The sequence below is a fragment of the Sceloporus occidentalis genome, unplaced genomic scaffold (genome assembly GCF_023333645.1).
Source record: "Sceloporus occidentalis isolate IW3139 unplaced genomic scaffold, rSceOcc1.0.p SCAF_6, whole genome shotgun sequence".
NCBI lineage: Eukaryota > Metazoa > Chordata > Lepidosauria > Squamata > Phrynosomatidae > Sceloporus > Sceloporus occidentalis.
Window position 1 is genome coordinate 32,007,361 of NW_028316986.1, and position 477,343 is coordinate 32,484,703.

General features: G+C 41.4%; 2 protein-coding genes across 2 annotated transcripts; both read left to right on the forward strand.

Annotated features, from left to right (window-relative positions):
- The first annotated feature begins 62,655 nt into the window (after window positions 1–62,655).
- SERTAD4 (SERTA domain containing 4) lies at window positions 62,656–85,407 on the forward strand. Its single transcript, XM_089529245.1, has 4 exons — window positions 62,656–63,243; window positions 65,489–65,797; window positions 75,090–75,205; window positions 80,323–85,407. The coding sequence occupies exons 2-4, from the start codon at window positions 65,497–65,499 to the stop codon at window positions 81,064–81,066; spliced, it is 1,161 nt and encodes a 386-aa protein (XP_089385371.1). The 5' UTR covers window positions 62,656–63,243; window positions 65,489–65,496; the 3' UTR covers window positions 81,067–85,407.
- A 113,824-nt stretch (window positions 85,408–199,231) lies between these two features.
- HHAT (hedgehog acyltransferase) lies at window positions 199,232–470,812 on the forward strand. Its single transcript, XM_089528314.1, has 12 exons — window positions 199,232–199,279; window positions 205,542–205,669; window positions 216,435–216,502; window positions 221,356–221,469; window positions 228,859–229,053; window positions 236,070–236,282; window positions 257,582–257,753; window positions 280,560–280,710; window positions 301,019–301,054; window positions 384,192–384,393; window positions 408,141–408,285; window positions 470,646–470,812. Exons 2-12 carry the CDS (start codon window positions 205,561–205,563, stop codon window positions 470,735–470,737), a joined length of 1,497 nt encoding a protein of 498 aa, XP_089384440.1. The 5' UTR covers window positions 199,232–199,279; window positions 205,542–205,560; the 3' UTR covers window positions 470,738–470,812.
- The last annotated feature ends 6,531 nt before the right edge of the window (window positions 470,813–477,343 follow it).

Below are 477,343 nucleotides of genomic sequence, written 5' to 3' on the forward strand. Positions count from 1 at the left end.
GAGGTTTGACTATGCCTTTGGCTACCTCTACCATCAAGGTAAGCTAAAAAAAAAAAGTCTGAAACATGTAATGTTTTAGTAACTGTTTTATTTTGCTCCAGTTCTACAAAAGTCTCCTTCAAGGTTGTTTCATTGGACCTTATCACATTAGGAAATCCTGCTGAGAAACGGGATTTAAATTAGAAAAAACCCACATATGTGGGAAGTTTATCAGACGACATTCCTGCAAACGTGAAATAATGCTTCCCAAAAGTAAAAAGCTGCCATTTTTGTCCCTTTTGCCTTCGCTTTAACTTCATGTTATTTCACATTTGCAGGAACTTCGTCTGATAAACTTCCTGCATTTGTGGGTTTTTTCTAATTTAAATCTACTTTAAATCCGGTTTCTTAGCAGGATGTTGCTAGTGTGATAAGGTTCATAGTATTAGTTGGTTTGTGTATCTATAGGAATAAATGTGGTGACTTGTTTGGAAAAAAAGTATATGATTAGGTTTTGCAACAGATCCAGGGCTGGCCCAAGACACTTTGTTACCTGACGGAAACAGTGTCCACATCCAAGCAAGTCAAGGCATATAGTTCTCAAAACCAGCCAAATTATTTTGGCACACAAGGCAGAACATTCTACAAGTGCCTCTCCCCAACCCCAGCAGTAAAAATCAGATATAGAAAAAGTTAGCTTTTTGGAATACAACTTGCTGAATCATTCAGTCAATGCCCATGCCATCCAAGAGATTCTAGGAGTTGAGAAAACAATTTTTCCAAACTCTGGTAACAATAGAAAAAGCAACAAAAAACTATTTGCTGCTCTTTCACAACATACTGTTTTAGGGAGATGCCTCACCCTGTCTGTTGGTAATGCCAATCCTGATTATAAAGTAGTTCATATGAACTTGGCATTGTAATTGCTGCCATGAAGCTCCTGCTCTCAAGCTGTTCCCATGGTGCCCATGATGACAGAGTTATTTCCCATGATAACATTTCCTTCCCATCTTGGATGTATATGAAAAATATATATGGCCTGGCCTATCTACATTGATGATGATGATGATGATGATGATGATGATGATGATGATGATGATAGCTGTGTGACAAGAGAGGCAGTTAGAGGGTAATGGCATTTTGGGAGAACCAAACCAAGGATACTGGGTTGGATCAAGGATCTGCCTTCTGCTGACAGAAGAGATTTCCTGACAGAAAAGTGTCAAAAAGTGCTTCCATCCATTTGAGGTATTCCTCCTTGCATCAAAGTTCATCCCATTTAGCAGGGCCCTTCTCCAACACACTGTGGAACATTTTTAGGGTCCTGTAAGAGCTGTGTTGGATGGAAGAGTAAACATACTAAGGTGCATGCACCAGATATTTGAGTACTATCATCTTGATTAAAACCATTGCATGAAATTTCAGCCAGAGATTCCAAAGTTTGTGTGTGAAAATAGAAATAGGGTCCATGCAGTTCAGCTATATTTTCTTCTGAGTCTAATTGCTTGTTTATTTGTATTTTTAAGAAAAGACTGAGAGTACTGATTCAAGTTCTTATATAATGAGTTACATAGGGACTAGTAGACATCATAGAATGTAGAATAAGTCATTTCAGTGTTCTTGTTTTTGTATGCCTTGGGACTTGTTCTTGCTTAGATGCAGTGAGCAGTGGGACAACTATATATATTTTTTTAAATGCTAATGGCAAAGAAGGCCTTGCAGAGGTGGTTGCTCTTTTGATTGGCCTAAGAATCTGATTCTAGCTTGAGTTGTAAATACTAGGATCCGTTCATATGAATTCCAGTGTGTGCTGGTTGCAAAGAATCAAGTCATAGTATGAAAATGGAGGGACAGTGCAGACCAACCATTAAGGCTAGCCTGGGGGCAGAGTCGGGGCATGGCATCCATATGACGCATGCCCTGACTCTGCCCCCATGGCAGCGTGATGCCGCATGCTGTTCCACACAGCTCACGGCACCACAGCATTCCTCTGGCGCTGCATTTATATGACACAGTGCCAAAAGTGAGCCTTAAAGATGTGCCACCATGGTTATCGCACCCTTTCCAGGGCACAAAAAAGAGCCGCAAAAAGTGGCTCCTTTTTGCGCCCTGGAAAAGCTAGGGCGGGGCTGCAGCGTGCAGTTGCTGTGGCCTCGATCTGGGGAGGGTGGAGGTAGCTGCAGGTTGCCCCTTCAAGGGCAGTCTGCACATCCCTGGAGTGTCTGAATCCATCCACTTTTCTCCATGTTTTTGTATTTACTTGGCTTATAGCCCATCTTTCCCCAGGGCTATCATAGCTCAGCCTCAGAGTCAGTTCTCAGCTCTCACTAATAGCTAATCTGGGTTTTATTGCTGCTTGCTAGTGTGCCTTTTATGAAAAGAACAAAAGCTTGATGGTAGAACAAATTTTGCATGCAGAAGAATCTCAGTCCATTTAAACTTCAGTCCATAATCATTCTTGATCACAAATAGCAAGATTTAAGAAAGGGTCATTTTAAAATTTATTTATTTATTTATTTATTTATTTATTTATTTATTTATTTATTTGCAAAGCCATGTCAAGTACTGCATTGGTAATTCAGGCTTGATCATGGTGCTGATTGAGTTTGAGGGCTCCCTTTCCCAATGCTAGTTCAGCTTTGTAGGCTATCTCTATCTCCTCTCAGCCAGCCCTCATTTTCAGCACACTCCCAACCTTCCTCATGGCTCTATTTGTACAGTTTTCACTTTGTTCCACCACACCGGCAATTGTACACCTTTCGATCTGTAAATAAAATGTGTCAGGAAGAAATGATAGTCATGGTCACATGGAAGTGTCATTTGCTGAATAGATTGGGAAATAAAATCAAAAAGTCAGGGTAAATGTTGGACCAGGGATATGAGCCATAATAATGGAGTAGACTCATATTCTCAGTTTATTTTGGCTTTTTTGCTATTATTCTTGATTGGATTTAACCCACAAGAGAGGAGAGGGTGCTTGCTGGCACTTTACTGTAGTGACTAGTGTAATGACTGGCCCTTTTGTGAATGTTATCTACCGTTTGTGTAAGCCAAGCTAGCAGTTCAAAAGCATGTAAAAGTGCAAGTAGATAAGTAGCTACCCGTTTTTGGGAAAGTAACAGCATTCTGTGCAGTCATGATGGCCACATGGTCACAAAGTCTTTGACAACGCTGGCTCTTCAGCTTAGTAACAGAGATGAGCACTGCCCTTTAGAGTTAGACACGACTTGACAACCTTTTTAGCCATTTTGAACCATTGCATAAGAAATGAAAAGGTAGGATATAAAATCTTTAAAATGATTAACAAATGTAATAAACATAACAACAGGCAAATGAAATAAACCAACTACAGATCAAAGCCTAAACCCGTTTATTAGTCCCAATTGGAATGTAGCCATTGAACTAACTAGATTTATCTATGTGTTGATTGAATGGTTGGGACTAACCAACAGGATACCAGCCACTATGTGAATTGCTGCTGAGGTACAGTATGATTTTTACATATAGGAATTTTAATTTAATTTAACTTAACTCAATTTTTATTAAATTGTATTAATTTTATTAAACTGTCCTGTCTTCATTTAATTGGCTCTTTACCTTGTAGGAACTTGGAATGATGATGGCTAGCTTTGCAATACCTTTTAAACCATCTTTACCCAATCTGGTACCACCAGATGTATTGCACAGCAACCTCTGTTACGCTAAGCATATGCAACAGCTAGTTGTGCTCACTGGCAGAAATTAACATTCAACACATTTCGAAGCCACCAGACTATGGAAGGTTGGTTTCAGCACTTAGGTGATACATTTTATATTGCCAGATTTCAGGGTGATGGCTGAAGTTTCAGGAAATTTGCCATGCTGCTTCAAGGCTCCATATGGGGGGACAAATCAGGGTGAGTGCAGTGGAGTGGAGAATGTGTGGCTTTTGTCTGTGAGGTGGCTTTAAAGACTGTGAACCCATCAGCACCTATTTCCAGGTGGCACCAGAGCATTCTGGCTCACTGTGAAGATACTTGTGTGTGTGTTGCACTTGTGCAGCAGGGGAATTCAGAGACATATAGCCATGTTGGTCTGGAATATCAGTATGCAAAGGGATCTTGTTGCACCATTGAGACTAAGAGAGAGGGAAAAAGTGGTAACATAAGCTTTCATAGACTTAGGTCTACTTCCTCAGAAGTGTTCACTCCAGACCCCACACTTCTAACATTGCAGAGAGACACTGAAAATTGTTCACACCTAGAACTCTAATACAGTGGGCCCTTGATATCCACTGGAGTTTGATTCCAGGACACACACACACACACACACACACACACACACACACACACCATGGATACCAAAATCTGTGGATGTTCAAGTCCCATTAAATACAATAGATAGTGTAATAATGTCCCTTATGTAAAATGGTAAAAATCAAAGTTTGCTTTTTAGAATGTGTATATTTTTTTAACATTTTCAAGCCATGGATGTTTGAATCTGCGAATAAAGAATCTTGATGGGAAAAATGCGGGAGCTCAAGCTCATATTAGTCAACGGGTGGCAATGTGCACATGCCCACATGAGTGTGCTCATGAGGGGATGCTGCCATTGACTAATATGGAGGTGGGGGCACTCTGTGGGAGCTTCAATCCATATATGGCAATTGTATATACCTCTATTTATTTATGAGTGAATCTTGCCAACCTCAGTTAATGGCATGCACAACTACTGTTAAAGAGAGAAGCATACAACAGTCTGAATCTAAAGGCATCCTTCAACCCCAAGGTATAATACAATTTGTAGGTTCACACGCTAATGCAGTATATAATCTAAAATATTTCGATGTATGATTTCAGTAAGCTAAGCAGAAGGGGATTTCTTTTCGTCACCAATGGCACTGGACAACTCCCTTGTTACAAAGTTTGGGAGCTTCCCTGACTTAGGCTTTTTGCTCACAGACTGTGTATCTTTTGCAGATTATACAGGAAAAAGAATGGCATTTTGCTTCTGGGAGTGCTTTATCCTCAGGACTTAGTCAGAAAATCTAGTGTTCCCATTTTTTACATGATTTTCATACCTGTGCTACTCAGCCACATAGCCCTCTTATAAAGTAGGCATGTATTGACATTAAAATTGAAAATTTAAAACAATTGACTGAGTGTTTCACTTGTGTTTTTTCTTTTTAAAAAGTCCACATATTTTAAAAGTTTTTCACTACCACATATTTAGTGAAATGTAATATTTCCATGCATTTTACTTGTTTGTAGGTTCCCAAAGTTAATTTCTGAAACAATCTGTAACAGCAACAAGTTTTGACATGTTTCCTTTTAATATTGTCATTAAATTTTAACATTAATTGGAGAGCTGGAATGGAACAGAATAGACACCTCTTCAGATCAGATAAATATTTTTTTTATTTGCAAATCTGATCCAATGCTCCATAGCAAACAGACCCCTAAACAAACAGTATCAAAACTTGTATAAAAAACAAAATTAGATGAAAGATGTATGACTTTCACCCCTTGCAAACAACCCGTCCCATAAGAAGAGCTCTGCTGGCTCAGACCATGGGCTTATCTTGTACCCTTTGACATTCAGATGAAAATGCGGACATGAATGGCCAAACAACATCAGAGTATGGTTAAGATGGCAAAGGTTATAAATAAGGAAGAACAGACAAGCTACGAAAGGCTGTAATAGCTTTTGCCTGAGCCTAACTCTCCCACTGCTGAGTTAACTGAGTGCAAACTATTTTTGCACTTTAAACTCAGTTTGCAGCAACTGAGGTAGACTGGGATGAAGGGGGGAAATGAAAGGAAAAGAGAGAAACTGGAACATTTTAAAACCAGCTGAAAAAGTGGGACAACAAGCTTAATCAAGACGTATCCCTGCCAAATTGGGATAACTATACTATCTAGTCCAACATCTTGCTTCTCACTGTGGACACCAACATGCCTGTCTTGTTGTTGTGTGCCCTCAAGTCTTTTCCAACTTACCATGACTCTAAGATGGCATTTTCTTGGCAAGGTGCGTTCAAAAGGGGGTTGTCTTTGCTTTCCTCTAAGGCTGAGAGAGAGTGACTTGTCCAAGGTCACCCAATGGGTTTCCATAGCCACACAGGGATTTGAAACTTGGTAACCAGAGTGGTAGTCCCAACACTCAAACCACTACCCTATGCTGGCTCTCAACATGCCTCTGGGAAACCCATAAGCAGGAAGACATGATGAAGGCAAAATTCCTCTCCTGCTGCCTTTCCCCAACAATTGGTATTAAGAGGCATGACTCCTCTGATCCTGGAAGTGAGATACCACCATCACTCTGTGACAACCTTGTATGACAACCTTGTTCAGATGTTATATTTTTGTTGAATTGCTCATAAATTCAGACCCAATTGTGTCCTAATGAAAGACTCCTTCCCAATAAAGGGATCTTTATCACCTCTACTATTTTGTGTGCCTCCTGAGTGCTCTACTTGGATTAATCCCTTTGCACCTATCATCCAAAGCATGTTATGGTTTCAGGATTCAAGCAGCGCCATTGACATCATGGTACCATAGGATATGTTTCCCAGCTTCAGGCCTTGGACATTCTCTCTGTTGCTCCTAACTTTGCCTCTCTTCATCCAGCTGATTAATATACAGGTATCAGGTCTTGGCCTCAATGCTGTCTGAGCTTGGAAGCTAAGCAGGGTCAGCCCTGGTTAGTTTTTGGATGGGAGACCACCAACAAATACCAGGTGCTGTAAGCTATATTTCAGATGAAGGAACTGGCAAAACCACCTCTGGGTACTTCTTGCCTAAGAAAAGCCTAAAATTCATGGGTCCACCATAAGTCGCCAGGTGACTTGAAAGCACATACACATTCACAGAGTCTTGGACAACCTAAGTTAAGCTACCTGGGCGTGTTAGAAACCGCCTGAAAGCGGTGGTCTGCCGCCGCCGCCGGTTGCTGTGTCCGGGAACAGCAGTGGCCAAACCGCGTGGTTCCTGGGCGCAGCAAAAAAGAAGCACCAAAATGGGGCTTCTTTTTGTGCCCCGGAAGTGGCACCGCAAGGCATTAATTACACACGCGTGGCGTCACTTCCGCCGCGTGATTTCTGGACGCTATGCATCCGCGACGTCAAGATAGCGCCCGTGTGGAAGGGCGCTGCCATTTTGTATGTACCCAGTACGTACTAGGGTTAGGGGCATCAGGAAGTGACGCCCCTTCCTAACCCTAGTACGTCCTGGGGACGTACTATACGCCTGTCCGGAACGGGCCCTGGTGATTCTGCTAACATTTGAATCAAATTCCTCACTTCTTTGAGCATTAAAGAAAATAGGCATTAGCCATGAAAACTTCATCCTACACTGAACAAGGATGTTCCCAGTGAAAAGACGACAACATACATTAATGCTGCAATTTTAATGGGAAATAGTTATTAGTGGAGTATTATTTTCTTTTCCTTTGCTCTTTTTTCTTCTAAGCCAAGATTTCTCTTTACTCAGTTTATGAACTTTCATACAGAGCTATTTTACCTATTTTTGTAAGCTTGATCTTACAATATAAGGTTAGCTACACTATGAATATTATCATAGGAGTCCTGACCCACTGGATTCTGAAAGGTGTGTTAACGTTGAATTGTACCACATATATTTTGTGGTTTAGTAGATTGTAGTGGGAACATATTCTTATACACTATCACACAAGAGCACTGGCAAAACTAGACTTCTTGTGTGCCTTGACTTGTGGCAACCCTAAGGTACCTATTGTGTTACAATAACCCTATTGTGAGCGTTGTCTAGGGAAGATTTATTCAGAAAGGATTTACCATTGTCTTCCTCTGAGGCTGAAAAAGTAGGGTTTTATGGCCAAGTGGGGATTTGAACTCTGGTTTTCAGAGTCCTAGTGCAGCACTGAAACCACTACATTGACTCTGAGAATGGTACTGCTCATGGTCAAGTCCATTTTTTGCTGTTATCCAAGTTCAACTCAAATGATCAGTGGAACTTGGATTGGATACTCAAAATAGGATTGATACTATCAGGGACACACATATGTACACATGAAGAGAAACCATGTGGTCTATCCTTCCATGACTGCTAGCACATTAGAATTCAGAAGGGTATTCTTATAAATGGATGTCCTCAATGTCAAAAACTGCTCACAGAAAACTATGATACCATGCAGAATTTTAATCTAGCCATGTTTCTGATGCACAGTTTTCTATGTATGGAGACTTTGCTGCAGTTATGGGAGCTGGATAGGATTTTTTGCACCTGCCTTCCTAAATGGCAGCCTCATGGGGTTTGTACAATGTGCTTTTTCTGAAGTTCTATTTTAGCTCTTATATATAATTCCTTTGATTGCAAACTATTTTAAACTTGTTCATTGGTAATTATAAGTATTAAGTGATCTTAGACCATTCATGTATTAAAGTGTGTCTTTATAAACAAAATGTTGATGTATTTTTTCATATTGTGATAATTTTTTTCATTAAAATGTATTAAAATCACATGGGCCTGTGGTGCAGTAGGTTATGTTGAGAAAGCACATGTTTTCTAGATTTTTAAATATGTGTTTTAAAGATTTAAGATACTGCATACTATAATGCACATACTTTTGTACTGTTTACATGACTGTTTACCACTGATATACTTGGTTCCTTGTTTCTTTCATAGCAAAATAATCAGGGAGGGGGGAATTATGTTATCCTATATGTTCAATGTCATTGCAAATTATGTTTTTTTCTAGCACAGGCATGTGCACTCTCTTGCTCTTGTCACCTTTATATGACTTGTCCTTTTTGTCATTGTCTACAGGGCAATTTGATAGAAGGTTGTTCTTGTTTTGTGGCCTAATTTATTTTTAGGAAAGGTGTTCTTGCTAATTTGATTGGTAGCATTTGACTCATGTATGATTGTCGCAAACAACAACAATAATAACAACCCTGCTTCCCAGGTTAGGGTTTTAATTATTCTTCAGTAGGAGCAGGTTACAAATGTAAAGGGTACAATAGGATCAAGCTACAGATGACACATTAAGTATTTCAAAGATATCTTATTGATCAGCTCCATAATAATGTTCGAGTTCCTACACCAGCAAATATGGCTAAAACAATGGAGCTCCATCATTGTAGTTACATCTTTCAATGCTAACCCCCAGGACCTACTTTTTCAGCAGTGCAGCTCTCACAACAGAAGGATTTCCAAGGCACTGAAGAGTGGGGCAGTGCATGATGATACCTTCAGCCCTCTCCCAGCAACGAAGCACTTTGCGATAGGCAGTTGTGAGAGGACCCTACAGGGGTCTGTGCTGCTGCCTATTGCAAAACACCTTGCTACCAGGAAATAGCTGGTGGTGTCATTGCACTTAACCTTGCTCTGCTAATACTCAAAGGTGGTGAAGTTGGGTTTCTTTAAATGCAGGTTTCGGTGACACTTTTTGTTATAACAATAGTGCAATGACTGTAAACATTAATTCCAAGATTTACACTATCACAAGTCTGACTTACGACAACATAAATAATGAACAGGATGCCAGCCAATGTGTTAAGAATAAGAATATTGTTTAGATTTCATTGATCAAAACATCTGTCTTGCCTTATATTTCAAACTGATAAGTCAGGAGCAATTTTTTTGGTCATTTGCAAAGGCTCTGTACAAAATCCATCGGCATCCAAGTGGACATGGATGGGTGCAAAAGGAATTTTTCCTTCCCCTCCTCTTCCCTGCACCTCACTACTGTGTTTCAGGAGGGTGCACAACACTCCAAAGCAGACTTGGGGGCAGCAGATTTTTTTTGTGTGTAGAGGAACCATTCCATCAGTGCTGCCTCTTCTAAAAATGACTTACTTACTAGGATTTCCATATTCTTGTTTCTCACTGCCATTGCAGATTGCTGATGAATGCTTGATAATCATTCATGTTAACAAAATAAGATTTAAATTTAGTTTTTAAATATTAGTCTCAGAAATTGTATGCTGCGTACGTACATACACACACACACACACACACACACACATATATATGACTGACTGTAAAACAAGGAAATTTAAAAACAGAAGTTATTAGCAAGTCACCAACAGCCTTTAAGTCCAAAAATCTCCATGAGAAACCTTCTTAAGTGTTGACACGAAATATCAGTTGCCAGTCAATGTTTCTGGCCCATTTATATACTGTTTTTTGATGATATTTAGAATGGAAACATAAGTAACTCTTCTTTTAAAGCATGGATCTTATAATTGATTCATGCTGCATTCTTACTGCTTCTCTTAGCTAACTTTTCCATTATGCTATTACTATATATTCAGTTGAATAAACAGAAGTCAGCATTTTTATTAATAAACATCTCTATTTTTAACACTTTTTCACTTGTCTTACATGATTTATTGTCCACTGTACATTTTCTCATTTGTCATTATTGCCAAAATAAATGCTTCCCTCTTTCGTCGGAATTGTTCAGCGGAATGTGACAAAAATGGAATTCTAGTAGCAGCTGTAGAGATCTACACATTAGTGCTGAAATTGTTAGTTTTATCTAACATTTTATACCACAGATGGTTTTATAATTAAGACAGTACTTCACTGACAATATTCTCCGTCAAAATCAGTGTGATTTTTGAGTAAACCTTTCCAGGATTTTATGCTATGGTAACAAAGAGTCTTGTGGCACCTTAAATACAAAGTTCTATTTGGCTTAAACTTTTGTGGATTCTTGACCACTTCAGCAAAGAGTGGCCATGCTGTCTGGAAGGATTTGGGAGCTGTAGTCCATAAATGTTAACATTCCCCAGACCTGATGGCATGTTATATTATTACAATAGCTCAGCTCAGATATACATTCAATTCCTCTTTACGAGTATCCCAATCCCACAGAATTTTCCTCAGCCCTAACTATTCAGTCTTCCCAGGTGATGCTAGCTATAGGATATAATTCAATCAATAAGGGTAGATGGTCCAATTTGTACAATATCAAGAACTCCTTAAGCAGGCTATTGGGTTGGGAATTTAGGAAGGTTATGTTAAAATCTTTTCATTTCCTACCAAGTGTTGGTCATTATTCACGACTAATTCTGACCTTTAATTCCCCGGCTGCTCCCAGTACATTATTGGCTAAAAAGTCCTTATTGATAAAAAATTATGACATACATTGTGTGAGGGTATATACCAATAGAGTGTTAAACCCTCTTATATCCCTTAAAGATAGGAAAAATGATGGAATTGCTTCTGATAGCTCTGGACGTGTATTGAAGGATAAACAATTTAACATCAATGAACTTAATATACTTAAGGATGAATGGTCTAAAATGTGTCAAGCAATTCAATTGGTAATCAACAGTCAGGACGTAACAGAAGCGTCCCTATCTCCTGATACAATCATCTCAAGAAATGAGGATTGTCAAACCAACCATGGGAATAAAGCACAACCTTTATCACCTAACGCTCACCAAGCAACTAAGGAAAAGTTCCTAATAGATTTTGAAGCGGTGGAAAAAGTGGAATCTCGACACCAAATTTGGGCTAAAGACTTAAATGAACTCATTTCTCTTAGCCCACATATTGATAAACCCCTTGATAAACCTCACGACAAGTTTCACCAGAAAGACGACCCTGATCCTAAACAGACTGAAGGAAAGGCTATGCAGGGACCCCTTGGTCTCTCTCTCACAAATCAATCAATGGTTATATCAATCCCCGAAGATTTAACAGCCAAATCCCGAAAGACGATTCAGACTACTCTAGAAGTGACTTCTCAAGCAGTATCACTGACAAGAGACCTGTATAATCCTAACTGGAATGGCTGTATCCAGTTAGATGATCAAATTACATCGTCATTTGTGCCTGATCCTTTCCAGTGACTGCCGGAGGGTGCTCCTAAGAGTTCCCCAAGTTTTACGCTACTTTCATGGAATATTGCGGGTTGGGGAAGGAAAAGTGGGGATGTTGATTTTACTGATTATATCAATAAGTTTGACATTGTTTGTTTACAGGAGACATGGAGTCCTTATGACATTTGCTTACATGGGTATACATCTTTTTGTGTCCCGGCAGTAAGAACCGGTATAAGGGGTCGATATAAGGGAGGATTAGCTATTATGATAAAAATAATTAGTGGCCTTAAGCATGTAATATTAACCCCTTGTGAGGAAATTGCTCAGGCAATTCTTCTCCAATTTGAGTCGGTTAAAGTAATATTAGTTAACATTTATATACCAGCATCTAACAATAATTTAACAAGTTCAATTTATTGGGACCACCTATCTAATTATATTGATGAGTTTACTAACAAACCTGATCCTATAGGGTGCTTATTGATGGGGGACTTTAATGCTAGAATAGGCCCCTCTAATGACTATCTTTGTGAGCAGTGTATGCTCGATGTTAATATGCCTCCCTTTCCACTTAATCTCCCCCGGGTTGGTTTGGATTCAGTTACTAACAAGAATGGGATATTGATGGCAAATTTCTGTATCACCCATAATTTACTTATTCTAAATGGTTCGGAGTATTTTCCAAATCAATTGTTTTACCCAAATCTTGAGCCCATTTCGGCATATATTCCTTAATCGTATCCTGCTCTAGTAAGCGACTACACAATAGTTTGTATATCTTTGATATTTTCTTTTTGTCTGGTTGCCAAAGTAACTCATCCAACTCATTCATTTTCTCTTCTACTCCTCCCTTTTTAGAGTCCTCTACAAATTTATTCTTGATTTGGAAGTAATTAAACCAATTTAGGTCAAACCCTTCTTTCTTTAACTCCTCCTGTGACTTAAATGCTAAATTTCCTTGTTGATCTTTCCTTAAACAATCCTTATATGATAACCAGATATTATTTTTATTTAATAGCCACCTTCCAAAAAAGGCCTCCTGGGCCGAGGTCCACCTTGGAATTTTAAAATAAAACATATTTTTTAATTTTCCCCAAGACAATAATAAAGATTTTCTAATTGGGTGATTATTAAAGTCTCTGTTCTTTTCCACTTGGTCATAGCATAAATATGCGTGCCAGCCAAATCTTAGTTGTGTGTTTTCCAAGTTTAACACTTCTTTATCATCTAGTTTCACCCAATTTTGTATCCACATCAAACTGCAGGCCCAGTAATATGCTTGTAAGTCAGGAAGAGCATAACCCCCTCGTTCCTTGGAGTCTTTCAAAATAGCCATCTTAATCCTCGGTTTTGCACCTTTCCATAAAAATTTGCTCAGTTCTTTTTCCCAATCCTTAAATTGATTCTTTTTTATTACTATTGGTAGATTCAAAAATAGGAACATTAATTTAGGGAGAATAACCATTTTAATAACTGCTATTCTTCCTAATAAGGAAAGATTCAAGTTATTCCATCTATATATTTTCTCTTTGATTTCTTTCCAAATCATGCCATAATTTAACTCAAACAATTTTAGCTTATCTTTTGAAATATTAATGCCCAGGTATTTTACTTGTTTCTCTATCTTAAATCCTGATTTTTGGCAAAGTTGATTTTCCTCCTCCCGGGAGAGATTTTTAGTAATCATCACATTTTCCCCTTTGTTTACCCTTAACCCAGCTATCTTATCAAACAACTTAAGTTCATGTTTCAATGGCTCCACGCCCTGTAGTGGGTTCTCCAAAATAATCACAACGTCGTCCGCGAAGACTTTAGATTTTACTGATAAATTTTGGTTCTTAATTCCTCTCACACTTTTGTTATCATTAATTTTCCCCACTAGTATATCAATTGCTAAAATAAAAAGTAAAGGAGAAATCGGACAACCTTGCCTGACTCCTTTTTTAACCCTGAATTCTTGCGATTCCTCGTTGTTTACAATCACTACCGCCCTCTGGGTTTTATAGATTTGATGCATTGCTTTAATGAATTTAGCTCCCATGTCTCTTTTTTCAAACACTTGGAACAAAAACTCCCATCTAAGGTTGTCAAAGGCCTTTTCCATATCTAATGCTATGAAGGCACATTGTTTCTGATTATTTACATGATAGTATTCTAGACTATTAATTATCGTCCTGATATTATTTCTTAATTGTCTCCCGGGTAAAAACCCGTTCTGTTCCTTTCCAATAATTTCATTTAGTATTCCTTTTAGCCTCAAAGCCCAAATCGTAGTGTAAATTTTATAATCGACATTTAATAAGCTAATGGGTCTATAATTAGCCATACAAGTAGTATCTTTATTTTCTTTGGGAATAAGTGTGATACACGCTTGTTCCCATGTCTGTGGAATGCCATCTCGTTCAATTAGATTGAAAAGTTTAACCAAAGGATCTACTAGTTCTGATTTGAATACTTTGTAGTAGATTGCAGAAAATCCATCACTACCTGGGGTTTTGCCTTCCTTTAATAAAGAGATAGCTTTTAAAGCTTCTTGCTTAGTAATCTCAGCCTCCAGGATTTCTTTATGCTCTTGGGTGATCTTTTTAAGTGATTTAAAATCCAGGTAGCTCTTAATCTTATCTTTCAAGTTTCCTGTTAGCTCGCTTTGATTATATAAAGCTTCGTAATAATTACGGAAACTTTTCAAAATTTCCACCTGTTTGGTAACCGTTCTCCCCTCTACTTCCAACTTCGTTATCCTTTTCCTTTCTTTATGTCCCTCTAATTTCTTCGCTAACCATCTTCCCACTTTGTTTGCATTTTCAAAAAAATTTAATCTATTTCGTTTCAGGTCATTCTCTAGGTCTTCATTAATCTTCCTTTGAAATTGTCCTCGCAATATTTTTACTTCATTAACTATTTTCAAATTTTGTGGCTTTTGCTTTAAGATCTTCTCTTTTTTTCTTAATTCCTCTACAAGTTCTTCCTCCTTAGCCCTTTTAGCCTTCTTCAGTTCTCCTTGCTTCTTAATTAATAACCCTCTTACCACCGCTTTGCTAGCATCCCAAACTGTTTTCATCTTAACTTCTTTAGTCTCATTGATTTTGAAATAGGATTTAATTTCTCCTCTTAAATACTGGACAAACTCTTCGTCTTTAAGCATTTCCTCCTGTAACCTCCAATTCCTACCTTTCCCATTTTCTAAGGTCAAAGACAACTCTATTAAACAATCATCCGAAAGGGTTTTGGGATCAATTTCTATTTTTTTTTTGTCTTGACTAATAATGACTTCGACAAAAGAAAAAGGTCAATCCTTGACCAAGATTTATGAGCTTCAGAGTGGAACGTGAAGCCAGACTTATCATTGTGCTTATATGACCAACAATCTTCCAGGTCATGCTCATTTATCAAATCAAAACAGCTTTTCGGAAGCTTCCCCTTGGGGCCTTTCAGCTTCTTCTCTGATTTCCTATCTCTTTTAATATTTAATACCCCATTAAAGTCACCTGCTATGATTAAGTTTCCATTATCATGTTCCATTAAATCTTCGTTAAGTTTTTGAAAGAAGTTTTCTTTCCTTTCAAGGGGACCATATACATTTGCCACCAATAAAACTTCTTTACCCGTATTAACCTCCACTATCACATACCTCCCATCTAAGTCTGTTTTAACTACCTTTGTCCCCCATTTTTTGTTAACAAAAGTTACACACCCTCTCTTTTTCTTGTTAATCGAAGTTACAAAACAATTCCCCAATTTTGGATTTCTTAGATATTTTAAATCGCTACTCCTAATTTTAGTCTCTTGCAAACACACCACATCATATTTCCTTTTCTCCAGTAAATGAAATATTTGTTTTCTCTTTTTCTCTCTGTTTATCCCCCCCACATTCCAAGAAGCTATAGATAACATTTTTAACATAGATTAATGAAAGGGAATATAATAAAAGGGCATTAAATTTCACCTGTGGTCAAGTCCTTTATCCCAGAGCTACTGCTCCCAAGGATAAATCTTCTTCGGAAGTTGGTAAGTTTGTACACACTTTTCCTTCTTTCAAGTTGCCTCCTCCTTCCGATACTTCCTTTCTCTTCTCTGAAGGGGTGAATTCTCTTAGCACCTTTGAGGGCGAATCCCGAATTCCTTCCTCTCCCTTTTCTTCGCTTTGAATAACTCTTCTATAAAAATCTTTCGCCTTTTCCAATGAGTTTATCTTAAATCTTCTTTCTTTATACATAAACACTACTCCCTCGACGTTGCCCCACCTATAACTAATATTTTTCCTTTGTAATAAAGATGTAAGAAACCTATACTGTTGCCTTTGTTTTAATATAGGTAGAGGTAAGTCTCTATAAATTTCCACTTCCACATTGTCTATAATCAAATTTTCCACAAAGTTTTTTTGTATAATCCTCTCTCTAATTCTAGAACTATTAAAACAAACTGCGATGTCGCGAGGAAGCCCTTTTTCTTGGGCCACTTTGGAAAATATACGAAATAGCTTATCAATTTGGGCATTAATTAAGTCTGGAGATAGGTCCAGAAATTCGGCTAAAGCCGGGATTACTATTTCTTCTAGGTTTTCTCCTTCCGTTTCAGGTAGTCCTCTAATTTTAATAGCTCTATCGCGTTGTTTTTTTTTCATACATCCATAAGATTCTCTCTTCTTTACTTTGGGTCTTTGCTATTTCTTCGATTTTGTTATCCAATTCTTCAGTCTTTCTTACTGTCATCTGGACCTCTTCCTTAATTTCTTTAAATTCTTTGTTAAGGCTGTCGATTTTTTTAGCCAAACCATGGATTTCTGTCTGTATGTCTATTCTAATTTCTTCTCTCAGGCTTTTCTGCTCCTCCCTTATCTCAGCCTTAAAGTTTTTCTTGAATTCTCGTAGTTCCTGTAATATTATCACATTGAGATCTTGCTGTTTATTTGACCAGTCAGAGGATTCCCTTCTGTTGCCCGAGTGCATCCAACTCATGTTATCTTTCCTGCTTTTGGTTTGTCTCGTCTCCATCAAAGAAAAATTTCTACAAGACCTTGACTGGTCTATCAAAAAAGAATTCAAAACAAATGTCTAATCCGTTTATCAACAGTCCAGGTTTAACTTCACAGAATTCCAAAGGAAAGGAGAAAGTCCCCACAAAATACAACTCACACACCCCTGCGCCTCCTCAGTTTGCTCACGTAGGAAAAGAGGCTCCGTTTGAATGGATATTCAGGTGTGTTTATTCCCCAGTTAACTCCGGTGTTCAATCTAAATCAGCTGGTCCAGACTTGCTTTTTCTAATCAAAAACCGCTGGTCATCAGCAATTTATCTTGGCTAATTTTCTAATACATATCTTAATTATTATTATTATTTCAGCCTTGTAAAATTTAGTCTTTTTCACTTAGGCTCCTGTATTACTGTCAAGGGTTCAGAGGAGAAGCAAGAAAAAGGAAGACAAACAACCTTGCTCTCTTCAATCCGAATCAAATTCCAAACCATGTTCTCCTTTTCCACTACACCAAGAATAACCAATTTCTCCACGCCTTTCCAATTCCCACTAATCCAGTTAGCTTCAGCTTCGACGAAACCCTGTCAGGGTTGTGAACAGGGTTTCTTCTAAATAAAAAAGATTGCTGTCAAGGCTGTTACCCGAAGGTATTGGCTCACGTCGCGCCGGCTGCCTTGCGACTCCTCCGAGACCTATTCCTCCTCTGCAGCAGCTCCCTGATGTAAGAGGATAAATAGGACTCTAGAGCCCCCTGCAGGCCCTCGCCCCAAAATTTCTCTCAATTTGGGGAGTCTCCTGGTTTGCTCTGGTAGAATTGGCGACCTTAAACAACTCCGTGGTGGACCTTGGAGACAGAGCAAAGCTCCTTGCCTCCGTTTGCCCTGACGTCACAACAGGAAGCCGAAAGCTTCCGCTTTTGAACTAACCACAGTTGTCTGTAATGTCCAAGCTCAGTTAGTAAAACAAAACCGTCTTGTTGGCATGAAAGGGGAGAAGAGGTGCCGCACAGACTGAAACAGAGGGGTTCTTGTACCCTGAGTAGCATATGTGCTCTTCTTATCCATACAGATTTCCCCATTGACTCAGTGAAAGTTTATCAATCTGCATGAATTCCCATACTGTTTTTAAATACAGCAAATCGTTTCTAGGATGCTAGACTATCTTACTGAGGACTGCTTTCCACCTCCTCTTTTTTGTACTCTTTGTAGTTCTTCATAAGTCTGCCATTTAGTTGAGGAGAGGGCTCTGCGTGAAACTTCTAGAAAAGGGAAATTTGGAATCCAGCCAGAGGCATGTCCACTCCTTAAGTTAATATCATGAAGTATTTTACTGTTGGAGCTCAAATTCCCACTCCATCCAACCCAAATTAAGTTTTCTTTACTTGATTCCTGAATTCATTTTCTGTACGTGGGGTTGATATACAAAGAAATAAATTTACAGAAGGACTATCCCTTTAAACGTCGTACTGACATGCCTGCCCAAACATTTTGGCACATCATCAACTGAAAAATAAAAAGAATTGACTTTTCCAATTTACAAAAACATCTGTGTGTGGTCGCCTGGAGGCTAATCTTTCTTGCCACAGGCAAGTGTCTGTTTACAAGCCTGGGGGTGATCAAGGCAAAGATCTCCACGAGTATAAAAATTTGAAAGGTCCCCCCCCCCTTTGTGTCCCATCCTTTCTAATTATATGTAATATATTTCTGGAAGTTTTCTCAGAAGAATGCACATGCTACATGAGATCTGTTACAAGAGTGTGAAAGGCAGAATACATTTAAATGATTCATTGTCATTTTAAGCAATCTAAATTAGATGTGAAGTGTAAATGCTGCAATCAAAAAGAACAAAAGCTGTGAAGTGAAACACTGACAATTATAAAGCATATATCCAAGAACACAAGGAGAAGAGACCTATAAAAGCTACTTGGGGTGTGGTGAGGGGTTAAGTGAAAGCATTAAAATAATATAGCACCAGTTTTGTAAAAAAAAAAAAAAGCACAATACTGTTCAAATATCACCAGAGGCACTATACAGATAATAATTTCAGAAGCATTCCCCCATTAATGTTTCAGTGCAACCGGCTCTGATCTGGAAGCTTGGTAACTACACAAATATAATAACAGTGAGAATGTTGTTAAAGAGAGGGAAAGATTATTCATAATTCTGAAATGTAACCTCTATCCATCCCACGCAAGCAAGTGGAGTGGTGAAATTAAGACAGTTTTTAATAAAGTTAGAAATGGTCTGAGAGGTTTTTGCCTCCCATGAGGTACATGGCACACGTACATTTGTTTTGCTGCTAATTTTGCAAGGTTTGGAACAACACAATACTGCAGAGCTTGTTTCCTAGAGGTGAAAATGGTGAGAGCACTGATTTCTTTAACAAATAGGAGGGAGGAAAACACTTGGGGTGGGATATGAACAGCCTTAATAAACTAGATTACAAAGACGTTCTGGCCTTGTCAGATTTCACACGTAGAAATCTTTGAAAGAAAATTTTCTTGAATATGTGTAATGTGGAAAGAGGAGTGCACTCTATTTTTTCTTTTTTAAAAAAGCAGAGTTAAAAAATTAGAAGTGATACAAAATCATGCTTCTTGACCTGTCGCTTCAGATGAGGAATCAGGTGAATGCGACGGTCAAGAGCGCCAACTATCAGCTTCGGCTGATACGCCAGCTGCGCCCTTTCCTGGAACAGGGTGACCTCGAAACTGTAGTACATGCACTGGTAACCTCAAGACTTGATTTTTGCAATGCGCTCTACATGGGGCTACCCTTGTGCCTAGTCTGGAAACTCCAGTTGGTACAGAATATGGCAGCCAGGTTGGTCACAGGAACAGCAAGGAGTGACCATATAACACCAATATTGAAGTCACTCCACTGGCTGCCTATCAGTTTCCGGGCACAGTACAAGGTGTTGGTTATCACCTTTAAAGCCCTACATGGCTTGGGCCCAACCTATCTAAGGGATCGCCTGCTTCCATACAATCCGCCCCGTACGCTCAGGTCCTCTGGGAGGAATTTATTACAGCCCTTAAAAACCAGGTTGACGGCGACCTCCCAGAAGACATTCTCTGCAGCTGCTCCCAACTTATGGAATGGCCTGCCGGACGAGATCCATCAAATTACCAATCTAGAGAGCTTTAAAAAGGCCATTAAGACGGATCTCTTCCGGCAAGCCTTCCCGGAATAAAATGCTCGGCCACAAATAAGACTTCCCATCCAGCGAACTCTGCCCATGATGATTTTATTTAGTTTAGTCGGCTTTAATATGTAGTTTTTAATCTTACATTGTTTAATCTTGTTTTATGGGGGTATTATGTATATATGGATGTATTTTAACCTGTTGTACGCTGCTTTGATTGCCTGGCAAAAAGCGGGATAGAAATAAAATTATTATTATTATTATTATTATTATTATTATTATTTAAAATTCTGCAATGTAAATTCCAACCATACATGGAGAGAGAAATCCCAGAGGTCTAAGCAGGATTCAGGAATGGAAGAAGGACTAGGGACCACATTAAAACATAGGGACTCTACAGACTGCCCCAAAGGAGTGGCTCTGCACCAGCCCTTTCAGCGCTGGATTGGGACTGCAGCAACTGCACGCTGCAGCCCCGATCCGGTGCTTTGCTGGTGCTAAAAAGAATGGCAAAATGCTGCTCCTTTTAGCACTGGCAAAAAGGCACCCTTGCCACAGTGGCGGTGGTGGCTTGTCAGCATTCCTTTGGTGCAGTATGTCTAAACGCACCAAAGGAGCACTGTGGTCGTCCCCCCACTGCCATGCGATCAGGTGTGTGGTGTGATGCCAGCATTGGGGTGTGCGATGTGTGGACATCACGCCCCCACTCTGCCCCAAGGCTGGCATTAAATGCTGGTCTGTTTAGTCCCATTCAGGGCTAATGGAGCACACCACAGAATTTCAAAAGAAAATCAGCATGTGCTTTATAAACTATAGCAAAGATGATAAAAGGTTATGGAACACCCTTAAAGACACGGGAGTGGCAAGACATTTGATAGTTGTGATGAGAAATCTGTACTTAGGACAAGAGTCCACTGTCAGAACAGAACATGGAGAAACAGAACGGTTCCCAATTGGCAAAGGAGTCAGACAAGGCTGCACCATATCACCCTACCTGTTTCACTTATATGCAGAACATATTGTAAGGAAATCAGGTTTGGACACAGAAGGAGGAGTGAATATAGAAGGAAGGACTATCAACAATCTAAGATATGCAGATGACACCATTAATACTAGCAGAAAACAACGAAGACCTGGAACAACTACTAAGGAAGATCAAGGAATAAAGTGCAAAGGTAGGACTACTGTTGATCATAAAGAAAACAAACATAATGAGAAAAGAGAATGTACACAAATTCAACCTAGACAATTAAAAAACAGAAGTAGTAAAAAAAAATTGCAACCAGGAAATCAGAAAAAACAACAACCTAAGAATGGGGAGGGTATCTATGAAAGAACTAGAAAAGATCCTAAAATGTAAAGATATACAACTGAGCATGAACATTAGAATAGCACAAGCTGTTGTATTCCCTATTAACATGTACGGATGCTAGAGCCGGACAGTTAAGAAAGTGGATAAGAAGAAAATCACTGTGATACTGGAGAAGAGTGCTGAGGATACCATGGATGGCCAAGAAGACAAACAAATGGATCCTAGAACAGATCAAACCAGGAATTTCCCTGGAAGCCAAGATGACAAAACTGAGGCAGTTGTACTTCAGACACTCAATGAGAAGGCACAACTCACTGGAAAAAACAACAATGCTAGGAAAGGTGGAGGAAAGCAATGAGAAGAAGACCACATGCTAGATGGATGGATTCTATTATGGAAGTCACTGGTATGAATTTGTAGGAATAAAGCAGAGCAGTGGAGGAAAGAAAGTCTTGGAGATGTCTCACCCACAGGGTCACCAGGGTCAAAATTGACTCGAGGGAAGTTAACAACAAAAAAAGTGAAGATTTTTGAAATGGTGTGGTGCACTTTTTCTTTTTAAAGAACTGTGTGATAAATATGCATAGGGATCCTGTAGCACCTTTGAGACCAAATATGCATAGGGATGCTGTAGCACCTTTTAAAGAAGTTGTAGTGTAAGCTTTTGTAGACTTGTTCTACTTGGTCATCTGAGGAAATAGATCAAGTCTATGAAAGCTTATGCTACAACTTTTTTGCACTGTTAGTTTCTCAGAGGTACTGCAAGATCTCTTTGCATACTGACATTCCAGACTAACATGGCTATGTCTCTGAACTCTATCTGTGTGATATGTACTTGTGTTACCACAAAAAAATTAAATAGCCCTCGTGGCATAAACTTCCTATACTACTTGACAGATTGTAGTAGCAAATAAGTACCAGCAGCAGGCATACATATCTCTGGTAGCACAGTGGCTTGGGCTCCAGTGAGCATGCTGGAGTTTCACTCAGGAACCCTTGTAAGTCTTAGAGAAAACAAATATAACCAGACACCATGGGGAAGGGAGAAAGAGCATGAGGCCGGCATCCAATGAAAATATTTCACTCATAGCACTATTTTCATGGGCAGAATTGGAAGGGGAACAATTCTCCTTTTCCCCTGCATCCCACTCCACCCCACCTGGTTCCCCCTCAAAACCTCTTCTTGGGGACTGAGAAAGGTATTTGGACAGAAAAGGTAAGAGGGGAGAGGAAGTCCTGTCATGTAGGCATCGACTACTAGCACAGTGTCAGATTTAGCCTAAAGTATGTTGCAGGCAAATATAATCCAGCAATGCTACTTGCACTAGGATGAGCCTGGATGATTACTGACATTAAGCTCTACTTTGGGACAAGTGAAACATTATGACACCCAAATGGAGCTTCTGAAAAGCATTCCCACATATTTGCATTCTGTGTAATGGCCATAAAATATTAATGTTCCTTGCAGCTTGTTTTTCTACAACTCTCTGCAACATCTGCCTACCAGAGCCACATATCCCTCATGGAGACAGTGCTGGCGTGCAGATACTTCATGTGGTCAGGAAGATATACGGGGTAAGGAACTTTAAAATGTCATATCCATGATGTACAGGGCTGTCAGAGGATGCATTCTTTGGTGGCGTCCACATGGAGGGCACATTTTGATCCACTCTCACTTATAGTAGACAGTAACCCTGGTTGCTTTATATTTCATGTGTATACATAATGATTCTGACTTGAGATACTCATAGAACCCATTCACATGTAACTGTATGGGAGAAAATACCTAAGGTGTAAATTTCATGTTGCTATGGGGGTAAGAATGAGTTAATTCCATGGGCAGGAACAATTCCACAGATGTTTCCCACCCAAATGTCAGCTGGATAGGAACGGTTTGTTGAATACAGTAATCTTTACTTCTTTGAACTGCTGCCACCAATCTAGTTACATCTCCATTCCTTCAAGCAGGGACGAGGAGAGGATGAGATAGCAGGGAAACAAAAACACCAAATCCTAGACCTCTGGGGCACTGAGATCTGGGGGGAAGATTACGTTATAAAATAAATGATATCCAGAGAGTAATTAACAACCACTTCTAATTTTTTGCAAAATCGTGCAAAGGTATTCCACCAGTCTCTCGTCACCTGGAGGTGTTTGCTGCCTTCCTGCCAAGATTATAGGAGCTGGCAGTGTTGCTCCCCCAACTTCATGTCTGGCTGATGTCTGGCTCCAGCCCCTCAGCAGCAGCTACACTGGTTGGTGGGGCACTTGCTGTATCCAAGTCTCCAGTTCCCCCACCCACCCGGTTCTGGAAGATCCAATCCTTCTCTCTCTTCTGACCCTCTCACCTCTTCTTCCTTCTTGTCTGCTCTGGTGTTTTCATGTTCTACCCCTTCACTACTCCTGGCTCCCCTTTTAACCTCCTCAGTCTTTTTGTCTTTTAACAATTTTAACAACTGGCTTGGGCAAACTAGTGCAAACCAACTGAATGACTGTCTACAATGTCTGTTGCTAAATTTTAGGAGGGATCCTTGATCATGCATTTAGCCCTAAGCCCAGTGCCAGCTCTCAACAGGCCTGCTTTCAAGTAGCTACCACCCAAGGTTCGCTCTGAATTCCTTACCCATTGCTTTTGTTGTCCATTCAGTAATAGGTCATATCAGCTCAGATAGTTACTCTCCTGTTGCTGCCAGCTTCCCTTTCACTACTGCAGCTTCTGCATTATGGCATTAAGAGACAAGGAGAGACACATTCCATATTGCTCTTGAAAGAGAATGTAGGCCATCAGTATGTAATAACTGGAGCTGGAACTTTGCCAGAGCACTTGGATTAACTACCTACATGTAGAAAATATGGCCTGGGGTCTTTAATTAACTGAAGTAATTATCATCTCTCCTTTACATCTTATCCAGCAGATGGCATCTCTGGAAAGTCAACTTTCCTTATTCTTACTTTCATACTAGGGGCACTAAAATTGCAAACAAGCAACCACTGAGTTACCATCAACAGCTTTTACAACACCAAGATGGTACATTTAGATGTTGTCAAGTATTTTTACAGTAGCTCTTAAAAAGATGTTATAGCCAGGATCCATTGGTGGATTTCTGCTGACAGAAGAGAAGAATCCTGTGGAAAGTGATCCTTCTTTCCACTAAAGCCCCACATGTGCGTTGAAAACCTGTGCCTTTAGAGCATCCCAAAGCTAGGTTTTTAGTAGGTAGAGAGCCAGCATGGCATAGTGGTTTGAGTGTTGGACTATGACTCTGGAAACCAGGTTTCGATTCACAGCTCACCCATAAAACCCACTGGGTGACCTTGGGCAAGTCACATGCTCTCAGCTTCAGGGGAAGGCAATGGCAAGCCTCCTCGGAACAAATCATGCCAAGAAAACCCTATGATAGGGTCACCTTAGAGTTGCCATAAGTCAGTAAGCACACAACAACAACAACAACAACAACAACAACAGCATTGCAAGGAGAAGGGAAGGGAATGCTCCATTATTTCTGGCAGCTATGAAGATCCACTTAGCAATGCATTAGAAATCCCTCACAACAATTAGAAAATAAAGGTTATATACTTGCTGTTTCTAAGAAATATGGTGTTCTCCTTTCTACAGAGAAAGAAAATATGATCCTTCTCCAAAGATCACATTTTTGCAGTTTTGCTGTATTATTATTTTCAGAGGCAGATGCAAAGAAGACAATTTCCTCTGGAAAAGCTAATGAATCAGATATATGGTGCCCTAGTCCAAATACAGGTTGAGTCTCTGTTATCTGAAATGCTTGGGGCCAGAAATGTTTTGGATTTCAGTTGTGGTTTTGTTTGTTTTTTTATTTTGGAGTATTTGCATATACATAAGGTATTTTGAAGATAAGACCCAAGTCTAAAAATGAAATTTATTTATGTTTTGTATATACCTTATACACATGGTCTGAAGGTAATTTTATAAAAATATAAAATATTTTGTAATAATTTTGTGCATAAAACAAAATTTGTGTAGCAAAGGTGTCACTATCTCAGCCATCTATGTGGATAATTTTGGATTTTTTAGTATTTCAGATTTTGGAATTCCAGATAAGGGAATCAAGCTATACCCTCTTTCTCACCTTTGTGGAACAGCAGTCAGTGTTTTAGAACAGGTCATATTTGTTCAGAAGATAACAAGATGCAATACTGGACAAGGAGGCACCTTTTACAGGTATATAAAAGAACCAATTTCAGCAAGTTATTTTTGTCTTGGAAGGAAATGTCCTCTGTCATACAACAATTAAAGATGCAAAGACCCATCTGGCCATCACATTGGGCCCTAACAAATGCACATAATGGAATGATTTCATTATTTCTAATGATACAGCAAGAGATACAAACATTTGAATAAGAGCATCTACTAACAGACTACCAATTTTTAAAAAGAATATGCCTCAAGATACTGGGAAAAAAAAGTATATTCAACTCTTCCTTTATCACCTTTTGGATATCCCTGCAGGCTATTTCAACATTTGCCCTAAAGAAGGCCCTAAAATAAAAAGCTCCATGTTGGGCTTACCATGGAATAAAACAAATATATTTTGGCATGTGCCATAAATCAGAAACAACTTGAAGTCACACCACCACCACCACAACAACAACAAACCTTCTTATAGAGCACCAACAGTACTGCAAAGACAAGAAATGTTACATTATACTGGTTACCATCCAAATGCTCTTGAGGGAAGTTTTTCCCCCCAGATATTCTGCTCATTGCTATATCAACACTCATTTCCATTGAGAGGACTACTGCTGCTGCTCCGTTCTTCCAGCCACCATTTATTAGAGGAACCACTATCCTAAAGTGGAGCTGACAACCAGCACAGCAATGTTGCTGCAGATTTTGAATTTTGATTATTTTCATCTGTGAACCATGATATTTTGGGGGGGGGGGGGGAGGGGAGATGGGAACTCACAAATTGTATAAGCTGAATTCTTGCATGCTTCAAAACATTAGAAATTATGTGTGATATTCTGTGTTACCTTCTTTAATGCTTTCCATTTATTTACCCAGGACAGGCTCATTTTTATAAATAACTAAGATGTAGGTGAAGAGGGATTACTTATCAGATTTGAAGCTAGGAGGGACAGCTATCCCCACAGAAGAAAGAATAAGGTTCAGAAAACTGTGGACTGGAATGTTGGGCCAAAACTAACAAAATAGAATTAAATATAATAATGATAAATCTTTCCTTTAGATATGAAGGAAATCATAGGCACAATTATAGGTTGTAGAAATTCTAAAGGACAAAAATATTTTAGTGGATCATAAACTGAATATGAGCCAATAAGTAATGATGTGGCTACTAGAAAAGCTAATGGAGTCCTAGGCTGCATCCACACTGCAGAATTATCCAGTTTGACACACACACCCCGCCCTTAAGTGCCATTGCTCAGTGCTATTGAATGCTGAGATTTATAATTTTGTGGGACATTGCACCTTCTGTGTCAGAGAGCTCTGATACCTCAACAAACTGCAGTTCCCAGAATTCCACAGCATTGGGCCATGGGGTCAAATGGGATTATTTCTGCAGTGCAAATGCAGCCTTAGTCTTAAGATTAGATGAACAGCATTTAAGCAATAGTTCTCTTCTCGCCTGTATTTGTCAGGTCAAATTTGAAGTATTGTGTGCAATTCTGGACATTACATTTTAAGAATGACATTGACAAGTTAGAATATGTCCACATATTTGGGAAACAAAGTCCTATTAAGAATGATTTGAACAGCTGAGTATGTTTCACCTGGGGAAGAGAGAATAGGGAGGAGACGTGTAGGGCTATCAGAGAAAAGATGGAACATACTTCTTCTCTGTTGCCCCAAGGACTGGAATAGAACCAATGACTGGAAATTGCAGGGAAGCAGATTGAACAGGAAGAGAACCTTCTCAGTTCTGAGAGCTACTCAGTAGTGGAATACATGACCCCAGTTGGTGGTGGGTTTTCCTGTGCATTATACAGTGTAGCAGAATTTGGACAATCATCTGGAAAGAATGCTGTAGCTGCACTCTTGTGTTGTAGAGCCTGCACTGAGCAGCAGACCAAACTAAGTAATGTCCAAGGTCCCTTCCAATTCTATGATGCTATCCAGACATGTTGACATCTACTTGAACTGAACCATGATATCATCAGTAAATTCACAACCACGCAATAATGCAGGTTAGACTCAGGTCCCTTTTGCAAATTCTTCCTGCATTACTAGTGGAAAGGAAAACATAGTGACCTAATAACACTTTTTAAAAATTTTCAACAAAGAGGAAGTCTTAGAATCAAATAGAGAAAAGGAAGTCCTGTTTCATGAGCATTTTTAGGATTCTTTAGTTAGTAAACATGCAGACAAAGGTAATCTGATAGACTTTCCAAGCTCAGAAGTCCTGTTCAACAGTTTTCCAGAAGATGTATGGAAGGCTTAAATTCAAGACTGTGTGTGTAAGATATCCCCAAGCCTTGGAGGTAAATATCCCCAAGCCTTGGAAGTAAGTTACACTTTCATGGGTTGAGCTAAAGGTCTGAAGACAGATCTGTAACTGTGTTCAGCTAAACAGTTACAGAGCTTCAATGGCTGGGAGCTCCGCCTTATCTGGATTCCTGGTCACAAAACCTTTGTAGGTATGATCACTTAAACAGTTAAACATGCAAAGACCTCTGTTGCAAAAGTGGAGATTACATGAGTGTCCACATTCTCACCACACATTTGGTTTTCTATATATTCAGTCAAGCATTCTAACAGGGTTAGACTTTAAATAGCTTTTGAAAATGCCCCTCACCAAAATTGTCTGAGAAAATGCACCTACTATGTATTACAAGGATGACAGCCCACTTTATAGTGGATTTCTGCTTTCAAAACAACAACAACAACATCCCAGAAAGCAAAGTGCAGTTTATTAATCTATGTTAATGTTCAGATTTATTGCCCACCATTCAATGAAGCTCCCTGATTAAAATGGAGGAAGAGAAATTCTGAGATCAATCAAGTCTTTCTCAATAGATAGTATTCAAATAATACTCAAATAGTATCTGAATAAAGATACTATTTAATTTATAGGTGCCCAGAGTAAGCAATAGGATGGCCTGATTTGTGCAAGACACAAAATTATTGAGGCTGAAGAGTCAAGGGGATTATGGATTATGACATTCACAAAAGGGTATCACCAAACTAGATAAATGAGCATTGCAATGGGATCATGGTTAATTACTGTATGTACTCATGTATAAGTCTAGAAATTTTAGTAAAAAAATTGACCCCAAAAACCTGAATCAGCCTATCCACAAGTCAACGTAATTACTGTATTTTAATTCTTTATCAAAAAAGGAACCTTCCTTGGTAAAAGATGAGGCCTTAATCCCTCCTTGGAGCACTTAAAAGAAGCACCAACCCTTATACTCTCATCCACCCATCCTAAAAATCTATGGCGCATTACAGACCGCCCAAAAGGGGCAGTCTCGCGCCGCTGCCGGTTGCTCCGCAAGGGAGCTGCAGCAGCCAAACCGCGCAGCTCTCTTGTGGAGCACAAAGAAGCCCCAAAATGGCGCTTCTTTCCACAGCGTGGATATGACGCCGCGAGATGCCAATGGCGCACTCGCAGCATCATATGCGCTGTGCGATGTGTGGACACAGCGCGTCCACTACGTAAAGATGGCGGCCTCCGTGTGGAACGGACGCCGCCATTTTGTACGGATTTGGTCCGTATTAGGGTTAGGGGCGTTTGTAACGGGCCCTTAATTCTGGTCCCAGAACCTACTCACTTATAGTTAAATATGTACAGTATAATATAAAGTGCAGAATGCTGCAGTGGCATGAAGGCTGAAAATAGGCAAGAGACTGAAAACAGACCTGCAATCCTGTATTCAAATATGTGGGAATATGCACTGTTGAACTTGATAGGGCGAAGTAAGGGTTCCAGTGGAAAACAGTATTATAATGCTTTTATGTATTCTTTTATCTATAGCAATGATACTCAAATTTTGGTACTGCAGGTGTTTTGGACATTGGCCCCCAGAATTCCTGACTGTTGGCCAAGATGACTGGGGCTTTGGGGAATTGTAGTCCAAAACTCCTGGAAAACTTAAGTTTGGGAACCACTGATCTATAGCATACCTACACCAAATTAGTCAGTGTTTTGGGCTATTTAGCTTATGAAAAAAGGATGACCAAGGAAATATATGTTACTGATTAATAAAGCCATACAGTGGGCCCTTGGTATCTGCTAGGGTTTGCTTCCAGGATGCCCCATGGATCCCAAAATCCATGGATGCTCAAGTCTCATTAAATATAACGGCATATAGTAAAATGATGTCCCTTATATAAAATGGAAAAATCAAGGTTTGCTTATTGGAATTTATATTTTTAATAATATATTTTCAAGCCATGGGTGGCTGAATCTATGAAAAAACAATCCATGGATACAGAAGGCCAACTGTACAACATGGAGGCAGACAAATGTTTTTCCCCTCTCACAGTACTGTAACTTAGGGACAGCTACTGAAACTATTAGTTGATTCAAAAGAGGTGACATAAAATATTCATAAAATGCATACTTTAACTTTATGGAATTCACAGACACAGGAGTTGGCGACTGTCAAACACTCAGTCAAATTTTTTTTAAATGGGGTTGGGTAAAATGAGTATTAACAAAGATAACTAACTACTGTAGACTATCCAATTTCCAGGGCAGTATACCTCCAAATACCAGTCAGCAGCAGAGCTCAGCAGCAGAAGAGGCTCTTACTGCTGTGGACTTCCTGGGAACATTTAGCTGGCAACTTTTGGGGAAAAATGCAGGATTAGATGGCCTCTTGATCAGATCTTATACCATTGTGTTAGATTTTCTTTTTACCTTGCTTTACCTCAATGGTGAGCTTCATTTGTATTCCCTTTTCTCCAAGTGGATCAGCAGACATGAGGTGATTGCTGCAGCCCCTCAGTCTGCATAGAAGGAACATCAACTGATCCATGTATTATCCCCACTGTTCTAGAAATGCTAACCACAGTCACTTTCAAAAGCTGCTTTTTAATAAGCTGTTTTGAATAACCATCACTTTCCTCACATTCAGTGCTTTTCATAGGTGAGCAGTAAGACTAAATTTCATTTCTCTAAAAGAAATGTGTTGCAGGCATTCAAAAGATCTCTTACTTGAGACATCTGGAGCTATTTGCTCTGCAGGCAACTTTCTTTAATGTGGTTGTTCTCTGTGTGCATTACACACTAGAGTACGTAGGTTGTTCTTTTGGCATTGCTGGCTCAATGGCTCTGCTTTAGGGTGGGGGTGGGGCAGGCAAAAGGATATTTAGTCTATTCCACACGTATGGTTCTTTAAAGAAATGCTTATTCTGATGTCTCCAGATAATTGCACTACTAAACGTTATAAATTCTGGTTGTATTACATTATTTAGGTTGGTAGCGAACAGGGGCTTCATCTGCACAGCAGAAGTAATGCAGTTTGACACTGCTCAATGCTATGGAATTCTGGGATTTGTAGTTTTGTGAGACTAATAATAATAATAATAATAATAATAATAATAATAATAATAGGATTTATTTATATGCCGCCCAATCACTGGGAATCCCGGCGGCTTACAACAGAGGGGATAATAGACAGTTCCCTGCCCTCAGGCTTACAATCTAAAAAGACACGACACAAAAGGAGAAGGGAATGGTGGGGGGGAGGGGATCAGGTCCAGCATTCTTCTCTCCCTCTGAGGCCTGGACCAAGGCAGATGGACCGGAGGGAGGGCTCTTCTTCTTCAGGCTAGCCCTGATGGAGCTGGGCCTGCCTGGTCAACTCCCTCGCAGGCCGGAAGATGACAGTTATGGAGGGAAGGCTCTTCTTCCAGACTAGCCCTGATGGAGCTGGGCCTGCCTGGTCAATTCCCTTGCAAGCCTGAGGATGACAGTTATGGAGGGAGGAGTCTCTTCTTCTAGGCTAGCCCTGATTTAGCCTTCTCTGTCAGAGAGTTCTGGTAGTACAACAAACTACAAATCCCAGAGTTCCATAGGATGGAGCCATGGCAGTTTAAGCAGTGTCAAACTGGATTATTTCTGCAGTGCAGAGGCAGCCAGGGGCTCCAGAACTGTTGTAAAGATGGGAGGGGGGAGCCGAAACATTGGTGGACAGATTGTAATTAATTTTAACTCCTTGCAGGTATGTTCTTAAAAACAATAAAAATACAATTCACTACATTAAAACCATCACCACCACCACCACCACCACCACCATCACCATCATCCATCTCGAGATGGTAACATTTTGAGTACCATGAAAGCAGTGGCAAAATAAGGATCGTCTGGTGCAATTCTGATTGATAATTCTTGAATCCTGGTGGTCCAATTTTATGTGATCCTTTGGGAAGGGTCTCAGCTCCCTCTAACCTTATTTCTTTTTTCTTTTTTTGGGGCGGGGGGGCTTGAGCTCCTTGTTCCCTTGTGTCCAGCAGCCATGGTAACTTCAAACATGTACAAAATGATTCCAATATTTCAGTTTGTCTGCATAGATCATGAAAAGCTATGGAAAGCTCTTAAAGAAATTGGAGTATCACTAAACTTGATAGTACTAATGAGAAATCTGTACTTAGGACAAGAGGCTACCATTAGAATGGAATGTGGAGAAACAAACTGTTTCCCAGTTGGCAAAATGGTCAGGCAAGGATGCATTCTATCACCATTCTTTCACCCTATCTGATAAGCAGAAAATATACAAAGAGCAGGTTTAAACATGGAAGAGGAAAAGTGAAATTAGGAGGAACATCATCAATCTAAAGTATGCAGATGACACCATATTACTAGCAGAAAGATCAGATTTGCAGCAATTACTGAGGAAGGTAAAAGAACAAAGTGCAAAGACAGGCTTACTTCTAAACATAAAGAAAACAAATGTAAGCTCTGGACAGATGAGCCTATAGTGCACCCTTGTCACGTGCTAGGGGTTGGCCGAGGGCGCACCACCCATACATGCCTCACCCCTAGCACGTGACAAGGGCGTCAAAATGGTGGCGCCCTGTACACACGGGCACCGCCATTTTGATGCGATGGACACTTAGCGTCCACACTTTGCGACACCATTGTGACATTGCGAGTGCGCCACTGGCACACTGTGGCATCACAATGGCGCCGCAGAAAGAACCCGCTTTTTGTGGGTTCTTTTTGCCGTGCAAGGAAGCCGTGCAGTTTGTCTGCTGCAGCTTCTTCGCACGGCAAAACAAGGCGCTGGCAGACCGCCCTTTTTGGGCGGTCTGTACCCCGCTATAATGACTGTGGAGAATTTATATAAATTCAGTCTCAATAATGAGGAAATCAAAATCAAAATAGTCAAAAGCTTCCTATTTGTTGTTGTTATATGCCTTCAAGTTGTTTCTGACTAATGACAACCCTAAGGCGAACCTATTATGGAGTTTTCTTGGCAAGATTGGTTCATAGGAAGTTTGCCATTGCCTTGCTTTGATGATGAGAGAGTGTGACTTGCCCAGGGTCAACCAGTGTGTTTTATGGCCAAGCTGGGAATCTAACCCTGGTCCTCCAGAATCATAGCCCAGCACTCAAACCAAGACTTCCCATACCTTATAAATGATGATGATGATGATGATGATGATGATAATAATAACAACTTTATTTTTATTCTGCCTCTCTGTCAGAAGATAGTTGAGGCGGCTTACAATAAAAAGTCCATACAATACATCAACAATAACCCAATTATTCTCGCCTTCCCCTAAAACATCAATCAAGCACACTTAACCGTTAAAATATTCCATTAAAATAATCGGAGACGGGCGAACGGGGCTACAGAGTACTCAGTGAGATGGTTGATCCAATTGGTGGCTGGGTTTACTATTCCGGAAAGGCCTGCTGGAAGAGATCCATCTTGACAGCCTTTTTAAAGCTGTCCAAACAGGTAATATGGTGGATCTCCTCCAGCAGGCCATTACATCACCTAGGAGCAGTTGAAGAAAAGGTCCTTTGGGTAACCACAGCCAGCCTGGTCTTTATAGGTTGTAGTAAATTCTTCCCATAGGATCTGAGTGGGCTGGGTGGATTGTACGGAAGGAGGCAATCCCATAGATAGGTTGGATCCAAGCCATGTAGGGCTTTAAAGGTCATTACCAACACCTTGTACTGCGCCCGGAAACTAATAGGCAGCCAATGGCGCGTTTTACAATACGTATTATGTGGTCACTTCTGGTTTTTCCAGTAACCAACCTAGTTGCCATATTTTGAACTTACTGAAGTCTCTGGACTAGGCACAAGGGTAGCCCCATGTAGAGCACATTGCAGAAGTTGAGTCGTGAGGTTACCAGAGCATGTACCACAGTTTCCAGGTCCCCCGGTTCCAGTAAAGGATGCAGATGGCGTACCAGCTGAAGCTGGATCAAATGTTGATCAGAATGGTGAAGGGCAACTATGAAAGAACTAGGCAAGATCCTAAAATGTAAATATATAGAACTGGACACTAAACTGGTAATGTAGCCTAACTCTACTACTTGCAAAAGGGACCTCACTCTAACCTCATTATTGCATTGTTAATAATAATAATAATAATAATAATAATAATATAAGTTTTATTTATAGACCGCTACTCCACAATGATCATAGCGGTGTACAATAAAAATTGCAATACAAAATTAGCCCCTACCCACCCCCTCACTCCCTCCAGGCTGGACGATGACAGTTGGCCGTGAATGTTGTGAATTATGTGATGATATCATGGTTGAATTGAATGTATCATGGAAAATGACATTTTAATCCTTTATGTGCTAATCTAGTGTAATGTAATTAAACTTTATTCGGTCTTTGACCAGTATAAAAACAAAACCACACAAACAGCGTATCAGTATCACAGTAACAGGTTAAAATATAAACTAATGTAGACTATACATGTACAATATCCAAACAGAACTTTCTACACGGTAATAAAATGGCCATTTGTCAGTTGAGGGCGCAGTTTACAGACAATGTAACAAAATTTAGCCACCTTATGGGATACTGTAGAATCATTGTTATCCAATAGGAGGCATAAATAGAAGGAGTCAGTTTTACCTGGGAATTTACTCAGTAGTGGGCTAATCAGTTGGTGACGAATGTCTCTATAGAATTGACAATAAAGGAGAACATGTTCATTGGTTTCAACAGCGCCCGAGCCACATGGGCAAATACGAAGTTCAAGAGGTGTTTTTTTTAATCTACCTTCCAACATGGCCGTGGGCAACACATTGAAGCGTGCCAGAGTCAAAGCCCTTCTAAACTTCGGGAGGGTAACATGAAACAGATATGGAGCTGGGGAGGGGACCAAAACTTGAACACTGAACATGGCATATTGTGGGAGGGAAGCGAAGTCCATGTATCTTTCTACTTCTAGGATTTTTTGTTTAATAATAGATTTAGCTCTATCAGCGTCAAGCTTTAGAATTTCATTTTTATTGCATTTTAGAGCTGGTCTGTGAGATAACCACAAAGAAATAATTTGCTCTTTTAAAAATTAATTAAATAACTAGTTTGTGAGTCCTCACCACTGTTTTACTACCTGTAGTGCTTCCTTCTGCTCACTCACGGGAGTTCAGGAACATCCTGCTCTGAAAAGACATGGGAACAAAATTTGGAAAAGCTCAAAATCAAAAGAGTAGTTCAGGCCAGATTAAGAATGGGAACTTTTCCAACCCTTCAGGAAAACCTTCCTATTGGGGCTGAATATTAGTGGTCTTTTGGAGATCCCTTAATGATTTAATGACCATATTTTTAGAATGATTTGGTTTTAAATATGTTTCAACCTGCCTGGAGCCTTTAAGATAATCATCTCACTAAATACTACTTTCACAGCAAGTAAATGCCCGTAGAATCACCAAATTCAACGCTGCCTGGAGCAGTGTGTGTTCATTAAACATGCAGTGAGCAATTAAATAACAGGCAATCTGTGAAGTTCACCCTATAAATAACTGGAGTGAGCGTTACCAGTTGCCCTTCATCACAGGTTGTTATGAAAGTAGTACACCAAGATATCGGGCGAATGCAGTGTGTTATGACGGGACTGCAGGCCTACTGAAGATCGCCTGGGTCCTGCATTGACCAGTCAGCCACACTGTCTCCAGGTCTCCAGGAAGCCTACAAGGCACTAGCAGCTGGTCATGAAAGAAACATATAGGTCCAGAGCATCTGGTATTCAGAGGTCTCCTGCCTTACAGACCCCAGCCTGAAACTCTTATCCAGCAGATCAAGGCACCTCAGCTAATGCTTGGCCTTTCAGTCCCTCATCTGTTTCTTATCAACGCCGCATGGGCTAAAGGAGATGAAAGGGATGCAAGCCGAAAAGGCAAGGTTCCCTCATCAACAATGGTTTCCTTGATGAGAACAAAACAAGCCCTCTTAGAGCCCATGTGGTGGAAGGAGGCCTTCATCTTATGCAGGAGTCAAGAAAGGGGGTGAAAGAGGGCGAGAAGGTCTTGAACCTAGGGACCAGGAGGCTTTCCCTCTGTCCCTTTTGCTAGCTAGGGCTGCATTCACACTGCAGAATTAATCCAGTTTGGCAGCACTTTAACTGCCATGGCTCCATGCTCTTAAACAAAGTCTGGATGGCCATCTGTCGGGGATGCTTTGATTGAGAGTTCCTGCATGGCAGAATGGGGTTGGAGTGGATGGCCCTTGGGGTCTCTTCTGGATTCTGGGAAGTCCACTCTATTATGGCACCAGAGCTTTGCTATGGAATTTTGGGAAGTGTAGTTTGTTGTGGCTTTGCTCTGGTGCTGCAACCAACCACACCTCCCAGAATTCCTTAGCATGGTGCCAAACTGGATTATTTCTGCAGTATGGATGCAGTCTTAGAAGGGAAAGACTCCTTCCTTTTCACTCTGTGGCAGAGCACTGGCAGAAATGATGTCGCCTGAGACCTCTGGAAGTGCCCTGGCTCCATGCCAGGCAATGCTGAGGCCTGTCGTTTTGTGAGAGATGGAGCCTCCTCTGCAGAGAGCTCTGGGGCCACAGAAAGCCCTCCAATCCCCAGGAGCCCCAGCCTTGAGCCAGGGCAGTTGGGGCGCCCCCCCCAGAGACACCCTCAAACCTCTGCCAGGAGGAGGAGGAGGGGGCCAAGGAGGGGGCAGGAACAGCTCCGACTGGTTCCCCCTGGGCAGCCTTTCTCTCCCTCCCTTTCCTCTTCTTCCCTCCGCCTCCGGAGAAGCGAGGAGGAGGAGGAGGGCGGCAGGAGGAGGGGAGGAGAGCCTGGCCTTCTTCTTCCCCTTCCTCCTCGCCCCCGAGAAGAAGAGCCAGCCAGCAGCAGCCCAGAGGCTGGGGGCCAGAGGGAAGCGCCAGCCCAGGTAAGGACTAAGGAGCAGCAGCAGCAGCCGCAGGAAGGAGGAGGAGGAGCCCTTGGCTGGGAGATGCTGCCCAGGGGGCCAGCCGTCCTCCTTTTCCCGGACCCGCCCTCCACTCCAGCCTCAGCCCCAGGAGGAGCCATGCTCCCCTGCCCTCCCTTCGCAGCAGGGCTGAGGCGCATGGGCTTCATTTGGGAGGTTGTGGGGGATTCTGCCCAGGTGGCCCTCCTTTCCCCGGACCCGTCCTCCATTCCAGCCAAAGCAGGGCGAAGAAGCTGGCATTTGCATTGATCTGAGTGTTTTTGAGCTTTTCCTTTGGAAATGGCTTTTTTGTTTTCCTTTCCTGGAAGGTCCTCCATTTGGCGGCGCCTGGTCCTCCTTGGCGGGGAGGACACCTGGGTTGTGGGGATGCTGCCCAGGGAAACCAGGCGTCCTCTTTTCCCCGGACACGCCCTCCATTCCACCCAAATGCCAAAACGTCCTCCCTTTGGAGCTGGGCTAAGAAACTTGCATTTGCATTCATCCGAGTGTTTTGAGCTTTTCTATTTGGAAATGTCTTATTCTTGCATTGTTTTCCTTTCCTGGAATGTCCTCCATTTGGTGAGAGGACACCTGTGTTGTGGGGATGCTGCCCAGGGTGACCAGGCGTCCTCCTTTTCCCGGACCCCTCTGTCCAGGAACGCATGCCAAAACGTCCTCCCTTTGGAGCAGGGCATAAGAAGCCTGGGTTGGTGATAGTTCTCGGGGCGTCTTTAGTATTTGTTCATTTGGGCCTGTCTTGCATCTCTTTTCTTTCCTGGAAGGTCCTCCATTTGAATTCTCTTCAGGGAGAAGAGACCAGCCATCCTCCTTTTCCAGGACCTGTCCTCCATTCCGTTGCCAGAAAGAATTTCACAACAAGGCCTTCCATTTTGAGGAGCATGGATTGTTATTTGTGTAGGAGACTTTTTTTGGGCGAGTGTTTTGAGCTTTTCATTTGGGGCACGTCCTCCATCCCCCCAAAAGGTCCTCCATTTTGCCTTGGTGCTCCTTGAAGCTTGAGCCCCCCCTCGGAGTCTGAAGAGAAGGCACCACCAAATGGAGGACTTCCAGGAAAAAAAGAAAACAATGTGGAGGACTTATCCAAAGAAAAGCCAAAACAAAAAAACCCTCACAGAAATCCATGCTCCTTAAAGGAAGTCTTCTCTGGACATGGAGAACAGCATTTAATTCCTCCTGGAGAGAGAAGATAGGAGATGGAGGACAGGTCCTGGAAAAGGAGGACACTGGTTAGCAAGAGGACCAAAACAGAAGCGCAAATGCCCTTTTCTCTTCCAAGGCTGCATCCACACTGGAGACATAACCCGGTTTGGCACCGCTTTAACTCTTCTGGCTCAAGGTTGTGGAATTCTGGGACTCCATGATTCCATAGCCTTGAGCCAGAACAGAGTTAAAGCGGTGCCCTGCACCTTGTGCCAAGCTCTCTATTAAGGAACTCCGAACCCTTTCCTTATTTTTCCTTTCCAGGAGGTTAGCAATAGCAAATCCATTTCTAGACCCTCTTATAAGTGCACTTAAGCACTCCCTTAGCGGTTTACAATGTACAGAAAACATGCAGAGGGGAGCCGGGTTGGCCATTTTAACAGATGCAAACAGAAATCCATCAGTGATACCTTTTATTGGCCAACCGAAATGCACAATATACTTTGCAGCAAGCTTTCAAAGCTCCATGGGCTTCTTTATCAGGCAAGATGTTACAAACTAAACAGAAGAATGAAAAAAACAAACAAACCACAATTGAGTAAGTTGTGTTGTTGTTATGTTTATGTTTATTTATATCCCACAGGGACTCAAGGCCATGCCTGTTAGATGCCTGCAAGTTGTTTCAGTCCTTAGTAAAGATGGTACACTGGGGAGGATCTCTTTTGTGCAGAGGCAGGCAGTTTCCTCTTCCTTCTGGCCATAGGGCAATAGGGAGATTTTCAAAGTCCAGGACATTTAAAGTCCATTTGCATCTCAACAGGGACCCCACTTTGGCAGTCCAGTATGTCTCCATTCCAGTGAGGTCACAGGCCTCTTTGTTGGCTGAGAACAATGGATTCCTCAAGAAATCTTCATGTTTTCACATCAGGAACATTTTGGTGGTGTAGAGGTAAAACATGCGAATTCAGTCCAAATTTAAGAAGAAAAAAAATGTTTTACAATGTGTAACTTAATTGCCCCAACAAGTTGGGTACTCATTTTAGCAACCTACGTAAGGATGCAAGGCTGAGTGGACCCTGACCTGCGGTTGAGATTGAACTCACAGCTTTTGTGATTTGTGAGTGAGTGGCTGCAGTGGGGTCACTAGGGGGGTGCGGACCACACCAGGTGACACCCTAAGGATGGGGTGACACCACTGGTCCTCAAACACCTACCTTTTGGTAGAAATGGGCTGTGGCATTCATCTGCTTCCCTTTAAGCTGCTTTAAAAGATGATGGGAGTGGGGTGAAGCTCGGAGAGGAGAAAGGAGAGGCCCCAGAATTTTTTAAAAGTCAAAATTCAAAGTTTAATTTTTTTAAAAAAATACAATTTTTTGAAATTTAATTTTAAAAAATCTTTTAAATTTTTCTTTAAAAACATCACATTTTAACTAAATCTTCACTATGTGTATGTAAATACATTTAGTTTGTGAGAATGATATTGTAATTTGAAGGTGTATGATTTTAATTTTGCTGATTGTTTATGTCGCAACTATTAGCATGACAGTCACTGCTATATAGGAATTGTGATTTACAGGTAACATTAGTGCAAAAAAGCATTTCTAAGGATCCTGTATGGTGTAAAACAGGAGGAGGTCAATGGGGGGATGACTGCACTGGGTGATACCAACCCTAGGGATGGCCCTGAATGGCTGTAGTTGCAGGCATTTCACCACTGTGCCACCAGGACTCTTAAATAACCGGGCCACTTTAGGTTTATAATTACAGCCCACCCCTCCACCCTCAAACCCTGCCTTTCAGCATCCTCCTTCTCCTGAGACGATACAATACTTCATGTTCTAGGAGGATACAATAAGCAGGTTCCTTTCTGGAAGCAAAAAGAGATGCCTGGGAGCCAGAGGTGTCACTAGGATTGGTGTCACCTGGTGTGGTAACTCATGGTATCATCCCCCTCCCATTGACCTTCCATACCACACATACAGAATCCTTAATAATGGTTTTTGTACTATTATTTTTTATATATCACTGAATCTAATGTCAGCAGTTGTGACATAAACAACAGTTGTGACATAAACCTGCTTTATCACACTAGGGGACAAACAGGATTTAAATGAAAGTTAAACCAGAGAAAACCAGGAAATGTTGTGTGATAAAGCAGATAAACAACTAGCAGAATTCAAATGATACCCTTCAGTTACAATATACGCACATAATAAATGTGTTTACATAAGCATAGTTTTATGTGGTCCAAGTGAAAAATTTGGTAAAATGTGATGTTTTTAAAGAAAATTTTATAATTTTTTTATAAAATTAAATTTAAATTTGAAATTTTATTTTTAAAAAAATCTGGAGCTTCTCTTTTCTCCTTTCACTGAGCCTCTCCTATTCACACCATCTCCTAAAGCAGGGGTAGGCAACCTTTTTGAGGCGGGGGCCGGGTTGCTGTCCCTCAGGTGACTGGGGGGCCGAAGCCGGGGGGTGGAGCTTCGACCCTCTGGGGCGGGGCCACATGCCAGGGGTGGAGCTTCCACCCTCCAGGGCGGGGCCACATGCTGGGGGTGGAGCTTCCACCCTCCGGGGCGGGGCTGTGTGCTGGGGGGTGGAGCTTCCACCCTCCGGGGGCCAGGCCTCCCCATTTTTGCTGGCCCATGACGGGGCCCCAGGCCCCGTCAGAGACCGGCAAAAAAGCTGGGGGGGCCTGCCAGCGCTGGAGGACCACCTGGGGGGCCCCAGCGACGGCACTGGGCCTCCCAGAGGCCCCCTGCCGCCCTTGGAGCCCTCCTGGAGGGCCCCAGCGACGGCACCGGGCCCCCCAGAGGCCCCCAGCCACCCTGGGAGCCCGCCTGGAGGGCCCCAGAGACGGCAGCGGGCCCCACAGAGGCCCCCTGCCGCCCTGGGAGCCCTCCTGCAGGGCCCCAGAGACGGCAGCGGACCCCGCAGAGGCCCCCTGCCGCCCTGGGAGCCCGCCTGGAGGGCCCCAGAGACGGCAGCGGGCCCCGCAGAGGTCCCCTGCCGCCCTGGGAGCCCGCCTGGAGGGCCCCAGAGATGGCAGCGGGCCTCCCAGAGGCCCCCTGCCGCCCTGGGAGCCCTCCTGCAGGGCCCCAGAGATGGCAGCGGGCCCCGCAGAGGTCCCCTGCTGCCCTGGGAGCCCTCCTGCAGGGCCCCAGGGACGGCAGCGGGCCCCGCAGAGGCCCCCTGCCACCCTGGGAGCCCTCCTTCACGGCCCCAGGGACGGCAGCGGGCCCCGCAGAGGCCCCCTGCCGCCCTGGGAGCCCGCCTGGAGGGCCCCAGAGACAGCAGCGGGCCCCGCAGAGGCCCCCTGCCGCCCTGGGAGCCCACCTGGAGGGCCCCAGGGACAGCAGCGGGCCCCGCAGAGGCCCCCTGCCGCCCTGGGAGCCCACCTGGAGGGCCCCAGGGACGGCAGCGGGCCTCCCAAAAGCCCCCTGCCGCCCTGGGAGCCCTCCTGCAGGGCCCAGGGATGGCAGCGGGCCCCGCAGATGCCCCCTGCCGCCCTGGGAGCCCGCCTGGAGGGCCCCAGAGACGGCAGCGGGCCTCCCAGAGGTCCCCTGCCGCCCTGGGAGCCCGCCTGCAGGGCCCCAGGGACGGCAGCGGGCCCCGCAGAGGCCCCCTGCCGCCCTGGGAGCCCACCTGGAGGGCCCCAGGGACGGCAGCGGGCCCCGCAGAGGCCCCCTGCCGCCCTGGGAGCCCACCTGGAGGGCCCCAGGGACGGCAGCGGGCCTCCCAGAGGCCCCCTGCCGCCCTGGGAGCCCTCCTGCAGGGCCCCAGAGATGGCAGCGGGCCCTGCAGAGGCCCCCTGCCGCCCTGGGAGCCCGCCTGGAGGGCCCTAGGGACGGCAGTGGGCCTCCTGGAGGCCCGCCGCAGCGGCTGCTCTGGGCGCCGCCATTTTGGGCGGCAAAATGGCGGCGCCCATAGCCCCAGAGGCCGCTATGGGCACCGCCATTTTTTCGCCCAAAATGGCGGCGAACTCTCACGCGACCTCGGGGAAGGTCGCGCGAGACTTCGCCGCCATTTTGCCGCCCAAAATGGCGGCGCCCAGAGCGGCAAAAAGCTGTGACGGGCGGCGGTGGCGGCGGCGGCAACAGCAGCCGGGGGCCGGTAGCGAGGCCTTCGCGGGCCGCATCCGACTCGCGGGCCGGAGGTTGCCGACCCCTGTCCTAAAGCATTTTAAACAGAAACAGATGAATGCTACAATCTGTTTCTCCAAAAAAGGCAGATTTTGAGGAGCAGTGATGTCACCCCACCCTTAGGGTGTCACCTGGTGCGGTCCGCATTCCAGCACCCTCCAAGTGATGCCACCGATGGGAGCTAGTGTCCCTTAGGCTCTCTGTGGCTGCAGGACACACCTCTTTCTGTGAATCTTTGGTGCCATTCACACTCATTTTTTTGTCCCAAGGAGATGTATCACTGCGCTGATGCATACTGTGTTTGTTGTTTCCATTATGTTTTGGATTCATGAATCACTTTGAGCTGTTTTAACCTTTGTGTTATTCACATATACTATCATTATGGGTTAAAATGGAGCTGCCTCCCTTCGTTTAATGATACAGGGCGATGCAAATTGATTTGGAAGTGTATTCATGCTGCTGAAGATGCACATTGATGCAGATCTTTCAGGAAAACTTGGGGTGTGTGAAATAGTATCAATACCCCAAGTTAAGTGGGGTTTTTGCCAGCCCTTCCCAGAAAGTGTATCAAGTGCATTTGGATGCGTGTGAACACCAAGGATTCAACCTGGATTTTTTCGTAATGTGAATGAGGCCATAGAATGACAGAATCATAGAGCTGGTACAGCACTGAAAGGAGACATATTAATTTTATTAAATGACTTGTGTAATCAGATTGTGTTCATATTAATATTGTCCTAGAAAAGTTAGACTGAAAGATAATGTAGCAATAGCATTTACAGTTCTATACCACTTATCAGTGAACTCAGTACTCTCTAAGCAGTTTACAACCTGGAAGCCAATTGCCCCCAACAAACTGGGTACTCATTGTAGTGACTTTGGAAAGGTCAGAAGCCCTCTAGGATCAAACTAAGAATGTTCTGATTGCAGAACCAGAATTTAACCACTGTGCTACCAGGGCTCCTTAATATGGTAATATTTTAAAGCTACTGCTCTCTGCTTGCATGGCTCATCCATTATGTACAAGTACAGTTGGCCCTCCACATTTCGTAGAATCATAGAACCATAGTTGGAAGAGACCTCAAGGACCACCAAGTGTAGTCCCGTTCTTCCATGCAGGAACTCACAAACAAAGTGCTCCCAACAGATGGCCATCCAGCGTTTTTGAATCCTCCAAAGAAGGAGACTCCACCACACTCCAAGGGAGTGTGTTCCCCACTGTCAAACATCTCTTACTGTCAAGAAGTTCTTCCTAATGTTGAGCTGGAATCGCTTTTCCTGTAGTTTGAATCCATTGCTCTGGATCCTATTCTCTGGAGCAGAAGAAAACAAGCTTGCTCCATCCCCAGTATGACGCCCCTTCAAATATTTAAACAGGCTATCATATCACCTCTTGAGCTTTTCTTCTCCAGGCTAAACATACTCAGATCCCTAAGGCTCTCCTCATAAGGCATGAATTCCTGATCCTTCACCCTCCTTTGGACATGCTCCAGCTTGTCAACATCCTTTTTGAATTGTGGTGCCCAGAACTGGACACAGTATTCCAGGTCTGGCCTGACCAAAGCAGAATAGAGTGCTACGATCACTTCCCTTGATCTAGGCACTATACTGCTATTGAAGCAGTCTAGAATCTCATTGGTTTTTTTAGCTGCCCATCACACTATTGATGTTCAACTTGTGGTCTACTAGGACTCCTAAATCCCACTCACACGTAGTCTGGTTCAACTAGGTGTCCTCCATCTTATATCTATGCATTTCATTTTTTCTGCCTAAGTGTAGTACCTTACATTTCTTCCTGTGGAAATTCATTTTGTTAGTTTTGTAATATTGAACATAAATTTTCCCCTCCCTCAGAAATCAGTGACGTGGGGGTGTATGGGGTGTGCAGACTGCACCTGGTGACACCCCAGAGGGGGGTCTCACCAAATAGGGTGGTACACCCGGTGTGGCTTCTGGGCAAGCAAGAAAAGGCATCATGTCCCTTTCTTGTTTGTCCAGCTGCTATAGCAGTTTCTTCCATTTTGACTTTGGTGTGGCTGCAAATCCAAATAGATCTCTGGTGACCTGGCACTGCCCCCTCCAGTGGCGGTGGCTGCTGGGTGGGACAGTGCCTTCCGTTTGGGCTTTGGTGCTGCTGCAGCCATACCAAAGCTGAAACAGACCTCCAGGAACCAAAGCAGTCTGCCCCCCCCCCCCAACCATGTGACACTAACCTTTGGTACACCACTGTCAAAAATATATATGTACAGGCGCACATTCTGCTAGTGGTGATGGCATGTGCGCAAACTTATTTGTAGTCAAAACTCTCCAATTCCATTAAAAATTTTCCCTTTGCCTTTGGTGTGGTGTGACTGCATGGCATTAAAAGAGATGGGTAGAATAAACAGTCTTTGAATACATGGGAAATGGGTACTAGTTCTGGCCTGCTAAAAATCTGTTGTAGGAATACACACAGTAGATACGCCTTACACTTCTTCTCCTTGTTTGTTTACATAGGGCCATCCGTGTACATGTCTCTTTACAGTTAAAGAATAAAACATGTGTAACTATTCTGATAATATTAAATACCAAAATATAATAAAAACACACTCACAATGTAGAATAAAACAAATTAGTCAATACATATAATCAAGTACAGTCAGACCTCCTTATCCACAGATTCACAGTTATACACACACCCACACACCCACACATATATATTCCCAAAAAGCATACTTTAATTTTGCCGTTTTATATAAGGGAAACAATTTTACAATGCCATTGTAATTAATGGGACTTCAGTATCCACAGATTTTGGCATCCATGGGGAGTCCTGGATCCAAACCCCAGTGGATACCAAGGGCCAACTGTATACTAAAGGTATAAAGCACACACTCTCACACATATACACACACTGTGTCAGAGGGATAGCTGAGATTATACAACCCAGAGGATACAGGCTGCCATTTCAATTTTAAGTTGAATTTCAAAAAAGAAGGGAGGAAACAAGTATATTAGTGCATTGAAGGCTTTGGCATAAGCACATTTATTCCACTTGCTCTGTATTTTGCTGCATGTCCAGCACAGCTATCCCTGCATATGGTTCCTTCATCTGTATAAGCTTCCTGAATTCTTTCCAGTTTTGTCTAATGCAAGCATCTTGAATGGTGTTCCAGGTAAACAGGCACACAAGAGAAAGGGAATTCAAAACCGTACGTCTCCTTAATTCACCTCACAGGGAGGTATCCAGTGGCATGTGTGTTACTTTAGTCCCCCTTCACTGTCCCCCTTTTAGTCTTAGCCAATTTGTGGAGGTGTTTATCAGTAATATTTTGCTGCAGTGCCTCAGCGCATGAAGATAAATGATTCCTATTTTCCCTGCTTGCCATGATGACTCAATCATTAAAAATGTTTAACTTTGAGCTAAAAATGGTACCCTAAGTAAACCCCCTGAGGTAGAGGGTGGTGTTTTAAAAAACATTAAAAAGTTGCTTTAGCAGCTCCTATTTTAATTTGCAAAGCCTATTTTGAATTAAGAAGGGTTAGTGAGCTGCAGTACCCTTTTGCAAAGACTGGATTTAATTTTGAAAGTCTTGTTGCCAATATTTGTGAGTCATTTCCTTGGAATCCTACCTTTAGTGTTTATTTCCCTTAGAAGGAGTCTTGTAAAAGTATAATAATAGCTCTTAGGCTTCATGGAAAGTAGTACAGAAGACAACTAGCTTTTTTGCTTCAAAACACTTATTTTGGTTTTGTTTGCATTATTCAGTGGACAGAAGAGAAGGCGGCAATATAATTAACCCATAAAACATCTAATTTATTGTGCTAGTGACATTTGTGTACTGCTGCATTAGGGTGCAAAGTCAGTTGGAAAGGCAACCTTAATTGGTACTTCTGTTAAAAAGAATAATTAAAGAATCAAGAGAACCATCTTGTGATTTTAGAGGTCTTTGTTGAAAGGGTTGGTCTGCTGTGTCAACCCACTGAGTTCTTTGACCTAATTTCTTTCTCTTAAGATTTATACTGTACTAGCACAATAACTATATATTAATTATAGCCACGTGGGAAACAAAATAAAATATAATACTATATAACAGCAGTATTCGTCTCCCACATGATGCCCAATTGTTCTACAAGTTACATTATCTTAGGATTGTTCCTACATAATGTTCTGTGCTTACAGCCTGTTTTTCTTATGTTACTTTCTGCTTTTATTGTGATTTTATTATGCTGGCCTATAGAAAAATACAGATACATGATTGCCCATAATAATAGACTTCTTAAAGTACATCACTTGAGTGCCTCTACATGAAAATATTCTATAATAAATAATAAATAAAACTTTTATTTATATACCGCCCTTCCATTGATCAGGGTGGTGAACAACATAATACAAATAATACATACAGTAAAACATTTTAAAAACAATCATAAAACCCCCGGTCAGCTCTCCAAATTGCCGTCAGCAAGAGAGAGAGGCCATCTAGGACTTCATTCGGGGAATGCAGTTCGAAATAGGAGGGTCTTTAACTCCCTCCTAAACTGAGCCAGGGAGGTGGCCGAGCGGAGCTCTGTGGGCAGCGTGTTCCAAAGGGTCAGGGCAACGATGGAATACGTCCTCCTCGATGTCGAGGAGAGTTTAGCCCCAGGTACCCTAAGTAATTGCTGCCCAGAAGTTCTGAGGGTGCGGGGAGGAATGTATGGGGAGAGGCGGTCCTTCAGGTATCCTGGGCCCAAGCCATGTAGGGCTTTATAGGTAATCACCAACACCTTGTACTGTGCCCGGAAGCGAATAGGCAGCCAGTGCAGGTCTTTGAGCACCGGTGTTATGTGGCTGGTCCTGGAAGTACCAGTGACCAGCCTGGCCGCCATGTTCTGTACCAGCTGTAGCTTCCGGGTATGATACAAGGGTTGCCCCATGTAGAGCGCGTTGCAGAAATCCAATCTAGAGGTTACCAGAGCATGTACCACCGTTTCTAAGTCCCTCTGGGCCAGGTATGGGCGCAGCTGGCGAATAAGCCGAAGCTGGTAACAGGTGTTCCTGACCGTCGCATTCACCTGAGATGTAAGGTGAAGCGACGAATCAAGAAGCACCCCCAGACTGCGCACGGAGTCCTTCACGGGAAGCGTGATCCCGTTCAGGACAGGTGGAACTACCGCCATTCCTGGGCCAGGGGAACCTATCACGAGTACCTCTGTTTTCTCTGGATTCAGGCTGAGTCGGTTTTTCCTCATCCAGCCCATTACTGACTCCAGGCATGCCACAAGAGGAGAGATGCCATCCTCGGTCACTGCATCAGTCGGAGACATAGAGAAAACTATTTGGGTGTCATCAGCGTACTGATAACCCCGCGCCCCATGTCTCCGGATGATCTCTCCCAGTGGTTTCATGTAAATGTTAAATAGCATGGGAGACAGAATGGCTCCTTGAGGGACCCCACTTGTGAGGGCCCTCTTATCGGAGCACACGTCTCCCAGCTGCACCATCTGGAACCTCCCGGAGAGGTAGGACCGGAACCACTGGAGCGCAGTGCCCCCGATACCCACCTCAGCCAGGCGCTCCAGAAGGATACCATGGTCTATGGTATCGAAAGCCGCTGAGATGTCCAAGAGCACCAACAGGGACACGCTTCCCCTGTCGATGCCCAGACGGAGATCATCGACCAAGGCGACCATGGCCGTCTCAACCCCGTAACCCGCCCGAAAGCCAGTTTGAAATGGGTCCAGATAATCCGTTTCATCCAAGACTGACTGAAGCTGGATTGCAACCGCCCTCTCGATCACCTTCCCCAAAAATGGCAGCAGCGAAACTGGCCGATAATTATTGTGTACCAGGGGGTCGAGGGAGGGCTTTTTTAACAAAGGTTTTACGATGGCCAATTTTAATTCAGATGGAAATTGCCCTTCCCTCAAAGATGTATTAATAATCCGTCGCAGCAACGAAGTTGCTGCCGGTCCCCCCTGCGCTGCTAACCATGAGGGACAGGGATCGAGAGAGCAGGTTGTCTTCCGAACACTTCCGAGGATCTTGTCCACATCATCGGTACTCACCAACTCAAACTGATCCAGTATAATGGAGTCCACGGAGGCTCTGGACGCCTCTACCCTAGGTTCTGCTCCAATGCCAGCGTTAAGACCTTCGCTTATCCGAGAGGTTTTATCCGCAAAGAAGTTGTTAAATTGGTCGCAGCAGGCCTTAGAAGGTTCAAGGATCTGGTTCTGGGTGGGAGGGAGCTGAGTTAGCTCCCTGACCACCCTGAACAACTCTGCTGGACGCGACTCCGCGGATGCGACACGAGCAGCATAGAACGAATTCTTAGCTGCTCGTATCGCCTCTCCATAGTCCTCCAAAAGGCGGTCTAGGAGAGCCTTGTCGGCTAAGCATAGGTGTTTCTGCCAGCGGTGCTCTAGCCGTCGCAAGACCCGCTTCCTTGCCCGGAGATCTTCCGTATACCAGGGCTTACGTTTGGAAGCAGGCTTGAGAGGGCGCTTCTGTGGAGATGAACCCTCTATGCAACTTTTCTAGAGCTGTATCCAGTGTGTGTGCGCACATGTGTGTGTGTGAATCTAAGAAATCTTCTTATAAATACATACAGAATGGTATGACCCCCATGTAACATTTCCACATGAAAGTGTTCAACAGATAGCTTTTAAGTAATCTATCTATGGTGTGGATTCAGAAAAATTACATCAGAAGCAGCTTGTATACACTAAACAATTTGAGTATTATCATTGGCATGGTGAGTGACATCAGGCAGTTAGCACTTGGGGGTGGTTGCTTAGAGGAATATACACATCTTATTGTTATCCAGTTGGCTTATATTTCATATGCCAGAATTAATAGAACAAATTGAAGGATGCCAAAGAACTCTATACTTGCATAAATATTCTTCATATATATTAATTCAAATTCTAACATGAAGACATGCTTTTTCTGGGAATCATCCTTCAGTGGTGACTATATTAGTATGGAAAAGATAGAATGAGCAAGGTGTTTTGTTTTTATCTATCTTGACATAAAAACACTAAAACCCTACTTATTATGATGGTTAATATTATATCTTTCCTGATAGTAGGTTCTAAGAAGACTGAGTGGGAGCAGTGCCAATTAGTGCAGCCCATTGCTTAATTATCACTTAATTAACCCCCAACATTTAAAAAGAAAGTGCAGGAAATCAAGCTATTTAAAACAGCTGTTTCTAGGGATCTCAGTAGCTTGGTAATGAGATCCTGAGGCCAAACAAGAAACACAAAATGCAGCTTTAAAAAAAAGCCAGGAATGATTTGTTTTCTTAGCTCAGTGAACAAAATGGACAAAAAGTAGCTTGAAGGTAACTATAGCATAGCATGAAAACAGTGGGAGGGTATGTGTTACATTTTTATTTTATTTCTGTCATGCCTTTCTCCCAGTCTGGGAACCAAGGCGGCTCAGAACATTAAAAACAGTTAAACCTAATCAGAATATTTTTTTTAAAAAACTGAATAAATGATGCTATTTTAAAATATTTTTAAAGCATTTAAAATATAACAATGACAATAAAAGTACAATGGAGAGCCACTGGAGTGTAGTGATTTGGGTGTTGGACTACAATTTTAGAAGACCAGGGTGCAAATTTCTGCTTGGCCATGGAAATCATCTGGATGACCTTGAGTCGGTCATCAGAGGTGGGCCATGAAAATCCCCTCTGAACAAATCTTGCCAAGAAACCCCCTTGTTAGGTTCTTCTTAGGGTCTCTATATGTCAGAAATAACTTGAAGGCACACAGTAACAAAAGCAGAGCACTTTCATCTCCCCATCAACCAACCAGTTGTTAGCCAAAAGCCTACCTAAATTAAAAGATGTTTTTCTGCTAGCAGAGGAAGGTGGATTTGAGACTAGCCTAGCCTCCAATGAGAATTCAACAGACTGGAGTAGCCATTTATGAACCCATAGATCCAGGAGCACACTAACAATAAAATAATCATTTGGCTCTTTCAAATAACCTACAGTTCTTATATACTGGGGAATTAAAATCTGTGATCTACAAATATATGAAAATATTTAGCCAAAATGTGTTGTTTGAAAAAGAGGCATCAGAATGTTAGAATATTTGTACATGTAAAATTGGCCTGGTACATACCTGGGGTTTTGTCAAGAGCGGCAGCGGCCTTTTTTCCTGCAGAGGGAAGCCGCAGCCGCCAAACTGTGTGGCTTCCCTCCACAGGAAAAAGTGGGTTCTTTTTCTGCTGCTCCAGTTATGTCCGAGTGCACCAATGGTGCACTTGTGGCGTAACTGGCATGATGTGACGTGCGGACGCTATGTGTCTATTACATCATAATGGTGGCGCCTGTGTACATGGGGTGCTGCCATTATGCCACCACCTGTAAGTGCTAGGGTTAGGGACCATGCAGTTGCTGCACTGTCCCGTAACGCTAGCATGGCGCGAGCATGGCGCTTTAGCACTGCCTGTACTGCGCCATAGTTAGTAACATAAGTAAGAAATATAGTGCATAAAAAAGAAATAAATACACTGTCAGTGTGGCGTAGTGGCTTGAACATTGGACTACAACTCTAGAAACCAGGGTTTGATTCCCTTTTGTTGTTATTGTGTGCCTTTAAGTCATTTCTGTCTTATGATAGCCCTATCACATGGTTTTATTGACAAGATTTGTTCAGAGAAGGTTTGGTATTGACTTCCCCAGAGGCTGAGAGCGTGTGACCTTTCATGACCAACCTGGGGATCAAACCCTAGTCTCCAGAGTCTTAGTTCAACACTCACACCACCACACTTAACTCATTACACCAAACCCCACTGGATGATCTTGGGCAAAGCTCAGCCTTAGGGGATGGCAATGGCAAACCACCTGTGAACAAATCTTGTCAAGAAAACCCCATTATAAGTTCGCCTTAGAATTGCCATAAGTCGGAAATGACTTGAAGGCATACAACAACAACAACAAATAAAGAACTATAATGTCAGATACTTCTTTCTGGAACTGACTATAAGCTGATATAAGTTACTTATTTCATACACATTTTTCTTGTACTGGGTCATTTTTATTTATTTTTAAAGAAAAGTGAATTGGTCATATTTCTATGGAGAGAAAATGATCAGCAACTGCTGGATCAGACAAAAGAGACATTTGTCTTTTAAAGAAGCCTGCAGTACTACACTGATGCACTGAGGTCTGGTTTGGTGGTTTTGTAAGTGAATGTTCCAACCTGATTTAACCCTCATGCTTTTGTGGAGCAGAATACATGTGTAATTGAGTTGTTATCTACATTTCCAGTACTTAACAGTAATGAGTTGAGTAATAATTATGTTGCCAGTCAGAACAGCAGCAACATGGGAGAACTACTGAAACAGTATAACACATCCTTCAAAAATATCAGCCAATGCATTATATTCCTTTACTTTTACAGTCTTACTTATCTGTGGGTTTTTTGGTGTCATAGATCTTAAAACAAACTTTTCTTACTTTTCCTTGGTTTAGCTATCTTTCCTCAGACTGGCTTAGCCAATGGAGTAATCAAATTTCACCCCTATCAGCACACCTTATTTTCTTCAGGCTACCAACCTCTAATCTGAGTATTTAACGTTCAAAACTTTAGAGTAACTTTGGTGTTATAAAATACACTGAGAGGCACAACATGGATTTAGAATTTCTTATACTGTAGTCCCATTAAAGAGAAGGCTAACAACTGATTGCATTTCCATCTTTTGTCTGTCTTTTCTCATCCATTCCCATGGTTTTGTCATTGCTACCTTATTGTGTTGTTAGCCCAATGCAGTTTTCACTTGACTTGGTGTTCTCAGCAGGGCAGAACTGTGATTTGTGAATGGAGACATTCTTTTCAACTCCCTTTTTCATGGGCAAAACATTTCCAGCTAAGGTTTAAGATCACAGTGATCATTCTGGAGAGATAAACCTATTAAAATTGTTCACCCTCAGATGCTAGTAGATCTGAACAGATTCCTGAAAATCCCCTGGAGGTTTCCAGTAGGCAGGACTTACCTCCTATCTCAAAGGGAGGGATATGGAAATGACCCAGGTAATTGACATGATCTCTCCTAAGTATTCTTTCCCAATGAATACAGCCTGTTCATCACTCTGATTTACTACAGAAGTGTGGACAATGAAGTAGCTGGCAATGAATGCAAGCAGCTGAAAACTTGTAGCGAGTCTGAACAAACACAAGCAAGAGCTTGTTTTAAAGCCTACTCTAGGGATCTGAAGAATTCTCTCAAAATTGCTTGTTCTTGACAAGACAGGCTGTCTTGACATGCCAGAACAGTCTATCAAGAAATCACCAATTCCTGCAAGATTTTCTGCCTCCAGCACAAGAATGAGAAAAGGAATGAGAAATGAGAAAATTTTGGTTGGTTTTTGCAATTTGTGCAGAATTTTGCAGACTTTCTCTGAAGATGCCAGCCACAGATGCTGGTGAAACGTCAGGAAGAAACTCTTCTAGAACATGGCCATATAGCCCGAAAAACCCACAAAAAACTATTTTCATTTCTCTTCGTGAAACAAAGCGTTTGTGCCTGTGTGCGTTCACACACATACATGCACACACCAAACATGGAAGAACTGGCAGATTGCTCAAAAAGACACAAATAAGACATCATATGCATCTGATTCCTGACAGCAGCTATTGCAGTTTTGCAAAATTTGTGCAAACATCATTTTTAAAATGTAAGAATTCTCATCTCAGCAGAAATTCTCATCCTAGCTACTTCACGGTGACAATGACAGCTAAGAAAAAGCAACTTACCACCATTTTATTTGCAAACTGTCATCTAACTGAACTTTTCTAAGTGGTTGAGTACCTTATCCATTAAACACTTAATGGATACAGTTCTTCAATTCCTCTTGACTTGAATGTCACTGGTTCTGTTACAGTAGTTCTGGTTCTGTCGCAGACTGGTTGCAGACAAGTTGGCTTGCAGACATCTTCAAAGTATGGTGTTGTGTTAGATCAGGGAGTCTCAAACTCTGATTCTCCAGGTGTTTTGAACTTTAGCTCCCAGAAGCCTCCGCCATCTTGGCCAAAGGTCTGGGATTCTGGGAGCTGAAGTCCAAAACACTGGGAAGGCCAGAGTTTGGGGATCACTGTGTTAGATAATTTCACTTGCTGAAAATGGGGATGAAGTATTTGGAGGAATGTGGCCAGTCATTATTATTTCTTCTTTTTGACTCATAATTTGTAGCAGAAGTATTAATTGGCTTGGTACAGAAAATAATATCAGATGTCTTCTTGTTGTTGTTGTTGTTGTTGTTGTTGTTGTTGTGTGCCTTCAAGTCATTTCTGATGTATGATGACCCTAAAGTGAACCTAACATGGGATTTTCTTGGCAAGATTTGTTCAGAGGAGGTTTTCCATTGTCTTCCTGGAGGCTGAGAGCATGTGATTTGCCCAAGGTCACCCAGTGGGTTTCATGGCCAACCTGGGAATCAAAATCTGGTCTCCAGGGTCATAATCTAAGACTCAAACCATTACACCATGCTGGATCTCTGTTGTCTTCTAGCATGAAGGAATTGTCCTGACAGCCTTGAAGGAGATAGTTGGGGAACCACTTCTAACTTTCTTGGATTGCAAGTATTTTAAGAATACTTGTTTGGTCACAAATCTTTTCTTGTGTATACTAGTTTCTCCTCTCATAATACCCAGATTCCTGGAAGTAATCTACACTGTATGTGGTGGGGCTTCCTTTTGAGAAGGCATGTATAATGTTGCCTTGTCAAAAACAGAAACTCAGATGAGACTAATTATTTATCTCTACCAAATTATGGCTTCAAGGCAGAGTTTTGCCCCAAAGGAGCCTTGGTCACCCAGATGGCGGACCTCTACTTGGACAAGTACAAATGAAGTGTGACCCTGTTAATTCTCCTGATCCTCTCAGTACCTTCTGGATTATTTGTCCAGGAAACAGATTTGGGACACTGGACTTTTGCTTACATTATCTCTTTTTGCTTCGGTTTCTGCAAATGTACCAAACGTTATCTATGCACTATCCATAAACTTTACTTTATTATATGGTAGAACAGGACTTTTGAAATAGAAAAAAAGGGGGGCGGACCTCAGATTCTCAACAAGCTCTATTAAATTCATTTAAGAAACTGCACTGATACTGAGTTGCAGAATAGAAATAGTAGGTGCCTGTACAATACTGGAAAAAACAACATGTAAAAAGTCCTGCCTGCTAGCAATTCACTACATACAATAGCCACTCTGCACATGTTGTCTTGTTCAAAGTTTTCTAGCAATATAAGGAAGAAACAAGGTGTACTATGACAGAAAGGCTTGATTCAAGGGGAAATGCAGATTACAAAAACGTTCCCTGGTTTTATTCAGATTATGCAAAACTACAACAGATGTAGCTTGTCCCATCTTAATGGTACAGTGGAGTGCGTGTTGACAATTCTGTTTTCTGAAATTGTTAAAGGAATGATTGGATTACTCAGGCAATAAATAGGTAGATGCTAAACACAAAGGAGAGTACAAAGAACAAACCAGTACTGTGTATAATATAAACACCCCCTGAACTCTTACTACATGTGCAATGAAAGGCTATATGTTTTTGGCAGACATTGTGAGACTAATATTGTCTCATCTTCCTCCATAAAATAGCAGACTGTAGTGCTTGTTGTTTGTCACCATGCTGTTGCAACCACAACGTGAACTTATCACAGCATTTATAGTTTTTGTGGGTTTTTCAGAATTCTCTGAAGATGCCAGCCACAGCTGCTGGTGAAAAATCAGGAATAAATTCTTCTAGAACATGGCCTCATAGCCCGAAAAACCCACAAAAAAACTATGGATGATGGCCGTGAAAGCCTTCAACTTCACATATTTTCCTGGCAAGCTTTATTCAGAGGGGATTTGTCATTGCCTTCTAAGGCTGAGAGAGTATGTCTTGCCCAAGGTCATCCAGTGGGTTTCCATGGCTGAGTGGGGATTCAAACCCTGGTCCTTCCAGCTTGTCTACACTGGTAAGAAACCCTGTACTCACCCCATAGCAGCAGCACAGTTTCTGGGTCTACAGTGATTCTGATAATGCCACACTTACTATGGTGAGATTGGAGTAACCTGGATGAAAAGGGCAGTCTTACAATGACCACGTGTCCTATAATGAAGATTATTTCCAGCTATATGACTGTGTTCTTGACACTGATCCAGAATTTTCAGGTGAATGTGTGGTAAAAGGCAATTATTTTTTCTCCTCTGGATTTTTTTTATAGAAAAGCCCTGTCTTGCCTGCAAATCCCGAGGAACATTGTGTGCACTGGTAGCAAATGCTGCTGGGTGAATATGAGGTTTCCCACAGATGTAGACAAGCCTCTAGTTCAGTGGTTCTCAAACAGTGGTATGGGCACCATGGGGTGTGTGTGTGTGTGTGTGTGTGTACACAAGAGTTACTCAAGGATGTGTGTGTGCAATTCTTGGAGGCTCTGATTTCCCCCCTCTTCCTCTTCCCAAACCTTTTCTGTCCTGGAGGGGAAGAGAAAGGCAAAGGCGATGTTTGGAGCAGCTGCTTCTGCCTGAGGGAAGAGGGGAGGAGTGGGGGAGCTTGTTGGATTGTGGCCTCTGGGGGCCCATCCCAATCTGGCGGTTCTTCTTCCCCCACCTGTCCTGTCACCCACCCATTTCTCAGGATGAGACATTGCTGAAGCCTCAACACATTCTCTCACAAAACATCATTACCTCTCTCAGTGTGTGAGTGACTTTCTGTCACACACCAATTCTCACATTCACATACACTCCATTCTACTCATACGTCCATTCGCATATAGTCAGTAATACTTTTCCTCCTGATTTTCTGTCTCATACGTCCATTCACATACAGTCTCCCACACAAATTCTGTCTTTCTCTCACATACACACATTCTGTTACACTCCTGATGTTTTTGCATACTTGCACATGAAGTTGTGTCATACTCACTTGTACACAAGAGAATGAATGTTTCTGTGTGATTGTGTGAGAGAGTAAACAAATATTTGTGTGAGTGAAAGGAAGAATGAAAGAGCATGTCTGAGTCTGTACATATCTGTGAGCTTTGGCTTATGGGAGTGTGGCTGTGTGTGCATGTAAAATTTACACATGTGTTTCGTATTTAATATATTCAAATAAAATTGTTCTAATTTGGCCATGTTATTTACTTATAAAATGTTAAAATGTAAGTATATATTAATGCACAATGAAAATATGCACACTAAACAAACAAAATATTTTTATTCATATACTGCATCGAGTGGGGTGTGTGACATCTGGACGCAGTTGTTAAGTGGGGTCACAAGAGTAAAAAGTTTGAGAACCACTGGCCTAATGCAATGGCCAAATCACTATACCTCATTGGCTCTGTACAGAATGGGGCCTTTACTGAATAGATTATTTAGAGGTGGCTGTACATATAAATAGATGGTTTTGCCCACTGCTTTGGTTATCAAAGAATTGCTTCTAGTGCCTCTTATTAGTTCTGTTCTAATCTTTCAGTATATGTACTACAAATGCACCAAACAGGAGAAACAACAACAATCCAAAAATATTTTTAAAATAAATGTTGGTTCTGCTGACACATCCACAGTAACATACAGTTTTCAGAATTCAGCACAAACTTCCTTGACAATTCAGTGACAAATTCCAGTAACCCAAATTTCTACTTATTCAAGTGTCATGAATCAGTCTCAGATCACTTTAATTTATAAGGTTATGTTGTTGTTGTGTACCTTCCAATAGTTTCTGACTTATGGCGACCCTATCACAGGGTTTTCTTGGTAAAATTTGTTCATAGGGGGTTTGCCATTGCCTTCCCCTGAGGCTGAGAGAGTGTGACATGCCCAAGGTCACCCAGTGGATTTCATGGCCAAGCTGAGAATTGAACCCTGGTCTCACAGCCAACTATATGTCACTCAATACAATGGGGTTTTAATATTAATGATTACTTTTAAATACATTTGTACTGTGAGCTGGCTTGAGAGTTCTAGTAGACTGGAAGGCAGACTATATAGAATTTAAAAATAAAACAATACTACTGCTAAACTGTTATAAATAAACATTCCTACATCAAAATAGGTGCATTCCATTACATGTTTTCATCATAAGCAAGGTAAAAACATAATGGCTTCCTGCAAATAAGAAATGAAAGAGTTTCAGAATTAGCAATAATACCACATGTGGTTGCTACAGAATTTAGAGTAACTAATGAGGCCCTACCAATACCCAGCATTTCTTCCACCTCAACTCTACTTTCTGGCCTTTAGGGATTTTAGTCAGATTTGCAGCATTATTGTAACAAGCATTTTAAATTTAACTTCTGTTTTAGTGGCATTCTGGAAGCACATAAAGACCCTTTTTCACTGACATTGTGAATGGCATCATTACAGTTCTCTCATTAGCATCATAATGACTCTAAAGGAATAGTGAGTGAAAATGGAGCTGTTGCAAAAGAAATAGTGAGCAAATGAAAGAGTGTAGCACTGCACAGTAATCTTACTGACTAGAACTTCATGCATGCAATGAAAGTCTGACATTTTAACCTTCAGGCTGCTTCGCATGCCTCAGGGTGTTCTCTTAATGTATGCGTTTGGCTGGCAACATGGAAAATCTGTGGTAGCCTAAGGATTAAGAGCTGGGTTCAATATAAATTTGGTCTGGCTTCTGTACTACTGAAGTTCTCACAAAGCTTTGTAAACAGATTTTGAAACACAGATCTAACCACTAATTCCAGCCTTTTATGCTGTACTTCTTTGCAGAAAAGAAGTTAAGTTCACTCAGTTCTCATCCTTGAAACATTTCTGTCAGCTTTCCACTACTTTTAACATTACAAGTATGTATGAAACAGCATGACTTGTAATTCCTTGTGCTTCTGGAGCTACAGCCAAACACAAACATCAGATATTATCACTATCCTGGTAATTTTTTTTTAATTGGATACCCTAACTCATATTAACTGGTACAAAATGTTGAGTGAGTAAGTATATATTGGGCTTAGATCCAAGTTTTCCAGACTGACAGTGAAGTAGCGATATCATAGAATCATACAGTTAGAAGAGACCTCAAGGGCCACCCAATCCAACCCCCCCTGCCATGCAGGAAATCCCAGTCAAAGCATCCCTGACAGGTGGCCATCCAGCCTCTGTTTAAAGACCTCCAAAGAAGAATACTCCTCCACTCTTTGAGGGAGTGTGTTCCACTGTTGAACAGCCCTTAAAGTCAGGAAGTTCTTTAATGTTGAGGTGGAATCTCTTTTCCTGGAACCTGCATCCATTGCTCTGTGTCCTATTCTCTGGAGCAGCAGAAAACAAGCTTGCTCCATCCTCAGTGTGACCCCCCTTCAAATACCCAAAAAAGGGCTATCATATCACCTCTTAACCATCTCTTCTCCAGGCTAAACATACCCAGCTCCCTAAGTCTCTCCTCATAAGGCATGGTTTCTAGACCCTTCACCATTTTAGTCACCCTCCTCTGGACATGCTCCAGTTTTTCAACATCCTTTTTTAAATTGTGGTGCCCAGAACTGGACCAAAGCAGAATAGAGTGGTACTATTACTTTCCTTAATCTAGACACTATGGCCTGTTACAGACAGGCCAAAATAAAGCTGCTTCGAGTCACTTTGGCGGTATGGTATTTCAATGATGCATGCGTCCTAAGAGTCCAAAAGCTGCACCAAAGCCACGCTCCAGTCCTAAGGACTGGAGTGCAGCTTTGGTGCAGCTTCCAGACTCTTAGGACTCATGTATCATTGAAATATCATACATCCAAAGTGACTCGAAGCAGCTTTATTTTGGCCTGTCTGTAACAGGCCTATATGTCTATTGATGCAGCCTAGAATTGCATTGATTAGCTGTTGCATCACACTGTTGACTCATGTTCAACTTGTGATCTATTAGGACTTCTAGATCCCTTTCACATGTACTATTGTCAAGCCAGGTGTCTTGCATCCCATATCTGTGCATTTCAACTTTTTCTGCTTAAATGCAGTATCTTACATGTCTCTCTGTTGGAATTTATTTTGTTAGTTTTGGCTCAGCTTTCCAATCTATTAAGGTTATTTAAAGTTTTGATCCTGTCCTCAGTTTGGTGGCATCTGAAAGTTTGATGAGTATGCCCTCTATTCCTTCATCTATTTTAAGTCAATGATGAATAGCACTGGGAACAGAACCCGGTGGCAGCCCACTGGTCACTTTTCCCCAGGATGAAGAGGAACCATTGCTGAGCACCCTTTGGGTTCGGCTGTTCAAACAACTACAAATCCACCCAACAGTAGCCTTGTCTAACCCACATCTTGCTAGCTTGTTTGCCAGAATATCATGGGGGATCTTGTCAAAGGCCTTACTGAAATCAAGATATGCTACATCACCAGCATTCCCTTTCTAAATCTGTGTACACTTAACTTGAGACTAGCTCCCATTGAACTCAATGAGCCTAATCTCTGAGTATGCATCCATTACACCTTGCAATGTTCCTGTCTAGTGGATCTTGCTGGTTTGTGAACACTCATTCTGCACAACATAGCACTCCATGTGTTACTACTGTATGGGAAGAGACAGTTCCACTATTGTTGTATGACTCTTGCATTTGGGAAGGGGCAGGCTTGCTCTTGGCTCTGGCGCTACATCATACCTCATCACCTCGTCTTGCTACAATCCAGGTGTGAAGGCAGGGAGTCTTAACTATGCATGTGTGCAGGAGACTGCATAAGGGACAGAGAATTGTGTGCAATTTAGAACTCTGCACAATTCGTTTTCTAAATCACATCCCCCATGCACACATCATTTTTCGCCACTTCAAATTTTCTCTGTCCTTTGCATGGACAAAAGGATACAGTGAGTCCAGTAAGTACATACCTATTCTCCACCTTAATGTGAGGTGGGTGAACTTTTGGATAAGGTAAGTGAAAGACAACTATCTACAAAGGCAGATAATCTAGAGAAAAGTTAAATGCACAAATTAAACAAAACCTGGCGTAGTAGATTTCCCAGTGTTTATGTAGTAAAGATATAAAAAGCCAGAAGCATTAGTAGAGGTGTCTCAACACGTATGGATTCTGAAGCTATGAGTAGCTATGAGGTTAAACTATGTAACAAATTGTAGAATAGAAATGAAACACAAGCATCTTTTGTAATCTTTCATAATATTTTTCTTTCACTTTCTCACAGGTTACAGAAGCAACCATTCAAAAACTTTAGGGAAATAGGATTGTCAGTGTTTTGCCTACAAAGTTAAACCTGGGTGTGTGAGAAAGCTGTAATACAAGTACCATAAATCACTGATTAGGTTCAATCCAACACAGACGATCCTTTCATGAAAGCAGGCTTCTGTGTACATATCCTGTCCAATTTATTTATTTATATTAGAACATTTGTGCTCCATTTTTTGCTGCCAAAATGGAAGCATTTAAGATGGCTCTGAAGGTTCTGCATTAGGGGAAAATGTGCATTCAGTGCCAGTACTGAATCCCCTTTCTGAAGAGGATAGGTGAGACTGCAATCCTATGACAGAAAAGTGTTATTCAAAGTTCCATAAACTCAACAGGTCTCACTCCTGATTAGACATAACACTAGAACTGCATATTACAGTGGCCCCTTGATATCTGCTGGAGTTTGGTTACAGAATCTCCCATGGATACCCAAATCTGTTGATGTTCAAGTCCCATTATGGTGAGCCCTTAGTATCCACCGGGGTTTAGTTCCAGGTCCCTCTGTGGATACCAAAATCTCTAGATGCTCAAATCTCATTACAGTGGACCCTTGGTATCCACTGGGGTTTTGTTCCAGGACTCCCCATGGATATCAAAATCCATGGAGGTTCAAGTCCCATTACATACAATGGCATAGTAAAATGGTGTCCCTTACATAAAATGGCAAAATCAAAGTTTGCTTTTTGGAATTTATATAGTTTTAAAATATTTTCAGGCCATGGATGGTTGAATCTATGGATAAAGAATCTGTGGACATCCGTGTTTGGTGTGGCTTTAAGTCTTCTTCCTTCAGAAGATTTCCTTCAGAGAATTGGTTTGTACGATTCTCTTTATAATTTAATTTATATCATTTGCAAAAATAAACCAAAAACATGTGAATCCCAATCCAGATTCAGTTATACTTAAGTGCTATTAAAATCAGTGGAACAAGTAGTGGCAAGAACCTTGAATTTAGTCAGTTTCAAAGTAAATTGACTAACAATATGGAACGGGATTTTGTACCACCTTAGAGACTAACTGTGTGAAAGAAGTGGTAGCATAAGCTTTCATAGACTTAGTCTACATCCTCAGATTCGTGGAATGAACACTTCTGAGGAAGTAGAGCTAAGTCTATGGATTTCATCACATGGAAGCACATTGGAGGCAAATTGGTTAAATCCCATGGAGAAATGGGATTTTAAAATACGCAAAACCCTTTTGCGGGTTTTTGTGAATGCACTGTGCATTCGGATTAATGTTGTGTCATTTCTCATTGACGCAAACATTGTCTGAAAAACTACCCACTTTTGCAGGTTATTTCTAATTTCTGTTCAGGTTAACCCCGAACGTTGTGTGACAACCCACTTTTGTCAGTTTTTCACCACTTTAAATAAAGTTTCTCCACGGGATCCATCCCATGTGATAAATTCCAATGAAAGTTTGTGCAACAACTCTTTCCCACCTTGTTAGTCTCAAAGGTGCATTAGATCCCTTTGTGTACTAATATCCCAGACTGACATGACTATGTTTCTGAATTCAGCTGTGACTAAGTTGTTCTGGACTTATACCACTTGGCTAGGGAGAGTGGGTTGTGGTGGGGAAACAACATGAAGTATCATTTTTAGCTTAAACAACATAGGAAGACCATACTGCCTTATATCATTGATTCAGTTCTGGAGAAATACTTTTTGAACCTTGTTGTTTCACTTTTGTCATCCTTTGTACACAGTTGCTTCGTAGCTGTCATTTTTTTTCATATAACAAGCAAATAAATTATGTTTGCTTTAAAAAAAAGAACTTGTGGCATCAAGCTGGGTATGTTTAGCCTGGAGAAGAGATGGTTAAGAGGTGATATGATAGCCCTGTTTAGGGATTTGAAGGGATATTGAGGATGGAGCAAGCTTGTTTTCTGCTGCTCCAGACACAGAGCAATGGATGCAAACTTCAGGAAAAGAAATTACACCTAACCATTAGGAGGATCTTTTTTACAGTGAGAGCAGTTTGACAGTGGAAGACACTCCCTTGGAGTGTGGTGGAGTCTCCTTCTTTGGAGATTTTTAAACAGAGGCTGGATGGGCATCTGTCGGGGAGTTCCTGCATGGCAGGAGGTTGGACTGGATGGCCCTTGTGGTCTTTTCCAACTCTATGATTCTATCTCAGATACTAAATTTATCCCAGCATAAGCTTTCGCTTAAATTTGGATCCGTGCCACGGTTTTCACCATCGCAAAGCACACAAGGCCGTTTGTAGCCGGACGTTTTGGAAAAAGCAGTTGCAGACTGGCTGCAAGGCCTGCGTACAAGAATAGATGCATCCCTGCCTCACAGCTCTTGGCTGGTGTAACAAAAAGAGATTCTTCAGACATCCGAACCACGTGGAGGTCTCGAATATTCTTTACTTGTGATTGTTCTTAAATCCTGACCCTCATGTTTCAACCATCAGTCTTGTTCAGGCAGGTGTTAATGCTTCACATACTGCTGCCTTTCCCTGGTGCCACTGAGGCTGTATCCATACTGGAGAAATAACCCGGTTTGGCACCGCTTGGCTCAAGGCTATGGAATTCTGGGAGTTGGAGTTTCTGCTCCGCTCTGGGCCCCACAACAAACTCCAACTCCCAGAATTCCATAGCCTTGAGCCAAGCAGTGCCAAACTGGGTTATTTCTCCAGTGTAGATTTAGCCTTGGTTGAGAAATCTGTGGAATCTTGCAAAGGAAACACATTTCTTGTTTCTTGGAGAGCATCAGGGAAAAGCAAAGGAGAGGCTGTGTCTGGTTTGTGTGCCAAAGAGGAGGTGAAGGACTGCAGAGAGTGGGTGGTGGATTGCTTGGCTCTTTCAGAAAAGTTCTCTCTCTCTCTCTCTCTCTCTTTCTCTGGCTGGAAGGCGAGCTCCCATCGCCTGGAGTCTCCTGCTCCTGTTTAACATTCCGCTTGCTCCACTGCTGTTGTGCTTGGCTCCTGTGGGGCTGCCAACTCCCGGCTTGAAACCGGAGCCAATTTTCTGTCTTCTAAGCTCCGTGTTTTGACTGGAGGCAGATCCAGTTCAGCCCAATCGGGGCTGGTGGAAACAACGACCTCAGAGTCTCGCTTGGGGAGGGAAAGGAGAAGAAGGAAAAGAGAAGAAGAAGAGGAGAGACAGAGACACACACACAAGGCACACACACAATGTCGTTGCCGAGGTCGCTGCGCCAGGAGAGAAGCCAGTGATCCTCTTGCAATCCCGGAGCATCGCTTGGAGAGAGAGAGAGAAAGAGAGAGGTCTGTTTCCATTTGCGCCTTCCTTTCTTCCTCTTGGAAAAAAAGAAAGGAGGAGGAGAGGATCTGAATGGAGAGAAGTGTAGAGAGCAGTGGCACAGGGGCTGGGGGCACAGGCAGACAGCTAGCCAAGCGGGAGGAAAGGGTCGCCTTCCTCAGGGCAAAGGCTGCCAACCTCAGCCTTCCCTGGAACAGTAAGTGATGCTGGCATCGAAAGTGGTGGGAGGTGAGGGGTCATTCCCCAAGGATTGCGGGGAAGGCGGTGTATGGAGTGGGGTCTGTTTTATGGGCAGGAGAGAGGTCACCTTTTGGGGGGTCTCTTTCCCCCTCGTTGATTTCCTGCAGTGGTGCCCAAACCAATGCCATTTGGCAAGGTGGCCCCATGCCCTGCTCTCCGCCAAGGAGGGCAAGGCACTGCAAAATGTAGAGCATTCCGGTATATAGGACATTTATATATGTGTTTGTGTAGGATAGAGAGAGAGCGAGAAAGAGAGTGTGTGTGTGTGTGTATGGGGGATATATATAATCCCCCCCCCCTCTCTCTCTCTCTCACACACACACACAGTGTCCTGTGTGTGTAGGGCATGCCAAAAGGAAAGCTGCAAACTCTTTTTGTCAAGCTGAGATGCATGTTTCTGCGTCCTGCTCAAAATGGGAGGACACTGTGGAATCCCTCCTGGACAAGAAGCTGGGAATGGAGGGCAGGTCCTGGGGAAAAGGAGGACGGCTGGGCAAGGGGAAAGCAATGCCCCCTCTGCCTCTGCTTTTGGGTGCCATTGAATGGCTGGGCGAGGAGGGACTGGAGAGTGGGGGCAGAGGAGGGCAAGGCAGAGGCTGGGAAGGAGGAAGGAAGGGCTCCCCGGGCGATGGGGAAGAGAGGGCAGAGGTGGGCAAGGGAACGCAATGCCCAGCCTGCCTCTGCTGGCAGGGGAAGCCGATGTCGTAACCGCGAAGGAGGGCAAGGCATGGCCAGATGTAGGACGCTCAAGAAGAATCGTTGCCAAATAAAAGCTGGAAACCCTCATATAAAATATAAATCCATGCGTCTCAGTCCTGCTCAAAGGGGAGGACATTTTGAAATCCCTCTTGGACAGGAGGTGGAAGTGTAGGAGGACACGTCCTGGGAAAGGAGGACGCCTGGTCTCCCTGCCTGCTGGGTGCCACTGAAAGGCATGGGCACGAAGGGACCGAGGGCAATGGGGCAGAAGGGGAAGAAAGCAGAGTCTGGGAGGAAGGAAGGGGTCCCTGGGCGCTGGAGAAGAGCAGGAAGGTGCGGGAAAAGAGAAAGCGATGCCAGTGCTGGGCAGACTGGGTGCCACTGAAGGGCATGGGCGAGGAGGGGCTGGGATTGGGGGGTCAATGGGGCAGAAAAGGCAAGGCAGAGAGGCTGGGAGGAAGGAAGGGGACCCTGGGCAAGGGGAAAGGGAAGGAAGATGTGGCCAAGGCGAAAGCAATGCCCTGCCTGCTTTTGCTGGGCATTCAGTGGCACGCAGCGTCACCAGACTGGGCATTGCTTTTCCTTTGCCCACATCTTTCCTCCCAGCCTCTCTGCCTTGCCTTTTTCCTGCCCCATTGACCGTCCCTCCTCGCCCAGGCCCTTCAGTGGCACCCAGCAGAGGCAGAGGGGGCATTGCTTTCGCCTCGCCCAGGGTGACCAGCCGTCCTCCTTTTCTCGGACCTGCCCTCCATTTCTTTCCCCCCATTTTGGGGGGAAGAGAGGGCTAGATGCGGGCAAAAGGGAAAGCCATGCCCTGTTTGTCTCTGCTGGGTGCCTTTGAATGCGTGAGTGGGGGGGGGGGCAAGGGGGCAGGGGCTGTGGGGGGAAGGAGGGAAGATGCGGGCAAGGGAGGGTGGCACTCTGATGGGTGAGTGGGGGGCAAGAGGGCGGATAGGCAGAAGCAGGAAGGAAGGAAGGAAAGGGTCCCTGGGGGTGGGGAAGGGAGGGAAGATGAACATCAAAGCCATGCCCAGTCTGTCTCTGATGGGTGCCTTGCCCTGCTTGGGCAGTCAGGCTGGCATTGGTTGGGCGCCAGTGCCATGTGTGAATGGGGGAGGCAGGGCAGAAAGGCTGGGGAAAGGGTCCCTGGGTGGTGGGGAAGAAAGAGAAGGGAGGAGAGAACATTGAATGCCAACCTGAATGCCCGGGCAGGGCAGGGCAAAGGCAGAGCAGGGAGGGAAGGAGGAGGGAGGCTGGAGCTGGTGTAGCCTTCCTGACCTGAGGCTCTGGGCGACCTTTGTCTTGTGGCAGCCGCGAGGATGACTCTGGTGCTGCCCCTGAGCAGCAGCAGCAGCTTCGGCGAGCCCATTGTCTCTTCCGAGGGAGCTGCCACCGAGTTCCAGCCGCTCTGGGAAGCCAGGTGTTGCAGCAAGAGCAGCAGCAGCAGCCCAGCTCCTGCGGAGACAGCACCAGCGCCAGCAGCAGCAGCAGCAGCAGCCTCCAGCAGCACCAGTCACACCAGCAGCCAGGGCCAGCCCACGCCATCCCAGCACCAGCACCAGCATCCTCCGCCTCTGGGCAGCGAGGGCCGGGCATCCTCTGGGCATCCTCCTGCAGCAGGTAAGACTCCACTGGCCTCCCCAACAACAACCAAGGCTCGATGTATCCAGGGCAGGCATGAAAGAACTGGTAAAAACAATAATGCTAGGAAAGGCGAAGGGAAGGAGAAAGAGAGGAAGGCCACACGCTGGATGGATGGAGTCTGCTAAGGAGGTCTTGGGTATGAATTTGCAGGAACTAAGCAGAACAGTAGAGGACAGGGAGTCTTGGAAATGTCTCATCCACAGGGTTGCCATGGGTCAAGAACAACTCAAGGATGGTTAACAACAACAAAAAGCCATGTTGACCACGTTGGAAAATACCATGTTGCAAGTTCAGAAAACAGCGATACTATTATTGGGCCAACCAAAATGCATAATACACATCATGTTGGAAGCTTTTGAAGCTCCCCTGGCTTCTTCCTCAGGCAAAGGTGTTTTAAAAAACCATTTGTTGTTGTTGTTAACTGCCCTCCATTTGATCTCAACTCATGACAACTGCATGGATGAGACATCTCCAAGACACCCTAACCTCCACTGCTTTTCTTAAGTTGTCATTGTTGTTATTAAGGTTTATTTATAAAGCACTGTAAATTTACACAGCGCTGTACATACAATCAATTAAAATAAATAAAATAAAATAAACTTGTCTATGGTGTACATTCTATGAAAACAAGCATAATACATATTAATACATATTAACATTCAAACAATAAAATATAGCAGACAACAAATTAAAATAACATTGGATAACAATCATGTAATGTCCCATGACCTCCTTAATAGATTTCATCCATTTAGTATGTGACTTTCCTCTCTTTCTACTTCCCTCTACCTTTCCTGGCTTCCCATGATGTGTCCAACATACAACAGCCTCAGTTTTGCCATCATGGCTTCCAGGGAGATTTCTGGCTTGATCTGCTCTAGGACCCATTTCTTTGTCTTTTTGTCTGCCCACAGCAGGGGTAGGCAACATTTTTGAGCCGGGGGGCCGGGTTGCTGTCCCTCAGACAACTGGGGGGCCAAAGCCAAAAAATAAATATTTTTTTTTTAAAAAATTAATTAAATAAATAAACTAGGACAAATGCAGGACAAAATTTTCAAATGGAGGACACTTTTTAAAAATGGAGGGCACGCAAAAAATTTGCTGATTTTTAAAAAAATGTTAATATAAATGCATGTTTCAGAGGCTTCTATAGACAATTGCCCCCCTTGCCCACCGCTTGCCCCCCTTGCCTGCCACTTGCCCCCCCTTGCCCGCCTCCACCTGATAGGCCAAAGGCCCCACGCCCTCACACGAGAGGCCAAAGGCTTCGGCGGCAGGACTGGGCTGGGGCTGGTCCCAAGGCCTCGCCGGGCTGCATCCGGCCCGCGGGCCGCAGGTTGCCTACTCCTGGCCCACAGTATCCTCAGTACTCTTCTCCAGCGCCACATCTTGAATGAAATCATTTTCTTCCAATCCACTTTATTAACTGTCCAGCTCTAGCATCCATACACAGTAATGGGGAACCCAATGGCTTGGATGATTCCAACTTTTGTGCTCAGTTGTATATCTTTGGCATATATCTTTGTATATCTTTGGCACCCAGCTTTGGTCCGTGGGAAAGCCGCAGCCTCCAGACCGTGGGACTTCCCCATGGACCAAAAAGAACCCACAAAAAGCGAGTTATTCTTGTGGCGCCATAATGACGCCGTGACGTGGGGACACTAGGCGTCCATCATGTAATGATGGTGGTGTCCATCTGTAGAGGGCGCTGCCATTTTGACACCCTCATGCAAGGGGCGAGGGGTGTCTAGAAGCACCGCCCCTCACACGTGACGAGGGCGTCCTATCGCACCCGTCTGGACCGGGCCTTTGCATTTTAGGATCTTTTCTAGTTCTAGCCCTGTTGACCATGTAGTAAAGTACCATAACATCCCAAGTCCACAAAACAGTGATACTTATATTGGGCCAACCAAAATACAGTCAGCCCTCCATATCCACGGATATTTTATCCATGGATTCAAGCATCCATGGTTTGAAAATATTCCAAAAAGAAATAAATTCCCAAAGGTTAACCTTGATTTTGCCATTTTATATAAGGGACACCATTTTACTATCCATTGTATTTAAGGGGACTTCAGCATCTATGGGTTGTAGTATCCATGGGGGGAGGGTCCTGGAACCAAACCCCAATAGATACCAAGGGCCCATTGTACAAAAAATATATGTTGCAAGCTTTTGAAGCTCCAATGACTTCTTCATCAGACAAAGGAGTAAAAAAAAATCATACAGAAGAAAAAAAATTATGACTGTGTTAGACACAAGCCTACATTTTGTTCCCTCCCACTGTTTATTTTTATTTGATACCACCATCTTTTATCATTAAAAACACATATTGACATTAACATAAATGTCAAAATATAGGTAAAGCAATAAACCTAGACCTGTGGGGAAAAATGTGGAATGAAAGACACACGCTGTCAGGATTAAAGGAAAATAATTCTAAAATGTTTTTAAGATGGCACTTGTCTCCACGTAGAATAGCTAAAATGTATAAAGGTGCAAGAAATGATTGTTGGAAATGTGCACAAAACCCAGGAACATACTATCATATGTGTGGTGGACATGTTCCAAAGCCAGGAAATATTAGGTATCAATTTATAAAACACAACTTTACATTTTGAAGATGTTTCTGTTTTCAGTTCAGCTATTCAGCATTAATGTCAGCCTGCATTTTGGTTGGGGGAAAAGTGCCAACCAGTGCCAAAATTTGGAATTTGGTTGGCCAATAAAGGTATCACTGTTTTGTGGATTTTGGATGTTATTGTACAGTCATCAGCCATCTGTATCCAGATTTTTTTTAATCCACCAATTCAAGCATTCATAGTTTGAAAATATTTTTAAAATATATAAATTCCAAAAGCAAACCTTGTTTTTGCCATTTTATATAAGGGACACCATTTTATTATGCCATTATATTTAATGGGACTTGATTTTGTTATCCAGTGGTGTTGGTGTTCTGGAACCAAACCCTATTTTGCCCAGTACCATTTTTTTCTTTAAGCCTGTGACCATCACCATCTCTTGTGTCTGTAAATTCCATCAAGTTAAAGTATGTATTTTATGAATACTTTATGTCATCTCTTCTGAACCAACTGATATCCCCATTGTGAGGGTGTGTGTGTGTGTATGTGTCTCCATGGTGTACAGTCAGCCTTCTGTATCCGTGGATTGTTTTTCCATGGATTCAACCATCCAGGACTTAAAATATTTTTTAAACATAAAAATTCCAAAAAGCAAACCTTGTTTTTGCCATTTTTTATAAGGGACACATTTCACTGTACCACTGTATTTAATGGGACTTGATCATCCAGTGATTTTGTTATCTATGGTGGGAGGGCCTGGAACCAAACCTCAGCAGATACTAAGGGGCCACTGTATCCTGGTACATGTGGTGCCCCAGCCACTAATCCTCTACTCCAGTGGTACTCAAACTTTTTATCCTTGGGAACCCCCTTTACATGTGGATGTTGCACCCCCCCATTCAACGTAGTAAATGAATAAAAATATTTTGTTTATTATTGTTCATATTTTCATTTGCACATTCATGTATATCCATATTTTAACATTTTGTAAGGAGATAATTATTGTTAAAATAAGAACAGCATTATTTAAGTAAACTCAATTATTTAACTCAATGCATGTGAGCCAGTGTGGTGTAGTGGTTTCAGGACTGTTACTCTGGAGACAAGGCTTTGATTCCTGCTTTGCCATGAAACCTACTGGGTGACCTTGGACATGTCACATGCTCTCAGTCTCTGGGGAAGTCAATGGCAAACCTCCTCTGAACAAATCTTGATAGGTTCACTGGGTCACCATACGTCAGAAATGATTTGAAGGCACACAACAGCAGCAACAACAACAAATGTGTAAATTTTACATATTCAGAAAGTCTGGGAAAGGAGGAGAACAAGGAAGGATCAGGGCCTCCAAGTCTCATACCCCCCTCAAGCAACTTTCACACACTCCCTGGAGGTCCCACCCAACTGTTTGAGAGCCACTGCTCTGCATAACATTGGTGTTTCAATAACGAAAGGGGTTGGGATTGGGATGTGTCTGCTGAGGTGGAGATTCTTATTTCTCCCAACATTCTCCTGAAAGATAAAGGCTTGGGTGGGGGAGCATGCCATAGAATTTGGTGGTTTTTTTACCTTGGATTTTTCATCCTCTGCTCTCTTTGGATTTCTCAGTCAAGGACTGAGCACTTTGATTATTTTAGAAGACATATTGCACCAGCTGCTCAAGACATTTTCTTTAGTGTTAAACTATTTCACTGATGTTTTCACTGGTGAGGGGGAAAATGATGCTGAATTTAAAACTGTGTTCCCTAACTCAAATCAAGTACTGGAGGAAATGGCTGCTTCTCTGTGTCCCTATTTGGACTTACCAAGCTTTACAGATCCTGTTTTGCATGGTATAGATAAGCCCTGTAACATATGAAGTAATAAAGATGATTGGTGTGTCTTTTGAGCTTCATCTTTACAAACAGGAGATAAGATGGTAAACCTATGTCTGGACTATGACCATACCATTGGTGGGAGCTCATATGATTAACTGCTCTCTTTTACAAGAGGGAAATATATTTCCAGATAAAAATCTAGACACTGACCAGAAGGACTGTAGTTTAGCTTTCTCCTTAGAATTCCTTATTTCTGTGTGGATGGGAAGACTTCATCTGGATTTTTAACACATGACCTCCCTGTTATGCAGTCTGAAGTGGCAGAGTCCACATAAATGTGCCATCACATTTGTATCTAAGTACTATTTGTCTGTACAGTATTTACAATCTCTTGCTATGTATATAGTTTTCTTTCCATCTTAGTGATTTCTCAAAAGAAACCCCATCACCAGCCTTCACAAGTCTTGGATCTTCAGAGAAGCTTTGACTTCTTCAGCAGTTTGAATTAATCACTGTCCTTGGTTTGGATGAATTCTTCCTTCTTCTACCACTTCTTGCATGAGATGAAGGAAAGTGCCCTCCTGCACTTTAGAACAAGCCATAGTTTCTCAGTGTGTCAGAACACATGGAAGTGTGCCAGAACTTAGAAGAATCAGCTTGGCCACTTCTCAGGGATTCTGGGAGTTGTGTCGCTGATTTTCCCCCTTCTAATCAATGCTAATTAAATCAGAATAAAACTGGTTTTCTTTCCTAGCTGGTTATTTAAACTAAACCAAACCACAGTTACCAAACTTTGGTTACAATTTGGAGTGTGGATTGTTCTAGAGTAAAAACAGAAATTTTCATGTCTTTCGTGCATGCAAAGGAGAAGGAATAAACCAACTCTGGATGGTTCATAGTTTACTTAAGTAGGATTCGTATCAAGGATTGCAGATCCACAGGAAAAGTCAATATGTGAGAGTCTCAGATAACTGCAAAGGTGGCCAATAGTAGTGGAAGTTTGTACCATTTCAAAGTTGCATACTGCTCATTCTGCCCCCTCGTTTTCTGCCATCCTCCACATTAAATCAGACTAAGGACCACAGTCTCCCTTTCCCAGATTATGGGGGATTATAAGAACCAGACTTTTATTTTATAAACTAAGCAGTGGCCTTTACTTATTTCCAACTGCAGATATGAGTGGCTTTGCTATAGGTTTTCAGTGAGAAAGAGCACTCTAAAACTGCTTAAAAGTACCCTCTGTTTTACTTTGCTTTGGAATTCTTTCTTTAAAGAAGCCCTTCAAGGCCTGATTCTGAATATATTTTATCAAATTCTTCCAAGGAAAACAAGTTTAAGATTAAATTCCACATAAATATGTGTATAGAGTAGTTTGGTACCATAAAGCACTAGTGATGTCTAATGTTGTTGATTACTTACAATGTTTGAATATTTTGCCCTTATCCACCACAAAAGCCTTGTTGGCTAGTTGTCAACATAAAATCTTAGAATGAAAGACATATATGTATACTCCACATGCATTCAAGATGAGCTGCAAAACTGTGGGATTAGGTCCTATAGCATCTTGTCTCAAAAGTAAACCTTTACCACCCATTTTGTCTTGTATATTATTTATTGGTGGTTTAAATTAGCACTGGGGAAGGGAATGTAATAAATCCCAGACAGGTGGCCATATTAAATACTAGACAATAATTAAAATTTCATTCTCCATGGGAGCATATGGTTTGATTGGAGTGCTGTGACCCACTCTAGATTACGGTATCTAGTAGTCTCAAAAGAGTTTGGAGTAATTACATTTTTGGCTACCTGTTCCAAATCACTTCCTTTCTATTGAGCCTAAAGAACATCATCCCAAATTGGTTTATAGCAAATTATGCATATTTGATACATAAATTGCAACTAAGATTTGGTCTTCGCATAAGGACAGTGTTTTTTCCTGTCAGGTGGTATGAGATGAGTGCATTCAGTATATTCTCTAATATTTATTTATTTAAAGTATTTATGTATCGCCTCCTAGCCCACAAGGGCTCCCGAGGAGATGAACAAATAAAAAACAATTAAAACAATACAAATATAAAAACATTTAAAAGCATATTAAAATAGTCTGAAAATTTCTGAAAGCACTTTGAAAACAGTCATAGACTCCAGTTTTGAAACAGTTAAAACAGCAGTTTCAAATATTAGAGAATATACTGAATATATTCAATGCCACACAGAACAGCACTGTTTTGGGTTCTCATGAGAAGCATAAAAGAGATGGGGCCAGCCTAACTTCCTTGGGTAGGGCATTTTCAGTCTCCCCAACTGTATGGGCACATGTAACATTTCTTTGGGACTGACATGTTCTAGTCTCTTGAACTTGTAGTTGTTTTGGGGTGGCTTTCAACTGTCTTGGAGGGTAGTGGCAAAACAGCATTGAGAGGCAAAAGCAAGTCAGGTTTTTTTTAACCAAAATGTATGCCTTTTCAGCCAGTTTTTAAAACTCAAGGTGGGCTTGGGAGGGTCTCAAGATCAGCTGAAAACTTGGCTGAGAGCTGGGTAGGAGCCCTGGGGAGGGCTGCATGCAGCCCGCATAATTCCCATCCCTGTTTTGAAGGTTTGAATAAATTCTAAATCCTTAAACAAATGCCACTTGCATTGATGAATGCTGCTATTTTTCAAATGGGTTGGACATGTGGAATAGAAGTTCTGCAGACTACTTGGAATGATGTGATGACTGTCTTTAAATAAACAGACTCATTTCCTAAACCTTTCACTGCCCACTTAATTTATTATTATTATTAACTTTTATTTATAAAGCGCTGTAAATTTACATAGCGCTGTACATACAATCTTTTTAATTAGACGGTTCCCTGCCCTCAGGCTTACAATCTAAAAAGACACAACACAAAAGGAGAAGGGAGTAGTGGTGGGGAAGGGGATGAGGGCCAGCAGTTCTTCTCTACCTCCAAGGTCTGGATCAGGGGAGATGGACTGGAGGGAGGGCTTGGCTTCTTAATGGAGGGGTAAACTTCTTCCAGGGAGGCCTGTTCGAGTTAGCCTGCCTCTCTAGTAGGATCATATAAAATACATAGCAATACAGGAAGTGATTCAATAAAACAAGCAACAAAAGAACATCAAATAGCAAGTGACAGTTATGCAATGCCTTTTGAAGCTGGTTAAAGAAGTGATGGTCCTTGCTCGTGGGGGAAGAAGGTTCCAGGAGTGAGGGGCAGCATGTGAAAAGGGGCGAATCTGAGATGGGGCAGAGGAAATCCTGGGCTGGGACAGCAGGCCTTGACTACCAGAACAGAGGGCCCTGGTGGGAAGGTGAGGAGAAAGAAGGTCTGATAAGAAGGGGCCAGCCGATGGAGGGCTTTAAATGTTGACAGAGGGGGAACCATTGAAGGGGTGCCAACACAGGAGAGCTGTAGTCAGAGTGGTGGGCGGATGTAATAATGCGTGCAGCTGAATGCTGGACAGAAATTAAAGGACGGAGGTGAGAAAGAGGAAGCCCAGCCAGGAGGACATTACAGTAATCAAGTCGTGAGACCAGTAGGGCATGGACCAGGATCTTGGCAGTAGAGGCGGGGAGATATGGTCGGATTTTGGCAATATTGTATAGAAACAATCTACAAGCCTTGGCTGTTGTCTGGATCATGTGGAATTTTTTTCCACATGAACTAACATTAAACTAGGTATCACAAGTCTGACCTTGCTGAATGTGATCCTGTGAATGTGACCAAAGTCCAGATGGTGCAGCAATGATCTACCTACCCTGACCTTGAAGCTTTCCTGTTGTTAAGAGCCTTCTCTGACTAATGGTGACCCTATCCTAGGGTTTTCCTAGCAAGATTTATTCTGAGGTTTGTCATTGCCATCCTAGAAGGCTGAGACTGTGTGACTTGCCCAAGGTCACCTTGTTAGTTTCTATGGCTGTGTGGGGCTTTGAAGCCCAGTCTTCCCAGTCTTCCCTTAGGCTGCATCTACAGTGCAGAATTAATGCAGTTTGACATGGCTTTAACTGCCATGGCTCAGTGCTCTGAATTCTGGGATTTAAAGTTCTGTGAGATATTTGGCCTTCTCTGTCAGAGAACTGTGGTGCCACAGTGAAATTGTCATGGAATCATGACAGTTAAAACAGTATCAGACTGTGTTAATTCTTCAGTGTGGCAGCAGTCCTAGTCCAACACTCAAACTGCAACACTACACTGGCTTTTGAACTTGCTGCTACTTCATTCAAAAACCAAATACCTTTCCTGTGCATGTCATTGTTCATGTTACTTGCTGCCCCATACATTTCAACCCTAATTATTTTATTGATACTAAACATTTCCTAAGAATTAAAAAATGCAAAATGACACACCTCTCAGGGTAGATAAGATAATTCTGAATCACCCTTTGAAAATACAGTTTTTTAGTGAAGCGTACTTATTAAACTTATACATATGTATATAGATGTACACATTTTTTGCTCATTAATTGATAAGCCATTATTTTACATACACTTTTGACCTCAGAGAATGTAGTCCCACCCTCCCCACCCCCCAATTTCTCAGGTACAGACTTCTTTCTTTTTTTCATTATCAGTTTTTGATGTCTCTTATCTAGAATTCATTGTGAACCTGCTTATTTCTCTATTGTCACTTTAATACACCTGTTATTTTTTTTTGTATTCATGTATTTTTTAATTGTTTCATATTACTGAAGAAACATGTTCACCTGCACATCATTTGACTTTTTATAACAAAGCATCCTTTTAAAAAAGGGAGCTGGGTTAGCAAATTCTCAATAGTCTAGCAATGAACTTTTACCAAAGAAAAGACCTGCGAGGTCTTTGTTTTGTTAACAGAGAGGTATGCAATTTACTTGTATGTAATTTATTTTCCATAGGCTCACACCACAGAGGAATTTCAAATCCTCTAGCAACATCCAAGATCACATATTTTAAAAGAAAATATGTAGAAGAAGAAGATTTTCATCCACCGCTCAGCACTTGTTCACCTAAAGTAAGTTTTTAAAAGCAGGTTTGTGATAAGAATGTGAAAATCATCCACCCAGGCAAATTCTCCACTCAGGCAATATTTCATTCTTCTTAAATATGAATGCTTCATTTCCTTTTTAAAAAATATCTATAATCTAATTCTAGTATATTAAACAAAATAGCTACCCCCTTTGCATTCTTTATTATTGCAGCTGTTAGAAGAAGAAAGTTGGGGGGGGGGGGGGTTGCTTTTACAAGGTTTCTTGAGGATAATTATTCTGAATTGGCTACTTCCAGAGGACATATTTGACACATTGTACTTCCTTCTACAATAATCCCCCCACACTATGAAGTTGGGATGGTTTGGAAGAGGTACTCAAAAATTTGTATAGTTCCCAGAACCCACCAGCCAACCAGAGATACAGTTCTTTACTAAATTTCTTCTTGAAAGTAGCTATGAGTAATTTCAGCAATATGGGCTGAATGTGCATTGCAGAAATAATGCAGTTTGACACCACTTTAACTGTCGTGGCTGAGTGCTATGGAATCCTGGGGTTTGTTGTGGCACCAGAGCTTTCTGATGGAGAAGGTTAGATATCTCACAAAAGTATAAATCCCAGATTTCATAGCACTGAGCCTTGACATTAAAAATGGTGTCATACATTATTTCTGAAGTGCAGCCATTCTTCACACTGGGAGAGCATTTGAAAATCATACAGCAGGGGCACATTTAGGGCAATTATAGACCTCTTTCTCTAATTTTGGGGCCCAGTTCCTCCTACTTCATGACTGTCTGAAGTTCTTATAAGTTCAGTCTCAGAAAGCAAATAGCTGATCATGTTAAGGAAAAAGCAACATGGGATATACAGTGAATGAAATAAAACATGTATGTGAGAGTCAGGGTGACTCAGCAGAAGCAATTAAGAGCCACACAGGTGTAGAAGGTAATGGAATTAAAAAGTCCTAAATGCCAAGGACAGAAATGCAAAGTGGATAATTGAACACACCTGAGAATTGTTAAGTGGTCAAGGCTGAGATGATGAAATCATTAATTCTGGGTAGAAACAAGAGAACCAATGAGAGTGGATGTACACGCCCACTGGGTGGATACTGACAAGAGTGGGTGGTATGATCCAAGGACTATAATAATGACTATGAATCCCAATGTATTTTGTGGGTAGTAGTAGTGAGGAGTATTGTTGTATTGGATAGTTTTGGAGCTGTATATAGTAGAATAAAGTAGATCTTTTATATAAGACTACTGAGTTGTCTGGTGTCTTGAGTGAAGATACAAGAGCCAGCTGGATCCTGAAGAAGTGGGAAGACTTCTGTGGAAGCAAAAGTGAGAAGGCTTGGAGAGTTTGTCAGGGTCTTCAGCCTATTCTCTGTAACTCTGCTGCTTTAGAGCAAAGCTTTAGCCACTGGCCAAAACTGGTCAGCGCCGGTGCGTAACAAGGTGGTGAGTTCGAGCCAAAGGTGAAGAGCTACAACTCCCATCATCCCTGACAGATCATTCTGCTATGTGTATGTTGAAGTACTGCTAAAATCCTGGTTCTGCAATCCTAAACAGCCTTACTAGGGAGAAAGACTAATTGAAAACACAGTGGGATCGCCTTTTGAATACACATTGTGTGTGTGTGTATGTGTGTGCACGTCTTTGATTCTATCAAATGTATTGCTGCCATATGTGTTTTACTTTTTGATTTTTTTTAGTCAATGTGAGTAGACAGGCAATGATGCTAAAATGATTGTAAAATAAATAGATATTACTTTTTTCTGTGCTGAGCATCGCCACATGTAAAGGTTTTTCATTGGCTTCAAGATGGGTATTAAAGTGTGTGTTCTGGCTCTGAAATTACATATGCTTGAGAACTTGGGAAAAGCTCAGAATAAATAATAAATAATATAACTTGGATCTTGAGTACCATGAGCAAAAGAAACTTGCAGAAGGGGTTTGCTTGTCTCCTCTTTTGCGGTCCCCTTCATTCCCAGAAATGCCTCTCTGTAGGGCTGGTGGATATTATTGATCAGTGTGGGATGAAATGGGTTGTAACACTGTAAAAAGGGGGATGTACTCAATATTGGATGGAGTGGAGCCATCAGTTCTATCTCTATAGAGTTGAACTGGAAGGTGGCTGATCAGCACTTTCTGCTGTCTTCCAAAGGGAGAGGTCTCTTTCTGTGAGCTTTCTTCCTCTCAAGAACTCAGGATCCGAGCCTAAATAGCATCAGTGACAAGAAGAATTCATTCTTCAGGAGACTAGATAATGAAGAAACCTTCAGTGATGTAATAAGTAAATAAATAAAAATTCTAACCTAGAAACTGTTGGTTCATCCAAATTAGAATAGTGCCACTGAATCAATTGTTGAAGAATGAATCAAACCATATGTAAATTGTATTGATTCAAAAAGTCTCCGTAAATTGGGACTAACAATAGGATTCTGCTGATTCTTCCCTTCTCTCTTGTAGCACCATTAGGACACTAGATAATAGCTAAACAGTTTTTGCAACTGTGATTTTCATTTCAGTCTCTAAAAATACCAATAATATATGAATGTATTCATGTTTTGCAAGATTGCCATATTGCATGGACATCTGGAAGATCAAGCTTTAAGCCCAGGGGAATGTCAGACTGTGGTTCATGTGTATCATGACCTTTTTGCAAAATAAGATTGCCAAATGAGATGGCGATTTTTGTAAAGTAGATAGTTTTCCACTGGGAACTGGACAGAGACCAGGAGATACTTTCACAGAAAGCACAGAGCACTCTGCCAGATACTTATCAGTTTCCAGTTACAGGCAACAGTGACTGCAATTGAGCCAGAGACACTGGGGTGAAAGATTATGTCTCTTTTTGATTGCTTTAAAAAAGAGTCTATACAATGAACATCTTGTATAGAAACACATGCTTAATGCATTTTTAAAACACAAAGGACACCCAATCACTTATAGTGATGTGTATCTCTATTTGTTTATTTCCATAATTTTTATAGAAATAGATATTTCATTAGAACAATTAACAACAAATTCTGTTACAAAATGGGATAAACACAAATCCTGGTAATTGTTTACAAGGAATGAGGAATGCGTCAGTATGTGTAAAAGAGGGAATTTGCTGAAAGGAAAGGGTTGACATGAAAGAAGATGCATGTTTATGAAAAATTGGAAAATTTCCCTATAGCCTTCATAGGAAAGATTTTTCCTTTCTGCCAAAATTCTTTGGCCACAAGGGAAAAGAGCAGAAGAAAAGCAGGCATAAAGAGGAATGCTTCCTTCTCATACAAAATTTGCTTATTCTTTTGCTTATCCCAATTGGTAGAAGATGAAGAAAGGAAGCTGTTGTGCCAGTGCCAATTTTGTGGGCAAGTAATCCTTGCATCTGTCACTAAGTCTTCCGAATTTGATAGAATTCCCTGCACACATCTCTTTTCTCCCCCAGACCTGCTGCATAAAGAATGCAATGACATCATTAACTTTTTGCTGAAGGTGCTTCTTCCTTCAATTTACCCAAAGAGCAAAGCAAGGGTGGACATAGCTTCAGATAGCAGGAAGTGACACCATATGGTCAGAATTTGGATGTGTATCTTATATCCCCCCAGAACTCTTTTTAAAAAGCAAAATTAGCACTGATACAGGTTTTCTGCAAATGGAACTTCACTCACATAATGCTCTTGCTGTAGGAAGGGAGGATAATTTTCTTCCCTATGGTTTATCCTTCTTCCTGCAGCCCAGGGGAGGGTGAGGTGGGGGTACCTCAGAACAACAGGGAAGGTGGTTGTAGTGAGAGGTAGTGTTGCCAGATTTCATGGCCTGGACCCTCTTCTTCAGTCTTCAGGTAAAGTAGAATACAGTGGGTCCTTCCCTTATGCGGGGGATCCGTTCTGGATCCCCCCCCCCCGGCAAGGGGAATTCTGTATATGCCCCACCCCATTGAAAACAATGGGCGCATGCTTTCAGCGTCGCACACAACATATGTTTTATTGTCGTGCAGCTTCAATGCAAGCTTGAAGCCTCGTATAGTGTGTGTACAGCGCAGGCCCACTGTACATTTCAAGGCAAGACCTCTGGTCTTAAAAGTTACATGTATTTTCCTCCTTCGTTAGACTTGGTGTTTTTTATTGAATGATGCACTCTGTGCAACCATGGTTGATGGTTAAGACATCAAGCTTAATGGCTTCACAATGGCCTGCCTTTTCTAACATTATCGGAACCCAACTCCTGGGACATCATGTTATGGCCTCGAAATCTCAGGGCATGGGATAGTCCTGAATTGGCAACCCTAAACTGAGAAGGGGTGATTTGTAATTGCTGTAGTGGTTTGAGCATTGGACTATGACCCTGGAGACTGGAGTTTGATTCCCCACTCAGCCATGGAAACCTGCTGGGTGGCCTTGAGTGAGTCACAGACTCTCAGCCCCAGAAAACTCTGTGACAGGTCAGAAATTATTTGAAGGCACACAATAACAACAGAGATCTTCTTCACTTTTGTAGAGTTGTTTCTCCTTCTAGGTGTCTTCACTGGATTGTAGTCGTTTTTGTAAACAGAATGAGAGCTGAGGATCATATATGTTTGTTTAGATGAGCATAAAGAAATTGGTGCAATGCTGGATTTATGCATAAGCTAAGTACTACAGTTTAGGACTTTAAATTATGAAGAATCTGAAAATACCAAGACAAATAAGTAAATGAATGAATAGTTTAGAATAATATATATTTTTATATAATGCTTTGAGGCTTCTTAATTCATCATAACTTGGGACTTGTTCATTCTGGGCCTGAACTGCTGTGATAAAAATGGAAAATAACCAGCCTGCTAAAAAAAAGAATAGAAACCTGAATTTCTTTTCTTTTTATAAATTGATGGAGGACTTTTAATAGGGCCACTTACACATCATCAGAAAAAAGGATATGCATCACCACAAAAGAGAGCAAAGGAGAACATGAATTTGCATGAGAACTACATATGCTAATTTAGAAATACAGATGCAAAATTAGAAAAGCTTTAGATAATTTAAACAGATTTGCAATACATCTCACAAGTGCAAAATGATGGCCTCACAGATCAGATTTACATTAGCACATTTCAGCTAAACCTCCCCTGCATTGATCTCTGTTTTTGTTATCTCTCTCTTTTTCTGCAGACAATATCTGTCTTTGAGGAGCGGGCACATATCCTTTACATGTCATTGGAAAAGTTGAAGTACATCGATGATCCTGAGGTCTACCTAAGGAGATCTGTCCTCATAAATAATTTGATGAAGAGGATTCATGGAGAGATCATCATGCAAAACAACTGGTGTTTCCCTGCATGCTCTTTTGGCAATCCTTCAGCCCAAGAGTGGTTTGTGTCTCATGACTGTCCTTACAGGAAACGCCTTCGGATGACACGGGAGGATTGTGAAAAGGTCCACACCTGCTGCTTTTATCAAGAATGTGGCAGCCACTATTTAAGTTTACCATTATCTACTAATACTGCAACAGGGAGTCCCTCTTCTTCCTCTGCTTCGTCCTCCTCCTCTTCCATATCTTTGCCAGGTTGTTCTCAACAGGTAGAATATGGTGTCAGCAATGCCCCTGTCTACAGGAATGATAATCAGATAAATGCCAATGAGATTTTCATTACTAATGCTGGGCCACATGGGCATCAGGATAAGACAGTGTTAGGCAACGAGAAAGGAGGCCATGAAATGGAGCGAGACCGTGCTTCAGACTGGGAACCTATGAAAAGTGACCATGGCATTGAATGTAAAAATAAATATTATGATTATTTTGAGACGGGGCAAGATGACAAGAGCAACATGAATGAATCATGGAAGAAATCCTTACGAAAAAGGGAATACTTGCCAGGCAGCAAAATATGTTGCAGTAAAGGAAGTAAAATCTGAACCATATTCCATATAATTGCAGTTCTGAAGAACACACAGCATGTTGAATTTATCAAACTAAATTTCTGGATGGATCTTCTTATACTTTTATACAGACAATACAATCATGTCATAAGCTTCATGGATAGTTTTAATGACTGGGGGAGCAGATTGCATCAAAGCGTATGTATGGTCTGCATCACAGAACTATTTATAAATATATGGAGTTAAAAAGCACAGTTGAATTGTGATATATAAATATATTTTAGCTTTCATTGCTGAAAGAACCAATAGACCAGATGGAGAAAACATAACCCTTCTGAGGTTTGCCCTAGGGAGTTTGACATGATTTAAGAAGAATCTCCTTTATGCTTATCAATTAATTATCTATTTGAAAAGCAAATTATTACCAGCAAAAGGGAGGTATACTTCTTGCCCAACAATAATGGCTTTGAGAAAGACTGTGTATAGTTGAAGAGGAATAAACCTATGCCATGATCTAGTATTGACACCCTTCAGAAGTTTTTACATGTCTGGTCTAAACAAAAGGGTGCAATAACATCTTTCTGTGGAATCTTAATCAGAAACCATGTACAATTCCAGCACATGTACAGTGTTTATCTAAGCTGCAAGAATGAAAGAGCCTTATGGTGGTCTGTTGCTATAAAGGGCAGAATTTCTTTGGTGCCTTACTTTTTATCTTAATTTTTCCAGTGAGAAAATTAAGTTAAAAAACAAACAAAATAAAACAGCTACAGCAGGGATGTAACCTAAACAGGAAAAAAATTACAGGGTGGATCAAATATTATTAGAAACCTGTATCCTTTGAAATAGAGAATTTGATTTCCAATTCAAATGCATCTATTCTTCTTGTTTGCTCAATTGCTTTTTTTGGTTTGCCATCCTTAGGAAGGGATTGAAGAAAAAACACAGAGGTCTCTTGTAAACAAGCATTAGCTGCTTGAACATTTCTATGGCAACTGTCTGTTGCTGTAATTTTTCCTTTTTGTTTCTGGTATAATGAAGTTCATGGACCAGTGGCATGCTTTTATACTTTACTCTGTTTCAAATCATTTTCTCTCTTTAAAGTTGTAAAGAGCATGTACTGGGATTTCCTATAATGTTAGGGTTTTTTATTCTGGAAAAAGCACAATGTGGTGATATAAGATTTTTATCTGAAATGAATGTAAAGGTTTTAATCTTATTTTTAAAGATTCTCTTGGAGAAACAGGGAAATAACTTTCAGTTGTTAGACACAAATTTTGATCATCTTCAGATGTCCTCATTTTAAAAATGCACATGTGAGATAAGATCTGGCTAATGTTCTACACTTCTGAATCTTAATAATAACTGTGGGAGGATTACACATTCAATTAATTTGGCCCCATTGGAAGTGCTGAGATTTGGAGTGTGTGTGTGTGTGGCTGAAAGACCCAGGAAACAGACTGGGAAACAAATATGGAACTTGGAAAACTTTGAACCACAACTCCTCCAATTTCCCAATCAATGGCCATGATGGTTGAAGATTTCCTGCGTGGCAGGGGGTTGGACTGGATGGCCCTTGCGGTCTCTTCCAACTCTATGATTCTATGATTCTGAGAATTATAATCCCCAAAAGTAACACTTCCAAACTTTTGGAAGATATCACAGTTTTCAAAGAAAGGTTTATGTGAGGAGCCTAACATGAATTAAAAGTAAAGTGCTTTGTCTGATCTGGACCATACATTTGGGGTGATCAAATGAACCCGATCTCTTTCTGTTACGTCACCCAGATATCAACAGAATGATGTGTAGTGCTCCCGCCAAATGATATTCAAAATCTTCTTGTTGTTAATTGCTATCGAATTGAATTTGATTTATGGCAACCCTATGAATGAGAGATCTCCAAGTCACCTTGTTATCCCCCTGCCCTGCTCAGGTTTACAAGCTCAGGCTAGTGGCTTCCTTGATTGAGTCTATCCACTGTTAATGTATTCTTCCTCTTTTCCTACTGCCTTCTGCTGTACCAAGCATTATTATCTTTTCTAGTGGGTCTTCTCATAATCTTTCCAAAGAATACAGTCTCAGTTTAATCATCTTGGCTTCTAGGCAGAGTGCACGCTTGCTTTGCTTTTGGACCCAATTATTTGTCCTGTTGACATTCCATGGTATCCACAGAACTCTCCTCCAGCACCACATTTCAAATGACTTGATTTTAAAAGATCCAAAATGCAGCACCCCTGTTCCTCTGCCCCCCTTTTTATTAATGTGAAACATATCAAAGGGTACACTGGTCGAGGAATTTAGAGAGGGACCATAGCTGAGTGGCTTTACATCTAGGGTGCACAACTTAGGGAATCTAGGGATCTATTTTAGCCCCCTGAAGACCTGGGGAATGTACCCCCACAACCCAAAGGGATAAAAAGCCCATTTATGCCTTCTAGAGACTGTGGGGGTAGTTGGCCATGTTTTTAGCACCTGCAGGCCATTTTATCCCCACGAGTAGCCTTATTTACAAAACTGGAAGTCAGTGGAAGTCAGTTCTGATTTTTATAATGGACTTTTCTGGGCCTGGGGGAGGGGAAGCAGCTCAAGGGGGTCACATGCAGCCCATTGACTCTTCTTTGCCTATTCCTCCTTTACACAGAGCACTTGCTTTATCCCAGGTTCATAATTTAACCCCTTCTGTGAAACTATCAGGTACCAAGTGATGAAGAAGAGCTCTGCTGGATAGTTGCTGCAGACAAAGTAGCCAAAGCTAAACTAAATAGGCAGAGAGTTTTACCTAATACTGTACAATGCAATGTAAAGTCGAAGGCTTTCATGGCCGGCATCCATAGTTTTTTGTGGGTTTTTCGGGCTATGTGGCCATGTTCTAGCAGAGTTTCTTTCTGACGTTTTGCCAGCATCTGTGGCTGGCATCTTCAGAAAATGTACAATACAGTTTTTCTTTGTTCAGTGTTCAGAATGAAAATTATTCAACCTAATTGCAGAGATACAGGGGACAGGTGGTGATGGAAAGGTACCCTAGATGTAAACAGAGGCATATTTCTTTTGGATGATAGCTCATGTTTTCATGGGATGGGCCTAAAAATAAATTCTAAGGCTTGTCCAGTTGAAAATGTTTTAACAAATTAGAGTCAACAAATGATTTTAAAATTCGAATGTAGTAGGAGATATCACCTGCAATGACATCCATAGAGCATTAATCTTATGCACCTGAGAGGAAGGACTTATTTTTGAGTAGAAACATATTACATTATGCTGCAAGATAAGGCAACAAACAAACTTGTGGCACTTTAAAAATGTATTATAACATGGGCTTTTGTGAACTAATTATGCAGCTGATGAAATGAACCTTTTCACACATGAAAGCTTATGTCATAATAAATTTGATACTTTTTAAGGTGCCAGGAAAACTCTATGATAGGGTCGCCTTAGGGTTGCCATAAGTTGGAAATGACTTGAAGGCATACAGCACACACAATGGATTTCCTTTTCAAAAGCTGTAATGAGTGATATTTAATGAGCAACTGTTCAAACTCTGTTGTTATCTTTCCCTCGCCCACCACATCTGAAGGGCACAGAAGCAACTGGGAAATTACTAGAGCTAGTTGATGGGATCAGTGGGAGACTAACACTGACAGCCTGGAAGGGATGCCAGAGATGTGCACAAGCATGCACTCATACCAAGGATTAAACTCAAGATATTCCTTGATCAGGAGCAAATTCACTACAGATACCAATGATCCAGTCAACATGCTGCATTATTATGGCTGGTATACCATTTGTTAGTCCCAACTAGAATAGTCCTACTAACTCATTTGTTGAATGGTGAGAACACACAGGTTAAACCCAACTGACTGACTACTCTTATTGAGACTAACAACGGGATTTAGACCATATATATTTGGAATTTACAGGGTGTTCTTCTAATACATTCTGTTGTCATATTTTAAAACTTGTCATTTGCCCCAGATGGAATTAAATGAGGTATCACCATCTTTCTTGTGTGCATAAGGAATGCTTAGAGAATTTCTGATGAAAATATAGGAAAATTTAAATATGCAGTGGTAAGATATTTACAAGGTTGATTAATACTAGATGCATTGGTTTTATTTTAAAAAGTTATCCTACCTTATTTCTCCAAGACAAAAACATTTTATTATTGCTATCAATATTAAATATAGATCTCATTCATACAGTGTATGAGTAGGATCATTTAGTCATTTGTCCACATGGACCAATTTTTTTAATGCTGATTTTCTTGTGTTAAATTCAGTTGCGAATAGGAAAAAAAGTCTGCTCTTTTTCCAGTATATGTCAACATCTGTTGTGTTAAACTTAGATATTTAGGTACTTGTATACTAAGGTGGTGTTGTAGTAAAGTGAGCTTTTTTCTTGATATATATTTATTAAAATGATAAAACATCATTTTGATTTAAAAATGTTAAATGTGTTGGTTGTTGTTTTCCTCCTTTGCTGTCAAGGAAGATCATTTACTGTATATACTCATGTATAAGTCTAGAAATTTTGAGTCAAAAATTTGACTCAAAAACCTGGGTCAAAAACCACAAGTCAATGTAAGTACTATACGTTAACCCTTAGGAGGAAAAGGAACCATCTCCTTCTCTAAGTAGAGTGGTGAAAGATGAGAGCTTAGTTCATCCTAACCACCTCAAACAGGAGTTCTCAACTTTTAGTCCTCCAGATGATTTGGACTTCAGCTCGCATAATTCTTTACTGTTGGCCAAGCTGGCAGGAAGCTAAAGTCCAAAATAAATGAAAAACCAAATATTGGGAACCAAGTACAGGCCCCCTCCCCAGCCTTTTTAAATGATGGCAGTGCCAGCACTTTGTTGCTTCCTCGCAAAGGAGTGCCAAAAGAATCAGACTTTAAAGGATTTAAATATTTGTGTATGTCTGCCAGTTTTTTGGATTAAAATCAGACAAAGCTATCACATCACTGCTAGCATAGGTGCCATTTTCTTTACTTTGCCATTTCATCCTTTTTGACATGTATGCATTTCTTAGCCCTGCTTGTGCGTGGTCACCTCCCACACACATTGCACAACCATCATTTATTGTAGTTTCCTCTTCATCCAGCCAGCATTTAGTGTGAGCACAGTTAGGCCTGCTGGGATTTTGTAAGTCCTTTGACATCATCTTCCTTTACTTCATCCTTTAGAACCTTTGTTACATGCCCTTTAGTTTCACCCTTGACTTATCCATAGGACATATCAAAATCCATATAATTTTGCTCTCATCTTATATGTGAGATTCAACATATAGTCAAGATTATACAGTAAATGAAACGTTTAATTGAGCAGAACATATGGTTGATTCTATTGTACTTGGCTAGATCAGCCACTACATGAAACCAAGGTGTCAAATATCGGTTCTCAGAATACTTTGATATACGGTTTTGATGTGTTTTTGCCTTTTATGGATGGGCAGGAGGCTTCACTCACAGAGGCACTCAGTTTTCAGGAACTGCTCCTACACCACAATCCTCCCATCCCATTGAAGGATCCCCTGATCCTTTGGATGATATTTTCAGTGGAGCTGGGAGAACTGCTTTGGGAAGCAACATGTAGGGAAGTCTGTCCAGCTTACTTTCATGCATCTATATCTGGACACAATCCACAATAAAGAGAACTTGCATTCTGCAAGTACTGGTATATTCCTGGCTTCAACTAGGAATCTCTTGTTTAGAATCTAAGGATTGCTAAAGCATGTGTAAGCATATCATTTGTATCAGTTTTGGACTTAAAAATCCTTGATGCCTCAACAAATCCCCTCCAAACCCGAGAGACTATTCCTGAATGTAAAGCTGAATGTACACTGGCTTGGGAGTATTGGCTGCTGTTATGAGGCAGACTTCATGTTTTAAGTTTCAAGGGAAATATTTTAGGCATTTATAACAACTTGATTTCTTGGAAGTGCATGGCAGGAGGGCAGAGAAAAGAATAGGGGGAAATCATGTTGCATCAGTGGAAACTTATATGGAACCTTGATAATTCTGACTTGCACAATATCATTGCCATCCTATGCAGGCTTAGAAAGATGTACATCTTACTTGCACAAAAGGCAGAACATCTTGTCTGATCCTGTAAGGCAAACAAGGTCATCCCTGGTCAGTACTTGGATGGAAGATCAGCAATGAATACCAGAGGCTGTAGGCTATATTTTACAGGAGGAAACTGGCAAAACTACCTCTGAGTATTCCTGTATAAGAAAACCCTATGAAATTCATGGGGGCCACCATAAGTCAACAAGCAAACTGAAGGCACACACCACATCTGTTTTGTTGTGTGCTACATTTAAATACATATGCTGACAAAGAAGAGAGAAAAGAAAGGACTTCATAGCAAATCTAGTTTGAAAAAGGCTGAAGAAACTGGTTATATTAAACAAAGAGATTAATGGGAAGTATGTTTTCAATTTTTAGATCTCTGAAACAACGAAAATGAACAAAATTTCACAGTGCTTACTGTGGATAGGACAAGGAGCTTTAATTGAGAGGGGTAGTTAAAGTAAAACATTAGGGATTATTTTTCAAGTATCCAAGCATTTCAAGTACTAGTATAAGCAGCACCAGGGATATTGCACTGTATTATATTCTATGAGATTTTAAAGAAAAGAATGAGCAGACATTTGGGAAGAATATGAAGAATACTCTGAGGCTGTGACTTGCCTAACGTCACCAAATAGATTTACATGGCCACGCCTTGATTCAAACCTTGGTCTCCAGAGTCATAGTCCAACCACTACACCACTCAAACCACTTTGTCCTGTGGGTTCTAAACAAAACATACATACATAGAAAATACATACATTTTTAGAAAAGCTAGAATGTATTTGGTTATTTGTGCTGCAATGTGTGGCTTAAGTAATAAACCATGGTTAACACAAACAACTATTTTTGTAATGTGACAACATGCCCCCCCACCACATACACACACTTATGACTGACTACAAGCTTGCCAAATTTGTACAGTATTTTTACTTTAAACTAGAGTTAACAGGCCAAATATTACTAATTTGAACTACATGCTCTGACTCATCACAAGGTGCAAATGGAAGCTTTGAGAATCACCATCATAGGGTTTATTTTTATTCACAAATGGGAATGGCGAGTTCTTTCTCTACTTGTAGCACCAAAGGTACTTCCATGAATTTAAAACAATGGAGTCTTTATTTGATATTTGTATGGCTATTTGACCCTTCTCCCCTAAGGGGGACCTCCATCAATAAATTATGGCATTTGAAGAGACTTGATGATGAATCAGTTGGTCTTCTAATACCAAAATCTGCAACAAGGTACAAGGTAGCCACAATCAATAAATCTAACTTGACTAGTTGATTACTAATCTTTCTCTAGTTTCTTTATGCTTATATTTCCACAGCATGGCAGTCAGAAACTACTTTCCTGCTTAAAGTCAATGCAGACATGCAAGGCAACTGTTTGTATATAAACTATGAGTTTATCCCAGGGTTTTTTTTTGGGGGGTGGGTGGGAAAGTATAAAGAAAAGATAGCCTATCCCCTATGTTCCCTTGCATTTAAGCAGCTTTTCCCATAGCAATTCATAAACTAACAAGATCGTTGCCTAAAGCTATGCCATCAAAATTATTCTCATAGTTCAGACAGCATGGTGTAGTGGTGATGGACTAAAACCAGAATCCAAATCCCAACTTGGCTATTGGGTGACTTTAGACAAGTCAAACTTTCTCAGTGTCAGAGGAAGGCAATGACAAACCCCTGACCAAATCTTGCTAAGAAAATCCCATGATGGCCTTAGGGGCACCATAATTCAGAAATGACTTGAAGGCACACAAGAACAAGTGCCATAAAGTAAGATACTGTAGATGGAAAGAAAAAGTAAATTCTAGGTTGGATATAATTAGTAAAAGAACTGTAAATAAAATTGCCTATATCATACTGCCCTTATGCAAACCTGTGGTGTGACCACACATGGACTATTTTGTACAGTTGTGTTGGCTGCTCCTGAAAAATTGTTCTGTAACACTAAAGACTACACAGAAAATGACCACCAAAATGATCAAGGAGCAACTTCCCTATGAGGAAAGATCACTGTTTTAGGGGCTGTTGAGTTTAGCATAAAGGTGAATAAAGGGAGATACAGTTGGAAGTATAAAATTATTTGTGGATATGGAGCAGCTTTGAAAACCAACAACTACCGTACTACCCTAGAATCTGGGATTATTTGCAGAAACTGAATGATGGGAGAACCAGAAGAGACAAAATGCTTACTTACTTAATAAATTGTGGAATTTGTTGTAATAATGGTCACAAAACAAGCACTGCTTCTAAAAAAGGGTCTAAAAAAAATTATCAAGGATGGGTTATTAATGGCTGCTTGTCACAATGACTATATATGGTTGTTTGTGTTGTATGCCTTCAAATCTTTCCGACTTATGGTGACCCTAAGGTGATTGTATCATGTGTTTTCTTGGCAAAATTTGTTCAGACAGGGGTTTGCCATTGCCAACAAGAAAATAGTTGGACATGTCTCCACTCATTCCTCTTTTCTCCAACAACATGGAAATTATTCTATTTAAAAGGTGGATTTTGAGGGACCTTTTGTTTGTTGTAAATTCTGACCTCCACAGCAACCAAAAAAAGTGAAATGTAATGGTGTAAATCCAACTTGTTGTTGTTGTTGTTGTTGTTGTTGTGTGCCTTGAAGTCACCTAAGGGGACCCTATCTGAGGCTGAGAGTGTGTGACTTGCTCAAGCTCACCCAGTGGGTTTCTGTGGTGTAGCATTGAACCCGTCTTCAGACCTGTAGCCCAATCCTCAAACTACTAAGCCACATTGGCTCTCACCAACATACAAAAAAAGAACTTAGTATTTTCTTGCTAAGGGCCTGAGGTAAATGGAAAGAATTGACTGAACTATGATACAGAGAGATTCCCTTGTGATGTTGCAAACTATCTCTCTGAGGTCCATTTTTACTTCAATGTAAACATATTTCTGGCAGTCTGCCCCAGGTCATCTGAAGCAGTTAATCTCAGCTCAAATTAATTTTGAGAATGTGAGCAATGCATCCAAGACCATCTAAGGCTTGGCTTTGGCCCCTATGAACAGAATAGCTATAAATGTTGATCATGCAGAAGCTTATTAACTATGTCAGAATGGGATCGCCAAGGCTCTCAAAAAACAAACTTGTGGCACAGCAAGTGTATGTCAAGTATTTGAAGTAATTGTCAACGTGTCTTGGGTAAGAATGGTAATGGCCCAGATCAAATTTTTGATCCAACCCCTTTTCATTATGCAGTTAAAGATAAATAGACAGACTACTCCAAAGACTGTTATTATCTGGTGATCACATACCCTTCAATAGATGGAAACTGGGGCATGTGTAGCCAGGTAACATGGATGGCAAAAGTTATTAATAAGAACACTTAAAACTAGGAGAGACTGCAACAAGTTGCTTTTTTCCAAATCTACTGGGAAGAGCAGGTTTCTGCCACCCTCTCATCTCTTCCCTGCTCTTGAGTTAATTGAGTGCTTTGTAGCAATTGAAGTAAACTGAGGATGAAGGGAGAAAGTGGAAGGAGAAGAGAGAAATTGGGACAGTTTGTAAGAAGCTGAAAAAGCAGGACAACAGAGGATTATCCTTTCCCAATCAGGACAGTGGGAGGGTATGTGGTTATTTATGAAGTTGGTTTTAGGCCTATCACACTGGGCTTATCACACTTCGACTTCCTATACGTTGCCGACATCCAGATTTGATCTGGGAAACTCACAGTCAACAGCTGGACTAGTGAAATCTGCTGAATATTGTTTGCAATCATCTCTGAGAGCTGTCTGCAAGCACAAAAAATAATAATATTAGAGACATACAACATATTCCCATCCTTTCTAACTGGCAGACAGCATAACTAATGGTGTGTGAACACATTGCACTATCAGCACACTGATGTAGATGTTTCTGAGAATTTCTCTACTTAGGTCCAAATCTCTTTTGTATCCACATACCAGAATTTTATGTAATTTGGGGTATAGATTAGGTATATAGCTGTACCTGTGCAGAATAGACACAGACATATTTGTTGAATGGCTATATTATGATTCTAAAGTAATAAGGAATAACCTCATTTTAAGAGGTTGTATAGTCATCAGGTCTGATCGTGGAAGCTAAGCACGGCCAGCCCTGATTAGTATTTGGATGGGAGACCACCAATGAATACTAGGTGCTGTAGGCTATATTTCAGACCAAGGAACTGGCAAAACCACCTTTGAGTATTCTTTGCCTAAGAAAACTCTATGAAAACCATGTGGTTGCCGTAGGTCAACAGTTGACTTGAAGGCACATACACACACATAACCAGAACAGGTTTTTTGTTAGTAATAGACAGCAATCACTAATTAAATATCTGTTTAGTATTTTGGTGTGCAACCCAGGCTAGCACCTCATAACCAAATGATTTTTAAAAAATAATTTAAAAGTAATTATTTCAATAGGTTTTGAATAGTTAAAAGTAGAAGCTACTTTTATTAAAATTGTAACTATAACAACAGTAATGAAGTTCCAAGGCTTAGAACAGTGATGAAGCTAATTACTTTTAAAAAAATAACTTTTGAGCTGTACATGAGAATGGTAACCCATGAAAGAACTGGCAGCTGAAGAATGGTAGCTGTAAGCGTGTTGGGTATTTACGTCTTTGTAAGTCTGTGGACAGTTACTAAATGTCCATTTCTAGTAAGGAGCTGCCATTATGTTATTACATGAAGAGTCAGCAAAGTGACCAATGCACAAGAGGACTGATGCACAACAGGATCATTGTGCATCAGGGCAACAGACAGAGAGTGCCAATGTATTTCTGCATAGCCCCATGTGCTTTGGAACACTCTTGCTGGTGTCCTGTATCACATCTTCACAAATCACTAACAAGGTTTCTTAGCATCTCTGCTAAGTACCTAACCTAAGTATACATAAAGTTACAATGTTGACTGAAGAATTTTACTCAACATAGACTATGATAGAAGATTCTGACCAATATTTTAAGCAGTCATACTAGAAAGAGTATACTCTCCAAATCTCACAGGCTGTAAATAAAACCAGTGTTAAAATGTCCTGCTACTTCACTTGCTTCAGCCACGGTCTTGCTTTGCTTGTTATTTCCCATCAGTCCTTGAAAACTGCCACTAAGGATTTCACTTAGCCACCTACCTACCCTTCCCTCCTCCTCCTTGGTAGGTATGCCTCCACACCTCCCCAATCATGGAAGGAAGACAGGAGAACAAGGGATGTAGCAATTCTGAAAGCAAAGGTCACCACCACCATGAGCTTCAGTGCTCATTTCCAGTGCTACTCCTGCTTCACTTCCCCAGCCTTCTGATTTCTCAGCAGTTTCAGCTTTCCTGCAGACACGTAATGCCCACCAAAAGCAAGAAAAAGAGTCCTGAGGAAAAAAAGAAGCCTTAAAAAAAAAACATCAGCAGAGTGGGGAAGTGGGGCACAGTGATGGAGTAGCCTGCAATGAACCAGAGCAAAGCACTTGCTATTTTGCTGCACGCTTGCTCCTGCCTGCCTATCTGCCTTCTGTCCCTCCCCACTTTCAAACAAAATGAGGAAGCAAGAATACATTCACCCTTCCACATTCCTGGGGATTAGGGACTGAGGAACCCTGTGAAAGTGGAAAAACCTTGAATACAGTGTGCCTGTGCCATATGTAGGCGCATTATATGTGGCTTTCAGCTTATGCTGAAGCTGGGCAACAAAAGAATGAATGGTGTGCGCGCCCATGGGCGCGTGCACCGTGCCATGAACACAAGCCCCATTATTTTCAATGGGGCTTTAGCGTACACACTTTTTACCTTATGCCGGGGGGGGGGGGAGGGTCCGGAACAGATTCCCCCACATAAGATAAGGGCCCACTGTATGTTAGCCCTCCCAGCATGAATGATAAACAGTCCTCTCTCACCAAGAGCACCATCTGGAACTCTTTGCAACATTGCAACACATAGCCTCCTCAACATTTCCAAAGTGCTTCTACTTTCAGTATGATGTTAGCAGCCACCACAGCAAAAAATCCACCTGCTCTATTCTCCCTCCCCTTTGGCCATACAAAAACAACACCATATCTTCCCCACTGACAAACTTTGCATTCTTCTCATTTCCCAAGTTTTTCCATTTTGAATCTGGTGTTTGCAGCCATCAGAACAAGGGGAAGGTTGATTTTGCCTGACTGGAAGAGAGGGGAAGGAGGAGGAGGGGAGAGAAGTAAGATCCTCCTTGAAGGCAGCTACAAACACTGGATTCAAAGGGAAGGACTTTGGAAATGAAGAGGATGCAAAGTTTGGCAAAGAAGAGGAATGTATGGTGTTCATTTTCACTGGCTGGACGGGTGAGGAGGGGGCGAAGAGGTTGACCTTTTCAAGCAGCAGCTGCAAAGTTGCAAATAATCAAAACCATGAATCAAACCCGCAAATGTGGAGGGCTGACTGTACTTGCTTCTTGAGTGCCTTGATCCTCAGCACCACACTGTTTGGAAGGGAAGTTGCCTGTGCTACAACATAGGTGATTTTCCTAGCCAGCCCTTCCTCCTCTCACAAACTTCTCTGAGGACATTTTTAGGAAGCTGCTGACTCTATAAAGGGGAGCCAGTTTCTGCAACAGTGATTCTTTCTTTGGCTGTGGAGGTGGCAGCAACTGGAGTAAGGGAATGACTGAGCATTCATTCTGCCACAATATTAATCTATGAAATGTTGGAGGGTATGGAAGAGATCAAAAATTAAATTGCCATTGCTCAAAGCAATTACCAAGGAAGGGTGCACTCCAAATAAGAACTGTTCCCCAGTTCTTATGAACTGTTGGATCATAAGCTAAAACAGGCTTGAGTTTTTTCATACTTGACTTAAGGCCCTTCCTCCATCTCCACTTGACTGAAGAACACTAGATAAAAAAAGTCTCCCAATCTTGAGTTGGGTATAGCCATCTAAACCCTTAGTCTGGCTGTGACAACAGCTTTTGGAAGAAAACAAGGCATTAAAAGAAAGCGTTATTGCCTGTATGTTTTCTCTTCCAAATGTTTTGAGACTGGAAGCTTGTCTACTACATACAATCCTGACATTTGGATTGAGATGAACATGATTTGCATTGCTCTGGCCTCTGCAGAGCAGTGACGCAGGGCTGTATTGCTTGGTATCAGAACTAGTGACAGACCCTCCATCCATTTCAACTGCCACTGCTGTGAATTCTGAGGGAGAGAAGAACAGCCAACATCTGCTGGACTTTCCCTCCTCCCTCACTGTCATTCTCTTTTCTTTGTGTGTCCTATCTTTCCCCTGAAGGTAGGAAACTGTCCCATTAATGATTTGTAAGACTGAAAACAGACAATTCGAAAGGGGTGGTGTCACACCGCCCGTTTGTGCACTGGATCTGGGCTGTGGCAACCGCATGCTGCAGCCCCAACCTAGCCTTTTTCTGGTGCATAAAGGAGCAACAGAAAGCCGCTCCTTTTTGTGCCATGGAAAGGGCACCCTTTTCACCACTGCAGCAGGTTTGCCGTGCTCCTGTGGTATACAGCATACAAACGCTGTGCCGCCGGAGCTTCACAATGCTGTCCACTATCTGGGTGGGCGGGTGGTGTGTTGCCGGCTTGGGCAGCATCAGGGCGTGCATCATCTAAACATGCCCCCAAGTTGCCCTTAAGCTGACATATTATGCCTGTCTGTTTTGCCCCTGATTCATGCTGGGAATCATTTTTGGCTGAAGGTAGGATATAAATACTCTCAATAAATAAATAAATATTATCAGTTGAGTAAAATTCTTCAGTCAACATTGCCAAGGATTTAAATCTCTGTGGTAAGCAGCCAAAGGCCAGAATCCAATGGTATACATCTTCTGGATGTTTACTGCTTTTTCCAGAATTAGAGTGTGTATGGGGGGTTGTCACTGTGTAGGACTTCAGCAGGAGAAGGAGGAAAAGAAAATCCCAGTTACACTGCTATAAAGCACACCACTAGCACATGTCATTTTGCACCCTGAGGCAGAAGACAAGACAGCAGAATTTCTCAGTTTAAGTATGTGCTGTATGAAGAAATACTTTTATCTGCCTGAGGCAGAGGACAAGATGGCAGAATTTTTCAGTTTAAGTATGTGCTGTATGAAGAAGAACTTTTATCTCCCTGAGTCTCCCTCCTTATGTTCAGCATCAGTGGATGACCCAAGTCTTAGTATAATGACAGAGGCAGAAAAATGTTTCCCTAGCCACTTTCTTCACACCTTCTTGAATGTATGTTATTTCTTCCTTTGTGTCTGTATGTGCCTTTAAGTCACCTGTCACCTTAAGTTGACTTTTTGAGACCCCATGAATTGCATAGAGTTTTGTTAGAAAAGGAAAACTCCATGGTACTTTTGCCAGTTCCTTCCTTTGAAATATAGTCTACAGTACCTTATATTCATTTTTGGTCTTACATCCAAGTACTAACCATGGCTGACTCTGCTTAGCTTCCAAGATCAGATCTGGTGTCTTTAGGGTGTTTAGGCCTTTTCCTTTCTTTGTGTGTGTGTCCTCAAGGTGCCCGTCGACTTGTGGTGGCCCCATGAATTTCATAGGGTTTTCTTAGGCAAGAAATACTCAGAATTAGTTTTGCCAGTTCCTTCCTCTGAAATATAGCATACAGCACCTAGTATTCATTGATGGTATCCCATCCAAATATTAACCAGGGTTGCTTAGTTTCCAAGATCAGATGGGATCCGGTGCCTTACTGCTATATTATAAGCTGCTTTAGGAGACAGGCAAGATAGATATCAAATCAATCAGTCAATAAATTTTTGTAGGTAAGAAATAATAACAACTTTAAAACATGAATAGGCTTATTCCTTTTATTCTCCCTCTTAAAGCAGATATTTTTCTTTCAGAATACAAGGTAAAGACTCTTTCACTGAAAATGTTTTTCAACTAGCTGAATCCATTAATATCACGTATGACCAATTTGCACATATACCCTATACCACTTGAGATTTCAATGATTTGCCACTTCATTCATAGCTGAAGGTGTGAATTGCTTCCATTGAAAAGTTTTGTGTTTGTGTAGATGGAACTGTTTGATCTTTATTGGCTGCAAACCATCACTTGATTTTGTGTTCATTGAGTGATGCAGTTGTCTCTGTGAAATCTTGATAAACAGTTCTTGTTCAGATATATTCTTGTACCTTGATGATGGATATAATGAATTTCTATGAAGACAAAAGAATGATGTAAAGTACCTGTGGGTTTCACAGTGAGTTTACTCAGTTTAGTTTTATTTTTTAATAGGTATTTTATATAGATGTAAAAAAGCTGCAGGCATAACCAGCTCTACAATTCCTTGCCAAAGAAAACCCTATGAAATTGATGGGGTCATCATAAGTAGACAGGTGACTCGAGGGCACATACACACACAGTAGAGGTAGGTAAGGGCCATAGCTCAGTGTTTTTTAAAAAAGGTTATCAATTAATTAATTAATTAATTAAAATATTGCATTCTTTTAAAATATTTTGGATTGTCGATCTGCTCAGTGAATGCTCAAGGTATCCCTTTTTGTGAGAAAGGCAGGTTATAAATCCAATAACTAACTAACTAAATAAAATAAGTTACTGTGCCATTTAAAAAAAACAAACACTGAATAACTTGCAAAAAGCTAAACAACGGCCCCATTCTCACTGGGGAATTTGCCCTGGGTGGAACCAGGTTGAATTCGGTAAGCCGGTTCTGAATCTCCCCGGAAATAAGTTTCCACTACCCTTTACCTTGAGCAATGCATTTTGCTCCACTGATGTTCACATTTGCAGTAGCCCTTTAAAATGGAGCCTCCTTTTGATGTCAATCAAATTCACTTCCGCTTTCTCAAAGGTGATGTGTCCTACAACCACTGGACAACGGAATGGGTGCTTTCCCACCTCCTTTTAAAAAACAAAACTGGTGGCAGCTTTTGCATATTCTGCCAACTTGTCAAGGTGTGTATGTGCATGTGTTGTGTGCCTTCAGGTCATTTCAGATTCCCTCTTCTTTGCATACTCTTGATTTCCCTCCTTTTCCCATCCCAGGGATCTCTCCTCCTCTTTTCCTTTGTATCCTCTTGCTTTTCTTCCTTTTCCCATCCCAGAATGCCATCTCTCCTTCTCTTTTCCTTTGCATCCTCTTGCTTTCCCCCCCTTTCCCCCCCTTTCCCCATCCCAGAATGCCATCTCTCCTTCTCTTTTCCTTTGCATCCTCTTGCTTTCCCTGTTTCCTACACATACGTAGCACAAGCATTCACACACTGTATCAATTTGCCAAATTTGAAAGAGAAACATTATGTAGCACAAGCACTTGCATATTCTGTCACACACACCAAAAAAATAATTTTAAAAAATGCCACTTGCAAAGTGACCGGTGTGAGAGGGGAGGCATGTTCTGCCCACTGCCCACCATCTGACCTTTATCCCTCCCCCTGAACTTGACCCAATCATGACCAGGGCCAAGTTCACATTTGCCGGCACCCTGAAAGAAGCAGGTTTTCCAAAAAGAAACATGGGAAAAACGCGTTCAGAAAAATCACTTTGAAGGGTATTTGCCCCATACTGGGTGTGCAAAATCCCAATCCTGGTGTGATCCCACTCCTCCTTCAGTTTCTCCAATAGAATCTTTTCTCTACACATTGCTTCTTGGTTTTTCCCATATTCCTGGGAACTTTCTTCTGAGGCAGCTCTTCCATTCCCATGAAGTTTAGCAGTATCGGTCCAGTTGCTCCAGGCTGCCTCAGCATCATCCCTGGGCTAGGTAGGGTCCTGCACTCCCTGACAGTTTCCATTGCCATGCTGTTAGCATGGGCCACATTGGTTGAGTTTCTTGTGGCAAGGCTGGGACCAAGGCAGCTCTCGCTTCCTCCTCCTCTGCCACTGTCACCACTTCAGCTGCTGCTGCCTGCCGCCACTGCCACTCTGTGTTGCCCTTCTCTGACATCAGTCATGGCCTGCCCCAACAATACCTTTTTCAATACTTTCAGGTTAGTTGGCCATTTGTGTTGCAACACTTTTTTTTTTACATCCAAGGCACTCCTCAGCCCTCACCCCGCACTATGGATCCTTCTGCCTCCAGCTCTGTAGTTATTTCCTTCCTCAACCTCCCTTATATATAGAGTTGCATTGTTTCTCAGTTTTCCTCATATTTCTTGAAATTTTCTTCCATGGCAATTTTTTTGTTCCCATGAAATTTGGCAGCATTGACCCAATTGCTCCAGGGCTGCCCTATCACCTTCTGGGCTAGGCAGGGACCTGCACTCCAAGATGGTTGCCATTGTGGCACTGTATCTACACTGGCCTTGTTACAACTGGAGACGTGGTTTTTTGTGGAGATGAAGAGAGTCAGGGGGTGACAGGAAAGGTAGATGAAAAGCTGCTGGCTTTGACTGTTGAATCTGGAAATTAATCACCAACCTCCTGCTCCCACTGCTGTTGCCATCAAAGCTGTGCTCACCTATCCCTGAATTCACTCTCTCTCCCTCCCTCCCTCTGTGCTCCTTACTACCTTATCACTGCCATGAGAACTACTTCTCCCTCCATTGAAAACTCATGCTTCAACACAAGGTCAAAGATCGCTGGGCAAGTCTCTTGAATGGAAGACACAGCCAGCTGTGTTTGATGAGATCCACTCTGAAATGGCGGAAGGACCCTGGTTGAATAAGGACTAATTTCCTCAAGTCGTGGTCACCTTCCTTGGTATATCTCATAGGCAGGAATCTACTCAGCCATGGCCATTTGAGGATATATAACACTTTGATTCGTTATTAAAAAAGGGCCTTTTTAAAAACAATTACGAGAATGCTTCCATGACGAAAATGGAAGCATTCCCCTTTGAAAGCGCCATCCGCTATCCCAACAGGAGGCTCCTGTTGCAGATCAGTCCTGTTGGGGTGATGGGAGCAGAGGGGGAGGTAAGTAGTGAGATAAACTCCATTGATTCTACTCTAGTCAAGACAAACAATAGGATTTAGGCTTATGATAAGCAAAGGAGCAATGCAGTATGGAATATATTGTTAAGGGTTTCCTATAGGATTTCTGTGAGCAGGGGACTGCTCTAAGACATGGCCAGAACCTCAGACTTGACAAAAAGAGTATTAATAGCTCAGGTATATGTTTCCATGGGAACGAAATGTTAGGCTATTTTCCTTCAGCTTTCTGAACTGCCAAGAAATGCCTGCAAGGACCTAAAACGCAGTTATTCTGGGTTTCAGCTAAAGATGCGGAAATCTGTGTATCTGTGCCTGAGAAGAGATTACTGTTTGAATCAGATGTAGAAAATAAAATAGAGAGCCTTTTGTGCCTTAAATGTAGCTTAGGGTGTTGGCTGTCTCCCTGGAGACTGGATGGAGATTAGTAGACTATGGTGATCTCTTGAGGTATGTGCCTTACATGGCCTGTATATACACAAATAAATGCAAATATTAAAACATCCCATTAAAGCTGCACTAATCTGCTTCTGACAGCCAGTGAGGTGTAGTGGTCTGAGCATTGGACTACAACTCTGGAGACCAGAATTCAAATCCCTGCTCAGCCCACAGGCATTCTTGAAACCCACTGGGTAATTTTGGGCAAGTCACAGTTTCTCATCCCCAGAGGAAGGCAATGGGAAACCTCCTCTGGAGAAATCTGGTTAGGAAGACCTTGTGATATGTTTGTCTTAGGGTTGACCCATGTTGGAAATGACTCAAAGGCACACAACAGGTTGCTTCCAAAGGGAACCCATCAGGGTAAGCACAGCAGCAACCTTAAAATAATTCCAACTTCAGCAGAGGAGAGATTTGCTCACCTTTTGCATTCCTTCATAATCCTATCAGTATTATAAACACATTGAAACACATCGCTGCTCTTAGTGAAGTTCGTCTCTACGAGGAAGGCAGCCTTAACAAACACGGTACTGGCTACACGCTCTACTGGTCTGGCAAACCTAAAACTGAAAAACATCTTTCAGGTGTAGGCTTTATGATAAAAAAACTCCATTGCCTCCAAACTCAAAACCTTGCCAACAGGACACTCTGATCGCATTATCTCCTTACGCCTCCCACGTGTTGTTCTCTTCAGTATATATGCCCCAACTATGCAAGCCGACCCTGCAGAGAAAGACAAATTCTACTCAGACCTACGCCACCTTATACAGAAAGTCACTGCAGAAGACAAAATCATTATCCTTGGTGACTTCAATGCCAGAGTAGGAAAGAACTTCGAAGCCTGGAAAGGTGTTTTAGGCAAGCATGGTGTTGGAAACTGTAATGATAACAGATGCCTCCTGCTAGAGTTTTGTGCAGAACAGCAGCTGACTATTACAAACACCATCTTTCAGCAGAAAGATAGCCTGAAGACAACCTGGACACATCCCCGATCCAAACACTGGCACCTCACTGACTAAATCCTAGTGCGCCAGAGAAATATTTGCGATGTCCGTCATACCCGAGTGATGCCCAGCGCAGAATGTCAAACAGATCATTGCCTCATAAGATGCAAACTAAATCTTCATTTTCAGTTCAAACCTAAGAGGCGTGGCATCCTAAAGAGGAGACTCCAAGTCAACAATCTTCAACAAGCTGCCATGAGAGACAACTTCCAGGCAAATTTGCAAACAAAACTTGAAGACCATCCTGTAGACTCTTCTCCTACAGTGCTTTGGCAACATATCAAAAACAGCATCCTGCAATCTGCAGAAGAATCCTTAGACTTCTCCCTCAAGAAAAACCAAGACTGGTGTGATGAAAACAACCAAGAGATCCAGGAGCTGCTGGCAAAGAAGAGAACTGCTCACCAGGCACACCTCGCCCAGCCATCCTGCCATGTAAAAAAAGCAGCCTTTCACCTTGCATGTAGTCAACTCCAACAAAAACTCAGAGACATTCAGAACAAGTGGTGGATCAATTTAGCAGAAAAGACACAACGTTGTGCAGATCTGGGTGATTCCAGAGGATTTTATGAGGCTCTTAAATCAGTGTTTGGACCTACACATCAGATCCAAAGCTCCCTATACAGTACAGATGTTTCTGTACTGTCTAGGGAGTACTAATCACAGATAAAGCTTCCATTCTGAACCGATGGGCTGAACATTTCCAAAGCCTCTTTAGTGCCAACCGATTAGTTGAATACTCAGCTACTCAACACATGACACAACAACCGATGAAGAAGGAATTGGACATAACTCCCACTTTGGAAGAAACCGTTAAGGCCATACAGCAGATGAAAAATGGCAACGCTGCCGGGATCGATGGAATTCCACCTGAAGCTTGGAAACATGGAGGCCATGTACTCCATGCTAAACTCCACAAGCTCCTTGTGAGTTGCTGGGAAAAAGGCGAACTGCCATCAGATCTCTGAGATGCAGTCATCATCACCCTGTACAAGAAAAAAGGAGCAATGTTTTGTCCCAAGAGCGATGCTATGGACTTTGGGTGTAGTAAGGTCTCTGGCTCTCGGGAACACAGCCAGAACAAAAGACTTGTCCACAAATTTCTTACGTTTCCAAAAGCTTTACTGGTTATAACACAAAAAACACAAAACTGATTTCTTCTTTTTCAGTAGTCCTTCCTAAATACCTTGCTCTCTTCTTGGTGGATTCTATCTTTCTTCTTCTCAGGACTATCTTTCTTCCTTTGTGGACTTATCTTTTTGTCAAAGGAAAATACTCTCTCCAGGTCTGACTTGGCTGAAATCTTACTACACACTGAAAATAACTAGAGGGAGACAGTATGAGACCCTGGGATTTCCCACAATCCTTGCCTTTCTTAAAGCTGTAGCTCTTTATTTCCCCTCCTAAACTAATACATAGAAAACCTATTATAATCTTAACTAAATATATGTCTCAAGAGCTTCAAAGATGCTCTGGAGGCATGACAAGCAAAATCGGATTGCTCAAACTATCAAGGTATAACACTGCTCTCCATCGCTGGAAAAATCCTTGCAAGGATACTGCTGAACAGATTAGTCCCTGCTATTGCAGAAGAGCTTCTCCCTTAAAGCCAATGTGGCTTTAGAGCTAATAGGAGCACTACAGACATGGTATTTGCCCTTAGACAACTGCAAGAGAAATGTAGAGAGCAGAACAAAGGACTCTATGTAACATTTGTCGACCTCACCAAAGCCTTCGACACTGTAAGTAGAAAAGGTCGTGGCAGATCCTGGAACAACTAGGATGCCCCCCCAAATTCCTCAAAATGATCATCCTGCTACATGAAGGCCAGCAAGGTCAAGTCAGATATGGCAACGGTCTCTCGGAGCCCTTTCTAATAACTAATGGTGTAAAACAAGGTTGTGTTCTTACAATCTTCTTCAGCATGATGCTCCAAAGGGCTACGGCAGATCTCAAAGAAGAAGACAGCATTTATATACGTTACGTATTGATGGTAGCCTGTTTAACTTAAGCCGCCTGAGGGCCCACACTAAGACTCTAAACTATCTAGTCCGTGAGCTGCTTTTTGCTGACGATGCTGCCCTCGTTGCCCATACGGAAGCAGCTCTGCAGCGCCTAACATCTTGTTTTGCAACAGCTGCAGAGCTCTTTGGGCTGGAAGTCAGTCTGAAGAAAACGGAAGTTCTCTACCAGCTGGCACCTCAGGAAGAACACTACCATCCCCACATCACTGTAGGCACATCTATGCTTAAGTCTGTCCAGCAGTTCACCTACCTGGGAAGCATCATCTCCTCAGACGGCAAGATTGATAAAGAGATCGATCACAGACTGGCAAAGGCATATAGTGCATTCGGAAGGCTACACAAAAGAGTCTGGAGTAACAAACACTTGAGGCAATGCACAAAAATCAGTGTGTATAGAGCCATCGTACTGTCTATTCTCCTCTATGGGTCTGAAATATGGGTCACCTATCGCCAACACCTACGACTCCTTGAACGCTTTCATCAGCGCTGTTTACGCACAATTCTAAATATACACTGGACTGACTATGTGACAAATGTTGCTGTCCTTGAGCAAGCAGGGATCACCAGCATTGAGGCCATGCTATTGAGGACGCAGCTGCGCTGGGCAGGACACGTTTCTAGGATGAAGGACCATCGCCTTCCAAAAATAGTATTCTATGGTGAACTCACCACAAGTCAGCGTAAGAGGGGCACCTCAAAGAAGAGATACAAGGACTCCCTGAAACAACATCTCAGGCTTGGCCAAATTGATCACCAACAACGGTCCACCCTGGCCTCACATTGGGAGGCAAGGAGACGCACTATCCACGATGCTGCAGCCTTTTTCAAAAGCTCACGGTGAACGAGTCTTGAAGAGAAACGACAACACAGAAAGAACCACAACCTGGAAACATCACCCAAGGAGACTTTCCGCTGTGCTTTCTGCAACCGGACCTGTTTGTCCTGGATTGGCCTTTTTAGGCACCAACGCGTTTGTAGAAAGCGCAGGATGAGTCCTTCCTGAATTTTCGTTCGCGAAGCAAAGCCAGAGAGATAAACACATTGCCACCTTGTTGTGCATAACCAACCGAGAGTACCAGACAGGTTCTCACCTTCACTACTAGGAAACTCCTAGTCTCACTTTTGCTCTGTTTCTCTGAATGCCATCCGCATTTCCATCCCATCCTTCTGACTGTAGCTCAAAGCTTATTCATTCCAATTAGAGTAAACTCACTGAATCAGTTACTGAATGGTAAGTCAACACATTCATAGTCAACACATGGTAAGTCTCCCATTTTGGGAGAAAGGTGGAATATAAATGCAATAAATAAATAAATAAATAAATAAATAAGCAAGCAAGCAAGCAAGCAAGCAAGCAAGCAAGCAAATCTATTCTACTTGCTATTAACAGTAGGGTTAAGCCATTTGCTTTTTCTTCCTGCATTTTCCCATGCTTAAAAATACACATTTCTTTATGCAGTTTTCCTGGGGAGTCATATTTCCCCCATTGACTAAAGTAGGTTTATGTGCATTTTTCAATCCTCTACATCAGGGGTAGGCAACCTTTTTGAGTCGGGGGCCGGGTTGCTGTCCCTCAGACAACTGGGGGGCCGAAGCCGGAGGGTGGAGCTTCCACCCTCTGGGGGCGGAGCCTCCACCCTCTGGGGTGGAGCCACATGCCAGGGCGGAGCTTCCACTATCCGGGGCGGAGCCACATGTCAGGGGCGGAGTTTCCACCCTCCAGGGGCGGAGCCGCATAATATTTGCAAGAAGCTACTAGGGCCGGCAATGCCATAACACAGGAAAAACGCATGCACACTGTCTCAACCCACAAAAGAGCAAGCAAGTCCATGTGGGGGGATTTTACAAAGAGAATACCAAAGGAGAACAACAACAATAATAAGAGCAATATTTGCAAGAATAGAAGCGACTAGGCAAGGCCACAAAACAGCAAAAAATGCATGTCACTGTCTCAACCCACAAAAGAGCAAGCAAGTCCATGTGGAGGGATTTTGCAAAGAGAATACCAAAGGAGAACAACAACAGTAATAAGAGCAATATTTGCAAGAGAGGAAGCGACTAGGCAAGGCCACAAAACAGCAAAAAATGCATGCCACTGTCTCAACCCACAAAAGAGCAAGCAAGTCCATGTGGAGGGATTTTACAAAGAGATTACCAAAGGAGAACAACAACAATAATAAGAGCAATATTTGCAAGAATGGAAGCAACTAGGCAAGGCCACAAAACAGCAAAAAATGCATGCCACTGTCTCAACCCACTTTCTTTCTCTCCCTACCTCCCTCCCTATCACTCCCACCTTCTCACCTTTTCTCTCTCTCTCTTCTCCTCTCCCTCCCTCCCTCCCTCTCCTCTCCCTCTCACCTTTTCTCTCTCTCTTCTCCCCTCCCTCCCACCCTCTCCCTCCCACCCACCCACCCTTTCTCTCTCTCTCTCCTCCCCTCCCTCCCTCCCTCCCTTTCCTCTCCCTCCCACCCTTTCTCTCTCTCTCCTCCCCTCCCTCCCTCTCTCTTCTCTCCCTCCCACTCTCTCTCTCTCTCCTCCTCCCCTCCCTCCCTCTCTCTTCTCTCCCTCCCACTCTCTCTCTCTCTCCTCCACCCCTCCCTCCCTCTCTCTTCTCTCCCTCCCACTCTCTCTCTCTCCTCCTCCCCTACCTCCCTCTCTCTTCTCTCCCTCCCACTCTCTCTCTCTCTCCTCCACCCCTCCCTCCCTCTCTCTTCTCTCCCTCCCACTCTCTCTCTCTCCTCCTCCCCTCCCTCCCTCTCTCTTCTCTCCCTCCCACTCTCTCTCTCTCTCCTCCTCCCCTCCCTCCCTCTCTCTTCTCTCCCTCCCACTCTCTCTCTCTCTCCTCCTCCCCTCCCTCCCTCCCTCTCTCTCTGCCTCCTCCTCCTTCCCCCCCGCCCCTCCATTTATAGGAGGGAGGTGGGCGGGGCCAGGAGGGAGGTGGGCGGGGCCCATTTGAAGGCCCGGTGCGGCTCCTGGAGCCCCGATTCAGGGCTCCAGAGGCCGCATCGGGCCTCCCAGGGGCCCAGTGAGGCTGCTGAAGCCCCGTTTCAGGGCTTCGGCTGCTGCATCGGGCCTCCCAGAGGCCCGGTGCGGCTCCTGGAGCCCCGTTTCAGGGCTCCAGAGGCCGCATCGGGCCTCCCAGGGGCCCGGTGAGGCTGCTGAAGCCCCGTTTCAGGGCTTCGGCTGCCGCATCGGGCCTCCCAGAGGCCCGGTGCGGCTCCTGGAGCCCCGTTTCAGGGCTCCAGATGCCGCATCGGGCCTCCCAGAGGCCCGGTGCAGCTCCTGGAGCTCCGATTCAGGGCTCCAGAGGCCGCATCGGGCCTCCCAATGGGCGCTGCCATTTTGCCCTTCAAAATGGCGGCGAAGTCTCGCGCGGCCTTTATGGTCGTGCGAGACTTTGCCGCCATTTTGAAAGGCAAAATGGCGGCCGGAGCGGCCGAAATCGGCGGCGATTTCGGCGGCAGGAGGGAGCGGGGGCCGGCAGAAAGGCGCCCGCGGGCCGCATCCGGCCCACGGGCCGGAGGTTGCCGACCCCTGCTCTACATTTTTTAGCCACCCACAATTTTAAAAATTTCATACATCATTTTGCGCATAGAAACCATATCACAAGACTAGCAAACGTGTGTTTCTGAGACATACTTTCCCCCTTCTCATAACAAGGTCAGAATGGCTAATTTCAACAAGAATCTCAAAAGGACAGAATTTTTTTCTATCTCCCGAGACCCCCAGAAGTATCTCTCAATTTCATCACTGGAGGCAGCCCTTTACTATTGCAGATTCCATTGAACCCACTTGAATTGACTTGCAGATTCTCTTTCAATCACCTTGGTTCCATGAGATTCACATCCAAGTCCTTTCTGATAGAAAATCACAGAATGAGGGAGATGGAAATTAGATGTTTGAATCTATCTTGGGGGCCTGCAGTGTTGGAAGTAGCAGAATCTTTAACAGAAGGTAGAGAAGGCTGCCCTTCTTTATGCCTCCCCCCTTCTCTGCACCACCCCATACTCCTTAACGGGTTGGCTGCCTCTTGGCTGTGATTGCAGGGCAGCTTGAAGCAGCTGGCAAGTGATTATTAGCATAACAAAGAACTGCATTACAGCATTGTTCCATACACTCCTGAGCCTTCAAAATATCTTGAATCTGATGTGTATTTTACACACAGTTGAATTCCATTTAGAGCTGGGCATGTTTTAGGGTGCTTTTGGACATCTATGGGAGAACAATTACCCCTTTGCCACATTGCCAGAAGTTCGCATAGATATTCTTTTTGGCTAATAACTGGAGATGACTGTCAGATTCCTCTCCTGCGTCCTCCCACCTTTATACCTGCGGGAGCCCTATGCATCTGAACAGATCCTTTCTCCATGCTCCAACTTTCAAGATTTCTCAACAATGCATTTTCAAAAGGAAGAATCGGCTGTTAGGGTTGACACCTTAGACAAACTTAGACATGCTTTGGTATATCGAGAGATCTTGTAGTACGTTTGAGACAGAGGTCGAAAATACACTGCAGAAATAATCCAGTCTGAGACCACTTTAACAGCCCGTGCTAAGGAATCCTGGGAATTGTAGTTTGTGGTGGCATCAGAGCTCTCTGAGAAAGAAGGCAAAATGTCTCATAAAACTGCAGTTCCCAGAATTCACTAGCATTGAGCCAGGGCAGTTAAAGTGGTCTCAAACTGGATTATTTCTGCAGTGTTTGGACCTAACTGAAAGAAAGACCTATGAAAGCTCATGCAGCCAACTTCTTTCTCTAAATTAGTCTCAAAAATGCTATAAGATCTCTCTACATACTGATTCTACAGACTAACACAGCTATATCTTTGAATTCTAACACTCTGCTTTGGAACCCCTGTCTTTTACATACTGTAAGTGTGTTTTCCCACATTTTGAGGTCAGAGCAGGTTTCAGGCATCAGTGTAGTTCCTGGGACATGCCTTGGGTCTTATTTTCTTTGGCTTCCATATTGGGAGAAAGATGGGAAATAAAGAATTAAGCCATGAATGAACTTGGAACCTCCATATGATCATACCACATGCAAGCTGTTGTTTGTTGTTAACTGTCCTTGTGTCAGCCCTGGCTCATGGTGACCCTATGGATGAGACATCTCCAAGCCCCCTGCTATCTTCCACTGCTCTGCTTAAGTCCTGTAGATTTAGACTTGTGACCTTCCTTGAGTCTAGCTAGCTGGTGTGCAGTTTCCCTCTTTTTCTACTGCCCTCTATCTTTCCAAGCAATAATATCTTTTCAAGTAAATCGTGCCTTCTCATGATGTGGTCAAAGTACAACAGCCTCAGTTTTGTCATCTTGGCTTCCAGGGGAAGTTCTGTTTTGATCTGTTCAAGGTCACATTTATTTGTTTCTTTGGCTGTCCATGGAGTCCTCATCACTCTTCTCCAGAACTCCATCTCAAACGAGCTGATTCTTTTCTTATCTGTTTTCTTCACTGTCCAGCTCTCACATCCATACATGGTGATGGGAATACTATGACTTGGATGATTCTGACAATAATAATAATAATAATAATAATAATAATAGTAATAATAATACTGTTTATTTATAGCCGGCTCTTCCAAAAGAGATCAAAGTGGATTACAACAAGGGTATAAAACATTATACAATTTAGACAACAGTATATAAACATCATAAAAACATTCCAGAATTAAAAACACAATAAAACCACAGAACTAAAAACCATAGCCAAAAAACAGAAGCAGCATATATGATGGGGAACAGATGTCAAGACACATGGGGGAAAGCCTGTTGGAAGAGATAGGTCTTAAGTTTCTTCCTAAACAGGTCAAGGGAGGTAACAGAGCGGAGCTCATCGGGAAGAGAGTTCCAAATCTGCGGGGCCAAGACAGAAAATGCCCTTCGCGAGGACGAGGTATATCTCGTTTTAGGAACCCTTAATAATTGCTTCCCGACCGTTCTGAGAGTGCAGGGCGGATTATATGGAGAGATGCGGTCCTCCAAGTACCCTGGGCCCAAGCCATTTAGGGCTTTATAGGTAATAACCAACACCTTGTATTGCGCCTGGAAGCAAATGGGCAGCCAGTGAAGATCTTGCAAAATAGGTGTTATGTGGCTAGTCCTGGAGCATCCAGTGACTAGCCTTGCTGCCATATTCTGTACTAGTTGAAGCTTCTGGGTTTGGTACAAGGGTTGCCCCATGTAGAGCGCATTACAGAAATCCAACCGAGAGGTCACCAGAGCGTGCACCACCGTTTCAAGGTCCTCCCGGCCCAGGTAGGGTCGCAGATGGCGTATCAGCCGAAGCTGGTAACAGGTGCTCCTAACTGTCGCATCCACCTGAGATGTAAGGTGGAGTGATGAGTCCAGAAGCACCCCCAGACTGCAAACTGAGTCCTTCAGGGGAAGCGTGACCCTATTCAGGACAGGTGGACAAATCTCCTTTCCTGGGCCTGGAGAACCTATCACAAGTACTTCCGTTTTCTCTGGATTCAGACTGAGTCTGTTTTCCCTCATCCAGCCCATTACTGACTCCAGACAGGCATTTAGAGGAGAGATGCCATCCCTAGTCACTGCACCAGTCAGAGACACAGAGAAACATATTTGGGTGTCATCAGCGTACTGATAACACCGCACCCCGTGTCTCCGGATGATCTCTCCCAGCGGTTTCATGTAAATGTTAAATAGCATGGGGGACAAAATTGCTCCCTGAGGGACGCCAGATGTAAGCGTCCTCCTATCGGAACAACAGTCCCCCAGCTGCACCATCTGGAATCTACCCGAGAGGTAGGAATGGAACCACTGGAGCGCAGTGCCCCCGATACCTAACTCCCTCAGGCGTTCCAGAAGGATAATAATAATAATAATAATAATAATAATTTGTTTTATTTATATACCGCTATTCCAAAGATCATAGCGGTGAACAGCAAGTAAGCTAATTAGCAAGTAAGCTAATTTGCCCCCAACAGTCTGGGTACTCATTTTAGCGACCTCGGAAGGATGCAAGCCTGAGTTGAGCTTGGGATACCATGGTCGATGATATTGAAAGCCGCTGAGATGTCCAAAAGCACTAACAGGGACACGCTACCCCTGTCCATGCCTAGACGGAGATCATCGACTAGGGCAACCATGGCAGTCTCAACTCCATAGCCCGCCCAGAAGCCAGTTTGAAATGGGTCTAGAAAATCCGTTTCATCCAAGATTGCTTGAAGCTGGAAGGCAACCGCCCTCTCGATCACCTTCCCTAAGAAAGGCAGCAGCGAGAATGGCCGATAGTTATTTCGAATCAAGGGGTCTAGGGAGGGCTTTTTAAACAAAGGTTTTACAATGGCCAATTTTAGACTGGATGGAAACCACCCTTCCCTGAAAGATGTATTAATTATACGGCGTAACATAATAGTTACAGACGTTCCCCCCTGAGCTGCATGTCGTCTTCCTAACACTTCCAAGAATCTTGTCCACTTCCTCAGTACTCACAGACTCAAAATGATCCAGTATAACAAAGTCCACGGAAGCTCTGGAAACCTCTTCTCTGGATTCTGAAGAAATACTGGCGTCGAGATCATAGAATCATAGAATCATAGAGTTGGAAGAGACTGCAAGGACCATCCAGTCCAACCCCCCTGCCATGCAGGAAATCTAAATCAAAGCATCCCCAACTGATGGCCATCCAGCCTCTGTTTGAAGACCTCCAAGGAAGGAGACTCCACTACACTCTGAGGGAGTGTGTTCCACTGTCGAACAGCCCTTACTGTCAGGAAGTTCTTCCTAATGTTCAGGTGGAATCTCTTTTCCTGTAGCTTGCATCCATTGTTCCGGGTCCTGTTCTCTGGAGCAGCAGAAAACAAGCTTGCTCCCTCCTCAATATGACATCCTTTCACATATTTAAACAGGGCTATCATATCACCTCTTAACCTTCTCTTCTCCAGGCTAAACATCCCCAGCTCTCTGAGTCGCTCCTCATAGGGCAAGGTTTCCAGACCCTTCACCATTTTAGTCGCCCTCCTTTGGACACGCTCCAGTTTCTCAATGTCCTTTCTGAATTGTGGCGCCCAGAACTGGACACAATATTCTAGGTGGGGCCTGACCAGAGCAGAATAGAGTGGCACTATTACTTCCTGTGACCTAGACACTATACTTCTATTGATGCAGCCTAAAATCGCATTGGCCTTGTTAGCTGCCACATCGCACTGTTGACTCATGTTCAACTTGTGGTCTACTTGGATTCCTAGATCCCTTTCACACGTAGTTTCATTCAGCCAGGTGTCCCCCATCCTATATCTGTGCATTTCATTTTTCTGAAGCAGTGTGTGTGTGTGTATTAAATAAATAGCTTTTTCTCCTACACATATTACAAGCAAATTCAGTATTAGATGGGATTTTGATGAATTTCCCTGTTTTGCTGGATGTTACTTTATGCATTGATGTTTTATTGTTCAATTTCAGATTGATCAGAAAAAGATAAAGCCTGAATAATACATTACACAGAGATTCCATGGAGAACCCTTTTTGCCATTCATACTTTGCGAGTTCATACACCTTTTTGAAAATCCTAACTAAGTGTGCATGCACACAAGCACACAATCCAACTGACTATGAGAGTAATAAATTGTAAAGCATCAGGACTTGCTGTGTCTTTATGCTTAGGACCTTTGGGGAGAGGGTGAGTAGAATGTGATTCCTCAAACTGTATATCATCAAAATCAAAATGAAAAAAAAAAAAAAAGTATTGCATTAACAAAAAAAACACTCTCAGCAAAATAATTTATTTGAACAGATAAAAATAACAATGTTATACACTAATTACCGTTATTTCTTCAAGGGCTGGGAGGTGTAAAGTTGACAAAAGAAGCAACGAGCTCATCCATGTCAGAATTGAATTTTTTTAATATTCTTGGATGTAGTTCATCTGGTCCTGGAGACTTAAATTCATTTAGATTAACAAGGTATTCCTCTACTATCTCTTTATTTATTCTGTGCTGAAATTCCCCTATTCTGTCCTCTGCTCCATTATCCTCAGGTTGAGCACCCTTTGCCTTTTCTGAGAAGACTGAGGCAAAGAAGGTGTTGAGTAATTCTGCCTTTTCTCTGTCTTCTGTTAGCTTTTTGCCATCTTCTCCACGCAGTGGCCCTACCGTTTCCTTCTTCTTCCTTTTGCTGCAGACATATCCAAAAAAGCCCTTTTTATTGTTCTTAACCTCTCTAGCAAGCCTGAGTTCATTCTGTGCTTTAGCTTTTCTGACTTTACCCCTACACATACCTGCTATTTCTTTGAATTCCTTTTTTGTGATTTCCCCCTTTTTCCATTTCTTATACATGTTCCATTTCAAACTTAGCTCAGTTGAAAGTTCCTTAGTCATCCATCCTGGTTTCTTGAGACACCTCCCATTTTTCTTTCTCACTGGAACTGTTTGAAATTGTGCCTTCAGTATCTGTCTTTTGAGAAACTCCCATCCAGCCTGAACTCCCTTCCCTTTTAGTATTTCTGACCACAGGATTACCCTCAATACTTCTCTAAGTTTACTGAAATCCGCTCTCCTAAAGTCTAGAATGCATGTTTGACTATGCCTGGCTTCTCCTTTCCATTGTATAACAAACTCCAGAAGAACATGGTCACTTCCACCTAATGATCCCACCACTTGCACCACATTAACCAAGTCATCCTTGTTGGTTAGGATCAGATCCAAAATAGCTGACCCCCTTGTTGCCTCTTCCACCTTTTGGACCATGAAATAGTCTTCCAGGCAAGTGAGGAATTTGCTAGACCTTGTGGATTTGGCTGAGTTTGACTTCCAGCAAATATAAGGGTAGTTGAAGTCGCCCATCACTATTACATCTCTCTTTTCTGACTGTGTGGTCATCTGTTCTAGAAAGATATCATCCAATTCCTCAGTCTGACTTGGGGGTCTGTAGTAGACTCCCACCATAACATCCTTGTTGTTTCCCTCCCCTTTGATTCTTATCCAGATGCCCTCCACCTGGCTTCCATGATTGATGTCCTGGATCTCTTCACTGGTGTAAATATCTCTGACATATAGTGCTATTTCTCCTCCTTTCCTGTTTGGCCTATTTCTCTTAAAAAGGTTATACCCCTCTATTTCCACATTCCAATCATGAGCCTCATCCCACCAGGTTTCAGTGATGCCTATTATATCATATTTGCTTTGCTGTACTAGGAGTTCAAGTTCATCTTGCTTATTTCCCATGCTCTGTGCATTAGTGTAGAGGCATCTCAGACCACGGGTCCCATTTACTTGTTGCTTGTGCAAGTTTATTTGCCTCCCACTGTTGTGTCCTTGCACTTTTTTTCTTGTTACCTCTATGTCTGTTTGACTATTTTCTCCAGCCCTTTCGCCTTCCTTAATATTGTCTCCCTTCCCCACGGAACTCAGTTTAAAGCCCTCCTGATCAAGTTCTTGAGACTGTTGGCAAAGACATTTCTTCCAACTGGCGTGAGATACAACCCGTCCGTTGCAAGAAGTCCCTCCTCATGGAACCACAGCCCATGATCAAAGAATCCAAACCGTTCTCGGTGGCACCATCTGCGGAGCCAGTTGTTTACATCCGCTATTTTCTTCTCCCTTCCTGGACCATGCCCTTCAACTGGCAGAAGAGACGAGATGACAAACTGTGCATCCATTCCTTTCAGCTTCCTACCAAGCGCCTCGTAATCCCTTTTGATGTTCTGCAGGCTGTGTCTTGCAGTATCGTTAGTTCCCACGTGGACCAAAAGGAAGGGGTATTGGTCAGTAGGCTTGACCAGTCTTGTCAGCCTCTCTGTCACATCACGGATCTTTGCCCCTGGGAGACAACACACCTCTCGAGACATCTTGTCAGGCCTACAAATCACTGCTTCTGTACCCCTCAGCAAGGAGTCCCCCACTACGACCACACGCCTCCTACGAAGTTTAGCAGCAGCTGTCCCCTTGGGTGGGACTCTCAGGCTTGCCTGCTCTGTCCCTGAAGTCTGTCCATGCTGCTCTTCTTCATCCTCCTTGATAAGGGATAGAGCTTCGAATCAATTCTCTAGCTGCAAGTTCCCTGAACAATCCCTTCTTGGCCTACTTCTCTGTGTGACATTCCTCCAGCTGTCTGCCTCCTGTGTATGTGAAGTGACCTCCTCGGCTCCATCATCTTCCTCTGCGTGGTATTCGTCCAGGATTGTTAGTTCTGTTGTGTCCAGGAAATCCTCCTGCTCCCTAATATGTTGAAGTGTAGCTACTCTGGACTCCAACTGCTGCATTTTCTCCTCCAAGAGGGCTATCAACTTGCACTTAGGGCATGTGAAGTTCCCCACTTCTGTAGGCAAGAAGAGAAACATCCCACAAGTGTTGCAGGTGACTGCCGTGGTTCCGTCAGTGTCCATACTGAAAAGTCTTAGGAAATTGCTGGAACAGGATTGTGGGCTTCCTCCTGAAAAAAAAAATCCTCCAGAAAACACCAACGTTAAGCCCCTGATGTTTCAACAATTTGTGGCAGTGAGCTCAATCGATTCTGCCTCTGCTGTAGATTTCCTTGGATGAAAAAAATGAAATAAAATACAAATAAAATTTCGCGCGCCGTTAGGCGTGCGGCTCTGGGAGAAGAAATAAAGAGCTAGTCTGCTAGCTCCGCCCCTAGTGACTCACAGGTGTGACTCACTGAAGATGTGACTACAAGCACACTCTTCCTAGAGTTTAAAAAACAATTAAACAGTCACCATTTACAATGGCTGCCCAACTACCTTTCTCCTCCTCCTCTCTGTAGCAGGAACTGCTCTGCAGCCCTTATCTGAGAGATTTTATCCGCGAAGAAGTTGTTAAACTCATCACAGCAGGCTTTAGATGGTTCCAAAATAGGGTTCAGGGAGGGGGGCAGTTGGGTAAGCTCCCTCACTACCCTGAACAGCTCTGCTGGACGCGACTCCGTGGATGCAATACGTGCAGCATAGAATGAATGCTTTGCTGCACCTATTGCCACTCCATAGGCCTTCAAATGAGTCTGGGAGTGCCTTGTCGGCTAAGTGCTGATGTCTTCGCCAGTTGCGCTCTAGTCATTGCAGAACCCGCTTCCTTTCCCTGAGATCTTCCATGTACCAGGGTTGTTTTTTGGAAGCAGGCCTGAAAGGACACTTGGGAGCGATACTGTGTATAGCCCTGGAGAGATCTGTATCCCAGGTGTTAGTCAGGGCCTCAACACAATCGCCGTCAGTTCCAACCATATACCCCTCTAGGGCTTCTTGGAACCTTTTGGGTTCCATCAGCCTTCAAGGGTGGACCATCCTAATAGGTCCTCCACCCCCGGGAGGGATTTGGGTAGATGCCTTGAGTTTAGCCTCGACCAGAAAATGATCCGTCCATGACAGGGCAGAGATATTAGTTACCTCTGCCCACGGAGTCTCCATGTCCGCACAAAAGATAACATCGAGCGTATTACTGGCTGAATGCGTCAGCCCTGAGACCAATTGGGACAGGCCCATGGCAGTCATGGTATCCATGAACTCCCGAGCCGCACCAGTTGGACCATGGCTGGCCTCAAAGGGGATGTTGAGGTCCCCCAGGACAAGAAGCCTAGGGGACTCCAGCACCAGTTCCGAGACCAGCTGTGTCAGCTCAGCCAGGGAGTCTGTTAGCGCACGGGCTGGCCGGTAGACCAACAGAATCCCTAGACTGTCCCTGGCCTTCAGGGTCAGGTAAATACACTCGATATAGTCAGTTTGTCGGACATGGTTCCTGGTCAAGGAAAGGGTGTTCTTATGGATCAAGGCAACCCCCCCCCCCCGCCCACCTAACCTGGTCTGGTCCTTGACTGAGTACCCGGCTGGGAGGGCCTGTGCCCACACTGTTTCACACTTAGGCCCAAGCCAGGTCTCAGTAATGCAAGCCAGGTCACAGCTCTTATTCTCTATAAGATCGTATATGATGTGGGACTTATTCCTTACAGACCTGGCATTGCACAGGAGCAGAGACAGGGTTTGTGGTACAGTTGGACTGACCCTCAGATCTCTTTGGTTAGGAAAGTGGATGGAAGGAGAGATAGATATTACACATCGATCTCGCCTTCCTTTCCGATATGATTCCACTCTCCTACTGCTATATCTCCCCCTGCCCCACACTACTCCAATAGGAGCTCCGCTCAACCCAGCATAATCAGCTGTTACCTCCCCAAGCTGTGCCCACCCCATGTCCATATAATCTCCCCTCAACAATGCAGCAGAGGATGACCACCACACAGGTCATTCCTCTGCTGCAAACACAGCTAGCAAAAACCGGCCCCTGTTCCCTCTGCAACACAGCGCAATTGCGCAGGTGCGCTGCTGCAGCACTGAGATGGAGTCCGTTGGTGGCTTCCCCTGGGTCGGTGCGCAACAGTGCAGTTCCGACACCCGGTGTCCAAAGGGGGGTGCTCTGGCAACAACAAACACAGCAGCAGTCCTTCAGGAGGGCCTCTGTGGGGGGCGGGACGAGGAGGACACCAGCGGACTGGCTTCAAGCGTGCTCTGGTGTATGTCTTTACTCTTTAGGATCTTATCTAGTTCTTTCATAGCTGCCTATCCTAGTCTTCTTATTTCTTGGCGGCACAGGAAAAGAGATTCCACCTCAACATTAGAAGGAACTTCCTGACACTGAGAGCTGTTAGATGGTGGAACAAATCCCCTTAGAGTGTGGTGGAGTCTCCTTCTTTGGAGGTTTTTAAACAGAAGCTGGATGGCCATCTGTCGGGGGTGCTTTGATTGTGGGTTCCTGCATGGTAGGGGTTGAGCTGGATGGCCCTTGGTGTCTCATCCAGCTCCATGGTTCTATGATTCTATGATTCTAACTTAAACAGGAAATGTGACATGTGTAGGGTGAGCATCAGAGACTGACATTATAGGGCTGAAGCTGCCACCACAAAAGGAGCATCACTGCCGACACTCTCACTGGATCTCTTTTTCTTTCTTGCTCTTCACTTGTTCTCTTGAAGCATGTAGATACTGCCAAAAGGTACAGTGAAGGAACAGAAATCACACTATTTGCCTGGGTGCTTTTTCTTACAAGGCAGTGGTACCAAAGGGGCAAAGCAGAAGTGAATGGGCAAGTGAAAAGGTACTGAGGACATCAGCCCTCTTCTTCCCTCTCCATTGTTAAACGACATAGGAGGTTATCACACACCAAATCCCCGCCAGTTATAGCAATCAGCAATGGATTTTATTGCACTCTCCTGTGCCCAGGCAGTAGTCAGCCCTTAACCAATCTGGGCTTTTCCCATCCTTTAAAAGCTGCAGGAGAAGCCTGGGTTAGATACGGGCTGCCTACTGCCTGGACATAGGACAGTGCAATAAGATCTGTCAGTGATGGGTACAACCCGGCCATACCCCGGCAGGGATTTGGTGTGTGATAATCTCCATAGCGTTACTTACTGTTATTAATATATTTTTTGCCAAGTAGATAGCTTTTAAAGGCACAGGAGCTCTGCTTTGAAAGAGGATTACAAATCCCACTAAGGAACCATAGCTATGTTAATGGAGGCTTTCCCTTTCGCAACCAGCTGTTCTATACAGAGTTACTACCTACAGTACTTTCACACTGTACAATTATAGCAGTATGATTCCACTTTGACTGGCAAAACTACATGTTATCGAATCCTTGGGTTTATAGCCTGATGAGGTATCAGAGCCAGTGTAGTGCAGTGGTTTGAAGGTTGGACAAGAACTCTGGAAACCAGGGTTCAAGTCCCTGCTCAGCTATGGAAACCCACTTGGTGATCTTGAGCAAGTCATTCTTTCTTAGCTTCAGAAGAAGGCAAAGCAAACCCCCTCTGAACAAATCTTTCCTAGAATACCCCACAGGCAGGGCCAGCTCATCCATATAGGTGAACTAGGCAGCCGCCTAGGGCGGCAAAATTTAGGGGCGGCTTGGTGGCTTTTTTGGTATAATTATTTTGCGTAATTAAACAATATTAAAGTGAAAAGATACTGAAGGCACAATTTCAAACAGTTCCAGTGAGAAAGAAAAATGGGAGGTGTCTCAAGAAACCAGGATGGATGACTAAGGAACTTTCAACCGAGCTAAGTTTGAAACGGAACATGTATAAGAAATGGAAAAAGGGGGCAATCACGAAAAAAGAATTCAAAGAAATAGCAGGCATGTGTAGGGGTAAAGTCAGAAAAGCTAAAGCGCAGAATGAACTCAGACTTGCTAGAGAGGTTAAAGACAACAAAAAGGGCTTTTTTGGATATGTCCGCAGCAAAAGTAAGAAGAAGGAAATGGTAGGGCCACTGCGTCGAGAGGATGGCAAAATGTTAACGGGGCAGAGAAAAGGCAGAATTAACTCAACACTTCTTTGCCTCAGTCTTCTCAGAAAAGGAAAAGGTTGCTCAACCTGAGAATAATGGAGCAGAGGACAGAATAGGGGAATTTCAGCACAGAATATGTAAAGAGATAGTAGAGGAACACCTTGTTAATCTAAATGAATTTAAGTCTCCGGGACCAGATGAACTCCATCCAAGGGTATTAAAAGAACTGGAAATGTAATATCGGAGCCATTGGCAATAATCTTTGAAAACTCCTGGAAAACAGGAGAGATCCCAGCAGACTGGAGGAGGACAAACATTGTCCCCATCTTCAAAAAGAGGATCCCAACAATTATCGTCCAGTTAGTCTGACATCAATACCAGGAAAGATTCTGGAGCAGATAATTAAACAAAGAGTCTGTGAACATCTAGATGGCAATGCCATAATCACAAAAACTCAACATGGGTTTCAGAGAAACAAGTCATGCCAGACAAATCTAATCTCTTTCTTTGATAAAATTACCAGCTTGGTAGATGAAGGGAATGCTGTGGATATAGTATATCTTGATTTCAGTAAGGCCTTTGACAAGGTTTCCCATGACATTCTTGCAAACAAGCTTGTAAAATGTGGACTAGACAAGGTAACTGTTACATGGATTTGTAACTGGTTGACTGGCCGAACCCAAAGGGTGCTCAACAATGGCTCCTTTTCATCCTGGAGAGAACTGACCAGTGGGGTCCCACAGGGCTCTGTCCTGGGCCCAGTGCTATTCAACATCTTTATCAATGACCTGGATGACAGAATTGGGAGCATACTTATCAAATTTGCAGATGACACCAAATTAGGAGGAATAGCTAATACCCCAGAGGACAGGATCAAGATCCAAAATGACCTGAATAGACTAGAAAGCTGGGCCAAAGCTAACAAAATGAAATTCAACACGGAGAAATGTAAGGTATTGCACTTAGGGCGGAAAAATAAAATGCACAGATATAGGATGGGTGACACCTGGCTGAATGAAACTATGTGTAAAAGGGATCTAGGAGTCCAAGTAGACCACAAGCTGAACATGAGTGAACAGTGTGATGTGGCAGCTAAAAAGGCCAATGCAATTTTAGGCTGAATCAATAAAAGTATAGTGTCTAGATCAAGAGAAGTAATAGTGCCACTGTATTCTGCTTTGGTCAGGCCCCACCTAGAATATTGTGTCCAGTTCTGGGCGCCACAATTCAGAAAGGACATTGAGAAACTGGAGCGTGTCCAAAGGAGGGCGACAAAAATGGTGAAGGGTCTTGAAACCATGCCCTATGAGGAACGACTTAGGGAGCTGGGGATGTTTAGCCTGGAGAAAAGAAGGTTAAGAGGTGATATGATAGCCCTGTTTAAATATTTGAAAGGATGTCATGTTGAAGAGGGAGCAAGCTTTTTTTCTGTTGCTCCAGAGAACAGGACCCGGAACAATGGATGCAAGCTACAGGAAAAGAGATTCCACCTGAACATTAGGAGGAACTTCCTGACAGTAAGGGCTGTTCGACAGTGGAATGCACTCCCTCGGAGGGTGATAGAGTCTCCTTCCTTGGAGGTCTTTAAACAGAGGCTGGATGGCCATCTGTCAGGGATGCCTTGATTTGGATTTCCTGCATGGCAGGGGGTTGGACTGGATGGCCCTAGTGGTCTCTTCCAACTCTACGATTCTATGATTCTATGATTCTATGAGTCTATGAAAACTCATTACAGCAAGTGATGTAAAAGCAAGCTACCGTATGATGATTTCTTTGTACAATGGCCAAAACTTAAATGTGCGTCCCCCTTGTGTGCATGGTACATTCACATGGTACATCATCCACCTTCTGCATGTGCCTTGAATGTAACCTCAAGGCCAACAGCCCCCTCTCCTCAAGAGATTGGAACCTAAGTTTCATGTCATGTTTAGCGGACATGAACAGCGGAAATCAAGGGGTGAAAATAATTATGAGGGATGACAGCAGGTGCCAAAATATTTCTCGTCTAGGGTGGCCAAATACCTAGAGCCGGTCCTGCCCACAGGAGTTTTGCCTTAGGGCTACCATAAGTCGAAAATGACTTGAAGGTACACAAAAACAAGAAGGCTCCCTGGATGGGAATTTAAAACTCTCCCTAGAGTGTAAATCCCACTGCGGAAGAGGGAACCATGACAGTTTAAGTGAAATAATAATGCTATAATTGTTTAGTGTGAAAGGGCCATGAGAGGCAGGAGAGAGTCAAGCCTGAGGCAAGTATGAACAAGGCCAGCACATAGTTTGGGGAAGTTAGTTTTTGAATACAACTCACCAAATCCCCAGTCTGCATGGCTCAGGCTGGCTGGAAGATTCTGAGAATTGTAGTCCCCAAAGGCAACTTTTCTAACCTCCTGGCTGGAACCTACCATTAAGGGGGGAGGTGTTCATAGATGCTGTAAAGAATGCTGCTCCATTGCCAGTGATCAGCCAAAGTGCAAGTCTGACCACTTTTTAGACACTGACTGGCAAGGGCACCATCCTCTCTCTCACCACAGGCAGAAAAGCACCAGCTTTGGATATGGAGCCTAGTGTATGAGGGCGATCTATGAAATCCATCTATGGAAACTGCTAAGTAATGGAAATCTAGGTTATTCTCTGTCAAGGCAGCTGCTGAGGGAAATTACACCTACCAGGATTTAGAGATGCTGCAGGAAATGAAGTGAGAGACGCAGAGCGATCAATGGCGCAGCTTCTTGAAGCTGATCCTCCCCTGGGTCCAATGTCTGTCAGATAGGTTTGCTGCACACAGATGCCTCCTGCTTTCACAATGAAGGATTTAGAACTTAAACCCTCACCGGAGACTTTTCTCTCCTGCCCCAGATCAAGAGTCCCTGACAGGGCAAGGAAAAAAAAGGGTAAATCCCAGATTAAGTGACAAGTTTTGTCAACCACCGCCTGTAGGATGTGCTTGTGGCACCAGCCAGGTTAGGGAAGGGGGAAACGGGAGTATATGTGAGCTTAATCTCTCATTCATATAACATACTGTATTGTTATTGAATTCAGCTGTACTTAGCCAAAATGTTTTCAGTATAAGGGCAACATGGAAATGTGATTGCACTAATTGCACAAATGGGAGGGGGGAGCAGGGGGGATAATTCTTCCTGAAAAGTATTAATTTAATATTAGTATTTCTTTTGATTTACTTTTGGGATACTTTTTAAATATTTGTAAGCCAGTTATGAGAGTTTTTTTTGCAAAAAATCCTGTGTGTTAATAGCAGAGAATGGCCTGAATTCTCCTGGTTAATCCCAACTCAAATGGCCCCATTGAATCAATTACCAATTGGTAAGTAAATCCAATTGATTCAGTAGGATTCAGGCTACTTAGGACAACGTCTGTGTAATCAAAATGGCACCATGGGAACAACATGGGAAAGGTGTCCATAAGGATGGGTGCTAAAATACTCTCCCAAGTCCCAAATAGCCTGATGAGCACTGAAACTCAGAGCTAATTGAGGTTAGAAATGGCCTGAGATCAGATTGTGGAAAAATTAATTCTTAGAATTACGAGCCATGTTGGCTGGACTACATCTTGGGATTAGTAGCCCCCCCCCCCAAGATTTTTGAAAAGGGGCTGAGTCTGTGGGGGTTGTAATAGAAACATGGTGGGATAAAAGGAAAAAAGCAGTAGAACAGAGTATTTTAGAAAGGTGAACAGCTATGGGCTGAATCCTGAGCAGTAGCACTCTAGGCCTCAGTATTTTGTTGTGGGATCTACTTCTCTTAAATTGAAATGAAAACTATAGTGCTAAAACAGGGAAACTATTTTATAGTGCATATTTTCAGTATATAATTTGTGCCCAGACGCCAGGTGCTTCAGGATAGTGATGTATAAGTACATTTCTCTAGTCAACAATTTTACTACCGCATTTGGCACTAGCTGTAGGTTCTGAGTCAAGGGAAGCCCCACATAGAGCACATATTTATTGTTTCTCTGCCAATACCTGGTTTTTGACACTTTGTTGTTGTTGTTAGCTCCCCTCGAGTTGTCCCTGACTCATGGTGACCCTATGGATGGGACATCTCCAAGCCCCCCTGTCCTCCACTGCTCTGCTTGGGTCTTGTAGATTCAAACCTATGATCTCCCTGAAGAGCCGAAGATCTGAAGAGACCTGGTGGCGCAGTGGTTAAATGGCTGTACTGCAGCCACTCACTCACAAACCATAAGGTTGCGAGTTCAATACCAGCTAAAGGGCTCAAGCTCGACTCAGGCTTGCATCCTTCTGAGGTTGCTAAAATGAATACCCAGCTTGTTGGGGGCAATTAGCTTATACTTTGTAAACCACTTAGGGAGTGCTTAAGTGCACTGATAAGTAGTATAGAAATGTACTTGCTATTGCTATCTCCCTAACTGTGTCTATCCATCTGGTATGTGCGCTCCCTCTTTTTCTACTGCCTTCCATCTTTCCTAGCATTATTGTCTTTTCTAATGAGTCATGCCTTTTCATGATGGGGACTTAATTTGATCATCTTGGCTTACAGGGAAATTTCTGGCTTTATATGCTCAAGAACCCACTTGTTTGTCTTTTTGGCTGTCCACAGTATACCCAGCACTCTTCTCCAGTACCACATCTCAAATGAATGGATTTTCTTTTATCCACTTTCTTCACTGTCCAGCTCTCACAATCATACATGGCAATGGGAAATACTATGACTTGGATGATGCTAACTTTAGTGTTCAGTGGTGTATCTTTACACAATCTTGTCTAGTTCTTCCATCACTGCCCGTCCCATTCCTGGTCTTCTTCTGATTGCTTGACTGCAGTCTCCATTCTGACTAATGCTTGATCCAAGGCATGGGAACTCTTTAAATATTTCAATTTCTTCGTTGTCTAGGTTGAATTTGTGTAGTTCCCCTGTGGTGATTATTTTTGTTTTCTTGATGCTCAGCATTAAGCCTGTCTTTGCAGTTTCCTCTTTGACCATCCTCAGCAAATGTTCCAAATCTGAGATATTTTCTGCTAGTAGTCTGGTGTCATCCGCATATCTTAGATTGTTGATATTCCTTCCTCCTATCTTCACCCTTCTTCTTCTGAGACTAAACTTGCTCTTCTTATTTTAGTCTCAATGTACAAGCGGAACAAATAATTATGACACTAATGTACCCATAACAATGGCTCTCCACTCCTTGACCAAGTGTTGGTACTTGTGTTGGTACTGGGACCAGTCTTTTTATGTGCTTGCCCCACCCATCCTAGTTCACCTCAGACCTTGGCTCTCTCCCCATACAGAATCTTCTCAGAGTCTGCAAAACTTGGTCCTGACAGGTGGTCTTGAGGAAAGAATTGCTAAACAATGACAGGGTAGCCAGTAGTCGGAAGCCATTCTTCGGGGACAATAATAATCTGAGCCAGTGAATAGATTAAAAAAATTAACAACACCCCAAGTCTCAAAAGACAGATCGCAAAAGGACGCTTCTTTGATGGAATTTGTGAAAGCTGCATTGAAACTAGACTGGACAAGAAAGTGGAGAAATACACCATAATGAACACTTCCGCACCTGCCCCTGGGGAGGGATGACCTGACCTAATAGTCTTTTCTAACTCTAATCTCTGTGATCTTGCAGTTAATCATCACCTGTGAAATCCTTGCTCTGAGGGAATGAGATAATTTCTCTTGTGGCCAAAACATTTGTTTAAACCTTTGTCTACTAAGAGGAGCTTAACATTCGACAACAAAGGGAAAGCCTGGGCGTTTCTCAGCAAAGCTGAAGCCACAGAGAGTCCCTGAAGTTAAATTTTCCAGCCTCCTCCTCCTCCTTCCTTTTGGAGGGACCTTGAATTGACACTGGAATAGCTGCTTCTTTCTCCCTTGATCTTGGGGATGCTCTTACACTGGCAAGGTTGTTGAATGAAATACACTGCAACTGTGCTTCACTGCAGCCTGCAAGTGAGCCAGGTCATCTTCTACCATTAGAACAGGGGTAGGCAATCTTTTTGAGCCGGGGGCCGGGTTGCTGTCCCTCAGACAACTGGGGGGCCGAACCCAAAAAATAAATAATTAAATATTTTTTTAAAAAAAATTAAATATATAAATAAACCAGGACAAATGTAGGACAAAATTTTCAAATGGAAGACACTTTTTTTAAAAAAATGGAGGACACATGAAAAAATTTGCTGATTTTTTAAAAAATGTTAATATAAATGCATGTTTCTGAGGCTTCTATAGACAATTGCCCCCCCAAAGGCCCCGGCGGCAATCAGCGGCAGGACCAGGCTGGGGCCAGTCCCAAGGCCTCGCCGGGCCGCATCCGGCCCGCGGGCCGCAGGTTGCCTACCCCTGCATTAGAAGAATTCAGTTTACAACTGTTTTTAACTACAAAGAGCAAGCACAAGGTGACTTTTTCAATGATCTGACACATTGCTGATGTGAACCCCCAGAGCTACTTTACACATTCTGTAAAATCAAGTGGAAAAAACTAGGCAAGATCTTAAAGTGAAAAGCTATTAAGCTGTATACCAAAGTTAGGATTATCCAAGCCATCATATTTCCCATGTATGAATGTGAGAGCTGGTCAGTGAAGAAAGCGGATAGGAAGAAAAATAAGTCATTTGAGATGTAGTGCTGGAGAATAGTGCCAAGGATACTGTGGATGGCTAGAAAGACAAACAAATGGTTCCAAGAACAGATCCATCCTGAACTCTCCCTGGAAGCCAAGACAACTAAACTGAGGTTGTCATACATCATGAGAAGAGATGGATGTGCAACATGTATTTTATAACAAATATGTAAGCATATACAGAAGTGGCCACATCATGAGAAGGCATGACTCACTAGAAAAGACAATAATGCTAGGCAAGGTGCAGGACAGTAGGAAGAAAGGAAGACAAATCTATAGCGCTATATAATTAAAGCATAATGATGATGATGATGATGATGATGATGATGATAATAATAATAATAATAATACCACATACCAAATGTCCTGCAGCCTCAGGCCATGACACTGAGTCTTCAGGACCTAAGCAGGGCAGTTAAGGACAAGGAACTTGGAGGTGTTTTATTGACAGGGTCACCATAAATGGAAGCCAACTTGAGGTCAGTTAGCAGCAACAACAAAACCAAGTGGTAAAGTTGTAGTTTGGGTATTGGACTAGGACTCTAGAGACCAGGGTTCAAATCCCTGTTCAGCCATGGAAACCCATTGGGTGACCTTGGGAATGTCACATCCTCTCAGCTTCAGAGGAAGACAAGGGCAAGGTTCAAAACACAGGAGAATAGCAAATCCAGGTGAAGCAACTGGAGCAGGATTTGAATTCAGTATTTTGAACACAACTCTTTGTTAGAACAATTTGTTGTTAACTACTCATACAAATTACACTGTTACCAAAATATTGGTGTAGCGTTCCCCCCCCCCCCCCCTCAGTTGGCAGGTCTTGTTTTTTGTGTGTTTTATTAATCTAGGATAAATATAAAATAATATATATGTCTGAAAGATTACCTGTCTCTTGTCCAGAAATGCCACGCCTTGTAATTAGAGAGGCTGTTCGTCTGTGACATTGGAATGTATAGGGTGTGGACCTTCTCACTTTTACAAGCTTTGGGATTTATGAAAGAGTCTGAGTCCTGCTGAAGCTATATTGCTGATGAGGCCTTTATTTAAACAGTAATGCAACTCAGAGAGAGAGTCGGTGTGGCTGAGTGGTTTGAACATTGAAGTATGACTCTAGAGGCCTGGATTTTAATTCCTACTCAGCCATGAAAATCCACTGGGTGACCTTGGGCAACTCACACTGTGTCAGAGAAAGGCAAAAAGCAAACCTGCTCTAAATAAATCTTGCCAAGAAAACTCCATGATAGAGTCACCTTAGGGTTGCCATAGGTTAGAAATGACCTGAAGGTAAACAACACCAACAACTTTGAGCCTGCCCTAAATACCCTAAAGGCAACAGATCCTTTCTGATCTTGGAATTTAAGGAGGTCATCTCTAGTTAGTACATGGATGGAAAGCGCAAATACCAGTGCTGTAGGCTTTATTTTAGAGGGTGAAACTGGCAAACCCACTCCTGAGTATTCGTTGCCTAAGAAAACTCTATGAAGCTCCAGCAGTTCTCTGGGAAAATGTGATGACAAGCATCTTCTTGCTGGAAAATAGAGTGAACTGCAAAAGCTTTGTACTTAAGTTAACTTCCTCCTTTCCTCCCAGTTCTTGTAGCACCAGGGCTCACTCAGTTCTGTTCTGCATCTGCTTTCTGGCTAGAAACAAATATGTTAGATTAAGTGTTCCTTATTCTGTCTCTTTGTGAAAATGAATAATCCCCACATTTCACCTTCCTCTGGGATCAGCCCCTTTCGCTAAGATTTCTGCCTTAATTTCCAAACAGAAAAACATGTTCTTTCTCTGTGCATTTGAATGACAAGCTGTGAGCAACTGTGGTTGCTACTTAATGCATAGTGCTTAATGACATTACCAGGGCCTATCTCTAGGTCTCATGTTCTGGCCTGTAATCCTTAGGGCCTGGACAATCCTGAACTGGCAATCCGATATCAGAGGATATCATTAACAGATATTTACCAAGGTCTAGTGGGCTCAGAATAACTCAGCACCAATCCTGCTACACCCTAACCTTTACGGACGTTCTCCTACCTGGTGCTGTTGCTCACTGTTGTTGCCAAGCCCTCATTTCCCCCAGCTGTGCTTTTATAGACTGTCATTTTGACATCCTGCTCATTCTGTTAGCTAGCCAAAATTCAGAGCATCTCCTGACAGCTTACATGGTGAGTAGTTTCTGAAGACTGGAGCTGAGCATTGGCTTTGATCCCATCAATACAGGGATAGACAATTACATCTAGGTTTGCCATATTCCAAATGTTCCTCAAATTTGGAGGCAGGGAGCATTCTAGGCAATTGCAAGGCTGTTCTGAGGGGGGCAATACAAGCCATACAAGATTTCACTAAAACACATTGGTTAATGAGGAAAATATATACAAATAAGGACCTAGAAATTGCATTTTAAAGATATATAGACTCAATGTATAATTATGATCAATCTCTTCTACATTGTGGATCAGAAATGAAGGACTATGAGATAGTGACTTCAAGATGAGCATGAGCCCCAGAATCTGTTGTTTTAGAAAGCAGGCACTTCTATCTGCTGTAAATTCTTTAGAGAAAGGACTGTTGCCTCAGCGCCAGTGACACACTGCTCATAACTGATTACTGTACAGGCATTTCTTTAAATAAATAAATAAACCTCATAAAATCTGTCCACAAGCTGGTCTGCTTCTCATACAGCTAAGTTATGCTTTGTGTGTTCTAGTTTGCATCAAATGCAGCCTGATCCTTGTGTAATAATTCCATGGGAAAATCCAGCACTGCCTGCGTAACTGATTTGGCATGGCACTCGGTTTAATTGCTTTCAGGTTTTACTTGTGAAGGCCAAGAAACCCAAAGCCCACATTGTGTGCTGTGTTGCTTGCTCTCCCTCTGCAAACAGAGTCTCGGTGGAATATATGGCTGCAGAACTCAGTGCTGTGCACGCTCAAATGAAGTGGGAAGCTTTTAAAATGCCCAACAGATGTCTGACTGGTGGGCCACATGGCAAATTAATGTTTTATTAGGCCAGATTCAGTTACGAAGCTGGAGAGTTTTCACTGGAGCCAGACTTCTTTCAGGCTTGGACTCTGACCTAGCAGAGTTGAGTCAAGATCCCACTGAATGCATCCAGCAAGTTGCTTTTTCTCAGCTTTGGTTTCATATTTGTAAGCAGGGCCAACGATAATGTTCAGTAAAGTGAGGCAAGGTCATGTGGCAAATGTGTGTATGGAGGGAGGAACAGCAGCAGTAGCCATCTAACCATTGGCTACTGTTGCTGGATAAAGCTTGTTGCCTATACTGTACTTTGGAAGCTAGCCTGCTGTGGAAGGGACTGTCCCATCCCTGATGCTGTAGCAAAGTTCTAATATTTCATCCAGTCACGCCTGTACAGGGAATGGGTGTGCTTAATTAGGGCATGATACCTAAGAGCTTGCTATCTCCAGACTGTGTTAAATAGTGACCCTAAGCTGTGAATAATAGAATCATAAAATCATAGAGTTGGAAGAGACCACAAGTGCCATCCAGTCCAATCCCCCTGCATTGCAGGAACTCACAATCAAAGCATCCCCAACCCCCAACAGATGGCCATCCAGACTCTGTTTAAAGACCTCCAAGAAAGAAGACTCCACCACACTCCAAGGGAATGTCAAACAGCTCTTACTGTCAAGAAGTTCTTCCTAATGTTGAAGTGGAATCTCTTTTCCTGTAGTTTGCGTACATTGTTCCATGTTCTAGTCTCTGGAGCAGCAGTGAGCAATGAGTGAACCTCACTGAATGAGCTTACACCAGTTACTGTTCTTCATTCTAACCTGCCTCACAAGGTTAGCAATAGCAATAGCAATAGCACTCACATTTCTATGCTGCTTTATCATGAACTCAGCACTTTCTAAGTGGTTTGCAATCTGTAAGCCAATTGCCTCCAACAAGATGGGTACTCATTTTACCCACTTACAAAAGGATGGAAGGCTGAGTCAGCCTTGGAGCCCTATGAGATTGAACTCACAATGTTGTGGCTGCAGTACCGACATTTAGCCACTGTGCCACCTTCTTAAAAAGAAGATAAAAAGAAGTTGACCTCTGAGCAGGGCCCATGCTTCCTGGGCTACTCCTTTAACCAGTGTCATGATTAATAGTTGTTGTTGTGTACCTTCAAGTAATTTCTGACTCATGGTGACACTTTGTTGAATCTACCATTGGATTTTCATGGCAAGATTTGTTTGGTGGTGGTGGCGGGGTTGCCATTTCTTTTGTCTGAAGCTGAGAGAGTGTAACTCGCCCAAGGTCACCCAATGGGTTGCCATGACCAAGCAGGGGTTTGAACTCTGGACTCCAGAGTCATAGTCCAACACTCAAACCACTGTACCACAATGGTTCTCCATAGTGTCCTACACCAGCCAAATTATTTTGGCACCTGAGGCAGAAAATCTCACAGGCAAAAAATACAACAAGAAATTAATAGCTAACAATCTGCTCCTTTTTCATGAAAAAAAGTCAGTTCCCACTGCTTCATGGTAGGGCTGGTTCTGACCCTAAGTTCCCTGTAGAAGGGTCAGGATTTTATAAAAGATATGTATGGATGTCATGGGAATTATTCATAGCATAAGCCTGTTATTAAGAGGAAGATCTTAAAGTGTGTCTTTCGTCTCTGCACTTTGGTGAATCTCCTTTAACATTCCTTTCAATTAATTTCACAATCAAGTGAACCAAACTGTGCTGACAATTTTGAAATGCAGTCGACATTTTAAAGAGACTATAGTTAATCTGCTGTCCACCAGCCACTTATATCAAAGCCTCCGATTTACTTTGCCAAAAGTATTCAAAAAGAAATAAACCTGTTATTTATTATATTCTGTCTCTATCCTAACAAGCTCTTGGATACAATCCAAAATGACTTGAGGGAAGGGCTGTGACTCAGTGGTGGAGTACATGCTTTGCATGCAAAAGGTCCTTGTTCAATCTGCAGAAGTATTAGGAAGGGCAGGGAGAGACTTGTACCTGAAACCCTGGGTAGCCACTAGACCAAAAAACTGTGTTGGATGGGTCAGTGGTCTGACTTGATATAATCAGAGCTTGGTATTTTAGATGACAGCCCCCCAGAATCCCACTTCACAGACCACTGTTTGTCTCAGTAGTGGTTATGTTGATTATGATTTAATTTTTCCCACAAACACATGCACCAAAGAGGTGTGATGAGATGAGGCTTTTCTAAGTTTTCGGCTTTCTCTGTGTGTGACTTTCATTTTTTAAAGCCCTCTGTGTGTGACCCAGTTAAGTTGGAAATAGCATCTCCAGAAAACTACAGTCTAGTTAACGGGACACTCAGCATCTGGTGTCTAGCAGGAATCTGCCAACTGTATATTCAAGGCCTGGCAATGCAGGTAGTGGTAATGCCAGGGTGGTGGTCCAGCCACAATGCTCCCATTTACCCACTCTCTGATGTCCTAAGGCTGACAACAGAGTAGCGCTCCACTGCTGCCACATTTTGAAAACAAACAAGTTGAAGTGCTGATCAATTACAGGGATGGTTTTGTTTTGCTGACCTACTTAATTAAAAAAGCCATTTCTAAAAATGGAAATGCTGTTTGATTTAATATGAAGATGGAGCTGCGTGGTTTTTTCCCCAACATCTGTGTCCAGAAAGGAAGAAAAATCCTGTTTTGACTGGCCTTCCTCCATCAGTCATTCCTGCCCCCCTTCATGTCTAAAGCACAGTAAGTTACATAAACATTCCATTTCTTTCCATAAGTTGGCTCCAGTTTCAGAACAATAGAGTCACTGTGAAGAGGAGAAAAACCACAGACACACCCCACAACTGCTGGTCACACAGCCAAGGAGAACTAAAGACACATTCTTTGAAAGTACCAAGAAGGAAATCCATGGTCTTAAGGCAAGACCTTTTAATGTTATACTTGGAAAAGTTCCTCCCCCCCCCCCCCACTCCTTTTGGTTTTCTTCATCTTTGGCTGTCTAGTGCAGAATGCTTTGACTGAGCAAATGTGGGGAAAAGAAGTGGAGGAGAAAAAAAGAAAGAAGACTTGGAGACAGAATATTATTCTTTTTTTAAAATGTGTTGATAATAGCTGTCAGTATTCGCTGACTTTTTGAGTGGAGAGTACCAGCTAATTGAAGCACCTCACAATATGGGGAAATGATTTTGAGTGGACTTAACACTGCTGAAGAGAATGACATTAAATAACTGCTCACCCCACCCCCACCCCCAATTTTTTTTCACTCTGAAAACAGATTAGCTACATTTGACATTTTAATAATAGCTGTGTATAAGAGAAGCAATGGAAAAGTAATTGAAAGCTATATAGGCCGGAATGCAATAAGAACTTGCATTAAAGTACTGGGGTAGGGCTGCAAACCTGGTTAGAAATAAGTTCTAGAAAGAAATAAGAAAGAAAAAAAAAAGAGATTGCCTGGCTATTATTATTATTATTATTTCACTGTCTGAGGCAGAGTAGCAAATGGTGCTCTCTCAAGTTTAGGGCCATAGTACCCAATGCCAACCAAGGGATTTTAGCACAAGGGGGTAGAAATTCCCTCAAGCATCTCTTCATCTCTCACAGTAAAAATAAATAATAACATTCCCTCCCTCTTTACTTTCACCTAAAATCTGCTACGTGAGGCAGTGCGCTTACTTTGCCTAATGCTCTTGATGTATGGCATTCCAGCATGAGCCTTTAGATCAGTGGTCCCCAAACATTGGTCCTCCAGATATTTTGAACTTTAGCTCTCAGAATTCCTGACTGTTTACCAAGCCAATTGGGTTTTGGGGGAGTTGAAGTTCAAAACACCTGGAGGATCAAAGTTTGGGAACCACTGCTCCAGTGATGTCCCCACCCCTGATGTCACCTGGTGGAGGGTGCTGCTGGGGGCTGCTGCTGGGGAGGGGGGCTGCTAAAAGGGCATGCTCAGCCCTCCTTCACTCCAGCACATTGGCCTCCTCACAAGGAGACTGGAGCACTGGAGTGAAGGCAGGAGGATCGAATATGGCCCTCCTTCACTCTGTCACCATGAGTAGACCAGGGTGCTGCAGCGAAGGTAGGAGGGCTGAGTGCAACTCTCCTTTGCTCTGACTCTCTGGCCTCCACTGCTGATGTGCCCCGGTTTACTCACAAGAAGGCTGATATGCTGGAGCGAAGTCATAAAATTGAGCGCAGTCCTCCTTTTGCTCTGGCAAAGCAACAAAGGCAAAAGGGCTGACTGGGTGTCATCCCTCTTCTGGGGTGTCACCGTTTGTGGGCTGAATCCCTGCACCTTTCAATTGATGCCACTGAACTGCTCTAGATGTATATAACTATCTATCCTCTTTCCATATTGTTGCAGCTCAGGAGGAACTGCCAGAGCATTTATGCTGCTGCCCAGCCCTGCATCTGCTGCCTGAGGTAATTGCTTCCACGCCCTTCATGAAAGGGCTGGCTACTAGGGTTCCCAGATCTCAGGGTCTGGCCCTGAGTCTCCAGTTCACAGGCATTATCTCCAGATGGGAGAGAAGCATACGAATTATTCAGTTTTGATGGGCTCAGCTCTGAGCAAGAGAAAAAGGCTCAATATAGATCATTAGCTCACCTAGCAGAGCAACAGCTTGTTACAGTTTGAAGGCTTATGTGATTTGTTGCTGCAACTTGTAAAATCTGTCCATGAGAGCCTCATCCTTCCCTCTCATTTCTTATAGCACAACCTTCTGGCTAGAAGCAAATAAACTGTATTAGAAATTCCATATCCCATTTCTCTAAGTATGTGAAACATTTGTTTTTGTTGTGTGCCTTCAAGTCATTTTTGACTTATGATGACACTATGGTGAACCAACCACAGGGTTTTCTTCTCAAGTTTCTTCAAAGGGGTTTGCTTTTGCCATCCTTTGAAGGTGACAAAGTATGACTTGCCCAAGGTCACCCAGTAGCTTTTCATGGCTGAGCCAGGATTCAAATCCTCGTCTCCCAATGTCCTAGTCCAACACTCAAACTACAGCATGCTGGCTTCCAATATGTGATAAGTAATAATCATTTGAAATGTGGAACTGGAAAAGAGTTCCATGAGTGAATTGATATAAAACCAATAGTGTCTTATAGGTTGATACGCCAAGTGCATCCCTACCTGGACCAAAAGGACCTTGAAGCAATGGTACTTGCACTGGTAATTTCTTGTTTAGATTTCTGTAATGTGCTCTACTTGGGGCTACCCTTGTACCAAGTTCAGAAGCTCCAACTGGTTCAGAACATGACAGCTAGATTGGTCACTGGTACACCTAGGTTTGACCATATAACACCAGTGTTAAAATCTCTTCACTGGCTGCCAATTAGCTTCTGGGTGCAGTACAAGGTGTTGGTTATTACCTTTAAAGCCCTACATGGCTTGGGCCCGAGTTACTTGCGGTAACACTTCTCCCTACACAATCTGCCCCACACACTCAGAACATCTGGGAAGTATTTATTGGAATATCATAATACTAGGTTAATGACAATTTCCCATAGGAAGTTGTGGTTCCAAAATTATGGAATAGCCTACCAGAAGAGATTCGTCTTATCACTACCTTAGAAAACAGCAACAATAAGCAATAAGCAATAAAACAGCTCTCTTCTGGCAGGCTTATCCACCTGATTCCATATAAAAGGTTATGATGATTGTGCCACTCTTGACTATGGAGTTTATCACACAGTGGAGAAAGCATCATGCTCCCTTTTCCCCCCTGTTATCATTGTGCAATTGCGAAGAAGATGATCACACAACGTTGGGATGATCACGTTGCCCACAAATTATCAAAGTGTGATGTTGCCATCAGATTATTTTAATGATTTAAATCGTTTATAACATCTCAATAGCATAATCTAAATGTTATTACCACAAGTGTGTACTTACAATAATAATAATAATAATAATATTTATTTGTATCGGTATGGCAAACCAATCCGGGCGGTTAACAACAGTAAAATATAAAATATAACAATTAAAAACACTTTATCCCTCCCCCCCTTAAGACAATATTAAACAGTATAACATATTAAAACACAATATCAAAGCATAAAAACAACAATTAAAAACTAAAAACCCTGATGTCCCTCTGTTGATCCTCAACCATCACTAAGATGGGGCCACGGGAGGAATGAGGGAATCAGGGAACCTGGGCCGGGATGGTTAATCTGGAAATGCCTGCCGGAAGAGATCCGTCTTGACCGCTTTTTTAAAGCTGTCTAATGATGTTATCTGACGGATCTCATCCGGCAGGTCGTTCCAGAGTTTGGGGGCGACAGCAGAGAACGCCCTCTGGGAGGTCGCCGCTAGCCTAGATTTTAGAGGCTGCAGTAAGTTCCTCCCAGAGGAGCGGAGAGCGCGGGGAGGATTGTACGGGAGGAGGCGGTCCCTTAGATAGCTTGGACCCAAGCCATTTAGGGCTTTAAAGGTGATAACCAACACCTTGTACTGGGCCCGGAAGCTGATAGGCAGCCAGTGGAGGAACCTCAAAACCAGAGTAATGTGGTCCCTCCTAGATGTTCCTGAGACAAGCCTGGCTGCCATGTTTTGAACCAGCTGTAATTTCCGAGTCAAGCACAGGGGTAGCCCCATGTAGAGTGCATTACAGAAGTCAAGGCGTGAGGTTACCAGCGCGTGCACAACAGTCTCGAGATCCCTTACTTCCAGAAAAGGGCGCAGCTGGCGTATCAGCCGAAGCTGATAACAGGCACTCCTGAACGTCACGTTTACCTGATTTGTCATCAGGAGCGACGAGTCAAGGAGCACCCCCAGACTGCGAACACAGTCACTGGAGGAGAGTGTGACCCCCATCCAAGACTGGAGGTTGCAACCCAATTCTTGGTTTCGGGGCCGCTACCATGAGCACCTCCGTCTTGTCTGGATTCAGTTTCAGTCTGTTTTTCCTCATCCAGCCCATTACCGCCTGAAGACATTCATTGAGAGAAGAGATGCCATCGGAATTCGAGGCCGACGAACGAGATACGGAGAAATAGATTTGGGTGTCATCAGCGTACTGATAACACCCAGCACCATGACTCCATATTATCTCACCCAGCGGCTTCATATAGATGTTAAATAACATCAGGGACAAAATAGCCCCCTGAGGAACCCCACAAGTGAGGTACCTCTTACTGGAGCTACAGTCCCCGAGCAGCACCCTCTGAGACCTGTCCGAGAGGAAGGACCGGAACCACTGCAAAGCAGTGCCCCCGATACCTAACCCCCTCAGGCAGTCCAAGAGGATGCCGTGATCTATAGTATCGAAAGCCGCTGAGAGGTCTAAGAGCACCAACAGGGTCACACTCCCCCCTGTCAATGCTCAGACGCAGATCGTCGGTCAAGGCAACCATGGCAGTCTCAACCCCAAAGCCTGTCCTAAAGCCAGTTTGAAATGGGTCTAGATAATCGGTTTCATCCAAGACAGCTTGGAGCTGAAGGGCAACCGCCCTCTCGATCACCTTGCTCAAAAATGGCAGCAATGACACCGGCCTATAATTCCTCATATCCAGGGGGTCTAGGGAAGGTTTTTTCAGGAGCGGCCTAACCGCCGCTTCCATTAAACAAGATGGAATATATCCTTCCCTGAAGGATGCACCGATGATATCCGTGAGGAATCTCATCAATGCATCCCCCCCCCCCGGATGGCCAGCCATGATGGGCAAGGGTCGAGAGGGCAGGTTGTCTTCCTCACCTTACCAAGCAGCTTGTCTACGTCATCAGTACTCACAGATTGGAGCTGATCCAGTATGACTACATCGGCGGAGTCACTGGACGCCTCGCCTGTTGACTCTGTTTCAACGGTGGCATCTAAGTCGGCTCTTATCTGAGAGATTTTGTCTGCAAAGAAGTTGTTAAACGCGTCACAGCAGGCCGTCGTCGGGTTAAGTAAGGGATTTGGCGCAGGGGGCACCACCTTAAACAGCTCTGCTGGACGGGACTCTGCAGACGCAATACATGCAGAGGAGAAGGCTCTCTTCGCTGCACGTATTGCCTCCTGATAGGAACGAAGAAAGTTCCTATGGCGAGTTCTGTCGGATAAGAGTCGAGTCTTCCGCCACCTGCGCTCTAGCCGCCGTCCAAACCGCTTCATCTTCCTCATCTCTGGCGTGAACCAGGGCCTCCAATTTGGGGCGGGATGGCAAGGGCGCTTGGGAGCGATCGTGTCGATAGCCCTGGTAAGATCGGTGTTCCAGGTATTGACCAGAGCATCGACAGGATCACCGGCATTCCCAACCATTAAACCCTCTAAGGCTGTCTGGAATCCAATGGGCTCCATCAGCCTTCGAGGGTGGACCATTCTAATGGGTCCACCACCCCCGGTGGGGCAGATATTGGCTCTAAGTTTCGTCTTGACCAGGAAATGATCCGTCCATGACAATGCGGAGGTACTTACCACCTCCGCCCACGGATATTACTGTTCTGTACTGAAGACCGCATCGAGTGTATGACCTGCACAATGTGTGGGTCCTTTGACCAATTGGGATAGGCCCATGGTTGTCATGGTCTCCATGAATTCCCGAGCCTCACCTGTTAAACTGGTCTCGAGCGGGATGTTGAAGTCCCCCAAAACTAAGAGTCTGGGGGTCTCCAACAACAGCTCAGAGACCAGCTGTGTCAGCTCAGTCAGGGAGTCTGCTAGACAACGGGGTGGCTGGTAGACTAGCAGAATCCCCAAACTATCCCTGGTCTTCAGGCTAAGGTACATACACTCGAAATGGACTGTGTTCCAGACAGGTATCCTGGCTAAGGTCAGATGGTTCTTATAAACTAGAGCCACTCCACCCCCCCCGCCCACTTCCTCTCACCTGCTCACTGACAGAGTACCCAGCTGGGAGGGCCTGCGCCCATATGGCAGTGCTATCCTCTCCCAGCCAGGTCTCTGTGAAGCAAGCCAGGTCGGCATCTTCATCCAGGAGGAGGTCCTGGATGATATGAGTCTTGTTTTTTACCAACCTGGCATTGCAAAGGAGCAGAGTGAGGTTCTGTGGAATGGTTGGTCTGCTCTCCAAGCCATTCTGGGAAACAGAGGGAACTGAAGACGGGATAGCTTTCAGACAGCAATCCTGTCTTCTTTTGTAACATCTGTTCCCTCTATCCCAACCATACCTCCCATTCCCCAGCACAAATCCAATGGCCGTCCCCGCCACATTCCCGGCCTCAGATGAGATGGTGAGAGATCAAAGCCCACTGAATTGGGAGGGTGGTGGTGTTCCCTGGGCCCTCAAGGGAGCCCACTGCGTCCGCAACTCTCCCTCCGCCACAATTGCCGCCGCCGAGCTCTGCTTGAGGAGTCCCAATGGTGTGGGGGAAGCTAGCTGCTGGCTCTGGCTTCAGGGCTGGAGTGGATTGCTCAATTGTGCATTTCTGCAATTTCAGTTCCATTCCCAGCTTGCTATTCAAAATAACAGCAATGACGGTTTGGGGGGGGGGAGGGGACAACCGCCAGGATATCCTTCTGCGCCTGTGGAGAGACTACAAAAATGGAACGATAATGCTTCAGGTGTGTACACTAAAAGCACTATTCTTCTGTAATTAAAGTGGAACTGCATCGTTTTTGGTTTAGGTGTGATCATCTCCTGTTACTGTTTTGTTGCTATTGCGCATTTGCGCAGTGGTAACAGAAAAAAACTGGGAGCATGATGCTTTCTTCCCTGTGTGATAAACTCCTATGATTGTTGGCTATTTGATGAATTGCTATTTTAGAGAACAAATAGAAATGTTAGTTAATTCAGTATTAGTGTTTAGTTGATTGTATTTGTATTATTTTATTATTTTATTGATGTAATCCCACCTCGATCCATGGGAGGGAGGAGAAATATTATTATTATTATTATTATTATTATCATTATTATCATCATTATTATCATCGTTATAGAAAATCCAACCTGAATTCTCCCTAGAAACCAAGTTGACTAAACTGAGGCTGTTGCACTTTGGACATATGATGAGAAGACATGACTCGCTAGAAAATACAATAATGCTTGGTAAGGTAGAAGGCAGTAGGAGAAGAGGAAGACTACATTACATATGGGTAGACTCAATCTCCTAATTTCACTTTATTTGGGTACAGATCTTTTAGTTAAGATTTCTGACTTAATTTCCAGACAGGTAAATATATTCTATGGAAATTATTGCACTCCATTTCTGTGCCGGGAGTGAAAGCCATGACCCTTAGTCTGAAAAACCAGAGCAGGGCTGTTGATGATAGGATGACCTGGAGGTCTCTCATTCATAGGGTCATCATAAGTTGAAGTTGAACAGCAATGACAACAATTAAAGGTTTTGTCCAACTGAACTAACAGGCTGAGCCAGTGGAAGCTCCACTCTCAGAGATAAAAGAGGTGAGAGGAAACAGAGAAGAAAACAATCTGATGTTCCTGACTAATTTAGATGTTAATTTTATGTCAAATTTCACAGTTCTGCTACAAGGCACCAACAAGGTGCTCTGAAGGAAAGGAAGCTGAGAGACAGATGAATGTGGATGGCAGAATGTTGGACTTGGAATGAGAACTGGATTTGAAGACTCCCTTCTTTTCACAGTCCACAGTTCTAGTGCTATAGCAACATCCTTTCTATTTCATTTCTATGATTATATAGTTTAGAGAGGACTATTTAGGAGATTATCATACATCACTTTTCGCCTGATCTGGGCACAGTTTGGGCACGGGCTTAAACAGATCTTATCACACGCCTCCATGGCCAGCTCGGTTGCATCGTGCACCTGATTCAGACTCCTGACATACTTTTTGAAGAACAGGAAAGTATAGTTCTTCGAAAAGTATGTCAGGAGTCTGGATTGGGTATGCAACATGGCTGAGTTGGGCACAGAGGCATGTGATAAGATCCATTTTCACCTGTTTAAGCCTGTGCCCAGATCGAACAAAAAGAGGTGTGTGATAATCTCCTTAGATTTTCAGCAAGTGTACTCAGAAACCTTTCCCAGACCCCAGGATTCCAAAGGATGAATTAAAGGGGCAATTAATGTGGAATCATAGTGCTATAATTGACTAGGGCATTGCAGGGCTTGCAGCAGTGGCAATATGTGGGCCCTAGGACCATAGATTGCCCACCACCGTGGTAATCCCAGGTTCTGCCTCATACTGTCCCTTGCTTTTATCCTCATTTATAATTTTTTAAAAAAACCGGATATAAAAACAGGAATTTGCTTAAAGGAAGAAGAGCTATCCAAAAGAATGGAATTGTTATTAAAAACACCTTTCATGGATGCAGACTAAAGCCACTATTACTGTAATGATCCACAGTTGCAGTAAGCAAGATTTAGTGATGGTTAATGCCTTTTCATTCGCCTGCCAAATTGTTTCTTTATCCATGATATCCAACTTTCCAGTCCCTGAATCAGTGTCTGAAGCCAAAATTAGCTGGGCCTCACACAGAATGTTAAGCTGTGGGAAAGCATAGCTTGAAATGGCTGCTATTGTTTCCCGGTAACCTTATACTTAACATTAAATATCCTCAGCAATTTACAGAATACTTGGTATTGCATTTTTGGCTCTTAAAGCTTCAGAAATCCTGGACTAGACTGAGTTACCTTTTTGCTGTAATGCTGTAAGATCAAATACTACAAAAGAATGAATGAGCATGCTTTCATAAGTTTACAGAATGGTCTTGCACTTTTGCATTTTAAAGATACCTTTTAATTACCGAGTCAGAGAACAGAAATTAATTTGTTTTTTACTTGCTGCACTGACTGCTCTGTGAAGAAGCATGTTACATCTAAAGAGCCTGTGTGAACCACAAAGGTAGAAGAAAGGACTTCCACAGTTCAGGAATGACCCTATTTATAAGCAGGGCCAGTCTTCTCTTTAGGGAGAGTAAGGAGGGTGCCATAGATATCAGATAAAGTGGCAACTGATGGCTTCCATGTCAAGGAAGTGACAAATCTGCCCTAGGGTTTGCTCTGACCTTTATGTCCAAGATGATGAAGCCTTTTTCCCACAGAGGCCCAGCATTTTAGGAGCTTATCACATGGTTTAATAATCAATTTTACTTCTATCCGGTTTAAGTCTTAATTTGGGTTGCATTTTGATCTTATCGGAAGGTTTTTGCCACTGAATCTGCCACCTGAATATATCCCAGGTGCATCCCCGCTTTGAGGAGCACTCCAGTAGCCATTTTCTTAAGCTGGAAAATTCCCAGATCCAAAAAAAGCTGTGAGGAGCACTCCTGGAAGCGGCAATGCACCCGGGATGTATTTAGGCAGCAGATTCGGCAGCAAAAACCTTCTGATAAGATCAGGATGAAGCCAAAATTAAGACTTAAGCCAGATGGAGGTAAAATGAATTATTAAACATGCAATAAGCTCCCTAGATAGTTCCTTTAAAGTTTGCACTAAAACTCAGAGCAGATTTACCACTGTACTAAAATGATCAAGTGTTGGGCAAAGGAAAGAAGAACGTCCTGAGAAGGCCTCTCCCTAGTCACCATCTGCATTGTCTCAGAAGATTGAGACAGCTTTATGAAATATAAAATTAGCAGCAGTAAATCATCTAAAAACACACTGTTTGTAATCTCAATATATTTAAGGTCAGTTCTTTTACTTTTGTCATTCTTATTTTCACTGGGAAAAACCTTCCTGCTGCATTTGTATGGCTAATCACTATACCTCAAAGCTTCAAAGCTTCTCTGTACTGGCAGCGGCAGAGTTTCATAACTCAGTGATAATGTATGTGCTTTGCATACAGAATGTTTCATATTCTTGATAATTCTAGTTAACAGAAGATCAGATTATAGATAAAGACAGTTTTATGGTCTCATGGTTGTCTTCTATACCTCACCATTCCTCTTCTATGTGATAAATCAACCTAAAATTTCTCCTTATGATACACAAAAACTGGAAGTACTGTAGAAGCATGTTGGACCCATTTCAGTGCAGGCCCGACTAATAATAATAATAATTTGTTTTATTTATATACCGCTATTCCAAAGATCATAGCGGTGAACAGCAAGTAAGCTAATTAGCAAGTAAGCTAATTTGCCCCCAACAGTCTGGGTACTCATTTTAGCGACCTTGGAAAGATGCAAGCCTGAGTCGAGCTTGGTCCCTTTTGCTGGTCTTGAACTCGCAACCTTGTGGTTTTGAGTGAATGGCTGCAGTACAGGCATTTAACCACTGCGCCACCAGGGCTCCCTTAGGAAGAGTGAAGCAGCTGCCTCGGGGATCAGATACCATGTGATAGGGTGCTGTCCAATGCATGTATGCCATGTGCAACTTCTAGTTTGATACCTTCAGATGCAATGGAGGACTGTGCCCTAGTGTGGCCACAACCTACCCTCCAAGAAGAGTCCCACTTAATCCTCTGCTGTCACATCTTTTCAGATGCTTCAGATGCAGTGGCCCAGTTTTTTTCCCTTCTTTCCAACATGGGTCATCAGTGTTAAGGGGAAATTCTGTTGAGTTCCCATTTTAATGTGAATCAATATGTTTTCCATTGCCTAAACTGAAACATGGCCATCCCTCATATGTTCACTCTGCAGATTTTTCAGTTCTTTAGGCAGTAATCACAAATACAGAATCTCAGTGAAAAATAACCTAGAAAAAATTCATTCTGTTAGAGGGTATTGCTTGCAAAAAATATGTATAGTAGACAAAAATAGTTTTCAAAATGTATTTGTTAGGGCAAACATATATGGAAATGCATACATTTAAAAAAAATAAAAATATATTAAACTGGTGAGGAAAAGAAACCAATGAATTCAAGATTGGAAAAATAGGAAACCAAAACCTAGTTATCTTCCCACTCAGGGCAGGGTTGGGATGTAGGGAACAACTAGCTAAGGACTGCAAGTGAGCTTTTCCATTATATTAACAGTTGGGATTGCAAGAGGGAAACTTTCAAATGATGATCCAAATGAAGTGATGCAAAAGTAAGAGACTGGGTTGGAAGACATCCTGAGGCAATGCCTCTGAGGTGTGAAATGTTCCATTAATTTTAATGCTCGGATGGCAGTAACTTAAATTAATATTACCTTAGTTAACTGTTTCAGGACAGCACAGATTTCAGGCTAGATGGATCTACTTTTTCGCTCAAAGCAGAATTCTATTTGTGAGGTGCAAGCAGCATATATAGCACAGGGAGCATCTTTGCACATGGGATCCTGAAAAAAATTTTTCAGCACTAGAACTGGATCTTGCATGAAAATGGGTTTAGGAACATGAGAGGTAGTAGTGTATTTTACAAGCAAAGTATGTGAATGCACAGAGGGCAATAACCAGTCCCACTCCCACCTGACACCTACAAATTCTAGAAAAATAAAGCAAGCTTAGTTTTCTTTGTAAAAACATATGAAGTAGCTATGTATACTAAATATAAAAGATTACATATTATATTGAGAGGTTCTATGAACAGCTGCACTTTAATCATGGAGACAGAGAATTGCAGATTACAAAATGGAGGATGGACAAACTCAGATTAATTGTAGACTAACTCACGGAGGAAGAGAGATGGTGTGACTAAGACCAACAAACGGGAACTAACTTGAATACGTGGTATGCCTAAATTCTGAAGAGAAAGATGCAGACTAGCATCTATTGAGTACAGTAATGGTTCTCTCTCTAAAAAACAGTCCATTCAGAGCCTGGAAAAGATACTTTCTTGGATTACATTTCCCAGTATCCACAGCTAGCACGGTCCATTTCCACACTCAGCTTTCTTCATTCCAGAATCCTAATTTAGGCAGGAAAAGTACTTTTGCTGCTGCTGTTATTAAGCAATTGAGATTTGGTAAGCCTTGTTGATCTATTGTAAAACACCCAGAAATCAAGTGCTCATCCCTGAACAATTTTACACCTCTGAAAAGAGGCATGTAGGAAAAATAGTACAATAGAATTAAGACAAAATTATACTCTCCAACATTTTACAGATGCAACCTGGGATATGTGGGACCAAGCAACATCAGAATGTGATCAAAATGCCAAAACATATTAATGGGGAAGAATACACACTTTAGGAGGGGATGCAGTAGTTTGCTTTTGCCTCAGCGTACTAAGAACAGTGTCTGGGAAAGAAGCCAACGGACTGCTGATAAGAGTTGAGGCTGCTTCCAGCAGCAAGAAACCAAGTCCAATATTACAGTACCAGTCCAATAGAGCAGAGTCGGGGAGCAAACCAAGAATTCCAGGATTCCAGACAGCAGTTCAGCAAGTCAATTCCAGGGTCAAGGGTTCCAGGCCAATCCGTAGTCCAGGAGGCAAGGCTGCAGGCAACAAAGTCCAAGGGAGTCAGAGTAAGATGCTTTCACCAGGAAATGCAGATAGGTTCTGACAAAGAAGCTCGCTGTCTCGGACCTGTTTATATTGGCCCAGTTCCTAATCACAGGTGCTTAGTGATTGCTGAGCATTTCTCATATAACCTCCTGGATTGACGGAGGCACACCCTTTCTGTCTTCGCTGGCTGAAGGTAGGTACTTTGCCATCCTGCTTCTCTATGTCTCCCAGCCCTGGAATCTCTGCTGGGGGGAGGCTGGCCTGCTGAGGGGAGGCTGGCCTGCTGAGTCACAGGCTCTGCTGAAGCTGGCAGAGCAGAGCTAGGGTCTGGTTCAGCCCCTTCCTCCAAGTCCTCAGCCTGGCTGACCATGACAAACAGCAATATTTCACCCCTTCCTGTTCTCTCCCCTCTGCTGAGTTAATTGCATGTAAAATACTTTTGCACTTTGAATTCAGTTTGCAGCAAATTAAATAAGCTGAGGACAAAGGGGGGATATAGTACAAGAGAAAAACTGGGCACTTTAAAAGCAGCTGAAGGAGTGGGACGACAGAAGTTTAGTAGGAACTATCTTTGCCAAGCCAGGGCAATTGGAGAATATGCAAAACAGAACGAAAGAGAACTCACAAACACCAAACTAAGGTTGTGAAATATGGAAGATCCCTATATTTATATATATAGGCGAGAATCCTGTTGGGTATTATGGTGCTTACAAGGGAATCCATTCCTGATCCACCCCAGCTTTACATACCATAAAGCAGCCACTGCAATTGATTGTTGCCCTGTCGATCCGGAAGCTGACTGATGGCCCATCTCCTCCTGTGAGTGATTTCTATTGCAACAAGCAGAAGCAGGACTCCTGTCAGAATTCCCCCATGCCAGAGATTGTTTGTGTGAGGGGTGTGTGTGGGACCACCAGCCAGCTGCTTCCCAATTGACAGGGGAACAGATCCTGATTCATTGCACTGCTGCCTCCCTAAGTGGAGACTGGGTGAATTTCATGGTCCATATGTGTCCCCAAAACTAGGGGCTGTAAGTCACAAGTGGGTAACTCTAAATTAGGAGATTATTGCATGCCCACATAAAGTGTACTTTCCTCGATGGGATAAGATCATGTTACGGGTTGCTATCAGATATTATTGTACACCAAAACGCCTCTGATGCTGCTGGGTGACTGCAACCCGCAGGCAGCCTGTCTCCCAGCCATGCTTAGCTCACCAATTTTCAAGAATAGAAAGCTTTCGTACTTGAAAATTGGTGGGGAAAGCATGGCTGGGAGATGGGTTGTAGTCGCCGGCATTGGCAGCGTTTTGGTGTGCAATAACATCTGATAGCAGCCTATAATGCAACCTTATCCTGTCAGGGAAAGGATGCTTTATTTAGGTGTGTGATAATCTTCTTACTCTTTCACAACTGCCCAATAGGATCCTGACAATCACTGTTATTTGATAACAATAATATATTATTTAATAATGATATTGTGCTCATTGTTCACGAAAACTGGCCACTGGAAGCTTCCTGGGGGTTGAATTATTCATTTTTAATTTATTTTAAATGTTTTTATATAATACGATGTAAAATGTAAATATGGACCATTTGTATGTCCTGATGTTGTACCTATGAACACAAAAAACACAATAATGATCAGTACAATGTATAAACTTCTGTCCCATTTCAGTCATTGATTGTTTGTTGTTGTGTGCTTTCCAGTTGTTTTGGTGACCCTAAGGCAAACCTATCATGGGGTTTTCTTGGCACGATTTCTTCAGATGAGGTTTGCCATTGCCTTCTCCTGAGGCTGAAACTTGCCCAGGGTAACTCAGTAGGTTTTATGGATGAGCTGGGAACCCTGGTCTCCAGAGTCATAGTCCAATGCTCAAACCATTATGGCATGCTAGCTAGGTCTACACTCCAGCGTATGATATCCCTTGGTGCTGAATATATTGGCAGTCCTACTTGGTCACAGCCAATTTTTCCAGTAATTTAAAGTAATTTTTGTTATCCAAATAAGAAAGTAAAAGCTTGGAGCAGTTCCTACAAATGATGAAAATTTAGAAAAGTTCCTTTTTGTGCTACAGCTTCTAGAATTCACTGGGCAGCATGGCCACTGAGGAATGCTGAGTGCTGTAATACAAAAACAGTATGTTTCCCAAGCTCTATCAAGATTTGTATTCTTCTTGTTACCTGAATCAGTGCTAATTGGTAACTTGTTAGGTATTTAATTTTCTTTATATTCTGTTTGACCACCTTATATTTATGAATATCCTACAAAAGAATTGTATTTTGCTACATTGTGATAGGCTTCCCCTCCCCCTATAAAGTTGAGTTGGCTTTTTACACAAGCGTAGAAAATATTATTAAGAGGGTTGCAAAAACACTCACATAGTTTGTCAAAACTGTGAATGGTAGAATTTAAAGTTTTTGTAAATTAAGTTTTAATTGTTCCCAACAGACACGCACCTGCCACTGCCAGTTGTGCAAGTGATAGACACAACAAAATCTTTCAAATTGCCCATTGGGGAGGTTTCTCTTCCTGCAACTTGGTGTGAAAATACAAGGGATTTGGGGATTTTGACTTCATTTATCTTAGTGCAAACATGCTGAAATTGCATACCATTGAGCAAAATGAAAAATTTCCCCAAGTGCAAATACTTTACAAAATGGCTGCTAAAACAGAAGCAGGATTTTACATGGCTAGAGAAGTGGTGTCTTGAAAGAGAGTAGTAGCCAAGCTGTACTTTATTAACAGTGCATATCGCTTTTAAGTGAAAGTAGTGGCATTGTGGTTTGAATGTTGGACTATGAGTCTGGAGACCCGGGCTTGATTTCCAGCTAACCATGAAACCCACAAGGTGACCTTGGAGAAGTAACATGCTCTCATCTTCAGGGGAAAGCAAAGACGAACCTCCTCTGAACAAATCATGCCAAGAAAACCCCATGATAGGTTCACCTTAGAGTTGCCATAAGTTGGAAATAACTTGAAGGCACACAATGTATGCATGTGCACACACACAAAATTAGTGCATTATGTTGCACTTGGAATGTAAGATAGGGTGCATTCGTATATGTACACATACTGCTGTACAAAAGGGCTTTTGCCAATCGAAGGGTTAAGAGGCAGCAATAATGTGTAGTGATTTGTTGGTTCTGAAGCTATAGCATGTAAATGCCTTGCACAAGGCATTTTTCTGCCTCAGGAAGATCATTAAACATTGTCTTCTCTCACCCAAATCAACACAGATAATTTGTTGTTGTGTACTGACTTACTGTGACCACAGGGTTTTCTGGAGCTGGAAGTGTATGACTTGCCCAGGGTCACCTAGTGTGTTTCCATGTACAAGTGGGGAATCGAACCCTAGTTTTTAGAGTTGTACTCTAATGCTCAAACAACTACACTGTGCTGGGTGTCACGTAGATAAAACTTAGAATCAATCAAGTTATTTTGGCACACAAGGAAAAAAGAAAGTTGCACAAGAATTTTCATGGTTTGTTGTCCTTTCATGGGTATTCCTTTCTCACCCTTTCATAATCTGCTGCTTGAGGTTCATTCTGTATAATGTCACAGTTGGTGCTGACTCTATCCAAATGGGGGTGTAGGCATCCATATTAATGAGACAGTGAATCTGGTTCAGGTTTTAGTGTAAACTTTAAAGGGGATATCCTTTAAATCCTGCTGAATCCTGCCCCCTTGAAAAGAGATAGTTCCTTTAAAGTTGGGACTAAAATGCAGAGAGGATGCACTGCCTCACTGACATTCAGGCCACCACCTACTATGAAAACCCATTAAAATAACTCCCCCCCCCCTTGCCAAGAATTCCTATTAACAGGACTGCTAGCCCTGCCATTGGGCACGTGAAGCAGTTGCCCTTGTGCTGTGGATGCTGAGGGTGATGACAAGTTGATGGAGGAGAGAACTCACTGTTATACAGCCTCACTCTGTCCCAAAGGCATGCATGTTACCTTCATATGCAGTAGAAGTTGCTGTCCTCTCATTGGTGTAGAATAGTTCCCAACCTTTTCTGTACCCCACACTCCTAGTAAACATTTAATTTAATGCCCACCCCTGCTACAAAAGTAATACATTTGTATTAGAATTAGAAGTAGTCTAATTTCTAATTTTTGAACCACAGAATGAACAATACTGCAAGTGAACAAACTGATATTTAAAAAACAAGTTTCTAACTCAAGGCCATGTTTCCCCTTGGCCTTGCAACGTCCTGCTTGGACGATGCAGGCGAAAACTCCAGGGGCAGTATCAAGCTTGATCCTGCCATACTGGACATGGACCCAGTGGATCTGGATCAATCCTAGGGCAAAAGGAGCTTAACACTGGTCAAATTTACCTACCATTTGCTGTGGAGTTTCTTGGAAACTGTCCTCACAGCTCCATGTACACCTTATCTCAGTCACTGGTGCTGCATATGAGTAACCCCCCCCCCATCGCCGCACCTGACGCAGAAACGGGACACCTGGCCATGTGATTACAGCTGAGCATCCAATTTTCGCATCAGACACAGTGCTGGGGGGGGGTCTACTCATGTGCAGCACATCACAGCACCATTGATGGAGGTAAGGGCCCACAGCAGTACCAGATCACAGGGACCAAATCAAGTTGAGTCCTCCTGGCCCAGGTAAGTACGGGCTTGGCCCATCTGCTCAGCCCTTCTGTGCATAAAATACAGATCTAAATTGAACAATTAGATTTTAATTTTTTTAAAAATGTAAGTAGTATCTTTGTAGCACCCCCTGAAATTCCATCTCATATCCTCTTGGTGTGCGGGCACCCCAGTCTGAAACCCCTGGTGTAGAAAAAAGATTCAGCCTCTGTCCCATTTGGATTTTATACAGAGAATGGCTGGTCTTTGGCTGGTCTTGTCCCTTAATCTTGTTCAATAAAGTCAGTAGATGTTTGTGCCAGGCTCTGTGGCTCCTGTGCTCCCTGTGGTTACTGGTGGGTATTGCATAACAAGAAGTTGGGTGTGGAAATGTTTTCAGAGCTAGCAAAGCAGCTCTTGTGCACCAAAATAACACAAGATGCTACACAAAGGAGGTGAGAGGGAGCCACCTCTCTTTCTTCTCACCACTGTCCTGCTCTTGTCATCTTCCCACAAAGTATGGCTTACATAATTCTGGTAAATGTGGGTAATAAACCCCAGAACCCACTTCAGAGCAAACAGCTTGAAAAGAGGGACTAGCAAAATATTTCAAAGGTAAAGGTTTATCCTTGACATGAATATCTAGCCATAACTGATGGTAGAGGGCAGTGCTCATCTCCATTACTAAGCCAAAGAGCCAGCATTGTCTGAAGATGGCTCTGGTGGTCATGTGGCCAGCACAACTGCATGGAACGCTGTTATTTTCCCAATGAAATGGTACCTATTTATCTACTTGCATTTGCATGCTTTTGAACTGCTAGGCTGGAAGAAGCTGGGACTAGTGACAGGAGCTCAAACCATCAAGGGGCACTTGAGCCTCAAATTGCTAACTTTATGACCTCATGATCATCAAAACTGGTGTCTTAACCACTAAGCCACTGTGTAACTCTATTCAAATATTATACTGGACTGTGTAAAAAGCATACTATGAATTGTTTGTGGGTGGCTTTATTGTTCATGTACTTCTATGGCATTTCTATTTATTTATTTCTCGTTTGTTTAAAGCACTTTGGAATATAGTTTGTTTGTAATTAACTGTCAGATATACTCATGTTAACTTTGCTGAAGATCGTACATTTATAATTTACCTCTAGATAAGCTATAGTTGTTTTCATACATTTTTCATATGTTTCCGCCCCCCCCCCCCCCACACACAGTCCAATATGATACTTTAATATAGTTTAACTTAATATTTTGCTAGCCCCCTTTTTCCTACATGAATAATTGTCCCACATGATATCATGGGTTGAGATCTTCTCTGATGCTGATGCACTATAAAACTCCAGTGGGGCACTTATGCAGGAGGTTAAGTCTGGTATAGCAGAAGTCTGGGAGGATGATTGCTGCCAGAAGGAGGACAAGCATGAAGGAAACTTTCCCAGACCCTTTCCCTCCTAGCCAGTCAGTGGCTACTTGATCCTGGGATGGTGCAGGAGCTGTATTTGGCAGCACAGTTGAGGAAAACTGTTGTGCAAGAAGGTACGATCCTTTGTTCAATGGCATACAAAGGATTTCTGCTTGCATAACCCAAATGTAAGTCACGAAGATTCAGGCTTCCACATGCTGCAGGAAGGAGTGAGTTGGCTTTACAGGAGTGTTGATTTACTTACTTATTTGCTTAGTTCTCACATTTATACAGTGGGCCTTTGGTATCCATTGGGGTTTGATTCCAGGATACCCCTCCCCCATGGATACGAAAATCCATGGATGCTCAAGTCCCGTTACATAAAATGACACAATGAAATGATATCCCTTATATACAATACAAAATCAAGGTTTTCTATTTGGAATTTATGGTTTTAAAAAATATTTTTAAGGATGGTTGGATCCATGGGATAAAAGATCCTTGGATACAGATAGCCAATTGTATCTCACTTTCCTCCAGCTAGTTTAGAGTGACATCCATAACTCCTCCCACTAAGAGGCAGTACAGTGTACTAGGGGTGAAGAAGGACGGAGTGTTCACATGCTCCAAGCCCTTCTTCCTCCCCCATGGTGCCATCTTGACATGTGCCCATTAACATGGGGCACGGCACAATGATGTCCCATATGTGCAGCGTCCAAACAGCTCTGCACACAAGGGGCATCATAACACCGCATCACGGTGGTTATGACATCCCTTTTACAGCGCAAAAAGAATCCCCTTTTTGGTCCATGCATAGGCTGTCATGGCTTGCTTCTGGGGCAAAAACGGGTGGCATGGAGCCGCCTGTCTACACAACCCTAAGTAAGCAGGGGCTTTACCCCCAGGGCCCTGTGAGACAGGTCATGCTGAGAGAAATCAAGTAATTAGCCCAGGACATCCCAGTAAATCAGCTTTCTCTAACTGGGTCAAAGAATAAACACACAATGATTGTCTACAAAAATGCTACCCTCTCTATGAAAATTTCTGAGGTACCAATTTCTGGTACACTCTTGATTAATCTGTATTATTCAGTTGTTTCAGTTGTTAACATGAAACATCTGGTTAACTAAAGTGGATAAATGTGAAGGCTCTGTGCATATCAATTCATACCCAGACATCTAGTCATGCAAGGCTGCATAGACCACACATCTCTCTTGAGCAAGACAGATTTTTGTGTTCAAAGTAGGAGAGAAAATTGCAATCTGTGAAGTAATAATGTGAAAATCAGATCTCATTCTGCTGAAAACGTTGAGCAATATGACAAAATCCTAAACCTAAACTCACCAAGGACTCCTTAAGGCTAGTATTGCCAGAGTGAAAAGTGGAGAGGGCTCCTGTACCTTTAATGGATGTATAGTAGCAGAAATTCAGTAAATGTTTCTTGTGCCTGGTTGTAAAACAAGTAACACCTTTGGTGTTATCAGAGTAACAAGAGTCATACAACTAGGTAACAAACAACACCTGCTAAAATCCTCTCTGCTACACATCTATTAAAGGGACACGAGCCCTCTCCAGTTTTCACTCTGACAGCCCTAATTTAGGCCCAATGTGGTCCCTTAATGGACAGTTGACCATCCTGGCATTATATCTATAAAGTAACTTTGCTCATTCTTGTTGCTTGACTTTTGTCATAAAACGTCAAACATTCCTGTCAAGATGCCTTTCAAAATGTTATTTAAAATGTTGTAAAACTGACTAGGAAAGGATAGTCACAGCACCAAGAAAGTAACTTTTTAAATACTGCACTGCTTACAAAATCGAACCTTGTTATGTCTTCCCTGCAGATCCAGATACCTGTGATGTTCCTTGTGATTAATTACCTCCAAACTTCCTTATAGCTAGCCATACTACTTGTAATGAGTTCCATTCAAGCAAAAGAGGATGGAAATCAGGCAAGCAATGTGGCTGCTACCTTATTAGCAGCCACATCCTCAAGCCTAGGAGCACTTGTTTTCCTTTTCCATCTCTCAGTTTTACATTGCCAGGCACATATGTATCCTGCTTTCCTTGTCTTGTCGTGCATAACGGGATGTTGTGCTATGATAGCTTATTCTGGCAAGGACTAGAATAGTAAATAGACAGTTTTCAATGCCACAGTTCATTAAGAATGAAGTCAAGAGCTTTTTCTCTACCAAGCTTGGCCCATTCAGACATTTAACTAACAATGCTATCTGATCTTAGATTACATTTGTGTTGCTCTGAATGGTGGCCCTGCCCATTCTACATTTAATTCTCATTCTGTAAACAATATGTGTTGTCAGAGGCATTCAGTATGCTGCTGCCACCCCTTCCCCTGCCTTTCCAGTAAATGTGCTTCGTGCGCTAAATGTTAAGGCCTTTCATAGACCTCTCTGCCAGCCATCAGAGAAAGGTGAGGGGAACCAAAGAACATGATTGGCCACTTGCCAGTGGTGAACTTCTGAGCTTCCAGACTGGCTGTATATCATTTTGTAACACTTCCTAAATCCTTGTGCTATCTTGCTTTTACTCTTCTCTTATAAGCTATGTGTCAAGCCCACGCTCAAGAGGTTTGCTGCCTGAGGTGAATCTGCACATTCTATGTGCAGAAGCCAGCCAGGGACTGTTGGCTGAATCTCATTTCAGCACTGTTGAAGGAATACTATGCTGTATCATCCTTAGAATCATAGAATTATAGAGTTGGAAGAGACCACAAGAGCCATTCGGTCAACCCCCTGCCATGCAGGAACCCACAATCAAAGCAACCACAACAGATGTCCACTCAGCCTCTGTTTTAAAATGTCCAAAGAAGGAGACACCACCACACTCCAAGGGAGTGTGTTCCACTGTCGATCAGCTCTTACTGTCAGGAAATTCCTCCTAATGTTTAGGTGGAATCTCTTTTCTTATAGCTTGCATCCATTGTTTTGTGTCCTATTCTCTGAAGCAGCAGAAAACAAGTTTGCTCCATCCTCCGTATGACACCTCTTCAAATATTTAAACAGGGCTATCATATCACCTCTTAACCTTCTCTTCTCCAGGCTAAACATACTCAGCTCCCTAAGTTGCTGGCTATGTTTAGCCTGGAGAAGAGAAGGTTAAGAGGTGATATGATAGCTCTGTTTAAGTATTTGAGGGAGTGTCATGTTGAAGATGTCATCAGGTTATATAAGGGGTTGCAGGACAAGTTCCCTGGAAGACAGAACTCTGTTTTCTGAGAACATAGGGTCACTAGTGGATCGGTCATCATGAGAGAGAGGTAGCGAATAGACTATCGGTTTTATGGCTGCTCCTCCTGAGTTTACTCTAAATTGTGCAGAAGCCATTTCCATGGCAGATATTTGTTAGGGTTAGACGTCTGTACAACCTGGAGTAGGTGCAAGTGGATTCACTACCTTTGTGGTCATGGATTAACCAGCCACACCTCAAAACAGCCAGGAGATATTGCCACTCTCTGCACAAATATCTGTTGCTTGAGGCAGCTGCTTTCCCAGAATTGTTTTTTCTTAGTCTCTGGAAGCAGTTGCCTCAAGTTATTCTAACACCTTCCATAGCATCTTTCTGGAGGCAGGTGAAGACTTTTGTTTTGCTTTGTTCTGACAGGCCTTTGAAACTAACAGCACATAGGGAAAGAACATTTAGCAATATATTGTATTGTCTATAAAGGTAAAGGTAAAGGCAGTCCCTTGACATGAATGTCTAGTTGTAACTGACTGTAGGTGGCGGTGCTCATCTCTGTTACTAAGCTGAAGAGCCAGCGTTGTCCAACCGCACCAAATGCTGTTACCTTCCCACCGAAGTAATACCTATATATCTACTTGCATTTGCATGCTTTCGAACTGCTGGGTTGGCAGAAGCTGGGACTAGGGACAGGAGCTGACCCCATCATGCAGCACTCAAGCCTCAAACTGCCAACCTTCTGATCTTCTGATTGTCAGAACTGGCGTCTTAACTACTACGCCACCGCATCCCTTTATTGTCTACACATGCTGTTATGTATTGGGTAGTCTTTTAAATTTCTTTTGATTCTGTTGATAGTTTAATTATATTCACGTTTCTGCATCTTTTTATGAAGTGGACTTATAGTTTTACCTGTTTTTACTTCATAAGCTACCTTAGTCCTTGGGCTGAGAAAAGGGCAGGATGATGATGATGATGATGATGATGATGATGGTGATGATCATACAGTTGCCAGATAAACGTTGAACTGGAGTTAAGTGCCCATGCTTTTTGGAAATGGGTTATTGCACCTTTGTGTATATGTGGCCCAGGTAAATGGATGTGGCACAACCATATGAGTGGGAAAGGGTTATTATTGTTAGTGTCTCCAAAACATACTGCAGTTTTGAGACCGCTTTAATTACCCTGGCTCAGTGCTGGGAAATCCTGGGAACTGTAGTTTATTGTGGCACCAGAGCTCTCTTGACATAGAAGGCTAAATGTCTCACAAAACTCCAATCTCGGAATTCCCTAACATTGAGCCAGGGCAGTTAAAGATGTCTCAAACGGTATTGTTCCTGTAGAATGTTTTGGACCAGTGTGATATTTCGAAAATCAGTTTTAAAACAAAGCAGGTTCTGTGGTGAAATTGCAACTACTTTACTTTCCTTTTCTTAAAAAGCAGGATAAAAAGTGTTTTAGTGCTAATTAATAGATCAGGAACATAAATAGGAAAAGTACTCAAAAGATGTTGACCACAGAGTCAGCTCCCTCCCACTGTAATCCACTAAAAATAGCACTGAAACACCTTTTCATTTACTAGGAATGAAAATAGGACTCCTACTCTGCAGGAAAAAAAACACAACCTAGACTGATGGCGAACCTCTGGCACGTGTGCCAGAGGTGGCACTCAGAGCCCTCTCTGTGGGCACACATGCTATTGCCCTAGCACAGAGTTTGCCAGAGTTTCTTACTAGAAAGCCAGAGGGACGTGGCACTTTGCAATAAATAAGTGGGGTCCAGGTTGCAGTTTGGGCACTCGGTCTGTAAAAGGTTCTCTCCATCGCTGGGCTAGATCATAATACATCTAGTTTTGTTTTGGGTTGGGTTTTTGTTTTTTGGTGGGGGAGCTAAACAAGACACAGGGTTCAATGTAAGATCACAACTCCTGGAGCTGACCTAGTAAGAAATTACACTGTCCTGCGATTATTAGCTTTATATCCTGCCCTTGCTCCAAGAAGTGCAGAGCAGTGCATACAGTTGTCTCCTTCCCATGTAATTCTCATAACAGCCATGTAAGGTAAAATGGCCTGACAGATAGTGACTGGACCAAGATCACTTACTGAGTTTCACAGATGAGTGGGAATGTTTAACAGGGATTTATTTTAATTGTATGTACAGTGCTGTGTAAATTTACAGTGTTATATAAATAAAGCTGAATAATAATAATAATAATAATAATAATAATAATAATAAGTTTTATTTATAAACCGCTATTCCGTGTTGATCATAGCGGTATACAGGTAAAAATTGCAATATCAAATACAAAATACAGGATAAAAATTGCAATACATAAATAAAACTTCAATAAAAACATTTCCGAATACAGATTAAAACCATACATCAAATCCAGGCCAGCTAAATGTGTTCGATAATGCTGTACATATAGGGGGGAGTCATATATCATCAAGGAGCATCGGGGAAGGCTTGCTGGAACAGGAAGGTCTTGAGTCTCTTTTTAAAGAGATCCAGGGAGGTGGCGGAGCAGAGTTCCTCAGGAAGGGTGTTCCAGATCCCAGGGGCCGAGATAGAAAAGGCCCTTTGTGAGGTTGATACATATCTCGTTATCAGGATCCTCAACAGATTCTTCCCAGACGACCTGAGTGTGCAGGGCGGACTATATGGGGAGAGGCGGTCCTCCAAGTACCCTGGGCCCAAGCCATTTAGGGCTTTATAGGTTATAACCAACACCTTGTATTGTGCCTGGAAGCGAACAGGCAGCCAATGGAGATCATGCATAATCGGTGTTATATGGTCGGCCCTGGGACATCCAGTGACCAACCTAGCTGCCATATTCTGCACTAGCTGAAGCTTCCGGGTTTGGCACAAGGGTTGCCCCATGTAGAGCGCATTACAGAAATCCAACCGAGAGGTTACCAGAGCATGTACCACTGTTTCAAGGTCCTCTCGGCCTAGGTAGGGTCACAGCTGGCGTATCAGCCGAAGCTGGTAACAGGTGCTTCTGACTGTCGCATCTACCTGAGAAGTCAGCTGGAGCGACAAGTCCAAAAGCACCCCCAAACTGCGAACTGAGTTCTTCAGGGGGAGCGTGACCCCATTCAGGACAGGTGGACAAATTTCACCACCCGGACTGGGGGAGCCGATCACTAGTACTTCCGTTTTCTCTGGATTCAAGCTGAGTTTGTTTTTCCTCATCCAGCCCATTACCGACTCCAAGCAGGCATTTAGAGGAGAGATGCCATCCCTAGTTACTGCATCAGTCGGGGACACAGAGAAGCATATTTGGGTGTCATCAGCATACTGATAACACCGTGCCTCGTGTCTCCGGATGATCTCTCCCTGCGGTTTCATGTAAATGTTAAATAGCATGGGGGACAGAATAGCTCCTTGAGGGACACCAGATGTAAGCGCCCTCTTATCGGAGTAAACGTCCCCCAGCTGCACCATCTGGAATCTACCCGAGAGGTAGGAACGGAACCACTGGAGCGCAGTGCCCCTGATACCTAACTCCCTCAGGTGTTCCAGAAGGATACCATGGTCAATGGTATCGAAAGCTGCTGAGATGTCCAAGAGCACTAACAGGGACACGCTTCCCCTGTCCATGCCCAGACGGAGATCATCAACTAAGGCGACCATGGCAGTCTCAACTCCATAGCCCGCCCGGAAGCCGGTTTGAAATGGGTCTAGAAAATCTGTTTCTTCCAAGATCCCTTGAAGCTGGAAAGCAACTGCTCTTTTGATCACCTTCCCTAAAAAAGGCAGCAGCGAAACAGGCCGATAATTTAATAATGATAATAATAATAATAATAATAATAATTTGTTTTATTTATATACTGCTATTCCAAAGATCATAGCGGTGAACAGCAAGTAAGCTAATTAGCAAGTAAGCTAATTTGCCCCCAACGGTCTGGGTACTCATTTTAGCGACCTCGGAAGGATGCAAGCCTGAGTCGAGCTTGGGCCCTTTTGCTGGTCTTGAACTCGCAACCTTGTGGTTTCGAGTGAATGGCTGCAGTACAGGCATTTAACCACTGCGCCACCAGGGCTCCTTATAATTATTCCGAATCAGGGGGTCCAGGGAGGGCTTTTTTAGTAGAGGTGTTACTACTGCTGATTTTAAGCTCGATGGAAAACGCCCCTTCCTGAAGGATGAATTAATTATACAGCATAACATAGAGGTTACCGCCGTTCCCCCCTGGGCCACCAGCCATGAAGGACAGGGATCGAGAGAGCATGTTGTCTTCCTAACACTTCGAAGAATCTTGTATAATAATCTCTCCATTACTAGTCCTTCCCTCTAGCTCCAGTGATAGGAATCATGTATCATATCCCTCCAAATGTTATTTGATGGCAAGACCCAACAACCCTAGCTAGCATAGTCAAGGGTGAAGAAAGCTGGGAGAATTCTGGAAGGCAGCAATACTTCCACTATAACTACTGCACTATACTGTCCCAGCAATCCCTCACTCAACATGCCTGTAGTTGACATTTCAAAAGTGCAAAATATAACTTCGAAACTTGTTAGTTGTTTATGTCACAACTATTGCCATTACATTCAGTGATATGTAGGAATTACGATTTATGAGTAGCATTACTATAGAAAACATTACTAAGGATTCTGTATGGGGTAGTATAGGAAGAGGTTAATGGAGTGATGCCAACCCTATCGACATCACTGCCTGAGACCAACACCATCTTTATGTCCATTGGCTATAACTCTTTCTTTTCTTCCTGGAAACTTGTTGAGGACAGACAGCCAATAACCTGCAGAGCACCACTCCTCCAGGGACCACCGCCTTGAACAGCACTGATGTCAGCTGTCAAATTGCATGAATCCTTATGGATTACATAATTTGTTCTTGCAATATCCTATTCTTTTTCTATTGATTCTGATGATTTTCCATTTAATCCACAGATCAGTGTGTTCATTTCTATTATGTCTATCAGTTTAATTAGAAAACCTTTATTTCATTATTGTAATCTCAAATTCTATTGGAATTCTGTTCTGTCGCTAGGTGCTTTGGCTTCACACCAGAACTCCAATAATAGCAATAGCAAGTACATTTCTGTACCGCTTATCAGTGCACTTAAGCGCTTAAGCATAATGTGTAAGCCAGTTGCCCCCAACAAGCTGGGTACTCATTTTAATGACCTACAAAAGGATACCAGGCTGAGTAAACCCTGGAGCCCTGCCTGGGATCGAACTCACAACCTTGTGGCTGTGAATGGCTGCAGTACCAGCATTTAACCATTGCCCCACCAAGGCTCCTGTGTTTCACAAAGCATGAATACTGTGTATTGTGTTCAATGTCAATCTTGGACCCCAACATGTAGACTTTAAAGGGCAGGGGTGGGGAAAATATGGCCTATAGAATGGCAAGACCCAACAACCCTTCATTGCAACCCAGGGCCTCCCCACCAAGAACTTTGTTTTCTATTGAAAAAGAAAACCTTGTGGTATTTTTGTGATTTCCAGGATTGGCAGCAGCTCCTCCCCCATCCTCCGGAATAATAATAATTATAAAGGAATATAATGAGACAACAAGACTCATAGGAAAAGGAGGTGATGCTTGGTAAAGTGGAAGGCAGTAGGAAAAGAGGAAGGCCACATTACAGGTGGGTAGATTCAAGGAAGCCATTGCCCTGACTTTACAAGATCTTAGCGAGGCTGTTAATATTTATTTATTTACTTATCTAATTTATTGTCTGCTTATCTCCCATATGGGAACAAAAGTGGCTTACACCTCATGTTAAAACAAAATAGCTAAAACACTCTGAATATACATACATACATATATCTACACACACACAAACACACACACATACAGTCAACCCTTCCCTTCCTCCGCATAAGGGGAAAACTGCGTATGCTCATGCCCCATTGAAAACAATGGGGCACGTGTGCCATTCATTTAATTGTAGCATGACTTCAGTGTAAGCTGAAAGCTGCATAAACAAAGCCCACATTCGGTGTATATTTTTAAAAACTACTTTAAATGGTTAATTTAAAACAATTTTAAAAGCGTTAAAATCTATTTTAAAATGTTAGTTCTGAACAGATAAAATTATTAAATATTAAAAACAGCACACCTTTCGCACTACCCCAATCGGTTAAAAGCTGAAGGGCTGTTTAAATAAGAACATATTTGCCGACTGGCAAAAAGAAAGCAGAGATGGGCCAACCAAGTCTCTCTCAGAAGAGAATTGCATTGCTTGGCAGCAGTCACCAAAAAGGTTCTCTCTGGAACCCTTAGCAGTCATGCCTGTAAGGGACAGGGAGTGGTCTGAGAGAAAGTCTTTCCCCTGAAGATCTTAAAACTCAAGTAGCCTCATACTTGATATGATCTTTCAGATAGTCTGGACCCAAGCTGTATAGGGTTTTATAGGTCATAACCAGCACTTTGAATAACAAGGTGTCTTTGAGATCTTTCATTCATAGGGTTACCATAAGTCAACACCAACTTGATGGTAATTAACAACAAGAAAGAAACGGAAGCCACTTAACAGGTTTGATTTCTTTAGATTTCCCCCCACAGTTGACTGAGACCCTTGTAATGACCTGGAGGCTAAAAACTGATCCCCAGCCATTCCTCAATTGCTCACTCCTAATTCAGAATGTCTTATCTGGGTGGATAAATATTGCTAGAAACTAGATGAAGGGAGCATTTTAATAAATTTGATAAATTGCATAGAACAAGCAGTCCTTTTCTCCTGTCTTGATAATCCCTTCTGGAAAAGCTAAGCCTTTTGATCAATCTCAGCTGAAGAAGAAGGAAACCAAACAAGCAGAATACTGTTTATTGACTTTTCCAAATAGCAGATTACCTAGATTTCCATTATTACTACTGGGAATAAATTAGCTAGTTGACCTCTTTCAGTCTTGCTGATGATGAGGGTCAAAACCTTTTGGGAGAGACATGGAACAGATTTAACTGGCAACTTGTTCTCCAGCGTCAAGGGATTAGACAGTTGGCAAGGATGCCTTTTTAAAAAATGCTCCATTTGAACTTATAAATGAATTTCACTGGGATCGATCAAGGAATACAACATCTGAGATTAGATTAGAATAGAATAATAGCATTTAGGTCTTGCTAAAGACCACAGTTTATTAAAAAATAATTATGAGATAGTAGAGAGTAAAGTTACAAGAAATCTTCAGTACTTATAGCTCTCCATACCAAGAAGAACTGCAAGAACTAATGCAGGTAACAGGCAATATCTCAGGGACGTAGCTAGGATTTTAGGAAGGGGGGGGGTCCAGACTAAGTGCCACCATTATAATGGGGCTTGGGTGTGGCGGCGCAGCAGCACACACCATTCATTTTTCTAATGGAAGGGGGGGTCCGGACCCCAAGAACCCCCCCCCCCCGGGCTACGTCCCTGAATATCTCCCATATCATTTCACAGATACAGACTAGGACATATGTGTTCAAGCAATATCAGGGCATGGTCAAGATGGTAAAAAATTATTATTGAGGAAGAACACACAAATTAACAAATGCTGCAGCAGTATGCTTTTGCCCAAATCTGCTGAGAAGGGCAGAATTCTGCTGCCTCCTGTACTCTTACCCCCACCTGAATTAACTGTATCCACACTACCAAGTTTATTATTTGGCATTTTAAATCAGCTCCAACCTTCTGGGCTGCAGCTGGGATGCGGGATGGAGGCGGGGATTATTTCACACTAAATCCCAACCAAATCGCCAGCCGCCATCAGCTCAGGTTCCAGCTGGGTCCAATCTGCACTTCGCCAGCACTTTTTAGAAGTTGGAAAGCTTTCCGACTTCTAAAAAGTGCTGGCAGAAAGTGGCTTGGAGCAGGGATTTAATGTGTGGTAATCCCCGTTTCCATCCCGCATCCTGGCTGCAGCCTGTGAGGCTGGAGCCAATTTAAAATGCCAATCAATAAGCTCCATTTTTGCATTTTTAATTCAGTTTGCAGCAATGGAAGTAAGCAAAAGAGAAAAGGGAAATGTGTTCAAAGGAGAGAGCAACTGGAATATTTTAAAGCATCTGAAAAGTGGGATGACAGAGGATTAATCATGTTTGTCCCTGCCAGATCAGGATGGTTGGAGAGTATGCACTTTCATTTTGAAGCAAATACAAAGGAAATTTCTAGTGGCATTTGTAGACTAATAGATTTATTCTGTCATAAGCTTTCTTGGACCAAGAATTACTTCATTAGATGTATGAAATATTATCATCAGCTGGCAGATTGTACATACATTCCAGACACATACATACATATGAATATAAAGGGAGAAATGATGAGGAGCAGAGATAAAAAATCATGAAATGTGTGAAGTACAAGATAAGATATTTGTATGCAAAATTTAAATGTATGCAGGACAAGTACAGTGACAATTCACAATAGCAGCAAATGGCAATAAACCTATCTTGTTACCTTTTCCTGCTAATTTAACACCAGAAGTGGGAGAGAAAACACCAATAGTACTAAGATATAGAATTATTCTTTCAATAGTGGAATATTCCTACTAAAATTGAAGACAAATTAGTGAAAAAATAGCAAAAAGCAGCCTGGGCTTTAATTTAGAATAGCAAATTCTTGTATTAACTGGGAACAGTACTTCTGAAATGTGCTGCTCCAAAGGAAAGGTTCATAGACATTTATAGATCTGATCAGGCTCAGTTTACATTGAAGGTAATTTGGCTTGGTTAACTAATTGACTGAATGACAAAAAGAAGTAGAGTATCTAGATACATATTTTTGTTTATCTTAATAGTTTTTTTTTTAAAAAAAATATTTTACATTCAAAAGGAATCTCAGTAACCCACTATGTTCCAGTATAACAAAAACTGGAAAATAAAAATAAAGAAGGAGCAAAAAATACTGCCACATTAGTCGTACGTTTTAACAAAAGCTGACAAAATGTCCAAATATAAGTCCACTTGTAAATTTTGTCTATACATCAAATGTTGAAAGCATTGTTAGATCTTCTATCCATTGTATCACAGGTGGAGAAAAATGATCTTTCCTGTAATGAAATATCAATCTTATAGCAAGGAGCCCTGGTGGCACAGTGCTACTCACTCACAAACCACAAGGTTGCTAGTTCAATCTCAGCCAGGAGCTCAAGCGGGACTCAGGCTTGGATCCTTCTGAGGTCGCCAGAATGATTGTTGGGGGCAATTAGCTTATACTTTGTAAACTGCTTAGGGAGTGATAAGCAGTATAGAAATGTACCTGCTATTGCTTATGCATTTGCTATTAGTCAAAAGGATGCAAAAAATCTGCTTCTCTTGGCCATTAGTTAATTTCCAAGAAACAGGTAAATAATGTAAAAAGATATTCATGTCCCTTAATATCAAGGAACTTTCCAAACCAAATTTATATGTGTGATTACTTCTTCTCAAAATGTACAGTGCGCCCGCGCCATATGCGGGCGCGCCATACGCGGACTTGAGCGTATGTGCTTAAGCCGCGGCGCGCGTGCGGGGCGGAAGGGGCGGCGTGTCCCATTCAATTGAATGGGCGCGTGCGCCTGTTGCGCCCTGTGCGCGCCCGCGCCGCCGCGCCGCCACACACGAGCCCCATTGTTTCCAATGGGGCTCGAGCATAGGCGGAATTTGCCTTACGTGGAGGGATCCGGAACGGATCCCCCACGTAAGGCGAGGACGCACTGTAGCTACTACGGGACAACTGTTAGCATATCCTACAACCCTCTAGCTGAATATCGGGTTTCATATTTGATATTTGATATTGACCATCAGGCATGTTCTCAAGAGGTCATAATCACCTCTGGAACACTGGGAAGTTTTATGTACAAAGGCACACTGCCCAAGGACATGTGGAAAACCTAGATAATTCGACGATAAATGTAGAATGGGTTTGCTCATGACAGCATCCTCCCCGAGGCTTTCTGCATATCCTCTCACATTGGGGACTGAGCACATCCCATCGCAAAGTAGTTAAAGACCATACCACTACCTTACCTCAGGCTGTGTCATTTACCCTTCCTGTCCCATTATCCAGGGGCTGTCTCAGATCCAGTCACTGTTTTGTAACTCCAAAGTGAAAGCTATCAGTTGTTCTGGAGTCCTTTCATCAATTCTTTGGAAAAACCATCAAGTTCTCTGAAGATGCCAGCCATAGCTGCTGGCAAAACATCAAGAATAAACTCTTCTAGAACCCGGTCCCATAGCCCAAATAAACCCACAAAAAACCATCAAATCATTGTTGCAATGTTTGGGAGCTTCAAGCAGGTGAAGGTATGAAACAGGATATAAATATCTGCCCAACACGTAGTCAATTTGCTACTACAGACTGTTCCTCTGTTCCTCATACTGGAGCTGCGCTCTTTGTTTAGCCCTCAGACTCGGTCTCAACCACTCTCCATCTACCATGAAACATTTTCTTCAGGAATGGTAATTATCACCCCCTCTAACTCCAGATTCCTAGCCAACCATACATGCTTTTCTTTCTGTTAGTCTTGTATGGTTCTTAAGGTTGCATTAGTTTTGTGTGTTTGCATACATCTCTGCACATTTCTAAACAAAATCCTCTTATTCATTAAAACTGGAATGTCTCTGCAGTTGATACTCATATATATAGGCGGAAAGATCCACTTAAGTTAGCCATCTCTTGCAGGCCTCCTTTTGAGCTCATACTTCCCCCCAAATACCAATGGGATGCTAACACTATTGGTGGGGACCCCAAGTCCCCTTCTACCTTTTTGAGTAACACATCTCCAAAATGTTTGCATTAAGGAAGAAATCACAGTATTACATCTCCAACTATTTCCTGACTTGGGGCTCAACAGACCAGCCCAAGGGATGGCAGGATGCCGCCCCTTTGCTGGCCGGATCGGGGCCATGGCAACCTCACGCTGTGGCCCCGAATCTGGCCTTTGGAGGGTACAAAAAGTGGCTTCTTTTTGTGCCCTCCAAAGGGCGTCATAGCTGCAGTGGCATAGCTGTATGGCACCCCTTCAGTGCTGCATCATGATGCCGTGCACCGTCTGGAGCAGCGCACAGTATTATGACACCCTGGGGGCAGAGTCAGGGTGTGTGTCATCGGGAAACTGTGCCCCGACTCCACCCACAGGCTGGCCTTTCGGGCTGGTCTGTATAGGGTTTAAGTCCTTTCTTGAATAGACATTGTGGTGACTAATATACCAGAAAGAGAAATTTCTGCTGTATAAGACATAATTGTAGATCTATAGCCATACTAATTATAGATGTTAAAACCAATGGCCATTGCTAGAGAGGTTAAAGACAACAAAAAGGGCTTTTTTGGATATGTCCACAGCAAAAGTAAGAAGAAGGAAATGGTAGGGCCACTGCGTCGAGAGGATGGCAAAATGTTAACAGGGGACAGAGAAAAGGCAGAATTACTCAACACCTTCTTTGCCACAGTCTTCTCAGAAAAGGAAAAGTGTGCTCAACCTGAGGATAATGGAGCAGAGGACAGAATAGGGGAATTTCAGCACAGAATAAGTAAAGAGATAGTAGAGGAACACCTCGTTAATCTAAATGAATTTAAGTCTCCGGGACCAGATGAACTCCATCCAAGGGTATTAAAACAACTGGCAAATATAATATCAGAGCCATTGGCAATAATCTTTGAAAACTCCTGGAAAACAGGAGAGATCCCAGCAGACTGGCGGAGGGCAAACGTTGTCCCCACCTTCAAAAAGGGGAAAAAAGAGGATCCCAACAATTATCGTCCAGTTAGTCTGACATCAATACCAGGAAAGATTCTGGAGCAGATCATTAAACAGAGAGTCTGTGAACATCTAGATGGCAATGCCATAATCACAAAAACTCAACATGGGTTTCAGAGAAACAAGTCATGCCAGACAAATCTAATCTCTTTCTTTGATAAAATTACCTGCTTGGTAGATGAAGGGAATGCTGTGGATATAGTATATCTTGATTTCAGTAAGGCCTTTGACAAGGTTTCCCATGACATTCTTGCAAACAAGCTTGTAAAATGTGGACTAGACAAGGTAACTGTTACATGGATTTGTAACTGGTTGACTGGCCGAACCCAAAGGGTGCTCAACAATGGCTACTTTTCATCCTGGAGAGAACTGACCAGTGGGGTCCCACAGGGCTCTGTCCTGGGCCCAGTGCTATTCAACATCTTTATCAATGACCTGGATGACAGAATTGGGAGCATACTTATCAAATTTGCAGATGACACCAAATTGGGAGGAATAGCTAATACCCCAGAGGACAGGATCAAGATCCAAAATGACCTGAATAGATTAGAAAGCTGGGCCAAAGCTAACAAAATGAAATTCAACACGGAGAAATGTAAGGTATTGCACTTAGGGTGGAAAAATAAAATGCACAGATATATAATGGGTGACACCTGGCTGAATGAAACTACGTGTGAAAGGGATCTAGGAGTCCAAGTAGACCACAAGTTCACATGAGTGAACAGTGTGATGCGGCAGCTAAAAAGGCCAATGCAATTTTAGGCTGCATCAATAAAAGTATAGTGTCTAGATCAAGAGAAGTAATAGTGCCACTGTATTCTGCTTTGGTCAGGCCCCACCTGGAATATTGTGTCCAGTTCTGGGCGCCACAATTCAGAAAGGACATTGAGAAACTGGAGCGTGTCCAAAGGAGGGCGACAAAGATGGTGAAGGGTCTGGAAACCATGCCCTATGAGGAACGACTTAGGGAGCTGGGGATGTTTAGCCTGGAGAAAAGAAGGTTAAGAGGTGATATGATAGCCCTGTTTAAATATTTGAAAGGATGTCATGTTGAAGAGGGAGCAAGCTTGTTTTTTGCTGCTCCAGAGAACAGGACCCAGAACAATGGATGCAAGCTACAGGAAAAGAGATTCCACCTCAACATTAGGAGGAACTTCCTGACAGTAAGGGCTGTTCGACAGTGGAATGCACTCCCTCGGAGGGTGATAGAGTCTCCTTCCTTGGAGGTCTTTAAACAGAGGCTGGATGGCCATCTGTCAGGGATGCTTTGATTTGGATTTCCTGCATGGCAGGGGGTTGGACTGGATGGCCCTAGTGGTCTCTTCCAACTCTACGATTCTATGATTCTATGATTTTATTCTATGATTAGCTAGAACGGGATATTCAAATTCTCTGTTCTTAATGCAAACCTTTCATGTCGTATTTATTTATAGTTAACAGAAATGTATGTATATACACTGTTGGCATGGATACTTGGTTGCCCTCAATTAATGTCTCTAATATTAAGGGAACTTTAGATGCACTTAAAGCTTCAGGGGCAAATCTGGACTGTAACAAACGTTTCAGTTGTAGAAATTGCTGTTTAGCTGATAGAGGTAGGGGCTTATCGCTTGGTTTTTAAATCGGCTGCCGTCTCCCGGGCTGCAGCCAAAATACGGGATGGAGGCAGGGATTATCAAACACTAAATCACTGCCGAATTGCCAGCCACCATCAGCCAGGGTCTCAGCTGGGTCCAAGCCACACTCTGCCAGCACTTTTTAGAAGTCTGAAAGCTTTCTGACTTCTAAAAAAAGTGCTGGCAGACTGTGACTTGGATGGCAGCTGGCAATTCGGTGGTGATTTAGTATGCGATAATCCCCGCCTCCATCCTGCATCCCAGCTGCAGCCCGGGAAGCTGGAGCCAATTTAAAATGCCAAGAGATAAACTTGGTAGTTTAAGCTGTTCTTGTAAAACTGAAAAAGGCAAAATTTCATCATCTACACCAAGTATCTGATTTACAGTAACAATCCAATTGTCAGCACAAAAATGGTTCCTTACCAATTTTCAAATCTGAATTCCCTCATAAAGTTAATTTGGCATGAGAATATAGGCCAAATTGCAATTGATAAAACAATATTTGCCACAGAGTTGTAAGTGCTGAAATTGTTGACAAAACTTTGCCTCCTCTCCTTCCTAAAATAAGAACTCAATACTGTCTATTTGAATGTAGATGCCAGAAATGAAGACTCCAAGACTGACCATGAGGGATTATTTACTTTAAGTGGTTGTTGTTGTTGTTGTTGTTGTTGTTGTTGTGCGTCTTCAAGTAATTTCTGATTTATGGAGACCTTAAAGCATATCTGTTATGGGGTTTTCTTGGCAAATTTCTTCAGAGGGGGTTTGCCATTGCCATCCTTTGAGGATGAAAGAGTATGGCTTGCCTAAGATTACTCACTGTGGTCTCCAGAGGTATAGTCCATCTTTCAAACCACAACACCATGTTGGCTCACACATTAAGTGGATATGTCCAAAAATTAATACAAGATGCAGATGTGCCTGATGGTATGTAAGAAGACCTGAACCATCCCATTTTGATAGGAATTTGCATCATTTTCATTGAAATTTTAAGAAGAAATGACCCCCCCCCCCCCAATCACCTTCTAAACAATGCAGTTAGCTTTTGAAAATAATTGCATGGCAAAGTAGAGGATTTCTATGAATAAAACTCACAGTTCTAGGTATAACATTCATTTTAATCATGTTTACCTTACCCCATAGACTCATCTTATTCTCGCCCATCTCTCTAAATCTTATGCAATATCTTTTTATCAGCTTACTTATACCAAAATTAATAATTTGAGATAAGTTTCTAGAGATAATTCTACCCAAATATGTAATAGAATTTGGGCAATATCAAAACTGCCTCTTCATTGTCTCTCCATTCAGATGACTCATTGAACATTTGGATGCAGGGGCATCACTAGTGGGTGCGGGGGTTCAGATCCCATTGGGTGACACTTAAAATGGGGGTGAACACCCATTGGGGTCAAGGATGCTTCTTTCCTGCCTTATACTCTCTTGACCTCAGCTAAGACAAAGGTGACAGAGACACTTGAGGTGGAGATGGCAGTGAGCCAGATGTACCCAAGGGAGACACTGCTGGCTGGCTAGCTATGTGCTGCACAAAGCAGGGGGGTGGCAGTGATGAAAATTGGGTGGGGTGGGGTGAGGTGGGCTTGGGCAGTGCAGTGGTACAAATGGATCCTTCCTGCCATCATCGCCTCCCTTTCCCATCCAGCCAACAGACCCAGAAGGGACTACTGGGTGGCAGCAGCAATCCACCAGTGGCTCCAGTGGATAGATGGCAGTGGCACCCTGATTCCTGGAGGGGAATGGATAGGGGTGTGCCAGGCAGCTTTGGTGGGGTAGAGAGGGTGGAAAAGTGGTCAGGAGGGGAAGGGAGAATGGTGAGCACCACTCTTTGCCTGCTGTTGCTTCTCCTTCTGCCGCCCTCTTTGCACATGTTGTCCCCCGTGGGGTGGCTGCCTGCCTGGGTGGTGACAACATGAGTTACCACACTCGGGTGACATCAACCCTAATGACACCACTATTTGGATGTTAGGATCTGGACGAGGAAGGTCATATATGCGGGTGTGGAAAGACCACATTGTCCTTTTTTCAGATATTGGATATATAAAGAAGGGGTTTCTATTGTGTGAATCAAGAATAATTTGCTTGGATAGAATGGCAATTCAAGATTCATTTGCCGTAGCAGAAATCAAGATAAACCAGCCTATGACATCTACTTCTATGTTCTTCTTTGGACAAGAATGTACTTTTTGGGATCAGGTTCCCCACTACAATGGGTACTAACATTGAGCATGATAATATGCAGATCTCTTTAATGAGTAAACAAATCTTTGGCCACAAGGGAAATTAATACTGTGGAGTTAAAAGTGTGTATATTGAAAACCTTTTTCTTAAATGGTTTGTGAATCATCTTGTTTACTTATCAATGTCTATTTATCAGTTGTTTTCTCCTGAAGGAAGTATATAGGCATTCAACATCTTCAGAAAACCAAAGGCTTATTCTATAGTAGCTGAACAACACATTCCTCTGTTTATGCTCAGTGACGGTTAAAATCATTTTTTCTTCTGGCAAAGCACTATAACTATGAAGAAAATAGCAGTGAATTCTTTACAGCTATTTTAGCAATCCTCCAGGATCCTTTTTCTCCTCCTGGATTAAAGCCATTATGAAGCCAGTTGTCAGAAAGTATCAAGTGATGAAATACGGGTTGCATACTGAACATTCATTCACGTTCATGCTTATTACAACCATGTTCTGGAGAGTATCGTACTTAGGCTTTTAATATCCTATAGTAAATTCTTTTAAAATTATTTTTTAAAAGAACCCTGTTAAACCGAATGCAAGTTTCTGAATTATTAAATCAGAAATAACTAATTACTCTGATAATATATTAAACATTTCTAGTTGGATCAGCACAACTGTTCGGAGTAATGTATTACAAATTTAGGCATATGATTATTAATGAAATGCTACACTTGCTCCCTCCATTTTTGTTGTTGTTGAATTGTGTAAAATATTTTCATTCATTCATTCATTCATTCATTCATTTTATATGCTGCCTTTCTCCCATACCAGGACTCAAGTCTTACCTTAGTATTATAATCTTATATTATACTTTTTGATGGATGCATGATCAACAGTGTTTTTGTAAAAAGTGTTTTTGTTTGTGTGTTCCTTCTCCCTGGTTAGTGCCATCTCCTTCCATTCTCACCAAAGTTTTTTCCTCTGATGGTGAGCAATGTGAAGTTCAATGGCCAAAAAAGAATAAGTGGGAGGGAGCAGAAAGCAAATGATTAACAAGAGCAAGAGCAAGTACATTTTTATACCACTTATCAGTGAACTAGCATTCCCTAAGCAGTTTACAACATGGAAGCCAATTGCCCCCAACAAAGCTACTCATTTTACCAACCTACAAAAGTATGGAAGGCTAAGTTGACCTTGGAGCCCTCCAGGGTCGAATGTACAACATTGTGGCTGCAGGACTGGAATTTAAGCACTGCACCACCAGGGATCCTACACATACATGCATACATACACTGTACACATGTATTATATATGCTGTATTTTATTATGTATTCCACAGTATTTTTCTGATGAGCAAAGGCGGGATACAGATCGCCCAAAAAGGGTGGTCTGCCGCTGCCCTGGTTTGCTGCGTGAGGGAGCTGCAGCAGACAAACCGCACGGCTTCCTCGTGCAGCAAAAAGAACCCACAAAAAGCGGGTTCTTTTTGCGGCGTGGTTGCAATGCCACAAGGCACCAATGGCGCACTTGTGGCATCACAAAGGTGCTGGGATGTGTGGACGCTATGCGTCCGTCACATCAAAATGTCAGCGCCCGTATGTACAGGGCGCCACCATTTTGACACCTTCATCACGTGTGAGGGCCAGTTGCGTCTGGAAGCACCGCCCCTTGCACGTCATGACGGTGCCCCATCTAGCCAGTGCCATACCTTTGCTAAAATACCTTGATAGCTTGCAATGTGTTTCTAGAATTGTGAGCAAAACAAATGCTTAAAATTGTACTTTACTAGGAACAAACCCTTGATTCATGTCTACATTAAAATGATTCCTTTCATTTGTCTATTGTGTTGAAATTACGGGGGAAAAACGTTTCAACATTTGCATTGTCCCTCTGGAACAATGCAAGGCAGCTATCCACATTGTGCCACATGGCTTCACTGTTCAGAGGAAGTGGCATGTGCTACCCACAGCAGTGGGATGCTGTGTAAGCAGCCACTCAGCTTTGCTTCAGAGTGCTCTGGATTTTCCCGTGAGATCTGAAACAAATATTTATTTATTTATTTATTTATTTAAAATGGATTAAGGCTTGGCATGGCCCAGATTCGGTGAGGAACCGGCCTTCTCATATGAAGGCAGTCCACAGTTGAATTGGGCCTTTGAACTTGCTGTGTGTGAACTGGGTGACATTTACATCTAGGAAACTGATGTAAATGGCTTATGTAGGGATGCCCAAAGTGAAAAGAAAGTACAAAAGAAGGAAAGAAAGACTGAAAAAAAAATGTGTGGAAGACCAATGAAGGAAAAGGTGCGGATGACATGCAGAGCAACTAAATGGAAGAGAGAGGAGGATGGAGGAAATGGCAAATTGATAGTGATGACATGGACATCATGGAGAATGGACATCATGGAGTATAGGAGAAGGAGAAGATTCTGAAAGGGATATGATCAGAAATTGCTTATGATGAATCTGTTAATTTGGGAAGGGATTTTCCTACATCTCATGGATGCTCCAAGTTATAGGGCAATGTGAGTGCCTTGCCAACGCCAGCAGAACTCCCATTTAATACAGAGCCACTGCAGTGAAGTGGTAGGAAAAGCAACAGTTGCTTCATTGTCCCCAAAGCAGCAGATCCAAAGGCTATGCCTGACTGAAATGACAGTATCATTGAAGAGAGAGTTGGCTGCATCTGCACTGCACAAATAATGCAGTTTGTTACTGCTTTAACTGTCATGCTTCCATCCTGGGGAACCATGGGATTTGTAGTTTGCAAGGCTAAATTTCTCACAAAACTACAAATCTCACAATTCCATAGCAATGAGCCATTTAGTTAAAGCAGTGTCACATCGCATCATTATTGCATTGCAGATGCAGCCAGAAAGGGAGGAGAGAGAGAATGAGAGGGGCCATGCAGCCAGGGTGAAAGTCCCCCCCCCAAAAAAAGTGGCCTGACCAAAAAGGAAACCAGGTTGCAGCCATGCCAGTTAAAGTGATATCAAGGTTCTAAAATTATGTAGTTTGAATGAGACTAAGGAAATTGGTCTTGTTGGTCAAACAGCTGAAGAACTATGGAGCAGTACAACCCACCCCTTACAACGCCTCTTCCTGTGCATGACGTGTGGGCGTTGTGACGCCCACATGTCATGCACACACCCCTCGTGTGGGCGGTGCTGTAATGGCGTCACCCTTACGTTGTAGGGCTCAGCAGCATCTGTTTGGTGCCTGCTGCCATGTCCTACTATTGCTGCCAGGGCATCACGTCCTGGCTGTCTGTACCAGGCCTATCTGTTGTTTCTTAAAAACCACATCAGTCCTATATACTGTATCTTAGGCTCTTTCTGTCATTGTGAGGTGGGTCTGGCTTTTAGTTTATATTTCAATGTCAAAGTTTCTGTTTCCTGTCTTCTTCCAGCATATGTATAGTTCACTTGTCATTCTGATAGTCTTTAGTGTATCAACATACATTTAACATAAATTTAAAACCAGACTAGAATTAATGGAAGTGTAATAAATGTTCCTTCTTCAACATAAGCATAATTTGCAATTTTAAAATTTTAATGCAACCATAACATAACACTATTTTTTTCCACAAATTTTTCTGTCTGCCTTTAATTTTACAGCCATTTCAAGGAAGGTAGTCAGATTAGTCTGTTGCAGGAAAAATCATCATAATAGTCTTGTGGCACCTTAAAGACTAACAAATTTTATTTGGCATAAGAGTATGTGGACTGCTGTGTACTTGTATCCAAGAAAGCCTATGCCAAATAAAACTTGTCAGTCTTTAAGGAACCACAATGTTCTTTGTTGCTTATTCTTGTAGGTTTACAAGTTTTTTTGGCCCAAGACCAAGAGGCCAGAAGAGCTTCAGCACATCTATAAACCAATCAGATATTCTGATACTAAACAGCAGAAGCCAAAATTAATAACACTGAGAATAAAACTGAATGATTAAGGTAAAAAAAAGTCTTGGTTATCATAAAGTTTAGAAGGAAATACATGCTATATAAGGGCATATGAATAAAATGGAAGAACTAGCAATCAGTAAATGAGTAAATACCATGGAAGAATCAGCCAATAAAAACAATCTGGTTTTTGTAGAGAGCATATCTTTTGTAAAGCTGCTCAAGATAAGAAACTGCTCCTTTTAAGAAAAAAGTGTCTAATCTTTTCTTTTCTTTTCTTTTTTGAAAAAGAAAACAAAACAAAATGAAGGAAGGAAGTACGAAAATCGAGATAGGCTTTTGGCTCAGATAAGTGCCCTCTTGTGCCCATATCATACCCATAGCATGTGGCATGCCACTGGTATTTGAAAATACCACTGTAAATATTGAGGACAAAATCTGATCACATTATGCATTACTTTGGGATCTTTTCTTAAGGTAATGTGTTGGAAGAATAGGGATGGTACCAGATATATTGAGAGTATCTCTGCCACTTCCCTTGCTTCCAACTAACTGTCTCCTCATCCTCTCCCCCAAATTTCTCCTTGCTACTATTGTTAGCATACCCTGCACCCTTACTGTTGGACATGTGGTTTCATCATTCGTGTCTAGAACAGGACATGTTTCAAGGTCATGATGACCTGTGGAAACTAGACATTATAAATGTGTAGGAGTCAGACTGATCATACAGAGCTCAATGGACAAATGGTCTGACTCAGTACAAAGCATCCTTCTATATCTATGATATTATCTAATTGTTTGGTTCAGTGTAATACAACAAGTTTAGTATTTGGAAAGAACCAGGTACTATGAAACAAAGGTAAGAGAACTAGCTTTTTTTCCTGTTTTTTCTTCTTCCAGGAATGGAAACCACATTTCCAGTCACAACTGTATGCTATTAATACAAGGAATCTGTTCAAGTCAAGCCTAAAACAGGAATGCAGCCAAAATCATACATCTGTTTTATATCATTTTCATCCCTTTGTACATTTGTAGTGAAAAGCTGAGGAAAGGAAGAAACAATATTCTAAGGAATATAACATGTTTCCCGGGTATTATCCAGTAGATAATTGAGCTACACACCAGTTTAGCAGCCGGCTCTTTTAGTACAAATACTTTTATATTGTTCCTTTATTACACTGAAGGACAAACCAGATGATATATTATATGTGTAATGTCTAGCTAAGACCTTCTTTCTTGCAAATAACCATGTGGGTGTCCAGTCCAGACAAGCCTGAATATGTGTGCAGCAAGGAGAAGGTTAAACCTCCCAGCTTTTACAATTAAATTAATTCCTCCCCCCCCCCCCCATGTGGGTGCTAAACAATAAAATTCAGTTGGCACTAAAGTTGAATGGAACATCAACATCAGGATAATCAATAAATGAGCAATAAAATCGAGAAGTATGCATTTTTGGCAAAGAGGCAGGATAATTATTTTTTAAAAATTCAGAGCAAACTCTTAGCCTGCAGATAAATGTCTTCTTTCTTCTCAGCACCATGTGTATTTCCTTTTGCTCAGGAGCATTTAATTGGCACTTGGTGAATTCTTGATCCTTGCTGGCTGGAAGTTACTTTTTACACCCTGAGGCCATGGATCTTGGGAGTGGGGAGTAGGACTATGCTGTGGTCAATAGCTTTATCTCCTTTTCCAGCTCTTCTAAGGGCTCATTCCCACTTACCATTTAAACTGGTACACAATGAGGTTTTGATCCAGATCATTGATTAGATTCCGCCAAGGTGTTGTTCCGACTATGAAACAGGATCTTTTGGATTCTTTTTTTTACCCCACTGTTGTCCCCACTTGTATTTGTGCCACAATATCACACCCCCCCCCCTTTTTTTAAAAAAATGCCAGTCAAGCTGATTGCATCGCTGCATCATCAGTGACATGGCCAGGCATAATTTTGGCAATACAGCCAGCCATAATTTTGGCTACATGGGGATACTTTGTGGTGCCCCCCCCCCATCAACTTGCTTTATTTCGGTTCACTTTTTAGCCTTGTAGCTGCACGGCCATGATAGGAAAGCACTTGCTCATTATTAGAAAGCCCTTGCTAACTTTGGTGCTTCTATGGGATGATGAGAAATTGCATTTCCAATTTAAAAAATTGTTAAGAACAACAACAACAACAACACACACAAAACAGATCCCCCTCCAAAAGAAAAGCAAAAAATACATTTAACCTCTTGCAGTGGAGAAATTATCATGGCAAAATTCAGAAGGAATCAATCAGTGTAAAGACAGAAAATTGAAAAGCCACCACATGTGTGGGTAGACAAAGGGCAGCACTAAAAAATGGTGGATTTCAAGCAGCCAAAGGCTGGATGGGTGACACCCCCTGCCAACCCCTCTGCCATAGTCCCTCCCCTCCAGTAAGATTCAATTCTGGTCCAGAGGTTGTTCCCACTTGTTGAGCATGCTTGTGATTTGGTTCCTTCTAAAACAACAACAACAACAACAACAAACCTCTTGAAAAGTACTGTCAAATAAAAGCGGGTTTTCTGCATTTATTCTGCTTTCATGGAACTCTATTGGATCAGAATCGCATTGAAACCAAGTGGGGACAACAGACATTGAGCCCAATCTACAGTTCGAAGTAAATCATAGTAGGAATGCAACATAAGTCTCCCCAAAGTACCAGAAATTATCTGTTTCAACCACCTGGTCAGAACGATTGGTTTGCTGCAGGGATTCAACCAAGACAGAAAGGTACAGGCTTCATTCTGGTCTACCACCCAGGCATAAAGAGAGAGGTGCACTTGATCCCTGGCACAATCTGTTTTCACCTTTTACTACCTTGCCCTATTTTATAGGGTAGCCCTGTTTCATGAACAAATTTAAGGCATTGTATTAACTGCAGAAAATTGCCAGTTGATGGGATTGAGGAGGAATTTTACCCAAGCCTCAGCCATGAAAATGGAGGTCATGGCCTTCAGCTTGTCACACTCTCTCAGAAATGATCTCTTCTCTTGCAAGCTGGAGTGACTGAGGAACTGAGGAATTCCACACACACCCTGTGCAAATTATTATTACTATTATATTTGTATGTATCCCACCTTTGTCCCAAACTTGAGAAATGATGACACTAATGATAACACAGAACAGCAGTGGGTAATTTGGGAGGGGCACAATTTCATCCTCAGAACCTACCATGGAATCTGTTACTGTCATCACTGGGGCCTTGTCCATATGGATCCAAAGGCCCATTTCCCTCCGCTTTGGCATTGTCCTGTTCAAGTGATGCATGGCCCAAACCCTGGTTCTTGTGCAAGCTGTCCAGAGAACATCTGGCACATTCAGCACAAGGACCAGGGTATAACAGCCTTAGAATGGAATAAAAACTTACCTCTTGTTCCGGATTTTCTGAGGAAATTCGGAACCTCCATTTTCATGCTGTGGTGGCTGTCCACATGGGCATCCCTCTGAGTCACCCAGTGCATCCGCCACTGTCACCACTTTCCCCCTCTTGTATCAGAACAAGATGCCCAGCATGTGATTGTTGCTGGAGGCCTTGGTTTGACCCCCCCCCCAAATGGGCAATCTGTGATGGCAGTGGATGCACCAAGTGTCTCAGCATGATGCCTAAGCAGACAACCTCAGCAATATGGCACTAGAGGGCCAGGTAAAGGGTTGAGATTGAGGCAGCTCTGAGGCTGGGATACTCCAGGATTTCCTTGGAATATCCTGGCCAGTTCACTCACGGTCCAGATCACTTAATTTGGAATGGGTGGGGACTGAAGACAGTTGTCGTACCCTGTCTATGGAAAGCGCCTCTCCAGAGAATTCCACTTTGCAGCAACCCGGTTTGAATATGTCCACCAGGTCAAAACAATTACTACTGTTAAAGCTTCTCTGCAATGATAGTGATGTTTTTGTTACTCTTTAAGTGTAAGTTTTTAATTATTTTGGTATCTTATTTTCTGCAACAATTTTTAGGAATAAGTTTTTAATCATTTTGATATCTTCTATTCTGTGACAATTTTATTCTTAAGGAACACTACTTTATGGTTTTTGATGTTGTTGACGTTAAATTGAGAGACAGTATAAATACCTGAAACGACTAAAAGCCTGCATAGATTTTCTGCTGCACGTTGTGCAGTTGTCACAGGTCATATACATTATGTTCACATTACTTCAAGAAAGGTATGCAGTCACAGTGTAGTGCTGACAAGCCCCAAGACAGAATCAGAGGGGGATGTTTCTTCTCTTTTTTTTATTTAGCCATTTGATTTGTACCTAGCTTTCCTGTCAGATATTTGATGAATAAACCCCTCACTAGACATTTTATTATTCTGCCAAGAATCTTTTACAGACCTACACAAATAAAGGGTGGGGGTGGAGAAACACCCATTCCTAGGGAGGTCTGTCACAATAGTTTTATTCATGCAATCACATTTTACAAGTAATTTAATCTGCTCTTTTATATATTCTAAATGCCTAATAATGATGGGCTACGCCAGTTCAAAGAAAAGGAACTAACAAAATCTACCTAATTCTCACACTTTAATGAGCCCGGACATGTTCACCTTGGATGTCTTGGCTAAATAAATACTCATTTTCCTGCATAGCAACAGATGTTGTATTTTCTGGCCTGCATACCTAAAAAAATCTGCTTTTGTGAGACATGAAGCATGTTACTGGGATGAGAACAAGTGGAGAATAAAGTTCTGCAGACCCACTAAGTGGGACGTCAAGGTCTGGTTGAGATGTGTGCGTTTTCCCAAATGATCTTGTGGGCTCAACTAGGGGGATGTAGCAACACATCAACCACAATGTGTGAGCCACAGAGAGAAAGCAGCTTTGATCCACTGGACTTTGATCCACTGGAATGATCACTTGTATGAAATGGCATTTGCTGACAGCAGATTGATAAGCAGATAGATAGGCACTCAGACCAACCAACTGAAAAACAGATAAGGAGTATAGTGAATACTCTGTAAAGCAAAGCAAGAACAATGGCCCTCTTAGTTTTAGCCATTCGGTAAATTATGCTACATGACCTGGCAGTGTTCTCAAGCCAGCATGTATTTGATACCATTTTAACTAGATGTTTTTAATTATTTTAAAATTTGTATTGTGATGTTTTACTAATGTTTTATCTTGTGAGCTACCTTGAGTCCCCTTTTTTGGCTGAAAGGTGAAATAAATGAATAAATACCTAAATGCAATTAATTTACTCCAGGCACACTATCTTAATTATACAACGGGCCCTCCACATTCGCTCAGGTAAGGGGTTTGGGACTCACATGAAAATGGAAAAACCACAAATAAAACACTTTTTTTTAAACCTGAGAGAACACCTAGTTAGAAATCTCTAGGCCCTCCAGGGGAACCTCATGTTCAACATCAGCAGAAGCTGATCACAAAAGCATGCTGGATGAACAACAAATGCTTAGAAAAGTGTTTTCTCTAGGAATCTCTAGATCCCCATCACTACTCTATGGTCAACTCCAGCAAAATCGCACTGGAGATCCCTAGAGAGAACATATTACTCAAATCCACGAATAATCAAATCTGCAAAAATCAAAGCCACAAATGCAGAGGGCTGACTGTATATAGAATGATATACCTTCTTATCCTACATTAATATTACAAAGAAAACATGGATAATCACAGCTGGACTGGAGAGCATCTGGATAAAAATTAAAGGGGAGGGAAACAACAAGGATGTTATGGTGGGAGTCTACTACAGACCCCCAAATCAGACTGAGGAATTGGATGATGTCTTTCTAGAACAGATAACCACACACTCAGAAAGGAGAGATGTAGTAGTGATGGGCGACTTCAACTACCCTGATATTTGTTGGAAGTCAAACTCAGCCAAATCCTCAAGGTCTAGTAAATTCCTCACTTGCCTCAAAGACAATTTCATTGTCCAAAAGATGGAAGAGGCAACAAGGGGGTCAGCTATTTTAGATCTGATCCTAACCAACAAGGATGATTTGGTTAATGGGGTGCAAGTGGAGGGATCCTTAGGTGGAAGTGACCATGTTCTCTTGGAGTTTGTTATACAGTGGAAAGGAGAAGCCAGGCATAGTCAGACACGCATTCTAGACTTTAGGAGAGCGGATTTCAGTAAACTTAGAGAAATACTGGGGGTGATCCCATGGTCAGGAATACTAAAAGAGAAGGGAGTTCAAGATGGATGGGAGTTTCTCAAAAGGGAGATACTGAAGGCACAAATTAAAACAGTTCCAGTGAGAAAGAAAAATGGGAGGTGTCGCAAGAACCCAGGGGAAGAAAGAGGATCCCAACAATTATTGTCCAGTTAGTTTGACATCAATACCAGGAAAGATTCTAGAGCAGATAATTAAACAGACAGTCTGTGAACATCTAGAAAGCAATTCCATAATCACAAAAAGTCAACATGGGTTTCAGAGAAACAAATCATGCCAGACAAATCTGATCTCTTTCTTTGATAAAATTACCAGCTTGGTAGATGAAGGGAATGCTGTGGATGTAGTATATCTTGATTTCAGTAAGGCCTTTGACAAGGTTTCCCATTATATTCTTGCAAACAAGCTTGTAAAATGTGGGCTAGACAAGGCAACTGTTACGTGGATTTGTAATTGGTTGACCGGCCGAACCCAAAGGGTGCTCAACAATGGCACCTTTTCATCCTGGAGAGAAGTGACCAGTGGAGTCCCACAGGGCTCTGTCCTGGGCCCAGTACTGTTCAACATCTTTTATCAATGACTTGGAGGAAAAAATTGGGGGAATACTTATCAAATTTGCAGATGACACCAAATTAGGAGGAATAGCTAATACTCCAGAGGACAGGATCAAAATTCAAAATGACCTGAATAGACTAGAAAGCTGGGCCACAGCTAACAAAATGAACTTCAACAGGGAGAAATGTAAGGTACTGCACTTAGGGCGAAAAAATGAAATGCAGAGATATAGGATGGGGGACACCTGGCTTAAGGAGACAACATGTGAAAGGGATCTAGGAGTCCAAGTAGACCACAAGTTGAACATGAGTCAACAGTGCGATGCGGCAGCTAACAAGGCCAATGCGATTTTAGGCTGCATCAATAGAAGTATAGTGTCTAGATCAAGGGAAGTAATAGTGCCACTATATTCTGCTCTGGTCAGGCCCCACCTGGAATATTGTGTCCAGTTCTGGGCGCCACAATTAAAAAAGGACATTGAGAAACTGAAGCGTGTCCAAAGGAGGGCGACTAAAATGGTGAAGGGTCTGGAAACCTTGCCCTATGAGGAACGCCTTAGGGAGCTGGGGATGTTTAGCCTGGAGAAAAGAAGGTTAAGAGGTGATATGATAGCTCTGTTTAAATATTTGAAGGGATGTCATATTGAGGAGGGAGCAAGCTTGTTTTCTGCTGCTCCAGAGACTAGGATCCGGAGCAATGGATGCAAGCTGCAGGAAAAGAGATTCCACCGCAACATTAGGGGGAACTTCCTGACAGTAAGGGCTGTTCAACAGTGGAATGCACTCCCTCGGAGTGTAGTGGAGTCTCCCTCCTTGGAGGTCTTCAAACGGAGGCTGGATGGCCATCTGTCGGGGATGCTTTGATTTGGTTTTCCTGCATGGCAGGGGGTTGGACTGGATGGCCCTTGCGGTCTCTTCCAACTCTGTGATTCTATGATTCTATGAAAAAGGCCTGCTATTCAAGAGGAGTCTTGTATTATTATACTAGCAGTAGCCAGGTCAGAACTATCCCTGGGCCTGAAATTTCAGGGCCAAACCCTGAGACCTTGTGGTGCCACAGGAGACGGGCCCTAAGGATATTGCAAGGGGCAGTCCCTGATGATGCCATTAAATATAATACTTTAAGCATCCACCACAGCTGCACACTATATGCCATTCAAGTAAAGAGTACCATGTCTAATGAACGGGGGAAACATATTTACATATCTTTCAAGACAGTGCTCTCACCCTGAGATTCTTCCCCCTTGTCCTGAAAGCGTGGGGGGGGAGGGTGATCTTGCTCTGTGTTCCAGGAGAGTTTACTATATTCATCTAACAGACATTTGTGTATAATGCTGTCTCCCATACTCCACACATCTCCCAAGAAACTGTTATTTACATCAAGCCTTCTTGAGCTAAGGCTGGAGAGAGGAGGACTTGCCAGATTTTGCCTTGTACAGGCATATTTTTGTGCTCTACTCACAAAGATTGGCTGCTCCATTAACAGAGGAATAAATGTTAGTTTTAAGAACAATTCAGTCTGTTGAACATTATTACGATAAAAGTATTTGCACCTATTACAATGTATTTTCAGCTCATGAAATACCTCTTAGAATGTTAGCATTTTCCTGTTGCTCTTTAGCTGCAAATTGTTAACCTGCTGAAAGTTCCCAGTCTATCATCCAAAAGCACATAAGTGCCCTTTCTTAAGGCAATTTTTGCAATAATGTTTCATTTTTGTGTCTATTTTACTTGATTTTTGAGGGAAAAATCCATTGAAAATTACCTGCTTTCAGGTTATATCAACTTTTGTTTCTTTTTCTTTTCAGTCAGGTATATTATTTCTCATATTTCTACAGACTGTCCTTCTTTGAATGAATGGTTTCTGGTTGGATCAAAACAGAAGGCAGCTAGTATCAAGAAGAATATTTCTACTTCATCGTATAGTCATCAACATAGACAGACCGCACTCAGACCCAATGACCCATCTGTCGGGGATGCTTTGATTGAGAGTTCCTGCATGGCAGGGGGTTGGACTGGATGGCCATTGTGGTCTCTTCCAACTCTATGATTCTATGACCCTGTGTTTGGTGAATTAACAAAGGGAATCCTGTGACAGTCTGCCAAATGGTTTTAATTATCTCTGGGATTCACTCAGTAATTGTGTTCCTGTTTATCCAACATTAGAATCTCCTAAATTGTGCTTACAAGGTAGAAAACGTCATTCGTGTAGTTGCACTACCCTTCAGTTGAATACACACATTCTATATTATGTAATTATATATCTGTCAATAGAGCGCCAGTGTGGGGTAGTGGTTTGAATGGTGGACTCTGGGGACAAGGGTTCAAATCCTGGCTCAGCTATGTGAACCCAATGGGTGATCTTAGGCAAGTCACACTCTCTCAATTTCACAGGATGGCAACAGAAAATGCCCTCTGAAGAAACTTGCTAAAAAACAAACAATGATAGGGTTGTCTTAGGGTTGCCATAAGTCAGAAAAGACTTGGAAGCACACAACAATCACAAATATTTGTCAATGTACCTCCCTGTTGTTTCATTGTGCGATGGTGAACATGGAATGGATGGAATCCCACTGATTAAACCAACAGCTGATGTCAACAATGGAATGGATGACAGAGAAAATGCAGGTACTCCTGGTCAGTCAAGAGGCAGACCAGGGAACAGGAATTCAATCTGTGCTGAAATGCTTTTTACATCAACTTGTGCTGTGTACCTCAGAAGACACTGGGTCATGCTCTCAGCTCCATGGTGAGCTGAGAGCCTGCTCAACAACACAGCCAGTGTTCTCCTACATGAACACATTGGCTAAAGACTTGAGATGAGAAAAATCAACACCAGTATGGAGGAACAAGTTACGTATCTTTTTTGCGAATCTTGTATTCCATTAGTGATTTTCTCATTGAGGAACCTTTGGTCAATAAATATCAGACTACAAGAATGCATACAAAAACACCGTTTTCAAATACGTTCTTGCAACAGGGAGAAAACTGAATAGATAAATTGTTCTTCCCTTCAGGAATAAAGTTAACAAAAACTTTAACACCCCTAGCAGGGCATAGGTTTTAAGTGCTCAAGTGAGTTCCAAATACAACTAGACTGGAGTTCACTGAAGAAGGGGAGGAAGAGTGAGTTAATGTACTTTTTATATTCAAGCTTGATTTAAATCTAGTTCTGTTTCAATATGTAATTTTTTTAAAATGTGTTTTTGTACTATAATGTATTGTGCTTGTATTTGTTTCTATTTTCTTATCTTGTTCTCAGTTGCTTTGAGACTCAGTCTTGGTAGAACAATAAATAAGACAAATAACAGGTAAATAATTCAAATAGAAAAAAACATATCTCATCATAGAAGAGTATCCCTATGAGTGTTCAGTCTGTTGTATATATACTCATTGTTGATGGACAAATTCAAGATTCTTATTCTCTTATCATTCTTTTTCTTTTAATTTTTAAACTGGATGTGAACCAGACTGCTCTTTAAAGACAAGATGCTACGAAATAGAGGACTGCCATCTGACTGCCTTTCCAACAGAGGACTATCCTCTGTAATGTAGGACACATGGATTCAGCCACCTTTAGAAACAACTATTCCTTTTGCACAGCCAGTGATCAGTCTCTCAGTAACAGCCTATTTTTCTTTTCCTTTTTCTCAACAGCTTCAACTTGAAACAGTTTGTCCTTTGCTAGCTTCTCTAGCAGAGGATAGTTAAGACATATGAATTCTCCACACCAGACGTGAGTAAATTTGGTGGGTTTAGGGGCCAGTTTTTGATTCATATGGTCTGACAAAAACGCCCCTCGATGAAAATACATACCTTCCAACTGTCTTGTTTAGCAGTTAGTCCACTGCTGTCTCACTTTCTTAGCTGCTGTTAAAATGTCCTGGTTTCTCTTTCCTCCTCCCACTTTCCCCTTCATCCCTGCTTATTTCATTTTCTGCAAACTGAATTCAAAATGCAAAAGCCGTTTGCACACAATTAACTCAGCAGGAGGGAGAAGAGAAGAGAAGAGAAGAGAAGGGGGCAGCGTCTTACCCTTTCCAGCAGGCTCATTTGGTTTATAAATTTTTATAGGCTTTCATAAATTTAGTACATAAATTCCAGGGTTGCTCTACTTAAAATAATAGTTTTGTGTGTTCTTCCTCATTAATAGCAGTTGTGGGAAAATGTTGGAAGTCAATTTTACTCTTTCTTTCATTCCTTCCCCCAGCTCTCTTCTTGTCCTTTTTCCTTTTTCTTTCTTTTTCACTCTTGTTAATTTTTACTTTGTACCACATATATTTTTAAAATTCTTAGATAGTGCAAGAGGGCCCTGTAACCTATTTACAAGGTGAATGTTCATTCCTGAAAGCTTCCCTATGATTCATTTCCCCTGGGGATGATGGTGGAGAGTCTACAGAGTCAATCTGGAGAGTCTGGAGGGGTTAAAAGGCTTGAGAAACAGCCTTAAAGGGCTGCATTTTGCTCTACAGGGACACAAAATATTTCAAAGACATTGAATACTATGCTACTTGCTGTCTCATGTGAATCAGTCTCTTTGTTAGCTGTGGAGCAGCATGGCAGGTTTGTCTTAGTATTGTTTTGAGTTGTTTTCCTCTTTCAGATTGGTAGCATTTCTTTTCTTTGGCCTTAGGCACATCGCTCCACCTCACTGGCTCTGTTGCCTCATCAATACAATCGCAATAATATTTACTTATTTACCAGCAAACGTCCCCGAAGTATTGTAAGGCTTAGAGTTAATGGAAGGAAAGCACTTTGAAGATGTGAGAAAAACACTGTGTAGGCGCTAAGATTAATATTAATAGTTGTTCCGAACACGCTCATTCTGCATCGTATTATATAATTATGTCTAAAGATCAAATGCCTGCGGCACTTATTTTTCAAGGGATAATGCCTCACATTCCTAGTACTTACCACCCTGCACACCAGAAGACAAAGTATGAGATTACTTTGGTTGAGGAAGGAAGGGAAATAACCCTATTGTCATGCAAAAGAATACTCACAAGATTTTCTCTTCTTCCACAGATATTGATTAGAGAAGAAAACCTGTATCACAAGCATTGCATGTGAAGGCGCAAGGAACTCCACTGGCATGTTGGCAAGTAATTAGGAAGCTCAGTCCATTGCTCCCATAGGGCTAGAAGGTCAATGGCTATCTTGTATGTCAAGTGGCCTTTTGTAGCACACTTGCTTACATTGAAATCTGACCATTAGTTACCTAAGATTGGCCCCAAGACAATTTAAATTCTGTAATCTTGGCCATACTTAATAGGGGATGAACAGGGGGGTATGTAGGTGTTTGATTCTGTGGGGTCAGAACTCAGAAGAAGCCTCTAGGTCCAGCATTGGATGATGGCTCTGTGCTTTACCAGGGATATGTGTCAGAAAATGAAATAGCATGCCATTCTAGTCAGGCATTTGTCACATCAGATCATGGTTCTATTGGCCTAAGAAGTCTAGGAACTGTTGTTGTGTGCCTTCTGACTTATAGCAACCCTAAAGTGACCCTATAATGGGGCTTTCTTGGTAAAATTTATTCAGAGGTGAGTTTGTCTTTGCCATCCTCTGATCATGAGAGATTGTGGTTTGCCCAAGCTCACCCAATGGGTTTCCATGGCTGAGCAGGGATTCGAACCAGTCTTCAGAGTCCAAGGCTCAAATTGCTCCACCACACTGGCTCTCACAATTTGGGGATAACAAAGCATATAAAATTCACAGATTTGCTGACTTCCCTTAGCTTGTGCAAGAGTGGGTGAGTGGTGGGAAACTATTTGTCTCCCTTTGGTGTCAGAGATTTTGGGACTACAAGCATAAAAATCCTTGACCATACACCATGCTGCTCAGTGCTGATGGGAGATGGAATTCAAAAGTATTTGGAGAGACACAGGTTCCATCCATGTTTTTAATATCCTGTTTTTAACAGATTGTGAGGGCATTCTTGAGTGAGCAGGTTATGATTTGTAACATCTGCAGATATCCTAATTGACTCCCTAAGTAGAAAACATGAGACTAAAACAAACATACACACAGACATGCAATTTACAGTAAGGAAACGAGTGCCTATTACTCAAGTTTGCTCAGAAAGGTAATTGCACCATCCATACAACAATTTTCAGCAGTGGTGCTGTTATATACACTTTCAACAACAGAGGTCCCATAAGAGGAAGGTTACCAAGATGGTCAAGGTTTGGAAATAAAGACCTAAAAGGTCTTGGGGAGCTGGATATGTTTAGCTTGGGGAAGAGGAAGTGGAGTGGTCACTTAATATCCATCTATAAATATTTGAAGAGAATTCCTTTGAAGGGAAGCAACTTTCCCCCCCCTGCTGCTCCAGATAGTAGAATGTGAACCAATGGTTTAATTTTTAAAAATCCAGCTCAACATTAGGAAGTGTTACCTCAAAAGGTGGATGATGGAGCTCACTGATCTATGTCTGCTTCTTCTTCAGTTGCCTTAGTAAGATATTTAGATCCAGAGTCCATAAGACTGTTAGACAACTGTGGCAGGAATGGGGGGGGGGGGGGCAATTTTCTGTCCCTAGGACCTTCTGTGGTCCACACATGCACTGTCAAAAATGTCAAGCACATACATATATGCACACACAAAACTGGAAGTGACCAGAAGCTCAATTCCGATACGGAAAAACAAACTCCTGCAATATTTGAATAGTGCTTAGGCTCCTGTAATGAAAATGTGATTTGTCTCCCCTGGAGGCTTTGAGGAATGACAACTCATCCTTTTTTGACCAGAAAAGGGATGATCCCCACAGTTTTAGGAGGCTGAGGAAGGTGTCTGTAAATGTCCTCAGGCAGGTCTTTTCCCAACCTAGGCTAAAATAAATAAATAAATAAATAAATAAATAAATAAATAAATAAATAAATAAATCTTTTATTTATATACCGCCCTTCCACTGATCAGGGCGGTGAACATCATAATAAAAACGATACATACAATAAACAAATTAAAACAATCATAAAACCCCCGGTCAGCCCTCCAACTTGCCGTCAGCAAAGAGAGAGAGGCCATCTAGGACTTCACTCGGGGAATGCAGTTTGAAATAGGAAGGTCTGTTTGAACCACGGGTTACCAGTCTTACTTGTTATCCTCCTTAAAATATTTAACAAGTTACTCCATGCTTTTTATGACAGGCAAATTCAGGATTAAATTTAGACAAGAGTCTAATATAAACAATAGAATGGTGAAGTGCTACACACTCTTTCATAGGACCTTTTTGTTGATTTGGGGAAACCTCTGATTGCTACATTAAATAGTCAGGTGGAAGAATCTGACAAAACTGGAAGGTGGAAAAACACAAGATACACCCAGAATTTACACCGACAAAAAACTGCCCAAGCAAAATAAGGCAGTTGCCCTTTACACATACATGCACACACAATTCTCACTTTGAGAGAAAGTGGTCACACTTGAAGCTTGAGCATTATTTAGGAAATGGACACTCTATTAGATAGATCAAAGAGTTGGAAGTGGATTGTATGTTCTGCCTTGACCATAGTCTTAGGGTGTCTCTTGACCACAGTCTCTGTGGATAGGTCACATTTTCCCAACTCTACCAAAACAAACCCCCAAACCCACACTCTGTGGTCAGATAGTTGGCTACCATAGCCCAGTGAAGTTAAATAAATATAATTGAATAGTTCCATTTAGTACACCGTGACTGTCAGGCTAATAAACAGGAAGCATAAAAATTCACAAACAGTCTTACATATCCTCCAGGTATCCTGGTTTGGCAGGGACAGTCCTGGTTAATCCGCTGCCATCCCACTTTTCCAGCTGCTTTTAAAATTTCCCACTTTCTCTCTTTTCCTAACACTTTCCCCCCTTTCCTCAGCTTATCACAGTTGCTCCAAACTGAGTTCAAAGTGCAAAAGTAGTTTGCACTCAATTAATTTAGTAGTATGGAGAAGAGGAGGAGGTAGAATTTTCATACTTCCTGTTTATTAGCCTGACAGTCCTTCTCAGTAGGCTCAGACACAAAGCAAACTGCTGCAGCCTCTCCTTGCTTGTATGTTCTTCTGCATTAATACCTTTTACCAACTTGACCACACTCTGATGTTGCTCAGCCACACATGCCCAATTTTTCATCTGTGAGATGTATGAAAGTGTGACACCTGCATTAGTTTTGGGACATCTGACATTGCTTGGCCATGCATATCCTGGTTTTCATTTATGAAACGTTGGAGGATATTGTCTGTCTGTCTGACTGATTGTACTTATGTGCTGATTTTCAGGAGAAATCATTTTCAGTGCACCTTGCAATTGTAAATTTCATGTTTGGGAACATGTTTGGCTCAAAATACATTGCAGAAATAATCCAGTATGAGACCGCTTTAACTGCCCTGGCTCAGATGTATTTCTCCATGTCTCGGTTGTCAGCTTTGACTTCAGATGGCGTCTCGCCTTTCAATGATTGTCTTTAGGCAGTAATGGACTGGATGAGGGAAAACAGATTGAAATTGATTCCAGACAAACGGAGGTACTCACGGTAGCAGCCCCAAACCCAGGTATAGGGACACAACCTCCAGTCCTAGATGGAGTCACACTCTCCTTCAAGGACTGCGTTCACAGTCTGAGGGTGCTCCTAGATCTGTTGCTCCAGATGACAAATCAGATATATGTGATGGTCAGGAGTGCCTGTTACCAGCTTCAGCTGATATGCCAGCTTCACCCTTTCCTGGAAATTAGGGATCTTGAAACTGTGATACACATGCTGGTAACGTCCCGTCTTGATTTCTGTAATGCACTCTACATGGAGCCCTGGTGGCGCAGTGGTTAAATGCCTGTACTGCAGCCATTCACTCAAAACCACAAGGTTGCGAGTTCAAGACCAGCAAAAGGGACCAAGCTCGACTCAGGCTTGCATCCTTCCGAGGTCGCTAAAATGAGTACCCAGACTGTTGGGGGCAAATTAGCTTACTTGCTAATTAGCTTACTTGCTGTTCACTGCTATGATCTTTGGAATAGCGGTATATAAATAAAACTAATTAATTAATTAATAGGGCTAGCCTTGTGCTTGGCCCAGAAACTTCAACTAGTACAGAATATGGCAGCCAGATTGGTCTCAGGTACATCCCGAAGATACCATATAACAGCGATCTTAAGATCACTTCACTGTCTGCCCATTAGTTTCCGGGGCCAGTACAAGGTGTTGGTTATCAACTTTAAAGCACTTAATGGCTTGGTCCAACATATCTCTGGGACTGCCTCCTTCTGTACAATCCACCCCATGCACTTAGGTCCCTTGAGAGAAATTTGCTGCAGCCTTTAAAAACTAGACTGTCTGCAACCTCCCAGAGGACTTTTTCAGCCATCGCTCCCAGATTATGGAAAAGCCTGCCGGATGAGATCTGTCATATTACCACCTTAAACAGCTTTAAAAAAAGCTGTTAAGACAGATCTCTTCTGGCAGGCCTTTCCTGGATAGATACCCGGCCACTGAAAAGAAGACCCAACTAGCTGACCTCTGATTGGCGACACTTACCATTTGACTATTTATTGCTATTGTTTTTAAGTATGTTTTAATCATAATTGGTTTAATTGTATTTTAAGGGTGGGTGGGACTAGGTTATGTTATGGAATGTATATTTTAATGTTGTAAGCCACCCTGATTGCATTGTGCAGAGGGGTGGGATGAAAATAAATTATTATTATTATTATTATTATTATTATTATTATTATTGTTGTTTTTAGTTATTTATTTAATGTTTTAAAAGTGTTTTATTGATTCTGCATCTGCTTGGGGGCCCTAGTGGGTTGAGGGATGATAAATAAATATCATGGATGGAGGGATGTATGGGACCTTGCTTAGTCCTTCTCAGAACAGTGCATGCAACTCTCACAATGGCATCATGAGTCAACAAAGTTATTGAAGAACTGGTGAGGATGCAGAAAAGCCCAGCCCATCATCATCAGAGGACTGGAGCAACATCCCTAGAGGAAAAGATTTCAGCATCTGAGATGTTTAATGCTGAAAAAAGGTGAGGAAAAGGGGACATGATAGAGATGTATAAAATTATGCTTGGTGAAGGGACAGTAGATATGGAAAATTCCACCACTGCCTATACAGGAACCTGGAGTCATCAGCATAAATGGGTGTGAAATTAATGATAGATAAAAGAAGTGCTTGTTCACACAGGACATAGTGAAACTGGAATTCACTACCAGTGGTGGCTTGTGGCTCTGATCTCAGTGAGAGGTGAATCTGCTCTGGGTTTTTGTCTAAACTTAAAGGAGTCATCTGGTGTACTGAACCGCATCAATAGCAGAGGTTTAGCACTTTAGACAGCACCTTTGTAGTTTGGATTAAATCCCAGAATGGATTTGCTGCCTCTGTGATTCACTACAACAAAGCATCATTGTTGGCCACCAATCTGGATGGCTTTAGAAGAGGGATAGACATCTGTCCATCACCTCTCTCTTTCTCTCTGTTTTAGTGATTTTTCACTGTTGCTGTTGGATCAAATTTATTAAGCCGCTACCTTTAATTCATCGTACGTTAATGTGTTTGTTATTGCTGTGTGCCTTCAAGTTGTTTCTGACTTATCATGATGCTACGAAAAACCTATAGTAGGGTTTTCCTGGCAAGATTTGTTCAGAGGAGGTTGGCCATTTTCTTCCCCTGAGGCTGAGAGCATGTGACTTGCCCAAGGTCACCCAGTGGATTAATGGCTGAACTGAGAATCGAGCCCTGGTCTCCAGAATTGTAGTCCAACACTCAAACTACAATGTCAATCTGGCTCTCTGTATATTATATATTATTGTTGTAAATCTTCTTTCAAATTTAAATATTGTTTTTAAATTTAAATATCTTGTAAATCACCACGAGGAAGCTTCACCTCAAAAAGGTGAGATAATTTTTTTAATGAGAAATAATAATAAAAAAAAAATCACAGTCAATTGATAGGGAAAATATTTGCCTGAGAACCGAAGGACCTACTGCCAGCCAGAGCACAAACAATCTGACCTGCAATAAGGCAGCTTGCTGCATTTTAAATACAGGCAAAGCTTCCCCGGTTATTTATTTATTTATTTCTAAGATGAAATGATCTTCGGGGGGGGGGGGGGGGGGAGAATCAGCAAAAGGAAAATAACCCCAGATGTTCAGATCCATTTTTTTTAGAATCCTTTGTACAGTACGATTAGATGGCATGTGGAAGATGAAACAGCCACAGTTTTAAGTAAGCATCCAAAAATCAGCTGCTCAGCTACACGATGATGCTAACCAGATGTTTTGCTTTTGTCTTTTGCTCATTTTCTAAATCCGCAGGAACCATACATGTAATACGACCCACACCAAAGTTACGGCAACCACTCACCCCAAGGCTTGTGTTTACCCTGATACAAAGAGGAATGCTACTAACTGAAAGAGAACTGAAAAGAGTGGCAGAAGTCTGGGAAAATAACTACAGTAGCTCTGAGGAGCAGTCATGCCCAGTAAGGCCATGTCCTTTTTCCAGACCTGGGAAAGTGATTTTTTTGACTACAGCTCCCATAATCCCCCAGCCAGCATTCCTGATGATTCTTAGGCATTGTCATATAAAAGAATACCCTTCCTGAGCTCTATTTTTTTTTGCTCATTTTTGAAGCTCTCAGAAATATCCTTGACATCTGTTCAGTCCTGTAGCTCATGCGAATAAAAATACTTCATTCACAATCAACCACACAGAGAGTGGAAGAATGATCTTCATTGCAGAAGTGCAAGTGTCCTCAAAACCAGATCTGTTAGTGAAATGTTATCCCCAGAAAAAGCCAAAGCAAACAAAAAGTTGGTGGCAAGGTTCAGCGTGGAATGAAGTTGCCTTTTTTTCTCTTGCTATTCACAACTCAGCTCTTGGGAGCTTTGGAAGGAAGTGCATGTTAACCTCAACTGCATCATATTTAATTTGGCTGCTGGAATAGTTAACTTGGCTCTTTTGGCAAATACCACACCTTTTAATGTTTCTTTCACCCACCTTTAATTTCATCTTTTTGATATTTTCAACATTTTAAGCAAAAACTAAAGAAACTCCACCCCACATCCCCAGTATTCCTTGCCCAGTTTCTCAGGCTTGAGTAACGACAATGATCTTACTGTATAAGTTACTAAAAATACACAATAAAATGTGCCCACACTACTAATATTGACAGAACTAGTTTTTCTAGTGTGTCTGACATATTCGTATATAAGCAGCTCTATTTTAGATTTGTTAGATTTTCTTTTCCTTCTGGAAGAGCATCCACTCCAACATTTCGCAGATGAAAAACGAGACATGGGTGGCTGAGCAACATCAGAGTGGGCTGAAGATGGCAAAAAATTACTAATGAAAAATAACACACAAACTAAGGCAGACTTTTGCCTGAGCCTACTGGGAAGGGTGAAATTCTGCCCCTCCACTCTTCTCTCCCCCCCCCTTAAGTTAGCTGAGTACAAACTACTTTTGTACTTTGAACTCAGTTTAGAGCAAATGAGGTAAGCTGAGATCACAGGGGGAAGGAGGAAAGAGAAACTGGGGCATTTTAAAAGCAGCTGAAAAAGGACAACAGACGATTAATCAGGACTATTCCTGCCAAATCAGGGCAGTTAGAGAGTATGGCAGAGTTGCATACCTTTCACCGATGAAAAGGCAGAAATCCAGTAGATAAAACATTCCTTATGGCTGCATTTCAGTGCCTGGAAAATTTCTCCCTGTTGAATTTTGATATTTCAACCAACAAAGACACAGCTCTCCTGCTTTCAAAGGATATGGTTGCATATTAAACCTGACTTTAATTTATTACTTCCCCAGGGGATTTCTGTTAAAATCCAAACCTACAACACCAGGGCCTGAATCTCATTGATTACTCCCAACTTGAGTAGCCCCACTGAATCAATTGTTGAATGGTGGATCAACATATAGGTAAATCCATCTGATTCAATGATTCAATTCTTGTTAAGATTAGCAATTGGATTCAGGCCTAGGAATGCTCAAAATTCTTTAAGAAAGACGTTTACCCTATATAGAGTGAGAAATGCCAGATGCCCAAGCTAGGTTCAAAAAGGGAAGAGGCACTAGAGATTGTATTAGAAACATACGTTCGAGGTGGACCAAATAATTCCAGAAGTAAACCAGCTTGTGTTTTATAGATTATAGCAACATCGTTGATTGTGTAGATGATGAAAATATATGGTTCACTCTTAAAGAAATGGGTGTGCCACTATATTTGATTATTTTGATGCTCAACTTGTACTCAGGACAAGAGGCTACCATTAGGACAGAACACAGAGAAACAGAATAGTTTCCAATTGGCAAGAGGGCCAGGCAATATGATGATGATATGACTCTCATTCATAGGGTCACCATAAGTCAAAGTTGACTTGATGGCAGATAACAACAAGTGCTCTCCCACTAATATTTTTAGTGGATTAACTGTGAGGTAGGCAGAAAGAAGGGCCTAAACAATCAAAAAGGCACCAGATACCATCTGATCTTGGAAGCTAAGCAGGGTCAGCCCTGGTTAGTCTTTGACAACCAACAAGTACCAGGTGCTGTAGGCTACATTTCAGAGGATGGAACTAGCAAATCCACCTCTGAATATTCCTTTCCTAAGAAAACATAATGAAATTCATAGGGTCACCATAAGCTGACAGGCACCTTGAAGGCACATACACTCACAGGCAGGAAGGTATGGGGAACCTCAGCCTTGCAGAAGCTATTGCACTCCATGTCCCATTGTGTCCAGGTAGGGATTATTATAAACGGTTGTGATTTGACAATGACTGTCATAGAGTTGCTAAATTAGGTCCTGATTCAGAGGCAAAACTGGAGATCTAAAGATTGTCCCTGTTAATGTCACAAGGGGCTGCTGGTCATGATGTCATTAAGCATGATGCATTAAGCATCACTCACAGTTGTTCAGAGCATGTAATTAAAAATATATATATATTAAAAATATATTTAAAATGGGGAAAGATTTATCTGGTTGGAAATAAAATTTTCAAGTGCTGCATTGAACCGTTTTCCCAGTTTTGTTTTTAACATCTTTGCAAGTAGTGACTGTAAGAATACAGGGGGATCAACCAAAACAAGTTTTCCAAGCTGTATGTTAAACGGAAAACAGTTTCCAGTAGCTGCTCTAAAGTACCCCGGAAGAGCAATGCAGGGAGCAGGGATGGGCAAGGATACACAATATCTGTTCTCACCCTGAGATTACACCCCTGAGTAATCTGTCACCCTGAGAAATGACCCTGACATCTAGGAATCCTAATCTGGAGTGTTACAGATTCCCCACACCTGGCCTTGGATTAGAGAGTTGGACTATGATGTAGATGGCCTGAGTTCAAATCTCCACTCAGCCATGATGCTCACAGAGTGACCTTACACCAGACCCCTTCTCTCGCAACCTAATTTGTCAAAGGATTAATGTGTAGGGGTTTGTGTTTGTGTGTGTGGGGGGGGAGGGATGTTATATACAACCCCATGTGCTCCTTAAGGGAAAATGGCAAGATGATTTAAAAAGCAGTATGGGGAGAGGATTTTTTTTTAATCTCTGGCGGGCTACTCTAGACTTAAAGATCTTATAATATTATTTCCTGTATACCAGAGATGAGCAACCTTTGGCTTTCCTCCCAGAAGGCCCAGGGCAATATGCTGGTTGTAAGGGATTGTAGAAGTTACAGTCCAACATCTGGAAAGGCAAAGGTTGCCCACCCCTGCTGTACATTCATCTGCTGTCTGCTGACCTGTTATACTTCTGCTCTGGGAGATATGTCAAGGGTCTTTAACCTAGAGTCATGCCTTACAGCAACTTACATTTCCTAGCCGTCGAAGTACATTCTGCTTAGGGCACAAAGAAGTGAGCATAAGCTAAACTGTGCCTTGCTAGATCCTCTAGAAATGGAAAGTTTTGAGAATGAAAAATACAGAAATGAAATAAGAAGAGGGTACTGTGGACTGGAAGGCCAAGAAGAAAATAGCTGGCTTGGAGGGGCTGCAGTGATAAACTCTCTTGAAGGGCAGAACTAGATAACTTCTCTTAAACGGACTAAAATGGGTTATTAAATTTTAGTTGAGGAGAGTTTATTCCACCTAAGAACAAAAGGGACTAGAGCTTTTATGGGCTTGGGTTTGCAAATGCTCCCTAATCTTTACTAAAATGAATGACTGCTAAAACATAAACCAATATTACAATGGTAGTACTTCAAAGTTTAAAATACTATTTTAAAATGCTACTTTAGTGTGTATTGCACAGACTGCATGCAAAAGATACAGGTTCTATCCCTGGCAACCTTGGATAGCAGTAAGAAAGCCCGTTATCTAAATAATTATATTTTTGTGTATGGATGCAAAGATACACCATCAGTATGCAAAGCACTTTAAAGAGTGCAAGAGAACAGGTCCCTGCCCCAAGGAGCTTACAGTCTAAAATCCAAAATACCAAGAAACAACCTGGGTAGGCTGTGTTGAGCCCCATTATTAGAAGAAAAGTGGGATATAAATGTAGGATAATTTACGTTTCCTAAGGCTTCAGCCCTTGCCAAGGAAACAAAATATTAAATATTAAAAATGTCAAAGTCAAGCCTGTTAGGGTCTAGCTTTAAATTAGCAGAGTAGTAGAACATATGCAGGATCCCAGCACCAACTATATTGGTAATAACTGATAAAGACTCCAGGCATGGGGATCTAAGGTATTTTTATTTGGGAAAAAAAATACAGAGGAGCACACACACAAAGACAACTCACTCAAACAAACAACATATAGAGCTATCCAAAGCAGAGACATGAAAGGGGTGGTAGATTTTGAGAGTTGGAAAAGAGGGGAGCATTTACCTATCCTGAAGAAATGGTCTATGGAAAACAAGATTCAAGTCCCAAGAATGCAAGTTTTGGGAGGCAGATGGAAACAGACAATGAAACTCAAACTGCAGCCTGAGGGTTACAGTCACGATACAAGTGTGTTTGGGGTGTGTGTGACGGCAGTAGAAAGGTTTTGTTTTGGGGTGATATTTATATTCTTTAAACCAACCCCAGTCCATGAAAAGTTCCATGGGGAACCAAAAGTTTCATTACCCTACTGTGGAACCTGAGCAGGTTTCCAAAGTGAAGAGTTTGCTTAGGTTCAGGAAATGGGAAGTTTTGGTTGTGATCAATGATGCTTCATGGATGTCACAATACCTAGGAGATTATCAGATGGCGGGTGGGGGGGGGGGGGTAGGACAGGAGTGAAGCAGATTGCTCTAGTCCTTATCCTGTCCTTATTGCGTGATCACACAAAAGCATTTATCCTGCCATTATCCTGTCAATGAAGTGGAATTGTCCAGAGTTGAAATTTCCATTAATGAAAAATGACAGGACAATTCCACTTCACTCATTGATGGGATAATTGCGCCATCTTCTGATAACCATTCACGCAATGCAATGCACAATAATTCCACTTGACAGACAATATAATGACGGGATAAGTGTGATGTCGTCTGATAATCTTTGTGCAATTGGACAATAAGGATGGGAAAAGGACAGAAAAAGGATGTCTTTTCCCTGTGTAATAATCCCCAAAGACAAAGATCTGGAGTCCCCAGGAATGTGAGGTCTTTTAGGCACACATGAAAGAGGAAAGGGGAATTTAGTCTTGTTTGATCTGGCAGAACTTGTTTGGCTTTCAGTTTCTGTCCAAGAGGCAGAGTGAGGTGGATGTGAGTGGCGCTCTTCCAGCAGTCTTTTCCATTCCCCACGCCTTTCCGCATGGTGGGGCCTACATGCCATTCATACTACCTAAGTCCGGTGCCATGTATGCCACTGCAAACTCCTTCCACCCATGCTGGCACCCGATGTTATATCAAACTAATGCTGAACTAGTTAACTCATTAGGGGATGTTGGAAAGCTTTCAAGACACAAAGAACAGAACACACATGTGTAGGGATTTCATATGTAACAGAGGCTGTGGTTACATACTGAGTTGAAATAGTGAGTAAGCCTCTTCTAGTAACAAATATAGCATCTCAGGGGAAGTACTCCATTTGCCAAAGCTCGACATATTGCAGTTTGGGTGCATGGAAAATGTGTGTGTGAGAGAGACTGTGTCTATGTGACAGGTATAGGGCAATATATGCAAACACACTTGTTTAGAGGTAGCCTAATAAACCGAAGCTCCAGGAAACTTGTCACTTGTTTTCTCTTTCTTTCTTGGCAGGGCAGGGGGTGGGGGGACCCCTAGGCTGAGCAGCGATGGAAGAAGTGTTCTACCTTGAGAGGCCGAGACACTAAGCTCTTCCAGATGAGATCACTGTCAGAGTTGATCAATGTGCTGACCTACTTAACTTGACAGTGCCTTTTTACCTATAGCAGAATGGCTGACATCAGTATAATAAATATGCATGATTTCCCTCCCCCCTCCAGCAATTTCTTCCCAAACATATCAGCTGACTGTATCCCTGTTATTACAGCAGTGCTGCTTAATCTTGGAAGGACACAACTTTTGCACAAAACACTTTTTGTACAGTGCAGCCATCTAGTGGCCATGGTGTTCATTCGCTACTGTTATCCTTGGAAAAGCAAAACAGATGCAGTTTTATAGAAAGAGATTGTGCAGCATCTGGTGGCTGTAATCAACTGTATTACACGAACATGAGCTTGGGTAAGTTACTTTTTTGGACTACACTGAACCCACCAGTTGGCATGGCCAGGCCACACTGACTGGGGGATTCTGGGAGATGTAGTTCAAACAGTACATGCAGTGGACTTTTGGGTTTGATTCAAGGATCTCCTGTGGATACCAAAATCTGTGGATGCTCAAGTTCCATTAAATACAATGGGATAGTAAAACATTGTCTGTATTTAAAATGGAACCTTGTTTTTGGAAATGTCTTTTTGGGTATCTTGAATCCATGGATGGTTGAATCTGTGGATGCAAAATCTGTGGACATGGAGGACTGGTTGTATCTGCTAAATCCGTTCCAGATATCCTGCAGAGTAGAACAAACACTAATGCTTCTTCCTTCCCTGCCTTTCTCCTCTTCTTTTTATTTCAATTTCCCCTTCCCTCTTTGTTTCTCTTCTCCCCATCCCTGCCCTCAAAAATCATTACATTAAAAATTACATTAAAAATAAGCACATACAGTTGGAAAATATGAAGCTGAGATGGATTGGCTGTGAACAGACATAATTGTGAACTTGTATTTGAATGCTAAATAAATGGTCAAGATAAAAACCAAAGCAATTTCTAGCTTCTCACGTTTACTAGTGAGTCTTTATTTATTAGGTAAATATTTCCTCCATAATACAATTTCACAAGCAAATACAACATTTAAATATACCACAGAACAATAAACACAGCATCAAAATTGGGTCTATCAGCAGTTCTTAGGTACAGTGGCATTAAAAAACAACAATAACTCCATGTTCAAAGGTTTCCACTGGATACCAGTTGCTTGATCATAAGCACTGTGCAATTGGTAAGATCAGTCCTACCATATGTTTATTTAGTCCTGGCCATTCTTGCCTTATGGCATCAAGTCTAACCAGTTGGGTTAAAAAGGTGAGCATGTCTCCTCATGAGAAAGGGCACTGAGCCTCCATACTGGAGACAGTAGTACAGGTGTTCTTGAAGAAATCTGTGTAGGACCTTGAAGATTTAAAGAACAATCAGGTGATTGTTAATACCTAGAGTATTAACCTAAAGTTGTCGTTTCTCTTCGAGACTCGCTCGGCGTGAGCTTTCAAAAAAGGCTGCAGCATTGTGGATAGTGTGTCTCCATGAGGCCAGGGCGGACCATTGTTGGTGATCAATTTCGCCGAGCCTGAGATGTTGTTTCAGGGAGTCCTTATATCTCTTCTTTGGGGCGCCCCTCTTACACTGACCCATGGCGAGTTCACCATAGAATATTATTTTTGGGAGATGATGGTCCTTCATCCTAGAAACATGTCCTGCCCAGCGCAGCTGCATCCTCAATAGCATGGCCTCAATGCTGGTGATCCCTGCTTGCTCGAGGACAGCAACATTTGTCACATAGTCAGTCCAGTGTATATTTAGAATTGTGTGTAAACAGCGCTGATGAAAACATTCGAGGAGTCATAGGTGTTGGCGATAGGTGACCCATGTTTCAGACCCATAGAGGAGAATAGACAGTACAATGGCTCTATACACACTGATTTTTGTGCTTTGCCTAGAGTACCTAATCGCTAATACCTAGAGTAGATTTTCTGCCCTACTGACTGAAGCTGCCAGTTGCTGTTGACCGAATAGCAACACAATATACTTGTAGCGATGTAATACCATTTCAACTGACATGACTCCATCCTATGGAATCCTGTGATTTGTAGTATTTTTCATTTTGCAGTATTTAGAAAACTCTAATCAGCCTCAGAGTTCGGTAATAGCAAACCTTCTCCAAAAAAATTTGCCAAGAAAACCCGATGATAGAGTCGCCTTAGGGTTGCCATAGGTTGGAAACAACTTGAAAGGGCAATAACAACAATGGAGAACTTTAGTGCTTTAGTTCAGGGGAATGTGGGGAAGAATATTCTTTTGCAGAGATTTCTACACAGAATGCTTTTCCAAACTGAAGATCCCAGGATGCTTTAGGATAAAACCTTGGCAGTTACAATGGCATCATACTACTATATTTGAGTAGTGTAAATGTACGCACAGTATTTCATGCAACATTCTAATGTTCCTGGTTTAAGAGCCAGAGCACCAACCTGGAAGTCTGGCCATTCAGTGCCAGATTTGGACACTGTGTGTTGTCACAAGTTGGTGATCTTCATTTTTTTCTCCAGTTGCACATGTGCAGTTGATCCACCTCCCTGTAAAAGACTTAGAGGAAGATTAGGAAGAGGGAAAAGGGGAGCTGAGAAGAGAAAGGAGTGCTTCTTCAAGCCCAAATGTCTATTACAAGTGGCAAGGACATTCTAGTGGCAGCTTCAGAAAACTTTGTGAATGGTTCTATGAGTAATTATTAATTTAAAGTCTGACATGCATGTTTCTTTCAAAGTTTGAATAAAGAAATAACAGAAACACTGTGTCCCTGTGCATGGATGAAAAAACATGTAGACTCCTGTTGCAGTTTAGTACACAAACAAAGAAAACTTAGGTCTAAAACACACTGCAGAAATAATTCAGTTTGAGACTGCTTTAACTGCCCTGGCTCAGTGCTAGGGAATCCTGGGAATGGTAATTTATTGTGGCATCAGAGCTTTGTGACAGGGATGTCTCACAAAACTACAGCCCCCACAATTTCCTAGTATGTAGCCACAGCAGTTAAAGCGGTCTCAAAACTGGATTATTTCTGCAGTGTGCTTTCGACCTTAGACATGTCTATTTTGAAATAAGTTGAGTTTGGGGGCATCTTGCGCTGCATCCATACTGCAGAAAAAATCCACTTTCACACCATTTTAACTGCCATGGCCCAGTGCTATGGAATTTTGGAAACTGTAGTTTGCTGTGGCACCAGAGCTTTCTGGTAGAGAAGGCTAAATGTCTCACAAAACTACAGTTCCCAGAATTCCTTAGCTCTGAGCCATGGCAATTAAGGTGATGTCAAACTGGACTGTTTCTACAGTGTGTTTTGGACCTTTCAGTTAAAGAAGTAGATACACTCCTGGGCTTTACTTCTTTAAGTGATTCCATAGGCTGGAGCTACAGTACTCACTGTGGTGTCAAACTGCATTATTTCTATAGTGTAGATGCACCCTGCTGAACTAGCTTTTTCTTCCTTGGACAGATCTACTCTGTCCATCTGTTACCAAGGAAATGCTTTTTTTAAAAAAAATAAAAGAGTTGAGCTACACTATAGAAACAATGCAGTTTGACACCCCTTTAAGTGCTGTAGCTTCAGCCTACAGAATCCTGGGATTTGTAGTTTTACAAGGGCTTTCCCCTTCCCTGCCCAAGAGAAAAGCTCCATCCTATGGAATCCCAGGATTTGTAGTTTTGTGGGGCACCAGCCTTCTTGGGCAGAGAAGGCTACAGACCTTGGAGGGAAAAAACCTACAGATCACAGGATACCATAGGATGGAGCCAGAGCACTTAAAGCGGTGCCACACTTCATTATTTCCACAGTGCAGACGCACCCTTTGCTTCAACTCTCCACCTCTGTATCCCAGCAGTTTCTGAAAGGAGGAAATGATGTCATTTAACAGCGTCGCATCATTTTTAAAGGAAATTTCCAGGAATGCTAAGGATTGAGGGCAAGAATGTCCTTTTTTCCCTCCAAGTTTAATTCTAAAACAAAGGAATTCAGCTCTAAAAATTTAATTTTAAAACAGGGAGAGAGAAAAGAAAAGGGAAGGGAAGAGACCTGAGCAAAACGATCAGCATCACTGTTTCAGCTCTAACCTTTTGCAACAGTTTCAACAGGAAACTCCTTGCAGAAAAGTGAAACAGAGTAAACCAGCCCTTGCTCTGTTGCCAGTAGAAGGGAGGGACTTCAGTGACGTCATCAAAAACGTACCGTGACGTGAGTGAAGCCATTCCCTTTTGCTGGCAAGCAACATTGCATTCCCTTGGCAAAGGAAAAAAGATGAGGAGTTGCAAGCAGCCTTTGCACAGCTGAACGTAAGTCTTTAGGCATGGCAATACTTTTGGGATCTCCATGCCTCTCTGCTTAAATTATGCAAGCCTTAATGGATATGGGATGTCAGCAGACTCCTTTTTCTTTCTTAACGTTTTCAACTTGCCCTGGGATTGCAGTATTAAATCCATTGTACAACGAAGAGCTGTAGACATTCAAGTCTGAATGTAGTCCTTGAGCATGTGCAGCGTGCTCTCCAAAATCATATACATGTGGGAATAGGCTCACCAACTGAAAGGTCCTTCACTCTTCTGGGTAGCTGTAAAAAATTATGCAGAGAGAGAAAAAAGGTTTTTTAAGAAACAGATCAAACAGTGATCAGAATGGAGGCTGCAGCCAAGAAATCATAAAAAGACTAGGAATGGGAAAGGCAGCTCTGAAAGAACTAGACAAGGTCTTAAAGTGTAAATGCTAGACAAAGACTAGCTAAGAACTAGACAAGATGCTAAGAAGTAAAAGACTAGACAAGATGCTAAAGAATAAATGCTAGACAAAGACTAGGCAAATGTAAATGCTAGACAAAGACTTAGACAAAGACTAGACAAGAACTAGACAAGATCCTAAAGAGCAAAAGACTGGACAAGATCCTAAAGAGTAAATGATGAAGAGTAAAGGCTTAATGCCGAACATAAAGAAAACAAAAATAATGACTGCAGAGGACCTATGTACATTCAAACTAGACAATGAGGAAATTGTAATAGTAAAAGGGTTACCATACGTTGGATCAAAATCATCGATCAGAAAGGAGACTGCAGCCAAGAAATCAGAAGAAGGCTAGGAATGGGGAGGGCAGCTATGAAAGAACTAGAAAAGATCCCAAAGTGTAAAGATACAATGGAACCTAGCCTTACGTGGGGGATCCGTTCTGGATCCCCCGTGTAAGGTGAATTCTGCCTATGCTTGAGCCCCATTCAAGTGAATGGGGCTTGTGCGTGCAGTGGTGCGTGGGCGCGCCACTGGTGCATGCCCCATTCATCTGAATGGGATGTGCCGCCCCGTGCGCTCCCGCCGCGCACGCTTAAATCCATGTATAGTGCGCCCCTCGTATAACACGGGCGCACTGGTATATATAAAAAGGCAAGGTTAGTCCCTTAACATGAATGTCTAGTTATAACTGACTGTAGGGGCCTGTGCTCATCTCTGTTACTAAGCCAAAGAGCCAGTGTTGTCCAGAGATGAATCTATTGGCCATGTGGCCAGCATGACTCCACCAAATGCTGTTACCCTCCCACCAAAGTGATACCTATCTATCAACTTGCATTTGCATGCGTTCGAACTGCTAGGTTGGCAGAAGCTAGGACTAGTGACAGGAGCTCACCCCATCATGCAGCACTCAGGCCTTGAACTGCCATCCTTTCGATCTTCCCATTGTCAGAATTGACATCTTAACCACTAAGCCACCACATCCCTAAAGATGTACAACTGAACACTAAAGTTAGAATCATCCAAACCATTCTGTTCCCTATTACCATGTATGGATGTGAGAACTGGACAATGAAGGAAGTGGATAAAAAGAAAATCAACTCATTTGAGATGTGGTGCTAGAGAAAAGTGCTGAGATCCTAGAACGGTTCAAGCTAGAAATTTCCCTGGAAGCCAAGATGGTTAAGTTGAGGTTGTCGTACTTTGGCCACATCATGAGAAGGCAGAGCTCATTGGAAAAGACAGTACAGTTATCCCTCCATATGTACGGCTTTGATATTTGCGGATTTGATTATTCACGGATTTGATTAATATGTTCTCTCTAGGAATATCTAGGTCCTCCAGTGCAACTCTATGGTCAACTTTAACTAAAAGTTGCACTGAAGGACCTCTACTAGGCCTTTGTAGCTCCTCCAGCACCATTCTATGATCAGTGTAGGTTGGACATTGACCACAGGGTTGCACTGGAGGACCTAGAGAGTCCTAGAGAGGTATCCTCTCAGGTAAAAACATTGTGTTTTTGTTATTTGTGGTTTTTCCATATTCATCGGGGTCTTGTGCCCCTTACCCTAGCAAATATGGTGGGATGACTGTAATGCTAGGAAAGGTAGAAGGTAGCAGAAAGAGAGGAAGACCACAAGCCAGATAGATAGACTCAATTGGGGAGATCACAGGCATGAATCTACAAGACTTAAGCAGAGTGGGGGAGGCCAATGGGTCTTGGAGATGTCTCATCCACAGGGTCACCATGAGTCAAGGTTGACTTGAAGGCAGTTACCAACAACAATTGTAGTACAATTATTTTAAAAAGATGTTGTTTTGAAAAAGAAAGCAAAATATAGTGTTATGTGAGAGAAACATGCTGCTCTCCTTGGGGACACTTCTTTATACATTTTAAAACAAAAAATTAAATAAGCTTTAATATAATGTTTACTCCTTCACAAGAAAAAGGTACCGTATATACTCAACTATAAGCCAAAAAATTTATGCCCCAAAATGGACTCCAAAATCATGAGTAGACTTATATATGGGGCAATAAATTAATGCTTATAAATTTCATGAAAGAAGAAGTGCCCACCTTCCTCTGTAGCCTTGTAACGGCTCCCTGTTTGAAGCCCAGCGCGCTCTCCTCCCTCTGTGTGTGTGTGTTGTTGTTTTCCCACTCAGCCTTCCCGCGTAGCCAGAGCTAACAAGCTGCTGCTGTGAAAAGGGACACAAACACACAGAAAGTATGCCCTGGCTTGTACCTCATTTTGCCTGGAAATCTTGGGGGTGAAAGGCAGAGAGAGAGTGGGGTCTGTCCTCCTTTTTGCAAGCTATGAGCCTTGGGAGTGCTGGGATGAAAGGCAGAGAGAGAGAGAAAGGCCTGTCCTCCTTTTTGCAAGCCCTGATCCTTGGGAGTACTGGGGGCGGAGAGCAGAGAAAGAGTGGGGTCTGTCCTCCTTTTTGCAAGCTATGAGCCTTGGGAGTGCTGGGATGAAAGGCAGAGAGAGAGAGAAAGGCCTGTCCTCCTTTTTGCAAGCCCTGATCCTTGGGAGTACTGGGATGAAAGGCAGAGAGAGAGAGAGAGAGAGAGAGAGAGAGAGAGAGAGAAAGGTCTGTCCTCCTTTTTGCAAGACCTGATCCTTGGGAGTCCTGGGATGAAAGGCAGAGAAAGAGTGGGGTCTGTCCTCCTTTTTGCAAGCCCTCATCCTTGGAGATGCTTTTGGCAAGGGGAAGAGTGTGTGCGTGCGTGCCAAGGTTTGTTTCCCCTTTTCCATGCCAAGACTGATGCTTGGGAGAGGCCCAGAGATGGAGATAAAGGGAAGGAAGTGGTGCTTTGTTTCCTCCTTTAGATCTTTTGTAATATCCTCCAGTGTTTGACTCTCGACTTATCCACGGGTCATATCAAAAACCATGATATTGGATCCAAAAACTGCCCTCGACTTATACATGAGTATATACGGTACACACTTTATAGGAAGTTTTGGGGAAGGGAAAACTTCATTCATTTCCTAGACTGGGACACACCCTGGGCATTAAAAATTAAATCCATATTTGGTCACTTTTCAACTAAGAGTTGGCAACAGTTATCAGAGGATTTGTGGTGGGTATCGCAGACTGTTAAAAAGACAAAGAAATAAGTCCTAGAGTAAATCAGTCTTAAACTCTCCCTAGAAGCCAAGATGACTAAACCAAGACTATCAGACTTTGGCCATATCATAAGAAGGCATGACTCACTTACCTTGGTAAGGTAAAAGGCAGTAGGTAAAGAGGAAGACTGCATTACAGATGAGTAAACTGATGCGTACAACTCTGTAGACCAGGGTTCAATTCTTGGCTCAGCCATGGAAACCCACTGTGTGACCTTGATCAAGTCCCATCCTCTCAGTCTCAGAAGATGGCAAACTGTCTTTGAACAAATCTTGCCAAGAAAACCTAAGGTTCGTCTTAGGGTCACCATAAGTCAGAAATGGCTTGAAGGCACACAACAACAGCAGCAACAACAACAACAACACTCAGTCAGTAAAGCCACAGCCCTGTGTCTGCAAGACCTGAGCCAGTTGATATCAGGGTGACTTGGAGGTCTCTCATTCACAGGGCAACATAAGTCAGAGTTGCACTGACAACTGTAAACAGAACAACTAAACTAACCTGCCTTCTGTCTTTTAGAGGAATAATACTATGAATGGATGGAAATGTTGGGGATATATTTAGGAAGACAGTCCAATCCTTCAGAAAAGTTGGGAGATGCTAGAATGGCCAGAATGGTGTAGTGGTTTGAGTGTTGGATTAGGATTTCAGGAGACTAGGATTTGAATTTCTGCTTGGCTATGAAATCCACTGGGTGGCCTTTGGCAAGTCATACTCTCTCAGCCTCAGGGGAAGGCAAGGACAAACGCACTCTGAATAAATTCTGCCAAGAAACCCCTGTGATTGGTTTGTCATAGGGTTGCCATAAGTCATAAATGACTTGAAGGCACCCAACATCAACATCAACAAAATACTGGCCACAAAAAGACACTTCTTTTGGATATCTAAATTATATTTTTAAATGTTTGGCAGACATTTTTAGTTAATTGCAATGCTAGAAATTAGGGGACTGAAGGAAATTTTATGGTGAGCGGAATCCCTGGTTGAGAAATCCAGCAATAACTGGGAGTCAAGTTTGGGCACCACTGCTTTGAAATATTTTTTAAACATGTGTTTGTTGTATGAAGAATTTTTGATGCTTGTTTTATTCATTTTTAAATAAGATTTACAACTTTAACAGTAATTTACATAGCTGCTGTCACATTTGAATAACCTACTTCATGACTGAGAATTTATCCACATTGCACAGTTACAGCAGTTTGAAACCTTTTTAATTGCCATAGTTCTGTATTATGAAATCCTGGGATTTGTAGTCTGAGCTACTTAGAATTCTCTAGTGCTCTCTTCTGAACTACACCATTTACAAGACTACAAATGGATGGAGCCATGATATACAAAGTGATTCTAAAACTATATAATTGTGTAGTATAAACATACCAGTATTAGACTGCTTTTATTGCCTTCTGGTAGTAAGGTTAGGAATCCTAGAGCCCTTACTGCTTCTTTTGTGACCACCACAACTTTCCTGAAGCTCCCTCCCCCAGAAAATAATTGGTTTTAAACTGCTAACTCCTACTCATGGAGTGGCAATTGTGCATTAAAACAAATTGTAGGACTCTCCAACCTAGCTTACACAGGTACCATCCTCATTTTCCAAGTGCTCTGCAATCAACCAGTTCAGATTTCTGGTAAGAATAATTTGTTGGATATGGAGGTTAGTATGAGAAAGGTGGACCTACCAGGTTTGGCAAGTGATTTCCATGTCAGCAGCCACTATTTTGTTGATAATATTAAGCATCTTATATAGTTTCTTTAAAGTTCTGACTGAAACCTGGAGAAGATTCACTACTCCACTGAAACCTGGAGCAGATTCACTACTCCAGTGATGTGGAACCTTTCACTGGGTCCTGTCCACTTACGGCTCTTGCCCTGCACACATTACAGACTTGTGCCTGGCTTTGGTTTTGTCCACTGCTGGCCAGTGCTCCCCAATAGATGAATCTTGAAACAGTATAAAAAGTTCCCTATTCTGGTTAAATTGTACATGCTTTCGATCTGTTTTTCTTGCAAAGTTTTACTTATTTACTTTTTTACATTAATTGTGTGTTGTAGTTCAGATGTAATTTACCACATTAATAAATTAGGATTGGTAGAAGATTAGAAATACTTTTAATTAGCAATTAATTAATTTTTTGATTGACTTTATCCAGCTGCTAGGAAATTATGGATGTAGTCCTCATTTTCATGCACAGTTCCCCATCCAGCATGGAAGCATGGATCTATATAAATGCATTTAAGCATGGATATACACTAAGGATGAGTGTCCATGGAGGGCTCACTAGTCACACCCACCCCATTTTACACCCCCAGACCTTTGCAAGCCACACCCACCCCTTTTTACAAAACCTGAAGTGGCCACTGAAAACTCTTTTAGATCCCTAAAAGCAGCTCCCCAAATATCCTTAAAATTGCATCTTTCGAGACATCCAGTGGCCTGACTCCTCATGTGGGGCTTTGGTGAACCATCTACAGACACAATTCCCATTGTTGTTCTGCACCTACAATGTTTCTTAGGTAGATCTATGCCTTTTTATGTGATAATGCTTCTGTATAACATGGAGCTGTGATGAGAAGGATATTTTACTTAAGTTTGTTATTCTGTCCTGTACTGGAGACTCAGTGTGTTTAACTTAAAAATTCACATTATCCACTTATTTTCAGGTGTTGTTTACCAGGATATTTTCCTCCTAGGTGGCAAGAATCTTGAAAAATGTCATTACAATTAGGGATGCTGCCAGGATGGGAACTGTATCTTTACATCTTCCTTTCTTTTGGCTTTCATTTTTATTCTTTCTATGAAGTCTTCCAGACCTCTCGAGGTAAGTCTCTTTTGCAGCCGCTTTCTCTTTGGGTACTGATTATTTTGCTGGCTTTTGTAGTTCTCAGTGTATTGACTTAAATAGTATGTCTTAATGGGGTTCTTTCTAACAGGCCCCAGCAGGGCATCCCACAGAGGCTTTTTGCCTGAAGCTTGTGGGTACCCTTTCTTTGTGTGAGCTGAAAGCTGCAGAGGGGATGTGGAAGGTACAAGCTGTGCTTCTCCTTTTAATAAAAATGTAATTCCAGGTTTCTACATTAGCTTAGTGAGAAACTACTAGAAGTAGAAACTTGGCATTTACCATACTTTTTTTTTAATAAGAAGAGAAACTAAACACCCCTGAAGGTTGGCTTACTAATGGTTTCAAGGGAATAACAATGAAAATTTGTTTTTGTGTGTAATGGAAAGCTCAGAATGTACATGCCTTAATAGTATTTCTGAGTAATGCCATTAAGGGCACAAAATGAAATTCAGCAGTGTCTGTCTACCAGCAGAAGGGGCATAGATGGTGGAACACATCCCCCTTTGCTCTCTCAAATTTGCTCCACATTGTTTGGGGACTCTCTGAAGCAGATCTGAGGGCTGCAGGAAGAAAGGAAGAGTCATTGTGTGAGTGGAAGTCTGTTCATACCCAAGAGTTTAAAAAGTTAGGATATTCTGAACTAAGGGCCCAAACAGAATTGATCTCAGGTTTCTTTTTAAATGTTAATGTAATCATGGAGAGACTCTGAATTCTTTTTCTCACATCTTTTCCCAATATAATTCCTTTTCCCACAGAAATACACAAATAGTTAACATCAGGGACAGCCAGCATGGCATAGTGGTTTGAGTATTGCATAGGATTCCAGGAGACCTAAGCTCAAAACCCCCACTTGGCCATGAAAACCCACTGGGTGGCCTTGGACAAGTCACAAGTCACAATCTCAGCCTCAGAGGAAAGCAGTGGAAACCCCACTGAAAAAAATCTTGCCAAGAAAACTGTGATAGGGTCACCATAAGTCAGAAACAACTTGGAGGCACACAACAAAAACAACAGGTTAATGTCAAAATAGTTGAAGATTTTGTATATTTTGGCTCAGTAATAAATCAAAATGAAGAGTATTGTTAAAAATCAGAAGACTTGGGAGGGCAGTCAAGAAGGAACTAGATAAGGTCCTCAATTGTAAAGATATATCAAGATCAGAATAATTCAGACCATACTATTCTTAGCCTCTTCAAAAGGTGAACAGGGAAGAAATGTGATATGAATAAAATCAGCTCAATTGAACTGTGGTGCTGGAGGAAAGTTCTACGGATAATACGGACTGTTCAAAAGACAAATAAATAGGTTGGAGAGCAAACTAAGCTTAAACTTTTCCAAGAAGCCAAAATGACTAAACTGAGGGTATAATACTTTGGACATGTGTCTCATTGGAAAAGGCAATAATAGTATAGCTGAAGCTTATGGGAGAAATGGAAGACCACGTTACAGATGGATTGACTCTGAAAAGGAAGCCATGGCTCTGAGTTTACAAGACCTCATCAAGGTCATTTGAGGACCAGAGCTATTGCAAATCTCTCATTTGTAGGGTCACCATAAGTCGAAGCTGACTTGATGACAAAAAGCAACAATTAATTGAGCCAGTTACAGGCAAGATATGACACCCTTGTTATGACAACTTCACTGGGGTGGTCAGGCAGAATTCAAAGGGCTAGTTATGACCCATAAAGTCCCACCCAGTTTGGGGCTAGGCCATCTGAAAGGATGTGTTCTCCCATACAATCCTGTTTGAGCATAGATCTCTCAGATCTTCATGGGAGGACTCTTGCCTTTGAAGCTATTGCCTTTGGAGACATATTTGGTAGATGATGTTGGTCTACAACCTGTTCTTCAAACTCAATCCGAGAAACATATAAGCTGTTTTTATATGATATGAATCTTAAATAAGGGACGGAGAACTTTTGATGTTCTTGAATTGTAATTCCCAGATTCGCTCACTATTTGGAATGAGTCCCAAATGCATGTCACAGACAGTATTGCTCAGTATCGCCTGCTGGGAAGTGTGAGACTCATGTCCTGCCCCTTGGCTTCTCATAGGATATCACACAGTGTGAAAAGAATGCTGGACCAGATAGGCCTTTGGGCTGATCTAATGTTCTTATAACACAGTGTGCTCACCTCTGCCTTAGATAAGCATAGTTGTTAAAATGTTTCTTTTCTCATCCACTTTCTCAGAGGCCTTTTTATCAGGGCTGAGGAGTAGGCGTAGGCATAAGGAGAAAGGAGTAAGAGGTTTTTACAGGAGTAGGAATAAGGAGCAACAAAATATATTTGTTACTCCTTATTCCTGCTATTATATTGTACATGCAAACACACACAAAAAAACAATTTTATTATATTGCACTGGGGGGGACTGGGACTGGGAGGCAAAGAGTGACACTTACACCCACACCCACCCACACACACATCCCAGCCTTGGGGGAGTAGGAGTAAGGAGTAAAAGAGTAAGAGGTTTTTACAGGAGTAGGAGTAACATTAAGAAAAAATGTCTTACTCTGGAGTAGGACAAGGAGTAACCTCCAAAATCACCATGCCCCAAACCTGTTTTTTATGCATTTATTTTCTCTGATAAGATGTTCCTTTATGATTTAGTTAACTGTTCCGCAAAAGCTTAGGATATAATAAATGTAAGGTGCTACAAAACTCTTGGTGAGTTTCATAGTGGTTATTGCTTTACTTCAATGATTTTTAAAGAATTTCTTCGTTGTTTACCAGTTCATTGCTCAGAATTCCTGGAAGAACTGAATGGGCCATTTACTGTCCACTTTGCTGTTAAAAATCACAATTTACAGGGGACTCAGTGGACCTATGTTCCCTGTTTAATTTCCACCCATTGGAGCCTCATGCAGTCCAATAGATGAGTCACACAGCTTTGCTTTTAAATGTTGTCCTCCTCCTCCTCATGTTGTCTGTAGGAGAGGTTGGGGAATCTAGGCACAATGGTATGGAATAAAGACAAACTTGTGTGAGGAACTTAGTTTAATAGCATGAAGGGATTACCAGTTTTCCAGTTAGCTTCATCTGAAATCTTGCCTGTTCCATGATATGGCTAGCTAGACAGTCAGAGGTGAGGGGCTTCAATGTGTAGCTGAGCTGATGAGGATGGGAAGAAGGTTTGAGATTTGTTAGGTACTGGGAAACATTTTGGAAGAAGCCAAGCATTTACAGAAAGAAAAGAGCACCACTAAAAACAAAATGGATTTAACTTGTTAGTGCTAATTATGGGGGGAAAAATAACAAAGCAATTTTGAAGCTGAACTTTAGGGAAAAATGAACAGGAGCTTGGCAGTCTCTTTATAAAAAGATGCAAAGGAATCACGTAGCACTCCTGAGAATGAGAGAAAGAAATTTGCAGCCTTCATAGACTAACTGTGTTTCATTCGATGCATGGAGTAAAGCCTCCCTGGACAGACATTTATATCAACAGATGGGAGTGAGAGTGTGAATATTAATAGAAATGCAAAACAAGGTATAGTAATGGGATGATATGCAGGTGCTGTGATGGGGTTACAAGTTTAGTTTCAAAAATGGTCATAAAGAGTAAATAGAGGACAAAGGTGGAAGATGGAATCTACAACTCAAGATGAGAGGTAAACATATGAAAGGACAGAAAAGGACTTACTGAGAGTGGTGTAAAGTAATGTATTTTGAGGCAATAAACTGAAATACTAAAATAAAATAAAATAAATCCTGAGCTGTGGAAACAAGATTCTACTTTTAAAGAAAAGGGTAAAAGAGGGCGGCCTGGACACATAGTAGGGTTGCCTGGGGGCGGAGCGACCGCACACCCTGCAACTCTACCATGTGACGTAAGCGCCATGTGTTGTCTGCATGGCGTTGCACATCGCTTACATCGCACTAAGAACCCAGAAATTCCGGGTTCTTTTTGCGCCGCAGTGATTGTGCGCCATTTGGGGGCTGCGCTGTCCATGAGGAGCAAAAACGGGCGCTGGCAGACCACCATTTCTTGGCGGTCTGTCCCATGCCAGAATTATATAAAACTGTCAGTATTATGGTACAATGCCTTCACAGAACTCTATTGTGATTGCATTTCTCCTGTCATAATGCCTTCCAACAAATATGTGGTGCATATTCACTGTATTATGTACAGTTGTGGTTGCTACTTCTTGAAAAAGGAGAGAGGTGGAGAAGGTGAAGAAAAAGGCTTTATAAAAGGCTTGTCTCTGTTACTGAGAACAGGTGTTTTACACAAGGGTTCTTCCTTTTACAGCAAAACTAGTCCTGCAGTATAACCTTACTGCTGCTCTATTCCAGATTTCAGTACCTTAGCTGTCTCAGAAAGCATCCGCACTGCAGAAATAATCCAGTGTGATACCACTTTAACTGCTGTGGCTCAGTGCTATGGAATTCTGGGAACTGTAGTTTTGGGAGACATTGAGCCTTCTCTGCCAGAGAGCTCTGGTGCCACAACAGATAACAATTCCCAGAATTCCATAGCATTGAGCCATGGCAGTTACAGTGCTGTCAAACTGGATTATTTCTGCAATGCGGATGCAGCCTCAGTGAATTACTCGACAAAGTTGTGGTCCATGGGCTGGATGTGATCCCAGCAGCCACAAGGTTCTCCCAGGGTCCTTTCCTCCTACAAATGCTTTATAGGGAGGGTGTGGTACACTTTCTCCACATCTTTGCTCTCTTTTCTATAGAAAGTGATCTGGAAGTTGATGTGGGTGTTTGTGGGGTAGGATGGGGTAGTAGGAACAGGAGAGGGATGAATTTCCACAGTCTCCCAGAAAGTCAGTAATCCCAACAGTTGCCCATTCTGACCTAAACACATACACTAATATAAGATTTGAGCATTCCAGTTGAAATCCTGCCTTGTGTACATTCAATTTTCTGCACTCCTCAGCCACTTTTAAACAAGCTTTTCTTTAACAGTTAAAATGTGATGATTCTCATCAAATGAACCTAAAGAACTTTTGGCTACGTATGATACATTATCATTATCTGTTGTAAAAACATTTTTAGTTGGACTCATAATTTAACAGTCTAATCGTTAACTGTCTTGTTGGAATAAATTGCCATGTTCTGTTTTTTCCACAAGAGGGAGGTAGCAAAACAGACTTTAAAAATGTTGGCAATGCAACAACCAATGTATAACAGGTGAAACAATAAGGAGATTGAATTAACCAAACATCTTAACATTTTACTGTTTTTTGTCCTGCAGTTGTTGTTGCCACATTTAATGTTTATAAATGCAAATAAAATAAAGGCTTGGCTGAGAAATATGCTGTAAATCCTGGATTTTTAACATTCAAATGTGCCTAATGGGTATGCACATTTAGGATTTTTTTTTTTTTCCAAATGGTGTAAATTCAAACCTTGGGAATTTTGAGAGACTTTTTGTGGCTAGCTGAAACCCACCCACACCCCCTCAATGTAATATAAAGAAAGTGAAAACAAGATTTTATTAAGGAATGTGCCTTAAAAATATGTGTTCAGGGTGGTCAGACATCCTTCTTTACCAGGACATGCCCTACTTTTCAACCTTTTGTCCAGGAGGATTTCCAAAATGTCCTCCATTTTGAGCATAGCTAATAGGCCCATTGAGTAGTACCACGTTTGCTGTTCCCCTTTGAGGAATGCACCTACTTGGCAGCTTTTTCTTGCTGCAAATAGAAGCAAAAGATGGATAGAATGGGATAAATAATAATAAAACAAAAAGAATAAAAGAATAACAAAATACTGTCTATGTCATATAGCTGTAGGTAAACCATATGAAATGAATTTAGGTTTATATTAGCTTTTTTGCTTTTGATTTGTAATGCCTTAAATTTTTCTTGAAATGTCCTACATTTTGCGGTGCCTTGTCCTCCTTTAAGGTTATGATATCTGATCATCCTGTACATGGTTAGTAATTAAAGTAGGTGGTAAATGTCTCTGGTAACATAAGAGATCTTTTTGCTTTTGCCATACGGAAAATTCTTGAAATATGTACCATTGTATATTGTAATGCTGTTAAAAAAAAGTTCTAATGATATTTACTGGAGCAATATGCCAGGTTGAGGATCTGATAATGTGTACCCAGAGGTGGTTTTAGTAGTTTCTTCCTCTGAAATATAGCCCACAGCACCTGGTATTCGTTGGTGATCTCCCCTCTGAGTATCAACCAGGTCTGTTCTTGCTTGCCTGAAATATGACCTACAGCACAGGAGACTCAGAAGTCATAAATGAAATTGTTGTGAGACTGGTTTCTAATATTTATTCTTCCAGATAGCTGGCTATGCCTGCTCTATTATGGCCCCATCCTTTTCAGCATTATCCTTCCATATGATCTAGCATTTCTGTTCGATGGAACCTGTCCAAAATGTCAATTTAAGCTATTCCGAGAGGTATAGCTTTAAAAGATACTATACATTTCCCAGCAGTGTGGAATCCAAATTTTTGATGTAGATATAGAAATAAACATATTCTTGTTGACAAATATTTGACGTTAGGGGGACCAATACATTTCAAAATTCAGATCATATTAGCCAGTTCTCATTGTTAAATGAGGTGAACATTATTGTGCCGTTAGAAACAAATACAGAGGAATGTTTGTATCTATGTGCTTTCAAGTAGCCAGTCAACATATGGGACCCCATCGATTGGCAGCTTGGCAAGGAATACTCGGAAGTGATTTTGCCAGTTTCTTTCTCTGAAATATAGTGTACAGTGCCTGGTATTCATTGGTGAATTCCCATCCAAATTATAACCAGGGCTGACTTTGTTTAGCTTCCAAGATCAGGCAGGATCTGGTGCCTTTAGGATATTTAGGAATATGTAAGCTTTATTTTGTAAATGTCTGACATGTACCAGAAAGCATGTTGCGCTCTGTCAGGAGAATGAGGCTGAAGCCTCAGCAGATGTTGAGAGATGGCAGTAAGGTGCTGGAGGTGAGAGACAAAGAATCCTGTAAGAATTTAAAGGCATAGTTCCAAAACACACTGTAGAAACAATCCAGTTTGCGATCTCTTTTACTGCTGTGGCTCAGTGCTAGGGCATTCTGGGAACTTTAGTTTTGTGAAACATTTAGCCTTCTCTGCCAGAGAACTCTGTACCACAATAAACTACAATTCCCAGAATTCCCTACCCCTGACCCAGGATAGTTAAAGCGGTGTCAAAGGGGATTATTTCTGCAATAAAAATAAAACAAATTAATGTGTTTTGGAACATAGCCATGTTAGTCTGGAAAATCAGTACGCAAAGGGAACTGACAGTACCTTTGAGATGAAAGGGAGCTTGTATCACCTTTGAGACTAACTGAAAGGAAGATGTTGGTAGCATGAGTTTTCGTAGACTTGACCCTACTTTCCCAGATGCATTTGGTGGTGTGGAAAGCCCAGGGACAAACGTGTAGTAGTCTGAGTGTGAGAATGTCCATAAAGATACAAAACTTTGTGGGTATTGATGTTCTGCCATTTCTCTTTCCAGTCTTGTATAGTAGTTGTTTTGTTCAAGGACCGCTGCTCTGAGGTCCAAGTTGGAATTGAAGTGTTCTGCAACAAGTTTTTGTATTTTCTCATTCCTAATGTCTGATTTATGTCCATTTATCCTCTGGCCTGCTTGTCCAGTGTTGCATGCTCCAATGTGGAATGTGGTTTTTTGTACATAGTAGGGGTGAAGGTGTCATCTTGTTCTTGAGCTTGCTGTTGTCCCTGATCTCTATACAATTTGGAAACTAAATGCTGGAGTAGGTCACATTAGGATATGCAAGTCATTTGCATTCCTATGATGATACATATAGAGTACAATAGGTCAGTATATGTGTCTTTGAATAGTTTTTAATCACCCTAAACATTTTAAAGCAGTATTTCTTTTTATTTTCCATATCACAGAAAGGATTGACTATGAACGCAGTTTGCAACAGTTGGCAATGAAGAACTACACAAAGAGACAGCATAATTAGAGATTAAATTAGGGAGATGTGTACAATTTCTTTTGACCTCTACTAGCTGGTGATGTTGTCCTGGCTACAAATATTTTTTCATCCAATCCATTTGGGGCACCAATAGGGAAGCCTTCATTGCTGTAACAAATAATGGTTTCCTTTGCTTTCAAAGGTTGCTGGTTCTGGATCTGCTGGGTCACCAGGTTAAACAGAAAACAAGGACATTTCTCAGAGATGATGATATTTCCTGAGATTTATCTTGGGTGTCACAAAGTGAAAAGAAAAACTCATTCTCTTGAGAGATGAATTTTTTTCAGGTAGATATTAAGAATCCCCTTAGAAAAGCAGAGGTGATAAATCAAGAGTTTAGCTTTTCACTCCAATAGCAACCCCTTCCTTCATCAAAGCCCAATTAGTTGCTTGAATCTCTGAGGCAGCCACTTCAGTGTGATTCCAAAATGGGTTTTGACAGTCTTTTGTTAGGGATAGATTGTTGGCAAGAGTGCATGTGATATCTACTGGATTATACATGTGAGAAATATGCAAAGGATGTACATGATCACTTTCTGTGGGTGTTCATATTGGCATTTGGTGGTTGATAGCTATGCATGAACATTATACATGTACTTATATTTATGTATCAAGTTTGTGTACTAATTAAGTAACTGTTAATTGATGTTCTTTTTAACTGATGAGGCAAGCGACTCAATAAATGTATAAAAATCTCAACTTAAACATTTAAGTAAGTGTGAAAATATAGGATGGAATAAACAGAGAAGTGTGCATTTCAAAGAACCATTTTCTGTCATTTTCAAAATATTTTCTATGGTATTGTAGAACAGAACTAAAGTAGCTTCAAGAATATCCTGTCATTAATTCTGTGCCTACTTTAAATATGGTAGTTGGGTGGAAGTGAGAATTTCATCAAGTGAGAATGATCATGTTGTGGTGCTCCAGTGATAGGAGAAGTTGACAAGATTTCTCTACCTACCCAGTTTTTATAAGTATGCATTATTGTTGTTTTTAGAGTAAAATTTGATAGGACAATGTAGTCTAGATAAAATTGTAATCTCTAATATATAACTGGTTGTTGTTGTATGCCTTTAAGTAGTATCTATTATTATTATTATTATTATTATTATTATTTATGACTTATGGCAACCTTTTGGCGAACCTATCAAGGGAGATTTCTTTTTACATGGCCGAGCGAAGATTTGAGCCCAGGTCTCCAGAGTCATAGTCCAACAGTCAAACCACTACACCATACTTGCTCTCACAATATATAACTGTATTCTATAGTACAGTAATTCATTTTGTTGTGAAACCTATGCCATGACCCTACATTGGGAGATGTACATGTCTCACGTAGGTACGTCTCCATAGCTACATCTCCTGATGCTACCATCCTAACAAAATTCACCTTGAAAGCTGCACATCGCCCTGCAATTTTTGGATTGGCAGAGAGCCAGGGGATCAATGGTGGCACATCCTGCTATTTTCTTTTAGCTGGATGTACTGCAACTGGGACTAGCAGGGATCCACAAGGGTACCTGGGATGTCCCTGCGGATGAAGTACTTCCTGCACATCCAGCTAAATGAAAATAGCTGGAAACATTGCTGCTGATTTCCTTGCTCCTCGACAACCCAGAAATGAGCATGTTGGGCATGCATGCTTGGCTTACAAGATGGGTTTTGGTGGTCATGGGGCTTTGGGTGTTACATGGTCAGAACAGAATTTCAACGTAGATGATGACTAAAAAAGCATGTTACAATGTCTTCTACAGGTTTATCATAATAAAACCTGTCAATACTATTATAATATTTGTACAGTTGACATTGTAATAATGGAAGTGTGTGTGTGTGTGTGTGTGTGTAGCTCCAGCACTATTAAATCTACACATATGAAAGTTAGCATTAGTAATAAAAGGGTCCTATGAATGAGAGCCAAATTGGTGTAGTGGTTTGAGTGTTGGACTATGATTCTGGATAACAGGGTTTGAATCCCTGCTCAGCCATGAAACTCACTGTGTGACTCTCAGCAAATTACATTCTCTTAGCATTAGAGGATGGCAATGGCAAACCCCTACTGAAGAAACTTGCCAAGAAAACCCAATGATAGGGGCACCCTAAGTCAAAAATGACTTGAAGGCATACAACAACAACAACAGTAACAACAAACAACAAAAATGAGTATGAAACTTGGGTTTCCTATCTTTTTAAAATGCATTAATTAATTTTAATTCATTTAAATCTGTCTACAGATGGCCCTGCATACCCATGGATTCATCATCCATGGATTCAACCATCCATGATTTGAAAATATCCCTCTCCCAGAAAAATCCAAAAAGTGAACTTTGATTTTGCCATTTTATATAAGATGCATCCTTTTACTATGCCATGGTATATAATGAGACTTGAGCATCCATGGATTTTGGTATCTATGGTGGGTCCTGGAACCAAACCCGAGTGGATAACAAGGGCCTATTCTATAATCTTCAGTAGTATCTCCAATACCTAAGAGACAAGTGTTCCCTAACATCCCCATACCATTTATTTTTTGAGACCCTTTACACAGTCCATGTACTACTTTCATCTGTAGGGTCTCCAAATCCTTCGGGAGCCCACTGCCTCTTAATACCAGAGTGGAGAGAAAGAATGAACAGCAAGAAAAAAAAAAAAAAAGGGGGGGGGGGAGGCTAAAGGAAAAAAAAAGAACTAAGGGCAGAGGAAAAGGAATAGAGCACTAAGGGGCAGAGGGGGATTAAAGTATTTCTAATTCCTGTAAAGACTAGATTTCTGCTAGTCTGTTATTAAAATATGTATTATTTCTTGCAGAACATGAAGAGGAAATTCATAGAGAATTTGAACTGGAAACTGATTCACTGTTTGGGCAACTTAGAAAGGTAAAATCCATGTGTGTCACTGCTATATTACTTCTGTTCCCAATGAATATGGGAATTCAGTTTTAATTATCATTTAGTAGACAATAATTGGATATGATGACTGGTGTATCAAATTATTTTTTGGATAAAGACAGAACACTGGCACAAATTGTGATCACGCCTCAGTCTGTTCTGTGCCAAATGGCTCTTCAGGTTGGCAGGTTGTGGAGCTTGGAGGAGAAATTTAAGTATTTGAGAGATGCATTTTGATAAATTCTGCAGATCTGATCTGTGCAGATGTGAGGACATGAGCATGCAAAATAAATGCAGATTTTTCTTGAAGAATGCATCTCAGGAATCACTATCATAACTACTTGAACAACAGTTTAAGTTGTACTACAGGATTCTTAGAGTGAATCATAGAATCATAGAGCTGGAAGAGACCGCAAGGGCCAGCCAGTCCAACCCCCTGCCATGCAGGAAATCCATATCAAAGCATCCCCGACAGATGGCCATCCAGCCTCCGTTTGAAGACCTCCAAGGAGGGAGACTCCACTACACTCCGAGGAAGTGTGTTCCACTGTCGAAAAGCCCTTACTGTCAGGAAGTTCCTCCTAATGTTGAGGTGGATTCTCTTTTCCTGCAGCTTGCATCCATTGCTCCGGGTCCTAGTCTCTGGAGCAGCAGAAAACAAGCTTGCTCCCTCCTCAATATGACATCCCTTCAAATATTTAAACAGAGCTATCATATCACCTCTTAACCTTCTTTTCTCCAGCTCCCTAAGTCGTTCCTCATAGGGTATGGTTTCCAGACCCTTCACCATTTTAGTCACCCTCCTTTGAACACGCTCCAGTTTCTCAATGTCCTTTTTGAATTGTGGCGCCCAGAACTGGACACGATATTCCAGGTGGGGCCTGACCAGAGCAGAATATAGTGGCACTATTACTTCCCTTGATCTAGACACTATACTTCTATTGATGCAGCCTAAAGTTGCATTGGCCTTGTGATTTTAGGCTGCATCAATAGAAGTATAGTTTCTAGATCAAGGGAAGTGCTGTTAAAGTTTCGTTTTTTTTTATAAATTACTACATTTGGCATCCTTTGATCTGTACTATTTCCTGGTTACAATGGAGACTTCTTTTGAATTGGGCTGAGCATGTGGTAGTGGTTTGATGTTGGACTGCAACTCTGGAGTCTGGGGTTCGATTCCCCGCTTAGCCATGGAAACCCACTCAGTGACCTTGGGCAAGTCACACTCCCTCAGCCAATAGCAAACCTTCTCTGAATAAATCTTGCCAAGAAAAACCCATGATAGGTTTTTTTAGGAGCCCTGATGGCACAGTGGTTAAATGCCAGTTCTATAGCCAGTATTGCAGCCAGAAGGTTGTGAGTTCGATCCCAGGGCTCCAAGGTTGACTCCTCCTTGCATCCTTCTGTAGGTTGCTAAAATGAGTACGCAGGCTGGCCCTGGTTAGCTTCCAAGATCACAAGGGAACTGATTCCTTCATGGTATTTAGGACCCCTTTGATAGCATAACTAGTTTCCTCTAGAGGTCTTTTCATGACTGCCATCAAAATCCTTTAGGACAATTTAATGTTTGTATCAGCGGCAGCCAGTGGTTTTTGTGTCAGTGGATTGATGAATCCATTCTGGGTTTTAGTCCAGATTGTAAAGGAGCTTCTAAGGTGTTGATGTTATATTGGGAATAAGGTTCACCACTTTGGGGTGCATCCCAGAAATAACCCAGTTTGACACCATTTTAGCTGCCATGGTTCAGTGCTATGTAGTTTTGTGAGACATCGAGCCTTCTCTGTCATGGAGCTTTGGTGCCACAGCAAATTACAGTTCCCAGAATTCTATAGCCATGGCAGTTAAAGTGGTGTCAAACTGGATTATATTTCTGCAATGCAGATGCATCCTTGGATAGTTTTTTAAAAGTTCAGACTAAACTCCAGAATGGATTCACCATCCTACTGACCTGGAAACCACTAGCCACCACCACTATTTCTGTGTGTGGGTCAGTAATGGAACACATGCTTTGCTGGTTCACTATCTGGGATCTCCACACAGTTGGGAATAAATTTAATCTAAAAGCCATTATTAGTTATTGCAGATATTGAACCAAGTGGGTCAAGAGCCTTGATTTCTATATTACTTTCCAATAGTAATTAAGAAGCCGTGTATCTCTCCACCATGGTGTAGTGGTTTGAGCATTGGACTATGATTCTGGAGACCAGAGTTCTAATCCCCCCTTAGCCATGGAAACCCACTGAGTGACTTTCTTAGCCTCAGAGGAAACCCCTCTGAACAAATCTTGTCAAGAAAACTGTCTGATAGGTTTGCCTTAGGGTCATCATGGGTTGGAAATGACTAGAAGGCACACAACAACAACAACAACATCAACAACATCATCATCAACAACAAATTTCTTCTCTATAGTTATATTCTCTGTCTTCAAGTTTTTGAAAAAGTTGGATCATTGCATTAAAGGTTTAGTGTTAATTTTGATATAAGTGAAGCAAAGGGACTGAATTCTTTTGACATATTTTTGAAATCTGCACCACCCTTCTTCACAGCATGAATGCCTATACATAGAGACAGTGAAGTCTGTCTCCTTTCTCTTCTAATTGGGAAATTCCTTTTGATCACCAACATTGTGCAAAGGATGCAATTTTCTTGGCAGTCTTCCTGAGAATGTCTTCTGAAAGTGAATGCCAACATGCAGAGTGTGATGATGACATTATTAGGCGAAAGAGAAAGCAGTAAACATATTTACTCCATTTATCTACTGTTTTTCTGCCAATATAGTCAAAGGTGGTTTACAATTTTAAAAAATCATCCTTTGTAAATGTGAACAGTGAACAATACAACATTTTAAAAGGAATAGGGATGCAGAATGATAATAAGTCAATACAGGTATCCAATGGTGGTTGTTTCCAACAGAACCAAGAATGGTTTGCTATTTCTCCTATTCTTCCTCTGGGTTGTTGATAGAACTGTGATCCGCACCACTGTAGATGCACTCAGGGTCTACATTGTAGGAATAATGCAGTTTGACACTACTTGAAATACTGTAGCTCAGTTCTATGGTATCCTGGGATTTGTAGTTTTATAAGGTCTCTATCCTTTTCTGCCAGAGTGTGGTGGTGTCCCACAAAACTACAAATTCTGGGATTCTGTAGGATAAGAGTCATGGCGGTTAAAGTAGTGTCAAACTGCATTATTTCGACAGTGTAGATTTACCTTCAGAGCATTAATTTGAAGTCTCACCCCCTGTACACACCAGCAGGGCCGGCTCTAGGTATTTGTCCACCCTAGGTGAGAAATATTTTGCCCCCCGCCCCCGTAGGCCCTCAAAGTGTAGGAACAATGTAGGGCACGATGTAGGACAGATTGTAGGATGTTCACGAAAAATGGAGGACACGACCAACTAAAAGCCAAAAACATTAATAAAAAACAATATAAATTCATGTTTCTCAGTTATGCTCAAAATGGAGGACATTTTGACATGCCTATCAGCACAACTCCAAGACCCAAATCCACAACTACTAATTCATTGGGAATCGAAGAAGAGACAGAAAAACAACAACACATGCAAGAAGCCTTGGAGCATTCTGAGCATTCTCTGGCCGGTTACACACCGGCAGTTGGGACGTCCGCAGGACGTCCCATTTTGAAAACGGGGCATCTCTTCTAGACGCCCCTGGGTCTAATACGGACTGTGTCCGTACAATATGGCGCCGGCCCTTCTACATGGCTGGCGCCATATTGACGTATCGGACGCTGAGCGTCCAAACGTCGTGTGGCGCTAATGACGTCACGAATGCGCCCTTGGCGCTTCGCGACGTCATCAGTGTGCCGCGGAAAGAAGCTCCATTTTGGAGCTTCTTTTTTGCTACCTGCGCGAGAGCTGCGCGCTGTGACTGCTACGGCTCCCGCACGGAGCAAGCGGCGGCGGCGGTCTGTAGCCCGCCTCTGAGATCAGAGTTCGAATTCTGGCTGAGACAAGTGCCCTGGCTGAGACAAGTGCCTTTTTGTGCCCTGGAAAGGCTGGATTGGGGCCCTGGTGTGCAGTTGCCGCGGCCCTAATCTGGCGAAAATGGAGATGCCTGCAAGCCACCCCTTAGGGGCAGTCTGCAGAGCCCCCCAGAGGAGAATACCCAGAAATTAAAAGATGCTTATAGATGATCCACAGAGATGTGGATTAGGAGTACTTAGCAGCCTTGAATCTCATTTTGGGAGAAAAGTGGGATATAAATTCCTCAAATAAATAAATAAATAAATAAATAAAATATTTTCCAGAAGCATGTTCTTTGAAATTCTTGTGGATGTATTGCTTGACAAAGAGATAGGCAGGCTACATGTGGATGTAATTCTTTCAATCCTTTGCGCTGATCTTAAATACATCCTTGGAAAATATAATTTTATTCCCACAAGTATATGAATACTAAGACATTCTTTGATGAAATGAAAAAAAGGTTGATGTCCATTTTCTATTTTCAAATTGTACTCTTTCTGAAAACTGGATAGTCTTTCAACAATGAGTACAATTTTTCTTGTTTGTGCAACTGGCAATTATTTCCTTAATAGTTATATTCACAGTCCAACACCAAGCATGCTTCTCGCCCAGAACAAATGGAGGGAATTAAGGGCCAGATCAGTTACTAGAAACGAAGTTCCCTTACTGATAGACTGGTTAACCATTCTGTTGAGCAAGTTGCTCTTCAAGTAACAAACACATTTGTGTTACAGGCATACTGTCTTCCTTCTCAATTCTTGACTAAGGAAGCATTATGCTGATATAATATTTTCAGTTTTCTCAGTATATTTGCAAATTTCAAACCAATTTTATGGTTTGTTTAATGTATCCCTAGGATCCAGTGGACTTTGAATGGAGTTTTTGGATGGAATGGGGCAAAGGATATATACTGTGGCTTCTCCTTGGTCACATAGTTGTATCACAGGTGTCCAGCATTTATGTGGAAAAGGTAAGCAATTTTAAACTCCCTTTATAAATATGAGTCCTGCTAAGAGCTGAGAAAGCTCTTGCAAAATGTTTGAATATTCAGTGTTTTTATATTATGTTTGTATTTTCATATCTCTCAAGTAACTCGTAGTGATTTTCATGCCTAGTAGATGGTGAGACACAGCTAAAAGAGGTATCCCATTCACATTTTAATCATGTGAAGGTTCTCTCATTGATTAAATGGTAGTAGAGTCACTGTGGCGTAGTGGTTTGAGTGTTGGACTGTGACTCTGAAGAACAGAGTTTGATTCCCCACTTGGCCATGAAACCCATTGGGTGACCTTGGGGAAGTCACAAGCTCTCAGCATCAAGAGAAGGCAATGGCAAACCTCCTCTAAACAAATCTTTCCAAAAACAAACAAACAAACAAAAAAACAACAAAAACCCTGGTAGGTTTGTCTTAGGCTTGCCATAAGTTGGAAATGACTTGAAGGCACACAACAACAACACTCTCTCAGCATAAGAGGAAGGCAATGGCAAATTTGCTCTCACTAAATCTTGCCAAGAAAACCATATGATAGGGTCACAATCATCTGGAGTCATTCAAGGCACATAATAATAACAACAACTGAGCTTTGTTGATCGTTGTACCTCATGATCTCCCTGATCACTTGGTTGTCGAATCTCTCCTTCATGGAGATGGCTGGTGGCTCTCATCTCACTGGGTGGTGAATTCAGATTTTGGATATCTTTGGAAGAGTTATCTAAGGTGCTGAATGTATTTTGAGGACAGTGTTCAGAACCTTTAAAGTTTGTCTTAAAAACTTGAGGGGATTCACTGCCCCATCAACATGGAAACCACTTGCCTCCACTATCACTGTCCAACCTCTGTGTATTGGGCATAAGTACTTGGGGAGTACTTGTGACTGAGAACTCTGCTTGGGGCAGCCTCTTGCATCAAAGCAGAGGCTGGAGGCAGATAGGATTTTTAATTAATCTAGATAATGTGCAAAAGCAGGCAGAATGAGTTATACAGAGCATATATTATTTTTATTTATTAAAGGCAAGACAATAAGGCAAAAACAAAGCTGCTGCCGAAGAAGCAATCTCTTGTTTCTCCATCACTTTTCTGCAAGAATCATTAGTAGAAGTAAACATGAGGTTGTGTCATTGTGTGAAATATTTCCCCACTGCTGCAAGAAGCAGCCAATGAAGTCAAGAACAGATGGGCAAACATGACGATATCACATCACAGGACAGTCTTTGTTAGATATTACAGGAGAGAGAGGAGATATGGAGCTATTGCTTTTATATATCATGTAGATCTACCCTGAGGCTCTGTAATAATAATAATAATAATAATAATAATAATAATTTGTATCCTGCCTCTCCCTGTATTGGTTCGAGGCGGGTAACAACAAACATAAGAACGATAAAAATAGAACACAACAAACCACAAGTAAAAACATAACAAAGCATATAAAATCCAATTCCCTATCTCCCTCCCACCTTAAAATAGCATTAAAAACAATGCAGGGTTTATTCCTGAGTTTCCCCCAGGTAAGTCTAACACAGTGGTTCTCAAACTGTGGGACAGGACACCTAGGAAGGGGTGCAAGAGTTGCTCAAGGAGGGCATGAGACTTGGAAGGCCTGATCCCCTCTCCTTCTCCCAGACTTTTTATGTGTAAAATGTACACATGCATTGAGTTAAATGTTGGATTTACTTAAAGAAAAATATTCTAATTTGTGTGATGTTATTTCTTTATATAATGTTAAAATATGAATTTACATGAACGTGCAAATGAAAATATGCACACTAAACAAACAAAATATTTTTTATTCAAATTCTTCGTCAAGTGGGCGAGGGGGGGGGGAGCACACAACATTTGCATTCAGATGTAAAGTAGGGCCCCAAGGGTAAAAAGTTTGAGTACCACTGGTCTAACATCCTATCCATTGGGCTGTAATGGTGCCTAAGACAGATTTGTGAGTTCTCTATATGTTACTCTGGAAGGGGAAAAGAGGGCCTGTGAGTTCAGCCTTCACATCTTTTAACAATTTGGCATGAAAATATTACAAATATTGTAAGACATTTCTTCTTTAATACTGGGTATGTGTCACCTGTCATGGGGGGGGGGTGGAGCATACACATTTTTCCCTTATATGGGTGTGTGTGTCTGAAATGGATCCCCCGCGTAAGGGAAGGGCCAACTGTATCACAATATAGTATAATAGTATAATATTCCTAAATAGGAGTGGTGGCTCAGCAGTTAAGATGCTTACTCTGATGACTGCAAGATCAGCAGGTCGGCAGTTTGAGGCTCAAGTGCTGTGTGATGGAGTAAGCTCCCGTCATTAGTCCCAGCATCTGTCAACCTAGCAGTTCGAAAGTATGTAAAAGTGCCAGTAGACAAATAGGTACCACTTCAGTGGGAAGGCAACAGTGTTCTGTGCAGTCATGCAGGCCACACGATCACAGAATTGTCTTTGACATTGATTGCTCTTCAGATGAATAATGGAGATGAGCGTTGTCCCTTACAGCTGGACATGATTTGATAACTTTGTCGAAGGGGAAACCTTTACTTTTATAATATTCTTACACAGATATAAGGTTTTAATGGGTGTTACTCCCAGGTATGTAGATGTGGAATACAAGCTGTTGTATAATGTAATTACTAGTATAGTTATATACTGTATAGATATAATCTAGGTCACATGGTATACTTTTATATAGTGTGTTAATAATTTTCAAGTTAATCATAGTCCTAGCAATTCCATGTTTTCTCAAATAGTTTGAAAAATAAAGGAGCTAGGGTTTTTTAAGGGAGTAATTTTACTTGAGCAATTAAGTCACCTTGATTGTTGATTCTGAAGCTGGTATTGGTGAATTGACTGATTATAAGAGAGAAGTAATTTTAATCAACTATACAGAATGGTTCTTATTGATCTGCTTAATTAAGCAATGAGCAGCCTGTGCAGGAGAGTTCTGCAGATTTTTCTTCTTCTGTCTTGAAAATAAAATAAAATACATTTTAAAAATCCAGTGTTATTTTCATAGCAGTGTAAAAGGCACAGTCCCTGGTATTTCTGTGGTTTCAGCTGAGAGGTTTTATAAAGCTATCCAGATGATTGACCTCAGTTGGAATGGAGATATGGCTGCCAGCAGTTATGGTTCATAGGATCTGTATTGGAAGCACAGGGGAAAACAAGGCAGTCCCTGCCTGCAGTATTCTTGTCTGTCCACAGCATCGCATCACATTTTTATGATGACCTTTGATGTGACACATTATCTGGAAGATATTCTGGGAACTGCGTTTGGTGCTTGTTGTTTTGTATGAATTGAGTGCTGGATGGGGACCCAGATGGACCTTGAATTACAAGTGCTTTCAGCCTAAAACAGGATTAACAAGAGTGGAATACAAATTTCATAGATAAGATAATGTGATCAATGATCCATTGACGTGGGCTTCTGTGTTACTAAACCTCTCAACCTATTTCTCTTGCCAAATGTTAAAATCTGTTTGTGGCTGGGCAGTTTGATCAAACATGTTCCTTGTTCAGCATCTTCTAACAGAGAAACAACTGAAAATGAAATATCAGTTGCTTTAAAAAATATGTATACCCAGAATATTGTCTGATTTTCCCATATAATAGTTTACTACTGGCCACACTTCAAGCATGTTCCATATATGCAAGCTGGAATTCATCTTTCCTTTCTATTAGGAGTAGATTGGAAAGCCCTCTCAGTTCCTGCCTTTTAGTTCACCTTCTTGGGTTGTTGAAAAATGCTGATGAGCCACTCTCCATGCAGTCCTTGCCAACATGTTGGATGTGCCATTACTCAAAGGTCAATGCTGTGTCCCTCAAGTATCTTTCTCATCACCACTTCCTTTCAGTCTATTTCTCCCATGCCATTTATATGGTAGCCACCACTGCTTGGATGCACTACTTTGTCCATGGCGTTTTGCTCCCACTTGTTTCTGGGATATTGTGTTCATCTTCAGATTAATTGACATTGGGGACAGGCTTGACAAAGTCTTTCAGTTGGCCCTGTGCTTTATGGCTTACTTCTAATGAATTCCATGCTGGCTAGCATTGCAGGCTTTCTGTGCTATATCATTATTAAAACTAGAAAATCAGAGATTTGAGAAGTTACTTTGTTGGGCTGCATCTCACAGAATCTGAGGAATTCTGGAAACTGGTCAAATCTTCCACTCCCCCTATTTTGCACAATCGTTTTTGAACCATAGCATCATAAAACAAAACAGGAAAGGAAATCTGTGCATTATTGTGTGGACTGCAAACTTAGTACAGTTGGCTTTCTGTATGCACAGATTCTTTATCCACAGATTCAAGCACCCACAGATTGAAAATATTTTTAAAAATATAAATTCCAAAAATCAAACCTTGTCTTTGCCATTTTATTTAAGAGACACTATTTTACTATGCCATTGCACATAATGGGATGTGAACATTCATGGATTTTGGTATCCATAGTGGGTCCTGGAACCAAGCCCCAGCAGATACCGAGGGCCCACTGTACCTATGACTTCATAAACCCCAATGAGGAACTAATAGACATTTTGATAAATAAATGTTTTTTTCTCTCCCCCCCCCATTTTTACAAATATAATTTTTTTGAAAGTTAAAAGAAATTTCAAAATACCTTGATAATGCCCTATTTATGCACATTGTTTGCTTATGTTTTCAAGGGTTTTTAAGAATCAGGTGCTCGAATTGCATCAGTGGTTATTTTTGATGTGTCAAATACTCACAGAATCCTAGACCAGGCCACCTGATAAGCAATAAAAAACTTACTTACATCAGAAACATCTTACCATGTCTCTTGATTACCCTGGAACAGCATAGGAACATTCGTAAAGCTCTTTACCATGTCTTGGGGGGGGGGGCGTTCCCACTTGGCAGATAAAACGGATTATATTGGAGCGATTCTGATTTGGATTATGTTCCGGGAATAATTCGAATTTCCCCATCGTTTCCATTACCAAAAGGGGCAAATTACCTTGATTCATTTAAACCTTGTTTTCATTCCCATTTATTTTAAATCGCTTTATTTTAAAGCGGATTAACTTGCTCCCCGTTCCCATTTGTGTCCACAAGCTGTCAATCAAGTGCATAGGCTTCAGACGTCACAAGTCTTGGTTTTTTTTTTGGGGGGGGGCAGCCAATGAAAATTGACTGCATCCAAGGCTCTTCTGTTGTGTCTTCCCAGACTAGAAGGAGGCTTGGCCAATCGGATCAAGGAGAAGGCAGCGGGCTTCATTAATGGGGAGAGAATCTTTGGGGAAGAGAGAAGATAAAGCTCAATCCCCCCCCCCCCCCCAGATCCCTGGGCATCCAGGCACTCCATTCCCCAAAATCGTTTTACTTCCCCCATTGCTCCTTGGGCTGTTTGGAGGGCGATCAAGCAGGGATGTCCTGCAAAGCCCATCCCATAGTTCCTCTGGAAGGAGCCTCCTTTCCCTAAAATCGCTTTGCCTCCCCCATTGCTCCCTGGGCTGTCTGGGGGGGGGGGGGGCGATCAAGCAGGTATGTATTGCAAAGCCCATCTGCTGCTCAGGCACTCAGGCAGAGGTGAAAAAAGAATAGTTTAAAATGGTGTTCAATGTCTCTCCTCGAATGAGGAGCAGAGGGGAGGTTGCAATCCACCGGGGGAAAGTCTATGTGAATGGAAGAAAATGGTGCTGACGATGCAGAAAGAGACCAAAGAAGGTGACACCCCCAGACCAGCCCCTTGAGCGCTGCTCCTCCCATCTCCAGGTTCCCAAATCAGACACCCTTTCGTTCCCATTCGGATACAGCGAATTGTACCCCGCTTTCAAAAATAACTTGCGTTATAAACTACTATTTTTTAAACCGAATTATAGGCTGATAATCCAGTTTAAACATTTTAATTCGATTCTAATTCGAGATGCTGTGGGAACGAATGAGGGGTAATGGAGATTAAATTCGAGCTTCAGTGGGAACGATGCACCCTAAATTCGGATCATGACCCGCTTTATAGGTAAGTGGGAACGACCCCTTACTAGTAAATGAGATTTTAAAAAAATGAATATTAAACATTTAAAACTTCTGTGCAAAATTGAGACATGCAACTTCTGCAACACTTAATTTTTTTTGGGGGGGGGTTATTTTCAATACTCAATAAACATAGAATGGGGATTGATGTTTGTGCTAACAATGACAAGGCTATATTACACCATTAGCAGCAGGAGAACTGCTTGCCACAGATAAGAGAATGTGAGGGGTGGTGAGTATGAACCCACCTCCCAATCTTCTAGCATACCCCCCCACCCCCACAGCTCTGGAGAGCCTTATTGGTTGTTCTTCAACTGAGCAACCTTTTCAGGTGTTGCTGTGTGCCTCCAAGGTCGTTTCTGATGTATGATGACTCTATAGCAAATCTATCACATGGGGGTTTTTTTTTGCATGATTTGTCCAGAGAGGCTTGTCTTTGCCTTCCTCTGAGGCTGAGAGTGTGTGATAGGTTTTCCATGGCCAAGTGGGATTTGAACCTTGGTTTTTCCAAGTATTAGTCCAATATTCAAACCCCTGCACCATCTTGGCTCTTAACCATTTCGGAGCAGGGTGTTAATGGGTTCTGGAGAACAACATCAGCTTCAGTGTTTTGCTGTTTGGGACATAGCTTTGCAACAGCAGGCCCAAAATGATTTTGTCAGAATGATCCTCAGAACAGGAGCTTGTGGGTGGGATGGCCATAGTACCTTTCTTTGCTTTGTGTATGTGAATTTATTGGCTCTGTCATGTGCATGATAAAAATGATTGTCTTTGTGCTAGGAAACACTAATTTAAATGCTCTGTTTCTTGAGTCTTTGATGAACTGACAAAAATTTGTGGTTTACTTTCACTTTTTTGAATCATCTGCTCTGTTTTCTTGTTTTTTACTCTGGCACAGTTATAGTTTGGTTTTGGTTGTGATTTCCTGATACCACTGTAAATCAGTGTTACAGGATCTAGTCCAAAGAATGCACTGAGGTGGCTCTGGGTTGGGAAAACTGGGTTTAAATCCCTGAAACTCATGCAGTTTGCTGAGTGATCAGCTCCCCTTTCTTGCAACCTAATCTACTTCTCAGAGTTGTTGTGAAGAATAAACATGATCACACAATGAAAACTTTCCTGTGAACATTTTGACAGAGTGGCATAGGCTTTTTCAGGATCTGAGATATGTTTGGAGTTCTATAAACAGAAGTTGGATGGGCATATTTCAGGATTGATTAGTTGTGTATTTGTTCATGGCAGAGGGTTGGAGTAGATGTCCTTTCTGGTCCCTTCTCATGCCAGTATCCTGTGATTCTATGAGAAATGTTTTTGCACTGAATTGAGAATTTTTAATCATGTTTAAACTGTTGTTTCTTCTTTCTTTTCAGTACAAACCTTGGCTCCTGATGGCTTATGGTGTGGCAGCCAGTTGGTTTTTGCTGGGCACCAAAGGCTTACTAGTGATTTTTCTACATGTAGCTGTCTCATATTTCATTGCTCAGTTTAAAAATTCAATTCTGACATGGATGAGCTCGTTGCTTCTTTTGTCAACTTTACACCTCCCAGCCCTTGAAGAAATAAAGGTAATTAGTGTATAACATTGTTATTTTTATCTGTTCAAATAAATTATTTTGCTGAGAGTGTTTTTTTTGTTAATGCAATACTTTTTTTTTCATTTTGATTTTGATGATATACAGTTTGAGGAATCACATTCTACTCACCCGCTCCCCAAAGGTCCTAAGCATAAAGACACAGCAAGTCCTGATGCTTTACAATTTATTACTCTCATAGTCAGTTGGATTGTGTGCTTGTGTGCATGCACACTTAGTTAGGATTTTCAAAAAGGTGTATGAACTCGCAAAGTATGAATGGCAAAAAGGGTTCTCCATGGAATCTCTGTGTAATGTATTATTCAGGCTTTATCTTTTTCTGATCAATCTGAAATTGAACAATAAAACATCAATGCATAAAGTAACATCCAGCAAAACAGGGAAATTCATCAAAATCCCATCTAATACTGAATTTGCTTGTAATATGTGTAGGAGAAAAAGCTATTTATTTAATACACACACACACACTGCTTCAGAAAAATGAAATGCACAGATATAGGATGGGGGACACCTGGCTGAATGAAACTACGTGTGAAAGGGATCTAGGAATCCAAGTAGACCACAAGTTGAACATGAGTCAACAGTGCGATGTGGCAGCTAACAAGGCCAATGCGATTTTAGGCTGCATCAATAGAAGTATAGTGTCTAGGTCACAGGAAGTAATAGTGCCACTCTATTCTGCTCTGGTCAGGCCCCCACCTGGAATATTGTGTCCAGTTCTGGGCACCACAATTCAAAAAGGACATTGAGAAACTGGAGCGTGTCCAAAGGAGGGCGACTAAAATGGTGAAGGATCTGGAAATCATGCCATATGAGGAACGCCTTAGGGAGCTGGGTATGTTTAGCCTGGAGAAAAGAAGGTTAAGAGGTGATATGATAGCCCTGTTTAAATATTTGAAGGGATATCATGTTGAGGAGGGAGCAAGCTTGTTCTCTGCTGCTCCAGAGACTGGAACGCAGAACAGTGGATGCAAACTGCAGGAAAAGAAATTCCACCTCAACATTAGGAGGAATTTCCTGACAGTGAGGGCTGTTTGACAGTGGAACAAACTCCCTTGGAGTGTGGTGGAGTCTCCTTCCTTAGAGGTCTTTAAACAGAGGCTGGATAGCCATCTATTGGGGGATGCTTTGATGGAGAGTTCCTGCATGGCAGGGGGTTGGACTGGATGGCCCTTGCGGCCTCTTCCAACTTTACAATTCTATGATTCTAAATCATAAGGATCCCAAAGAGAATTTAAAAACACTAACAAAACCCAAAATGATGATCAGATTGATTTGGTATTAGCAAAAGGGATCAAGTCCAAGGAAAAAGTATTCAGTAGTTTTCTGAAAATATCATGGATGAATCCCCTTTTAATTGACTTTTTTGAATCAGAATGGAAGAATCAATGCTAACACAGAGAATGGACTGGGCTTAACACACAGAGTTCCAAGAACCGCAGCTCCAAGCTATGTATGACTTATAAATGAAAATGTACTTTATAAATGAAAACCAGCTCAGAAATAAAATGGTTGCTGATATATTTTTTTAATATATACCTGATATACTATCAAGATTTTCCTGCCTTTTTAAGTACTACTAGATAGCAGCTTGACTACTGTATTTGTACCTAACCAGTCTTCGAAGTCGATCCCACATAAATTCCTTTGGAGTAGCCTAGTCAAATTATCAAAGCATGAAAGTCAAATTTATTAGGTGATGAATTAGTCAGGGTTGCAAAGAAGCTACTACAGGCTACAACAAATACCTAACAAACCATCTGCAAAATTTCTTTAGATTGACATTTAAATTTTTAAGTGTGTTTTATTTCATCGTGAGCACATGCACCAGCCATGAAGGTGACACAGGGAGGTGGCACCAGGGGAGAAGATGATAGCCAGCTCTGAGTTGCCTCTTATTTTGGATACCTGGTTTCCAAGACATACAGAGCCAAAACATTGTGGGAACAGTGACTTGGACAATCATCTGTACCCCTGAAGAGGGGTGGCACCTGGTCAGTCCCAGGCCCTCCCCGGGTCCTGCGGGCTCTTCCCGGGGGCATGTGGAGCATTTCCCTCCCTCCCTGGGGGCTCCTCTGGCCTTTCCTGGGTGTGTATGGGGCATTCCTGCTTTTCCCAGGTCCTGGGGACTCCTTACCAGCCGGTCCTGGGGGTCCTCCCCAGCCTTTCCCGGGAGCATGCGGGACATTTCCCACTCTCCTTGGGTCCCAGGGGCTCTTCCTTGGCTCTTCCTGGGAGCGCAGGACATTTCCTTCCCTTTCCAGGTCCCAGGGGCTCTTCCCCTGGCGCTTTTTGGGGGCATGCAGCTGCTTCCTGGGGCGTGTGGGGGAATTCCAGCTGTGTGCATGTGTGCCAGAAGGCCAGGACTGAACGCACCAGGTTACACCAACCCTAGAAACCCCACTGACCTGTACTGCAGGAAAGACGATTGTACAAGCCTTTGGCTCTTTAAAGTCCCCTTGAAGCCGAGCATTTAATAGGTGGCCCAGAGTCTACAGCTCTCTCCTGTCATTACCACCTTTTCTTTTTCTTTTCTTTGGCACGACTCCTATTATTGCCTTTTTCTCCTTGCTAATCCCCATCTTCCTCTCCAGTGGAAGGTGAAGTATACACGTAGGACTTTAGTTCATGGTTGACACAGTAAACACAATACTTCACTGGCTCAGTTACTGCCTCCTCAACACGAGAGCATGCTTTTGGTAAATGTCTTTTATTTTTATTTTTTAAAAATATTTTAATTGAATTTTAACAGTTAAATATACATAATAATTATGCTGGAGTCTAGGCTGCCCCTGCTTTTCTTTCGCTGGCAAGCAAAAATGTTTTTATTTAGGCCAGATTGTTAATTTTATATGGCATGTGTGTTTTAGGGGGGATGCAGACTGCCCCTCCTCCATCTTCCCCAAATCAGGACTGCGGCAACTGCATGCCGTGGCCCCAATCTGGCTTTTCCAGGGCGCAAAAAGGAGCAGCAAAAAGTGGCTCCTTTTTGTGTCCTGGAAAGGGTGTGATAGCCAATGGATGCAAGCTACAGGAAAAGAGATTCCACCTCAACATTAGGAGGAACTTCCTGACAGTAAGGGCTGTTCAACAGTGGAACAAACTCCCTCGGAGTGTAGTGGAGTCTCCTTTCTTAGAGGTCTTTAAGCAGAGGCTGGATGGACATCTTTCGGGGATGCTTTAATTGAGATTTCCTGCATGGCAGGGGATTGGACTGGATGGCCCTTGCAGTCTCTTCCAACTCTATGATTCTATGATTAATAATCACCTGTATGATAGACATCTTTTAAAAGAGCCATGTTCATTATTTTCTGTGTTATGTTGGTTCTTTCTGTGTCTTGCTGTACCTCATGATATATAGAATACAGGCAGGTATTGTAAAAGTATACATTTAGCAGATCTACATCGTGTTTGTGGAGAGCCAACGTTGTGTATTGGTTAAGATGTTGGACTAGGATCCCCACTCAGCTGTAGAAACCCACTGGGTGACATTGGGCAAGTGACACTCTCTCAGCCTTAGAGGAAGGCAAAGGCAAACCCCATCTCAAGAATTCCCTATGATTCCCTGCCTTAGGGTCAACATAAGTCAAGCACACAACAACAACATCTTGCTTTTATCCTGTGATGACTCATATTTGGTAGTCATGTAGATCTCTTGAATTCTGAAGATGATGAAGAAAACCCATTGAACCCATGAAACCCATTGGGTGACCTTGGGCATGTCACATGCTCTTAGCCTCATGGGAAGGCAAACCTCCTCTGAACAAATATTGCCAAGAAAGCCCCATGACAGGTTTGCCTTGGGGTCATCATAAGTCGAAAATGACTTGAAGGATCACAACAACAACAAACCAACCAACAGATTAATTTGAATAAATCCGCCATTTATCCAGATTTTCAGTTTAGCTGAAATCAGGCTGAGGAATGACATTTTGTTTACAAATTGACCCAAAATATTCTTCCAAAGCCATCACATCTTTACACTATTTTTACAAAGATTCGCATTAATTAAGAGAACCATATCTGGCTCACATTTATCAGAAAATTCCTCCTGAAGAATAATCGAAGCAATAACATTATCTGTAGTACTCACTGTTTGGAATTTGAACGGTTTAGAAAATGCATTTTTTTAAATTAGAAGGTCAGCATGACCAGTGAACATAGGCGTTTGCAGTATTACAAACAGGTGTACTCTGTACTTCTGCAACACTTGTCTGTACTCTATAAATCATGAGTCATATCAAAAAGGACTCAGCTTGACCCAGTGCTTAACACAGAAAGATCCAACTTGACACAGAAAGTAATGAACAGGGATCTTTTAAAAAGATGTCTATCAAAAGGGATGACTGTCAAAAGGAGTAAGTGAACCAGGGTAGTAGTCAGTCACCCCTCTGTGTTGATGGATCTTTTATCCATGTGTTCAACCATCCATGAATTGAAAATATTCAAAAATAATATAAATTCCAAAAGCAAACCTTGATGTTTCTATTTTATTTAAGGGACAACATTTTACTGTTGTCCCTTATATAAAATAGTATTTAATGTAAAATAGTATTTAACATTATATTTAATGGGTCTTGAACATCCATGAATTTTGGTATCTATGAAGGGTCCTGGAACGAAACCCTAGTGAATACCAAGGGACCACTGTGGTGGTTATTATTTAAGACATGAACTCTGAGATACTATAACTTTACCTCTGTTGGAGTGATTATGCCAACAGTGGAGGTGAAGGTGACAGCAGCATAAAAAAGAAGAAAGAAAAAGAAAAAGAAAAATAAGGTAGTCATCGGAGAAGGACAGCCAACATGGTGTAGTGGCATGAATATTGGACTATGATTCTGGAGAGCAGGGTTCAAATCCCTGCTTGGCCATGGAATCCAACTGTATGACTTTAGGCATACCACATACTCTCAGCCTCAGAGGAAGGCAAAGGCAAACTCCAGCTGAACAAATATTGACAAGAAAAACCCAAGACAGGTTACCATAATTATGGTTACCATAATTCAGAAACAACTTGAAGGGACACAACATTAACACAACAGGAAGTTACCAGCTAATTCTCAAATGCATTCTTCTAGAGTGGAGTGGAGGCATGGCGTGAAATGAATATAGGAGGGTGTCTTGGGAAAATTACCTGTCCTGCATTTTTGGGTTTCTCCTGAGACCCCTTCCTTTTGTCTTCAAGCGAGCTTTAATGCCAGTATTTATCAAGCTCAATAGAGCTCATGGTACATCACTACCAGAAGAGACCCCCAGTATTCATAGCAGATGGGAAAAGTTTGACAATTACAGTAATATCTGGAAGGTCATATATTCTCCATTCTGCCTGATTACTTTTGTGAGCATGTCTGTTTTCAAGTCAACATAATGGCCAAAGGCTATATTTAGCTGGAGATTTAAAAGTTATACTCCAACATATTTGGAAGGCATCAGATTGGACAAGGAGAGCCAGGGTGGTGTAGTGGTTTGAGCATTGGACTAGGACTCTGGAGAGCAGAGTTTGAATCCCTTGTTCAGCCATGGAAACGGCTGAACATCTCAGCCTCAGAGGAAACCTCCTGTGAACAAATCTTGCGAACAAAACTCTGTGATAGGTTTGCCTTAGAGTAGCCGTAAGTCAGAAATAACTTGAAGGCACGTGGCAACAACAGATTGGACAAAACTCAAGGTATGGGAGGAAGTATTTTCCCATCCTGCATCAACCTGTTATTCCAAGGACATCTGCTCATAAGATATTTCAGGCTTGTGCTTTGCTTTTTTGCTTTACTACAGCTTTCAAAAAGCTGTTGATTTTTCTCTAACTAGAGCTAGGAAGTATAGTCATTATAATTGCTGGGTCAATTATTCATGTCTTTGAAAGGGCCAAGTGTTTCACCTTCTCTTCTTCCTAAGCTGTCAGTGGTGTATCTAGGTTCCCTTTAACTTCTGTATAACATTTTTGGGTGGGAGGAGCGGGTGAGGAAATCGGCTTCCTTAAGCTTCTGAATGTGAATTCAGCTGTGAATCATAATGCTAAAATACTGACTGAAATAAGGCAAGGTTAAAACTTTACCCAAGCTTTCAGTACAGACTCTTTGTAAACTGTGTCCATGAAATTACAGATGCTCTGGAGGTACTTGAATGATTTGGCTAGTGCATCATTGCTGTTCCATAATCATTCTTCCTCCTACCTTTGAAACTCTTATTTTAAAATGGAACAAGGTCCCAGCTCTTGTATTTTCAAATGAATGGCTTAATTGCTTGGAGAAGGAGATTTTAGACAAGATGGCATAATTGTAATTCTAAAATGATTGTCTCCTTTCTTTCATGCTGGGTTCTTTCTCCAATCATAGAAAGTCCACAGCATTCAGTCCACAGAATGTCAGAATAATGCAAAACTGTTGTGCAGTGCTGCTTTTACAGAGCTGTGGATGAGCTTTGTTCTTCGGGTTTTACAGTAGATCCTCCTGCCTTCAGACCTAATTTCAATATTGTGTCCTCTCATTTTCAGTGTTGTAGAATATGCTTTGTCTTACGTAAAAATTTGAAGCATATAACATCTGAACAGATGTATCCTCAATAATCAGTTCAACATACAATTTTTACATTTTTACTCATGAGGAAAATGAAGCAGTACTATGGGAGCTGGATATCTTTTATGGGTCACTCAAACAAATTTGAGGGCCTGCCAGAGTACTTCCAAATTATGTCTTCCACATGATAAAATATCTTTAAAAATTACCATCATTTAATGGCATACCAGATCTGCCATCTGAGGTGTTATCTCACTTTATTACCAGCCCTGGCTCATACAGTTTCTATTTTGTGTAGGCACATTGTAAAGTTATTGTAAGTGGTTTTACCTAGTGCTTTGTGCCCTTAAGCAAACATTATATAAGTAGTTTACATATTAGATTGTGTGCTGTGGCATTAAACTCTTGTGCTTCATCTCCATATATTCATGCATGAGATAACCACATCATTTGCCATCTGGTTTTATTTTGCAGAGAAGCTGGTATGCCAGTGAAAATGAATATTTCTTGCTTCTATTTGCTCTGACTGTCCGCTGTCTCTATTACACCAGCTTCAGCCTAGAGTACTGCTGGAACAGGCCTGACAAGTTGATGAAGCCTTCATTCCTTTGGATGCTGTCATACGTGTTCTATTATCCTGTGTTTCACAATGGGCCCATTATCACTTTTGACGAATTTTATAAACAGGTACTTGAATATTGTTTTCAACTTAACTGAATAGCAGTTTCTGTACTGCTCATGGCTATTGGTTTTAAACCCTTCCTTTTAAAAAATAACTCAACCAGTTTGGTTGCCATCACTTCTTATCATATCTGTCTGGAGCCCTGTGAAGGGCTTATGGTTCCTAATTCTGTAACCGTGGGCAGTGTATTTTTTCATGCCACATAAGTGATACCAGTCTCCCTGCTTGTGTGACATGCTTAATATGGTGCCTGTGGAGCAAAGAAATATTGGGGCTGGAGAGGCATGAGCCTGGAACCTCATGCACCCTGAAGGTTGTTTTTGTGGTTCTTGACTTCATCAGTTGCACTCGACTACCCTTTCCCTGCCTCTCCCCAAAACTGAACTGTTACAATTCAGAGACATAGCCATGTTAGTCTGAAATATCAGTATGCAAAGGGATCTTGTAGCACCTTTGAGACATGGTCTACTTTTCAGGTACATGGAATGAACTAGTGTCCAAGAAGGACCTTTATGCTCATGCTGTATGAATAGCCATAGAAATGCAAAATTTGTGGGTATGGTGAAGAGGTGACAAGTTCATTTTTAGCTGTGGTTGTTGAGGGACAAAGGCAGGAAGAAAGATGTTGCCAAAGGCCAGGGTGGGTGGATAACCATATAGATAGTGGAAGGAGTATTGGAATGTGGTGTTTCCAGGCCTTATGCTACAACTTGTTTCGCACGTTTAGTCTCAAAGATGAGTTTGGATCCTGGAGTTATAGTTCACCTTTTAAATAAGCTGCTCCTAGGCTATGGAATTCTCTGCTAAGGAAGACTAGGCTGATCCTCCCCCTGCTTTCATTCCTCCAGCCTTTCTATTTAAACAATCATTTGGTGTGTTGAAAAATCTTTAAAGGCATGCTTGTGCTGCATTTTTATTGTGCTTGTAATATTTTTTAATTATTTCATATTGTTTTAAAATATTGATATTTTAATACAGTATCTTGTTTAAATATGTTAAGTTTTTTTAACTGGTAATTTTTAATTCATGTACCTTGCTTTAAACTCATTTGTGCGTCATTTCAGGTCTCATTCAGAAGAGAGGTGGGATATTAATTAATTAATTATTTAATAACAAATAAATAGGTTGAAACCCTGCCTACACTGTTCAGCATAAAAAATACCCTGAAATGCCCTTCCAGTTACAACAGGCCCTTAGTATCCATTATGGTTTCATTTCAGGACCCCTCGTGGAGACCAAAATCTGTGGATGCTCAAGTACCATTAAATACAGTGGAATTGTGCAATTGTGCTCATTATAGAAAATAGTAAAATTAAGGTTACCTTTTTGGAATTTATACCTTTTTGTCATGTTTTCAAGCTGTGTATGATTGAGTCTGTAGATATGGAGAGCCAATTGCACTTCCAGTTTTTGTTTTTTGACATTTTTTGCAGTCTATGTTGCCTGCAACAAGTTGAAAAATTATGCCCAAAAATTTACCCAAAATCCCAGGTCGACTTATTTACTGATCAGTATGGTAATGTGATAGCAGCTCTTTCAGATTTCTCCATGCTGTCACGAGCGCAGTTTATTTCTCAAGCAGAAAGTCATGGGTGATTGATTGCTGTTAAACAAACAGAGCCGCTGGGGAGTGAAGGCTGAAACGAAGGTTGAAATGCTGAAGCAAAAAGCCTCAGTTACAGTCCTGATTGCCATGTTCACACATACACACACTGAAGGAACCTCTAAGTTTTACCCTTGACTTATCCAGGGGTCATGGCAAAATCCATAGTTTTGGCCCCAAAATCTGCCCTTGACTTATACGTGAGGTTGACTTATAGTCGAGTATGTATGGCAAGTTACTGTGCTTCATTGATCATGTCTCTTATTATAAAGCTGAGCTGTGCAGCTACTCTTTATCTGCGCATGTGGCCCCTTCATTTTTGATTTTACAATATGCAATGATAAACCAGGAAGTCTCTAACCATTATTTTCTCTTTCATCTAAAATGCTAAACCACAGTGACCAACTTCAGATAAAGGTATGGTTTTAAATAAATTCCAGACTATGATTTAAGATCCTAACTTTTCTGAAACTGGTTAAACTATAGTGAATTAGAAACATTGTGGTTGGATTGTTGCATGCCATTAAAGGAGAGCCAAAGAAGACTGTGCATTGGCAAAGGTCTGTCCACACAGGTATTCGTTTTCAAACAAAGCCACTGTGTGAATCAAGACAAGTATGCTATTATAGCTTACTATGCCATGATAAGGAAAGGACTGACAAGGTTTTATTGAAAGATGTGTGTTCCCAAATTGGTATAGAGATGCAACTATACCAGTTTTCTGGGTGATGAACAGTTTTGTCTGAACTAGCAGCAAAGGTAGTTTAAAAACAGTGGTGGTATGAAGCTGTCTTCATAGTGTGTCAGTCAGACTATTGAAACATCTAGTCCTGTGGTGTCTCTACTGACGTTCAGAAGGTTAGGAAAGAGGCCATTCTCAGTCCAATTACCTGAAACCATTTAAGTGGAGATGCTGTGAACTGAACCTGGGGATTGGTTTCATGGCAGGCTGTCCCACTGATTAATGTCCTCTCGGTTGAATCGTGATAACTTCTGCACTCTTAATTAGTTTTGAGAGGCACTGACACAATAGCATCACCTGTCACCCAACTAGCATTTCTCAAATGTTTGTATGGATCAAATCCAGATGTGTGGTCCCTTATGGATGTTCCTGCAGTTAATGAAAGAAATGGGCATACAATATGTAGTCTGAGTATTCTGTTAGAAGTAACAAACTAGTAAGTTGAAAACCTGGGTGTCTTATGGACCAAGTGGGAGGGTGCCCTCCATTTCATAATGAGTCCTCCTCCTTCTGGGCCATGAGTCACCTCTGGGGGCAACTAACTGAGAAAAAGCAAAAACCAGACATCCAATTGAATCCTTGGATGAAAGAGACATGTATGAGGAGGTTATTAAAATTCTCTATGTGTTTTGGCCTTTCAATATCTGAGTAAGTATATATAGTCAGATATTAAAAGGCCAAAACACTTAGGGAATTTTAATAATGAAACATAGCATCTTTAGATGTGTCTCTTTCATACAAGTATTCATTAAATAGGTATGTATACCTACCATGGTGCTACCTTTTGTGGTATTGGCATTGCATGCTATTTTGAGGCAAGGGACTATGCTGACAGTAGTACTCACAGAGCTTTTGCTAAGATGCTGGACTAAATGTGCCACATAGATACTGGGCAACATCAGTAGTAGTGGGGGTTGACACTGGCAGAGGGTCTCTCAGAGATAACAACTATGGCACCATAGCAAACACTAGTTAGTACTACAGTGAAGGAGGCAGAGTAAACAAAATGACAATCCACAATGAAAGGAGAGAAAGTGCCAGAAGATGAGACTTTCAGGTCAGAAAGTACTCAGTGAGCTACTGGAAAAAAGCAGTGGCGGTGATATAATAGCCACCGGTAGGGCCTCCCATGCCAGATGAAATGGAATGTATAACCATAGTAAATCTTGGAGTGAATGAGCTATGGAGTGAGTGAGCTAAAGTGGGAGAGAATTAAACATTTTAAGTCAGATAATTATACAGTATTTTACTAAAGAAATGAAAATCTAAGATGAAATGGGGTGGCATTACTAATGAGAAGAGATGTAGCAAAAGCTTTTAAGAGATATGGTGCAAAGTCTGACCAAATAATATCAGTAAGGCCTATCTATGAATATAACCATAATCCAAGTTTATGCTCCAGCTAGAGGCAGAGGAGGAAGAAACTGAAAGATTCAGGGGGAAAGTGATCCAAACAAAAACAGGACATTTTGTTAAATGGAACATAGAAGTAGGAAACAAAGCAGAATAAATTGTGGGAGAATTTAGTCTAGGTTGAAGAACTGAAGCAGGAGACTGATTGAATTTTGAGAAGTTAACAGTTTCTTCATTGCAAACACATTCTTCAGGCAACCCAAGAGGCAACTATATATATGGACAACCCTTTATGGCCAATATAGAAATTAAATAGACTACATAATCAGACATGGAAGATGGATAAGCTCCATAATTTCTGGAAAACCAGCATGAGGAGTAGATTGTGGCATAAATCTTGAACTGCCGATATCAAAAATTAAAGTATAGCTAATAAAGAACCCTAAACCAACCATTATGTCCGAATACACTCTGTAGAACACCCCAGTAGAATTTAAAGGTTGTGTGAAAAATAGATTTGGACTATTAAGCCTAACTGACTGGGAGCCAGAAGAACGCAGGACTGAAGCCCTGAGACATTGTCAGGGAAAAATGCAAAAAAGACAATCTCTGCAATCAAAAAGAAAGAGAAGCCTCAATTGATAAAATGGAACTCTTCAAGCAGTGAGACAGGTGAGAAGCAAAAGTAAAACGGTTCAGAAATACAGTCAGAGCCCTGAATACAACTATTCAGTGACTTTTACACAAAGAGAACTACTTTAATAATGCAGAGATATAGAAGATGACAACAACAAAAAAGGAAGGACAAGAGACCTCCTCTACAAGATAAATCAAAGGGAAATGCAAGTGAGAATGCTATATGACCAGAAGGAGAACATACTGCATAATCGAGAAGAAATAAAAAGCTGATAGAAACAATGGATTGAAGAACCATATACAACAGATGAGAGCATGACAGATCCATTCAAGGAAGTACCATTTGAAGATGACACACACTTTTAGAAAGTGAAGTGGAAGCTGCACTGAAAGTACTTGGGAAAAATAAATCACTAGGAACAGATGCCATACCAACATCCCCTCACATTTCAATTAAAATCTGTCATCAAACATGGAAAAGAAAAGAAAAGCCCACAGATTGGTAATGCTCAGTCTATCTGCCAAGCAAGGAGATATTATGGACTACAGCAGCCACTGTAATCTCCTATGCAAGCAAAGTGCTGCTCAAAATTCTACAACAAAGAATTTTTAAATCTTTTACCAGATATGGAGTGAGAAATGCCCAGTGTTGAAGCTGGATTCAAAAAAGGAGGATACGCTGGGGATTGTACTGCAAAAATACATTGCATAATGGAATACATCAAAGAATTTCAGAAGAAAACCAGCCTGTCACATATAGCAGATCCTTCCATTGTGCAGATCATGAAAAACTATGGATCACTCTTAAAGAAATGGGTGCATTGCAACATTTGATTATCCTAATGTGTATCCTGTGCTCAAGACTAGAGGGACTATCAGGATAGAATATGAAGAAACACTGGTTTACATTTGTCAAGGCTGTCAGACAAAGCTGCATTTTACACACTATCTAACTTGTACACTGAACGTACCATACATAAAGGAGGAAGGAACATCAGTAACTTAAGATATGCAGATGTTCTATGTTACTAACAGAAAATAGGAAAGACTTGGAAAAACTCAAAGAAAATGAAGGAAGAAAGTGAAAACATAGGTTTATAGTTGAACATTAAAAAAGCAAAGATTATAATCATAGATGAGTTACATAATTTCAAAGGAGACAATGGTCCAAAAATAATCCAGTTTGAGACCACTTTAACTGCCCTGGCTTAATACTAGGAAATTCTGGGAACTGTAGTTTTCTGAGACATTTAGCCTTCTCTGTCATAGAGCTCTGGTGCCACCACAAACAACAATTCCCAGGATTCCCTAACACTGAGCCAGGGCAGTTAAAGCAGTCTCAAACTGGATTATTCCTGCAGTGTGTTTTGGACCAATGAAGACTCTGAGTTAGCCAGAGATGTATTATGCCCTGGACCAGTCATCAGTCAAAGTGGAGACTGCAGTCAAGAAATCAGAAGAAAACTAGGGCTTGGAATGGCAGCTATGAAGGAGCTAGACGAGTCCCTGAAGTGTCAGGTTATATCACTAAACACCAAAGTCAGGATTGTGCATGGCACTGTATTTCCAATTTCTATGTATTGTGAAAGCTGGACAATGAAAAATAATACTTGCTGAGACAATAATACTTGCTGAGGTAGCAGACAGCAGAAAAAGAGGAAGACCATGGATAAACTCACTCAAGGAAGCCACAGCCCTGAGTTTTCAAGACCTGAACAGAGCTGTTGATGGCTTGAGGTCTCTCATTAATCAGATTTCCATGAATCAAAGTCAGCCTGATGGCAATTAACAAGAACAACAAAATATGCATAGTCTATATTGCCATGTACAATTTTTGAAACGATTACATTTTATGATGTCTGTAGACATTTATTGGTATACTTCAGGTAATGAAATAGATTTGTTCAGATGTGTTACTTCTTCAAGAGAAAATTTGGTATCAAAGGTAGAAATACCACTGACAGAAGGGCAGGTTCCTGTACCAAAAGAAGTTCAAAATGTTTCAACAAACTTTTTATTCAAAACTAATGAAACATCCCAATCAAGGAAGCATTGCAGAAGTTAGCAGAATTCTAGAGACACTGAAAGGCTTCTTCCAAAATGTTTCTCCAGCCCTCCTTCACTATCCTCCCAGTACCAATGCTATTAGAAAACATAAAGCTAGCTAGAGGATAAAGAAGAAAGTGGGGACTAGGCAGGCATAAAAACACTTTGTAAAAAATAACATCACTTTATTCTGCTTTGCTCACCTTGAATGCAGTGCTCAGTTCTGGGCACCATAATTCAAGAAGGATGTTGACAAGCTGAAGCATGTTCAGAGGAGGGTGACCAGAATGGTGAAAGGTCTGGACACCATGCCCTATGAAGAGCAGCTTAGGGAACAGGGTATGTTTAGCCTGGAAAAGAGAAAGTTAAGAGGTGATATGATAGCCATGTTTAAATGTTCGAAGGGATGTAGCAAGGATAGAGCAAGCTTGTTTTCTGCTGCTCCAGAAAATAGGACCCAGAGCAATAGATTCAAACTCCAGAGGCTGCATGGCTATCTTGTAGGGAATGTTTTGGTTTGTGTCTTCCTACATGGCAGGGGATCAGACTGCATGACCCTTCTGGTCTTTTGCAACTCTAAGGCCCATTCCGCATGGGCAAAAAGTACGTGCTCGGCAAGTACTAGGGTTACGAAAGGGCGTCCCTTTCTACATGGGCACCGCCATTTTGACATAGTGGATGCTTAGCGTCCACATGTCACGGTGCGGAAATGACACCGCAAGTGCACCATTGGAGCCTTGCGGCATCATTACCGCGCCGCAAAAAGAAGCCACTTTTTCCAGCTTCTTTTTCCGTTGCCGGGAACCCTCCCTGTTTGGAGGCTGAGGCTTCCTGGCGGCGGAAACTGAGGCGCCGGCAGACCGCCCTCTGTATGAGTTTAATCCTGTTTTAAGGGGGGGGGGAATCTGAGACATAATATTGAATGTGGATATTTTAATGTGTTGTGAGCCGTTTTGATTGTCTTGTCACAGAAAAGCGGGATAAAAATAAAAGTTTTATTTATTTATTTATTGAGGTTTTTTTATCAAAAGATTTTTTTAACTGAGGTATTCCTGTATTTCTGTATTATTCTTTATCTCTTATAGCTGCATTTCAATACTAGGACATAATTGGATCCTACAACATGTCTCCTTTACACATAGATAATAATTGTAGCAAATATAGTAGAAATTAGAGGTATGAAAGTGAGAAATTGTGCAAGTGGTGATGTATAGAAGGGACTCCATTTAGATGGTAAGCAAATATTCCCTATGGAATGTTAAAAGGTATAATCACTTATCTTTTGGAGTTTTTTTTATTAGTCATGTCACTTTCTGAGTTTTGACTTTCATAAGTAATTTAAGCAGTTATACTGCATAACAATGAAGAGTTTCATGTTTATCCCAATATATGCTGGATGCAAATGTCCAACGTAACACTGTTCTTCAAAATGAAAGAAGAACATAATAATAATAATAATAATAATAATAATAATAATGATTTATTTCTAGCCCGCCCAATCACGAAGAATCTGGCGTGTTACAACAATAAAATACATCAAATTACAATAGAGTTAAAAAAAATCAAACCCTAAACCTACCCCCCCCCCCCATTCCCAGTACTAAAACAGAATTAAACAGTAATAGTATAAAAACATTAAAAACATTAAACAAACAAAAATATAGGCAGAAACATAGGCGGGGAAGAATAGACAGATGAGGGGACAAATATCTCTATATCTGGGGAGGGTAACTAAGTTGGAAAGGCCTGCTGGAAACTGCATATATACCTTAGTGAATAGATCTGTGAGAAAACTGAATAAGTCATTATGGTTACTTTGTGGATATTGCCTGACTTATCCAACCCTTATGGTTAAATACCCATTGCTATACAAAACACATTGGAAAAAAACAATACAAAACCTAGTATTGTTTCATTTAATACGCCTTAGAAGTTTGTTGTTTGCTGCTCAGAGATTAACTCTGTAAGAGGATTTTCTTGGCTATAGGCTTTAACACTTCTTCAAATCCTTCTTAAGAAAGCTGTTCTAACTCCCACTGACCCAGAACCATGTGATGTGTTTTCTCATTAAGTTTTAAAAACTGAATTTGAACTCAAATTTGTTTATGCAGTTTTCTGTGTGTACTATATTATGGGTTTTGTAGTATTCATGATCTGAAACTACTGAAGCACTAGTCCTAGTTGGATGTTCAGTATGAAATCAAACATACAAGGAAGGGAGAGTTTTGACTGCATGAAAAACAATGGCTCTGAGAAGAAGAGTATCTTGAATATATAGGTTTCCAGATGTGGAAGAAACCCTGGGGAAAAAAACGGTTCTAGGTGCACAGAAGAGGCTGCCTATTTCAGAATACTCATTTTTGCCTTTTCTTGAGGCCAAAGTGAAGGTGGCAATAGTGGAGCAAACACACTATTTTTCTTGCATGTCATTTGAACTCCTCAATAAGGCTACAGTGGTGCCTATGCTGATACTGTATTCTTACACATCTATGTTATAAGGTTTTATTACAGACAAATTACAGTATGGGAATAATGCAGATGTTGCATTTGTGATAATAATGAAATGATCTGAACTTGAAAAGAATTTCCCAAGAAATTCCGATGTATGAGCAGCAGGATTTTCAAAAGAGGGTTATGATTTATCAAAAGTCACAACATGGAGTCTTTAAAAAGAGAGAGAATAAAATTTAGAAGAATGTTCTCAACCTCTTCTCCAGCAAAAGGTTTCAGGTACTTATCTGTATTCATTTTCTAGGGAAAGCTCCTGATCTGTAATTTATATTTTTTCTAATCAACAGGAGCTAATGTGCTGGTGTGATGCCTGCCTGCACACACAAGCCAAACATCAGATAAATATATCCTTCATCACATTCCAGGAAAGATTCAGGACCACCATCTGCGCTCATGAATCCTAGTAATCAAGTAATCTGAACCTTCTGGATCAAACACAGAGATTTTCACTTGCAGAAGTTAACTTTCAGACCTGCCACCATAAGCAATCAGGTTAGCATAGACATTCTGCGTTCAGACAAGCATAAGGAATCTTAAGGAAGTTCAAGGCAGAAAAAATTCCAATCTCTTCCTTACCTCCTGGAGCTACTTGCACCCGAAAAATGTTTGTGGAAGGTTGAATTTGGTAAAAAGAGAGGCAGCTGTTGAAGGAATATTGTCCCAAATTACACAGATCTGTGCTCAGTTTGGGGTAGTTCCCGGGAACTTTTTGTGCCTTGTTTCAGATTGTTTAGGGAGCCTACCAGGATCTTCAGGTAAGTCTTTCTGAAGGAAAGTGGTATTCCAAGGAATAGTACTTTTCAGTGAGGTTAGATATCTAAGTCTAGGTTAGCTGGTTGACTAGGTCAGAAAATGAAAATGTAGCCTCCTTTGACTTTTAAGATTTAGGATTTACAGACATTGCTCTCTGTAAGGGTGAGTAATTGGTGTCTGGTCCACATCCCCCAAACTGTCTGTGGCCTGGCTGACATTCATGGATGTGGCTACACCTCTGATGTAGCAGAGGTGATTCTGCCCCTTCAGGTCCCTGTCTTCCTGGTTGAAGTGCTGTCTTTAATTTTCAGCTAGCATTTCAGATGGGGACCCGCTTTGGGATATGGGGGAAGGAGAAAGGGAGTAAAGTTGTATAGAGACCCATATGCTGTCTGCAGGAACACTCCTGGAGCTCTTCACCTGCCCTGTACCTTTCCATCTTGGAAAAATTGCAAGGCAGGTGAAGTTTCTCACTGCCATCTGCAATTGGAGATAGGACAAGATAGTAGGGATTGTTTGTACTCTGTACTACTGGACTTCCCAGATGAGAGATCAAGCAACACCAGGGGTGGAGGAAGGAATCCTGCTGTTACATTGCACTTCTGATTGACAATGATGAGAGAATTTGTCCCTCCCTATCTTAGTTCCTGAGTAAAAAAGAAAGTATGATGGAGAAATAATCAGAAAGTGGGGCTTTGGGGATGGAGAGTGGCTGAACCTCTTGCAGGCCAGATTGGTACCACTTGTTGGTCAAATTAGCCCCAAGAGAAGGAGGTTCCCTGCTCTTGCTTTACAACATTAATCTCTAGTTTAAGTATCATGCACGGTAATGGATTTGTGCCATTGCATTCCTCCTGAAGCAAAAACAATCAATACCTGCAACAGCCACTGTGGTAACTTCTGCAGCACTGATTCATTTAGTTCCAGCTAGCTATTCCTTGGCTCAGATACTTTAAAAGATACCAATTAGACCGGCTGCTGAAAACTTACAAAAGATTGTACTTCAGAGTTTCGTGGCTGAAAGGAAATTATTTTGATTTGGCCCTATCAGTGCTATAAAATGGGTTCCGACTAGCTATTAAGCACATTTCTCTCCTTCTAATTAATATAGCTGTGCCTCCAAGGCATTTTAATTTGACAAAAAAGGAGACTCATGTACTACAAATAGAACATAATGTAGAACCAAACGTTCAGAAAATAAAGTAAGAAAGAAGCTGCATGCTTCTGTTAATGAGGGTTTCAGGGCTGGACTGTTGGCAGTGGTTTTCAACCTTTGGTCCTACAGGGGTATTGACTTCAGCTCCTAGTGTCCCTGATAATTGGCCAAGCTTTTTGGGGCTTCAGAGAGATGGACTCTAAAACTCTTTGAGGACCAACATTCGAGAACACTAGTATAGAGAGCATCAGGAGCTGGAGACTAAGATTCAAGATGGCAGAGTAATCGGGTTCAGATGGCACACCAGAAAGACAGTCAAGAGAAAAAGCCAGATGTTAGGAACAAAGAACAATCCCCTCTGTTGGTTTGTTAATTTGACATGAGTTAAATCGACTGGGTGACCTTGGGCAAGTCACATATTCTCAGCCTTAGGGGAAGGCAGTGAACAACTCTTGCCAAGAAAACCCCATGATAGGTTCACCTTAGGGTTGGCATAAATGAGAAACAACTTGAAGGCGCACAACAACAAGTAGGATGGATTGCCTCCAGTTTCTCTGCTTTTGTAGTAACCTGCAGTGAAACAACAATTTTGATATGAGAAAGCATTCAAGTACAGTGGCTCCTTCTGTTCTGTATTGTCATTGTATGGGTTATTCATGTTTGGTTTCTCTTGGCTTTACAGTGCATTTGTCTTTTTTACTGGTATATTGGCTGCTGGAGTTGGATATAAGTGTGGATTTTTTAAAAGTTAAAGCATAAGGAAGGAACATTTAATCTTCTTTTCTTTGATTATGAATTTTGTATTTTTTTTTAAAAAAAATAGCCTTGGTGTTTAAATCCTGAATTGAACATTTTAAAAAAAAAACAAGGGTTGTTTTAGAGTTTTTGTTTGTTTGTTTGTTTAGAGTTGGTTATGTTTTTCATGTCCTCTTCTGACATTTATTTGAAAGTAATGACAGTTGCTTCAGGCTTCCTCTTGGAGGAAAATGCAGGGCACTAAGAAACAGTGGTGATGGCCTGTGGGCAGAACAGAGAAGGTTCCAGAAGTCCTTGTTATATGCTGGGGTTTGGTTCCAAGGGTGAAACAAGATTGCAAGACACATTGGTGATCTAGTAAAACATATTGTTTGAACTCAGTTGAGAGAGGAAGGCTGTTATTCTCCTCATTGTTCAGGAGGAGCCAGTAGCTTGGATGTGTGGACTTAGTTTGGTAGGTTTTTTGGTTAAAAACCACGATTCACCACATGGAACAGAGGGCAACATTTTCTGATGGTAGTTTATGTGCATAGGAAGTTGGCGATTTCTCTCAGGTCTGAATCATTGGATTTTTAACAGGACTGTTGTGGCTAGTCCATTCCTTATCTAAAGTCCCAAAATGTTTCTGTCCCAAACAGGAAAAAAAAAAAAAGAAAGAAAAAAACTGAAACAAAAGATTTTTCAGTGTTAGTAAAATATTGATATCCCTTTCCCAATAAAGTTAATAATTCAGTAGTCCTGAATATCTAAGTGGGCTGCTGTGCCATAAATGAAAATTTTATTTTCTTGTTGGGTTCAGAACAGGAAGCAGATGTGTCAACATGCTTATTGCAGTCTGGGTAGCATACATCATAACTGAATTGGCAGCATCCGAGAAATTTCCATCTTCTCCCCCCATGAGCACTTTGAAGAATTGTAGTTTCTTCAGAGTACTCACTGCTACTGAGATGTCATTAAAGATGAGTCAGAATAGTATAGTGAAAGCATCCGGCAAGCTCAATAAAAGATGTAATAAGAGTTATTAAGTAATCTTCCATTCTTTACAGAGAATAAGCCAATCATCTATGCAATCATTTCCCAGCACTGAATAAAGCTATGAGATTTTAGGATGGGGAATAAAATAAAGATATTGGAAGTGAGCTGAATGAGGTGTTTCCTCATCCCGATTTTCTGAAAACTGAGGAAATATTCCACTCTCCTTTCTAAATAGATGCACAAATATATGGTTTACTTCAGAAGAAGAGAAGGCTGTAAATGGAGGGTGGGCAGCTTTGATGGGGGTGCAGTTTCCATCTCCAGCACCTGCTGCAGGTCACACCATACTTCCAACTGTACCCCAATGGCAGAGACAGTCCAGTTTAATAATCTAATGTCCTACTTTTCAGCTGCTTTTAAAATGTCCCAGTTTCTCTTTCCTTCTCCCACTCCTCCCCTTTGTCCTCAGTGTATTTCATTTGCTGCAAATTGAGTTCAAAATGCAAAAGTAGTTTGCCCCCTGGGTGGGGGAGAGGTGGGACAGAGTGTTGACCTTCCCAGTAGGCTTAGACAAAAGCTAACTGGTGCAGCCTTTGTTAGCATGGTGTTCTTTCTCTTTAAATGACGTGTGTCATCTTGACTATACTCTGTGTTACTTGGCCGTATATGTCTCAGTTCTGATCTGTGAAATGTTGGATAGTATGCATCCCAGGGCTGAAAACAGCAAAAAAGATAAATAAAAGGAGGGGCATGGAAATGGAAGTAATCAGACAGCCACTTCTTGTTCTGAATTTTGGATTTTCCAGAGAGACTCCCTCCCTGCCTCTGTTAAAACCTAAATCATGACTTCTGTACTTGTTCAGGAATGGAAAAATAGTTTTTCCTAAAAGGGAAAAATGGTTTTTCCTAAAAGGGAAAAATGGTTTTTCCTAAAAGGGAAAAATGATGTTCTTTTGTTTTGTGCCTTTTTAATACTGTATTGGATTTAATACTTTTTTAAGGAGGGGAGGGTAGTAGGGATTTTATATGTTCTGTATTTTTAACTTTGTTAGCCACCCTGATTGTTCTCAGAGGGGCAGGATACAAATAATTTTTTTTAATTGATGCTGGGTGTGTTGGGAGACACAAAATTAGGAGGAATAGCTAATACCCCAGAGGACAGGATCAAGATTAAAAATGACCTAAATAGATTAGAAAGCTAGGCCAAAGCTAACAAAATGAATTTCAACAGAGAAATGTAAGAGACTGCACTTAGGGCATAAATAAATAAGAAATGCATAGCTATAGGATAGGGGACACCTGGCTTAATGAGACCACGTGTGAAAGGAATCTAGGAGTTCTAAAAAAGGTAAAGGCATTCCCCATTGACAAGGCTGTCAAGTCATGTCCGACCATAGAGGCACTGCTCGTCTCTGTTACTAAGCTGGAGTTGTCAAAGACTATTCTGTGATCATGTGGCCAGCATGATTGCATACCACAAATTGAACATGAGTAAACAGTTTGATGTGGCAGTTAAAAAGACCAATATGATTCAAGGCTGCATCAATAGAAGTAGAGAGTCTAGATCAAGGGAAGTAATAGTGCACTCTATTCTTCTTTGGTCAGGCCTCACCTGGAATACTGTGTCAAGTTCTGGGCACCACAATTCAAAAAGGATGTTGACAAGCTGGACCATGTCCAGAAGAGGGTGACCAAAATGGTCAAAGGAAACCATGCCCTACAAGAAGAGACTTAGGGAACTGCATCTGTTTAGCCTGGAGACTAGACGGTTAAGAGGTGATATGATAGCCTCATGTAATAATAATAATAATAATAATAATAATAATGATAATGATAATAATTTTATTTATATTTCCCGCCTCTCCCTGCGGATTGAGGCAGGATTACATCAATAAAATAATACAATACAGTATAAAATGTAGTCAATAAAATGCTAACATTAATTCAATATAATAGCTAGACGTGGAGCATTTTATTTTTAGTAATTTCCTATATATGGTCAAGTGGGTAAGCCCGGCGAAAGAGATCCATCTTAGTGCCTTCTTAAAGGCATCTAAGGTGGTAATAAGACAGATCTCCTCTGGTAGGCTATTCCACAATGTGGGGGCCATAGCAGTGAACTCTCTGTGGGAAGTTGTCATTAGCCTGGTCTTATAGTATTCTAGTAAATACTCCCTGGATGTTCTAAGAGTGCGGGGCAGATTGTGTAGGGAGAGGCGTTCCCGCAAGTACAGTGGACCCTTGTTAGACGCTGGGGTGTGGTTCCAAGATCCCCTGTGTATAACAAAATCTGTGTATGCTCAAGTACCATTAAATATAGTGACACAGCAAAGTGGTGTCCCTTATAAAAAATGGAAAAATCAAGGTTTGATATTTGAAATTTATACTTTTATTGAACATTTTCTAACTGTGTATGCTTGAATCTCTGTATAAAAAATCCGTGTATAAGAAGGGCCAACTGTAACTCCAAGCCATGTAGGGCTTTAAAGGTGATAACCAACACCTTGTACTGCACCCGGAAGCTGATCGGCAGCCTGTGAAGAGATTTTAACATAGGTGTCATATGGTCAGACCTAGGTGTACCGGTGACCAATCGGTATTTGTTTTAAGTATTTGAAGGGGTGTTATATTGCAGATGGTGCAAGCTGTTTTATACTGTTCCAGAGAATAGGACCTGGAACAGTGGATGCAAGCTACAGGAAAAGAGATTCCATCTCAGTATTAGGAGGAACTTTCTGACAGTGAGAGCTGTTTGACAGTGGAACATACTCCCTTGGAGTGTGGCAGAGTTTCCTTCTTTACAGGTTTTTAAACAGAGGCTGGATGGCTATCTGTCAAGGATGTTCTGATTGTGATTTTCTGCATGGCAGGGGGTTGAACTGGATGGCTCTTGTAGTCTCTTCTAACTCTATGATTCCTTGATTCTACTCTAATTTGCTCTGCCAATTAAAGGAAGCATTGAAGGAAAAACAGCAAGGGAAGTGCAGAAAGATGTTCTCTTTTTGTAAGACAATGCACTAGCTCACAGGGCTGGCAAAATGATGGGTGTTTTGAAAAATGTGAGGTTTGAGTGCATAGACCATCCCACTCTACTTACCAGATCTTGCTGTATCTATTTTCTGCTTCCAAACCTTAAATTGAATTTGAAAGGAATTTTTTTTTTGAGTGATTCAAAGTTGATAGCAGCAACATAGCGGTATTTCAGTGACCAGACATAAATTGTTGTTTTTCGGAACGGTTACACAAACCTAAGAAACGATGTGCAAAGTGCATCAAACGTCAGGGTCAATATATGGAATGTTATGTAAGTTTAGTGGCTCTAGGCCACTTTTTTCTTGGTCAGGCCTAGAACTTTTCAGCACTCCCTCATAGTTTGAGCTTCAGTCCTAGTAATTTAAGCACTAAGTTCTGAAATCTTTCTGCCTAGATGAGTAAAATTCAGTTTGGTTTAACATTCAGAATGTTAGACTCTCAAGTTTTTCTGTCTTGGTTATGAAGTAGTAATATGCAAACTTTCTTAGGGTCTTATTGGAAAGCATAGTGAACAAAGTTCTTACCTATCCCAAGTGCTGCTATATCCCTTGTTGTTGTTGTTGTTGTTGTTATATTTATTGACATCATGCCTCCCTCCCAGTACAGGGACTCATCCCTTAACCATGTTAAGACTGGAATTGGAATTTGCTTTGGCTAGACAAGCATGGTATAAAAGGAAACAACCGAAATTTTGAGCCTAGTTATTTTCTGACTTAACTATTGGGGATATGTGAAGGCAAGGGCCCTTGTTAAGATCGCAAGTACTTGTAATCTGCTTTATTTAGCCCTTTGCGATATTTTCAATAAGGAGACAGTGTATTGCTCTTTCTTGTACCATGGGTATCAAATTGGAATGCAATGACAAATCAAGAACAGCTAGGAGAATCTTTGGTGTCTGGAAGTTATGGATTAGAATGAAATTCTCTTTGAGAATCTGGGTAAAATTGCCCTGTGTGGCTGCATCAATGAGTGCATTTTATTCCTTGTGGTAACTAGGTTAGTTACATTATGATAACTAAGAATGTGTGCCATCCATGAATCTTTGAAGAACTTTAGAGCAGGAAAATTGGAAGGGAGGGAGAGATCATGGAATGCATTAAGGGTCAGGTCTCTTGCTAGAATGAAGATGAACTAATGATAATCATTATTCTATCACACGGGAGGGGGGGGAGCAAATGTTAGCTCTTAAGGCTAAGGTATTATTAACGTGAAAGCATCCATCAATGCCCCAAGAAGTTGATAAAAGCCATTCTCATTGGAAGAATATTGGGAAAAAAATGACACTTAGGGGGAGTAAGAGAAAGAAGAATGTTTAGTGTGAAGCCAAATGCAGACACTTGCGATAGGATTAGGATGTTTGCTATCTCCTATGCCCTTCCCTCCCCAGTGCAAAAAACAAAACAACCCCCCCCCCCCCAAAAAAAAAACCTGTTCTGGAGATATTTTTTCTCAGCCTTCCAAAACAAGTTTATAAGGAGACCTGAAAGAGGGAGAGGGAATTATCCCACTCCTGCTTCCACTTGTGGAAGCTATTTATGCAAGCCCAATGGTCACGCTGAATACTGGGCTAAGAATCTTTTTCTTAAACCTTATAGCTCCTAATTGTTTGAGTGCTTCCCCTAATTCTGCATCTTCCCTAATTCTGCAGAAAAGAAGACATGGACCTAGGCCTGATAACTTCACTGAGAGGACAGTGGTGACCCAGATCTGCATACCCTTCAACGGTCCCAATTTGGTAGAGGAAGGCGGGTTATAAACCGCCATAAAGTACGTGCTCTGCGCGTACTAGGGTTAGGAAGGGCCGTATTAGGGTTAGGAAGGTTCTTACCTTCCTGACGGCCCTTCCTCCCAGTACGTGCGGAGCGCGGACTTTATAGCGGCGCCCATCCACATGGGCACCGCCATTTTGACGTCTTGGACGCTGTGCTTCCAGACGTGTCACGGCGGAAGTGACGCCGCGAGGGTGCGCTCCGCCCCTCGCAGCGCCACTTCCATGTTCCGAAAAGAAGCGCCATTTCGGCGCTCCTTTTTCGCTGTGCGGGGAAGCCTCACGGTCTGGCCGCTGGGGCTTCCCTACGCAGCGAATGGCGGCGGCGGGAAAACGGCCCCTTGAGGGCCGTTTGTAACCCACCCATGTCCCTATTACTCTTCTCTCATCTCAGCTGCTTTTAAAATGTCCCAGTTACTCTCTCCTCATCCCACTTTTTCCTTGTTCTCAGCTGACTTCAGTTGCTGCAAACTGAGTCATTCTCTGCCATTCTCTGAAGATGCCAGCCCCAGATGCTGGTGAAACATCAGGAATAACTTTTCTGGAACATGACCACATAGCCCGAAAAACCCACAAAAAACTATGGATGCTGGCCATGAAAGCCTTCGATTTCACATTGAGTTCACTCAATTAACTCAGCAGTTGGAGAGGAGAGGAGGGGTAGAATCTTGCCCTTTCCAGTTGGCCAAAACAAAAACAAACTTCTGCAGTCTCTCCTAGCTTGTGTGTTCCTTCTCCTTTGTAACTTTAGCTGTCTTGACCACACACTGATGTTGCTTGTCTACAGGTGTCCCTGTTTCCATCTGTGAAATATTAGAGGGTATGGGTCTGTGTCCAACAATGGCATTGGGATTGCATGTCTTGTAAAGCAAGAGGCTATGTGGACGTTAGCAGTGCTGCTGGTAGACTCTCCCATACCATATGTGCCAAATAACTACTGGACAGCACTATCAATTGAGGTAGCTGTGACAGCTGAGATAATAGGAAGGCACCACTGGTTTGCAACTAATTGGTATAAATAGCTTTTTAAAAAGAAGGGAAAATAAAAGGAGAGTCAACATCTGAGAGTCAACGGAGGTGAACACCACCCCCTTGCAGTCAGACACAACTCAACAACCTTGTCAAAGGGGGAACCTTTATCTTTATTGCTTCTTTTAATGCCACAAATGAAAAAGACATTCTGCTCTGAAGCTTCATAGGTCTCTATAGTGTGTGAGGGCACTCTCTGGTACCATCCTTCACCACAGAGCTGCCATGATTGTTCCTGAATTATGGCCACTATGGTCTGATTCTAGGCATGGTTAAGTTTCAATCCAACCAGAGAACTGGCTGGATTGCAAATACCAGTTTGGCTCATGGCCTTTGTAGTCAGAAAAGGCAGCTGTGTAGGGAGCCTCATTCTTTCAAACAAACTGGGCCTTCTTATTTTCCTCAAAGTGGAATCATTGGCTGCAGAAACTACAGATCCCAGAATCCCATGGCATTGAGCCATGACTGTTAAATCAGTGTCACACTGCATTATTTCTACAGGGCAGATGCATCATTAGAATATTTGAGTACATTGCCTTAAATGTGTTTATTCTGGATCATACATTTTAGGTTTTATTGAGTGAAAATACTGTTTTATTCATTGCTGTTTGAAGTCTTCACAATGAAAACAGCAACAAAAATGAATAAGTGCAAAGTCCCCCCCCCCCATTAAAGTATGTTCTTATGTTATTGAGTTGGTTGAATATTTTCCTACATAGGCAGCAATTATGCCAGTTTCATGTTTTAAAACAATGTTTTAAACTATGACAACTTTTTTTGCTTTGCTGTGCAAAATCCTATGTGTAAAAGGTGAAGGAAAATAAACATATTCTTTTTGCGTTAACTGACTTTCTTCATTCAGAATTTTTTTTACCTCATTATGTTTTTTCCTGATAAGTCAGAGAACAAAAAGCGTTTCTAGAAACAATTATCCCTACAGGTGATAAAGGCTGAACACTGAGAATATTCTAATCCAACATCCCTCTTTTTGAAATGATTCTGCTGGTTATTATGGATTCAAGGAAACTTTGCAGAATGATTAAACATGCTCACAGAAGTGAGTCTGCTCTTCAAAATGAGTCTGCTGCTCAATGAATAGACATTAGAGAGAGGGATAAAAGTGAAGTGTTGGGAAAGTATACATCTTTTAATTTTTTTGTTGTTCATTTCCCATTAACTTCTGTTAAGCAAGATGTTAGGTTTTTAAAAAGAGTCAGATACTATGGTGGGCTGGGCCATTATCTAAGCAAAATCACCAGAACACTTGAAGTGAGAGAACTATGATTTGTAGTCTTGTGATTTTAATTTTTAATAAGTAAAATAGTTGAAGGAAGAGGTGACTGAGTCTACAGCCCAGAAGATATACAACCTATGAGGCTTTATTACTGTGAGTGAACAATATACATACAAAAACAGAGAAAACATTTAGTTTAGAATGAGGAATTGATGACAATAACTTCTTACCTGTCTCTTCCTGTGGATTGAAGTGGGGAACAACAACAGATTAAAATAATCAGAGTGGACATGTAACCAGTTAAAAATGCATAACACAAGTTGAAAGAGCATGTAAACTCAATGCATATTAAAAACAACAAATTCAAACTCAGGGGTTGTCTGCATGGGCTAAATGGCCTGGCTTTCCCAAGAGCTGGTATCATCTAGTTTAGATGATACAGGATGAAGCCCCCTTGGTGGGATCAGGTTTGATCCCTCCAGTACAGATGTGGATCTGAAGGATTCAGTCTGACCCCAGGGTAAAGCGTCTTTACCGCACGGCAAAATAGTCCTGATTTTGTGAAGTCGAAGGCTTTCATGGCCAGCATCCATAGTTTTTTGTGGGTGTTTTGGGCTCTGTGGCCATGTTCTAGCAGAGTTTCTTTCTGACGTTTCGCCCGTCTCTGTTTGAAGCTGGTGAAACGTCAGAAAGAAACTCTGTGAGAACATGGCTACATAGCCTGAAAAACCCACAAAAAACTATAGTCCTGATTTTGTGAGGCATTTGTAAGAAACTCTGCTGCAAAACCAGGTGGTTCAGAAAGCCACCTAGGACTCCTTACCTTGCTGGCATGTGAATCATCTGAGAGGCCCCACAATTGCCCTGTGCAAACCATCTGAGAAGCCCCCCAATTGCCCTATTTGATGCAAAAATGTGGCGCCTGCAGCCAGGTACCCCCTATCCTTCTCAAATGGTTTGCCTGCCAGCAAGATAAGGAGGGCCCCGGGTCCTGGGTCTGTGCAGGGATGGGTGTGTGAACACCTACCTGTCCCTACGCTGACCCAGGAATTAACCTGGATGAATACCTGGGAAAGGATATCCTGTCCCATCTGCTCAGGACTCAAAAAACACATTATTTAAACTTGATCTGTATAGGTCTGCCGGAAGAGACTAGTCTTTACTGCTGTTCCAAACTCAGACAGTGTATACAGTTGACAAAGCAATCTGGGAGTGTAGAAAAAATTCAGCTGCTTCCTTTCTTCCAACTGAACTGTGCTAACATTCTCCCAAGGAAAGTATTCTTCATAGGATACTGCTTATAACTTATATAAAATGCAGGTGTTGATAAACATCAAATATCACACGTGTGACCATAGTACACAAGTCTGCAGTCTGCATGTTGCTTTCTATGTTGAAATGCTTTCAATGTTGGGTTTTTGTTACATTTTAAAACATGATTGACTTCATTTCAACAACTAGGACACTTGAAATGTATATAATTTTCAGACAGTCAGCCTTGGCATTACAAGAATCCAACAACATCAGCCAATGCAAGTGTATTCAGTGTTATTAGTGATTTTGCTTTCCAGACATCTCTTTTAGAAGGTTTAATTTACTTTCAAGTGTAAGTTGAATTCCAATCTGTTTCTGTACAACCACACATTCACAGACACAATAGCATTTTTATACAGCATTAATTTGTATTTATGTATTCATTCCTAATACAGATGAATAAGCACAGTTCCTACAGTTTGAAGTCTAATCTCTATGTTTTCATCTGTGGCACCATTCGTATTTTGATCTGGTGGTGGCTGGCAGAGTTGATGATTCACCTGATGTATATGCATGCAATATGCAGTCGTCCTTCACATCTGGAAAGAGCAACTTACTGGACCTTAGGTTAGTATCTGTATGAATATGTGTGTAAATATTACACAGGAGAGACATGGTAGTTGTCATTTCTACTTTACAGAATGACAAGGTACAAATTATGTTTGTCTATGGTTGGTTTCAAAACATTTATGCACTTTAACATTTCAAAACTTTTTCTTTTCATATGGTTTTTCCCTATATGCATTCTTAATGTGTATGTCCTCAAGTAGGCTGAAACTGATTAAGATTTAGAAAGCTAGGATCCAGATTATTTGAAGGACCATATTCTCTCATATGAACCTGCCCATTTTGTGAGATCTTCTGGGGAGGCCCTACTGTCTGTCCGACTGTATTAACATACTTGTCTTATTGTTTGCAAATTCCATCCACTTTGTTGTATAGCAATGATGAATGTGCATAGAAAAAGGATTTGGAAGGGTCTGGAGCACAATGCAATGTGGGTCAGTGCTTGAATAGGAAACAGCTTGCATGCCACATACCTGCCTTGCACGCCACATGCCTGCCATGCATGCCATTTAGCAGATCAAGTGAATAGCTCCTGGGAGAGAAGATGGGATACAAAAATAATAAATAACCTGATAGACATTTTAGCTGAGGAAGTAGATTGACCAGTCATACATCTTATAGCCAATCCAAGGATCAAGAATCCAAAAAAGCCCAAAACACATGAGGTTGGCAATCAGTTGTCTGCAATGAAGAGTTGTCTCTGCTTCTAGAAGATTTATAGTTGGCTAACTTTGGCAGCCATGTAGCTCATTGTGTGGCATTTGGTATTTGAGCTGGTGTAATTCACGGGGTCTCTAGAAGTCAACATGCAATTTGAAGGTGCACACACAAATACCCTAAAGGCATCAGATCCCATCAAATCTGGGAAGCTAAGCAGGGTCAGGCCTGGTTATTATTTGGATGTGAGACTGCCAATGAATAATAGGTTCTGCAGGATATCTTTAAGAGGAAGAAACTGGCAATATTCACCTCTGAATATTCCTGAGTATTTCTTGCCTAAGAAAACCCTTTGAAATTCATGGGGTCACCATAACTAGATAGTGACCTGAAGGCACATCCACTCTCTTACATACGTAGTATGGTTAGCTGTTTTAATGTTTTTTTACTCTTAAATAGTTTTAACTATGCTGTTTTAATATTAATATTAAGTTTTAATATTAACATTATTTCTTCACTTTTGTAATTAATGTTTTAGTTTCAGCCTTTTAAATTATTGTATGCTACCTTGAATCCCATTATGGGAAAAAGGTGGGATATAAATTCAGTCAATGTGTCAATCAATCAATATGAGCTTGACTTGCTGTTGTTGTACAAAGGAAAGAGGTCTTTCCTCTGCATCCACCTGATGTGGCTGAAGATGGGCCTCTTGTGCAGAGGGGCTACATTGACTGTATCTGCTCATGGTAGTTTAGGCTGTTGGGGAAAGTTTGACTTGTGGAGATGTAGGCTTCTCCTGGTATAGAATCATAGAATAATGTGTTGGAAGAGACCACAAGGGCCATCCAGTCCAACCCACTGTCATGCAGGAACACAAAATTATACCTCTGTCAAATTTCCTTGGATGCCACAGACTGCGTTATGACAGTGTGTATGAAACAGCTCATTGGGGAATTTGGGAAATTGTATTCAGACCAACAAAATTGTCTGCCAAATAGGTTTTGCTGTCTTTAACTGTCTTTGCTGGAGTTGACCTTGGGCTGTTTTTGCTGGCTGCCAGCAACTATTGATCTCAATAACTGAAATTAATTTTGGGCCAGTAATTTGAAACAAAATGCATATTCATATGATGGAACAATATTTGAAATTGGTGCTGGCTCATGAAACATTTTAAACCCAGTGAACTCTTTCCAGATTGTGTATATAAGGCTTTTGTTTTGCTTTTAACAAAGATAAATAGAAGTTGGAGAAGGTTAAAAACAAAGGCAAATGGCTAATGTTAATCATTAAGCACAGCTGCATCATCATGGTTGCAAACACCTGAGTACATAATTTATTTTGAACAGAAATGAACATGGGTTATTTTAAGATGAACAAAGTGGGGAAGAGTGGCCATCTTTCCAAGATCTTAACTGAAGATGTAGATGTTGGCTGATGTAAGAATGTAACATTCCTAAGATTTTGCTGGAAAAGTTCTTTGTATCTTACTTATGGCTGACTCATGGTCGAGTGAAAGAAAGGTCTCTTTTAGTGGCTGCCCCAAAACAGTGGAATATATTATCCCATCAGATTCAGAATTGGGCTGAGGGTAGGAATCATGGAGCCTCCAGAGCTTATTGGACAACATAACAGCCTGAGCTAGCATAGCCAATGATGCGAGTTGCAGTCCAACAATATCTGCAGGGTGAGATCATTTAATATCATTAGACCTTCTGTGTTAACCCCCCCCCCAACTATCTTAAAATGTTTTACTCTAGCAAGCATTTCTGTTGCATTACAGAAAAACTGTAGCAGTAAAGAAACAAATGGTGACGTTAAACATTATTATAGGAAGAAGAGATACATGTTTCAGCAATTTTAAATTGCCTGGCAAAACCAGCAATTTTCTGGCTGTAAAACAGCAATCTCAGCACTAGGTAATCCTTGTTTAGGCCTAGTGACAACATCATTTCTGGGTATGGGTTACCTTCTGTGGCTGTGCTTCATGAAAAAGAGTAGCATTTTTGGGAGAAGGATATGATGGATAAACTTAGGCATGACATTAATCATTTTGGTTCCATTAACTTCTTTGTATACAAATAGCAGCTGAGAGGGGACTAAACAGTTTTGGTTTGTATAGGTGGGAAGTGAGAGTTTAAATATTTGTCTACAACCAATACCTTGGTTAAAAAAAATATCTGTATGAAGCTGCTGTCAAATGAGGCTCTCTGTTATAGGACTGTAATTCTCTAATTTTGTTCTGAAGAATGCACTAACGAGTTTTAGCAATTTTCTGCTGTGGGAAAAACTTTCAGAGTCATGCAGTTTTTGAAGACCAGTCTCAGTTTGGGAATTATTCTGTGCAAAATTCACATATAGTATTTTTTGTTAGATTGTAAGCCTGAGGGCAGGGAACCGTCCAATTAATAAGATTGTATGTACAGGGCTGTGTAAATTTACAGTGCTTTATAAATAAAGGTTAATAATAATAATAATAATAATAATAATAACAAACAGCATTTTGTGTGCAGGAAAATAATATTTCTGTGCATGCTGTTTTCTGCATAGAAAGTGCTGTAGTTGGAAACTTATTCCATGCAAAATTTTCAGCTGGCTTTATATCACAGAAAACAGCATTTTCTGCATAGAAAATAGCATGTCCTCCACAACAAACCAGTATTTTCTGCTATTTTCTGTGCAGAGTATAGGTCTCTGCTAGAAATGCAAAAATCAACTTTGGAGGGGCAAGTTTTGGGCAGGGACTGTAACAGAAGAAGCAAGAGTCAAATAGTTAAACTTGTTACAATTTAGATCAGGATGAAATTTGATAATTTCCTAAATGTTATTAAATTTGATATTGCTTACCATTCGAGAAATGCTGATGGGAAGAAATACAGCACTTGGAAAGTTCCCACATATCTTGTCTCTTCTATCAAGCAAGACTTGAAAATCAGTCCCCAAACTCCAGCAGGCAATATTTTTTTATTTCTTAATTCCTGGTATCTAATCCATCAATTTGTGCTGTCTTGTCCTTCTTTCTCAAAGAGTTATTCAAAATGAAACAGTCCTGGCAAACCTACAACTGCACAGTTGTTCTTCAGAAAGTTGTGAAGTTCTGTGTGAGTCTGTTGAATATGTACAGTTTTTAAACTTTTCTGTCATTTAGGGAAAAAAAAAAAGAAAAAATGTTGAATGTTTTGATACTGTGGGAAGAAATACCAATGCTTTTTCCTTGACAATTGTTGAGAAGTGGAAAATCAAGTAGTTCTAAACTTAAATTTACACATTTTTTAATAAAAATGCACAGTAATTGTTTTTACACAATTAACATCATACCTCATTTTGCCCTGGGTCCCTCAATGCTATGCATAACTTTTCTTTTCAGGGAGAACTGTTTTGCTCAGTTTTTTCTTTTAAATATGAGAGAGTTTCTGAGTCCCTGACCTATGATTTTTAGTAGTACAGTGGCTGAAATGGTTGTGTCACATGCAGCTTTTGCACTCTTGAGTCAGCTCTAAACAGATGAAAACAGAAGCTCAAAAGGATCATACTAAAGCACAGCAATTTCAGCGCATAGGATGATAAATGTTTTTTATCTGCATGGAATTTGGAACCGGAGGAAATTTGGCCAATTTACAGTTCCTTTTCTTTCAGATGGCAGAGCACCACATGCCATATATATTTAATTGCCCAGGTTCAGTATGTGGCATCTCCAGTAAAATATCTTTACAACCTGTGATCAACAGGCTGCATGTGGCATCTGCCTATTTTGAAGAACTTTCCCACCACTAAAAAGTATTTGTTTTGCTTGTCTGTGCATTTTAAAAAACAAACCTCTGCTTCCATGAGCACTGATTCTTCTTTAAAGCAAGAAATGTTAATTTAGTGAGAAATAATGGGGTGGGTGGGAAGTAAGATTGTTTCCAAAAAATAATGGGAAAAAGGAAAGTTACTCATTAGCAATGGTGGAGTGGACCCAGGGCTTGCAAGTCTAATACCTCAGGACTTTTTGGTTAGCAGGGACTAGGAACTCATCTGCCCTTATTCCTTCCATGTATAGCTGGAGATGGATGGGAAGTGTATTGTTATGAGCAGTCCCTGTTGTATTCCAAAGTAATTTGGCTTGGTCTTCAGCGAGCAAGATACATTAACCCGATAAAAGACCTGCTTGTGATAGAGATTAAAACTGTATTTTAAAAATAAATTAGAGCAAGAGAACCAACTCCAATTTGGGCTCTCGTCAGCAGCATTGCTGTGAGGGACTGTAGGACGGGGGCCTGCACTTCAAAATTCACTACAACATTCCTGTTTTATTACACTGTGAACTGTAACACCATTATTCATCCTTAATTTTTTTAAATCCATTATATACTTGTCACTTTCAAAAGGTACCAGTCTTGACTTGTAATGTGTTATTTTTGAACACGGTGTAGCACATAGAATCACAGAATCATAGACTTGGAAGAGACCCCAAGGGCATCAAGTCCAACCCCTGCCATGCAGCAACACAGAATCAAAGCACCCCCGACAGATGGCCATCCAGCCTCTGTTTAAAGTTCTCCAAACAAGGAGATGCCATCATACTCCAAGGCAGCATATTCCACTGTAGAACAGCACTTACTATCAGGGAGTTCTTCTGAATGTTTTGGTAGAATCACTTTCCCTGTGGTTAGCATTCCAAAAGTTATAGGAACGTAGTACAAACCAGGCTGCTCCCTAGGAGTATCCAGTGTCTGGTCCCAGAGGATGGACCTGACTGAAAGCATCAGGTTAACCTGATGGCTCATCTGATGGCCATCTTGTAGGGTAATTTCAAGTTTCCTAAGGCTTCAGCCTTTGTCCAGGAAACAAAAATATTTAAATGTTAAAAAAAAAAAAAAAAAAAAATGTAAAAGCCAAGCCTCTTAGGGTCTAGCTTTAAATCAGCAGAGTAGCAGAAATGTGCCTTTGTCTGTATTGAAATTAGACCATTTCAAAATAACACAAAATAACACTAAAACAAGTAAAACACACTATAAAATCCTATAGGAATTCTAAAGCCAATAGAAAAGAACTAAAATGTAATAACACGGATTCTAAAATGTATATAGAATACTGTGCCTTTGTAAAACTATGCTCCACTAAGAATTGAGACTGAAACAACACAAGTAGCTTATACAACGGTTTGCTAATGGCATTAATCTATATTTACATAAAAGCTATATCCGAATCTAGCTAGTGAATAGTTCAGGTAAAGAGAAATCTTTATTTCCTATCTTTCCAAAGAAAATTGAGAGAAGAGGAAGATGGAAGACATGCAGTTCAGTTGAAAATCTTTGAGAGTGTCAGTTAATTCCAAAGTGGCAGTGATCTAAATCACATGGTTAGTTTGAAAGAGAGAGAGGGGAGAGTTTGCATGAAGGAATTCTATCTATCTAAGGAGGGGGAAAGAGAATGCAAAAATGTTCCAACACATCTGCACACAGAGCCAAAGATTTCTACTTCCAGTCTAGGTGGCTCCCTTCATTACATTTGATTGGATCTTTCTGAGATGCTGGCTTGGATGGAGAAGAATGCTTTGTTTGGTTCACAGTTTACTGGAAACCTATCTAATTTGCAGCGCATGAACCAATATGTTAAGTGAAACACAGTCACCACTTTAACAACCACACTTTTCTGAATTTTGCAGTACAGTTAGTGAAGCCTCCCCCGCCCCCTTCAAAATAATAATCATGCTTTGGGGAGGTGGGTAATAGCAGCTGACAGCATCTCAGTGTTTTAAACTTACTTTGATGTCTCCAATTTTATCTTTGTTCTTAGCTTCATAGCCTTCTGGCTTTCATGCCACAGTTTAGTCTTTTTCTCAAGCCATCTCTGAAACCAGTGGATACACTCATTAAAGTCAGTGTGCTGCAAATTCAACAGAGTGCATATCTTTCTGTTTTGATAAGAACTGGGGATCAATGGCCTTGAGGAGGAAAATGGAGGGGGAGGAGGGAAAAGCTAAAAGTGTCTAATTGAATTGAGTTTTCAGGATGACACTGTTTGAAGCATCTAGAGGCATTTTGGCTTTGATGATTTTAAATTATCTTAATGAAGAGGAAGCAAAGGATTTTAGCTGAATTAGCTATTATACCTTGCAGTAGTAGGCTTACATTGCTACATCTGCCTGGATTCAGTTTGCTTGGAGTGATAAGGTCTTATTGTCAGTGGTTGATTTTCTGTTGCATATTCACAGACTTTTACTAATTTTATGGGCTTTTATAGGCTGTCTGATCCTCAAACTAAGCAGGGGCAGCTCTGGTTAGTACTTGGATGGGATACCGCTATTGCATACCAGGTGTAGGCTATATTTCAGAGGAAGGGATTGGCAAAACCACTTCTGAGTATTCCATGCCCAAGAAAACCCTGTGGAATTCATTGGATTGGTATAAGTCAAATGGTGACTTGAAGGCACAAGCACAAACACATAGGCCCATGGACTAAAAAAGTGGTTTCACTCCATTTTGAGCCTCACCTGTTCCTATAATGCACAAGGTCAAAACTAGAGGAAACTGGAATGAAGCTCTGCTCTGGAGCAAAAAACAGTAGCAGAATAATCCCTGGTTTGCTCTGCACCATCATGGAAAGTGTATGTGTCTGAAAATTATAAATTTGTTATTGTTGTAAACTGCCTTCAAGTTGGTCTGACTCATGGCAGTCCTGTGAATGAGAAACATTTCCAAGATTCCTTGTCCTCCATTGCTCTGCTCAGGTCCTGTAAATTTATACCCATGATCTCCCTAATTGAGTCTATCCATATAGCATGGAGTCTTCCTCTCTTACTGCCCTCCATCTTTCCTAACATTATTCTCTTTTCCAATGAGTAATGGCTTGTCATGATGTGTCCAACGTATGACAGCCTCAGTTTGATCATCTTAGCTTCAAGGGAGATTTCAGGCTTGATCTGTTCAAGGACCCATTTGTTTGTCTTTTTGGCTATCCTGTCCGTAGTATCCTCAGCACTCTTCTCAAGCACCACATCTCAAATTAATTGATTTCCTTCTTATCTGCTTTCTTCCCTGTCCATCTCTCACATCCTTAAACTACACATCTCACGATTCTATAGAATGTTGCTGTGGCACTTAAAGTGTAGTTGTAGCAAGATAATTGTGTGGTATGAAAAGGTTCTTACTGTATGACTGACTGTAATAGGGAAATATGCCTGCAAAAGTCACTACATTGGGGGAATATGATTGGCTAAAATATCTGTATTATACAACAATGCATATATTAAAAGAAATGTGCAGGAGAATGTACAGGAAAATACTGATGTAGGTCTTTTAAAAATTGCACTCTGATTGAATGCATGAATGGGATGAGATAGCAATAATTTAAGGCAAAAGAAAAAAGAAAGACCAAAAGAAATTAAAAAGTACAGATTCATTCATCTATTTTAAAGCAGCATTAAGGAAGAGAGTGCTGAGATTCATCACATATGAAAAAGAGCAATGACTAAGTAGCAGTGGAAACCTGTAGGTGATGAACACGGCAAAATCCATTATTCTGTTAGATTTGTAAGACAACTGAGGCTTTAACAAGAGAGGTGGACACTCTTAGGATACCGTAATTCAGATATTTTTCTAACCTTCATGTATGAGGATAAGAACTTGTATTCAATAAGTTATAAGGTAGATTTTGACCCCATTGGAATTCCAGTATACTGAAGATTGGCATTAGGGTTAGAGTCAGAGTTAGCATTAGTGGAAAGACTTTTTGTATATTTATTGTATTCTCTGCACCTGGTACGGATATCACTCTCCCTGCATTACTGAGCACCAGTGCTGCTGTTCTGTATCAAAGATCACAACCACTCCCCCTCCAAATCCCAGCATAAGACAATTTTGTTGCATTGTATGAGGAAAGAAAGGAAAGAAAGAAAGAAAGAAAGAAAGAAAGAAAGAAAGAAAGAAAGAAAGCAAGCCCCAGTGGCAAAAAGTAATATATTTATTAGGACAGTGATTCTCCCTGTTGTCTTTTCTCTGTACTCCCAACCCCCAAACATCCTAACTGTACATACCAAGTGGCTGTAACTTGGTGACATTATTTATAACTCTTCAGGTGGCCATGTTGATTGCCTGGTTCTCTGTGACCTCTGGAACATAGCATGACTCTTGGAGACTCAACTGTCCCATCTTAGTGCATGAGGATTATTCTATTATTTTTGGAAAGCTCATTGCTTCTATATAAGCCAATATTTGAAAACATTCTTGGAGAATCTGGAGGGCCTTAGAGTGGACCTTGGCATCTTCTGGGGTTTGGTTCCAAGATCCTTCATTGATACCAAAATCTGTGGATGCTCAAGTCCCATTAAACACAATGGCATAGTGAAATTGTGTCCCATACATAAAATGGCAAAATCAAGGTTTGCTTTTGAAATTTATATTATTTTTTAATATTTTTAAGCTGCGGATGGTTGAATCTGTGGATGAAAAAGCCATGGATATACAGGTTTGAGTGTATATTGCTCAACCAACATCAGATGGTGGTGGTGATGATGAAAACATTTCTCTCCTTCCCCATATCACAAGCTGTCAGAGTAGCATACAAGTAAAAGCAACGTAAACAAGTCAGAACAATTTAAACAATACAAATAATTTCAGTAGACTAAAAGCATACTAAACACGTTAAAAAGATAAAACAAGTTAAAAACATTAACACAGTCTAAAAATACGAATGTTAGCATTTTGAACATAAATAATTATGTTAGCATATATCTGTTAAGCTTTAGTAAATAGCCCTGCTTTAGTTAGAATCTAAATGAAACTAATGTTGTCACTAGTTGGGCCTCTAGGGGGAGGGTATTAAATAATTGAGGTACCACAACCGAGAAGGCCCTCTCCATCTTTCTCATCCCCAGTAGACTTCAGTCCTCAGACAGATGTGTGCATGTGTAATCTGATTTTATTTGAAGCCCAGCAGAAAGCAACAGTGGTTTATGGAAGATGTCACAGTAGTAATTCAAATATGTACTGACATCCAGAAGGATGCAGCTCTGTTACATGTTATCAGTGATGTCTCTAGGGTTGGCATCACCCGGTGCAGTAACTCATTGTGTCACCCCCCGCATAGCCCTCTTCTCATACCACAGCATACAGAATCCTCAGTTATGATGTTTGAACTAATGTTACTCATAAAGTACAATTCCTGTATATCACTGAATGTACAAACAAACAGCTTCATTTATATACCGTTTCATACTGAACTAACAGTGTCTAAGCAGTTTACAACTGTAAGCTAATTGTGCCCAACAATCTGGGTACTCATTTTAGCAACCTTGGAAGGATGCAAGCCTGAGTCGAGCTTGAGCCCTTTTGCTGGTATTGAACTCGCAACCTTGGGGTTTGTGGGTGAATGGCTGCAGTATAGGATTTAACCACTGCACCACCAGGACTTCTGTAATGGCAAAAGTTGTGAAATAAACAACTAGCAAAATTAAGATTATACCTTTACATTTCTATATCATAAGCACAACCTAAATGAATTTATATTTACATAATTGTATGTGATTAAATTGAAAATTTGGTAATTGAAAATTTGGGGAGCAGTGGTGTCACTCCCAACATAGGGTGGGGAGGAAGGGGCAGCGCGTCCCATAGGGACTAATGGGGCGCACACCCATGGCGTGTGCGCGCCACTGTGTCGCCACATGCACGAGCCCCATTCATTTAAACGGGGCTCAAGCATATGTGTAAAGCAAGGGCACACTGTATAACAGTAGAAGCCGGAAGGTGGTGGTAAATTCCATGAATTTTTCCTCAGATGAACAACAGTAGAAGGGATTTCTAAATGGTCTATGCGAGTTGATGCTAATCATAGTGTAAGACATTAACGGTATGTGTCAGTTTTCTTTTATGTGATGCAGAAATACTTAATTGCCTACCAAATATAGATAATTATGCTTTGGAGTCCAGACCTTTTGAATCTAGGAATGAAAATGAAGTACTATATTACTTTTTTGGGAAGCAGCAATTTTGACCCAGATATGTATATCCTTTACAAATTGATACATAGTGTCTCATTTTCAGTAATGGCTTGTGAATCTGTTTCAAAATATAGCTGCATTTTTTCAGGTCTGCAAAATGTTGATGCTTAGTTTTAAACCCTTTTTTGGCAGTACTGCAAGACTGTCTCTGCTGTATCTCATGCTGGCAGTGTGCATCAGCACAGAACTGATGAGGTGACAAATACGTATACAAATAGTGCTTAAAAAGTAGTGGCTTTGCTTGTAGCATCAATATTCAATTATTCTAGCAGCAAAATAGGCATCTTTTTCAGCATTGAAGGCAGTCTTGGAAACAGCTAACTGATGGTTGCATCTACTTTAGCTCATTTGCATCAAACAGACATGAATATGATGAGCAATTTGTACCCTTACTTTTGTGGAGATATATCTGTGGCATGTTTCAGAGATGCAGTTCCATTTCTTGGTCTTAGCAATATCAGTTTATTAGCCCAAGCAAGGAATTTATGCTTTTTCTGAATATTTTCAAGCTGTGGATGCTTGAATCCGTGGATAAGTAGGGCCAGCTGTATTTTGGCATTGAATTAGATCTAATATTTCAAATAATAGCAATTTCAACTACATTTCTATACTGCTTATCAGTGAACTAGTACTCCCTAAGCGGTTTACAATGTGTAGGCCAATTGCACCTAACAAGTTGGTTACTCATTTTACCGATCTATGAAAGGATGGAAGGCTGAGTGGACCTTAGAGCTCTGACTGGCATCAAACTGACAACCTTGTGGCTGCAGTACTGGCATTGAACCACTGCATCACCAGTGCAAAGGTGATTAAAATAAAGAATGCCTCTTAAAACACATAGATGTTTATCACACTATACCCTTAAAGTGCCACAATTCCAGTTTGACTCCTCTAGCTGCCTCCTGTTGCATTCTGGGATTGGCAGTTTTAAGGAGGGGTATTTAGAATTCTCAGGCAGATTCTCTGCCTGAGAATTCTAAATACCCCTCCTTAAAACTGCAAATCTCAGAATGCAACAGGAGGCAGCTAGAGGAGTCAAACTGGAATTGTGGAACTTTAAGGGTATAGTGTGATAAACATCATAGTAAAAGAAAATTGCTATCTTGTTCTTTATGTCCCATTATTTTGGGGCTGAAGTCATTTTTTTAAAAAAATATTGTTATCCCTCTTGTTGGTTTGGCCTTAGGTGGGGCTTTGAAAAGTTCATTTTAAAGACTGCCATTCCCTGAATCTCCCAACTAGCATTCAGGGGAGGGTGACACACTGTATTTTCAAGTTTTGACCCAAGGCATGCCATCTCTCAGGGCCAAACTTGATGTGCCACTGAATTCATTTTTGAATTTAACATGACAGTTTTGAACAATTCAGCTAAGCATCCACTGAGCATGAGTGTATTTTCTTTATGAAATTACATAAGAAGAAAATTAAATATTTTCTTTCCATACTCTATTCCTGATGAAAAGCCCTCTTCTGAGTGTTATTTCCACTAGTGCTAATCTGGAATTTCTTCCAAAAAGAAGATACTAGTTATGGAAATAATATTCAAAAATCTGTATTTAAAAATATTGGTTAAAAAGAGGGTTTTTTTGAGTACTGAGAAACTGTGATGAGAAGACTCCTGGGTTTATGAGAATCTTTACAGTTCAGATCTATTCTGTGCAAAATTTGCATGTGTTTGTTTTGCATAGAAATATCCTGGAATTTATAGTTTTGAGAGGGGCCTTAAGAATTTTTGGACAGAGAATGCTAGTGCTTCACTAAACTATAAACCCTAAAATACCATAAGATGGTGCCATAGCAGTTCAAGTAGAATCAGCATGCTTTAATTCTGTAGCGTGAAAAAGCCTAGGATTTATTATCGATGCACAAAGCTTAGGTTTGAACAAATGAAATTCTAGAAATACCTTGAAAGCGTCTTTAAAAATGTAACCAGTTTGTACTGAAATAGAAATATTTAACAGTAACACTTTGTTTTCATCCAAATTAGCTGAGACCCATCAACAAATATTTTGTTTATCTGTGCTGTATTCTGTTTGCAATACAACAGATTTCAAGACTGAAATCCAGATGGCTGATGCTGCTAGAAGCTATGTTTCTACTCTCTTAGTCACTCAGTCTCATAAAGATAACTGCAAATTTATTGAGTGAATACTGGTGAGTGAGCTTTGTTGCTGTTGTTGTTAACTGCCCTTGAGTTGACCCCTGCTCATGATGATCCTGTGGATGAGACATCTCCAAGAACCCCTGTCCTCCACTGCTCTCTTCAGATCGTGTAAATTCAGGCCCATGAACTCTATGATTGAGTCTATCCATCTGGTGTGTGGTCTTCCTCTGTTTCTACTACCCTTTATCTTTCCTAGCATTATTATCTTTTTCTAGTGAGTCATACCTTTTCATGATAAAACCAAAATACGAGAACCTGAACATGGTCTTCTTGGCTTCCAGGGAGAGTTCAAGCTTGATGTGTTCAGTGACCCATTTGTTTGACTTTTAGACTGTCTATGGTATCCTCAGCACTCTTCTCCACATCACATCTCAAATGAGTTGATTTTCTTGTTATTGGCTTTCTTCACTGTCTGGTTCTCACATTTGATGGGGAATACTATGGCTTGGATAATTTTAACTTTAATGCCCAGGTGTATGTCTTTACACTTTGGGATCTTTCTAGTTCTTTCATAGCAGCCCTTCTAATTCCTAGACTTTTTCTGATCTCTTGACTGTAATCTCTGTTCTGAACAATGTTTGACTCAGGGATGGGAACTCTGAACTATTTTGATTTCTTCATTGTCCAGGTTGAATGTATGTAGTTCCTCCATGATCGTTACAGTAATAGTAATCCAAAAGGCAGAAATTCAGTGAGTATCCAGTGGTTTGAAGATTCCTTTTACTTCTTAAATCCAAATATTTATATAGATAAAGATATACTTAGAAAAGGAAGTGTGATTGTAACTTAGTGTCCATCGGGCTCACAGACAGTGGGAAGAACCAATGACTTTGTCCCTCAGTCTCCTCCCACCTTTGGTCCTGGTTGACTGTAATATATTCCAGGAGTTCTGCAGGTTTACAGATCTTCGTGGGCACACTCTTTGTTCCCCCCCTTTCCCAGGATAGAGACACACTGGACAGAATTTGTCTCTGAACCTGTGCTTATTGCCATTTCTACTCTCTCCTCCAGCATGGAGAAGGTATCAGCGGGCCATGTTCCCCACTAGAAACACTTTCAGTGTCAATATCCGGGTATTTCAAATATCTGTAAATGTTTTACAACATACATTTCCAAAAACTACTACTACTTCTTTTTTTTCAAATCTGGATTCAGAATGGCACAGTGACCCAGGAAGACTTCCCAAATCTTCTCTAGCTAGAAAATAATTTACATGGAAAAGAGCCTTATATAGTGGGCCCTTGGTAGTGGGGTTTGGTTCCAGGACCCCCCCCCCCCCCCCGTGGATAACAAAATCCGTGGATACTCAAGTCCCATTCAATATAATGACACAATAAAATGGTGCCCTTTATATGAAATGGCAAAATCAAGGTTTGCTTTTCTGGAATTTATATTTTTGGGGAATTTTTTCAAGCTGTGGATGCTTGAATCCATGGATACACAGGGCTGACTATATTACTATATGCACCATTTAAACTTTCCTTTTAATGTTACGCAGGGTTGTAGCATAGCAGCAAATTTAATACCAGTATATGCTGCAGCTACTGGCTGGCTACTCTGTTTTCATCTTCACCATCTGTTGGGATGCAAAGTTCCCCATGGCTGGTTAATTGGGATAGTCTGCTTCTGGCTCCGATGCTTAGCTGCAGATAATTTTCTTTCACAGCAGCAGGAAGAGAGCTCCAAGGGCATTCACAGTGATCTAAATCTCCTTTTCACATAACATCACTTCTTGTTACAGGGGAGCATATTGTAAATAGTGCATTTCAAGGCTGTTTTAAAGTTCTTGCTCGATCTGAGGAAACTTTTCTCCCTATAGAAGTGGATCCCAACCAATCAACTCCTTTGGGAGACCTTTGTTGACATCCTGTCAGTGACATATGCAAAGGTGGAAGCTATGTATGTCCTTTTATGGTCATTGCAAATGGAGTTATTCAGCATCTCCATTCACAGCAACCTTCTGTACTCTTTACTTACAATCCTGCAGCTGGATCCTTCCCTTAGTCATTTATAGCAATAGCAATACAATTCTATATTGCTTATTAGTGCACTTAAGCACTCCCAAAGTGTTTTAAAATGTGTAGGCTAATTGCCCCCAACAAGCTGGGCATTCATTTCAGTGATGTATGGAAGAATGCAAGGATGAGTGGACCCTGCAGCCCTGCCTGGGATTGAACTCACAACCTTGTGGCTGTGAATGGCTGCAGCACCAGCATTTAACCTTTGTGCCACCAGCGCTCCTTTAATTTAAATTAATTTGGCAGCCAGAGGTGGCCAAACAGCATCCAGTTGTGTTCCTGTGCTGTATGCACAGAGAAGCCTCCATCCTTCTGGACCTGGTTGTCATTTTCCTGCATGTGGCTACAGGAACACAGCCAGATGCTGCCTGACTACTTCCCCATCCTCCTCTGGCTACTAAATGGTCGTGGAAGGATTGCAACCTAGCTGTAGGATTGTAAGTACACAGCACACGGAGAAAGTGGCACTATACCTAGTGGAGCTTTACATCTTGTCAGTGTAGGGTTATCAAACCTCAGGACCTGGCCCTGAGTCTCTAGTTTTGGTCGGTCATCTCTAGGCGGGGAACAAGGGTACAAATTCACCAGGTTTGCTGGTCAAAACTCCAGGCAAGAGGAAAGGGCTGTGCGCAGAACTCCTGCTCAGTGAGTAAATCAGTAGCTGGATACAATTTAATTGGTTGGTAGCTGCAACTTGCAACCACTTTCCAAGGCATCCATGTATTCACTCCTTCCTTCCTTCCTTCCTTCCTTCCTAGTCATTGTGGTGCCAGGACTCACTCTCCACTCTACTTTTCACCCACCTTCTGGCTAGGAGCAAGTAGACTAAGTTATGCATTCCTTATCCCACAAAAAGAAATTATCCCATCATAGAATCATAGAGTTAGAAGAGACCACAAGGGTCATCCAGTCCAACCCCCTGCCATGCAGGAAATTACAATCAAAGCATCCCTGACACATGGCCATCCAGCTTCTGTTTAAATACCTCCAAAGATGGAGACTCCACCACACTCCAAGGAAATGTGTCAAACAGCTCTTACTGTCAGGAAGTTCCTCTTAATGTTGAGGTGGAATTTCTTTACCTGTAGCTTGCATCCATTGTTCTGGGTCCTATTCTCCGGAGCAACAAAAAACAAGCTTGCTCCATCCTCAGTATGACATCCCTTCAAATATTTAAACAAGGCTATCCTATCATTTCTTAATCTTCTCTTCTCCAGGCTAAACATCCCCAACTCCCCAAGTCTCTTCTCACAAGGCATGGTTTCTAGACCCTTCACCATTTTGGGTGCCTCCTTTGGACATACTCCAGTTTCTCAAAATTCTTCATTTCACCTTGATCTGGGAACAGTACTTTTGCTATGATTTCTGTCATAACTTCTAAAAAGGAAAATATATTCTCTCTCTCTCTCTCTTCCCTGCTTTTTGTTTGAATGACAAGCTCTGAACAACTGTGGTTGGTACTTAATGGACCACACGTAACAATATCATCAGGGGCCCATCTCCAAGTCTGAGGTTTGGACTGAGGATAATTCTGAACTGGCAACCCTAAGTTAGTACAATATATGACCATTTATCCATTGTGTAAAACTGTTAGTGTAATGTGCTCCCTGAGGAAGTTTGGTGAAAGTGATAGTGACTGGTCTCAGGTAGGAACTGAAACATTCATGTGCTTATTAGTGCTTACTAGGCAAATGTTCACAGTACTACATTTTCTAGGAGCAAACCTTGTTGAACATAATGACACTTACTTATAAGCAAACAGATATAGGATTTTACTGCTAGGGCTTTAGCAATTTGACTGTAATGGCTATATTTAACTGTAATGGCTCTATATTGACCTTTATAATGCATTTAATTTGTGCTTTATGCTTTTATTTATTTCATAATCTCAAACATTCTCATAATGGTGACATGAAGTTTCTTGATGCTATTGCAGAGAGGCAGGATGGGTCATTTGCAAGAAGAAAATGCCATATATACTTATGTGTAAGTCAAATTTTTTGGATAAGAAATCGACCCCCTCAAAACTGGCTGAACTTATACATGGCTCTGTGCTGGAATAGGGACCCATCGTGAAAGCAGTGAGAAAAGGCAGAAATGAGCAGCTCCTCTGGATGGCCATCTGTTGGGGATGCTTTGATTTGGATTTCCTACATGGCAGGGGGTTGGACTGGATGGCCCGTGCGATCTCTTCCAACTCTATGATTCTATGATTCTTTTAGCATAGCATACTGCGGGCACACCTCATCCTTCAGGCTCCTCCATGTTGCTGCAGAACACCACTCGGGCTAAAAAAGAAGGGAGGGAAGGCTGCTTTTCTTTCTCCAGTTTCTGCAAGGGAGGGTGGCTACACTGCTTCCAAACCAAGAGGAGCTTCTCTTAACTTGTCACTGCCTTTGCAGTGGGTCCCTAATAGAGGCAGGTTGCTTTCCTTGCTCTACTCTCCCCACACTTTTCAGGCCACATTCACATTCTTTTTCCTCATTTATATTCCTTTCCCTATCTGTATTGTTATTGGTATTGTTGTGTGCCTTCAGATTGTTTCTCGATTATCGCGACTTTAAGGTGAACCTGTCATGCGTTTTTTTTTTTTTTTTGCATGTTTCTTCAGATGGGAATTTGCCATTGCCATCATCTGAGGCTGAGAGAGTGTGACTTGCCCAAGGTCACCCAATGGGTTTGTATTTTTATAGATATAGCCATTTTAAGATCAGCAACACCATTTACACACCTCACCATTGTTGGTGTGAACAGATCCTCTCCTTCTCTTTAGCTTTTCCTTTTTAAAATGAGGGGGAAATATTTCTTAAGTGCCCCTAAGATTTGTTCTCTACTTAACCATGGGTTATAGCAAAATCTATAATTGTGGTCCCCCAACTTGCCCATGATTTATGTTAGGTTGACTAATACACAAGTATATATAGTAAATTATCCTTTTTGTGCTTGTGATAACGGATAAGATTTGCTCACTAGATTATGTTGATCATGATATTGGAAGTTAAATATATAGCAAAAAACCACAACACATCTTTTCCTGGGCACCTCTGTTAGTGGCAGAAGCAGATGTTTTCAGCTGGCAAAGATTGGAGTAGCTATGGCAAGGAGGTAACTATTTCCCAATGCTGCTGTTTGCTAAAAAAAAAGCTTGTTAAACCCTAGCTCTTGAACTTTAAGTTGTTTCTGTAAGCTGATTGAATTGAAATTTAGAATACTGTTTCTTGAGACTCGGTTATCAGCACTTGAACAAAGGTCACTGAAACAGGTGAACATCATAATTCTCTGACAATAAGAGCAGCCTTGAATTAAATAAGTTTGGCTGAATTGCTAGATTAGTTATTAAAAGTTTAGCTTATTTAGTTTGTGACTCTTTCTACTAAACAGGAGAACTCTGGGGAAATTATATTAATAGTGAAACCTTTGAAAGAGAGATGTTTCAGATATAAAAAATTAAATATTTCCAGATAGCTTGGCAGTTTTCCTTGCTGCTAATCACAGAACTGGCCCAAGACAATTAGATGTTAAACGCAGAAAATTGAAATGGATGCCTCCAAAGTGTGTGTGTGTGTGTGTGTGTGTGTGTGTGTATGTAATCTTTTAAATATTTCTAAAATGGGGGGGGGGGGCGTCCCATTTAGGCCTTTTTCTGATGCAACATTTAGTTTTGAATTTATACACACACACAAACTTTGGGGAATATTATTCTTTTTAAACCTTGTTGTTGTTGTTGTTATGTCCTTTCAAATTGTTTTTGACTTATACCGACTCTAAGGCGAACTTATCATAGTGCTTTCTTGGCAAGATTTCTTCAGAGGGGGTTTGCCATTGCCTTTCCCTGAGGCTGGTCACCCAGTGGGTTTCATGGCTAAACTGGGAATCAAACCCTGGTTTCCAGAGTCATAGTCCAACACTCAAATCACTATGCCATCCTGGCTCTCTTTTAGTGTGAATCACTAGTAAATTGTTTAATCTTGGTGTATCTATGTCAGGGGTAGGCAACCTTTTTGAGCCGGGGGCCGGGTTGCTGTCTCTCAGACAACTCAGGGGGCTGAAGCTGGGGGGGTGGAGCTTCCACCTCCCAGGGGTGGGGCCGCATGCCAGGGGCGGAGCTTCCACCCTCCGGGGGTGGAGCCACACGTCGGGGGCGGAGCTTCCTCCGAAGCCCCGTGGGGTGGAGGAGACATGTGCCCGCCATCTCCTCCTCGGTCCCTTTCTGGCCAAACACCCCCAACCTGCATTCCAAAACACACACAACAGCACATTTGTGCATTTCACATGGCTTTACTTAACGTGGCCTCTTGCATATTTCAGAGGCTTATTCCATAACCAAACCCCTTGGGTTTAACACTTAGCATGGTGTAACATGGCTATGCATATTGAACATGTCAAGGTGGTTTCACTGTTCTTGGACCAAGTGTACTTCTCAGAAGTGTGTACTTGGTCAAGGGACTTCGATTTTTCTTCACTGTGCATGGGTTTGTAAAAATCACAACAATTTCATTGGCCTTGCCTCAGAGGCTTTCTGATGTCAATATCACCATTAAAGAACGAAAAACACACAGAAAAGGCACTTTGGAAAGTCACACTCTCTTGGCTTCTGAAACAGTGCGTCCATGCCTCTCAAGCTGACTCATATCATCATCATCATCATCATCATCATCATCATCACCACCACCACACTATCACTGTCAAAACAAGGGAGACTTGTTAGCATTAAAAGCACCCAAAACACACTTTGGAAGGTGACACTCTCTCGGCTTAAGAAACAGTGCCTGCATGCCTCTCAAGCTGACTCATATCATCATCATCATCATCATCATCATAATCACCATCACCACCACCACCACCGGCTGGGGCCGGTCCTGCCGCATCCGCGGGCCGCATCCGGCCCGTGGGCCGGGGGTTGCCAACCCCTGATCTATGTTATTATAGATTGTTTAAATTAGTTTTATGATAATCTAATAAGAAATCTTAAATAACCTAGAGATATTAATTAGGTGAGTTCTGATTTCCTTGTAAACTGTGTTGATTGTGGTTTTATTGTAAGTGTGAGATATATATAAATGTGCATTGATAATTGCAGTGATGATAATGCTTAACATTTTAACATTCAGAGCGTTTTCTGAGGTATTATTCACCTTCTGTCTCAATCCCAGATTAACCCTTTCTATACTACAATTGTGTTGTGTGGTTTTTTTTTTTTTTTTTTTTTTTTTTTTTTTTTGATGTCTTGTGAGTAATAGAAGATAGTTGAAGTATTGTATTTCATTAGCCCAGCTTTTGTCAATAAGTAACTTTTGGCAAATGAATCAGATGGAATTGTCTCAAGAGAAATTGAGAGAGAGAGAAAGAAAAAAAGACACCAAAAGAGACACCACTTCAAACTTCCATCTCAGTTTATTTATCAATTTTTGGCATCAGGAGAGTAGTTCTCTGAGGTCTCAGATTAGGTCCCTTAAATGTGAATATGCTTTCCTCCCTATTTTGAAGCTGCAGAAGTGGATGGGCATCATTCAGATAGTTATATGAAGATCCCTGCCCTCTCCCCATTGCAGCTTAAGCATTGGGAGTCAGGTTGGGGATTGTTTGGCAGCTGAATGACAAATGCACCCGAAGAGTCTTAGAGTGCATCTGCACTACAGAAATAATCCAGCATTGTCACATAGCTCAATGCTATGAAATTTTGGAAACTGTAGTTTTGTGAGGCTCTATTGGCCTGAATGCTGTACTGGCCTGAAACAGGCTGGAGGGGAGTAATTGTCTTTACTCCCCTCCAGCAAATCAGGTACTCCCAAGGCCTCTGGAGGGCACACTTTTGTCATTTTTGGATACGGTCAAAAGGTGGGGAGGGTCTAGTGGACATGGGTAGGTTTGCCATATCCCACCTGGGGGCGGGATTTTCCCGGTTTGGGGCAGGTCCGCACGGTCCCTCCCCGGTTTGCCCCCGCCCCCAGGATTTCCCCCGCCCCTGGGCTGAGGGGAGGATTCCCTTCCCTGCTTGGGCTCCGCTGCTGTGGCGAGAACGGGGCCCAGGTGGGGAAGGGAAGCCTCCATGAGGGGAGGATTCCTTCCCCACTTGAGCTCCGACGGTGAGAACGGGGCTCAGGTGGGGAAGGAAAGCCTCCCCTCAGCGAGGCTCCTTTTCAAATGTAAGACACAAAAAATGTGTCCTACATTTGAAAATTTTGTCCTACATTTGTCCTGGTTTGGAGGTCCTCACTTATGGCAACCCTAGACATGGGGAACCACATTGGTGTCATGGAGGCACATGCAGTCTATGGGACACACATTGCCCATTCTGGGGCCTATTTATACTGAACAATTATAGCACTATGTGTGTATAAGTGCATTCAAGTCACCTGTTGATTTATGGCAACCCCATGAATTTTTCATAGGGTTTTCTTAGGCAGGGAATACTTGGGGTCATATTGCCAGTTCCTTCCTCTGAAACATAGCCTATAGCACCTGGTATTCATTGGCAGTTTCCATCAAAGTACTTACCAGGGATGACTCTGCTTAGCTTCCAAGATCAGACATGATCTGTAGCCTTTAGGTATTAAGCTATAAATGCCATAGTTAACTCCTGTGGAACAGAGCTCTCTGTCTGGAAAATTCTAAATGCCCTTTCCTAAACCCCATATCATAGGGTGTTGCTATGCTAGTTAAAATGGAATATAATGCTAAACCTCTGTGGTGCGAATGGTCTCTTGAGGTAAAAGAATACATTGAAAAAGGATATCATAACACTACAAGTAAAGCTTGTACCCTGAAAAGATGCAATGTTTCCATGAAATGAAACATTACATGACCTCCAAAAAAGACAATCCCCCCACATATATATGCCAAGAAAATTTTGGATGGACAAGTAAAGCTATGCCTGTAATAACACAGAACATGCCCTGTATTGATTTTATATTTAGGGCACATGAAGATTTATAGTCCTTTGGGGGTTAATATTTATCTGATCAATAGGTCTTGATTTGCACTGAGCTGAAAATCAATATTTGCTTATTATACCAATCTAATCTGGAGGTCCCAGCTGAGATTCTGGAAGTGCAACATTTCTCGTGTTTTCTTATACACATGGTGCTGCATAACCTAGAATGAATGAACCAAAGGGATTGTTAAATAGTGGTGCTTATTATGGTTTTATATAGGAGATTTCAAAGGCATATTTAATCTGTTTCATCATACACTTCACATTTTATGCTAAGCTGATGGCAGTATGGTTATGAGAAGATTCTTCTCTGTATTTTGCCACAAACAGAAGTACACAAACAGTGGTAGTGCAAGATAGTGCCTTCTTGATAGCAGTAGCACAGAGAGGTTTAGCAGTAACTTAGGCTGCATCTACACCACAGAATTAATGCACTTTGACACTGCTTTAACAGCCATAGTTCAGTGCTGTGGAACTTTTAGATTTGCACTTTCATGGATATTTAGCCTTCTCTATCAGAGAGCTCTGGTGCCATAACAAACTACAAATTCCAAGATTCCATAGGATGGAACCATGATAGTTAAAGCAATGTCAAACTGCATTAATTCTGCAGTGTAGCAGCAATCTTAGAAAAAATACTTTTTAAAAAAGTAATTAATTCATTTCTAATTCTAGGCCCCTCTCCCAGCAATTTGTTTTTAAATTTTTAAATTTCCAGCTTCGCAAAAGCAACCAAAATAATTACTTCTAGTTATCTTAAATATAAATGTAAATACTATGGGCTGCTTTCCTGTTCTACAAACTACACCCTGCTGTGGTGTCAGCAGGTAAAGACATTTTTAGCCCAACAGGCTTCTCAAATTGAAAGTTTTTAAAGAAAGTACATTTAAGAGGGAGTTGTATTATATCTATAAGCGGCATACATCCCAGTTTTGGGGAAAGCAAGGGTATAAATAAAGATGATGATGATAGTGCTCTTATTCAGGAGAAAAACAAATAAATATTAAAACATATACTTCAATGAAGCTTTCTCTCTTGCATTATTTTTCAGGTGGCCTCGCATTGGCACAAGTCCTATTTTTTTACGTGAAGTATCTTGTTCTTTTCGGTGTCCCTGCACTTGTCATTCAAATGGATGGACTCACACCTCCTGCTTTACCTCGCTGCGTGAGCACCATGTACAGTTTCTGTGGAATGTGGAGGTGAGCCTGATCTCTATTGCTGAAGTTCACCCCAGATTTCTTTTTTTATCCTTGTGTTGCATTGAACTTGGGTGTCCTGTGTCACCTCATCGCCTACAAGAACACCTACAAATTGATAAACGTTACATGGCATTATCATTTCTCACTGCTTGTTTTTGAAGACTTTTTAAAATATCCTTCCATTTGATAATTACTTTCTCCTGCCACAGAGGTGAAGAGATGTCTGCCTTTGGGATGTTCATCATCTGAATGATTAGAATGGGATCCAAACCGTTTATCTGCACTGATCTGATAATGATTTTCTCTCCAACTGTATGAAATATGAGGTTTTTTTTCCATTATTGTCCCCTTGAAAATGACACTTTTGTGTGGAAAATTCATACAGGGAAGGATAGGTAATATTTGATTAGATAACCCTACAGGGAAAGTGTTGAGGAATGATCACCTTCACAATGCCAAAGGAAAGGTAATAGACTCCATTCATGAAAAAGTAACTGTGGAGATCTTTCAAATATCTGAATTTTTTACTTCTCTCCTATTGTGCACAGGACTTAATGCTCTTTGGCAGACTTTGGTGTCTAGGGAAGGTGGGTTTACCTGTGTATGCAGAAGTTGTAGTCTTTTAATATTGGATTGCAATCCATTCTCCACTACCTGGCTTTAGTCAGCTGTGCCAAGCAGTGCTTCTTGTTACTTACGTATAATTTGTCAAGTCCAGAACTCCTGGATGGCATGGACCTTGCTACCTCATTTATGCCATGGCATACAAATCCTTGTAATATGAATTATATGAGATTGCTATTAAATGTTGTTCCTGTTAAGGAAAAAGCAACATGGGATATACAGTGATTGAAATAAAACTTGTATGTGAGAGTCAGGATGACTCAGCAGAAGCAATTAAGAGCCACACAGGTGTTAAAGGTAATGGAATTAACAAGTCCTGAATGCCAAGGACAGAAATGTAAAGTGGATAATTGAACACACCTGAGAATTGTTAAGTGGTCAAGGCTGAGATGATGAAATCATCAATTCTGGGTAGAAACAAGAGAACCAGTGAGAGTGGATGTGCACGCCCACTGGGTGGAAACTGACAAGAGTGGGTGGTATGATCCAAGGACTATAATAATGGCTATGATTCCTAATGTATTGTGTGGGTAGTAGTGAGGAGTTGTGTTGGATAGTTTTGGAGCTGTATATAGTAGAATAAAGTAGATCTTTTATATAAGACTACTGAGTTGTCTGGTGTCTTGAGTGAAGATACAAGAGCCAGCTGGATCCTGAAGAAGTGGGAAGACTTCTGTGGAAGCAAGAGTGAGAAGGCTTGGAGAGTTTGTCAGGGTCTTCAGCCTATTCTCTCTAACTCTGCTGCTTTTGAAGCAAAGCTTTAACCACTGACCAAAACTGGTCAGCGCCGGTGCGTAACAAGGTGGTGAGTTCGAGCCAGAGGTGAAGAGCTATAACTCCCATCATCCCTGACAGTTCCTTAGCATCAGCTAGTACAAAATGCTGCTTTTCATGGTGCTTATAAAGTAACCTATAAACCTCAGATCCTGGAGAAATTGCTTTTTTTGGACTACAACTCCCCAAATCCCACAGCTGGTATGGCCACTGGCCAAGTTGTCTGGGGGATTCTGGGAGTTTTAATCCAAAAGTATGTTTTCTAATCTCTAATAAAACATTGTATGGACATAAGAAGAAGCAACATTTGAATGTTCTAGGAGTCAGCCATCATCCTGGAAGCCAAAGTGTTGGCAGTGGCCAGGAGTGTGTTTGTTACACCTAGTGTACTGGTGGCACATGTTCCTGGTGATGTCAGAACTGGCCATGGTGGTCCATACCTTGATTACATCCCATTTGGCTTACTGTAACACACTACATGTGGGCCTGCCTTTAGAAACCACTTAGATATTGCAGCAGCCAGATCACTGATGGGCAGATTACAGGAAATATATAACTATCCTGTCGAATTAGCTACACTGGCTACCAGTTCATTTCTGAGCACAGTTCTGTAACACTTTTATTTTAACTTATTCATTTCTGTATTTTGAACCTTTTACATAGATTTTTATAATCAGTTTTATAACTCTGTTTTACTTTTGGGTATTGTACTTATATTGTACTGTGGCATTTATATGGTGTTTTACTCATATTTTATATATTTTATTGTATTATTAGGTCCTTTGTAATTTCTATTAAATTTCTGTAGAATTTTATAGTGTGTTCTACACTCTTTTGTGTTATTTTGAGATGGCCTACGGGCTAATCAATAAACGTTGTTGTTGGGCACAGTTCAAAGTGCTTTATGACCAATAAAGACCTATATGGCTTGGGTCCAGATGATCTGATAGTCCTTATGTCCCAATATGAGCCAGAGTTTTAGGATCCTCAGGGGAGTGCTTTATCTCAGTCCTATCACCATCCGATGAGGACATGCGAGAGAGTTTTCCCAGTAGTTGCTTCCAGATTCTGGGATTCCCTCCCACAGTTGGCTGCAGCATTTTGAACCTACAATTTTTAATTGCCATGGATTCCATATTCTTTTGTGGCCTATGCTCATTCTGTCCCCCCCCCTCTTTTTCTCTGTTCATAGAAAGTTTTTTTTAATTCAAATGGTAAATACTATACTAAAAGCAAGGTCACATTCCAGAAATTCTTACAGGCAGCAAGACGCTCCAGGTATACTCCTGAAATATGGATCCCCACAGATTTGAAAGCACCAACATTATGGTAAGGGAAGAAGCAGAGCTTTCAGAAGGTATTGGGTTTTTTTTTTATCTACAGTTCCCACATTCCACCAACAGCATGATCATTGCTTGAGGAGGTCTGGGAACGGTAGTCTCCCCAAAAGTAACCTTTGTAGATTCTAATTGATACGAACACCAATAAGAATACAGATAGGAATTCAGAGAGACTTCCTAAGAGCTTGAACAAACCCTATAGCATTGCTCACTAACCATAGGAGATTCAGGGAACTGTAGTCCAAAAAACCTATTTATTCCATAAGAAAAAAAATAAAAATTCTAATACAATCTGTACATTAACAATTTGAAATGGCACCTAATACAGATCCCATGATGGTCTTATACATTATATCCTGTACAATAAAGTGGGGGAATGGGAAGAATTAATTAATAATAATATCCTTCCATGTATTATATGTACTGGAGTGGTAATATGCTAATATTCTGATTAATAGTTTATAAACGTAGACAGATCTTGTCGCACCTTTGAGACTAACTGAAAGAAAGAAGTGTGCAGCATGAGCTTTCGTAGACTATAGTCTATTTCCTCAGATGCCTTTAGTAGAGCATCTGAAGAAGTAGATTGTAGTCTATGAAAGCTCATGCTGCCAGCTTTCTTTCAGTTAGTCTCAAAGGTGCTACAAGATCTCTGTACATTCTGATTCTACAGACTAACATGACTGTGGGGCTGTACAGACCGGCAAGAAACAGCGGCTTCAGGGTGGAAAGGGGGCATGGTGACCACATGCCGCCCACCTCAATTCCGCCCCCAAAGTGGTGTCATGGTGCCTGCCCACCTGCTTGCCCACATGGCGGGGGGCATCATGGCATTTCTACAGCACAGCGTTTACGCATGTTGCGTCAAAGAAATGTGGAAGAGCCACAGCAGCAGTGTCAAGGGTGGCTTTTTCTGTCCCAAAAAGGAACAGCATTTTGCCACTTCTTTTGGGGCTGGAAAAACGTCTGATTGGAGCCACGGCCCCGATACAGGGGTGATGCAGAGCTGCTCCTTCAGGGCCATGTCTGTTTTTGGCCTATGTCTTTGAACAGTTTATGAATGAGGACCAAATACTGTAGTACCTGGATTCTGCTTGTTCATGCCTTCTCTTGTCAACCTTGTATGAAATCCCCTGCCCCCAAAAGATCTGGGTTTCTGGTCCGAGATCTACAGTAACAGAAGGTTTAAAAGCCCCCTGGATTCCAAATGCAGTTCTTCTTGCTAGACCAGGAATCACATATATTCCTATCAGATAGATGTAATTTGATGCCAACTTTGGTAGTTTTGATCACCTGTTTGGATAGTTCTGACTTTGATATCTAAGTTAGAAATGAATCCCTTCTTCCCTTACCAAATTATGGATGCTTTCAAATCTATGGAATTTTTATGTTCAGCTGTATACCTGGAGCTTCCTGCTGCCTGTAAGGAGTTCTGGAATGTGACCATGGTTGAGAACATCAGTCATTCCGTTTGATGAACTAATCATTAAAAAAGCACTGCCAGAAACTTGCAGTTCTTTCAGGACTCACAAATGAAGCATTTAGAAATGAAATAAATTAAATCTAGAAGCCTAATGGGCACATAGATTTGAAGGAATTGACTTGGGGGGAAAATCCACATTACAGGTTTAAAATAAAAAGGGTCTCTTCTCAAAGTACAATTTAAAGATAAATGGTAAAGAAGGTCCGTTTAAGATTTTTTTAAATGAACATCAGCCTTTTCAATGTGATCAAGAAGATCTGGCATTGGGCTTTCACCCCCTTTTCTTCCTTGGTGGAATCAGTCACACCTGAACTGCCATGCACTAGCTTGCTCATGAGTAATGTGTCAACTGACTTTGGGGAAGCAGATGGCTTGTCTACATGATTAAAATACTCATCATTCCAGTTGATTTGGAAAACATTCCAAATATGTGGGACAAGAAGAAGGAGGAGGAGGCCCTATCCTTTCCATTTGCCAAATTTGCAGCTCTCATTTGGTGGACTAGAGAGTATCCCCTTAAGTGCTGCTCATTAAAGAAGGCAATTACAGTAACATGGTCCAAAACCACTAAAGGCATTAAATGCTTTAAAGTAGGCATGGGCAGGGCAAAGCCCATGGGCTGCCTGTGGTGCCCAGGGCTATTTTTCTAGGCTCCAGTATCCCCAAAGTTGACAAAATTGCCCCCAGTGTCCTCTAGGGGACATAGGGGCACTTCTCCCATATTTTTCCCTGAGGCATTTTAGGTCCTTTTCTATTAAAAGAAAAGGAAGAGAACAGGAAAATTGCTTAGCTCAAGGAGGCTTGTGAGAGGCAGGTAACTTTTGAAGCCCCATATACAGCGCAGGGTGTGTCTGGTATGCAAACAACATAAATAAAATCCACAGATCAAAAGCCTGCCCAAATAAAAATGCGTTCATCTGTTAGTGAAAAGAGAGCAGGAAAGGGGCCGACTTGATCCCCTCTGGAAGGGAGTTCTGCAGTCTGGGCACAGCCATGGAGGAGGCTGTCTCCTGAGTCTGTTTGGGGTTGGATTTGCTGCAAGAGTCTAATTTGAGACTTGGAGAATCTTGTTACCATTCTCATAATAAAGAAATACATTCCACTGTGCTGTGATTCATAGCATTAAGTAGTAACATGTCTGCACAGTGTGGTGCTACCTCCATTGTTTATGATGAGATATTATAAGAAAAAGTCATAAAGTACGAAAATGTTTACCAAAGTACTTTTGTTTTTGTTGCCTGTTGTTTCAAAAAAAGAGAGAAGCGATGAATTATGGAAGAGATGGAATCATTAGAGTGGCTTAACAATGGACCCATTTAAATGAAATTCTCTTCCAGACTCTCAGTTGCATTTGTTTAATTATTCCAACTGAAGAGCAATTTTGCCAATGTTTGCTATGATTGCCCTATCACTAGATCAGCTTAGCCCTTGGACTGGTTGAATTTTGCAACTGATGCCCATTAAAACATTATCCCATTTTGGTCTTCCAACAAGGACCTGCTCATTTGTGGATGATTCACTTGGTTGGAAGGATGACTACCTTTAGAAATTGTGCAGTATTACCATTTCTGTGTGGAGCACCAATTTGAATTATTTTCTTGGTGCTCCTGTGGGAAAGGTAACATTTGAACTTGCCCTCCCACTACCTATAAATTATCAGTTTGTGTTTCTCCATTACCCGTTATTAATCTCTGCACTGCTCACATCTCTCAGATGTTATAAATTGAAAAGCAGCACAAGTACAGATGATTTATAACCAGCTTGGCTCACATATCATGAAAAAAAAAAATCTAAGAGGGAAGAGGTATGGAGAATGAAATGTCCTGAGAAGTATTTAATTACAAAGAAATTGCAAGTCTTTGCGTTGCAATAATCCAGAGAAGGGTTGAGATGCACTCTGTGTATACAGAAAGGACATTGAGCTAGAGGAAGACACAATGTTAAAGAGAATTAAGAGTGCTTAGGGAGATGTTTTGCTTCCTGTCATGTTGTCTTTGGGTCTATCACTTCTTTTGGCCAAGAAGGTTGGAATAGTACAAAGCCCCTGGAAAACCTGTTTATTAGAGGTGAAAATCAAGGGCCTTCCTCAGATTTTCCTGGAGCCAGCATGGTGCAGTGGCTTGAACACTTGATCAGGAATCGGGGAAACTAGGGTTCAAATCCCTACTCAGCCATGGAAACCCACTGCATGATTTGGGCAAATCACACTTTACCAGACTTAGGGAATGGCAATGGCATACCCCCCCCCCCTGGATAAATCTGACCAAGAATATCCTGTAATATGTTCACCTTATGATCATCATAAATGGAGAGCAACTTGAAGGAACATGGCAAGAAACAATTTTCCATCCATAGTTTTTTGTGGGTTTTTTGGGCTATGTGGCCATGTTCTAGCAGAGTTTCTTCCTGACGTTTCGCCAGCATCTGTGGCTGGCATCTTCAGAGAACTCTGAAGATGCCAGCCACAGATCCTGGCAAAACGTCAGGAAGAAACTCTGCTAGAACATGGCCACATAGCCCCAAAAACCCCAAAAACCTATGGATGCTGGCCATGAAAGCCTTCGAATTTTCCATCCAGCTCATAAGTACCAAAATATGTGGGGGGTGTGGGGAGAATTTTGGTAATTTTTTGGGTGAAGAAAGTGATTTTTTTTTGAGAAGGAGGATTATTGTTGCTGTTTTAACCAAACTGCTTGTAGTTTGTGGGTGGGAGAAAAACAATCAGTGCAAAATCATCTGACTCTGTCCTGAGTTTGGGGAACAATTTGTGGCAAGAAAAGGTTGTCATCCCAAAAGTATAATGCTTTTGGGATGGCATAAGGCATGTAGAGTGTAGAGAACTAATTATGTGGCTTGTAGCTACAGTCTGAAATCTCTGTTACTTACTGTCTAACTCACATCTATACTGTACTTCCTTATTTTTATTTCCTTAGAGGAAAAAAAAACCCCAAAGCTGGTTTTATTGTTTTTTAACTCATTTGCTTTGTGGCAAACAATGCCTGTCAAGAAATAATTACACATGAACTTTGTACAGATGGAATTTGTGTGTTAAAGATCAGTTGATGACCAACTATACTACGAAGGCTAGACAAGGAGGAGAATTTCCCATGGCTACTGGTGAATTATGAGTCAATTTCAATTATCTAAAAAAATCCCATGGAGTTTGCCCTCTGTTCCCCTTGAGTTATGACTCCTTCACACCTTTACAGTTAAAATAATGAATCATGGCTACCCAAGAGGGTTGAGAAGTATTTTTTTTTTGTTTATTACCTTCCTAGGGGTATTGCCATCAATGGTGTAAGGTGGAAACAAAATTTTTGCACTGAGAATATAGGTATAGCTATCATAAATGCAGCAGGCCATTTGAAGAATTATTGACTAAGTCCTGCTGAGATCAGTGAAGCTTACTCCCAGGTAACTATTACCTAGGATTACAGTCATAGATAGTTATTTTTGCATCTCTTCTGTCAAAACGAAGGGCCTTCTAGACTAGGATTGTGGCCCAGTGATAAATACATAGAGTGCATGCAGAAGATCCCAGGTTGAATCTCTGGAATTTGATGAAATATGATGCTCAGGGCATCGTTTGGCAAGATGAAGCCCTCAAGATGTCAGATTGCAACTCCCATTAGCATTAGCCAGCATGCATTATAGTGAGGAGTGCTGGGCATAATAGTGAGGAGTGCTGGAAGGCTGCACTTTTGGATGTGAAAGTTGGATAATGAAGTAGATCATTTCATTTGAAATGTGGTGCTGAAGGAAAGTTCAATGGATATCACGAACTGCTATAAATACAAATGGATGGTTTTTAGAGCAAATCAACCCTGGACTCTCACTAGAAGCCAAAATGATTAAACTAAGTCTATTGTAGTCTGGAATTTTCATGAAGTAATATGATAAAATATGATAATGTTCAGTGGAGTAGAAGGCACTTCTTGGGTGTCACCCAGTGCAGTCTGCAATTCCTGCACCCACCTAATGATATCCCTGATCCTCAAGTGTTTTGGAACATCATTCTGCATAGAAATGTATGTGGGACTTTTGCATGAAAATTATATTTTTGTGTACAAAAATTATTGTGTAAACCCCTCCAGAAACACATGTGCATTTCTCATAATATTCCTTCCATCCCTATAAGTAAGGCATTTTTAAAAATATCTGTTTTGTCTTAGGTATCTAAGATCTTAGGCTTGTGCACATATTTAGAAATAAATTGTTTTTGGAAGCATCCTTTAGCAACCCACAATCTTTTGACTGGGTAAAGCCAACTTTTAGATGCATAGAGAACTAATCAATTTCCAACTCAGTGTATTTATTAAAGAACCGAATAAAGAGAGGCTCAGAAATAATTCAGATATTTTTAGAGTTCAGTATACAAACCTTTAGCTCATTAAAAAATATTAGGCTCCTAACTCACCACAGCAGCTTTCAAGTGAAGGAGACCTCTGGGTCTTCCAGAAGCCAATTTTGGCCAATTTTACCTCTTTCCTATCTGTGTGAAGACAAGGGAAATGTCTGTGACAACCAGCTGTATTCATTTGGAGGTTGGGCGGCTCTCAGTGAGGAATTGCCCAGTCCATAGCCAGGAGGATTTTGATGTGCTTCTTCTACGGAATGGCTATGAGGCTGATTTAACCAAGAATGGACACAGAAATGGAAATTGATATTTACAAGTCAGGACTTGGAAAAGCTAGATTCTTGCATTCTTGCACCTGGAATCCCCAATAGGGTTTTTTGGGAGTTGGAATCCAAAAAAGCGATGTTTCCAACCACTACTACAACTGCTTGGTGTTGATCTTTTTTTTCCAGAGGGGGAAAAATTCCCATCCAGAAAGGGGATGGGTGTGTAGAGTTGGGTTTGTTGAAGTTTCTTTGTGTAGAGTTGGGTTTGTTGAAGTTTCAGAGCCCATATTTCATTGAGAATAAAATGTTTTGCTCTGATTTTCTTTTTTTAAAAGCACAAAATCAGCCTGGATAGGGTGCAAGTCAGGCCAGGAGAAGGAATGATGGGGGAGAAAAGCTTTATCAGACTTCTCATTGTAACATTTTTTTTAGCTCAAACAGCATCCTAGGACAGATGGGAGGAATGAAGTGAGGGAAGTGATGAGTGTGGGGTGGGTGTCATTGCAGGCTCATAGTAACCAGAGCATGTAGCACTGAGTTTAATTTTGCCTTCTCCTGACAGCTCTTCTCTGTCAGTGAGTCTGCAATGGCAGTCAGTATTTGACAATTTATTTTGCAAAGAGAAATGTATACACTGAAAATAGAGGGAAAATAGCAATTTATTATTGACAAGAAATGTTGGGTAACTTCCAAGGATCTGGGGGCCATTTGTGTCCTCCCTTTTACCTTAGAAGGTTGCAAATTCCAGACACTTTTCACCCTTTTGATATCTTGAAGAAGATTTACTTTCTGCTGAACTGCAGTTCATGCTCACCAAAAGCCTCTGCTGGGCATTATGTTCTATTTAAACATAATTTCCCCTAAGTCTTTGGATGACCCTTTAAAAAAACCCTTCCTTTTCTTTTTTTTATTGTTTTTGCGTTTCATACAGACAAAACATACATATATACATATGACTATCACATAACACGATTTGACATAATATTACTTCTCTATACATAACTAAAATAACAAATAACACACAGAATACTTCCTCTTACTCAGCTCTTCTACTTTTCGTATAATACTTTCTTTCATTTTATCTTTAATTAAATTTCTTTATTTATAAGTTTCCCTCATCACAAGGTAAAACACTCTCCCCTAAAAAAAAAATAAAAAGAGAGAATGAATACTAATTCCTGTATTACGGGAGAGAAATTTACTTTAGTTATATAACTATCCAAGTAAACTTTTATTTTGTTTTCTATCCCTCAGTTCTGTCATTTTGCATATTCACATCCCATCTTTATAACAGGTTGGTTTACCCCCTGAGAAGTTCTAATTTTTCCAAAACAATATATTTTAAACTTGCCTGCCACTGGTGAGTGGGTATATATGGGTATATAGCAAATTATCCCACTTTTGGCACTAATAGAAGAATGTAATGAAGAACAAAGAAGAAAAAGATAAGAGCACACATTGTACATTGCATCAAATCGGTACATTGTTATTCCATTTTCTTTTTATAAATGAGTAAAATAATTGCCAGTCTTCTTTTATAGATTCTTCTTCTTTTCCTTTTGTCCAGCAAGTTATTCTGTTAAGTTCAGCCATTTCTAGGACTTTCATCAGCCATTTCTCTACAGAGGGTGCCCGATTTGACTTCCAGAATCTTGCGTAAATAATTCTAGCACATGTGAACAAATAGAACAGAAGTTTGCCATGTTTTTTTCTACATTTTCGAACATTCCCAACAAGCATATCCCTGGTAAAAATAAAATTTGGATATTTAGTTCTTTTGTAATTACTTCATAAACTTCTAGCCAGTATCGTTTTGCCACTTCACAAGTCCACCACATATGGTAGTATGTCCCTATTGACTTCAAGCATTTCCAACATTTAGGATTACTGTTTTTGTATATTAACGCGATTCTTTGTGGGGAGAGATGCCATCTAAAAGTCATTTTAAAGACGTTTTCCTTTAGATCTTGGCTAACTGTATGTTTTAGTCCTTTATTCCAAATATGTTCCCAATTTTTATATGGGATGACACGTCCCACGTTTTGGGCCCATTTTACCATGCAGTGTCTTATGACCTCTTCCTCCGTATCCCAACAAAGAATCATTTTATAAAACCTAGTCATGGCCTTTTTCTTTCCCTTTCCTATTAGGTCCTCCCATACAGTTATCTCTTTTAATAGACCAGGTTCTACCATGTCCAACTTCCATCTTTCTTTTAATTGTCTGAATAGATACCAGTGGCAAGTGATATCAGCCAATTGAAGTTCCTCTTGGGTTTTAAACTCCATCTTCCCCTGGGCGTCTTTAATTAAACCAGAATATCTGAGCCATTTTTTCCTCTGAATACCCTCTCTGCCAAAGAAGGCCTAAAAAACCCCTTCCTTTTAAGGCTTAAAACAAGCTTGGTGGGTAGGTGGGTGTAATTATGTTTAAATTACTAATTGCCAATCGGACACATAGGAGTACGTTTTATCAGGGGCTAAACGTTCGGGAATTGTGGGGTGAAGGTTACTGGTAGTTATATTTTTGAAAAATCATTAATGAAACTATGCCTAATCATCAATGTCTTTTTCAGCAGTGCAAATGTTGCAAAGTTTAGGGCATCAAGAATTTGACAGACGAGTATGTTGTTTTTGTTACTTACCAGCTTTGATTTTTGACAGCCTTGTGAATTCAAGACCTCCAATATACCCTGTTATGAGCAGCCAATCTATGGTCTTCATCCTTAGAGACATGACTTCCTTGACTGAATCAAAGCACTTGTAGTGCTGTATGCCTCTTTTCCTATTACTTTCTGCTTTACCATTGATTAGTGGCTTTTCTAACAAATCATGTTGCCTCATGATATTGCCAACATACAGTTGCCCCAGTTTAGTCATTGGCTGCTAAGGAGAGTTCTGGCATGATTTGCTCCTAGATCCATTTATTTATTTTTCTAGAATTCCATGGACAGAAATCTCTTCCAGTGCCACATGTCAAATGGATTGACTCTTTTCCAGTCTGCTTTCTTCACTCTCTAGCTTTCATAATCATATGTAGAAACTGGAAATACTCTGGCTTGAATGATTCTGACTTTGGTACTTAATAAGATATCATGAGGACCTTCTCTTGTTATTTCATAGCTGACCTTCAAAGTGAGTATGCAAGAAGTGTTTCTTCTGTTGTCTTGGGTACAATCTCTGTTTTGATTCACGACTGAGATAAATAAGAGAAAATCTTTATATTAATATCTTCATCACCCACAATAGAATTAGGTACATAAACTGTGCTCACTATTTTTGCTTTCTTATTGTTCATCTGTAATTCTGCTGTTGTCTCTGCCTTTTCTTTCTTGACTCTGCTCAATAATCCTTCCAAGCCCTTGAATATTTCTCAAGTAATATAGTGTTATTTGCATAACTTAAATTACTGATGTTCCTTTCCCCAATTTTCTCACTTCCTTTCCCCAATTTTCTCACTTCCTTTCCCCAATTTTCACACTTTCTGCTTTCTTTGTGGAGTTTCCACATATACATTAAACAGACAGAGTGACAAAACCTTGTCTGACTCTCTTACCATTTGGAAACCATTCCATTTCTCCACATTCTGTTCTAACAGTGACCTACTGTCTTGAGTATACATTGGGTATGGCACAGTTAGTTCTTTTAGAGCAATCCATGGTCTACCAAAGTAAGTTTAGGTTTACTGTTGTAACTTCAAATCTAAATATAAAACATTTAAAATACATAACTGTTAAAACAGCAATTTCAAGAAATAATTACAGTTTTTTTAAAAAAAAACATGTGGTGGTTACAACACTTTGGACCTTAAGAATTTTACAGTTGTCTGTCTCAGATGTCTCCATAGTACACTATGTTACTGTAAGGACAATGTAAAAGGTCATGTTTAACTTCCACTACATAGTCTACATAGTCAAATGATTTGCTATAGCCTATAGAAATATGTTGAATATAATAAGTTGCTTTCCATTTAAGACTTACCTCTATATTAAAATGCACCACTGGCTTGTTTGCTTGCATATTTATTTATTTTAAAATTAGGATTCTGCAGATGGAACATGATTGTGCACTTTCAAGTTTTTATGTAATGCTAAGGTTAAGTAAACCATTCTATGTTCTTTTCATTGCATGTCCCCCCCCCCCCCCCAACACTTTTTCTTTTGGTTTTAGGACCAGAACAGACAGGCCAAAATAAAGCTGCTTCGGGTCACTTTGGAGGTATGCTGTTTAAATGATGCATGTATCCTGAGAGGCCGGAAGCCGCACCAAAGCCACGCTCCAGTCCTTAGGACTGGAACGTGGCTTTGGTGTGGCTTCTGGCCTCTTTGGATGCATGCATCATTTAAACAGCATACCTCCAAAGTGTCCTGAAGCAGCTTTATTTTGGCCTGTCTGTTCTGGCCCTTAGATAATTTACCTTATGTAGTTATTCCAAGCATATGGGTACCTTGGCACTTAAACCTGCTTGCTCATCATCTTAATAAAAGAGTCTCTTAATATGAAGTACATAGCAGTTACAGTGAATATGCAGGCATGAAGGAGAAGGGAAGTGTAATTCTTAGAACTGGGCAAAATGTGGCCTGTGGGATTTGGCCCATCATCCCCTGCAGATCCTGAACTAGAAACCCCTCCTTTTTTTGGCTGAAAAAAGGCAAGCTTCATAACCAGAAACTAAAATGGGGCATAATAGAAATAATAGACTTGTTCAGAAACTGGAAACTATCAACCTTCCACTTACTTTCTCAAAAGGCTGTTTCAAACCTGAAACAATTTTGGAGGTGTTTGAAGTAACCTTAACATGCCTTTTGTCATTTTTCCAACTGTTTTTTCCTCTGTTCTACTCACAGAACTGACATTGTGTGGGTAGAGCTTGTCAGATCCAGAGGAGGGATCCATTGTAATGCATGTTTAAACTCAGAAAAAATCCCAGTCAACTAAGTGGGGGGTTAGTTCTGAGTAGAAACATTTTGGGATTGCTCTGCATCCTGTGCAAGTATAGCATTATGCTTGAAAAGCATACTTCATTCATTAAAGTTAGAGGCCTCCATCCAAAATGGCACTAGTACTCAGTTAGTGTGATGGGACTTGCTTCCTTGACTTTCCCCTACAGGCTTCTCTCTCTCTTCTCAAGTTGTTTTCAACTTATGGAGACCCTAAGGTGAACCTATCATGGGGTTTTCTTGCAAGATTTGTTCAGAAGAGGTTTGCAGTTGCCTTTCCCTGAGTCTGAAAACATTTGACTTGCCCAAGGACACCCAGTAGGTTTCATGGCTGGTAGGGAATCAAACCTTGGTCTCCAGAATTGCAGTCCAACACTTTCTACTATGCCACAGTGCTTTCTATATCATCTAAAAATCTGTTTCTCAGCCTGTCCACACTTCTACACTGATATTCTGCAAGTGGAACAAAGGGAGAAGAAATACAATAGCTGTGTAAATAAGTTACTAGACTGCCAAAACTCTTTCTAGTCTCCTGAGAGTTGGCAAAGGAAGGAAAGAAGGAGAGCTCTCTAGGTCCTTTAGCAGCCCACTGTTTCCTCCTTGCTGTCTGCTTGGTTTCTGTGCTGGATTTGTAGCAGAGCCATGTGCTTCACTGCATCAGCATAATGTTTTGCAAAAGATGGGAAATAAATGCCTGGACTTTGTAGCATCCTGCTAACTCAAGGATTGTTGTACCTGGAGTGATGTGCTTTTCACCCTGCTTCTAATTCTGACTAGTATCTCATCTGCAATGTCTTCATTCTCTGATATCTAACCAAACAGCCATTCTTTATCCTCTTGGGAATTGTGCAGCAGCTCAAGCTTGAAAGCATAGAAAGGGTAAAAACAGGCTGGCACTTTCTTCTCCCTTCTTTCAAATGCCAATTTCTGAAGGTACTTCTCTGATGTTTTCTGTCTTTTGGTTTCTTCCCCTCTGTGAATCCAAATAGCTATATGAAGTATATATTTCATAATAATTGAGGGTATTGAAATCATGCTGGGTTGCTTCTCCCTGGCAGGATTGAGCTGTTTATGAAAGACAGTTTTACTACTGTCACCAAACTATTCCACAGTTCTTCCCCCATCTCCAAAGAGCTGATGATCTCTGAAGTACAGCAAAGGATTGCATTCTCAAGCCTGCCTGTGTTTGAAAGAGCTGTCTGTGGTGCTGAAATATTCTAGCTGTAGGGACTCTGTCCATGAGTGAACAAGTGACTTTGAATTTTAAAGTTAAAAGTCAGCATTACCTGTCAGAGATACTTGAATAAACTAACAGGTTGACCAGCCTTGGAAATGGCATGAATATTTTGGCTGCCTTACATAAAACATCTGTTGAATGTCAGTAGCAGATTCTCTCACATGTTGCAACCATGCTCCCTGCTTTTGATCATACAGCTACCCTCCATCTGTCTATTTTTGTTCTTTGGGGGCATAGCTCTCTGTGCCCTGTTGTATATTTAAGGAACAACCTCCAATGCTATCTAAACAGTATACTTTATTTAAAACAAGTTCTCACAAATCATTTATTAGGGCTGCTGTGCTCTTTTTGCCTAACTCACACAGTGAGAGTGACTTCTCTTCTTTTCCTGATCTTTCTCCAAACTCCATCTCTTTATTATGGCTGGTTATACTTCTGAGGTCCAGACATACTGTCAGATCCACGAATTTGCTCCATCCCTAAAATATGTGTGTGCAGCTAGTTACAAATCAAAAATACTGCATCATTACTACACATTGGTTTTGTAAGTCTTCAAGACTATAGCGACCCTAAGGCAAACCTATCAGATATTTTTCTTGGCAAGATGTGTTCAAAGGGGGTTGCCATTGTCTTCTTTTGAGGCTGAGAGAGTATTACTTGTCCAAGGTCATCCAGTAGGTTGCCATGGTCAAAATGGGTATTCAAACTCTGTTCTCCCAGAGTCCTAATCCAACAATCAAACCACTAGATCATGTTGACTCTCTTCTACACATTAGTACCCTTGATAACAAGTGCATTATTGTGGTTATATCATAGTCACATTAAGTATTACTGAGGTTAAAAAAAGAGATTGAGAGAATAGATCCTAAGATCCTATCAGTCAGGTGCGGGCTCAATGGATCCAGAGGCCAGTTTTTGTGGCCATGTTGCCAAACCAACCAACAAAAATCCCATATCTAAAATCTATCGCCAAACCCTGGAATGGCGGAAATCCAAGGAAATTTTGAAAAATGGGCAGTTTTGATGTTGAAACAGTGGGAGGGTGTGCTGCAACTAATTTAAAAGTTGAATTACTGTTGAAGGCTCATGGAGTGGCAATATATGATATAGATAAGGTTATAAAATGATTCGTAAGTCTTAAGGGATTGAGAATCAGAAAAACAGCTTCCCAGAGGGGAGAATCCTCATAGCTGTGTTTTGCTCATTCCTGGGGGGACTGCTAATGCAGGATGTAAATAGTTAATAAATAACTAATAAATAAACTTCACAATCTTCAGGGACTTGGGTAGTACACATACCTTTTCCATCCAGTTTATTTTCACTAATGTAAGAAGAGGGGCAATTGATGGAAACTGATTGCTTCCTACCGTTTAGTGAATTCCTCCACTGGATCCAATACCCTTCCACCCATGGAAGTGCATCTTACAGTCTAACCTATGCATTCCAGAACAGGATTCCCTGGAACCCTAGGATTCTGTGAAAGGTTGCTAGGGATTCCACAAGAGATCATGATCGGGTGGAAAAGGCTTTTTTTTTTGTGCTGTAGATACAATAAGTTTTTTTGTAGGGGTTCCTTGAGACCTGAAAATTATTTCAAGTGTATTCCAAGTATTCCAAGTGTGATTAAGGCTGCATCTGCACTGCAGAAATAATGCAGTTTTACACTGTTGTAACTGCCATGGCTCAGTGCCATGGAATTCTGGAATTTGTAGTTTTGTGAGATATTTAGTCTTCTCTATCAGACAGGTCTGGTGTCACAACAAACTACAAATGCCAAGATTCCACAGCACTGAGCCATGCAGATAAATCAGTGTCAAACTGCATTATTTCTGCAGTGCAGATGCAGTGCCAATCTGGGCCCAGTTCATTGTGTTTTTGAGTGTTTGCCTACTTTGAATCCATTAGAAATTGGACTTTGCATTGCTCAAAATGTGCAAATGTAATCTCTTCTCATTTCCAGTTGGATGAGGAGATGATTTAATAGGTAGGGAAGCAATAATCATGGGTAGGTCTATTCAAGAAACTCTACACTGTGGAATTTCATTTGCATCAAAGGTTGATGAGTTTGTGGAAGAGCTATTGCTCCTTCCAAAACAAATGCAATCATCAAGTAAATTTCTGGCTGCAGTGAAATAAATGGCAAAAATCCCATTGGCTTCATGAATGCCAGAAGTTTGCACCCACTCTGAAATACTAGATTATTTGCCTATTAAAATGACATTATGGAAATCTTTCACAAACTAGAATGGGAAGAGCTTGGCTAAATGAAGTGTCTTGCCTTGCATTAGGTTTGAAGCAAGTCCTCATTCTCCATTCTGTTACAAAGTCAGTATACTGTAGTTGTAGACTGAGTGACTTTGGCCTAGTTAGACTTACCCAACTCACAGGGTTCTTGTAAAGATAAAAATAGGGGTGGGCAGAATGTATGTTACCTTGGATTCCTCGAAGAATACATGGACTAGAAATACAGTAAATATATTCCCACTCAGTTTGATCACCTTTTCTCAATGTAATTTCCTCTGTTCTGAGAATAAATTGGAGGGAAGAACTATGCATATTTCCTAAATCCCCAAAGATTGTGGGATTGATTGAAATGTTTATATCCCATTCTGTACCTAAAGATATCTGGGTGGCATACAGTAAAATCAGTTTCACCAAATTATATAAGGTAAACACTAAAATGATTTTAAAAGGCTAAAAACATTCCATTTAACTAGCTAAAAGAGGCCAGCTTAAAACCAGTTAAAATACTTTAAAATTATGTACATGTCCATGTGCAGATTTCTATAAAAACCAATGAGCCACCTAGGACTTTAGCAACGACATTTTTACTTGGCAAAAGAATGACATCAATGTTGGTACCCATCAGGCCTGTAAGGAGAAGATATTCCATAATGGGGCTCCATAAATAAAGACCTTTAAATCCAGTTTGCCCTTTAACCAGAGCAGTGTCATACTGTTCACACACAACATATTGCTGTCAGAATCAGTGCATATACAAAATAGCTACCCATGCTATTTGTCTCTCCATCCTAAAGAAGATGAAGATGATGCTAGATATAGCTAGGATTGTCCAAGCTCTTACCATGTACGCATGTGAGAGTTGGACAGTGAAAAAAGAGAATCAATTCATTTGAGGTGTGGTGCTGAAAAAGAATGCATGGATAGCGCAAAAGACCCAAAATGGGTCCTAGAATAGACCATGCTGGAACTCTCTCTGGAAGCCAAGATGATTAAGTTGAGGCTGTTGTACACTGGCCACATCATGAGAAGGCAGGATTAATTAGAAAAGACAACAATGCTAAGAAAGGTGGAGGCAGTAGAAAGAGAGGAAGACCAAATGCATACCAAATGGATAGACACAACCAAGGCAGCCATGGCCCTGTGCCAGCAGGACCTGAGCAGCGCATATGAGGACAGGGTGTCTTGGAGGTGTCTTATTCATGGGGTTGCTATGAGTGAAAGGCAGTCAATAACAACAACAACACTTAAGACTATAATGATAATGACCATAATGATAGGTCAGTTGGAATAATTTGGATTTTCTTTACTTGAAATAGATGAAATAGAACTGTTGGTGAATAATTTCAGGGCAGTCATGACACAGTTGGGGTTCATTTGCCATTTTCATTGGCCATATTGTAAATGCAACCTAACAGCCATTTTGCTGCATGTGTTTGGCTTTCAGATGTGTATATTATTGCCCTCTTGGCAAGGGAAAAATTGTATCTTTTTATGTGCAATTTTGTGATCTGTCATGTTTCATTGAATGAATTTCTGCTAGCAGTTGAGCTGTGCAGCATTTTTACATTGCATGCATTCAAGCTCTTTCCCAGTTTTTCTAAGTATGAAGATTTGGGTATGGTTATATGTTGAATACCAATGTGGAGGTGGGTGCTTTGGCAGTCAAAGAAGAAATGGAAAGCCTTTGAAGTAATGTCTGATATACACTCAGTAGACAAAACTACCTTCTAGGGCCAGGAACCAGATAACCAGGGTGGGGGTGGGGGTGGGGTACTGAAATAATTCTGTACAGGCACTGAGGTCTACTGCAATGTGCTCTTTCCCTGTATTCATTTAAAGGCTGTTCCACAGAATCCCTTTCAGAACCAGTTTTTTATACTGAAAGCTGCAGGGCACTGTGCAGTACAGAGGAAACTATAGCCCTTTTGGGGCAGAAGACATTACTACATAATCCCCTTGGTCTCCAATTTATTTTTAGATCAGGGTGAGAGTCTTGAAGCCCTTCATAGGTGAAAAATGCTAGCAGTTACAGTCCAATAATATCTGGAAAACCATATGATTCTTACCCTTTAGGCAAAAATGAATATCACATTTATTTATGTTTTTCTGATCCCCCCCCCCCCTTTATCTTTTAACCGATCTGTTTTTAAAGGGGATTAATTCTATGGATTGTTTAATTGTATTTTAACATTAACTTTTTACATAATGTTCTTACCGTACATCCTCAAACTACCTTGCGTTCCATTACTGGAGAAAAAGCAGGATAAAAAAGAACTAACTAAAAACCAACATCAGCAGCGACAACAGTAGCAGCAGCAGCAGCAGCAACAACAACACTATTAATGGGACTTTAAAGTTCTTTTTTGCAATATAAATCATAACTTGTAAATCATTTACTTTCATTACTTGCATTTATATTTCACACTAACTATAGTTTAGCATAATGTGAGCAAACAGTTACAAGCCACAGCTGGACTTGGGATTTTATACTTCTCCCTTCTCTTGTGTCATTGGGAGGAGAACCAGGTTTTGCTGAAATGTGATTTATTATTGTTTCATTCAAAGTGAAAAATTGTGGTTAATGGTAACTGTAGTTTAAGTGTGGCAAAAATGTAGCTTTTTTGTTACATATAGGGATCTCAGTAATACTCATAAAAACTCTTATCCTCAGGACAATCCACTATATTACAAGATTAGTTTTTTGGGGAGGGACAATTTGGACCATTTTGTGAAAAAATAATTTGTATTTAGTGCAAAATTTTGGGGTTTTTTTTGCACAAAATCACTGTGTGCAATATTTTTTGTTCTTGCAAAAAAGTCTTAGTGTGAAAAATTTGTTGTAAAATGAGAAAGTGCAGAATAGGTTCTTCTCAGAGGAATGTCCACCTTCCCACTCTTGAATTATTACTTAATGTATGGTCTTTCTGCATCACAATTATACAAAATATGCCCCCCACCATTTACTTTAAGTCATTTTTATCATGTTTTTTAAATATAGTAGACCAACCTTGAAATATATTTTTCTTTTCTTTCTTTTTTTACAGAAGCTTTGATGTAGGACTACATAGGTTTCTCATCAGGTAAGTCAATGTTTGCTATTTGCCATTGGATCCTGCTTTATATGAAAAACATCCTGGTATAACTGGCAAATTTATCTATATATGTATGTAATAAAAAGAACTGGTATGCTGCCTTATTGGAGGGGGGCATACAGATAAAATCAATTTAAAATGTTTTAAAGCAATCTAAATTTAAAACAAAAACAATTTAAATAGGCCAAATGTATGTTAAACTCCTTAACAGATTAAAATGGGTTTAAACAGTTTAAAACCCTGTACATTTTGGGATAAATTAGTAAGGACTCAAAAGCTAATGAAGGGAACATTGATATCAATTGGACCTCCAAGGGGAAAGCATTCTACAAAAGGCCCTTCCCCATGTCCTCTCACCCTCATATTGCTTTCACTAATGGAAAACACAGCAGGTCTCAGTCCTTTAGCAATTGGCTATAGGGACAGGTGCTCCTTGAAGTGTTAAGATTCTAAGCCAAATCTTGAGGTTTTATCATATCCTCTATGCTGGTTTGTTGACTCATTGTTATGGAATTCTAAGGAGATCTAACTACAGTATATGAATGTGGTGTGTGGGATCCCCCACCTGCCACAATGTAAAAACTGAGTATTGAGTCCATATTCTGTCAGCTATCACTATGGAGGTGTGGCAGTGTCACTCACAAAAGGAGCCTCCACCCATTTTTGTGTAATCTCCCCTTTTCCTTCACTAGGGTACCCAACTTCTGAGGGAGCACTTTTTAGAGCTGATCTGGAGAGGACTGGATGGGAAAGTCAGCTTCTGTCTGTAAATATCTGTGGGGAGATAACTGGAGCCCATTCTCTCTGTCAAGAAACACATAGAGTGAATTTGCAGTAGAGTTTGAAAACAGGACCTTAATATAACCTACAGCTTTCTCTACCAGACAGCAAATTAAATTTTAGGGCCTACAGTATGATTTTCACAGCAAGGTTTATTTATTTAAAGATTATTTGATTCCACATACTAGAGAAAAGAGGATACTCTTTCAGCAACAGAATGTGGAAAACTGATTTCCCTTCAGTGTGAGCATGTTTCCTTCAGTGTGAGCCTGTCTTGTCAGTTTTATTGACAGTGGATCAAAAATTAACTCTTGTAGTCAAAGGGCACTATAATATACTAATTACTGGAAAAGATTCCATATGAAAGTGCCAGATAACAGATAAAGCAAACTGTTATTGTGTAGTTGAAACTGTTATTGTTGTTATTATTAAGAAAAATGTATTTTCCATCATTTCTTGAATGGTGGACAAAATATATTTTGGAAAATGTAGCTATCATATTTTTAACTTAGAAAACCTAAAAATACTAATATGTGCAAAAAAGGAGGCCATAGGCTTATACTTTGTTGGTTCTGTTTAGCAATTGCTGAAGTGTAGAGGTCATATCATTTATTTCTGAAGTGTAGAAGGCATATATTTCTGCTAACAGGAGGAGAGATAGGTAATTTGCAATCTTGCTTCTCAGTACATTATTAAGATTGGATATGCACGATAATGGGATCTGTGGAAATATTTTCATCAGGAAATAGAAACTGCCTCACTCTCTCTGTATTTTGCAAAGTCAATTTGCAATTGATCCAAGTCTGAAATTATTTCACTAATTCACAAGCTTATACACCTTAAAACAAACAGCAGCCACTAAAAGTGGGTTTCTTGCATACGTGGGATTGTTTGCTCTTTGAATGCAAAACAGTGTGTTCTTGGTATTTAGTGTGCTGTAGATGAACAAAGTGTAAGGAAAAGGACCAGGAAATATTTGAGATAAGCATTCTCCCTATTTGGAAATTTGTGCAAGGAAAAGGATCTTGCTACACTTGGGCAGGGAGAAGGTACTATGGTGTCCCTGCTGTAGATTTTGCTTAACTCTGCTTTATAAATGTGCATTCATAATTTACTGGAAGTGGTAAGTGTGCTTCTTTATGATGAATTCCAAGATTACTTGGTCTCATTAAAGTTCATTGAGTACATGTCTCTTTCCCTGTCTATCTGTCTATTTATCTTGTCTGTCTATCAAATTGTTTTACATTAATAAAAGTTTAATGGAGTTTAATGCAATTGTCACCAGAGAGAAGTGGGAAGAACTCCATTGGGCATTCCTGCAGCTCTAAGGCTATAACAAGGATAATCTCATAGGCTGTTGTCTCATCTATGATCCCTTATCCACAACAATACTCAGAAAGTATCTCAATCTTTGGCCTCTCTTCCTTAAGAGTTCTGCCATGTGGTGTTTGCAAAAGTGCTCTTAAAGTGCATAGAATAGAGCTTTGGAACTTGTGGGCCTCCAGATGTGGTTAGGCTACAACTGCTGTATTGACATTTGGCAGAATGTCCAGCAATATCTGAACAGCCATCTTTCAGCTTCTCCTTCACACATCCCTTCCAAGCTATTGCCCTGTTGATGACACCACCAACTGGCCTCCTGTTGGCCTTCCAAGAATTCTGCTGCCACTTTAATGAGCTGCTTTGAGGACCAGGGCAAGTTTAATGGTTGTCTTCCTCAGTGGCTGATGGAGTGCAATAAAAGAGTAGAGCTGTAATACAGTTCTGAATCTGTGGCTGATCTTCCTATGTTTATTGAAAATAGAATGAATTTGCTCAATGGCAACTGGCTAGTAAATTCTGAGTATACAGAGAGACAGGAGACTACAGTAATTTGGTTTTGAGAGACTTGAACAAGAGATGTAGTCCAACATATTTGTAAGGCACCAGGTTTGGGAGTATACCTAATGTTGAAAACAATCTCTTTGGTTGAATACTGGTGATGTTTTTTGACCCAAATCAAGTTATGGAGAGAAAGAGAGCATAGCCTGAATCCAAGCTGTTTGTGTTTTTGTTGATGTTTATCACCTTCAAGTTGTTTCTGACTTATGGGGACCCTAAGAAAACCCTATCATGGGACTTTCTGAGGATGAGAGCATGTGACTTGCCCAAGATCAGACAGAGGGTTTCCATCAACAAGCAGGGATTTGAACCTTGGTTTCCAGAATCATACTCAATGCCCAAACCACTATACCACACTGGCTGTTAGTCCCACTTAGAGTACATTAATTGAATCAATGGGAACTTGTTAAATCAACAGCTATAGAAGGTACATTGATGCAATGAGTACTCTGGTTGGGACTAACAAATTAGACTTGTTTACTAATTGATTCAATGGGTTTATAGAATGGGAACTGACACTTGGATCCAGGTTAAAGTATTTAATGTGACTGAGGATTTGATTATCTGGTTCCCAGTCCAGGTTAATAACAAGGTCCAAGCTCAGCTTAGTTTCAGTGGTGTTGTCAAATTGTGTTTTACCAAACTGTTCATGGGGACTACGTTACTTATGATTATTTGTATTATGTTTTTATGTTTACTACAGGTTGGGTCTCCCTTAGCGGGAAGTCCGAAATCCAAAATACTCCAAAATCCAAAACTTTCTAATGGGTGTCTGAAATAGTGACACCTATGCTTTCTGATGGTCCACTATACGCAAACATTGTTTCATGCATAACATTATTTTAAAAATATATTTTATAAAATTACTTTCAGGCTATGTGTGTGGTGTGCATATGAAATATAAATTAATTTTGTGGTTAGTCCTATCTCCAATATATCCCAAACACTTCTGGTACCAAGCCTTTCGGATAGGGGAGACTCAAGCTGGTTTTAATGAGTTTGTTAAAATGAGATTGTCTTTTTTCTACCTCTCTTCATTGTTAGGGCAATTTGTTTTCTTTTAATAAGATTAAAAAAAGAGGAGAATAGAACAAAAAGTAATTTTGATTCAGCATCATCCTTTTTGTTCACCAAGAATATAGCATCTGTACCTAAAGGGAGGATTTGGCCTGGAAAAGAGAATCTATGTAGAGGTTCAGTGCCTCCCCACCCCTGTCATAAAAGCTGAAAGGCACAAAAGAGAGTGTGTGCCAACCTAGTTACCCTTTGTTGTCATTCTTTGTGTTTGGAATTGGCACTCTCACTCACTCCTGCCTATCCCAGTGCTACCCAAAAACTAACAGAATTTGGATAATGAACCATCTGTTGGGTTGCTAAGTGCTTTGGATCTTCAATTGGCAAGAGTGGTGGGGAGGAAGCTGCTGGTTAGTCAGCTCTGTCTACCGCTGTCTCATCAGGGGAAAAAAATGTCATTCTGAAGAGTTCAGCACAGTGAAAAGCTAGTTTTATCTCCATGTTAGATTTTTCTAAAGATGCTGTGCATTTTATATCTTCTCCTACATAATATAAAAAGAATCATGAACTTGCAGTTTATCTATACATTCTACTGTGGTCAGTGGACATGCTGGCTGAGGAATTATGGGAGCTGAAAAAGTAATTTTTCCAATTTCTTCACCCTGGTTAAAATCAGGCAGTCTACCAAATCATGATTTGATTGATAGGTACAGGATGGAGACTTCACTGCTCCCCCTTCCTCTTACCACTTTGCCTTCATGATCACTTACTCTTATTTTGAAATCCAGGTTGGAGGTCTTTCTCAAACAATAGGTCACTGGTTCAGAAAGAACACCAAATTATGGTTTGATTGAAAGATAATTTTTTTAATTAAGTTGTATGGGTATAGAAGCATTGACGATTGTGGCTCTTTCGCTGTTTTCCAAACCATGGCTTGCATTATTGCCTGAAATTCAGATTCTGACATGCTTCATACATCACTGAGTTGGCCTGTGTAAATAAGGCTTCAAGGACTTTGGGGTTCTCATGTGTTCCTCTTTCCTGTGCACACTTGAACAGGCTTTTCTTTTTCCTTCATCAGAATTGTTAAATTGCATTAACCTCAGGTGAGACATTCAGATTTAACCCTGATTTTCTGTCCTGGCCTAATAAAGCAAGCACCAAGCACAGTTTGCATCAAACCAAGAAAGGAGGAAGGGAATTTCCATGGATGAGGGAAAGATGAAATCTAAGGCCCAAGGCTCCTTGACTGCTTATTTATATATTACTAAACTACAGCTTGTCACAATGTCTAAAACACCCTGCTGTGCTCATTAGCACAAGCAAAGATTTGCCTAGTGAAAGCTTTAGAAATACGTGCATTGTAGCAAGTCTAATGCAAAAAAAGTGAGGAAGACCTAATCAGTTCCTGAATGATACTGGACATATCCCTGATCTTTCTGAAAAGAAAAAAGAAAAGATTGGTATATAAGTGGAATGAATATATACATGAAATTAAGTATCATCAGTACCATCAGGGGCTAGCCTGAAGAAAGAGGCTCCTCCCTCCCTAACTGTCATCTTTCGGCCTCTGGGGGAGAGAGAAGGCTAGCCCAGTACCATCAGGGGCTAGCCTGAAGAAAGAGGCTCCTCCCTCCCTAACTGTCATCTTTCGGCCTCTGGGGGAGAGAGAAGGCTGACCCAGTACCATCAGGGGCCAGCCTGAAGACAGAGGCTCCTCCCTCCCTAACTGTCATCTTTCGGCCTCTGGGGGAGAGAGAAGGCTGACCCAGTACCATCAGGGGCCAGCCTGAAGACAGAGGCTCCTCCCTCCCTAACTGTCATCTTTCGGCCTCTGGGGGAGAGAGAAGGCTGACCCAGTACCATCAGGGGCCAGCCTGAAGACAGAGGCTCCTCCCTCCCTAACTGTCATCGTTCGGCCTCTGGGGGAGAGAGAAGGCTGACCCAGTACCATCAGGGGCCAGCCTGAAGACAGAGGCTCCTCCCTCCCTAACTGTCATCTTTCGGCCTCTGGGGGAGAGAGAAGGCTGACCCAGTACCATCAGGGGCCAGCCTGAAGACAGAGGCTCCTCCCTCCCTAACTGTCATCGTTCGGCCTCTGGGGGAGAGAGAAGGCTGGCCCAGTACCATCAGGGGCCAGCCTGAAGAAAGAGGCTCCTCCCTCCCTAACTGTCATCTTTCGGCCTCTGGGGGAGAGAGAAGGCTGACCCAGTACCATCAGGGGCCAGCCTGAAGACAGAGGCTCCTCCCTCCCTAACTGTCATCTTTCGGCCTCTGGGGGAGAGAGAAGGCTGACCCAGTACCATCAGGGGCCAGCCTGAAGACAGAGGCTCCTCCCTCCCTAACTGTCATCGTTCGGCCTCTGGGGGAGAGAGAAGGCTGACCCAGTACCATCAGGGGCCAGCCTGAAGACAGAGGCTCCTCCCTCCCTAACTGTCATCTTTTGGCCTCTGGGAGAGAGAGAAGGCTGGCCCAGCACCATCAGGGGCTAGCCTGAAGAAGAAGAGCCCTCCCTCCGGTCCATCTGCCTTGGTCCAGGCCTCAGAGGGAGAGAAGAATGCTGGACCTGATTCCCTCCCCCCTCACCATTCCCTTTATTTTATTGTATACTGTATGGTGTTTGTTTTTAATGCATTGTATGTGTAATTGTAACTTGTGTAAACCGCCCTGATCTGAGGAAGGTGCGGTATATAAATAAAAACTTTATTATTATTATTTATTTAAGAAATACATGCGTTATGCAATAGTGCCACTCTATTCTGCTTTGGTCAGGTCTCAGCTTGAATATTGCATCCAGTTCTGGGCACCACAATTCAAAAAGGATGCTGCCAATTTGGAGTGTGTCCAGAGGAGATCAACCAGAATGGTTCAAAAGTCTGGAAACCATATCCAATGAGGAGCGCCTTAGGGAGCTGAGTATGTTTAGCTTGGGGAAGAGAAGGTTAAGAGGTGATATGATAGTCCTGTTTAAATATTTGAAAGGTTATATTGAGGATGGAGCAAACTTGTTTTCTGTTGCTCCAGAGACTAAGACATGGAGGAATGGATACAAACTAGGGGAAAAGAGATTCCACCTCAACCTTAGGAAGAACTTCCTGACAGTAAGAGCCGTTCGACAGTTGAACACACTCTCCCAGAGTATGGTGGAGGCTCCTTTGGAAGTTTTTAAAAGGCAGCTGAATGGCCATCTGTCAGGGGTGCTTTGACAGAGTATTTCAGCATGGCAGGAGGTTGGAATGGATGACCCTTGAGGTCTCTTCCAACTCTATGATTCTATAATTCTATGATCATTTTTCAAATTAGCAGTTATATTCTCCTTTTTCTTCAAGGAACTCAGTGTATTCTCTCCAGTGGGCTCAAGACAGCATCCATGGCTATCTTTCTCCCCCTCACCCGCCCCTGGTTTTCATAGTTTAGTGGTTACTTAAACTAGGCTCTGTTGAACCCCAGTTCAGCACTCTAACCACTACATCACCCTGGCTTTCACTACCAATACATTTATATAGGTTGAACTCTTCTGTTTTGGAGTAATACAATACACAGGATCATCTGTGACCATCCCAGCTTTCTAGAACTTGGACAGAAAGAGGTCTGGTCCGTTCTTTCCTATAAATTTTTTAAAATATCATTGTATTACAACTACCCTAAATTGAGACTTGCATATTTCTTGTAGGAATGTAAGTTTAAATACAAATAATCTATGCTATCTAGAAAACAACAAAGGATACGATAAGTCTCCTTTCATTGTCAGTTTCCCTTCATTCCAGAGAATGAAATCTAAATCGCAATCTGTTTGCTATAGACCAAATTAGCTGGTGAGCATGTTGCAAAAATAAACGTAGGGTTCTTGTTTCAACACAAACTCATCTTTATGTAAATTTTATGTAAATATGACATTTTAACTTTTGAAAATTGCTGGAGTGGCAAAGTCAAGAGGAAGAAAGGTGCACTTAATGTCATGCTTATATATCTCTATGGAATGAAAGTTAAAACAAACCTACTGGAGTTGTAACAGATAATTTCTTAAACTATTGTTATCAGTAAAAGAAGGCTTACAATTTGCTGACCTTGATGGGTTTTTTTTTTGGGGGGGGGGATTTTTAAAAAATAATAGTGTCTGGCATCTAAAGATTTGTGTGTTGTACTTCTGTGCATCTGTTATCTATTTTGGCATTAATTAAATTGTTAATTCCAACTAAAGTAGACCAGGGAAATCCATTGAGTTTACATATGTCAGAGAGTGGTGGAGTCTCCCGCCGTGGAGGTCTTTAAACAGAGGCTAGATGGCCATCTGTTGGGGACGCTTTAATTGAGAGTTCCTGCATGGCAGGGGTTGGACTGGATGGCCCTTGTGGTCTCTTCCAGCTCTATGATTCTATGATACAAAGTGTTAATTTCTCAATACCATTGATTTAGTTGGGTCTAGACATGGAATATGGGGAGGAAACTCCTTTCTAACTCTTATTCTATACTAAGGGTGCAAATTGTGTGTTCCTCCAAATAAGACTCCCAGCAGTCCTAGCCAACCTAACCAATGTTGAGGAGTGAAGGGAGCTGCAGTCCAACAACCTCCCTGCCACTTGTGCTCTATATGGATGACTTCTAAATTCATAATAATAATAATAACAATAATAATAATAATTTCTATCCTGCCTTTTGTCAAGACAATCAAAGCAGCATACAATAATTCTCTGGTATATATTTCTTTGAGATATGATGACTCTGAATCCCATCAGAGCTCTCTCTCTCTCTCTCTGTGTGTGTGTGTGTGTATAAAACTGAACAATAATCTCTCTCTCCCTCCCTCTCCCTCCCCCCCTCTCTCTCTCTCACACACACAATTTAAAACAATAAAAATATTGTTTTATTAAAAAGTAGGGTAAAGGCGTGCTTTTAAAACCCTATCTGAGTCCGGTCTGTAGAAATAATCTAGGCTGGCACAGCTTTAACAGCCATGGCTCAATGCTATGGAATTCTGGGAACTGTTGTTTTGTGAGACATTTAGCATTCCTTGTCAGAGAGTTGTGGTGCCACAGCAAACTACAATGCCCCTTCTCTTAAGTCCAAAACACACTGCAGAAATAATCTAGTTTGAGACTGCTTTAACTGTCCTGACTCATTGCTAGTGAATTCTTGAAACTGTAGTTTTGTGAGACATTTAGCCTTCTCTATCAGAGAGCTCTGGTGCCACAATAAACTACAATTCCCAGGATTCCCTAGCACTGAGCTAGAGCAGTTAAAGCAGTCTCAAACTGGATTATTTCTGCAGTGTGTTTTGGACCTTACTTAAAAAGCCAGGTTAGGATTAATAAGAATGGCATAAAACTTGAAAAAGTCCTATTAAAAATACCTTAAAATATCCTATAGTATTTAATTTCTAAAAGTAACTGGAAATGTTACTTATTATACTAGTGTAGTAACTTTTTGTCCACAAGTTCCCTTACTTTGGATATGTAATCTGATTTCTGGCATTGGGCCCCCAAAGTAACTTGCAAATTCCAAGGTCTGCAAAGATCTAGTTATACCAGAAGGATTGGAACTTTCTTCCTACTCTATTCTATGACACCGACATCTGGCTCCAGAGGGCCTCCCAGCTCCCCAAAGCAGGTTACAGACTACAAGGGAGACTTATGGCAGAAGCAGTAGGATCTACTGCTCTGAAAGCACCATTAGATCCTGACCACTGCCTCCAAAGTAACATAAAGAAGTTTTCTCCACAACATATTGACTGGAATCCTATTGGGAAGTTACAAAATACATAAGTAGTGCAGTTACAGTGCTGTGCAGTAACTGATCCTCCCAGTCCTGATCCCCCAGTCCTCATGGGTCAGCAGCCTCTGTGATCAATGGGGTCTGCTCCCCTGTTGATCAGGAAGCAACTAACTGACAATCCTCTCCTCTCCTATTAACTATCTCTGGTGCAATAGGCAGCAGAGACTCTGTTGCAATTCCCCCTTGCACTGCAGATTGCTTGCTTGAGGGGAGTGGTTGGGTGGGTCCATTAACCAGGTGCTTCCCAAATGACAGGGAGACAGACCCCACTGATTGCTGCCTGGTAAGTGGGGCTTGGGAGACTTTCATGGCCTCTATGTATCCCCTAAACTAGGGGCTATGTAGGGATTGTGGATACAAAATAATCATGAGCATGTTTCTAGGTTACACATTTATAACTGGCCAACAGGATTTGAGCCATTTTTAAAAAGAAGACTGTAAAATGATGGGGTGAAAATAAAAATAAAAGAAAATAATATGAAAATGTGTTTAATTCGCATCATCTGTCAGTTTAGCAAACTTTAATTGCAAAATCAATCTGTCAAGCATGGAATCTAAGATGATAAAAGTTACCCATATTTCATACTAGTGAAGTTATAGAATTATTTACTTAAGTGTTGTCTGGCCCCTGTTATGGATATAGTTAAAGTGGTTGCTATCTAAAAGCTGTATCAGTTCCCAAATAAATTATTTTCAATTGCTTGTCTGTATAGTCCCTTTTGTCGCTCTCATTTTGTTGCATACTCTTTGTCTCTTATTTGGCAGACTAGAGGACAGCCTAGGCTTCCAAATGATTAGGATTCAATTGGCATAGAACTCATTACTATGCTGTCAAACCAGGCAATTGGTTTCGCAATTATTTCATAAGCATAGACTTGTACATTTTCAGCAGGCCTTAAAAAGCAGCTTGTCAAACTTGCACCATCATCTGTTGTTGAGCATTGGACATGGACATGAGTAGAAAGAAAATGTGCAGAGAGGGAGAAAAGGACATCTCATCAGTTGTAGTAAACAGGCACTACTTATATTATACATTATCCTGACAGCAATCTCTGATTGCAGTAGGAGATCAGGAATGTCCAAGATGGATACTACACTCATGACAAAATTGGTAGATTTGTGTGGGATTTATTCCTTATCACCTATTAGTTATAAACTGCAGCAAGATTTTTCTTTCTCCAGTGCACACGACTTTTCATGTTTTATGTATGTTCCTTGTTTTGCAATTCCATGCTGTATTATATACTGTGTTGCTCTGAGAAGTCAACAGTCTCCCAAGGGTCTGTTCTCAAACTGTTGCCCAGCTGTTGCTGGGGTAAAGTACAGGGAAACAAACTAAACTACAGAATTCACTATCACCAGATATGCTGTGGAATTTCTTGCTGTGAAATGTAGTGATGGTTTCCTACTTGAATGTCTTCAGAAGGGAACTATGGCTTCAATCCCTGCTTAGCCATTGAAAAACACCGTGTGACTGTGGGCACTCTCAGCCTTGGAGAACCCCATAATAGGGTCACTTAGGGTCTCCATATGTCAAACATTAGCCTTGTTTAAATATTTGAAGGAATGCCATATTAAGGATGAGCAAGCTTGTTTTTTTCTGCTCCAGAGAATAGGACCTGGAACAGTCGATACAAGCTACAGGAAAAGAAATTTGAGCTCAGCATTAGGAGGAACTTCCTGACAGTAAGAGCTGTTTGACATGGAGAGTGGTGGAGTCTCCTTCTTTTGGGGTCTTTAAACAGAGGCTGGATGGCCATCTATCTGGGGTGCTTTGATTGTGAGTTCTTGCATAGCAGAGGTTGGTCTGGATAGTCCTTGTGATATCTTACAACTCTATGATTTTATGATTTATGACTTGTGAAGGCACACAACAACAAATAACAAAGCAGAGGTAGTGTGTTTCTGCATATTTGTTGGTGAGGGACACTCATGGAAGGTTAGCATGACACCCACATCTTACTGACAACTGGTTGGCCACTGTGTGAACAGAATGCTGGACTAGATAGACTTTTGATCTTCTTATTCTTATGGTCTGAATGTTGCCTGCAAAATGTATGATCACAGGACTCATAGTGTGCCACTGTTTTATCATGACTAGAGTGGTCAACTAGAATCAAGGCCACCCACTGGATTTCCATGGCCAAGCGGGAATTCAAACCCTACATCTGCTGGCTGCTGACAAAATGGATTCACCCAATGAAGAAGTTCCCCTGAACTCTTCTCCCCTGTTAACATCATGGAACTCATTCCTGTCTATTCAGAGAGAGAGAGAAAGAGAGAGAGAGAGAGAGGAGCTTATTCTAATAGCTTGTTTCCAATATTGTCTTGGAACAGAAGGATTTTATTAGAACTTTTAGAGGATGAAATTGACTCATGAAATGTACCCAGATCATTGCAAGAAGCTGATGCAGAGCCTTGAATCTGTAGAGTTGTTATGTAAGTGGAGGGCAAACATCTTTATTCTGTATCTCCTTTTCTCTCCAAGCCTAAGAGACCAAGTTCTTGTAGCTTCTTCTCCCAATGATGCTACAGATTTTTGAAAAGTCAATAAGATATACCAGACAAATATTATCAACTGTTGACATAACTGTAGCACAGAGCCTGGAAATGTTACATTTTCTTAGCTCTTTTGCAGAGTCATCTGAGTGCCTAGATTGGAAGCAACTCCTCTGGGCTCACAAGTATATTATTATGCAGGCATTCCAATAGTTTCTGTATTTACTACAACTCTTCCTCAAAAAGGGAAAGCTGTAGTATTGCCATGAATCAAATGCAAGGGATAGAGCTGGCCTGGACAGCATAAATTCTGAAAGTCATGGGTAAGGAGATTGCCATATTGTCATCATGCAGCATGTGTAAGATAACTTAAACTGTACAACAGCATTGCCTCCACTAGAGGGAAACATTGCATTAATATTTTATAGGAGTACTTAATTGCATGCCTTACATATGGTAGGCTCAAAGAAGACTCTTAGCTGCACTGACACAACAGAAGAAAACCTGTATTTAAAGCATTCTCTCCTCATCACCTCTTTTCCTGGCAGTTTATTCTTACATACATAGAAGCTATGATTTACCTCAGTTGACTTTGCTAGCCCAAAGGACACAATCTGATATATGTAAGAGCAGCAGGAGTATATTTTAACTACACCATTCCCTACATGACCTTGTCTTTATGTAGAAGTTGTAGATAATGATGAAGAGTCCAAAGCCCTGCCATTAGGCACAGTAAAACAGTGTCCTCAGGTGGCATTTGCTGAGTGGAATAGAGAAAGTCAGCATGGTGTAGTGGTTTGAGCATTGGACTACAACTCTGAAGATCAGGGTTCGATTACCACTTGGCCATGGAAATCTACTAGGAGACCTTGGTGAGCCCCAGAAAACTCTGTGATAGGTTCACCATACAGTCACCACAAGTTGGGAACAAACAAGCAGAAGCAAACACTTAGCTGTTTCCCACTGTAGAAGGAGAGACCTGAACGTTGTAGCTAGCATGCAATGCATCCCTTAAACTATTCTTTGACCCTCCATTGTGGTGAACAATACTAGTATTGAAGTAAGATTTAGTTGCAGATCTTTGGGTTTTATATTATTTTAATGGAACTGAGCTCTGAGGGTTTTAGTCTAAAGAGTAAACGTTCTACACTCTGCTCAGTTACCAGTCTGATTGGCTTCTGTTCATAGAATGTGGGAGGATACTACCTTTTCCTTGACTCAGGAAGCACCATGTCTTGTTATTGGAAACCATTAACAGACCAATTACAGACTGTTCCATAGTTACATCATTGTAAGGTTCCTCATTTGTATGGCCAAAAAATTATATATATTCTGTAGTGTTGACTTCATTTTGGTTGCTAACTATATTCTCCCCTTTAATGTCGCATCCTTTCCTCTTCTTTTGCTCCCAGTAGACAGATGGCTTAATTGAAATTCTAGCTGAACCTTTGCTCACCCTACCCATACATAGAAAGGCATGTAGTGTCCAGTAACACCTTAGAGACTAACTGGTGTGTTGTAGCATAAGCTTTTGTAGAATCCAGCTCACATCATGAGATGCCCGGAGTGAGACCTTTGTTGACAGACACATACACAAATGCATGTGTGAGTGAGTGTGAATGAGTGAAATGTAAGGGAAATTCAAAACATTTTGATGCAGTGATAAGTTTTGTCTTAAAAGGACAATGGTGTTAGGTTTTGTGTACAAGCATAGAATGAATGCAAGCCATTGTATTCCCCATTACCATGTATGGATTGTAAAGTGCAATTTCAAGCCTTCATCTTGCTCAGAGTTCTGTAAATATATTGCAAGTCAAGAAGACATTTTTAATTAAGGTAAGTTCATCTGAAATATATGGTTAAGTACATAATAAAATACAGTATATAATATAGCTGTAAATAAACCATATGAAAGGAATTTATATTTATATTAGTGTTTTTAGCTTTTATTTTGTAATGTCCTACATTTTATAGTGCCTTGTACCCATTGTGGTTATGATACCTGGTCACCCTGCCCATCTCTGGACTTGAAGGGACATATCTGAAACAAATGGCTTTTCACTGTAGATTAGATTCATATTTCTTTTTATTTGTTACTTCTGATACAACAACAGTTATTCTCTGAAGGTTATAGGGAATTGGTTGAGGAGATTAAAGCTACACCTGCTTTATGGGTGCAGATACCAGCTGAGCACCTGCAATGAATCTGTACTCTTACAGAAATCATCTGCTATTCCATTTTACACAAGTCAGAACATGAAGTCTTCACAATAATGCAGTTGCATGAAACTTGGAGAAGCATGACAGAAATGGAAAATTTTTCTCTTGTGAATTTCAATGAGACAACTGGAAACAATGTGGCCGGCAGAAGCCCAGGTGGGCAGCCATCTGTCTTTTCCCTCTGTTTCTTGTGTTGAGTCACAGTAACCTGTTTGAAGAAGTGAAATATAAGAGAATGGGGAAATTGGTGCCTCAGGTTTTTTAATATATATTTTAGTGATATTTTGCATTTTAAAACATAGTGAAAAGGAGGTACAACGTGGTGGCTGGTTGACAAGTATGGAATACTCTCATGTTTGTTAGGGGAAAATAGAATTTAAGATAATATAAGTATTTTACATGTAATAAGAACTAACCTGGTATAGTAATTTGAATGTTGGGCTAGGACTCTGGGAGACCAGGGTTCAAATCCCCACAGCTGTGAAGACACATTGGGTGATCTTGAGCCAGTCCCACTCTCTCAGCCTCAAAGAAAAGCAATGGCAAATCCCTCTTTGAACAAATCTTCCTGGAAAAAAAACATGATAGGTTCCCCTTAGTGTAGCCATAAATCGGAAATGACTTGAAGGCACAGAACAACATCTTGCATGTAGAACTTCAGGTTTTCTAACTCCCCTCCAAAGTTAAGTATTGCATCCATTTTGTAAAAGACTGCAACAATTAACCTTAAATTATTCAATAATGCCATATGTTATAATTTGGACAAAATAATTTTCTCTTGGCTTCAGATTATGATAGAAATACCAGTAATATTTTGAAGATCTCCTGAATATTATTTTGAATATTCTTTGAAATATTTTGAATATTCTTCTGTAGCTGATGGCAATATTCCTATTCATAATATCTATAAAACAGAGTCGAATGAGGGATGAGGCATATGAGTTAGTTCAAAGCCCATTCAAGCATAAAGTACACTAGATGATCCTTAGGTCAGTCGTAGCCTCCCAATCTTTTTATATATTTTCTGTGTCAGAGGTATCTGGAGAATGAACATCTGTGGCGAAGAACAATGGGACAGTAAAGAGAGCACAGATGCATAAAAGGATAGAGATGACATAGAAAGAACATGAGCCAAGCACATTGGGGAAAAATGGGTGGGCATGACTCCAGTTTTACATGAAAGGAGATAGGGAAGATCTACTTGTATTTCTACGGAGAAAAGCTCTTTTTCCAGTGATCAGTGGGCAGGAAGATATCACAAAACATTTCCATCTTTCTATGTAGTGATGATTAAACACATGTAGTGAGAGTTTCTACAATTTTAGACAGATTTTGATTCTCCAGTGCAGCCTCTTCTTTTTGGCTCCTCAGTTAAGTCTCCTTTCTCATGGATAACAGTCTTCTTGCCATTTTCACCTTGCTTATGTTTTTATCTTCTTTGGCTAATGATGACACCATTTCAAATATGATGGCATGTTTCTTAAGAGAAACATTATCAGAGCTGGGAAAAGTTACTTTTTAGTTAGTGTGGCTGTATAAGGTTGCCATATTGAAAACTGAAGGAGACACCTGTACCTTTAATGATGGTGTAGAAAAGAGAGTTCCAGCAGGTGTTGCTTGGCATGCAGCTGGGTAATAAGAAACACCTGCTGAGATTGCCTCTTCTACACAACCCTTGTGTAGATACAGGAGCCCCCTCTAGTTTTCACTCAAGCAACCGTAATGGCTGGTAGTGTTGCTGGTTGGAGGATCCTGGAGTTGTAATAAAAAAGTAACTTTTCCAAACTCTGACTAATCATAGATGAGGACAGGACTTGATGGAGTGGGTCCAACTAATTCAGTACTTTTTCTTCAACAGCAGCCAACCCGATGGGAAATTCACATGAAGGAATGGCTATTAGCACTCCCCCCTCTCCAACGTGGTAATAAGAGATAATAGAAATTCCAAATGTAGTTTCCAATCCTATCAGAACCATTAGTAGACATTGGTAGACCTATATCATTTATAATCCTTTTAAAAATGTATCTATGCCACTGCCCATTATATCATGTTGACCTGATGAATTTTCTAAGTTAATGATGTGTTCTAACTAATATGTCTTGTTTGTCCTGGGCATACTGCCAGTCGATTTCATTGGACAACCCTATTAGAACTGGGTAGCGTTCTCACTGTCTATCAAGGTAACCTTTTGACTGTTAGGGGAAAATCCTGCTTTAGCGTGACAGCAGCATTATAGATGGTTAGAAGTCTGTTGAGAGAACTGGACAGCAGTGAATGAAAGTTAAAGAAAAATAGGAATGACAGTGATTGGGTAGGGCAGATATAGTTAGAATAAAATAGGAACAATAAGTGATAAACTGACAAATATTTAATTTGCTTTTATAATATTTTATAAAATCTGGCCCTGGTCAGATGTTCTGAAGTGTGTTCTTTTGTTTGAGCAAAAAAGCAATGAATATAAAGAACAGAGGATCCTAAATCCACTTTGGCCAGATACAGACGGGCCTAATAGTACGGACTGGGTCCATAATAGGGTTAGAAAGGGGCGTCACTTCTTGACGCCCCTAACCCTAGTACGGACCCAGTCCATACAAAATGGCGGTGCCCGTTCCACACGGGGGGCGCCATTACAATGTCACCACCACGCCACCTACAAACGAGGCGGCGCGGACTTCTAGAGTGCTCTTTCGGCGGCGTGAGAAGGAGCTCTGAAATGGAGCTCCATCTGAGGTTTTCGTCCCTGGTGCAGCCTTTAGACAGCTGCGCCAGGGACGCAAGGGAGAAAGGGGCCGAGCGGCCCCTTTCTCCTCCTCCCTGCTGCCATCGGGTGTCCTTGGGGCATGAAGCCCCAAGGACACCACTTTCCAGGCCGTGGGGAAGCGGCCTGGAAAACAGCGGATCGGAGCCTCGGAGGCTGCCGTTGTGGCAGCTGAGGCCCCGATACAGCAGGGAAAGGGACGGATACAGGCCACCCCAAAGGGGCGGTCTGTAACGCGCCAGAGATTCTTGGTGTAAACCAGAACCCTGATTTTCCCATTCCCACTCACCCGAGAATTAATGAACCAATTAAAAATCTGGTTGCTGTCATGCATTAGTGCTAAATTTCAAACCGTTTTTGATCTGCTTGAGACTCCAGAACCTTTTTAGTCTTGCTTTTCGTTATGGAAGTGCTTATAAAATTACCTTTCTATATTTAAGAACACACGAGGAGCTTGAAATGGGAAACATCATAATTCCTTTCTTTTATATTCTGAGGGTGTGAGGATTCTTTGCTGTTTGTCAGCTAATATGTTTTTTCCCTGATTTTACTTTGATTTATTTCAGTTTTTAAAAGAATAGTAAATTATCGACATCAAAATCTTCAAACAGGCTAGGATAGGAGTTATTACAAAACATGTATAAGGGACACTTAACAGACTATTCCATTAGGGTAGTTATCTAGATAGCATTGTACTATTAGGGTGAACACAAAAATTCATTGAAGAAGCCTTTCATAATAGGGTTGAGATCAGGCAGAAAATGTTTCTGCATAAGTCAGCCGTTCCTGATGGTGGTTTGGGGAAATGTGAGGTAGCGGTAACATGATCAATAAGAGTTTACCAGTCCTCATAAAAGGAATGTCAGCTAATAAGTTATCTAGAGTCACCCTCTGGTTACCTGTCCTTCCAACTCATGAAAAACAGTATTATTCACATAGGGAGATTGATATCAATATTTTCCTTGAGTTTCCTTAAGGATTGAAATTTAAGGAAATTTCTAATGGGAAAATAAACCTGTAGCTTTCTGTCCTGTTTATTAGTTTATTATTAGCATCTTATCACTTATAAGGAACATCTCTCAGACATGTAAGGCACATGGCTAGTACACTATACTGGTAAGGAAGCAAGATTTTACACAATATCAACACGTGTATTCCTCTGTGGAGGACATTATATGGCTCACACTGGCATTCTCAGTAGATGTCATTAATTCTGCCTAACTATTGTTCTGGAGAGTTAAACTGCATCTGTTATAATTTTATATCATCATTCTTAATCAAAACATAGTAAAGACAATTATCCCATCCATTCTGGGATCTGCTTATAGCAAAGCAGCCTTTATCTTATGCCTCAGTCAATTTGACTGGCCTCCTTTCTCTCTCTTTTTAGAGATCTCACAAAGCTTTGTGTATACTTTTCGACCTATAATTGTTATCTGGTGATCTTAAGTCAGGTGAGTCAGATGAGATTCTTAGATGGGTTACAAACCGCTGAAAAGCGGTGCTCTGCCGCCACCGCCGGTTGCTGTGTCCGGGAACCGCAGCAGCCAAACTGCGCGGTTCCCGGACGCAGCAAAGAAGAAATGCCAAAATGGCGCTTCTTCTTGCGCCCCGGATGGGATGGCACTTGCGGCGTCACATCCGGGGCGTGACATGCGGATGCTAAGCGTCCAGCATGTAAAGATGGCGGCGCCCTATACACACGGGCGCCGCCATCTTTATGTGCTGGATGCTTAGCGTCCACACGTCGCGCCCCGGATGTGACGCCGCAAGTGCCATCCCATCCGGGGCGCAAGAAGAAGCGTGTGTATAGGGCGTGTGTATAGGGTGCCACCATCTTTACACCCTTGTCACGTGCTAGGGGTGAGGCCGGTATGGACCCTAGGTCCTCGGCCAACCCCTAGCATGTGACGGGGGCGCCGCAAAGGCCCGTTTGTAACGGGCCTTACTCACCTCTTCTATTCTGGCCAGTTGTCATCACACTGGCTACCTCACCTGTTGATGTAAAAGGTAAAATCTCAGTCCACCTAGACAGGACAAAGAGTCAGTGACTGCTACAAATTATGGCTCATTGCCCAGCTTTCCTTATTCACAAATCCTTTGCTCTTTTACAAAAAGGCTATACTTTGCCATGTCTACTGAATCACATTATCTTTTTAAAAAAACTTTATAGTTGCTACCAGTACTTTAGCTCACACATGTCCTTTTACATAGGCATATATCTAATTAGATGTAAAAGGTGTTATTTCTTAACCAGTGTACAGTCATTGTTGTTGTATGCCTTCAAGTCATTTCTGACTCATAGAGACCCAGAGACAAACCTATCATGGGGTTTTCTTGGCAAGAGTTGTTCAGAGGAGGTTTGCCATTGCATTCCCCTGAGGCTGAGAGCATGTGACTTGCCCAAGGTCACCCAGTGGGTTCTCTCATTGAGCTGGAACCCTGTTATCCACCTCATATCCTGAAATTGCCAAAATATACACACAAAATATATGAAGCAATAAATTCAGGTGGTAGATGCAGTGGGAAAGCAGTGGCAACCCCTGGCTTTTCCCTTCCCTTGAAGCATAGAGCTATAGGGTACCATACATGTAGCAGGTAGTAGACTAGCGAACTATTGATTATTCAGATACCTTTTGACAATGCCCTACTGTGTGCTTTTTCCAAATGATTTCACTCAGGGAGACTTCATATTTGCAATCAAATAAGTAGTGTTAATGAGACTGCTTATTGAGTCAGCACTTCATTTAATTACACATACTAGATCTTGTTTTGTTAGGCCATCCAAAGAAATCAAGATTAATTTTTATTGATGTTTCCTTCTCATTTGTATATCAACAACACTAGAGGAAATTAATTTCCTCCCTGACTTACATTATCAGGTCTAGTTCTTTCCATTGATATAGGATTGATACTCATCTAATAATGCATATATGGTGGTATACTAAAGGACTAAGAGTGAAAATTAAGGATTACATATGACTGCAGGATGTGCGCAGAATGGTAGAGAATAGGGGGTCTTGAAGATGTCTCATTCACAGGGTTGCCATGAGTCAAGGTCAACTCGAGGATAGTTAACAGCAACAACAACAACAACAACAACTAACAATGGCATCAACAATCCTCCATAAATTTATTCACTTCCCTTTTAAAATCATCTAGGCTTGCAACCATCACTATATCATATGATAATAAATTCCACAATTTAACTATAAAACTTGCCATGTGAAGAACTGCCAGATCTCAGTGCCTTGCCCTGAGCTGCAATTTTCATGGGTCATCTCTAGGACAGATGTGAGGGTGCAGATTCTCCAGTTTTGCTGGGCTCAGCATCCCAGCAAGAGGCAACAACTGTGTGCAAATCACTAGAACAAGGAGTAGAGCAGCAGTTTGATACAATTTCCAAGGATTAATGTTGCAAAGACTCTAAAGGAATTTATAGGCTTACTTAGTTGGCTTCCTTCTTCCTTGCCAGTTGTTGTGGTATGAGAGGCCACCCTCTGCTCTGCTTTGCATTTACTTTCTGTTTTGAAGCAAGCTTGTTGTTGTATGCCTCCAAGACATTAGGTGACCCTAAGACTTTCCTATCATGGGGTTTTCTTGGCAAAATTTATTTGGGAGGGTGCCTTTCCCTTCCTCTGAGCTGACATAGTGTGACTTGCCTAAGGTCACCCTGTAAGTTTTCATGGCTAAGCAGGCATTTAAATCCTGGTCCCAGTGTCCTAGTCTAACACTCAAACCCCTATACCATACTGGCTCTCTAGAAAAAAGTAGGCTAGATTAAATGTTTCTCATCTCATCTCCCTAAGTAGTTGAGAAGGAATAATTCTCCCATTTCACCTGTATTTGCAACAGTCCATTGCCAGTTAGGAAATAAGAAAATTGCCAAATAGGAAAATTGTGTGTGTGCATGTGTGTGTGTTTGAAGGAAGATTAAGTTATAAACAACTGTGGTTGACACCTAATACATTACACTTAATGACAGGAGCTATCCCTGTGTCTTAGTTTTTTGACCTGAATAACTTCAGGGTCCAGAGGAACCCTGAAATTGACACCCATAGTGAAGAAGCATTTTCACTCTTTTTTGCCTTTCCTTATTTGCCTTTTATATATGCTGCATAAAATCGTGGTCTGTGGACTTACCGAACAAAAAAGTGGTCTGTAGACAGGTGGTGGTACCTGAGCCATTGGTTGCTGGTGAATTTACAAAAAATAAAGGAATAATTTATCCAGTGTACACAAATATGGTCTCTGGCACAATGGTAAAAAAATAAATTAAAAAAATGCTGCCCCCCTGCACCAGACAGCCCGAGAAACACTAATCTAAGCTAAATAACCTCAAACTCTGTAAACCCTCCTTACAGGAAAGTGACTCCAATACATTTGTTACTTTAGCTACTATTTTTTCAAACTTCACCAGCTTTATAATACCTGCTTTTAGGTGCAGTAACCAGAGCCAAAAATGGGGTGGTTGCACCATGGATTTTTAGAAGGACAGTATACTGTACTATTGAGAGCCAACATGGTGTAGTGGTTTGAGCTTTGGACTATGACCCTGGAGAACAGTGTTCAAATCCCTGCTCAGCCATGGAAACCCACAGGGTAACCTTGGGCAAGTCACATTCCCTCAGCCCTAGAGGAAGGCAAAAGCAAACCTCCTCTGAACAAATGTTGCCAATAAATCCCTATGATAGCTTCACCATAGGTTGTCATATGTCAGAAACTATTTGAAGGCACACAACAACACAAAGTATGATATTGGAAGATTTCTTTTCAGTTCCAATTCTGATTATGCCCAGTGTAAAATTTGCCTTTTTTCACGACAGCCATATCCTAGGCTAAAACAGTACTTTCTTTGAGGAATCTACTACTATCCCAAGATGCAATTCTTGCTCAGTTATTGCCAGCTCAAATCCCATCAGTGTATATGTGAGGTGGGGATTTATTTATTTATTTTGTCCCATTATGCATCACTTTTACCTTTGCTCATACTGAATCATATTTGCCATGTTAATACTCATTTTCTTTAACAATACACTATATACACTCAGTGACTTGTAAGATGATATTTAAGCAGAATTGCCGAGTGGATAAAGTATGATTTATGGCTTATGTGTTCATTTGATTGTACCTCTTAAATGTTTATTTTGAAACTGAATAATGATTTGACTGTTCAGTTGGGTTCCCATCTCATCATTTTAGAAAGAATAATGGATTTCCCTCTGACTTTAATTCTTCAAGCTTTTATAATGTGTCTCAAAGCAACATAATTTTTGAAGTATTCATTCTCTTCCTTTGAGTTAGGGAGTGTCCTTATTCCTTAATAACAGGGATGGGAAGGAAAGACCAATTGATAGCAACAAGGTCATACCAGAAGTTCCCAGGTCCCCAGGAACAATCTGAATTCTGGAACAGCTCCTTTAGTTTGGCCTGGACCAATCACTACAGATTGATATGGAAGTTGCTCCATTGTCTGGATAGAAACACATAGCTGAAATGGGGAAATTGCCCCCCCCCCCCTTTGTAAACATCTCTTAGCAGTAAGGCAGGCTTACTGCTTAACATAAAGAAAACAAAAATAATAACCCCAGAGGATCTACACAAATTCAACCTAGACAATGAGAAAATAGAAACAGTAAACGATCTTGGATCAAACATTGATCAGAAGAGGGACTGCAATCAAGAAGTCAGAAGAAGACTGAGAATGGGGAGGTCAGCTATGAAAGGACTAGAAAATATCCTAAAGAGTAAAGATATACAACTAAGCACAAAAATTAGAATCATACAAGCCATTGTATTCCATATTACCATGGATGGATGCAAGAGCTGGACAATTAAGAAATCAGATAAAAAGAAAATCAAATCATTTGAGATGTGGTGCTGGAGAAAACTACTGAGACAGCCAAAAAGACAAACAAATGAGTACTAGAACAGATCAAACTTGAAATCTCCCTGGAAGCCAAGATTATTAAACTGAGGCTGTTGTACTTTGGCTCCATCATGGGAAGTCATGAGTCACTGGAAAAGACAATAATACTAAGAAAGTTGTAGAGAAGTAGAAAGATAGGAAGACCGCATGCTAGATTGATGGACTCTGTTCATGGGTATAAATTTACAGGAACTAAGCAGGAGGATAGGGAGTCAAAGGCAGTTAACAACAACAAAAACATATCTGCAATTTTTATCATGCCATATGATTTGGAAAAACTGTCTTAATTGCCACACATTCTCCTATCTTGTAACCTCAGATTCATGAACGGGACTGAAAATGGAACAGTAGAGAAGGTGTTGCATGCTTTGCATTTATTTTTTAAAGTATTAATGGAAACCTTGCATGCTCCATCTCTCTTTGTATATAAAACATTTATTTATAATTGAGTTTCAGTTCCTTCCATCTGTGTCTTTTGGGTGGTTGCGGCAAAACAAAAAGGTACCATTAAATATTTATAGACGAGCACCTGGCATCATGGAATTGTTCACTTGTGCAAAGTCTTGCCAACTTTGGGAAGTGGTTCACAGTTTTACAACTGTAGCTAATGGCAGTAAGTTAGTGGGATGCCTCTGAACAGCTTTAAAGCCCTGTTGAGAAATGACAATACAGCTTGTCATTCATTGCTATTGATTAATGGAGGAGGAAGTTCTCTGTATAGAGCTCTAACAGTTGGGGAACAGCAGTACATGGAGGCTATTTTCTCCATCCAGAAAAGACATGGTACAGTTCAGCCTTTACTCAAGATATTTCTATACACTTACTGACTATTGACTGAGTGGATAATCTTTGGCTTCTGTACCCATACTATTCTGATGTATGTCAGTGCACAGCTATTTGGAGTTCTGTCATAGATATGCTTTTTTAAAAAATTGGTGTTGTATGATTATATAGTTTCTGATCTCCTGCACATGCTACAGAACAGAACCATAATACCAAAATAAAATATATTGAAAGTGATACCTTACATTCCAACATATGTTGGAAATGTAATTTTAAAAAGGGAACTTTTTATCATAAGTGGTGGACTTATGCTAAGGTGAGAAAATATTGGACTCAGATACATTCTGTTAGGGAAGATATCCTGAAATTCAAATTCCAGTGGAAGCTAGAACTTTTCTTATTGGGGTTGATGGATTAATAGATGGGGCAGAAACATGGGAGAGTTGTCCAAAATAGTTGGACAGCCACTGGTTACAGCCGCTATAATTCTTTACTCACAGAAATGTAAAGATATGATCATCCCTTTACAGGGTGAACTGTATAACTTTGATGAAATGGGATAAATTGACAAATTTGATTAGAGAGAGGTCTGTTAATAATTTGAAAATAGAGTGGGAATTGATAATTGATTGTATGAGAAAATAGCAATTTTGGATTTGAAGAATAGTAGAATAGAATACCATATAGATGGTTACCATATATAAAATTTTGTAACTACAACAGTCAGTAAGTTCGGAGTTGTTTGTATTCTTTTGCTTTGTTATCTTTTAAATTTTGTGTAGTGTGTTAGCTTGTGTAGTTAGTAGGTGTAGTTTTCCATATGTGTTGTTATATATTATTCAAAGTTATGTGTTAATAAAAAAAAATCTTTAAAAAAGAAAAGAAAATGTTATCTCACACAGTCAGCCAAAAGGATTTGAATGCTTTTCCTCTATATATTCAACAAAACAATTACAAATCATAGTAAAACTGTCTTTCTTTTATTCGAAGTTTATTAGTTAATTTTTTCAGTCAAAGCTGTTTGCCAGGCCTTAGTATACCAGGTGCCAAAATAAAGCAATGAACAATCTGGCAGCTATTAATTAAGTCTGTGAGATGTCTTTGCATTGTCTCCTTGAACAAGCCAGGAGAGCCAGTTCTGGAATCTTTGTAAGATGCTGGTTAGTAATATTATTTATCTCAGGTAAGACTTAATTCCACAATTGAGATGCTTCACAAGAACCACTGCAAGTGTTAATAGGAATTTTTAGTTATACAGCTACACCAGCAAAGTCATATAATGAATGCTAACATTCTCTTAGCTTCCATTTAAAAGGTACAGTCGCCCCTCATAATGTGCGGATCTGAGATCTAGGTCTTTGAATATACGCGGAGGGGTGACCTCCGCTATTTGCAATGGTGCATGTGCCTGTTGTGCGCACCCTTACCATGCACTTAGGGGCAGGCTCCATTCAAGCCTGCTTTTGCTTTTTAAGAGAAATTAAAAATGACAGGAATACAAGGCAACTATTGAAAATGCATACATTCCAACATTTCAGAGATAGGGCACATGTGGTCAAGCAACATCAGAGTGTGATCCAGATGACAAAAGCTATTGATGGCAAAGAACAGGCAAACTGCTTTTGTCTGAGTCTGCAAGGAAGGGCAAGACTCTGCTCCTCCTCTTCTTTTTCCCCTCCTGAGCTAATTACTACTTTTGCACTTTGAATTCGATTTGCAAATGTATTAAATTGTTTTCAGCAATTGAATAAGCTGATCAAAAAGAGTGAAAGAGGCAGCATCTGGGACATTTTAAAAGCAGCTGAAAATGTAAGGTGACAGATGATTAATTGGGACAGTCCCTGCCAAATCAGGACAAGTGGGCATTATGAAAATGATATACCTGTATCAAGACCTGAAGTCAGCCCACTCCAGTGGAGGCACCACCACTACTCCTGCAGGGTCGACCTGTTTCATCATCATGATGAGCAACTGATTAGTATTTTATGTTTAGTACATTAGTATATTATTTTAGTATTTTAGTATATTATAGTGCTATGCAGTGGCGTCCCTACCCAAAATGTCACCTGGTGCAGGGGTGGGGCTTCTGGGGGATGGGGTTCCTGGTGGGATGTGGGGCTTCTGGGGGCAGTAGCAAAAAGGGTGCACTGCATCTTGTCTGCTGCTGCTACTCATGAAGAGAATGGTGTCGCTGCACCAAGCTTGAGAGGGCTGCACTCAGCCCTCTCCTTCACAACTGCAGCATCATTCTTCTCATGAGGAGAGCAGCACCACAGCAGCAAGTTCAGGAATGCCACACTCGGCCCTCTCCTTTATTACTGCGGTGTTATTCTCCTCATGAGGAGTAGCGCTGCGGCACCAAGGGGGAATGTTGTGCTTGCCCTCTCCTTCACTGCTGCAGCATCATTCTCTTTATGAGGAGAGCAGCACTGCAGTAGTGAGGTCAGGAGGGCTGTGCTCAACCCTCTCTGCTGCCATAGTGTTCTCCTCATGCCGAAATTGGTGCTATGGCAGCAAGGTTGGGAGGGCCACGCTTGGCCGCTGCTGTGGCTTCATTCTCATGGGGACAGCAGCGCCACAGCAGCAAAGTCGGGAAGGCTGCATTCAGTCCACTTCTTCACTGCTGTGGCGTTGTTCTCTTGAGGAGGTGAGATCTAGAAGGGTGCAGAGGAGGATCCCACTGCCATGGCAAAGTTATGAGGGGTGAAGTTGCCACTCCTCACCCTGCGATGGGCACAGGAACCAACTAGGTGTCACTTTCTGGGGTGTCTCATGGAGACAGCAGCGCCACAGCAGCAAAGTAGGGAGGGCTGCATTCAGTCCACTTCTTCGCTGCTGTGGTGTTGTTCTCTTGAGGAGAGCAATGCCATGGCAGTGAGGTCTAGAAGGGTGCAGAGGGGGATCCCACTGCCATGGCAAAGTTGTGAGAGGTGCAGTTGCCACTCTTCACCCTGCGGTGGGTGCACAGACCAACTAGGTGTCACTTTCTGGGGTGTCACCTGGTGCGGTCTACACCCTTTACAGTTCCCTAGTGATGCCATTGGTGCTATGCTTTACTGTTTTGTTCTTGATTGTATATGTCTGATGTTCTGTTCTTTGGTGGGCATTATAAAAAAACTTTGTTGTTGTTGTTGTAGTCCCCCTCCCTTCCAATAAGGATGTATGTTTGCCCACTTAGAAGGCAGTATGAATTACACAGTTGCATCGTTTTTCCCAGACAAGATAGCTAGGGGAGAAGCAAAAGTGGGAAATAATGGTAGAGCTAGAGTAATAAATCTTTCCTTCCACCTTATTTTGCTTGGCTTGTAGTTTTCTAAATGCTTTCTTCTTCTCTCTCTCTTTCCCTCTCGCTACTTGAGATAAGGTAGGTTGGGATTTTTTAAAGTTACATGGACAACAATTATATAAAGACCTGTTTACTTGGCCCTTTTGCTCTTAGCAGTGGCCTGTTAGCAGCCCTTTCTATTGCTGACTGTCCACCAGTGAACTGGAAGATGGTAAACAATGGCATGCCAGCATGTATGTCAACTCAATCAAATGTCCCTTTGCTGCTCCCATCTCTCTTTGCTGTCAAGCATGAAGGTCACCTGTGGTTTGGACCTTAATTTCCGTGTGCCTCTTTACAATGCTGAGGTTTTCATTATCTTGTGCCAGCATTAGGAAATGCAAGAGTACTTTAATTCCAAGTCCTGTTCACCCTCAGAGTTTGAGACAGCATTCAAGATAACATTTGTCAATGTGCTTTTGTAAATGCGCTGTGCCCCTGATAAATTGCCTTCAAACACCACATTGCTTAGCAGCTTGAGTATACTGGCCTACAAGAAATTAGAAGTTCTTCCTCCCTCTTTCTTTTGTTTCTTAGCAGCTGTTTTTCTTTTGATCAGTCTGCTTTCCCTCTTCAGGCACACAAAAAAAGACTGGTGGAGATGATTAACCTGTTTTGAAATATGTTATATATAGTTTCAAACAATATCAGAGTCTGTAAACAAGAGGTGGGAAGTACATTCCCCCTTCAATTGTCTCAATTTGGCAGGGACAGTCTGATTAATCATTTTGCATCCCTCTTTTGTATCTGCTTTTGAAATGCCCCAGTTCTTTTCTCCACACACTTTCCCCCTTTGCTTACTTCACTTTCTGCAAACTGAGATGAAAATGCAAAAGTAGTTTCCTCTCAACTCAGCAGGAAGGGAGGGGAAGGATATAAACTTTTCCTTCCCAGTAGGTTCAGGCAAAAGCAAAATGCAACAGTTTCTAACCTCATGTGTTCTTCTTGACCATACTCTGATGTAGCTTGGCCCAACATGTCTTGGTTTTCATCTGTGAAATGTTGGAGTGTGTGTCATGCAGCTCTCCAGATGTTGCTGAACTGCAAATCCCACCCTTTCTCATCATAGTCTATAATAGTTTAGAATTATGGGAGTTGCAGCCCATCATCATCATCATCATCATCATCATCATCATCTCACTTACTTCATAGAATCAAAGAGTTGGAAGAGACCACAAGGGTCATCCAGTCCAACCCCCTGCCATGCAGGAAATCTCAGTCAAAGCATCCCTGACAGATGTCCATCCAGCCTCTGTTTAAAGACCTCCAAGGAAGGAGACTCTACTACACTCCGGGGGAGTGTGTTCAACTGTTGAACAGCCCTTACTGTCAGGAAGTTCCTCCTAATGTTGAGGTGGAATCTCTTTTCCTGCAGCTTGCATCCATTGCTCTGAGTCCTGTTCTCTGGAGCAGTAGAAAACAAGCTTGCTCCCTCCTCAATGTGACAGCCCTTCAAATATTTAAACAGGGCTATCATATCACCTCTTAACCTTCTCTTCTCCAGGCTAAACATCCCCAGCTCCCTAAGTTGTTCCTCATAGGGCATGGTTTCCAGACCCTTTTAGTTGCCCTCCTTTGGACATGCTCCAGTTTCTCAATGTGCTTAGTTTTTGTGGGTTTTTTGGGCTCAGGTGGGGCCTGACCAAAGCAGAATAGAGTGGGACTATTACTTCCGTTGACCTAGACACTATACTTCTATTCATGCAGCCTAAAATTGCATTGGTCTTTTTAGCTGCCACATCGCACTGTTGACTCATGTTCAACTTGTGGTCTACTTGGACTCCTAGATCCCTTTCACATGTACTCTGGTTCAGCCAGGTGTCCCCCCCCATCCTATATCTATGCATTTCATTTTCTGTCCTTGTTGAATTTCTCCTTGTTGAATTTCATTTTGTTACATTTGGCCCAGCTTTCTAGTCTATTCACGTCAGGAGTTGTCAGAGATTATTGCCAATGGCTCAGATATTACATTTGCCAGTTCTTTTGGATATCGTCCATCAGGTCCTGGATGAACCTCCTGCCATTCCTCCCAAAAACTGGGACTCAAGGCAGCTTTCAAAACTTAAACCATATACAATGAGATGAGTTTGCAGGACCTGGGTAGAGCAGTAGAGGACAGGGGGGCTGGGGGCTGGAGATGTCTCATCAGCAGGGGTCACTATGGGTCGAGATCGATGTAAAGGCAGTTAACAACAACAAAGGTAAAAAAAAACAACTCAACCCCCCAAAAAAAGAGATATTGTTAAAGTTCAGTTATACTTCCTATAGACTTAAAACCATTTAAAATCCATTTAGTAGTCAAAAGAAAAAAAATCCATAATGTGCCATGCTAATGAAAAGCACTTGCAAATAGGCTACAAAAGCCCATTGGAAAAATATTTCACAAGTGGATTATTTTGGTGGGAGGAGAGCAAGAAGCGAGCTGTCTGAGCCCCCACAGGAAGAGGGTTCCAAAGTCTGGAATGATCTCATCATGGTTCACAACCTGTGGTCCTCCAGGTGTTTTGGACTTTAGCTACCTAGAAGCCCCAGCTAGCTTAGTCAACAATCAAGAATTCTGGGAGCTGAAGTCCAAAACATCTGGAGGACCAAAGGTTGGGAACCATTGAAGGGATCTAATAGATTGCTGAAGCAACTACAGGGTTGCTCTAGAACACTACGTGGTTCCCACTTCTGCTATAAACACACTGTATTATTTCCAGTAGTGTCCTTCTGGCAGCAGTACAGCGGCTACTGCTAGATCAAATTTCCCCTGATGTTCCTTGCTGTCCCCCAAATGTTCTCTGGAGGTTGGGGGCAACTTTTGAACAGCTTTGTGGGAAGAGAGAGAAGGAGAAGGAAACTCCCACTGTACAAGTCTGTTTGCATAATATTGCATGTTTAGGCCATATGAAGAGCCCTGATTGCAAATACAGTCAGCCCTCCATGTCCATGGATCTTTCCACAGCTTGAAAATATTTTAAAAATATACAAATTCCAAAATGCAGACCTTGATTTTGACATTTTATGTAAGGGACACTATTTTACTATGCCATTGTATTTAATGGGACTTGAGCATCTGCAGATTTTGGTATCAATTAGGGGTTCTGGAACTAATCCCCAGTGGATACTAAGAGCTATGACACAGAGATCTGTAACCAAACATAACTTTCTGTATCACACTACCAATGCTCTACCAAAGTACATGTAGCATCCTGTGGTCTTCCTATACAAAATATGACTAGGTGCTGTGTCGTCTTCTTGCAGATGCCTGTTCTGATGTAACCTTGTAAATAAACAGAATGTGACACTTCTTATGCCCTGGACTCCAGTTATTTTTATGGCCGTAGCTGTTTATATTCATTAACATGTGAACAATGTGGGTGTAAAAGGCAGCCTTTCTAATTAGTTGATTTTCACACCCTTAGCAGGCAGGTGTAAGCTATGACACGGGTTTGAGGCAGAGGAGAAATTAAGCCTCCTATTCATGGTAGGATAATCAAGTGACTTGGCTGATGTATAGAGGGTTTGGAATAAATGTTGACAGTTTAGCAGATTGGGCTTTTAAGTGGCAGATGGCATTCAAATGTCAAAGTTAAAATATGCATGTTGGGGACAGGAATGGGAATGCTGAAAAGCTGATCCCTGCAAAAAGAGGTTATTTATAGGAAAAAGGTTTTTGAGGACATTGGTTACATTTGGTGGTTTCTTGTATCATAGCAAACAGGGCTGACCCAAGACATTTTGCTCCCTGAGGCAAATAAGAAGAAGGTGCCTTTTCCAAGGCTGTTCACAGCAGATGACAATATTGGTAGTCATACCTGAAGCCAGAAATGTTGAATTAGTCCTGAATATAATGAGGGGGATTAGCATAGTTATATGAAAAAAAGGTGAAGCACAATCTGTGTAACTAACAAATACTTGATTAGATAGATTCCACATCCTGTCCTTAAAAATAAATGTGTATGCAGACAGGATGAGCACACCCCATGAAGCCAGTGGCCAACCAGTTACTTTGAGAGGAAGGCAGGTGAATTATTTGGGGTGGCTGGCCCAGCTGCCACTTCAGTCTTGTCTTCCATTGCCTGTGGGCATCTTAGGGGGTATTTGACACACACACAGCGTTGCCTTCAGGCATCTTGCCTTCACTCCCCATTGCCTACTCTTTGCTGCCTGAGGTGACAGGCACTACATTTAGCAGGGTCAGCTCTGGCAGCACAAATAATGGATTTATTTAGTGATATTTAGGATTTCCATATCTGGTTGTGTTTCAGAGTTTCTTTGAAACAGCCATGGCTCCCCATCCCATCTATTTTTTTATCTGAGGAACTGAGAGGTTGTGCAGACCGCCCCTAAGGGGCAGCCTGAAGCCGCCTGCAGCTGCACCAGATTGGGGCCACAGTAACTGCACACTGCGGCCCCAATCTGGCCTATCCAGGGCACAAAAAGGAGCCACAAAAAGCAGCTCCATTTTGTGCCCTGGAAAGGGCACTATAGATGCGGTGTGGCGGCTTTAAGGTGCTCCTTTGGCACTGCATCATGTAAATGCAGCACCAGAGGAGCGTCGTGATGCCATGCGCCATGTGGAGCATCACACCCTGACTCCACCCCCAGGCTTGCCTTAATGGCCAGTCTGCACATCCCCTGAGTCATCTTCTGGTTGCCTGGGCTCCCAACTCATGAACATTAGTAACATCCAAACAGTCAGATTAACATCAACACTCCCCCTCAGTAATCTTAAGTATTGAAATTTCAGGATGTTTAACATGGAGTTTTGTAACATGCAACACTGTAAAATGTTAGGCTATTTATTAAATGCTGGGGCCTAAATACTCTACGGTGCGGGACAGACCGCCTGAAAAGGGCGGCCTGCCGACGGTCTAATTTCCGCGGCTTCCCTATGGAGGAAAAAGAACCCGGGAAAACCGGGTTCTTTTTAAGCCCCAGGGGTGGCCATTGGCACACTCGTTACGTAAGTGCTGTGTGGCAACGTGTGGATGCTGCATGGCACTTACCTAACAATGGCTGCGCCCATGTACACAGTATGCCGCCATTGTTACACCACCCATATGTAGTAGGATTAGGGACTGTGCGGTTGCCTCACGGTCCCTAAACCTAAAATCGGTGCCAGTACGCTGCTTGTTTGTGATATGTACCGCGCCTGTATGCCATACTAGATCCCATCTGAGTTTGGAAACTAAGTAGGGTCAGCACTGGTTAGCACTTGGATAGGAGACTACCAAAGAAAACCAAGTCCAGCAGACTGTATTTCAGAGGAAAGAACTGGCAAAACTACCTCCTGAGTATTCCTTGACTAAGAAAACCTTATGAAATTCATGAGGTCACAATAAATTGACAGATGACTTGAAGAGACATACAGATGCATACAAACCACCTTCAGAACCTTAAATTTGCAAAATTTAACATCTGCCTTGATATAAGTCAAAACATTTGTTCAGGTTAGAGATAAGAAATTTTGAAATGAAGAAATCTGTGTTGTGTAGAAAAAGCAACTGAGTTTTTTGTGTTATGGAAATCTGTGGGTGGAGGAGGGAGAAATCCTGGCAAACTGGTATTCTTAGAATGAAAACTGACCTTGAGATATAGAAAGTATTAAATAAGGATTTTTTTAAAAAAAATGTAGCATGGTATGATACAGTAATGATTTAACCATCTTAAAGTGGCCAGTGCTTTGACTTCACAAAGTGTATACGAGCTGCAGAATGTGCGACACACTAAGCAAAGCACAGAACGTCAACCATGTGTCACTTATGTGTGTGTATGCATACATACTTGGGGTTCAAAAGCAATAAGATTGTCATGTGCCATTATAGGTTGTGTAATACATAGCTAATATGATGTGTTACCTAAACCCCAAGTTGTACAGGCTTGCACTATGTTCAGCTATATCTCAGTTAAAGAAGTAGATGTGTTCCTTGACATTAGTTCTTTAACAAACAAAAATTGGTACCTGAGGCAGTACATTTCAGCAAACTTTTTAGTCAAAACTAAGCATGCACATATGTCAAATGAAACAACCGGGTGAAATGTGCATAAATACAAACATGTTGAACATTGTAGAGACCACTTGAAGTCTTTTTCCAAAATGCACCCAGGTATTTTTCTTTCTTTCACTGGTTTCTGCTTTTCTCATGATAGATCTATTGTTTTTAACATTCTGGGGATAGCTGGTGAATCAGATTTGTCTGCTTTCCCTTTCCTCTCTGTTTCGCTGTTCACAGATGCTCCATATGGGAATCTGGAAGCAACTACTGTTTACCTTGTCTGTTGTAGGCAGGCACACATAGTTACAGTAGGGTGGGCTAGACCAGAATCCTGGTGTTTCTCAGCTCCCACTTTATTGTGCTGTTTAGTGCAGATATAGGAAACTGCACTGAAAGTCTGTGTTCCTTGAGTTCTTCTTCACTATCCTCCCAGTGCCAGTGCTGCTAAACAAAACTTACAGTTAGACTAGAAGGAAAAGTGCAGACCTTTTAAAAAAGAGGTTTTTTTTTGCTATGATGATGATGATGATGATGATGATGATGATGATGATAATTTTAATCATATTTTCCCTCCTATCCCGGGTGGATTGACGTGGGATTACAATTTGTAAATATACAAATACAAAGCACAGCAGTAAAATACATAAGCACTTAACAATTAAAAACAAGCTATCAAAAGGCAACAGTGGGATAAAGATATTCCAATCCTGATCAAAGAGGTGGATCCATGTGTCTTATACAAGATCATGTGGGTATGCTCGCCAAAAGAGATCCATCTTAACTGCCCTCTTAAATCTCCAAGGAGGTAGTAAGATGGATCTCTTCCGGAAGACTGTTCCACAATCTTTGAGCAACTATAGTGAAAGCTCTTTGGGAAGTTATGGCTAGTCTAATCATTTTTAATTCCAGCAAGTTCTTCCCAGATGTTCTGAGAGTGCCGGGCAGATTATGTAGGGAGAGGAGTTCCTGTAAGTAACTCGGGCCCAAACCATATAGGGCTTTAAAGGTAATAACCAACACCTTGTATTGCGCTCTTTTACTTGAGGTATGTCTGTATTTCTGTGCAATTTTCATTTGATTGGCTTGAAGTGCCTGCTTCATGCTACAGAAGCTATGAACAGGACATCAGTAGCAGCCCCTAGCTGTTTTCCAGAGATCTCCAGCTGTTTTGAAGTCTTTGCATGTCCTTAAGGTTTGTAGAGCCTCTAGCCTGGCTGATTTCAAGTGTGATTGAGGATACCTTAAGTAAGTAAGGAAGGAAAATTGGAACAGTTGGAAGAGACCACAAGGATCATCCAGTCCAACCTCCTGCCATGCAGCAATCAAAGCACTCTGCCAGTTGACCATCCAGCTTCTGTTTAAAAATCTCCAAACAAGGACACTCAACCAGTCTGCAGGGCTGCATATTCCACTATTGAACAGCTCTTACTGTGAGGACCTTCTTCCTAATGTTTAGGTGGAATCTCTTTTCCTGGGGTGTGAATCCATTGGTTTGGGTCCTAGACTCTGGAGCAGCAGACTAACTTGATTTACTCTAAGAATGACGTCCTTTTAAATATTTAAAAAAAGGGCTAGCATGTCACCCCTTAACCTTTTCTTCCCCAGGGTTTCTAAGCTACTCCTCATAGGCCATGGTTTTCAGACCTTTCACTATTTTGGTCACCCTCTTCTGGACACGTTCCAGCTTGTCAATATCCCTCTTGAATTGTGGTGCTCAGAACTGAACACAGTATTCCAGGTGAGGTCAGAGCAAAACAGAATAGAGTGGTATTTTTACTTTCCTCAGTCTAGACACTACCTTCCTTTTAATGAAACCTAGGGTCATACTGGCTTTTAAAAGCTTCTACATTATAGTGTTGACTCATGGTTAGCTTCTCATAGAATCATAGAATCACAGAGTTGGAAGAGGCTGCAAGGACCATCCAGTCCAACCCCCTGCCATGCAGGAAATCTAAATCAAAGCATCCCTGACAGATGGCCATCCAGCCTTTGTTTAAAGACCTCTAAGAAAAGAAACTCCACTACACTCCGAGGGAGTTTGTTCCACTGTCGAACAGCCCTTACTGTCAGGAAGTTCCTCCTATGTTGAGGTGGAATCTCTTTTCCTTTAGCTTGTATCCATTGCTCCAGGTCCTAGTCTCTAGAGCAGCAGAAAACAAGTTAGCTCCCTCCTTCTGGTCTACTAAGACTTGTAGATCCCTTTCACATGTACTGTTGTCAAGGTAGATATCACCCATCCTATAAATGACTCATTCATTTTTTTCCTGATCTAAATGTAGTACCTTGCATTTGTCCTTGTTGAAATTCATTTTGTTCTGGCCTAGCTATCTAATCTGTTAATGTCATTTTGAATTCTGATCCTCTCTTCTGGGGTATTACTTCTCCTAATTTGGTGTGATTTGAAAATTTGATAAACATGCCCTCTGATTTCATCATCCAAGTCATTGATAAAGATGTTGAATAGCACTAGGCCCAGGACAGAACCCCGTGGCACCCAGTGAGTTCTCTCCAGGGTGAGAAGGAGCCATTGCTGAGTCAGTCAACCTACTACAAATCCACTTAACAGTTGCATTGTCTAGCCCACATTTTACTAGTTTTTTTGCAATGATATCATGGGGGACCTTGTCAAAGGCCTTACTAAAATCAGGATACATTGCATCCACAGCATTTCCTTCATTGATCAAGCTTGCAACTCTGTCAAAAGAAAGAAAGTATTAGTCTGGCATGACTTGTTTTTGAGAAATTCAAAGTGCTGGTTATGACCTATAAAGCCCTACACGGCTTAGGTCCAGACTATTTGAAAGACCGCATCTTCCCATATGAACCACCTAGAGCCCTAAGATCTTCAGGAGAAGGCTTTCTCTTGGTCCCACCACCATCCCAGGCTCGCCTGGTGAGGACTCGAGAGAGAACCTTCTCAGTGGCTGCTCCTTCCCTGTGGAACTCCCTTCCATGGGAGACTAGGCTGGCCCCCTCACTGCTGGCCTTTCATAGAGAGGCAAAGACATTTTTATTTAAACAGGCCTTTTGAGATCTGGCAGGCTTGGTTTATTGTGAGATGAGAGGGTTGGACTTGGACTTTTTAATTTTAACTCTGTATGTTTTAAAAATTTTATATTTGTAATTTGTATATTTTTATGATTTTAATTGTACAATTTTAACTTATGTTTATATATGTTCGCCACCTTGGGTCCCATTTTGGGAGAAAGGCGGGATAAAAAATAATAATAATAAAATAAAAGTTAAAAACCCATGTTGACTTGTAGTGATAATGCCATTCCTTTCCAAGCGCTACCAGACTGTCGGTTTAGTTATCTATTCTACAATCTTTCTGGTTCACCTGAAGCTGAAGTAGGTTTTAGCTGGCAGATCAGTTTCTATACATGGACCGTGGAGGGAGTGCCATTATCCTTTGTCTCTATCCCTGCTGAAAAGTTGTGCAGGAGATTCCAGTACTGTCTCCAAATACACTGGTACACTCCTTGGTTAGTGACAAGCAGAGGGACTGGGCAAACATCAGTGCAATTCTGGGTCTGGGAATGTTGGCTTCAAAAACAAATGGGGAAGTGCATGAAATCCCAGGGGCACACTTTGCTGACTTTGCCTCATGAGAATGAATTTAACCCAGAAAGTATTGGTTTCTGACACCATAGTGATATGGACATTATATGACTGAGGGAGAATAACACTGACCTTACAGTATGTTCCACTGAAATATCAGAGTGGAGCTAACTTCTGAACAGGTAGACTTAGAGCTGTGTTTCACTTTGCACGTTCTCTGTGATGGGGATGATACTCCTGTATTTCCAGAGAGACCTAGTTGGTCTCTTACAAAGAAATTTTGGATTAGAAAAATCCTGGTCTGAACAAGCAAGGTAATTTTTTTGTCATTATGATCATTTTTTTTTCACTTGGAAAGTGTTAATTTGACAGGCAATGGCAGTTCTTGCTTGGCTTTTACCCATGGCTAGCTTTGGCCTCCCTATAGTTTGGCTTGGTTTTCAGTGAAGCTTGGCAAAGTGCGTATGGTGGCTTATAAATAAAAATGGACAGAAAAGGTGGAATGATGCGTGTATTTTGGCAGAGATGTTTTTTTAATAGGTTTCAAATTTTGGAATGCAGATTTCCTTGAGATTCCTAATTTAAAATGAAAGTTGTGTGTGTTGGAGGGGAAAGTCTTACCATCACAGAGAACTTCTCTGCCTGAGAATTCTAAATACTCCTCCTTAAAACTGCCAATCCCAGAATGCAACAGGAGGCAGCTAGAGTGGAATAGTAGCACTTTAAGAGTATAGTGAGATAAACATCATAGATCAGGAAGCCTGAAACAATTTATATAAATTCTGAAGCAGATGTGACTGATGGAAATAAGAAAAATGTTGTTTAATTTTCTTTCCAGTGACAATCAGATCCAGTTTTCCAGAGACTGGAAGTAGCATGCTAGATTATATCATGTTAGTTAACACATTTTCACAGCGATTAGATGAAAATTATGTTTATACATCTAGTGTAAACCAGTATAGTGTCATTGTTTGGATGTTGGATTACAACTGAAGATCAGGGTTCGAATCCCATCTCTGTCATGGAAACCCACTGAATGACCTTGAGTAAGTCACATTCTCTCAGCCTCAGAGGAAGTGAAAGGCTAACCCTCTCTGAAAAAAAAATCTTTGTCAGGAAAACCCTGTGACAAGGTTGGTTTAGGATCACCCCGAGTTGGAAACAATTTGAAGGCACACAGCAACAAGAAAAATTCACTTACATATATCCCATTGTACGCTGATGACACCCAAATTAATTTCTCTAAGTCTCGGACTGCTTCGGTGACCAAGGAGGGCATCTCCCCCCTGAATGACTGCCTGAAGTCGGTAATGGATTGGATGAGGGAAAATAGACTTAAGCTGAATCCAAATAAAACGGAGGTACTCGTGATAGGTAACCCCAATCCGGGTATGGAGATAAGTTCACCAGTTCTAGATGGGGTTACACTTCCCCTGAAAGACTGCGTCTGCAGCTTGGGGTTGCTCCTGGATTCATCACTTCAACTGTCTTCTCAGATTGATGCGACAGCCAGGAGTGCCTGTTATCAGCTTTGGCTGATACACCAGTTGTGCCCCTACTTGGAGCAGTGGGACCTAGAAACGGTTGTACATAATCTAGTAACCTCTTGTCTTGATTTCTGCAATGCTCTTTACATGGGGCAAACTTTGTGCCACATCTGGAAGCTCCAATTGATACAAAACATGGCAGCCAGACTGGTCGCCGGAAAATCCAAGTTCGACCATATTACAACTATTTTAAAATCACTACATTGGCTGCCTATTAGCTTCTGGGCACAGTACAAGGTGTTGGTTGTCATGGCCTGGGTCCAGTCTACTTGAAGGAATGCCTCCTCCCATACAATCCTTCCAGCACACTCCGATCCTCTGGGAAAAACTTCTTACAAACTAGAAAGACCAGACTGGCGGTGACCTCCCGGAGGTCCTTCTCTGTCACTGCTCCAAAATCTTGGAATGGCCTGCCGGAAGAGATTCGCCAATTATCCTCACTCGAGACTTTTAAAAAACCTTTCTCTTCCGGCAGGCCTTCCCCGATTGATAATGTCCAGAACCGCTTGTATCCCCCTCTTTTTCTTATTTTTCTTATTTGCGGTTTGTTTTTTAATTTTGATGTATTGTTATGTACTTTTTAACCATCTTTTACTGTTTAATTTTATAGTTGGGAGGGAGGGTTGGGCCGGGGTCTTGTGGGGTTTGTTGTTTTTATTGTTGTATATTGTATTAACTCTGCTGTTACCCGCCTCGATCCTCAAAGTGGAAGAGGCTGGATATAAATAAATATTTATTATTATTTATTTATTATTAAGAAGTCTACTGTACTTCTAACGTTATCATTTTTCCTTCTCCTCTTCTGGTTTTGTGGATTTTGTTATCGTACAATACAGCTGAGGTCATAGTTTATTTTCTATGAGGTAAGACATGGTTTAAAGGGACCAAAACAAGCATCTCAACTGGACTAACTGGACCTATATTTCTCATAATGTGAGCATGCATACCTATCAAACCTTTAAATAGCTGTATTATAATGAGCACATAAAGTGTGGATGATTAGGGCTTTTTTCTTCCTTTAGGGGGAGTTTTTAAGCATTCCTATAAGCTTTGATTGGTAATCACTGGAAGATGGTGATCTATGTGGAAATTAATAACATCTCATTAAAGTGAAGTGCATTTTGGCAGCCCCCAGCAGACCAATTAAGAATGGAGTGCAACAGTTGGCAATAGCATGCAAACCTTTTCACACGGATGTCAATAGTTCAAATAAAACCTGGGATATGAGCATCTCTCAGGCGTCCTGTATGTTTTGCATCTGTGGCAGTCCCATGACAGTCTTATTTGCCATCATTTGCTGTCTCCTTACTTTCTTGGCCTTGAATCCCAGATGTAGCAGGACTGTAAAATGGCAGCAGTTCCACTGAAAGCTTTCTTTTGATAAAGAAGAAAGCCAGTTAATAGTGTCATCATAAAAAAAGAAAAGAAAAAAGAATGGCCTTTTGGCCAGCTACTGTTAATTTCTAGCCAAGCCAAGCTTCATTGTTCTGTTAGCATCAGAACAGAATAAAGGCACATCTTCACGACAGTGCTACACTGCAAATGTTTTGCTTTACAACAAAAATAGCCAGCTTTTTAAAGTGAACATTAAGTTCACAGACTATTAAAATATGGGACACATTTGCCCATCTATGTGCAATGGGGTCTTGTAGCACCTTTGAGACTAACTGTGTGAAAGAAGTTGTAGCATAAGCTTTCATAGACTTAGGTCTACTTCCTCAGATACCTATCTGTAATTAGCACTGGTCTTGATTATATTTTAGTCCAATGTTGTTTTTTAAACTTTTAGATTGTGTGGAATGACTACTCCTGAAGAGCCAACTCTATGTGATTAATGGGATCTGGATGTTGATTCCTAATACTTACATATTCTTTAATAAACTAGTAGGATTGATTAGGTGAAACCTCTAACTTTATCTTGGTATTAGAATTCAAATGGCTGTCTTGGTGGAGGCTTGCTAACTAGCTTACAGCAAGAATTTTAGCCTTGGTTTTTCATCTGTGGTATATGAAATATTGTCACATGGCATTCTGAGCACAAAGCAGTTGCAGAACACTGTGCATATTAGGATAAAACTATATTTGAATTTAAGAATTTTATGGAGAGGAATTCTATCTAGCACTGTTATCTGATAAATGCAATATTTGTCAGTACATTATATCCATTTTATAGTGTAATTCTGTGCATATTTATTTGACAGTCTGAGTTCAGTAGAGCTGACTTCCTTGTAAAATTATGATGCAATTATAAGCTGATTAGCTTGTTCATAACATAAAGAAATTGGGACATGTTTGTGAGAAGTTTTCAACGAACTCTGACCTCTAGCACTCATAAGTACAGTATTTTCAAAATCAGCCATCTATTTTAGCCCAGTCTGTTCCTTCTATGTTGGCATTTGAAAAGAGGTGAGCACTCACCCTGTTTTTCAAAGACCATCATCAAGAGCCTTTGCGTCTCCAATAGCTTCCCAGAAGATAAAATAACAAATTATAGAGATTTATGAATCAAACTGACAAAATAGCCTCCTGGATGCCATTACAGTACAATCTTCTAGACTACAATGACTTTCTACTGGAGTTCAATGGACTCATAGTTCAGTGACACTGTCTCCCAGGTAAGATTATGACCTTAATAATTTTATGTGATGTTGCACATCTGCTTTAAGTTGCTCTGCATCTAATAAGATATGAGTGAGATGTGGAGACCATTTTTAATTTGCCTTGGATATGCAATCAATCAGTCATGAGCTGATCAGTTCCCCTTACAACTTTCTGGGTGACTGAAAAGTCAAAGGAAAGAAGGAAGATATGAAGGAAGATGGATAGGAAGACATCTAAGTTGGCAGGTGCATTCTTTAAAAATGCAACAAGACATTTCTTAATGGTTCTGTTTACAAAACTGCTTACAGTAATTTAAAATTAAAACAAAATCTGCAAAGCCCAGAGTCAAACTATAATGAAGCAGTGGTAGCTGCATCCAATTTCAATAGAATGGTGACTTTGTTGAACCTTATCACTGAAATAAATCAGTAATCTTGGATAGTTCCTTTAAAGTTTGGACGCAAAGCTGGAGCAGATTCTTGGCTCCACTAACTTAAAAGTTATCAGCCTCCAATAATCCAGTGTCTTTTAAAATATGTTTGTATGACCATTCTTTGCACAACTTTCCAAATACGCTTGCCAACTGAGTAAATGAAATAATAAAAAGCTCTCCCAAAAGACACGTGAAAACATTCCTTTGATATTTAAATGTTGAATATTATTTGTTTAGTCTACTGCTACTGAGCATAATGGCAGAATTAGAACAAATGGGTTATTTAAAAAGCACTTTGATGTGTAATATAATGAATATTTGTAGACATATTTGCATACAAAAATAACTACAGTATGTCTTTTTCATAAGACTGGCCCACATTTTCTTAAGCTTCCATAAGGCCAAGTACTGTGTTTTGGTCCGAGGCTTACACATGAATATTTCCTTCGAGATAAGTGACACTTAAGTCAATCATTACTATCAATCATTTTCCTATTGATTGGAGAGAGGGCGGTTCTGTGATTTGTCCTATTGATTTCTGTGGTTGTGCTCTAAATATGGATCTAAGTCTGCTCATCCATCCAGAAAAATATCTCTAGAACGTATGTCCTAGCTATTATGGCTTTATGTCCTTTGATTTGTGTTTATGGCATTCTTTACTTTGTTACTTTTTTCTTGTTCAGATATTTTGTTACTATTCTTAACTGATATGTCAATTTAATGTTTTCCATATAATTACAACAAAACTAAATAAAGAATTCAAATAAATAAGCAAGAAAAATCATTCACATTCACAATGTGATGACTGCAAATTTTAATTCTGCCATTTCAAAGTTTCTGTTTTTTTAACAGCTCAAACAGTTTAGTCTTACAAAGACCTGGACAGCCAGATGCTTCATCTCAGCTGGGGTGGATGCTCCAAAATGAATGGGCATCGTTTATTCCCTGTAGAGTTGGCACTGTACACAGTACAAACAATCCTGGATTACAGTTAAAGGATTACCACTTAATCTGATTTGCATTCTAGAGGGAATGGTGGCATGAGTTGGATGCAAAGCACACCATGATAATTTGTCAAAACTGGTAAGCAATTTAAAAATAATGCAATAGTTGGAGTCAGCACTAGGACAGTCAAAAGCAAGAGCTATTATTTGTGTCTTATCAACATTGCGAGAGAACAAGCAAGTATAACAAATATAGATGAAACAAATATAAGGTCCCTTACGATATTCTGGCAAACAAGCTAGTAAAATGTGGGCTAGACAATGCAACTGTTAGGTGGATTTGTAAGTGGCAGAAACCAAAGAGTGCTGAGCAATGGCTCCTTGTGATGCTGGAGAAAAGTGACCAGTAGGGTGCCACAGGGTTATGTCCTGGAACCAGTGCTATTCAACATCTTTATATCCAATTTGCAAATGACACCAAATTAGGAGGAGTAGCTAATATCCCAGAGGAGAGGATCAAAATTCAAAATGACCTTAATATATTAGAAAGCTGGGCCAAAACTAACAAAATGAATTTTAACAAGGAGAAATGTAAGGTACTGCACTTAGGGTGAAAAAAATGAAATGCACCAGTATAAGATGGGGGACACTTGGCTTGATGACAGTAAATGTGAAAGGGATCTAGGAATGCTAGTAGACCATAAGTTGAACATGAGTCAACAGTATGATGTGGCAGCTAAAAAGCCAATGCGGTTCTAGGCTGTATCAATATACATATAGTGTCTAGATTGAGGGAAGTAATAGTACCACTATTCCATTTTGACCAAGCCTGGAATACTGTGTCCAATTCTGGACACCACAGTTCAAAAATGATGTGGACAAGCTGGAGCATGTCCCGAAGAGGGTGACTAAAATGGTGAAGGGTCTGGAAACCATGCCCTATGAGGAGTGACTTAGGGAGCTGGGCATGTTTAGCCTGGAGAAGAGTATGTTAAGAGGTGGTATGATAGCCCTCTTTAAATATTGAAAAGCATGTCACATTGAGGATTGATCAACCTTTCCAGAGTAGGACATGGAGCAAAGGATACAAACTATAGGAAAAGACATTCCACCTCAACATTAGGAACAACTATTTGACAGTGGAAAATGCTGCCTGGGAATGTGGTGGAGTCTAGAATGCCTAGGGCAAAATGAGATGAGAAATGTGTTGTTGTTGTTGTTGTTGTTGTTATTTATGCTTATTTATACCCCACCTTCCCTCTTAGTACAGGGACTCAAGGTGTTATGTTACCACACATCAACTTAGGTACTCAAGCCTCTTACCTTTACTTGATTATATTAACTGAGGTGGTCAATGCAGCCAGTAGTCCAGGAATCAAGTTAGAGACTAGTGTAGTAACATACTCTTGGTATGCTGATTCCACTTCATCACTCTTGGAGGTGTTATTCTCTAGTGTCTGCCTGTAATTCTTAGAGAGGAGATTCACTGTCAGTGTTTTATGATCCAGAAGAGATCAAAACTAGGACTGGAACTAGGACTGCTAACTGTTTCATGTGGACCCTGCTTCCTTATCCTTGTGTCAGCCTGACAGTTAAACAATTTATAGAGAAACATTTTCCTGGTATGGAGACAAGGCAGTTGATTGGGCTGGATTTCAGTAATCTGATTTAAGAAGGTTACTCATGTGGTCATCCAGATGTTGTTGGACTTGAACCTTAGGATCCTTCACCATTGGTGATGCTGCTAAAATTGGTGGGATTTGCAGTGCATCAACATCCAGGCTGCAGGTTCTCATCATAATTTAATTCCTGTATGTGAGATGGTTGTTAAAGACACAGGAATAGGGTCAATGCAAACATATTACCAAAGATGGTGGCAGCTTGCCAGCTGTGGAAGGGACTTTAAATCTATGTCATTTACAGAGCTTTGCTTATCCAAAGCCAGCAAGGCAAATAGTATGTACTTGCAGTCTTCTGGATCATAATACTTAAAGAATCTGAGTGGTGGAAAGTATTCCGGTGTTTATGGCTTGAGGCAAGATACATATAGCTTACAGTGTCACTGACAAATGCCTGTACAGGTTTTCCTTGAAAAGCTTCCAAACAAGAAAATTGCCTCTCCTCTTTTGGCAGCTTCTTTCCCATTGATTTAGCACTATTTCCAAATGGATTTTTCCCTTTAAGATTCAGTTACTGTCTATACTTAACGTATAAGTCTACAAATTTTAGTCAAAAACTGACCTCCAAACCTCAGTTTTCTTATCCACGGGACAATGTAAGTACTGTACTTTAATTCTTGTTTTTTTAAAAAGGAGCTAAATAATAAATAAATAATAATAAAACTTTAATTTATATCCTACTTTTTGTTTTCACAATCAAGCGGCGTACAGCCTTTAAAAAATACAATATATACAATTCCCTCCTTTAAAAAAGGATTAAACAATTCCATCAATTAAAATTACAGATGATAAAAATCTAAAAACAATACTACAATAATAAAATAACGGTGGGCAGAGTCTTCGCTTGTATATGACTGTGGGGGGAATGTTACATGACTAGGATTTATTCTGGGAAGGCCTGCCGGAAGAGATCCATCTTGACAGCTTTCTTGAAGCTCTCAAGGTTGGCAATTTGACGGATCTCATCTGGCAGGCCATTCCATAAAGTGGGAGCGATCGCGGAAAAAGTCCTCTGGGAGGTCGCTGTCAATCTGGTCTTTGTGGACTGCAACAAATTCCTCCCAGAGGATCTGAGGGTGCGGGGCGGATTATATGGAAGGAGACGATCCCTTAAGTAGGAGCTACCCCCTTCTCTGTGTAAGGTTTTGAAAGGTGAGAGCTTAGCCCATCCTGGAAGATTTTAAATGAAGCACTTACCCCCTCTACTCTCTTTGTCATGGTGCCAGTTCAGACCTTTCTGAATGTATGGGCAGGAAAATGGCGTTGGTGGGAACTCTTTGGCTCTTCCTCTCAAAGGAGTGCTGAGAGGGTTTTAGAGGATTTGAATAAGACATTGGTATATGTCTGTCAACTTTTCTACATTAAAATCAGATGAACTCATATTAAAGTTAAAGGCTATAATCACTGCTAATACAGTCACCATGTTCTTTGCTCTGCTTTTTTATCCTTTTTTTGACATGTGTGCATTTTCATAGCCCCATCTGTGCCTGATCATCTCCCCCACACGTTTCACAGGCTTTACCATAGTCATCCATCTAGCCTTCAAGGTAAGCACAAACAGTTATCCCTGCCAGAATATTTTTTAGGTTCTTTGGCATCTTTTCCCCTTGGTTTGCCCTTTACATGCCCCTGGATTTACCCCTTGTCTGGGAATGCTGCCAGCACACATACAAACACATGCTGATAATGATGGCTCAGCGAAGAAAACAAGCTAGGTAGCCACAGACAGTTTACAGACCTTTCTCCTGTCCGAGTAGAGTAAGCCACTAACAAAAGCCACGGTCAGGATACCAGAAGTCACGGAAGCCAGTTCAGTCCAAGGTCAGGGAAGCCAGAAGGTTTGGAGTAGTCGAGTCCGTTCCAAGGTCGTAGGTTCAGGGGCAGACAAAGATTCAAGAAGCACAGAGTTCAAGGAGCCAGTGCCGACAGCAACTACTATGATGGATCTGCAATAAACTCTGGCAAAGGGTCGGTGTTCTCCAGCTGCCTTAAATCAGAGATGCACTCCCTTGTGCCAGCTGTTGCTTATCTGCAGATTGCCTCTCTGCAAGCCTCTCAGATCTGCACAAGCAAGACCTCTCAGCTCTCCTTTGCCTAAAGGAAGGAACCTCCATGCTTTGTTCTTCCACTTCCACTGGGGCAAAGCTAGGCTGCTGAGCGTCTGGAGGGGACCCCACAGAGCTAGGGTCTGGCTGAGCCTCAACCACTGGGGCTGGAAGATCAGAGCTGGGGTCTGGCAGGGCAGCCCTGGGACCTGGCATGGCCTCAGAGTCCTTCTCTTGGCTGGCCATGACACCCCTGATTTATTCACATGTCATATCAAAGTCCATAATTTTGGAGCCCCCAAACCTGCCTTTGACTTATACATTAGGTTGAAATATAATTGAGTATATACAGGACACATTTGCATTTCTACAATTTATATCCAAATAAGTTTTTTTAGAATTTAAACCTAAACCTGCCAACCTGGAATTTTTGCCATTATAATTCTTACAACAACTTGTAATAGTATGTTTCATATGCTCAAAAACTGCCTAATCTTCCCTCCCATGCCTTTATTAGTTCATCTTAATTGGCATAACACATTTATTCTTTTGCAATCAGAGCCAGCTCTTCGTATCCTCAATGAACCTTTTGCTGAAAAACACTGAAATGTTAATTGCCATCAACTGATGAATCCTATTGGGGTTATCCTTCAAATGTTACAGCTAATGCATGTAGCTGATCTCCTCCCTTTCTCTTTTAACACACATACACACACAAATCTCTCTCATTTCATTTCTGTTACTGTCTCTGGTGGTTTGATGTTGTGTTAGTTCTACAGAAAATGAAAGATGTTGAAAGTAAAAGATGTAAAGGAAGGGCTTGCATCTCTTTACATGTCATTTCCCCTTCATTTCTCTTATCTCTCACCCTTTGTACAATAAATTTCTACTTTCTATTTTGGACTTGGAAAACCTGAAAGGTGACAGGAGGTGGGTGTTTGTCAAGTTTTGGAATAATTTCTCAGCCAAGATTTGTCATTGCTTTGAATCATCTGTTACTTTCCTTTGTGCTCCAAATGCCTCCAAATGTAATAGTTGTGAAAGCAATGGCAACTGGGTCACAACTGGCCCTGACGTGGTTGTACCCCTTACACTTTCTTCCATTATTGTTTATTTAAAATACTTGTACTCCTTTGTACTATAAAATACATTCATGGCAATTTATAATTTTTCTTTTAAAATTCAAAAATAAATGAGATTAACAGTAACTAAAAAGGATAAAACAATGCAGGCATTAGCAGATTGTATCCATAAGAGCACTAGAAACAGTTAAAGCAACAACCATCCATTATGGTGGTCCCTGGAATTTTGCAGATGTTCCTCTCAGCTGACAGAAGGGAATGCCATCTGTGCAGTGGTGCCACTGTTGTGTCTCCAAAGAAGCACCACTATGTAAGCAAAAAGCTTTCTCACAGCAGATGCATCTATAGTGGTATTTCTGTAGTGACAGAATGTAAAATGTGATAAGAACAGATTGGGAGAGACCGTGGGTCTCCAAGACCCAAACTGCTCTCCTTTCCTTGCCATGTTCATGGAAGTGTTGAAATCCGGCACAGTTCTTTCCCTTCCAGTTTGTTTCAGTGGGAGGAAAAATGGTAAAAAGGCCAAATGGGGAAAAGGTAACATGGAAAAGACACCTCCAGACTTTCCAAGCCAGTATGCAATAGTAGAGGTTAGGAAGTGGTAGTTTCCTTGCCACAGGACTTCTGCTCCCCCACCAACTTAAGATGTCACCAAACAGGAGGCCAACTGATACCATTGGGGTTCCTGTCCTTGAATAATTCACACAGAATAAGGTCTGAAATGGAGTGCAGTCGGCCCTCCATATCCATGGATTTTTTTAATTCATGGATTGAGCAATCCACGGCTTCAAACACACACACACACACACACACACACACACACACACAGAGTGTGTGTGTGTGTGTGTGTGTGTGTGTGTATATATATATATATATACACAGTGGACCCTTGTTATACGCTGAGGTTTGGTTCCAAGATCCCCCGTGTACAGTCGGTCCTTCTTATACACGGATTTTTTATACACGGATTCAAGCATACACGGTTTGAAAATGTTCCAAAAAAGTATAAATTTACCTTGATGTTCCATTTTTTATTAGGGACACCATTTTGCTATGTCATTATATTTAATGGGACTTGAGCATACACGGATTTTGTTATACACGGGGGATCTTGGAACCAAACCCCAGCGTATAACAAGGATCCACTGTATAACAAAATCCGTGTATGCTCAAGTCCCATTAAATATAATGACATAGCAAAATGGTGTCCCTTATAAAAAATGGAAAATCAAGGTTTGATATTCGAAATGTATACTTTTTTTGAACATTTTCAAACCGTGTATGCTTGAATCCGTGTATAAAAAATCCGTGTATAAGAAGGGCCGACTGTGTGTGTGTGTGTATATATATATAAATATATATATATATATAGAGAGAGAGAGAGTGCAAAAAGGAAAGGTTGAGCCAAATTCAGTTTCAGAGAAGTTCATGAGTGCCTCAGTCTAATAATAGATGGTCAAAGATAAAATGGTGGACCCCGAGATATCAGCATACTTTGGCTTAAACCTCTTGTGGTGGCTAATTAAGCCTTTGGAAATGCTTTCCAAACATCTAGAATGGTAGAGAAAGTATCAGAAGGTGAAATCATCCAACAATGGTGTAAGGGGAAAGGAAATGTAATTCTCTGTGGGATTCCTAAAGTGCTAGATTTGAACCCCAGACCTCCCCACCATTCTAGGAGACTGTCACCTCCCTGTGGTAAATAGTGTTTGAATTTCAGTCACTTAATCATTTAAACATTTGAAAGTATTTTCAAAAAGCACATGAGATAAGAAATATTTTCTCCGAACCAATTAAATTCACAGTTTGAGGATAACCATTGTTGTGGCCAGTGAAAAAAAGTGCTGATATTTTTATCCTATCAAGATGCCACTCTATTTAAGATTTTATTCTACCATAATTCTGTTTATTCTTGGTTAATTTCTTTCTACCAAGGTGCACTATTCCAGTCTACCAAAATATATTTATTCTATGAAGATACATCATAATGAATCTTGGGAAATAAAACAGCCTTAATACCAGATATATCAGTGTCTTGGTTTTTGTTTATTAAAGTAAATAAATAAGGAATACAAAATTAGCTCTTGGGGTTGTGTAGGATCTTCCATACCTGGAGATCACTTGTACTGCTGCCATGATACATGCAGTCTCCTATCCACAAAATCTGGCTCTGAAGATTGCTCACAGCCAAGCATTTGAGAGCAGGCTAGTTTTGTTTCCTTCTATACTTTATACAGAAGAGGTGTTGTTGTTTTTGATTTATGGTGACCATTAGGTGAACCATTAGGTGAATTATATGCTTTTCTGGTACTGAGCATGTGTGACTATCCCAAGGTCTCCCAGTGGGTTTCCCTAGCCAAGCAGTGAATAAGATCCTTATCTCTAAAGTTGTTGTCCAACACTCAAACCACTACACCAGGCAGAGGAGTAATTACTATAAAATGGTGTGTTGTTATTGTGTATTTTCAAGTTGTTTCCAACTCGTGGCAACCCTAAGGTGAACCTATCATGGGGTTTTCTTGGCAAAATTTGCTCAGAGGTTTGCCATTGCCTCCCCCAGAGGTTCAGATTATGTGACTTGCCCAAGGTCACCCAGAGGATGACTATGGTGGAGCTGGGAATTGAGCTCTGGTCTCCAGAGTCATAATCTAACACTCTAACCACTATATCACACCATATGTAAATATTTGAAAGGATGTCATACAGAAGAAGAAGCCAGTTTGTTTTCTGTTGCTTCAGAGATTAAGATACAGAACAATGGATTCAAACTACAGGAAAGAGATTCCACCTAAACTTTAGGAAGAAGTTCCTGATTGTAAGAGCTGTTTGACAGTGAAGTATGCTGCCTTGGAGAGAGGTGTAGTCTCCTTCTTCGGAAGTTTTTAAACTAAGGCTGGATGGCCATCTGTCAAAATTGCTTTGAATATGTATTCCTGCATGGCAGGGGGTTAGACTGGATGACTGCTGTGGTCTATTCCAACTCTATGATTATATGACATCAGTTGTGTTTCCAGATTCTTAAGAGTTTTCCATTTCTATAATGTACCTCCATGTCTGTCTGTACTGTCACAGAACAGAGAGTTGCAAAAATTGGGTTGGGGGGTAGGAGAGGGTTTTAATGGTAACTGATATTTCATTGTATTATATTGTATGTTTTTTAGGATGTTGTAACCCACCTTGATTCCTTGTGAAAAGGCGGGCTATAATTATTATTATTATTATTATTATTATTATTATTATTATTACATTTTAAGTTTGCAATATTTTGTTTTCCCCTTCTTTTATACAATGGCTTGTGTTGCTCATACACAAAATTTAGTGTACTATTCAGTGAGGTTTTAGTGAGAGCCTAAGTTGAAAGAGAACTCCAGATGTGTGCATAAATGATATAGTTTCTACTGATTTTCCTGCAGCTGAAATGTGGGCTCCTTTGGGGTAGAAAGTGAAATGAATGTTTGATTTTCTTTTTAAGTGGATATTCCCTGCCAGCTTTTCCTTTCATCTTAAAGTTCAGGTACCCCACTGCCTTGAACCCTTCAGTTTGCCACTTTCTGCATACCAAACAAAATATTATATGTGCTTCCAGATACCCCTAGCACTATAAATCAAAAAACAGCACGGCCCTATTCTGTCTTTTCTTCTTTAATAAAATCTTTTCTGATATGAAAAATGATAGAATAAATGGCAGAATACTATAGGAGGGCTATAAATGAGATGGCTATGACTAGACTGCCCATGAAGATCTGAGCCATTTTCACACTACACATTTACAGCATTATGATGCCAGTTTAACTGTCATGGCCACATATTGTGGAATCCTAGGGTTTGTAGTTTGGTGAGGCACTAGAGCTTCCTAGATGAGATTTCCAAACATCCATCCCTACACTAGAAATTTCCAGGATTCCCGTGGACAGAAACATTTCAGATAAAATGGAATAATGCTGCTAGAGTTGTGTATTGTGAAAGAGACCCTGCTCTTGGAAGTACCTTAGATTGTAAGTACTTTAGATTGTAGGCCTGAGGGCAGGGAAATGTCTAATTTGTAAGCTGTTCTGATAGCCTTTTGGCTGAAGAGCGGGATATAAATACAATACATTATTGTTGTTGTTGTTGTTGTTATTATTATTATTATTATTATTATTACCTCTAATGAAAAATGAGTGGTATGCTTCAAATTATAGAATCATAGAAGATTATCGCACCGGTGTTTAAACGTTCCCCGGTACGTTCTAACGTGCACGCGTGGGGGCGTGCACAGAGCGTGGTGAGAACCCGATGGGGCCCAGAATGCTAGTTTACTGCACACAGGGACGCTGCCACCACCGCCGATGTTCCCATCGAGTTCCAGGGGACGCCATTTCTGGGAACTGTTTCAAAGCGTCCCAGAAATGGCTTCCCCTGGAACTCAATGGGAACGCGATGGGAAATATTTACTCAAACACCCCAGAGTGAGATTGACATCAACTCACCAGAGAGCCTACACGGCAATAGCTCCATCCAATTGGAATGCACTCCCGGAAGAGATCAGACTCAGCCCCACATCGGAAGCCTTTAAAAAGGCACTGAAAACCCATCTTTTTCAGTTAGCATATCCTTCCAACTCTATATAGAGATATTACACCCCAATAAGACCAGGATGCCTAGCCAAAACTGATAGCTGATGTTTGGTATATTGTTTTTAAGGTTTTTAATCTGTATGAAATTTTTGATGTATTGTCTTGCATTGTATTGTAATATGTTACAGCTATGATATGTGAACCACTTTGATCTGGAGGAAAGGTGGTATACAAATAAAAGTTTTATTATTATTATATTATTATTATATTCAGGTCATTTTGAATTTTATCCTGTCCTCTGGAGCATTAGCTGTTCCTCCTAATTTGGTATCATCTGCAAATTTGATAAGTATGCTCCCAATTCTGTCATCCAGGTCATTGATAAAGATGTCGAAAAGCACTGGCCCCAGGACAGAGCCCTGTGGGACCCCACTGGTCACTTCCCTCCAGGATGAAAAGGAGCCATTGTTGAGCACCCTTTGGGTTCGGCTGGTCAACCAGTTACAAATCCATGTAACAGTTACATTGTTTAGCCCACATTTTACAAGCTTGTTTGCAAGAATGTCATGGGAAACCTTGTCAAAGGCCTTACTGAAATCAAGATATACTATATCCACTGCATTCCCTTCATCTACCAAGCTGGTAATTTTATCAAAAAAAGAGATTAGATTTGTCTGGCATGACTTGTTTCTCTGAAACCCATGTTGACCTTGCCCTATGAGGAACGACTCAGGGAGCTGGGGATGTTTAGCCTGGAGAAGAGAAGGTTAAGAGGGGATATGATAGCCCTGTTTAAATATTTGAAAGAATCTCATATTGAGGAGGGAGCATGCTTGTTTTCTGCTGCTCCAGAGAACAGAACTCGGAACAATGGATGCAAGCTACAGGAAAAGAGATTCCACCTCAACATTAGGAAGAACTTCCTGACAGTAAGGGCTGTTTGACAGTGGAACAAACTCTCCCGGAGTGTAGTGGAGTCTCCTTCCTTGGAGGTCTTTAAACAGAGGCTAGATGGCCATCTGTTGGGGATGCTTTGATTTGGATTTCCTGCATGGCAGGGGGTTGGACTGGATGGCCCTTGCGGTCTCTTCCAACTCTATGATTCTATGATTCTATGAGCATCCAGCACTGGAAGGACAAGGCTGATCAAGCACAGCTGATACTCATAGCCTCAAGGACACTCTGGTGCCTGCATGCACTAAGCCTGGATGATGAAACATCTACCTGGATTGCACAGGGGGACACTTTAGAATGTAATACAGGAAGTCACTGGGTTTAGGAGACCGCATGGTCTGAAGGCTATATAAACTCAGGAGCTTCCAGTGATTGCTTTGTGGGTTGTAGTAGGAGAGTTGATATTCGTTTGTGATCTGTATTATAGCACTGTAAATAAAGCACTTCAGGAGACTTGGCTTGTCTGGTCGTTTATCAGCTGAAGCCCGGCATTGGTTGCTGAGAGTCCCCGGAGGTTCCTGCATTTCTTCAGTTCCTGGAAGACATCCAGCTGCTGTAATCTCAACCAAGGACTGAGAATCACGTTTCTGATTTTGCCAGTTTACTCTGCCGTATGCCAGCATTGGCTACAGGGCTCAGATGAGTTGCTGACAACACTGTCACTGCGAACTGACTGGTCCCAGTACATTTCACACCCCCACTCACCTGAACGGCTGTATCCCACACTATCCCCATCTCCTTGGACCCGGAGTCAAGCCTCATCTTGTGTAATTATTGCCATTAGTTCAGCCTCCAACTATTCCAAGCTAACTCTTGATTTCCTTAGTCCTGGCATGTATGTGTGAGTGAACATGGATTGCTGTGTGATTTCGCCCCCTAATGAAAAAATATTTCATTTAGAGAATTCTGCCTCTGCTAAGTTCCTTCATTCCTTTTCTCTCTGTGTACAGGTGGGAAACTTTCTCACAAGGGTTGCTTGTAGCACAACGTATTAATTAATTGAGCTAATTAAAATTCTGCTAGAGAGACTCATTGCTACACAGGTGTAGGAGACAGAACATGTTGAAAGTGTATGGCCCTTATCACATGGAGGCTTACTGCCGGCAAAACGTTCCTGAAGCGCAAAAGTGTTGATAGCTGGTTGCACTTCAGAATCGTCATTGAGGCATCTTGCTTCTCTCCCATTGTCAAAGTGTTCGTGGAGCAGCCATTTCTTGAAAAACGGGAACTTCCAAGTGGCTACTCAGTGAACACTTTGACAATGGGAGAGAAGTGGGACGCTTCAATGACAATTTAGAAGAGTGACCAGCTATCACACCTTCGTGCTTCAGGAAAACTTCAGGAACGTTCTTCCGGCATTTTAGCAATGGTAAGCGCCTCCATGTGATAATCCCCTTTGTGGATGTGAAAAAGGTTAAACAATAGCAGAGTATGCACTTCCATCTGTGCATCCGAACAAAGAGCTCATTCACACTGGCGGCATTGCTCCAGAAGGAACTGGGCAAATTCGGGGGGCCCCTCACGAATCTCTCCGGAAGCAAGTGCTGACTACCAATCAGGGGCATTTTAACACGAATGCCCTCTTGGAGAATTCAGGTTTAAGGTGAAGGTGCCTGGCTGTCAATCAAAGTTAGTTCCGTGATGGTCATAGGTGACATTTCCAGCACTGATAGGTGCATCAGAAGTGTGCTTTCTACCCCTTCTTTTTTTCAAAGGACCAGGCACCACTTGTCAAATTTAAAAACCTCTGGTGTGTGTGTGTGTTGTGGGCATTTGGTCAGTGTTGTAGGTTATGATCTGCCCTTGGCCCCATTTTCAACCCCAAAATGCAAGCTAGTGCATCCAGTATCCCCCACTCCTTGCCACCCCAGAATGCCTCATACACAGGTAATAACAACAACAACAACAACAACAACAACAACAACAACAACAACAACGTTAATTCCTCACCTTGGAATGCCAGAAAAGGATGCATTTTTTTTTTTTTTTGCTCTCCCTAGGCTACCCCTGAATTCCTAGCAAAAGCTGTATCAATTTGTCAATTTACATAATTGGAAAGAGAAGCCTTACATTCGATTGGTAACATTCATTCACAATCCAGCAGTCATTCCAAAGGAAATAATAGGCTGCCCTAGCAAAAGCTGTATCAATTTGCCAAATTGCAACATTACATTCGATTTATAACATTCATTCGCAATCCAGCAGTCATTCCAAAGGAAAGAATATGCACATAGACAGAGAAAAATAATTTTAAAAAATACACATCAAAGGGAAAACATCCCTGATGGATAGGAGAGGCTTGTCTTGCTCTGCTCCCCCACCTGCCCTGAATTGACCCTTGCTCCTGCTCACCATCTATCTATATATCTATCTCTATCTATCTATCTATCTTGCCAAGAACATATGTATTTTTTTGCCAAAAATAATTTTTAAAAAATACACATCAAAGAGAAAAGATCCCTGATGGATAGGAGAGGCTTGTCTTGCTCTGCACCCCCCCGACCTGCCCTGAATTGACCCCTCAGTCACCCCCTTTTTGCCTCCTCTCATCCTTTGCCTCTAGATCCCCCTTTTTCCTTCAGCTCTTTCCTCCTCCCCCTCCCCTCGGATGAAGGGAGGGAATGTTCTGACCTCTGCCCGCCCTCTGACCTTAATCCCTCCCTGAATTTACCCCGATCATGATCGAGGGCAAGTTCAGATTTAGCGGAACCCAGGTCTTTTGAGAAAAGACGTTTTTTAGCCCAATTCTGGATACCCCGGGGTAAGGGGCATTTCCTTGTGCAAGCCTTGACATGGATTGTGACAGAATCAGGCCCAATATGAACTTCACGTGGAAGATTCAATTTCAAAACCGGTGTAAAAGGTAATGTGAATGGCCCCCAAGATAACAACTAAGCTTCTGTCAAATTACACATTTATATTCAATACTGAGTTTCAACTAATTAAATATATTAAACCATTGAAGTATCAGCACTCTGTGAGCTAGCACACAATCTTCTCTTGCACTTGATTATTTAGCCAGATGAGATTTCAGTACAGTCTCTAAAGGACATATTCATAGAGGGGATTAATATAGTAAAAGGCAAAAGACGTATAGTATAAATTTCACTTCTCAGCAGTCTTAAGAAGTGGATAGCAGAAGTAGAAGTGGGTTTTGTGTAAGAAATAGTATTTTCATACACTCCTTCACAGATAAAAACAAGGACATGTGAAGTCAAGCAATATCAGAGGGTGGCCAAGATGGCAAAAATTATTAATAAGGAACACACAAGCTAGAAGAGGCTACAGCAGTTTGCTTTTGTCTGATCCTGCTGGGAAGGGCAAGATTCCACCTCCACCTCTCCTCTCCCCACTGCTGAATTAAATGAGTTCAAACTACCTTTGCACTATAAACTCAGTTTACAACAATTGAGGGAAGATGAGGTCAGAGGGGGAAAGTGGGAGGAGAAAAGACAAACTGGGACACCTTAAGAACAGCTGAAAAGTGATATGAGAGGAAAGTTGGAGAAAATACATTTTCATATATTGTTCAGGCAGGATTTATGTCATCAGTATTGGCTCCTCCATTACAGAGTAAGTTTAAATAGATCTTGTGAAAGTTTGCTTAGAAGTAAAGTATCAGGTTCGGTTGGAGTTGCTGTTAGAAAAAGGAGCAGCCGATTACAGATGTATCCAAATAAGAGTCAAAATGCTGTTACAGTAAAGATGCTTATCAAATTTGCAGATGACACCAAATCAAGGGGAGTAGCTAATATCCAAGAGCACAGGATCAAAATTCAAAATGACCTTAATAGATTAGAAATCTGTGCCAAAACTGACAAAATGAGTTTCAATAGTGAGAAATGTATGGTACTTCACTTATGCAGAAAAAAAGAAATGCATAGATATAGGATGGGAAACACCTGGCTTAAGGTGAAAGGGATCTAGGAGTCCTAATAGACCAAATCAACAATGTGATGCGGAAGCTAAGAAGACCAATGAAATTTTAGGCTACATCAACAGAGGTATAGTGTCTAGATCAAGGGAAGTAATAGTACCACCTGTTCTACTTTGGTGATGCATAACCTGGAATATAGTGTCCAGTTCTGGGCACCATAATTCAATATCTGACAGAACTCATCATAGGAAATTCCTTCGTTCCTATAGAGAGGCAATACGGACGCCAGAGTTATAACAGAATCAACTGCTGAGGTGTCCAGCAACTCCGTTGATGTGGTTATACTGGATCAATTTCAATCTGTAATTACTGATGACGTTGCCAAGCTGCTTGGACAAGTGAGGAAAACAACCTGCCCTCTCAACCCTTGCCCTTCATGGCTGGCCATCCAGGGGGGTGATGCCTTGAGGATGTTCCTAAGGGACATCATCAATGCATCCCTTAGGGAGGGTCATATTCCATCTTGTTTGAAGGAAGCGGCGGTTATGCCACTCCTGGAAAAACCTTCCCTTGACCTCCTGGATATGAAGAACTACAGGCCAGTCTCTTTACTACCATTTCTGAGCAAGGTGATCGAGAGGGCGGTTGCTCTTCAACTCCAAGCTGTCTTGGAGGGAACCGATTATCTTGATCCATTTCAAACTGGCTTTAGGATGGGATTTGGGCTGGAGACTGCCATGGTCACCTTAGCTGATGACCTTCATCTGGGCATTGACAGGGGTAGTCTGACCCTGTTGATGCTACTGGACCTCTCAGCGGCATTTAACACGATAGATCATGACATCCTCTTGAATCGCCTGAGGTTAGGAATAGGAGGCACTGTGCTTCAGTGGTTCCGTTCCTTCCCCTCGGGCAGATTCCAGAGGGTGGTGCTCGGGGACAGTCGCTCGGCAAGGAAGGAGCTTAATTGTGGCATCCCACAAGGCGCCATCCTGTCCCCGATGCTTTTCAATATTTACATGAAGCCGCTGGGAGAGATCATCCAGAGGCATGGGGCAGGGTGTTATCAGTACGCTGATGACACCCAGATATATTTCTCCATGCCTCGGTCCTCAGCTTTGACTTCAGATGGTGTCTCGCCTCTCAATGATTGTCTTAAAGCAGTAATGGATTGGATGAGGGAAAACAAATTGCAGCTGAATCCAGACAAAACGGAGGTACTTACGGTATCGATTCCGAACCCAGGCATCGGGATACAACCTCCAGTCCTAGAAGGGGTCACACTCTCCTCAAAGGACTATGTTCGTAGTCTGGGGGTGCTCCTAGATTCATCGCTTCACATGACAAATCAGGTGAATGCGATGGTCAGGAGTGCCTGTTATCAGCTTCGACTGATATGCCAGCTGCACCCTTTCCTGGAAGTCAGGGACCTTGAGACTGTAGTACATGCACTGGTAACCTCACGCCTTGATTTCTGCAATGCACTCTACATGGGGCTACCCTCGTGCTTGGTCCAGAAACTTCAATTAGTCCAGAACATGGCAGCCAGACTGGTCTCTGGTACATCCAGAAGAGACCATATAACACCGATCCTAAGATCACTCCACTGGCTGCCCATCAGTTTCTGGGCCCAGTACAAGGTGTTGGTTATCACCTTTAAAGCCCTAAATGGCTTGGGTCCAACCTATCTTCGGGACCACCTCCTTCTATATAATCCTTCCTGCACACTTAGATCTTCAGGGAAAAACCTGTTACAGCCTTGTAAAACAAGGCTGTCCATGACCTCCCAGAGGACTTTTTCAGCTATTGCCCCCAGACTGTGGAATAGCCTGTCGAATGAAATCAGTCAAATTACCACCCTAAATAGCTTTTAAAAAGCTATAAAGACGGATCTCTTCCAGCAGGCCTTTCCTGAATAGTCCCCTGGCCATCAGAAGAAAAATCTAATTGCTGACCTCTGACTTCACCACAGTTTATTGAATTGTTTTTAAGTATGTTCTGTTTTAAATTCCACATTGTTTACTTGTATTTTAAGGGGGGTTGAGGCTTCGGACTGTATATTTTAACCTTGTAAGCTGCCCCGATTGCATTTTGTAGAGAGGCAGGATATTATTATTATTATTGTTATTGTTATTGTTAAGGATGTTGACAAGTTGGACAGTGTTTAAAGGAGGGTGACCAAAATGGTGAAGGTGGTAGGCCTGTTTAAATATTTGAAGAGGTGTCATATTGAGGATGGAGCAAGGTTGTTTTCGGCTGCTAGAACATGGAACAATGGATGCAAGCTAGGGGAAAAGAGATTCCACCTCAACATTAGGAGGAACTTCCTGACAATAAGATCTGTTCAGCAGTTGAACACACTCCCTTAGAGTGTGGTGGAATCTCCCTCCCTCTCTCTCTCTCCCTCTTTAAACAGAGGATGGTTGGCCATCTCTCAGGGTTGCTTTGATTGTGAGTTCCTGCATGGCAGGGGTTTGGACTGGATGGCCCTTGTGGTCTCTTCCAACTCTATGATTCTATAAATAAGGCTTATCCAAATAATCAAAAATTGTTTTACAGGATCTAGAGAATGAATTAAGACAAAAATACGTGGAGAACTGACTATCAATGTCACAGAACTTTTTCCTTTTTTACTGAGCTAGAAGTCATGTACAGGTTAAATGTACAGAACCTCTAGTTTTATTCTTCTAACAAAGATAAAACATGAAAATGAGAATTGCAGATTCACACATTTGTCCACATTCCAGTCAAAACACAGTCAAGGTTTGCTACATTAAGTTCAATACTTAAGTATTAATTATTTATTAAATTGATTTAATGTTATTTAAATTAATTTAGTTGAATCAAAATATTAAAATGACCATGAATAAATAACACAGTAGAGATTCAAGGCTTTCCTACTTGTTTCTCTATTTGTAGCACCATTATGAGGCTGTGCAGCCCCGAAGCCCTTTTAATTATAAACCTGCTTAAAGACTTGCCATTTGTCAAACAGCTTTTAAGACATGTAACTGATTAGAATTCTTTCCATGATCTGGGTTTTTTTAAGTCACCAAAGTCTAATCCACATTTTATTTAAACTGAAGCATGGATATTATCATAAACAAATTACCTACTTAATAAGAAAATCTCCATTAAATTTCCCATTATTGATTTAAAGCTAAGAACCACATAATATAGTAGAAAAGTGAGCAGAACAAGGAAGAGCTTGAAGTAAACTTGACAAGACAGTAATGTGATGATGGCAAGAAAACTTTGCATGCATTTGGGAGACTTGCTGTCTCCATCCATTGCTGAATCTGCTCCTTTTAGAAAGACACCAAATGAATGGTTGTCAGAGAAGGCTTTACTGCGTAGGACTTGGCCCTTTGGATGGAAACAGAGACATCACAGATCTAGGGTTTGCTCCTAAGAATACAATGGACTGCATCTAAAAGCAAAACTTATAAATTCAATTGCTGAGCTGTCAGACTCGGCTCCAGGGACACCAAGAGCAAGTATGGAAGGAAAAAGAGGAGATGGGGGACATTGAGTTGAATGAGTTTGACTATGGCAAATATGTAATAACTATGCAGAAGAGAACTGATAAAAGCAACTGCATTTTCACTGCATAAACATGTTTGATTTTAAGGCATGAACATTTGCTTACTTTTATGCTCTGTTACATAAAGGTAAGGAGACAGCATATTCTTTAAACTGGAGGTAGGTCAAAAAGATAGCTGTATTTGCCATAGCATAAAGCTCGTCCTTTCATTCTGTCCTGCTTTATCTCTACAGTACTTTGAAGGGTTTTCTGCCTTATTTGTTTAGTTGTCTCCCCTGCCTTGTTAAATCAAATGGTGAGAGAATTTAGTGTCTGGAATCTGGTTGATATACTCATACATGTATGCATTCGCCAGTGGAAGTGCATGGATATATTTCTCCAATGCACAATGTCGGTTCAAGGTTGCAGAAGCAATGTTGTGCACTTCGGTGCTATTATGCATGTAGAAGTGCATTCTCAGGTGATGTGTGCCTGTCTATCCTTGCAAAAACTGACACTAGTACTCTGTCTCTTCTGCATTCGGTTGCACATTCATTTATGCATTTGGTTGCACAACATTGTCCTTTAGCATAAAGATCTTACAGCACAATCATCATGTAACTTTACATAAGGAGGCTCATATACAGTCGTCTCTCCTTTCACATGGACTTGGGATCCATGTTCTTGATTATTCATGGAGGGGCGACCTCCGTTATCCTCAGTGGAGCTCCCCTGTGGCATGCGCCCCCTGCACGCTATGGAGCTTGAATATGTGCGAGTCTCTGTTTTCACGGTGGCGGTGGGGGGGGGGGGGCTCCAGAACAGATCCCCTGGAAAACAGAGGGTCGACTGTATAGCAGTAGTATTTCTGTCATTTCTTCCTCACCCCCACTTCTCTGACGCAGATAACTATCTTTCCATAGGTTAACTAAATAAATTAATATTAAAAGGGAGCTTCTATAACACTGGGCAGGGATGTATTTTGAAACTGCACCCAAAGGTTATGAAGTAGTATCTGCATTCAATATAATTCAACAGTATTACTGTAGATGCTCTACAAATTATGGACATCAGATGTCCAGATGATATAAATTAGAGGAAAAAATGAATTCACTTCACTATAACAATTCCTGTTTCCATTGATATCTTACTGGTACTGAGCAGTTTTCAAAGCTAAATGGGAATTTCTTTTTTTGTTTTCTGCTTTACCCTCTAACCTAACAGTTTATCTGCAGCATTACTTGTAAATCTTCAGAGCTCTTTTTTCACTGTTAAAGGTCACTTCTTCATTTTATTTCCTGCCTTTTCCACATTAAGATTTCTCCTTTCCTATCATATCGGATTCCTATTTACTCCTACAAGCAACCAGTATTTCTTTCCCTGTGTCGTTTAGCCTGTTTGCCCCAAAAAGTAAAGATTAAGTGGATATAGGTTAAGAGTAGATCACTTATCCATCTAGTTGTGGTCTCAAGTCCCCCATCTTAATGTTCAAAAAGAACATTTTCTTCCTCTTGCTGTCTGGAATGAAAAGAGAATAAAACGATTGTAAAGTTTTACACAGTAGAACAAAGCTGCTATTCAAAGCAGTAATTAAATCTCATTTTAAAACTTTCAAACAATAGCATAACAGCATATGAAATGACTCCTAATTTCAGTAAAGCATCAGACTTAATTTGTCTTCTAAAATTCAAAATGACCTGAATAGACTAGAAAGCTGGGCCAATGCTAACAAAATGAAATTCAACATGGAGAAATGTCAGGTACTGCACTTAGGGCGAAAAAATGAAATGCACAGATATAGGATGAGGGACACCTGGCTGAATGAGACTACATGTGAAAGGGATCTGGGAGTTCAAGTAGACCACGACTTGAACATGAGTCAACAGTACGATGCAGCAGCTAAAAAGGCCAATGCAATTTTAGGCTGCATCAATAAAAGTATAGTGTCTAGATCAAGGGAAGTAATAGTGCCACTGTATTCTGCTCTGGTCAGGCCCCACCTGGAATATTGTGTCCAGTTCTGGGCATCACAATTCAAAAAGGACATTGAGAAACTGGAGCGTGTCCAAAGGAGAGCGACTAAAATGGTGAAAGGCCTGGAAACCATGTCCTATGAGGAACGACTTAGGGAGCTGGGTATGTTTAGCCTGGAGAAAAGAAGGTTAAGAGGTGATATGATAGCCCTGTTTAAATATTTGAAGGGATGTCATATTGAGGAGGGAGCAAGCTTGTTTTCTGCTGCTCCAGAGACTAGGATCCAGAGCAATGGATGCAAGCTACAGGAAAAGAGATTCCACCTCAACATTAGGAGGAACCTCCTGACAGTCAGGGCTGTTTGACAGTGGAACACACTCCCTCGAAGTGTAGTGGAGTCTCCTTCCTTGGAAGTCTTTAAAGAAAGGCTGAATGGCCATCTGTCGGGGATGCTTTGACTGAGATTTCCTGCATGGCAGGAGGGTTGGACTGGATAGCCCTTGTGGCCTCTTCCAACTCTCCAATTCTATGATTCTATGATAAGTTTTAAATCAATTTCCACAAATCACCTTCATTACAATGTACATATAAAAAGAATAAAAGAAGTTTTTATCATATGTCTTGCCACATTATGTGATTGAGTTTCTCTCTATATATACATATAAAGAGTTACATTGTGGTTTTAATATTTGTAATTTTATATTGTTTTTATGTGATGTTTTAACTGCTTTATTGTAATAAGTTTTAAAATGTTTTTATTTGTGAGCCACCTTGGGTCCTTTCTGGGAGAAAAGCAGCATATAAATAAAATAAATAAATAAATACGTTTTATACTTATGTATTTTTTCCTGACTTACAGTTTTGCAGCTCTAACAAAAGTGGTAGAAGTGGTGGTGCTTGGTCCTCTTGGAATCGCGGGAATACTTTCCTGTTTCAAGGAGCTGTAGTAAATCCCTTTAACCACCCCCTAGGTGACTGTCGTTACAGAGGAAAGGCTGTGTAGGTCTTAGAAATAAGATATCAAAGAGGGATAATCTTGTTTCAAAGGGTGGATAACCAGATTAGACTTTCGATTAGATGGAGTGAGGTAGCTGCCTCAGCATACCCTTCTACTATTCTGACAGTCCCAATTAATCCTGTCCTGTCCCACCTTTTCATCTGCTTTTAAAATGTCCCAGTTTCTCTCTCTTCCTTCCACTTTCCCCCTTTGCCTCCAGCTTACTTCAATTGCTGGAAACTAAATTCAAAGTGCAAATATAGTTTTCATTAAAATAGCAGGGGGAGAGGAGAGAAGAGAAGAAGGTGCAATCTTGTTCATTTCAGTTGGATCAGGCAAAAGCAAATGGATGCAGCATCTCCTAGCTTGTGTTTTCCTCACCACTAATAACTTTACCATCTGGACCACACTGTGATGTTGCTTGGCCACATGTGTCCTAGTTTTCATCTGTGTAATGTAGGATATGCTTACATGGCAGAGTGCCAAGAGCAGGAAATTCACCCTTCATCCCATCTGCTGTCCTCACCTTCCTGTGTGTTAGTGATGTACATTTTCACTGATTTCATTCATCCTTGCAAAACCAGATAATTTCAGCAGTTTTCTCCCTGACCTGTGACAATGCTGGATTGGCTGCATAGTTTTCAAGCACTATTTGTAGTTCAGGCCTTTGTTGGTGAAACCTTATTGTGCAAAAATACACACGATTTTCCTGTGCCAGTTTTGTTTTTGCACAGAAAATGTTTACTTTGGGGAAAATAATTTTCCCCCACAGAAAATACATGCAGGGAAACCGCGAGCCATTTTTCTGCCCAAGAATCCATCTATTCATGCAGATTGTATAACCCTGACACAATTTGTGTGAATTTAATACTGTTTGCATGAACACACTGATTCAAGTGCCAAAGCACCCTTTTTTTTATTTGAGAATGAAAACATTCAGAAATATGCATCAGATCCCTAGTATTTTTATTCATAAAGTATAGAATGTTTGTCATATAAATCTTGTTCCACAATCCCATTCACTGTCTTTATTTAGACATTTTAAGCTTACAGTAAGTTTTTTTTAAATCTTATTGCTAAATATACAAAAGATCTACACTGAAGATGTGGATGTCATAATCATGTCAGTGTCATTGTCTTTCTCTTTACTCCTTCTTTACAGTATATTCTCTAAACTTTTGTAGGTTTTCCCCCTGTGCCTTTGACTTCAGCTTGCTGGAGACGTGCCAGTGGCATTGGTAGGCACAATAAGATCCCCAGTACCTGAATTATTCAGTGACTTCCTTATAACTTTGCTGAGGCAGTAAAAGACACTATCTTAATGAAATGTTCTTTAACTGCTTTTGATTTCCACCTGCCACCCAAGAATCTTTTTTCTTGCTTGTTGCGGCAAGAAGGTTTTTTGTCCAAAAGGGGAAAAAAAGATGCAAATACACATATGCACAAAATTTTATCTGGTTCTTATATAATTATTGCAAGGTTGTACAGGACCTGGCATAGAAGCTATGTGCAAAGGTTCTACTGCAATTCTTATTTTCTGATTCATTTGTTATAGAAACATAGTCTTGGGAAAGTTATGTTTTAGGCGGGATACAGACCGCCCCTTTGGGGCAGCCTGTACCCGCCCCTTCCCCCAATGGATCGGGGCCTGAGCTGCCACAGCGGCAGCCCCGGAGGCCCTGATCTGCCATTTTTCCAGGCCTCGGGGAAGCGGCAAAACGCCGCTTCCCCATGGCCTGGAAAGGGGTGTCCTTGGGGCTTCATGCCCCAAGGACACCCCAACAGCAGCAGGGAGACAGAGAAAGGGGCCACTCGGCCCCTTTCTCTTCAGTATCACTGGCGCGGCCGTGTAAAAGCTGCACAGTGTTACATGGAGCGAATGGAGCTCTGTTTTGGAGCTCCTTTCGGTGCCTCTGAAAGGGCGCCACAGGCATCCTACAGCGGCACCAGGATGTAACAGCCGCACTGCACTGTTTGGATGCAACACGGCCATTACATCAAAATGGCGGTGCCCGTGTAGACAGGATGCCACCATTTTGACGTACTGAGGACATCTTAGGGTTAGGAAGCGTCTGAAAAGGACGCTCCCGGGCAACCCTAGCACGTACTCAGTACGTGCTTAATGGCCTGTTTGTACAGGGCCATAGATTTACCAAATGGTCTCAATCCAAGATGGCAGTCCTACTGCAAATGCTGGCTGAAAATGTTACTTTCTCCACTGAGATGTAGTATTGACAAGAAAAATACAGCATACCCCAGTTAAAAGACCTTCAGCGATGGCCAGTTAAAAATCAAAGGCCTGCCAGTGAAAGGAGAATCTTAGGGGACCCTCTGAAATCATCCCAAGGACACAAGGAGCAGAGGCATTGGTAGGTTTAAGAAGAAGAGCAGTCTAGAAGGAAGAAAGTTTGGCCACCATTCTTTGGATGAGAAACCAACACATATTCGTGTTGCTCAAGAATATAGTGGGGCAACAGGGCTAAATATAAATGTCCTCAGTTGGTGCTTGGTTGTTCTTGATCCGGCACTCTATATACCTCATTTCCCTTTGCATATAGATGAACAGATTGTCTACTCTTGTGGGAACCTTACTTCCTCAGTTGCTAGACAACTCTCTAGCCTTACCATGGTTCAACACTAGGTTGAAACAGAACTAAGGTAGAATTTCTCAACATAGACCCCTCTCCCCAAAAAGCTCAGGAAAATCCAACAATTTAGTGACACACCGCTTTACAAAATGCTAGTAAACCAGTTTAGGAGGGATTCCCAACCAAGATTCTCAAGAATGGTCCTGTGCCATGCTTCTTGGATAACTGTAATGCAGATCATAGGAGGATGTAGCACATGGCTTTGAGCATGGTGCTCAGGTCATGACTTAGGGAGCTGGGCATGTTTAGCCTGGAAAAAAGAAGGTTAAGAGGTGATATGATAGCTCTGTTTAAATACTTGAAGAGATGCCATATTGAGGAGGGAGCAAGCTTGTTTTCTGCTGCTCCAGAGAACAGAACCCAGAACAATGGATGCAAGCTCCAGGAAAAGAGACTCCACCTCAACATTAGGAGGAACTTCCTGACAGTAAGGGCTGTTTGACAGTGGAACAAACTCCCTCGGAGAATGGTGGAGTCTCCCTCCTTGGAGGTCTTTAAACAGAGGCTGGATGGCCATCTGTCGGGGATGCTTTGATGGAGGGTTTCTGCATGGCAGGGGGATGGACTGGATGGCTTGTGGTCTCTTCCAACTCTACGATGCTATGATTCTGTGGCGCATTACAGGCAGGCATTAGGGACGTCCTCAGGTTTAAAAAGGGGCGTCACTTCTTGACGCCCCCAAGCCTAATACGTCCTGAGGACGTACAAGATGGTGGCTCCCCATCTACATGGGGGCCACCATGATGCCGTCACGAACGTGCCGCCTCCAAATGAGGCGGCGCAGACGTGACGCTGTCACGCCCGCGAGGGCACTTAGTGCATCCTTTCGTCGGTGGAGGAAGGAGCTCCGAAACAGAGCTCCTTCTTGGTCTTGCATCGCTAGGTGCAGCCTTTAGATGGCTGCGCCCAGCAACGCAAGGGAGAAAGGGGCATTCTCCTCCTTCCCGCCGCCGCGGGGTGTCCTTGGGGCTTGAAGCCCCAAGGACACCCCTTTCCAGGCCTCGGGGAAGTGGCCTTTTGCTGCTTCCCCGCGGCCTGGAAAGCGGTGGATCGGAGTCTCAGCGGCTGCCGCTCTGGCCGCTGAGGCCCCGACCCGGCGGGGAAAGGGGTGGGTGCAGGCCGCTGCTTTTCGGCGGTCTGTAACGCACCAATATAAGTTCATGTGGGAGAGAAAAGCCCCAAACTCTTCTGTTTGTCTTCAGAAGGGAAGAGGAAGTGACAGAGTTTTCATTATCATTACAAGAACATCTGCATTTTTTCAGAAGTGATTTCCCAAATGTATCCCTTGAGTAGAAACAGACACAAATATTGATGTTTGTATATTCCAGTTTACCTCTGGGCACAATTCAAAATGCTGTGATAACCTACAAACTTCTATACAGTTTAGGTCCAGGCTATCTAACAGACTGTATCCTCCCCCAAGAGCCTGTCTAGTTTCTGAGATCCTCACAACAGTTCCACCATCTTCATGAGTAAGGTTGATGGGAATATAACCTAGATATGAGTCCCTATATTGGGCGAAAGGTGGGATATAAGATAACAACAACAACTTAAGAAAGGATCTTCTCAGTGGCTCTCTCCAGACTTTGGAATACCCTTCATAGAGAGGTTACAATGGCCCCCTTCTTGCCTCCTGCCAGCAGGCAAATATTTTTTTAAATTATTATTCATACAGACTTTTAGAATGGAAGGCTTTTAAGGAAAGGGCTGTAAGTCCCATACTGTTTAAAGTGTACTGTTTAATGTTTTTATCTTTTTTTTAATTGGTATTTTAAATAGTTTTAATATGGTTAATAATTTAATTCAGTTTTAACATTTACTGTTTTTTAATTTTTTTAAATAATATTGTAATCATTTTAAATGTGTAAGTTGCCTTGAGTCCCAGTGTTGGAGGAAAGGCAGAATATAAATAAGGTTAATAATAACAACATCAGTATAGAGGAAACAATCTTTAAAACATCAGTTTTAGTAATCCTCTCTTATGTGATTAGATTTTTAAGTGGATTGGTATGGGTATCAAATATTAAGAGAAAAAGAACTAATGGGAATATCCTGAATACAACGTGAAATCTTCCTGTAATTAACCTCTCTGCTTGATCTTGAGAAATAAATCACTCTGCAGTCTTATTTCTTTGCTATTATTCCTTACATCATTACAAATTATCATCTAAGGTTTTACACAGGTTTAAACCAGCTGGGACTTAAGTCAACAACTCAGTTTATGGAAGGCTAAGGGAAAGAAAATCTATTCCATTTAGGCCAGCTGTGATTTCTCTGCTGGAGAAGAAAACCACCAGAAACAATATATTTTTGTCACTTAAAAAAGTAGATATAACTCTGAATGCGTTTGGGAGACCAATGAACTGAATGACAGGTGCCAGCTTTATAACCCCTTTCTGCAGTACACCATAAAGCACAAATATTCTGTACTGCTTTCATGCTCCTTAAAAATAAGGGTTTTGAAACAATGAAGTTATGTGCTTAGACTTAGAAGAACTTGGCCTGGGGATATTGCCACTTTCAGAGTTAAAGAAAAAGCACCAACTCAGGTCTTAAAAATGAGCATGCTATTTAATTTGAAACCATTTTCCCAATTTGAAGCCTTGAAAGTACAGTATTTACATATCCAAACAGGATCACTTTGCTGGCAAAATTTGGTTCCATTTTATATATAACATGAACGAATCCTCAGAGGGCTTGCATTTCTCTGTTTCATTTTTTTCTCCTTTTTTCTCTGTCTCTCCCAAGTATTTTAAAAGGGAATGAAAGAATCTATTTAGAAATTAGTGCTGCATTATTATTTTGTCTTTGCCCCTGAATTAAACAGTATTTTGTCTGCCACCTCTTTCCTGGCTGGATTGGGGCTGCAGCAACTCCCCTCCGCAGCCCAAATAAGGCCGCTGGAGGGTGCAAAAAGGAACTGCAAAAAGTGGCTCCTAGTTGCACTCTCCAAAGGGTGCCATAGCTGCGGCAGGATGGCTGTATGGTGCCCCTTTGGCATTCCATCATTTGGATGCAGTGCTGGAGATGTGCCATGATGCCGCATACCATCTGGAATGGCATGCGGCATCATGATGCCCTGGTGGCAGAGTCAGGGCATCCAGTGTCAGGATGCTGTGCCCTGACTCTGCCCACAGGCCAGCACAAAGTGCCAGTCTGTAAAGGGCCAATATCAGAGAAACCACAGATGAAAGTAAAAGTACCTGCATTATTTATTTGATAGATAAATAAAATTTAAATAATAACAAATAAAACTACAAATCAAACAGTACCAGAATATCTAAATATCTAAACACAATAATACTAAAAATAAACCTAATAATCTAAAAATAATCTTTAAAAACCATATTTCCCCTATATCCCCACCTTAAAAACTAAAAAGACTTCCCACCCTCCCATCCCAGGATATTTAAAGCAAAATATAACAAACATCACTAACAGGCTTTTCTACTACAATTCCACTTCTGTGCTATTATTCCAAACATCTACAATGCTTCAAGCATCACAATGTGCAAACATAATTTTCTTTTCTTTTTTATTCAAATACAGTCCGTCCTCACCTTACGCAGGGATCCGTTCCGGATCCCTCCGCGTAAGGCGAATTCCGCCTATGCTCGAGCCCCATTGGAAACAATGGGGCTCATGCGCGGTGGCGCGGCGGCACGGCGGCGCGGGCGTGTGTGGGGCACAACGGGCGCGCGTGCCCATTCAATTGAATGGGACGCGCCGCCCCTTCCGCCCCGCACGCGTGCCGCCGCTTGAGCGCATACACTCAAGTCCGCGTATGGCACGCCCGCGTATGGCACGCCCGCGTATGGCACGCCCGCGTATGGTGCGGGCGCACTGTATAGCACAAAAAGAATGAATAATATTTTAAAATAAAATGAATAAATGAATGAATAAAAAGAAAGAATAATACAGCAAGCTTGCACCATACGTGGGTGCATTATATGCAGCTTTAACCTTACATGGAAGGGGTTTGAGCATATGCATTTTTCCCCATATTGGGGCTGGGGCCCAGCATGGATCCCTTGCGTATGGGGAGGGCTCACTGTATTCATTTTCCAGTTCTCGGCAAATGGCTAATATCATGTAATGAACAACTTTAAAATTAATATTTTTAGATTTCTCATTAGCTTTTAACTTTAGCTTTGCCCAACTGTAAAAAAATGGTTCAAATTCAATCTTCAGTTGTTTGACTGCATTAACCTCAGTGTGTTTCTCCAATAGGTCTTTGTTTTTTTGCAAGTCCACTACATATGGTAGAAAGCACCACATTTTTTGCACCTCCAACACTTATTTTTACTCCTTTGTACATCTTGGACAGTCTTGATGGAGTCAAATAGCTTTTACATCATTTTATAAAATTTTTCTATTAAATTATAACAAAGTACATCTTGTAATCTCACTGTCCACATTTTCACCAATACTTCATTTCAAGCTTATATCCAAAATTTTGCTCCCATTTAACCATACACTCCTTGATCTGTTCATCCTCTAATCTAATTTTAACATTTTCTACATCTTTCTAACCAAATATTCATTGTCTTCACATAGTTCAGTTCAAATTCATGTATTTCATTTTCAGTTCCCAAGGTTCTTTTATCTACTTTACATCTTTCAAAAAGTTGCTTATAACTATACCAATTTAAGTTAAAGCCATCTCTTATTAACTGTTCATGTGATTTTAATTTGAACTAATTTTCTTCCCATTTAAGTATATTTTTATAGGAATTGAATTTGTCAGTAAAAGCTTTATCTCTTCTAAAAAGGGCTTCTTGAGCAAAAAACCTAAAGTGGTGTCTTAGGGAAGAATTGAGCTTTGTATTTGTTACATACTCTTAAAATGGCATGTCTTATGTAATGTTCATTAAGTACCTGCATTATTTAGGTCAGGTGTCGGCAACCCCCGGCCCGTGGGCCGGATGCGGCCTGCGGAGGCGGCAGGACCGGCCCCAGCCCGCCGCCACCTCCTCCTACACCTCCTCCTGGGCCGCACGACCACGCTGCCCTCCTCCTCCTCCACTGCGCGGAGGAGGAAGAGGAGGGCCGTGAGGCCTGGGGCAGAGGAGGCAAAGGGGGAAGCCCCACGCCACCCTCCCTGCCTCCCCGCACGGCCCCACGCTGCCCTCCCTGCCTCCCCGTGCGGCCCAGCGCTGCCCACCTCCTTCTCCTCTGCCTCCTCTGCCCCGCCCCCAGGCCATGCACCGCATGGAGGAGGGAGAGGAGAAGAAGGAGGAGGAGGAAGAGGAGGAGGGGGGAGGAGAAGAAGGAAGAGGAGGAGGGGGAGGAGAAGAAGGAGGAAGAGGAGAAGGAAGAGGAGGAGGGGGAGCAGAAGAAGGAGGAGGAGGAAGAGGAGGAGGGGGAGCAGGAGGAGGAGGAGGAGGAAGAGATGGAGGGGGAGCAGAAGAAGGAGGAGGAAGAGGAGGGGGGCAGAAGAAGGAGGAGGAGGAGGAAGAGGAGGAGGGGGAGCAGAAGGAGGAGGAGGAGGAGGAGGAAGAGGTGGAGGGGGAGCAGAAGGAGGAGGTGGTGAGTGGCCAGAGGCCTCAAGGTTTTTTTAAATTTTATTTTGTGTGCTTTAAGTGCTAACAAGTCTCCCTTGCATTGACAATGATAGTGTGGTGGTGATGATGATGATGATGATGATATGAGTCAGCTTGAGAGGCATGCAGGCACTGTTTCTGAAGCCAAGAGAGTTTGACTTTCCAAAGTGCCTTTTCTTTGTGTTTTTGGTTCTTTAATGGTGATATTGATATCAGAAAGCCTCTGAGGCAAGGCCAGTGTAAATTGCTGTGATTTTTACAAACTCATGCGCAGTGAAGAAAAACCAAAGTCCCTTGACCAAGTACACGCTTCTGAGAAGTACACTTGGTGCAAGAACTGTGAAACCACCTTGACATGTTCAATATGCATAGCCATGTGAAGCCATGTTCAGTGTGAAACCCAAAGAGTTTGGTTATGCAATAAGCCTCTGAAATATGCAAGAGGCCATCTTAAATAAAGCCATGTTCAATGCCCAAATGTGCTGTTTGGAATGGGGGGAGGGGGGGGGTTGGCCAGAAAGGGAAATACATTTCTGCCATCTGTCTAGGAATAATGCCCAAAGGTCCTCCATTTTGTTCATGCCTAAGAAACATGCATTTAGATTAACATTTTTTAAAAACCATCAAATTTTTCCGCATGTCCCCCATTTTTAAAAAATGTGTCCTACATTTGAAAATGTTGTCCTATATTATTTAATTATTTATTTTTTGCTCTCCCCCCCCCCCCCCGTTGTCTGGGGGACACCTACCTGGCCACCGGCTCAAAAAGGTTGCCTACCCCAATTTAGGTGGTAAATTGTCAGGCAGAACCTTCCACATATGTATGAATATTAGGCAAAATAGATAATACCAGTTTTGATTTCTCAGGTTTAGGCCAAGGTAGCAAATGTCAGGCTGCGTATGGCCTGTTGGAGGTCCAGTGCACTCTTTGAAGGTCTCTCCACACCTGGAATTCCCATCATTTTGTGGCCAAATAATTCATGTTGCAGCTAAAAAAACAATTTAAAATGTACTTTAAAAAACACCTAGATTGCCTACCCTTAATAACCTGAAAGGTAGCCAAAAGTGACAAGTGATCACTTCTGGTTATTCAAAATGATGGCCATAATGATTTACTTCACCCTCCAGTGCTCTGGAGTAGCCAAAAAGGGGATGATTGGTCCTGCAGTTCTGCAACACATCCTCCCCTCGTTTACACTAGCAAAGTATCACCACCCAAAACACAGGAGGGAGGTTTTAGCATCCTGGGAGAGCTGGGAAGGCTGATTTGATATTAAAGTTAAGCTTATATGAGCACAGTCTTGAAGCAGACAGGTGGCAAGTCATCTGCAGACATTCAAATAAGACTGCATACCCTCCAGTGTTCACAGATGAAAACAGGAATACACATGGCCAAGGAACATCAGAATGTTTAATCAGATGATCAAAGCTATTAAAAAGGAAGGGCACACAAGGTAGGAGAGGATGCAGATGTTTGCTTTTACCTGAGGAAGGGCCAGTCCTCTCCTGCTAACTGAGTGCAAACTACTTTTGCACCTTGAATTCAGTTTGTAGTAATCTGATATCAAAGGGGAAAGTGGAAGGGAGAGAGAGAAACCGGGACATTTTCAAAGCAGCTGAGACAGCGGGATGGCAGTGTCCCTGCTGAAATGGGACACTTGGAAGGTATGAGGCTGTAACTAGTGATATATGATGGTGGCAGTCATCCAAGGACTGTTGAGAGTGAGTAGGGCAGAAAAATTGGTTCTCTTATTTTTGAAAATATATTAAAATGAGCACTTAAACCAGAACTGTTGCCCTCCTAGGTAAAGCGCAGCAGCTCCCTTTATCTATGGAAAATAGAGTAAGTAGATTGCTTATATATTAACACAGCTTGAGATAATTATAGATGCTACACTAGATTTAAAAAAAAACAGAAGCCAAAATGGATAGTAATAGGAAGGCATGAACCAGAAATTAACTTCTTTCTTCTGGTGGTGTAAAACTGTCTTCTTACGCTGTAAGATTCCACTGTAAAATGACTAGTGTATATACTCATATTTTTATCTATCTATCTATCTATCTATCTATCTATCTATCTATCTATCTATCTATCTATCACCTTTCTCCAGGGGGAGGGACCCAAGACGGCTCACAGATAAAACATTTAAAATCTCAATAAAATTCAAAACAATTATACTCTTTACTAGAAAATTTTGTTTAAAAAATTGACTCATAAAACCTAAGTCGACTTATCCATGAGACAGTGTAAAAACAGTCAGCCCTCTGTATCCACGGATTGTTTATCCATGGATTCAAGCAATCACAAACTGAAAATATTCAAAAATATATAAATTCCAAAACGCAAGCCTTGATTTTGCCATTTTATATAAGGGACATCATTTTAATGGGAAGTGAGCATCTACAGTTTTTGGTATCCACAGAGGGTCCTGGAACCAAATTCCAGTGGATACCAAGGGCTCACTGTAATGTACCTTAACTCGTATAAAATAAGGAACCTTCCCGTCTTTCAGTAGAGTGGCAAAAATGAGTGCTTTCCCCTCAATATATATTTGAGGTTGACTTATACTCAAGTGTATATGTTCAATTTTTTATTCTTAAAGTCATACCAGAAAGCAAGGGTAGCCATGTTGACTATAAGAGAGAGAAAAATCTAAAGTCCATACTCCTTTTGGGAATAACTTTTTTAGGTAAACCAAAGAAAGAACAGAAACATATGTACAAGTTTTTCAAGGTCTCCTGATCTCTTACTCTGGCAAGATAATTACAAAAAGCTTTGATAATATGTTAACTTGAAGATTTCATGCCTGACATTATGAATGTGTTGCTCAGATTGAAGAAGAGTGAAATATAATGTTGTGCTATATACAGTTGTAGTAATGCTTGCAAAATAATTAGCATATTATTTGAAAAATAATCTAGAGTTAGCATATGAGTTCTTGGAGGAGAGAGAACTAGACCTGTTTGTCATTAGTTGCTGCATGCAATTATGTTTCCATCTCATTCAGAAAGTTACTAAGGTTCATGTCTTTATTCTCTCCAGCTCTTTGCCCTTTAAAATATTAAAGACAGCAGGCACTTAGGCAAGCTTGTTAAATTAGTAAAGGATGTTTTCAAGAATTTAAACATTTAAATAAATCATAGAACTTTAAGGGTCAGGTTCTACTTTGCCTTGAAAAGGACTGCTTTAGAGCTTCCATGCTCTCCATATCTTTCTTTAAAGGAAAGAAAAGTGAGAAGGCAAGCCTAAATTAAAGGATTTTGATACATGTTGGGACCCCCCTCCCCCACTGATTTCTTTTTCTTTGGTCTTCCTGGAACTAACTCTTTATTTCTGGTGTTTGACACTGCTTTAATTGCCCTGGTGGCTCAGTGCTAGGGAATTCTGGGAGCTGCTATTTTGTAAGACATTTAGCCTTCTCTCTCAGAGGCCTATGGTGCCATGATAAACTACCATTCCCAGGATTCCTTAACACTGAGCCAGGGCAGTTAAAGTGGTCTCAGACTGGATAATTTCTGCAGTGTGTTTTGGACCTGAGTCAAGAATAAATGACAAGTTTATTCAGGTTTTTGGACTTTCTCTGTGAAATAATTCATTTGTGCAAGAAAATTGGGTTTAATGCCAAATGACACAACATTTTGGGGAAGAAAACAGAGTATTTTTGCAAACACATTAAAAATGTCATGAAACTATTTATAGAACTAAAAACTATTTAAAACATGTTCATTGAAAAGTAAGGGATTAGAATTGTACAGGACACTAAGAAATGCTTTTTGTAAGCCTGGTGGATTTTACACATCTGAGATCATTAAGCAAGAAAAATTGAAAGCCCAAACAGACACTTTCAAAGAGAGATGTTGTGCTGCTGCTAATGATATGCTTCTGGATTGTAGCTTGTAGGAAGGTAAGAAGTAAGTTTTGGATGTGAAAGGTTTTCTTCATGAAGAAAATGTCATTCTTAAATGTTTTGGTAATTATGTTAGTGATGCAACAGGGATTTGAAGGGTAATATTTACATAAGCTATCCAATTCACTAATGGGCATCTAGTAAGTTAAAATGATGATGTGTTGTTTAAATGGAACAGCTTGTCTGGAGTAGATAAGCTGACTTAAAAAGCTGCTCAGTTATTTAGAAAAGGAGTCCTTATTTCTGGTGAAAATACTATAGGGGGCAATAATCACAAACTCTAATCTGTAATAATAAAAGTGCTTGTAAGACTGTTCCAAGATGATTAAACTTAGGCCTATGAAATTTGATATGCATAGGAGAGTGTGATAGATTCTCTATCCAGGCCATCCCCACAGTTCCAAACCTTGCACTTCTATCATGTACTTTGCTCTTTACCTTTAAATTACCTCCCTGGATCTGGTACTTGGGCCTCAAGGTGTCCACTATACAGGAGAATTGGTTGTGTTGACCAATGGGTCCACTTTGGTAATACTCAAGGAAATGCTTCTTATTAATTCTTAAATGAAAATATTCAGATGAAGAAGAACAAAATTTCTTAAATTAAAGTGAACAAAATTTGGCTACCAGTCCTGAAGAATAGCAAAATGAGGACTCAACAAATGCAAATGGGCAACCACTCAGAGTCGGGCTTTCCCAGCAATTATCATTATCACCAATTAGCAGACACTAATCTTGTTTTGCATTAGCCTCCCAGCCTGAGGCCTGCCGTCAGCAACAGAACAATACATATGCAAATCACTCCTGCATTTCCAGGCTCACAGAATACACACACACACACACACACACACACACCTTTTTCCAGGCAAGCATTCTCTGAAGATGCCAGCCACAGATGCTGGCGAAACATCAGGAAGAAACTCTGTTAGAACATGGCCACATAACCTGAAAAACCCACAAAAAAAATACAAACATCTAGCCTTATGCTGTTTCTACGCATAGTACACAAATGCCAAGTTTCAAAGTAACACTTCTCCCCGAACTCTCTACACATACTCAGCTCTCAAACTCACTTTTTAAATCTCCTCCATGCCCCTCCAGTATCTAGCATTTCTAGTTTGCCCTCTTAGTTTAGTATGACCAAGTTTAACTTACTTTAATAACTAATATTTTCATACAGAATCACAAGTCTGCACACCATGTGTGGTAATTATGCATACATTTCTCTCTCTGTGTGTGTGCGTGTGCGTCTGTGCATGCGTGTGCGTGTGTGCATGCATATGCGTGCATGCGCTTTGTATCTGAATATAGAAAACAAGTTGTTACTCAATATCCAAATCCTAAGGTTTTTCTTAGGCATTATAGCCCACACATAAAGTCTAAAGAAGCAATTGTCATCAAATTGTCATGCCACAAAACACACTCAAAGTGCCCAGATTTTACCCTATTTCTAAATGTATGTGAGAATATATCCTTCCGCTAGGAATGGACAAGCATAGAGGATCTATGAATATTCATAGACCCATAACACATCCACACATCTTTTTACTAACCTATGATCAGAGAGCCATTGTTTGCCTCTGTACTGTGCAGTTTGTGGCTGCAAATGATCCAGAGATTGCAACTCTCTGGCAAGTCCAGACTTTGGGGAATGTGTTGTTATCCCACTTTTGGAGACTTTTGGTGATGGTGGTGTTGGTGGTGTTGGTGGTGGGTAAATTTAGGGGTAAAATGTCCTTGATAGTTTTAAGAAAGGAGGGGGGTGACAGGGATTTGGGAGAGGAATCATGCCAAAATCTAGGGGTGCAAAAAGACCCCATATTCTCTCCAACCCCAGGTTTTTTTTAAAACAACAACCACGCAGAGCAATATTCTTAAATGTCTCCAGTTTTTCATATAAATCACAGCACATAGCCCTTATGTTCCTCTTTTAAGCGAAAAAGGGGAAGGGGAGAGATTGTAACCGAAATCTAACTACTAGACACTTCCATTTTCATGGGGATGGGTGACATAATTGGGCACCAGTGGCTCAAAATTGGCTACTCAGCCCCTCCTATGTTACCCACTTCTGCTGTAGTCCTGATAGGCAGAACTCAGGTCACTTTTGTGCACACTACTGATGATACATGAATGGCTATTTTACTGGCATACATAATACTCATTTAAGTTTATTTAATAGTTCATTTACTGTCTGTATTCAGCTATGGATGAAGACGTTATTTACACTGATATTAATGGAGCTAGTTGCTAATACCTCCTGCCCTATTTGATTTCAGTGGGAGTTGTGGAATTCACTTAATCTAGAGGCAAAATGTATGCAAGTCCAACACCACTTGTGTTATGTGCAAAGTTTGCCTAGTTCACTGTCAGTTCCATAACCATATCCCCCAAGGATTCACCTCTGGCTTTTTTTTCCTGAACAAAATGAAATTAATGCTGCTCAATTAACCAACTGCTGACACTAGATAGTAAGAGTCAGAAAATTGAATCCCCTTTTCCCCTGTGCAGCAGCCTGAGAAGTCACCTACGGAAAGTGAGTTGACACCATGTAAACGGAACTGTAATTGAAAACACAGTTTTTAATTAAAGCTGTCATTTCTAGACCTATTTGTAGGGATGACCATATTGGTGACAATTGATATTCTTTGCACAAACAGCAGTTGAGCTCCCTTGATGTGAAAGAGGTTAAGTCTTGCTATAGTTACAGGCATTTTTTATGAGAAACAGTTTCTCTTGAATTATCCTCTACGGGATCAAATTGTGCCCTCGGGTTTACCTTGATAGCTAGCATGATTTAAAAGAATTCACTCAACCTTAACAGGTATATGATTCTATAATTGATGCAAAAACAGATATTACTCTACTTTTTAAAAAATTGTTCCCATACTTGATTCTATTAAACACTATGCAAGCCTTCAGCCCAATTAGAATAACTATCTTTTTCAGATGTCAGATTATTATCCTAAATGTATGGGGCTAGTAGAGCCTTCATAGACAGTAGCAATCTATCTTTAATTACTTTGGGGAACACTCAACTTGGCTATGTGAGAGGGGGTAACATAATTTGCAGGATCCAGCACCAGCTGTACCAGTAATAACTGATAGAGATCCCAGGCATGTGGAACTATATGAACTTTTATTAGAAGAAATATAAAGAGCACATGCATGCAGGTGATTCATCCAAACAACCAATACACAGAGCCAAACAAATGGAGGAGCGAGATGAGATTTGGGAGTTAGAGGTTTGGGAGTGGTAATGCAGTTACCTATCTTAAAGGAAGAATCCACAGAAAGCCAGAAAGTAGAAAGACTTCTGTGAGCAGCTTTGGGAGACAGACGTGGCAGATGAAGGAACTCAGACTGAATCCTGAGAACAACAGTCGCGTTGCAAGTGGGGGAAGAATTGACTTCAGCAATTGTCACAAAAAGGTTTTGTTTTGGGGTAATATTTATCCCCCTTAATCCATGAGAGTTCCATGAGAAACCAAAAGTTTGTCATTTTTTGTGGGTTTTTCGGGCTATGTGGCCATGTTCCAAAAGAGTTTATTCCTCACATTTCCTGACGCTCTTCTAGAACATGGCCACATAGCCCGAAAAACCCACAAAAAATTATGGATGCTGTCCATGAAAGCCTTTGACTTCACAAAAGTTTATTTCTGATGAAACATGAGAAGGTTTCTAAAGTGGAGAGTTTGTTTAGGTATTGGGAAAATGAGAAGGTTTGATTGTAATCAGTGATGCTTCATAGACATTACAACACCTAGACAAGATCTGGATTCCCCCAAAATGTGAGGACAGACAGGGGTGTTTAGGAGCATAGTGAGAGAGTTATGGCAGAAAAGCACCATCACTCCTTCAATATAAGGATTAGCCTGAGTGTTATCTACTAGGGGATTGTGAACTTTCTAGATTTTTGCCATTGTTCATATTTCTGAGCTTCCAAGAATAATGGCAAATTTAATGGTCCCACTAAAACTTTCAGTCATTCTATAGTCCTCTTGGTTTATAATACCATGGGATTGTATCACTGTAAATAACGTCTTCATCCATAGCTGAATACAGACAGTAAGTGAACTATTAAATAACCTTAAATGCGTGTTATATATGTATCATCAGTAACTGTGTGCACAAAAGTAACCTGAGTTCTGCCTGTCAGGACTACAGCAGAAGTGAGTAACATTGGAGGGGCTGGGTAGCCAATTTTGAGCCACTGGTGCGCAATTATATCACCTGTCCCCATGAAAATGGAAGTGTTGCCAGCACAGTTATTTATTTAAAAGAGAGTGATGGTGGATGTGTAAAGTGCTTACATGAGGAAAGAGCAACTCTAGCAAGTTTTTTGAAAGAGCATTTTGCAGTACATTGGGAAAGGATATCTTTCTCTAGGGATTCAGCTGAAAAGCATCACATTTGAAACTATAGCACATACAAAATTTCCACGTATGGCAGTACAACTACACCAATCTGTATCTCTGTCCACATGCATAGGCCAGGGTTCCAAATGTTGTAATTCATGTTCTGCCTACATGTAAAACAGAACATGACTTTCTAGGCATGTGCCTGTTTCCATCACTCAGAATGAATTTGTTTGTGTTCACCCAAAGGAGCTTTTTTGCAGGTGCAGAACAATCAGGGAATGCCTAGCAGTCTCTTGATGGCAGTGAGAGAGTAGCATTTAGAAAGCACTTCGGTGCTGCTTATATAACCTCTAACTTCATTATGTTTCTGTTGCTCCATAGAGTCTACAAGAGTTAATGTTCTACTCAGGCTGCATTGCATTTCAGAAATTGCATTTCATTGCAGAAATAATTCAGGTTGACACCACTTTAACTGCCATGGCTAAATGATAGGAAATTCTGGGAACTAGTTTTGTGAGACATTTAGCCTTCTTTGTCAGAGAGCTCTAAAGTGATGGTCAAACTGGATTATTTCTGCATTGTGGATGTAACCTTAGGACACTTACCATACTCTACTTCTACTGTTGTGTTGCTGAGCCCAGAATCTGATAGTCAGACACCAAACTTTTCTGGGAAAATGCTACTGCTTGACAGATGAAACTCTACACCAGTTTATGCATCTGCAAATCCCACTGTGTCTGATGGAGCTGATTCAGGAGGGAGTGTGTTTAGCAATGCAACCTAATTACTCTCCCATCCTGCAAGGAATGTACAATATACATAAATAAATAAATAAACAAACAAACAAACAAACAATTAACTGACATTAGATGTCATACAGAAAAAAACTTTTGCACTATTCTGAAGTGTTAAAAGCTCTTGAGAATAAATGTTAGGACTATGAATTATTTTATTAGTCAGAATACATGTGTTTTTTGATCCTGCATCAAGTAAACTGTGGGCTAGAAAGGGAACTCCAGTTCAGGCTAGTGAACATTAACAACCAGCATACAATAGGCAGGGATTCATTTGTTTTTGTCTCCTTCCTTCAAATGAAAACTGGACTATACATCACCGAGAGAGCTTCCAGATGTAGAGGTCTTTTTTTCCTTCCCTAATAGATTTTGTCTATTTTAATTCAAGCTTCCAGACACTGACGTCCAGATTTCCCATAAAATTCCATGAATGAGACAAAGCTATTGCACAATAAAAGCTTCATCTGGAAGTACTCCAAGTCCTCCATTTTATTAACAAGCATTACAGTTCAGTGTCCTAATAATAATATTCTGTGCTGTTCTCCCACTTCTGTCAGCTTGCCTGACAACATGGACCAGAAACAGAAACAAATCGTAATGGGCCACTACGGTCTGAATCCTATTGTTATCACAACTAGAGTAGACCCATTGAATTAATGGGATTTACATATGTGTTCACTCACCATTCAGTAGTTGATTCAGTGGTCTACTCTAATTGGGAAAAAGTGACAGGATTCAAATCTGGATAAGCACCAGAACAGAGGAGAACTCAATGCTACCACTCAGCAATGTGAAGGGGCCTATAGTCCCCCCTCCCCTAGCCATGATGCTGATGGAAGCTAGAATTCCAAACTTCCCTTTCCTCTCTATGAATGTTTCAAAGTAATGCTTAACTGGAAATTGTAATGATTTCTTAAATACGAGTACAAGGAAATCAGTGTCTATTCATTTTTTACTTGCATTTGCCTTTCTTGCAGTAAGTTTCAGGTGGCACACATGGCTCTCAGCTGCATCTACAGTGAAGAGTTAATGCAGTTTGGCACCGCTTTAATTGACATGGCTAAATGCTATGGAATTCTGAGAATTTGTGAGATCTTTAGCCTTCTCTGTCAGAGAGCTCTGCTGCCACAACAAACTACAAATTCCAGGATTCCATAGGATGGAGCCATGACAGTTAAAGTGTTGTCAAACTTCATTAATTCTGCAGTGTGGCAGCAACCCTCCTCCCAACTTCATCCTCACAACAACCCTGCGAAGTTGATCAGAGGGTACTACTCCCAAGGTTATCCAGGGAGGTTCATTGATTTTTCTAAAATGGTGTGGAGTGAGCTGTAGAAATTAGAATCAGGAGGGCATTGCTGGAAGATTGACAGAAATTGACACAAACAAAAACACCACCTTTCAGCAAATGAGAAGTATAATCTCTTCAGATAAGTGGTATTTTGGAGATAAGCCCTCACTGAAAATCAGGGTCACTACTAAAGGAACAAGGTCTTCCTTATATCTCTCAGAATGAAAGTGTGATTTTACTTAATTTTTAAAAAAATATTTTTTTTTACCCAATTGCATTAAATAGTGGTTCACAAATACATTGTGAAATGATTAGAAAGCATATCTAAGGTCTTTTTAAAATTGCTATTTCATTCTACATAGATGAATGCTTGGTGCTGATTAATATCTGATATTTGGTAGGAACATTACTATTATGTTGTTTGATTCAGATCCACTTCAGGTCCTCTTAAGTTTAACTGCACTGGGGACATGGCATAGCCAATGTTTTCAGTGGGAAAGGATGTCTTCTATGGCCAATTGGCACATGTTTAAAATTTTATTGACTGATCCATTGCTGTAAAGCAGGGGTCGGCAACCTACGGCCCGTGGGCCACATGCGGCCTGCCGAGCCCCAGCTCAGTCCTGCCGCCGATTGCCGCTGCCAAAAGCTCCGCGGGGCCTTTGGCCTGTCGCGGAAGCGTGCAGGGCCTCTAGCGCATTCGCGCGGGGCCATTGGCCTCCGGCGTAGGCGCGCGGGGAGGAGGAGGAAGAGGAGGAAGGAAGGAGGAGGAAGAGGAGGAGGACGAGGGAGGAAGGAAGGAGCAGGAGGAGGAGGAGGAAAAAGAAGAACAGGAGGAGGAGGAGGATTTCCATTCCATTTTTACAGGTCTGCTTTGTTTTAACAATGATGATGATGGTGGTGGTGGTGATGGTGATATTGATATGAGCCAGCTTCAGAGGCACGGCCAGTGTAAATTGCTGTGATTTTTACAAACTCATGCGCAGTGAAGAAAAACCACAGTCCCTTGACCAAGTAGTACACACTTCTGAGAAGTACACTTGGTGCAAAAACTGTGAAACCACCTTGACATGTTCAGTATGCATAGCCATGTGAAGCCATGTTCAGTGTGAAACCCAAAGAGTTTGGTTATGCAATAAGCCTCTGAAATATGCAAGAGGCCATCTTAAGTAAAGCCATGTTCAATGCCCAAATGTGCTGTTTGGAATGGGGGGAGGGGGCTTGGCCAGAAAGGGAAGTACATTTCTGCCATCTGTCTAGGAATAATGTCCAAATGTCCTCCATTTTGTTCATGCCTAAGAAACATGCATTTAGATTAACATTTTTTAAAAACCATCACATTTTTCCGCATGTCCTCCATTTTTAAAAAATGTGTCCTACATTTGAAAATGTTGTCCTATACTATTTAATTATTTAATTATTTTTTTCCGGAATGGATTTATTATCACTAGACAGAAGAAAAATACCAAGATGGTGGAACAGGACGCAGTGCCCCCCCGGTGGGGCCAAGGATCTGGGGACGATGGGCCATGGAGTGGGATGAGGAACAGCCCACCCTCAGAAGTTGGGCTTGTGTTTCTTGACCTCGACCATCAAGTAGTGGATGTTGATGAGCTCAGAGCGGATGGGCAGGGCCATTTCCCCCCCCCCCCATTGTCTGGGGGACACCAACCCGGCCCCCGGCTCAAAAAGGTTGCCTACCCCTGCTGTAAAGAAACTAGAGAAGTTTGTAGATAGAAAATGTCAGGTGATTAGTCAAAGTAACACTTTAGAGCTGCTAATGAAAACAAACTTATTTTTTGTAGCTGTTTCACAGAGTTTTCAGTAATGTCTTAATTACTTCTGTTTATAATTTCCCTGGCAGGTATATTTACATCCCAATGGGAGGATCCCGCTGCAATATGTTCAAGATGCTGTTTTCTACAGGGATCACATTTGCCTTTGTAAGCTATTGGCATGGAGGCCATAGCTATCTCTGGTCCTGGGCTGTGCTTAATTGGCTTGGAGTGACTGCTGAAAATGGACTGAAGAGGCTGGTTTCTCTTCCTGTTGTCCGTGACGTGCTTGTAAGTTAATTTGTTTTTCAGGTTGGTAAATAAATTTGGGTTTAAGATTAGAGTTTAATCATTTCTTCTAAAACCATCCTCATGTTTAGTGCTATATAAGACATACCCTCTGAAGGGCTGAACAGACTGCTCCTAAGGGATGGCCTGCAGCCTCCTCTTTCTTTGCCAGATTGAGGCTGTGGCAACTACACACCACGGCCCAATTTTTCCATGGCACAAGGCTGGCATAGAGACAGAATGGGTGTCCATGGAAAGGGCACCATAGCTTCCGGCACTGCAGCTTTTCATTGCTCCTTTGGCACTGTATTATCTAGATGCAGCAGCAGAGGAGTGCCGGGACACCACCCGCCATATGATGGGGCATGTGTTGTCACACTGGCATGGGAGCAGAGTCAGGGTGTGCATCATGAGAACACCACGCCCCCATTCTGCCCCTATGCCAGCCTTTAATGCTGGTCTGTACAGCCTCTAACTGTCCCAGTTTGGCAGGAACAATTCTGATTCACTACAATGCTCCCAAGATGCCCAGAAGCTGGCCCACGTGGGGGCAGCTGGTCAGGTGGAATCCGGCTTCCAGGCTGCTTCAAAGCATGCAACATCAAAATGCTGTGCTCTGAGGCTGCCCAGACAACAGTGGAAAGGCATGGTCTGTTTCACCCCTTAGTAGGAGAGAAGAGAGGAGGAAACTGAATCTTTCCCTCTTTGTCCACACTCTGATGTTGCTTAGCCACACAACTCCTGGTTTTCATCTGTGAAATGATGAATGGTATGGTATCAAATCAATCCTTTGCTATTGAAATCAACGAGTATGCAAGAATACGTTCAAAAAGTAGAACTGAAGATGTGGTCTCTGTTCTGTATCTGTTTAAGGCCATGTTTATGCATAAACCTTCCACACCTCTCACATCTTCTGTGAAAAAGCATGGGCTAATTATGATATTACAAGAAGAGTCAGTGATAGTTAAGGTACCATCAGTGTCTTACAAAGTAGCTCATATTGAAATAATTGTGTCTTTTTATTGCATTATCAGTCATTACCATCATGGCTGTACATTATAAAGGTTTGTGGTCAGCAACTACTAACTTAATGGTAAGATGATGATTTTTTCTCCCCCTGCCTCCTCCTTTATAAATCCAGCATTAAGTTTAAACAGGCCTAAAGGTTCACATTTCTAATAAAGCAACACTCTGCATAAATGAAAATTGAAATGTCTGCCTGCCTTCCTCAAGCAGCTATTTCATGCTTATTTCCATCCATTCAGTATTCTCTTACTCCTTAGGAAATCTGCTGTATTGAAACTAAAAGTAATTTTCTCAGTATGGATGATAGTGTCTATATGTGCACATCATTTTGCCAGAATTTTAAGATGAAATATCATTTGTCACAATAAATGAAAGAAAATAAAGTAAAGGTTTTTGTTTATTTCTTATTAACGCTGAATCTTCATCAACACAGAATCAAACTGAAAGGTCTGCCTGCCTTCCTCAATTTTTTCTGACTTGTACATTGCCTGATTAAAGGCATACCTAAAGCCAAGTCTAAGGATATATTTTTGTCTAACCCACTTCTCTGAGAACAGACTCAGAGGAAATGGTTGGTCTTAAACAGAGAGAATATAGCAATAGCAAGTACATTTATATACTGCTTATCAGTGCACTTAAGCATTGCCTAATCGGTTTACAGTATGTAAGCTAATTGCCCCCAACATGCTGGGTACTCATTTTAGTGACCTACGGAAGGATGCAAGGCTGAGTGGACCCTGCCTGGGATTGAACTCACAATCTTGTGGCTGTGAGTGTCTGCAGTACAGGCATTAAACTACTGCACCACCAGGGCTTCTTAAAGAAGCAGTTTAAGGGGGCTAGTAGTGTCTGTAAGAAAACAAAGGCAGTGCTAAGTCCTAGGCGAAAAATGTAGATAAGAAGGTAATTCAGAGAAATCTTTAAGAAGGAAGAACTCAGGGGGAAAAACCAGAAGCCTACTTGGAGTGTGCAATACAACTAGAATAGAAGAAGGCAAGACTCTTGAATAATCTGAAATCCATGAATGACAAGGTGAAGACCAAGAGGCAAAACAGACTGATAGCTTGGAGTGACCTCTGGCCACTCCAGCCCTGATTATCCCTGATTGTCCCAAGACTGTGGCGACTGGAAGTTGTGATTCTAAAGCCAGCTGCAGCTATGGTCCCAAAGCTGGCTGCTAGCAAGGTCTGGTTTTTTTGCCGCTCCTTTTCTGGCCACCTTAGGAGTCCTCAGAGCAGCTTCTGTCCATATCAGGGGTATGTGTTGTCTGCACACTATGTCACTAAAGCAGCCAGAAGCTGCACTTTTTGGCCCATTTGTTTTGGGCCTTAGATTAGAGTCCAAAAAGCAGAAGATCTGGCATACTGTTCTGTTGATCAGACCATGTAAAGGCTACCCAAAATTATGGTGTCTCTCTGTGATTTGCTTAGTCTGATGAATTTTTGCAGCTACTACTACTACCACCACCACCTCCTCCTCCTCCTCCTTTTTATTTATTTATATCCCACCTTTCTTCCAATTTAGTGACTAAAGGCAGGGAACAACAAATTTAAAACAGTGCCATTTAAAAACAATACAAAGGCATTAAAGTGTGTGTGTGTGTGTGTGTGTAAATTTAAAAAACAATTAAACAATTTTAAAAATTGAAATAGTTATGGATTGAAGTGTGTTAAATATAGAACTTGCCTATGAAGTCAGTTCAGTTCGGTTCATCTTTATTATGGTCATGGATCAGCACAGGTAAAAAGGGGATACAGAATAAAAGCAAGGTAAAAACATTAAAACCACAGTAGGCTAGTATCAATCTTGCCCTGCCACATTGGATTTTAAAATGATATATTAAATCCTTTTTTTAATCTGGGGTTTTACCTTGTGTTTACCTTGCTTTTGCCTTCTTTTATTCTGTATCTCCTTTGTACCTGGGCTGGATTATGATTGTAATAAAGGTGAACTGTTTATGAAGTCAAATGATGTTGAGCATACTTGGTTCTTGAACTCCATGCTTTTCCTGAAGAAAGAGCCTGATTCCGATAGGAAGAACTTCCTGACAGTAAGAGCTGTTTGACAATAGAATATGGTGCCACAGAGTGTGGTGGAGCATGTTCTTGAGGTTTTTAAATAGGCTGGATGACTGTCTGTAAGGGTGCTTGGATTATGTATTCCTGCATGGCAGGGGATTGGACTGGAGGGCCCTTGTGGTCTCACCCATCGCTATGATTCAATTCAGCCCAATCCAGCTGACAGCACGCCAAGAGCTATGGCGTCCCCCTTCTCCATGCTAAGCAGCACAAGGAAAAGGATGGCCTGTTTTTGCTGTTGCTGTCATTTCCTCTTGGGCAAGAGCTCCATATAAAGTCTGCCTAGTATGTGGTTGCTTCTACTGAGGAGAGAAACAGGTGCCTGGAGTCCTTCTTGAGCATATGTCCAGGCATCCATTTCTAACCTTAGCAGAAGCAGCAGTGCACCAGGTAGACTTTTCACAGAACTCTTGACTGCTAGGAAGCAGTGGCTCTGAAAACTGGATGGGCCAGTGGGACTGATGCAGTGTCTGACCAACTGGGACATGTGCACAATGAGATGGCATCACACTGGATTTGGTCCAGTACATGTGATCACCATAATAGTTGGATGGGGGGGGGGCATAATGCTCTGGATTAAGCAGCTGATATGGTGGTACCCCAAGGACCCAATTCTATGCATAATCTTCTAACATAAGGGTTGATCTAATAGTGAAATTTGTAGATGAACATGCAGGATTTGTTCAAAGCATTGGCCATGCTGGCTTGGAGATGCTGAGAGTTGTCAAGGTTGTCAAGTTGTGTTTTCTAGCAGGAATTTTGTACACAGAACACAGCTTGCACCATTATGAAAAGGAGGAAGGGAGGGGGAGAAAAAATGGAATATGGGAGTACCTTTAAGACTTAACTGTTTTTTATTTTAGCACACACTTTAATGGATATAAACCCACTTCTTCAGATGCAGTACAAAGTGATATTAAAGCCTCAGGTGCACCTCTGTGCTGCATCTGAAGTGGGATGGCATCCACAAAAGCTCATCTAAAATAAAAATCAATTTTAAAAGTGCTGCCACATTCTTTTTTTTCCTCCCCCTTCCATGCTCCTTTTTGTGCTGCAGGAGACTAACACAACTACTTCTTTGAAAGCTCTAGCCACCATATCCAATGATGAGGAGTCCTGGAAGTTGCAATTCAACATCTGGAGGTCCATATACTTTCCATCACTGGTCTAACAGTTTTGTAACAGACAGACCAAAATTAGCAGGAAAATCCCTTTATTTCACTGAGGAATAAAATGACAGAGGGAAAATCTTTTACATTTTTGTATGTTGGACAAAATTAGTGCTATCACTAGCTATCCCCCGAGTCAAACTAGCCATAGTTGGGAAAACATGTAGAGGCTTATCTGACAATGACAGAAATGGGGCAGTCTCTGCTTACACAGAGCTCCATGTGTGCACCAATGCATCTGGGAGTATCTATCAAATGAAATATTTTTCACTCTAGATAAATCTATCACAAGTGTGCTTATTTTCCATACACATCAAATTCCCTGTGTACATGTCAAATCAAACAAGACATCTATGCAGCCTCCTATCACCAAGATTTTTTGTCATGAATATCCTTTCCATCCAAATGCTCTCCATTAAAATCAGTATATATTTCTGCTCCTACATAGATAATCAGCTATGCACATTGCATACATAAATTGCATTCCTTATGTATATTTGCTTCTAAATAAGTTAATTTCTTGCAACAAGTGATGTAAAATACAAACATCAAAGAAAACGATAGAAAGATGACTCATTTCTAGGGTTGGTTGAAATGCTATCTCAATTAGAAAAAAGCCAGATCCCTAGTGGTACGCTTTTTGATTTGGGCTTCAAAAGAAAAGGTTAGTCATTCTCCTGCAACACCTACACATACAGAATTTGGTCCTTCTCTGAATCAGTAAAGGTTATTGCTGGGAAAGCATAGAGGAACATTGCTTTGGAGACAGGTAAATATAACCAGGTACATTCTATGTAGCCTAATACATTAGGGAGGTATTTGATGACAAACTTTAATAACAGAAACAACGAAGTGTGATAGAAACAATTAAAAGCTTTGTAACACCTTAAAGGTAAGCACATTTTCTTTGGCATCAACCTTTATGGATAGCAGCCCCCTTGATAAGATACATTTTTTTACTCCTTAAGGCTACCAAATTCTCTGTGGTTTAAGGCTACAGATCTCTCTGTTGTTTAGGCTGCAACATGGCTGCCCTCTTAGGAATTTCCTTATATTTTATTGCCATATGTGTTTAACCAAATTTGTCACCTAACTTTGATTGATTAAACAAATGCATATCCATGACCAACATCGGACACAGATGTCATAAAATCATAGTTAGAAAGACTGCAGGTACCATCTACTGCCTCTACCTGTCATTCAGTCCTCATGAGGTGCAGCCCATCTATAACCAGTAGTCCTCTGTCGAAAAAGTGAAGACCATAATCCCAGAAGCCAAATCTCTCCCATCCAGAGGGTCACTCACTTTTAGTGTCTTTTAGTACATCTAAAGATTTCTGGTACTCATAGGGGTAAAACACACACACACACACACACACACACACACACACACACACAGCTTGTCTAAGACATTTTGTGTGAGGAGTTGCAAATGACTCTATACCCACAAACACACAGACATCCACATCAAAGCCAACTTGATTATTTCTAAAGTGGAGGTAAAAAATTCCAGACATGCCTCTCACTATACTTGACAGTAAAAATACAATAAAACACATTGCAAAGAATTAAAAATGCAGACTATCTGAAGGACCATATATTCTCCCAAATAATAATAATAATAATAATAATAATAATAATAATAATAATATGTATTTACTTATACCCCACTCTTCAGCCAAAAGGCTATCAGAGCGGCTTACAAATTATTAATTAGACATTTCCCTGCCCTCAGGCTTACAATCTAAAGAGACAAGACACAAAAGGAGAAGGGGATGGTAGTGGGGAAGGGGAAAAGTCCAACAGATAGTCTCTCCCTCTGAGGCCTGGGCCATGGCAGATGGACTGGAGGGGGGGCCTTCTTCTGGTGGATGGAGGGAGGCTTTCTTCTTCCAGGCAAGGCCTGATGGAGCTGGTTTGCCTGTATAGACCTGTCCAGGTCCTGAAATCTTTGGCAGAGATTCTTCCACCACCCCACAGACACCCCACAGAGTGCCTTCTTGGTGGTTGCTGCTGGACTGTGGAATTCTTTTCCTTCCTAGTGAGGCTAGAATGGCACAATTCTTGCTATCCTTCCATCAGCAAGAAAAGGCTTTTTTTAAAAGGCAGTCTTTCAATATAAACGTTTTTAATAAAGCACTATACTCTTTTCCACTGGATGTGTTTTAGCTACATGAGAATTGAAATTTTCCCTTAACAAATTACCTTGAAGTTTTCAACTGTTATTAATATATTAACTGTCATTTATGAAAGATCATTGCTTATGACCACGTCAGAAAGACTGACCAAATTAAGAAGCAATGGCTCCATCTGGCATGTTTAATTCTGCTTAGAGATGATACTCTCTCCCTTGGAAAAGATGTTCATGATCCATGAAATAACAACCTTTTCAGGTGTGTGTGTGTGAGAATTAAAGCTCTTGAAAATTCAGTGCAACACCATTCAGTGGTATTTATTAAGAAGAACCAGATTCTCAAGATGCTACACAGCTGTCTGTACCTTCTGTTGTTCTTTCTGCTTTGGAATAGATCATCCAGGAGACAAAAAAGTACAGAGAGTCTTTGTATCAGTTTTGATTTGAACAAACTGTGCACTTAAATGAACAGAGAGATTTATAGACACTTGGAACACATTTGTCCCCCTTTTCTCTAGATTGCCCATCCACTTCTTTTCAGTGGTAAATTACCACTTCCCCTCTAGCAAGTCAAGTAGAATAGATGTTGAGAAGTCTTTCATATATTTTGTGATTTGACATCTATAAGAGATCTGACGCTTAGGATCGGAGCCAAAATATGTCAATAGAAAGTTGTCTTTGACAGTAAAAACTTTCTCTACTGAAATAAAAAAGTGTATTTGAGTGATACAAGGCACTAAATGTGATTGTGTATTTCTGTATCTCTGTATTTTAAAATGTTGGAAATGCATTAAAAGATGTATCAAAGGTGTTACAAATACCTTTTCAATGTTTGAAAAATCAATACATAGGGTACTAATTAAAATTTTCAGTTAAATAGATACTTTGATAATATTCTCTCTTTTCCTCTATAAATATCTAAGGATAGGAAAACTATGGGGAAATATGATTTTAGACCAGAGGGAAGTCAGTGCTTTCAGGACGGATTACACTTTTGCCCTTCACCAAGGGATGGTTCCCTTTTTATAAGAGTTAAAGCACATCACTTACATTGACACGAAGATAAGTTGACTCAGGTTTTTTGGGTCAATTTTTTGACTAAAATTTCTACACTTATATATGAGCACATACAGTAGTTAATATAGTTGTGTAGAATGCCTTGGATAAATTGGTAATTAAAGGGATGTAGGGGCAGGGCAAATGGAAAAATGATAACCTCAAGATTTATCCTGCACATATCAACAGTACTAAGAACTCCTGTATGCATTGTTGCAGCATTGTAACCACGTTTATAGCAGTGGGGTGCTCCCAGATGGGGCACTGTTACCCATTTCTACTGGAGAAACATTCAGATCTTTCTTGATGACTCACCCCAGCTTCCTGTACTGCTCAAAAACCCTTTCTGGGTGCTTCTGATTCTGGAACCAGTTTTGGAGGACCCCTAGTGGAGAGGAAAGATTGTCCTTGTCAGTCCCCCTGGATTTTGCTGTCCAAAACTGGATCCTGCTCTTTGCCCCTAGGAATGTGAGTTGCATCAAGATAATGCAGAACATTCTTCTATCCAGATGATTTATTTGTATGTTTAGTTAAGAGACTTAAGACCTTCCTGTTTCGGCAAGCCTTCCCTGGTGCTCCTTGATGATATATGACTCCCCCCTATATGTACAGCATTATTGAGCACATTTAGCTGGCCTGGATTTGATGTATGGATTTGATGTATCATTTTAATCTGTATTTTGAAATGTTTTTATTGAAGTTTTATTTATGTATTGCAATTTTTATCTTGCATTTTGTATTTGATATTGCAATTTTTACCTGTACACTGCTATGATCAACATGGAATAGCGGTTTATAAATAAAACTTATTATTATTATTATTAATTATCTAAAAATATGGTTTGATAAATTGGTTTAAGGATAAATTGGCTTCCTTGTTCATTCAAGATCCAAAATGTTGGGAAATTGCAGCTGTCACAGTGAATGGAATCTTGTTAGTGACATAGGCATGCATAAGTCACATTATCGGTATGAGGAAAATTATTTGTAGGTTCTCCAGCATGATTCATAGTCAGCATTTTGCAGATGTTGACCACAGAGTTGCAGTGGAGGACCTAGAGACTCCTAGAGAGGTGTCCTTTCAGCTAAAAAAATAGTGGGTTTTCTTTTATTTGCAGTTTTTCCAATTTCATAGGGTTCCTGTGCTCCTAACCTCAATGAATGTGGAGAGAACAACTGTACTCATTGCATAGCAGCCCCAAGTCATTGACATATGTTGCATAATGTTGTTATTCAGCATGGGATTTTCATAGTGTTGATGGAGCATATGCAGCATACTGATATTTACACCATGTTGAGGGGATGTTGGATTGCAGCCAATGTTTAGGCAATACAGATATGGTATGGTTAGGAATGAACATATCATCATAGAAGAATACCATTGTCTGTTCAGTGTTTAAAAATGGATAATAGATTTGTTGTTAATGTGTACCTTTAAGTCATTTCTGACTTATGACTTCCCTAAAATAAATGAGTATGGGGCTTTCTTGGCAAGATTTTTTCAGAAGAAGTTTTCCATTGCCTTCACCTGAGGCTGAAAGCATGTAATATGCCCAAGGTCACCAAGTGGGTTTCATGGCCAAGCAGGCAATTGAACCGTGGTCATAGTCCACCACTCAAAATACTACCCCACATTGGCTCTCTTATAGTAGATCAAAAATCACCTTATATGTAGCCATATTTCCCCTCTCATACAATAACTCTTCTATAGCTGGTGTGTCAGAGAAACTCATCAAAGATGTTTGAATTCTTAAAACACCTTCAGAAATGTTATTTTTCATTACCTTAGGATTTAGAGGTTCTGTGCAGTATCATTCTTCCAGTTAGTTACCTTCTTTGTTTAAATTCTGTGTTGGATTCTATTATTGTCTTGTTCGTGTCTTGTGATGCTAGTCTTCAACAAAATATTCACCATTATTTTTTTATCTGAGTGGTGCTGACTCACAGTCTCTCGACTGACTTCCAAGAGTGGCAGACATTCAATTTATGTGGAAACAAAATCACAATGACACTTTTATACCCATGTAGTCCCATCCCATTAAATTCAAAGCCTTTTGTTGACATCACAACCCAAAGAACAACCTTTGTATACTCATTTACAACTGCTACTATTTCTCCTTAAAGCATTCTAAGTATCTTGAACATATGTCAGAACTCCTGCTGTGGCATTGTTTTCCATATGTATTTGAATATGAGTAGTTAATAACCTCAAAAGATAGAACTATTATTTAAATCCTGTCAGCAGCGATAAACATGTTAGCAGGATCTTTAACATCTACTTTTTCCATTTCTTGTAAAACATTTGACACATTAATAGGCAACGTGGTGAAGAAGCTCAACCTCCAAATAGTTTATAAACCGACCAAGTAAATCCAGAAAATGCTTTGCTCAGCCAAGGACCAGAGAGACACTCTCACAGCTGCAGGAGTTTACCGCATACCATGCAGCTGCGTACAAGTCTACATAGGGACCACCAAACACAGTGTCCAAACATGAATCAAGGAACATGAGAGACACTTCAGACACTTGCAGAACACATTATAAACCATCCTGGGCACAAAATGCTGTTTGAAAACACTGAAATTCTGGACCATGCCAACAACTATCAGGTCAGAATGGACAGGGAAGCCATTGAAATCCACAAACACTTGGACAACTTCAACAGAAGAGAAGAAACCCTCAAAGTAAATAAAGTTTGGCTACCAGTCCTGAAGGACACAAAAACTAGGACTCAGCAAATGCAAATGAGAAAACACTCAGGGTCATAGGCTTTCCCAGCAGATAATGTTCACCCAGGAGATAATGATAACCAATTAGCAGACACTAATACTCTTTGCATATCCTCCTACCCTGAGGAGGCCATCAACAACAGAACAATACACAGATTAACATGGGAATCACTCCTCCTCACCCAGGGTCACACTGTGTGTGTGTGTGTGTATATATATACCCACTCTCTTCCAGGTCAGCATTCTCTGAAGATGCCAACCACAGATTCTGGTGAAACGTCAGGAATAAATTCTTCTAGAACATGGCCACATAGCTTGAAAAACCCACAAAAAACATTAATGGATTGTTTGTAGTTTGGACATTCTGGCCACTGTAATTAGAAAAGCTATTATAGTGCAAGATTGTTTTTTTGTTGGCATACCTAGGCAGAAAATTGAAACAGACATGTAGGATAGTTATATTCAATAAATATCAATAATCTGTTTTTCAACTCTGCATCTAACAATTAAATGGCTGAAACCCTACACTAGGTTTGTGTAACATAAATTGTATTGAAATAATTATGCTTTTTCTGGAGTTACACATTAATTATTCTATGCAACCCTTGTGTTTAATGTTAAATTTTCCCAGCTGAATGCCTATGTATTGTTAAGGCAGAGCACATTCATGAACTCCCCTGGATACATGCTCATGCCTTCAAGGGATCTTTTGGACTTGGCAATAGTGTGTCTTAGGCAAATTGCAATCAATAACCCACATCCACACAGTATTACCTAAAATGGGAATTTTATTAAATACAGAAGAATAAAAATACAACAGTTGCATCAGGGAATAGCAAACAGTATGGCCTGTTGGTGTAAGCCACTCTTGAGTCAACTCCAGCTCATGGCAACCCTGTGGATGAGACACCTCCAAGACTCCCTATTGTTCACTGCTTCTCAGACCCTGCAAACCCATGCCTGATTGGGGCCATCCATCTTGCTTGCAGTCTTCCCCTCCTGCTTCTACCCTTTACCTTTCCTAGCATTATTGTTTTCTCTAGTGACTTATCCCTTCTCACAATGTGGCCAAAGTACAACAACCTCAATTTGATCATCTTGGTTTCCAAGGAGAGTTCTGGTTTGATCTGTTCAGGTACAAATTTGTTTGCCTTTTTTACTATCTACAGTATCTTCAGCACTCTTCTCCAGCACTACACCTCAAATGAGTTGATTCTTTTCCTGACTGTTTTATTCACTGTCCAGCTCTCATGTCTGTACATGGTGATAGGGAATACTATGACTTGGATGATTCAGAATTTAGTACTCAATTGTATATCTTTACTCTTCAGTATCTTTTCTAATTCCTTTATAGCTGCCCTACCCATTCATAGACTTATTTCCTGATTGCATCATGCTGGTCAATGTTCTATCCTAGGTATGAGAATTCTCTTGACTGTTTTGATTTCCTCATGGTCGAGATTGGATTCATGTATTTCTTCTGTGATCATTGTTTTAGTTTTCTTTATGTTCAACATAAATCCTGCCTTTGCACTTTCATGTTTAACCTTCCTTAGTAGCTGTTTCAATTCTGTGTTGTCTTCTACCAGTATTATTGTGTTATCTGCATATCTTAGGTTGTTGATGTTTCTTCCTCCTATCTTCACTCCTCCTTATTTTGAATCTAACTCTGCTTTTCTTATGATGATTTCAGCATAAACATTGAACAAATAAGGCAATAGAATGCAACCTTCCCTGACCCCTTTACCTATTGGGAACCATTCTGTTTCTCCAGATTCAGTTCTGATAGTGGCCTCTTGTCCTTGATACAGATTTCTCATCAGGACTATCAGATGTAATCCCATTTCCTTGACATGTCTTTTAATGATCTATACTGTCAAATTCTTTGCTATAGTCTGTAAAGCACATGTTGATTTTTTTCTGGAATTCCTTCGTGTGGTCCATTAGCCATCTTAAGTTTTCTATGTGGTCTCTAGTGCCTCTTCCTTTCCTGAATCCCACCTGCACCTCTGGAACTTCTCTCTCCATGTATGGTTGGAGTCTTATCCTGCATAATTTTGAGCACTATTTTGCTTGCATGTGATATTAATGATATGGTCCTATAGTTGCTGCATCCTTTTGTATCTCCTTTTTTATTAATTGGGATATATATTGATTGTTTCCAGTCTGTTGGCCACCTCTTTGTTTTCCATATTTGTTAGCATATTGTAGTTAACACTAGTGTTGCTTCTGTCTGTGTGCATTGCAGCAGTTCAACTGGGATATCATCAATTCCTTGGGAAATTTTCCTCAAGGAAGCCAAACAGTTTAAAAACTAAATTCTGTTTGTTCTTGTCTTTGTTCACTAATATTAAACAATACTTTTTCATTCACCCCAGATTCCAGATTGTTTTTACCCAGCATTTTAAAGAAAGCTCAAGTGTTGATCCCCCCCCCCCCCCCCGGTCTGTGTGATTTCCATTCTGACTGTAAGGCACAGCTGAATGATTAGTTCTGATTATGCTTCAGTGCTTTATTGTTGCCTAAAAATAATACAGATAATCTATGAAGGGGTCTCAAATGAACAATTTTTCAGTTCACATTTGGGATTTCTAATGGTTTGGAAGCAAGTTAATAATTATTTTATGGCTGATTCAGCCCAAGTCACTACAAGAATAGGTAAATTTTCAGATAAACAGCTAAAATTCTAAGAGAAGACATGTTTTGTTTTCAGATAAGTGCACAAATGTAGTCAGTGTCAGGCATGCAATCTAAAGTGTAATTGTATGTATAAAATATGATAAATTATAAAGTTCTTTGCTCTGTTTGGAACATATAAAAGCATAAATAGTAATGTTTGTGAGTACAGAGCTAAAATTAAATGATTGTTTATCTAGAAATAACTTCTTGGAGTGCATCTACACTGCAGAAATAATGTGGTTTGACCCCACTTTAACTGATGTAGCACAATCCTATGGATGTAGTTCCATCCTATGGAATCCTGAGATTAGTAGTTTTACAAGGTAGCCTTCTCTGCCAAAGCATGCTGTTGGCTCACAGAACTTCAAATCCCATGATTCTGTAGGATGGAGCCATGGCAATGCAGCTACACTGCTTTTTTTTCTGCAGTGTAGATGCACCCTTGAACAGTAGGATGTCCATCTGAGTAAACATATATAAGATTACACAGCTAATGTAAAGGTTGTATATTATATTAATAAGCAAGCCTGCCTTTTGCTTCACTGTTGGACTAGGGCTGCTTGAAGACCTGTGAGTGTTTGTTCCTCCCTTGTTTCACCACCTGCCTCAGGGAGGATATAAGCAAGCCTGCCTTTTGCTTCTCTGTTGGACTAGGGCTGCTTGAAGACCTGTGAGTGTTTGTTCCTCCCTTGTTTCACCACCTGCCTCAGGGAGGATATAAGCAAGCCTGCCTTTTGCTTCACTGTTGGACTAGGGCTGCTTGAAGACCTGTGAGTGTTTGTTCCTCCCTTGTTTCACCACCTGCCTCAGGGAGGATATAAGCAAGCCTGCCTTTTGCTTCTCTGTTGGACTAGGGCTGCTTGAAGACCTGTGAGTGTTTGTTCCTCCCTTGTTTCACCACCTGCCTCAGGGAGGATATAAGCAAGCCTGCCTTTTGCTTCACTGTTGGACTAGGGCTGCTTGAAGACCTGTGAGTGTTTGTTCCTCCCTTGTTTCACCACCTGCCTCAGGGAGGATATAAGCAAGCCTGCCTTTTGCTTCACTGTTGGACTAGGGCTGCTTGAAGACCTGTGAGTGTTTGTTCCTCCCTTGTTTCACCACCTGCCTCAGGGAGGATATAAGCAAGCCTGCCTTTTGCTTCTCTGTTGGACTAGGGCTGCTTGAAGACCTGTGAGTGTTTGTTCCTCCCTTGTTTCACCACCTGCCTCAGGGAGGATATAAGCAAGCCTGCCTTTTGCTTCTCTGTTGGACTAGGGCTGCTTGAAGACCTGTGAGTGTTTGTTCCTCCCTTGTTTCACCACCTGCCTCAGGGAGAATATAAGCAAGCCTGCCTTTTGCTTCTCTGTTGGACTAGGGCTGCTTGAAGACCTGTGAGTGTTTGTTCCTCCCTTGTTTCACCACCTGCCTCAGGGAGGATATAAGCAAGCCTGCCTTTTGCTTCACTGTTGGACTAGGGCTGCTTGAAGACCTGTGAGTGTTTGTTCCTCCCTTGTTTCACCACCTGCCTCAGGGAGGATATAAGCAAGCCTGCCTTTTGCTTCACTGTTGGACTAGGGCTGCTTGAAGACCTGTGAGTGTTTGTTCCTCCCTTGTTTCACCACCTGCCTCAGGGAGAATATAAGCAAGCCTGCCTTTTGCTTCTCTGTTGGACTAGGGCTGCTTGAAGACCTGTGAGTGTTTGTTCCTCCCTTGTTTCACCACCTGCCTCAGGGAGGATATAAGCAAGCCTGCCTTTTGCTTCACTGTTGGACTAGGGCTGCTTGAAGACCTGTGAGTGTTTGTTCCTCCCTTGTTTCACCACCTGCCTCAGGGAGGATATAAGCAAGCCTGCCTTTTGCTTCACTGTTGGACTAGGGCTGCTTGAAGACCTGTGAGTGTTTGTTCCTCCCTTGTTTCACCACCTGCCTCAGGGAGGATATAAGCAAGCCTGCCTTTTGCTTCACTGTTGGACTAGGGCTGCTTGAAGACCTGTGAGTGTTTGTTCCTCCCTTGTTTCACCACCTGCCTCAGGGAGGATATAAGCAAGCCTGCCTTTTGCTTCACTGTTGGACTAGGGCTGCTTGAAGACCTGTGAGTGTTTGTTCCTCCCTTGTTTCACCACCTGCCTCAGGGAGAATATAAGCAAGCCTGCCTTTTGCTTCTCTGTTGGACTAGGGCTGCTTGAAGACCTGTGAGTGTTTGTTCCTCCCTTGTTTCACCACCTGCCTCAGGGAGGATATAAGCAAGCCTGCCTTTTGCTTCACTGTTGGACTAGGGCTGCTTGAAGACCTGTGAGTGTTTGTTCCTCCCTTGTTTCACCACCTGCCTCAGGGAGGATATAAGCAAGCCTGCCTTTTGCTTCACTGTTGGACTAGGGCTGCTTGAAGACCTGTGAGTGTTTGTTCCTCCCTTGTTTCACCACCTGCCTCAGGGAGGATATAAGCAAGCCTGCCTTTTGCTTCACTGTTGGACTAGGGCTGCTTGAAGACCTGTGAGTGTTTGTTCCTCCCTTGTTTCACCACCTGCCTCAGGGAGGATATAAGCAAGCCTGCCTTTTGCTTCACTGTTGGACTAGGGCTGCTTGAAGACCTGTGAGTGTTTGTTCCTCCCTTGTTTCACCACCTGCCTCAGGGAGGATATAAGCAAGCCTGCCTTTTTTTTTTTTTTTTTTTTTTTTCCCTTGTGGGACTGGGCTGCTTGAAGACCTGTGAGTGCTTGTCCCTTTCTTGCCTCAACACCTGCCGCAGAGGAGGACGAGCAACATCAGTAGCAGACCTGCTCCAGAGGAGACTCCCAAGACACTTGTGGATCTTTGGGGCTACAAAAGGCCCTCTTACTTTTATGTTTTGCTGCTGGGGCCAGCAGCGGAGCAGCAGCAACAGCGGCGGCGCAAACGCCGAGCCAGGCAAGGCCAAGCAGGGCCAGGGCTATAAAAGCCCCAACGCCTCCTCTCCTCTTCCTGGAGCCAGCAGCGGAGCAGCAGCAACAGCGGCAGCGCAAACGCCGAGCCAGGCAAGGCCAAGCAGGACCAGGGCTATAAAAGCCCCAACGCCCCCTCTCCTCTCCCTGGAGCCAGCAGCGGAGCAGCAGCAACAGCGGCGGCGCAAACGCCGAGCCAGGCAAGGCCAAGCAGGGCCAGGGCTATAAAAGCCCCAACGCCTCCTCTCCTCTTCCTGGAGCCAGCAGCGGAGCAGCAGCATCAGCGGCGGCGGTGGTAAACCGACGAGAGCACCATGAGTAAGAGAAAGATCTGTAGCGGAATTAGCCCAGGTTCCTTTTCTCCCTCTCCACCTAAAGCAGCTAAACAACCAAAAATGGAAGACTTCTTTAATAGAATACAAAGGAGAACAATTAACAATGCAAAAGCCTCTACTGTGCCCTCTCCTTCATCCCCTGAATCAGTAGAATTGATAGACTGGAATTCTCAACTTGAACCCGAAAGGCAACAGCTGTCAGAACCATTATCTTTATTGCTTACACCTGATGATGATTTAAACAGAAATCAATCTGGAAACATCAATGATTCCCATTTGCAATCTCCAGTTCAGTTAGCCAGCTCCCCTCATACCATAGGAAATAAATCCCAAAACAAGATATCTAAGAAAAACCTGAAATGTCTCCCCTGGGAAAGCACAACGGAATTCATGGCCAGGCAATGCTTGCTTACGGCCCAAACAGTTATTGCATTATTTGATCAACTATCCGAGATTAAACACAATCTAGATCTGCTAAAAAAAGACTTTCAAACTTCAGCTTTTAAACAGGCTACTGCCCCCAGCATTCATAGGGCAGCCCCAACGGGAAAGGATAAGACATTAATTACTGCCTTAGATAAGGGGCAAGCTGGCAACAGGAACAGCAATGACACAGGTAAACTTCATCATAAGGACAACAATGCCAAAAGGACTAAGCCCTCTGATAATGTACGAGGTGATAACGTAAGTGCTGACTTTAATAATAGAGCCACTGGGAAAACTATAAGTAAACAGTCACGTATTTTAGAAACCCAGAAGATTTCATTTTCTATCTCTCTGAATAGAATTAATCAAGGACGATGGAACTCGATGAGAGCAATCAAAATCTCTTTAGGGCAGTTGCTCCACTGCCACCACAAAATGATAGACCTTGATACCATTGAATGGCTTCCTACAGTTCAAAATCAAAAACGACTTGTTTTATCATTTAAAGAGTCTACTATTCCAGCTATGATCCTGAAAATAAGACCTTATTTAGCATCTTTTCAAATTTTTCCCTTTAGAGTGTTCTCAATTGATACAGTTAAACCGCTGCTTAGTTATACCATAGCAAGTAATAGACCTTCCGCCAAAAGGCCATCAGAAGCTACTAGTCTTCCTCTCCCCTATAAGACCATCCAAAAATATAACAGAGGAACCCAGTACCACCCTCCAACAGTAGACGAGACTAATCTCGGTGATATTGAGATCATCAGTGCTTCCAGTTTGCGGTCTAGGAATGAACAAATGGACATTCTAGACAAGCTAGAAAATCTTAAGAAAATATTACAAGAGACCACGGTGACAGCAGGACCGCTCATTGATCTCATTTCACCACCAATAGATCTTAACTGTGATCACGTTGAGAATAATCTAACAGAAAACAAACAACCCTCTTCAAACTGCTCTTATAGTATATTTGAAGTAAACAGTGATCAGCTTACACAAATAAACAAGAAGCTAGACTTTCCCCTTTTACAAACAGAAGTCAGCCAGCGTTCTGCTGGAAATCTGGCTCTGGAGAAAGATCTTCAGGCACAACCTCAGAACCTGCAGGCGATTGGCCATTCTATGCTGGAAACCTGGCAGTCCACTCTTGACCCATCAGCCCAACATAAAGCTGATGCTCCCTCAATTTCCCATAACCTTGTCCCATGACAATCCCCAAAAGATAATGTATTTCCCCTTCCAATATGGACCTCCACGAGCGGGTTTGTATCCCCTAAAGCTCAACACCCCCGTGATGATGTGCCGTTTCCAGTTTTTAGTAACCCAAGTGCCTCTTCCTCAGAACCTTCTCTTCTTAAGTGCTTATCCTGGAATGTGGCCGGTTGGAACTCTAAGATTAAGGACCCTGGTGTGATAGATTACATCAACAAGTTTGACGTGATACTCCTCCAAGAGACATGGTGCACGTCCGGAATAGTTTGCAATGGCTATACCATCTTCGACTTACCTGCTATTCCATCTCCTGGCAAAGGCAGACCTAGTGCGGGTCTCGCCATCCTGATTTCTACATCACTCAAAGCTACTACCAAGTGTTTGTCATTTTGTGAAACATTTGCCATGGCCTGCCTAATTGATTTTGGTATTTTGGGCTTGTTAATGATAAATGTTTATATTCCTCCCAAGCTCCACCAAGACCGCAGTAAAAAGGTGTGGGAAATATTAGAAAATTACATATTATATTAATAAAAATACTCCAGCCCAGTGATCCATGTTCTTAGCACCTGTTAAAAGAAGGTACATAATAATAAAGGAAGAATTGGTTACAAATCAGTTAAGGAAGAATCAGTTCTTCCTTAAAAAGAAGCATCAGTTGTATTAGAAGAAGAGTCAGCAATCTTATTATGGAGAACAGAAAGGTTTTTTTTCTCATTTTAAGTTAATGCGTTATTTTAATTTACAGTGGACCCTTGTTATACACTGGGGTTTGGTTCCAAGATCCCCCGTGGATAACAAAATCTGTGGATGCTCAAGTCCCATTAAATATAATGACATAGAAAAATGGTGTCCCTTATAAAAAATGGAAAATTAAGGTTTGATATTTGAAATGTATACTTTTTTTTACATTTTCAAACTGTGAATGCTTGACTCCATGTATAAAAAATCCATGTACAAGAAGGGCCGACTGTATTTATTGTTCCAACCCATCGGCCCTATTAGCTTATAAAGCAGATTTTCCAAGCCAGATAATAATAATAATAATAATAATAATAATAATAATAAATAATTTTATTTGTATACTGTTTTTCCCTAGATCAAAATGGTTTACAGACTATAAAACTATTAAAACTATTAAAAACATCTCATAAAAATAGATAAAAACATGTAATACAATTATAAAATACAATCATTCATAGGGTAAGGCAGAGAATCGATGGCATCAAGATGCTTTCCCCAATCCATAACTATACAGGATCTTGAAGCACAAAGATGTACAACTGAACACTAATGTTAGGATTGTCCATACCACCACATTTCCCATCATTGTATTTGGGTGTGAGAGCTGGAGGGTGAAAAAAGCTGATAGAAAGAAAATCAACTCATTTGAAATTTGGTGCTGGAGAAGAGTTCTACAGATACCACGAAAGGCTAAAAAGACAAACAATTGGATCCTAGAACAAGCCTGAACTCTTCCTAGAAGCCAAGATGAATAATTGAGGCTGTCGTATTTTGGCCACGTGATGGGAAAGCATGACTCACTAGAAAAGATGATAATGCTTGGAAAGGCAGAAAGCAGTACAAAGAGATGAAGACCATATACCAGATGGATCGACTTGATCAAGGAGAATATAGCCCCAAGTCTGCAGTACTTGAGCAGATAGGGTGTCTTGGAGGTGTTCTCTTCACAGAGTCACTATGTGTTGAGGCTGACTTGAAGGCACTTAAAGACAAGTATATTACAGTAGACCCTTGGTATCCACTGGGGCTTGTTTCCAGCACCCCTGTGGATACCAAAATCCATGGATTCTCAAGTCCCATTATATACAAAGGTGTAGTAAAATGGTTTTCATATGGCATTTTTATTTCCCAAATCATATGTCTCTGGTATGAAGTTTAGTTCTACCTTGTGTGTGTCATATAAAAAGTGAGCAGAGGAAACATATTATTTTGATTTTTCACTTCAGATGTCACAATGTCTTAAAGCCGGAACTGACAGATAGCAAATGAGCCATTTTTAGAGTTAGGTGGGTGGGAAGTAGGTGGATTTATAGCAAGCTTAAGGACCTGCTCTTGGGTATATTCAAGACTAAATTGCAAATTACAGATAGCAAATCTAAAAACTTCTTGTTGGAGATACTTTGAAAAGAAACCTTTCAGTAGCTCTAAAACTGCAATCAACTTAGGAAAAGCAGCCACTTTTGTGCCTCACATATGTCAAGTTCATAAACCCATTTCAATGTTGGTGAATAAGTGCTTGTATGGAATAATAGCACGCTGTTAGAAACTCTACACTGTGCCATGTAAACCATTCTTTGGCTCTGAAACTATATAAATCTCATCCTCCTTTACCAAAGTAATTAATTTTAACTTACTTTCTACTTTACTTGTATTGTTTGAAAAGTAATTTACAGTTATTACTCATTGCAATGTTAAAGACCCTCACTGCTTGTTACTTTTCCATAATTTCCCATTTCTGTTTTTTTTTTAAAGTAGCCCTTCTGATTGATAGAACAATGGCAAAATGCTACAACTTGAAATTCTTATCAAAATGTCTCTAAAACACATTTAAATGCTCTTTAAAAATAAATGTGAAACTTAACTAGGGAACACTAGCTGGTATCCTCATAGGGACAACTTATTTCTTTATGTCTTTGTTTTAGTTGTGGTAGAGGTTAATATTCTGTTCCCTTTCCAAAGTTTTCCCCAAGACATTGTTAGCCACTCTCTTCCCCCACCCCCTGCATTTTAGAGCTTTTAGAATGATAACCTCACTCACAGAGACCTGATAGTCTTCAGTGGATTAGGTCATTGATCTTCTTCTGGCAGATATAGCCAGTGGACATACAGTCAGCCCTCGGTATCTGCAGGGGGTCTGTTCTGGACCTCTCCCCCCAGATGCCAAAATCTGCAGATGCCGAAGTCTTATGGACCCCAATGGCATCATGGTCATGCAGCCACACTACCATTGGGGATAGTGGGATGGAGATCCTCCCTCCTTCCCTCCCTCCCTCCCTCCCCCCCCCCAAGGCTTATGCATGCACATGCTGCCATTGGGGACAACAAAGGCTTGCCGTCCGTGGATGGCAGATACTGAGGTCCCACTGTACACTTCTCTTGTTTCCAGAGAAGAAGGAGTCTCTGGCTGATTTCCACCAGCCATTGCATGGCCATAGTGAGGGGCTGTAGTGGCTAAATGGTGAGTTGTGGGGAGGGGAAGTTGAGATGAGAGATATAGCATAGTTCCACCTGACAAACTATTATGTTACACTGTGCCATATCACAATGGCGGAAACATCGATGTTTGTCTGACAAGACACTCCATGAGAACTTATTGGATCCTTATGGAGTGTCAATAGATGCAGTAAAGAATTGCGGCTGCAGAGTCTTGTCCAACAGAGCTGTTCAGGCTGGTTAAAGAGCTAACCCAACTGTCTCCCATCCTGAACCCTTTATTGGAACCAACTAAATCCTGCTGTGGTGCTTTTAATGACTTTTTTTGCAGATAAAATCTCTCAGATAAGGGTTGATCTGGATGCGGGCATTAAAACAGAAACAGAAAGCGAGGTGTCCAGTGACACTATGGATTATATTAGACTGGATCATTTTGAGTTTGTAAATACTGATGAAGTGGACAATATTCTTGGAAGTGTTAGGAGGACAACGTGCCCCCTTGATCCTTGCCCATCATGGTTGACCGTCCAGGGGGTGGGGATGCAATGAAAATATTATTACAACACATAATAAATGCATCCCTCAGGGAGGGAATGTTTCCATCTAAACTAAAACAAGAAATAGTAAGACCGCTATTTAAAAAAAACCTCCCTGGATCCCCTGGCGAGGACCAATTATAGACCGGTCTCTCTATTATCATTTTTGGGCAAGGTGATTGAGAGGGCAGTTGCCTTCTAGCTCCAGGTTGTCTTGGATGAAGCCAATTATCTGGACCCATTTCAAACTGGCTTTAGGACGGGATACGGAGTTGAGACGGCCATGGTTGCCTTAGTCGATGATCTCTGTCTGGGCATCAACAGGGAAAGTGACCCTGTTGGTGCTCCAGCAGCCTTCAATACCATCAACCATGGTATCCTTCTGGAATGCCTGAGGGAGTTAGGTATCAGGGGCACTGATTTGCAGTGGCTCAGGTCCTATCTCTCAGGAAGATTCCAAATGGTGTCACTTGGGGACAGTTATTTGTCCAAGAGGGAGCTCAAATTGGGCGTCCCTCAAGGTGCGATTCTGTCCCCAATGCTGTTTAACAATTATATGAAGCCGCTGGGAGAGATAATCCAAAGACACGGGGTGCGGTGTTATCAGATTTGAGTGTCTTCAGCATACAGATGTATTTCTCTATGTCTCCGACTGCTGCAGTGACTAAGAATGGCATCTCTCCTCTAGATGCCTGCCTTAGGTTGGTAATGGGCTGGATGAGGGAAAATAAACTCAAGTTGAATCCAGAGAAAATGCAGGTGCTTGCGATAGGTACCCCAAATCCAGGGACAGAGCTTTGTCAATCAGTCCTGGACGGGGTTACACTTCCCCTAACGGATGAAGTTCACAGTTTGGGAGTACTCCTGGATCCATCTCTACAGTTGTCATGTCAAGTAGATGCGATGACTAGGATTGCTTGGTACCGCTCCCCTTCCTGGACAAAAAGGACTTTGAAGCAGTGGTACATTCACTGGTAATCTCTCGTTTGGATTTCTGTAATGCACTCTATATGGGGCTACCTTTGTATCAAGTTCGGAAGGTTCAATTGGTTCAAAATGAGGCAGCCAGACTGGTCACTGGAACACTGAGGTCGGACTATATAACGTCTGTGTTGAAATCACTTCACTGGTTGCCGATTAGCTTCCGGGTACAGTACAGAGTGTTGGTTATTACCTTTAAAGCCCTACATGGCTTGGGCCCAAGTTACTTGAAGGAACGCCTCTCCCTACACAATCCGCCCCACACTCTCAGAACATCTGGGAAGAATTTATTAGAACACCGTAAGTCCAGGCTAACAACAATTTCTCATAGATCATTTATGAACACTGAGGTCGGACCATATAACATCTGTGTTGAAATCACTTCACTGGTTGCCGATTAGCTTCCAGGCACAGTACAGAGTGTTGGTTATTACCTTTAAAGCCCTACATGGCTTGGGCCCAAGTTACTTGAAGGAACGCCTCTCCCTACACAATCCGCCCCGCACTCTCAGAACATCTGGGAAGAATTTATTAGAACACCATAAGTCCAGACTAACAACAATTTCTCATAGATCATTTATGGCCGCAGCCCCCAAATTATGGAATAGTTTACCAGAAGAGATCCATCTTATTACCAACTTAGATGCCTTTAAGAAGGCTCTTAAGATGGATCTCTTCTGGTGGGCTTACCCACCTGACCTCTTATAGGAGATTTTAAGATAAAACGCTCTACTCTGGTTATAACGATAAGTTTTTGGATATTTCTGGTTGTTCAGATGAAGTTCTAATTTAAAATTATATTGTTAGTGTTTTGTTATCTGTATTTTTATACTTCTATTTTACTATTTTATTGATGTAATCCCACCACGATCTGCAGGGAGAGGCAGGAATGTAAATAAAAATTATTGTTGTTGTTGTTGTTGTTGTTGTTGTTAAAAAATAGAGAGTGGGGTAACTAACTGTGTAACAGGTTATTTCTTAGCTCTCTTTTAAGTGTGATATTCAAAGGCTGTGTGTGTTTTTGGGATGGTTTCATTGCACCTGGCAAAATTTCCTGGGGTGGTTAGGGTTAGGTTGTCAAGACAACCAGCACTTCTCCCTTTGTGTTCCTTTCCAAGTCAACAATTCTATGATTCTACGTGGTAGATTCCTGCACTGGCAGAGATGGGACTTTGGGGTTCCTTTCAATCTTGGGATTCTGTGGCCCCACCATCTTTAGCCCAGCAATCCCTCACTGAACTTTGTACTTCTCTGGTATTACAACAATGCTAGCTTTTACTGAATGCCACTTTCATTTTTCCCCACATTCAGAATCGTTTTTTGTCCCAGAGAGGTTTCCGACGGCTCCATGCAGCTCTGGCATCTATATCTACCACATTTTTGATTTTCTCCAACCTCATTTTTCTGGGAGGAAATATTGTTGGCAGAATCTACTGGAACAAGATTTTCCTAGAAGGTAAGTTATACCAATCCAAATTGGGTTGTGTGTGTGTGTTTTTTTTGTTTCAAAGTGTTATTAGAATTACCTTTCCAGTATGCTATTTGAGACTACAAAACAAAAACCCCCTCACACACACATAATCCACTGAGTGTCTATGCTACATGCTTCTTCTCCACTGAGTACTTCATGCATTTAGCATTTTAACAATGGTAGTAATCATAACATTTCCTCAAAGTTTTCATGGCTTACAGACCTACCTTTCATTTTTACATTGTGTTGTTTTATTTCGGGTCATCTTAGAACTCATTCTCTGCCAAAATGGTACAGTGCGCCCGTGTTATATGCGACTTTGAGCTTATGCACAAAGGTGTGTAGAGCCACACAGGAGCGTGTGGGGTGCAAGGGGTGGCGTGTCCCATTCAAATGAATGGGGTGCATGCCCATGGTGTGCATGCGCTGCTCCACCGCCACGCCACTGCGTGCACAAGCCCCATTCACTTGAATGGGGCTCGAACATACACACTATTTGGCTCACGTGGGGAGTCCGGAATGAATCCCCCACGTAAGCCAGGGGTGCACTGTACTTACAGTGAGTTATAGCAAGACAATTTCCAGGAAGGTAGCTCTGTCAGTCTATGATGACAAAAACAACAAAATGTCTTGTTCCTTGTTAATGACAATGCATTTTATGTAGCATAAATATATTTTATTTGGCATAAGCTTTTGTGGACCACAGCCCACCTCATCAGGTGACTGGTGTTGCCTCAGTTGTTGGATCATTATATAGTTACTGAGATAAAGGAATGAGTAAGTAGGATAAGATAATAATTATGTATAACAGAATAGTGCAAAATGCATACGTATTAGTGACAAACCTGTAAGCCAAAGCTTGATAGATTAAGTGGTGCAAGCTGTATCATTTAAGAACAGTGTCTGTTGTACAATTAGGCATAAGGAAATTCTCAGACAGGATGTTCAGATGTCATAACAAGCCAAAATGTTTAAAAGTCAAAATTCATAGGCCAGCAAGAAAATGTGTGGTCATAATGTGGTTTGTGGCTGGTTAAATTAACCATGGTTTAATTAGCACAGGTAGATTTCTACATATTTTGACTTCCTTCTATTTATTTTCCCCCTTACCAAAGAACAGCCAACTTCTAGAAGAGTAACTCACAGTTCTATGATTCTAACTGTGCTAGTCTCTTGTAGAAAAAAATACAGACAATAGGAGTTGAATAGCAAGTATGTCAGAAACATTCCTTCTCCTGTCCTAACAATGAACCAACTACATTAGTATGTATCATACTCATTTCCAGGTACTTCACTGATAAGTTGTTTTTCTGTACAGTTCCAATTGTTCCCATTCTGAAGTAAATAAAACCTGAAAGATCACCTTTAAGCAATTCACTGGATGGACAGCTACTCTCAACACTGAAAGGAAAAACTCATTTTAAAACCATGCACAGCAGTAGTATGATTTTTTCATTGTGAAGATGTAAGGGACATTAAATTAGGTTCTGTTAAAAAATAGCTTTTTGATGACCCTCTCTTTTCTTTTTATATGAAAGCTGGCCCCTAGAGGAATAATTCATGGGGGTGATGTCTAGTGTACCACTTGAATCCCTTGCTAGTGCTATGTATCTCACAAGCATAGACACATCACACATGACTGTTTTAATTCCCACTGCTCCACTAATGAAGAGCCATAACTCATTAAAGAATTCTCAGCCCAGGAATTTATTTTGAATCCCAGAAGTGAATAGAGCTTACAGTCATAAAGCACAAAAATCTTCTCCCAGTTACCAAAAGCTTTATTAATTTCAGTAGGATAGTTTAGGTAAATATGACTTTATCGGCAGAATAGAGACCCAGTGGAAAGACTCCCATGATTGGAACATTACAATTGAAGGGCATAAAAGAATATACAAAAAGAATAGATGTGGCAGAAAATGCGGGGAGGTGGCATTATATGTCAAAGACAAATTCAGTTGTATTTGCTTGCTTATGAGCTGATTTCATGCACTTTCTTCCCTGATCTCTCCCCCCCCCCAATTCATATATACATAGATCTCTGTATGAGCAAGTGAGTGAATAATGGCAATCTAGAAGATTAGGGAATGCATGCGCTCCATTCACTGAGGTGAAAACAAAAACAACACAGTGCTGATTGGTTGGGAGAATGTGTAAAAATAGTAAAAACAAATGTGAAACGAAGAGTGGGGAGAGAGAAGAGGAAGGGTTAGTCCAATCTACATGTTCACTACTGGTATCATGGCTGAATATTTCCATAAATAAAGGTTACATAAAATGCAATTTTATTGTTTCTTTTTCTGTCATGTTTTTATGTGTATGTGTGTGTACATTTAAAATCCCCTTACTCATTGCACCAGCAAAGGGGGAAAGGGGATTGGATAGGGGAGCATCCAGTCAGGGTGGATCTGTGGATGTTTAGCCTGGAGAAAATAAGGTTAAGAGGTGATATGATAGCCCTGTTTAAATACTTGAAGGGATGTCATATTGAGGAGGAAGCAAGCTTGTTTTCTGCTGCTCCAGAGACTAGAACACGGAACAATGGATGCAAACAGCAGGAAAAGAGATTCCTCTCAACATTAGGAGGAACTTCCTGACAGTAAGGGCTATTTGACAGTGGAACACACTCCCTCGGAGTGTAGTGGAGTCTCCTTCCTTAGAGGTCTTTAAATAGAGGCTGGATGGCCATCTGTCAGGGATGCTTTGATTGAAAGTCCCTGCATGGCAGGGGGGTTGGACTGGATGGCCCTTGTAATCTCTTCCAGCTCTATGAGTCTATGATCCAATAGATTGACAGGGCTGTTGGCTAATAGGTTTATGCATGCTGGCAAGTGGAAAAGAAACAAATTCACCAGAGGGAAATGTGAGGCCGGTTATGCCAATGTCACCTCATTGTATCTGTGTCTCATATTAATGGAGTAACTACGAGGTCACTATGGACCAGAAAAATGCAAGATGAAGCTGATATTTTTCGTCAGTATAGACGCTCCCTGAAGCTGAGCTGAGACTGGTTAGGCAAACGTAGAGCAACAAAAAGGGATTTTTCAGTTACATTTGAGGCAAGAGAATGGCCATGGGGACAACTGGACTGCTGTTCAGTTACTTAAGGATTTTTTAAAACTTTTGTATGGCTTTTAAATGATTCCATTGTGTTCAATGTGTGGCTTTTAAATTGTTTTAACATTTTTTAAAAAATAATTTGCTTTTTTTGGAAGCTGCTTTGTGTCATACTTTGGGAGAAAGGTGACATATAAATGCACACTGGGAGCTAGTTGTATTCCCCATCACCATGTACAGATGTGAGAGCTGGACAGTGGACAAAGCTGATAGGAAGAAAATCAACTCCTTTGAGATGTGGTGCTGGAGAAGAGTGCTGAGGATACAGTGGAAGGCTAAAAGGACAAGCAAATGGGTTCTAGAACAGATCAAGCCTGAACTCTCCCTGAAAGCCAAAATGAAGAAACTGAGGTTGTTGTACTGTAGCCACATCATGAGTAGGCATGACTCACTCAAAAAAGACAATAAAGCTAGGAAAGGTGGAAGGTAGTAGAAAGAGTGAAGACCACCTACTAGATAATAAATAGACTCAATCAAGGAGATTGTGGCACTGAGCCTGCAGGACCTGAGCAGAATAGTTCCCAATTGGCAAAGGGGTCAGATAAGGCTGTATCCTCTCATCCTATCTGTTCAACTTGTATTCAGAACATGTTATACGAAAAGCAGGATTGTATTCAGAACATATTATACTAAAAGCAGGATTGGACACAGAAGAAGGAGGAGTGAAAATAGGAGGAAGGAATATCAACAATCTAAGATATGCAGTCGACACCATACTACTAGCTGAAAACATCACAGACTTGGAACAAGTACTACAGAAGATCAAGGAGGAAAGTGAAAAGGCAGGCTTATTGTTGAACATAAAGAAAACAAAAATAAGGACCACAGAAAATTTACACAGATTCAACCTAGACAATAAGGAAATAGAAATAGTAAAAGAATTTTCATACCTTCGATCAAATATTGATCAGTGTGGGGACTGCAGTCAAGAAATTATAAGAACACTAAGAATGGAGAGGGCAGCTATGAGAGAACTAGAAAATATCCTAAAATGTAAAGACAAACAACTGAGCACGAAAGTTAGAATCATACAAGCCATTGTAACCCCTATTATCATGTATGGATATGAGAGCTGGACAGTTAAGAAAGCAAATAGGAAGAGAATTAATTCATTTGAGATGTGGTGCTGGAGAAGAGTGCTGAGGTTACCATGGATAGCAAAGAAGTCAGACAAATGGGTCCTAGAGCAGATCAAACCAGAAATCTCTCTGGAAGCCAGGATGACTAGACTGAGGCTGTCATACTTTGGCCACATCATGAGGAGGCACAACTCACTGGAAAAAACAATAATGCAGGAAAGGTAGAGGGAAGCAGAAAGAAAGAAAGGCCCACATGCTAGATGGATGGACTCTATTAAGGAGGTAATGGGTATGAATTTGCAGGACCTGAGCAGAGCAGTGGAGCATAGGGAGTGTTGGAGAAGTCTCATCTAAAGGGTCACCATGGGTCAAAATCGACTCGAGGGTGGATAACAACAACAATAACAATGTACATCTTGAAGAACCCGTTTTCTTGAAGCCACATGCAGATGAAAGTTGTAAATGCAATAATTACTTTTTGTTATTCATTACTCTCTCTTTACTGCAGTAAATAACAGTGATTATCCTCCAGGTAGGGAAACAAGTCCTAGTAGTGAGCACAAAAATGTAGGTATTTCAACCCACTGTGTGCAAAAATCCAGCATATTAAACAAAAGAAAACAAAAATGCTTGAATGCTATTCTTTATATTAAAAGTGACTTAGGCGGGTTACAGACCACCGAAATGCAGTGGTCTGCTGCCGCCGCCAGTTCCTGCGTCCAGGAACTGCAGCAGCCAAACGGCGCGGTTCCCGGACGCAGCAAAGAAGGAGCGCGAAAATCGCGCTCCTTCTTGCAGCCCGGAAGAGATGCTGCAAGGCGCTGGTCGCACACTCATGGCGTCACTTCCACCGTGCAACGTGCGGACGCAGAGCATCCATTACGTCAAAATGGCGGCGGCCATGTGGAATGGCCGCTGCCATTTGTTACAGACTCAGTCCGTGCTAGGGTTAAGGGCATCTGGAAGAGACGCCCCTTTCTAACCCTAGCACGGACTGAGTCCGTCCTAGGGTGCCCGTTTGTAACCGGCCTTAATTTCTGTTTGTTCTATAGCTGAAAATTATTCCCATTGTAGTATTTATGTTGAAAGCATTTTCTGTTGCCACACAGAATAAGACTGGTGGAAGAGGAGTTTTGTTGAATACAGTTTTGTGATTTGTTCCAGAAGTAAATGTTTCATTGCTAATCCTAAAGCTGTCCTTTTTGAGAGGACAATCGTTTTGACTCATTCACTGCCCTGAATATATATTATGCCTGCAGTGTTGAGTGGGAGACTGAAAAATATGCACTAAAATGGGAGATGGATTTAAAATATCCAGTATTTATATAACTTATAATTTTTACCCAGAGTTTGACGTGGCAAAGGGCAAACATCAAGCCATCCTCCATGCTAACTGCTGGCTAAAGCAGGCATCAACCTTCATGGACCAACATGACACAGACTAATACAATGAACCAACACTGGGATGGCAGCCTCTACGCTGGGGTTTGAAGTGTTAGGAACACAGCTATTTTTACTCCAGTTATGGTCCAACTTAATAACAATAATAATAATAAAATAATAATAAAATTTTATTTGTATACCGCTATTCCTAGGTAGATCATAGTGGTTCACAACATACAAAGATAATACAATAAAATAAACAACATATATCCCCAGTAACATCCAACAATCTGCCCACACCAATTAAAACTTCAGAATACAACCTAAAACATTACAACATAAAACCATTAAAACCCCCAATACAAACAATAGCTGGATCGAACAAATGTGCATCAAGGGAAGGGAGGATGGTATAATTAAGGAACATGGGGGAAAGCTTGTCGGAAAAGATAGGTCTTCAAATTTTTCCTAAATAAGTCTGTAGAGGTAACTGAGCAGAGCTCGTCGGGCAGAGAGTTCTAAATCTGTGGGGCTGAGATAGAAAATGCCCTTTGAGAAGATGAAATATATCTCGACTTAGGAACTCTTAACTGATTCTTCCCGCCTGACCTGAGAGTGCGGGGCGGACTGTATGGGAAGAGGCGGTCCTCCAAGTACCCTGGGCCCAAGCCATTTAGGGCTTTATAGGTGATAACCAACACCTTGTATTGCACTTGGAAGCGAATGGGCAGCCAATGTAGATCTTGTAGAATAGGTGTTATATGACTGGTCCTGGAGGATCCAGTGACCAATCTTGCTGCCATGTTCTGAACCAGTTGTAGCTTCCGAGTTTGGTACAAGGGTTGCCCCATGTAGAGCGCATTACAGAAATCTAACAGAGAGGTTACCAGAGCATGTACCACCGTTTCAAGGTCCCTCCGGCCCAGGTAGGGTCGCAGCTGGTGTATCAGCTGAAGCTGGTAACAGGTGCTCCTGACCGTCGCATCCACCTGAGACGTCAGGTGGAGCGATGAATCCAGAAGCACTCCCAAACTGCGAACTGGTTCCTTCAAGGGGAGCGTAACCCCGTTCAGGACAGGTGGACAAACCTCCTTCCCCGGGCCCGGGGAACCTATCACGAGTACTTCCGTTTTCTCTGGATTCAAGCTGAGTCTGTTTTCCCTCATCCAGCCCATTACTGACTCCAAGCAGGCATTTAGAGGAGAGATGCCATCCCTAGTCACTGAATCAGTCGGAGGCACAGAGAAACATATTTGGGTGTCATCAGCGTACTGATAACACCACGCCCCGTATCTCCGGATGATCTCTCCCAGCGGTTTCATGTAAATGTTAAATAGCATAGGGGACAAAATTGCTCCATGAGGGACACCCGATGTTAGTTCCCTCTTATCGGAACGACAGTCCCCCAACTGCACCATATGGAATCTGTCCAAGAGGTAGGAACGGAACCACTGGAGCGCAGTGCCCCCGATACCTAACTCCCTCAAGCATTCCAGAAGGATACCATGGTCGATGGTATTGAAAGCCGCTGAGATGTCCCAGAGCACTAACAGGGACACGCTACCCCTGTCCATGCCCAGGCGGAGATCATCGACTAAGGCGACCATGGCAGTCTCAACTCCATAGCCCGCCCAGAAGCCAGTTTGAAATGGGTCTAGAAAATCAGTTTCATCCAAGATCCCTTGGAGAACCGCTCTCTCAATCACCTTCCCTAGAAAAGGCAGCAGCGAAACAGGCTGATAGTTAATCCGATTCAGGGGGTCTAGGGAGGGCTTTTTAAGCAGAGGTTTAACAACTGCAGTTTTTAGATTAGATGGAAACCGCCCTTCCATAAAATATGAATTAATAATACGGCGCAACATGATGGTTACAGCCGTTCCCCCCTGAGCTCCCAGCCATGAAGGACAGGGATCCAATACCTTACCAGAGTGGTAACAGAATTCTGGAACAGCTATATTGAATGACAAGCAAAAAACATATTCCCCTGCTCTGTCAGTCAGTGCCCTTAGGAAAGTTATGAGCAGATGATAGAAAATGGAAGGGTAGTCACTGACAGTACTAAGACCTAAAATATGTAATAATGGCGGGTTACAGACCGCCAAAAAATATGTATGGAATACGTATTAGGGTTAGGAAGGGGCGGTGCTTCCGCACCCCCTAACCCTAGTACGTATTCCATACGTACAACATGGCAGCGCCCCTTCCACATGGGGGCCGCCATGTTTACGTATCGGACGCATAGCGTCCAGACATGTCGCGGCGCCTATGATGTCGCGAATGCGCCGCAAGAAGGAGCTCCATTTTGGAGCTCCTTTTTTGCTCCGCGCGGGAGTCGCGCGGTGTGGCTGCTGCGGCTCCCGCACGAAGCAAACGGTAGCGGCGGCAGACCGCCTCAAAGCGGCGGTCTATAACCCGCCATTAATAATAATAAACTCTTCGAACATCCGGGACAAATTTGTTGGAGGTCCCTAGGTCACATTTTGTGAAGACCTCACAGAGGGCTTTTGCCATTGCTGCCCCTTCTCTTTGGAATAAGCTCCCTGTAGAGCTCCGCTCCGCCGCTTCATTGGCTTCTTTTAAGAAAAATTTAAAAACGCATTTATTTCGGTTGGCCTTCCCACCTTAGTTAATTGTTTTTTCTCTGCCCCTTGTCCTTTTCCTTTTGACCCCGGACCATTGTAAATTGATTTTTCCCTTTTCTTGCCCTTGACATGTGTATTTTATTGATTCCTGTTCCCATTTCTTGTAGCAATGTTTTTAACCTTATATCGTACTGTTTTATCTTGCATTGTAATGTTTTTAACTTTTGTAAGCCGCCTTGATCATTTTTATGGAAAGGCGGGGTAAAAATAAAAATTATTATTATTATTATTATTAATAATAAATAATTTTTAATTTCTATTTTCCTGCCTCTCCCAGGTGGATTGAGGCGGGATTACAACCCAATACAATATACAAATACAAATCACAACAAAGAAAACAGCAATATAGTACAATAAAATATAAAAATAGATAACAATTAAAAATGATACTATCAAAGCAAAAGAGGCGAGAGATGTTTCAATCTAGGTCAAAGAGGTAGAAGAATATGTCTTATAAGAGATCAAGTGGGCAAGCTCGCCGGAAGATATCCATCTTAACTGCCCCTGTAGGGGCAGGTTGCAAGAGAAAATTTCCTCCCGCTGACGTGTTCCATGGCTTCACCTACAAGAAGTCAGCTGGCATAGGGATGGAAATAATATTTGAAAAGATTTGAAAATGACTGGAAAAAATGTTTACCAAATGTCAAGAAAACCTGACAACGAGAATCCTGGAATAATGGGACTTGCCATCGTTTGGGACTTATTCTATACAAAATGCACAAAAATGATTTTTTTTTTGTGTGTGCAGAAATGTTTTTTCCTGTGCAGGAAAGTAATATTATTTCCTGGACAGAAAATGTTGTTTCCTAAGCAGAAAATGCTATTTTCAGTACGAAAATACTATATACAAATTTTGAGCTGAAGAAAATCTTGAATTGTGTAGTCTTTTTAAGACTATAGTTTTTGAAAACTTTCTTACAAAAATTGATAATATTATTTGTTGTTTCCTGCAAGAGGAAAATAGGTGAATAATTGCACCTGACTGAACCCCAAACAAGATAAGTTCAAGCTGTTGCCAGCTGATGATTCAAGATGTTCACCAACCACCAAGTTCATTACTTTGAATGTCCTGTGTAAGCTAGGCTTATTGCTCCCTCTTCCAACACTGACATCATGTTGATCTGAATATTTGACTGTTATTGTATCTAATTTCATATCTTCCAAATGAGCCATTGCATTCCCAGATCAAATTGTCTTTGTACTTACAGTGGCAGCAATCTAGTTTGTTTAAGCCTGCCACAAAGAACACAGCTGACAGTAAATCATTTGAAATGTGGTGCAGGAGAAGCTTACAGCTTACCAACTGAAAAGAAATGAATGGGTCTTATTGCCATAGTGTTTAACTGAAAATGAGGACAAAGCACCACAAAATGTAGGGCATTCTAGAAAAATGTAGAACATGACCAAATAAAAGCTAAAAACACTAATATAAACATAAATATAAATGCTCAAAATGAAGGACATTTTGGAATTCCTGGACAGAAGGTTGAAAAGTAGGAAATGTCCTGGAAGAGGATATCTGGTCACCTTGCATATTGTAAATCCTGAATTCTCACTAGAAGTAATCAAACTGGGTGCTATGTTGGAAAAGACAATAATTCTAGGAAAACTGGAATGTAGTAGGAAAAGACTGACTGAATCAAGGAAGCCGTGGCTGCCCTGATTTGCAAGATCAGGACAGGGCAGTTGATGACTGGGTTTTTTGGAAGTCTCTTGTTCATAAGCTGACCATATATCAAAGTTTACTTGATGGCAGATAGCAACAGCAATTGCTGAGTACTGAACACAGTAGACAGTGACCACAAATGATGGTGTGGGCAACTCCATGTTTCACTAGAACATTATCTGGAAGGCTGAGAACTTCACCCTGCTTCCAAATCTGTGTTTGGACTGTGCCGTGAGCTATGAGCAACAAGAAAGAAGTCCAGAGCGTGCCACATTAAAACACTGCAATGTGCCTATTGTGCAAAAATGTATGTAGCAAAACCCACATATTCTTTAAAACAAACAAAGAATAGTAGCAACTTTCGGGAAGACTTTGAGCAGAGAAGAAACCATAATTTGTCAGCTCAGATCAACTCTGGTGCCAAGGAGCATTCAAGAATGCCAAGGAATGTTTAACTGATGACTAAACGGAGATAAATAATTTTAAGCATGGAACATATACCAGTGCCCTAACAAAAAAAAGTGTTTTCACCTTCAGAGTTGTCTTCAATGAATATGTGCACTATGGATGTTTCCGGAGTGGAGTATTCAAGAAGCTAGAACAGTGACTTCTAGTGACACGGCCTTTTGAAATAACAGTAATCCCCCTGCAAATTCTAGTCCCCAATCTCTGTCCACTGCAGTGGAAATGCTTCTTGAATACGTGTCACAAGTCTCATCCTACCTTGGAGTTTTCTCCTTGATGACTATACCTATTTTTAAAAGTATATTGCATGATACAATGTTAGCTCTCAAACATTCATGACAATGGAGTGACTCACTCAAGAGGCTGTCATAATGTAATAAATCTGTCTTTGGCTACCTCCGGAGGGAGACTTTGGGCACCAAGAAAATGGAAACCAATTGTCAATTACAATATCTTGTGGAAGTATTCTCCCCCTCTGACTCTTTCACATTTTTTGTGTTACAGCCTGGAAATGAAATGGATTTAATTGGCATGTTTACAACTTGATGTACACAAGTACACAGCACTGTAGGGATGCAAAATGATTTTCTAGTAGCTGAAAAGTGAAGAACACAAAAGCAAATTGCACTTTAAGATATGTGGACATACATAAATGCAGGAAACACACATAGCAACTTTGGGTCATGTATTAGGAGAAAGGCAAGACATAAATTAAATAAATAAAGGAGTCATAAAAATAGGAGTACTAGCTGCGGTATTCAGGTCTAGCAGTGGAAAGCCAACAAAACACGGTTTGTAAATGCTGCTTCTCTTACATGAGAATCAACAATCCTTGAAGCAGCTCTCTTCTTTTTAAGTTCTAAGGAGCAATTCTTTCTGCATGGCAGTAGGAAACTTTGCAAGGATGCAGTGAAATGTGCAAAGGAGTGGGGCTGGTGAATCCATATCATTCTGCTCCAGATTTTAGTCTAAATTTTAAAGGAGCTATCCATGGTGCAGAGCTATTTGTGGAATTAAATTCATCACCTTAGAGCAGGGGTCGACAACCCCTGGCCCGCAGGCCTAATCCGACCCGCAGAGGTGGCAGGACCTGCCCCAGCCCAGTCCTGCCACCGATTGCCGCAGGCGGTATTGCAGCGGCAGTGGTGGTGGCAGCAAGGAGGGTGGGCCACAGACAGTGCGCCGCCGCCCGCCCACCCGCCGGCGACTTCCTATAGCCCTGTGCACGCTTGAAGGGCCGCACGGAGGGCTAAATAGGAGGAGTTTCTCCTCCTGGGGCTGGCTGGCCAATGGCTGCTGGCAGGGGGCGGGCTGTTGGAGATCCAGCCTGCCCCCATTGGCCGGCCAGCCTCAAGAGGAGGAGCTCCTCCTCTAGTCCTCGGCAGGGCAGGAGGGGGCGGTTGTGCTCCTCTTCCCTCCCGCGCTGCCTGCGGTTGCCTCACAGCCGCAGGCCGGGCGGGAGGGAGGCGGGGATCCTCCTGCTCCTTCCTGGGCTCCCTGGGGGTCTTTCCTCCGCCAAACCTCTCTCTCTGGAGGGAGGTTTGGTGGAGGAAGGACCCCTGAGGGAGCCCAGGGCCTGGTGGGCCAGCATCCTGGGCTCCCTGGGGGTCTTTCCTCAGCCAAACCTCCCTCCGGAGAGAGAGATTTGGCAGAGGATGGGCCCCTGAGGGAGCCCAGGGCCTGGTGGGCTGGCGTCCTGGGCTCCCTGGGGGTCTTTCCTCCGCCAAACCTCTCTCTCCGGAGGGAGGTTTGGTGGAGGAAGGGCCCCTGATGGAGCCCAGGGCCTGGCGGGCCGGCGTCCTGGGCTCCCTGGGGGTCTTTCCTCCACTAAACCTCCCTCCGGAGAGAGAGGTTTGTCGGAGGAAGGGCCCCTGAGGGAGCCCTGGGCCTGGCGGGCCGGCGTCCTGAGCTCCCTGGGGGTCTTTCCTCTGCCAAACCTCCCTCCAGAGAGAGAGTTTTGCCGGAGGAAAGGCCCCTGATGGAGCCCAGGGCCTGGCGGGCCGGCGTCCTGGGCTCCCTGGAGGTCTTTCCTCCACCAAACCTCTCTCTCCGGAGGAAGGTTTGTCGGAGGAAGGGCCCCTGAGGGAGCCCAGAGCCTGGCGGGCCGGCGTCCTGAGCTCCCTGGGGGTCTTTCCTCTGCCAAACCTCCCTCCAGAGAGAGAGTTTTGCCGGAGGAAAGGCCCCTGATGGAGCCCAGGGCCTGGCGGGCCGGCGTCCTGGGCTCCCTGGAGGTCTTTCCTCCACCAAACCTCTCTCTCCGGAGGAAGGTTTGTCGGAGGAAGGGCCCCTGAGGGAGCCCAGAGCCTGGCGGGCCGGCGTCCTGGGCTCCCTGGGGGTCTTTCCTCCACCAAACCTCTCTCTCTCTGGAGGGAGGTTTGGCAGAGCCCCTGAGGGAGCCCAGGGCCTGGCAGGCCGGCGTCCTGGCCTCCCTGGGGGTCTTTCCTCTGTCAAACCTCCCTCCGGAGAGAGAGGTTTGGCGGAGGAAGGGCCCCTGAGGGAGCCCAGGGTCTGGCGGGCCGGCGTCCTGGGCTCCCTGAGGGTCTTTCCTCCGCCAGACCTCTCTCTCCAGAGGGAGGTTTGGCGGAGGAAGGGCCCCTGAGGGGGAGGCCTCCATCACTGGCACCCCCAGCCGGTTCTTTTGCCGGCCTCTGACGGGGCCTGGGGCCCCCTCAGGGGCCGGCAAAGAGGAGGAGGCCTCCAGCGCTGGTGGCCCCGGCCGGCTCTTTTGCCGGCCTCTGACGGGGCCTGGGGCCCCCTCAGGGGCCAGCAAAGAGGGGGAGGCCTCCAGCACTGGCCCCGCCCACGAAGGGTGCAAGCTCTGCCCCTGGCATGCAGCTCCACCCCGTAGGGTGGAAGCTCCACCCCCGGCACACGGCCCCGTCCCCGGAGGGTGATGATTTCCATGCTCCTTCTCGGCAGCGTCCGGGAGCCGCGCTGTTTAAAGGCTGTGGCTCCCGGATGGTGCAAGCGGCGGCGGCAGCAGACTGCCGCAAATTTTAAGTTATGCTAATTCCAGCAATATTGTTGTTATCTGTCATAGTTGACTTTGACTTATGGCGACCCTGTGAATAAGAGACCTAGACATAGAAAATGTGGCCATTGAGGGACACTTTTTAATCAGAGTGATGGATGAAAAGAAGATTTTGGAAACATTTTGCTTGAAATAATTTATTTTGTTGGACTACTATTCCCTTGTGTTTGTTTAAAAAGTGCTTGCAAAGTTGTTTAAAAGAGTGGTGAGGAAAGTTTGTGTTTTCTGCTTAAAGCAGTATTTGACAATCTTTCTTCATTTAGACTACATCTCCCAGGTCTTATTAAAAGCTATTCTTGCAAAAGTATTAAAAACAGATCTGGACTTTTTCTGTTCATTGGTTATCCTGTTCATTGTAGATCTTAGAAAACCTAATTCCAACTTCTCATTTGTTAAACTTTGTATTTAGTTTTTGTAATCTGAACAATAATCTCTGGCTGCATCTACACTGCAGAAATAATCCAGTTTGACACCATTTTAAGTGCTGTGATTCAATGCTATGGAATTCTGGATCCGTAGTTTATTGTGGCTCCAGAGCTCTCTGACAGAGAAGGCTAAATATCTCACAAAACTGCAGTTCTCAGAATTCCATAGCATTGAGCCTTTGCAGTTAAAATGGTGTCAAACTGGATTATGTCTGCAGTGCAGACATCCCATCTGAGGTAGCTAATGTATCATATTTAGTGACATCATCAGGGACTGCCCAATTTTACATCATCAGGAACCTTAGTTCTCTGGGTTTTGCCTGAAATCTCAGGCGTTGGCTTGCTCTACATATGACAATCCTAGTACACATTTACATCCATCACAGCTGCAATCTGTGACCATATGTATTCAGACTGTTGATCTGTGCAAAGGTAGCACTTTTCACTTATAACATTCAACACATATACACTGTACTCAGATGACTGATCTATACACTGATATACTGGTATATTCACTTCGGATGAAATATATACGTGCTTATTCTGAAGTTTTTTAGTTAATATTGCTGTTCATGTGTTGAGGCTTCTTGATTAATGAATGATACAAATAAGAATTTAGGCATTTTGTGTAGATTGTTATTTTTAATACCAGCAGTTATTCATAAACATGCTCTTGCTACTCAATACAGAAGTAAGTCTTAGCACATTAAATGTGGGTTGCATTTGGTTCCTTTCTCTGGAAAAGTTACTAGTAGTACCCAAACAATTGTGTACAGTGAGAAACTTTTAATTATAAAAATTAAAATATTTTCTCCTTCTAAATCTCCTTTTCTGTTTCTTTCCTCCCCACTCATATGTCAGCTTTCCAAACCATCCTTTCTCTTCTTATCCTCTGTCAATCTTCATTGTGTAATTACGCAATCAAATTCCACTCATTCACTCTAATCAAAAACCTCTAAAGCTACTTACTGTGCAGATACACTATGCAAAGTTACAAACTTACATTTATTTATTCATTATTTTATATCTTATTTTTTATCTTACCTTTTATTTTGAGCAACAAACATGGGCAACAAGCAGACAAAACAATATAAACAATTTAAACAATTGCAGTTGAATATCAATTGATAATTCAAACAAGAGAAAAACAAATCATCTTATTGCAGTGTTTAAATTACATCACAATTAGGTGTCTGCCTTTAAGTTGCATTTCCCCCCTTTCCTTCCATGGTGACATGTTAAACTGTGCAAGAGAACATGCATTTCAAGGTATCTTCATTGCCTGCACTATTTCTGAAATTATCTAGAATGGTGTAGCTTATTTGGAATTGCTTGTGGATGAGTAACCTAGCTCTACCTATTGTTGGCTGGGAAAATATAGTTAGACAGATATGTTAAGGTAAGGGTCAGGCTGATGTGAAGGCAGTATGAAGCTCTTTCATCAACATCTTCTCTTCTAAGCCCCCCCCTCCCTTTTGACAGATTAGGAAACAGACACAGTAAAAGCAGAACTGGAACAAAAGCTACTTTTTCTTTGTCTCCATTCTCTGATGTCTCTTTTTAACAAGATGAACAGTAGAAGATATCTTTTCTTTCTTTTCTATACAGATCTACGGCTTCTTTGTAGGGGCCCAGTTCTCCTTCCACTGTGGAGAGCTTTTTTTAAAAAGACAATATTCTCTCTGCTTCCCCGTCTGGTGCAAAGTTAAAAAGAAGGGTTACTAGTGTGTTTTTGAAAAGAGAATATTGGACACATAGGATACAGTCCTAAAGGCGAAAGCAGAAAGGGACTGCTCTATACTTGGAGACCTTAAGTTGCCCAAGGCCTGTTAGCTTCTTGCCATCAGAACATACCAGAAGTATTAGTGAGGCCAGTTCTGAGTTCTTCCTCCTCCCCTGTGAGATGGCTTTGTCACTTTTATTGGGGGGGGGAGGGATCCTCCACTAGGTATTTTCTCTACCGTGTTCAAACTTACCTCCATATGGGGAGCACCTTTGATGGCAACATTTTGAAAAGTTATGTTTTGGGGGCTACAACTCCCAGAATTCCATCATCAGCATAGCTACTTGGATTCTGGGAAGAGTTGTCCAAAAAATAAATAATTTTGTCATATTTGGATCAAGAGCTGAATGACTCAGTGACCCTTTCACACTATACAGTGATAGCACTATGATTCCACATTTATTGCCACAGCCACATCCTATGGAATCCTGCAGTTCTAATTTGGGGAGGCATTAGAGCTGTTTGGCTGAGAATTCTAAATAACCCTCCCTAAACTGCAAATCCCTCGATTCAGTAGGCTGGAACCATGGCAGTTCATGTAGAATCATAGCTCTGTAATTGCATAGTGTAAAAGGGCCCCAGGACTTCTCCTTCCCAGCTCACTATCACATGCCAAGATGCCCCTTTCTGAGGCAGGGAAACGGTCAGTTCATAAAGCTGTGTGGTGACTGGGAGGAATCAGAAAAGCAGGCATGACTTCAGATCTCTGAGACTGTAGTGTCACACATATTGTTGATAACCTCAAAGTAAGACATTGACTCTTTCTATGGGCCTGCAGGATGTTTGCGCCCCCTGTATACCCTGAATAATTTTGGGGTACAAATATTTTGTTATATTTTATTATAATAGCAGTTACAGAGAGTTGGCTTAAAGGTCATAATGAACCTGGATAGGTCATGATGACCTTTAAGCCAACTTCTTAGGAGTGGTCACAAGACCTGAAGACATGTGTAAAGGACCCATGTAAATTAATGGCTGTGAATATTGCTGCAGCAGCCTACTGAGTCTAATTCAACTACCAGCTTTCTCCCAGATTTGAACCTGGCTTCTGGAATTTATAAGCACTGTCCATTGCAATTCTTTTAAAATGCTATCCATTAACACCTTTTCATAGACAAGCTTGGCCCATAGTTCTTGTGTGTGTGTGTATGTGAGTGCTTTGCGTGTGTGCTGAGTCACCTTTTTATAAACAATCTAAACTAGTTTGGAACCTGCTTCTGGAGTTCATTGGGTTCGGAACTGACAGACATAGGCTGAAAAATCCTGGCTAGAATTCATAGAATCATAGAATCATAGAGTTGGAAGAGACCACAAGGGCCATCCAGTCCAACCCCCTGCCATGCAGGAAATCCAAATCAAAGCATTCCCGACAGATGGCCATCCAGCCTCTGCTTAAAGAATTACCCCTGCCCTCTCTCTGCTCCCTGTTGAGCTAAATTAATTTCCCCATTGAATACAGATTGTGGGTGACCTCCTGGTACTGCAAGTATTTTTGTAAGAAGGATGCATTCTGGAAACTGTCAGTATGCAGCCTTAAAATGTCTTTTGTAATACCTTTTATTTACAAGTATTCATACTAAGCCTTTTTTAAGGCTAGCCCCACAAATTAACAACAGAAAAGCGACATAACACCACTGGAGTCCTAAACTATCCAAACACCACATTACAGCTTTCACTGTATTCTTTCTAGTTTGCAGATAGCTAGCATCCATTCCAGATGACCCATTGTAAAGATGCTTGAAGATTTCATTCAATCTATATTTTACAGATTCTTTCAAGGAAGAGCCATATGAAGATGAACTTCCAGTTTTAAAAGTTTTTAAAAAGTGAAGTGGAAGCTACACTCAGGGCACTTGGTAGAAATAATAAAGCACCAGAAACAGATGGCATACTAATGTGGCATACCCCCAAACATGGAAAACAAAACAATGGCCCACAGATTGATAGCAATATACATTCTAATCCCCAAGTAAGGGCACACCAGGGATTGCAAAAACCTCAGGACCATTGCATTAATTTCCCATGCAATTGCATCATATGCCTTGCAATGGACATTGCATATTGCAAACACGTTGCATAATGGAATGCACAAAATGGTTTCAAAAGAATATCAACCTGTGCTTTATAGAATATAGCAAAGGTTTTGGTTGTGTAGAGCATGAAAAACTATTGATTGTTCCATAAATAAATGGGTGTGCAACAACATGTGATTGTCCTGATACATAACCTTTACTGAAAACAAGAGGCTATCACTATGACATTATAAAGAAAATTTGAATGATTTCCAATTGGCAAGGGGGTCAGCAAGGCTGCATTTTATCACCCTACTTAACATGTATGCCGAAGATGTCATGCCTAAAGCAAGAGCAGACTCAGAGGAAGGAATTTTTACAGATGACAATTGGAGGAAAGAATATTAGCAATTTAAGATATGTAGATGACAAGCCATCTTGGATGAAACCGATTATCTAGACCCATTTCAAACTGGCTTTAGAGCGGGATACGGAGTTGAGACTGCCATGGTCGCCTTAGTCGATGATCTTCATCTGGGCATTGACAGGGGTAGTGTGACCCTGTTGGTGCTTTTGTACATCTCAGCGGCCTTCGATACCATCGACCATGGTATCCTTCTGGAACGCCTAAGAGAGCTGGGTATCGGTGGCACTGCACTCCAGTGGCTCCGGTCGTACCTCTCAGGTCGGTTCCAGATGGTGAGGCTGGGGGATAGTTGCTCCCGTAAAAGGGAGCTGACATCAGGCGTCCCTCAGGGCGCCATTCTGTCCCCCATGCTATTTAACATTTACATGAAGCCGCTGGGACAGATCATCTGGAAACATGGAGCTCGGTGTTATCAGTGTGCTGATGACACCCAGATCTATCTCTCCATGTCTCTGACTGACACAGTGACTAAGGAAGGCATCTCTCCTCTGGACTGGGGTCGGTAATGGGCTGGATGAGGGTAAACAAACTCAAACTGAATCCAGAAAAAACAGAGGTACCCCAAGTCCAAACAGAGAAATTTGTCATCCAGTCCTGGACGGGGTCACACATCCCCTAAAGGACAAAGTCTGTAGTTTGGGAGTACTCTTGGATTCATCTCTACAGTTATCATCCCAGGTGGACGCAATGGCCAAGAGTGCTTGGTATCAGCTTCGGCTGATACACCAGCTACGTCCCTGTCTGGACCGGAAGGACCTTGAAACAGTAGTACATGCATTGATAACCTCTCATTTGGATTTCTGTAATGCGCTCTACATGGGGCTACCTATGTACCAAGTCTGGAAGCTTCAGTTAGTCCAAAATGCTGCAGCCAGACTGGTCGCTGGATCTTCAAGACAAGAGCACATAACGCCGGTATTAAAATCTCTCCACTGGCTGCCAATTAGCTTCCGGGCCCAATACAAAGTGTTGGTCATCACCTTTAAAGCCCTACATGGCTTGGGCCCGAGTTACCTGGAGGAACGCCTCTCCCTACACAATCCGCCCCGCACTCCTAGAACTACAGGGAAGCTTCTACTAGAGCTTCCCAGAGTAAGACTAAAATCTACCCACCAAAGATCTTTCTCGGTTATGGCCCCTTCCTATTGGAATAATCTCCCAGAGGAGATATGGTGTATCCCTACATTGGAAATTTTTAAGAAGATGCTAAAAACATACCTTTTTCAATTGGCATATCCTTCCAATTCGTTATAAAGTATATAGAATTTAAATCAAGACTAAAATATGTTATGATTGATACTGTATGCTGCTACATTGATAATGTTTTGATAATGTTTTTTAGACTGTTTTTAACAAATTATTATTTTTTGATGTTTATATTTTAAGTAGTAAGTGTTTATATTGTTCTGTTGTTTTATATTCTATTGGAATCCTGCTTCGATCCTGGGAGAAGCAGGAATTATAAATAAAACGTATTATTATTATTATTATTATTATTATACTACTAGCAGAGAATAGCAAAGACTTGGAATTATTATTGGAGAAAGTAATAAAAAAAAGGAAAGTGCAAATGCAGGTTTACAGTTGAACATTAAGAAAACAAAAATAATGACCACAGATGATTTACATAACTTTAAAGTATATGACGAAATAGTGCATGATTATCCATACCTTGTCTCAATCATTAATCAGAATGGAGAACACAATCAAGAAATCAGAAGACTAGGACTTGGAAGTACAGCAATGAAAGAACTAGACAAGCCTCAAGTGTAAAGATATATCATTGAATACTAAAGTCAGGATTGTCCACACACTTGTTTTTCCTGTTTCTGCGTATGGTTGTGAAAGCTGGATAGCGAAGAAAGCTGATAGGAAAAAGATCAACTCATTTGAAATGTGGTGCTGGAGAAGAGTGATTTGGATCAGAATTAGACTCACCCATCCATTCCTAGACCTTTGATGGGAAAGATACTGTTTTCTACAATCTGCTAGTCTAGAGAGCCAGCATGGTTCAGTGGTTTGAGCCTTGTACTATGACTCTGGAGGCCAGGGTTCAGCCAAGTCATACTCTCTCACCCCCAGAGGATGGAATGTCACTCCCCCCCCCCAATGAAAGATTCCAAGGAAACCCCTGAATAGGTTTGCATTAGGGTCACCGTAAGTTGGAAATGACTTGAAGGCTCATAACAATAACAACAGCAAAGTGCTAGTCTAATTGAAGACCTAGAACTTTATCGCACCCGTATTTTTTACCATTATGGGAACTGGAGGAGGACGCTCGTGTGTGCGTGCAACCGCCCCATAACGGATTTTACCACACACGAAAACATCCTCCAACAGGCCCCATTCCGTCACCCAGCAGCAAGCTGTCACCGTTCAGTGCTGACGGGCACCATTTTTGCAGCACCCGTCAGCACTGAATGGTGACGGCTTGATGCTGGGTGATAGAACGGGGCCTGTTGGAGGACGTTTTCGTGTGCGGTAAAATCCGTTATGGGGCGGTCGCACGTGCACACGAACGTCCTCCTTCAGATCCCATAATGGTAAAAAATACAGGTGCAATAAAGTTCCTAGAGTGAAAAAGCTGTTCTGCATAACAAAACAGCAAGTCACTGACAATATTTTGGCAAAATCTGGCACTGAACATTGTGTGCCCTGTGAGCAATTTCCTCTATAATTCCTACACTCCAGTCTTGGAAGAGAGGCAATTAACATGTAGTTGAACAAGAGGAATGTGTGTAAAAATGAAGGTGAAGCAAGAAATATCACCTGCAAGTATTTTTCCCCTTTTCCACAGAATCAGGCAGACTTTAGACTTCAAGATTCACTTCATTTTTTACTATAACTATGAGACCTGTTAACTGGAGGTAGGGCAGGTGTATTCACTCAGGCACAGAACTGAGTAACAAGGTGCCTCTCACTCTGCCCAGGAATGAGTTTTTAGTACCAAAGCGTTACTCTACATAAAGCCTAGTACTTGCCCACCACACAACTCTGCTTCTGTTTCTTCTCCACCTCCAAGCTTTCTCTGTCTCAGTAGACTAATTTAGAAAGGGTTAGGAAGGCTTTTTGTTGTTACCAGTGTTAAACCTCTGTGAATTGGAAGCCTCCACTGATCTACCATGAATCACTTGAAGATCAATACATAATTTCCCTTATGCCTGTCTGTGTCATAACATAACTAGATGGTTGGGCATCAGCAGAGCCTGATGGGGGATTTTTTTCCTTTTTGTTTTAAGTGGTTAAGAAGTGGAATATCTTGTAAAGACTCCATATGTGCTTCCTGTTGTCTCACAGCTCTTGACTCCCCATCTGGTACTCACCTCTGAGAAATCACCACCCCTGCTTTTCCTTTGGTTTAAATTTTGGGGATACACACACACATTAAATGTGCTAGGCTGAACATAATTTTCCCCAGTTTCATGTGCCCCAGCTCCACTCCAAAAGCAGTTTCAGTCTCTCAGTCTAACCTACTTTGCAGGTTTTTGTGAGGCTGAAAGCCTGTTTTAGGCTGTTTGGGAAGAGTGTAGAGGAGAAATATATTAGGTAAGATGTCCTCAGGACCTGAAAATCTGCCTGTGAAAATTATTCATACATGTGAAATGTTCACATATCTTGAGACAGGTTGCAAAGCATTATGTGGCTGGGATTCTAGGATTTCTAATTTTAACCAATGATTTGCTTCCTCCCCAAATCATTCCTTTTATTCTTTTAGTCAGTGACACGAACATGCTGTTTTTCTTTTTCTTATTTTTAAGGAATGTTTTTAAATTTTTGTTGTTGTTGTTGTTGCTGTTGTTGTGTGCCTTCCAGTCATTTCTGACTTATTAGTACCCTGTGGTGACCCTATCACAGTGTTTTCTTGGCAAGATTTGTTCAGAGGGGGTTTGCCTTTGTCTAAGAATAAGACAGTGTGATTCGTCCAAGGTCACCTAGGGGGTTTCTGTAGCTGTGCTAAGATTCAAACCCTGGTCTCCTGCATCATAGTCCAATGCTCAAAGTGCTATACCATGCTGGCTCTCTATTAAGCTTAAGTGTGTCTGTGTGTGTGTGTTTTAATCATTTGCTTCCTGCCTTCCTTCCATATAATGTACATCGTTCTCCCTCTCCCTATTTTATTGTCCAAATAGGCTGCTTTATTTATTTATTTATTTATTTAGGTATTTATATCCCATCCTTCAGCCCTAATGGCTCTCAGGGCGGCTTACAATATTATTTTTAATCAGACAGTTCCATGCCCTCAGGCTTACAATCTAAAAGACACGCAACAAAAGGAGAAGGGAATGATGGAGGGAAAGGGGATGAGGTCCAGTGGTTCTTCTCTCCCTCTAAGGCCTGGACCAAGGCAGATGGATTGGAGGGATAAGGACTGTGCAAATGTTCTATGGTCACCCAAAGAACTTTATGACTGAGGGTTGATTAGAACTTTTTCTGCTAATCTAACACTCAGTCAAGCACAACTATATTGGCTTTCATAATGACTGGGTTACAGAACAGTGATTGTGTGCAAATCAATTTTGTTTTCAATGCACAAATCAACATCGGAGTTGGGTGGGGCACAAAATGATGACATCAGTAATGAAATCCACTGGGTTTCGCCAGATCATTTTGCATCTGGCTGTTGGGATATAGCCAGATGTTTTCATGAGTCTGCCTGCTCACTACAAAGCATGGAATGGTAGTAGAGGACAGCTTCCAGGGCTTATCAGTAGGTTGGGGGGGGGGGATATGGCTCAGTGTGGCATAGATCCATATGCAGATATTTCTGCTATGCTGAGGGGATGTCAGATTGAGGCCACTGAGTTAGACTACTGCAGCATGGCAGAGGTCATGTAGTTTGACACCGCTTCAACTATCATGGTTCTATCCTATGGAGTCCTGGGATTTGTAGTTATGGCACCAGAGCTCTCTGATAGAGAAGGCTAAATATCACACAAAACTGCAAATTCCAGAATTCTATAGCATCGAGTCATCGCCGTTAAAGCAGTGTCAAAATGCCTTGATTCTGCACTGTAGATGTAGCCTAAATCTAAATTTAGATTATAATAGATGTACTACAGAGCAAGTAAATTAATGATTTTGAAGTTGTGAACTTAAAAGAGAAAAGGAAAGACGTGGGTGAGACTGTGTTTGCAGGTAAAGTTTGCAGGTAGTTTTTGCAGGCCCTTCCTTCACCTTTTAAAGATCCAGACAGTGAGTGAGTGAGAAGAGATCTATCAGACATCACAGAGAAACAACTCATTTGGTTTCCCAGTAGAGACAACTGTACCTTGTGGCACTAGAGGACACTTGTAGCTGTCGTGAATGGAACAATCCTTTTGGCATGTCTTGTCTTAAATGAATTGCAATGTGGCATATGAGAGGAGAAGAACAGTAATGGCACTGAAAAGGGAAATATGGAAACAAGTAACTTTTGCAAACTCTGTTTTTCCCCCTTTCTACTTCCAAAAGGCTGTGTAAAAGATGAAAATTTCTAAACCCATACACAGAAATGTAATTTTTTTTTAAACATCCCATGGCCAAAGGTCTAATAACTAATTAGAGCATAGGCTATTTTTATTTGTATTAGATGCACAGCACACAAGACTGTACTTTGTTTCATCTTCTGAATACTGTGTAGGTCTTGTGAGCTATTGTGTCAAAGGCCAAACATGTAATTTTGCCTTTGATTTTTGTATGGTAAAATGAGACAGGGTGCAATTCTAGCTTAAATGAAGCACTTAACAACATAGACATTACCTCCTTCCCTTTCCCTGATCAAATTAGAAATTGCCACTCCGATATTGCTAGCAGATTTGAGAAAATGCTACCAGTTGGTTCCAATTACAGTACTTTATAAAATTTCAACAAAATGAAGATTTTTGTAGGCAACCAGCAAAGTTGAGAAAGGATTTGGGAAGCATAATACATGAGGAGTTCTTCGTGTCTGCCTGCTGAAATGCCACACGGAGACATCTGAGAGGAAATAATTTTCCTGAGGTTCTCAAAATCCGTGGATTATTATCAAACCATGAATGCAGTTATTTAATTGAGAGTAAGTGGGAGCTTCAGCTCCATTTCAGTTATTCATTGATGGTTTACCCTCTATCAACAAATGCTTTGCATTGCTATAAGATATTTTACTTGTTTCAATGATCTTGTCTTTAATTCAGAACAGACCAGAAGTAATATCCAAAGGAGCAGCTCTGAATTATTAGCAACCATTTAATCAACATCCAGTGTTACTAATATCATAATTAATGTCAATTTCTGCATTTAAATTCCCTTTGATTTCACTGGCTGCAACCTCACCCTCAACCATGTGTATTCTTTCTGTGTGTGAAATTCTCAGTACAACTAGATTCATCTGATTAAATTGATAGTTTATGCTATAATCCTTTTGTTAACCTTGAAGATGCTATGGGATCCTTGTGGTTTTCTACAGAAATAACAAAGGAATTGAAGAATTAAAAGTCTTAGCCTTGCATGTTTTGAAATAAAGCCCAGAGTTTGTTCAGGTGCAGAAACAGTGGGCTGTTTTGGGCTGCTGTTGTTGATGATGGTGAGAAAACATAATGGAAAAGAGAGGGCTTGTGTCAAACTAGGAAGTTAATCATGCTGCCTCCCACCACAACCCAGTACTTGCATTCTAGCCAGAAAAAGCACATTAGGGGGAATTTTATTGCTTTGCACGTACCTTCTCTGCTACTCAACATTTCCATAAAAATGAAGCTGAGAAGTCATTTCTGTTGACTCTGTTAGAAAGGTTTTTAATTCTCCTCCCTCTTTTCATTGCTGATAGGCTCAGTGAAAATGCAGAACATTTAGCTTCATCATCAAGACTGTTGTTTGTATGATGAGATACAGCAAAGCAGTAAAGGAATAAGAAATGGAAATACACACAGAGTTAGCGGGGTCAGAAGGTTAAGAAGTGACTTGGAAAATAACTTTTGAGTAAAGTATGTGTCACATGGGTTTGGTTTTATAGTCGCCTTCCCTTTGTGGAGTTTGTCTGTTGAAAGAGTTTGATGCATACATACATTTTTGCGTAAAGCCTTTTTCAAAGTTGACCTGTTCTAACCTTTCCCACATACTCTTTTGAAAATCTTATTTCTGTGCTGTGATAATTGTCAGCTTCAGTTAGACTGATCTGAACAGGTGCCTGTCATCCGTCTTCGATCTGCTAGAAGCTCCAAGTTTGGTTTGACACATAGTTCTTGATTGGGCATGGATGAAAAGTGTGATTGATACTCAAAAGTTTCCAGGCTGGATAATTATAGCTGGGATCATCAACAAAATGTTGCACCATGTAGGGTTTGTAAGATTTCCATTCCATTCCTCCCCTGTTTTTCCTCCATTTTAAAAAATATCACATCAGTAGTTGGGTAGCATTCTATAACTTCTCCAAATACTGCTTTGCATCCCTGCCCCTTTAAGGTTCTTCACTGCTAAGGGCTTTGGGGAGAAATACTTTTGTAAACCAAGAGTTTTACCCAAGCTTACCAATACCTCCCTTTTATGAGTGGATAGTGCTGTTTTGGCTGTATTAGGAATTGCACATGTTAATTTGATAGGATGGTGAGAAAGGTCATCCAGCGTCAAGTTTCATTGTTGGTCCTTCTTCTCAAACAATATAGAGAGGATGATGCCAACAATGCTTTTTGTTGTTATAACAAGGGTGGATGAAAGGGAGGGGGTTAGACAATTCAGAAATTGGTAAAATATGTGATATGTATAAGGATATAAGGATGTTACTAATTTATATATTTTATACATATGATAACCCTTGTAGAAACTCTTTTTTGTATGGAAAGGAATAAAAATATTCAAAAAAGATACAGAGGACAAGTTCTAAGAGAAAAATAGATATCCGTCCCATGTACATTGGGGAGATGTGGTAATGTACCTGAAGGCAGCCCTGTATATCGGAATTTTAAAGCCACACAAGCTATTCTTTATCCAGGTGACAGTCTTTCCATGTCAGAGTATCTTGCTTTTATTGTCTAAAAATGCTTATTACAGTGAACTGTGTGAAAACAGGCTCCAAAGTCAATGTTTGCAAAAACCTAGAATTCTCCTAAAAAGCACAGCAAATAATTTGGCTTGAAATGATCAGATGCAACAGGAAGGTGTTGTTGGTTTTTCAACTGTTGTTTTAAAAACGGTTGTAAGCTGCCCTGGATCTTATTTTGGGAGAAAAACAAGATGTAAATGCAATAAATAAATAATTAAAATAAATAAAATGGGAAGCAAGAAAGAGGGGCTTGATAATGTACTTTCCCCACTGAATATTTCAGGTCTTGCCTCCCGCTTTTTGTGCTACCTGTAGGTGGATGCTAGCATTAACGCTTACGTAGCTCAGAGTGGTATCCATGTTCTAGTCATATTTATATGGAAACAACAAACAGTTCTACCTTCTGTCTACCCATATATCAGGCCAGAATTCTGAATTTCTGTCAGTGTGACTTTGAAGCCTCTCAGGGCACAGTATCAGGGGAACATTTGAAGGATCACCAACAACATCTCTGTTGGCACCTTTAATCAACTGTCTGCTGGAGGAAATTTGCAGAGGAACAGAAAATCAATGTTAGTGTTGTCTTTGTTTTCATTTCCTAACTAAAACAATGGGGAAATTCAAGATAACCATTCATGTTATTTTCTATTGAATATTTGGCAGATCCTTGTTTTGCAGTATTCTAAACTACCAGGGAATTTACTGGAGGAATGAACATGGGATGTACAACAGTGCCCTGGTCTCAGATTAGAGCATTGCTACTCAAAAGAGTTGGTCCATGGATTTCTGCCAATATGCAAGCTATTGGCTGGTGGTCCACAGCAAGTTTCCAGGGGGGGGGAAGAAACAGTTGTAGTCAATAAGCACAGATATGGTGCTGATCCCTGACACATTGGAGAAAAAACTTGCCAGTCTGCCATATCAAGTAGTTTAAGAAGCACTGCACTAGAGGTGACAGTTTTCAGTTATCAGTAAAATAAATTCTGGGTACTTAGGAAATGATTGCTTATGAGAATCAAATATCTCATGTTCCATTAAGTTCCCGATTCCTGTTTCTCCAACCTAAACCATGAGGCAAATCTTTCTCCTGCCTCTTCACTTAATCGATCCCTATATTTACACCCTGCCTTTCTTCAAGACTGGGACTCAAAATGACTGATTTCATTCTTTGACACAGGAAAGTATGGGGAAAAAAAATACTGACGATTTTCTCTCCTTTGAGTGAGGTTATAAGTATTGAGCCCATTTGTTTTTACACATCTCACAAAAAGACACAATTTTTTCTTCAAAAATCTTTTTTGCAAAAATAAAATAAAAATTTACAATGTGAAGAATCTCATTGACAATTCCTTGCCCCCTCCCCCCCCCCACTATAAAGTATCTTTATGTATTGGAACACACTGTTAAGGATGAGGACATTTGAGAATATTCCTAACAGTAGATAAAGTCTAGGTAGTCCATTTCAATCAACAGTAACTAGAAACGGGCTGCTACCACCATCTTGAACACTTTGCCCAAAGGGAGATTCCTCATCATCATCTTCTTATCAGTGTTGTTGTTAGAACATATTGATTTATATTAAATTTTGGAGTGTGTGTATAATTTACTTTGACCCCAAGCTGACCTCCTAGGGGCACCACCATTTCTCCAAAGCAGAGATGTCATGTAGGCAGCTTGCAAAGAAGGAGGTAGGAGCCCTAGAGAAAAGGACTGGAAATTCCCCACAGGAAGTTTGGGAGTTGTTAGACAAGAAAAACCATCTCCTCCAAAAACCAGCACAATACTGGCTGTTTGTTTTCAGCCTCACACCTGATGGCCCAGTGATTAAGTCAATGGCCATCTATTCATCTGCTTGCCTTCCTTGATTGTGTTCAGATCCAAGTGCATTGGCTAAGACGATTCTTCACCTTGGTTTAACAAAAGTCCAGGTCTTTACACCCTTTGGCCCGGTACATACCGGCCCTTTAGGATGCCCTTGTCACGTGCTAGGGTTGCCTCAGGGTGGTGCTTTCACATGCCCCTCAACCCTAGCACGTGATGAGGGCATCAAAATGGTGGCGCCCTGTACACACGGGTGCCGCCATTGTTACGCAAGTGCTGCACAGCATCCGCACGGTGCCATGTGACACTTACATAATGAGTGTGCCAATGGCGCACTGTGGTGCACTCATTATGCTGCCACCATGGCATAGAAAGAACCTGCTTTTTGCGGATTCTTTTTCCGCCAGTGGGAAGCCTTGCCATTTTGCAGCTGAGGCTTCCCTCCGGCAGAAAAACAGGCGCTGGCAGGCCTTTGTCTTGGCTGCAGTTAAGCCATTAAGTTCATAGCTAGAGGCTAGAAATTGTCTATATAAGCCTCAGTCTAAGCACACACAGGTGTGCTACATTCAGAATACAGACTGGATTCACATCAGACCGAACTCTGATTTTGCTCCCTCAGCCATTTTCCCCCACGTTTCGGCAGCTGTGTCCTCTCATCATCTACATCTACATCTGGTTCCTGGAGAAGCCTTCGGAAGTAGCTATCCCCCATAGATTTGCCTCTCGCAACTCTCTCCCGAATTTCCCTCCTTTACTTTCATTGAGAATTGCGTGTCTGTTTGTGCCCTTTTGCTGTGTGTTTGTTTTCCCCTTTTAATAAATATATTTTTGTACTCAATTGGAGCAGTCTGTCTCACCATCATCTCACAAGGGATTCTTGTGGAACTCTCATAGACATCATGAGACACAGTCTCACGAGGGTGTTGTTAGGACCCTCCCTCTCAGCAATTTGAGCTAAATTCAGAAATTCCCCTAATTAGATCTTTCCTAACATTGTGCTTGTGTCTCACTATTTTTTTTAAATTTGGGGGAGGAGAGAAGGTAGAATATTGGAAGTGTTTCTGCCAGACTGCACAGGAGAAGTGAGCAAGTGCTTACTACTCTTGCAACCCCTGCCATCTCAAATATTTACCAACAACTGCTTGAGAATTCTTGTCTCTAGGAAGGAGACATATGCCCCCAAATACAATCCAAATAATAAAGCAAAATATTTATCTCATGTGATGTTCATGAAAATGCACTCTACGAGCAGCATCATAAAACACCTGTTTCCATGAATGTGGGGGAGCAATATTAGTGGAATTTCCCACCTTGAAGTATTCAAATTAAAGAAACTGGGACCAATTTCACTGCTTAGAACTGCATATATACACAAAATTTTGCCTGCTGGCTTTGGTATGATATTCTTGCTATCCCTCATTAATTCAGTATTGCTGTTGTTTTTCTTGTTGCTGCACAGTCTTATTAAGCTAGGAGAAGGCAGGGAGTATCACAGTTTAAGAAACGTAAGCAAGGCCAAATTTGAATAAATCATCCTTAATTATAAAAGCTTCAGGGAATGTTATGTGCTAGAGACAAAACAGCAATATTTCTTTCTTTCACTTCTTGCTGTGAATAAGATGAGCATTGGAGGCCAGGTGCCACAGTGATGGCCACAGACGTATGCTGCCTCTATTTAGCAGAGGCTTTGATTTCCTAAATCATCCTATTTTGTAGTGTACAATTATTTCCAAAATAAGACATTATCACTGCAGTAGTGCTATTTCAGATGGGATAGGAAACTGGGCACATTTTTGGACAGATTAAGCTCGAAGGGGTAGATAAGCGAGACTGTAAGATAACTCTCTTCATCAGGGTTTGTCGGCAAATGTGTGTGTGTGTGTGCATATAAAATATCTTGCCCTTCCCCTCATAAAGGGGCTCAAGGCAGCTAACAAATTTAAAACAATACAAATCAAAAATAATACAAAAGCATGAAGAGGTATAGAAAGTTTAAAAAACAAACACTTTCTAAAATTCAAAACATTAAACATTAAAAATATTTCAGTGTTTTTAAAAACTATATACAAAGTTTAAAATCTGAATCGCACAGCATATAAAAGCCCAACCTTTGTCAGTTTGAAAAAGCCCGATGGCACAAAAATGTTTTTATCTGCCACTGAAAAGAGAGCAGGGATGGAGCCATCTTACCTTTCTAGGGAGAGAGTTCCAAAGTCTGGGAGCAGCCACCAAGAAGGCCCTCTCCCTTGATGAGTCTGAGAAGATGGTAGGACAGAGAGAAGGGCCTCTCCAGATGATGTTAGAGCTCTTATGGGTTCATAGAGAGAGGTACAGTCCATGAAATAACCTGGAACCAAGCCAGCAACCTGGATGGTGGAGAATTACCATCCAGCCCCTGGATGGTGGAGAATTATTGAAACCAGGCCCTGAATTGAGGCTTGGTTCAACCTGCCTCCTGTTAAGCTCCACTTTCTCCAGAACCCTGTGTAAATGAGAAAAGAAAACAGAACAAGAATATTTTATATCCTTTACTGCAGAGCAGAAGCCTAACTATCCTTAGAACAGAAAAGGCCAACTTTGAATTCACTCTTGTGTTCATGGATTCATTTGATTTGTACCCTCCCTTTCTTCCTCCATTCACATATGGGGGACCCACCCGACCTGTTGTAGTTAAATATTCCCACTCCGATTTGATAATGTGGAAACAGACAATGATTTGGATGTTTTAATTCACCTACAGCAACACTGCTGGCTGATTAGTATTGTATGTATTGTTAAATAATACTGTTTTTATTCTATTGTGCGTTTTGTATTGTTGATACTGTTGTGATCCCACCTCGATCTGCAGGGAGAGACGGGAAATAGAAATAAATTGTTGTTGTTGTTGTTGTTGTTATTATGGCTAAAATACAATATAAAAGATTAATGAAAACACTAGACAATTTAAAAGCAATTAAAACATGAACAGTGATAGGGAAAGATATCTACTGATCTAATTCCTCTTTAGCCACCTTCCATCTGTCCAGATATTTGAGTATTATCTGTCCAAAACAGATACAATATCTGAGATAATAATATTGCAATACTAATTATTATTTTGAAACTCATGGGTTCCTTCAAATTATGATGATTTCTAAAATAAAAGGGGGAAATCCATCAACTGGTTTGAAACTCACGTCTGCAGGAATCTGGCCTACTTGTTGTTGTTGTTGTTGTTGTTGTTTGCTGCCCTCGATTTCACCCCAAATTATGGTGGCCCTGTGGACAAGACATCTCCAAGCCCCTCTATGTTCCACTCCTCTACTTAAGTCCTGTAGCTTCAGAACTGTGACTTCCTTAATTAAGTCTAGCCATCTGGTGTGCTGGCTTTCTCTTTTTCTACTGTGCTCCACCTTTCCACGAATTATCAACTTTTCGAGTGAGTCATGCCTTCTCATGATGTGGCCAAAGTACAACAGCCTCAGTTTTGTCATCTTAGCTTCCAGAGAGAGTTCTAGTTTGATCTCTTCGGGGATTCATTTATTTGTATTTTTGGCCATCCGCAGCATCCTCAGAACTATTCTCCAGCACCATAGTTCATCAAATGAACTGATTTTGTTCCTATCTGTTTTCTTCACTGTCCAGCTCTCACATTCATACATAGTCATGGGGAATACTATGCCTTGGATGATTGACTTTGGCGCTCGGTTGTTTGTCTTTACTCTTTAGGATCTCATCTAGTTTTCTCATAGCACCCTTCCCATTCCTAGTCTTTGTATTTCTTGGCTGCAGTCACCATTCTGATCAGTGTTTGATTATTAGGTATGGAAACTCTCTCGCTGTTCCAATTTCTTCATTATCTAGGTTGAACTTATATGTTTCTTCTGTGGTCATTATTTTTGTTTTCTTTATGTTCAGCTTGAGGCCTGCCTTTGTACATTCATCTTTAGTAATTGTTTCGAGTCTCTTATGTTTTCTGCTAGTAATATTGTATCATCTACATAATCTAAGATTGTTGACATTCCTTCCTCCTATCTTCATTCCTCCTCCTTCTGAGTCTAAACCTGCTATTCTTATTATGTTTTCTGCATAAAAGTTGAACATGTTTGATGATAGAATGCATCCTTGCCTGACCCCCTTACCAATTGGGAATCAGTCTGTTTCCCTGAAATCTGTTTGGATCCGTAGCTTTCTGTTCAGAATACAGATTTCTCATCCGGACTATCAGATGTAGTAGTACTCCCATATCCTTTAGAGCCAGCTGTAGCTTTTCATGATTTCAAATGCTTTGCTGTAATCTATACAGCACGTGATGATTTTTTTTTTCTGGAATGCCTTTGTGCAGTCCATTAGCCACCATATGTTTGTAATATGGTTCTTAGTGTCTCCTCCTTTCCTGCACCTTGCTTGGACTTCTGTGATTTCTGTGTTCATGTATGGTTGGAATCTGTGCTGCAGAATTTTGAGCATAATTTTATTTGCATGAGAGATTAATGCCATGGTCCTATCTTTTTTGTTATGAGTCTTCACATAACAACACTTTTTTATAAGATAACTTTTTAGAAACGTAACTTTTTCTTTTAATAACATAACTTTTGTTATGTGTCTTCAAGTCATTTCTGACTTATGGTGCCCCTAAAGTAAACCTATCACAGAGTTTTCTTGGCAAAAGAGGTTTTTAGCAGTGCACCTCTCTGAGGTTGAGAATGTGTGACTTGCCTAAGTTCACCCACTGGGTCTTTGCCTTCCAGCAGTATGATGGAGAGATAGCAAATCAGCCTGGGAGTAGCCACCATGAGAACTTATGCCTGTGCAGACATTGTAAGATACTTTGAAAACCAAAAGTCTTTTTTTTAAAGAATATCATTCTGAAAAGAAAGTACCAAAAATAAAAACAATGCCATCATTAAACATTTTCCAAGCCTAGATGAAATATATTTAGTGGAAATTCAAGGACTGATTGTGTACAGGCTCCCTTATCAGAAAGCTGTTTTCATTTACTGTGCAAAAGAATTGTAGTAATGCAGATCTTTGAAAGAAAAGGTCAAGTACATGTTGGTGGGGATGGTGAAAACAAATGTTTGTTGAAAAGAATTATTTCATTAGAAAGATATCCTTATATAAATGGCATCAAATGTTCTGGGAAGATATGCTACAGCATCTAATGCTCCTTATTAAAAACTCATCACCGCAAGGGAGGAATAAGATGTTAAACACATGGCACTGACTGAATAACAGTTTAACACTGCCTCCAACACTATTCTACAGCTGTTACATCACCATATAATATTACTTTTCATTCCACTGCCTGAACAGCATGCAAGCATCTTGTAGATTTTTGGAAATAATTTAAAGAGCTGGATTTTATGTATAAATTCCTACATGCCTGAAGTAGTATGTATATATCCTTTCAATCTCTGTGTTCAGACAAGACCTGCCTGGTGATAATGCCAGTTCCCCCACTGCCACCATGCCATCTTTGAAGCTTCATAGTGGAAATGGAGACATACAGGCTGTGTACAGAGATTTGTAGGAGGAAGTATTGTATATCCATCATTTCAAATAGTACAAAGGATAAGTGTGTGTGTGTGTGTGTGTTGTATTGTGATCAAGCTTGGGGTTTACAGTGCATCCTTGGCATCTGTTGGTTTGGTTCCAAAATTGCTCCCCACCCACACAAATCCCGATATATACGATGACATAGTAAAATGGTGTCCCTTTCATACAATGGCAAAATCAAGGTTTGCTTTTTGGAATTTTTTAAAAATATTTTCAAGCCATGGTTGGTTGAACCCATGAATGCTGAATCCATTGATACAGAGGGTTGACTGTACAATGAACTCCCACCCTAGACATAACCAGTACTCCATCAGTAGGGTTAACAGATGGGATCTAGGATGGGTTTCCTGTAACTTTAACCTTTAACAGTTGTTGGAACAGCACAAAATATTATAAATCTCCATCAAATAAGTTAAAGGTATCCATCCATGCTCCCTTATCCTCCAAACCCCAATTTTCAGCTACAGGTATCCCCTCCCATGAGGGGAGGAGGAGCACATATCTGTTGATAAAAACACCCCTTCCTACACTCCACCAGTGAGGCAATACTCATGTTGGAAGGGGAAGCAGGTGACTGAAAGTTGGGAGTGGAAGATGAGGGAAGACAGGTGCCTTCATAACTTTCCCAAGCTTTGTTCGGGATTGGCATGTGCATGTTTTAGTGTCCATAATTCAGCCTCAACCCAGATACCCAGGGACTGCAAAATGAGTTAAACATAGTGTACAATATAGCTATGGTTAGACTTTAGGTCCAAAGTCCAGTTGGATGACCACACTATGTATGTAGCAGATCATAATGCTCACAGTTGTGAGGCTACCCTTCTTGTTTTAAGGATGTTTATATTTGCAACAAACATAGAGTGAAAGGGATGCAATTTATTGGATTATAAGATAATTACATTGGTACGTTACAGACCGCCGAAAAGCAGCGGCCTGTACCCGCCCCTTTCCCCGGAGTATCGGGGCCTCAGTGGCCAGAACTGAGGCCCCGATCTGCCGCTTTCCAGGCCGCAGGGAAGCGGCAAAAGGCCGCTTCCCCGCAGCCTGGAAAGGGGTGTCCTTGGGGCTTCAAGCCCCAAGGACACCCCGCGGCGGCGGGGAGGAGGAGAAAGGGGCAGCTTGGCCCCTTTCTCCCTTGCGTTGCTGGGCGCAGCCGTCTGAAAGCTGTGCCCAGCGACGCAAAGCAGCGCCGCAAACCAGGAAGGAGCTCCAAAACGGAGCTCCTTCCTGCTCCGCGCAAAGGGCACACTAAGCGCCCTCGCGTGGAGTGATGACATCACATCCGCGCCGCCCCGTATAGAGGCGGCACGGTCATGACATCGTCATGGTGGCCCCCATGTAGATGGGGCGCCGCCATTTTGTACAGACTCAGTCCGTACTAGGGTTAGGGGGGGTGCAGAAGTTACAAGCTCCGTAACTAGTTTTTCAAATGCAATGCATTTAACACTAAAAAACTATAATGATTTTTTTCTGCTATGGCCAATAAATTGAAAGCAATCAAGTGTAATTTTCAAACAATTAGTGCCAATATGAAGGACTTTTGATTTCTTGCCATTCAGCATTCTCTCATGAGAGCTAGGAGGTGTGTGAACAAATAAATTTTATTCAGTCCTTTTCTTGATGTTCTCTGATTAATTTTAAACAATGATCCAGACCTCCAGAGACTAGTGAGAGTTTTATCAGTAAAGTGGGCAAAGTAGGCATTAAGGTAGATGGAATTTCTCCTCTAGAATCACATTTTCAATTACACCTTCTAGTATATCAAGCAGTGTAAATCTGTAGCTTAGTCCACATAGATAGAAGAGGTTAGGGCTGCTGACTTTTCCAATAACGCTGCACAGGAGAGAATTGAACACAGGGAACGTTTCTCACACCTGCATGACAAGCCATCTCTGCCAACAGAGGTGTACAAAAGCATATAAAGACATTGGTGGCTTGATTTCCTTTGTGTCTGGTCATTCTAAGTCATAGAATCATAAAGATGGAGTCCAACCACCTGCTATGCAGGATTACACATCTAAGGCATTCCTGACATATGGCCATCCAACTTTGTTTAAAGACCTGTAAAGAAGCCTCTGCCAGCTTCTGAAACAGTCTGTACTACAGTAGACATTTATTACAGACAAGAAGTTCTTCCTAATGTTTAGGTGAGATCATTTTTGTCATGTAATTTGAATCCATTAATTCGTGTTCTAGTTGCTGGAGCCTCAGAAAAAAAGTTTGCTCCAGTTTATATGTGATTTCACCTCAAGTATTTAAATATGGCTATCATCTTCCAATCTTTTCCTCTTTAAGTTAAACAAACCCAGCTCTCTAAGCTTGGTTTTCAAACCTTTGATCATCTTGGTCACCCTCCTCTTGACACATTCCAGCTTGTCAATATTCATTTTGAACTGTGGTGCCCAGAACTGGACATAGTATTCCAGCTGTGGTCTGACAAAACAGAATAAGAGTGGTACTATTATTTCCTTTATCAACTCTGGTTAATGCATCTTAGAGCTGAATGGGTTTTTCAGGTTGCCACACTATTCTGTGTTTAATTTCTGGTCTGACAAGACTCCTAGATCCTTCTCACATATACAGTATTGACCATTTCACAAATCAGCTATACTACATCGAAAGAAACTTAAAGCCATACTTTTAATAGCATAAGTCATGGTGTTCTCACAGTGTTGACACAAAACTTCCCATCTGCAACCAAGGAAATATTCGGAGAATATGACAGTTAAAGCTGTATTAAAGTGCATTAATTCTGCCACCAGTGTCACCCAAAGAGGCAAAACAGCAAATGGTACTCCCTCTTCAGCCAAATCAAGATTCATAATACCAAAGTGAACAGGCCAAAATCCGCATAACACCTTTCCCAACTCTTAGAAGTCAAAATAAAACAATAAGAAATAATGGTGTGATTGTCTCTCTCCACTCCTGCTACCAGATTTTGCTGTGTAATGATGTCAAGAGAAAGGGATGGAGAATGAAGAGCTGTGTTTATTATTTATTTGATTTTTTGGTTTGCTTGTTATACTTAAGTCCCAACTTTCCTCCAGTGAATTCAAGGTGGCATGGATGCTTGTCCTTCTCTCAGTTTATGATTACAATAGTTCTGTAAGGTAGCTTTGGCAACTGTGAGTTTCATAGTTCAGAGAAGAATACAACCTGGATCTCTCAAAACTCAGCATTCTAACCCCTGGACCGTGCTGGTTTTCATTTAAACTATCTCCACGGGCAGAGCCTATATACTTAAAGTAGCAGGCTCCATCCTGTATGCTACTGGTCTTCTTGGATGTCTCAGTTTACACTGAATTTGCATGAACATTTGCAAAATTGCTCCTGTGAGCAACCAATCCTGTTAGCTCCACATAAGCAGGTGTAAGCTTAGCTATATACATTTTGCTATTGCAGATAACCACACTAATGTGAAGATGGCCAAGGGAAGTGGTCAGTGGTCCGGCCATGGCCAACAGCATAGTCCAATGCTCCCTTCTCTACGTCATTATCATCATCATCATCATTATCATCATCACCACCACCATTATTATTATTATTATTATTATTATTACCCCACCTTTTCCTCAATTCGGGACTAAAAGGCCTTGTCTACAAGGGCCAAAAGGCCCTTTCCCACCCACCCCATTCTGGTAGTGTACTGTTCTGACAATGCATGACCCAGGCCCAGGTTCTGATGCAACCATTCCAGACAACATCTGGGCCTCTCAGTACCAGAACTGGGATATAACACTGTTGTTGTTGTTGTATTCAGCTTCAAATCATTTCTGACTTATGGTGATGCTAAGACTCCATGGGGTATATCATACTTTGTTGTTGTTGTGTGCCTTCAAATACTTTCTGGCATATGGCAACCTATGGTGAAGCTATCATAGGGTTTTCTTGGCAAGTTTTTTTCAGAGGAGGTTTGCCATTGTCTTCCCCTGAGGCTGAGAGAGTGTGACTTGCCCAAGGTCACCCAGTGGGTTTCATGGTCGAGCTGTAAGTCAAACCCTGATATCCACAGTTGTAGTCCAACCCTCAAACCACTACACCATGCTGACTCACCTAATTGCATGTAGGGCTTAATGGGTGGCAGAGATGTTGACACATATGTGTGGGTCCCTTCTCCAAACATTCACACACACCTTTCAGCATCATAGATTTTCATGTGTTAAACATAAATGCAATGTTAACAGGATGGTGTTCAGGCTTTCAGTTAGAACTTTAGAGGAGCTATCCAGGGTGATGAGGCCTCTCTTCAAAAGTATGTTCAGCACATTATTAATAATAATAAAATAATAAATTTTATTTATGTTTCCCCACCTCTCCCATAGGATCGAAGTGGGGTTACAGACTTTTAAAAACCATTACAAACAATCTCATAAATAAAATCCAATAATACAAAAACTCTAAAAACAATCATACAACATACATATCCAGGGTAGGCAGAGAATCGATGGCATCAGAGATACAAGCTTCATTCTTCAGGGGGGAAGGCTTGACAAAAGAGAAAGGTTTTAAGGCTCTTTTTAAATGATTCCAGGGGGGTCATAAGACAGAGCTCATCAGGAAGACTATTCCAGATCCTTGGGGTTGCTAATGAAAAAGCCATCTGGGATGTGGCAACATACTTGGAAGATGGTATTTCCAACAGATTCTTCCCGGATGTTCTAAGTGTGCAAAAGCTCCTTCAAACTTAGAACTGAAATTCAGAATAGATTTTGTGTCCCATTAACACGGGAGCCACCAACAGCAACTGTATACAATTATGAAGAGGTCTCTGTGACTGAATTTGGCTGGGCATGGTTGTAGGTATCACATGATATAGGGATCTGAGTTCCTGGTCACGGGAACTCTGTAACCACTTTGAGATGTTCCAGGTGTATGGAGATGTGGGCAAGGAACCCAAAAATGAAACGGTGCCTTCCTGAACAACAATGGCGGGTTACAAACCGCCAAAAAGTACGTGCAGAGCGCGTACTAGGGTTAGGAAGGGGAGGTGCTTCTGCACCCCCCTAACCCTAGTACGTGCTCCGTGCGCACAAAATGGCAGCGGCCGTTCCACACGGCCGCCGCCATTTTGACGTCTTGGACGCATAGAGTCCAGACGTGTCGTGGTGGAAGTGATGCCGCGAAAGCGCGCCTTGCGCTTTGCGTCACCACTTCCGGGGCCCAGGAAGGAGCGCGATTTCTGCGCTCCTTCCTCAGAGCGTCTGGGAGCCCCGCAGTGTGGCAGCTGCGGCTCCCGGACGCTGCAAGCGGTTTGTAACCCGCCATAGACTTTTAAACTTTATGGCTTCAGGAAACCTTTTCCATCATGACTGTTCTTAATGAGTTTTAGAATATTTCTCTGTTTGCAAATGGAGAGAAGAAATAGTAACAACATTGGTTTTTCATGTACATGACAATTACAAGTGCAAAGCATTTGCTAAATAGAAAGGGATTGCTTTATTCACAGCAGTAATTAAAGTTAAATCAGATTCATCCATGCAAAAATTCTCCCTAAGTTGGTTTATTATACATCTTCCAACTTCCTTCCAAATAACATTTTTATTCATAATGTCCTTAGAGAGGCAATGGAATTTGAAAGCTAGTTTCAGCACAAAACAAGAATAAACATATAACAAATAAATGACCAAATGCTATTTTTATTGGATCCTAAAGGTTAAATCAAAATTTAAAGATCATCCTTAATTCAACTATACCAGACCCATTAAATCTGTGCAATATTCATGAATGATATCATTTTTGCATTTGATTCAGTGGTCTTGCATATAGTCTTAAAATGCTAGGAATTATGTGTGTTCCTTCCCAAAGTAACACTTAGTTATTGTTCATTATTTGTCAGTTTATAAATAAAATATTAATAATGAGTTAAAATGTGTTGGCTTCCCCCCAGGTTCTTTTTAGCACATTTAAAAGAAATAAGTGGCCCCAAATCCCCACAAATGACCTCTCCAGGGTTTTGACAAACAGTGAGTAAACATTATACACACTGAGTTTGTGGGTTGATCAATCAGCATTAATCATTCCACAAAAAAGAAACATTAGCAGTTGCTATTTTTTTTTAAAGGTAGCACTATTTCTCCTCAGTACTCCAAAAAGTAACACATTATAGGTAATGTTACTTGTCATGCATTGTTTCCAAGCCCTGACTTTATCCTATTTTAAATGTAAGTTACTACACATAGGCAGAAAAATTATATGCACATGGGACACCTGGCTTGACAACAGTACATGTGAAAGGGATCTGGGAGCCCTGGTGGCGCAGTGGTTAAATGCCTGTACTGCAGCCATTCACTCAAAACCACAAGGCTGCGAGTTCAAGACCAGCAAAAGGGCCCAAGCTCGACTCAGGCTTGCATCCTTCCGAGGTCGCTAAAATGAGTACCCAGACTGTTGGGGGCAAATTAGCTTACTTGCTAATTAGCTTACTTGCTGTTCACCGCTATGATCTTTGGAATAGGGTGATGTGTGATGTGATGTGGTAGCTACAAATGCAGAGAGAAATAGCAAGAGGCAATGCTGTCTTGCTGGTACTGCTGCTGAGCCAGGTGCTTCTACGTATGTAATCTGGTAAACTGGTGGGGTAGCAGGTGCTGTTAATTGATGAACCAGAGAGATGTCTTGGCAGAGATCATGAAACACTGTGCAGCTGGCTGGGAGGAAAGCTGCTGTTACACATATTTCCATGCCCCGGCTGTCTCTTGTGAGTGTGCTTTTTCTTGCTATAGAGATAGAAATGCTTCTCTTTTCTAGGTTAAGTGGAAAAAAAATTCTGCCCTTTCACACTACATACTTATAGAATTATCATTCCATTTTAACTGCCATGACTACATCTTATGGAATTCTGGGGTTTGTAGTCCGGTAATATGGTGGCTGAAGTGGTTAAGATGCCGGCTCTGTTGATTGCTAGATGGGCAGGATGTCAGTTAGAGGCCCAGGTGCCACATGATAGGGTGAGCTCCCATCACTTGTCCCAGCTTCTGCCAACCTAGCAGTTCGAAAGCATGAAAAATGCAAGTAGATAAATAGGTATCACTCCAGTGGGAAGGTAAACAGCATTCTGTGCAATCGTGGTGGCCACATGATCACAGAGTACTCTCTGACAATGCTGGCTCTTTGGCTTAGTAACAGAGATGAGCACCACCCTATAATTTGACAACCTTGTCAACGGGGCTTTCCTTTACCTTTAGTCTGGTGAGGCACTAGAATTCTCTGCCAGAAAATTTTAAATACTCCTCTTTAAACTCAAAATTCCAGGAAAATTTCAGAGAATGGAACCACAGCAGTTTAAGGTAGAGTAGTAGTGTTTAGTGTAAAAGGGCCCTTTGTATACATTATAGAGGGGGGAAATGATTAGGCCTGTAGTGAGACAGTATGGATGAGATTGTACATCATGTTCTGTGCCCTCCCTCTGGCCTGGAGTAGCCCCTGCCTGCTGCCACAACTTACCGATCTGGGATAGCTGGTCTCAGCGGAGAGAATGAGAAGAAATGAAGGCCAGCTCCCAAAGGGAGTACATCCTCCATTTTATTCCCTAAGCACCTAGCACAGTCACCTCTTCTTCAACTGACTTATCTCTCCATCCCCTTCCCTCCTCATAGCTAAGGAGCATCAGGGCCTCTACCAAGGCATGTCATTAGCTGTAAGAGGAGGTTTTGCCAAGGTTAGAGAAGGCTTGCTCTCTGTTCCTCACCTCAAAAGAGACATACATGTGTGCAAGTCATACACATACACATACTGTGCAAGCCGCCTTGAGTCCCTATACTCGGAGAAAGGTAGCATATGAATAAATAGAATAATAAAATAATGTTACCAACAGACACTGTCCTGTATCTCCCAGAGACTGTGATGACTGGCCAGTGGGAATGGGTTCTTGTTCATCTGCAGTATGCAGAAGAGCAAAACTGCAGGGCAATAAGAAGCCACTCCAGCTGTCCAGTCACTTTCCTTTGGCCACGTCAGAAGACGTACCAGCTCCGCTATTGACTGTTGTGGTTATCCTCCAGTGATAGATGGGAATACTGATGTCAGCAAATACCATCTGATACATATGGGAACATTTGCCTTTACCCAGTAATAACTGCAATTGTCTCTCCTCAATAATAACTTCACTGTTCTTTTCATTCTAATATGCCCAGAAATTGCAGTAATCATGATTTAATCATATGTGCTGGTTTTCCTAACCAATCTTTATTTACAAGAAAGCATGGACTAACTGCCCCAGGAACTGTCTATCTTATAGCAGACTGCATGAACTGGTTTAAGACCAAAATTGATATGAGACCACCAGATGACTCGCTTGTGACTTTTTGTCATGACTTAGAGATCCACCAATAAATTGGACACAGATTCAGCTGCTGAGGAACCAGTGGTGCCAAGTGAGTAGGACTCAGAAAGTTTGTGAAGTCGAAGGCTTTCATGAACGGCATCTATAGTTTCTTGTGGGTTTTTTGGGTGCACTTCCATGCCAGCATTCTCTGAAGATGCCAGCCACAGCTGCTGGTGAAACATCAGGAATAACCTGACTGTGTGTGTGTAATAGCTAACAATTCTGATTATGGACTGAAGACACCAGTGGCTAAAGAAACAAACTAAACATTCATTGTAACAAATCCAGAAAGATAAGAAAGTTCTCAAATGTCCAAAACACACTGCCGAAATAATCCAGTTTGAGACTTTGTACTGTTAGGTCCAAAATGCACTGCTGAAATAATCCAGTTTGATACTGCGTTAACTGTCCTGGCTCAATGCTAGGGAATTCTGGGAACTGTAGTTTTGTGAGCTATTTATTCTTCTCTGTCAGAGAGCTCTGGTGCCACAATAAACGATAGGATTCCCTAGCATTGAGCCAGTGCAGTTAACAGTCTCAAACTGGATTATTTCGGCAGTGCATTTTGGACCTAAGAGTACAAAGTTAATACAGAACACTAAGCTAGCTTTAATTTTAGTAGAAGTGAGACAATAAGGAGCCGGAAAGAGAAAGATTCCTAAGAGTATCAGTTTATATCTCAAAGAGGTTAGGATGGCTGGAAAAGAGATGAGAAGCCAGTCAACAAATTTAACTTTCTTGCATTCCCTGCACAAGAGACTCCTGATTCCACTGTCAGCCCCTGAGCATAGCTCCAGCTCTAGAAGAGCACGCCATTCTCCAAGTGGTCTACAGTCCCTGGACATAGTGTAACAATGCTGGGGTGAGATCTTGGAAAAATGGAAGACTTCCTGGCTCTAGGCCAAGGTCCAGCCCTTTTTAGGCTTTCCACTTTGTGGACAGAAGTTGAGCCTGCAAGAGATAGTCTGACCCAAGGGTCTATAGAAGTCCTCAGGTGAGCTTCTGACTTTGTCAGAGCAAGTTGTTTACACAGAGGTGTTCCAGGTGCTGCAATTTCTTGGCTGCCTTGTGGACTCCAAGTACCAGATTGAAGACTATTGGTATGTCTTCATAATTCCCATAATGTCCAACCCAATATTTCTTCAAAAATGAATCCCAATGTGAGTCTGTCAGTTTTACTTATAGTGATTTATCAGTGCTGATGTCACTTTATCCCTGGTGGAACAGAATCATAGAATCTTAGAATCATAGAATCATAGAGTTGGAAGAGACCGCAAGGGCCATCTAGTCCAATCCCCTGCCATGCAGGAAATCCAAATCAAAGCATCCCCAACAGATGGCCATCCAGCCTTTGTTTGAAGACCTCCAGGGAAGGAGACTCCACTACACTCCGAGGGAGTGCGTTCCACTGTCAAACAGCCCTTACTGTCAGGAAGTTCTTCCTAATGTTGAGGTGGAATCTCTTTTCCTTCAGCTTGCATCCATTGTTCCGGGTCCTGTTCTCTGGAGCAGCAGAAAACAAGCATGCTCCCTCCTCAGTATGACTTCCTTTCAAATATTTAAACAGGGCTATCATATCACCTCTTAACCTTCTCTTCTCCAGGCTAAACATCCCCAGCTCCCTGAGTCATTCCTCATAGGGCATGGTTTCCAGAACTTTCACCATTTTAGTCGCCCTCCTTTGGACATGCTCCAGTTTCTCAACATCCTTTTTAAATTGTGGTGCCCAGAACTGGACACAGTATTCCAGGTGGAGACTGACCAAAGAAGAATACAGTGGCACTATTACTTCTCTTGATCTAGACACTATACTTTTATTGATGCAGCCTAAAATTGCATTGGCCTTTTTAGCTGCCGCATCACACTGTTCACTCATGTTCAACTTGTGCTCCACTTGGACTCCTAGATCCCTTTCACATGTAGTTTCATTCAGCCAGGTGTCCCCCATCCTATATCTGTGCATTTTATTTTTCTGCCCTAAGTGCAGTACTTTACATTTCTCCGTGTTGAATTTCATTTTGTTAGCTTTGGCCCAGCTTTCTAGTCTATTCATGTCATTTTGAATTTTGATCCTGTCCTCTGGAGTATTAGCTATTCCTCCTAATTTGGTGTCATCTGCAAACTTGATAAGTATGCTCCCAATTCTGTCATCCAGGTCATTGATAAAGATGTTGAATAACACTGGCCCCAGGACAGAGCCCTGTGGGACTCCACTGGTCACTTCTCTCCAGGATGAAGAGGAGCCATTGTTGAGCACCCTTTGGGTTCGGCCGGTCAACCAATTACAGATCCATTTAACAGTTCCTTTGTCTAGCCCACATTTTACAAGCTTGTTTGCAAGAATGTCATGGGAAACCTTGTCAAAGGCCTTACTGAAATCAAGATACACTACATCCACAGCATTCCCTTCATCTACCAAGTTCGCAATTTTATCAAAGAAAGAGATTAGATTTGTCTGGCATGACTTCTTTCTTTGAAACCCATGTTGACTTTTTGTGATGATGGCATTGCCTTCTAGATGTTCACAGACTCTCTGTTTAATGATCTGCACCAGAATCTTTCCTGGTATTGATGTCAGACTAACTGGATGATAATTGTTTGGATCCTCTTTTTTCCCCTTTTTGAAGATGGGGACAACCTTTGCCCTCCTCCAGTCTGCTGGGATCTCTCCTGTTTTCCAGGAGTTTTCAAATATGATTGCCAATGGCTCCAATACTACATTTGCCAGTTCTTTTAATACCCTTGGATGTAGTTCATCTGGTCCTGGAGACTTAAATTCATTTAGATTAACAAGGTATTCCTCTACTATCTCTTTACTTATTCTGTACTGAAATTCCCCTATTCTGTCCTCAGCTCTATTATCCTCAGGTTGAGCACCTTTTTCCTTTTCTGAGAAGACTGAGGCAAAGAAGGTGTTGAGTAATTCTGCCTTTTCTCTGTCTTCTGTTAGCATTTTGCCATCTTTTCCACATAGTGGCCCTACCATTTCCTTCTTCTCCCTTTTGCTGTGGACATATCCACAAAAGCCCTTTTTGTTGTTCTTAACCTCTCTAGCAAGCCTGAATTCATTTTGCGCTTTAGCTTTTCTGACTTTATCCCTACACATGCCTGCTATTTCTTTGAATTCCTCTTTGGTGATTTCCCCCTTTTTCCATTTCTTATACATGTTCCGTTTAAAAGTCAGCTCAGTTGTAAGTTCCTTAGTCATCCATCCTAGTTTCTTGAGACACCTCCCGTTTTTCTTTCTCACTGGAACTATTTGAAATTGTGCCTTCAGTATCTCCCTTTTGAGAAACTCCCATCCGTCCTGAACTCCCTTATCTTTTAGTATTTCTGACCACGGGATCACCCTCAATACTTCTCTAAGTTTACTGAAATCCACTCTCCTAAAGTCTAGAATGCATGTCTGACTATGCCTGGCTTTTCCTTTCTATTATATAACAAACTCCAGGAGAACATTGTCACTTCCACCTAATGATCCCACCACTTGCACCCCATTAACCAAGTCATCCTTGTTGGTTAGGATCAGATCTAAAATAGCTGACCCCCTTGTTGCCTCTTCCACCTTTTGGACCATGAAATTGTTGTCCAGGCAAGTGAGGAATTTGCTAGACCTTGAGGATTTGGCTGAATTTGACTTCCAGCAAATATCAGGATAGTTGAAGTCGCCCATCACTACTACATCTCTCCTTTCTGAGTGTGTGGTCATCTGTTCTAGAAAGATATCATCCAATTCCTCAGTCTGACTTGTGGGTCTGTAGTAGACTCCCACCATAACATCCTTGTTGTTTCCCTCCCCTTTAATTTTTATCCAGATGCTCTCCATGATTGATGTCCTGGATCTCTTCACTGGTGTAAATATCTCTGACATATAGTGCTATTCCTCCTCCTTTCCTGTTTGGCCTATTTCTCTTAAAAAGGTTATACCCCTCTATTTCCACATTCCAATTATGAGACTCATCCCACCAAGTTTCAGTAATGCCTATTATATCATATTTGCTTTGTTGTACCAGGAGTTTGAATTCATCTTGCTTATTTCCCATGCTCTGTGCATTAGTGTAGAGACATTGCAGACCATGGGTCCCTTTTACTTGCTGCTTGTGCAAGTTTTTTTGCCTCCCACTGTTGGGTCCTTGCACTGTTTGCCTTGTTTCCTCTATGTCAGTTTGACAATTTTCTCCAGCCCTTTCACCTTCCTTAATATTGTCTCCCTTCCCCTCGGAACCCAGTTTAAAGCCCTCCTAAGCAAGTTCTTGAGACTGTTGGCAAAAACATTTCTTCCAATTGGTGTGATATGCAACCTGTCTGTTGCAAGAAGTCCCTCCCCATGGAACCGCAGCCCATGATCAAAGAATCCAAATCGTTCTTGGTGGCACCATCAGCGAACCCAGTTGTTCACATCCGCTATTTTCCTCTCCCTTCCTGGACCGTGCCCTTCAACTGGCCCTCCAAAGACATCACCTCCTTAGACCCTAAATGGTTGTTGTGTGCCTTCAAGTAATTTCAAAACAGTAGTGACCCGAAGGGGTATTCTGGGCAAGATTTATTTAGCGGCTGACAGTGTGTGACTTGCCCAAGATCACCCAGTGGGTTTCCATGGCAGAGTGGGGATTTGAACCCTGATCTCCAGAGTCCTAATCCAACACTCTGACCATTACACCAAGTTGGCTTTCACCCCAAAATGATACTTTCCCCCTTAAATGATCAGCATGCATGCAAGAGCAATAGATGCAAGGGGGAGGAATAGTAAATTTCTAATTAATCTTGCCATTTCACCAGAAACATAATTTCCCTGTCATTGAGGTAGAAAGATGGGAGTTTTATGGAGGACAATCTGTCTGTTCCATGCCATAGAATTCAAAAGAAGGGAAGAGAGGGAACTCACCAAGGGGCAAATATATGCAAATCTGTTTCACCATCTTCATTTATCATTTTTATGGGGAGTTTGGAAGGAAAACTAATTAAAATAATTACAAGTTATTTCTTTTGGGTTTGGCACATATTAAAAACCTTCTTAAATATATAATCAGCACCATTAATATGAAAAGGGGAAAGCTAACTGAATATTTCCTTCATTCTTCCATGTATGTCTCTCTGCATCCTCCCCTGCCTCATGTGAATTGTTTCTGATGTTACAGATGAGTAGAACATATATACAATATGACCCCTATATCTGCGGGAGATAAGTTCCCAGATAGTGACATTGTGGATAATAGCAAACCCTAGATTTCTGTTGGAAATTGACTGTAGAGTTGCACTTGAAGACATCCAGATGTCTAAAAGACCATTTTATTTTGAACCTGGGTAAGTGAAATTGCAGGTACCAGTCCTGCAGATACGGGATTTATGCCTTGCATTATAAAACATGGTCTCCTAAAACATTAATTACTATTGGTGGAATTCTTTATTAGCTACTTAATTAAGTTTAATTAAGTAACCTCTACTGGCATGAACTTATCCCCTTATTTGCCAAACCTGGCAGAAACATCATTCATATGCCAATGCTCCAGACACTGGCAGAATGGACCTCCTTTCCCCCATGCAGTTGATCCCTTTAAACAGAAGCTGGATGGCCATCTGTCGGGGGTGCTTTGAGAGTTCCTGCATGGCAGGGGGTTGGACTGGATGGCCCTTGTAGTCTCTTCCAATTCTACGATTCTATGATAAAGTAAATTGGGGGGGGGGGGGTAGTTAACAATTCTGACAATAATGTCACAATTACGACTAAGTAACAATCATGAATATGAAACAGTTATTTAGTCATGATTGTGACATTATTGCCACAATCATAACTCTGACCTCCAAACCTAATTGAGTGGGCATGAGCTGCAGGTGGAGAAAGATGTTCATTTTGCCAGCAGTCAGAACACGAGTGAATGATGTTTCTGCCAGGTATGGGGTGGGTGGGTGTCAGGCTGGGAGAGATTACGTACTTAAGTATACTATAGGTTGAGAGGAAGTGATTTACATGTTAATCTCTGTGTTGGTCTGTTGTTGAATGGCAAGGCTTAAGGATGTCTATTTAATCAGTGATCAATTGTCTGCTGGGACAACCCCGACCCTTTTGGTTGTCATTTGCATGGACTCATTCTTGATTTTGGTATTTTTCAGGACTGGTAGCCAAACTTTGGCGGGTTACAGACTGCCAAAAAATACGTATGGAATACGTATTAGGGTTAGGAAGGGGCGGTGCTTCCGCACCCCCCTAACCCTAGTACGTATTCCATACGTACAACATGGCGGCGCCCCTTCCACATGGGGGCCGCCATGTTTACTTATCGGACGCATAGCGTCCAGACGTGTCGCGGCGCCTATGACATTGCGAATGCGCCAGCGGCGCCTCGCAACGTCACAGAGGCGCCGCAAGAAGGAGCTCCATTTTGGAGCTCCTTTTTTGCTCCGTGCGGGAGCCGCGCGGTGTGGGTGACTGCTGCGGCTCCCGCACGGAGCAAGCGGCGGCGGCGGCGGCAGACCCGCCTTTGTTTATTTTAGGGTTTCTTTTCTCCCACTCACTTCCATGCCACCATTCTCTGAAGATGCCAGCCACAGATGCTGGTGAAATGTCAGGAATAAACTCTTCCTGAACATGGCCACATAGCCCAGAAAACCCACAAAGAACTATGGATGCTAGCCATGAAAGTATTCAGTTTTACATCACTTATTTCATTTTTTTAAGTGCTGGGGGCTCTGTGAGGGGACTGTAGAACAGGTAAACTATTCAGGAGCAAATACACACACACACACACACACACACACACACATACACACTGTGTGTAAAATTCAGAAACAAGAGTGATACTGAAAACAGATATCCCAGGTTGCCTCCAGAGATGAATAGAAGGCAGTACAAAACTGTCATTTTGTGTAAACCAGAGATTTCTTTAACTGTTATTGCAAGAGTGACACAATTTCCTTCCTGTGCAATGGACCCGCACTGACCATTCAAAAACCTGGTAATACAGCTGGGAGGGAGTGAAAACGTTATTTTGATCTGGGGAAGTGGCACATGGTTTTGTCTCTAAATGCTATTTCAAGTCCCTATTCCAACCCAAATAGATTGAATTTAAATAAATATATGACCAGAAGTGACCATAATCTCACTTCTGGTTGGGGCAATGGGGGCAGTGCTGTCTGCCCTTGCATCATGAGGTCTGACAAATGCACATGCCCGCACCTGTCTTGTTCAATGGTTCCCTCAATAGCCACCAGTGATACATTACTTAGCTAAAATCTCATTGAGGAAGCTGCCTAAATCATTTCCATTTACATGCATCTGGAAAGTACTGTTTGAACATGGGCAGAGCAGCAGAATTGGAGGAGATGGATTCAAAGTTATTGGGAGGTAGGCCCAGCAAAGGCAACAGTAGCTTTTGAGCCCTTACATTTCTTTTAGAATTATTCCCATCAGCCTCCTTGCTTTATGTTTCCACCCTTTCTTTATATTTATTTTATGTGCTTGTAAGCCTCTTTCCATTCTTCCAGATACTGTGGCAGTGTGCAACTGTTGTTGCAAATAATTTAAATAATAGAAAAATGCCAAGACATATCACCAGAAAAAAGAAAGGAAGCAAAAACAATAAAGCAGGTGGAATATTTCCATATAGTTATTACAGATATACAGTATACACTAAATCTCTAGTATTTTCTCCAAGTAAGTGAAGCAGTCATGTGAAAACTGGCTTGGAATTTTTTTTATACTACTCAGCAAAACAAAACAAAATAAAAAATCAGTACCTTGACAGCTTTTATTGCTGTCTGCTAAAATGCATTCAGTTAAGAACAGCACACTTTTACAAGGGAGCACTGAAGCATCTCAGTAACCTGGATGCAGAAAGTAAGTGCCTCCTAGCTCACCTTTTTGTTCAAGACTATTTTTACTTTGCTCCAGGCAGTTCCCATTTTTTATCCCAGCATAATCCCATCACACATCAGTATAAATTCTTCTCTATGCACTGGTTTCACTACACAGTCCCTGAAATCTGACATTCCAATCATACAATTGGCAAGATGCAGTTTTTATTGAATGTTTACTGGTTGCCAGGGTTTATTATAATCAAAAATGCTTCAGCCCCGCTTGTTTTCAGACACATAGGATACTCAGAGAGCTCAGACTCTCTGTAATGAAATGCTAAAACTCAGCATTCTTTCTAAATCTGTTGTGACAATACAGTTTCATGCATGGTAGTACATTAAATTATAAGGACTTCAGTCAAATGAGCAGTGCTGATTGCAAAAAGAGAATGATCCTGTCATTATCAGGGGAAATTACATTGATTTTATATTTAAACTGATCATGGCACAAAGCATTTTACACTTAAGGTTATTAGACTTTATGAGAGATGATTGATGGGGTGGCTTGGATGTCACTGGCCTGCTCAGGAGTGTAAACACAGCAAGAAAGCATTGGATGTACAGTTATTCCCACCCCAAATTAATTAAAAGATGTTTCGAGGGTCTTTTAAAATGCACATGGGGATTGTTTTAAATTTTTATTGAAGGAGCCCTACTTAAATGGATGGCTCTAGTTGACCTAAAGATTAAAGAATGTGTTAAAATATTGACAAAACTGAGTATTGCTTCTTGCTGGGATTTAGTCACCACCTGATAACTAGGGTAGCAGTGTTCCTTATCCGTGGTTCAAATAAGCATGAAATAGGCTTTATTGCAAACCGAGCTACCAATGTACCATGAAATCAAACTATTACAATTACTAAAACTGAAAGCACAATCCTATACATGTTTACTTGGAAAGACATCAGTTCCTCTCTATTCTGCAGAAGAGGATTGCTCCCAGGCAAATGTTTGTAGGATTTCATCCTAAGCCAAAGAAAATAATTATATATACAGGAAATTATTCTGATAGTCTGCACACTAACATGTTTACAGACAGGACATAAGCTGTATTCTACAAGTCCAAGTGTTGACATCTTTGGGGGCGGCCCTTCTGTTGGTCTTGTGAGAAGGATATGGGAGTGGCTGCTCTCAAGTTGTAGGAGCAAACCAACTATTAACACACACTAGAAAAATTATTGGGATGTAGCAATAGGCAGGATCAAACTATATCCATTCTGGAAATAATACAGGAATAATTTCTTGGATCTTCACTGAACCTCTGAAAACTTAATGCAGGCTCAGAATTGTGCCTAGAGTGGGGTGAGCCTGTAGTCCAGCCACAACTCAGCAGTCCATGCTGTTACATTCCTGAATCTAATGCATTCTGGGTCTAATGCAGCAGCAGTTGGTGATTCCCATGTCACTTGGGAAGTAAATTTGTTCCCGGCTTTCAAGGAGCTATCCAAAGTCCTGGACATATTTGGGAGATCAGGTTCAGTGCCTTTAAATTTTTGACTAAAACCTGTAGCAGGTTTGCTGTCCCTCTGACAAGTTCTATCAGTAGTGGAAGCCACTGGCACTATGGGACAAATTGAACTTCTTTAGAAACAATGACAGTAGTCTATTTCATAGTCCTGTCATCATAATACTCTAATTCCCACAGTGATGGCATGACAGATGTTTAAATGTAATGGTAGTGAGGTCAAATAGTCATGGGATGTAGTCTTGCCAACTGTTAAATAAATAGTAACCAGACAGACAGAGTGGAAATCATGCAGGCTGCAAGATGTTGGTTGGACTACAACAGCCAGCATTCCTCTCCATTGCATTTGCTGGCTAGGACTCATGGGACATGCTGTCCAATGTCTGAAGGTTCACATGACCTCCTTCTCTGCTGTAGGGCTACCTACCATTATAGTGGATGAGAATTTCCTTTCAGTTCACTTTTGCTAAGAATTTCACATATTTTGAAAATACCTTGTATCTGAATGATGATGAGGAGAAGGAGGTGGAACTGACAGATTTGGCCATCCAGATTGAGGACTTTGACTACTGAACTGTGGTACTATGGCTGCTGCATGTTTTAACCTCACCTTTTCCTCTCACAAGTTCCATGGAGGTGTTCACCATCAGCTTCTATACAGTACCTCTGACAGGTTGCTATCACAACAGCAAAATGCAGTTGCTCTCCCAGAGTTGAAATGAAATTCAATGGCTAGTGTTATGCATTCGGGGACTACCATCTTGGCTTTTACCCCAAGCAAAATTCAAAAACATACAACCACATCAACTGTCTGGTTAAACATATGAGTGTTTAACTCTTTGCCAGTGACTCTGTTTTGTATCTTTTGAAAATTAATCCCTCTCTATATGAATTCACTTGCTGGGGAACAGAATGGGCTGAAACAAAGTTGGGAAAGTGACATTTTCTCAGAAACATAGATGATATATTCCCTATTGATTAGTGAATGTGCTTCTGTGGTTACCTTTCCTCTCAAAGTGTGCTGGCTAAAAGCTGATTTTGTTTTCACTTCCTGTATTCATTTTGATCTCATTTATGCAATGTTTTGCTTTTTGTTGTTGTTGTCATCATCAATATAGAAACAAACTTGACAACAAGCCTCATAATTTTATTGTATCTGCACCATTCCAGTTCTATTAGCGTCTCTTGCTAACGATGTACAAAACCCAGGGTCTTGCCTGCGCAGTGTTGCAAATCTCATCTGCCCTGGCCCTAGGTTTGATCATATTTAAACTCAAATTAAGATTTAAAATGTCAAAAGCAAATGGAGCAGATGAAAACTGGTGATTTCTTTTAGGCCACTGGAAAACAAACAAGCTCCTGGCTGCTAATCAGCATCGCTGGCAGCCAAGGTCAGATTTAGATCGACATTTTGGACTGAATATTGTAGACAAATATAAAATGAGAAACAGCATGTGAAGACATCTTGCACAGACATCTTCCTGGTAATTTCTCCCTCCCATGGATTCCTTTCCAGTCTGCAGGGTGGAAAAGCCATTATTGATCAGTCATTGGTTAGAATTTGGGCTCCTCTGCTTGGGGAAATCAATTACCAAAGCAGCTGCTTAAACCTGTGCTTGATCAAAAAGTGGTGGAAATTTTTTAATGGAAACCTCTACACCTTCGCAGTCTGCTTTTCACTTTCTCTGTAGTCCATCTTGCATTAATTTGCGCTTACCTCTGAAGCCTGGAAAAGAAAAATAATGACAGCAAGGCATTGTTCTTTCAAGAATCTTCTTCTGGCAGCGTAGCTGTTTGATGAAGCACAAAACCGATTTGGGGGCAAGCTGAGTGCCGGATTTCATGCAGTCAGTTTTTGAAGTGCTTGCTGCCTTCTTCACTCCTCAAGATCTATGGCCTGCCACAAAGAAAGGAGGAAATTCTGCTCCAAGTTTTGCAACATCGATTCACTGCAGGAAATGGTTGTTTTTAGTTATTGGGCTGTTTCTAGCCTTGGCAGTGACAGCCGGGCATTTGATCACGTTTGGCTTGATGCACACATTGTGCTGAGCATTAAAATTAGAAAATAAACTTGGGACTGAAATTCTATCTTTAGTCACCAGTAGCAGCATAAGTAGATGTTGAAAGTTTAGCATCTTCTATAGATCATGTGGATGTTTTGGGAAAGGAAAAAAGGGCTGCCTTAGGCACAAAATACAGCATCAGTGTTTTGTTTTATTTTTCAGGAGATGATGAGTTAGTTTTACATAACATGAGAAAAACACTTTTTCTGAATGTGTTTGCCCCCCCAAAGAATAAGATAAGGTTGTACAACACTTTATTTTCCTAGTCAAAAACCAGGAAAGCAGAATACTCATTCTTCTTTCTCTGTAATGTCAAGTGGACTTTGGACTATGGGAACCCTATGAATGAGAGGCTTCCAAGACACCCTATTAACTGCTCGGGTCTGGCAAACTGAGGTTATGGCTTCTTTTTCTGAGTCATAGAATCACAGAATCATAGAGTTGGAAGAGACTGCAAGGGCTATCCAGTCCAACCCTCTGCCATGCAGGAAATCACAATCAAAGCATCCCCGACAGATGGCCATCTAGCCTCTGTTTGAAGACCTCTAAGGAAGGAGACTCCACTACACTCCAAGGGAGTTTGTTCCACTGTCGAACAGCCCTTACTGTCAGGAAGTTCCTCCTAATGTTGAGGTGGAATCTCTTTTCCTGGAGCTTGCATCCATTGCTCCAGGTCCTAGTCTTTGGAGCAGCAGAAAACAAGCTTGCTCCCTCATCTGTATTATGATCTTCCTCTATTCCTGTTTCCTTTAACTTTTCCAGCATTGTTGTCCTTTTGTAATGCTCTAGACATCCCCTAATGAATTTATCAATTGATATTATTTGATACAACATTAAAAGTGCTAGCATGACCAAATGTGGTATATGATGACCTACAAAGCACTGGGCATAGAAGGTATGAACTGCATGTTACCGCAGTGATGCAGAACACATGGGGAGGAAACTTACAAGAAAGAGCACAACCACACACACACTCTACTCTGCATTTCTGAGAGGAAACCAAAGGATGGGTTCTGCCAGGAAAATAAAGACCAAAATCCTTTTTTATATTCTATGTATTCCCCAACACCCCACACCTATTGTCTTGTTTTGGGGAATCCAGATCTTGTCTAAGTGTTGTAAAATCCATGAGGCATCATCAATCACAATCAACCCGTCTCATTTTCCCAATCATTCAAACAAACTCTTAAGTTTAGAAGTCGTCTCAGGTTCTGTCAGAGATACTCAAATTTTTGGTTTCCCATAGGACTGTCATTGGGAGCTCTCATGGTGCAGTGGTTAAATGCCAGTACTGCAGCCACAAGATTGTGAGTTTGATCGCAGGCACAGCTCCAAGTCTACTCAGCCTTCCATCCTTTCGTAGGTTGGCAAAATGAGTACCCAATTGGTGGAGACAATTGGCTTGCACATTATAAACGACTTAGGGAGTGCTAGTTCACTGATAAGTGGTATAGAAATGTACTTGCTATTGCCATTGCTATTAAGCATATAAATATAACCCCCCAAATGAAACCTTTTTGCTATTGTTATGGCAGCTTGTTTCCCCCTGCATGTATGATTATTGTCCTCAGACTTTTGTCTGAGTCCTTTATTCTCATCCTCTTCTGAAACTTGCACGCTCCAGCCTCACAGCTTGAGTTCTCATTCTTCCTGGCTTTCTGTGGATCTTTGTCCTCAAGACAGGTATCTATTGCCTCAACCAACACTTAGTTTCTGCTTTCCCCTTCCAAATTCCTGTGTTCTCTGAGCTCTGTATGCTGTGATTTGAATGTGTTATTTTAGTATTTATGCTGCTCTTCATTTTTCTTAATAATTATATGTACAGTTCCTCATGCCTGGGGTCTCCATAGTGAGTACTGGTATAGCTGGTGCCAGATCCTGCATATCACATCACACACACACACACACACACACACACACACACACACACAACTTACATAGCCAAGTTAAGTTTTCCCCCAAACTAATTCATACAGTTTGCAACTGCTGGTGGAAGCTCTTTTAGCCCCACACATTTAAGGTAGCACTTTCTAGTGATTATGCTTTTTCATAATATGCCCAAAGTACAATAATCTCAGTTTAGTCATTTTGGTTTCTAATAGGATTGCCAAATAGAAAATAAGACAGAGCTCCTGTGTTTTTAAAGGTGTCAAAGAGGAAAAATTCAGAAGTGTTGTTTGTCAATGCAAGAGCCACCCTACTGATGTTTCTTTTTTGCTATAACTACTTATAGGTACAACAGTCCCACCCTGTTTGTCACCTGACAACCTTAGCTTCTAGTAAAAATGTAGGCTTCATTTGATCTAGGTCCCATTCACTGACTTTTGGGTGGCCCATGGAATCCGTGGAACTCTCCTCCATCATTTCAAATGGGTTGGTATGCTTTGACATTGATTTCAGTACCACTCCTACACAGCATACAATACTGGAGTGGACAACAACTGTACCTAAGACAGGGAGAGGAAATATGTAGTTCTTCAGGTATTGTTGGGCCATAACTCTGGTCAACCCTACACAGTATAGTCAATGGAAAAGGGTGGTGGGAGTAACAGTCCAACAAGATCTAGACACATTTTTCATCTCTAACATAAAAAATAAAATAAATCTAAAACAAAATGATGGCAATCACAAGTCATTATATTTACTTATAATACACTGAGATTAGATTTTTTTTTTCAAAATTGTAGACTTAGTGTTCTTGCAAAGAGCCAGTATAATGTAGTGGTCTGAATGTTGGACTACAACTCTGGAGGCCATAGTTCAAATCCCTGCTCAGCCATGGAAACCCACTGGGCAAATCACACATTCTCAGCCTGAAAGAAAGACAAAGGCAAACCTTCTCTCAAAAACCTTGCCAAAAAAAAGTCTTATGATAGGTTCATCTTAGGGTGACCATAAGTCAGGAATAGCTTGAAAGCACATAACAACAATCACCACCACAATAACCAAGTGTTCTTGCAAGACCATATAATTAACATTTCTTCATTTCCATGCATCGGACTTCAGATATTCTGAGTTCTTCTGCCAGCTATGGAAATCTTTTTATGCCTCAGTTGTGCTTAATTGATTTTCATACTTTTATGCACAAACCTTTTTGTCTTTTGATTTGCCCATCCATTCATCATTGTCCTCTTTGTAATAGATGTTGGATCCATATAAGACTTACCACCATACAAGTGAAATGTTGTCATACAATATGACAGTGGAGCATTTTCCACTTCCCCCCTCATATACTTTTTATTGTTTAAATAAAGTTTCATTGATTTAACATTCATTTAATTAAGGGATCAATTGATTAAACTGAAATGCATTGTATAAATCAATATATGTACATTTATAAGATAATGTTAGATTTCAGCATAGGTTTTTCTTGACTAAATTAAGTCCTGTTGATTTCTGTGGGTTTGTGTTAAGAATAGCTGAGTCTAGATCCAAGCCCAATATCCTTTAAAAAATATTTTAATGTTTCATTTCCTATTACATTCAACTTGTCAGAATAAAAATTAATTTTAAAACATATGCAAGTGTGTCCTGATTCAAAGTCTTAATTAAGACACAGTGACTGGCATGGGCTATCTCCTGATGCAGCCTTGCTAAACTTGAAAAGCTGGAGAAAAAAAAGGTGTAGGTCTGAGAGGTGGGAAACCACCCAAAAGCCACACATACTAGAACTCTTTGTGTGCATGCTTCTGTATATGAAATGCCTCTTCTCCGCTAATCAACTATAATAGGGCCATCGTTCAGTATATGCAGAATATCCCAGGTATTATTCCTGTAATTGGCAGTTGAAAGATTTAAGAAACAGATGATGCAAAAGTCCTTTTGTTTATGTCTTGGAATGTTGCAGCCAGTGATGTATTCAAATCTTTTATTCCAAGTCTCATCTCAAATCTCTAGCTTCATGTCTCAAGTCATTGCAAGAAACTTTCTTGCAAGTTGACTCAAGTTGAGTCTCAGATCTGGGAGCCAACATTAACAGAAACAAAGGAGGAGGTGGTGGTGGTGGGAGTGGTGATGTGTGTGTGTGTGTGGGGGGGGGGTTAGATTTCAATCAATAGAAAACCAAGATGTGCACAGAGCTAGATTTTAAAAAATGATCATCATCATATCATTTATCAAGACTGCATTTTAGAAAAATGAGGTCTACTCAGGAGGCTGTCCCCACTGCACATTGGAGGAGTTTTCTAAAGCTTCTGAAAAAATTTAGAATGACCTTTCCACCTCAGGTGTGTTACCTAACACGTTTGCTGTTCCCCCGTCTGAGAAACATGTCCTGCATTCATGACTTGAGGTGGCAGTTTAGGTTTACTCAGCAGCCTGTCCCCATTGCACATTTGGAGGAGCCTTCCTAGGAGCCACACGCAAGACTTGCCCCCATAGGATGGGGCACGTTTTTCACAGTGAAACAAGAAATGCATTAGTTAGTGGGCTTGAGGTAAAGGTCTACAGGAAGCAGGGATTTCTCGTATGGCAAATGTAAAATCCTGCTTCCATCTCATGGTATGGTAGGCAAAAAGCAGTGAGATGGCAGTATTGTTCAAATGAAGGAAACCTTTTTCCATTATGTAACATTTCCGGATAAAGCTAGATCAGTAAGTTGGTCACTAAAAATATACAGGTCATGAGTCAAATTGAGTTAGTACATCATTAATTGCTGCACTGAGTCCAAATTGAGACACTGAAGTGATTTGAGTCTTAGTCAATCCACTCAAGTCTATGTCACTGGTTGCAAACAGTCAGAGTAGACAGTATTGGGCTACTGACAGAACCAGTGTGGTGTAGTGGTTAGAGTATTGATCTCAGACTTGGAAGATCCAGGTTCAAGTCCTGACAGACCTCTGGAAATAAGTGGGTGACCTTGAATCACAGAAACCTTTTGAGCACTGAGTCTGGCAAATGGTGTGGCAAAGAAATCCCATTCGCTTGCTGTGTACAAAGAAGCATCCCTTTGTTTTTCCTTTTTGGTTTCTGTTGAAAAGCCCCAGAAATCTTTAATGCAAGACATGTTTTGCATAAAACAATCAGAGCAGGCACTTGTATAGATTTGCTTTGAAGATGCTGCAGTGCAGGAAAAGCCAAAGCGCTCATTAGAATGCCATCAGGCTTTTGCCCGTTGTTGCCCCCTGCATTCTAATGAGGGTCCTGTCTCTTCTTATGGTTCCTGCATTTCCATGGTTATCTGCACTATGACTAGTAGTACCTTCTTACAAAGGAACATCAGAGTGCTGTGTTAACAGAACAAGAGCATTTAAAAACCTTGTCAGTGATCTGATTACTTGAATTTTATGGTGATGGATAAGGAATTGATTCATAGAGGATTTTGTTTTTGTTTTTCCAGAAACAGACTTTGGCCAGGAAAGGGGAATGAGTCCCAAGTTTCATGACTGAGTAGCAACAATGCCAAATCTCATCATTTTAAACACTCTATAATACAGGTTCTCCATCCACAGAACCAGTCCACAGTTCCTCTAGTTAAAGGATTTCAGGTAGCAAAGCAAAGCAAGACTCCCAAAGAGGTTGGAGCCCTTGTGCCTGCTGGAGAACAGGGGAAATTAAGCAGAGGCCCTAGGATTGATTCCAGCCCTCTAGGCTTCCCCAGTTGGGAAGCTTGTAACTTTGTTCTAGCAGCCAAATCACATACATGTTCTTTTAGAAACACTAGTTTTATTTTTGTCCTTAAAATATTTGTGTCTGCCTTTCTGTTTTATTTCTGGGATATGCAAGGCAGCTAACATCATATTTATTTATTTATTAAAAAGAAACCTTAGACATTCTACTTCTCCTTTTCAGCTAACTCCTTATCAACGATTTCTGTCTGGTTCTGCAAATGAAAATATTGTTTCAGAAATCCAGAAGAGAGCAAGTGCTTGGTGCTTAGGTTTGACAGAAAGACCCAAAGAAATGGGAGTGTGGGGTGTGAAGGGGATGTCATAGTCAGACTTGAATGACGTCACCAAAGGACACATATCTCCGTGACAATCTATGTGTCAGTATGTCCTCTTCTCTGTAATCAAATCATAAGATCGCACAAGCCATTCATTTGCAGCAGTCATTTCAAGGGCCTTACTTTAAAGCACTTAGTTTTTGCAGGCAAACAAACCTGCAATGATGTTACCTGATACAAAACCTAAATGAAATGAAATCTACTTTTCTGTTGTTTGGGGTCCATGTTTTTTCTAAAAACCTTTCACCTATGTACCACTCTCAAAGGTAGGTTTTTTTTTTTTTTAAGGTATCTTATTTTGCTTAACTTCCTTTGCCAAGACTTAACTTCCTTTGCCAAAAGAGAAGGTTTTATCAAATGAGAATGTAACTTTGTGGTTAACCTTTTAGTTTTTTTTTTTAAAGTGCTCTATTCAAAGAAAGATAAAAGAAATTGAAATGAATTGGGGCTATTAGGCAACAGCACCTGCCAAGCCTGTGCATAAATCAGCTCAGTTACACAAATAGGCCTAAAGGACCAGTCCTGCCATCTGATGGGATGCAAACATAGATAATTATATGTGCTCCAAGCTAGGCATGGAAAGAATGTTCATTATTATTCATTCCCAGGTCAAAGGATGGGGTTCCCAACAGTTGGGAAATCTCACTGGGAAGGACAACAAGATTTTCTTCCAGTATTCCAACCTCCCAAAGGGTTGCAGAAAAACTATTCTGTGTAGAAAAAGACATGCAACAAAATCCTGTATCACCATTACTTACTACATAGCCCCATAACTATGATGCTGCATAGTGGATTCCAGGAATACCCTCACAAACTCAATTTAACAGTCCATTTCCCTGTTGATCAAGAAGCAGCTGTCTGACATTCCCACTCCCTCCGATGAGCAAACTCCATCATGACAGGCCAAAAAAGGATCCCTATTGAATATCCATCTCTCAATGTAGCATGTTTCATCTCTCATTGGAGGGATGTGGTGATATCAGGCAGCCATTTCTTGACTGAGAGAGGAACAGATGACCATTGATCCTAGCAACTGCTTGCTGGTAAGTGGGGCTGCCTGGGGGACTTTCACAGTCCCTATATAGCTCCTAAACAAGGACTATGTAGGGACTGTGAATACATAGCAGTTACACATGCTTAACTGTAGATTATGCATTACTAACTGCCCACAAGTCATGGAGGGGGGGGGGGTTGCAATAAATGTTTTCTGCAAAATGCATTTTTAAAAAACCTTGTTTTCTAAGTTCCTCTGCAGCTTTTACAGGGGCAATCTGTACAACTTTCAAATACAGCAAAAATATTGTAGAGGAATATAATTTTTCTCTTACAGCAGGGAGAGAATTACTGAAACTGTTTTTCTTTCCATGTGTGGATGAAATAGTTGAGGATTTACATCCCTACCTCAAGCATTTTAATTTGGGCACATATAGGTTTCCAGACAATGCTGCAGTCACTGGGGACAGCATAAATGTGTCAACTACATCATAGATAGTTAGAACTGAACAGTTTATTTTTTTTCCAAAATGGCAGACAAATTTACCAGTCTGTTGGACTTGTGCAGGAGCTTTGTGGGTGGAAATGAATGACTCAGATGAAATAGATTTTCATTTATCTCTTGGTTTGGTCAGTAAGCCATTGGGAGACAAAGGGATCTCCAGGTAACTTGTTGCACTTGGTAGAAAGCTGTTGGCTACCTTGATAGTTCAATAAAATATTTTGGAACTAGTGAATTGTGCCAGATTAGGAAGTAATAAATCATTCCGCATTGGCTCTTATTTCACATATGCTGTTGCCAGTAGGATGGGTCCAGAAGTCATGACCTGTCAAAACCATTGGGACTTCAAGCAGTCATGACTAATGTATAGTCTATTGATTTCAGTGAGTCTTCTTCAAGTATGACTAATTTTGAATCCAACCCATTTTGTTGAAGCAGTGAAACTAAATCTTGCCAGATTTTATAGAAAAGATAGTAGCCACCAAACTTATATAATAGACGATTCATTTGGGATGTCTGATGAAGGCAAGCAAATGTATCAAACTGCCTTATGCCCAGTCTGGTCATCTGTCTGTCAAACTCAAGCTGGAATCTTGTTCATGTCCCAACTAGAACAGACCCATTGAATCAATTCTTAAATGATGAGTCAACACATAGATAAATCCTTGTTTCAGTAACTGAGATTGTTCTAAATAGAAATTGTATTTTAAAACCATTTAATACCATCACATAATACCATCAAGCAGCTTACAAGTTTTAAAAGCAGGTTTTACAAACATGATAATGACATATGAAGAACAGCTGCTAAAATTAAAACAGATTTACCAAAGCACAGAACAAATACATATTGTAGATACAAAAGACCTACCTTTAAATGTCTCTTGCTGAAAAGTGATCTTGATTGGGAAGAACTTTTCATAGCCATAACAGGAAAGGCCCTTTTCCAGTTTTCACTCACCTTGTTTCTGAAGATGGGTTCACGCAGAGAATGGTGTCTGAGGATGAAGCAGTGTAATTGCCAGAGGTAGGGGCAAAATAAGATCCATGCCCCAAATAATAATTTTGCCTCCCAATGAAATTTTCCTTCAGTCCCCAGATATCTAGCATTGCAGAGACCATGACATTGAAAATTGCCCACATGTAGAACTTTGCTGTGTTCGCATTCTCTTGGTAACTTTGCCTATCCCTTTTCTTTGGGCACATAAACTCTGTTTCTAAATGCTCAGCTAAGTTTTTAGTTACTGCAGTGCTAGAAGTTTGGATGACTCAAGGAAAATTTGCAGGAGGGGCAGAATTCTTACTTGAGGGGCAATACCCTCATTTTTCAGGAGATTCCAGAGTTTGAACTTGAAACTTCTGCATGCCAAACAAACATTCCCTGATGCCTTATGGCCCTTTTCAATACACACTTTAGCCCTCCCCCCCACACACACTTTGGACAATTCAAGTAAATATTAACATTTCTCCCCTGCAAAAAAACAAAACAACACAACACAGGATTTTAAGGACGATATTACAGTAGCTGAGGTTTATAAGTGTATGTAGAACTTCTGTGTAACAGGAGATATGAAACTACATTTTAGCTTCCTTGGATAACATTTTTTGTTGCTTATGTTTGGTAGTTTACAAAGTTTTATGGCCTAGTGTCATTAGGAAAGGAAAGCTGAATATCAAATTAAGTGACATTTCCAACTTGATCTCATGACACCTTTTACAGATTCAAGATTAGAGATCATCAGCTGTTGAACACCTCTAAATTTTGGTCCAAGCATTTGGTGATGAATCTGAGCCTGGCTAATCTTCTCCCATTCTCTTTTCACAGGCTGGCCCTGGGCAACACTTTCTGTTTTTGGATTCCTCTATTGCTACTCTCATGTTGGGATTGAATGGCAACACAGATCTTCCACGGATTAGCAACTATGCAAATGGAAGCCATCTAAATTGAGAATATGAATCTCTCACTGGACAATACTTTGTGCCAATATACCCATGTAGCCTGTTCTGTCTGATGTTGTGTGGATTCTACAGCAGCATTCACTCATCAGAATTAAGAGACAGACGTTTAAAACTCTGGGAGACATTTGCCTAACTCTTACTGTTAGTCCCAACTAGAAAAGACTCAGCCCATTAAACTGAACTTACATAGGTATTGATTTGCCAAGTTCCCATTGAGTCAGTTGGTCTATTCAAGTTGGGATTAAAAATTGTATTTAGGCTATTGCCATCTACAATTGTGGTTTTTTCCCTAAGAAATACCAATACATTTTTTACAAAAACCTCTTGGGATGCTATTTATATATCATAGTTACTTGAAATTGTATTTCTGTCAATGTGCAAGGGAAGAGTATGAACCAAGCACAGGTACACATCTTAAGTCAAGTTGACTGAAAACTACAACAGTGTTTTAACTCTGTATCATTCTACATCAGGAAAAAAATCCATTGCAAGACAATCCTGTGACATTTTGCTACCTGAGACAAATGGATGGCAGTTTAATTCCACATTGGTGATGCAGCACTATTCTCCATTGTAGTTAATAATCTAGCATGAGGAGCACAGGGCAAGTCCAATGGACTCTCAACTCTAGCTTCCAAAAGAGAGAACAAAAAGAAGTGGGGAGAGATTGCAGTTACTGTCCCATGAGTGCACACCATCACCTGCTGTTTGTGCCAGTTACCTCATTCTGCCAATGGTAGTGCCAGTCCCAATCCTAAGACTCATTGTCCTGAAATAGACACATGGAGGGGGGAGATACTTTGAAGATAATATTTTAAAAAAAACCCTACATTTTTCTACCCATGATTTCACATATTATTTTAGAAGGGGAAAGAATTTGTAGATTCTGCTTCAAAAATATTCCCATTTTATCTGTTTTTCTTGCATGTTATGGAGATATGATTATGTGACTGAATAGCTATAAAGACACACAACCCTACCAGAGTCTTTAATTTGGAATAACTGACCCAGAAGAAGAGTAATACTATGAGGAAACTCTAAAGGGAAGGAGGAGAGGAAGGTGTGGGTTGGCAGAGGGGGGGGATATTAGTAAGAGATGTGTTTGAGAAACCATTTTTTGTGCATTTTTGGATACTGATACATTGGAATCACAAGAAAATATAGGCTGGAATCTTGTTGGGGACTTACATTTGCAGGAATTAGAATCAGGCAGTTCCATAACATCCATATCCTGCAAAGAGTTGTTGCGCATGTCATTCCCATTGTGCCTTAGGATGCTATTGCCAGTGTCCATTTATACATCTTCACAATTCATTAACAGGGTTCCTTAGTGCCTCTGACATATAGCTAATTATGCATAAAGGTACATAACATACACTGTGATCTGGGAATCATATTTATGATAATTAATGACTCAAAGTGCCTCCTACCCTACCTTTCTCACCAGGTAGTGCCCAACTGACGTGTTTTGGAGTCACTGCAGTTTGGGACCCTGGGAAATGACATCTGCAGCACTCTCCCGGTCACAAGGTGTATTGAGAGAAGCAGTTGCAGTAGGATCCTGCAAAGTCTCCCCAACCGTCTGTTCTCAAGGCACAACACAACCAGGACAATCCTGCAGATAAGGGTATTGTTTTCCACAGAAAATATGGAAACACCCTCCCCCCCAATACCGTTGTAGGCCTCCCACAGATTTTACCAGGTGGAGTTTGCCCAAGGACATTGGCTTTATTTTGTATGTATTCTATATGTGAGAGTAGGCTTCAAGATCCCAACAAAAAATTTCTATCTCTAAAGTACACTGAAGTAGTTCTGAAGTATTTCTGAAGAAGAATTGGATTGTGTCAGTATGCTAGCATAAGGCAAATGCCAATTTCTAATCATTATATTGGTATAATTAGACTAATTAATGCCTTCTTTAATTCTGCCTTGAATACAGATGGTGTGCCAAGCTTTGCTCCCCTATCGGTTTCAGATCAGATAATTCAAAGCTGCTTATTTTGACTAATCTGCTTAAAATAGGTCAAAGTAAAAAAGAGCTTACCTTTTTTATTTTTGAAAAATCCATGAAACAGACTGTCATAAAGATAGCATAATAACATTCCTTTCCCTGTTTTGTCTATCCATTGAAATATGTCTGTATGCCAGCTGTCTATTGGACACTTTCCCCAGAACTTTCTGGAACTGCTTTTCACAAACCTGGCAAGAAATCAGAATGGTTGGGCATAATCTAATTTTCTTTGTAGTTAAAGGAACCAAAATAGCAATCGATAGAGTTCTGAACTAGTATTGGAAGATGAGATTCAAAATTATCCACTCAGCTATATCACATGCATGTTGACCTTGCTCAGCCTAGCCTTCAGAGCACCAGTTTAATCTCCACCTGCAGTTATAAATAAATGTACAGTATATATTTCAATTCTTCAGAAAAATCTTAAGAATTGGAAGAGACCACAAGGATGATCCAATCCAACCCCCTGCCATGTAGGAAAACACAATCAAAGAACCCCGAACAGAGGCCATTCAGCCTCTGTTTTAAAATATCCAAAGAAGTAGACTCCACCACACTCCAAGGTAGCATATTCCACTCTTACAAGCAGCTCTTACTTTCAGGAAATTCTTCCTAATGTTTAAGTAGGATCTCTTTTTATGTAGTTTGAATCCACTGCTCTATGTCTTAGTCTCTGAAGCAGCAGAAAATAAGCTTGCTCCATCCCCATTGTGTCATCTATTTTGGATCTGATCCTAGCCAACAAGGATGACTTGGTTAATGGGGTGCAAGTGGTGGGATCCTTAGGTGGAAGTGACCATGTTCTCCTGGAGTTTGTTATACAATGGAAAGGAGAAGCCAGGCATAGTCAAACACACATTCTAGACTTTAGGAGAGCGGATTTCAGTAAACTTAGAGAAGTATTGAGAGTGATCCCGTGGTCAGAAATACTAAAAGGGAAGGGAGTTCAGGACGGATGGGAGTTTCTCAAAAGAGAGATACTGAAGGCACAATTTCAAACAGTTCCAGTGAGAAAGAAAAATGGGAGGTGTCTCAAGAAACCAGGATGGATGACTAAGGAACTTTCAACCGAGCTAAGTTTGAAACGGAACATGGATAAGAAATGGAAAAAGGGGGAAATCACAAAAAAGGAATTCAAAGAAATAGCAGGCATGTGTAGGGGTAAAGTCAGAAAAGCTAAAGCGCAGAATGAACTCAGGCTTGCTAGAGAGGTTAAGAACAACAAAAAGGGCTTTTTTGGATATGTCCGCAGCAAAAGGAAGAAGAAGGAAACGGTAGGGTCACTGCGTGGAGAAGATGGCAAAATGCTAACAGAAGACAGAGAAAAGGCAGAATTACTCAACACCTTTGCCTCAGTTTTCTCAGAAAAGGCGAAGGGTGCTCAACCTGAGGATAATGGAGCAGAGGACAGAATAGGGGAATTTCAGCACATAATAAGTAAAGAGATAGTAGAGGAATACCTTGTTAATCTAAATGAATTTAAGACTCCAGGACCAGATGAACTACATCCAAGGGTACTAAAAGAACTGGAAATGTAATATCGGAGCCATTGGCAATCATATTTGAAAACTCCTGGAAAACAGGAGAAATCCCAGCAGACTGGAGGAGGGCAAACGTTGTCCCCATCTTCAAAACGGAGAAAAAAGAGGATCCCAACAATTATTGTCCAGTTAGTCTGACATCAATACCAGGAAAGATTCTGGAGCAGATCATTAAACAGAGAGTCTGTGAACATCTAGAAGGCACTGCCATAATCACAAAAACTCAACATGGGTTTCAGAGAAACAAGTCATGCCAGAAAAATCTGTTCTCTTTCTTTGATAAAATTACCAGCTTGGTAGATGAAGGGAATGCTGTGGATATAGTATATCTTGATTTCAGTAAGGCCTTTGACAAGGTTTCCCATGATATTCTTGCAAACAAGCTTGTAAAAGGTGGGCTAGACAAAGTAACTGTTAAATGGATCTGTAACTGGTTGACCGGCCGAACCCAAAAGGTGCTCAACAATGGCTCTTTTTCCTCCTGGAGGGAAGTGACCAGTGGGGTCCCACAGGGCTCTGTCCTGGGCCCAGTGTTATTCAACATCTTTATTAATGACCTGGATGACAGAATTGGGAGCATACTTATCAAATTTGCAGATGACACCAAATTAGGAGGAATAGCTAATACTCCAGAGGACAGGACCAACATTCAAAATGATCTGAATAGACTAGAAAGCTGGGCCAAAGCTAGTTCTGGGCACCACAATTCAAAAAGGACATTGAGAAACTGGAGGGTGTCCAGAGGAGGGTGACTAAAATGGTGAAAGGTCTGGAAACCATGTCCTATGAGGAATGACTCAGGGAGCTGGGGATGTTTAGCCTGGAGAAGAGAAGGTGATATGATAGCCCTGTTTAAATGTTTGAAAGGATGTCATATTGAGGAGGGAGCAAGCTTGTTTTCTGCTGCTCCAGAGAACAGGACCCAGAACAATGGATGCAAGCTACAGGAAAAGAGATTCCACCTCAACATTAGGAAGAATTTCCTGACAGTAACGGCTGTTCGACAGTGGAACAAACTCCCTCGGAGTGTAGTGGAGTCTCCTTCCTTGGAGGTCTTTAAGCAGAGGCTGGATGGTCATCTGTTGGGGATGCTTTGATTTGGATTTCCTGCATGGCAGGGGGTTGGACTGGATGGCCCGTGCGGTCTCTTCCAACTCTATGATTCTATGATTCTATCCCCTCAAATATTTAAATAGGGCAATCATGTCACTTCTTAACCTTCTCTTCTGCAAGCTAAACATACCCATTCCCTAAGCCACTCTTCACAGGGCATGGTTTCCAGACCCTTCATCATTTTGGTTGCCGTCCTCTGAAAACACTCCAGTTTGTCAATATCCTCTAGAACTGTGATAACCAAACTAGACACAGTATTTCAGGTGAGGCCTGACCGAAGTAGAATAGAGTGGTACTATCGCTTCCCTCAATCTAGACACTACACTCCTATTGATGCAGGCTGGGATCATACTGGTTTTTTTAGCTGCTGCATCACACTGTTGACTTATGTTTAGTTTGTGGTCTATGAAGACTCCTAGATCTTATTCACACGTACTGTTGTCAAGCCACCTGTCACCATCCTGTATTTGTACATTTCATTTTTTCTGCCTTAATATAGTATCTTACATTTCTCCCTGTTGAAATTCCATCATCCAAGTAATTTATGAATAAATATATAAACAATAACATAAGAGGTTCTAGGTGAACTTCTCTGTAGATGATGTTGCATAAACCTGTTGGTACCTCTTCCGTAGTCGTCCATTTGGTATGAACACCTGAAAGGGAGATTTTGATTATACTGTAGGTAGAATGTAGGTAGAAAAGTAGATAGAAGTAGGTAGAAAAGAAGGAGAAGGAATTCATAAATACAACAGGGACAGTAGTGGCTAAATTACCCTGTTGTTCTATACATGTGTAAACTCCCAAACATATGCAGTTGTGCTTAAATAGTGTTCCACAAGTGTAGCCATTTCAAATAGGCCTGAATGCATTTATATAGATCTACCTATGTGTTGATTCACCATTCAACAATACACTAAATCGGTCTACTTTAACAGACTCACCAACAGGATTCTAACTATGCATTTGCATTCTTGGATTGTGTGTAACTGTTAACACTTTATTCACTGGGACTGCAGAAACAGCCACTGTGCATTCCCCACTGCACTAAAAAAAGCAGGCACACTGGCAAATACACAGTTGGTGCACCACATCAGTATGCAGCAAAAGAGTCACATAGCACAGCTAACTGGGTGTAGATTTACATCTCAGTAACATGATGTCAGATCTTGCCACCTTAAAGGTGGGTTGAAATGAATGTTCCCAAGCTGGTTGGCAATTTGGGTTTGCTCATTAAATTGGTAGCTTTAAAAAATAAAAAAAAAGATAAGAAATAAATATATTGGGTATCTATGCAAAGAATGGAAGTGCAAAACCAAGCAACTTCCCCCCACCCACATTCATGAACTATATGGGCATTGCAAGCCCTCCCTTCTCCTTTAAACATCTTGGCACTACTCATTTTCACCCCATCAATTTATTTCACTTCAGGATTTCACCCAAAATGCTCCTCACAAATTCAGTAAAACCTCAAAGTGAAATGGAATTAGCTCACCTGTAATTTCAGAAGAATTTGGAAGAATGGTGGGATAAGAATTGAGTTGCTTAAAATTTTATTCAGTTAGTCCATAGACTATATCAAAAAAGAAAGTAAAATAAAATACTTTAAAAAATTAAGACAACATTTTATATTTCATTCAGGAAATATATATCATAATGAATTTAAATTCTCAGAACTAAGAACTTCAACCAGTGTTAACTGAGATGAATTCTAAATATCATTCTTCTGTGGTTGGAAATCTCTGTTGCAAAATCCATTCTCCAGGGTATATATTGATTAATTCATTTTCTTTTCTTATTTCCTTTCCTTTCCCTTCCTTCCTTCCTTTCTTCTTTCTTTCTTTCTCTTTATTTTGAATAGTAAAGCAATACTGCTGGATAAATTATTAGACTAGAGTG

What these genes read in the sequence shown, in the direction of transcription:
- SERTAD4 (XM_089529245.1), top strand. Translation starts at nt 65,497, where the DNA reads ATGACTCTGGTGCTGCCCCTGAGCAGCAGCAGCAGCTTCGGCGAGCCC. An exon ending in TGGGCATCCTCCTGCAGCAG is followed by an intron (nt 65,798 to 75,089) that starts GTAAGACTCCAC and finishes TATTTTCCATAG; the next exon opens with GCTCACACCACAGAGGAATT. An exon ending in TCAGCACTTGTTCACCTAAA is followed by an intron (nt 75,206 to 80,322) that starts GTAAGTTTTTAA and finishes CTTTTTCTGCAG; the next exon opens with ACAATATCTGTCTTTGAGGA.
- HHAT (XM_089528314.1), top strand. Translation starts at nt 205,561, where the DNA reads ATGTCATTACAATTAGGGATGCTGCCAGGATGGGAACTGTATCTTTAC. An exon ending in CCAGCATTTATGTGGAAAAG is followed by an intron (nt 221,470 to 228,858) that starts GTAAGCAATTTT and finishes CTTTCTTTTCAG; the next exon opens with TACAAACCTTGGCTCCTGAT. An exon ending in CTGTTGTCCGTGACGTGCTT is followed by an intron (nt 384,394 to 408,140) that starts GTAAGTTAATTT and finishes CCCCACATTCAG; the next exon opens with AATCGTTTTTTGTCCCAGAG.